The sequence below is a fragment of the Saccopteryx bilineata genome, chromosome 1 (assembly GCF_036850765.1).
Source record: "Saccopteryx bilineata isolate mSacBil1 chromosome 1, mSacBil1_pri_phased_curated, whole genome shotgun sequence".
In the NCBI taxonomy this organism is placed as follows: domain Eukaryota; kingdom Metazoa; phylum Chordata; class Mammalia; order Chiroptera; family Emballonuridae; genus Saccopteryx; species Saccopteryx bilineata.
Window position 1 is genome coordinate 14,649,161 of NC_089490.1, and position 501,725 is coordinate 15,150,885.

Genomic DNA, 501,725 nt, shown 5'->3' on the forward strand with positions numbered 1-501,725 from the left:
CGGGCCGGCCCCTCCCCTCTCTGCTCTGCCCTGGCCTAGCTCCGGCAGCTAACTCAGGCTCCCTAGAGATGGGTGCTAGAAGGGACTGCACACCTGCCCCAAACCCTCTCCCGGCTTTCTCCGGCTACGCTAGACCCAGCTACTGTGCAGAGCACAGCTGGGGGTGGGGGGGGCGCCAGCCTCTCCTGGTATCTCAGGTTCCAAGTCACCAAGCAGAGCCCAGGGAGCTTGGAGCAGCATGAGGCGGGTGAGGAGAACAGCAGGAGGAACTCAAGGTAGACTTCAGGCTGAACTTTCAGGCAAGTGGTGAGTTCTTAGGGCATGTCCACCAAGCGGGCTCAGGTCACAACTTAGCTTGAGGCAAATGAAGAAAAAGAGGGTGGGACTGGGGGGGGGACTCAGGGTGTGGAGTGAGAAGGAGTGGGCAGGGGGACAGATGGAGCCTGGGCAGGGGTGTTCAGGAACTGAGGGGGGACAGGGGCAGAACAACAACCATCATTTCGTAAGCACCTACTATGTGCCAGGCACTTAACTGTTATTACTTCATTTAACCCTCACGCCACGCCTATGAGATCAGGCCTGTTCTTATCCCCATTTTACAGATGAGGGAAGCGAGGCACAGAGGACCAAGTAATTTGTCCACAGTCAAGTAGCTAGCCCGGGTGGGGTGGGCTTTCGAATCCGGGCTCCAGCACTCATAAGCTTAACCTCATGGGGAGGTAAGGAAGGATGCGTAGGGGGAGTAGGGTGGGTCCCCCGAACCTTTCTCTCCTCCTCCCCCTCCCTTCTCCCTTCCCCTCTCCTTCTCCCTCCCCTCCTCTCTAGTCATGTCCTGGTTGGCCGTCAGGCCTGGGCCAGGTGGAAGGGATACAAAAGCAGTGATAACTGCTGGGGGGAGGGGGGAGTGAATGAATTGGAGCTGGTCAGTCACATCCCCCTTCCTTAAAATGAATCTGAGACCCTGGAAGGTGCTGGTGACAGAACTCCAAGAGGCTCTTTCTCTGGTCCCTTCTCAGCTGTTCTCAAGCAAGCTTTGCCACGGGGCCCCGGAGACCACACAGGTTCCCAGAAAGGCTCTGCAGAGGGGCTCAGGGGACCCCCCCCCAGCCCTGGCTCTGAGTCAGCAGCTCTCTAGCCCTGTCTCCAGGGTAGGAGAAAGGGGGATGGGAAGTGGAACCAGGACCCCACTGGGATGTCTTGTTTGTTGCACGACTCCGGGACCTGGCTCAGGGTAACTGCTCAGGAAACATCTATTTATGGAGGAAGTGGGCAAGCCTCTCCCCACTAAGGGTGGAGGGCGTCCATGCCTGGTCTGTGGGGCGGCAGCTGGCGACATCTGCCCCTCGGGGCTGACTCTGGGGTGTCTAGCTCCCGTCTCCCAGGCTGGGTTCTCTTAATCGGGAGCACTGTGTGCCGGATGTGGGCATGTGGGATGGAGTAGGGGGGACACGATCTGACAGCTGGGGTGCAGCATCCCCCCACACACAACCATAAAGAGCAGTGTTCCCAAGCTGGCCTGCCCCTTACAGCCAAAGCCCAGACCAGGAAGATCACGTCTCTGGGGGTGGGACTGATGCATTGGTATTTTTGAAACTCCTCAGACAACTCCAATGTGCAGAACAATTTGGGAACCCATCGTAGGGGCTTTACATCTTCTCACATCCCTAGTGTGTCCACTTTCTTACTTGAACCTCAAATTAAAATCTGCCTGTTTCACGATCAGGGCAAGGTTTTGCTTGAAAAGAAAAATAAAAGCCTACGTCTATATCTGTATCTATATCCGTGAAATGTGTTAGATTTCATTTGTACTCAATGAAGAAATTTTTTAAATAACTTAAAAAGAAAATGAAAATGACCTGAATCGTAGAGCATCAGCCTGGCGTGTGGATGTCCCAGGTTTGATTCCCGGTCAGGGCACACAGGAGAAGCGACCATCTGCTTCTCCATTCCCCCCCCCCTCTTCCTTTTCCCTCTCTTTCTCTCCTGCAGCCATGGCTTGGTTGAAGTAAGTAGGCCCCGTGTGCTGAGGATGGTTCCATGGCCTCATATTAGGTGCTAAGATAGCTCGGTTGCCGAGCAACAGAGCAATAGCCCCAGATGGGCAGAGCATTGCTCCATAGAGGGCTTGCCAGGTGGATTCTGGTTGGGGCGCATGTGGAAGTCTCTCTCTCTCTGCCTCCCCACTTCTCACTTAAGAAAAAAAAAAAGAAAGCAAGAAAATGACCTGAATCCTGGCCTTCCGTGACAGTTACTGTTGACATCTGTTTTATTTTCTTCACTTCCTCACTTCTTGACCGTTGAGGAAACTGAGGTAGAGAAAGATTAGGTAACTTGCCCAAGGTCACGGAGCTACCAAGTAGCAGAGGTGGGATTTGAATCAGGAAGTTGACGGAGCCCGTACCCCCAGGTTGTTGTGAGGTCTAAAGGGGCTCATGAATGTCAAGGGCACCTCCTATACAGAGGGTCTGTGAAAAGAGTGGGGCTCAACAGGGGAAAGAGGGAGGTGGCCCTCGGGCTGGTTTCCACACTGACCTTGTGTGTCCGGAGCAGAACAGAGCCCAATGCCATGGTCACTGCAAGGCTCACAGCCACATCGAGGACAGCTGTGGCTGGTCTTTGCAGCCTCTTCAGCCCCATCCTTCTGGTGGAGCTGCCGGCCAGTGGGTTCTTGCTGTTAGTGGTGGGCCAGGGCACAGGCACCCCCCGCTCTCACTCTGACCGGCAGCCTCCACCTTCTCTGCGTGCCCTCCCCAGCTGTCACTGTCGCACACACACCTCTCAGCCCGGGAAGTGAACACAAATAAAGTCAACCATGGAGCTATGAGTCTGGGCCTGAGAATTTCTTTCTTTTTTTTAGTGAGAGAGAGAGAGAGAGAGAGAGAGAGAGAGAGGAAGGGAGAGAGACGAGAAGCATTAATTCTTCATTGCGGCTCCTTAGTTGTTCAGTGATTGCTTTCTCATACGTGCCTTGACCCAGGGGCTCCAGCAGAGCCAGTGACCCCTTGCTCATGCCAGCAACCTTTGGGCTCAAGCCAGCAACCATGGGGTCATGTAGATGATCCCATGGTCAGGTTGGTGACCCCGCACTCAAGCCGGTGACCTTGGGGTTTTGAACCTGGGTCCTCAGCGTTCCAGGTTGATGCTCTATCCACTGTGCCACCACCCGGTTAAATTGGGCCGATGAATTTCTGAACATACTTCTTTCTTCTCTGGTTTCTCTTACTGGTGTTACTGGGGTAGGGGCCCCTCTAGAGGCCCTTCTTTCTCTCCAAAGCAACTAGAGGTCTCCATCTCTCCTACCCCATCTCCACGCCCTCCCTCCGGCCTCCTGGGAACAGGCCTCAGGCTTGCTTGTTGACCTGGGAACCAGAGAGATTGTCTCCACTCAAATTCTCAAAACAACATGGTTTGCTTGGCAATAGTGTTACTATTGCTAAACACCCACATGCAAATGCAGGCACGCACACACACACACACGAACATGGTCAAGAAGCTTGGTAAACACTGAATCAAACCACGTCAAACTGGTCTCTTTGCTGCAGGACTTATCAGAGCCTTGAGTACCCTAACGGCCACTGGGATTTTCTGAGAGGGGTTGGAGCAGGCTGTTTCCATAAACCCTTGCCAGGGATCCATGGTCCCCTGGAAAAAAACCCAGGAGAGGAGTTCCAGCGTCGGGCACAGCAAAGACGCTCTCGGCACCCCGAGGCAGTGGCTCTGGGCCTCGATTCCCCTGCCAGGTGGGCGTCTCCTCCACAGCTTTCCCACCGGCACCCACAGAGAGGTAACGCGGGCCACTGGTGATGGGAGCTTCCCTCTTCCCAAGCTGCGACCCCACCCGGTTCCCACTCCAAGGGTATCAGACTGCAAGTCAGAGGGGCCGCTAATTACAGGGACGGCCCTGAATCAGCTAATTCGTACGTGATCCCAAGAAGTAAACAAGTCCCCCAACTTTGGTAGAATTAGTACACATTTCTTTTTTTTTTTTTTTTTTTTTTTGTATTTTTCCGAAGCTGGAAATGGGGAGAGACAGTCAGACAGACTCCCACATGCGCCCGATCGGGATCCACCCGGCACGCCCACCAGGGGGCGACGCTCTGCCCACCAGGGGGCGACGCTCTGCCCCTCCGGGGCGTCGCTCTGTTGCGACCAGAGCCACTCTAGCGCCTGGGGCAGAGGCCAAGGAGCCATCCCCAGCGCCCGGGCCATCTTTGCTCCAATGGAGCCTCGCTGCAGGAAGGGAAGAGAGAGACAGAGAGGAAGGAGAGGGGGAGGGCTGGAGAAGCAGATGGGCGCCTCTCCTGTGTGCCCTGGCCGGGAATCGAACCCGGGACCTCTGCACGCCAGGCCGACGCTCTACCACTGAGCCAACCGGTCAGGGCCAGTACACATTTCTTGAGATGTGCAGATCGGGAATGGCTTCCCGGAGGCCTCGCCTGCGAGCAGACTTGCCCAGAGAAGGGAGCAGCCCCCTTTCCCTGTGATCCTGGTCCCCGATGGCCACAGTGATTTATATGTAACGAGGGACAAGGAGGGAAATGGTGTCTGTTGTGTGCCTGACGGGCGGCGGAGCCTGTGTCTGGCACATGCTTCATGTGTGCATATCTACCTGTCACTCATCTGGCCACACAGTAATACCCTAAGGGAGGAGTGATGAAGCCACTGCCCACAGGCACAGTGACTCACCTTGGGCACATGGCTGGTGAGTCGTCCTCCGCGCCCAGAGACCCCAGCCCCTCCCACTGGCTTGGCATCGGGACCCCAGGGCTGCAGGATTTTCTCGCTCACTGCTCCAGAGCCAGGGTAGCACCCTGAGGATGCAACTGTGTGAGTTGGGTCCTGGCACTGACGCTTTAGTAAATACGTGTTGAAAGATGAGTGAGTAAATGACCAAGTGCAATGAAGTGACCCCTTGTTTTAAAGAATAATTTGATCGTTCATACCCCCTACCTCCTCACTGACTACTTGCTTCACTCAGTCATGCTGGAGGCCTCACCACAGCCTACAAGGGCCGATGCATTTTGGATTCTTCAGCTCCCTGATCTAATCTCCTACACTTCCTCATCCTTAATGCAGCTCCAACCACACTAGCCTCCTTGCTAGCCTTCTCACACTAAGCAGGTTCCCACCCCAGGGCCTTTGCACTTGCTGTTCCCTTTGCTTGGAGCTCTCTTGCCTCCCTCACTCATTTCCTTGGGACTCATCTCAACTGTCACCTCCTCAGAGAAGCCCTCCCTGACTGCCTCACCTAAAATATCGCCTGTTACTTTCTCTCCTCTTATTCTCTCCATTTTTTCCTTTGTAACTTATCACCTCCTGAAATTACGTCCTTTACCTACTTGTGTATGTGCTTCCTGTATTGCCCCCGTTCTTATCTGTATTTGTTGTAAGCTCCGTGTGGAGACAGGGCCTGGGTTTGGCTCACCACTGCATCCCGGGCCCAGCACAGACCCTGGCGCATCGGAGGAAACCCTTTTTGAATAAAAGAATGGAAGAACGAGTGGGGTGAGAACCTGGGCTCCGTCACACAGCCACCTCCGCGCCATTTTCCCAGGAGGAAGGAAACCAAGGGACTTTAGTAAAAGAACCAAGTTTACTTCCGTTTAAGGCAAATTCCACACAGAGACCGTCTCAGACACAGGCACAGGACCAGACAGCGTAGAAACACCACCATCATGCATGACGGGAAGGGAGCGGCGTCGGGCAGCAGACGGGTGGGGCCTGGTCTCCACCCAGGCACACGACGTTCAGTGGGCTGAGGAGCCCCATGCGGCAGGAGGGACTGGCATGCATGACCTGCTTCCCTGTGGGGAAAGGCTGGGCGGCTGGGCGGGCCCAAGGGTGAGATCACCTTCCTCGCCTTTCCCGCACGGCAGGGGCAGGGGTGGGGGCGGGGCGGGGCTCGGAGGCCAGAGCCCAAGGCTGAAGGACTGGTGTGATGATGGGATAGAACAGGGTGATCCTCAAGCCAAGTCGGCCTGGGGTAAGGGGTGCACTGGTGGGGAGTGGGATGGGGGAAGCTGGGCGTGGGATGAATGGACTCTCAGGGCCTCAGAGCCGAAGGTGACCCCGGACCATCTGGTCAGCCCCCTTGCCTTACAGATGTGGAAACCGAGACCCAGAAGGCAGAGGCCCTTTTGTGTGGGCTCTCAGAGTGGGCAGGGCTTGAACCCAGGACTCCCGGCTCCTATCCCAGTGGGATAAAGATGCAGTGTGGGAGAGCCAGGGCTGGGCTGCTCCTTGCCCAGGCCTCTAGGTGGGCAGCAGGGAAGTGGACACCAAAGACCCTAGGCAACCTGGGGGGGGGAGGGGGGGGCGCTGGAGCCAGGAGCCAGCTGTGGGGCCTGTGGGCCCACACACCAGGGAGGGTCCGTGGATCTGTGTGTCTAGACCCAGGGCCACCCTGGGCTTGAGAGGCTCCAGGAAAAACTCTGTGCCTGCAAAGCCCCCATTCCTGGCCTGTCACGTGGCCTCTAGTCCACCATGACAGCCTGCTCTTCACGGGGCTTGCTGCAGGGCGGCCCTGCCGGCAAGGGCTCCAGGGAGGGGGCACATGTTCAGGCATCTCTGCCAACCCATCAGCCTCCTGCAGTTCACTGGAAACAGGGATACTGGGGTGGAGGTCAGGGTTCAGGTAGAGGAGTAGACAGCAAAGGAGGAGGAGAGGAAGAGGGGGCTTGCAGGGAGAAGCCAAGCCCAGGCTGCTGGGCCACCTAGGAGCAGATGGGATTGTCCAGGTGGGCTGAGGGGGACCCCAATTATCCTGATTGTTAACAACTTCCTGGCTCGGCTAGATCCAGTGTCAGGGGAAGACGAGAAGAGCAGGGGCCCGGAGTCCCACCTCACCATCTGCACCCGCCCGCTCCCTGGGTCTGGGCCCTAACTGAGGCCCCGCCCTCTGCCCGGCTCCCAGGCACACGGGTTCCAAAGGCTGGGCAGGATTGTAGTGGGGGTCTAGGGACCCTGCCTACCCTTCTACTGGCCTCCCCAGCCACCTGCCACGGGCCAGGCTCAGTTGTGTGTGTGCAGGGGGGAGGCAGGGGGCGTGCAGGCTGGAGACTGTGGGGGTGAGCTCGCCGAGGCCTCAGGCGGGGGGCGTGGGCGGATGCCCTGCGTCTTCATGTAGGACACCAGCTGGTCCGGGATCTCGGCCAGCACGTCGCGGGCCAGGCGCGCCATGCTCAGCACGTGGTTGCCCGTGCGGTCCACGTAGTCCCTGAAGGGCACGAACTGTCCGGCGGGGAAGGCAGGGTCAGGCAAGGTCTCCTCCTGGGGTCCTGTCCCGCTCCTCACCAGCCTCTGCCCACCTCACTCCAGCCTGCCACCGTGGGGAATGCACTGAGGACACCGTCCTCAAGTCACTACTGTTTCATTCATTCAAATACTCATTGAGCACTGCTCCTCGCCAGGAGACACCACTGGACCCGATTCCTTGGTCTCTGAGGTCTTGGCACCAAGCACTGAGCGGGCACGCGGGAAATGCTGAATGAGTCCCCTGGCCCCGGACTGAATGGGGCCCTGCAGCTGCCTCCGTCTCTCAGGACAGAGCCCTCTGTCTCTCCGGCCTGTCTCTCCTCTCTCGTCAGGTCAGGCCCTCAGGCTTCCTCCCGGGGGTGGGGGGGTGGGGGGGTGGGGGGGTGGGGGTCCCCTCCCAGGGTCTCAGGCTCACTCCAGCCTCCAGATCGCCCTTGCTCCGGTTTCTAGCCCCTATCTGGTCTCCACACCCGGAATGACCCTCCCACACTCCCACTGTTCTGAATCCAGGGAGAGTGAAGAATGTGCTTTTGATTCGGACTCCCCAGAGCAGTGGGACTCCGCAGGAGGTGCCAGGGGGGTACGCCTGCCTGCCTGCTGAGGGGCCTCTGAGGCTTGACTGGACAGGGATGCCCCGAGGACCAGGTAGAGGAGTAGACAGCAAAGGAGGAGGAGAGGAGGAAGGGGGCTTGCAGGGGGCAGGCCCAGCCCAGGCTGCTGGGCCACCTAGGAGCAGATGGGACTGTATGCTCATGCCATCTGTATCCTCCGTGGAGGTGTTAAGACACTGATTCAATCAGCCAGGCAGTGCTGCTTCCTGGAGAGGGGAGACCTAACTCTCACCGGGAGGGCAGCCCAGCAAAAAGCAACGGGAGGCGCAAGTCACAGGTGTCTGTGCCACAGGGACAGCAGAGGCCCGGGGCTCAGGGCGCACTGGCCGGGGCAGCAGCAGGGTGGGGCTCAGACAGGCGAGAGTGGTCCAGTGCAGAGAGCTGTGGCCTGAGGACAGGCCAGGGCTCCCAGTGCCTCCTCGCGCCCCCAAGGCCCTTTCCAGAAAAGTCCCAGGCAGGGAGTATGAGGTCAGCTGGGCCAGAGGGGCAGGCAGGGCCGGGCTTCACCTGGACAATGTCCCGCTCGGCCAGCTTCCCGCGGGAGGAGATCCGCACGTCGTCCCCGTCCAGCTCCACCATGGCTGTGGGGGGGGGGGCAGGCCCGGGGGCGGGGCTGGCGGTGAGCCTGGTGGGACAGCGCGCCTGGCCCCCGACTCCAGGCCCATCCAAGGCAGCGACCCTCAGACCAGACCCCCATGTTCGAGGTAGACGGGGACACTGAGGCCAGGAGGATCCGGGGAGCCCACCGCTGGGTCTCTGACGTGGAGCCCAGCCTCCAGCTCCCCCACCATCCCCCGGTCAGGGGGTTGGAGGAGGGAAGAGTGACTCAGGACGCGGGCGTGACTGGGTTGGCACTCCTCTGTACACACAAACGCTGCTGCCGGTGACCCAGACGATCACGCCACCCAGGTGTGAGTGAGTGCTCACTCTTTGGGGCAGGGCCACTCCCATGGGCCTGAAGCCACTGGGGGAGCAGCGGGGAGGGGCGGGAGACTCACCGTCGAACTCCGCCTGGCCCACGCCGATGATGATGATGGACATGGGCAGTTTGGCAGCCTGTGAGACAGCAGGGGACGGCGGGTGTTCGGGACCCAGCCGGGGGGCCGTGAAAAGGAAGAGGGGGTCGTGGACAGGGACACAGGGTGGATCAGAGAAGACAGTCAGGAGGAAGGAGGGAGGAGGAGACACAGAGAGAAACACAGGGGAGAAGGAGAGAGGGCAACACGGACCCAGGACCCAGGGACACAGACCCAGAGACACGGGACCCAGGGACACAGGACCCAGGGACCCAGAAATCGGCTCCAGAGGAACAGCAGGCGGAGAAGGAGGGAGGCAGAGGGGAAGTGGGCCACAGGCCTGCTTCCACCAGACGTCCCATCCCTCCTCTGCCCCTTGGCCTCCGTCACATGGGACATCCTTTGTGAGGGTCTGGAGGGAAGGCCACCTGTGGCTGGGACCCCTGACACCGGGAGACCACCCCGTGGTGGGAGCCACATGCCTGGACCTCCCACCTTCTCGGCCTGGCCAGATGAGGCTGGGGTCTCAGAGCCAGTTAATGAGGAAGCCGGAGGGGGCTGGAGGGAGTGGACCACCCAGTGTGACTAAGAGGTGGGTAGGAGCTCACTGGTGGGATCAGTGCCCCCAGCCCCACGGCCAGCCCTCTGGATCCTGCAGCCAGAAGCCAGGAGTGGTCCCCCACAGAGGGCAGGGAGAGGAGAAGCCAGGCCCAAGCGTTTCTCTAAAGGAGCAGGAAGTCGCACCCTCCCGGGTTCTGGGTCCTCCCCCCCCCACCCCCCCACCCCGTGGAGCTCACGTTGACGATGGCCTCCTTGGTCTGCGCCATGTCCGAGATGACCCCGTCGGTGATGATGAGCAGCACATAGTACTGGGAGCCATCCTGCACCTCAGCCGCATTCCTGGGGGCCGGGGCAGAGGCTCAGGTCTGGGGGGCTCTGGGTATGCCCCCCCCAAACACACAGGGCCCTTAACACCTCGGTGGGGACAGCTCTTCGGATGGAGTGGGTCTCTTTAGGGTCAGGGTTCCCTGAGAGGCGAGTCTGTGGGAAGAGATACTTCTTCCCACCTTCCTGAGGGGACAGGTGTGGAGACAAACACCCGGGAGCTGCTGGGATGGGGGTCTAGCGCCCCGGCCCCCACCTGGCCACGTGGGTGACCACGGGGGCGAAGTTGGTGGGCCCGTAGAGCTGCACGGTGCGCAGGCTGTGGTGGTAGGCCTCCAGGATGCCGTCGATGCCGCAGCACGAGGGGTTCTCCTGGTTGCCGTTCTGGGGGCAGAACAGGGAGACTGAGCCCAGGATGGGAGAAGGGGTGGGGCCGTGGGCAGCCGGGAGTCAGAGGGAGCGGAATCAGGAGGCGGAGGGCAGCAGGCCTGGGCTCTCTTGCGCTCTTCTCTGCCGGGGGTGGGGGGGGGGTGGACAGGGGAGGAGAACCACCCTGAAGAGCAGGGTCCAGACCTGCCCCTCCCCCGCACCTCCTCAGGGAAGGCCCCCCCACCCCACCCAGCGCTGGCTGGGAAGTGACTGCAGAGTCTGAGCAGCTCAGGAAGGACCAGGGCTGAGCCACCCTCCTGCGTCCTGTGCCCACCACAGTGCCCGGCACTCACAGGACGTGGGGGAGATTCGCCATGAGTGGGCCCGTGCCCTGGCCACGGCAGAGAGGCAGAGGGGTGGCCTGAGGAGCCATCCCCACGGGGCCCCCACCCCAGCACCAACTCAGGGAGTTCCCGCATCACCAGCAGCTAGCTGCCCGCCCCCAAACCACACCCCCGTCCTGAGTTCTGGGGCCTCGGCGGACAGCGCAGCCGTGTGCCCACTCCACCTCCACCCGGGTCTTGCCAGGAAAAGGAGGCCGGAGCCCACGGTAGGTGGCTTCAGACACGGGTGGGAGCTCTTTGTGAGCAAGGTGGGGAGTGGGTTTCTAGAGGCCCTGATGAAAAACCCCTACACACAACAGGCAGCCCCCCCCAAAGGCTGTACCCTAAGTCCCTGGCAGGGAAGATGGGACATGCCCCCCACCTCAGGCTTGTCAGCATCTCCCCCCCAGCCTGGCCGGCCCTCAGCCCTCTCTCCGGGGACTGCCTACCAGCGGGAACTCGTGGGACACCCTGCCGTCGGGGGGCAGCTTGGCTCCGAACCCCAGGGCGGGAAACATCTTGTCGCTGTCGTAGTGTTGGATGATCTCCCCAACGGCGGTCAGCGCCAGCGCGTAGGCGTTCATCTGGTAGGGGCTCATGTAGTGCAGGGACGTGGACTGCGAGGGGTTCCCTGTGACGTGACACAGGACGTGGGACGTTTGCCGGCCTGCACACTCCAAGCCAGGATCAGAAGGAGGTGTCCGAAGGCACCCCTTTCACTTGTGGATCCTTGACGCCAGTCTGTCTTCCCGCACACTCCGTCCTTGAGCAAAGCCTGGTTGCTGCTAAACCTTCATCATCCGCCCAGAGCCCCGCCCACCTCCGCCTCCTCGGTGACCACCGCCCCCCCCTCTCCTGCGGGTCAGCAGCAGTGTCCTCACTGCCCTCTCTGCGTCCGCCCGCCCCCCACCCCGCTGCCGTCCACACGGGGCACCCTGGCCAGAGCGCGCCCGCCCGGCAGCCCTCAGGCAGCCCCGTGACACCCCTCCTCGGCTCAGAAGGTTCTGAGGCTCCCGTCCCACTGGAATCAACCCCGAATCCTTACGAGGCCCCGCATGACCCGGCCTCCAAGTACCGGTCCTCATCGCCACCACCGCCCCCGTCACTCACTCAGCCACCTCATGACCTCGGCAATGGCGGGCTGTTCCCTCTGCTCTGGGATGCTTTGCCGCAGGGGTACACATGGCTTGCTCCCCCACCTCTTCGGGTTTCTACTCAAGCGTTGCTTTCTTGGCGTGGTCTTCCCTGAGCAGCCCCCTGGAAGTCCCCCAGTCCTCCCTGTCCCTCTTCCTCACTCGATTATTCTCCACAGCCCTCGTCACCACGAGTACCGTCCGTATCTTACTTACAGACTAATGAGAGGCAGTGAAGCACAGCTGCCAAGGGACCAGTCCCGTCTCTACCTCCCCTAGCTGTGCGATCTTGTGTAAGAAATCCCTTAACCTCTCAGCCTCAGTCTCCTCATCTGTAGGACGGGGATACTAATAGTCCCCACCTCGTAGGATTGTTGCGGGGATCAAACAGGTGCCATTACCGTATCTCTCGTCATTATTTTAATCACTGAGGCCCCTCCCCCCTCTGACATCCTACCACTCTATCTATGGCGCTGCGGGCTTCCGACACACGTGTGGAACAGCATGCCTGGCACCTTCTGATTGGCACAAAAATGGGCACCGAGCGCGCTAATGCGGGCCCAGACTCCAAAGAACAGTAGTGATGTTTCTAACAGTAAAGTGTGGCACTGATTGCTCCTGGAGACTCAGTGACAGCGATGTTGGAGGAGGTCGGAGGAGGGAGGAGACAGGAGCCGGCCCAGCGAGGGAGAGGACGGGGCTCCTGGGCTGCGAGCCCCCCTCGCTGAGGGCCACAGCGTCCCATCCCGGCTCCAGGTCTCCCCTCCAGCCTGTGGGCTCTCCATGACCCAGAGTAGCACTGTCCTATCCCCCAGGGAGACACCCCAGGGTGTCCTCAAGAGCAAGGCTGTGGCGCAGGGCCCAGACCTGTCCGTGACTATGGTTCTGCCTTCGGCTGTCCAGGCCTAAGCACCACATCCTGGGCAAGGATGAAGCCACAGAGCCTGGGAGACCTGGCTGCCAGCCGGGGCCAGCCACCCCATAGCCCTGAAAAGCCTCCCCTCCCCCATCCAACTCCTCTGCCCATCCCCTCACTCACCATTGGAGGCAGTGAAATCGATGGCCACTGTGAAGTTGATCTGGGTTCTGGAAGAGGGAGAACAGCAGGGGTGTTACCTGGACAGTGGCAGGGCTATGGAGAGGGCCAGAAGGACTGGACGGGACTGGGGAGCCCGGCTCCCACCCAGCCCCTGCCCAGCCTTGGGGAAGCCCCTCGTCTCCTTCCATCTGGAGCACTGGGGGAGTCATGCCCCCCACGCCCACCCCCAGAGGACTGCTGTCCGCATCACAAGAGCCAGGCAGTGGGAGGATGATGCTCTGGGTGGGCAAGGGGTAGCATTACTTATTTGCTCCCCAAACCCTGTCTCTGGGCCCACCTGGGTCCAGGGAAGTAAGAGTCTCACTGTATTGCAGGCTCAAATTTGGAGTCTGACTCAGGGTTCAAACTTATTTGACAACAAAAGGAAAGACAAAGAGACATTGCTCGTCTCCTGAGGGAAAAACAAAACACCGCCCACGAAGTTTAAGTCTTGGCCCAAAATCGAACCTGAATCTGACTGAGCCTTCAGAGCTGTCTGCCAGTGGTTTACAGGAGATGCAAGGGACAGAGGAACACGTGAAATGACATTGCGGGGGATGCGGCCAGTAAAAGGGCCACCCCGGGACTTAGAGTACCCCATCTCCTGTAGATCCACTGAACCAGAGGTCCTCTGAGGGCGCAGGAAGCTGTCTTACCCAACCCTTCAGATGGGGGGGGGCGGAGGGGCGCGGAGAGAACCAATAGCCATAAAGAGAATGAAGAGACCAATCAACCAACTGCAGTCCAGGGGTGGGCAAAAGTAGGTTCATGGTTGTGAGTCTGTGAACGTTGATTCTGGAATTATTATTTGTGAATTATTGTATTATTCATTTGCTTACAGCTATAAACCGACTTTTGCCCACCCCCTTGAATATAACTCTTGCCTGGTTTTCTGCTTCAAATAAGCCAATTAAAAAACTTTGTGACTCAGCTGGGGAAATCTGAGCCCCAGCCAGATATTTGGTATTGAGGACCTTCCCTTTCAGCTTTTAGGCGCGATTATGGTACTGTACTTGGTTCTGTTTGACAAAGAGTCCATATAGTTTAGGCAGACACTCGGAAGTGAGGAAATAGGTCTAAGATGTGCTTCCCCAGCGCAAGGAAGGCAGAGTGTGTGGAACAAGGCTGGCCACAGAGCTGGTAAGCGCTGCATCTGTGGGAAGGGCACCTGGGGGTTCATTCTATCGTCTCTCCACCTTTGCACGGGGTGGGGATTTTTCCACAATAAGAAGTTAGGTTTTGAGGCTTCAGGCTCAGGGTTGAAACTGCTGAGGGCCCGGCTGCGCCAGGTTCTGTGCTCGGTACTGACAGAACAAAGCCAACACGACGTGAGCCCCTGAGAAAGCTAGTCTGATGGTTCTCACACCGACTGAGCACGGTCACCAGGGCACCACTCCCAGGAGTTCCGCTGGTCTGAGCTGAACCTAGAACTCACCTGGGACCCCGAGGAGGGTTTCTGGGATCACACTTGGGGACACGGTTCTGCTGGTTCAGAGTTGGGGCCAGGGATGATGTAAGACAAGGCAGGGCTCACCTCACCTGCATTTAGCAGGAAGTGCCTACCAGAAACCACAAGCCTCCCTCAACCTGATCACAGCTGAGCTGCTGCTCATGGACCCTTCATGCCCCCAGGAAGGGTGGAGGACATGGGTAGCAGGAGACCCAAGCTCGAGTCTCCTGGCCAGAGGCAGTTCTCCCTACACTTCTTCCTCCTGGTCTGCTGCCTGGGGGCAGCGCCTCCAGTGGACTCGGAGCCACAATATGGCAAGAGCCTGGGGCCCTGAATGACTGTGTGGAACATCTCCCTGCCCATCCCTGCCACCCCAAGAATGAAAAATTCAGCCTTTATTTGTATTAAACCTTGAGCTTGGGGGATTATTTGTTATACAGCCTATTTGTCTGCTGTTCAGGTCACCTCTCACTGTGGAGTAGACAGACTGTGTCCTCGTGAGACACTGGGAGACACTGGGAGGGGAAGAGCCCAGCTCTCCGGGCTGCCCTTGGGAAGGTGGTTCTGGTCTGCAGGACTACAGCTGAGGGGACAGGCAGGCCTTCCTCCTTAGGTAGACTTAACCCCACTCTGGGTTCTGAAATGACTCCGGGAAGGAAGGGGTTGGAAAGCAGGTAGTCCTGTGGGAAAGTTCCTCGGGGCAGGCTCACTTCTCCTGCCTAAGCGCACAGCAGGGTAGCACGCACCAGGCTGCGGCGCCCAGCCCCGCCCCTCCCCCACCCTCCAGGTGCGCGGGGGAGGGAGGCCAGGGAGGCGAGGGTCCCTAGACAGATGTCTCCATCAGCTGCCTGCCTGGACACGCAGGCCGCGCTCTCGCTGCCTGGAGCCAGCCTCTCCCTCAGGTTCCCCAGAGAGTGTGAGGAAGGCGTGGGGCGGGTGGGGGCGGGGAGAGCCGCCGGCTGCAGTGTCCTAACTTGCCCCCCGTAGTACTCCGGGCGCCAGCTTCGTGGCGGCCGCCTGTGAGGCTCCTTCTCCGGGGGGCGTCACAGAGCCCAGCCCTCTCCCTCAGCAGGCTCCCTCTGCGTCCCCCCCACCCCCCTGGGCCGCTGCCAGGCAGGCAGGGACGTTCATGACTGTGGGGGAAACACGGCATGTGGTGACAGAAGGTACCCTGCCACGGGCTAGGCGTGTGGCCTCCAGGAAAGTCATGTAAAACGAAGATCCTCCTGACCCTGCCCACTGTCTTCTGTATTTTGGGGGGTATTATGCAAATGAGAAGGATAACTAGGATGAGGCTGATGGTAAATTACCAGGCAGTATGGAATGTTAGGGGTGGCAGCTGAACGCAGGGAGGACACAGCAGCGGTTTGGATGGGGGCGGGGAACAGGGGCAGCGTCGGGAGGGAGTGGGCTCAGGAGGGGCAGAGGGCAGGGACCGGGACCTCTGAGTGACTGCGGCCAGGGTGCGTGCTCTGCCCAACCTTGGGGCTGTGGGTTCGAGGCCACAGGGGGCTGTACCACGGGAGAGTGATGTGGCTTCCCAGGCCCTAACTTCCCCTCTGCCCTGGAGAGCCAGGCAGCCGAGTGCCCACTTGGCTGGGATGAGGCTTTGGCAGCTGCCTGGCCTGTCTCCTTTCCAGACAGGTGCAGTCACTCACCTGCCTGCACCTGTGGGCTCTTGGCTACCCACACCCTGACCTGGCACCTGTCCTTGGCAAAGTCAGGCTCTTTCTCCGCGAGCTGCTGGCTGCAGCCTCTGGGCTTCGCTGGCTGCGAGGGCCTGGGCGCCGAAACCTCAGGCTTTTCCTGCCCCTGAAACTCGTGTTTGACCAACTGCTGGTGCCGGGAGGGCCCCCGCCCACTCCCTTCTCTCCTGCCCTGCGTCTGTCTCTGCTGCCACTGGGCTGGTGAATCACTGCCCCCCAGACGAACCAGAGGTATCAGGAGCTCAGAGCAGGAATGAATTTTTAAATTCACCAACCTCCAATCTCTGGTGTTTGGAGGAGGAAACTGATTCCCAGGGAGGGAAAGGGGCCCGACCAGAGTCATGCAGCAAATTCAGGGCAGAGAGGCCTCACGACTCCCCATCTGTCCGGGCTCTTTCCGCCGCCTCCCTCAGCCCTTGCTCCGCTTTGTCATGAGTTCCTACCACCTCCGAGTCTCATCTCCTCAGGGGAACCTGCCGTGACCCCTGCCCCCCCCCCAGGCCTAGCAGCGCCCTCTGTATGCAGGTCAGGCTCCAGGGACACGCAGGGCTGTCTGAACTGGACGCTGGGGCTGTGCAGAGCCCAGGATCACAGACTGCAGCGGGGGCCTCCGAGAGGCCTAGGCAGGGCAGGAGCTGCTCCCGCGGGCGTGTGAGGCCCCTTCCCTCTCCCTGCGGCCACAGAACCCGGGTTGCAGCTCTTCTCACCCTCCTTTGATGTAGTCGAGAAACGTGCACTCAGACTCCACAGCGAAGGAAAGCAGCGTGACCTTGAAAACAGAAGGGAGCTGGGTCAGCGGGAGCACGCAGCCCGCGCCCGGCAGCACGCGGTGTCCAGGGCTCGCAACGACCCTGGGGAGTGCTATGACGATCCCCACTTTATCCCCAAGGAGACTGAGGCTCAAAAAGGCGAAGCAATGTGCACAAGGACACTTGTCAGCGCGTGGCCAAGTGAGACGGGGACCAGGGTCGGTCTGCCTACCGGGCCTGTGCTTTTGACCTCACTGCCAAACTGCATCCTGCAAGGACCCTGTCTGTCACTGAGCATAGAGGCCCAAGCCAAGGGCATGAGTCTCCCCTAAGCAGACACCCGTGTGGAGCGCTGAGGGCCAGAGGGGTCTTCCTGGCACAGGCCTAACAACCTGCCACGCTGCCAAGCGGCACACAACTCATCCTGCTCCCTGGTCGGCACTTATCTCAAACCTTTCTTGTCCACCCCCCTCCCTCAGGTGTCTCTCAGCCTCCACCCCCAGACCCAAGACCCTCATTAAGCAGCCTGTCCTCTCCCCAGAGGTAACTGACCACCCGGGACCCCCTCTTCTGAGCAGAGGCCTCTTGACCTATGCCTGCTGGCGGCATTGGCATCAGCTTCGCCAAGACAGGCCGCTGCCTGGCAGCTCATTATAATGATAATTTAGGATCATGGAGACAAGTGAAAGCCCGGCAGCCGAAACCAATTAAATGAGGCAAGATTGGGGCAGGGGACCTTTTACCTGCACCACAGAGCTCCACGCTAGGACGTGGGCAGCTCCCTACCAGTACAGATTCAGCCGTCTCTATCCACTCACTAGGTGGGCTGGGCAAGGCCTCTGCTTGGCAAAGCCCAGGAACTACCAGCTCCAAAAGGGGGCGGGGGCCCTGTGAGTGCCTGGCTGGGCCTCAGAGATCCCTCCCCCCACCCCTGCCCCCTGTGGCTACGACATGAGACTCTTGTATAGAGCCTCCTTTCACTGGGAACAGACTACTGCAGTGCCTCTGAACTGATAATCATTAGATGTTTTGAGGAGCTTTTAAAACACCTCGCAGCCTGGGTGAGGTCCTCAAACCAATTACGTCAGAGTTTCTGGGGTAGGGCTCTGGCCCAGGATCTTTTTTTAGCTCCTCACAGGAGTCTCACCTGCAGCCAGACTTGAACCCCAGTCGGGCCCTGGGATGTAGTAACTCCCTATCTTGCCTGGCCGTATGGATTCAACCAGGGGCTTGCTGCTCAAACTGTGGTCCTTGGACCAGCATGGTCAGACTCATAGGAATGCTGGTTAAAAAAAAAATTTTTTTTTAAACACAGATTCTTGCTATTTTAACAGGGTGCCCAGGACACTCTGCACATAGTAAGGCATGGGAAGCACTAAACACAGGTGGCTAGACCCCGGCCTGGAGCCCTAGGGAACTGGCCTGGGCATCTGTATTTTAATAAGCATACCGGATGCTGAGTGTGTTTTTTAAGGTGAAGATTAGGAAATGCCGCAGCAAAGGACAGTCAGGAGACCTGGGCCCAGCCCTGCTCTGTCCCTAACTCACTGTGTGACCTAAGGCAAGTCACATCACCTCTCTGGGCCTCAGTTTCTTGATCTCTAAAGTAAGAAAGTTGGACCAGATCAGTGGTTTTCAAGCGTTGTTGTTGTTGTTTTTCCAACTGTACAGCTGACATTTCTAAGTCAGGGTGGTTGCTGCCTCCCCTAGAGGCACTTGGGAAAGTGTGGGAGAATTCTGGGGGTCTCACAATCACTGCGGCTCTGCTCTCAGCTATGGGCCAGGGCCAGAAGTGCTAAGAACCCCACAAGGTAAGGGGACATCCTATGAGATGAAGAAAGATCGTGCCTGAAACACTGACGGCATCCCCACCGAGAAACACTGCAGCTTTGGACAAGGAAATACGTACTGCTCCAAGCCTATCTGGGACACAGTTACACCCAGAGAAGCGGGGCTTAGCCCAGCCCGCTCCGAATGAGCAGACTCCGTGGCTTCCAGCCTGTGTCTTCCTGCATCCCCCAGGCGTCTGTCATAGTCACCCTGTGCAATAAGCAGGGCAGGGATGACTTATCAGCCCCATCTTATAAGTGGAGAAAATGAGGTTCCTCAGAGGAACCCCAGAGCCCCCCTGACTACGACCGCCTCTGGATCTGGAGTCGCAGTCTGCCTGACTCAAAAGACTAAGTTTGGCTGTATCAGCTGATGGAGCTATGGACCTCTGAGAGGGGCGGGGCATGACAGGTATGGACTTGGGTATGTCTGCACTGCAAAAACACTGGCTTGTTCTATAAATGCTTTGTGGGCTCTACCTCAGGGCCTTTGCCCATGCTGATCCTACTAGAATTCTCTTTCCCCAGTATCCTCCATCTCTGCTCCCTCACTTTCTTTGAATCTTCGCTCACCTTCTCAGAGAAGCATTCCTTGTCTATTTTATATAAAACAGTAGCTTTGTCCCTGGCATTCCCTAACCCTCAGCCTTATTTTACTTCTTCCCACAGCACTCATGACCACCTGACACACATAGGTGTATGTGTGTATATATACTTGTTTTTTGTTTCCTCCCAAGAGAATATAAATGCCAGCAGGGCAAGGATTTCCATTTGTTGAATAACTGAAGATGAGTCCCCAGAAGCCACTGGGCCGGTGGAATCCCAGGAGGGTTCAGCAGGATGCCAGTCAAGCAGGGGCAGTGCCCGCAGCCGCTGCATGCCCCTGCAGCTCGGAACTGAACAGTAGCGCCGACTGCCATCTCTACACTTTCTAGCTCTGGGACCTTAGTTGAGTCACTTCCCTACTGCCTTGGTTTCCTCTTTGATGACAAGGGGATGATATCAGCTGCCCCTCCAGGAAACAACCTGTGAAAAGCACCTAAATTGGGAATTTCCGAGAGTAAAGTCCCCATAAATGCTACTCCTTTTCCTCTTCCTGCAGGAAGCCCCAGGGGAGTGTCTCTCTGGGACTTCCCATCCTGCATCACAGAGCCTGTGGTGATATAGCGCTGACACACCGCCTACCCCCTCTCCGCACTTGCTCCAGCGGCGGCCCCACCCCTCTCCACCCTCAGCTCTCCGGGTCTGGTTCCCACGGCCTGCCGGCTGCCTGCCGGCAGCCAGCCGGGGCGTGCAGACACCCCTGACTCCTGACACCAGACCTAGCTTGGAGTGTTTATGCCCTGCTGCGGGTGGGGGGTGGGGGGTGGGGGGGTGGCTACTCACAGTGCCAGAATTCACATATTTCTTTTTCTTCATTTTCTTTTTTGGGTTTATCACCTGCAGGGAAAACCAGTTACCAGATATGAAGGAGGTTTCCAAACAGGCAGGTCTGGGCCCCTGGGGTTCCCACCACACTGGGTGTGGCCCAGACCCCAGAGTGGGCTGAGATAATCGGGGGTCCCGGAAAGGAGGGTCCAGGGGGATCTTGTGAGAGGCTGGTATTTAGATTTAGACAACTGGGCTCCCTGAGTGGACCTAGTGTCTTATAAGCAAACACACCAAGGAAAATATTTACCTAACCTTCTTTGCCACTGCTCCCCAAACACGCCCTCCACGCTAGGCAGCCAGGGGAGGCTTGGTGTGGCAAAGGGGCCTTGTCCGTGCCTGCCCCATGAGCCAGCTCAGGCTGCTCCCTCACCTGGAACACTCCCCCTCTGCCGCCCCCACCCCCTAACCCTCCCTGCTCCTCCCTGGAGATCCCGCCTTAGGGCTCCCCCCCACCCCCCACACTGCAGTTAGAACCTTCGTAACTATTTTTCACGTGCAAGCTTTCCTCCCAAACCAGACCTGTCATCAGAGAATATATCACAGCACCAGCTGGGCATAGAGTAGGTGCTAAAAACACAACAACAACGACATACTTCTTGGTGAGTTAACTCAGAGATCTCAACTGGGGGCGACCCCCCTTCCCTCCGGATGCATTTAACATCATCTGGAAGTATTTTTGGTTGTCATGGCTGGCAAAGTAGGTAGAGACAAGGGATGCTGCGATCCTACAACACCCAGGACAGCTCCCTGCAACACGGACTCACTGAGTCTGAGATGCCAGGGGTGCTGAGGCTGAGGACCTGCACTGGTGAGAAGGACCACCTTGCCCTGGGGGTCCCCCGCCAACGGGCCTATCACAGGTACTACATTTGTCCTCTGATCTGAGCCTCACCAGCTCTTCAATTTTTCTGCTAATGCCTGCGGGTCATTAGCAGAGGTCTCTTCTGTCTGAGTGACAAGTGATCCACTTCTGAAGGTCAGGAAAGCAAGGCACAGAGACACCAAGTGTGTTGCCTAAGGTCACACAGCTGGTCTGGGTAGTGACAGAATTAGAAACCAGGCTCCTGCGCTTGGGCCACCTTATTAACAGCTACAAACACAGTCCTTCACCAGTATTATGGGGTGAGGGTGGGGGTACCGGTTCCTCTCCTCCAGAATCTTTACTCCAGCTGGAGGAAGACGATATGTCCTCGGGAGAGGTGACAAAGGTCACCAAGAAAGGGGAGTCAGAAATGTGAAGGGAGCTGTTAGAAGGAAGGACCATTCTGGGTGGGAGCATCAGCGAGGCCCCCGGAGTAGGAGGGACCAAGGGCAGATGCGGAGGGACAGGAAGGATGTGGACATGAAGAGCTGGTTGGCCAGACGAGACACTGGAGGGAAGGGAACAGGGCCAGAGTCCAGCTTGACTGCAGAACCACAGGGTGGAAGAGAGTAAGCGGGCTGGGCCGGCTGCAGGAGAACCTCGGGTGCTACTTTAAATGTCTGAACACCACGCAGCAGCTAGTAGGAAACTCGGATGGCCGCTGGGCTGGCCAGGGACAAGATCTCAACAGGCTCTAGGAGGCTGGGGCCTGGCGGAGGTGAGGACGCAGGGAGGAGGAGGTACTTCTACTGGGGATGTGTTGTCCAGTATGGCCACCTCATGGCTGTGTGACCTTAGGCAAGTTACTTAACCTTCCTGTGCCTTAGCTTTCTCATCTGCAAGATAGGAATAAAAAGTACCTAGCTCATCAAAGGTGTGGGGATCCAATGGGTCAATACAAGCCAAATGCTTAGGACAGAGCCTAGGATGTAGTCAGCACTCTCTGTATGTGTCAGCTGCTAACTTTCTTCTTCTTATTATTATTGCTACTTACTACCACCGCCAGCAGTCCAGGTGACGGGTAGTGAGGGCTTCTGAGTGTTGGAACAGGTACTAAGCTATGGCAATGCAGAATTGCCAAGAAGTGAGGACAGTGTGGCCGTGGGGGTGGGAGAGAGGGAGGGGTCGGGCGACCAGGTGGACCCAGAGGGAAGGAAGAGCTGGATCTGGGGCACAGGTGGGAGGGCTGCCAGCCTAGCCGTGCAGGTGCCAAGTGAGAGTCCGGAGGAAGAAGCTCAGAGCAACCTGGAACCTTCCACAGGTGTGAGAGCCGCCCAGGGGACACGAGTTCCCCAGACACACTTGTGGGAAAGCGCTCGCTAGGCAAGGCATTAAGATGAGGCAGCTCCAACGCTGCACCGTGCCTCAGTTTCCCAATCTGTCCCAGGAGGTTGTGGAACTTTTAGAACTGAGTGCCTCTCAAACGTTTATGCCAAAGCAGCCCCCGCCCCCCTCCGCAGGGGGAAATAAACAGGGACTCCCAGTGATCTGGGCGTCGCCCACAGACCTGGCCACAAGCACATCGCTTTGAAGTCTTCTGTGTTGTCTTTAAATTAGCCAGTATTACACATTTCCACTCTCTAATTATAACTGTTTTAATATTAAAGCAATGTTTTGTTCTCAGATCTTCAGGCGAAGTGGCACTGGAGAGACGCCCTGTTTATCCTGAGGTTTCACGCGCTCCCCTGCACGCATCCCCACCCCCTCCTACCAGCCGCTCCGCCCTAAGGAGCTGCACCCTCCCCGAGGTTCCATGCGGAGGACGAGCGCCCCCTAGGGGTCAGGCCGGCCCCTCCCAACTCCTAGGCAGCAATCCCCCTAAGCCTAGTCTTCTCCCTCTGCGTACACCCAGAGTCCTTAGGGTCCCCAGGGCCGGTTTGTGGGGGGATCTTCCCTCCTGTACCAGGGGAAGGGGCATGGAGTGGCTCCGAAGGGACCGGGAGCTGCTCTGGCTCTGGGGATACAAGAGTAAGACACCGCCCCGACCCAGGGGCAGCGCCTGTGTGAATGAAACCACAGAGTGCTAAGCCAGCACGCAGGTTTAAGGAGCCTCAGATGGCACCGCTGGGCTGAAAGTGGGGTGGGCAGAGGGCAGGGCTGGGGCCAGACCCCAGGGGCCTCGTAGGGCGGATAGGTGCATCTGTTTACACAGCCCCTGTGTGAAACATGGGCTGAGGTGGTGGGCGGAATGTACCACCGGGTTTGAAGCCGGGCAGCCAGGTGCTCAGGCGACCGTTTTGGAGAAACGCTCAGATCTCGGAAGCTAAGCAGGGTCGGCCTGGGTAGTACTTGGATGGGAGACACGCTCAGGTTACTGAGCGGAGGGCCTGCAAGAAGTGGGAAGGCCATCGCGGGAGATGACCAGGGTGGGGGGGTGGGGGGGTGGGAATGAAGGCACAAATGTCAGGATATCCTGGTAGTAGAAGCAGCGTGCTGTCGTGGATGGCAGGGGAGGGCACCATCATCAAGGATGGCTCCCCAGGTGCTGCGGCCCCCAGGACGATGGCACGGGCCGGCCGGGGGGCGGGAACGGCTGCGGGGAGACTTTAGCCAGTGCATTCAGCTTGGGAAGACCAACTCTGAGGAGTGGGCATCCAAGTCAGACCCCCAGGGCGAGGCCAGGGCCCAGAACAAGGGGCTCCCCTGGCCGAAGCCTGTTTTCTCCTCAGGACTGCAAGGAAGGCATCCGTGTGGCACTCCCCACGGTGCAAGTCCTGCCCCACAGCTGCCCGAGTCTAATTCCTTTTCTGCCTGAAGGCATTTTGATGTGAAGACAGCTCTCTGGCTTCCCAGAGCTGCAGTTTCTCTTGTCGATGACAAGGGAGCAGGGATCCGTGACCAAGAAGACAAGTCAGTCCAACCTTTCTGCGTTCGCCTGAGAGACCAGGGCCTCTTCTGGTCTGTCAAGCACCGTTAGAGGCCAAACTCCAAGAGATCTGACCCCTTCCCTAAAAAAAATCTCCGTGAAGAAGGCCAGAGACAGAGCCTGCTTCTCTCTGCCTGGGTGGGGCCACAAGACAGCCCTTTCCTTTGTCGATGCACGGAACAAAGCAATTACCTGGGAAGAATTCAAAGCAATTTACCCACGCCCCATCTTCACAATGGCCTTGTTCAACTGAATTCCGTGTGTGGATGTCTAATGAGCACCTCCTGTGTGCCCAGCCGTGCCCAGACCAACATGAAGAGAGGCAGCCAGGAGGGCTGCCACCTGCCCCTGGGGGAGCTGCAGTCTAGTAGGAACAGAAGACTTGCCCACTGGGGACACAGATCCTGAGTGAGAGATGGGAAGGATGGGGGGAGGGGTTTGGGCTCAGAGATGGGAGGCAAAGCCAGCTCTTCAACCTCACCGGCCGCCGAGAGGGTGCTAACGTGAGGCTAGAGCCCGTCTGTGGGATGGCTGGGAAACGTAAGTCCCCCGGCTCACAGGAGCTCCACACCGGACAACGGAAGACGGCACCAACGTCCTGCCCCCTCGGGCCCGGCACGCTCTAGGACCACAGAGTCAGGCTGTGAGCCCAGGTCGCGACAGGAAGGGACGCCAGCCTGGGAGCAGGAGCTGAGCCCCAGCTGGAAGGTGGGGGACACTCCAGAGGGAGCACGCACACCAGCGGAGGGTCCGCCGCAGAAACCGTCCTTTGAGGGCAAACACCATTATCTCCAGAGAGACTGGCTGCCTTGTCCAAGGTTCTCCTGGCCTAGACGGAGGTATCCTGACTCCTGTTCGAGATTCTCCTTCCAGAAAAGGCCCTAAATCTGTTCTAATGGAAGGCAGAGGGCCATTTTAAACTCAGGAAACTCCTGTTTCAGGCCTGGAACCTTCTGAGACCCGCCCCCGCTTCCTGCCCTATCCCCACTTCTACCCCGCACCTTGTCGGAAGTACTTTCTTTGGGAGGCACCGTAACAATCCACCTAGGTTGTTCGCCTCTGGATTCTGCCGCTTACAGAAACACGTCTTTGGGCAAGTTCCTTAGCTTCTCTGAGACTCGGTCTCCTTAACTGTAGAATGGGACGATCCCACCCACCTCACAGAAGAACCTGCAGAACCCCTAGCCCTGCACGTGGCTCCCTGGGGCTCTCAGCGACTGGGAGCTCTGCGCCATCGCCATCGGAGCAAACCCCAGGCTTCGCGCGGCCGCCTCACCTCGTAGATGTTGAATTGGCTCTGCCCGCGGGCCAGCTCCCTGTAGCTGGTGGTGAACTCCCCGATGAAGTCATGGCTGCAAAGGAAGGCTGCCGCTGAGCCCATGAGGCCCAGGCTACGCTTTGCCTCTGCCTCTGCTCCCCCCCACCCCCTCCGGGCTCCCAGGCCTGCCCAGGCCTCTTCTCCAGGGGCCCACGCCAGCAGAGAGGAGTCCAGACTCCTGGGAGGAGTCCAGTCTCGCCCAACGGAGCAAAAACCCAACGGTCAAGTTGCAGGGGCTCTGGAGAAGGGGACCCATTTCTACTTGGACTCTTGTTTGAACAAACCAGCTGCAAAAGGAATTTTGTGGACAACCGGAGAAATTTGAATATGAAATGAGCTTTAGAGGGTATTCAAGAATCACTGTTCAAAGTGTCAGGTGTGATAACGGTATTCATAGTTATGCAGAAAATGCCCTTATTTTTCAGACGTTTCTAATGAGATATTTAGAGATAAAAGTGCCACGATGTCTATAATTTAAGCGACATCGACAAAACACAGATAAAGCAAATATGACAACACGGAACACGCTACATTTGGAGGGGAGAGCTTAAAAGTGTTCACTAAGCTCTTCTCTCTACTTTTCTGTGTATTTGACATTTTTCGGATAACGTGTTTTTTTTTGAGAAGACAATTAGCGCCACGTCCACCAACCAGGCCACGGGGGATGTTTCCTGCAGTGTCGGCACCTTCCTGGGCTCTGCCTGTGTTTACGGGCTATGCAGCAAAGCCTATTCCAAAGCAGAACTCCCCCCTCCCCGGCGGTTGGCTGCCTTTGACCCTCACAGCTGGCCTGGGCTGCCTGCTGCGGGGGTGGTGGGGGGGATGCCCTGGAGCTGTCCCGGGGGGCCCTGCCACCGCCTGAAGCCCACACTATCTTTACTACAAAGTCACAGCTTTCTTCATGCAGACTGTGAGCTCAGTTCCTTGCTGGTGGGAACCAGCTGCATCTGGTGGCTGTCCTCCGCTTTCCCCGGTAGAGGAGAAGTATGGGGAACTGGAGGGTAGGATGGGGCAAATCACGGGTGGAAACAGGAACTTAACATGCCTGTGACGTGCTCAGGGGAGAGGCATGGGGGACAGGCGAGTTACCGGGGGCAGTGTTGGTGCTGGCCTGTCTCTATAGGACGGTTTGGGGGAAGGTCAGCTCCTGGGAGGAGGCTCGGGCCTAACTTAGAGCTGCGTTTGCACTGCCTTCACAACCTCCCCTGTGCACACCACGGGCGCGACAGGCACCAGTGGAGAGCATCAGGGGTGAAGCCCCTCGACGAGCCCCCTGCTAGTGACACAGATTGGAGCGGTCACAAAAGTCAGGACGGTCTATTTGGGTTTGATCCAACAGACAAGTAGGAGCCAGTGAGGGTGCTGGGCTAAAGCCGCAAGGGGCCTCCTGGTCCTCTGTCCTCACTGATGAATTCCCAGCGTCATGGGGTCCCTCCGGACACTTCGAAGGGGGAAGCACTGGCCCCCCAGGACCCGGAGGGAACCGCCCTCCCACCAGGCAGGCTCGGAGGCTCCCACCGTCTGTCCATCTTCCCACGTCCCCTCCCACCGCCTGAGCTCCTCTTCCGTACTTCGGCCACCCGCAAGGCTTGGCCTCACACAGAGAATGTGTCCGTGAATGCTCAGGACATCACCATTATCTATACCTTACAACGTGCACACTTCAGAAAATCTAAATCCTCCCAAATGTGGGGAGCTCTTAGGCACTGGCTGGCCAGTAGGCAGCTCTCTGAGGAAAGAGGCCTCTCGTGCCCTTCGCACCAGGTTCTGCAGGACAGAAGACCCTCCGTGCCAGTGGAGCTGGGCAGGGATGAGTCACAGGGCAGTGGACGTCCCCCAGAAAGCCCAGGCCCCTTCACCCCCAGAGTTGCCACGAGTGGGGGCCTGGGCACAGCTCTCCCCCTCTGAGGGTGGGGCCCAACCTCCTCCCACCCCCGCCCCGCCTCGGGGCGCCCCCTCCCTGCCCCCCTTTGTCCTTCTGCCTGCTTACCTGCCGTCTCGGTCCCAGTCGTACACCTCCACCTTGATGGTCCTGTGAGGCAAAGGGCTCGTGGTGAGATGGGCTTGACCCAGCGCCCAGGTGGCCTGAGGAGGGCACGCTTCTGATGCTCTGGGCCAGAGAGGACGCAGGGACTGCCACCCAGAGGACGGAGCCTCCCTCATGCTCCTGGGCCAGAGTGGACGCGGGACAGCCACCCAGAGAACGGGGCCCCCTCATGCTTCCGGGCCAGAGAGGACGCAGGGACTGCCACCCAGAGGACAGGCCCCCCTCATGCTCCCGGGCCAGAGAGGACGCAGAGACTGCCACCCAGAGGACGGAGCCCCCCTCATGCTCCCGGGCCAGAGAGGACGCGAGACAAGACGGGGCCCCCCTCATGCTCCCGGGCCCTCCATGGAAGCAGCAGCCCGAGAGACAAAGGAACTATCCTGAGGCCATTTAGCAAAGGTCTTAGGGACACAGGCAGCCCCAGAGCTGTGTGGGAGGATGTGGTAAAACAGCCTCAGACTTCCCTTCACCCATTTTCTCCTCGGCCACCCCAGAGAGAGCACAAGTCTCAGCATGAAGCCACTGAGAATTTATCAGGGATGGAGCCATCGTAGTGAGGGCTGGCTACGGCCCGGCTCTGAGGCCCGTGGGGGCTGTCCTGGGAGAGGTAACGAGACTGTGTGGCGGGACTCCGGGTCCATGGGGTCTGAGCGGGGGACAGGGGAGCCAGCCCCGCACGTTGGGGACCGGCCCAGGGGTCCCCGGCTGGGCTGGCCCGCTGAGCGCTAAGTGGTTCCACACCATGACTGGCTCCTGAGTGAGGGTGTAATTATCTTCACATTTTCGCCTGGCTGCTTTAATTAGTTTGTTTTGACTCCTGTGCATGGGGCTGGGCTTAGGGAGCCCATTTTATTTTTAGTCCGTTTCCATGGCAACAGGCTAGCGGACAAGAGGTGGAGGAGGGAGGTGGAAGGCTGCAGGTTAACCCTTGGTGCCAGTGGTCCTCCAGGGATGCCCAAGAGATGGCTGGACAGGCTGCTGGGGTCGCACTGCGGGGTCAGGGTCTCGGGGGCCGGAACCGCCTGGGAGCCGGGGTCTCCAGCCCTTGGTTCTAAATGGGGCACGCAGAGGCGGCCGCCTGGGCCTGTTTTCCATTAACATCTCATCATCTTGCCCATCCATGACTGCGGCCCATCTCCTTGGGTCGCTGAGAACTGGGCCTGGGGTTCTGGAACCCCAGAAGGAGGCGCTGTCTCCCTTCGGATGAGCCTCCACAGAGTGTGGATGGGGGACTGGGGCGGTTTTGCCAGCAGGGAACCGAAACTGCTCTGGAAGGAAGGGATGCCCGGTAGGTTGTGCACCAACAGGCTTTTTGTTACTAAAACGCAAGATGGGATAGGCAGAGAAGCCCGCCAGGCAAAGGAATCCTTTAAGTTCTTGTGAAAAGCAAAAAAAAAAAAAAACCCAAAAAACCAATGTCTCTATGCCCCGGTGAATTGTTGTGGAAAGAAAAAACAAAGCGAAAGAACAAAGTAAGAGGCCCCTGAAGGTGGGCTGAGGAGCTGGGAAGAGTGGGAAGAAGCTGGGGTGTGGACTGGGGTGCTGGACCCCTGGCTGGGGGACCTGGCGATGTCACTCCTTCTACGAGCCACACGCCAGTGCGGCAAAATAGGCACAATGACGTTCTTACAGAACAGCTGCAAAGGCCAAGGTGGTAAAACCCACTGGGCGTGCTGGTGGTCTCTATGAAAATGCCCCTTTCTCTCCATGTCAGCATTTGGCCATAATCAAATCATTTTTCAGATGAGATGTACTTGACCAGGGACACTGGAGCCTGGGTACCTGAGCTTTGCAGCTTCCTATTTCTAGAATGACAGAGCTGATTGTGAGTGACCCTAGTAGCATCCAAGCCTGGCCACCTGACAGATCACCAGGGAGCTTTGCAGACACACAGACCCCAGGCCCAGTTCTCACAGCTCCGGGCAGGGCCCAGGGGCTCTGCCGTGCCTGTTCTGGAGAGACGACCTCCAGCCCCTCATGTTCACAGGGGGAAACTGAGCCCTAGAGTACCCAGGGGACAGGCCCAGGGTCACACAGCTGGTGAGGGTCTGAGCCAGGACCCTGCCCCACAGTCTCCCAGTCCAGCCCTCCAGCTCTGCGAGGGAACTTCAGGGACCCCAGGAAGGAGTGCCCCTCCTCGGACAGCTGACGCCACCCTCTCAGATGACCAGATCAGTGACCACCGCATGCTCAGAGGCCGCAGGAGGACCCCAGGCACAGCCACAGCCTTGGGTACCCAAGAAATCACTGGAGGAAATGTTTTAATAATCCCATGGCCAGCGGGCTTGATTTAATTAGTCCGGATGGGACTCCGGCAGAGGGTGTTTGAGAAGTGTCCTGGCTGATTCTCATAGTTATCCAGAGCTGCTAACCTCTCTGATTTTCAACCCCGACTGCACCTCGGATCTCCTGGGGAGCTTTAGCAATCCTGATGCTGACGCCTCACCCCTGAGATTCAGAATCAATGGCTCTGGGATGCTCTTGGCAGGGGAACTGTTTAAAGCTCCTCAGGGTATTTGAACTTGGGGCTGGGGTGGAGACCACGGAGTGTGAGATTCCTGTGTAATCAAGGGTCTAGGGATGGCGCCCTGCCTGCCCGCAGCCTGGGGCCTGATTAGCCGAGAGACTGCCCACACCAGCCCTGAGGGTGGGGGGGGGTGGGGAGAGGTGAGAAAGACGCTGCCCAGAGTCAGGGGAAGGCAGACAGGAGCCAGACACAGCTTTGACTACTCTGCTAACAGTTCTACCCCTGTCCAGCCCTGGCTGGGCTGCTCCAAGTCACCTCACATGCTCCTCGTGGGTTGCAGACCTTGGCTCCAGCCCCTTCGCACAGGTATAAATAACAAAGGCTCATGTTGGACCAACTGTGACTTCTGGGGACTGCACCCAAAAGAAGGATCTCCCTGTGGGGGGGACAATGAAATGGGCCGCTGCTGCCCACAAACATACACACACACAGTAAACAATAACATCTTATTTAGCCTAAAAGGCTCAGGACACGGAGCCCCTGGCCTGGGAGGCTGTGGTGGACAAGAAAGCCTGCGGCTCTGGAGGCAACCCCAGCTCTGCAGCCACCAGCTGTGTGGCCCTGGGCAGCTGGCTTAGCCCTCAGGACTCTGTTTATGCCTCTGTAAAATGGGCTCATCAGACCCACTTGACAGTAGCTGTGAGAAGCCAACCACATCCACACGCCCACACAGGCAGCATCAGACGCGTGCTGTTCTGCTCTGTTCCGTTCCGCCTCAACACTCGAGCCTTCTCCCCCAAGGTCCCGTCTCCCAGAGCATTCCCACTCACCACAAACAACGTCAGCTCTACGCGGCCGGGGTTTTTGTTTGTTTTGCTCACCGCTATATCCTCACCTTCCGGAACAGTGCCTAGCATATACCCTGCTCACAAAAATTAGGGGATCGGGGAACGTGCAGATACTCCAGTACTTTCAGCCTTTTGTACAGTGTATTTTCACCAAGGAAATAAAAGTTGGTTTTGCATCTCATTTGCATAACTGAACAACTTTCTTTTGACTTGTCATTTGCTTTTCTGATGATCTTGTGTAATAAAAAAAAATCAAATGCTTCTTTTACTTATCGCTTCATCTTCATTTTGAAATATCCCCTCATTTTTGTGAGAAGTATATCAGGTAATATACATAGTATTATTAAATATCTGCTGGCTGGCTAAGAACTTCTATTGTCCTTCAGAAGTGGGCCACATAGGAACAATAGCGTCCTTTCCCAGAATCACGACGGGAGACCCAGAGTGGTGTGGCTTTCCGAGTCACACAGCTAGCTGGTCAGGAGCAACTCCAGGCCTGGGAGCGGGAGCCAGTGTCCTGCCGGTCACTGGACACCTGGGGCCGGAGTGACAGATCTGGGTGTGTGCGCCTCAGCAGGACAGCAAGGGATGAGGGACGAGGGACAAGGGCAAAAACGCCAGGCTTCCCTCACTGCTCACTAAGCGGCTCTTTCTGTCGTGTCTCCCACGAGCCAGGCTGCAGACCTGCCTAATGAGCCTCTCCCAGGCTGGAGGACAGACGTTTTGCTGCCTCTCACACGTCCTCAGGGCTGACAGGCCCCGAGGGGTTCACCCTAAACTGACAATCAGTGCAACGCTCGGGGCCTCTCTGGGGCAGGCAGCGAGACTGGATGACAGGCACGGTGCCACCAGGGCTGCACCTGCACAGTGGAGACTTTGCCCCTCCCCCCTCCCCCCAGGAGCTCAGCTCCTGCAGGTGTGAGCCCAGGATGGTAAGACACTCCCAGTGGAGGTCACCCATACTGGCCTGGCCCCTCTTGGTGCTCAGCGGGAGGTGGGGCCCAAAGGAGAAGCTACTGCTTCCACCAGGGGGGCAGACAGATGTGTGAAGGTTCCGCTGTGAGAGCCCCCAGCTGCCAGCCCTCTCTCAGGTGGGGACCCACCACCCTTAACACCCTCCTAAAATCCACTCAGTCAACATCAAGGTGTGAGAGCATGACAGCAGCCCCACCAGGGGACGTGGTTTAACGAGGACAAGTCCCCAAGTCACAGAATGCTCAAGGGAGACCAGGGGGACTTCAGGGAAGGCAGGCCAAATGGTTTGTATCATCAGCCCGCTTCACCCCTGGGGGGGGGGGTGCTGCACTGGCTCCGACTCCCACCCATATCCTCCGACTCCCGCCCTGCTCAGCTGGGTCCCTGGAGCTCGGCCTCGTGTGGACTGGAGACACAGCAAGCACAGGGGGACCCCGAACCTCGGGGCCAGCCCAGCAGTAACTCCAGAAAGGAGAAACGACCTTCTCCTTGTCCTGGTGAGTTCGGAACCTCTGCTCCTTCTCCTTCCCCATCTGTGAAATGGCCGTGTGGTCACCAGGCCCGCCTTCTAGGGTTACTGTGAAATCTAATTCCTAAATAAGATAATGTATCGAAACCGATTAGGACACAATGTGGCCCGTATCCTAAAGACTCAGTCATCTCAGTAACAGTAACTGCTCTCCGCCCCCATCATTGCAAAAACACGGCCTCCTTCTCAGCAGATCCTTGGGTCACACCCTCCTGGCCCTCCTTTTCACACTAGTGGTTAATACTTCTGTTTGAATTCCCCTCTCTCTGCTCCCTGTCCACTGCCCCTCCTATCTCTCCGACCATCTCCTTTTCTTTCTCCTGCTCTTGACCTGTGGCATCCTGACCTGCCCCCGACCCCCCCCACACACACACACACCAGGGCCTTCAGCACCTGACCTCTGCCGGCCCTCTCCTGGGACTCCCGGACCCCTGTCCTCTCTCCTTAGCAGAGCACCACGTGCCTGGCCCACATCCGCCCACGCGGGCTCCGTCACACTTCCCAGTTCTGTCTGTGGTACCTTCTTCTCCTGCCCCCAAGCTCCAAACCCTAGCGACCTCTCTGTCCTTTTGAGTCCCATCTCCAGGCCGAACTCAAGGCCCTGTGAGTCCCTGTCCCACCTCGATCTCCAGTCTCTGTGAGTCCCTGTCCCACCTCGATCTCCAGGCCCTGTGAGTCGCTGTCCCACCTCGATCTCCAGTCCCTGTGAGTCGCTGTCCCACCTCGATCTCCAGTCCCTGTGAGTCCCTGTCCCACCTCGATCTCCAGTCCCTGTGAGTCCCTGTCCCACCTCGATCTCCAGTCCCTGTGAGTCCCTGTCCCACCTCGATCTCCAGTCTCTGTGAGTCCCTGTCCCACCTCGATCTCCAGTCCCTGTGAGTCCCTGTCCCACCTCGATCTCCAGTCCCTGTGAGTCCCATCTCCAGGCCGATCTCCAGTCCCTGTGAGTCCCTGTCCCACCTCGATCTCCAGTCCCTGTGAGTTCCTGTCCCACCTCGATCTCCAGGCCCTGTGAGTCCCTGTCCCACCTCGATCTCCAGTCCCTGTGAGTCCCTGTCCCACCTCGATCTCCAGTCCCTGTGAGTCCCTGTCCCACCTCGATCTCCAGTCCCTGTGAGTCCCTGTCCCACCTCGATCTCCAGTCCCTGTGAGTCCCTGTCCCACCTCGATCTCCAGTCTCTGTGAGTCCCTGTCCCACCTCGATCTCCAGTCCCTGTGAGTCCCTGTCCCACCTCGATCTCCAGTCCCTGTGAGTCCCATCTCCAGGCCGATCTCCAGTCCCTGTGAGTCCCTGTCCCACCTCGATCTCCAGTCCCTGTGAGTTCCTGTCCCACCTCGATCTCCAGGCCCTGTGAGTCCCTGTCCCACCTCGATCTCCAGTTCCTGTGAGTCCCTGTCCCACCTCGATCTCCAGTCCCTGTGAGTCCCTGTCCCACCTCGATCTCCAGTCCCTGTGAGTCCCTGTCCCACCTCGATCTCCAGTCCCTGTGAGTCCCTGTCCCACCTCGATCTCCAGTCCCTGTGAGTCCCTGTCCCACCTCGATCTCCAGGCCCTGTGAGTCCCTGTCCCACCTCGATCTCCAGGCCCTGTGAGTCCCTGTCCCACCTCGATCTCCAGTCCCTGTGAGTCCCTGTCCCACCTCGATCTCCAGTCCCTGTGAGTCCCTGTCCCACCTCGATCTCCAGTCCCTGTGAGTCCCTGTCCCACCTCGGGTCCCAGAGCAGAGGTGCCCCGCGCCCCCGAGGGGGCTCTTGCGGAGCCCCGCCCCCCGGCACCTGCCACTCATGCCCCGTCCCTGCCACTTGGCGTCACAGCGTGGTGGTTAGCAACACAGATTCGAGAGCCAGCCTCAGTTTCCTTGCCTGTAAAGTGGGGATGGTGCTAGTACCTTTTTCAGGGAAGGCACCACCTTTGGGAGGATTAAATTAGGTCACACACACACACACACACACACACACACGCACTCCCCCCATCAGCGCTACAAGGAGCCTTTGCTTTGTTATTATTACTACCTGCCTGTCTCCCGCCAGCCAGGGTGCACCCTAAGAGGGAGGCTGGGTCTGACAGGGGGCGCGCAGCACCCAGCGTGGCGGGCAGGGTGCACCCTAAGAGGGAGGCTGGGTCTGACAGGGGGTGGGGCTGCACCCAGCATGGCGGGCAGGGAAGACACAGCCGCTGGATCCAACCAAACAAGCGCTGTGAGGCTTTGAAGAGGCGCCTCCCTTGTTTTCCTGCCCAAGGGCGCCCCCACCCCACCCCACCCCGAGAGGGCCTCCCAGATGCCTGCACCTCCCGTACGGCTGCTGCTGGGTATGTGGGTTACCCTAGGGTTACCCTCGGGCTCAGTGCGTGGCAGGCCTGCTCACTCTCGCCAAGCCAGTGTGACATGCCAGGTCCCCTCCATTAACAAGGCCGTCAGTCATGTCACCGTCAATCTATTCCGGGCTGTGGAGAAGGCCGGGCTGCCCAGCCAGCCCGCAGGGAGAGCAGTCTGGGGCTCGGCCTGGGAGCGGGGAGACACCCCAGTTTCCCCCGTGCCCTGCACCTCCCACCGCACCCTCACCTCTTCCAACAGCAGAACGACGGTGAGCCCAGGCACCGAGCCTGGCCGCCCTCCTCACCGTCCCTGACAAGCTGGGTTCTGAGACCATGGGAGCCCCTCCCTGGAGATGCAGGGCCGTGGGAGGAGGGGTCAGCTAGAACCCCCAGCACCCTCTGGGCAGTGAAACTGGTGACCCCAATTCCTTCCACTCGGTGGGATTGGAGCGGCCATGCTCTCTCAGTCTCCACCCCTGAATTTCCCTTCCCTTGCTCTCCACCTGTCCCCATCCCAACCATTCTTCCCACGCCATCGTCCCCAGGCACTGACCCCTCCCACAGCCTCGCAGCCCTCCCGAGCCTCCTGAGACCCGATGCTCCAACCACTCTGTCCTCCCATTCCCTCCTCTGGGAGCCCCAGGCCCCATTCAGATACTTAATCGGGGTTTGTTTGTAGAACACCTACTTTCATCTGCAGGCTCATCTGGCACAATTACTTCGCTCTCTGAAACACTTGTGTGCACATCTGAGCTCCCCGGGGTCAGACTCTAGCCTCCCCGAAGACAGAAATGAGGCTACACTCCCTGGAGGGCTGCACAGCAGGAGGCAGGGCGAGCACACAGTAGGTGCTCTGTGACCACCTGTGGAATCGATTGTGGCTTTTCTGACCCAACCAAGAAGCAAGAGGAGGCAGCCCCTTGGCTCCTGGATCAGCAGCCTGCCATGGAAGGAGCCGGGTTCTCCGGAGGCCCTCACCCCACCACCACACCTACGTAGCCTGTCAGATGCCGCTGTGAGCAGGTTCCCAGCGAGCCTGAGCCGAGCCCACCAGCCAGGATGCCCCAGTGCTCTTGTTAGAACGGTGAGCGGAGGCCAGCTTCCTCGAGGCTGCCCGGCAGCCCTGCCCGTGAACCCTGCCAGAGCACCCACCTGCAGCCACCACCACCAGGAAACCAGGCTGGGTTCTCGGGACTTAACCCGACCAACACCACGGTACAGCCCCCACCCCCACCCCCGGCACTTCACACAATCTGTAACTATATTTCCTTGTGTGATGATCGGGTTAATGCCTGCCTCCCCCACTAGATGTAAGCTCAGGGGGTGGGGTGAAGGGTGGACTGTGTGCTGTTCCTGGCTGACTTTTCAGCCTCTAGCACAGGGCTCAGGGGGTTAGGTTCTAGCACAGGGCTCAGGGGGTGGGGTGAAGGGTGGACTGTGTGCTGTTCCCGGCCGACTGTCCAGCCTCTAGCACAGGGCTCAGGGGGCTGGGTGAAGGGTGGACTGTGTGCTGTTCCTGGCTGACTTCTCAGCCTCTAGCACAGGGCTCAGGGGGTTGGGTTCTAGCACAGGGCTCAGGGGGTTGGGTTCTAGCACAGGGCTCAGGGGGTTGGGTGAAGGGTGGACTGTGTGCTGTTCCCGGCCGACTGCCCAGCCTCTAGCACAGGGCACAGGGGGTTGGGTGAAGGGTGGACTGTGTGCTGTTCCCGGCCGACTGCCCAGCCTCTAGCACAGGGCTCAGGGGGTTGGGTGAAGGGTGGACTGTGTGCTGTTCCCGGCCGACTGCCCAGCCTCTAGCACAGGGCTCAGGGGGCTGGGTGAAGGGTGGACTGTGTGCTGTTCCCGGCCGACTGCCCAGCCTCTAGCACAGGGCACAGCCCGTGGCAGCGGGAGTCCTTCGACACCTCTGGACGAAATGCTGCATTTGGCAGTTTACCCACACACGCCAAAATCCTTCTGGGGAAGGTTGACACGCGAGCCTCAGAGCAGCCCTACAATGTAGGTAGCCGTTTAAATACCCGTTTTACAGAGAAGGAAACCGAGGCTATGACAGGTCAAAGTTCGCCCAGAGGGACAGTACTTTTTAGTCTGAGAGCCAATTAGAAACCAGGTGCGTCCACACTCAACAAGCTGCACCCGTGCGATGGCGATGGCGGTAGGTGACACGTAATAATTACAGGTGGCTGCGCCGCCTCTAGAAGTTCCAGGAGGTCCATGCCCCACCCCTCACCCCCCTTCCTGGCAACTTGGCTGGCAGACGGGATCTTGAGACCCTGACTCCCCAACATCCACTTGCCAAGGTCTGGGGTTGGCGGGGACCAGGCCTTCTCTACGCATCTAGAGCCCCGTCTGGCCCCCCACCTGCCTCTCCAGTGGGATCCATGGAAAGATGGGCTGCTGAGCTCCAGGCCAGGACACCCCAATACCCACTGAGCTTCTCTGGAATCCCAGGCCTGGCCCATCCCCCCTCCCCGGGCCGGGGAGGGTTGTGAAGAGAGGAAGGCAGACACTAGCCAGGGACCGGAGGGGAGGGGAGGGAGGCTCAGGAATCCCTCCCCGCGCAGGGCCGCCCCGCCCGGCTGCAGCAGTCTCAGCTCGCACTGAGGGGTCTGCCCACGTCAGCGAGCGCCAGGCCTCCCGCACCCGGGCACCCAAGGGGCCTTTTCTCAGCTCACCGGTCATAGTCCCCGTTGCAGAGGGCTCTCACAGGGATGGAGAAAGTCTGCCAGACTGGATTGAGGGTGTTCTTCATGACCTCGGTCTTGTGGCAGATGGTGAACCTGGCAAAGAAGAGAAGGATGGATGGTGGCAGGCCCCAACCAGGGCTGGCGGACGCCAGGTCAACTGAGGGACCAGCTGGGGGATCTCTGCAGTTGCTGGACAGTAGAAACCATGGCTTGGTGAGGTGATGAGCTGCCTGTTGCTAGCAGCATCCAGGTAGAAGCTAGATGGCCATTTCCTGGTCAGGCTGCAGAGAAGGTTCCGGTGGCGGCGGGGGGGGGGGGGGGGAGCAGGGCGAGGAGTAGTGTTGTCAGGAGATGCCCGTTCTGGGCCCGGCTTTCCATGTGACTGAGTATGTCTGTCCCACCCTGGCCCTGTGTTTCCTCACCTGTACCCCCAGGGAAATGGCCCCTATCAGACGTTCTTCAACTGAGATCCATAGAAGTCTCTGTGGATGGGCTGAAGGGGTCGGTGAACCCCCGAAATTGTCGGTAAAGTCGGGTGTCTGGGCTTCGCATGCTTGCTGTTTTCCTGCCTGTCCTCCCGGATTCCCATGTCCGTGGCTCACCTCCTCGCTTCTTTGACCTGACTACCTGTCACGAGCACCATATCTAAAATGTACAACCTCCCGGTCCCCTGACTCGGACATCCCTGGTCCCCTTTTATACTGTTTTTCCATAGAACCTGTAACCATTTGACATAGTCGGATTTTCTCCTTATTTATTTCATGGTCTGTTTCTAAAATGTAAGCTCCGTAAGGAGCGAGGGCTTTGTGTTCTTTGCTCACTGGTGCATCTCTGGTGCCCAAAACGGTGCCTGGCACTCAGTACATGTCCACTAAATATTTTTTGGGATGAATTTATGAATAGATGTATTCCTCAGAGGAGAATCTACACAGCTTTCTCTGGCGTTTCAAGCCAGAGAACAGAAGCCCTTGGCTGAGATGATCTCTAAGACCCCTTCCTTCCGCTCTGAATCCACGAGCTTGCTTTGCAAACTGAAATCGTACAATTGGCTTTATCCCATCTGCACCCCAGTGCAGCGTCCCTGCCCAGCCCCCACACCATGCTTGGCAGGCCCTTTCCTGGAAGCCTGCCCTGCCACATGGGGCGGGGGGTGGCAGTCAGGAGCCACAGTGGAGCTGGGGCCAGGGGCCATCCCCCTGAGACTTGCCAGCATCCGTCCCAGTGACCTCCCGGCTCAGAAAGGGTCACCCAAAAAGGTGCCTGGGCCCCGCCCTGTGCCCACACAGTCTGCGCCATTTCTTCTCTGGCAATTTCCAAGTCAAAATGTCATTTCTGTCACGGAGGCTCAGCGTTTCTCTTCTCTGCTCCTTCTCACCCACCCACTGGCATGTAGAAATACACGTGGGAGACCTCCCCACACACCCAGCGCTGCTGTGCTGAGCACAGAAATGGGACGGAGGGAGGCGGGGCCCCAGTTGCCCCTGGCTGCAGCGGGGCAGGCAGAGGAGGGGGTGGGGGCCGGAGGGAGACTCGGGAGCAGCCACGGGCAGCGACGGGAGGGGTTCGAGCTGTGCAGAAGCCCTGTGTTCAGAGCCCCCTGTGGAATCACTGTCTCCCCTGTCTCTTCTCCCTTGCCAGCCAAACCTGACGACCAGTCTTCTGAGCTATCACCCTGATTTCCTCCCGACTTGTTTTCCTGGAACCCTGTGTAGTCTGATTTCTGCTTCAGACTCACGCCTGAAACTGCTTCCTTGAAGATCCCCACCCCCGCCCCAAACCCACAGGCCCCACGACTCCCTGCTGTCCCTGCAGAAATCTCTCCTCTGGACTCAATTCATTGTGACACACCCACCCAGGAGGCTGGTGTGGGAGAGCGCTGGCCAAGGGAGGGTGGGCTCCAGTCCCAGGCCGCTGCTACCGGCTCTTGGCGCACGACTCTCTCTGAGCTCCTTCTCTCATTGTAAAACAGGGGCAAGAACGGGCAGCTGCCAGGCCTGTTCTGATGACCTGCACTAACGCATTCATCCTCACCGCAGCCCCACCGGCGATCGCGCATGCGCAGCGTCAGGACGAGCCCCATGTGCACACCGAGACACGGAGTTGCAGAGATTACGGCCGCACTGCCCAGAAGGGCAGCCACCAGCCACATGTGACTACTGCCATTTAAATGAACCAACACGAAATGAAATGTGAAACTCAGGTCCCCGGTCGCACAGGTGCCATTTCAGGTGCTCAGCAGCGACGTGTGCCTAGTGGTGACCAAACCGGACAGTGAGCTGCGGAACACTTCCCTCACGCGAGCAGAGAGTCCCACGGGGTCAGAGACCTGCTCAAGTGACAGAGTGGATCATTGGCAGCACCAGGCCCACGGGCCGCTCTTCCTGCCCACTCTCCTCCGGCACATCCTCACTCCTGGAGGAGCGGCCGGATTGAGCAGGGGGCACCCAGAGTGGTCTGCGAATGCCCCCTTCCCTGTCCCTCCTGGGGTGGCAGGTATGAAGTTTTGCTCCCCTGGCTCCCTTGCTGACCCTTCTCCCATCCAGCTAACGGGGTGTCTCCCAAACCTCCCCCCCTTCTCTCCTCAAACCCTGGGTGACCACCTGCTCGCATCAGCTGGCTCAGCCTCTGCCTGTGCACCTGCTTCCCCTCAGGGGCCTACAGACTGGCCTGCCGCTCAGGGAGTCTCCCTCCGTGGCTTTCTCCAGCTGTCCGGGTGTCCCCAGGGAGACATCCAGGCCAAGCTTCCGGTGAAACTCACCTCCTAATCAACTCCCACGGCCTCCCCCGCCTGACCAACTCCTCCGCCATCTTCAGCTCCCCCAGTTCCCCACAGCTCCACCACCAAGGAGGGGGCTGTAACTTGCTGACTGAGGTCTCCACATTGCCCTTTTGCCCCCTCCTCCGCCCCCCACTTCCACAGCACAGCTCTGGGGGTGCTCAGTACCTCCCACCTGTGCACGTGTCAATCATGAGTCTCTCCCCCTCCCCGCCCCCGCCCCATCCATCCGACACATCACTCTGCTAGAACAATCATCAGCAAACACTCTGCAACACACCCCTTTCCTGCTCAGAAACCGACATCACTCCCTCCTGCCGGGTCAGCCGGCCCCACCACTGAGACAGCCAGCCCAGTGAGACCCGGCAGGCAGGCCTCTCCGGAGGGGACTAGGGTGGACCCTGCCCTGGGCTCCTAGAACACCCCTTGGGCTTCTTCCTCTCTCCCTCAAGTCAAAGTCAACAAGAATTATTTAAAGCAATTCTGCTGGGAGCCCTTTGGTGAGACAAAGAAGCCCTTTGTTATGCAAATGATCACACCTAATTCCTCTTGTTTTGTACGTTCAGACTTAAAAATCCAGTTTTCACTTTAACTGAAACACACCTCCCTGCTGCTCCCCTACCTCCCAGCTTGTGCGTGCGTGCGTGCACACACACACACACACGCACACACACACGCACACGCACACGCGCACACACGTGCACACACAGAATACCAGGATCCACGGGAACTTGGCAGGGCCTTCCTGCCTCTGCTCAGGGCACACTTGCTGTGCAGAGGCCTTTGCTCTAACCTGTAATTTTTCTCTGCGCCCCCCCCCCACCGTGAACCCATTCTCCTCCTCTTCTTCACACCCTGCTTCCCCGCCCCCCTTCTCCGCCAGAGCTTTCCTAATTAACCTCCCTGGCCCAGGGCCTCCTGCTTCTGCAGCCACACGTGGCCGCAGCCTCCCAGAGCTGTGGTGCTTAGAGACCGTGGAGACCTCCTAATCCAACTGGTTCATTTTACAGATGGGAAAACAGGCCCAGAGAGGGGTGTAGCCTGCCTGTGGGGGGTCACACAGTGGGTTGGTACGGAAGACCTAGGCCCCCGACCCTCAACCTAGAATCTGTTCCCCTGTGTGCACAGCTGACCCACATTTGCCCGTGTGTGTGTGTGTGTGTGTGTGTGTGTGTGTTTCCGTCACCCAGTGGGTGGTTTCTAGATCGGGGAGAGGAGAGGAGGAAATGGGGCTTCAGAGACGGGAGGGTTTTGAATGAAGCCTATGGTGAGGTGTGGGGCTGGGCCGGGAAAGGGTCCCGGTTCGCCAGGCTGGGGCGCAGTTGCAGGGGGGGACAGGTAGCAGCGGGGTGTGCAGGGACTGTGGGCAGAGGAGGACTGGGCTTGGCTACGTGTGGAAGGATGGGGCTATCAGAGGGGCCCTTGTTACAGCCCTAGCCTCACACTGACCCAATCCCCCACCTCCAGCATTCCGAACATCCACCATCGCCGAGGCCCTCTGAGCAGCACCGAGGGCTTGGCGGCCGCCCCCAGCTCCCCCCCAGCCCCCAGTCGGCCCACGTGGCCAGGGCGCCACCCCGGAGCCCTGATGTATCGTCCTGATGCCCTGCCCTCTCTGGAGCAGGAGCCCCAGGGCAGCACAGGGAAGAGGTGGACCCCAGCCACCCATGCTGCCAGGTGGCCACAACCTGTCCATCCCTGACCCCAGAAAGGGGGTGACTTGTCTCCGGGGAACTCACGTTCCATCCTCGTTGCTTCTGTAGAACACCAGGAATGGGTCGGACTTCCCAAAGAAGTCTTTCTTGTCCAGCTTGTTGGCGCAGAACTGCATCGTGGCCACATCCTGACGGGAGAGGGGAGGATGGAGGTGTGAGGCAGGGGGAGGCCGGGGGGCACCCCAATCCCTGGGGAAAGGTAGCCCCGGGGCTCTGGGACCGAGGACTCCAGGCACCAGCCCGTTAGAAAGGACAGCATCTAACGTTTGCCCTGCACCGACGGGGGCCAGGCCCTGGGCTAGCACCTCCGAGGGTCCCACTTCTTCTTCCAACAACCCACTGTCAGGTCTAGCAAAGAATCTGCCACGGAGCAGGTGGGTTCTGGAATGAGCTGCCCCGTGTGAATCCTGGCTTTGCCGCTGTTTAGCTGTGTGACGTCGTTGGGCAAGGGAGGTAACCTCTTGAAGCCTCCGTTTCCCCTCTGTACATGAGGCTGGTCATAGTATACACCTTAAAGTGCTCTTGTGAGGACTTAACGGGGTCAAGTGTATGAAGCGCTAGGCAGAGGGCAGGCAGTCACACCCACGCAGTCAATGTTGACACACACGCGTCATCACTATCTCACTGAGTGGCTCTGAGAGGTGGAAGGCCACTCGGAACTTGGCCTGCCAACCCTACAGCCCATGCTCTGTCCAGTCACCTCACTCGCCCACATAGTTGTGCCATTCCGAGAGGGCCCTTCCCACCACCTCACAGGAGGCCCACCCAATTCTCTAAGGTAGATGTGGCCGGGACCATGACCCATCAACGGCTGAGGAGGCCGAGGCTCAGAGCAGGGAGGGACTCCCCCAAGTTCGCCAAGCAGAGCCCTGGGTTTCTGACTCCCCTGATCAATTCAGGGTCCTGTCCGACCCAACACTCAGCCCAAGAGTATGTAGAAGGGACTCTGGCCCTGGTAAGGACCTCCGGACCCCCTCCCCTCACATGGCACCCAGCCCCTTAGCTGACCGTGGCCCCAAGAGCACTGGGCAGAAGGCCCCATTCTCCTCTCCGCCCATCCCCATGGGGTCTCTTCAACCTGAAAGCTTTGCATCCTGACCAATCACCTTGTCAACTGGCCAGAGCGCAGGGCCCTGTCCTATGGTCCCTGCAGCTTGGCCTGCTCTCCAGGGCCAGGGCCTGCGGGGCAGCCAGCCAGCTTCCTCACGCCGCCCCGTCCCCAGTGAACATGAGGGTCTCTCAGAATCAGTGTCCTGCAACCTGAAGAGGCCCAAGCTGGTGGCAGAGATGAAGATGCAGCCTCCCACAAGATGGAAGGCTGTGGTCAAGGTTGAGGGGATGGGTACAGTACAGTATAAAGGTTAGGAATATGGTCGCTGGAGCCAGGCTGCCTGCTTCAACTACATCTCTTCCTAGCTGTGTGGCCTAAGGCAAGTTACTCACCCTCTCTGTGCTGGGTGAGGGATTTCACTTGTAAAATGGGGTTACTGGCAGTGTCTACTTCATGTGCTTAGCGTGAGGATGAAATGAGTTCAAATGAGCACGGCGCATGGCGCACACTGAGTGATTATCTGAACACTCGTCTCCTCCCCCCAACAGAGCGTGTGTGGCCTCGGTCCCTGTTCAACGCCCACTTCCTCTGCCTCACACACTTTCCTGCAAGGACATCTGACAACAGCAAACCCGGAGCATCCCTCCATTCACCCCTCATTCATTCACTCCTTCACGCACTCAACAAACATGTATTAGATATCAGCTGTGTGGGCCGGTCCCTGAGCTCAGTGCTTTACAGCCTCTTCATTTTTTAGCCTCAAAACAATTCTTCACTGCTTTCTACAAATGAGGAGACTGGGGGGAGAGGGGATCAGAGGAGCTAAGTAACCTGCCCGGGATCACCAGCTAGTAGTAACTGGTAGAGCGGAAATTCAACCTGGAAGAACTGATTTCGAAGTCATGCTTCCTCCATCGTCCTCTCTGCCTCCCTGAGAGAGACCACATCACAGTTCACGAGGCCCACGTCCCTGCTTTCCCTGGACCCGGGGCGTGTCTGGGCAGGGAGGGCCTGGACTCTGGGTGACTTGGGACAGAAGTGCCCCAGAAGGGAGGCTGCGGTGAGGGGCGGTGCTGAGGTAGAGGGGTGCCCCGGTGTATCCGTGTATGACGACGTGTATCCTGTCCCTCAGCACTGCCCACCTGAGAGGGAGAAGGACGCTTCGTCGGGGCTGGAAGCCCAGGCACCCTAGAGCCTCCCAGGAATCCGGGACCTCAGAGCTGGAGTCAGAGAATGGCGGGCGTATTGAGCGCGTACTGGTGCGGAGCACTGCACATAACTTACTCACTGAACCCTCGTACTGACTGTACGAGGTGACTCCTCTACCTCCCTCCTTTTACAGATGAGGAAACTGAGGCTGTTAGCTGTTGTCCAATGCCCAAGGTCACACAGTGGGCAGCCCAGGCAGCCCACTGAGAGCTCTCTAGCTTTCTAAGTCCATCCCCAGCAGTTACTGTCTCTCCCCAGGAGAAAGTTCCAACCCCATCCCATGCTGGGTGGTGGGAACATGTGAAATGTCACCCTGGGAGCTCCACCCCATGGCCTACGAAAAGGAGAAGTCCTGGGCGCTGGTAGCTAGCACTGGCTATATAAATTGTGGGGCCCAGTGGAAAGAGAAATTGTAGAGTCCTTTGTTAAAAAACTATTAAGAAATTTCAGGCCCAACCCGGCAGTGGCGCAGTGGATAGAGTATCAACCTGGGGCGCTGAGGACCCAGGTTTCAAAGCCCGAGGTCGCCGGCTTGAGTACAGGGCTCACCAGCTTGAGCACGGGGTCGCAGGCTTGAACATGGGATTATAGACATGACCCCATGGTTGCCGGTGTGGGCCCACAGTCACTGGCTTGAGCAAGGGATCACTGGCTTGGCTGGAACCCCCCAGTTAAGTCACACATGAGAAAGCAATCGATGAACAACTAAGGTGCCGCAACAAAGAACTGATGCTTTCTATCTCTCTCCCTTCCTGTCAGTCTGTTCCTCTCCCTCTCTCTCGCTTAAAAAAAAAAAAAAATTAACACAGAACTTAGTAGGCCGTGCTTCCAGCAAAGCACCTGACAGAGAAACCAAGGCCACCTGCTTGGAACCTCAGCTCTGCCGCCTGTCAGCTAAGCAACCCCAGGCACACATCTTAGCCTGCCTTGGTGTTCTTCTCTGACCAATGGAGTGATAATGCCTCCCCCCAGCCTGCTGGGGGGACCAAAGGAGAGGGTGTAGGTTAAGTGCCAGGTCACAGTGCTGGCAGAGAACACCTCTGAGAACAGGAGCCCACACTTGCAGAATGCCACCTTCCGCTGGGCTGACCCGTGTGAAACTGCCAACATTCAACTACGGTGCTCCTGCAAAAATGGCTACGTCTTACAGTTACGCTCCCTGTGCCGGGCACTATCTTTACATCGACTAGTTCATTTCATCCTCTCAACAACCCCGCGAGGTAGGCGTAAGCATTCCCATTTCAAAGATGAGGAAACTGAGGCACAGAGAGGTTCACACCCAGGCCTGAAGCCACACAGCTAGGAAGAAGAGAAGCTGGGATTGGAACAAGACAGTCTACTGGCTCCCGAGATGAATAACGGATTCCAAAGGATGGGCCCCAAATCATCAAGATAAGTTTAATTATGTTCTGAAGCCCCAGTTTGAGAAGTCAGAGAAGTGTGAAATCCATTTTAGACAGGCCTCCTCCGTGCAAACTAGTTAAAATTAAAAAATTAAAAAAAAAAAAAAAGACCGACTGGGAAACTCAGCAGGAAAAATCCACCAGCGAGCCACCAGGCATCAATTCCCCGCTGAGGGCAGACCCGTGGTGTTGCTGAGGGCTTATTCTGTCCCCCTGCCTGGTCTGCCCTCCCTAACACAACCTAGGCCCGCAACAGTCGCCAAAAGCCCGTTATGGTCGTCTGGATGGCGCTGTGGCCAAATCCATGGGGGTGAGACAGACCTTCAGAGAGGTTTCTAGGCTGTAACCAAGGCCAGCTTCTTCCCTGATGGCTATGCACCCCACGGGGCGTCCCTGAGCCTAGGAATGGACTAGGTGGGGACCATGCTTTTGCAGGTGGCTCTGACTTCTGTCAACAGGCATATGACGGAGGCTTGGAGGGCTCCCCTTAAGTGAGGGTTCGTGAATGGATCGACACTAACCCTCGGTCTCTGGGAGCCCAGGAAGAGGCTGCAGGAGGGAAGGGGCCGTTAGAGCCCCTCCCAAGCCCCCCACCCTCCCCACCCCCGTTTGGCGGCCTCCCCCTGAGGGAGGGGCTCTCCCAGCGCAGGAAATGCGGCTCCCAAACCAGAAGCCTCTCTGGAATCAACCACAGAGAAGATAAAGCAGCTCTTGCAATATATGATTTCCTGCAATTTCTGCCTTTCACCCTATCTTTTTAAAAAACATGCTAAGTTTCTCTGAAACAGCAGGTTCGTTTCAATTTGCATCTTTCTGCATGTTAATCAGGCTGCCTGACAGACCACTGCACTCAGCCTGTCTCTCCAGGTGGCCTGCCCCCCCCACCCAGATGAGGGCAGTGGAGGTCAGAGGTCAGCACTCAGGCTGCAGGCTGGGAGAGGGGAGCAGCCCCCAGGATTGGGAGCCCGGAATCCTGCCCTGGCCTGGGTCTTGCTGGCGGCACCTTGGGCCAGAACAAGAATAAAGCAAGTGCACGATTTAATTTAGAGGTGCCAAAAATCTCGGTCATCACAATAAAGATTTTAATGTGATATTTTTACAAATAAAAACCAATGCAAAAGTCCATGATAAGGCTTGGGCATGCAGTCCTGCCTGGCAGTAGAGCCAAGGCTAGCAGCCGTTCCTTGAGTGGGCTCCTCCGGCAAGGGCAGGGCGAAAGCCCGGAAACAGGCGGAGACACGCAGCTGAGCAAAGGTGCTCGCCAGTGCCCTCAGGACCGAGCATACATACACAGGGGCAGGACAAAGGCCAAGGCCACCAACGCTAGTGCACCCGAGCGCGTGATCACAGCCACTCCCGTGAAGAGAAAATGCGGAGGCAGAGAAATACAACACAAATAAACCAAGAGAAATCCCCAGAAAAGGACCTAAGTGAATCAGATATAACCAAATTAACAGATGCAGAGTTTAAAATAACGATTGTTAGGATGCTCAAAGATATTAGAACAACCATAGATGGCCATTACGAAAACCTAAATAAAGAGATAACAAATATAGGTCCTGGCCAGTTGGCTCAGCGGTAGAGCGTCGGCCTGGCGTGCGGGGGACCCGGGTTCGATTCCCGGCCAGGGCACATAGGAGAAGCGCCCATTTGCTTCTCCACTCCCCCTCCTTCCTCTCTGTCTCTCTCTTCCCCTCCCGCAGCCAAGGCTCCATTGGAGCAAAGATGGCCCGGGCACTGGGGATGGCTCCTTGGCCTCTGCCCCAGGCGCTAGAGTGGCTCTGGTAGCGGCAGAGTGACACCCCAGAGGGGCAGAGCATCGCCCCCTGGTGGGCAGAGCGTCGCCCCTGGTGGGCGTGCCAGGTGGATCCCGGTTGGGCACATGCGGGAGTCTGTCTGACTGTCTCTCCCCGTTTCCAGCTTCAGAAAAATACAAACAAAAAAAAAAAAGAGAGAGATAACAAATATAAAAAAGGTCATTGAAATAATAAAAAAGAATCAGTCAGAAATGACAAATACAATATCTGAAATGAAGAATACAATGGAAGGAATTAAAAGCAGGATGGATGAAACAGAGAGTCGAATCAGCGAGTTAGAGGACACGATAAATAAAGGCACGGAAGCAGAGCAGAAAAAAGGAAAGAGACTCAAAAAGTCAGAGGAAACTCTAAGAGAGCTCTGTGACAACATGAAGAGAAATAACATCTGCATCATAGGGGTTCCTGAAGAAGAAGAGAAAGAACAAGGGATAGAGACTTTGTTCAAACATATAGCGGAAAACTTCCCCCAATTAAGGCAGGAAAACATTTCACATGTTCAGGAAGCACAGAGAACTCCATTAAGGAGAAACCCAAAGAAACCAACACCAAGACACATCATAATTAAAATACCAAAGCTAAATGATAAAGAGAAAATATTAAAAGCTGCTAGAGAAAAAAAGACTATCACCTACAAAGGAGCCCCCATAAGGATGACTTCTGACTTCTCAACAGAAACACTTGGGGCCAGAAGGGAATGGCAAGAAATATTCAAAGTAATGCAGAACAAGAACCTACAACCAAGACTACTTTATCCAGCAAGGCTATCATTTAAAATTGAAGGAGAAATAAAAAGCTTTACAGACAAAAAAAAACTCAAGGAATTCACTGCAACCAAACCAAGGCTGCAAGAAATGCTAAGGGACCTGTTGTAAACAGATCAAAGGAAAAAAAGAATATAGCAAAAGAGAAATACAGTTTTAAAGAAAAAAATGGCAATAAACAATTACATATCAGTAATAACCTTAAATGTTAATGGATTAAATGATCCGATCAAGAGACATAGGGTAGCTGCGTATATAAGAAAACAGGACCCATACATATGCTGTCTACAAGAGACACACCTTAAATTAAAAGATGCACATAGACTGAAGATAAAAGGATGGAAAAAAATATTTCATGCAAATGGAAATGAAAAAAAAGCTGGAGTAGCAATACTTATATCAGACAAAATGGACTTTAAAATAAAGACCATAGTTAGAGATAAAGAAGGTCATTACATAATGATAAAGGGAGCAATCCAAAAGGAAGATATAACCATTATAAATATCTACACACCTAATATAGAAACACCTAAATATATAAAGCAGACTTTGATGGACTTAAAGGGTGAGATCAACAGCAATACTATAATAATAGGGGATTTCAATACCCCATTAACATCATTAGATAGATCCTCAAGAATGAAAATTAACAAAGAAACAGCAGACTTAAAGGACATATTAGATCAACTTGATTTAATAGATATCTTCAGAACCTTTCACCCTAAAACAGCAGAATATACATTCTTTTCAAGCGCTCATGGTACATTCTCTAGAATAGACCACATGTTAGGGCACAAAAGCAGTCTTAACAAATTTAAGAAGATTGAAATCATATCGAGCACTTTCTCTGATCACAATGGCATTAAACTAGAAATCAACCACAATAGAAAAATTGAAAAACATTCAAACACTTGGAAACTAAATAGCATGTTATTAAATAACAAATGGGTTAACATTGAGATCAAAGAAGAAATTTTTAAATTCCTAGAAACAAACGATAATGAGCATACATCAACTCAAAATTTATGGAACACAGCAAAAGCAGTCCTGAGAGGGAAGTTTATAGCATTACAGGCATACCTCAAGAAGCTAGAAAAAGCTCAAATAAACAACTTAACCCTGCATCTAAAAGAACTAGAAAAAGAACAGCAAGTAAAGCCCAGAGCTAGTAGAAGGAAGGAAATAATAAAGATCAGAGCAGAAATAAATGACATAGAGGCTAAAGAAACAATACAGAGGATCAATGAAACCAGGAGCTGGTTCTTTGAAAAGGTAAACAAGATCGATGAACCTTTAATGAGACTCACCAAGAAAAAAAGAGAGAGGACTCAAATAAATAAAATTAGAAATGAGAGTGGAGAAATAACAACTGACACAACAAAAATACAAAATATTGTAAGAAAGTACTATGAAGAACTATACGCCAAAAAACTAGACAACCTAGAAGAAATGGACAAATTCCTTGAATTATATAATCTTCCAAAAATCAATCTGGAAGAATCAGAAAACCTAAACAGACCAATTACAACAAATGAGATTGAAACAGTTATCAAAAAACTCCCAAAAAAGAAAAGTCCTGGGCCTGATGGCCTCACAAATGAATTCTACCAAATATTCAAAGAACTAACTCCTATACTTCTCAAGCTATTTCAAAAAATTAAAGAGGAAGGAAGACTTCCAAACTCCTTTTATGAGGCGAGCATAATTCTGATTCCAAAACCAGGCAAAGACAACACAAAAAAAGAAAATTATAGGCCAATAACTCTGATGAACTTAGATGCAAAAATCCTCAACAAAATATTAGCAAACTGGATCCAGCAATATATGAAAAAAATCATACACCATGATCAAGTGGGATTTATTCTTGGGAGGCAAGGCTGGTACAATATTCGCAAATCAATCAATGTGATTCATCACATAAACAAAAGAAAGGAGAAAAACCACATGATAATTTCAATAGATGCAGAAAAAGCATTTGACAAAATCCAGCACCCATTCATGATCAAAACTCTCAGCAAAGTGGGAATACAGGGAACATACCTCAACATGATAAAGACCATCTATGACAAACCCACAGCCAACATCATACTCAATGGGAAAAAATTAAAAGCAATCCCCTTAAGATCAGGAACAAGGCAGGGGTGCCCCCTTTCACCACTCTTATTCAACATAGTTCTGGAAGTCCTAGCCACAGCAATCAGACAAGAAAAAGATATAAAAGGCATCCGAATTGGAAAAGAAGAAGTAAAACTATCATTATTTGCAGATGATGTGATATTGTATATAGAAAACCCTAAAGTCTCAGTCAAAAAACTACTAGACCTGATAAATGAATTTGGCAAGGTGGCAGGATATAAAATCAATACTCAGAAATCAGAGGCATTTTTATACACTAATAATGAACTGTCAGAAAGAGAAATCAAGGAATCAATCCCCTTTACCATTGCAACCAAAAAAATAAAGTACCTAGGAATAAATCTAACCAAGGAGATTAAAGACTTGTACTCGGAAAATTATAAAACATTGATAAAAGAAATCAGGGAAGATACGAATAAGTGGAGGCATATACCGTGCTCATGGTTAGGAAGAATAAACATCATTAAAATGTCTATATTACCCAAAGCAATTTATAAATTCAATGCAATACCGATTAAAATACCAATGACTTACTTCAAAGATATAGAACGCATATTCCAAAAATTTATATGGAACCAAAAGAGAACATGAATAGCCTCAGCAATCTTGAAAAGGAAGAATAAAGCGGGAGGTATCACACTTCCGGATATCAAGTTATATTATAAGGCCATTGTACTCAAAACAGCCTGGTACTGGCATAAGAACAGGCACATAGATCAATGGAACAGAACAGAGAACCCAGAAATAAACCCACAGCTCTATGGACAACTGATATTTGACAAAGGAGGTAAGGAAATACAATGGAGTAAAGACAGCCTCTTCAACAAATGGTGTTGGGAAAATTGGACAGCTACCTGCAAAAAAATGAAACTAGACCACCAACTTACACCACTCACAAAAATAAACTCAAAATGGATAAAAGACTTAAATGTAAGCCGTGAAACCATAAGCATATTAGAAGAAAACAGGCAGTAAGCTCTCTGACATCTCTCGCAGCAATATATTTGCAGATTTGTCTCCACAGGCAAGTGAAATAAAAGACAGGATAAACAAATGGGACTTTATCAAACTAAAAAGCTTCTGCACAGCTAAAGACAATAAGAACAGAATAAAAAGACAAACTACACAATGGGAGAATATATTTGACATTGCATCTGATAAGGGGTTAATAACCAAAATTTATAAAGAACTTGTAAAGCTTAACACCAGGAAGACAAACAATCCAATCCAAAAATGGGCAAAAGAAATGAATAGACACTTCTCCAAAGAGGACACACAGATGGCCAATAGGCATATGAAAAAATGTTCAACATCATTAATGATTACAGAAATGCAAATTAAAACCACGATGAGATATCACCTCACACCAGTCAGAATGGCGCTCATCAATAAAACAACACAGAATAAGTGCTGGCGAGGATGTGGAGAAAAGGGAACCCTCCTGCACTGCTGGTGGGAATGCAGACTGGTGCAGCCACTGTGGAAAACAGTATGGAGATTCCTCAAGAAATTAAAAATCAAACTGCCTTTTGACCCAGCTATACCACTGTTAGGAATATACCCCAAGAACACCATAGCACTGTTTGAAAAGAAATGTACCCCCATGTTTATGCCAGCATTGTTCACAATAGCAAAGATCTGGAAACAGCCCAAGTGTCCATCAGAGGACGAGTGGATTAAAAAGCTTTGGTATATATATACTATGGAATACTACTCAGCCATAAGAAATGATGACATAGGATCTTTTACAACAACATGGATGGGCCTTGATAACATTATACTGAGCGAAAGAAGTAATTCAGAAAAAACTAAGAACTATATGATTCCATACATAGGTGGGACATAAAGATGAGACTCAGAGACATGGACAACAGTATTGGGGTTACAGGGTGGGGGGAGGAGAGGGAGAGGGTTGGAGGAGGGGAGGGGCACAAAGATCATGGCTTTTCAGCATTTGCCATATTCCCCCTTTAATCTATAGACAGACAGCAAATATTTACTTATGGTGTTTCCACTATAAAGACTGCTGTCTTAGGGACAAATGCTGATGAACTATTTCAGCAGTTCCTCCTTCTTCAAAGACTTATATGTCAACATAGAGCTCCATGTTTCATAGGACATACTCAAGCTCACTCCATGCTCCCTGGAGCTTTAGCACAAGGGAATGCCCTTTTTTTTTTCTTGTTGGTTATATTTTTTCTTTTATTTACTTATTTTTTGTATTTTTCTGAAGATGGAAATGGGGAGGCAGTCAGACAGACTCCCGCATGCGCCTGACTGGGATGCACCTGGCATGCCTACCCTGGCATGGGAATGCTCTGCCCATCTGGGGTGTTGCTCTGTTGCAACCAGAGCCATTCTAGCGCCTGAGGCAGAGGCCATGGGGCCATCCTTATTGCCTGGGGTGACTTTGCTCCGGTGGAGCCTTGGCTGCAGGAGGGGAAGAGAGAGAAAGAGAGGAAGGAGAGGGGGAGGGGTGCAGAAGTAGGTGGGCGCTTCTTCTGTGTGCTCTGACTGGGAATCGAACCCGGGAATCCTGCACACCAGGCCAATGCTCTACCACTGAGCCAACCAGCCAGGGCCTAGGAATGCCCTTGTTGATCAAGCTACCCAAAAGAAAATTATATGGAGCAACCATGACAGACCGAGCAAGTCAGTCTCATACTATTCATCACCAGAACGCTGCAGCCCGGTGTAAACAGTTTCAGCTTTCTCGGGAAGCAGCATGGCAGATTGGGAAATCCTGTTCAAGGGGTCCTATACTGCCCCTTCATTTGGAGTTAACCCTCAAGGACCCCTACCAGGACAACTTTGGCAGATGGATGTTACTCATATACCTTCATTTGGCAAACAGTCATATGTCCACATTACAGTGGATACATATTCTGGATCTATAGTAACCTCTGTCAGAACAGGAGAGGCTGCTAAGCATGCTATAGCTCAATGTCTGTATGCATTGTTCTATTATTGGGTTTCCTAAACTGGCTAAACTGAAAATGCTCCTGCATATGGAGCAAAAGCATTTACTGTATTTTGTCATGCTTACAATCTTTAAAGTTAAGGTATTATTAAAGTGTACTCAGCAAACATTTTAAGGTCAATTTAAAAAAAAAATTAAGAGGGGGTAGTCATATCCTGGAACTCCTATGGGTCTGCCATATCATGTTTTTTACTAAAAAAAAATGTACATTTCTTTGGAATGCTGATGAACAGGAGACACCAAATCTTTTTTGCCTGCAAACTACTTAGATCCAGCTAATAACACTGTTTTGTCTTTTTCCAAATAGCTCCAGATATATGGAAAAGATTTATATAGGTGGATGGGGATCCTCAAACCCCTCAGCGAGATCTTCTGAGAATGGCTTTTAAGATACCTAGAGGCAGAAAAAGCCCAATAGAGATCAGGGGAACTACCAGCTTTTAGGATACACCCTTAAAGGCTCCAACGCTCCACAGGGGTCTCTTAGGATGCCATCTGGGTCCTGCTTCAATAGTGGAAAGGAAGGTCATTGAGCTAAAGCCTGTCAGGCTTACATGCCTCTGCTGTGAGGAAACAGGGACACTGGAAGGTAGGCTTCCCCCTCGCTCTTCTAAGGGAGGGTTCAGTCTCTTCCAGCCCTCCCCCAGCCACCTATGACCTAACCTTGCCCAGAAAGCTGGGGTTTGCCACTGAAGGCTGAAAGTGCCCAGGGCCGTCGGCCCCATCTACGACACTGTGGACGAGCCTAGGGTATTTCTTCCAAGAAGCATGTAAACTGATCTCATTTGCACAAGGGCCACTTAACTATGTTTTGCCTGAATAGTCAGGTTTTTTATTCTTCCCTCAAAGATCTCTGTTGTGGGTGTTGATAGTCCTATTTTCTGCTGCTTTGTTTAATATATAGTGTTTCCTTTATCCCTCCTACCTCAATGCCCCACTCATATTTCAGGCTGGGACCTACTCCTAATTTAGAGCTCTCTTTCCCCCTTTTGCCAACTTCTATTATGAATCTACCTTTGCCACCCAGCTTAGTGTATCCCAAGGTTCTCTTTACCATGCCACAGTTGCAGAGCTCCAGGGAAAAGCAACCTGGTCTCATCTCTCCAGGCAGAGAACAGAAGCTCCATATCCACACATGATGCAAATGGCTTTTCCAGTCTACCTGAACCATTAACAGCTAGAAGCAGTGGTCATTGGGACTTGGACATGAGCTGCAAAGTATGGAATGGTGACAACAATTCCAGTGCCATGCAGACTTTTCCTGGATGTGGACTTTTCCTGGACTCCTGCTCCCTGTGACAGCTCCTAACAGACTGAACTGTGGTTGGGTTGCATTTTTCAGGGATTTGGTATGGTGATGGGGCCAACTTGGACTTGGTGAACATGTTAAGGACACTATTCTTTTATGTATTCTTGCTGTATTGGCCAAGAGTTTGCTTAAAGGCTCTTAATCAGGGGTCCCCAAACTTTTTACACAGAGGGCCAGTTCACTGTCCCTCAGACCGTTGGAGGGCCGCCACATACAGTGCTCCTCTCACTGACCACCAATGAAAGAGGTGGCCCTTCCGGAAGTGCGATGGAGGGCTGGATAAATGGCCTCAGGGGGCTGCATGCGGCCCGCGGGCCGTAGTTTGGGGACGCCTGCTCTTAATCACTGTAAAAAAATAGAAGACTGGATAAAGAAGATGGGACACATATACACCATGGTATACTATTCAGCTAGAAGAAATGATGACATCGGATCACTTACAGCAGAATGGTGGAATCTTGATAATCCCCCTTTATGGGAGGGGGAGGGGTACAAAGAAAACTGGATAGAGGGTGGCGGAGGACGATCTCTCTTTGGGTGGTGGGTATGCAACAGAACTAAATGACAAGATAACCTGGAAATGTTTTCTTTGAATATATGTACCCTGATTTATTGATGTCACCCCATTAAAATAAAAATGTATTTATATATAAAAAAAGTCCATGATAAATACACCAAAAATTCAAATAAAGTCCTTTTACAAGTGAAGAAACTGAGGCACAGAAAGTTCACCTGACTTGCCCAGGGTCACACCGCTCCAGATCCCGAGCCCAAGTTCTTAACCACCTGGCCCTACCGCTCACACGCTGTGCCCTAAGAAGCATTTTTAAATAGATGGTTGGGACCATGGTGACATTTATTGACTTCTCTTTAAAGTTGGCTAGGTTTTCCAAAATTTTCTGAAATGAATACAGTGTCTTTTTTAATCAGAAAAAAAGGAAGACATTTACAAAGAAAAAGAATTATTAGCCACAACTCCAAAATTCAGCAACTCCAGCAGGAGGGACCCCAACCCAGAGCCGAGGGTGATCCTGTGAACAGTGACCCCGGGAGGGCTTCTGCATTCACAGAGGGACCCAGAGCTCCAACTCGCCAAGATAAGGCTGTAGGAACAGGGGACCGGGGGTGCAGGGACATCAGCGAAGACCCTACAGACTAGACTAGAGTTTATTCGAACACAGACGGCGGGTGAAGCTGGTCTAGCAGACTGGGCTTGCCTTTAGGCTTTGACTGTAATAACCACATTGAGGTCAAGCTGGCTTCTCTCTGTCACCTTAATGACCAACTTTTCAAATAATCAAATCAGTTGTGCCTCTGTTGATTTGGTCATTCAGAAGCTGAAAACTCTAGATTGGCCATTTTCTCTTCCACTCATTGAGCCTCTGTGTCTGGGATACAAACCCAATCCATCACCCAATCCATCAACTAAAGTTCAAAAGAAAAATGGAAACATTCAGCTTTGAGGATGTTCACTGCAGTATTAATTACATTGTTGCCTATAAGAGCATAGAGGCACTGAAGAATGACCGGTCCACACAGTAGAGAAATAACAGGCAGCTATTAAATACATGTTTCCCAAGGACATCTGATGACATGGAAAAATAAAGCTGGATACAATATTCTACTAATAAATAAAACTGGAGACCATATTCTACTAATTATAAGGGGAAAAAACCATATACATGTACACCCAGAAAAAAGCCCAGAGGCAATGCATCAAAATGTCAACAATGATTATCTTTGGGTGATTTTTTTTTTCTTTGTATTTTCCAACTTGTCCATGATAAACATGTTAGTTTTTTAGCATCAGGAAAAAACATGTGTTTATTTTGTTTTCTTTCTTTTTTTAACTAGAGAAACTATTTCTAAGCTCCCCCCTCCCCCCCACCAAAAAAATCACAAATGAAGTTTTAAAGGAGCGAAGGTTGAATGCTGGTCATTTACCACGTAGAACACGTACATCCGTGCTAGCCATACATGCATCTGTGCTGAACCTCACCCTGCAGACCTCTGAGCTTCAGAAAGCCTGTGCCACCTCCCTGGTTTCATCTCATCTCTTTCTTCTTGCCTTTCAGGACTCTTCCTACACGGAGACACTGGGCTCTCGCTGCGGTTTGTAGAATGATGGCAGTTCTGACTCTATCGGGATTCAAGGACGCTAAGTTCCCCTGCTACAGGTCCCGCACAATCTGGCCCCCACGACCACCTATGCCCTCACCTCTCTGATACCAGTCTCCCCCTGCCCCAGGATCTTTGCACAAGCTGTTATTTTTGCCTGGCCTCATCCGTCTTCTAGCAGGTAGCTATAAGGGTTCATTCCCTCACCTGTATGGACTTTGGCACTATATAGTACTGCCCACTGACTTTCCTTCAGGCTAGTAAAGAATGCTATACAATATCTGTTATAAAAAAAGAGGCAATGGGGCCCTGGTTGGTTGGCTCAGCAGTAGAGCGTCAGCCCAGTGTGTGGAAATCCCAGGTTCGATTCCCAGCCAGGGCACACAAGAGAAGTGCCCATCTGCTTCTCCACCCTTCCCCCTCCCCTTTTTCTCTGTCTCTCCCTTCCTCTCCCGCAGTCAAGGCTCCATTGGAGCAAAGTTGGCCCGGGCACTGAAGATGGCTCCATGGCCTCCACCTCAGGCGCTAGAATGGCTCCAGCTGCAATGGAGCAATGCCCCAGATGTGCAGAGCATCACCGCCTAGTGGGCATGGAGGGGTAGGGCTGAGCCCAAGCGTATTTGCTGAAATTAAATGAACGGGCACATGCAGGCGGTGATATTTAAGCAGTGCCCTCCACCCCTGGGGACCGCTTCAGTGTGAGGCTTCCACTCTCTTGGCTTGTGCGCGATGAGTCACACACACCCTTGCCAGTGTGTGCAGGGACCCAGCTGGGAGCCAGGGAGGACTTTTACCTGGCCGGGAATGCCAGAGTGCAGCAGGCCCAATGCCCCGCAGGCCGAGGAGGAGTCAAGGGTCCTGGAAGATGCCAGGGGCCTCTCTTCAAAAGCCCACCACTCGCCAGGCCTGCTCAAGGGCTACTGGCCCCACAGAGGCCACAGAGCTCGCAGCTGTTCATGGACCAGGGCGGCTCGTGGCTCCTCTGTGGGCAAAGGAAGGACTCCCTGAGGATTCGGAGTCCAATGCCTGAGCTAGAATCCTGCAGTCCCAGGCAGGCCGCTTCAGCCTCTCTGCATCCGTACCCTGGGGTGACTCATGGCTCCCCAGCCCCTGGCCTGTGGCAGGAATCAACAAGACTGTAAACATGAGAGTCCCGGTCAACTGTGAGGACTATGCAAATACTGGTCACTGTTACACGGAATAAACATCATTTTACTGCTGAGCATAATTATTAAATGGTGATTTAGAGCCCTTTGGGGGCTAAAGCTCATTATTACTGTCAACATCAAGTATTACTGGCTGGTATTTTGGATCAAATGCCCATTGTCAGAACTTTCTGGATATCTCCCTTCTTGATGAGCAAGGCTTTTCTGTAACCTGTCAAAGCCAGCCAGTCATCTGCTGGAGTCCACACCCGATCCTTCACGGGCCCGCCCGCCCACGCCATCCCATGGATGAAGGGAGGGTTTGTCGACTTCGGCAGAATGCATTCACTGGAGCAGGAAGCTCTCCGCTCTAGCGCAAACCCTCTCTCCGCCCCACCCTCTTCCTTTGATCCTCCCACCGAATTGGGAGCTGGAATGGCAGAGGCAAAGCCACTCTGATGTAATTACTTTAATTCAGCCAGATGCTGGGAATTAGTCTCTTCCTTGCAAGTATTCGAGGGAAAGACTTAGAACTCAGCCAAAGATGGCCCAAAGAAAAGGAGCTGACAATCGCAGTGAAGGAGGGGACCCCCGCCCCTTGTGCTGGAACAGCTCAAATCCAGGAAACCGCCACCATCCCTGGTTACAGGAGTGGGGGCGGGGGGGGGGGGCTAGGCAAGGAGCAGGGGGAGGCTAATAGGAATTAAATGCAGGCTGTTCACTAATCCCGGGAAACTAGAGCGATAACAGCACCCTGCATTTCTAGAGCTTCAGAATTTCCAAAGCACTTTCGCTTCTGAGCTTATTTAATTATAAACTGGGGAGGAAGGCACTGCTAGAAGCTGGGGGGGGGGGGTTGGGAGGGAGAAGCAAACTGAATTTAGGCTTCAAGGAATTCCATCTTAACCAGGCACCAGTTAAACACAATGCAACTCCCTTAATCCTCAAAGCAACCCTCTGAGCCCCAACATACAGGTGGAGAAACTGAGGCAGAGGAAAGGTGAACAAGCTCGATCCTACATGGCAACTGGGTTCTCTCCCTCAGCTACTGGACCTCTCCCCAGTCGCAATTCGGGTCATGAGCACACACAGGTGGGTGTCGTTTTCATTGTCACCTGCTGCTGTGCTTCCTGCCCGTTCTGTCACAGCTTTCTGATAGGCCCTCAAGAGCACCTACTGTGTGCCCAGCCCTCTGCTGGGGGCAGAGCTGGGGGGAGGTTCGGGCCTGCTGTCAAGTTCCTGCCGACCCACCGCAGTAAGCAGACCGGGAGAGAACCGGAACCAGCAGTTGCATGTGAGTTGATTTGGTTCTTGTTCTCCTGTGTGCCTCTCCCGCCCCATCCATGGCGTCTTATCCTCCAACCGGAAGCCCCTGAATGCAGTTTGGGACACCACAGCCTAGTGGTTAAGGACCCCGGCTCTACACCCAGACTGCCTGGGATCCATCTCTTCTACTCAGTGGCCATGTGACCTTGGGTAGGTCACTTCACCTCTCTGTAAAATGAGGACCATCAGACATCAGACTATATATTACATTACACATATCATAATACATCAGATAAACAAGTTCATACATGTAACCAGTTAGCGCAGTGTATGGCTCAGAATAATTGCTCAATGAATGTTGGCTAACAATTTATGCTTCCCAGTAGTTCTCAAAGGGCGGACTAGAAACCCCTGGCTGGGGGAGCGGGGATGGTATCCAGGAGGCCAGAACTATTTTCAGAATAATGCTACTAAGATTTGGAGCTTTCTAGAAGTGATCCTACGGTGCTATCACAACAGATGGACTGCAGAGACAGATATGAGAATGCAGTTCTCTTGGGTCAAGCCAGACATGAAAGAGATTTATGAAAATGTAAAACAAGGCCTCTCTTTTCACTATATGACTTTTGTTTTGGAAAATAGTTATTTTACAAAAAAAAAAAGATGTTATTTATGTTAACCAATTTTAAATAAACACTGATAGCTAACAGACTTCCCGGGAAGGTCAGAACATCTTGCTTCTCTGCATCCCAGCCCAGCCCGTGGGAAGCTGGGTGTCCGGGTTACCCCAGGCTGGCCTTGTGCTCACACTCTGTGGCCACCTCCACCTTTTGTCCCCAGGACTCATCATGTTCCCACCTGTGGCTCCTAATTAACCCAGGAGGCATACAGCCTGGTGGTCCCGGGGAGAATGAGCCTGGATTTTAGAATTAGGCTGGTGGATTAGGACCCTGAGTCTACCGCTTCTTGTCCTTGGCCGGGTGATGTAGTCTCTCTGAGCCTCAGTTTCCTCATCCATAAAACGGGAATGACAACAGTACCTAACTCTTCGGGTTGTTTTTAGGAGTAGTGATAAACTTATGCAAAACGCCCATCACTTGGTAAATGAGAACTATATTCTATCATTCTCATAGGCATTGGGTCCCCGAGCCCTTCCAGCTGTCCCCATCTGCTGCTTCTCCACAGTTCCACAGGAGGAGCAAACCCAAGGGCTGCCTGGGACTGAGACTCTGCTTCCCGACACGCACACACGCACGCTCGCACGCACACGCACAATCCCACACATGCACCGCAACCACACCCCTCACTCCCTAAACCCCATGCAGGGCGTCACCTTCTGCAGAGCTATCAGTGAAAAATGATAACCAAATGCCCAATGCCCAGGCTCCGGGACCGAAGAGGCCTCTGGGCTGCTGGCGTTGGTGCCAAAGCTGTACTGGCTCAAGGACAGGCGTTCGCACGTGGTGCCGGGCTGGGCAGGAGAAGGAGCCCCGCCCCGGTGTGGGCAGGTCCCTTCCCCCCTTTGGGCCCCAGTCGGCTCAGCTGTAGAAAGGTAGGGCTTTCAACACCGGGCTCTGATGTGACAGGAAGCTGTGACAGGTGAGACTGAGGCGCCCTGTCTTCCCGTGCCCTTCAGGCACCCACGGGGTCGCGAGCTCACAGGGAGGCCGGTCTCCTCTCCATACCTGTCCGCCCCGCCCACCAGGCCGCGTCCCGGGGTCCCTGCGCCACTCACCCTGCAATTGCTGAGCTCCTCGGCAGACAGGATGATGGTGCCACACTTCTTCCCTGGGACACCGCTGGCAGGCGAGAGGAGAAAAGGATGGGGAGGCAGACAAAGACAGAGACACAAGCCTGAGCACCCCCTGAACCAGCTGTCCCCATCCGCCCTGCCCCCACCGCGGGGCACAGCCGCCCAGAGCCCCCAGAAGACAGAGGCTCTGGAAACCCTGGGGCAGTGTGGCCTAGTGCACTTCTTCCGGGGCCCCGGGCCCCAGGACTGGAGCTGCCCCACCCCTGCTGCCCAAGAGCCCACCGGGAAAGGGGGCGTCTGCAGTGGAAGTCCTCGAATCGGAAAAGCATCCAGACTCACCCGGAAGCTTCCAGACCAGTGGTTCTCAGACTTTCCATCCAAAGACCACTTCTGTGGGCAAAAGACCTTGTGGGCTAGCCACCCCACCCTGCTCCCAGCTGCCCCCAGAATTCTGGAACATTCCAGCTCTGAGCTGTCCTGATTCACCTCTGGAGAGCAACAGGAGGGCTGGTCTACCCTTGGGGACAGCATGCCCGACCTCTCTCCCATGTCTACCTCCCCTCGAACAAACTGGCCGGGGTCTCTCTCCCAGAGAGACCCTGGCCAACCATGCAGCTCCTCAGTGAGGTGGGCAGCGAGGACCTGAAGTCAGCCCACCCAGAGCATCCCCTCCCGGAGGGCAAGTGCCAGGGTGGGGCTCCACCCAGAGGACCTGTACCACTCTTTCTGCTACTCGGGAGGGACCCCTCCCCCAGGCACCAGCCCACCCCACTCTGATGTTTGGGACTAACAGGGGTCCCAGGGCAGCGAGGGGCCACTGGGAGTAGAAGAAAATATTAGGCTGTCCAGCAAGCTGCGTGATTTTAGGCTCATTGCTACACCTATCTGAGCCTCAGTTTCCTTACCCATAAAATGGGTACAGCTGCAGCAGCCACTTCACTAAATAATACACACGCACGGCGCCTGGCACCAAGAAGGCCCTCAGGAGCGCCATTTCCCTCCCTGCCCCCTCTCCTTTACAACTGTGCACAGCTGATAAAATCCAGCCTCACACTTCAGGCCAGGCTCGGGGCCACCAGCATGCTGTCTGTGGAACAAGCTTTGAGAACCACTGATGGAGCTGTTCCCAGCACCAATTCTCGGAGGGAGGGGCTCTCAAACAAAGGAAACAGGGGAGGCAGGGGAGCCCATCCTGGGGGCTGCTGAGACAGCCCCCGGGCCTCTCATATCACAGGGGCAGGAGGGGCAGGGGACAGACACATCAGGAAGTTCCCCTGCCACAGGCAGGTGGCAGTGCCTGCCAGCTGTGCCCTTAGACAAGGGTAGCTGACATGAGTACCCCAGGGCCCCTCCCCACCCCCTCTGGCCCTTCCTGGTAGTCGAGATAGGATTTGTTTGACCAGGCGATAAAATCCTCACACCACCTACTTCCCCAACGCCTCTCCATCTGTTCCCCTGTTTGCCTCCGAGTCCCTCTTCTATTTCCGAGCCTCCCTTCCCCTCTGCAACCCTACTCCCCCGCCTGCTCGGCCTTCCTTTCTGTCTCTCTCCCTCCATCCCTCTGGTCTTCCTCGCCCTCCTCGGTTTCTTTCTCTGACTCTGGCTCTCTTTCTAATTGCAGCTTCTGTACTCCCTTATAAATCATCATCTGCATCCTTCCTAGGTGGTGAGCCTCCCTGGGCCCGCTGGGGGCCCCTTTCCCATACCCAGCCGGTCTGGTGGTCAGTTCAGCTGCTGGGACTCCGCTGCCTGGGAGCCCTCAGTGGAGGCCAATGGCGCTTTGCTTACTCAGCCAAAATGCTCACCTTCGGGAGGTACCTCAGGCTGGCCCCCCAGTCAGAAACCCCGCCCCTGCCCCCTGCTAGGGTGAAGACTCTCCCTCCAACCAGCAGAGGAGAGGGAGGGAGTGGGGAGGGTCAGTCCCCGTTGCCCACATTTGCAGTGGGCTGGCCAAAAGCAGAGGATCAGAGGGGAGGCTGGCCCATGGCAGCTGGTAAGCAGAAAGGCAAGGCTTAGCTGAAGCTACTCTCAGGAGGGGGCTGACATCCAGCAGTGGGCACCATGGAGGGGCAAGGGTCCAGGGGATGGGGAGAAGGGAGGGAAAGACGGAGGGAGAGATGGGGAGAGAGAGAAGGATGAGAGATGAGAGATGGAAGAAACCAGGCCAGAGATAGGAAAGGAAGGGAAAGTGGCTAGCCCAAGGGTCCCCAAACTATGGCCAGTGGGCCGCATGCGGCCCCCTGAGGCCATTTATCCGGCCCCCGCCGCACTTCCGGAAGGGGCACCTCTTTCATTGGTGGTCAGTGAGAGGAGCATCTGCATCCTGTGCTCCTGGAGTACTGTATGTGGCATGATCGCTCACGTACAGTACTACTTCCGGTGACGCGGGATGCACACATCACGGCTTCGGAAGCCTTTCATATCACTTGTTACGGCTAGCAGTGACAAATATAGAACCGGACATTGACCATCTCATTAGCCAAAAGCAGGCCCATAGTTCCCATTGAAATACTGGTCAGTTTGTTGATTTAAATTTACTTGTTCTTTATTTTAAATATTGTATTTGTTCCCGTTTTGGTTTTTTACTTTAAAATAAGATATGTGCAGTGTGCATAGGGATTTGTTTATAGTTTTTTTTTTATAGTCTGGCCCTCCAACGGTCTGAGGGACAGTGAACTGGCCCCCTGTGTAAAAAGTTTGGGGACCCCTGGGCTAGCCCCTCTGACTCCTGTATCTAGGCTCCACCCTGCTTGCAGAAGTCCCATGAGCCACCGGGGCTGCAGAAGCTCCAGCCCCAGCCTGGATGGGGGCAAGGGCCAGCTGCAGAGAGGCCCACTGTGCCTGAGTCCTTGAGGAGGGACCCAGGGCCCTCTGTCCCCTGGACCAGGACTGAAAGCACAGTGGTAGGAGTGGGGACATGGCCAGGACTCTGAAGCCTCTCTGCAGAGCTGGCTGAGTGTCGTCTGAGGACTCCAGGGCCAGAGATATCTGGTGACCTACCCATTGGACACAGCTGGCATGGGTTTGCCCGTTCTGGAATTCAGGCTGAATGCACCTATCCTGTGCAAGAGGAAGAGAGAGAGAGCATGTCATGAGCCAAGTACCCGTGTGCTGAGAGGCCAGAGCACTGGCTGGCATCTGAATGCTGAAGACAGGTTTCTGTTCTGGATCAAACATCAAAACAGGACCCAAAGCTGCAGGTCAGGGGAAGGAGACGTCTTCTTCCCCGACCCTCTTGTAAAGCAACTCTAGCTCAGGGGTTCTCAGGCCCCGGGCAGGAGCTGAAACCCCGGGGCTGGATGGAACCCAGCAGTCAGTGTCTAACCAGCCCTCCAGTGATGCTGAGTTCCCCCCACTCCCCCACTCCCCCACCCCCCTGTCTGAGAACCACTGCTCTACCTCCCTGTGCCTCGGGGTGCAGGCTGTGAAGGGGGAGATGCTGAGAGCACCACATGAAGTCACAGAAGCAAAACTCTGGCCCGGAACGGATACCTGGTGAACGGGAGCCGCTCACAGGCTTGGCCGAGGGGACGGCTACATTTAGACACACAGAACCTTCACTGGACAGCCAGGTCCCCCTCCTCCAGCAACACCGAACCTCTCCACCGACCTCCACAGCTTAGACCCTGCTTGTCCCTGAAGCCTCAGCTCCCTGGCCATCTCCAGCCCCAAGTCCTCCTCTGTCCCCTCAGTGTGCCTTCACCAAGGGTGGACCAGGTGACCACGGGGAAAAAAACAGACCCAAGTGACCCATGGCCTTTTGACCCAGGCAGTTGGGAGCTGAGTGGGGAGACATACCCTCACTCCTGGGATCCCACATTCTATAAGCTTCAGAGCCCCCCAAACCTGGTTCTGCTCCCTGTTCTCAATAAACAATAGCTATTTTCATTATTTTCTGGGAACCCAGAGAAGTGACCTTCGGCTGTGCAGGGAGGCCTTTCTGGGGGCCCTGAGGTTGCCACACAATTACTGGGTGGTCAGAGACAGGGTCTGGGAGAAATATTACCCCCCCTTCATACACCCCCCCCCACACACACAATAACAGATTCTTCAGCTATAGATCATGGTGAGGCGACAGCATCCAGTGTGAACTTGACAGAAGCAAGTTGGGGGTTGATGCCCAGCCCAGCCTGACCCCTTTCCTGCCCTTGACCTGGATGTTTATCCCCCAGGCTTCAGGCCTCTCTTGCCTGGGCCCTGCTTCTGGGGTTTCCTGAGACACAGGGACAAGAGAGGTCACCCTCACCACCTGGCCAGCCCTGGCTGGCCCCTGCAGCCACCCTCAGACTCCCCTGTGAGAAGCCCTGGTTCTCTTCTGCCCAGAGCCTGCTCAGAACGCTGGCTTTACCCCCGAAAGCACGCTGCCAGGGGCAGGGTGAGATGGGCAGGGCCTGGCCACCCACCCCCAGCTCTGGCTCTCCGCGAGGGCGAACATCCTGAGGGAGGCGCTGTGTGAGCAGAACCCTCCATTCGAACAAAGCCCAGCTTGCCCACTTCCTAGCTGTGTGGCTTTGGTTTCCTCCCCTCTACAATGATCGGGGTGGGAGAGTAGAGAGCATCTCAGGGCCACCCTAGGGCTATGGGGTTCCAATAACCGAGCTGGGGTCCCTCCAAAGTAACCGGGTTCAAAGCCCTGCAAGGGGAGGGCCCGCAGGGTCTCCTTGTTCCTGACCATCCCACACGACTGGCTGACTGCTTCGCCCCTCCTCTGAGCCAGCCCTCAGCAGGCGTGGGCAGGGACGGGCCCGCCACTGAAGAAGGAATCCAGACAGGCCCTACCTTCCTCTTCACTTACGTGAGGGGCTTCTCCAGGCGGCTCCCGGGGGACCCCACAATCTCGCCCAGGGTGCAGAAGGCCTGGCCCAGGAAATCCTGCATATCCAGGACACAGAAAAGACCAGTGTCACCCACCCTGTTCAGAGCTGTCCAGCTCCTGTCACCCACCCCTAGAAGTGTGACGGCTCTGAGCTGACAGGATGCCACATCAGACACACTCTGTGGGACAGCGAAGCCCGAGGCCAACTCAGAGCCTGGCATTTAAGAGACTTCAGCATCGCTGGGCAGTCAGGGGTGGAACTCACGTGTTTGGATAAGTCGGGGCTCTTTGAGTCGATGTCGTATCTGCAGGAAATACAGAGAGATGGTGAAGGCAGCCAGCCGTGTCCTGCCCAACCCAGTCTGGGTCCTTGAGCTGGGTCAGGACCCCTGCACCCCCCCCCCAAAAAGAGGCTCTGATCCCAGAAAAGTTTTGGCAGAGGGAGAGGTCAGGAACCTCCCTTGTCACCGGGGAGAAGAGGGTTCTCAGAGGGGAGCTAGAGCTGCCCCCAAGATCTTCCCTCACCGCCCCCTCCCAGGTGAGGTCAATGCTCAGAGCCCTCCTAGACTTACCTGAGAACAATGCAGGGGGTGCTCTGTTCTCAGTCTCCCCCCCCCCCCTTCCATCTCCTGAAGAGGGTGGGGCTGGACTTCAGCTAATAGTCACTTTGACTCCAGGGCAACCCCGGGCTTCCCCTGACATCACTGCTCCCACCCTCCCTGGTGAGGGGACCTCCTGCCGGACCACAGTCCTGCCTCCTCCCCAGCTGTGTCCTCAGCACCACCCTCCACTTACAGGTCGAAACGGAGGTTCTGTTTCTCCTCAAAGAAGTAATCCACGATGAATTTGCGCACAAAGTCGGGGTTGAGAGTGTTGTCGATGACTTCCGTACGTCCGAACTGTGAAGGGAGACGGGGCGTGGACCTCGGGGCCAGGCTGGCGGGACGGGAAGCCCCGGGCTTGGAGCCCCTCGGTCCTGGGTCCTGGCCCCAGTGAGAGTGGAAGCTATGCCCCTCCAGGTTCAAGGCTAGAACGCCTCCCTCTAAGGACTGAAACCAGCCACATTGTGGCTCCAGCTTTACTCTCCCTATCTATAGCTCAATAATTGAATCCCATTAAACTCCCCCGAATGACTTAAGGAAGCGAGACTCTCCACTCCTGGGCATCAGGATCACTGCAGGGCTTGTTAAAACAGGGATGCAGGCCTCCCAGAGGCTCCAATTCAGCAGGTTTAGGGGGAAGCCTGCGAATCTGCATTTCTGGACAATGCAGGCGATGCTGCCACAGCTGGTGCAGGGACCTTTTGAGAACCGCTGGGTGGCACTGGTACACGGGGCCCTGAGTTCCCGGGAGTCTCCCAGGCTGGGGGAGGACTATGGCCAGAATCCCGGTGGCCAGGATTCTCGGCCACCAGTCCCATCCAAGCAGCTCTCTTCTACATCTCTTCAATATAGTGGACATTGTTGGTGAGGTTTTGTTTCAAAAAAGGGATGTGGGGCTCAAAGATAAAGCGCAAAAGCACTGTACTTCACGCTCCATGAAGGGAGCACACAGTGCTCCCCAAGTAAATAAGCAGATGCACAATAAAGTTGTTTTTGTTTGTTTTTAAGAGAGAGAGAGAGAGAGGGAGGGACAGACAGGAAGGGAGAGAGATGAGAAGCATCAACTCATAGTTGCGGCCCCTTAGTTGTTCAGTGATTGCTTTCTCATATGTGCCTTGACCGGGGGACTACAGCTGAGCCAGTGACCCCTTGCTCAAGCCAGTGATGTTGGGTCCTGTCTATGATCCTGCGCTCAAGCTGGCGACCTCAGGGTTTCTAACCTGGGTCCTTGGCCGTTGCAGGCCGATGCTCTATCCATTGTGCCCCTGCCTGGTCAGGCAAAGTTTTAAATAGGTTGTTAACCTTTCTTAACATAGAAATGTGTCTTTTGACTTGGGCACTAATTGCCAAATGAAAACTCAATCGAGTGCTCATCCTCCTTGATGGGGCTCTGCAGCCCAGAAAAACGCCAGCACGTGGGCCCCTCTCACGTGTGATGGGCAAGGTCCCTGTTATCTGGGACATGCCCTAGTGTCCTGTCTGGGACATATCCTAGTGTCCCCTTCTAGCCTGAGTTAAGTTAGAGATCTGCAAAAAGAACCTCCCACCCACGGCAGGGTGGGGTCCTCTGAGGAACACTAGATGGGGGTCTTCATGCCCTCACCCCCCCCACCCCTCTAATCAACCTCTCGCTCTGGTCAGTTCCATCAGCTAAATCTCCTGTCCCCAGCTCCTGTGCTGTGGCCTTGGACAGGACTCACCGTCTTCTCATCTCAACCAGGGCAGCAACCTCCAAGTGGGTCACCCACGTGGGCCAGTTGCTAATGCTTGGCGACTCGGCTCCCGGAAGTCTGTTCTCCCACAGCCGTCCTCGCGGCCCTGCCGCAGCACTTACCACATCCCTCGGTCGTAGCCTGCCCAGGCTCTTTCCACCCCCGCTAGACGGAGCTGCTCAAACAGCAGGAGGATCCACAGCCCCGTCTTTGCAGCCCGGGACCCGACACTGCTCAACAGAGTCATGAGGTCCCAGTTGCGATGATGAGAGCACCAGGAACTATGTTAAACATTATTTAACTGTTTTGTGGTAGACCCCCCCCCCATTTTATTGATGAGAAAACAACAGCACAGAAAAAGCCAAGTCATTTGTCCAGGATCACCTCGTTGCTGACTTCAACCCAAGTAAATTTGTCCAGGGTCCAATGGCTAATCATTGCCGACTTCAAGGCACCCACCCAGGCATTCTGGCCCATGCTCTCTAAGCCACGTTGTGTGACATGTAAGGTCCCAGAGGCAAGAACGGCAGAAGCTCTCTACTCCCAGGGAGTGGCTGGTCCACAGGAGGGACTCTGGAATTGTTGAATAAAGGGAGGTTGAACGAGGAAACGGATGAGTGGTTTTGAGTCCTAACTCTGTCACAAGCTAATTGTGTGACTTGATCAGAGCCTTTGAAAGCCTCAGTTTCCTCATCAGAAGATGGAGAATACCACTGGTCCTGCTGATGTCTTAGAGTGATCAGCCAATCAATGCAATGATTAAGTCAATGAGCAGTTTTTTAAGCACTTGTCATAGCCCGGGCAGTGTGCTGGGTGCTGAGCTACGAGCATAAATGAAACATGAACCCTGTACTTAGGGACGCCTCTGTCCCTGGTGGGACGACTCATAAACGACCACAACGCAGTGCGCTCACCGTGCTAACGGAACCATAAACAAAGGTCTACAGCAAGGTCCTCCCGGACAGCTGCACGTCAGGGTCACTGGGGAAATGTGAGATATTGAAAGGTACAAACAAAAGCAGATTACAGCCTGACCAGGCGGTGGCGCAGTGGATAGAGCATCAGACTGGGATGCGGAGGACTCAGGTTTGAGGCCCTGAGGTCGCCAGCTTGAGCGCGGGCTCATCTGGTTTGAGCAAAGCTCACCAGCTTGAGCCCAAGGTCACTGGCTAGAAGAGCAAGGGGTCACTCGGTCTGCTGTTGCCCCACGGGCAAGGCACATATGAGAAATCAATCAATGAACAACTAAGGAGCCACAATAAAGAATTGATGTTTCTCATCTCGCTCCTTTCCTGTCTGTCTGTCCCTTCTCTCTAACTCTCTCTGTCTCTGCCACACACACACACACAAAGCAGATTACAGGGTGTTCCGGTTCTCATATTAGTCTAGATCCCTGGTCGGCAAACTGCGGCTCGCGAGCCACACGCGGCTCTTTGGCCCCTTGAGTGTGGCTCTTCCACAAAATACCACGTGCGGGCACTACCTCAATAAGGAATGTACCTATCTATATAGTTTCAGTTTAAAAAATTTGGCTCTCAAAAGAAATTTCAATCGTTGTACTGTTGAGCTTTGGCTCTGTTGGCTAATGAGTTTGCCGACCACCGGTCTAGATGTCTGACTTAATAGAAGTCGGCACCTTTCACTGTCCTTGAGATACTGGACAACTCGGTCAACTGTAGAAGGCATAGAGGAATGGAAATGATTCTTGTCCAAATAAATTTAGTTCAGTGGCATGCTTATGATTATTTGATTCTTACCCTCTGGCTATTGACCAACTTTGTATCTCTTTATAAATCCATCTCAGCATTTCTGATCACCCCTATGTGTGTGTTATTTCAATTACAGAAAGTCCTCACTTAACAGCATTGATAGGTTCTGTGACTTTAAGAAAAATGATGTATAACAAAACCAGATTTACCATAGCCTAACAGATATAAACAAGACTTCTAAGTTCCTGTGGCATCTCATTAATGTTGTAACAAATCAACATTGAACAACAACAACAACAAAAACCTTACTTGAGGACCTGCTATATTTGAACCAGTCATAACATCTTACTGGTTCCCTTGATAATTAAGGAAGTAAATAAATCTTTGCCATATGTTCATTTTATATTTATATGGGATTAAGGATTTTACTTTTTGAAAAAATGTATCCTTTAACGGGAGCTTTTTAAAAACACCCATGCTCAAGCCCTACCACAGACCCATTAAATCCAGATCTCAATGGCCCGGCCCTGAACAACTGTTTAAAGCTTTCTAAGTGATGCCAATGTGCAGATGGAGTTGAGAACCAGTGATGGAGAAAGGAAGAAAACCAACATTTACTGAACCCCTGCTGAATGAAGCTCAGTAGGTAAGTAGATCGTCATCTTAGCTGATTCTCACAAGGACCCTGTGAGTTATTACCCATTTTACAAGTGAGGAAACAGAATCAGAGAAGTTAAGTAACTTGCCCAAGGTCACACAGCTAGGCAGAACTGGGTTAGAAACCCAGGTATGTCTAATTCCAAAAGCCATTATAGCCCTGGTCAGTTGGCTCAGTGGTAGAGCATCAGCCCAGTATGCGAATATCCTGGGTTCGATTCCCGGTCAGGACACAGAGGAGAAGCAACTATCTGCTTCTTCACTTCTTCTCCCCCTTTTTCTCCCTCGTCCACGGCCATGGCTCAATTGGTTCGAGTGCATCGGCCCTGGGCGCTGAGGATGGCTTCATGGAACCTCTGCTTCAGGCACTAAAAATAGTTTGAATGCGAGCATAGCCCCTGATTGGCAGAGCATCGGCCCCAGACAGGGGTTGCCACGTGGATCCTGGTCAGGGTGCATGTGGGAGCCTGTCTCTCCTCCACTCACTTGGAAATAAAGAAAAAAAAACTCCATTATTTTTATGTCATCTAACTGGCAGGAGTCTTCAAGCATGATGGAAGTCAAATTAAAGTGTCTCACAAGCATTTCCAGAAGCCCCACTTTGTGCAAGACAACGGGGAGGACTTTGAGTTGAAAAAGACTGGGTTCCTACCCCACCCCCTAAATTCAATCACAGTCATACAACGTATAACCCCTGTTCCTGCATTCTCCTCTCCTGCTCTTTCTAATTCTTAATACCTCCTGTCTTCAGACAAAAGGAAAATTTCTCCTAATGGAAGAATCTTCCAGGTTCGAGAGAATCCTCCGTTAAGGAAGAGCCAGACGTCTTCCTCACTGCACTGCCTTCCTCCCTCAAACACCTTTTCAAATCGCTCTGGGAAGGATTTTGGACAAACCCCGGTCCAGAAGGAGCAAGCATCCCCTTGGGCACCCACCCTCCCACCAGCAGAGACTCCAAGGAAAACACCTGTGATGGATGATGACGGTGCTGCTTTTAAAATGGCACTTGAAGCTTCGGTAGAGGGGAATTCCCTAGAGACCAATCTCTGCTGGAGAAGAAAATGGAGCCCCCACCCTCAGAAACAGGACAGGAAGGGCTCCAAGGGCCCCCAATATCTGTTACAGCAGGAAAGGGGGGCAAGTGAGCCAGGCGGGGCAGTGATGAATTATCAGGACTCAGGGGTAATTAACATGTGCACAGTCACAAAGGACTGAAATCTACAACCCCGGGACTTACTAAAGGTGTTTTATAGCTTTCATTACTTGGGCTAATAACAAAGAAAAGACACGCAAACACTTGGATTTTAAAAATCCAAGGAGCCACCGGGTCCCTGACAGGCCCAATTTACACCCCTATTAATGATGGTAGGAACACAGCTGAACGGATGTTCAAAAAAAAAAAAAAATCAATATGGCTGTATTTCATTCTACACGGAATTACAGAGTTTCCGAGTGGGAAGGAACTTGGAGCGGTGAGGTATCAGCAGTGGGAAGCACACAAGGCATGTAATCTGACTTGTACTTGGGGAAGGAGGGGAGGGTGGGTTAACCCCTCACTACCTGTAGTCAGAGTCGAGCTAGCTCTGAACACTCTTCCAGCTCCCTAGAAACACCTGTCCCTCCTTCCGGTCCTTTCTGAAGCCCTCTGTCCACACTCCTGGGTCTGAGGATCACATTGCTCATGGTCTGGGGCACCAGCCACCAAACACCAGTGGGCACAGGAATGGTCTGATCAACAAAACTGAAGAGAAGCCCCCAAATCTTGGTTTTACCCAGTGAGTCTGATGCAGACCCCTAGAGCAGGTGGGCAGTGTGGACAGGGTATGCTATGGTGTGGAATTGGGGAGGGGGCTGAACTATCAAGGAGGTAGGTGAAGGGGTCCTCCCTGACCCCAGGGGCCAGGGCAGTCTCCCAGGGGGAGAAAGAAAGAAAGTACAAATGAGAAAGAAGCCTGGAAATTAGGGTATTCGCCTTCTGAAAAGCTTACTTCTTGCCTCTGGCAACAAAACCCAGTGGGAAAAGTTCCTGACATGCCACAAAAGATGCTCCCGCCGGGCTCCTAAAACCTCATGACTAAGCCCTGAGATCAATTAAGCAGCCTTAATTACACGGCATCAGCTCCAGCGAGACCCTCAAAGGGGAGGCGGACTTGGAACTTCTTTGAGGACTAAATTAAACGGCTCCCAGGGGCTCACATCACACAGGCGTTGAGATTTATGGGGGAAGGAGGACAGCTGTCCCTCCAAACTGCCCTGGGACAAGGGCCAGTGCGGGGCTGACTGTGAGGACCCAGGTCAGGCAAGTAAGGCATGTCGGGGACGTCTCCCAACATCGAGGTCAACTGCACGCCAATGCCCAGAGCCAGGGTGGTAGAGAGGGGTAGCTGGGCCAGGACGCCCACTGGCTACGGTCTGTTGCTTATTATCTCTTTGAGATAACGTGGAAACCCCTCAGAGACCGCAAGTCCTCATCGCTAAAGCAGAGCAAATCATTCCTTCTGCAGAGGAAGACCGAAGGGAATGTGTGAGAAGCGCCGTGCAGTGTCTGCTACTCAGTTGTGGCCTTCAGTACCTATAATAACCCTCATGCGGCCCTACTGTGTGCCAGACACCAAGTGTTTTCCATACATTAACTCGTCCATGGCAATCTTATGAGACAATACTATGATTATTCCCAAAATGCAGATAAATGAACTAAGATACAACTCAGAGATATTGAGTGGCTTGCCCAAGGTCACACAGCAAGTGGACGGAAGGGAGAGAGCATCTGAACCCAGGCAGATTAGGCTCCAAATCAATAAGGAATTGAAGGAGTCACTAACCAAGGAGAGGTCAATCCTGTGAATGAGGCTGGAACTATGTCCCATCCGGGCTTTACTCCTGTGGTTTTCCCACCTCTACACTTCTTACTGTGGGGTCTGGATGGTTCTACCAGTCAGGTGGCACAAGTGAGTACCCTTGATCTATATATATACCTCAGCTCATCCCCACCCCACCTCCAACCCCTATACAGACACACACACACCGAGTCCTGGTCCCTCCTGAGGTTTCCATAAACATTCACTGATTAATAGGTTGGCCTAGAACTTGAAGATTTCAGAGCCGGAAGGAACCAAATCCTCTCAACCAATGAGAAAAGAGAGGCAGGAAAGGGGTTTGTGGCGTGTTCTGACAGAGGAGGTCACACTGCTAATTAGAAAAAGGGCTGTGACGAGGGCTGAGGTCACGGCAGTGCCCTGTTCTCCCACGAGCCTGTCAACGCCCCTCTCCCTGGTGTCTCCGCTCTATCAGATCCTCCTCCTCCTCCTCCTTCCGCCCTGTAGGACTTCTCATCTTCAAACACTTCCACACATCCACGATCGCAGTGAACCCCCACCTGCCCCAGTGGAGCCCATATTACTGCTGTCCCCACTTTACAGGTGAAGGAACAGGACTCCCGGAGGCCAGAAGGACCTCCCGGTGGCCCCAGTGGCCCACAGCAGTGGGGGAGGGGTCCCAGACTCTCAGGAGTGACAGTGTCACCCCAGCCCCCTGCCTCAGTAATGAGTGGGTGGCTGTGCAGCCTGAACAATCTTAATGGCCCCTGATTTAAGCAGCTCTTGCCTTTTTTTTCTTTTTTACAAAGTACAGCTGGCTGAAGCTTTGGAGACCTCTCCCCCACGAACCGCAGGTGCCAAGCTGCCAGGGCGGTGCTGGCCGGGACCGGAGGCTGGGGTTGACAGTCCGTTCTCCGCCTTGAACCGCGCACCTTTCCCAGCCGGAGCGCCCCTGTAATCTCCATCTCTTCCTGATGCCCCCCTTCCCCCCCACTGGGGATTCCAGAAGCCCTGCTGCAGAGCCCAGCCCCGGCCCCTGGTGAGTCATGTTCACCGAGATCACAATCAGAGGCCAGAAAGCTATCTGACTTCCACAGACATAGGAAGAGGGAATGTGTGTGGCTCTAGGAACAGGGCGGGGGGGGGTGCCCAGGATCGGGGAGGAGGAGGGCCCGAGGTCTGGGCACCTGCATGGAGAGTCTGAGTTGCAGAGAGGCGCAGAGACCTGTTTCTATGCCCGGACCTGCCCCCCATCTTGTGTCTGGAAAGTTCTCTCAGGTTCTCACTCCGGTGAGGAAAACCAGGCCCAAAGCGAGGAAGGAGCTTGCCTAGAGTCGCACAGGGAGACCGTGACCTCTTGGCCTGCTGGCCTCGCAGCCCACTCTCTGTTCTGTTAGGGACTCTCGGTGAGGCAGGGCAGAGGCGAGTGCGCAGACGGAGGCCCCCAAGGCCTTCCCAGGGCCCAGGCCTGGATAGAGAAGGTTTCCCCCTCCGGCCCCAGACCTAAGCAGTGGCTTGAGAAGATTTGCCAAATTTATAATGCAAGACTTCCCTGCCTAAAAGCTTCGTGCCTAATTAGCCATTGTTCCAGATAATCTGTTAAATCATCCTGGCTCCAGGGGAAATAATCCTTTTACCAATGAGCCCAGCTGCCAAGCGGCTGCCAAACACTCTCCACCAGCCTGCCTGTCCCCTGGCGGCTGGACGGCTGCCCCGGGTCTGGCGGCAGCATGTGGGGAGCGGGGCCTGAGCAAGACCCGCCCTAAAGGCGCTTGTCTCCCAGGGCACCCCGAAACATCTAGAGCTCCTAACAACAGCCGCAGGGTGTCTGAAACAGCATGGGCGGCTTCTTCCTCCGGGGAAAGCGCCGGTGTCTCACGCAAGGCTTCTTACAAGGAGCGCCATTACTGAGCACGGTGGCCCATGTGCCAAGAACCTTACACGAATTAGCTCATCTAATCCTCACAGCAGGCTCCTCAGCCGAAGCACTGCCACAGAGCCAGCCCCAGCTGGGAAGGTGGTGGCGGGTATTTGGACCCAGTCATCCTGACTTTGGAGCCCATGCTCTCAGCAGCTTGGCCACTGGTGTAAACTGCTCCTGGCCGCGAACACGAAAGGATAAGTAGGTTGATCAGCCACCAAGGGACCTGGCCTCAAACATCGGGGTTTCACTAGAGCAGCATAAACTCTTTGGTTCAACGGGAACCTTGGACTCCCGCCTAATGTGTTACCCCGAGCCGGCAAACACCTCTGGCCGAAAGGGAGCGGGGTGGGGGGAGCAGGATTCACATCCAGACCCACCGTTGGCCCCTGAGGCATCACATCAAACTCTGGAGCTAGAGAAGGCCACTCTGGAAGTCCAGGCCTGGGCACAGAGCAGGAGCAGGGCACCGAACCACGGACCACGTCCACCCCAGCTCACTCCCTTTCTAGCTGAGTCACTGGGCAAAGCCAGGCCCCCTGCACATCTCTGCGTCCTCAGCGAGGGTGTAGTGAGGGCTGGGGGTGGGGGTGGGGGGTGTTGGGATACTGCCCACGCAGAGTCCACACAGAGCGGCAGGAATGTCAGGTGGTGTCCTCCTAGTGAAGGCCCCCTGCACGCCTCTGCGTCCTCAGCGAGGGTGTAGTGAGGGCTGGGGGTGGGGTGGGGGGTGTTGGGATACTGCCGACGCGGAGTCCACCCAGGGCAGCGGGAATGTCGGGTGGTGTCCTCCTATTGAAGGAGCAGCAGCACAGGGGGACAGAGCCTCACCCGGCTTGGTCTGAGGGCAGTACATGATTACAATGTGTATAAGGATTGGGCACGGCCAGGCACTGTGCTGAGTGAGTCTGTCTTTTAGTTCCCACCCCCAAAGTCCAACGAGCAAGCATTGGGGTCCCCTTTTACTGATGAAAACTAAGGCTCAGAGAGGCTAAGGGAAGTGGCAGTTAGGATTCAAAGGGACACGTGACAGTGGCCTCACTGTACCAAAGTGGCTTTTAAAGCGCCAGCCTTCAGAGTGGGTGCCCAGAATCCATTTGCTCCGCAAGCCAGGCCTCGGTCCTGGACTTCCGGCTCCTGATGACCAGGGGACCAGGGGCCTGAACGTTCAGCGGCACAGTAAGAGCACAGACCACTGACGGCTGCCCGAGGGACCCACGGCTGCGGAGGGCCACTCTTGGTTGTGAGGGCAGACTCCTCTCTGCAGGAAGAGGAGAGCCTGAGAGCCACCCCATGCACACCGCGGAGTCCACCTCCTGAGGGGCCTACCTCCGGCTCCGGGATTTAGCAGTAACGCAGTCCGTTTGTTACTTTAAATGTTGTGATAAAGTTCTATGTCACAGGGCTGGGGCCAGGTCCTGCGTTGTTCATCAGGTTATCCCAAACTGGGATCATGGCCTGGTGCGTGGAGAGTCATTCTATTTCAAACTCTTGACCATTGGACAAACTGGATCTCCCCCCACCCTGACCCACCACGGTCTCATCCCAGGACCCCCACAAGACAACAAACTGTCTTCCTACTTTGCCCTTGCCCCTGCAATCCACACCGCACACCATGGCCAGAGGTATCTTTCTGAAGCAGAAACTAGGCTGAATCACTCCTCTGCTCAAAACCCTCAAATAGCCTCCCATCATACTTAGAGCAGTATCTGAACTCCTATACAGCCTACAAAGCCCTACAGGACCTGCCCCTGCTGACCTCTGTGACCACGCCCTGTCTTCATTGTTCACACCACTCAAACTACACTGGCCTTCTTTCTGGTCTTTGAGTGTAGTGAGTTTGTTCCCACCTCAGGGCCTTTGCATGTACTGTTTCCTCCACCTGGAACACCCCTCTCTCAGGTTCCCACACATGGCACCACTCAGGCCTCAACTCCAGTGTCACCAGCCCTCCAAAAGGCCTCCTTTAACCCCCTTAACTAAAGCAGCTCCTTCTCCCTGGTCATGCTCAGTCTCGTTCCACTTTTCCAGAGCATTAATCAACCAGTATCTAAAAGTATCCAGTTTCTTTGCTGATTACACTCAGCCTCTCTAAAGCAGGGACTCTGTCTTCTCCACAATGTGCCTGCATCAGTGTATGGCATATAGTAGTTGCTCAATAAATGCTTGTTCACTGACTGCCGAAACTGTGATTAAATCTAAGACCTTGTACTCCCAACAGGGTTCCCAACGGGGCCCCTCCTGCCCCTCCAGAGCTGACTTCTCCCCTCTCTCCAGCACTGGGCCGCAGTCAGACTGAGTCCCTGCCATCTCATGGGTGCGCACAGGGCATCCTTACGTCTGGGCTTAGTTTATGTCAGGCTCCATTCCAGCCATGCCCTTTCTTTCTCTCACCATCCTTCAAGTGCCACCTCTCCCAGGAAGCCTCCCCAGCTTTCCTAGACCTCTCTCTGCTGTGAAGTGCTGAGACTTCACCTCTAAACTACTAAGGTAGCTCTGGAGCAAGTTATGGTCTGAAACTTGGGGCTTCCTAGAGCATCTGCTCTAATACACTTACCAAGTTGAAAAAAAAAAAAAATGAAGCTTTTAAATCCTGCTATGTCCCTGTAAGGTCCCCGAGGGCAGGGAACTCCCTGCTTTGTAGACCAGAGTGTCTTACTCCAGTTACTTCTCTTCTCTTGGCCTCCACACTCCTAGCTATAGAATGGGTTACCTGAGACAGAGTGTGTACACTGCCTGGTACACTGCCTGCACCCAGAGCCCGTCAATGATACTCTCAACAAGAGCTCTCCTTTCCCAAGTGCCTAGCTCACTCCTCCAGCTTATCCTGTTATCTCTAGTCCTTAGACAGCCCAGCAGGTAAGTATAGCTATTCGTTCACATTACATGTGAGGAAACTGAGGCTCAGAGAGGGGAAGTGTCTAGTCACACAGCTGTAAGTACCCAGGTCCTGACATAAAGCCAGGTCTGTCTGACTCCCAAGAACTGCCCAAGACACCGCCTGTCCTCTGGTTCAATGCGGGGAGAACTCCGGTTTCCTAGCCGTGGCACCTGGGGCCGATTTCTTCCCCTTTCTGGATCTGGGCATAATTTGCACCGGGCCGCAGAGTGGTTATAGGATTAGGGATGATGAGCATAAGACACTGGGCACGCGGCAGGCACTCAGTAAAGGGGGAATGCCTGTTGTCCCACAGCAGATGCTCTGAGCATCTTGGCTGGCTGCGATTCTCTGACTCTTAAACAACTGAAGTCATCGAGAACAGTCTTGGCTTCTGGGAGAGGTGTCTGGGGGTGGGGGCGAGGCTCAGAGAACACTAAAGATGGAGCAGAGGCAGATAAAGGCATGGCCAGGGCTGGAAGAGCTCCTCCGGAGGGACTGGAGGAGGGCGGGAGGCCCGCCAGGCTGTCTGGACGCAGTGGGAGGGACAGTGCGTGAGAGGACAAGGCGGGGAATAGGTCAGGAGGGAGGGTGGGCAAAGCCAGAGCCAAATAGCTCGGGTCCGGTTTTATTGTCTGTGATCTATTATTTAAAATGACTTCTTTTTAAAGCCAGTTTCCTCCAGCCTAGGTGCAGGGGTTACATTTGAAAGACACTAAAGGAGGAGGCTTCACCTCAACTACATCACCTCACAGGCCCCGGAGATGCCTCTGGACAGAAGTGTGTTGGCAATGACCTTTCAGAGGCCACAGGGAGGCGTGGAGAGACACGGGACGGTCAGCAGGGTCAAACAAGCACTCAAGCACTTGCACAAGCAGCGTGTGAGACTCTGCAGACCAACGACCTCACGCCTTGGGCGTGGGCTGGGCTGCTAATGCCCCCCCCCCCACCCACACACACAGAGGCTGTGGGGGTCTGCTCCTCACCAACAGGGGAGCATCCACCCATGCCTGCCTCCTGAGAGCCTTTTGGCCAAGAGGCAGGCCCTGTAACCTCGCTGAGCTTCTAAGGACAGGAGTGTGACCGGGGGCCACCTGCTCGTATTAGACCAGAGTTTAACCTAACCCTTATACCAGGAGTCTCAAACTCGCGGCCCACAGGCCACATGCGGCCCGCCGAACAATTTTGTGCGGCCCGCAGACTAATCCACGAAGTTCAAAATATTTTGGATAAAATTAAGTAAGCCTAGGGGCCTACTTGTATTTTTCATTTCTCTAGCATCCTAGCTAGATATTAGCTTAGTTAACAGCAGTTGTGATGCGAACTACAGTTTCTGGTCGTTTTGTGACACTGAGTAAACTGCATGTACGATTGTGCTTGTTGTACTGATTTTTTTTTGTTTTCAACTGCAGTGAGAAAAGGGTTGCGTAACAGTTGCCTTTTGTAGACCTAGTGCGGCCCGCCCAATGGCTGTGATCTTGCTCTGCGGCCCACATGCTGAGTTGAGTTTGAGACCCCTGCCTTATACCATAGGAAACTGCTGACATTTTCAAACTGCAGATCCATCTGGTTCATCCTAACCTGTTGTTGCATATGGCAGAAACCAGCTGGAGTCCTACCTTGGTAGCTGCGTGGCCGCTCTGACTGTGGGGGCAGCTGGTGCGCACAGCACCCACCCCTGACTGTGGGGGCTGCTGGTGTCTGCCCAAAAGGTCCGACAGCTGGGGACAGCCAATGGGGTTGGATGGCTTCATAACCGATGTGACGCCCAGCCCTGCACCGATGAGCTGTGTGGCCTTGAACAAGCCACTTGGCCTTTCCCAGCCTTAGTTCCCAGCCGTGACGTGGGCCAGTCGTGTCTCCACACAGTCGCTGCAGCTTCAGGGATGAGCGCGCACGCAGCAGGGGCCAGTCAGCGGTAGCCCTTTTCTTGTGGCCATTTGGAAGGTCGCCTAGTGGGCAAGGTTCTGACACCAGGCTAAGAAGTTGTTTCATCTCAGAGGCTTGGGGAGCAGGGAAGCCCTGAGCTGTGGTTTGAGAGCTACTGGAACCAGGGAAAAACCCTTTTCTGATCGGAAGGAACTAAAGGGGATAAAGGAGAGATGTTGCCGGCCAGGGGGGAGCGTGGGGTGACTGTCAGAGCCAGAGAAGGGAGCATGGTGGGGTCTGGAAGGGAACACCGAAAGACTACCACCCTGAGAGGCAAGGTCTCACAGGCAGACCGAGAGGAGGGGCCCTGAACAGCACCAGGTGCAGGCAAAGGCACCGGAGAGGCAGGGAAATGGGGAGCCCGCACTCTCAGCGGCCACCATCCTGGCAGCCATCGTCCCAAGATGCAATGCTCTTGCTGTGCTGGCCACAACACAGCGACGACGGGTCCCTGGGTCCAGCCTCTCCTGGAAGAGCCCCTGGTGGGAGACCTTCCCACTCCCTTCCAGCCACTCCCTTTCTGAAAGCCCTCGCTCCCTGGACTCCAGGCGCCGCGGCCCGGGCTGAGCAGGGAGCTCGGGTTTTACAGAAAGCCTGAGGATTCGGGAACGGTGGCCGTCACTCTGCACTTCTCGTGAAGGCAGGCTTGGTTTAGTTCACGGGGCCTCCAGGTGCAGCCATTGCCACGGTGACAAAGCGCCCAAGTACTCGAGCTGGGCAATGTCACACTGCAATAGCTGTTTGCAGGTGTCTTCAATGTATCATCTCATGTAGTCCTCCCCCAAGAAGGTCTCCTAACCCCATTTTACAGGCGAGTAAGCCGCGGCTTGGAGAAAGTAAATACCTCCCCCAGGCCACATAGGCACTCAACACCAGGACGGATGGAAATGCAGGGTTTTGGATGTCAAGTTCGAGACCTCATCTGACAAGGCACTTGACTGCTATTCATGATGTCCTTAGGGACCAGATGGGGAAATCTGGGATGGGTTATAACAAGTTATGTAGATCCTTGGTGGCTGAATAGCATACCCTAAAGGTCACCTGGAGAACTGAGGTCAATCTGGGGAAAGGTCCCTCGTGGAGGACCACAGCTCTCCAGCCCGTTCAGCCGCTGCTCATTCGCATGGATGACAACGATAGCTGGCCCAGGACCAGGAGACGAAACCCAGATGCTGAATGCACCATCGTAATTCAACACGATCTTCACAGGCCATCTACCAAACGAGCCAGGATGGAGATAAATGTGGAATCGCTTTGAGATGCGAAAACTCTCGGTTTCTAAGTCAGAACTGAGAGAACTTTTTGTGAACAGCTGCCCCTGCGAGAAAGAGACGGGAGCCCCCACACTCAGTGTAAAGCAAGTTGAAGACAACTGTCACAAAGGCCAGTGGAACACTAGACAGCAAGGACAGATACATAACCCCGAGAAACAGTCACAGAGAAGGCAGAGACCTAGGGAGGAGCATGATTGTCTACACCAGTGGTAGTCAACCTGGTCCCTACCGCCCACTAGTGGGCGCTCCAGCTTTCATGGTGGGCGGTAGCGGAACAACCAAAGTATAAATAAAAAGATAGATTTAACTATAGTAAGTTGTTTTATAAAGATTTATTCTGCCAAACTTAGCGAAAATCTGACATAAAGTACTTGGTAAGTAATTATTATTATATGCTTTAACTTGCTGTAACTCTGCTTTATAAATTTTATAAAGTAACTTCCCTACTTTATAAATCACCATGACTGTGGAACCGGTGGGCAGTTAGAAAATGTTACTACTAACAGAGATACAGAAGTGGGTGGTAGGTATAAAAAGGTTGACTGCCCCTGGGCTAGTTCAAGCCCCGGGGGAAGAGGCAGCCCCCAGGATGCTCTGGGCTGGATGGACAAGTGGGTGGAGCAGGACACACACTTGCAGAAGAACACTGAAGAACAGATGTGTGTTCCAGGGAGTGTGTCCGGTTTGGTAAAAAGGGGCAAGAGACGGTGATATAAACAGGGACTGATAGACTAGTCACATTCTAAGTCTGCTCCAAAGCAGGCCCCGTGAGCCGCCTTCACATAGCGAGGGGAAGAACGTGTGGAAGAGAAAGTCAACTTCGGGAATTAGGAACGCCTCGAATTACAACGTCGTGTGTCTGAAACCACTTTCACGTTCACCTCCTCTCTGTGCTTCGGGTTAATAGTAGTAATACCTCCTTCAAAGGGTTGTTGTGAGGGTTAAACGAGTTACTGTGGTAAATGCTCAGAACAGAGCCTGGCGCCTTGCTGTGATAGAAGCGTGAGCCATCAGCGTTACTTGTGCTGTTATTGTCACCTCCCTGAATTGACAGTGAGCTCTGCTGGCTGCAAACAGAGTCTGTGGTCCCCCTCTGTGTCCCCAGCCTTCTCCCTGTCACACGATAGGTGCCCAACACGTGCTCCTCGAGTCAAAGTTACGTGAAGGCACGTATCAAGGTGCTACGAGGATATTATTTCAGATATTTAGTGATGAACCATCATCCCCCAACTGGTATTAAAAATCTTCGATGGGCTGGGCCTGGCCAGGTGGCATTGGATAAAGTGTTGACCTGGAGCACCAGAGGTCGCAGGTTCAACTCCCCAGTCAGGGCATGAACGAGAAGCAATTAATGAGCGCACAACTAAATGGAACAGCTAAGCGGAACAACAAATTGATGCTTCTCTCTCTCTCCCTTCCCTTCTCTCTCTTTCTCTCTCTCTCAAATCAGTGGAAAAAAGAGAAAGTTCAACAGGCTGAGGTTGCTCAGAAACAGACTGAGTGCTCTGGCAGAGACTTGTGGAGTGCCAGTTGGGGCCACATGCCCTGCTGGTGGTGTGGGTCAATCGGTGGGACACCCTAAGACTCGGGATATACATCTCCTCCTTCCCATGGGGTCCCCGGTCAGGACAGCCTCCTGGCAAGGGTGGGGCGAGGATCACCCCCAACACACACACTTTTCAAATGGGAAACAAGAGGCGCTCTCCGCTGGGTCCCTCTTCCCACTAAAAGCGTTCCTGGGACCCTTCCCACCTGGCCGTCCTGCCTTCCCTGGGACATGCTGAAGGCCCTGGCAAGCCTTGATGCAACTAGTCCTCTATTTCCTGGGCTAAAAATCACATCTCAAGTTCATTTTCACGAAATGTGGTGACAGATTTTTAGGTGCCAGGAAGATGGGGCTTTCTCAGAAGACATTAAAAAGACCCAAACGGTTCAAATCGGCTGAAGCCGGCAGCCAGGGGCTGCGGGAACGGCTCTCATCCTTCCGCGGCCTCACGCCAACCCGGGTCTGGGCTTTGCCGGGAGGAGCTGCTGGACCTGCAGTGGACTCCCGCTGGGTCACAGGATGATCATCTCTTAGCCAAGATTCCACTGACAGACATTTTACAAAGAACAAGCTGGTGGATCAGTGGTCATTTGTTTCTGTCTACTCACAAAGGCAATCTTCCATCCCAGGGCCAGTTCCATAAGGATGGATCTGGCTTGGTCTTTTCCTGATACTTTCCTCTGGGGACCATACAGAGAATCAGGCAAAGAAGGAGGACCTTCACATGTTTGTGAGTGTCTCTTCTCTTCTCCAAAACAGCTTGAAGCTTGTGTCCTAGGGGTACTGTCAGGGCCCCCTGCAGGCCGCCCCCAAATATCCCAAAATGATATCTTGAGGACTCAAAATTAAAGGTACTTGACAAGCAGCCAGTGGAAGAGAGGCACATGGACTGGCCTTGTCCCCTCAATGCAGGAAATAGTTCCATGCTGTGAACGGTGTCCTCCTGGCCGCAGGGGGGTGAGAGAGACACCCTGGTCACTAGAGTTAAGGAATCCCGGGCCAAAGAGCTTGCCTAAGCAAAACTGCCGCTCCTTTACTACCCAACCCCAAACTTTGTTTAGATTCCTCAGTGATGAGCCGCCAAACCTAAACATCTGTGTTCTGTCATTTCCTCACAAATGTACTGCTTCTTTGCTGAAAAAGTATAGTAAGATGGCTGGTTCATCATCTTGGAAAGCACTGTCATTTATTATCTCTCGTGCACACATATCACGTCCTTTTTCTCCTGTTCATTTGCCCTTAGGTCAATTTTATTATCAGTCTAAGAACTCAAAAAGGGCGAGGAGCAGTTTCCCTCTTCTCCACCCCGTGACAGGACATGTGGCCGAGCTCTGACTCTGTCACTCCGGAAGGCTGGGCATGGTGCTGGCTGCATCTCGGAAATTGGGTCAGTCTCCTTGATCTCCAGGGACCCACCTGCTCTGAATCCTGATCCCCTGACCCCACCTGTCCTCAGCCTAACAGCCACGAGCCCTGTTCAGTCGCCTCCTCCTGGATCTCACCAGCCCCACACCCTGAACGCCAGCCGTGCTCTCTCATCCGTTCGCTGTCTGTCCCGGCCTCTCCATGCGAGTCTGGATTCACACCTGCAGGTCTCCACCTTGCTCTGCACGTAGACTCCACCCACCCTCGCCCCCCGCAGGTCTTCCAGCGGTTCCACCAATGGGAGGCGCTGGCAAAAAGCCGAGGGCGGGGAGAGAGTGGGGCAGCCGGGATGGGGTGGGGGCGCTGACCGTGTCCCTCCACTGAAGGTCCCCGCTCCTGTCCAGAAGGCCCCTTACCGCCTAGGCTTCCCACTGTCGCCAGTCTCACGATTCATCACCCCTCCCTGGTGTCCCTGAAACCTGCCCACTCCTTTCATCAGCAGGCGAGCACTCCTTCACTACACCCATCCTCCAGCTACCAGGGCCTGGACTGACCTGCTCGTGCCAGCCTCGCCCATACCTTCCTTTGCCCATGCCACAGCCTCTGCTGCTGGGCCCTGTGCTGCGCCCCCGGCTCCGCCGACCCTGGCTCCTCCAGGTGGACGCGCCCACCGCACGGGGCTCTGGGACCCTGACTCAGCCACCCGGGGCCTCTCCTGCCCTCGCAGAGTGAGCGGGGTGAGCTGATGACCCCCGAAGTTCCTCCGACCCACATCGTGCACCCCTCAGCCGGGTGCCTTGTGTTTAGTCAAATTCCATGTTTAAACCCAGTGAGCTATGAACATGGGAAGCAGGGACTTTCTCCCCTGAGCTACTGTGCTCTTCTCACCGATACCTCTCACGGTTCCCGTTGGGATTATTCATGCTTGTGAGCCCCCTCTTCCTGGCTGCACACTCCCCGCTCCAGCTGGCGTTTAGTGACGCTCTGTTCCCCTGGCCGGCACCCTCCTGCCGGCCACCTGCACCCGGTCTGTTGCCCAGCACCTCCTAAATGCTTCCTGGTGCAAATATTGACTGAAATGGGGCTGTGGCCGCCAGGGCCCTGAACACTCTGGATAACGCTGAGCAGTGATATTTACGGAGCAGTGAGGATGCCCCAGGCACGTTACACTCCCTACCCACCCATCCTGTTCCATCCCTGTCTCGGGCCTGCAAGGTAGGCGTTACCTCCGTATTACATGTGTGGAAACTGAGGCACAAGCAGGGTAAGCAACTGGCCCCAGGCCCCACCTCCAGAAAGGGCCGGGGCCAGGATTGAAGTGCGGGTGTGTTTGACAGCCAGGCCTCCCCATTTTTTTTCTGACACCCCCTCACCCTGCAGGTGCTGGTGGTGACAACTGGGGACCCTGAACCAAATGGAGATGAGTCCCAGTGACAGACGGTAAGCTCCGGCCCGCCGGCTAGCGGATCCACGCCCCTCTGCACAGGCCCCACCGCGCTCTCCTGAATGAATCACGGAGGCATTAGCACATTCCTGCTTTCTATGAAGCTAGGCCAAAAAGGCCTCAAAAGTAATTAGTTCGTTTAAGTAGGCTAAACGTTTCCCCGGCAATCTGCTTGATGCTTTAATTGGCATAGTCTTGGAGAGGGTGAAAAAGCAAACTTCACCCGACGACGCCCGTAGAAGTGTCTCCCATACATTTTATGGATAAAATTCACCCCCTTCGGCCACCTGGTCCTGCCACACCTTGGGGAACAGGGGGCAGGCAGGAGGTGCTCGGGCCCCTCGGGTGGCCGGCGAGGAAGGTGGGGGTCGGGGTAAAGCCTGAGTCCCTGATGCCGGCTCTCCACATTCTTATCGTGTCATCGCCAGGGACGCTCCAGGTTCGTAGCAGAGCTTGGAGCCAGGCTAAGGAGCTGGGACTGGATTCAGAGTGGAAGAAAGTAACTGAAGATTTCTGGGCTGGAGGCTGACCTAACTGAATTCTCACATTCGTCAGACCCACAAGCTGGCAGCTGTGGGTGAGACACGGAGCCAGATGCTGTACCCATGTTTCCCAGGCCATGAGGATCCTGGTGGGTCTGCACTCCTGTCCCCCTCAGCCTGGGGCTCCCCGAGGATGAGGCCATGTGCCCCCCCTCAGACTGGGCCCCTGAGGACGGGGCGGTGTCTTCCCTCAGACTGGGGCTCCCCGAGGATGAGGCCATGTGCCCCCCCTCAGACTGGGCTCCCCGAGGATGGGGCCATGTCCCCCTCAGACTGGGGCTCCCCGAGGATGGGGCCATGTCCCCCTCAGACTGGGGCTCCCCGAGGATGGGGCCATGTCCCCCTCAGACTGGGCCCCTGAGGACGGGGCCATGTCCCCCTCAGACTGGGCTCCCCGAGGATGGGGCCATGTCCCCCTCAGACTGGGGCTCCCCGAGGATGGGGCCATGTCCCCCTCAGACTGGGCTCCCTGAGGATGGGGCTGTGTCCCCCCCTCAGACTGGGGCTCCCTGAGGATGGGGCCATGTCTTCCCTCAGAAACTGGGGTTTCCCAAGGATGGGGCTGTGTTCCCCCCTCAGACTGGGGCTCCCTGAGGACGGGGCCATGTTCCCCTCAGACTGGGGCTTCCCAAGGATGGGGCTGTGTTCCCTCCTCAGACTGGAGCTCTCCAAGGGCAGGAACTTCCCAGTCCACATTAGTTCTTCCTGCAACAGCAGGGACAAGACTCCACCCTCTGCAGACCTTCCCCTGGGCTCAGATGCCACCGTTACAAACATCAGGTGGGACGTCTCCAGAGCCGGAAGAACAAGCAGACTACGATCAGGGACAGGCTGGGGTCTCTCCAGTGGGAGAGGAAAGGGGCTGGACCTACCTCCCTCCACTGCTTGTTCTCCATTCCTTGAATGTACATGACGCACACTGTGGGGAGAGAGGGAAAGAGGGTTAGCACGCCAGGCAGGCCAAGAGGAAGGCGGTATCCCAGATGGGAAAGGCCCCGGAGGGCACGAGCTCGTGAGACTCCGGCCTGGGCAGCAGTGTTGAGACCGGGGCACTGTCAGCTTGGAGAGGGAGGCCTAGAATATCAGTGCGTCTGGAGCTGAGCGCATCGAGACCTGAGCAAGTGTGAAGTGTGACGCAGGTAGACAGGGGGGCAGGATGGATGACTTGGGGGCACCTGAAACTCAAGCCATCCCTTTAGGGCTCAAGGGCAGCCCCAGAAGGCTTGTTACTATCACCAGCCCCCCTTCACTGGTGGCCCAATTGAGCCTCAGAGGAGGCCAATGACTGGTTTGAGGTCATACATGCCAGTGGCATTTCTCCGGGCTAGAACCCTAGATTCCAAAATCAGTGCTCGTTCCCCCAGACCACAGCCAACTGGGGCTCTTAAATGTACTGGTTTCCCTGGGACTGAAAACTTTGGGCCCAGACTCCTCGACCAACGCCAACCCACTTGGCTGTGTTGAGGCTTCACGAGCACAGGGCCTGGGAAGGGTCAACAGCCCAGTTCCTTCTCCGGACAGTGCTTGTGAACAGCCTCGGTGTGTCTGGGCCAGTGCCGTGTCTGGGCCAGTGCCGGGCACGGGCTGGGCACTGTCAGGGCTCACGTGTTGGCCGCCGCAACCAGTCACGATACCCTTGTTATTGCTGTTACTGTTATCGTTGTCGGAGCAGAACTTACATGGGTCGGACTTGGAAAACATGTCTTTGTCCAAAAGGTTCCTGAAAGAAGGGGAGAGAGGAGGAGTTAGCAGAGCTCAGGAGGAGAGGACCTCGGGGGATTCGGGCCTCCCCGAGACCAGTTAGCAGAGCTCAGGAGGAGAGGACCTCGGGGGATTCGGGCCTCCCCGAGACCAGTTAGCAGAGCTCAGGAGGAGAGGACCTCGGGGGATTCGGGCCTCCCCGAGACCAGTTAGCAGAGCTCAGGAGGAGAGGACCTCGGGGGATTCGGGCCTCCCCGAGACCAGTTAGCAGAGCTCAGGAGGAGAGAACCTCGGGGGATTCGGGCCTCCCCGAGACCAGGACGCTAACTCTGGCCTGGCCTCACTTGGGCGACACAGGAGGAGCAGGGGGCTCTTTCTGCACTGTTTGTTTGACACATCAAAGCCCACAGGGCAGGCCTTGGCCAGTTGGCTCAGTGGTAGAGCACTGGCCTGGCATGTGGATGTCCCAGGTTCGACTCCTGGTCAGGACACATAGGAGAAGCGACCATCTGCTTCTCTCCCCATCCCTCTCCCCCTTTTCTCTCCCTTCTCCTCCTGCATCCAGTGGCTGGATTGGTTTAAGTGTGGCCTCAAGCATGGAGGATAGCTCAGCTGGTCCAAGTGCCTCGGCCTCCAGCGCTACAATAGCTTGGTTGCGAGCACAGCCCCAGATGGGGGTTGCCAGAGGATCCCGGTCAGATACGTGATTCTCATACGGGGTCTGTTCTCCAACTCCCCTCCTCTCACTTGGAAAAGAAGGGAAAAAAGCCTACAGCAAGTGCTGGAGTCCTCACCTCAGCTTCCTGAGCGCAGCGCCCACCCCCACCCCACCATCATCACACTCCCTCTTGTACCCTGGATCCCACAGCCCCTCGCTCTTGGACCAAATTTCAGTTTACTCGGAGTCTTAGCCTGTTTGTTCTAGAAACTCTCCCCTTACCATATCTCTGTCTCTCAAAAAGTAAAATCAAGCCATCCAAACATATCCACCCTATTCCCATTCTCTCAGGGCCGTCCTTACAGCCAGTTTATGCCATTGTCCCCTCCGTGCTGAGGGAGGAATGAACTACACCTCTCAAGGGGCGCAGGCTCGTTTGAACAGGGCCCCTCAATGCAATTGCAGCTCCGGCTCATTGAGCCGCAGTGATGGGCCAGGCACCGTGCTAAGTGCTCTGCAAATAGAAGCTCCCGATTCTCACGCTGCCCTACAGGGTCAGTACTGGGTAGGTAGCATCCCAGCCTGCAGATGTGGAGGTGGAGGCACAGGAGATCAGGCAAGGGTCCCTCCTGCACATCTGGTGTCCCGCATTCAACAGTGGCCTGATGCTGGCAGGAAGCAACACAGGAGATGACTCAAGTCCTCTGAGCCTCTGTTTCCTCATCCGTACAACACAGACAGTAGTGCCAGCCTCGAGGGTTGCTGATGCCCTGTGCTTAGCCCTCCCCATTCCTGTGCACACCCATGGTTCCCTCCTGCTTCTCTCCTCAGGGCTCTCTCTGGCAGACGGGCTACAGGTACCGGAAGTTTATCCTCAGAGGGCAGCCCTCACCCCACGATGATGGACAGGAGCTGGGGGAAAAATACCTGCTTCCTCACTCCCCTTCCCACACCCACCCTGAGGCATGCTCCAGTCTCCCAGGGGGGCTCAACGGGACAGAGTCCCAGGAAACCTGCCCATTAAAGACCCGTGTTGACTGGGCAAAGGCGTCCCTCCACTCCCCATCCCGAAGGAGTTCCCTATGAGCCTTCCTGCCTGATAGAGTAACCCCCACCTCCTACTCTGCCCTAAAGTGAAGCTCTGAGCCAGTCACATCTCAGCCTTCCTCCCAGACACTCCCAGGGGTCGCCTCACCTTTCCCCTCTCCACTTTATCATGGGCCTTTGTGCCCCTTGAACCCCTTTCCCAAAGAGGAGAAACACTAGACATGGGTCTGTGTGGCTTCCAACAGCCAACTCCAATGTCAGAGCTGGACGGACCCCCGGGGTCAGGCGCCCCATGTTCTCCACAGGAGGCAGCCTGGGACCCAGGGAGGGGCAGGGAGTGGCCACTGCCTACAGCAAACAGTGGTAGAACCAGAAAGGTCTAGAAGGAGGCCTTACCCTGAGTCACCATCATCACCAAAGCAATCAGGAGTGACACTTGTCTGAGCAACTTGACTGCATACTGAACTCAATCTCCCGTAACCTCCATCCTGACTTGGGAGCCAGAGGCCAACCAACAGACAGACAGGCAGACAGATGCAGTAGCAACCCGGTGCTAGCACAGGGCATCCCCTGCTGCCTGAGGAGGCCCGCAATTGTGCTCATGAGTCACCAGCTCCGGTCCTCGAGCAGATTCCCAGAGACGTCTCTGAGAGAGAGAGATTCCCCAGGTGCCCGTCCCCCTGCTCAGTCTCTTCATTCAGGGTTCTCCCCCCAAAGCTGGCCCCCACCCCTCCTCCACCAGACCTGCTCCCAGCCAGCTGTCACTTGGGAAACCATCTGATAAGCCGCCCAGCCCATGGCGTGAGCATCACAGGAAATGACACCCGAGGCAGCTCTGAGAAGCAGGCAGCAGGGGCCGCAGGTGAGATAGCGCTTGATAGATGCTCGTCCGCTCCAGGGTGGGCTGACCCGTACCTGCGCGGACCTTCCCCTCCCGCAGCGCACTAGGTGTGGAGGCAAGAGCCTCCCTCTTGATTTAAACAAAAGAAAAAACGCCTTAGCACCAAAGACCGAGGCGGGTGAGGAGCTGAGAACTCCGAACCAGGGTTGGAGGCGGGGCTTCTCCACTAAAGCGGGAGCCGGCAGGGGTTTCTCTGTGACTGCGGTAATGGAATTCGACAATTACTACATAATACGCTAAAATGGTCCAGCTGGAAGGGACCTCACTGGTCGCCTTTTCCGATTCTTTTCTAAATCAGGAATGTGAGACTCAGAGAGAAGGCAAGGGACTTCTCCAAGGTCTGGGTTCCCTCCAAGTCTGGGTCGGGCACTCAGGTTTAGTCATGTCTAAGCTAGTAAGAGAGCGAGATCCTGGATTTCAGCCTAGGGGTGTGTGTGTGTGTGAGAGAGAGAGAGACAGACAGAGAGAGAGACAGAGAGAGACAGAGAGAGAGACAGAGCTTTATCTTCAGAGACACAAATGGACTTTTCTTGGCTCTGCCCGCCCTCCCAGCTGGGCAAGAGGCACATGGCTAGACTAAGAAATAGAATCCTGCCTGACCAGGCGGTGGCACAGTGGACAGAGCATCAGATTAGGATGCGGAGGACCCAGGTTTGAGACCCCAAGGTCGCCAACTTGAGCTTGGGATTATCTGATTGGAGCAAAGTTCACCAGCTTGGACCCAAGGTCCATGGTCAAGGCACATATGAGAAAGCAATCAATGAACAACTAAGGTGTCACAGTGAAAAAACTGATGATTGATGCTTCTCATCTCTCTCCTATCTGTCTGTCCCTGTCTATCCCTCTCTCTGACTCTCTGTCTCTGAAAAAAAAAAAAAAAAAAAAGAATCCAGTCACCTAGCTTCAGTGGCTCTTGGCCCAGTGACCTCAGGACTGTCGATGCATCCTGAGGCGTGAGTTATTCTGGCCACAAACCCAAAGGTGATGCCAACCCTCTTCCCCCCCCACACACACACTGCTGAGGTCACGCTTCCGTCCTTCCAGACCTACTCCCATCCTTCCTCCTCGGTTCTACCTTTCCTGGGCAGACAGTGACCAGCAGCGTTTCCTCTCGCCGCCCCTGAGCTCCCTCTGGCCTGCAGCGTGCAGCCCTCTGACTCGTCTTCAGCACACCCTGGGCTGCAAAAGCAGGGTTGCCTCCGTCTCTTCCTCTGGCTGTGTACTCCTCCAGGACTGCGACCCCCACTCTGCCTCGGGCCAGCCCAGCACCTATGTCAGAGCAGGGGCCTGGCAAATGGGGAGGACGAAGACAGACCAAAGCAATGGCCAGCCTGACCTGCGGTGATGCAGTGGACACAGCGTCAACCTGGAACGCTGAGGTCACCAGTTCGAAGCCCCAGGCTCGCCTGGTCAAGGCACATACGGGAGTTGATGCTTCCTGCTCCTTCCCTCTTCTCTCTCTCTCTCTCTCTCTCCTCAAATGAATAAATAAAATCTTTAAAAACAACAACAACAAAGCAATGGCCAGACGGGTGAACAAGGCGCTTGCCTCTTCGCCAGCATGCACCCGGTCGTGCTCAGGACAAGGCCCGATACTTCCTCTCAGCTGGAGGGCCTACCGGCGAATGCATAGGCTGCAGTCAGACATGCTGGGCCCACGTCCCAGATCTGGACAAGTTACTTGCTCTCCTTGTGCCTCGGTTTCCCCATCTGTAAAGCGGGGCTAAACACAGTTCCTCCCTCAGGACCACTGTGAAGCACTCGGACACGGTGAGGCTTGTTCAGATGGGCCAGTCATCATGGCCAGGTTCTGAGCAGAGCAGTCACTTCCATGGTGGGTGCTCAGGCTCACTTGGATGACAAAGGAGAGACAGGACGGGTGACATAGCCACCTCTACCCTCACTGGTCCAAGGACGCCCACCTTCAACATGCAGACTCTCAGCGTCCCGTTGCAAAGCGTGTGTTGAATGCCCCCGCTGGCTGAGGGCAGCCTCCCTCACGCCAGCCTCAGGCTTCCCCTGGGCTCAGGTCCCTGAACCCTACACCCTGCTCTGATCCTTCCCCTCGAGCACACGCGCCCCGCCTGTGTGCTGACAGACACGCCTGCCCTCCGGACCTTGAGATGGCCGCTCACCCCACGCGCCACAGGCTCGCGCTCCTTGGGACTCGGCCCTTCTCCCACTTGTAAGAAGGCGGATGCGTGGGCCCCACTCCTGGCATCTGATCTTGTAGGTCTGGACAGGGCCCCAGAAGCCACAGACACACACCCACGCACACATGCGTGTGCATACACATGAACACTGTTTCCAGTGACACCAGTCCAGACCCCAAACGTCAGGACATCGGGTCTCAGGGCCTCAGTAGGCCCACTGCAACAGCATACACATGCGTAGCGCACAAAGGCTCTGACATGACTGTCCCCCGATCCACGGGGGACTCGGGGGCTCAGCGGCAAGGGACCTGCCCACGGGGACTCGGGCAGTAAGAAGCCGAGGGGGGCAAACCAGGTCTTCCGCCACCAAGCAGGGCCCAGACCACAAGGGCACCGACAGACCAGATCCTAAGTGCTTTTTCTCCACCTTCTATCTTTGGAGAGCTCAAAATAAAAAAAATCCTTTCCAACAGGCAAATGTATTTTTTCCCCAAAAGAGCATAAAACCCTTCCGCTGTCCGCGCTGCAGCCTGGAAATTGGCTTTCTTTTGTTCCTCAAATCAAGGCCAGGGAGGACGCACTGAAGGCCCTTCTCCTCTCCATTCTCCCCCAAGGAACATTTCCAGTTCGGGGCAGCGACAGAATGGCTGTGACTGCGTGCCGAGGTCAGAAGGCTGCAAGGCCCCCGCACAGGCAGGAAGCACTGGACGGGCCGAGTGACAGACAGCTCCTGGCCGGTGCTCAGGGAGGGTGTTGGGAGGAGAAGCTGTCAGAGAGAGGAAGAGGGTGCCGTCCTTGGGGGGGGGGCGGTCTGAGGGGGGACATGGCCCCGTCCTCAGGGAGCCCAAGTCTGAGGGTGACATGGTCCCGTCCTCAGGTAGCCCCAGTCTGAGGGGGACATGGCCCCGTCCTCGGGTGGCCCCGGTCTGAGGGGAACACAGCCCTATCCTCAGGGAGCCCCAGTCTGAGGGGACACGGCCCAGTCCCTCGGGGAGCTCCAGTCTGAGGGGACACGGCCCAGTCTGAGGGGAGCCCCAGTCTGAGGGGACACGGCCCAGTCCCTCGGGGAGCCCCAGTCTGAGGGGACATGGCCCAGTCCCTCGGGGAGCTCCAGTCTGAGGGGGACACGGCCCAGTCCCTCGGGGAGCCCCAGTCTGAGGGGGACATACCCCATCGTCGGGGAGCCCAAGTCTGCGGAGACACATTTGTTCTTGAGCTGAGCTGCTGGGTGAACTGACCATCACACATCCCTGTTTGTCTCTAAGAAAGCCCTTCAAGGTGACACGGATGCACCGAGCGGTGACTCTGGCCACCACGCAGAAAGCAGCATGGGAAGGCTCCCACAATCCAGCTTTTCTGGACCAGAGGTCCTTAATAGGGTCTATGGACCCCCTGAAACTATAAGAAAGATGAGGCCCATTGGTCCACATGGAGGCATTCTTCCTGGAGGGCTTTCATATCATTCCCAAAGAGGTTCATTAGGCTAAAAAAGTTATAAAAAAAAACCAACTTGGTTTATCTTCTTTCCAATAACCCTCCCTAAGCGTCTCTCCAACCTCTGACAAAAGGTGGAGACGTTAAGACGACAGACTTGTAGCTTCCCGTCTGGGCCCCCACCCCAGCTCTGTCTGTTACTAGCTGCATGACCTCACTAGCTTCTTTGTGCCTCAGTATTCCCATCTGTGACATGGGGATAATGATAGCTCTCTCCTAGGGGTTTTCTGAGAACAGAGTTCATACATGCAAGAGTTCCAACAGTGTCCAGCACATGGTAAGTTGCAATCCAGTGCCCGGCATACAGTAAGTGCTCATTAAAGGCCTACGGAGAACGAAGTGGCTTCTCGTGATGCCCCGTATCCACTGCCCACCCACGCTCCCTGATGCTAGGCTGCGGGGGGCCCTCCAGCTCTGGCATGCCTGTGCCCGCCACTGCCCATCTGGCTATGCAGCCCTCCTTGAGGAGAACAGACAGGACAGGGGAGCTGACATCAGGGAGAAACAGGAACCCGAAGGGGCCCACCAGCAACACCCCATTTCTCTCTGGAGCGACCCAGCACCAAACACCTGGTCTACCCCCCAGGCAGGCAAAGAGGATGAGAGAGAAATGACATGTGCTGCACCAAGCCCTTGGTTGGGTACCTAATCGGTGACACCCTATTCACCCTGCGTCTCAACGCCGGCAGGTGGATGGCACCCCACGCTACAAGCAAGGCCGCTGAGCTTGAGAGCTGTGCCCGGCGTCAGCCATCTTTCCAGGAGGCTTCCTGATCAAACGCCGCAGCCCAAGCCCATTCGGACATGTCACAGAGAGCATCTATCTGCATCACCAAACCCCGGTCTCCCAAAGCCCTCTCTCAGCCAGAAGTGGCCCTCGCATTCTCATGGTTCCTTGCCCTCAGCCTCATCTGGGCTGCTCCCCAAGGAACAACCGAAGAGAACCGGGGGGCTCTCCGCCTCCGCCTGCCCTGCTCCCCATCCTCAGGGGCAGAAGCAACCAGAGGCGATGATCGGAGGGAGCTGGGGCAGAAAGGGGGCCTGGCACTCGGCCCCGGGCACCCGCCGGTCTCCCCTCTCAGATGCCGCCCTCCCCCGTGCGCGCTGTCTCCATGCCAAGTCTCCTCGCCAAGGTCTAAAAAGCAATTTCCACATGGCTTAGAGAGCACTCCTTTCTGGGGCTATTTGCATTTTTATTATTATTAATTATTGTCATAACCGTCCCTCCCATGCTGCGTGACCAAGGGAAGAGAGCATGAGCACCAGCCAGCCTCGGATGCATCCCCGCTGGGACTTCCAGGGCCCCAGGTTAGTTCTGTGACCCCGGACCAGCTCCTGAACCTCAGTTTCCTCATCTGTGCATGGGGCTACGTACCTGCCTTGCGCAGCTGTTGTGAAGCCGACCGCTTAAAATAGAAACGTGGGCAGCATGCTCCATTTCTCTCTTCCTGTGCCCCCCTCCGGTCCCATTCATCATCAAGTCTGAAAGGTTTCTGCTTCAAAAACATATCCCAGATCTGTCCCCTCTTCCTCATGCGACCGTCACCACTGTCTGTCACTGGATGGTACAGTGGCCTCCTGCTTAGCTGTTTGCTTCAGTTCCTGCCTCTCCCCTTCCTCCACCAGTCCATTCCTTTACAATACCCAGAGAAATTTTTTAGAAAGCCAATCAGATCACATTACTGCTGTCTAACCCCACCTCCTCCCAATTCTATTATAATGATAAATCAAACTCCTTAACATGGGTCACAGGCCATGATCTGCACCCCCTCCCCATTTTCTCTCTGACCTAATCCTCTTCCATTCCTTGGGATTCTCCTTGCTCCAGCCACACAAGCCTCCCTGCAGTTTTGCAAGCATACCAAGGTCTTTTCTGCCACTGGGCCTTTGCACTTGCTGTTCCAGCAGAATCACCCTTTCCAGATCCTCCCCCAGATGGCTTTCTCACCCATTGGCTCTCACCTCGATGTCCCCTGCCCATCCTGACTAGAGCATCACCAACAACCACAAACTTGTTTGCAGAGCACTTATCTCTCTCAGACATGATTTAATAAAAAAGGTGTACATTTGTTTATATTCCCCATCACCAACACCAATCAATTTAAGTTCTATGAGAGGAGAGAATTTGCCTATCTTGTTCACCACTATATATATCCTCAGCACTTCAAACTGTGCGTGGCACAGAGGAACCACTCAATAGCAAATGAGGATCAGTATCAATTACTGAATGAAGGATGTGTCAGTCCTGATGAATGAATGGATGTGTCAGCAGTGACCAGGCATTGGTACCTATCATCATTACTCATTACTGAGTTTCTTAGGCACATTCCCCTTTTCACAGGACTTCACAAACATAATCTGTTTTGTCTTCATAACCGTTTTCCAGGAGGCTGTGGACGGGACCAGTATTTCCCCCATTTTACAGATGGAGAGACTGAGGTTAGAGAATTTAAATGACTTGGCCAAGGTTTCAGAGAAGGTAAGCCAGGAATTCCGTTGACTTTCAGGGTCTTCCCCAGAATTTCTTAGCATCGAAAGGCATAAAACTATCTTACTGGGCCCTTCAGGTACTATGCTGGGCGAGCAAAGCTGAGTGATGTTAGGGGACAGAGGCCCCTTGCTATGCTTTAAAAGCACACTAAGTCTATTATTTCCTGCCCAGGAAACTGGCAGGAAGAGAGGTACCGTCAGAGGTCCAGCTAAGCTGTGCTTGGAGAATCAGTCCCTGTGACCTAATACTGGATGTGCACTGACTGCAGGAAAATCCAAGGAGCCCGTCCTCAGAGATGCCAAACTTGAGGCCCCTGCATCCCCCGCAGCTCAATCGCCTACGGGTCACTTGGAACACCTCCTAGTGGCAGAGTCCACGGCTGTCCAAGAGCAAGCATTCCTCACTGGCTTCCTGCTAACAGAATCCACACTGGTTCAGGCACCTGATAGTGACACCCAGACGTCAGAGTTCTTGTTGCTACTGACTGAATTATGTACCCCACTCCAAACTCATACATTAAAACACTACCCCCCTGGCCTGACCTGTGGTGGCGCAGTGGATAAAGCGTCGACCTGGAAATGCTGAGGTCGCCGGTTCGAAACCCTAGGCTTGCCTGGTCAAGGCACATATGGGAGTTGATGCTTCTAGCTCCTCCCCCCTTCTCTCTCTCTGTCTCTCTCTTCTCTCTCTCTCCTCTCTCTCTCCTCTCTAGAAAGGAATAAATAAAATAAAAATTAAAAAAAAAAACAAAACCACTACCCCCCAATGTGATGGTATTTGGAGATGAGGCCTTTGGAAGGTAACTAGGGTTATTTGAGGCCATAAGGGTGGGATTACGATGGGATTAGCGCCCTTACAAAGACACACCACAGAGCTTGCTCCCTCTTTCTTTCTCTGCCAGTGAGAACACAGCAAGAAGGTGGCCATCTGAAGCCAGGAAGAAAATCCTCATCAGAACTGGACCATGCTGGTGACCAAGTCCACCCATCTTGGACTTCCATCCTCAGGAATAGTGATACACGAATTGCCGTTGCTTAAGCCAACCCCTCCATGGTACACTGTCATGGCCGCCCAAGCTGACTAATATACTAGTCCAGGGTTGGACATGAGACCCAGTTTTGGCCATTGAAACAGAAGGGGAAGTGTCCTGAGAGATTTGGGGAGGGATTGCACTTTCCAGATTAAAAACAACTTTTCAAAGAGAGGCCTCTGACCCTATGCCTCGCTTCCTATCTTTGGATGTGGCCTGAGATGCCTGGAACAGGCAGCTGTTTTGTACTAACAAGGCCCACCGTTTGGATGGTGGCCGAGCACAAAGATAGTGGGGTCCTTGATGGCCAAGCAAGCTACCAAACCAGCATTGGGATAATCTCCCTCCAGACTCCTTGTGATCCGAGAACAATACATGTATTTCCTGTTTGAATCACTATTAAACTTTCTGTTACCTACAGCTGAAGTATTCCTAACTGAGCCTGACTCTTCTGTGCCTTGAGGCTTTACGGCCTTATTCCCCTTATCTCCCCCCCCACCCCGCCCATTTATTCCCAGTGGTCAGTCATCTCCAGCGATGGCCTTGGGTCTGAGCAGGGAGAACTGTGGGCTGGGAAAGGAGAGATGGTAAGCAACCACTACAAGGTCTGGATGCGTGAAAGGCTGGCTGCCTGCCTGCTGTCCCGGGTCTGACCACTGCTCCTTGGGGAACCCTCCAGTCCTGGGTTTGCTTCCCAGAGCCAGAGGCATACTTGAGCAAAGGAGATCTCTCCCATCCCTGGAGAGAAAACACCTAATTCTTGGTCACCCGGACACCCTACTATGATCCCCATGGACACCCACATTCCCAGCCTCAAGAAATGCTCAACGCTTTGAAGTTTGAGGAAACTGAATTTGAATCCCCCTTTCCAAAACGTACTCAATGTTGCAGCCTTAGCACATCCCTTTAACCTTTCTGAGCCCTAATTTCCTAATCAGCAAAAAAGGGAAAAGACTATTGTCAACCTCATAGAACTGTCTGCTGTAAGGTTAGAAAGATACAGTAACGCCGCAGGGAGAAATCGAAGATGATCCCCTAGATTCCTGCCCTGGGTGTACAAACCTGCATAATCCCCTCCCCTCGGCATGGCTGGGACCTGGGAATATGATGAGATGCTCACCCCTGTGACTACTGTTACTTTGTACAACACTGTTGCAGCTGACAGGGGACTCTCCCGCTGCCTTGAAAGAAGTAAGGTGCCTTGTTGTGAGAGGCCCTCCTGGCTAGGACCTCGGGGCCGCCTCTAGGAGCCCAGAGCCACCCCAATCCAACCATCCGCAAGAAAACAGGGCTTCAGCCCTACAGCTGCAAGAAACTGAATCCTGCCATCAACCTAAATGAGCTTAGCTGTGACCCCAAGCCTCAGACGAGGTCATAGCCTCAGCAGGTGCCTCGGTTTCAGCCCGGGGAGCCCCTGAGCAGAGAAGCCGGTCATGCTGAGCCTGGGCTTCTGGCCTACACAAACCGTGAGATAGCAAAGGGCTGTTGCTTTAAGCTGCTAGGTTGGTGGTGATTTGTTGCACAGGAATTGAAAACTAATATAATAATCTTAGTCTGAACCAAATTGCTATCTGAGGAGGTGAAAACCAGTTGGGTGCAGGCAGTTGCACATGGCCTGGCCTAACACAGATAGGAGGTGCCTAGCTCGTAGTAAGCACTCAATAAACCCCACTGCGGCTCCCCAGCTCCACTAAAGGATGCCCTGGCGCAGTCCGTGGCTGGCTGGACCTCTTTTTCCCAGCACCAGCTGTGACAGCTGCCACACTGTCCCCAGGTCTTCCCTGCCCAAAGCCGCCCTCCCCTGCCTGTCGGAAGAAAGCTCGCCCATTCACAGGCCTTCTGAGAGACCTAGTGCCCAGCTCCTGAGTCAGACTGCCTCTCCTGCCCCAGGGCAACAGAACACCACCCTGAACACACAGCACAAAACAACAGGGGGCGGGGGGCACAGGCAAGGGCTGGTGGGCAGAGGGCAGCTACTTGACAGATTCCAGCGGGCTGCGCAATGCCTGCCCCTGGACTCTCCCCGTGTCCCCCACCTGTGCTCTCTCTCGGGGTCTCCCCACGGGGAAGTGTGCTTTGCTTCTTCCAGCAGGACCCTGCAGAAGTGCAAAGGTTTCCTGTTACATAAAAAAAAAAAAAAATGCAAATTGCTCTTTCCAGCCAGCAGGCTGGTTCTGAGCCCTGCCTCAGATGACACATGCGCACTCGAGAAAAACAGCACGGCCCTTGGGGAATGGGACACTGGACAGGTGAGTTCTGACTGGGTCTGCAGAGAGGCCAACAGTCGGAAGAGGCTCCAGACAGACCACCAGAGGCCAGAGAAACCGGCGGCTCACACTTCCTGCAAGGTCTGCTGTTATCTGGTTCCATAAACCATCTACCTACCTACCTACTCAGCATCTCAGACTCATGTCAAATGCTATATACATGTCAATAAAACCTCACATGCCAAGTACATGTCAATAAAACTGCGGGGGCCAGGGAGGAGAGAATCTCTAGGTGGGTCCAATCTCCAGGGCCCACCCAGACCCTGGGACTCAGCTATAGAGACAGATGTTTAGTTACTTTCAGGTGTCCAATCATAGGCAACATAGATTACTACTCAGGGATTAATCCTCCAAACTATGCTGAGGATTATTACACTTCCTTAATAGATGAGAAAACTGAGGCTGAGTGGTTTACCCAATGTCACAGGGACAGAACTGAGATTTGAACCCAGGGAGAGAGATCCCACAGTCTGTATTCTTAACCACTGTGCCAAACAACTAGGTACTTTCTGACCTTTGGTCCTAAAATCCCCAGAGTTGGTGAGAAACAATTATTTGGGCGGAGACTATAGATTAGCCCCAGAGACAGCCAGCCCACCTACCACAGGGGCCTGAAGGTACCCGTCCGCTATTGTCCTCTGCCCTCAGTGGAGGCTCAGCTGGGCCTCTGCTGTGCTCCTATGCTGGGGTGCAGACCTGTCCCTGCAGCAGGCAGCTCCGCTCAGCTAGGAGACCCCTAGGACAGGCGTAGCAGGGGTTTGGGTCCCCCTCCCCCAGGCAAGAGCAGAGAGCTCCCAAGGCGGCAGGAGGTGGCAGGGACCTTCAGAAGGAGCCCAGAGGGAAGAGAACTGGCCCCCAGCATGCTGGTTTCTGGTTTCTCAAAACACTGACCTCCCTGGACCCCAGCAGCTCATTTTGAAGCCTCCTGGAGTGCTCAGCCCATCAACCCCCCTGCCTGCTCTGCTGTTGTTCTCCGCCCACCCCAGGTGCTCCCGGCAGGGGCACCCCTCAGCCCCCTCCTGGGGCCAAGGCAGTGCTGACCATGGGATGCAGGGAATAGGCCTTGACTCTCATTCATTGGTGACTATGACCTGTAGACGGTACTGGATGGAGGCAACCACTCTGTGCGGCTCTCCCTCCTCCCCATCCTCTCCCTCCTCTCCTCCTCCTCTTCTCCCTTCCTTCTTTTCTCCCTCCCCCCAACCTTCTAATAGGACCTGGATAGTTAGACCTGGTCGAGGCAAGGTGATGGATGTACAATGTTAAGCCCACCTAGATTTCCAGGCCTCCCCTCTGCTCTGGGTGACTTCCCCCTTCTCTCCCCTTCCTACCAGAACCCACTCTCTCTCCCCCCTCCGGCTTTCGGGAGAGCAGGGACGGGGCCTGGGGCAGGCCTTGCGCAGGCTGGTGGACCGTGTGTCCTGAGAGGGAACGGACCCCGGGCTGATCCCAGAACCACGTCCCCCAGGATCTCAGATGCTTCCCTAGGTACTCTGTAGGCAAAAGGTATGACGCCTCTACTTCCAGAGAGGAAACAGGAGCCAGCCTCACCGCCTTCTGGTAATCATCGCAGCGACTTGTGGCGCACCAACTGCGTGCCAATCAAAGTGCAGAGTAGTGTGTTGGGTACCTCACAATTCTCTGCTTCTGTAGCTCACTTCTCCCATACTATTTGTCGAGCACCCGTTGCGACATGCCAGCCACTCTTCCAAGCATGCGAGCTACCGTGGGCAGTGAGTGGGGCTTCTCCTGTTTGCACTTGACAGAGGGGAAAACCTAGGCTAAAAGTCAGCCCCAAGTGGTGGAGCAGATTCCATTTCAAAGCGTCGGACTCCAAAGCCACAACGCTATGTGCCTGCTGCCTCCTCTCCTGCCCTCTCCGCTGGAATAGAGGGTTTGTGTGTTTGAGTCAGGGTAGGGATCTCTGCCCCCAGCCGCTTAGATGGTTGCTCTGGGGGAGGAGGGAAGAAGTCTACACACCAGTGATGTCTTCAGAGGCTGAGCGCTCAGCATGTGAGTGACCCGCTGACCCAGGCTGAGTATTCCGGACCCAGGGGACACAGAAGACGGTGATTCAGGCTGGGTGTCTCGCGGGTGAGAAGGATGGTTGGAAGCGGGGGCACGAGGCCCAGCTTTTTGGGATGCAGGGCATGGATTGGCAGAGGAAGGAGGGGTGAACCCTGAATGGGGAATGGGTTGTTCATGGGCTTGGAGGTGGGCGGATCCTGAGACAGCTCTGACACAGACATGATTGAAGGGTGGGGGCGCGGTGAAGGGAGGGGAGTCAGGCACAGAGACGTGTGACCTGCTGGAGATGGGAGAAGGGCTGTGGCAGCCGTTGATGGCTGAGAAGGTGAGCCTGGAGCTAATGAGCCATCGGGTTCTCCCAGCAGAGTAACTGCAAGATGCTAATGGCGCTGGGAGACAATTCTGACGGCACTGTGTGTGGGGCCAGGGGAGGGACATATGAGAGTTATCACAGGAGCCTGGCGCAGGGGCAGCTATGTTCAACATCAACCCTCACTTTCACTCACACACACACCCCCAGCCCCAGCTCAGGTCCTTCGTCTGGCTCATTCTACACCTCCTCACTGCCTGCACTGTGGGGGAGGGATGGGGAAAGGGTCTGACCAGAGAGGAGCCTGGGTGAGGACGGGGTGGGGGTGATTTGGAACCAGGGCACAGTCAGGACTCTGGTCATCTGGGGAAGGAGGAATGGCATCTCAGGGGACCTCAGGTGGGCTATGCCTGGGCCACGGTGCCCCTCACAGTCCCAGCAGGGCAGTGGCCCTAGGCCAGCCACAGGGTGATTGCCCTAGGGAGAAGTATCCCCATCTCCACGGCATCCTCTCACTGCCTGGGGCAGCCTTCCCCTCTGGTGGGGGGCTCTGGTAGAGACCGGGTCTGAGACGGAGAGGTTACCCCCAAAGCCTGTGGGACATGACTGCGGATTTTGGGGTAGAAGCTCAAAAAACACCCTTCCCCTCCCCTGCTGAACTCTAAAATCACACTCAATGATCTAGTCCTTTGGCTTAAGATTTTGATCCAAGTTATTTTTTTTAATGGTACCATTTAAAATGGTTATCAGTTTTGCCCACCTCTAGTAACGAGGCAAAGCAAGCTGATCCTTCTCCAAGAGTCAGTTTTGTTGTTGGAGGTGAAGAAAGGCTTTCGAGTCCTGGGGTCTGGGGCCCATGAGTGGGTGGGGGAGGAGAGGAGGAGGGTGTTGGGGCAAAGCAGGGGGGAGAAGAAAGGAAAGGAGGGCAGGAAGGCAGGGGCTGGGCAGGCTGGGAGGGATGGGGCAGATCACCTACTTCTTGATTTGGGGAGGAGTTGATCAGAAATAACTAACCTGTGCCAAGACCCAGGTATAGCCGTTCACTCCCCCCTCTCCCGCCTCAGGCGCCTGGACCCCGCTCCTGTGTCTCCATATCGCCTTGCAGCAACAGCCCAGAGTGCAAACTTTCGTGAATAACGACCCCAAGTCTGGCTTCCATTCCGCCCTCGCCACCTGCAGCTGGGCAGGGGCTCTGGCCAGACAGGCGGGGGTTGAGGGGGTTGGCGTCCTGGAGGCGAGGACACGGGCCACGGGGCTCCGGGTCTATGCGCGGGACAGGGGACCCGGCCAGCGGGAGGCTCACCTGCAGGACACTGTGATCTCCACCTTGGTGGCCGGGATGCTGCCCGCCAAGGAGTCGAACTCGCTCAGCGACGTCAGGTCCTCGGGCTGCTCCATCGCTCACCGCGTCCCCCACCCCTAATTAGTCAAGCCCTGCGCGATTCACGCCTTCTCTGGAGCAGCGGAAACCCTGGGCTCTCCCCCAAGTACGGAGCCGAAGCCGGGCGGCAAAGGGAGGAGAGAGGAGCTCGAAGAGGGGGCGTGGGAAGTGAGAGAGGGAAGGGGGGAGGAAGGAGCGGGGGCCGCGGCTCCAAGACGGGTGGCGGGGAACGCGAGGAGGAGGCCGGGGGCCCGGCGGAGAGGGGCGAGGTGTCCGAGGCGCTGGAGCGCAGCGGGGCGAGGCGCAGGGGCGCGGGGCGAGGGCGCCGGGAGGGACGCGTGGCGCGCCGAGAGGGGCGTGCAGCTTCAGGCGGGGGCAGAGGGGTGCAGGAGAGAGAGGGGGCGCCGGGGTCCGGTGGGGCGCGGGCGGCGGGGGAGCCAGACCCGCGCAGCGAGGAGCCAGGAGCGCCGGGGCTGACTCCCTCCTGCTGAGTCTCGGCGCGGGCGGCGGCGGCGGGGCTGGGGACGCCGCTGCGAGCGCCACCTCCTCGGCTCCAGCTCCGGGCTCCGGGGCGTCCGGGCTGCGGGAAAATCAAATCTGCCTGGAGCCGCCACCTCCCGCCACCGGGCCGGGTTGCTTGCCGAGTGGTGAGCGCCGGAGGGGGCTCCCGCAGGGGCCGGGGCGGGGCCGCGGGCGGGGTCTGCGCGCCGGGCTGAGTGTGTTTGTGTGAGCGAGTCTGTGTGTGCGCGCGTGGCAGGCGTGGGGACGTGGCTCTAGATGCTGGGAGTCTGAGCTGGTCCTGGCCGTGTGCGTCTCCATCTGATTGGGCTCCCCACTCTCCACCCCCTCATGGGGGAGGGAGAGGGATGTGTGAACCAAGGGGCACCTGTTTAAGAAGGGTCTAAATGGGGCGCGGGGAGGGGGCAGGTGCAAAAGAGACTCCCACACGCATATACCCAGAGGGTTGGGGAGTTCTCTGTTGAGGGTTCCCCCATGGGGCGGGTGGGGATAGGTCTCCGTCCAGAAACGGACTACCACCTGGGGAGGAGCAGCCTCGGTTTTCTGGTGAGACCGTTAGGCCTACAAAAGGTCGGTGCCTGGGTTCGTCCCCATTACCTAGGGCTCCTGCCCGGCCTGGCTGCACCGAGTCAGCCACCCAAGCCACGTGCCAGCGCCCTCCCCATCCCTGGCCCGTGGTGACCACACGCTGAGCCAGCTCCCGGGTCTAGAAAATTCCACACCAGACTGAGAGGGCAGCCTGAGCCCCCCCCACCCCCACCCTCCTCCCCTGCTTCTAAGCCACCAACACGGAGTGGGCGCCTGTTGTGCACGGGGCTCTGATCCCTGCCCTGGGAGGGAGGGCGGCGGTGAGGCACCTCTCAGGCAGCCCTCCTCCCAGCCAGGCCGCACCCTGCCACCCCCCACCCCCCCTACCCCCACCACGCCGCTTGCTCTCTCAGGCCTGGGGTCGCAGTGAGACCCCTTGTAGCCCCTCCTCAGCCTGGGCCTAAACTATGCTGAGATGGAGCCTCCTCCTGACTCCGATGCGCCTAGGTGCGGGGGTGGGGGTGGAGGAGCGGGAGGGTCCAAGATCCTGAGACTGGACCCAGAAAAGCCACGCCTCTTGGGCCCTGTCTTTGGCAGCTGGGCCTTAAATGGTTAGTGGAGATTCTGCTTGAAGTCAGTTCCCAGAACGTTAGATACAGTCAGAGTCAAAGATAAATGTGAGAACACATTCCTCGGCCTGGGTTAAGTGTGCTCCTTTCAGCCATGGCACCGTATTGGCTGGTCACCTGGTACCAACAGCAAGGGGCAGAGGTGCTGGCATTCCCAGGACAGTGGGGCACAGCTGGGCAGGAAGGCCCCACTGCGGTTTGGTCCTGAGGCCTCTCTATGGGAGAGTACTTTGGGCCTCCTTTCTCGAGGGATACACAACAGGGTTTGGAATCTCTGTGGTCTTCAAATGCCTGCTCCCGCATACCGGTCCTGTCCTGGACACTGCTCCCAACGTCCTTGTGGAACATGTCATTCATTAATCCCACTAGTATTTACTGAGTATCTGCTCTGGTCTTGGCCTGTGCCAGGGCACTTGAGAAACCTCCTTGACAACAATGATATCCACCATTATATTTTCAAAGAGCCCTCCCTGTGCCAGACACAATACTTCATTTTTTAAAAAGGTATCACCTGGCCTGTGGTGGCGCAGTGGATAGTCCACCTGGAATGCTGAGGTTGCTGGTTTGAAACCCATGCCAGGTCAATGCCTCCCAGTCTTCCCTCACCTCCCATCTCTCCTCTCTCTAAAATGAATAAATAAAATCTTAGCCCTGGCCAGTTGGCTCAGTGGTAGAACATCGGCCTGGTGTGCAGGGGTCCCGGGTTCGATTCCCGGCCAGGGCACACAGGAGAGGCGCCCATCTGCTCCACCCCTCCCCCTCTCCTTCCTCTCTGTCTCTCTCTTCCCCTCCTGCAGCAAGGCTCCATTGGAGCAAAGATGGCCCGGGCGCTGGGGATGGCTCCTTGGCCTCTGCCCTAGACGTTAGAGTGGCTCTGGTCCCGACAGAGAGACGCCCCGGAGGGGCAGAGCATCTCCCCCTGGTGGGCAGAGCGTAGCCCCTGGTGGGCGTGCTGGGTGGATCCCTGTCGGGTGCATGCGGGAGTCTGTCTGACTGTCTCTCCCCGTTTCCAGCTTCGGAAAAATACAAAAAAATAATAAAAAAAATAAATAAATAAAATCTTTTTTTAAAAAAAGATATTATGCACATACCATAAAATTCACCTTTTAAAACTGCAGTTCAGTGGGTTGTAGCATGGATAGCTTTAAATTCTCGAAATAATTATAAGTGTGAGGTATTATTATCTACATTTAATAAACAAGGAAGCTGGCCCTGGCCAATTAGTTCAGTTGGTTAAGAGCATCATCCAGAAACAACAAGGTTGCAGGTTCGATCCCCAGTCAGGGCACACACACAGGAGGCAGCCAAAAAAATGCACGACTGAGTGGAACAACAAATGCTTCCCTTCCTCCTCCTCTCCCTCTCCCTTCCTTTCTCTGTCTCTCTAATAAGCAATAAAAATTAAGCCCTGGCTGAATAGCTCGGTTGGTTGGAGCGTCATGCCGGAGCATGGAGGTTGCTAGTTCGATTCCCAGGGCACGGAACATACAGGAGCAGCTTGATGTTCCTGTCTCTCTCTCTCTCTCTCTCTCTCTCCCTGCCTCTCTCAATAAATAAATAAATAAGGAAGGAAGGAAACTAATGTCCAGAGAGAGGCTAAGTAGCTTGCCCATGATCACCCAACTGGGAACTTGGCAGAGTGAGAATCGGACCCAGGCTGTTGAGACCAAAGCCTGGCTCTGTACAAGACACTTGAGTGCCTCTTCGGATGAGGCCAGATAATGGGGTGTCTTAAAAGCCATCTATGACGTTAGGCTATGTTGGGGAGGGCAATAAGGGGAGCCACTGCAGGTTGTTCAGCAGGTAAGTGGTGACATTGAAACTGCAACTCTATAACGGGACAACATCCGGAGCAGCAACCCCCGAGCCTCTTTCTAGAAAGATTCTGGACTTGTCTTTCTCTCCAGTCCCTCTTAGTCATAGCATTTCTACCGCTAGCTCTTTGGCAAAGAATTGTATTACGTACCCGCTCTGTGCCAGGCATTGTCCTAGGCTCAGAGAATAAAGATGCAAAAAGAGCCGTATCTGTCCCCAGAGAGTCCCCGGGATAGTGGGGGCCCTGGGACAAGCATGCAGGTCAGCCCCGGTGCCACGTGAGGTGTGCCGTTAAGGTGCTCAGGGCCCTGGGAACAGAGCAGCGTGGCGGGTGAATCTGCCCCAGGAGTGGGAACAAGGTAGGGTCAGGGGAAACTACAAGAAGGAGGTGATATTGAAGGGCATTGAAGATGACGTCTGCTTGGTCCCCCTAGGACCAGACCCTGGGAGAGAGATTTGAATGTGAGGAGTTTACCTGGGAGAGTAAGAAAAGGTCGTGTGGGGCGTGTGGAGATGAGACAGGGAAGGCCGCCAGCAAGGTGGTCATCTCGTCAGTTATCGTTGTGGGCAGCCAGGGCTCGTCCCCACCAAGGGGGACAACAGGACTCAGACGTAGCCTGCCAGAGGCATGAGGGAGCAGGGGATGGAGACACCGGCGGAAGGCAGCAATGGGCTCAGGGGCTGAGGGCCGCTTCTGGAGGGCGTTCATGCCCTGGCACTTCCAGTCCGACCAGCACAGAGCAGCAAGGCAGGCTCCGGACGCCAGAGAAAACTGCAGGCGCTGGCAGTGGGTGCCAGGCTAGAGCGCACTGGAGGGGTGGAGGTTAGGGCATCGGCAGGACGGCGGCTGCCACAGACAATGACAAACTTCTGCCTGGGGGACCAGGCTGAGCAGGCGCTCGTGGCAGAGAACCAGCATGATTAAGGGCCAGAGAGCAGTATTTGGGGACCCTGGTATGGCTGGAGCACAGGGTGAGGTCGCAGAGGGAGAAGATGAGGCCAAGAGGTGAGGGACTGGGATGTAAGGCCATACATAGTCCTTGGCCTCCTCCAGGTACTGAGACTTTTCAGAGGGGACATTGAAGAAAGGCTGGTCTGAAAGATACTTCTCGACCACATGGCCAACCAGTGAGCCCCGGAACACAATACTTGCTGGTCAGGCCCAGGGCAGAATGCTCACGGTCCTTGCTCCCATGACTGGCTCCTGGTTCGAAAGCAGTCCACGGGCGTTGCTGTTGGGGTGGGTCATTTCTCCTTGGAGGGATACTTCAACTTCCAGGTCAGTGATGTCCAGACAGGCCAGCAGGTGCTGCAGCCAGATTAGAACTAACCGTGGCTCCGGCCTACCCCATCTCGTTAACCAACACTCGTCCCTCTGATTAAGGACTGTGAGCACGGAACGGGCCATGCCCAGAAGATCCGGAATAATCAGCATCAGCGTTTTGCCCCTGCCATCCAAGACTGCAGACGCGCGCTCCTCTGACCCACTCCGTGGTGCTAATGACGGCAGAGCAATTTGGAGAGACAAGTCTCAGCATTGATAAGGAGAGGAAAAGCACCGCGGCTCCGGAGGCGGGGCTCCTCACGGGTGCCAGCTGCTGCCCTCCGTGTCCCGGGAAGCTGCCCTCCGATCCTCCTCCTGCTGGAGGCTGGGGATGGTGGGGGCAAAGGGACATGGAAGAGCAGGAGAAGGAATGCGCACGGGACCAGGAAGGAGGGGCGGCCCACGCTGCACCTTACTACAGACTAGAGAGAGGTGATCTTTACTGCCCGTAACTGCCACCCGGAGCCAGCCAGGGAGGAGGGGCGGCCCACGCTGCACCTTACTACAGACTAGAGAGAGGTGATCTTTACTGCCCGTAACTGCCACCCGGGCCAGCCAGGGAGGAGGGGCGGCCCACGCTGCACCTTACTACAGACTAGAGAGAGGTGATCTTTACTGCCCGTAACTGCCACCCGGGCCAGCCAGGGAGGAGGGGCGGCCCACGCTGCACCTTACTACAGACTAGAGAAAGGTGATCTTTACTGCCGGTAACTGCCACCCGGAGCCAGCCAGGGCACGCGGCTGGTGGAGCGGAGAGTGGGCTGGAACGGAGCCTCCACGTACTCCCCGGGCCGGGTGTCCTGGTGCAGAGACTACTCTGCCCCTCCAGACAGGGCAGCCCCGGCGAGAGAAGGGAGGACAGAGGGCATGGCAGGAACCTGAAACCACTCCGAACGTAAGGAAGTGGGTGAGATGCAGTGTCTGATTGCATCCATTAATAGAAATGCTAGAAGGGGCTTGGTTGGAGACCAGCTAGGTTAAACCCTCCCTTTTACTAAAAAGTTCAGAGAGAGGGAGTGACACCCTCAAGATCACCTGACTCTTCCCTGGATAAGAAACTCCACTAATACCCACAAGGTCAGGTACCGGAGAGCAGTGAGGAGCTGGCCGGGAAGGTGTGGGGAGAAGCCGTGTTCTGCTGGGTAGAGGAAGAGGCAGCAGCCGACCACAGGGCTCTCCACACTGCCAGCCCCGGTTCCTTCTGGAGGGTGGCAGTGTCGCTGGCAGGTGCCCCACCACCCCATCCAGAACCCCACGCTGTCCCTCCCTTGTCTTCTCCCAGATCATGGCGCCCAGCTAGCTCGGTCCAGGTTTCATCTGGACGAAGGGAAGCCCCAGGGCCCTCGTGCGGGTCCAGCAGCCTTTCCTGCCCCTGGGCTCCAGCCTCCCCACCCTGCCCTGCCAGGGCACCTGTCTGCAGCCCCTGGGCATGGCTCCCTCTCGCCCTTCTCATGCCTCCTTTTCCTTCCAGCCACTCACGCTTTTCCAAGAGAGGGAGGCCTGCCTACGGGCTCTGTCCCCGTCCCTTTTTGCTGACTTCTCCTACTTAATCACGTCTTTCTCTGCCCCTCACTGGCCTCGTGGGCCCTGCAGGCTCCCGTCTCAGGGCCTTTGTACCTGCTGTTCCCTTAGCCTGTCCGCAGTGCCCCCTCTGACCACACCACCTAACTCAGTGCTTCGTTACCCTCGTCCTCCTGAGCCTCCTTGATTCCCTCTCATAGCAGCATCCTTGTCTGTTTCCCCACTGGAACCCAGGGTTAAGCGGGCAAGTGTTTTTGTCTTGTTCGGTGTTGCATCCCCTGTCCCTAAGACAGTGCCTGGCACACAGTAGGTTCTCAATTTGTCAAATAGCTAAATGAAAAGTCCACCCCACCCCCAAGAAACATAGACCCCCCTTCATAACGTAACCCTTCAAGCAGGGCCTGAGTCCCGCCCCCTGCCCCCTCCACAGGTCCCTTGGCCAGGACCACAGAGAAGGGAAGGGATTCTTATAAATCTATTGTGTTTACTAAGAACCTGCCATAGAATAAGCAGAGCAGTAAGAATTTGGCACCCGCCACACCGTCACTACTCACTGTAAGTCATCGACAAACCTGTACTCCTCTCTGCCAGGGGCAGAGCTGGGTCCCTGCTGGGGGGGGGGGGAGATGAGGAGGCCCAGCCTCCCAGAAAGCTCCGTCCAGGGGAGCTGGAGCCCTCATGCTGAGTTTATCTTCTAGGAATCTGTAGAATAACAGGTATTCTCTGCTCCATTGTACAGATAAGGAAGCTGAAGTATGAAGTAGTTCAGGACCTTAGCTTGCCCAGGCTCAGACAGGTAAGTGGCAGAGGTGACATGTACATGCGGGCCTCTGTGGGTCCACGGCCCTGTGTCTGACACCTTGCTGCCTCCTTCCAGTCCTCACTCGGTCTGTCCGGGAGCCTCAGTGTCCCCCAATGTGGCCCAGGCCCTCGGCCCTCGTCCAGGACATGTGACCTGTGCTCAAGTCCTTGACCCTTCCACTTTCCACTATGTCCGACACAAACATCATGACCTGTCGGCACCCCCCCCCCCTGCATCTAGCCCAGTAGTTAGCTTGGTCCTGTTAGTTGTGGCATTAGAAACCTCACTGCTGCTCAGGACTTTAAAGATAATCCAACTCACCTAGATTTTATAGATCTGGAAACTGAGTCCTAAAGAGGGAAAGAGCCCTGGCCGGTTGGCTCAGTAACAGAACATCGTTCCAGTGTGTGGAAGTCCCAGGTTCGATTCCCAGCCAGGGCACTCAGGAGAAGTGCCCATCTACTTCTCCACCCTTCCCTCTCTCCTTTCTCTCTATCTCTTTCTCTTCCCTTCCTGCAGCCAAGACTCCATTGGAGCAAAGTTGGCCCCGGGTGCTGAGGATGGCTCCATGGCCTCCACCTCAGGCGCTAGAATGGCTCTGGTTGCAACAGAGCAATGCCCCAGATGGGCAGAGCATCGCCCTCTGGTGGGCATGCCGGGTGGATCCCCATTGGGCGCATGCGGGAGTCTGTCTCTCTGCCTCCCCGCTTCTCACTTCAAAAAAAATACAAGAAAAAAAAAAAAAGAAGAAGAATGAAGTAAAGAAATTAACTTCTTGGCAAGGTTATCTTGCCAAGAAGCAGCAACTACAGATTAAAAAAAAGAATGGAACTTGGATTAAAATCCGTGTCCCGGGTCCTTTCTTCTCTCACTACAACTCTTTCAAGGGACAGGTCCGCTTAAACTTCTGCTGATTGATGATCGCCTATGAGCCATCTCTCTAGGCCTTCCACAGTAAGATCTGGGGGGCCACACATCGCCCACCCCGCCACCGGCCTTTGCACCCAAGTGAAGCAGCTGCACTGCTTGCCCTGGCCTTTCCTCCTGCCACTTCCTCGCTGCCAGGCCCCAATTGTAACTATCTTGCAGGTATCACCTCTTCCAAGAAGCCAGCCTGGATTCTTCCAACCTGACTGCATTTCTCCTTCCACTGAACTCCCAAAACACTTCTTTTAGGTAGATTTTGTTTTTCTCCTCTTCCCTCAAGCAAGGAGGTGTGCTCGGAAGACTTTTGCCCTTGGCCCTTGGTCTTCCAAAGCCCAGGCCTCAGCCTCCCTCTCCTTCTTTTAGCTGGGTTTAATTACATCTGGATACATTACCCCCCAGTCAGCCAGTCTGCTCTTGGGCCTCCTGAACTCTCTCTGCTTGATATAAACCCATTTCCGCTTGTTTGAGCATCTTGGGAAATGGAGAATGAGTCCTCACATTTCTTCAGGAGCTTAAAAGCAAACTGTGGCCCTCCCCAAAGGTCCCGCCTCCCGCCGGCACACTTGACGCCTCCCTGATTGGCCCGCTCAGACCTGGGGTGTGCGTGGAACAGCTGACTTTTCACCCGAGAGGCCATGATCAATTCTGTTCCCAGAAACCACTCTCATTTCTCCCCTGCCGCCGGTGCTGCGAGGCCTAGGCCTCGGGACTCTCTGCCCCTCCCGCCTCAGGCTGCTGGGTGAGGGTTGGGGGTCTGGGGTGGGGGGCTGTCGCTTCACCCCGGCCCTCAGACTCTGCTACCTCTGCTCCTTAGCATCTCCCCTGTCTGCACCTGCACCGGCGCAGCCTGAAAAGCCGCTGCGGCTGAAACACAGCCTTTAAGCTCTGAAGTCATTTTTATGCCAAGCGGTCTGCATTTGCCTTCCTGGCTGCCCAGGAACACGGAAGCGCGCACAAAGTGTCACTGGGCCGGCAGGGCTTTCTGCAGACTCCGGAGTCCCGGTGGCCCGGCCCCGCCCCCGAGCTCACCTGCAGCTCCAGCTGCCAGCTGTGAAGTGACTTCCGGGGGCCCCATTCACTCTGCGCCCTGCCCTGGAACGGGGAGCACACCAGATGCGCTTCACAGATCGCCTCCTCCACCCCGGCTAGGGAAAGCTACCCCAATCCCAGGAAATACATGTTCCCTGGGTCTCCGGCAATTCCATCAGGAGTCAGGGCCAGGCTCGGGGGTCCGGCTCAGGGAGCTGCCGCCGCCAGCCTCTCAGAGCCCCCCACCGCCCCTCCCCCGCCACCTGCCTGGGGGTCTAAGTGCTGCGCTCTCTCCACCCCCGGCGTGGCTTTGAGCCCCTCATTGGATCTCTGCTTCCCCGATTCCCCCAGCTTAACCAGTGAGGAGAATAATACCCATACCAACATGGCCTCCAAGTGGGCGTGAGACCGGGATGGGCTGGGAGTTGCCTGGAAGAAAAATACCATCAGGAAACTGTCCAGGTTTAGACCAGAGGGGCCCCTCAGGTCTGGGCCCCCCACTCTACAGATGGAAAAACTGAGACTTAGGAAAGGTTATCAAGGTCACACAGGGACCTCTGGCTTGAAAACTAGTTTCCATCTTTTTGGAGCTGAAGGAGGGAGCAAAGAATGGTTAAAACAAACAAAAAGCCACCTGAAACCGTTCCTGGGGGAGTGTAGGGTCTGATGGAGGGTGACAGCAGACCCCAAGCTTGAAGCTCTCAGCCCCGCCGCGTGGGGCCTGCATCCACAAAGTGGACTCGTCTATGAAATGGACGTTGTGCCACCTAGTTCACAGGCCTTCCGAGGACGAAATGGAACAATATGTGTAAATCCCGGCACCTGGAATATTCCCCAAATACCAGAGTTCTTCCCTTTCCTTGTTTTATCTTTAACAGCATCGCAAATGCTTTCAAAAAGGGAGGCACAAAGGAAACATTTTCTCTTGGAGCTGAATGTTGCCGAAAAGACGGCTGTGAACCTGGGGCTCCCTTCCCCTTGGGGCTTTTCTTATACAGTGAATGTGAAATGGCCATTTTTCCCAGTCAGCCAGCGTAATGAGGAAGCAGAAATATTGCGTCTCCCCCGCCCCCGCTGCTTCTGCTGCGCAGAGCGCTTCCACAGGTACCGGGCCAGCAGCTTTTAATGGAGCTGCGGCCAGCTCTTCACGGAGAGGAAAGTGATTTCTATGTGATTAGCTGAGTGGTGAGGCTAATACAGTTATGACCCAATAAACACACTGATTAGGGTCATTTGTGCTCCTTCCCTCCCTCCCTCCCCGCCGAGCCCCGGCAGGTTTGGTGCAAGCTCGGCTGGGAAGGGCCTTGGAGACAGCTGAGGAAGGGGCCTCCCAGCCAGTCTGGGCTGCGGGCACTCTGGGACAGAGCCGCTGGTTGGACAGCCCAGCCTGGGAGGCAGGAGATTCAGCTCTAACCCCCTGCCCTGCCCCCCAGATTATCTTCTATCTCTGCACCCCATCTCTCTCCTCTGTATGTCAAAGGAGGGTATAAAAGGGCCGAACATGGGATCAGAAGTTCCCAGTTCGCGTCCTAGCCCCGCCTGTTACCAGCCATGCACCCTGGGGTCCCGTATGCCCATCCATTCATCAGTCTGCACAAGGCTTTGTGCTACTTGCATTCCGTCCTCAGTTGGCTCGCCTGCCAATGGGCATGATGACGCCCGCCCCCCTCGGAGGCTGGTTGGAGGGATTAAGAGAAAAACAGACGTAAGACGGTTCCACAAACCAGGGAACAGAGAAAGTGTAACAATAACTTTTCGTTTTCTTCCAAAGGTTCCTTCCGGTTGACTTTCTCTGATTCCATGGAAATACCTGCTGTCACCAGGCGTAAAAGAAGGGCTCCCAGATTACTGATTGAATAAAGGAAGTCAACTGTGAAGCGAGTTATGGAGCGGCTTGGAAGGAAGTGTCTCTATGATGCAGCATGCTCCAGGATCAGGCCCCAGGTCACAGGGGCTCATCCCCGCTCCTCCTCCATCCACTCAGGAGACAGCCAAGGGGGCCCTCCTCGGTCTGCGCAGCACCGGGCTCCCATTCCGGGTCGACCCCTCGCAGTCTGAGCAGTGGCTGGTTTTCTGCCTGCGGGGGTGGCAGGCCTGGCTTAGTTAGCATCATGGAAGGCGGCCCCCCAACTTCTGCCTTTCAGAGACGCTGGAAGGCGAAACTGTATTCACAGTGGCCTCTAGTGGCAAATTTCCAAAATACCACGCTAAATGGAATCACCTGGCAGCTGAAGGCATCTTCGCAGAATGACCTAGATTTAGAAATTTAGGGTTAAAAAGGACCTCGTTCTAATCTTGGCTTGATGAACAAGGAAACTGAAATTCCAGAGGGTCAAGTGGTTTGCCCGAGATCACACAAAGCCTCGTATCTCTCAGCCCACATATCTTACCCCCCACCCAAACTGGCCATCTGTGATGTCAGATGTAGCTGGGGATCATGAATTACCCATTGGGGAGGACAAAGGAAGAGCCAGTGTCTAGACCCAGCCAGCCTCAGAGTGACACCCTGACTCGTTTTCTTCCCCTGCACTTCGCTTCCCTCTTATCTGTTGCTAGAACAGACCCCCGCCTGGTATTTACCTACAGAATTGTAATCTACTTGACGGCAATAGGGCTCCGAGGTCGTGAAGGGACCTGGTGGCAGTGGACTCCGCCACTTAGATGATCGTGCACATTGCAAGAATGTAGTGCTCTCGTAGGGCCCACGGTGACGGCTCAGACCGACTTGAGCAGCTGGGGATAAGGATCCCTCCCCTTGGGCAGGGGAAGCTATTTTGACATATTCCGGAGACACAATCCAAAAATGAATCCAGCCGAGGACTTTCCTGTGGGTTTAGCGGGAAGCCTGGGTTTGGAGACCTGGGGCGAAGTCTTCTGCTGATGGATCTCAATCTTTTCTTGGCAGAGAACAATCCCGTATTTGATCCATTCGGCCGTCACTCCGAAGAATGGCACACGTGCCAAGGGGACTCACGGACGGGAATATGACAAGGCCTCTGCTCCCAGAGCTGGGCCCAGAGTGAGCGGGAGGTGTGCGATGCCAGGCTGCTGGCATGCTGGGATGCGGGCTGGGAGAGGCGTGGGGTGGCTTCAAGGGTCACTCGTCATAGCAACAGCAGTTTTCTAAATGCCGGCTCCCATTCCAGCTCCTTTAATCCTCACAATGGCCTTATGAGGTTAGGGTCATGATCCCCACGTTATGGTTGAGGAAACTAAGGAACAGGGAAATGGAGAAGCTGTCACACTGCTGGTGAGCGGCGAGGCTGGCATCGGGACCAGCAGGGCGGTTCCAGAGCCCTTTTCCTTCAGTGTGGCAATGGCCCACACCACCCTGCACTGACCGCTAACACCGTGCCCACGCTGGTGCCCACACAGGACCTCGGTGCCGCACACCTCGGTCTGGCGTCCACGGTGTACTGAAGTGGGAACGGGAGGCACTGTTCCTGACAGCTCCATCTTAGCAGCCAAAGCCAAAAGCCATTCAAGCTCATCCTGCTCTGACTCTCTTCACTCTTCCAGGACCTCCCCTGGTCTAGGAGGAGGAGAAGCAGCTGATGGTCCCGACCGGCCTGTGCTCCTAGGAACCACCCCCAATTCCACATTGGACAAGCGTGACTTGTAGGATCTCACTGCTCGAAGCATGGCGTCCGAACCAGCGGTCAGGTCGCCGTCTCCCGGGGAGCCGCTGGGAACGCGGGCTCTGGGGGGGGGGGACGGGACGCTGAAGCCGTGCCTGTGTTCCCGGCAGCTGCCCAGCGACAGTCGTGCACGGTCGCGTGTGGGAAGCCCCAAGCGAGGGCCCTTGGGGCCGTGCATTTTATACATAGTCTGGCTGCCACACTTCTTACCCATCGAGGGACACGAGTTTGAAGGCTTCATTGGCTTGTCTCCTCACAACTTCAAGCTTTCTCCAAAAGTGTAGGCTCTCCTACCCTTCCCACCAGAACGGTTTCTCCCATCCCTCACTGGCTCTGGCAGTCCCACGGCCGAGCTTCCTTCGCCCCCACCCATCCTGTCCTCTCCCAGGCCCCCTCCCTTCGCCTCCACCCATCCTGTCCTCTCCCAGGCCTCCTCACTGTGATCTCACTCCTGACTAACGGGCCACAGGTGCCCCGGCACGCGCCCTCCCCTAACTGGACTTATCCCGAGAGGATGTGGGGACACCCACAGGACGAAAGGATGGCCCAGGGCTCCCTTTAAACAAGCCATTTTACACAGAAACAGAAATTTCTACATCTCCAGCTAACTGACAGACTCTCTAGAAACTGTGAAACAATTCAAGTTTCGCTCTGCGGTCACATCCTTCGTGATAACTGGCTCCACGCTCACATGTGTGGCCCCCTCGGCATGGCAGGTGTCCCGCAGAAACACGGACCGTGCCGGTGCCACGCCCTTCCCAAGTGCCTCACAAACTTCTCTCCTCCTCAGAGGAGCAATGACAGGTTCCCACCGCCCGTCACCGGGTGCAGGTGAGATTTTCAGGGTTCTAATTCTGGGAGGCAGCTGGAGTCTTACTCCTCCCCCCAGGGGTGGTTCCCATCATGTCTGCCCCGATCGGCTGGAAAAAATGTAGTTCTAACTTCCCGGAACAGGACTTTGCACCCCAAAACCATCCCTGGGAAGTTACAAAATCACTGACATAGCTTGTTGCTGGGTTTCCTTTTTTCTTTGTGGAGAGAAAAGAGGAGGGAGAGAGGCTGAATGTAGGGAACAGCTGGGGACCAGAACCTTGCTTGCCCATTCCGTAGAGTAACCACCATTTCCAAACTGTATAGCGTGAAAAGGAAACACATTTAAGGTATGATCGCCCCCCCCCCCCCTTTCGATCATGGAGCTTACCAGTTTAAGGAAGCAAACACAACGCATACCGTCTCTAAGCCCAGGTGACAGGCAGGTGTATCCCCCACAGGTTGAGAGATGGCTCTACCTGCTTTTATCTACAGGGTAGTTCCCCTACTCGGAGATGCTAATCGCAACCACTTGCCTGTCCTCTGGTTCTGCCTTTGTAAAGTCAGGCAGACCTGCTCTTGAATGATAGAAGTCCACTGGAAATCCACAAACCTTAAAGTGATGCAAAATCTTGAAGATGAGCCCTAAGATACTATTTGAGATGGCTCAAAGGTTTAAACGGCTGCTAGAATCTCATACAGCAGGGGGTCTCAAACTGAACTCAGCATGTGGGCCGCAGAGCAAGATCACAGCCATTGGGCGGGCCGCACTAGGTCTACAAAAGGCAACTGTTACGCAACACTTTTCTCACTGCGGTTGAAAACAAAAAAAAATCAGTACAACAAGCACAATCGTACATTCAGTTTACTCAGTGTCACAAAACAACCAGAAACTGTAGTTCGCATCACAACTGCTGTTAACTAAGCTAATATCTAGCTAGGATGCTAGAGAAATGAAAAATACAAGTAGGCCCCTAGGCTTACTTAATTTTATCCAAAATATTTTGAACTTTGTGGATTAGTCTGCGGGTCGCACAAAATTGTTTGGTGGGCCGCATGCGGCCCGTGGGCCGCGAGTTTGAGACCCCTGTCATACAGTATTTAAATCCACAGCACAGATTTCAACCATCAATGAGATTTTATTTAGGAAGTTTCTAAGTATTACATAGGTATTAACTTCCTTTCTCTTATCACCCCCCCCCCTAAAAAATCAGAAAGATTAAACAACAACATAGAAAATCTCTTAGTTTCTCTAAAGTCTTAGGTTTAAAAAAAAACGTAACTGGTACTTCCTCATGAGAGCACCGCTTTCTGCAGAGAATTCAGTCTGTCCTTATGCTCACTACAGATTTCTACTCCTTCCCGGGGAAAAAATGGTCAGTGCTTCTTTTTCCTGTTATTAAATTCTTTTCTTCATTATTACACATTATCATTCCCCACTTGACACCTTCTTAGAAACTTGACTGTTGGATGCAGTTTTCACTTGGCAGAACTCCAACGTGGCTGTTGCGTGGGATGTCTAAGTGTCAGCAAATGCAGTGCTGACGTTCTGGTTTTGAGACGGAACTATAGAGACGCAGACATTCCCGGGGAGAACAGAACAAATGCAGAAGACTGAAAGAGGGTGCGCAGGGGTTCAGAAGGCCGACAGACACTGCTTGGTTTTGAATTCTGTGGCCGTCAGCCACCCAAGACTGCAGTGCAGGCCAGCATATAAATCTCTGCAGAAAGAAGTTTGGTCGGACACTGCGAAATGACGGAGTTGGCTTCATCTTATCCGAGTGCATCAGAGTGGACGCACACAAGAAGGAGCAGGACGGGTGGTCTGCAGTGAGCAGCACCCTGTGTATGAGCATGTCTTGGCATTTCTGCAAATGCGCTGCCAACCTTGGCTCGGGGAGAAGCGAACAGAAGCATCCTATTAAAATATGCTTCCACCTCTAGCTCACCCAAGACCCCAGGCCTCCTTAGCACCATGATTTGCGAGGCCCAAGTGAAGTTCAGAGTTCTGTCATTCCAGGTCACCAGGGGCTGGTTCGCTGGGCCATCTCGGAAGGCCCGGAGTGCCCACGGAGCGGCAAGACTACCCTGAGGGGTAAGCCTTGATGATCTTCACATCGTCCACAGGCCGGTCCTGGGAGTTGGTTTCCACCATTCCCACTCGATTCACCATCCCTATGCCCTGGCACACGCGGCCAAAAATGGTGTGCTTGCCATCAAGCCACTGGGTGGGAGCCAGGGTCACAAAGAACTGGCTGCCGTTGGTGTCTGGCCCTGCGTTGGCCATGGCGAGAATTCCAGCCCCTGGTGGGAGAGAGGAAGAGGGGGCAGCATGTGAATAACCCCCACAGTTCTGACCGGGAGCCACCACATCATGCTGGGGACGAAAAGATGCCAGGCTTTGTTCTGGCCTCCGGCCTCCCCCACCCCCTCAGACAAGCTCCCCTCTGGGTGGGCTCTCTGCCCTTGAACAAGGCCAGCAACCACACTAGCCCGAAAACCTTGTCTTCACCTACCCCCAGCCTCTGTCCACGATGGTCCTCAGTCATCACTGGACCATGTTCCCAATTCCCCTCAAAAATCCAGCGAGGTCGCCTGCTTCCTCAGGGAAGCTTCTGCCTTCCTACAGTTTATAGGAGCGACATTCCACAAGGAGAGTCTGTAACCCTTGGACCAGAGCTCGGACTCCGAGACAGCGCTGCCCCCGTAACCTCCCAGGGCTCTCCCCAACACCGCGGCCGGGCAGCTACAGGGCCAGTGCCACCATGTCAGGCCTTCACCCTGAATCACAGCCAAAAGAACAAACCTGAAAAACCCACTCCCTGCCCACCTAGTCCAGCCAGATGATATACTCACCTGTGAATTTCAAGTCCGGATGAAGTTCATCTTCAAACTGCTTGCCATAGATGGAGGCACCACCACGACCTGCCACGTTAGAAGACGAGAAGCCAGTCAGCCAATCCCCCACTGCACCTCCCAGCAAGAACCCGGCCAGGCCCAGAGGGGTCTCCGGAGTGCAGGAAAGGAAAGGCCAGCAACACGCCAAGCCCCACTCAGCATATCGTGCTACGCAGCTCACCTTCAAATCACAGGTTTCATTCAGGTAAGACATTTCTTTTCAAAATAACACCAAGAGTGTTTTCCTTACTTATTAAAGTAATACACGTTCACTGTCAAAAATGCAAAAGAACATAAAGTCCCCTGTAATCTAACCATCTACAGATAACCACCATTCAAAGTTTGATGTGTTAAAAGATGTCTTGATTTTTAAACATCTTTATGAGTATTTTAGACAGGTGTGCCCCATGCCCTAACCCCAATGCCCTTCACAGACACCGCTGACCAATCAGCGCTCTTCCTTGCTGAGCGCAGACCAATCAGCGCTCTTCCTTGCTGAGCGCAGACCAATCAGCGCTCTTCCTTGCTGAGCGCAGACTTGCCTCCAGTCCTTACCGACCCGGACCTCCGAATGGCCACTCTCAATGCATCCAAGACGGCTCATGGACAGACACCTATTTGCTGTCCCTGAGCTAGATGACGGAAAATAAAATTCACTTAACTCAAGTGTCTAGCTTAGGGAGAAACGGGGACGGTGGTGGGTGACAATGTGGCAGGAAGGAGAGGCAGCAGATTGTAAGCAGAGTATGAAGAAACGCGGCACTGGGAACGGCCTGCTGGCAACAGCACCATGGCAAGTCGTTCGCACTGTGTCCCCGAGAGCCTGATGCTGTGCCGGGCACCGAGGTGTCCTTGTTGGAGCACAATGGGACGTTTGTCTATTGAGTTAGCCACAGGCCTTGCTCAAGTGCTGTGGTTTCCTTCCCCAGGTGGGCCAGCCAATGCACCGCCTGGAACCCAGTGCACCGGGTCCACCTGCTGGCCCGGCAGCCCGCGCAGCCCGGGCGCAGGGCGCTCGCCGCCTCCTCTGCAGCCTGCTGGGAAGCTGGCACGTTGGAACGCCATGCCCACCCCCGGCCTGGGCCCGAGATGGCGTTTCCATGGTAAAGAGCCTGTGCTCTACCTTTCAGGGCGCCCCATCATAGGGAGCCTGTCACAGCCCCCGGCTCTCTGCAGAGAGGAAGGGGGGTGAGTCCTAACAGACTCAGAGGAAACCTCCCACCTGGCCCCCGCTACCTAGGCTTCTGGAAAATTACTGAGCCACCAAACTATGTAGAAATTCAATCCAAAAATTCTAACCTGCCAGTGTACGTCCAAACAGCAACTACATAACCAGAATGGGCCCTCCGACTACAGAGTCCAGGCTCCCGTCTGGGGCTCGCTCGGTGGGGAGGGTGGCTGGTGGAAACCGAGCCTGGAGATGGGGGGGTGGGCTGTGGCGGCCCATGAGGCCAAGCCCTCCACCCAGGCCCGGGCGAGCCAGCTGGGAGCGGAGTTCAGGAGTGCACTGTCCACCTGTGGGCTGCACCCTGGAAGTGTGACCCCAAGCTGAGGGCTGCCCGCAGGAACCTCAAGGCTCCTGAAACCCGTCACATAAACGACACCACAACCGGAGGATTTCAGGAGTCACTAGACATAGTCTGACCAACGCAACTAGTCCGGGCCCCTGCGGCACCATTCAACTCACGATACGCCGCAGCCTCAGAACCTAACTTGACTCAGCGGGCTTTGCAGCAAGACGTCAGCAGGACAAATACCCCCCAGCGACAACATTCCTTGGGCACATGGCACTGGGCAGCACTGGTCGGGGACTGAGGATGGTGAAAGAGCTCCCTGGTGTGGAGCGGGCTACGCAGACGTCAACCTGCTGACAAAGCAGACGGCTGGGAAGGCTGCTGTCACAAGGTTGCCATGTGCCTGGCCTAATACAGACACACAGACAGGCACAGACCTGCTTTCTAAACGCTGTCCTCTCCGCTCAACATTCATTCAACGTATTCAATATTTCAGACATACAAAAGATACAGGTAATGTGACAAACATCTGTGCGTGCGCCCTTCCCCTCAAGAAATAAAGTGTGGGAGAGCAGCTGTGATCCCCACACACACCCCGCCTCCTCCACTCCACCCCTCTCCCAAGAGCGAAACTGCTTCCAAGAACCACGTTCTCTGCTCAGGTGACCACTACTCTGACCAGTGCACCATTACGTGTTTCCTTTTCCACTCCATACGTATGTATCCCTCAAAAAAGTCTTGCCTACTTTTAGGTTTATAGAACTGCGTTACACTCTTGCGTATTCTTCTGTGAGCAGCCTTTGTCTGCTCACCACTGTGCTGGTCACCCGCTTCGTTCGTGCTGCTCTCCGAGGTGCTCATTGCACTGTGATCACACCAGCCTCCTCTCTCCTCGTGCTGATGGTGCTACACAATCGTCCCAACGTGTTGCTATTATGAACCAGGCTGCAATACCCATTCTTTCACCGCCTCCCAAAGAAGTGAGGAGCTCTCAGGGACTACCCCTCGCGGGGAGGGGTGTATGTGCAGGGTTACGATCTGGCTGCTCCACCGTGACTGCACTTCCTCACTGTCTCGGCAGGAGAGCCTCAGCCTGCCCCGCCCTCCAGGCTCTCACTCTTACTGGTCCAGGCTCGTCTGCAGACTTCCTAACACCTGTCGGTCTAACAGGTGTCAGGTCTCTTGTGGTGTCTGTTTGTTTAGTTTAGAGGGAAGAAGGGAGGGAGAAAGGTTGGGAGAAAGAGAAACATCGATTTGCTGTCCCACTTATTCATGCACGCATTGGTTGACTCTTGTATGTGCCCTGAGGATGGATCCCGCAACCCTGGCCTTTCAGGACGAAGCTTTAACCAATTGATTGGGTGGTGTTTTAACCTGTGTTTCCCTGAAGTTGTGCATAATGTCGTGGTTACTGGCCGTTTAGCTTTCCTTTTGTGAACAGCCACTTTTCTGAGTGGTGTGACATTTTAACCCTTTGAGTAGTGAGTTTTTTTCATGCTCACTGACTCCCGGGAGTGAGGTTTTTTTTTCCAAAACATGAAATTAGTTCCAGTTATAGCTTTATTAACTTAAAATCATGTTTATTTGATAACCAATTTATGGAAACAAGAAGAACATACATTTGCCTTTTTAAAAAGCTGCCTTACACATGTACTCTCGTACTCTGGATGGTCAGGAGGCACAAGGACGTACATGAACGTTTGTACCACTCAAAGGGTTAAATATATATTATTAGGATTAGTATTCTGGATACTAACCCTTTTTCAGTTAATGCTTTTTTGCAAATACCTTCTGCCAGATGACTTTCTTCACTTTTTTGTGAGGTTTTCTGATATACAGAAGTGTTTGCAGTTGAAATTCCTTAATCTTTTTCTTTCTGATCTGTGTTTTATTTCTTAAAAACAAAAAACCTTTCTTTATCCCCAAGATTCCTGATGTCGTTTCTTCCTCCTCCTACGAAAACCTCTCAAGACGAAGTGGAGTGGCACTAAGACATGCAGAGCAGTCGCTTACCTTGGTGCTACTTGTCCCCACCACTCCCACACCACAGCTGGTGAGACCACCGATTACCACCCAGCCCCAACGCAGCCAGAGGCGGGCCAGCCAGTGACCCACAGGAAGCCCGCGTGAACGCTCTGTCTGGGGCACTTACCACCAGACAGCGACTGACCAAACTAATCACAGCCTTTCCTCTGGTGAGAGCCTCTGACAGACCCCGCAGGCTGGCTGTCCGCTGAGCACTGCCACCCTACTCCACAGCCTGCCCAGCCTCAGGGACATGGCCGGCAGGTACTGACCGGACGCCTGTGCGGCAAGGGGTGGCCGGAGCACCCAGTCCGACTCCCGGATAGCAACAGGCGCCTGCTGAGCAGAGCTTCTGGGAAAGCTACAGCTCTCCTGATAAAAGGGGACAAACACACTCCTTAGTCCTTCACCCAGAGCTCTTTCCCCATCTCCCTTCTTTGAAAGCAGAGGTGACGTCAGGAGCAGCAGTAGCCATCTTGCAACCATGAGACAAACTTGAGATCAAGCCAGCACACTAGGAATGGTGGAGTGGAAACACACAGCAAGCCTGGGTCTGGACAGCTCTGCTGAGCAGCTGAGCCAGTGCCTGTAACCCTTACCTCTGTCCAGGCGTTTTGTTTTGCTCCATAAGAAAAACAAGAGCTCTCTTTGTTTAAGCTACCAAGGCTGAGTTTTCTATTACTTGTAGCCAAAAGCATCCGGGATGGATACAATCACTGTCAGTGACAGGAGGAAGACGGAACTGACTAGCGGAGATGCTGTTAAGAAAACCTGGGCAAATGCCAAACACCATGCTATACTGTGGGAAACGACAACGCCACAGCTCTCTGAGACACTCTGCGGTTAACTCTTAAGATGTTCTCTCTTCCTTACCGGCCTTTGGGGTCAAGAGATCTAGTTCTACATCTCATAGGATTGTTACGAGAATTAAATGAGATAATGCACAGAAACCACACAGTATATAACGTGAAGAAAACACAGCAGTAAGAGCTGTGATGATGAGCTCCCTCAAACTGAGATAACCTGAGCATTTTCTGCAACTGCAGGCTGTGATTCTGGGTCTATCCCAGTTCGTCTGACCTCGGGCCTCCACCATTCCATCACTGCTCCTTGCTCTCTGTGCATAATTTTCCTTCTTATTCCGCCGAGAAAAAGACAGAAGAGACCTTTTGCATGTTCTCACCACCAAATCCACTTCCCTTTCTACATCTCTACTCATTTCCCTTCCTTCCTCCGTCATTAATACAGTATGGATAAATTGCTTATATAACCATCTCACCACCATGAGCCTCATCAATCCCATTCACCTTCAAGGAACTTTCCAACTACAATGTCCCCCTCTCCTGTATCAATTTCTCTTCTAGTAGAATCAGTCCATCAGCATAAAAACATGTTTTCCAACTTAAAAACAAAGAAACACTATGTACTGGTATCTCCCTATTTCTTTGCATCTCATTCACAGAAAAACTCCGCAAAAAAGCTGTGGACACGTGGTGCCCACGCTTCCTCTCCTGCATCTCGACGCTCTCCATTCAGACTATTGCCTGCACCACTCGAGGGGCACTGCTTCTGTCAAGGCCATCGGTGACCACCAAGTCGTGACGCCCAAGGGCCACTCCTTGGGCCCACCAACTGGATCCCTAAGCAGCACCTGCCAGCTGTCTGCACCCTCCTTGAACCCCACCTATGGCGGCTCCTGGGTTTCCTCTGCTGGCGCTGGCTCCTCTCCCCTCCCTCCTCCCACAGCTTAGACCCGGCTGATGCGTGAGGTCTCCGCCCCAACCCCTGCTCCCTCACGCCTTTCTCTTTCCCAGGTGTCACCCCACTAAAGCTCTTCAATGTCTGTCTTGTGCCCCCCAAAGGAGCAGAACCCACAGAAGCACTCTCACCCTAGTCCCAACGACAAGTCCCAGCTCTGACAACAACAGACGCTTCCAACTGGCCTCCCTGCCCCCGGCCTAGCCGCCCCCTCTCCGCACCTGTCCGTTCTCCACGTGAAGACCAGAGGGACCCTTCTAAAACAAATCACATTGTGGCAGTCCTCTGCTCAAACTCCTCCGGTGACATTTCATCACACTTAAGACAAAATCCAAAGTCTTCATCACAACCTGCCAGGCTCTCCACGGCCTGGGACTCTGCTACCCTTCAGAGTCACCCCCTGCCACTGCCCCTCACCCACCTGCTCCAGCCACACTGTCCTCTGCTGCCTCCCGCCAAGCACACTCCGGTCTCCGGCCTCGGACTGCTGTTCCCCAGCACTGCCCTTACCCAACAGTCCCATGGCTACCTCAGATATTTAGAACTCTGCTCAAACGCCACCTTTCGGAGGTCTTCCCTAATCTCACTATCCAAAACGTACCGTCCTCACTCTCTAACACGGTGGTTCTCAACCGGGGGTGACTTTCCCCGTGGGAATCAAACAATATGTGGGGACATTTTTGGTTGTCACACAAAAGGGCATCTAGCAGGTAGAGGTCAGGAATGCAGCTAAACGTCCTACAGTGCACAGGACAGCCCCACAAGGATTTACCCAGCCCAAACTGTCAAGAGTGCCAACGTTGCAAACTCCTGCTCTAGCTCCTTATGCATTATTTCTTCTGTACCACTCGTCATGACCTGACAGTCTATTAAGCACTTACCTGTTCACTGTCTGTCTCTCCCACCAGGAGAGCTCCACCAGCGCTTTCTTATTCGCTGTTGTAGCCCAGCTCTCCGAACAATGCCTGGATCACAGCGGGAGTCTAACAAACATTTGTTAAGTGAACTAACAACCAAAATGCATAATAACCACTTCTTTGAGCTCCTATTGTGTCAAGCCTATTTGAACCATTTTATGAAGATCAGCTCATTTAATACTCACAAGGACCCCGTGAAGTGCACATAATCACACTCTCCATTCGCAGGTAAGAAGGTTCGGCAAGGTTACATAACTTGTCTACATTTAACAAGTGTACCTGGGAAGGCAGTATTGCACCCCAGCCCTACCAGGGCACAAACCCTGCCGTTCACCCTCACACACACTACCGTGCCATCTCCCACGACTGGATTAAATTTCCTCACATATTTCTCTTATCCCAGACTCAAGAGTTCCACCCAAATGGTCCCTGAATGATGCTCAATCAAATCTGAACCTGTCTGGAGGTCGCCATGAACTGGCCCTATTCACTCCTGTGCTATCTCCTACTCTGTGACCCAAATTGTCCTCCACTGTCCCCTCAACATGCAGTTCAGGGGTCCTCAGAAATCAGCTTATGCATTCGTCTGGACATGGAGAGGTGGCTAGCTTATGTCACAGAGCCAGTCCCTCACGTGGGGTGGTCGGCTCTCTCCACACCCCGCGTGCCTCTGTCGCTCATGTCTCCGTTCCGTCCTCATTCCTCTTCCCAGACCCAAAATGGCCTCCCTGGCCTCCCAAGAGCCAAAATTCTACACTCCTAAAGGCCCACCTCAAAACACACCTCCCCATTCTAATCCCACTCCACTGTCCTTTTTCTCTCATTATTAATTATTCCAGCCTATGTTACATAATAATCCAAGCATCCCACCACATATTTGCATATTGACTATGTTACTACTTTCAAGACATTTCTTATAATGAATATCTTGTCTTCCTGGCAGGGCAAAGAGCTCTGCAGGGAAAAGGAAAACACCTTGGCTTCCACTGCTCAAGTACCGCTCACGGCCTCAGAGCAGCACGAGGACCCAGCAGACTCTTAGCAGGTAGTCGCCAAATGAATACAAGTAACTCTGAGCTTGCTGATCAGCATGTTAATCTCAGCGTCCTGAGGCAAGCGGAGAGGTGAGATCAGCGAGGGTGACACACGGCACACGCACAGCAAGGTTCAGCGTGGCCATCACGCAGCCCGTGCACGCTGGGGCTCTGCGCAGAGCAGGGGACGCAAAGGAAGCATAGGGCAGGGACCTGCGTCTTACAGGGAAGGGAGGAACAGAAGTCAGCAGAGCCAGAGAAAAGGCATCAGGGGGCTAAGCAGAGCCAGCATCAAGTTATTAACAATATAGAAAATTCAAAAGAAGAAAAATGGTTTAAAATGAAGCAGGAAGCCAAAGCGTATCTGAGTTGAAAAACACCTGGAAAACACATACCAGAAAGACACTGGAAAGAACAGGTTCATTCGACTGAATCATCGGGGATGGAGGCGGCAGGCGGACTTGCTGAGGAACCCAGGATGTCAAATGCTACGCCTCTGAGCTGTTTACAAAAATCTGTCACCTAATCAACTAGCAGCCCATCCTAGTGACCCAGGACAACCTAATTCTCATTTGCCTTCAACCAGAGGCCTGCCAGCAGGCTGAGCTCAATCGTTTATCATACTGGAGGCTCAACGCCATTATTTGGAATCTTTGGAGTGATTCAATTTCATTAAAATTACAACATGGAAATGTGACATTACGAAGGACTGAGAACAACTACAGAAGCACAGGGAAGCTCAGGCACGAGCGACTCACATCTGAGTCACTTCCAACTCTTCCACACTACTCCTGGGCTCTCAGCTCAGCGGCATTGTGAATTAAAATTTTATCTCGCACCAACAATGGCAGAGGAAGATGACAGCAGAGAAGCACGTCACTGTGTTGGCAGGACACTCTCAGATACAGAATGTGGACTCTTCCTCCCCCAATACCTGATAAAGCAAACGCAAAAAATTCAAACTTAAAAAGCAAAAACTCCACCAGCATCAACCAAATAAGAAAAAGGAAAGAAACTTACTCCAAAAATTCTGGAGCCAGTGGAGGGAAGAAACAGACTCTTGGTCCGCTTGCACGGCCGAGCGCCGTGGTCAGGAGAGGGGGACAGTCACCAGCGTCGTCCTCACAAACACCCTCCAGCTCTGGGGAGCCAGGGAAGCTCACTGAGGACACGGGTGAGCAGTCCTGAGAGCGATAAGGAGACATCCACACACACCACATGTGCTCAGAGCGGCGGAGGGCTGCCAACACTGGCCGCCGGGGGGGGGGGGGGGTACGGTGCTCCTGCCGCCCCAGGAGCTCGGTCTGGGAGAAAACATAATCCAAGTGGGGCTTCTCTGCAGCTGTCTCCAGCTACTGATGGTTCAATAAGAATAAGAATGCAGGCCTGGCCAGCTGGTTCAGTGGAGAGAGCATCAGCACAGCTGACCCCCAGTCAGGGCACACAGAAGTGACCGTCTGCTTCTCTTCCCCTCCCTCTCCCCTTCTCTTCCTCTTCTCTTCCCGCAGCCAGTGGCTCAATTGGTGTGAGAGTTGGCCCCGGATACTGAGGATAACTCGATTAGTCTGAGCACATCAGCCCCAAGCGCTAAAAATAGCTCAGACTCAAGCATCAGCCCTAGACAGGAGTTCCCACAGATCCCGGTCCGACACATGCAGGAGTCTGCCTCACTATCTCCCCTCCTCTCACTTGAAGAAGAAAAGAAAAAAAGAATAAGAATCCAATAAAACAAGTTCAATGGCAAGATAATATATCAACAGAATAAAGCAAAAAGATTACAGAGCTAAGGAAAGAGATTTAGAACCAAATGACACCCATACAGCACTAATAAATAAATCAGAGCGGCCTGACCAGGCGGTGGCGCAGTGGATAGAGTGTCAGACTGGGATGCAGAGGACCTGAGTTCAAGACCCCGAGGTCGCCAGCTTGAGCTCATCTGGTTTGAGCAAAAGCCCACCAGCTTGAACCCAAGGTCGCTGGCCCCAGCAAGGGGTTACTTGGTCTGTTGAAGGCCCGCGGTCAAGGCACATATGAGAAAGCAATCAACGAACAACTAAGGTGTTGCAACGCGCAATGAAAAACTAATGATTGATGCTTCTCATCTCTCTCCGTTCCTGTCTGTCTGTCCCTGTCTATCCCTCTCTCTGACTCACTGTCTCTGTAAAAAATAAATAAATTAAAATAAATAAATAAATAAATCAGAGCAGTGTAGCAGAGAAGAGACACGACTAGAAACTGAATAAGGGACAGAATGAAGCTCTGAGATAATTTCACTGGATGCAGGAAAAAAATGGAAAAACATCATCTCAGAAACTCAAAAGAAATGTGCTAAATACAGAAGGCAGAGGTGATGAAACAAAAAGAACTACTTTCCTGAAACAGAAAATCCACTCAGTGTAACAGAAGATATTCATAAATACAAATCAAAATACCTTCCCTGAACTGAAGGAAGTAGTAAACCCAATATCGGTACTCTCCAAAGCCATGCACTGTCCAAACCAGAAGGCGACGGGACAGAACTCTCTGGAAAGATCTGAGGGCAGGAATGCAACTTGGAGAGCACGCACTCAGTCACAGTCTTTTTCAGATTAAGGGCCACAGGCAGAGAGTCTCAGACATGACTGAGTTTAAAAATATCACAGCCTCCAGATCCTGCAATTAAAACGGCTCAGCAAGAAGCTGCCTGCTGGCCCTGGCCGGTTGGCTCAGTGGTAGAGCGTCGGCCTGGCGTGCGGAAGTCCTGGGCTCGATTCCCCGCCAGGGCACACAGGAGAGGCACCCATCTGCTTCTCCACCCCTCCCCCTCTCCTTCCTCTCTGTATCTCTCTTCCCCTCCCGCAGCGAGGCTCCATTGGAGCAAAGATGGCCCGGGCACTGGGGATGGCTCTGTGGCCTCTGCCCCAGGCGCTGGAGTAGCTCTGGTCGCGGCAGAGCGACGCCCCGGAGGGGCAGAGCATCGCCCCCTGGTGGGCAGAGCGTCACCCCCTGGTGGGCGTGCCGGGTGGATCCCGGTCGGGCGCATGCGGGAGTCTGTCTGACTGTCTCTCCCTGTTTCTAGCTTCAGAAAAATACAAAAAAAAAAAAAAAAGAAGAAGCTGCCTGCTGGTACTTGTGAACAGGAGAGCCTAGTGGTGAGCACCGAGCCCTCTGAGATGCGGACCCCATACTGTCGCGGAAGGAACCGTGGCTGCAGAATGGAAAATGTTGTAAACTCTGACTAAGAAAAATGAAATTAGGAGGACGGCAGAACAGATGCAAGTTCATTGAAAATATGTAAATTGGTCTCAGTTCCCAATTCTTGACCCAGGCCAGGGCTCATAAAACCCTTGGGAATTGGGAATTCTTAGGTGATAAGAGCACCAGGAGCCTCTTTTGTGCTGAGGTGACTCGGACTAGGTTCCTGGATGGCTCCTGGATGGGGTCTGGTCACCAGAGAGACCAAGCCATGATCAGAAGGTGGGACTCTTCCGCATCCCCAGGGACCACCACCATCACAGCTCCCAAGAGGGGAGAGAGGCTGGGAACGGCGTCAATAACTGATCACACACCCATGAGGAAACCGCCTCAAAATCCCAAGAGTACTGGCTTCAGACAGCTTCCAGGTGGGCAAACACATCTGTACCAGGAAGACGACACACAGCCTCCCCAGGGACAGAGGTTCTGGCTCTGGGGACCCTCCCGGACCTCAGCCTGTGTATCGCTTCCTCTGGCTGTTTATCTGTGTCCTTTATCCCTATCCTTCAACAAGTGGGTGAATGTGCGCATTTCCCTGGGTCTGTGAGCAGCTCTGGTGAAGTCATCAAGCCCAGGACAGGCTCGCTGGAACCTCCCCTCTACAGTGGGTTGGTCGGAAGCACAGATACCTGTACCTGGGCTTGTGACTGCTGCCTGAAGTGTGTGCTCGTGTGTCTGTGTGTGTGCTAGGGGCAGTCTTGTGGGTCTCAATCTGTGGAATATCATGCTATTTCCAGCTAGACTGTGTTAAAATTGTACAACACCCAGCTGGTATCATAGAGAATTGCTTTTTGGGGAAAAACCTCTATACATTTGGTGACCACAAGTGTCGGAGTCAAGTGTTCTGTGAAGTAAAACTAAAAAAGAAACACAGGAAGGAAGAATGGGGTTTCCCCAACACAAGAGGTGCCAAAGCTGAGTGTTTCTCAAACAAAGGGATGGGGAGAAAGCTAAGTATTGATTGCCTCATCTCTCATAATAGAAAGTCAACTTTTCTGTTCATTAAATACAAAGTTAAACTTTATATTTAAAAAACAGTAGCATGCGCCTGACCAGGCGGTGGCGCAGTGGATAGAGCGTTGGACTGGGATGCGGAAGTACCCAGGTTCGAGACTCCGAGGTCGCGCGCAGGCTCATCTGGCTTGAGCAAAGAGCTCGCCAGCTTGGACCCAAGGTCGCTGGCTCCAGCAAGGGGTTACTCGGTCTGCTGAAGGCCCACGGTCAAGGCACATGTGAGAAAGCAATCAATGAACAACTAAGAAGTCGCAACGCGCAACGAGAAACTGATGATTGATGCTTCTCATCTCTCTCTGTTCCTGTCTGTCTGTCCCTGTCTATCTCTGCCTCTGTTAAAAAAAAAAAAAAAAAAAAAAAAAAAAAAAAAAAAAAATTAAAAAACAGTAGCATGCAAGGCACAGCCTATTCTCTTGAAATTATTTCCAATTAGCTATTCATCCATCCATCCTTTTAAATAGGTATCTGGAAAAATAAAAAGGTGTCTAGAATAATAGCCCCCAAAACGTAACACTGAGCATTTCTGAGAAGTGGAGTATGAGGGGCATAGTCGGTGGTTAGGAATCTTTAGGATACACTTATGAGTGATTCTTGTTCTTTTCTTTTTTAGTGGGGGAGGGGACAGAAAGGGAGAAAGATGAGAAGCATCAACTCATAGTCATCGCACTTTAGCTGTTCATTGATTGCTTTCTCATATGTACCTTAACTCGAGGGCTGTCCAGCCAAGCCAGTGACCCCTTGCTCAAGCCAGTGACCCCTTGCTCAAGCCAGTGACCCCTTGCTCAAGCCAGCGACCTTGGAGTTTCAGACCTAGGTCCCCAGTGTCCCAGGTCAACACTATACCCACTGCACCACAACCAGAGGCTGATTTTTGTGCTTTTTTTTCTTTTCTATACAGTGTGTCTGTAAAGTCATGCTGCACTTTTGACCAGTCACAGGAAAGCAACAAAAGATGATAGAAATGTGAAATCTGCACCAAATAAAAGGAAAACTCTCTCAGTTTCATAGCTATTCAGTGCAGTTCGATGTGGGCTCACGCAGATTTTTTAGGGCTCCTTAGGTAGCTATCCCGTATAGCCTCTACAGACTCGTCACTGACTGATGGCCTACCAGAACGGGGTTTCTCCACCAAACTGCCGGTTTCCTTCAACTGCTTATCCCACCGAGTAATGTTATTCCTATGTGGTGGCGCTTCGTTATAAATGTGCTGATATTCACGTTGCACTTTGATCACGGATGTGAATTTAGCGAGGCACAGAACACACTGAACTTTCCTCTGTACCGTCCACATCTCAACTGGCATGGCCATGGGCTGCTCCGCTGTATACACGGTGTTACATTATCATCTGCGCATGCGCACATGCTGCCACATCATCCTACAGAAACTGGGAGGGTTTTCCTTTTATTTGGTGTAGATTTCACATTTCTGTCGTCTTTTGTTGCTTTCCTGTGACCAGTCAAAAGTGCACCATGATTTTACGGACACACTGTATATTCTATATTTTGAAATGTGAAAAAAATTGAATGCCTCTGGTCATAAAGGATAAATAAAGATGAGAATGACAAAGAAGAATGAGACTGAGAAAAAAGAGACACTGCCACAGAAAGAACCAAGCTATTTAAAGGCAAAAGAGCAGGAACAGGAGTTAGCAGAGAGAAAAGGCAGACTGAGAAGTAATGGCCTTGAAACTAATAAGTGTTTCTAACATTTCACTAATAAATTTCATGAATCAATCCCATCTAAATGATAACTCCCAAATTCATACCTCCATCCCAGACCTTTCCATGAACCCTTACACTCATATCCCATTACTCAACATCTTTCCTTGTAGATTTGACAAATTATTTCAAACATCATGTGTCCAAAACTAAAGCCAAATTCTTAATCTTTGCCCCCAAACATGCTCCTCTCTTAGAGGCCTTCTCCACGTCACTATATGCAAGCCAAAGACTTTGAAATCATCCTTTGTCATCTTTCTCTCACATACCCACCACCCCTTAACCCAACCTCAGTAAGTCCCCTTGGGCCCATTTCTATCAAACATAATCCCAACTCAGTCACCTCTCACCACCTCCTCTACTATCAGCCTTGTCCAATCACATCTTTCTAGACTAGATGACTACAGCAGCCTTCTAACAGGTTCCCAGCTCTCACTCTTGCCACTGTGTCTGTTCTCCAAACAGCAGCCCGAGTGAGCTTTTAAAAGCATACGTCAGATTGTGTAATTCCTTTGCTTAAAACGTTCTAATGGCTCTCATCTTATTCAGAATGAAACCCGTGGTCTCGACCGTGCCCTACGAGGTCCTACATGACCTCCTACGTGGACTGCTGCCTCCCGACTCAGGGCCTGCTCTTCCCTCCAGTCGTAAGGTTCGTTCTCTCGCTCATTCTGACTTCTGCTCCGTCATGGACATCTATTCAGAGGGGACTTCCCTGCCCTTCTATTAAAGTCGCATCCCCATATCCTTTTCCTGCTTTACTGAGAACAGGAAGTTCTTTTCTTCGTTCATGGCTATATCTAAGAGCCTAGAAAAGTATCTGACCCAAGGCTGGTGCTCACTATTTGCTAAATGAATGAATTCATCAAATAACCCAATGTTCTACTTTTCTCAAAACACTGTAAATGACTTTCTTTACTTCTGATTATCAGACTACTCTATACATTACTATAATCCAGGAAAATTAGTAAGCAACACATGGAAATTATGAGAAACTCTACAAAGCCCAGGAGTCAAGATCCATCTGTTTCTGGTCAATTCCCCGTGTGTGCTTGGGGGAGGGTGTGTGCTGGGTGGGAACAGTTGCCTCAGTCACTAGCCCCGTCCCGGTACGCTGAAGACAGCCCTGGCTTCCTTACACCAGTGACAGCAGAATGAGGCTTCAGAAACCAATGTTGGCTTAACTGTACCTGTCCCTGTTGGGTCACCTCCCTGGATCATGAAGTCCTTGATGATTCTGTGGAATTTGGTGCCATTGTAGTAACCTCGACGAGCCAACTCAGCGAAGTTCTTGCAGGTCTTCGGAGCATGCTTCCAGTACAGCTCCAGCACAATGATCCCCATGCTGCAGGAGGGAGAGGGCGGGCAAGCTCCAGTCAGGAACAAGGTCACTGGGACGGGAATAAGGCACCGCTCCAGAATGCCTCATTTCAAGCACGCAAGTCAGGAAATTGGATGTGATCAACATCCGATTTGATGCTCAGCAAAGGAAAACAACACAAGGCAAGTAACATAAACACAGTCATCTCCTCTGAGCAAAACACACAGGCTTCTGGTACTTCTTTTAAGCAAGATAACCATAGCCAACTAAAAATTTTAACACCTTGTATATAAAAAAGCCACCAATAATCAGAAACTAATATTACCGATTCCTATATTAGGAAAAAGTCTTACACTTACTTTGTAAGTTTTCTTTTTTTTTTTTTTTTTTTACAGAGACAGAGAGTGAGTCAGAGAGAGGGATAGACAGGAATGGAGAGAGATGAGAAGCATCAACCATCAGTTTTTCATTGCGCGTTGCAACACCTTAGTTGTTCATTGATTGCTTTCTCACATGTGCCTCGACCGTGGGCCTTCAGCAGACCGAGTAACCCCTTGCTGGAGCCAGTGACCTTGGGTTCAAGTTGGTGAGCTTTTGCTCAAACCAGAGGAGCCCGCGCTCAAGCTGGCGACCTCGGGGTCTCGAACCTGGGTCGTCTGCATCCCAGTCCGACACTCTATCCACTGAGCCACCGTCTGGTCAGGCTACTTTGTAAGTTTTCTAAAAGACATTAAAATATCAGGAATTCATGTTTATTTATACATAATTTTCTGGGTGCAGGTAGAAACTGGGTAAATGGGAGACAGGAAGGTTTTCAATGAGTATCTTTTTTAAACTTTATATTTTTGAAACAAGTAAATACATTACCTATTCATAAAAAATTTTAATGGAAAAAGAGGTACAGTTTGGGTGTATTTAGGAAGGGCTACAACAAAGGGAAAACCCGATTACTTCAAACCTTCATACCTTGCCTGACTAGTGGTGGCGCAGTGGATAGAACATTGACCTGGATGCTTAAGTCCCAGGTTCGAAACCCTGAGGTCGCTGGCTTGAGAGCGAGCTCACCCAGCTTGAGCGTGGGATCATCAACATGATTCCATGGTTGCTAGATTGAGTCCAAAGGTCACTGGCTAGAAGCCCAAGGTCGCTGGCTTGAGCCAAGGGTCACTGGTTCAGATGGAGCCCCCCCCTCTGGGATCAAGGCACATATGAGAAGCAATCACTGAACACCTAATGTGACACAACTAAGAGTTGATGATTCTTATCTCTTTCCCTCAACCCTCGCAAAAAAAAAAAAAGAAATTACAGGTGAGTTCAGAAATTACTTTCAAATTGGTGTCTGAAATAGAACTTGGCCATATAAGGTGGGGAAATGGCCTGGAAGCAAAAGCAGCATCTGAGAGAACTGTGCTCTGGTGGCACAGGGCATAGAGAACTGAAAGAAGGCAGAGATGGCGGCCATATCCTAGCCCAGGGGTCGGGAACCTATGGCTCGCGAGCCAGATGTGGCTCTTTTGATGGCTGCATCTGGCTCGCAGACAAATCTTTAATAAAAAAATAGTAACGTTAAAAATATAAAACATTCTCGCCTGACCAGGCGGTGGCACAGTGGATAGAGTGTCGGACTGGGATGTGGAAGGACCCAGGTTCGAGACCCCAAGGTCACCAGCTTGAGCACGGGCTCATCTGGTTTGAGCAAAAGCTCACCAGCTTGGACCCAAGCTCGCTGGCTCCAGCAAGGGGTTACTTGGTCTGCTGAAGGCCAACGGTCAAGGCACATATGAGAATGCAATCAGTGAACTAAGGTGTCGCAACGCACAACAAAAAACTGATGATTGATGCTTCTCATCTCTCTCTGTCCCTGTCTATCCCTCTCTCTGACTCTCTGTCTCTGTAAAAAAAAAAAATAATATATATATATATATATATATATATATATAAAACATTCTCATGTATCACAATCCACTCATTTCTTGCTGCTCATGTTCATGGTTGCGGGTGGCTAGAGCCAATCACAGCTGTCCTCCAGGATAACACCAAATTTTTATTGGATAATGCATAATGTACACGGGTTGTTGTATGGCTCTCATGGAATTACATTTTAAAATATGTGGCGTTCATGGCTCTCTCAGCCAAAAAGATTCCCGACCCCTGTCCTAGCCACTGATGGGAGAATGGCAGTTGTGCCAGTGTTAGGAAAAGGCCAGATGAAGAAAATCACCTGAAATGTCAGACTACAACGTTTTAATTTTATGTATTGTAGCAGTAAAAAGTTACATAAGGTAATTTGATCTATCTTGGAAAGATCACTGAACTTTTTCCAAAGAGGCAATGGAATGAATGAGGCACAGGAAGCTAGCAGGAGGCAGATACGCCAGGCTCCAAATGAGGTTTCCCTGCTTACTAGCTGTGTGGCTTTGGTCAGGCCCTTCAATCTATGCTTTGGCTTTTCTCTGATAAAACCCGCGAAGAGAAGGTGGAATAACACCTACATGATTTGAGTTGCTAGGAGGATTAAACTAAATGGGATGCTGTACACCTGGGACATGGCACTAGCTGGCTGGTACTCAATCACATCAAATTTGATAGTGGGAGAGCCTGACCTGTGGTGGCGCAGTGGATAAAGCGTCAACCTGGAACCCTGAGGTTGCCAGTTTGAAACCCTGGGCTTGCCCAGTCAAGGCACATATGGGAGTTGATGCTTTCTGCTCCCCCCCTCCTTCTCTCTCTCTCTCTCTCTCCCCCCTCTCTAAAATGAATAAATAAAATTAAAAAAAATTTTGATAGTGGGAGAAATGTGCTTCACTTCTTGTGTTCCCCTAACGATTTGTTTATACAACTGCAGTACTTACGACATCACAACCGTACTGCTTATCGAGTTAATATTTATATAGCTGTCTTTTTCACTATACTGTAAGCCCCTAAAGGCTGTGTGTTTTAGCCATCTCTGTATCCTCAAACGTCGAATCCTATGTCCCCGGCCTGAATGAATGGATGGATGGATGAAGGAATGAATGAATGGATAGACGGATGGATGGAGGGATGAACGGAGGGCTAGGAGGAGGGCAATCAGGTAGCTGTCGTTAAAGTCGCAGCGCGAATCGATGCGGAGCTCGGACACTGGCGGTGCCGGTCCACACGAGCCCTCACGGCCGTCTGTCCACGCCTGTCCACGAGGCGGGCGGGAGAGCCCGCCGGGAACCCAGCCCCACGGCGAAACCCGGGCTCCGGGCCGCCTCCGCCAGCCCAGCCCCAGAGACCCGACCCCCCCTCACCTGGTCTCCAAGAACACGTTGGGCGGCTGCCAGGAGTCCGGGGGTATCGCAGCCATAGCGAAGCCGGAAGAATCTATCTCCAGCACTCCGTACTTCCGGCGTCGATTCGCTGGGGACCCGCCGCTGCGGCGCACACTTCCGGTCCGCGCGGTTCAACCGTTAGTATGCCGAGATCTGGGGAGCTGAGAAAAGGAAGAGGAAGGACCCCCACCTCCAAGGCAGGGAAGGCGGGGTGCGAGGCGAAAACAGGTTGGCCGCGAGGACAGAGAGAAATGCAAGCTTCTTTGAAGTGGTCTCCAAAGTGGAGGGACCGCGCTACTCTCCGGACGTTCTGATTGGCTGTGGAAGGCGGGAACAAGCCGCGAATATACACTCCGATTGGAGTTATGTCCTAGCTTTGAATTCCGAGAATTTCCCGGTCTCACAATAAGGCGGGGACGAAAAGGGGAGGGAGAGAATGAAAGGGACTAGAAAGGAGAGATGTCTGGAACTAGCTTTGATAAGTCTCTGTACAATTTACATAGCACCCACACTTTATTATTCTATCTACTATAAAGTAGATACTGTTATCCTCGTTTTTCAGATGTGACAACTGAGACTCGGCGGTGAGATGACTTGTTTGTCCATAGACATACAGCAAATCCGAGCCTCCAAACTCCAGAAGCTGAGAGTCTGGGGAAAGAGGGAGGGAGGGGCCTGGAAGAAAATGAGAGATAAGAAAAGGAAGAAGAGACAGCACAATGAAGATCCAAGGGATCAGGGCTGGAGCAAGGCCTGGAGTGGCCTGCTGGGATAGATGGTGACCCACGGTGGTTAGGGTTTGCTCAGGGTCAGAGGATGTGAAGCCAAGTAGAGGCACTGCAAGGAAATTTGGGTGGAGGACAAGAAGGAAATGGGGTAATCCATTCTCTATCACTAGGAAAACTAATGTTATAAACACTTACTGTGAAGAATAAACAGCCATGCCTCCTCACTATGTCAGCTTCTTCATAACATATCTTTGAGCCTCATTCCATGTTTGATTTCAGAGCCCCCAGTTTGCAAATTGGGGTGTGTGTGTATACAATAAACTTTTGTTAATTATTATTTCAGTGATCGAGCAGTTTTATTTCTGAACTTTTTTTTTCTTTTTGTTATTTTTTTTAATTTTTATTTTTCATTCATTGTGTTGACATGGTTTCAAGAGGTCTGTGTCTTGTGTTAACCTTGCTCCCTAAACCTGTTATGAACATTTGTATCTTCTTTGCCCCATGAAATACTACATTCAAACTTGAGCTCTGTGGAGACAGTGACTGTACTAGTGTTCTACCATGTATCTGTTTCTCCTCCTCCCCCAAAGTAGCAAAACTCTGACCTCACATAGACTTCTTGTTCCCTAGTCTGGCAAGACTTCTTTCCTTCTCATTGACCACCTTCAATTTGCCTTCTTCATTCACCCCCTTTTTTTCTTTTGTGTTTTCTTTTGTCAATGGCTCCTTTTCCACTATAGGTCTGCTCTAGGCACCACTTCCTAAAAATTCTGATTCCATTCCTTCAAACACGCCAGTTACTGTCTTAGGTCTGTATGATTAGTAAGAAAGTTCTTTCTCCCCTTTCGCTTGTTGTCACCTTTCATACATGCTTTTGTCCATTGTCATAAAGCATCTTTTTGGTCTGAACACTTCAATGCATATGAACTTTGTCACCTATTTCTTCCAATCAGGCTCCAGTTCTTTGGATCTGAGCTTCCAGTGGTGCTTCTGAGTAGCTGTTGTAAGAAGCAGTGTCCTCCCCGCTGGTGTGGGAGCCTGCCCATCTCACGGCGCTCTTCGGGCTCCTCCCGCTCGTCCCGGAGCCGCCGCAACCGCGGCCGCCGCCATCCCCAGCCCCGGAGCCGCCCCACACCGAGCGCCCCCCCCCCCCCCAGTCGGGCCTATTTCTGAACTTTTGACAACACTTATATCTTCAAAACCCCATGAGGTAGATATTCCAACCCTTTTTACTTTGAGGAACTAGATTAATAACTTGCTCAAAGTACCACAGCTGTGAGCCTGTGCTCTTAACCACAGTTCAATCCTAGTTCCCTTGTCAAGTGGGAATAGGGTTACACAGGCTGTAAAGATGAAACTGGACAGCAAGCTCCTTGAGAGAGGAACTGGGCCTCCTGCATCTCTGTGCCCTCCTCACAGAGTACTGAGCACAGGGTGCAGGTTTCACTGAAAGAGTAATGGATATCAAACAATGTTTTAAGCCTGCCCAGGCAGAGGCGCAGTGGATAGGGCATCAGACTGGGACGCAGAGGTCCGAGGTTCAAAACCCTGAGGTTGCCAGCTTGAGTGCGGGCTCATTTGGTTTGAGCAAGGCTCACCAGCTTGAGCCCAAGGTCGCTGGCTTGAGCAAAGGGTCATTCACTCTGCTGTAGTCCCCTGGACAAGGCACATATGAGAAAGCAATCAATGAACAAATAAGGTGCCGCAGCAAAGAATTGATGTTTCTCGTCTCTCTCCCTGTCTGTCCCTATCTGTGTCTCTGTCTCTGCCACACAAAAAAACCCACAAAACAATGTTTTAAGCTGATGAGTACCATGCTAATGTAAGGTATAATTTTATAGCTCCTGTGTTCATGCACTTTTTGTGACCCTTGACCTGAAAGGAAAAGTCTTTATCACTGGTCCATTCTGTCGATTCTTTTTCCAAAGATCTCCAAATTGTACCCTTTCTTCCTACTCACACTTCTGTTTCAGACCTTTAACACCAGGATTATTTCAGAAACTTCCTGGCTGGGTTCCCTGCCTCTGATATCCCCCACTATTCCATCCTACACACAGACAGCAGTCAAAACCGTCCTCCTGCCTGACCAGGTAGTGGCGCAGTGGATAGAGCGTCGGACTGGGATGCGGAAGGACCCACGTTCGAGACCCCGAGGTCGCCAGCTTGAGCGCGGGCTCATCTAGCTTGAGCAAAGAGCTCACCAGCTTGGACCCAAGGTCGTTGGCTCCAGCAGGGGGTTACTCGGTCTGCTGAAGGCCCGTGGTCAAGGCACATGTGAGAAAGCAATCAATGAACAACTAAGAAGTCGCAACGCGCAACGAGAAACTGATGATTGATGCTTCTCATCTCTCTCTGTTCCTGTCTGTCTGTCCCTGTCTATCTCTGCCTCTGTAAAAATAAAATAAAATAAAATAAATGGATTTTATAAAAAATAAAACAAAACAAAAAAACCCTTCCTCCTGAAATGTCTCATAGTATGCCACTTTGCCTATTAAAGCTCCAAACCTGGCCTGGGCTTGAAGGCCCTTCACCATTGGCCCCCTCACTGATTTCTCCAGCCTGATCTACTATTTTATCCATGCCTTAAATGTGCCACCAACATTCCGCTCCCAGGCCTTTGCCCAAGCTGTTCTCTTTCCTTGCAATGCTTCCCAAACCTCGCTCATGCCTTTGTCCCAGCTCCTTTAGAGAGCCTCTCTTCCCGTCTGCAGTAGAGTCTCTCTCCCCTTCTCGCTTGATCTTTAATCCTGTGCTGCTTTCCATTGTGTAACTGCTTGTGTCAGGTTCTCTTCTCTCCAAGTAGAATGTTAGAAGCCCCTATTAGGGACCATGTCCTAGTTCACTATTCGAGCTAAGTAATGTCTGGCACAGAGTAAACGCTTAAAAAATATTGAATGGGCCGTGTGTAAATTTGAGTTACCTGTTTGTCTTTCTCTCTTTTAGACAAGGAGCTCCTGGAGCTAAAGGCCTGCCCTCCATTAACCTATCCCTTCCATGCCCACCCCTTAATGCCTAGCACGCTGCCTGGCATGTCGTAGGGAGCCCAACAAATTCTTGTTGAACGAATCAGGTCAGATATTTAGTCTGTTAACGCGCAGGTACAGGAAAGACCCTGGCAAGGGCTGAGGAGCATGGCTGAGGAGCATGGCTGAGGAAGACTTGAACACCAGGGGGAGCAAGAACCCATGCTCTCCAGATCTCGCGAGTATTCCTGCGTACGCCCTGACCTCGCGCGTCCTGTTTTCGGCGGAAGCGGGGGGCGCGGAGAAGGAGCTACGCTAGGGCTTGCGGCTTCTGTCGCGTGGGAGTTGCTTCCGGGTCGCATGCCCCGAAGCAGGAAGCTGTCAGCTTCCTTTCCTTGCCCGGAGGCAGCTGTCCCCGAGGCGGGAGGAGTCCGAGGGGGCGCGGGCCCCGCATGTGAGTGACTGGGGCCCGAGGCCGGGAGGGGGAGGTCGCTCCGGGACAGCGTCGCCGCCGCGCCCGTCTGTGACATCCTCATGCAGCCCCTCCCCTGCCTCCACCGCCACCTCTGGCCCCCACGCTGACTCCTTTCTTGAGCCCCGCATCCCCCGGGGACTCCCCCTGGGTCGCCTCCCTCGGGACGCCTTCCCGGTTTCTCCCGGGGAGAGCAGAGCGAGGTCCACCCTGCATGAATTTGTCTTCGCGGGCGTCACGGCAGCGCCCCAAACGTCAGAGGGGCTATCGATGTTTAGGCTTCACTGCCCCCCCCCTTTTTTGACAGATTTCTAATGTTTTTGTATATAGAGATGAGATTCTCCACCCGCCTCCGAAACATCTGTCTAGTTGTTCAAGAGGGATTTTTTTTTTTTTTTTTTTTTTAGTGTGCACTTGGTATGGGATAAAAATGGCATCTCGCATTTCAGAAAGGAATATGACTTGGCTTATTGACGTGAATAAATGAGCTGTTCGTGATCGCCTTTTGAGTTGGAGGAAATCCGCCTTCTTTGCGTCCCATAGTATGTAAAGGGCAGCAATCCTACAAGCCACGCTTTTTCTGGTCTAAGAGCCTTCGTATTCGCCAATATATTTCTTCTGTCATCACCTTATTACAGACAACTCTGAGATGATATTATGGCTCTATTTTGGTTGCTGTATTTGGTTGTTCCCATGGCGGAATCTTTTTATGAACATTTCTCCCTTAATAAGTTTGTAACAATTTCCCTCTAAGGACCAACATGCCTCAACCTAAATTTGACTTTAAAATTATGGGTGTTCTAATATAAAATGTAAAATAATGTTTTCCCTGCTATCTTCTAGATTCTCCTAGCTGGGCTAATAATCATTATTAACAGGAGAAAATTAAAATTTTAATACGTGTGCACAGGGAATTCACATAAGCATGAAATTCCCAATGACAGGCAGAATTGGTGTATTTGCCATTTTGGACAAAGGAGAAAGGAGAGTAGATGTTAGATTTCAGAAGTGAGAACGATGCCTGACCGGTGGTGGCAGAGTGGATAGAGAGCGTCCACTGAGGTCCCAGGTTCCAGACCCCAAGGTCGCCAGCTAGAGCACAGGCTCATCAGCTTGAGCGCGGGGTCACCAGGTTGAGTGTAGGATCATTGACACGACCCCATGGTCTTTGGCTTGAGCCCAAGGTTGCTGACTTGAGCAAGGGGTCACTGGCTTGGCCGGGACACCCCCCCCCCATTGCCCACCACCCCCGTCAAGACAGGAGTGAGAAGCAATCAATGAACAACTAAAAGTGCCACAACTATAAGTTGATGCTTCTCATCTCTTTCCCTTCCTGTCTCTCTCTAAAAACAAACAAACAAAACAAACAAGCAATTTGCAGATTTGCACGTTCTTGAGGAAAAGCAGAATGGCAGGTAAATTTTTCCTAGGCAACCCAGGAAACAGTGGGGGTGGGGGAAGATTGGCTCCTGCTTGGAGACTTCCTGTCTAATGTTAAGGTGACTACAGGTTCCCTTTCAGAAGCAGGATTTTCCATCTGAATCTCTTAGGCAGGAAAGCTGGCGGAGAGTCAAAGGTGCTTTGAGTCTTGATAACCAACCTAAAATTAATATCCCAAAAGGCAGCTTTAGAGTGGCAAGACTTGGTCTACTTCACTATATCGAAGTTTTGACTGAAGTTCACATAGCCCTACTTGCATACCCGAGAGAGACCATTTGCCCTGTTAGGCCCTATCTGCTTTGGACCAAAACAATTTTCAAGACCCTGTTTGAATCCCTGTTCCTCCACAGCTACCTTACAACAGCACCAAGGGTGTCCAAGTGTAAGGTATCTGATCTGCTCACCTTAACCTTCATTAGGCTAATGCACTTTTTAAAAAAGAAAAGAATAAAAAGTAAAATGAAGTAACCATTAGTTACATTACATTGGTTTGGGAACAGAGTGATCACTTTAGGTCCTTTCTATAAATTTCTTCCACAGAAACTGATCAGGTTCCACGTCTCTTCAGGTGAATTTGTATGTCTCTTGTTAGTTTCTTGTGTTGTTATTGTCTCTATCTGTGCTCTCAAGAAACAATGTAGCGTGAGAGGGAGACAGTAAAATAGATGTGATACAAAGTGATGAGTTGTGTTTAAGGTTCAAAGTTTAAAAGGTTTGAAAACCAAAGTTGGAAGAACGAGTTCAGTCATTGGACAGAGCACTGGGGGCTCGGCTCTGTAGACAGAAGGGATTGTGTGTACAAAAGCAGAAATGGGCCCTGGCCGCGTGGCTCACTCGGTTAAAGCGTGGTCCTGCTACGCCAGGGCTGCAGGTTTGCTTCCTGGTCAGGTCAGGACTCATTCAAGAAACAACGAATGAATGCATAAATAAGTGAAACAACAAATCAATGTTTTTCTCTCTCCTTTTCCCTTTCTCTGAAATCTATTAAAAAAAAACAAAACAAAAAGATGTGAAACATTATGTCAATGAAAATGTGAGGAAGTAATGGGAAATGAGACTAAACAGGCAGTGACCAGATAGATCGTAGAGGGCCATCCTAAGTAATTTGGACTTCATCTTATAGCAGTTATTTAGTAATTAATTTGGGTATTGAGACAAATGTTTTATATACATATTTTATAATCCCTCCCCATTGTTGGAAAGACACACTCATTCCCATTTCATGAATGAAAATTCTAGGGCTTTGAGAGGTTAAGTACTGTCTCCTGGCCACGTAGTAAGTAGATGGAGAATCCTAGTATTCATCCGGCTTTTCCCAACTCCAGTGCCAGTATTCTCAACCACCCTGCTGAATTCTTCCCCAGCAGAGCATGGGGAATCAAAGAAGGAGCTCTAAATAGATGAGTCATGTGAACCAATTTGTGTTTCAGAGGAATAGCTTGTGGGGGGAGAGCCAAGGATGGGTCAGCGAAGAAGAGGCAGCCTGGAAGTGTAAAGGCTAAATATATACATCTTCCTAGTGGTCCACGGGAGAGATGTTTAGGGACCTTTAATGTAGAGCTGAAGAGGCGGTGATGAATGTGAGAACTGAGGGAGAATTAAGGATTTAGTGATTGGTTTACTGGTGGGGATGAGGAAGGAGGAGAAGAGGTTTTCAATTCGGAGATCTGATGTTTCCGTCAATTAGGAAAAGGAATGTCGTAGGAGAAATCAGTTGCAGGGGAAAAACAGTCGGTTATGGACACATTACATCAGGGGTCGGGAACCTATGGCTCACAAGCCAGTTGTGGCTCTTTTAATGGCTGCATCTGGCTCGCAGACAAATCTTTAATAAAAAAAAAATAATGTTAAAAATATAAAACATTCTCACATTCTCATGTATTACAATCCACTCATTTCTTACTGCTCATGTTCATGGTTGCGGGTGGCTGGAGCCAATCAAGCTGTCCTCCGAGACAACACCAAATTTTTATTGGATAATGTGTAATGTACACAGATTGTTGTGAGGTCAGGAAATAAACTTCCCTCCTTTTAATCAAGTAGTCAGGTAGTAGTCAGTCAATTGCAGAAACCCTTTTGACGAAGAAGATGGCTAAAAGAAGAAAAGATGAGGAGTATCGTACTTTTCAGCAGGAATGGACAGAGAAATTTGCCTTTATAGAGAGAGCAGGTTCTGTAGTGTGTCTAATATGCAATAATAAAATTGCATCGATGAAACGGTCAAATATAAAGCGCCACTTCTACATTTGCACACGCCATACTACATTTGCATCAAAATATCCAGCGGGGAGCAGCAGGAAGAAAGCATGTCAAGATCTGTGCAGAGTGCAAGCTAGTCAGCAGCAACTCCGTGTTTGGACCCAACAAGGTGACTGGAATTCGGCTAGCTTTGCTGGTGCTTTAGCAATTGTGAGAAACAGAAAGCCATTCACAGATGGGGAGTATGCCAAAACATTCATGCTTGATGTTGCCAATGAACTTTTTGATGACTTTTTGGATAAAGAGAAGATAAACGAATAAAAGACATGCCTCTGTTGGCAAGAACTGTTCACAATCATACCATCATGATGGCAAATCAAATTGAGGCAACACAAGTGAAGGACATAAATGCAGCACCATTCTTTTCTCTCGCTTTGGATGAATCAACAGACGTAAGCCATTTATCCCAGTTCAGCGTGATTGCAAGGTATGCTGTCAGTGACACACTACGTGAGGAAAGTCTTGCTGTTTTGCCTATGAAAGAGACAGCAAGAGGAGATGATTTATTCAAGTCTTTCACTGAGTTCGCTAAAGAACCTACCGATGGATAAACTTATTTCGGTGTGTACTGATGGTGCTCCGTGCATGGTGGGGAAAAACAGGATTCATAGCGCTTCTTCATGAACATGAGAAGAGACCCATCCTAAGTTTTCACTGCATCCTACATCAGGAGACGCTTTGTGCTCAGATGTGTGACGAGCAGCTTGATGAGGTGATGTTGCTGGTCATTCGGGTGGTCAACTTTATTGTTGCTTGAGCTTTAAATGATCTCCAGTTTAAAACACTGCTGGATGAAGTTGGGAATAATTATCCTGGTCGGCTTCTGCACAGCAATGTGCGTTAGTTGTCAAGAGGGAAGGTGCTCAGCCGTTTTACGGCTTATCTAAGCGAAATCTGGACTTTTCTTGAGATGAAAAACGGCGAGCATCCAGAGTTAGCTAACACTGAGTGGCTCCTGAAGTTCTTCTATCTCGTAGACATGAGTGAACATCTGAACCAGCTCAATGTGAAAATGCAAGGAGTTGGAAATACAGTCTTATTCCTTCAAGCAGTGTTTGCATTTGAAAACAAGCTGGAACTCTTCATCGCAGACATTGAAACAGGTCATTTATTACACTTTGAAAAACTGGGAGAGTTTAAAGATGCATGCACAGCAAGTGACCCTGCGCAACATATTGATCTCCAGCAGCTAGCGGGCTTCACATCTAATCTGTGGTCATTCAAAGTGCGCTTTGGAGAATTTCGTGAGCACACTCATCTTTTTAAGTTCATCACCCATCCACACGAGTGTGCAGTGGACAGCGCCGACCTGAGTTACATCCCCGGTGTCTCTGTCAGAGCTTTTGAGCTACAAGCCGCTGACCTGAAGGCCTCAGACATGTGAGTGAATAAGTTCAAGTCACTGAATGAAGATTTGGAAAGACTTGCATGACAGCAAGCAGAGTTGGCGAGCAAACACAAGTGGGGAGAAATGAAAAAACTTCAACACGCGGACCAGCTGATTGTCAAAACTTGGAACACACTTCCCATCACATACCACACACTGCAGCGTGTGAGTATTGCTGTACTGACAATGTTTGGCTCTACGTATGCATGTGAGCAGTCTTTCTCACATCTAAAGAATGTTAAGACCAACCTACAATCACGTTTAACAGTTGGAAGTTTCAACACCTGCATGAAGCTTAACCTCACCACGTATCAACCAGACTACAAAGCCATCAGCAAAACCATGCAGCACCAGAAGTCGCATTAATGGTAAGAAGTACTTTATTCATCATTGGTTAGCAACAACGTAACAACATTATTAAAAAGAATTCAGAGACTTATTGTACTTTAAAAGTGTTGGTCTTGCCTGACCAGGCGGTGGCGCAGTGGATAGAGCGTCGGACTAGGATGCAGAAGTACCCAGGTTCGAGACTCCGAGGTCCCGCGCGGGCTCATCTGGCTTGAGCAAAGAGCTCGCCAGCTTGGACCCAAGGTCGCTGGCTCCAGCAAGGGGTTACTCGGTCTGCTGAAGGCCCACGGTCAAGGCACATGTGAGAAAGCAATCAATGAACAACTAAGAAGTCGCAACGCACAACGAGAAACTGATGATTGATGCTTCTCATCTATCTCTCTCTGTTCCTGTCTGTCTGTCCCTGTCTATCTCTGCCTCTGTAAAAAAAAAAAAAAAAAAAAAAAAGTGTTGGTCTTACATAAAATGCACACATTTACTTGTATTTAGTGTTAAAGATATTGTATGGCTTTCACAGAATTACATTTTAAAATATGTGGCGTTCATGGCTCTCTCAGCCAAAAAGGTTCCCAACCCCTGCATTACATTTAGGGGGGACACATTACATATAGGGGACTAGAGGACATTTGGGTCTTGAGTTTGGGAGAGGGTTCTAGACTGGAGAAGAGATTTGGGACTCACTGGTGGCTGGTTGTTAAGCCATGGAAGGAATGAGAAGGTCAAGGACAACTGTTTTGAATACCAGCATTCATGTATGTACATAGACTCTGGGAAGAGAACAGGGAATTATGCCAAGGTTTGAAAGCACTTGATGGAGATCATGGGTTGCCATAGCAACCACTGCAGGGAGGTTAGGCAAGTTGGTAACTGAAAAAAGGTCCTTTGAATTTGGCATGTAAGAAGCCATTGGTGACCTTAGTGAAAGCAGTGTCAGTGTTCTGAGGGGGACAGAAAGATGATTTCAACAGGATAAATCTGATCAGAGTCATTCTGTTATTGCCTCTGTCCTGTTTTTCCCTGGACTGAGGCCCAGAGGAATTGTGGAGAACATTTCGTCAGCGCTGTCAGTTTCTCCCTCCTGCTCCTGGAGAGCTCGCTCCTTCAGAGGTAGACAGCCCCCTAGCTTACCTGCCTCGCGCCTCTCTTGAAAGCAGGGGTTTGCAACCTCAGCACTCTTAACATTTTGAGCAGGACAATTCCTTGTTGTGGGGTCTGTCCTGTGCATTGTAGGGTGACCCACTGAATGCCAGTAGTACCCTCTCAGTTTTGACAACAAAAATATCCTCAGATATCACCAAATGTCTCCTGGGGAGCAGATTCACCCCTAGTTGTGAACTGTTCTAAAAAGCAGGGTCTCCCATTTGGGGCTGCGCCCTGGTCAGCAGGGAAGAGGTATGAAAACTTCTGCATGCGGGTCCCTCTCCCAGAGGTCCTGATAATTCAGCATGTCCAGGGCGGTGCTTGCATGATACCTTGATTTGTGTGCTGCTGTAGTAGTGATCCTGCTGTGCCTTCGCAGGTATAAACCACTGTTAAGAGAGTCACTCTTCGGAACTTCCCTCTGTGGCAAAGCTCATTTCTGCCAGAGCTGGACCTTCTTCCTGGAGGTAAAGGGACTGCCATCAAACCTGTGATTTCACTCAGCCCCTTCATGCTTGGTGCTTGGTGCTTAGTGTTGATTTTTTTTTATAAGGAAAATAATTTCTTTTTATACAAACTCTTGTATCTGAAGGCTGACTTTCACTAGATTACAGGGGGAGCTGCTCTGGTAGTATGAAACGCTGACCTAAAGGGACAAGATTTGTGTGGTTTAATTAACATTATGTCTGTCCCTGGCCAGGTTGCTCAGTCGGTTAGAGCGTTGTCCTGATTTACAGGTTCAGTCCCTGGTTGGGCACATATAAGAATCGACCAATGATGGCATGAATAAGTGGAACAATAAATCAATCTCTCTCCCTCTCTCCCTTTTTCTCCCTCCCTCCTCCTCCCTTTGTCTCTCCCTTTCCCCCTTCATCTCTCTCTAAAAATCAATCAATAAATAAAAATTTTAAGTTAACAGCATAGCCACTAGATGCCAGTAGTACTTCTCCAGTGTGACAATCTAAAATGTCTCCACACTTTCCATACGTCCCCTGGGGGGCAGAATTGTCCCTAGTTGAGAACCACCGACCTCATAGAAGGCAAAAGGAGGGCTTGTTATCAAGATCCTCATGTGCTCTTAGAAATTGCCCTAAATTGCCTGACCTGTGGTGGCGCAGTGAATCAAGTGTCAACCTGGAACACTGAGGTCGCTGGTTTGAAACCCTGGGCTTGCCTGGTCAAGGCACATATGGGAGTTGATGTTCCTGCTCCTCCCCACCTTCTCTCTGTGTGTGTCTCTCCTCTCTGAAATGAATAAATAAAATTTAAAAAAAATTTAATTTCCCTAAATTATTAATAACTCTTTCCATTAATGTATATCAGAAGTGGGCAGAGCTGTTCAAGCCCTATTCAGGGCACATGCAAGAAACCACCAATGAGTGCCCAACTAAATGGAACAACTAAGTGGAACAATTAGCTGATGCTTCTCTTTCTCTTTCTCTCCCTTCTCTCTCTCTCTTTCAAATCATAGATTTATAAAAAGCAAAGTGGTCGGAGGCTTACAGAAGTTGTAACATGATGATAGTTAATCCTCCTTTTCGCCCGCCAGCACTCGGTCCTCTCACAGTTCCCCTAGGGCACAGCGGTGTGATCTCCTCTGCCAGGGGAATACCTGCCTGCGTCCCACCTCACAGGACTTCAGAACATTTCACTGGCTTTCCCCTAGAATTGCATCTGCTCTCTTTTCTGGTCCTCCACTGAGTTTAAATGGATTTTGACTAGGTTTGACTGGGTAATTTATTGTAGTGTGCTTGAATGAACATTATTCCTGCTTGCTTGCTTGCTTAGAATGTCTTTAATAGGAAAACTCTTTCTCTAGAATCACTAGTCACAAAACCAAAATGTGAAAAATATTGTAATGTTACTGCTTTATTCTCTTCCCAGGAATCACTGTAGTCAGTCACTTTCCAGTTGTGATAATCAAGGGACATGGTGTTCTGGTTCTGGAACTGCCAGCTCAGAGTAGGAAAGTACTCGGTAAGGGAGGCAGCGTGCATAAAGTTTAAAGGCACCAACTTGAAAGTTACACTTGGGTTCACATCTTGGCAAGTATTGAAACCTTTCTGAGCCTTAGTTTCAACATTCGTGAAATGGGATTAATCATACCTACCCTAGGAGATTGCTATGACGCTTTACTGAGATAATGTTCCTAGAGTGGTGTAAAGCCAGTAGCCCTGGCCACCATTACAGCTGCCTGGCCCATGCAGGGTCGCATTAGATTCGGACAGACTGTAATGAAACAGTGGAGCCAAGAACTGGTGGGCCATTAGCTTTAATCCTAGCTTGCACCCGGCGGGCAAGTAATACACACACTGGGCTCCAAAACCCACTCATTCAGTGCTCACAAAGCTACTGGCTTATCCGAGTTTCCTAGAATCAAGGGTTTCTAGTTCACCAGACTTATTCTCCTCAGTTCCCCATCTCCTTCTCTCTGCACAAACTGGCTCCTTCAACACTCCGCCATCTTGGCTGCCTCTCTTCTCCTCCACGTGGCCTTTCTCTGCTCTCCTACAGCATGGGCTCCTCCTAGAATGCCATCCCTCTTCTCTCGGAACAGCGTGGTCTCTCTTCCTTTTAAATCCTTTTGGCGCAAAAGCCCTCCCCCAACAAATATTAGCATAATCACACCCATTTCAAGCAATCACCTGGGCAATGGGCTTCCATGTGGGCAGCGCCATCTTTAACAAAGTGAGCAAAATCTATTTTATCTGCCCAACAAATGGTTAGCACAGTGCCTGGCACATAGGATAGCATAGCTGGAAATGGTAATATAGGAATGCAATTGGACCTAAGTCTTTTTTTATTTTTTATTAAGTGAGAGACAGAGAGGCAGAGATAGACTCCTTGCATGCACCCCAACTGGGATCCACCTAACAAGCCCCCTATCAGGTGGTGCTCTGCCCTTCTGGGCTGCTTTTCCGTTGCTTGGCAACTGAACTATTTTAGCACCTGAGCAAAGGCCTTCGAGCCATCCTCAGCATCCGAGGCCACCTTGCTCCAACTGAGCCATGGCTATGGGAGGAGAAGAAAGAGAGAGAGATGTTGGGGGAAGGGTAGAAAAGTGGATGGTCACTTCTCCTGCATGCCCAGACTGGGAACCAAACCTGGGACATCCACACATCAGGCCAACGCTCTACCACTTAGCCAGCCAGCCAGGGCAGATATAAGTCTTTTTTAAATTTTTTATTTCCTTTTTCCTTTTCCCCTTCCTTCCTCCCCTCCCTCCCTCCCTCCCTCCCTCCCTCCCTCCCTCCCTCCCTCCCTCCCTTCCGACGGAAAGGGAGAGAGTTGAGAAGCATCAACTTATAGTGTGTCACTTTAGTTGTTCATCGATTGCTTCTCATATGTGCCAAGCCAGTGACCCCTTGTTCAAGCCAGCAACCATAGGATCATGTCTATGATCTCACGCTGAAGCCGGCAACCCCATGCTCAAGCTGAAGGCTGTACTCAAGCCGGCAACCTCGGGGCTTCAAACCTGGGTCCTCAGCATCCCACATCAGTGCTCTGGCCACTGCACCACCGCCTAGCCAGGCTGTGTAAATATATTTTAAATTCTCTTGGGGTCATACTTAAAAGTGGAATTGCTGAGCCATATAGTAGCTGCATGCTTAAATTTTTGAGGAACTGCCACACTGTTTTCCAAAGCTGCTGGAAATTCTACATTCCCAGCAGTGTACAGTGATTCCAACTGCTCAGCATCTTTGCTAACACTTGTTATTATCTGACTTTTTTACTTTAGCCGTCACAGTCGGTGTGGAGGGGTGTCTTATTGTGGTTTTGATTTGTATTTCCTTGATGGCTAATGATGTTGAACATCTTTCATTAGTATTTTGGCCATTTGTATATCTTCTTTGGAGAAATGTCTATTCAAATCCTTTGTTCATTTTCTTTTCTTCTTCTTCTTCTTCTTCTTCTTCTTATTCTTATTCTTATTCTTATTCTTATTCTTATTCTTCTTATTCCAAATGAGAGAAGGGGAAAGAGAGAGATAGACTCCTGCACGTGCCCCAACCAGGATTTACCTTGCAACCCCGGTCTGGGACTGATGCTCTACCCATCTGGGGCCATGCTTGCATCTGAGCTATTTTTAGCACCTGAGGCAGAGGTTCCACTATCCTCAGTGTCCGGCCAGTGTGCTTAAACCAATTGAGCTGTGGCTGCGGGAGGGGAAAAGAGAGAGAGAGAAAGAGAGAATGGAGAGGCGGAGGGTTGAAGAAGGAGATGGTTGCTTCTCCTGTGTGCCCTGATCATGAATCAAACCCAGGACATCCACATGCCGGGCCGACACTCTACCACTGAGCCAACCAGCCAGGGCCCTTTGTCCCTTTTCTAGTTGGGTTATTTGTCTTTTTATTATTGAATTGTAAGAATTCTCTGTGTACCTGAATACAGTCCCTTATACAGTGGTTTTCAACCTTTTTATACTTGGGGACCAGTGAAAATAGAATTATTTCAGGGACCTCTAAAGCAGAAATCAACCTGAGCATAGCTAATTTAACTGAGATAACTGGGTCTATAATCTTTTTTTTTTTTTTTAGGTTTTTAGATTTTATTGATTTTAGGGGGGGAACAGGAAGCATCAACTCAAAGTAGTTACTTCTCGTATGTGCCTTGACTGGGCGAGCCCAGGGTTTTGAAAGGGGAACCTCAGCGTTCCAGGTCAGTCAATACTTTATCCACTGCGCCACCACAGGTCTATAATCTTGATACAACATCAGGGTGGTTAACTTTTTCACAGATGGCATGAAATTTCTGTTGGACCAATCTGTGTACCAGTGGTTGTGCGCAGATGGATGATTTGCAAATATTTCCCCCCATTTTGTAGGTTGTTATTTCTCTTTCATTCTTTACTTCTTTCTTTCTTTCTTCCTTTCTTTCTTTCTTTCTTTCTTTCTTTCTTTCTTTCTTTCTTTCTTTTTTACATTTTTCTATTGATTAAGAGAGGAATGGTTGGGGAAGAGAGAGAGAAGCATTGATTCATCCCACTTGTTCCATTTATTGTGTGCTCATGGATTGCTTCTCGTAAGTGCCCTGCCGTGGGATCAGACCCGCACCCTGGTACACTGCAACAATGCTTGATCCACTGGGATCAGACCCACACCCTGGTACACTGCAACAATGCTGGATCCACTGGGATCAGACCCGCACCCTGGTACACTGCAACAATGCTTGATCCACTGGGCCGTCCGGTCAGGGCCTGGGTGCCCTGTACTACATTCCCTGGCTTCATATATAGCACAGAAACTATTAATTTTTGGCATAGTCCAGTTTATCTTTTCTTTTGCTATCTGTGCTTTTGATGGCATATTGAAGAAGCTATGGCTTAATCTAGAGCAGGGGTCTCAAACTCGGGCCCGCGGGCTGCATGCGGCCCGCCCACCAATTTTGCGCGGCCCGCGGGCCTGAGTTTGAGACCCCTGATCTAGAGTTTCCTCTGTTTTTTTAATTTTTTTTTTTTTTTTTTTTTTTTTTTTTTTTTTTTTTTTTTTTTTTTTTTACAGAGACAGAGAGTGAGTCAGAGAGAGGGATAGACAGGGACAGGCAGGAATGGAGAGAAATGAGAAGCATCAATCATTAGTTTTTCATTGTGCGTTGCAACACCTTAGTTGTTCATTGATTGCTTTCTCATATGTGCCTTGACCGCAGGCCTTCAGCAGACCAAGTAACCCCTTGCTGGAGCCAGCGACCTTGGTTTCAAGCTGGTGAGCTTTTTGCTCAAACCAGATGAGCCCGCGCTCAAGCTGGTGACCTCGGGGTCTCGAACCTGGGTCTTCCGCATCCCAGTCCGACGCTCTATCCACTGCGCCACTGCCTGGTCAGGCTCCTCTGTTTTTTTTAAAGAGTTTTGTAGTTGTAGCTCTTAAGTTTAGACCTTTCATCCATTTTGAATTAGTTTTTGTGTAAGGTAGAAGTAAGGGTCCAACTTTATTCTTTTGCATGTGGATATCCAGTTGTCCCAGCACCATTTGTTGAAAATCCGCATTTTTAAAATAGAATTTACATCATGCGTTCATCTGAACCGTGAAATGCAGGTTTATATGGCTCCCCCCACCCCGTTGGCCCCTTTCCGGGCACTTGGCTCGGGTCCCAGGGGTCTCGCACCGCCTCCTGCACCTCCGCTCTGTATGGCCTTTCACAGAAGAAAAGCAGAGAGTTTGGGGAGAGGCTGTACCCCTGAGTGTGTGGGCTTCCTCCTTCCCTCTCCCAGTTCCTCCAAGTCTAGGTCAGTGTTTTTTAACCGTATCTTATGTTGCTAAAATGTCTGATAAGGACAAAATTCTGAGATGTTTTAAATTAAATGACAGCAGCCTGCTAGCCAGACAAAGAGACAGAATGCTGGAGGGCCAGTTAACAGAAGACTGCTCCCGTCCCTTCCATTGCCTGTTGGAATTTAGGATTTATTTCCAAGTGGCTCTTGGCACAGATTATTTTAGCCAGGCACCGTGAGACTCCAGCGGCCTCCACTTGTTGGTTTCTGACGGCTGTTGCCACAGCCAGCCTGTAGGAATGGACACTTCCTTTTTTTTTTTTTCTTTGTATTTTTCTGAAGTTAGAAGCAGGGAGGCAGTCAGACAGATTCCCGCATGCGCCCTACCAGGATCCACCTGGCATGCCCACCAGGGGGCGATGCTCTGCCCATCTGGCCCTTGCTCCATTGCAGCCGGAGTCATCCTAGGGCCTGAGGCGGAGGCCATGGAGCCATCCTCAGCGCCCGGGCCAACTTTGCTCCAGTGGAGCCTTGGCTGCAGGAGGGGAAGAGAGAGACAGAGAGGAAGGAGAGGGGGAGGGGTGGAGAAGCAAATGGGTGCTTCTCCTGTGTGCCCTGTCTGGGAATCGAACTTGGGACTTTCACACACTGGGCTGATGCTCTACCGCTGAGCCAACTGCCAGGGCCAGGAACGGCCACTTCTTTATGTGGACTCTGCCACTGTCCCGGAGCTGGCCCCGCTCCGCCTCCCCCCACCCCTCTGTACACAGTTCTGTGGTTTCTTTTAGACTTTCTTCTTCCTTTCCCCCTGCTTGATGTATAGAAACATTTGCAAAACTCTGGGACAATGGACATGTCTTTCCTACCGAGCCATGCTGCTGGTGGTTTAAACTCCATGCCCCAAGATCAGTCTTCTCTGGCTGGCATTTTTGTCTCAATAAAACCTTATTTATAAAAAGGCTTTCAGCCTTGGAAGTTAATTTTTTTGTTTCACAGGTCTGCCTGGTGTCAATGGAAAGAAGTAGTTGACCAACATTCTCCATGTTCCTTTTTTTTTTTTTATTTTAGTAAATTATCGAGGTTTTTTTTGTGTGTGTGATAGGTTTCAGAAATCATTTTGGACGGCACTAGTGTTTCAGAGTCTTATTAATGATTTATTGTGCTTTAGACCAGTCTTCGTCAAAGTGTTTGGGGCCCAGGGCTGGTCTGTAAATAGCTTCTTACTAGTCTACAGTCAAGGCACGCTTAAAAACCTCTGTAGCAGCCTGACCTGTGCTGGTGCAGTGGATAAAGCGTCGACCTGGAATGCTGAGGTCACCGGGTCGAAACCCAAGGCTTGCCTGGTCAAGGCACATATGGGAGTTGATGCTTCCTGCTCCTCCCCCTGTTCTCTCTGTTTCTTTCCTCTCTCTCTTTCTAATAAAAATGAATTTTTAAAAAATCTAAAATATCTCTATCATCTTGACATTGTCTCACGTAGTCATTGTGTTTTACGAAGATACTGGCCTATAGTGGATTGGGAAAAGCACAGAACTGGTCCTTCTCCACGGGTGGTCAGGAAGCATTGTTCTAAATAAAGCAAGTAGCTTTGAGGAGGAAGTCCTTTAGAGACACTATCTTTCTTTTCACATTTCTTTTCTCTCTCTCAGGGATTTTGCACTGGAAGACATGGATCTTGCTGCCAATGAGATCAGCATTTATGACAAGCTTGCAGAGACTGTTGATTTGGTGAGACAGACAGGCCATCAATGTGGCATGTCAGAGAAGGCAATTGAAAAATTTATCAGACAGCTGCTGGAAAAGAATGAACCTGAGAGGGGGCCCCCCCGGTACCCTTTCCTTATAGCTCTGTATAAGGTAAAAATGCGTTCTGACTTGGTAAACCTTCGGGGGAGCACACACTCTTGAACTTTCTCCCCAAATACAAGCATGACAGATTCCACCATAGACCTCGGTCTTTCTAGAAATAAGTGGGCCTTCGCTCGTGTTACCATGTGTTACTAGGAAACGTGACTGTTTTGTTAAAATGTCCTAGATGAAAGCTGTGTATTTATATTTAAACTGTATCTGTGCATATTTTTAATGGTGGGATACTCCCTGGTTAAATGAGAGAAGCTTACAGTCCTCATGGTTCTCAAACTATTTTAAATGCTTTCAGAAGTGACTATAAATGTCTTGTTGATGAAAATGGATTCGTTCCTGAAGCACAGTGGAAATAGTAAATGAGGCCTGTTATTTTCTTGATGTTAAAGTATCTTGTTTTCTGGGACAATTACTAATCTTTTTTTCCTGTCTTTCCTTGTAGGTCCTTGCAGCACTGGGGCTAGTCCTGCTCACTGCCTACTTTGTGGTCCAGCCCTTCAGCCCGTTACAACCTGAGCCAGTGCTTTCTGGAGCTCACACCTGGCGCTCCCTCATCCATCACATCCGGCTGATGTCCCTGCCCATTACCAGGAAACACATGCCAGAGCCCAAAGGCACCCCTCTCCCCGGGGGTGATGAGAACAGATTCTATCAAGGTGGGTGCTGCGTTTGCTGCTTACGAGGTATGGCCTTCTTGGCCATGTGTGACGGGAACGGAAATAACGTTGGTTGATGTATAATGAGAGATGCTTTTCCTGTGTTGTCTCATTCTGTGCAGTCCCCACAGAAACTCTGTGGGCTAGCTTTTATTTTCCCCATTTTGCACGTTGAGAAGCTACGGCTCAGAGAGATGAAGAAACTTGCCAAAACAACATCCGATGGAACCACATTCACACCCCAATTCCAAAGCAGACATGCTTGAGATGAGTGCTTTTTTTTCACAGGAAGGGTTTGAACGTAGCTTTTCTACCTTTTTCTTCCCTGTGATCCCAATTCATAATAGATATTTTAATAACTGGCTATTGATTTATCGGAAGCAGCTGAGTCCAAATGGCTTTGAGCCAGACCCTCTCCGAGTCCTTAGCCTGTTGGGCAAGGTGTTTGTCTCAGTGTCGCTTCCTCTCTGGCACACAGGGCACTTACGTAGTGCTCCTAAGTGTAAGAGTTTTCTAATAGGTTAAGTTTAGGAAACATTCACATTGGCAACAGGGCGTCAGTGGCAGCGTGGGACTCCCGAGCCTGACGGGCCCTTTGAGGGGTTCCCTTTGAGAACAGTGGGACATGTGGTGAGACTGGAAGTTGGCTTTTGGAGAAAGGCTAGAAGGATATTATTTGGGGATTTTACTTTTCTGGTGGTGTTACTCTAATTTGCCCACATGAAGGAATGTGTAAATTATTATCACAAATAGGCTACAGAACTCTTTTTGTAACCATGTTCAGAAACCTCTAGAACCCAGCATAACTGTTGAGGACATTTGTTTTCAGTGTTGTCTTCAGAAAAAATTTACTAATTGAATCTAAGCTTTATAATTATAATGCCTTTTTTTTTCCTTGTGAAAGAGACAGAGAGACAGGAACAGAGCACCAACTTGTGGTTGCATCACTTTGATTGTTCATTGATTGGTTCTCACGTGTGCCTTGACCAGGGGCTCAAGCGGAGCCAGTGACCCCGTGCTCAAGCCCACGACTTTGGGCTTCAAGCCAGTGACCTTGGGATCATGTTGACGATACTGTGCTCAGGCCGGTAACCCCATGCTCAATTAGCAAGCCTGTGTTCAAGCCCCATGAGCCCGCACTCAGGCCGGTGACCTCGGGCCTTGAACCTGGGTCCTCAGCATTTCAGGCCGACTCTCTTTCCAGTCAGACCATAATGCCAATCTTAATTAAGCAAAGATCTAATGAGTCATAAAAGTCATCACTTGGCTTGAGTCTCCATTGAAAGCTTTTGTTGTACACTTTAGGAAATCATGGAAAGATTTCCAAAATTTTATATCAAAATCAGAGCAAGGGACCCAACCTGTGGTGGCACAGTGGATAGAGCAGTGACCTGGAACACTAAGGTCACTGATTGGAAACCCCAGGTTTGCCTGGTCAAGGCACATGTGAAAGCAAGCAATGAACAACTAAAGTGAAGCTACTATAGTTGATGTTTCTCTCTCTCAAAAATCAATAAATAAGATCTTTTTAAAAATCAGAGGAAAGGAACATTATAAATCAAAAACAGCTTCATGGGCCTGGCCGGGTGAGTCAGTGGATGTAGCGTTGCCCCAGCACACTGAGGTCATGGGTTTGATCCCTGGTCAGGGCACAGACGAGAACCAACCAGTGAGTGCAGAAAGTGGAACAAGTCGATGTTTCTCTCTCTCTCGCTTTCTCCCTCTCTCCCTCCCTCTTTCCCTCTCTCAAATCAATAAATTTTTTTAAAAAATTAAAAAAGGGTCAGTGGACAGTGATTGCTCATTTTCTGCATTGGAGTTTTAAAATTCAAGAAATGGTCGCGTCTTGTCAACAAGCCTGACTTTTTGGTCCACTCCAAATAAATATTTTGCCTTCCAGATGGAAATAAAATGAGTCCTTGGAGCGCAGTCATAAAGAGAGAGCGTTGGAAGGGTGTGGTTTTAGCTTTGAATGTTGTTGATTCTATTCAAGGGCTGCTTTCACTTGAACGTGGATATTTTCCTCTGAGTGATAATTCTGGGAAGCTGTAGACATGTAAAGCTAACTGTCTGCGTAGCATTTGGAAGGAAACTTAAAACTGCATTATGATATAAGGGATAAATAGAAATATGTCAGGGAGAGTTCATATAAGAGGGCCAGAAAGGAAAGCAGTTAAATTGTCCTTCCTGATGCAGGGGCCCCAAAAAGCGAAGCCTCTCTGTTCGGGTTACTCAGCGGTACCTGTAAAGTGAAGGTGGAGGGAAGGCGCTGTGCAGGGCCAGCACCCCACAGAAAGGCCCCAGCCGGGTTGCAGTATTTCCCTAAGGGCCGGCTGTGCGGCCTTCCCCAGGGTCGTCTGACTCTGCTCGCGGTGGCACCGTGGGGATGATGGAGGGCCACGGGAGCTGTGGCGCTGTGCCGGGGGCACCACCAGCAGAGGTGGTGGGTTTCCTGACCGCTCGTGGTTTTTCCTCTTGACTCCACCCAGGGAACAGAAGGCAAGAGCAATACGCTGCTTTTTCTAGGTTTCCGCCTTGGGCAGGAAAGCCTGACCTGAATCCCCTGAGGAGGATGAAGTGTCGTGAGTCATGTAAACATCCCTCTCTGCAGCAGGAAATAAACAAGCTGACACTTAGTCCTTTCCAGATGCCAGGCCCTGCTCAGAAGGCTTCCCGTGTATGGGCCAGTCTTGACGATATCCGTGCGAGGTCGGTTCCGGTTTCAGCCTGGTGTACAGGCTGAGGTTAGGTCCCTTGCCCAGGGTGCCGGGCTAGTTAGGTGATGCACTGGATTTGAGCCCCAGCCCACCTTCAAAGTGTAAGCTCTTCATGGCACCTAGAGCACAGAGATTAAGTGAGACTTAGGAGTTTACCCTTTCTCCCTCAGGTCGCCACATGCTCTCTCTCAGCTCCTGAACCCCTGAAGAGAAGGTTCTTTTGGCTGGTACTACAGGTCCAAAGATAAGCAGTCTCCCAAGCTATTGGCCCTTTAAAATTTTCTTGAGCTAGTCCTTTCCTAGGATTCAGTCCAACTCCTCCTGCTCCCCGTCTGCACCAGTGTGGGTGACGGTCGCTCCTCCCGCTCCCCGTCCGCACCGGTGTGGGTGACGTTGGATGTAGTGTGACTAACCCTTTCAGTTACTAGCAGTTCTCCCTTCACATTCTTAGCCCCCCACATACACACCACCTATATCTTTACATCCACTGCAACCCTGCCAGAGGCTGTCCTCTGGCTTTCGCCCTTCCATGGCGACACTGAGTCTTAGAGCTGTATACAAATGGAGCTGTTTAAAAAGGAGCCGGCCTGCCTGACCAGGCGGTGGCACAGTGGATAGAGCGTCGGTCTGGGATGCAGAGGACCCAGGTTCGAGACCCCAAGATCGCCAGCTTGAGCGTGGGCTCATCTGGTTTGAGGAAAGCTCACCAGCTTGGACCCAAGGTCGCTGGCTTGAGCAAGGGGTTACTCGGTCTGCTGAAGGCCCACGGTCAGGGCACATGTGAGAAAGCAATCAGTGAACAACTGAAGTGTCACAATGAAAAACTGATGATTGATGCTTCTCATCTCTCTCCATTCCTATCTATCCCTCTCTCTGACTCTCTCTCTCTCTGTCTCTGTAAAAAATTTAAAAAAATTTAAAAAAAAAGGAGCCAGCCTGCTTTGGCCAGATGGCTCAGTCAGAGCATCATCCCGAAGTGCAGAGTTGCCGGTTCAATCCCTGGTCAGGGCACATACAGGAGCAGTGCCCTGTCCTGTCTCTCTCCTCAGTGTTCCTGTCTCTCTCCCCCCACCTCTTGCTCAAATGAATAAATTTAAAAAAAAATTTTTTTTAAAGGAGCTGACCTAGTACATAGCCCATTTTCTAAAGAGGACATTGGGGCCCGGAGTAGTGAAGTAACTTGCTCACCCAGCCAAAAGTGGCAAACTAGTACTCGACCCTTAGTTTCTTAACTCTCGTTCAGCATTCTTTCCATCACACCGCACTTACTGCCTGCTGCCTCCGCCCTCAGCCAAGGCAGAGTCCAGCATGGTAGACTCAATTGTTTTGTTTGCTTTGGGCATTTACAAGACTATACTTTCAGGGATCATTTCTATAGTTCGTTACTTTGGGCATTCACAATTTTTATTTTATTATTATTTTTCTAAGTGAGAGGAGGAGAGATAGACTTCTACATGCTTTCCAACCGGGATCCACCCAGCAACCCTTGTCTGGGGCCAATGCTCAAATCACCTGAGCTATCCTCGGCTCCCAGGGCCATCTTTCAAACCAACCAAGCCACTGGCTGCAAGAGGGGAAGAGAGAGACAATGGGGAGATGGAAGGGAAAAGAAGCAGATGGTCACTTCTCATATGTGGCCTGACTGGGAATCAAACCCGGGGCATTTGCCCCGGGGCGAATCCTCCTGGCTTTTGCCCTTCCCTAGCAACACTGAGTCATAGAGCTACAAATGGAGCTGTTTAGAAAGGAGCCAGCCTGCCTGACCAGGCAGTGGCGCAGTGGATAGAACGTCAGGCTGGGATGCAGAGGACCCAGGCTCGAGACCCCGAGATCGCCAGCTTGAGCGCGGGCTCATCTGGTTTGAGCAAAGCTGGGCTGACGCTCTATCCACTAAGCGAACTGGCCAGGGCCTACAATTTTTAATTATAACCCCGTTTATCTGAGGAGGCCTGGGCTGGTTTTCCCATACAAGGAGAAGGTGCATCTGTGTGCACTGCACTACTGGAACTTTATGCATCCGTACACTTCAAGAGAAGGTTGCAACATCGAGGAGTGTTGGGAACAGCAGATTGTTGGACCTACAGCTGAGGACCTAATCAGACTTACAGCTGAGGACCTAATCAGACTTAGCGACAGGCCAGTGCCCAAAGGTGACGTGCATGGACCTCAGGCAGTGCCGTCCTCTTATTTTCAAGTAGAAGGATAGGGCATTCCTCGAGGTGATAATACCGGCTCTGTCGAGCGTCGCTGTATACCAGGCACCATTCTGTGTGTTTCCTCAGTTTTCACAACAGTCACAGGGCGCAGTGATCATTTCCGTGTTCATTTCTGAGACAAGAAAACCGATGTGCCAGTGACTTACCTGAAGTCCCCCGTGGAGAGACATTTTTATACTTGGAAGACTCGTGAAAACAGATGAGCTCTGTGGTTTGGAATGGTTCGAGTGCAGTGCTTTCTGAGGGCAAGGCTGTTGGCAAAAGAGTTCCTTGGGTTCCTTCCATCCCTACTGTGATGAAAACGTGTGCTGGCACTTGGGCAGGGGACCTCGCCAAGGGCGCCTTCCCCATCAGGACAGCCTTCATCCCTGCCTCGCGCCCAGGATGCTGGAGGCGGCGCTGAGGGACACGAGCCGCTGGAGAGGAGCCTGCTCAAACACTGAGCACGCCGCGCGGAAGTCCCAGAAACGCTGTGTGGGCTTTGCGTGCTCTTCTTGGGTACATTTGTGATGTAAGAAATCGAGAAGTTATGTTTATCTTTCTTTTGAGGATGCAGACTGCTCATTTGATTTTTTGTCTCCCAGTGAACTCAATTCTATTGTTAAAGCTTCTAAAAAATCGAGGTTTCATTCATTCATTCATTCATTCGAGAAGGTGTGTTGAGGCCCACTGCATGCCAGGCACTGTCCCCAGCAGAGCAGCAAACAGAGCAGTCCCTGGGCTCTTGTGCAGCTAGTCTTGGCTTTGTGCCTTTCTTCCCTATCCTTTGTACCCAGAGGGAGTTTTTTGTCCTGGAAAGAAGTCTTTTTTTGTTCTTCTTTTTGCTTTTCTCAAGGTTAATAGCATAAAAGGACCCTCTCCATGCAGAATTCCAGGGCACGTATGTTGTCCATAGTGAGCCAGCCAAGTGCACGTTCTTCATAAATAACTCCCAGGCAGCAGGAAGCCTCCGGACAGGCCTTGGCCCCCACTTTTTTGCAGAATGCTCAACTTGTAGAAAAGGCTGGCAGGCTACTGTTTCTGCCTTCAGAGGGTGATGGGTACTAATTCTGCCTTTCTTAACTTTGAGGCCACGTTTCGTTGCTCTGCAGCTTGCACTGGCCTTTCCGTCTGGTGCTGCAGGAACAGGAGGGCTGTCGGGAAGTGAGGTGCCCATGGCGGGTAGTGAAGAAGAGCTGTGGGCTGGGCAGCATGGGACCGTGCCAGGATGGGGCTTGCTCCCTCGGGTGTGATGGCTCCAGCCAGCTAGATAGCGATCAGATAAAGCCTCTTCAGCTGGATGGAGGCCAGGATGGAGCCTGGCACTTGTCCCTTTGTGGTTGAGGGTTCTATGGCAAGGGGAGGAGGAGCCCCAACTGTCCCCCGTGCCCAGGCTTTTCACTGCCTGGAGTTCTTCATTCCCTTCCCACCCGATACAATCACATTCTTTATCCACCCTGGTGATCTCAGGGTTGCAAAGAAACGAAAGTAGTAAGTGCTCTTCTTCAAGGTTGGGCTCCCCTGATTCCGATGGAGGGGATTCACGACTTCGTTCCAGTGACCCTTCTTCCTCCTCACTTCCCCGGTTCCTTTGCCGCCCGCCAGCCTGGCCTCAGCCTCCGCTGCTGCCCTCTGAGGTGACCGACTGCATTTCAGAGGGGACACTTTCAGCTTAAGTTTCCATGGTCTCCAAAGACCTTTTATTTGGAAAAATACATAAAACACTTATATACAAGGACAATAAAGAGGTGTAAGACTTTTATTTTTAGAAATGTAATTTTACTTTGAGAGAGACAGGAAGGGAAAGTGAGAGGGAGGAGAGAGACGAGAAACATCAGCTCGTAGTTGCGTCACTTGAGCTGTTCATTGACTGCTTCTCGTGTGTGCCTTGACCAGGGGCTGAAGCCGACACTCTATCCACTGTACCACCACTCATTGGGCTAAAAATATACTTTTATTTTTTATTGATTTGAGAGAGTGGAAGGGGGAGAAGGGGAAAGATAGAAGAGAGAGAGAGAGAGAGCGACTTGCTGTCCCACTTGTTTATGCATTTGCTGGTTGCTTCTTGTATGTCCCCTGACCCGGGAAAGAACCAGCAACCTTAGTGTGTTAGGACAATGCCCTAACCAGTTGAGCTACCTGGTCAGGGCTAAAAATAGACTTTTATTACCAGGTGACCACTGGTAATAAGTTGATATACATCCTTGAGTTTTTCCATGGCTCTACAGACAGACACACTTAATATCTGTAGATACAGAATACTTGTGGTTCACACACACAGAAAAAGGCTTGTGTGCATATTTTTTGCCTGGACACATTATATCCGTGTCTAAGGTTGCCATCCGGACTACCGTGGGCTGGGTGACTTAAAACAACAGAAAGCCATTCTCTCGTTCTGAAGGCTAGAAGTTCAAAATGAACATGTCAGCACAGCTGCACCCCCTCAGAGGCTCTCGGGAGAACCCTTTGCGGTCCTGCTCTCCTTACCTGTGGCGGCGTGTCTCCCGTCTCCACCTCTGTCTACAGCCATCTTCCCCCGTACGCATCTCTGTGTGTCCTTTCTTCTTGTAAGGACGTCATGTAGATCAGATTCGTGCCCCCTCCTTCGGTATGACCTCGTCTTAATTCATTACATCTGCAAAAGCCCTGTTTCCGAGTGGTTACATTCTGAGATTCCTGAAGGACATGAATTTTGGGGGGACACTATTCAACTCAGTATATACAGTTTTCAGGGTTTCATATTTCGTTCTGTAAATATTCCATAATTGAACAGTTTCTAGTTGGTTGTTTTTTTTGCTGTTACAAAAAATGTACTTGGGACATTCATAATATACACTTGTCTTTATATATATAGACTGTTATTTCTGTAGGCTGGAGTCTTGGAAGTAGACTAGTCGGATCAAAGGGCATGTGTACACAGTTTAAATTTTGATATATACTAACAACCAGTTGTCTTCATAAACTTGCATGTGTTGGTCATCAACACTGGATATTATTGTCACTGTTTTGCCAGTTAGAAAACTGAAGAATGGTATCGCATTTGAAGTTGCATTTATTTATTAGTGGTGTTGGAAGTCTTTTTGTATATGTTATAGGTCATTCATATTTATTTTTCTATGGATTACGTGTTCATATTTTTTGCCCATGTAGAATTTTTTAATCAAAGAGGAGTTTATTATATATCAGAGATATTAATTCTTCACCTCTTATATGCAAATACTAGTTAAATCTGTTCATTTTTTTTCTTTATGACACCTAGTTTATGCCTTGCCTAAGAAGCCTCTTTTGCTCCCAAAATTATAGTCATATTTTCTCTAATTATTTTTAAATTTTTGTTTTCTCTATTTATATATCTAATTTACCTAGAATTGATTTCAGTGTGTAGTGAAAGGTGGGGATTACACTTTATTTTCTTCCAAAGAGACAGCTGCTTGTCCCCTTGTAATTTACCAAATCCACCCTTTCTTCAGTGAATTAAGGTTGTCCTTTATCATAAGTGAAATATTTTTATATCTAAATATATTCTGTCTCTCTCGCCACGTTCTTTATTCTGTTTTATTAAGCTTTTCGTCTGTTCCTTTATGAGAACATACAGCTGGTTCTCGTGTGCTGTAGGCGCGTCTATAAAGCCCCTGCAAGCACTGCTTAGTGAGTTGCTGACCCTCTGCCCCAGGGGGAGCAGCATTAGGCCCCTGGAGCCTCTGGCCGCGTATCATCAACGCGTCCATACATGACCTTGTCTTACACGTTTCTGTTTAAAGACACCTTATTTTACATTGTTGATCGATCTACACTGAACTCCGTCAACAGCACTATAACTTGTGCCTGAACAAAGTTTATCTAACACATGTATTTCTTCTGTGAGGCACATGACAGCCTTGTACTTAGAGACACCAGACGGTACTTAAACACTTGGCTCGGAGGACATTTTTTGTTGTTGTTATTACAAATTAGTTTTTAGAGCAGTTTTAGGTTCACAGCAAAATTGAGCAGAAAAGTACAGAGAGTTCCCCTATGACCCCTTTCCTCAAAAATGCACGGCTTCCCTTGGGGGCCGTTTTAAACAACAAGATCACCGACAGAAATGCAGGAAATGGCCCTGGCCGGTTGGCTCAGCGGTAGATCATCGGCCTGGCGTGCAGGGGACCCGGGTTTGATTCCTGGCCAGGGCACATAGGAGAAGCGCCCATTTGCTTCTCCACCCCCTCCCCCTCCTTCCCCTCTGTCTCTCTCTTCCCCTCCCGCAGCCAAGGCTCCATTGGAGCAAAGATGGCCCGGGCGCTGGGGATGGCTCCTTGGCCTCTGCCCCAGGCGCTAGAGTGGCTCTGGTCGAGGCAGAGCGACGCCCTGGAGGGGCAGAGCATCGCCCCCTGGTGGGCAGAGCAGAGCGTGGCCCCTGGTGGGCGTGCCGGGTGGATCCCGGTTGGGCGCATGCGGGAGTCTGTCTGTCTCTCCCCGTTTCCAGCTTCAGAAAAATACCAAAAAAAAAAAAAAAAAAAAAAAAGAAATGCAGGAAATGTGGCACTAAACAGATGGTGGGAAGGACACTTTACGGTGGGAGAGGTGAGACAGGAAGGCAGAGCGTGGCTGGTCCCTCTCGGCGGGGTGTGCTGCTCTGCACGTGTGCGCGTGAGTCGCGAGCACTGGTTTCGGTTACCGTTCGTTTCAGGGAGTAGGCAAGAGGGGTCTGTGCGTCCTGGGGACTGGCTGTACTCTTCCACGTATAGTAGCTTTATAGAATGCTACTATATTTTTACATTTGGGAAAAATTATGTCATTCCCGCATATTTTTTTCTTTTTCAAGAATTTATTGTTGCCCTGGCCTGATAGTTCGATTGGTTAGATCAGGGGTCAGGAACCTTTTTGGCTGAGAGAGCCAAAATTATATTTTAAAATGTAATTTCATGAGAGCCATACAACGACCCGTATCCATGAACATGAACGGTAGGAAGTGAATGGATTGTAATACATGAGAATGTGTTATATTTTTAACGTTATTATTTTTTTATTAAAGATTTATCTGTGAGCCAGATGCAGCCATCAAAAGAGCCACATCGCGAGCCTTAGGTTCCCAACCCCTGGGTTAGAGCGTTATTCCTATATACAGAGGTTGCCAGTTCAATCCCCAGTCAGGGCACATACAGAACAGATCTGTGTTTCTGTCTCTCTCTTCCCCCTTCTTCTCTCTCTCTAAAATCAATGAAAAAAAATTTATTGTCTACAACTCTTACAATTCAATGAGACAAATAATCCAATTAAAAATGGGCAAAGGAGTTGAATAGATGTTTCTCCAAAAAAGAGATACAGGTAACTGATATGTATATGAAAGGATGCTCACACTTGCCCTCATAGAAATGCAAATCACAACTACAGTGAGAAGCTGCTTCACACCCACGAGGATGGCTATAATAAGAAGGTAGACAATAAGAAGCGTTGGCAAGGATGCGGAGAGATTGGAACCCTCATCCACTGCTGATGGGAATGTAAAATAGCACAGCTGTTGGAACACAGTTTGGCAGCTCCTCAGAAAGTTAAACACAGAGTCAGCGAATGACCTAGTAGTTCCACTCCTAGGTGTGTTGTACACAAGAGAGCTGCAAACATGCCCACCCAAAAACTTGCACGCACATGCTCATGGGAGCGTGATTCATAAGAGCCCCAAAGCAGAAACAACCCAAATGTCCAGCGACTTAAGAATGAGTAAACAAAACGTGGTCTATCTGTGTAATCGAATGTTCTTCGGCAGTAGGAGGGAGTGAGGAACTGACTCCTGGCGATGAAGCTTGAAAACATGATGCTGAGTGAAAGAAGTCGGGCACAAAGACCACGTGCCGCGCGATTCCGTCTATGGGATACACTGGCACGGTCAAATCCATGCTTAGGGCTGGGAGGAGGGTTGGAATGGGGGACCGCTGATAGGAACAGGGTTTCCCTTTAGGGTGGTGAAAATGTTTTAAATTTAGATAATGGTGCTGGTTTCACAACTCAGTATACTAAAAACCACTGAATGCTACACTTTGAATTTTACAGGATGTGAATTAATCTCAATGCTGTTTTTAATCTAATATCTACACAGAGAAAGCAAAATAATGCCCTTTCCCTCCAGTCCTGCCCTCCTCATTGCCCGAAATGTCATGGTAAAACCTCAGGCTTTCTCCGTCTTCTCTGTTGGTGCCCCCTCGGGTGAGGGGCTCTTGGGCAGTGCCAGCCACGCAGGCGTGCTTGGTAGTGCTGCTTAGATCTAGAGAGTGTGTCCTCCCTGCCCCTGGAATCAGCTCTTTCTTCCCTGTCAACCACCTGCCGCAGTTGACACCCATTATGTTTGACCTCTCATCACAGTGCAAGTCCCCTCTCCCCAAGATGGACAAGCCAGGATGCAAGCAGGTCTTTCTCTTCCCAGCCTCTCTTTTATGACACCCTCATCACAACTCAGAATAACCTTCCTGAAGCTTCAGGAAACGCCTACTCAAAGGCATCTGATGCTTCCCTGTTTTGCTGCCGGTAGAGTTGTGCCTCAAGCCCCGGAAGCCCTATTAGAGCCATCCTTGGCAACCCCGGCCCCTCGCATCCTCTGAGCCCTTCCCCAGCATCCTCTGGGGCCTGGTGGTTCCTCCTGCCTCTCACTCTGTCTGCTCACCTGTACGGTGAGAACAGTGGTGCCTCCTCAGTAACTGTATCCTCAGTAGCTGTATGGTAAGAAGCCAACCTTCCAGCAGTGGGAATGACTGGCACAGGGCCGGGCACTTAGCATACTAGTTCCCTTTCTCTCCCTCCTTCCCTTACAAGTACTTTAGAAACCGAAATGCTCTATAATTATAACATGTTGTTATGATTATTTATACCTCATTGTATGTCCATTACCGAGTTACTGTATTTTGGCAAGAATTCATCGTATTTGGCCTCCAATAAGGAATATTTAAAAATACTCCAGAAGAATAAAAGTGTAACTTAGCAGCCTCAGAGGCTGCTAAGGGGTTTCCGGCTGCCCCTGGAGGCACACGGTGAGCAGTGTGGGGTAGCGGCCCGCTCACTCGGGGAAGGTGCAGGAGCCGTCTGGTTGACGATACTCTACCCACAGCCCAGGCGGTCAGAAGGGGAGGTTGCAGCTTCCCGAGGACACACGGGTGGGTTCTGGCTGCCAGAGAGGGAGGGAGCTGGAGGGGAGGGTTCTCGCGAGACCCGCCGAGCACAAACACAGCCCCCTAATAGGCTCTCCTCCACCTGAACCCGCTGCCGCTGGAAGGACAGGAAAAGGACTCCCGCCGGCTACAGAAAACGTGTGGTTAGGAGTCCATTTCCACGTGTGTTTATTGGTTTCAAGAATTGACTTCATATTCTAGCCACATTTGGTCATCTGTTGTCTTTCGTTCTAGGCCCTCTCCCTGATTCGGTTTCCATCACAAGCCATCTGGTGAAACATTTTGGATACAAATTTGAGTTTACCACAAACACATATCTCAGAGAGCACACAGAAAACCCAGAATGAAACAAAAAGCGAACAGGGAACAATACAGTAACATGACTGACAGAGGAGTGCCAGGAGGAAGGACCCGGGGACACAGAAGGGCCCCTCAGACGAGGACCAACCAAGGAAAGGTGTGGGGGGCCGACCCACACTCCCAGCGGGGTCTGGGTGGGCCTTCCTTTTCTGACCAGCCTGCTTCCCTTGGGGGTCGACACCGTGGTTGGTAGCCCCTACCCTCTTCTGAGCTGGGACCCAGCAGATACAAGTCACTTCACTCCAGAGATGGGCCCCTGAGAGTCCTGTCTTCCCTCCGTTCCTTCTCTCTACTCTTTTCTCACTCTTCCTGCCCACAGTCATCCTGCCTCCACTTGGGCTTGTGAACCACTCTTAGGCACGACCCCGAGTGTTGGAGCAGACACGCAGTGGGGCTCCTCGCTGATGGTGGCAACCCCCTTTCTGCCTGCCCCTCCCCCATGTGCTCTAGATGTTCAGAAGTGTGGGTTACAGCTTAGGAAACAGTGGAAGAACTACGTTGCCAACCCCATGTCAGTGAATATCTTCTCCACTGTTCGACTTTGATCGTGGCTTTGACTTAGCAGATATGTGTACATGTTAAAAACATTTTCAACCGAGTATTGAAGAGCCCACAGAGGAAGGGAGCCCTCCTTCCCTCCCAGAGGCGTCTCGTTCCTTATGTACCTTTTCAGAGGCCACCAGCGCTCGTCTCTGTTGGCTCCTAGAGTATTCTCGTACCTCTCCTTCTGCTTCATTGCGGGCCGTTGGATTTACGGGCTTGTGTCCTCTGTCTGCTTCCTCCATTGCCCTTGCTTAGATTTTGACCCCTGGTGGATAGAGGACCAAATGCAGAACGAGTCGGACCCCATCCCTGCCAACTGCACCGGCTGTGTCCAGAAGTTACCCCTCAAGGTCATGCTCCTGGAAGACACCCCGAAGAAATTTGAGAAGCTCCATCCTATGGTGATCAAGGTGAGCACGCAGCCTGACTCTCGCCCTGACCGCTGACCCGTTCAGTGGCCAGAAGCCCTCAAGCTCCCTGACGCTCCTGAGCAGTAATTCCGTGCTGTTCTGAGTCACTTTTGTTTCCGGCCTGGCCTAGACGGAACAGCCCCTGAAGTCTGAGGCCCTGCAGCACTTCCTCTGCCAGTACCCCGAGGTTACCGAAGGCTTCACGGAAGGCTTTTTCGCCAAGTGGTGGCGCTGCTTCCCTCAGCGGTGGTTCCCGTTCCCTTACCCATGGTGAGTGCGTGTGTGCAGGGGCAGACCAGGTGCCGGACCAGGTGCCGGACCAGGTGCCGGACCAGGGGCAGACCAGGTGCCGGACCAGGTGCCGGACCAGGTGCAGGACCAGGTGCCGGACCAGGTGCCGGACCAGGCGTGGCCAGCAGTGTTTGCCCCGGGCCAGATTAGGAAGAAAATTTTCTTCACAGGCCGGGTGAAATATTAAAATTAAAAGATGTTAAATAAAAAAACGATTCGTTTCAGTAAACAAAATTTTATTATGTAATTTATGAATAAATGTGATTGAAAAAATTAATATACAATATTATTTTAATAAAAGTATTTTTAATAAAAATATAACTATATACCATATAAATATCCAAACTATATCACAATCAAAATGATATTTAATTAATAGAATGAGCTTGAAGGGGTTATATCGCAAATAAAACAATTATTTAGTTTTACAAACAGCCTGGACACGTTTTCAGTTATCAACTGCAGCTATTGTCTGTGCTACAATGCCGCTTGATTCAGCACACTTGACCACAAAAATAACAAATAGTTTGACCTTGGGTGCACACTGGCAAACTCCGCCTAAAAGAATGTGGGTTTCACATCCCCGCTAAACGTCAAACAGTTCGTATCGAGTACAGACGAGTACAAAAATTTTAAATCTTCATAATGGAATTTTTTTAAAAATAAAGAAGTATCGTGAATTCATTTGACCAATAATTGGAAGTTAACCCTAGATTAGTCACACATGGAATTCTTTTCCGCGTATCACTATCTTAAATATCTTGATTTCCAATAATCAAAGAGGCTTCTTCTGAGTAGCTGAGATTATTTAAAGTAGCGGAGAATATTAAAAATTGAATCACGGGCCACACAAACTCATTACGTGGGCTGTATGCAGCCCATGGGCCATATGTTGGCCATGCCTGTGTCAGACCCGTGCGGCACTGTGGGCAAACCAGATGTGGGAAGTGAAGGAACAAGCAGGAGAGAGGTGTCAGGAGGAGGCCACACGGTGGACACCAACATTGCCTGACAGGGTACACGATCAGCTTAGTGTCATGCAGCACAGGGCCCGGGCGTGGAGGGCTGGAGAGAGCGCGGGGGCGGAGCAGAAGGGAGGCCTCATTCCCGCACCTGTTAGAGCCAGCAGCGTGCCCTGTGCTTAGTGTCCATCATCAGTGGCAATGCTCAGACTAGCTCTGGGAAGTAGGAGTTATCGTTGTCATTTTTCAGATCAGAGAGGTTAAGTTCCCTGCTTGAGGTCACCCAGCAGGACTGAAACTCAGGTGTGTGTTCCGGTTCCTTCCTGTGTCCTCCAGAGACACGGTCCATTTCTTGGAGTGCTCTCTAGAAAGAAAGGGGGAAAAAAGCCAGTTTCCATCTAGAACCATTCCAAAAGAGACATAAAATTGCTCTTTCAGACTTTTTATTAGATAATTATTGATGCTTCTGCCTTTCTGTAACTCTGCTACTTAATGTGCGTGATCAGAGACTCGGTTTAACGAGCTAGTCAGGCTGCCCGCCTGTCGCTTCGCCTCAGCAGGAGGGTCGTGGTTGTTGCCGCCTCCTCCCTTGTGTCTTCTCCCACTTGGCTTGTTTGCACTCCGGCCTGTTTTCTCCCAGACAGAGTGGATGGCTTGTTTCTGTCCTCCCTCTATATGTCGTTTTAGCGGGGGGGTGGGTGGGTGGGTGGGGTGTTTTTTTTAACAGAGACAGAACGAAAGTCAGAGAGAGGGATAGATAGGGACAGACAGGAACGGAGAGAGATGAGAAGCATCAATCATCAGTTTTTCGTTGTGGCGCTTTAGTTCATTGATTGCTTTCTCACATGTGCCTTGACTGCGGGGCTTTCGCAGACTGAGTAACCCCTTGCTCAAGCCAGCAACCTGGGGTCCAAGCTGGTGACCTTTGCTCAAACCAGATGAGCCTGCACTCAAGCTGGTAACCTCGGGGTCTTGAACCTGGGTCCTCTGCATCCCAGTCCGACGCTCTATCCACTGTGCCACCGCCTGGTCAGGCTTTAGCTGGGTTTTATAAACACCTGCCCGCGGGGACAGATAGTGGCTGTAGCGTGTGTGTGTGTCGGATGTGTTACGGCAGCAGTTGGGTGGCTGCGACCTGAGATGCTGTCCTGGCGGATTTCCCTCCCTGCCCCTCACCCACAGCTCTCCTGCTCGTGCCCTCGTGCTCCGTGCCCTGCCTGTGCCCCCCGCTCTGTGCCCCGCACCCCGCGCTCCATGCCAGTCCCATTTAGTCACGTCTCTCTCCTTCGCTGTTACAGGAGAAAACCTCTGAACAGATCGCACGTCCTGCGCGAGCTTTTCCCTGTTTTCACCCACCTCCCGTTTCCAAAAGACGCCTCCTTGAAAAAGTGCTTCCGTGTTCAGCCAGAACCTATCGTGGGGAGTAAGGTAGGAAACGGGGAGAGGGCTCAGAGCCAGCTTGCCTGGGGAAGGGGGGAGGTCCGAGCCAGTTTCACAACCAGGGCCTTCTCTCCTTGCTCGTCACCCTAGGGGGGACTTGAAGGGACACCCACGTAACCGGAAGCCCTCCCCTCCTGTCGCCAGCGGGAGGCCTGCAGAGGCCTGCGTTTTTATGAAGGCATGCTTCTGGAAGCCTCCTTACTGTGCAGACCCACCCCTGCGAACCACTGTTCTGCATTCCAGTTTGTAGACTCCAAAATTTTGCAAGGATCTGCACAGACAGGCAGTCTGACTTCTGTGCCCCGCAGTGGGAAGCAGGCAGACTGTAAGTGAAGAAACAGTACGTCAATGCAGAATTCAGCTTGCTGTTACTGTAGCTCAGGAAGCAGAGCCCCAGCGAGACCCAGTGACTTGGCCCCGGACACAGCGGGCGAACAGGAGGGCTGTGCCCCACCTGCCCTCCCAGGTTGACTCTCCCCAGGAACCAATGAGGAGAGAACTGGAAGAGCAGAAAGCTTGGGAGCACAGAGAGGTCTGGGACGACCGGGTTGGCGGGCACGTGCCCAGGTGGGCAGCCCAGCGTGGGTGGCCGCGCTCCTCACCTTGCGGGGGCCACGGCCCAGAGCCTGCGTCGACCTCCGTGTGGCCCGCGGACTTGGCGGGCCGTTCTGTTTGTGTCTGTATACTTTTCTCTGAATAGCTCTTTTTTTTTTTTGAGTCTCATTCCTGAGGAAGGATTTTGAGCCTAGTTTGGTTTGGAAGACTTGAAAACATGAATTTTTACTTTGTAAAAAAAAAATTAAATTTCCCAAACTGTGACCCCTACCAACTCTGGATTTTGTGTCCAACCTCCTGAAACTATTGGCTCCAGACTGACTGAATCGTGTTAAAGGAATTTCAGAGCCTAGAAAAACAGTTATTTTGTCTAGAAGCGAGAACTTCTGTCTGCCAGCAGCGGGGTGGAGGTCCTGGGCTCTTCCTCAGATTTAGAGGAGTCCCTCCTGCTGTTCCTGGCTGGAGCTCGGGCCGGCTATGATTTCATCTTCGTAATTGTGATACAATTCTGGGCGAGGGCCTTTATCTTTATCTTGGTTTTCCCACTTGAATCTGAAGTTAATTTCACTGGCCTGCTTAACAGGGACACCAGGGAGCCCAGCCAGTGGATAAATACCGAGTCACTCAGGGGCCTATCAAAGTCATCTTGTTGTGGTTCTCAAAGATGTTTTGGGAAGAGGAGTGGCCCAAATAGGCAAAAATCCTGACAGTCTGGTTTCTTAGAGCATCTGTTCCCCACCCTGGCCCAAGCTCTCCACAGCCTTGTTACTCCACCCTGTTGTCCATATCCCTGGGCTCCCAGGGTCCCAGAGGCAGCCTTGGGCCCCAGGAGTGGGGAAGCGATTGTTAGAGGCACCAGGGGAAGCGAGGGGCTCCAGGCCCCACTCCACCCACTTCACCCTCTCGCCCGCGCCGGCCTGCTCCGTCCTGTTGTCTGTTTCTTCCCTTCCTGGGTATGGAGGGGCATGGGGAGTCCCACGCCCTCTCAGGCTTATATGAGGAGAAATGCATGCACGTGGTTTTGGTCGTCTTGGGTTTTTTTTTCAAGACTGCAGATGGCAGGGCTTCTGCGGGCACCAGTCGGTTGCAGGCAGCTCAGGACACTGGTGCTCCTAGTCTTCCTCCTGTCACTGCAGCAACAGTTGAAATGGCTCTAGTGTGGCGATGGGATCAGTCGTGGCCAGGGCCTGTGGGAGCAACAGAGAAGCCAGGCTTGGGGACAGGAGAAGATGGGGCCAAAACCTAAGACTCTGGAGGCCCCCAGGGCGCAGAGAAAAGCCGTTGTGGCCCAAGGAGCCCGACTTCGGATCCCTGTGTTACGTGGGCATAAAGGGCTTCCTGGACGCGCGGGGGCTGGGAGGGGAGCCCGAGGGGTTCCTTCTCACTGCCTAGGTGGGAAGAGCAGCCTGAGCAAGACCAGCCTCTCCGTTCATCCCGCCCTGCGCCCCAGCCCACCCTGGGGTCCCCAGCCAGGCCTGCACACAGCGGGCTGCCCTTCAGGTCTGTCCCTCAGAAGCGCAGTTTTGGCCTCTGCAGATGCAGGTCCTGGTTGTCCCCTCAGCTTTCAGAATCAGAGGCCAGCCTTACTGTCATTCACTTTGAGTCAGTAACACGACATATCTGCTTACTTGGTTCTTGCCAGAAAGTGTAAATTTGAACTTGCCTCTATTCAAGTTTCATCCAAACCCTGGCAGTAAGAAAGACTGTTCTGTGAAACATTGCATAAAGGATCTGTGGACATCTATCGATGAGTTTAAAAGTCTGGCTCAAACCAGACCCTCAGACAACTATCTTCTTAGACCAACATGTATTGGTCTTCACTAGGCTTTTGTGAAAAAGCCTGATCTAAATTGCAGTTAGATCATGCCTTTGGCCTACTTTGAAGCTGCGGCTAAAACAGTTGTGAATTAAGAAGTTTGTGCCTTTTCTACTGTAGGGCTGTATTTGAGGATGGTCACCCACGAAATCACAGTGTCTCATTAGAGGCCATTAGAAGAGACTTCTGCCCTGGTCTCAGTATTGGGAGATGCCCTGCTTTGAAGAAACTAGTTTGCTTTAATCTCTTGGACATAACTGGGAGTTGGGTTACTGGCTCTGTTTTTCTTTTTGCTTAGACTGCTAAGAAACTCAGACCAACACATGTGTGGATTTTTGTGCATTCATCTCCCACACCCCTGGTTTTACCTTGATTCCTTCTCCTTCCTTTTCTCCCCCGTTTCTTCCTCCAGACGTACAGGATGCACGACCTGTTTACCCTGGGCAGCGGCGAGGCCATGCTGCAGCTCATCCCGCCCTTCCAGTGCCGACGACACTGCCACTCGGTGGTGATGCCGCTGGAGCCCGGGGATGTCGGTAGGTGGGGCCCACGCGGGGACAGCAGCCGCAGGATCTCGTCAACTCAAAAACACCCTGCTCACAAAAATGAGGGGATGTTTTAAAATGAATATGAAGCTATTAAAAAAAAGAACCATTAGATTATTTTTAAACAAGAACATCAGAAAAGCAAATGACAAGTCAAAGAAAGTTGTTCAATTATACAAATGAGATGCAAAACCAACTTTTGTTTCATTGGTGAAAATGCACCAGACAAAAGGCTGAAAGTTCTGGAGTATCTGCACAGTTCCTGATCCCCTAATTTTTGTGAGCAGTGTATTTAACTCAAAAAATACTTAGTTTTTAACTCAAAAATAGCATTTTCTGGCCCTGGCTGGTTGGCTCAGTGGTAGAGCGTCAGCCTGGCGTGCAGGAGTCCCGGGTTCGATTCCTGGCCAGGGCGTACAGGAGAGGCGCCCATCTGCTTCTCCGCCCCTCCCCCTCTCCTTCCTCTCTGTCTCTCTCTTCCCCTCCCGCAGCCAAGGCTCCATTGGAGAAAAGTTTGCCCGGGCGCTGAGGATGGCTCTGTGACCTCTGCCTCAGGTGCTAGAATGGCTCTGGTCGCAACAGAGCGATGCCCTAGATGGGCAGAGCATCGCCCCCTGGTGGGCATGCCAGGTGGATCCCGGTTGGGCGCATGCGGGAGTCTGTCTGACTGCCTCCCGTTTTCAGCTTCGGAAGAATACAAAACAAAAAATAGCATTTTTTGTTAACAGGGTTGATGTTGATGCTTAGCTGGAACGGCTAATGACGAAATGTGAAAGAGGGGAATGTCCTGTCGTGTCTACGTTTAGGACGTGTGTCTGAGTTAGAGAGGGTTATGGGGAATACTTAGAGCAGTCCTTTCTTTTGTGGGTGAGCAGATTGCGACCCAGAGAGGAGAGGTGGCCGTCCCAAGGCCCCACCGTGGATTAAACGAAGCACCCAGTCTTAAGTGTCTTGTTTAACAGTTCAGCAGGGGAGGTGCAGTTCTAAAAACCCCTTTCTCTGCCCATTTTGCTGATAACAATGCCCGCAGCCTGTAAGGGCCGCAGCCACACAAGGAAGTACGACCTTCCTTATGGGTCCCACGGCTAAGTCACAGCCTTGCAGCCCTGGCTCACCCCCGGCTCCAGGGGTTCCCAGCAACGACTTGTTCTGTGCATTGTATTCTAAAGTCTGCTCCGGAGAGGCAGGTTTAAGTCAGCAGCTGTCAGTTTGTCCCATTTTCTCGGCAGACACAGATAAACCAGCAAGCATCACGATGGCCCTTCTCATTTCTTCTGCCTCGCAGAGCCTGGGGGAGGGGGCGCTTTCCCAGCCGATGTCTTCTAGTCCCCTAATTCGGGTATCCCAGTCCCCAGGGGTGTCGCCTCTTTCTGAGGAAGGGTGAGACTGCAGACTGCCGGAGGTTTAATCCAAGTCACATAACTTTTATTTGTTAGGAATGAAAAAAATCAAAACGCACAGATTCAGCATGGAGTGATAATGGAGCACAGCTGGCCTGGCCCTTGGGCATTACTGCAGAAAAGATTCTTGTGTGGAAATTGTTCTGAACCTGGTTTCCTGTCATGGAGTGCCCTCCCCTGAGCGTGACTGTGGCAGGAGCCTGTGTGACATTTGGGTTGGGAGTGTGTTGTGGCGCATGTAAAAGTCCCTGTGTTCCCTTCCGACAACTACAGGAACGCCTTGCTTACCCAAATTCCAGGTTTCCAGCTCCCACGGGCACGTAGAATTCCAGTGTTAGAACTAAGGGAAAAGAAGAAACCGGTGACAGGCAGTGATCAGAGCAGGTCTGAGCATCACGCTCCAGTGGGGATAGCCCAGAACAGCCTCCAGTCTAGGGCGGGGTGCCAGCCGGGCCGGGCCGGGCTGCGGACCAGCAGGAGACAGGCCCTGGGCTCAGCAGTGCCCACGCACGCCCAGCCACGCGACGGGACTGTGGCGAAGGGCAGGAGACAGAAGGGAACAAGAAGAGGCACGTCTGGGAGAAGGACAGGGGCAGCAGTGGGCAGTGAGCGGGGCCGAGTGCTGGCCGCAGAGGACAGGGAAGCAGGCCCGGCTGTGCGGGGGGCAGGGGCCGAGTGCTGGCCGCAGAGGACAGGGAAGCAGGCCCGGCTGTGCAGGGGGCAGGGCCGAGTGCTGGCCGCAGAGGACAGGGAAGCAGGCCCGGCTGTGCAGGGGGCAGGGCCGAGTGCTGGCCGCAGAGGACAGGGAAGCAGGCCCGGCTGTGCAGGGGGCAGGGCCGAGTGCTGGCCGCAGAGGACAGGGAAGCAGGCCGGCTGTGCGGGAGTAGTGGCCGAGTGCTGGCCGCAGAGGACAGGGAAGCAGGCCGGCTGTGCAGTGGGGCAGGGGCCGAGTGCTGGCCACAGAGGACAGGGAAGCAGGCCCGGCTGTGCGGGGGGCAGGGGCCGAGTGCTGGCCGCAGAGGACAGGGAAGCAGGCCGGCTGTGCAGTGGGGCAGGGGCCGAGTGCTGGCCACAGAGGACAGGGAAGCAGGCCCGGCTGTGCGGGGGGCAGGGGCCGAGTGCTGGCCGCAGAGGACAGGGAAGCAGGCCGGCTGTGCAGTGGGGCAGGGGCCGAGTGCTGGCCACAGAGGACAGGGAAGCAGGCCCGGCTGTGCGGGGGGCAGGGGCCGAGTGCTGGCCGCAGAGGACAGGGAAGCAGGCCCGGCTGTGCAGGGGGCAGGGCCGAGTGCTGGCCGCAGAGGACAGGGAAGCAGGCCCGGCTGTGCAGGGGGCAGGGCCGAGTGCTGGCCGCAGAGGACAGGGAAGCAGGCCTGGCTGTGCAGTGAGCAGGGCCGAGTGCTGGCCGCAGAGGACAGGGAAGCAGGCCCGGCTGTGCAGGGGGCAGGGCCGAGTGCTGGCCGCAGAGGACAGGGAAGCAGGCCCGGCTGTGCGGGAGTAGTGGCCGAGTGCTGGCCTCAGAGGACAGGGAAGCAGGCCCGGCTGTGCAGTGAGCAGGGCCGAGTGCTGGCCGCAGAGGACAGGGAAGCAGGCTGGCTGTGCAGGGGGCAGGGCCGAGTGCTGGCCGCAGAGGACAGGGAAGCAGGCCGGCTGTGCAGTGAGCAGGGCCGAGTGCTGGCCGCAGAGGACAGGGAAGCAGGCTGGCTGTGCAGTGAGCAGGGCCGAGTGCTGGCCGCAGAGAACAGGGAAGCAGGCCCGGCTGTGCAGTGAGCAGGGCCGAGTGCTGGCCGCAGAGGACAGGGAAGCAGGCCCGGCTGTGCAGGGGGCAGGGCCGAGTGCTGGCCGCAGAGGACAGGGAAGCAGGCCCGGCTGTGCAGTGGGCAGGGCCGAGTGCTGGCCGCAGAGGACAGGGAAGCAGGCCGGCTGTGCGGGAGTAGTGGCCGAGTGCTGGCCGCAGAGGACAGGGAAGCAGGCCGGCTGTGCGGGAGTAGTGGCCGAGTGCTGGCCGCAGAGGACAGGGAAGCAGGCCCGGCTGTGCAGGGGGCAGGGGCCGAGTGCTGGCCACAGAGGACAGGGAAGCAGGCCCGGCTGTGCGGGGGGCAGTTCGCTGCTTGTGGGACAGGTGACGTCTCGAGCACCTCAGGGACCCCGAAGAATGGCAGTGTGACAAGCAAGTTCTGTGTTTTTTGACAAAATAAGCATTGTCCTGTGAGTGGAAGGGGACAAGGTGCCTGTGATAAAGGGGCATTTCGAGAATGACATAAAGGTCAGGTGCCGGCGTGCCGCACTTCTGTGGGGATGGCACCGTCACTAATCATGGTGACCTTTCCCTAATCGTCACCAGGGAGAGGCTAAACTCCCTGCAGTGTTCTCTGTTTAAAGACGAGTTGGGTGCATCGTGCTTGGGGACATTTCTCATCAGAGACCACAGAAGTGTTAAGAGGTTTTAAGCTTACCTTTCTAGTGCACTCCAGTGATGCAGACCATTGTTTCCTAGACAGTTCTCCAGATCATTCACGACTCCAGGCTTGGGAACAGGACCGCCTTGGAAAGGCCACTGGCCAAAAGGGCTCCCTCGGGGCATTTGACTTTGGGAAATGCCTGTCTTGTCAAACCTTGTGCATTATAGTATACAGAGGCTCCAAAAAGCCTTGGAGGGGCCTAGTGTTTCTCAAATTTCTTGGTCATGGAACCCATTTTCCTTGGACTGTCTTGTAGAATGCTGTTTGCAGAACCCAGTTTAGAAAACAGTGGTTTGGGTCAATCCAGATGCTTTGTGACGAGGCCATGTTGTAGATAACCTCAGAAAATTGGATAGGGGTCCCACTGCCCCTCAGAACCCAGCCTGTCTTCTTGCTGAGAAAGATGAGCTTAGTCTGAGAATTGCTGCCCAACACCAGGTCATCTAGAGCAGTGTTGACAACCGCAGTCCACGCACCAGTTCGCCAGAAATTTTATGCCGGTCCACAAAAACATTACACCCTAATGTTGTATGCAGGTTATAGACCCAGTGATCTTAGTCGAATTTGCTTATGCTTAGGGTGATTTCTGCCTTAGTGGTCCTCAAAATAATTCTATTTTCACCAGTCCCCAAGTGTAAAAAGGTTGAAAGGCATTGATCTAGGCCCTGGCCCATTGGCACAGCAGTAGAGTGTCAGCCTAGTGTGTGGAAGTCATCCTGGGTTTAATTCTTGGTCAGGGCACCCAGGAGAAGTGACCATCTGCTTCCCTGCCCCTCCCCCTTCTCTCTCTCTCTCTGCCCCCCCCCCCCAGCCATGGTTCATTTGAGCAAGTTGGGCACAGAGGATAGCACCAAGACCTCACCTCGGATGCTAAAATAGCTCGGTTGCCGAGCAACAGAGCAATGGCCCTAGAGGGCAGAGCATCACCTGGTAGGGGGCTTGATGGGTTGATCCCAGTTGGGATACATGTGAGAGTCTGTCTGCCTCCCTGGCTCAGATTTAATTTAAAAAAAGAAGAAGAAAGCCACTGATGTAGAGCATCCTGCGTTTGGAAAGCAGCTTAGTTGCAGTTCGCAGTTACCCAGGTGAGGGGTGGTGGAGCACTTTGGTTCAAAGTGGCTCCTGGTGGGTACCAGGTAACGGAGAAGACTGTAACCAGGAATATTTATGCCAGAAAGAGCTAAAAGGCCTTCAGAACAAGATTTGCCCGACTTTGCGGTGTGCCCGAGGGCGACTTCAGCAGACCTGCCTTGCTCGCGCCCACAGGTGTGCCCAGTCCCCGACATTCACATGCTTTCCTGTTGCTGTTTCCCTTCCAGGCTATGCTGGTGCCGACCACTGGAAGGTCTACATTTTAGCCAACGGGGTCCAGCCTGTGGTCATCTGCGATGCGACCACCTCAGGACAGTAGGGAACAGAACCGTAGAGAGGAGCAGCTCTGAGAGCTGAAGACCGGACTGAACGGAAGAAATAAAGACATAAACAGTGAAACCACTTCCCAGGGGCTGGCCACTCAGCCCCTGCCCTGTGCATGCCTGTGGGAGCCGACTGTGTGGGAGCCGAAGCCAGGACGGGCCGGGCTCCGCCAGGTGGTCGGGCGCTGCAGCCGGAGGCCGCCTTCAGGCGGGGGCAGGGCGGGGCCTTCCCTCCTGTGCATGGCATGGTCCCCCTCTGCTGGCATGGCCGCCGAGAAGGCAGCCAGCTGGTTCTGACTGCAGCCGTCCTCCAGCCGGGGGACCTGTGTGTGCTGTCTTCCTGGCCACACTGCCCTGCGTCTCTGAAGGAGAGCCACCAACTGCGTCATCGCCGTTTCCCTGACGGACTGGAACCCAGACCCACTGAGAAGTAGACTAGATGACCTCTCCACTCAAGAAGCAAACTCTTCCCCGCCACCCAGGGCTCGCGGAGTCTCGATGATGCCAGGCTGGGGTCTGAGGACGATTGAAGTGGCTGCTCCTAAAGTGATAATTCTCCCCGTTTGTCTTTTGGTTCTTTGCTTCCACTGTGCTCCGCCCCTTCCCTTCTCCATGGGCCACCTGGCTGGTCTGGGCCTCGGGCACCCGGTCCCCTCCCGTGGCGGCCCGAGGCCTGTGCGGTGGGCCGTGTGCTCTTCTTACCAAGTGTCCTCAGAGGAGGATGGGTTAGAGGCCGGCCTGGGAGCGCGCCCCCCGGGCTTGCGCTGCGGTCTGACTCTGTGCATGAAGATGTTTTACAGATGTGTCAGGTTGATGTTGTAATGTGGTTAGGGAAGGAGCTCCAGGCCCCGAGCCTTTGCCAGCTGGGTGTGCCACCATGTGATCGTCTGTCTTAGAATGGTCTGTCTTTGTGCTGCAAACAAGGTAGAGCTTGTGTGTTCTGTAACGATGTAAAGTTGTATTCTGACTGGATAATTCACTAAGCTCTTCATTCCCCTAATTTAGTGATTTCCTCATGAGTATTAATCAAATGGTGTTCCGGATCTTCTTTTTTGTTTCCTTTTTTCCCTTTATTGATACTGCCAGGTGCCTGGCCTCTGCTCACGCCATCACCAAGGTGAAAGCACGGCACACCGTGGCCCGGCTTGAACAGCAGGACTGAGTGGGTCCCGGAAGCGTCAGTTACGACCAGGGGCTGTCGGTGGGGAGGGAAGTGGGTGTGACCCCTTGTGGGTCCTCTTCCTCTCCGACCCCGCAGCTGCCCCAGGCCCTCTTCTCCCTGGGGGTCCCTGGGCACTTGAACCCCCTGTGTGTGGGCTTGTAAAGGACAAGCGGGGCTCACAGAGCTCGGGCAGAAAGCCCAGAGCCGCCTCTGCAGGCCTGAACGAGACCAAGATGAACTGGACCGGAGGGAGTTTCTCCGTCAGAGAATCAGCGTCTTGTGTTGATTAATACAGGAAAAACAAAACTTTGTACACAGAAAAGTCATGCTCGCTAGCCGTTATGTTGTAAGAGGTTTTAAATCAGAGGGCTCACGTGGAGGCCAGCTTTGCGCAAGCTTCTCGGGCCTCTGCCACGTCCCGACCCTGCCGCGGGCGGGGAGGAAGGAGGATGTGTAAACCAGCTCTTCAGAGGCCACTCACTTTTCCTAAATCAGGCCCGTTCGGTTAAGAAAAGAGAGGATTCCTTAAGCGCAAAGCAGCTGTTTTAATGATTGAGAGCTCGGTTTCATTCTTGTGAACTCCCCTCGGTCCTTCCCCATTTCTCTCCCGCTCCTCACACTTGAACACGTTCAAAGAATGCCCGCTTCAGCTGGAAACTGAGGAGCCTGCAGGTGTCGGTGCTCCGGGGAGGTCTGGCAGCCCCTGAAGGGCCGCCGGTCGGCTGAGGCTGGCGCGGCGGCTGCTGCTGCTGCAGAGGGCTGGGCGGTGTGCACCTACTAGTCTAGCTGAAACCGGTCCGGTTCAGAACGGAATGTCAGTGTATGGGAGAGGAGGAATTCTCCAGAGAGGGTCTTCTGCTCTCTGTCACTGAATGCACAGAGATAGTTTGCCGTCTTCTCCTGGTAGTTCTGGTGAGACGAATCTCCCTACAGGAATGGCCCAGCGGCCAGCCAGCCCCGTGCTGGTGGCCAGAGGCTTTGTGGGGGGTGCTGCAGGGCTTCCCCTGCTCACCTCACTCAGCTCCCCCGGGAGCAGTAGAAGGCCCCCGCAGGACCCACGGTGGCAAAGAGGGTCGTCTAACATCTAACGAGGACGGACGCAGATGTCGGGGGGGATGGTGGGACCACCCAACCAACTCCCACCTCCACCACCACAATGAACAAAACCACGGGGCTCTAGGAAGAGAGACTTGCTCATGCGTTTGTTGGGTGTTTTTTTTGTTTTGTTTTTTTGTTGTTGGTTTGGGTTTTTTTGGGTTTTTTTTTTTTGTATTTTTCTGAAGTTGGAAACGGGGAGGCAGTCAGTCAGACTCCTGCATGCGCCCGACCGGGATCCACCCGGCACGCCCACCAGGAGGCGATGCTCTGCGCATCTGGGGCGTCGCTCTGTTGCATCCAGAGCCATTCTAGCACCTGAGGCAGAGGCCATGGAGCCATCCTCAGCGCCCAGGCCAACTTTGCTCCAATGGAGCCTTGGCTGCGGGAGGGGAAGTGAGAGACAGAGAGGAAGGAGAGGGGGAGGGATGGAGAAGCAGATGGGCGCTTCTCCTGTGTGCCCTGGCCGGGAATCGAACGTGGGACTCCTGCACACCAGGCCGATGCTCTACCACTGAGCCAACCGTCCAGGGCCAGTTGGGTGTTTACTAAGAGGTGACATGTGACCTCTACCCACGGGTCGGGTTCACGGTCCTTACAGATTCCCGGAGCACAGCGTGTCTCCCCAGACATCAGCGCTCGGGGGAGAAAGGCTGCCTTGGCACCAGGGTGAAGCACGGATGTCCAGACGGCCTGAGGTCTCAGGAGTGGAGTATTAAACAGACATCCCCCTGTTCTGGCTTTGAAAAGAGGCGGGGCTTGTCCTTTTCCCACTGTCATTTTTTTTAGGGAGGGGAGAGAGTAGTATAAAAATGGCTTATGAAAACAGGATCTATTTGGCCATATATAAAACAGTCTATGAAATAGGCCGACTTGGGCTCATTTTTTTAAGAGAAAGGGATAGTAATATTTGTGGAGCCCATAGTCCCTTTTCATCTCGACTCAGTCCTGGAAAGTAGGTATTAGATCCTCATCTTCCAGGGGAGAAGCCGGGGCTTGGGGCTGTCAGTGCTGGCGGCGGTGGCTGGTTCTGCAGTGTGTTGTCCTGCCTCTGCACAGCGTGGTGCTCAGATCAGGGGGGTTTACTGACTCCGGTGAGCCCCCACTGGGGTAGGAAAAGCTAAGGACAGGGTCAGCAAGTCAGGGACTCTTTGAGGTTTGTTTTTAAAACTGTTTTGGACAGTCATGGAGGAAGAGAGACTCGACCCAGATGACTTGTATGAAAAGTCTTGCACTTTTCCCCTCCCCATTTGAAAACTCTCAAGAGTGAGTGTGGCTGGAACACAACCGGGTCCAGCCGTTTTCCCATCACTCCACGTTTCCAGATGTGTGACCAGAAGAGGGACTCTGCCCAATTCCAGTTGTGGGTCCCCTTGGAGTTTACATCACTTGTTTTTCATTTCTCAGTTTTCTGTTCCTTTCTTCCAAAATCCAGCATAGGGCTCAGTGTGGGAACAATTATTTTAACTAAAAAGTTCCTTAGCCGCAGGTGATGGCCTCGGTCATTTTAATGCAGTCGGGATGAGTTTGCTCATTAACCGGTGGCTTCCGTAGAGAACACTGAAAACCCACAGCCCATGCGCACTTCGATGGAGCCCTTGCCGGGCAGGAGAAGCCACGTGTTGGGGGGGAGGGGAAAGCTGCATGCGGGTGGCGTGGACAGAGGCGATCTGGTCCACCTTTGAACCAGTTATTAAACACGGGGGTCTTGTAGGCTTTCGAGTTCTAACAGTGGAGGAGAAGCTCTCCTGAGTTCAAGGTTCCACACGCACTCATGAACTTTCCGTAGCAACCGGTCAAGCTAAGTGGTTGACGGGAGGGAGCGCCATTGGTTTGCTGTGATGTAGTAAGCACCGGCGTGCGTGCGCGTAGGGGTCACGAGGCCAGGAGGGCGCGGCACTCATGGAGGCAGCCCTGTAGCCAGTGAAAAACGGGAGGCCCAGGGAATGTGCTGGGTCACCATCGGCAGGCGTGTCCCCGGCCGCCTCACCCCCAGCCTCCCCACAGCGGCAGCCGCTTCCTCTAAAGCACCTCAGAGGTGATGGGCAGGTGCCCCCTCTCGGGCGCCATGTCCAAGGCTGCCCATGCTGGACACGGTGTGGCGTCTAGTGCTGGCCTCGTTGGGGAGCCTCCCAGCCGGCGTGTCTGTTGTCCAGGTCCCTTTGTATCTGGTTTCCCTGCCCTGAATCATTGAAGCGTTAGAGCGATCGCACCTGTCCTTTTCCTTTCTCTGGAGGTGCGAGCGTCTCGGCCTTTTCAGAGGAGTGGAGAGAAGGAATGTTACCTAACTCCAAGCCGAGGCCTGGAACGGTCCAGACGCGGTGGGGCTGCCCAGAGACCGCCCTCCTGTGCTCGGTGCGTGCCTCCGTCACTCGGGCAGCTGGCCTCGGGCCAGGAGTGAGCCCCAGCGGCCAGGCCTGGGCAGTGCATAGGGGAAACCAGTTCAGTTTTCAGTTTCTAACAGAAATCGGGGAGTCGGGACACCTGCTTTGTGCCAAGCTCAGTTTGCCTCGCTGCTCCTCACAGCTCTGGGGGGTAGATGAGGTCATTCTGTGAAGTCACCCCAGCTCACATCTCCGCAGTGTCCCCGCCTTCAAACCCCAGCCCCTGGCGTTCCCAGAGAGAACCCCATGTCTGTGTCTCATCGTAGGCGCTTCCCCTCCAAATTGCTTTCTCTAGTTGCACCCTCAGAACAGTGCCGTCTGTGGGCTCTCCCCTCCCCGCCGCCTGTGGGCAGGTCAGCAGCAGGCTGGGGGAGAGGACTGGGGTGTCAGCGTGGACAGCTGCGGGGGTGCTGGGCCTGGGCGGAGCGGCGAGCAGAGGGGGGCGGACACCTGTCCCAACCCCCGGTCTCCGAATGATCTGAGCTCTTCATACATGTTCAGTGCAGAAGGTTGACCTTAATATATTACAAACTTGTAAAGACTTCCACCATGAAAAGAATGTATGTAAATTCAAGTTTTATGTGACTAAAGTTTTTACTTTTTGCCATTAAAAGTGTTTGTTGGTTGATAACTTCCCTAAACTCGGTGTCATTCTTTAATTGCTAGTTTTCTCTTCCCCCGGATATACCTCAGGAGACTTCTCGCCACAATCCTATTCACGAGGCAGGCCTTCGGGGCTCCTCTGTGGACGTGCCTGTCACCTGTCCCACCTGATGCGGGTCCTCTCTAAGGGTCTCACCCAGCTTTGTGTCCCCCACGCTCCCAGACGCTTCTTTTATCCCCGTTCCGGGCCCCTGCCCACCATGGCTTCCGCTCTGCTGTTCCCGGATTGTCACATCTCAGTCCTCTGTCAGTGCCTTCCTGTGCCCCGCACTTTGCCCGGGATGCATGAGGGCCTGGTGCCCTTCTCAGCCGCTGGCTGCACAGCCCAGATGCCCTCGGTGTCACCTCACCCGTGGGCGTCCTGGGTGCTCGCTCGCGGGACAGCCGGGCCCCTGGCTGGCTCATCCCCATTGCCACCGATCAGGACCTCACCAACGACTCAGTGCAGATTTGAGCTAAGGCATCTTTGTGTATGCATAGTTTTTTGTCATTTTCTACCTAGTTTTATATAAATGCATGAATACAGTCATTTCTTACAGTGTTTAGTGTCCTGTTTCTTTTCCTTCAATACTTGCTGTACCTCCCCCCTGTCCCCCTAGGACCCCACCCCGCCCCCTCCCCCACCGGCTAAGGTGATGGACGCACAGCCACACTCTGCCTCTATCTTTCCATTTCCCTCCACACTCTCCATTCTGACATCAAAAGGTTTTGTCATTGCTTCACCAGAAGTGGGACCATACCACAGACACTTGCTGTTCTTACTCGGTGCCTCACAGAGTTCAGGTCAGCTGGTGTAGCTCCAGTCCATTTCTTCTGATGGCTAGCATCCCCTGGTGCGGATATACCATTATTTATTCAAATGTTCTCTTGATGAGAAATTGCATCCTATGAGAAATTGTGATTATTTGGATCATAAGTCAAGAAGTCTTAGGACACTTGTCCATGTATAAAGGTAAAAGCCTCCCGGCCTGCGGTGGCCCTGTGGATAAACCGGCAACCTGGAACGCTGAGGTCACCGGTTCAAAACCCCAGGCTTGCCTGGTCCAGGCACATACAACAAGCAACTGCGGGTTGATGCTTCCCACTCCTCCCCCCTGCCTTTCTCCCTCCCTCTTTCTCTTTCTCCTCTCTAAAATCAATAATAGAATCTTAACTAATAAACAAATAAATAAATAAAGGTGAAAGCCACCTGTTCGTCTTTTTCGGCCCCTCTATAGCACTTGACACTTGTGGAAACCATCTCCCTTCCTTGGCATCTGTGAGACTCACCACTGACCCCCTCCCCCCTTATTTTTTATATATTGATTTTAGAGGAGAGAGAGAGAGAGAAAAGTGGGGGAGGAGCGGGAAGCATCAACTCGTAGTAGTTGTTGCTCATATGTGCCCTGACCAGGCAAGCCCGGGGTTTTGAGCCAGTGACCCTGGCATTCCAGGTTGATGCTTCACCCACTGTGCCACCACCACCACAGGTCAGGCACTAGTCCCTTTCTGAACCCCCCTTGCCCACCTCTGCCTGCTTTGTAGGACCTTCTGCCTGTCCCGGAAACGCTGGGTCCCCGCACTGGTCTGCCCACGGGCCTTCTTTCTCCGTCTGGGAGACCTCAGCTCTGCGTTACCTCCCCCATGGCAGGGCACCTCCAGCCACATGCCTCACCCCCATGTCTCGCTAGAACCCTAATCCTGTAACTGCAAGTGTCGGGAGCTCACGTTCACCAAGTGCAAGTGTCGGGAGCTCACGGCCACCAAGTGCAAGTGTCCACCGTTTTCACCGTGGAGCGCACCTTCATTCACCGTGTCCACATTGGCTGGGGCAGCCTCGGGGGGCTCCTGTCTTTCCTCTCTGTGTCTGGTCCGGACCAAGCTCTGGAGCAGGGGTCCCCAAACTTTTTACACAGGGGGCCAGTTCACTGTCCCTCAGACCATTGGAGGGCCAGACTATAAAAAAAACTATGAACAAATCCCTACGCACACTGCACATATCTTATTTTAAAGTAAAAAAACAAAATGGGAACAAATACAATATTTAAAATAAAGAACAAGTAAGTTTATTTATTTATTTATTTATTTTTTATTTTTTATTTTTTGCATTTTTCTGAAGCTGGAAACAGGGAGAGACAGTCAGACAGACTCCCGCATGCGCCCGACCGGGATCCACCCGGCACGCCCACCATGGGGCGATGCTCTGCCCACCAGGGGGCGATGCTCTGCCCATCCTGGGCGTCGCCATGTTGCGACCAGAGCCACTCTAGCGCCTGGGGCAGAGGCCACAGAGCCATCCCCAGCGCCCGGGCCAACTTTGCTCCAATGGAGCCTTGGCTGCGGGAGGGGAAGAGAGAGACAGAGAGGAAGGTGCGGCGGAGGGGTGGAGAAGCAAATGGGCGCTTCTCTTATGTGTCCTGGCCGGGAATCGAACCCGGGTCCTCCGCACGCTAGGCCGACGCTCTACCGCTGAGCCAACTGGCCAGGGCCATACAAGTAAGTTTAAATCAACAAACTGACCAGTATTTCAATGGGAACTATGCTCCTCTCACTGACCACCAATGAAAGAGGTGCCCCTTCCAGAAGTGCGGCGGGGACCAGATAAGTGGCCTCAGGGGGCCGCATGCGGCCCGTGGGCCGTAGTTTGGGGACCCCTGCTCTGGAAGTTTCCTGTTTCGTCCCCAGTACCACTGCTGCTTCAGTCCTAGAGGGCCAGTGTTGCCTAACACGTCCCCTGCAGGTCCCGCAGCCCACGGCCACCGCCCACACAGCTGCGCGGGGACCTCTCTGAAGCAGGGGCACCGCTCTCGCGGGGCGGGCCTGAGTGCCTCTCTGCTCCTTGCCTGCAGGACGGGGCCTGGCCAGCCCCCCAGCCTCCTTCCGCTTCTCACCTTGGCTTCCTGTCTGCTGTGCCCCACCTCAACTGTAATTCCTGGAAACAACCAGGCTGGTCCTTCTTTTAATTAAAAAACAAAAACAAAAAAATTTTGCATGTGGATGTCCAATGGTTTCATCACCATTTGCTGGGGGAAAACAGTCTTTGCTCCACCGTGTTGTCTTTGCTGTTTTGTCAAAGATCAGTCGCCTCCATGTCTGCAGATCTGCTTCTGGGCTCTCCGTCCTGTTCTGTTGATCTGGAGTCTGGAAGTCGGATGGGGCCAGTCTTCCCACTTTGTCCTCTGTCAGTCACATCCTGGTTACTCTGGGTCCCTGGCCTCTCCATACACACTTCAGGATATTTATTGATATTCACAAAATAGCTTGCTGGATGCAGTTTGATTGGGATTGTGTTTTATCTATACATCGGGCTGCATCCGGGTTTTTAATTAGAAGTTATCATTCCTATCCCATGATATTTTTGGACCTTACTATGTGGTTTTTCCTCAGCTTGAATTCCAGTTTATTAGGGCACATTCCTCCAACATGACCCATGTCCTTTATTCTGTCTTAATAAATCAAACTGACAAGCCCCTAGATACCATGTTGAAGACAGATATTTCACCAATCTTAATTTATTTTCAGAAGAATGACTTATTTTGGTAAAAGTGATGCATTCTTCTTATAAGCATTGAAGACAGTTGGGGTAATCTTAGGAAAACGTACACCCAGAGACAGCTGCTGACACTACGTGGACGGCATTCGAGGAGTCCCTAGGAGATTTCTAGCTAGAAGGCTGGACAGAAATGCTTTGATTACAATGAGGCCGGTCATGCTACTTTAAAGAATAAAAGTACTAAGTCAATTTTATGTGAATCTAACATTAGAAAAAGAAACACTAGTTCCTAAAAGATCTCTCTGAACTTGAAGGTGAGAAACAGCCCTGGCTGGGTAGCTCAGTTGGTTACAGAGTCATCCCAGTGTTCCAAGATTGTGGGTTTGATCCCCAGTCAGGGCACATACAAGGATCCACTAATGAATGCATACCTAAACAACAAATAGGTGGGGGGTTTTCTCTCTCTCTCTCTCTTCCTCCCTCTCTCTCTAACATCAGTAAGTAAAATATTTTGTTTGTTTGTTTTATTGTGAGAAACATTAAGGAACTAGACTTGTTTGTTCTATTAAGGTTTCCTTTTCAGGCGACATGGTTCGAGGCTCTGAAGATGAGGAAATTGCTCTTTCTTTCTCCTCCCTCATCTCTTCCTCTACCTCCCAATTTGTATTAATTATACCTCTAGTGATGTTATCAGCGCCTCTGCGCTTCCTCCCTGAAACCCTAATTCTCGCGGTCACGGACCTTCGTTTTATATTGAAGATGACTTGTGACTAAACCCTAATTCTCTTTGTTTTATATTGAAGATGACTTGTGACTAAACCCTAACTCTCGCGGTCACGAACCTTCGTTTTATATTGAAGATGACTTGTGACTAAACCCTAATTCTCTTTGTTTTATATTGAAGATGACTTGTGACTCCCCACCGGCACTTCTGCCGTTGCTTCTCCTCAGGTTGGACTTAAACTCTCCGGTGGCTGAATTTCGTCACCAGGTCCTTCCGGGATGGTGCACGGACGCTGTGCGTTCTGTGTCCGAGAGTGTTTCTGTGCTCCTTGTGCTTGGCTGCCGACGAGACCGAGTAAAACAGTCTTGCATCACGCTTCCTTTTGCTCAGAGCCTCGGAGGCATTCCTCCATTCTCATTTGGCAGCTCTGACCGTTAGTCGGGATGAGACAGGCCCGCCTGACATTTCCTGTTAAAATGAAGGGGATTCTCTTTTGTAAAAATTTATTTCTTGGCCCTGGCCGGTTGGCTCAGTGGTAGAGCGTCGGCCTGGCGTGTGGAAGTCCTAGGTTCGATTCCCAGCCAGGGCACACAGGAGAAGCGCCCATCTGCTTCTCCACCCCTCCCCCTCTCCTTCCTCTCTGTCTCTCTCTTCCCCTCCTGCAGCCAAGGCTCCATTGGAGCAAAGTTTGCCCGGGCGCTGAGGATGGCTCCATGGCCTCTGCCTCAGGCACTAGAATGGCTCTTATTGAGGCAGAGCCACGCCCCAGATGGGCAGAGCATCGCCCCCTGGTGGGCATGCTGGGTGGATCCTGGTCGGGCACATGCGGGAATCTGTCTGACTGCATCCCCGTTTCCAACTTCAGAAAAGTAAAAAAAAAAATATATATATATATATATATTTCTTAAAAGAAATCATCTATATGCCTGAAGAATTATCTCTCTTTGTTCTTCATCAGTTTTTCCTGGCACAAGGTATGCATGCTCTTTTGAGTTGCAATTCCAGTCTTCATTTTCACAAAGATGTATTAGATTTTTTTAATTATTATTATTAAGTGAGAGGTGAGGAGGCAGAGAAACAAGACTCCCACATGCACCCCGACCCGGGATCCACCCGGCAAGCCCCCTACCGGGTGATGCTTTGCCCATCTGGGGCCACTGCTTCGTTGCTTAGCATCTGAGCCATTTAAGCCTCTGAGGTGAGCCCATGGTGCCATCCTCAGCATCCGGGGCCAACCTGCTTAAACCATTCGTGCCATGGCTGCAGGAGAAGAAGAGAGAAAAGAGAGAGGGGAAGGGGTGAAGAAGCACATGGTCACTTCTCCTGTGTGCCCTGACTGGGAATCGAACCCAGGACATCCACAAGCTGGGCTGACACTCTACCACTGAGCCAACCAGCCAAGGCCTTTTGTATTTCTTTATGAATACTTATTTCTGCATGTGTTGAATTTTTTGTTTCAGATTCTATATTTATTTCTAAAATTATTTCTTTGTTTCATCTTCTTAATCTTTATGACTGGTATCTTCTCTCTTTTTAATACTTGCCCTTTCTTTTCATTTACCGTGATTACCTCAAAGCTTTCCTTTCTATTAATTTATTTTTAAGCCGTATTTATTCAGTTTCTTGTTATTTCTTTCTTTCTTTTCTTTTTTTTTACAATTTATTTATTTTTTACATTTTATTTATTCATTTTTTTTGAGAGAGAGGAGACACAGAGAGAGAAAGAGACAGAGAGAGAGAGACAGAGAGAGAAGGGAGGGAGGAGCAAGAAGCATCAACTCCCATATGTGCCTTGACCAGGCAAGCCTGGGGTTTTGAACCAGCGACCTCAGTGTTCCAGGTCGACGCTTTTACCCACTACGCCACCACAGGTCAGCTGAAAAGAATGAGCTTTGCCCTTGTTTCTTTTTTTTTTTTTAATGTTTTATTTTATTTTATTTATTTTTTACAGAGACAGAGAGTGAGTCAGAGAGAGGGACAGACAGGGATAGACAGAGAGGAACGGAGAGAGATGAGAAGCATCAATCATTAGTTTTTCATTGCGCGTTGCAACACCTTAGTTGTTCATTGATTGCTTTCTCATATGTGCCTTGACCGCGGGCCTTCAGCAGACCGAATAACCCCTTGCTGGAGCCAGCGACCTTGGGTTCAAGTCGGTGGGCTTTTTGCTCAAACCAGATGAGCTCATGCTCAAGCTGGTGACCTTGGGGTCTCAAACCTGGGTCCTCTGCATCCCAGTCCGACGCTCTATCCACTGCGCCACCGCCTGGTCAGGCTTTGCCCTTGTTTCTTAAAGCCAAGCCAGACAGAAGGAAGAAAAGCAGTAAACGCTGGGTCAGCTTGGTGCGGGGTGGGGAGCTGAGACCTACCCGGCAAGCCCACTAGGGGGTGATGCTCTCCCCATCCAGGACGTTGCTCCATTGCTCAGCAACTGAGCTCTTCTTAGCACCTGAGGCAGAGGCCCTAGAGCAGGGGTAGTCAACCTTTTCAGCTGAGCTCCTTCTGGAGGCCTGTCGGAGGCCCTCTGCTCCTTTCCTGCCCTCCAGCTCCCCAGGCAGCTCTCAGGGACAGAGGCAGCCACATGCGCCATCCACCCTCACAGATGCCTTCCTACCTGAGGATGAAACGACAGAGATGTGCAGCCGACTGTGTACTTGAGGCCATGGACCGGCCTGTCTTGGTCCAGGAATACCTCCTGGTCCCAGGCACTCGCACCCCTGCCCAACCCCCAGTGCCCAGCAGCTCTGCCCCCTGCCGGCCTCCAGACATCTCAGGTCCGCAGCCGGGCAACACCAAGGGCTGTGTGTGTGTGTGTGTGTGTGTGCGCGTGTGTTAGGCGTCTGTCCTGATGCTCAGCTTTAGGCCCTCACGGTTGCAGAAAGGAATGTGGTCCCCGCTCATTGAGGTTTAATAATCTTGTTGAGGAGACATGGGGAACAAGTGGAAGGTGCATTTTAAGAACTAGACATCGCCCTGGCTGGATGGCTCAGCTGGTTAGAGCATCATCCTACAGTGCAGAGGTTGCCGGTTCAATTCCCAGTCAGGGCACATACGGGAACAGATTGATGTCCCTGTCTTTCTTTCTCAAACAATAATGGAATTTTAAAGAAAGAATAGACATTGAGAAATTAACCATATCAATACAAAATGAATTGGAACAGATGTGCCCATTCACCTGAAGAACGGTCCCCCCCTGCCTGAAGTCAGAATGCAGACCTAACAGAAACAGTAAAGAGCGTGCCGACCCCACAGGGTGGGGGCACCAGTGGGAGCCCAGAAGAGGTGAGCCGTGGAGGCAGAGGCTGGCAGTGCCCATCTGACTGCAGACACAGGGCTCCTCAGGTCAGAGGCATGGCTGACCTCACCCACACCTCTCCTGGCCCAAATCTTCATTCGTGCTGAGCTGCAGGGGGATGCGGAGAGCTGGGCACCGGGAGGACCGGAGTGGCCAGCGTGAGCCAGGCTGTCAGCTCCTCGAGGGCAGGCCCTTCACGAGCGGTTCTGGGACAAATGCTGCAGAGTGACAGCCACTCCAGAGAAAAGAGAACTGAGCGGGACCCACAAAAATACTAATGTACTACGTGGAGGAGGGGCAGGAAGGTAGACATTCCAGAACGAGGGGATGAGTGCTTTACCTGGAAAATGAAGGCACAGAGGTAGGAACAGCATGATGTGTGCAGAGGACCAGGAGGAGATTGGCAAACATGGACTCAGGGGGTAGGGCCAAATGGCCAGGTTGTGGGGCCTGAGGTCCAAGCAGAGGAGTTGACATCAGATGTGACAGGAATGGGAGCCACTGGGTCCCTGAGAAGGAATGACACGGGGTGACAGTGGTTCGAGAGTCACCAGCCAGGCTGGGCGGGCTGGGGGGCGCCTGAAGAAGAGTTCTGTGTGGAGGGACAGAGGCTGGGGCCAGGCAGGCAGGCAGGAGGTTACAGACAACCCGGGCTCAGGGCCGCCGGAAATGAAGACGTTAGGAAAGACAGGCAGATATGCACAAAAAGGATTGTCACAACAGCATTTGTATCAGCGAATGTCCACAAGTAGGAAAATGAATAAGTAGGTGGCTGTATTCGTGCGGTGGAATGTTGTTCAGCAGGGAAAATGAGCAGGGTAGCTCCAGGTGCCTTGGAGTCAAGAAATCTTGGAAGGAAGGAAGGGAGAGAGGGAGGGAGGGACAGACGGAGGGAGGGAAGGTAAAAAGGAAGGAAAGATGGGAGGCAGGAAGGACCACTTTTAGAGGGATCAAGTTCGTGCTGTCCAATGCAGTAACTGCTAGTCACGTGTGGCTATTTAAACTGAAATTTATTAAAATAAAAAGTGCAATCCCTTAGTCACACTAGCCACATTGTGAGGCCTGATAACCGTACAGTCAGTGGCTACTGTATCAAACAGCACAGATAAAGAGCGAGGTTTCCACCATCACCAGGGTTCCTTTGTAAGAGATGATGTTTTAAAACATACACAATGTGCACTATGCATGGATACAGAGTATATAGCAAAAGTAGGATGTAAATCATGCAAATGTCAAACGGTACATTCAGATGGGGGTTATGTCTGGGAAGCAAGAGTCTTCGGGATCAGAGGAGGGACGCTGGGGGCTTCCATGTTTTACCTCTAAGCCAAGTGGCAGCTACGTGAGCGCTTGTTATATCCTCAGCTATGCTTTTACACGTGGGAAGTGTTTCATAGTGAGTGCATTTTTAAAGGCGGGCACCGATGCAGACAGAGAATAGGACAGGCAGGAGACCAAAACGACTTGGAATTTCCTGCCTGGGAAACTCCTGACCTTCCCCATCCTGGTCCCACGGGCACCATTCAGCTGCTCCACTGTTGCCATCACCACACAGACGCTCCTCCTGGTCCTCGTTGCCGTGGTTACCTGGCCTTCAGCCGGCTATGAAGGGGTCCGGCATAAGGGTGCTTCCTGCCAGGCGCGCACCCCTCTTGGGTGTCCCCCTTGCCTGCTCCACATTCTGACCCCACGCCCCCCCACAGGCTCCCCGACAGCAGCTCCGAACCCCAGCCTGGCCCGCGCTCCTAGAGATGCCCCGCATGTCCCACGAGCACCCTGCGCGGCCTGGGGCAGCTGTGCCCTCAGGGATTTGTCTGCACCAGGAGGCCAGCGGCCCGCGGGAGGTCTGGGCCCGGCGCCCAGCCCGCTAAGGCCGAGGGCTCCTGGCCTCAGACTCTGGGCACTGGCCGAGTCTGGCATCTCAGGAGGCAGAGGGAGCCTCTGGCTACGATTCTGGGCGGCGGATAGCCAGGCCCTTCTCTTCGGGGCGATGTGTTGTGGTCCCCCATCCCCGTGGGGGTGATGCCCTCTCCACAGAACCTCTCAGTCCCTCTTCTGGGGGCCATGAGACCGCAGACCAGGAGGTCAGTGATCCCAGTCAGCCCTGCAGAGGGGCCTGGGACCCTCCTGCCTCTCCCCCCCACCCCCCACCCCCCACCCCCGTGCAGGGCAGCTCCTACCTGTACCCAGTGCTGAGTGACACCCACTTTACTGAATCTCCCCAGCAATTCTCGAGGGTAGATGGTGTAAACCCATTTTACAGATGGACAAAGAGAGGTCTGAGGGGCAGATGGCTCCTTCAGCTGGTCAATGACAGGATTAGAGCCTGGGTCTAAGCGGCGTCCGCCTCAGAACTCTGGTGGCCTGCCTTCTTGCCCTTCCTCTGCTGTCACCTCGCCTCCCTGTCCTTGGCCTTATCCTCCCAGCCCTCTGTGCCTTCATCTGCACGACCCCCTGCCCTGCTTCTCCCTCCTTCACCCGCCTCCCACCTCCCCCTTCTCCTCACCCCTGAACCCGGAGACACAAAGGTGGGCTTGAGGTACAGATGCTGTGGCTCCCAGCTGGGTTCTGTGCCCACGAGGGCCAGGTGCCCCTTCTGCAGCGGCTCTCTCCCCCGGGGACACCCCACACACCACCTTAAGGGCTGTGTGGAGAGGGGTCCTGGAATCTGCTCCCGGGAGACAGAGCTTGGAAGGGGCTACAGGGTGTCCCTGAACCGGTGTCACCTTTGGTTTGAGGCAGGAGTGACAGGAAGGAGGTGCTGGAGGTGGTGGGGTGATGGGGGGTAAGGGGAGGCCCCACAAATCAGGACAGTGCGAGGCACTGGGAAGGGAGGGAGATGCTTCCAGTCCCCTGATGCCCCCACACATACGCCGCCACAGGACAGCAATGACTAGCCTTGGGGGGGGGGGGGCAGTCCCGGACAGTCCTTCCTCGTTACTTCCCAACAACCCCGCCGCCCCTGGGAAGTAGGAGCTCCAGAGAGGCCCAGACCTGCCCAGGTGGCCACCACCCGCTGCCAACCCCGCCTCTGTCTCTCAGGGCTGAAGAGAGCGAGAAGCCAGATGAGAGGCACCAGGTGAGGGGCGACGCTTTGATTCAAGCTCCAAACGGGGACAGGGAATGGGGTGGGGTCGCAGCTGCCCAGAAACTCGGGTCTGAGCAGAAGGGCGCTTTCCCAGGGAGGGGCCGCCCAGCATGCAGAGAGGAGGCCTGGCGCTGTCTTCTCTACAAACCCCCGAATCCCCGAGTCAGAACCACCTATGTTCAGCATGTTGCCTGATTCGAATGCCATCCCAGGCACACGTCTGTCCTTTGAGAAGGTCTCTGTGCTGTTCTGTCCTGGCTGCGACCCAGGTCTGGTGTTCTCTGCAGCGGAACTCCAGTTCTGTAGCAACCACCACCACTGTCATACCCTCCCGTGGCTGCACCTGTGGAAGCCGAGCCGGCAGGGGGCTTGGGAGTCGATGCCAGTGACCTTCTGTTTCCGTGAGAACCCAGAGTGTGGCCAGCGATCGGGCCTGACCCTGACCTATAGATTCTAACAAAAGAGCAAGCTGAGATACAATTGGGAGCATGGGAACTAAGGAAAAAAATATCCACAATCTAAGAAAAAGTCTTGTGCCCAAAGGTGAGTGATTCAGAGGTGTCTCCGAGACCCCCAAATGGTTACTAGCCCACTGTCTAACCTTGGGAGCTGGCTCCTGAAAGACAGCCCAGGTGTTCCCTGGAGTATTCTCTAACCACTGAGAGGGGTGGTTATAAAGATCTGGAACAAGCGGGGGAAATATTTTTATTTTTATTTTTCCAAAGTGAGAAGTGGGGGTGGGGGTGGGGCAGGCAGGCAGACAGACTCTCTCATGCGCCCAACAGGGATCCACCTGGCATGCCCACCAGGGGGCGATGCTCTGCCCATCTGGGGCGTTGCTCCATTGCAGCCGGAGCCATTCTAGCACCTGAGGCAGAGGCCATGGGGCCGTCCTCAGCACCTGGGCCTACTTTGCTCCCATGGAGCCTTGGCTGCCGGAGGGGAAGAGAGAGATAAAGAGGAAGGAGGGGAGAAGGGAGGAGAAGCAGATGGTCGCTTCTCCTGTGTGCCCTGACCGGGAATCCAACCCGGGACTTCCACATGCCAGGCTGGTGCTCTACCGCTGAGCACCAACCAGCCAGGGCCTAAGCTGAGGAAATTATTGACGATAAATGATCTGGGGAACATGACCCAATATTGTCCAGGTGCTATTGCTTCAATAAAGGCTAGAAAATAAAAGATACCAGGTCTGTGCTTCTGGGACTTTTGGTGGAGAAGGACAGGTTTGTTTTTGTAAAATGTCCAATAAAATACCATAAAAATTATGACAAGCATATATCCATCAAAGGACTATTATATAAAATATCTTAAACACTCAAAACCCAACAGTAAAAAAAAAAAAAAAAAAAAAAAAGCCAATTAGAAGTGGACGGAAGTCATGAACAAACACTTCACCAAAGAGGACGGTGAGTGGGCACATGCAAAGATGTTCGCTAGGAGATGCAAATTAAGCCACAGGGAGCACTCACCGCTCACCTATTGTAATGGCCACATCTGAATCCTGTGACTTTGTAACAAATTCCCACCAATGGAGCGGCTTCAAACTGCAGAAATGCATTCTCCCACTGCTCTGAAAGCCAGAAGGCTGAAGCCAAAGTGTCAGCAGGCCCCCGCCCCCTCCCCAGGCTCCAGGAAAGAATCTTACCTTGCCTCTTCCCACTGCTTGAGGCTGCTAGCAATCCTCGTGTTCCTTGACTTGTCGCTGTCATTCCACACTCTGCCTTCGTTGTCACTGGCCTTCTTCCCTGTGTGTCTGTGTCTTCACATCGCCTTCCTATAAGGACACCAGTCATTGAATTTAAGGCCCACCCTCAATCCAGTATGATGTACTTTAACTTGATTATATCTGTGATATTGGTGTTCCACCCATTCATGGATTCAGTGGTTGACTCTTGTGTGTGCCCTGACCGGGGATTGAACCCGCAACCCTGGTGTATTGGTACAGAGCTCGAACCAACAGAGCTAGCTACCTGGCCAGGGCCTTGAACATACCTTTAAAGGGGACATAATTCCACCCACAGTGACGGCTACAGTAATACATAGGGATGAGCGCCGATGCTGCCATGTGGAGGAACTAGATCTCATGCATTGTGGCAGGAAAGTACGTAGTTTGTGGTCACCGTATGACCCAGCAATCAAATTCTCAGCACTTACCTCAGACAAGTAAAAACTCAGGTTCACACAAAAATCTGTACGCAGTGTTCACAGCAGCTTTATTTATAAGCCCAACCTGGAAACAACCCAAATGTCTTTCGATCAGTGAATGGTTTAAACCAGGGGTCCCCAAACTTTTTACACAGGGGGCCAGTTCACTGTCCCTCCTACCATTGGAGGGCCGGACTATAAAAAAAAACTATGAATAAATCCCTATGCACACTGCACATATCTTATTTTTTTTAAAGTAAAAAAAACCAAAACGGGAACAAATACAATATTTAAAATAAAGAACAAGTAAATTTAAATCAACAAACTGACCAGTATTTCAATGGGAACTATGCTCCTCTCACTGACCACCAATGAAAGAGGTGTCCCTTCCAGAAGTGCGGCAGGGGCCGGATAAATGGCCTCAGGGGGCCACATGTGGCCCGTGGGCCATAGTTTGGGGACCCCTGGTTTAAACTGTGATATCTCTGTACCATGGAATACTATTCAGCCATATAAAGGAATTAGCTATTGATACACACATCAACCTGGACGGAGCTCAAGGGTGTTTGTGCTTAGTGGAAAAACCAGTCTCAAATGTTGCATATGAACTTGTTGTTTTAAGATTGTTTGGCTATTTGGAGTTTCTTGAGATTCCATGTGATTTTTTGGGATTGATTTTTTTTTATTTCTGCAAAAAACTGTCATTGGGATTTTGATAGGGGTTGCATAGAATCTATAGATTGCTTTGGGCAGTATTAAGACTTTTAATCCATAAACATGAGACAGAGATGCCTTTCCACTTATTTGTGTCTTCTTCAATTTCTTTCAGCAAATTTTTTTTTAGAAAATTAAGTTTAATGGGGTGACATTGATTCATAGCATACGCAGGTTTCAGGTAAACATTTCTAGAGCATTTGAATTGTTGATTCTGTTGTGTACCCATCACCCAAAGTTAAATCCTTTTCTGTTACCATATATCTTTCCCTCAGTAGTTTTTATTTGTTTGTTTATTCAGTGAGAGGAGGGAAGGCAGAGAGATAGACTCCTGCATGTGCCCTGACAGGGATCCACCTGGCAAGCCTACTAGGGGGCAATGCTCTGCCCATGTAGGGCATTGCTCCGTTGCTCAGCAACTGAGCTCTTCTTGGTGCCTGAGATGAAGACCATGGAGCCATCCTCCGCACCTGGAGCCAACTTCCTCCAATCGAGCCATGGCTACAGGAGGGGGAGAGAGAGAGAGAGAGAGAGAGAGAGAGAGAGAGAGAGAGAGAGAAGTGAGAGGGAAGAGGGATGAAGAAGTAGTTGGGCGCTTCTCACCAGTAGTTTTTTTTTTTACTGATTTTAATTTGTTGTGTTTACATAGTTACAAGTGTTCCCCCGAATATATCTCCCTCACCAATAGTTTTTAATGTATAGGTCCCCATTCACTGTAAGTGCAGGGTTCAAGGACTACCAGCTGAACTGAACAGTACTGGTTCCAGCTTCCTGCCTCCTGAAGGCCAAGACCCGGTCCCTGGCCCTGCACGGTCATTACAGTGCAAGTGCTTGACCACTGCGCCTATTTCCCTCCCAGTACTTCCCCTCGGAGCTGCGGCCGCGTCAGCTCGCTCGCCCCTCTGCTTTTCGGCTCGGTTTATTTAAAAAAACGGACACATTCTATTTTCTACATATTCAGAGCAGGGGCGGTCCCAGCGTCCCACCTACAAATGAGCACCGCAAGCAGGTGCATTCACAGAGGACCCATGGAAGCCACGCTTGTCTCCATAGTGAAAAGCCCTATTGCAGGATACAGCTCCAGTGGGCAACACCTCAGTCCCTCCTCCAATCAGCAGGCGTCCTGACTCCCCAGGGGGCTGGGCCAGCCAAGGTCGTGCCATTGGGTGGTTTGTTGTCTGTCTACAGTTCCCGAGGACCTGCTCGGTGCCAGACACTGTATGGGGTGCTTTACATACATTCGATCTCATTTCATCCTCCTTCCAGCACTAGGAGGTGGGTATGATGAGTGTCACTGATTCAGTTGAGAAAATTGCCAAAAACACAGCCAGCAAAGGAGCAAAACCGAGATTCAGACTTAGCTCAACCTTCGCCCAATACCTCTCGCCTCTGGCCAGCCCCCTCCGCAAGCCACCTGCACCCTCCTCTTCGTGTCCAGCCCTTGGGGAAAGGGGTCCATGTGGTTTCCTCCCTCTTTTCTGTCCTCGGCACCCGTGGGTGTGACCTCTGCAGAGATTACTGGGCTTTTGCCGCCGGAGGGCCTGTCCACAGCTCGGGAGGACCGTGGCTCTCACACGGCTCTTGGCATGAGCCCCCGCTACTGAGAGAAGGGAGGCCTTTGCCAAGGACTCTGAGGGGAGTTCAATGCTGGGAGTGAACTCAACTCTGGTCGGGACCCAAGCACCCGGCCCTCCCCAAGACACTGTGTGAGCCGGGCTAGGCCTTCAGACGGCCCCTCCCGCCGCCCCAGCCAGGGTGGTGCTGGTGTGGGAGGAACTTTAAATCCAGCTGCCAGACCCCTGGCCGGGAGAGGCAGAGAGGGCTGGCCACCATGCACGGTTCCTGCAGTCTGCCCGCGCGGCTGCTGCCGCCACTGCTTCTGCTGGTGGCCACCGCAGGCCCGGCCGGAGCCCTCAGTGACGACGAGAGGCGTGTGATGGTGGAGCTGCACAACCTCTACCGTGCCCACGTGTCCCCACCGGCCTCTGACATGCTGCAAATGGTGAGTGTGGCCAGAGGCAGTCACCTGGGGGGACTGAAGGGCGCTGGGCAGGGCCTCCCACCAACCCCTCCCGCCCCTTCGCTGAAGCTGTCCTCCCAGACTCACCTCCTGGGTCAGTGACCGAGTCCCCGAGGTTATGATTCACAGGTCCCCATAAGCAGCCCCATTATACAGATGGGGAAACTGAGGCTCAGGAACAGGCCAGTCCTTCAGGGGTTTGCAGACCACTCAGCAGATAGAGCCAGGCCTGGATGTCGTGGCTTCCCCCTCCAATGCCCCCTCCCAGCACTTCCTAGACAGCATGTGCCCCTGGGAGAGGGAACACCCTGGTGACAGTGGTCTTTCAGACGCCTTCCAAGGAGACAAGAGGGAACAGGACAGCAGGATGGGGCCAGGCACCTTGCGGGGGTGGGGTGAGCACGGAGGGAGGGGCAGAAGCAGAGAGGACGACTCTGGATCCCAGTTCAGATCTGTCTCACCCACCTGTACGACCTGTGCCTTTGGGTGAGTCCCTTAACCTAACAAGGATCCTCAGTTCCTCATCTGTAAAGTGGGGGCATAATTGGAGTTACATATATGTCCACACAGACTGACTCCCCCAGATAGAATACTGAGTGTGGAGGGGAGGAATGAAATCTCAAATATATATATTAGGATATATTTACATGAAGTTTAAAAATGTACAAAACACTGTTGTACACAGGTGGTGACACAGGCCGATGTAGTAAACATACGTGGACATGCCCACAGATGACAGAAGCCGGATTCGGGGTGACGCTTACTTCTGGCAGGGAGGGAGTGCATTCTGGTGGCAGGGTGAGGGGCGGGATGTTTACTGTCAGGGCTGAAAGAGAGAAAGTGAGAAATTCAGCCCCTTCCTGCCCCCCGCCCCCAAGGGCCAGACTGGCCCCTCCTCCCCAACCCCCCTCAGGTGGCCTGGAAGCTTGATGGGCAGTGCCCAGGGAGCCATACTAGTGTCCGAGAGGAAGGTCACCCCCGGGAACACAGCAGCGAGCCTGGAGGTCTGTCTGAGAGCGGAGTTTTAACAGCTGGTCAATCCGGCGCAGTGACTCTGGTGGGCCCCTTCACCCTCAAAAGCCTACCTGTGTCTCCTGACCTATCCCAGGGGGCTGGCAAGCCCGCCCTGAGCGTCAGACAGGATGACCCATGAGAGAGCTCTTAGGGGTGCTCTAGACACACACAGCACCGCGACACAACCCCTGTGGGCCTGGGGATCCGGATTCTGCAGACAAAGATCTGGTACCCGCTCTGCCACCAGCTCCCTGACTGAGGCCGGGAGCTCATTGTTGAGCCTCAGTTTCCCCATCTTTAATGCCCCGCAGCCTGGCTGGCTGAGGCTGGGGAGCTACCCAGGCTGGGGGCTGCTTTGCTTGCAGAGATGGGCCTCAGGGATGGGGCAACATTCAGGGAAGCAGTTCGGGTTTTGAGGGGACATGCTACTGCCTGGTGGGAACAAAGCTCAGGTGCAACCCCACCTCAGCAGTGGCAGATGCAGAGACTCTGCAGCCAGAAGGCCCGGATTCAAATCTTAACTTTGCCATTTATTCGCTGTGTGACCTCCGCCAAGGTGCTTAACCTCTCTGTGCCTCAGCGTCCTCACCTGTAAACTGGGGATGAGAACAGTATAACAACCACCTTGTAGAGTGGTTGTAAGGATTAGATGAGGGAACAGTGCCTGACAGTTAGTAAGGGTGCAGTAAGTGTCTGATTAATAAGAGGGAACGGCTCCTGAGTGGGGCCAGTGTGGGTGGGTTATCGTGGACTCTTTCTCTCTCACAGCCTCCATATCTAATCATCACCCCTTGAGTCCTCTCAGAAGGCTCGATTTTCCTTGAGTCCTCTCCCCCACCCCTTTATCTCTTTGGCCTGGTTCAGTCTTTCATTTCTTCTCCCAAGGACTCCTAGAACAACAGCCTCTACCTGCTTCCCCGGGCTCAGGCCTCTTCCACCAGAATGAATGATCCGATCAACACAGGCCTGACCCTACTCAAAATCCCTCACTGGCTCCCACCGGCCCCCTCATGCCTCAGGATAGTGCTCCAACTCCCAAGAAGGCTCTCTCTGTGTGTCTGGCCCCTGCCTAGCTCTCTAGCCTCCTCCCCACCCACGTTCTCCATCAGTAACCCGACTGCTTGTCTGTCCCCAGCGAAACACTGCTTCTCTCCCGCATGGTGTTGCTCATGCAGCACCTTCTGCTCTGAGTGCTCCTTCCCTCGCCACCAGGCTGGTGTCTCTTCTTCAACACTTAGCCCACTGTCCTCCACCTCCAGGTTGGGCTTTGGTGTCTCTACACTACCCATTGCGTACCTGTCATTTACCACAGGGTGGCCAAATTAGTGGCTTATGACAATGTGAATTTGGGCTTCTTGGTCCTTGTTGCCTCAGGGCTGGCTCGGTGTCCCAAGACTATTGAATGAGTGAATGAATGAATGAGATAGTAAGTGAATAAATGGAGTTGTTTTCACACGCTGACCATGTGGCCAATGTGGGTGGGTGTTGTGACTTCTGAAACTCCCCAGGGGTCTCTGGACCACTGAGAAGCCTCTACACCCAAACCACTGACTCTCATGGTGAGACTCCAGGCATCTAGTCAGAATGGAAACGCCAACAGGCTCTGCAGGGGAGACTGCGTTAAGCAGGGCCCTGTCTCAGCCATCGGCAAGTATCTGCTGAGCACCTGCTGTGTGCCAGACAGTAGGGACACGTCACTGCCCTGCCCGAAGGAGGGTGCAGACTGGTCTGGAGTCCAGCAGATCATCCCAGACACCCTGACCCTCGTCCCCAGCACCCTGGCTCTTTAGCCCTCCCTGTCGCCCACTATTGCTGGAGTCTGAGACAATCTTAGGGGCTAGTGATTTGCCACAAAATAGCCCAAAAAGAAAAAAGGATTCACCCAAAGTCACAGCAGCAGGGCTGTCCCAGCCCAGAGCTCCCACCCACAGCCCAGGCAGCTGCTGTTGAGACCCGTGGTGGGTGGGGAGTGGGTGTGGACACACAGCTCTCTCCCCTCTGTCACCCAAGCTCCTGGTGCTTTATGGGCTGTCTGGCTCCCACCGCTGGATGGGTCCCCAAGGGTGGAGCAAGGGTTTTGGCCAGGAACTCCATTTCCAGCAGAGACCAGAACAAAGTTTAATGGGATCCAGGCCTCCCTTCTCAAACCCTCTGTTCAGATGCCTTGTTAACCCCTCTTCTCACCTACACTGAGCCTGTCCCCCAGCCAGGGGCGGAGAACCTCAGAGGCCCCCTAACTTAAAATGCTACCCTCCCGCTGTCATACCTGAGGTCCCCACTGGAGAACACTGCCTTCAGGATAAACAGCTCTTTGGGCCACCAAGGCTCTGAAAAGAGACCTCTCAGTGACACAGTGTCTCAGATACACCGAGACACATACTTTTTTGGGGGAAAGGAGTTGGCAGTTGACAAGAATTGAGAGCATTGGGGAACAGCACTCAGAATGGAACCCTGCAGCTGGTAAAGCCGTGAGGACTGGGCCTTCCCAAGGAGAGAGTGGGCTGAGAGGGAATGGTCACCCCAAGTCAGATGTTTGCTGGAAGGGGTGTGGGAGGCGAATGGCTGAATAAACAACCAACCCAACATCTCACTGGACATCTTGTGGTCTTCAGAGCAGTTCAGGCAGTCCTCGGAGGTAGGCAGAAGCATTGTTACCCACCTTTTACTTAGGATATTAATATATTTTTAAAGATTTTATTTATTGATTTTAGAGAGGAGAGAGAGAGAGAGAGAGAGAGAGAGAAAGTGGTGGAGAAGCAGGAAACATCAACTTGTAGTAGTTACTTCTCGTATGTGCCTTGATCCCGGCAAGCCAGGCTTTTGAACTGACGACCTCAGCGTTGCAGGTCAACACTCCATCCGCTGCCCCACCATAGGCCAGGCTAGGTTATTAATATTAATTAATAATACCATTGTCACAAACATCATCTCATTTCCTTTTCCCAGCATCCTATGAGAATTCAGAAAGTTTAGGCAATCTGTCCAAAATCACCCAGCTGGTGAATGGTCCCAAGTTTTGTAACTCCACAGCCTGGGGGTGGCACCTTACCACCTCCCCCGGGAAGCCCACCAGGAGCAGAGACCTGTTCCAGAGCAAAGCCAAGATTCCCCCAGCTGGGGAGGGGAGGGTCTCCGATCGCCGGGAGGCCCCAGGAAACCCTCAACCTTTTTCTCTGCCCAAAACTGCGGGCATCCTCACCCCCCTCTCTCACGCCCCTCTTCTGCCTCCACTGAGCCCGAGGCGTTCTCACCTTCCTCCCCGCAGAGGTGGGACGAGGAGCTGGCCGCCTTCGCCAAGGCCTATGCTCAGCAGTGCGTGTGGGGCCACAACAAGGAGCGCGGGCGGCGCGGTGAGAACCTGTTCGCCATCACGGACGAGGGCATGGACGTGCCGCTGGCGGTGGAGGAGTGGCACCACGAGCGCGAGCACTACAACTTCAGCGCCGCCACCTGCGACCAGGGTCAAATGTGCGGCCACTACACGCAGGTGCGAGCCCTGGTGGGCTGGGCTGGGCGAGCAATAGGCGGGACCACACGAGAAGTGGGCGTGGCCTCAGAACAGGGGCGGGGCCGCCTGTCTTATCACTGCCCACCAGTACGTGTACCCCACTCTCTAAGCTGGTTGGCTCAGCGGTAGAGCGTCAGCCTAGCGTGCGGAAGACCCGGGTTCGATTCCCGGCCAGGGCACACAGGAGAAGCGTCCATTTGCTTCTCCACCCCTCCACCGCGCTTTCCTCTCTGTCTCTCTCTTCCCCTCCCGCAGCTGAGGCTCCATTGGAGCAAAGATGGCCCGAGCGCTGGGGATGGCTCTGTGGCCTCTGCCTCAGGCACTGGAGTGGCTCTGGTCGCAACATGGCGACCCCCAGGATGGGCAGAGCACCCCCTCCTGGTGGGCAGAGCGTGCCGGGTGGATCCCGGTTGGGCGCATGCGGGAGTCTGTCTGACTGTCTCTCCCTGTTTCCAGCTTCAGAAAAATGAAAAAAAAAAAAGTCGTCTTTCCTTAGCTATTCATGGTTGTCTAGGCCTCTGACGAAGTCTGCTTCTCACACCGACTACACCATGTTCAGTTTCCTCTTTAAAAACCACCATCTGAAAACCCAGGCCGCCTGGTCCTGAGGGACCTAAGTTAGGGGTCTCAGAGCCCGTTTCTCGATGGTAGTTATTGCACAGGGCGATCATACCCAATCCCGAAGCGGTCCTGTCCTCTGGCTTACGACTTGCGGAGCTTTTGCCCCAGCAGTAAGCTCCCCCACACAATCCGGCTTCTCTCTCACTATCTTTCTGTCATTTCTCACGATGTCTGAGTTGCTCCTTCTAATCTGCCAAGGACAAATAAAGGAAACAGACAATTTTGTTTGTTTAATTTTTTCTTTTACTTTTAAAAACTATGTGTAATGGCCCTGGCCGGTTGGCTCAGCGGTAGAGCATCGGCCTGGCGTGCGGGGAACCCGGGTTCGATTCCCGGCCAGGGCACACAGGAGAAGCGCCCATTTGCTTCTCCACCCCACCCCCTCCTTCCTCTCTGTCTCTCTCTTCCTCTCCTGCAGCCAGGCTCCATCGAAGCAAAGATGGCCCGGGCGCTGGGGATGGCTCCTTGGCCTCCGCCCCAGGCGCTAGAGTGGCTCTGGTCGCGGCAAAGCGACGCCCCGGAGGGGCAGAGCATCGCCCCCTGGTGGGCAGAGCGTCGCCCCTGGTGGGCGTGCCGGGTGGATCCCGGTCGGGCGCATGCGGGAGTCTGTCTGACTTGTCTCTCCCCGTTTCCAGCTTCAGAAAAGAAAAAAAAAACAAAAAAACTATGTGTAATAAGAGCAAACTGTCACTGAGAGAAGGTTTCAGGGAACTTTCTGAAAGCACGGCTTGCCTGTCACAATCACTTTTTGCTGATGTCCGGTTTCTCTACATTCTGGAACTTTGTGTTTGCAGCTAAGAGGTATGGGGGGGGGAACATTAGAGTTACTGAATTCTGTTTTCCTCCTTCCCCTGCTTCAACATTAACACAACAGGGTTTTGTTTTGTTTTTAAAGACAAAGAAAAATAAACCAACCATCTTCCCACTCATATCCACCAATTCCATTTCCTAGTGCCTCATTTGAATGGTATTTTTAGTGCTAATCTTTAGGGCAGGAAATCCCAACATCACCCACAGAGATCAGGAAGTTGTGAGGGTGCAGACCTCCCTCTGTATCCTGCCACCTCTCACACCACCCGCCTTCTCCGCAGGGATTGCTGTTGGTGCCGGGCAGAAGTGGGACCGTCCCACCTCTGCCCCAGTGTTCTCCAGGGCTGAGTGCACAGGCACTGGGTCATTTCTGCCTGGGAGATGCTCGACAGCTGGAGGGCCCTCAGCTGACTGAAGCAGAAAGACCCCAGTCCCAGGAGGGTGTGCAGAACAGACAGCCATAGCCAGGTCTCACAGCAAAAACTGACCCAGTTTGAGTGACTCCTGGGCAGACTGGGCCTAAACAGCAAAGGGGAGGTTGCTGGTCTCAGCCCAGGGCAGTGTGCAAAGATTGCTTTGTCTTTTCAGTTTTATATTTAAGACAGAACTCCTAGCAGCTGGGAGACCCACACCAAGAGATGGCCAAGCAGGTCCCTGCTTACTTGTGGTTTAGGGAAAGCCCCACTTCCAAAATGGTTCCTTCTGTTTCCTTCTTTGGATTTTGCTTCTTGCTAATATTTAAGATTCTCCCATTTGAGATTAATTCCTTTGGATATATCCCGTTTAAAATTTTTTTCTAATTGACTTTAGCGAGAGAGGAAAGGAGAGAGAGTGAGAGAGACAAGAACACAGATTTGTTCCTGTATGTGCCCTGATTGGGATCAAACCAGCAATCTCTGAGCTTTGGGATGGTGCGCTAACCAACAGAGCTATGCCACCAGGGCTTTTTATAGTTTTTTGTTGATGGTAGTTTTTTGGGTGTTTTTTTTTTTTTAATTCCCTTGTTTAAAACGTAAGAGCCTCTAGGAACAGCCCACAGGAAAATTTATGGGGTATATCAAAAGGAAGGTTTTCAGACCTGACCTGTGGTGGCACAGTGGATAAAGCGTCGACCTGGAAGTGCTGAGGTTGCCGGTTCGAAACCCTGGGCTTGCCTGGTCAAGGCACATATGGGAGTTGATGCTTCCTGCTCCTCCCCCCTTCTCTCTCTGTCTCTCCCTCTCCTCTCTAAAATGAATGAATGAATAAATAAATAAAAGGAAGGCTCTCAGAAGAGAGGCCTGGTGAAGTAATAGTTGATGGGGAAAGTAGTCTGTTCGGGACAAATTCTCCACGCCCACCCCACGCCCCCTGTTCAGAGTTTTGCCCACAGGCTGCATGTCCTCAGGGGCTTGGATCTCACCAGCTGTAAGCACTGCTCCTGTCCCCACCTGTAAAGGCTGGTGCAGAGACACGCCAGGGGCCGTCCCACCCACACTAAAGGGTTGGGCTTGCCCTTCTCCAGGTGGTCTGGGCCAAGACCGACAGGATTGGCTGCGGCTCCCACTTCTGTGAGAAACTCCAGGGCACTGACGAGACCGATATCCACCTGCTGGTTTGCAACTATGAGCCCCCGTGAGTCCGAGAGGGCCCCGGGGAAGGCAGAGGAGTTGGACAAAGTCTAAGGACAGTGGGAGGGGGCGGATCTGGAGCCTGTGCCGGATACCCGTGAGAGAGCCGCGAGGGCACCTGCAGGAGTCTGCTTTCATTGGCCCAGCAAATCAGTTGGGAGCAATAAGAGCCAGGGGCCCTTCCGGTCTAGGTGTGTGTGCAAGGGCTAGGGTGAGGGGTGGCCAGGGATCCCGCTCTTCCCCCCAGCATTCTTCTTGCTTCCGGCAGGGGGAACGTGAGAGGGCGGAGACCCTACCAGGAGGGGACCCCGTGTTCCCAGTGTCCCTTGGGCTACGGCTGCGAGAACTCCCTCTGTGGTGAGTCGGGGATGGGGTGGGGTGGGGACGGAGAGGAAGGAGAGGGACGCGGACCGTCTGGACTGTCCCGCGGCTCCTGAGCGGTGTGAGGACAGGGGAGGGGCCCGGCGGGACGCGACCTCCAGGGACCCTCGGCAGTCCCACCCCATCAGGTTCCCAAGCCCATTTTGCAATTCCTTGCGCAACCACTTTGTCGTCCCGTCGTTCCAAGTGATCGAATTTCAACCATTATAGAGGGTAGCAAGAGTCCCGCGGCTCCGGAGGTGGGCGTGGTCAGACGGGGAAAGCCCGGGGTGGGTGGGGCCGTTGTGGGCGGGGCCAGAGGGACACCAATAGGCGTATTAGGTGCTGGGGTCCCGCAGAAGTCCCCGGAAATAGTGGAAGTGCGAGTACAGAGAGAAGATTTGGACAGGAGGTGGATGGAGGAGCAACTGTGTCAATCACAAGAAATAGCTTTTATTATCAATGAGGAACACATTCCCCGGAGAGGGTGTGTGTATGTGTGTTTGTGTGTCTTAGGAGGACACTTGGTCGCCTCACCTTGATTGCGGTAGGGTGAAGGATATGGGGTCCTGCTCGAAGCATTAATGCCAGGCCTTGTCTCTCTTAGCAGAACCTATCAGAGACTCAGAGGAGGCTCAGGAGTTGCCTCACCTGATAACTGAGAGCACATCTTCCCTGACAACTGAAACCTCAGCCTCCATAAAAGGGGGTATCTCTTCTTCCTGGGCAACAGAAGCTCCATCCTTCATGGTAACAGAAGTCTCAGACTCCCTGGCAACCAAGGCTCTACCTGCCTTAGAGACCAAGGCCCCATCTTCCTTAGCAACAGAAGGCACTACCTCCATGGCAACCGAGGCTCCATCTTCCTTAACAACTGAGGGCTTTTCCTTTTTGGAAACTCACAGCCTATTCTCCTGGGATGAGGGACGAGCTACCTCCCCCAAATCGACCCATGAGCCTATCCCCAAGTCGGTAGACGAAGAGGCCAGCAGGACAACAGTGCCCTCCGGGAGCCCAGAGAGTTCTCTGCACCTTGAGGTGTCCCCGACAGGGACACAAGAGCTACTACCCCACTCTCAGGTGATGGGTGAGGCTGAGGCTGAGTGGCTTTCTTCCAGTGAGGTCTTGGCCTCAGTTTCTCCAGCCCAGGATGAGCCAGGTGAGCTGCAGGCCACCCTCAACCACATGGGACACACCTTCTCCAACTTCTCCAAGTCCACACTCAACTTCCCTAATACCTCTGCCACGAATAATGCCATTGGAGGGCAAACCCTGGCCCTGCAGTCATCCTTGGCAGGTAAGGCCTGTAGTGTCTGTCCTACATTCCCTCCTGACCCCTGATTGCCAGCATTCTGTCCCCAACATGGGCGGTGTGGGCATGAGGGTGCATGTGCCCTCCAGATAGGAGCTTTCTCCTGGGCCGCTGGACCCCCATCGTGTGCCTGGGGGTTGGGTGGAGGCCAGGCAGAGCTGTTTCCAGGCTGAGGCAAGCCCTCTTCCTTCCTTCAGGTGCGGAGGACCCTGAAAAGCAGCAAATCAAGTCAGGGCTGAACTTGGGCCCTGGTCGCATCTGGGGCCCTCTCCTGGGTCTGATGCTACTGCCTCCCCTGGTGTTGGCTGGAATCTTCTGAAGGGGTCACCACTCAAAGGCAAGGCCTGCTGAGGGGACCCCAGCCTCATGTCCACTCTGGGTTGTCTTTTTCTAAGTAAGAAGTGACAGCTTCCGGCAGGTCCTGCTCTGTGGCCCAAAGGCCCCCTTCACTTCAGCTTCCGGCCAGGCTCCAGACCGTGCCAATCCCTGGCACTGTCCTAGGGGTGCCTCTGCCTCTGGGGCGGTCCACCCCTCAGCTAGCTGCAGGCTGTTCTGAGCAGCGTTCTTGTGGCCAAGCTCCTGCTCTTCTAGGGACCGAAGCTCTCGGGGCTTCCCAGGAGCCCCTTGGCCCCTCCCAGCCCAACCTCGCCCTGGAGACATCTGACCCTGGGCTGCCTCCAGGCATGCCTCCTGACTTCGCAGAGTGAGGAGATCAGCTGTCCTTCTGCCATCTCCCCAACCTTGTCCCCAGACCCCCAGACAAGACGCTTCTTGACTGAAGGCCCTCTGGAAGGGGAAGGCTACAGGGCACGCGCCTCACCCAGACATCTTGGCCCGGCGGGCAGCAAGCTCAGGTTGCCGCCCGATGACTGCACCTCTGGCCCAGACCCCTCCTGCCCCTCCTGTGTCAGGCTGGGTGGGGCTGGGGGGTGGGCAGGGATCCTGGGAGAGCCCTGCCTGCACGGCCTGGGGCTGTCTGCCTATGCAAGGGGGGTTTCTCTCCTAGCGCTTCCTCTCCCCACTTGCTGTGTAATGGCAGGGTGGGGTGGCTGTGTGGCAGATGGACAAGCCCCACCTGCTGGGGTCCTATGGGTGGGCAGGCAGAGACCAGGGAAGGGAAGCAGTCCCGATCCTGAATAAAAGTCCGTGTAAGAGTACCCTGTCTCCATTTTTGCGAGGGGCGGGTGGCCCTGAAGAGGCTCGACACTTCCCGTACCAACCTGTGGCACCTGTTCCTTCTCTTTCACACCTCACTATCCCCAAATACTCCCTTTAATTCATTAGGGCGCCCTTTCTTTCCTTACTATAACTGTCCACCCCCACCCCACCCCCCGTAAATCCTCAGGTTTCTGGCAGGGAACAGAAAGGACCAGGGAAGGCCAAGGGCGTTGGGCTGACTCTACCAGCTCCCGGAGTCACCAGTGGGGCCAAGTTGGGTTTGGTACCCAGGGTCAAAGACTGGCATGTGACCTCTTCACAAGGGCACTGCTACCCAGGCCCATCTGGTGCAGAAGGGCAGAAATGTAGCTCAGGCATGGCTTTACCGAGCCTTGGTGGTTGCTGGAGTCCCAGACACCCCCCTAGGGGAGCACGGCAGGATTGTCTGGAAATGCCATGGTGCAGGAAAGCACAGGCGTGTGCGCGCGCGTTTGTGTGTAGGGCCAGCACTAGTGGACTGAGGGTGACGTGGGACCAGGCTGCAGTGGTGAGGAGGGGCAGAGCGACTGTCTCCAGGCCGAAGGCAGTGTCAGCAGTTAAAAAGGAGGCGTTCAAACCAGGCCAGTGCTGCGTGCCTTCCATATGTGTCTATAATTTATAATGTCTGTTAAGATATAACTCATATACCATCAAATTCACTCATGGAAATCGTGTCACTCAATGGTTTTAAGTGTAGTCACAGGGCTGTGTGGCCCTAGCTGTGGTCAACCTTAGAACCATTTTATCACCCTAAGAAAGAAACCCATACATACCCATTAGCAACCCCTTTTCCTTCCAACTTCTCCCACCCCCAGTTCTAAGCCACCACTAACCTATTGTCTCTACGGATTTGCCCAGTCTGGAGATTCTGTATAAATGGATTCACATGCTATGTGGCCTGTTGTGTCTGACTTCCTTCACTTAGTGCGATGTTTTCGAGGGTCATCCATATTGTAGAATAGAGAAGTACTTCACACTTTTTCATTGCCAAGTAATATTCCATTGTATGAAATACATTTTATTTACTCAGGCATCAAGTGGTGGACATTTCAGTTGTTTCTACTTTTTGGCTATGATACTACTACTATAAACATTCCTGTAAAAGCACCTGACCAGGTGGTGGCGCAGTGGATAGAGCATTGGACTGGGACATGGAGTACCCAGGTTCGAGACCCCAAGGTCGCCAGCTTGAGTGCGGGCTCATCTGGTCTGAGCAAGGCTCACCAGCTTGAGCACAAGGTCGCTGGCTTGAGCAAGGGGTCAGTCGGTCTGCTGTAACCCCCCAGTCAAGGCACATATGAGAAATCAATCAATGAACAACTAAGGAGCAACAAAGAATTGATGTTTCTCATCTCTCTCCCTTCTTGTCTGTCCCTATCTGTTCCTCTGACTCTGTCTCTGTCACACACACAAAGAAGAGAGAAAACATTCCTGTAAGTTTTTGTGTGTGGACATGTTTTCCTTTCTCTTGGATATACATCTAAACGTGGCATCAGATGGTAACTCGGGATCATATGGTAACTCTTACACTAACTCCCCTCCAGCTTTATTGAGAAACCGTTGACATACATCGCTGTGTGACTTGAAGGCATAGAGCATGATGATTTGATTTACATTTATTGTGAAATAATTACCACAACTGGTGTCTCATATAAATAAGGATAGGAAAGAAAAAATTTCTCCTTGTGATGAGAATTCTTACGAGTTCACTCTTCTAATAACTTTCTCATAACTCTACCTGTAGTGGTGTTCGCTACAGCATCATGCTGCTCATGACGTAAGGGAAGCGCCCCTAGTATTATCTTAGACCTGGAAGTTTGTGCCTTTTGAGCACCTTTCTTTAATTCCCCTCCTCCCATCTACCTGGCAACCACACGTCTGATCTTTTTCCAAGTTTGGGTTTTGTTATTTTGGATTGCACATAGAGGTAAGATCAGACAGTATTGGTCTTTCTCTGACTTAAAGAGTATTTTACTTACCATAATGCCCTCAAAGTCCATCCATGTTGTCACAGATTTCATTTTTATGACTGCATAATATTCCAGCGTGTGTGTGCGCGCACGTTGTGCGTGTACATCATCTTTATTCATTCGTCCAGGGATGCACGCACAGGTCACTTCCAAGTCTTGGCTAGTGTAAATGACACGGCTAGGAATGTGGGGGTGCCAATGTCTTCCAAGTTTGTTTTCATTTCCTTTGGGTACATTTCCAGATGTGGACTTGTGGATCATATGGCAGTTCTGTGTTTGACTTTTTGAGGAACTACCAGACTATTTTCCAAACTAGCTGCACAACTTTACATGGGAACCAGCACTGTATCAGGGTTTTAATTTCTCCACATCTTCACCAGCACTGTCATTGTGTCCGTTTTATCACAGCTATCCTGTGTGAAGTGGTGTCTCACTGTGGTTTTGATTTGCATTTCCCCGATGACGAATGATGAGCATCTTTTCAAGTGCACTGAAGTTTATTCAAGTCTTTTTTCCGTTTTTAAAAATTGGGGTATTTGTCTTATTATGGAGTTCTAAGAATTCTATGTTCTAGATACAAGTCCCTTATCAGATATATGATTTGCAAATGTTTTCTCTCATTCTGTGGGTTGTCTTTTCAATTTTTGTTGATATCCTTTGAACACAAGTTTTACATTTTGACAATACCCAGTTTATCAATTTTTTCATTTTGTTGCTTGTGCTTTTTGATGTTGTAGCTGAGGAACCAGTGCCTAATCCAAGGTCACAAAGATTTAGGCCTATGTTTTCTTCCAAGAGCTTTATACATTGAAATCTTTGACATTTTAGTTAATTTTTGTATGTGGTATAAAATGGGGACCCAACTTCATGCTTATGCATGTTCATACATATCCTGTGTTCCTCTCCCCGCGCCTAATTGTCAGTACCCTTGTCAAAATCAGGTGACCACAAAGGTTGAGTATTTCTGGACTCTCAATCCTATTCCACTGGTCTGTATGTCTGTCTTTACGCCAGTACCACACCCTCCTGATGACTGCAGCTTGGTAGGAAGTTTCAAAATCAGGAAGTGCAAGTCCTCCAACATTGTTCTTTTTCAAGATTGTTTAGGCTACTCTGGGCCCCTTGAATTTCCATATTAATTTTAGGGTCAGCTTGTCAAATTTCTGCAAAGAAGTCAGCTGAGGTTTTAATAGGGTGTGTATAATCTGCTATCTTAACTATATTACATTTTCCAATCCAAGAGTATAGAATGATTTTCCATTCCATTTGGGTCTTGACTTCTCTTAGCGTTTTAGTTTTCAAGGTGTTTTTCAATTCTTTGTTAAATGTGTTCATAAGTACTTTAAAATGAATTTTATCTTATTTTCATTTTCACTTTGTCCAATTGGAAGTGAATAGAAGAAATATAACTGATTTTTGAATATTGATCTTGAATCCTACAGCCTTGATGCATTCACTTATTATAGAAGTATTTTTAGTGGATTCCTTAGGATTTCTTCTATACAAGATCATGTCATCTACAGAGATAGTTTAATTCTTCCTTCGACCCCGACAGTGTTCTTCCCTTGCCTGATCGCCCAGGCGCCACAGAGCTGTGGCAGCAGTGGACATCTTTGACTGGTTCCTGATCTCCAGGGGAAACATTAGGCCTTTCACCATTCGGTGCTACTTGTGGGTTTTTCACATTCATCAGATTCTATCAATGGTGAATAGGATAGAACCTAACCTCCATGTTAGGTTACGGGAGTTCTGTAGTCTTAGGGTTTTTGAATGTTTTTATCATGAAGGATGTTAAATTCTGCCAAATACTTTTTCTGTCTACTGAGACGATCCTATGACTTTTGTTCTTTATTCTGTGGAATGAGCGTGTTGCCCGGATGTCCAGATGTTGATCCAGCTGTTCCTGAGGGGTTCCCTCCTCTCTTGGGCCTGTTTTCTAACACTGCCTTCTCCTGGGTCCTATGGAGTTGTCAGCTGTGGTAGTCTCTGGGCAGGGTGGAACTGAGCGGCCCAAACCCATTTTTTTCCTAGTTTTTTAGTGGACTATGCCTGCCTCCTGCAAAGAACACCCATGGCCAGCCCTCAGGAAAACTGTCATGTGAGAACCTACCCAAGACCAGGAGCAGGGACCTCACTGGAAGCTTATTTTGGGGGAAATAACATGGTGTTCTGTACAAACAGGCCAGCAGTGACAAATGGGCAGGGAGGGGATGTGTCAGCACAAGCCCGTGAGGCTGAGAGGACATGTGGAGAGGGTGGGGCTGGCACTCAGGCCTTGAGGACAGGAGCGGGGACAGGGTTGGCTCCAGCTCTGTGCTGCATGACTCCAGGCCTCTGGGGACCAGCACAGGCTCCCGCTGCCACCCCAGGCTTTATCACAGGGGGTCCCAAAAGGCCTGTCACAGGCTCTTCCAGCTCTGTCCATCAGAATTACGTGTCCCAGGAGGGGAGGGCGGTGACAGGCTTCCCACAATATTCCTGCTCCCGTCACCCCTCCTTCTGCCAACGGCTCTGCTTCCCGCCTGCCCCAACCCAACCAACATCCTCTCTCCGACGTGGACCTTGTCATCCTAGTGTCTCAGCCTGGCAGGGAACGTGCCAGGTGCTCAGAGGGCTGGTGAGGCCTCAGGCCTCAAAGGCTGAGACCAGGGAACAAAGGGAGTGTTTAACATGCACAATGCACGTGGCTGAGTACTGAACTGGAAACTTGCTTTAGAAGGTAGGGATAAAACCTGGACTCTGTGTAGAGCACCAAAGTCACTTCTAGCCATTTCTGGGTGTGGAAGACAGCCTGGGAAATGCAGTACAGCCCCAGAAAGTCGAAGTCCTGGAGTATGAGCTGGGAACAGCAGTGGCTCTCCTTGGGGAACTCCCCGAGCCCATCACAGCCACTCTTCCCTCCACAGGGCCCCTCCGAATGTCAGAGGGAGGGCCCTCCAGCCAGCTTAGCGCAGGGCCCGAGGTGCAAGTGCCTCTCAGTCTGGGGACCGTGGGAAGCAGTCAGTGCACCAACAGGACTTGAATGTGGAGCAACAGGAAGAGAAGGTGCCCCAACAGAGGCCAGCGGTGGGGCAGCAACGTGGGGCTGGAGAAAGGCAGTATGGCACGGGGCGCCTTGCCTCGAAGGGCCTACCCTCCCCAGAGATGGTGCTGGCAAGGCCTGGCCCGCTCACCCAGCCCTGTGCCCCCCTGGCTGCTGCTTGAGCTACCTGAAGCGAGGACAGGAGCTCAGTGGCCTCAGCCGATGTACATGTACAGGACACCCGCTGAGGCCCCCTGTGTTCTTGGGGAACAAGGATCTGGAGTGCACTGCTCTAGAGCCTCCTGTTACGAAACCACTGGGGAAACCCAAGGCTGCAAAAGCATCTGGGCCACCCGTGGGGGAGAGCCGGCCGAGCCCGCGAGGCCCGTGCCCAGTCAGCAGACGGCAATGTGGAGCAAGGGCAAAGGAACACTGAGGAGCGCAGATGGACCTCCGCGGGCATGCAAACGCCAGCAGGGGCTTCCAGGCCAGGACGTCCCGTGGTCAGCTCTGCCTGCTTACAGACCCTGGCACGGGACAGGAGCGAAGGGAGGGGCGCTCGGCCGCTCTGAGAGATGGCAGGGCTTGGTGCTTCCACGGGGCCCACGTCAGCTCCTGCTGCTGTGACCACATGACCACTATACCAAATGACTCAGTAAAAACCACAGATGCCATCCACAAATGGTGTGGAGATGACAGGGGTTTGAGTGGAACATTTTCTGAAGCTGGGAAGCTTTTAAAGGGACTGTTTCCCTGGTGACAGGCCTATGCACCAGCTAGCTGTGAACTGGTGGCATCCTGGCCTGGTCTGATTCAGAAAACCGCCCAGCATCTCCTTGTCCCCCAGCCCCCAGGCTGACACACAACCAACCCCCCCCCCCAGCCCGGTAGCTCTGCGGGCCTCCCCCCTCACAGCACAGGGACTGAGAAGGACGCCAGTCTGCAAGCTCCCAGAAAGAGGTTCCCCACAAAAGTCCAAATCACCACTAGTACATTTATTTGAGGGAGGGAGGGTCAATCTCATCAGGAACGTTTAAACAGGGTAGGACTAGAGACTATGATCTGCCAGCTTCTGGGTGTCCACAGCCGCACAGGCAACCAGACCCTGCGCACGCGGCGTCACCACAGCCAGCTGAGCAGTTGGGGGGGCACATTCTGAGTGGTCACATGATTCCCATTCAGAAGGTGCTGCCTTCGTATCAGAAAGTAGTGTTGTGGAAAACGTAGCAGCACCAGCGCTAGCTTCCCGCAAGGGCCTGGACGTGGGGGGCCTCGTGGGATGGGGGCGCCCTATTTACAGCAGGAGAGCAGCTCCCAGCTGAGCTGCAGGGGCAGAGCTGCCCACCAGGTGGGGTGGGGGGAAAGAACACCATGACCCGTTTCCCATCCAACCTGGGCTGCCCCAGGCCATTCCTGGCCCCGCACAGGCAGGCTTGACAGATGTGTGAAGGGGGTCCTGTCCCAATCCCCAGCCCACCCACCATCCCCAGATCTAACAGGTGACAATCACCGGGTGCAGCCTCACCCTCCTCCAGCCCCTGCTTCCGGACAGACACATGGCAATCGGACAGAGCGCCCAGCTGGGCTGGGGCACATCTAGGTACTGCTGGGTAGGAGTCACCTCACAGGAGCCGAGAGGACCAGGCCTCCCTGCAGCGGCCAGGAGAGATAGCGTGTCGGTGGCTTGGGCTACTCGAGGGCAAAGCATGATCCTGAGGACACCCGGCGGAAGAGAAGGCTGGAGCCGCGGAAGAGCTGGCCCTGGGATGGAAGGGACCGTCGGGGCAGTGAGCAGGCAGGCCAGCTCTCCCACCCTGCCCAGAGCAAGGCCAGTGCGGGTGCAAGGGTCCAGCGGCTGAGAGCCCTGTGGAAGGCCTTGGCCTGCATTCCCAAAGGGAAGGTCACAATCTGCCCTGCACTGATGTGGTTCACCTCACGCCACAGGATGGCCAGTGTCGATGGGCCACTTAGTAGGCACCCCCCACAGAGTCCAAGGGTCTGGGACTCCTCCCACGCCCACAGGATGTGAGCGCGGAGAACCGGCCGGAGTAGCTGGGAAGAACTGCGCCTGTCTCTTGCCCCCCTGGCCCCTATCCGTCCTCCTCTTACCCCAAGACCAGTCGGTGCGCGGGCTGCTCCGCAGGCCACAGCCCGGTTCACGTGGTGAATCAGAGAGACAGGAAGGGGCAAGGATCTGCCCTGGGCACTAGAAGCCCTGACCTCTGGGCCCAAGGTCTCTGACCAGCAGGAAGGTGCTTTGGCATAGAACACAAAACCCCAGTTCCAGCCCTTCCACAAGGCTCACCATGAGGACCAGCGCAACTCTCAGGCTCTCCTGGGCACCAGGGTGCCCCAGAGCAAGGTGCCTCCAGCACACCAGCTGCCTGGCGGGAGCTGTCTCAACCCCATGGCTCCATTTCTGGCCCTGCTGCTCAGGTGTGAACCGTTCTTGGGCTTCCCCACCTCCTCATGACTCCCTCATTCCTGTTCTAATCGCCTTTAAATGAAAAAGGGATGGTCCTGGCTGCCTGGCTCAGCGGTAGAGCGTCGGCCTGGCGTGTGGAAGTCCCGGGTTCGATTCCCGGCCAGGGCACACAGGAGAAGCATCCATCTGCTTCTCCACCCCTCCCCCTCTCCTTCTTCTCTCTCTCTTCCCCTCCCGCAGCCAAGGCTCCACTGAAGCAAAGTTGGCCCAGGTGCTGGGGATGGCTCCGTGGCCTCTGCCTCAGGCGCTAGAATGGCTCTGGTTGCAACAGAGCAACGCCCCAGATGGGCAGAGCATCGCCCCCTGGTGGACATGCCGGGTGGATCCCAGTAGGTGCATGTGGGAGTCTGTCTCTCTGCCTCCCTGCTTCTCATTTCAGAAAAAAAATACAAAAAAAAAAAAGAAAGAAAGAAGGAATGTTTCTGATGTAATTTTTTTTTCCCTACAGAGACAGAGAGAGAGTCAGAGAAAAGGATAGATAGGGACAGACAGGAACAGAGAGAGATGAGAGGCATCAATCATCAGTTTTTCATTGCAACACCTTAGTTGTTCATTGATTGCTTTCTCATATGTGCCTTGACTGTGGGCCTTCAGCAGACCGAGTGACCCCTTGCTCGAGCCAGCGACCTTGGGTCCAAGCTGGTGAGCCTTGCTCGAACCAGATGAACCCACACTCAAGCTGGCAACCTCAGGGTCTTGAACCTGGGTTCTCCGCATCCCAGTCTGACGCTCTATCCACTGTGCCACCGCCTGGTCAGGCTGATGTAAATTTTTAAGTAAACTCAGCTCTAACTATCTCAAACCCTTCCTAACTTAACTGCCTTAAACCAAGCCTATATTCTCTTTGTCCTGACTCACATCACTGAATTCCATGAAAACCTCTCATCTCCCCATGCAGTGAAGTGCCCACAGAACCACTGCATCTGCTCGAGGTGTAGGAACGGGAAACCTCCGCTCCTCGGGACCTGCTCACCTGCACACTCAGGTACTTCCAGCAGTGGATCCAGGATTTGAACACCGGGGAGTAGGGAGGGAGCCCAGCCTGCAGCCTGCCAGGAAAGGGGCACACGTCAGACCCCCAGAGCATGGGAGGTGATCAACCAAGGAGAGGAGGGAGGGAGCTGCCACCACCCACACCCTGAACCAGAGTCCTCCCAACCCCCGAGGAAGCCAAGGTGCCAAGCACAATGAACCCACACAGCCCAGATGGCAAGGGCAGAACGCTGCACGGGCTCCCAGCTGGCTCTGCCCAGCTGCCTGGGCAGAGGGCCTGGTGTGGGGCACACACCTACCCACAGTTGTTCACAGCCATGAGATCACCGACCAGCAGGAAGGGGTAGGTCAGCATGCTCACTGCAATCTGAAACCCGGGAGACCTGAGTGTCAGTGACCCCTCACCAGCCCCGCCCTGGGCTCACGGCACGGGGACGCCCTGAGCCAACACCCCCCACTCCGGCTGGCCTGCCCACCCAGGCCCGCAGGGTGGTGGGAAGGACAGCTGGCTTGACTTACCCCCATCACAAATTTGGTGTAGCTCCGGATAGCCAGGGCCTGGCTGAACTGAAGAGACAGAAAGGAGACTGGTTGGCCGCAGGCCCCTCGGGACACAGGCATCCCCTCTGCTGCCTGGTCTGTGGCCCCTCACCCCGTCCCCCAGCCTGGCCTCACACCACTGCACACACTAGGTTCCTTCCGGGGCCTGCCAGCAGCTTCCACGGCCTCGCAGCAGAGCCGGGGGATCCTGGAGGCAGAAGTGCAGCAGCCAGGCGGAGGGGACTTCTATGTCCCTGGGTGCCGACCTGCTAACCCCGGGCGTGAGCCCCGAGCACTTGGCCGGGGTCTGCCTTGATCCCTGTCCAAGCCCTGGCCCCCAGTGCTCTCAGTAAATGCTTACTGAAGAAAGACAGACGGCCACCTAAACCACCAGGCACAGAATCCTAGTGCTAGAGCAAACGGGAGCAGCAGCCTGGGATTCCTGCCTCCCCGCCCCCAGCCCCCGCCCCTTGCAGGCCCCAGCCCCCAAAGCCGCCTTCGCCCAGGAAAGGGGACTACCTATCCCTCTGCCCTCCAACTCTGGGTGCAGGCCTGCTCAGCCCTGAGTGGCAGCTTCATCTTAGCCTCGAAGCCACACACAGAAAGGCACTGAAACACTTCAGTGAGGCTACTGATGGCTATTGTTGGTGACATGAAGTGAAGCCCCTCTGGTCCACACCTGCCTACCCAGACTGGAGAAAAACCAATCAGCTGTGGGATACCCCACACTCCAAGGTACCCCAGCTGTCCCAGCCTGGCCCTGTGAGATGGGACACCAGCCCCCCTCAGCCCCACGAGGCGCCTGAGAAAGGGCAGAGCCATGGCTTCTGTAACTGCAGACAGGAACTGGTCTCTGCACAGCCACTTGAAACTGCTCAGTGAAAGGCCGGTAAGACTCACCCACCCAAGTCAGATGGGGGAGTTTCCCTGAGCAGACTCAGCGCGGGCGGGGCTCTCCAGCCACAGACAGGTAAGCGTGCGCCCAGACAGACCGCCCAGACAGACAGGTGCACGCGCACACAGAGACCACCCAGACACAGACACGGGTAGACTGACACTCCCCCTTCCCTGTGACTCCGACACACGGGTCCCTAACCCTCCCCTTCCTTCCTGGGCTGGCCATCCCATCACTGCTCCCCTACTCTCATCTGGGCTCAGGCAGAACCATCAGTCCAGGTCCTGAAGGCCTTGCTCCAGCGGTACACTTTAGAAGGACCAAGGCCTCCCCGCCCTGACCCAAGCCGCGGAGGTCTGCACACAGCGGGCTGTGCAGGCCAGGGCTAACAAAACAGCGGCGTGCTCCTGGGCAGGACGCTTCCTAGCTGACTCGGAAAACCTCATGGAGGGTAGCACGCCCTGGTCAACGCAGGAGAAGACCTAGTCCCAGCCCTGCTGAGTCCCAGCCCAGGGCCTGACAGCCCTTCAGCCTCCGTGTCTCAATTTCTCTGTGAGACAGATGTGTACCTGCCCGGCTCCCTCCACAGCTGGGGTGGTGTCAGGATCAAGTGTCATCAAGTTCACAAAAGGGTTTGAGGGCTATTGTCAGCCAGTCTATCTCCTGTTTCCTGCTCCCTCCTGGGTCATGACCCCAACCAGCCTTAGATAGGCTGAGTGAGAGCCGTCTCATCTCTACAGCTCTGCCCAGGATGGGCATTCCGTAAGCCCCTGCCGGTCTCCCGTCTGGAGGCAGGCTGCCCGGGGACAGCCACAGGTCCCTTCTCAGGCCACCCCCCCATCCCTCTCTAGCCCTCGGGACTGGTGCTCAGAATCCCAGAGTCCTCCAGTCTGCCCCAGACCCTGGGCAGTAGTACACAGAAAGATGGACGAGTCCTTGTTCCAACAAACCTGGGAACCTGGATTCTGGTCGTTTCCCAGCCCCCCTGGGGTGTCACTCACGCTGTCATCCACCAGGTAGGCATTGATGAAGTGGGCCAGCAGGTTACAGCCCCACAAGAAAACCACATCTCCCAGGAGGTGAGGAATTAAGCCGCTAAAAAAACAAGGTGAGCAGAGATGAGCTGCGGAGGGGGAGAGCATTTCCTGGGGGCCTCACCCCCAGGACGCAGGCCGGTGTTCCATGTTCCGAATTTCAGCACAACCGACACCTGAGGTCGGAGCCCACTGGGCCACGCGGGCCAGCGCGTCCACACCAGGGAGGCCGCGTTCCTTTCTACAGGGCTGCGTGCTACATCTGACACCACAGAATGCTTTTAAGAGTGTCACAAGCGGTTTTCAAACCAAACCAGGGAAGCCAGGCCTCAAGACGTGTGACTCGCTAAACCCAGGGTTTCCAAGGCCGACACGGACAGAGCCCGCAGCTGGTGGTTTCCTCCAGCCTCTTTACATCAACTCTCCAAAACACTGCTCAGGCATCTGCTGTCCTCGTGGAATGTTCCAATAAAGACATTCCACGCGAGCTCTTACGAGGAGGACTGACTTTTATTTTTTTAGAGTTTTACATGGATTTTTTTTAAAAGATTTTATTTATTCATTATAGAGAGGGGGGAGAGAGAGAGAAAGGGGGGAGGAGCAGGAAGCATCAACTCCCATATGTGCCTTGACCAGGCAAGCTCAGGGTTTCAAACCGGCAACCTCAGCGTTTCCAGGTTGACGCTTTATCCACTGCGCCATCACAGGTCAGGCGAGGAGGACTGACTTTTATTCAAGTGACGGCCTCTGTGATAAACAGCTCTGTAAACAGATACGGGCAGTTCCCCTAAGATACAGTACTGAGGTCAACAGGCCAGACTGAGAGCAGCAGCCTGTGTCTACTTGTAGTGTGTTTTTTTTCTTAAAGATTTCATTTATTGCCTGACCAGGCGGTGGCGCAGTGGATAGAGCGTTGGACTGGGATGTGGAAGGACCCAGGTTCGAGACCCCAAGGTCGCCAGCTTGAGCGTGGGCTCATCTGGTTTGAGCAAAAGCTCACCAGCTTGGACCCAGGGTTGCTGGCTCAAGCAAGGGGTTACTCGGTCTGCTGAAGGCCCATGGTCAAGGCACATATGAGAAAGCAATCAATGAACAACTAAGGTGTCACAACTAAAAACTAATGATTGATGCTTCTCATCTCTCCGTTCCTGTCTGTCTGTCCCTGTCTATCCCTCTCTCTGACTCTCTCTCTGTCTCTGTAAAAAATAAAAAAAAAAAAAAAAAAAAGATTTCATTTATTGGTTTTACAGAGGAGAAAGAGGGTGAGGAGTGAGAAGTATCAACTCAGTTGCTTCATTTCAGTGGCTCATTGCTTACTTGTTGTATGTGCCTTGACCGGGCAAGCCCAGGGTTTCAAACCGGCGACCTCAGCGTTCCAGGTCGACACCCGACCCACTGTGCCACCCCAGGCCAGGCCCTGGTTTCAATGTGCTTGTTTACTTGTTTAGATACGGAAGGACTTGGAAAGACCTCCAGAAGAACGGCTACCTCTTGGGAAAGGAAGAATTATGATTTTTAAATTTTAAAAAGCTCATTTCAAAACATTTTAAAAATTCAAAAAAATATATACAACACATCTATGTTATGAGGGATGTTAAAATGAACCTACAATTTCTTTTTTTTAGACGTTTCTTTCCGATGAACTGACCGTTACATTTCCAAGCTCTGAACTGGCCAACAGACCACAGACAGACATTTCTTCAGACCCCTGCCTGAGGCCAGAAGCCTCAGCAAACAGGGGCCGTATCTCAGGGCCAATGCCATCTCTGATCCTGCGGCCTCCACTCGTGCTCGGACCGATGCCCACACACAGCCACAGTGCTTTCTGAGCACTGCAACACCTATATGTATCGCCTCTCCACAAACACGTGAAGAAAAAGAGACCCCAGCCACACACCAGAATAAACCTACCCGAGTGTGAAAACTGCCAGAGGCAGTGCTGCAGTGTTTTGAAGTCTGCTGTGGCAGGCACACGGGCAGACACTTACACATACGTGTAGATACACAAGCCTGTGTGCACATAGGCATGTGTGCGTGTGCGTGAATCGAGGTCCATCGACTCTGGCACTACCGACATGGAGGGCCGAGTGATTCCCTGCTGTGGGGCTGACCCCTGCCCTGCAGGGTGGGTAGCAGCTCCCCTGGCCTCTGCCCATTAGATGCCAGCTGCGAGAACCAAAAGATGTCTCAAGACACACCCATGTCCCTGGGGGCAAAAATCAGCTCCTGATGACACACACACACACACACACACAGTCATTTAAAAAAGAGACCAGAAATAAAAACACCTGGCCGACTATAAAAACCACAATATAAGCCAACAGAGGGCCCACATTTAGTATATATATACATACGTCACTGCCTAGACCTTAAACAGGCAGGACAAACGACACTCGTCAGGCCTGGCTTTTGGGTTCCGTTCGTGGATTATTCTGTCAGGACAGCTGTTGGTGTGTTTTCCTCACAGGTGAAGTAAGGCGGGTGTGAGACACCGTACAAGGCCGGTGGTCTGTGCCCCGGGAGACCACGTGCCCGCTGACAGGGGCTCCACACAAACACAGGCCCGGCGGGCCGGCCTTCTGACTTCTCAGGGAAGGCAGAGACACGGTCATGTGGAGTACCGTCCATGTGCAACGTGAAGACTCATCTGCCAGAAAGCTGCCAGACGGAACCCACCTGCTGGGTCAGCCTGGGCGCTGTCAGTGTTTGACCCTCAGTCACGCCAGACTCTCCGTCCTCTCTCAGCAGTGAAACCAGGGACAACAACGTGCCCAGGCGCATGCCCTGCCGTGGGCCCACCCCCAGCCCTGGGGCGGGCAGATGGGGCCTAGGGTGGGGTCAGTCCAGCCAGTCCTGGACACACGGTACCGTCTCTCAATCAGGTCGAGAGTGCAGCCACGCAGGCGGGCGGGGCTGCGGTGGGTCTACGGCCAGCAGCTGCGGCCAGAGTGCAGACTGAGCCTGTCTGAGCCATGCCACGGCCAGCTTGGGGGGTACAAACTCACGTACACGAAGAAACCCAGCAGCCCCTCCTCTTTGAAAATCTTCCCAATGGAGCTCAGCACGCCGCTATGAAGAGAGCAAGGCAGGGACAGAGGTCACCAGAGGACAGGGAGAAGCCCACCCCACCCCCCCAGCCCTGGCTGGGACAGCAGAGAAGACTCTGACACCAGGCCGAACCCGGTAAGACTAGAGAGCTCACTGGGCTGAGGGGACACTCACCCAGTTCCCGGAGCCTGGGGACGCCCCACCACCTGGGCAGAACCCTAGCAGCTGCAACCACTATTGTCTGTGGGCTGGAATTCAGGAGTAAACCTGCCAGCGGGGCTCTGCACCATGATGGGCACTTCTCCCGCCTGGGCCTAGTGCTTAGCTCTGGCTGAACCGCCTTTCAGCCGAGAGGCCTGCATGCCCGCCAGAGTGAGAGCAGGTGCGGTAAGCGGGGAGAGTCGCCTTCCTGGGGGTAGGGGAGTAGTGCGGGGCCCTGCAGCAGAAGGCCCTGGGGTCAGCCCACTCAAGTGCAGCCTGGGAAACGGCATCTGACCCTCCCCAGCAAGATGGCGGACGATCGTCCTGGTCACTACCGCCTGGAGGAGACCAGAGGAGGGGCTCCTAGGTGTGAAATGCAAAGGAGACTCAAGAGCAACCTCTGTGCCCTGTGCCTCGCCATGCCCAGGGCTGTCCTACATGAGGCTCTGCAAAGCCTACGTGCAGGGGCGGCCAAGGAGAGACGCCGGGAGCCAAAGGCCTGGCTTGCGTTGGTCAGGGACACCAAGCCCCGCCACGCCCCACGACCTGACTTCTCAATTGACTCGGCACTCCTGGTCCCGCCTACCAAGTTCACATTTCAGTCCGGAACGGACTGATTTCCCATTAGTGAGCCCAAATGGGGCCCACAGCAGCAGGGCTTCCTGGGCCAGGGGCCCCCAGGAAGCTGCAAAGAACAATGGACCCCAGGAAATGAGAATCTTAAGAGAGGAAGGTAACAGGCCTGTCTTCCTGTCACATGCCCCTACGATTCTGCTCCTGTCGTGGACGGAGCCTCAGAGGGGCAGGGAGGGCACAACTGCCAGAGGGCATGGCTGTGCCAACCAACCTATTACCCACAGCACCCTGTGCAGGTGGCTAGGTGTCTGGTAAACCACTCAAGTGGACGGAGGACAAGAGCTGTAAGCCACATGCTGTGATGGCAGGAGAAGTCGTTAAGGCACAACCTAGAGGTCCAGGGCTCCTCACCCAGGCCTACTCCAAGCCCACTCACCCCTCCGCAGGACCCCCAGGCGCGTCCCAGGCAGCCCAGACCACACACCAAGAAAACGCTCCTGGACACAGACTGCGGAAGCCACCCCCACCTTCCTCTGCAGTCAGCACGAGAACTATGGCAGAAGGGGACAGTGACAGGCCCAGCGTGGCCTGTCCTGGCAGACTCTGAATGGCGATGAGGCCAAGCCTATCAGTCCCAGGAATTACCCACCTGTACTTGGCCTCCCGTCCCACAAACTGAACCATGCAGCGCATTGAGATGACTGAGAAAGAGAAAACACACACAGGTGACATGATGCAAACACACAAAGCCCCGGACAGCCCGGTGGGGTGCCCGCTGGACCACGTGGCCCGAGTCAGAGAGCTGGGTGGGGCCTCTGGGCTGCCCCGCTACACCCCACGTGCACAGTACCCCACTGCTTCCACCCAGGAAGAGCCCCGCTCCCTCTGGGCAGGACTCCTGGCCAATCTCTCCCGAGTGGGGTTGCAATGGAGTACCCCCAGCCGCGGCCACTTCCCAGCTACAGCCCGCAAGGGCCTCCCCACGGCCGAGCAGCAGTCTCCAGGCCAGCTCACCGTGCAGGGGGTGGGCCAGCATCCGGGACACGCACTGCATCATCATCTCGTAGGAGGTCTGCACGAGAGCAGAGGGACACGGGGTCAGGCCTGTCTCCGGCACTTCCGGGGAGCTAAGAGCTCACAGGGGGACAGCCTGAGATCCCACAGCCCAAGTTGGGTCAGTCTACCTCAGATGGCCCCCCTGTCGCCCACCCTCCACCGTCTCACCAGGAATGCTGCCAGACCCAGAGCAGCTAAAGGCTTCCCGGGACCCCTGCAGTGCCCACACTGGGGCTCTTTCCAAGGGGCCCCTCCCATGCAGGCACGAGGGCCCGGCTCCGTGGTGAGGGTACCCCCACCCCAACACCCACCTCCTTCACCACTTTCCTCAGGGAAGTCTTCATGTCATCCTTGTTGGAAACCTGCTCGATCTCATCTGGAGGGAAGACCTGGGACACAGAAACAAAGGAGGGCCATGAGCAAACGTACTCACGGGCAGAGACGGCAGGAAGCAGCTCCTACAACTTTCTCCGCAGTGACCTACAGCTGGGCTGGCCGCAGGGGACGCCAGGCCGCAGCCCGGGGCAGGAAAGGCCTGGCCAGGTGGCAGAGCTGTGGGGGGCAGGGGACTGTGAGCAAGAAACCTCCCAATCAAGGAGCCTCAGCTCTGGGCACCTGGGTTTGGAGCCAGGCTACGGTACATGCCGGGTGGAGGCCCAACCAGTCTGGGAACGGGGCAGCAGGATCAGTGCACATGGCCGCCTCTGGTGGCAGGAGCTCAGGGGCCCTTGGCCGCGGTGCCTCTGGGGTCACAGGGAGCTCAGGGGCCCCTGGCCGTGGTGCCTCTGGGGTCACAGGGAGCTCAGGGGCCCCTGGCCGCGGTGCCTCTGGGGTCACAGGGAGCTCAGGGGCCCTTGGCCGCGGTGCCTCTGGGGTCATAGGGAGCTCAGGGGCCCTTGGCCGCGGTGCCTTTGGGGTCACAGGGAGCTCAGGGGCCCCTGGCCGCGGTGCCTCTGGGGTCACAGGGAGCTCAGGGGACCTTCGCCATGGTGCCTCTGGGGTGGCAGGGAGCTCAGGGGCCCTTCGCCATGGTGCCTCTGGTGGCAGGAGCTCAGGGGACCTTCACCATGGTGCCTCCGGGGTGGCAGGGAGCTCAGGGGCCCTTGGACGTGGTGCCTCTGGTGGCAGAGAGCTCAGGGGACCTTCACCATGGTGCCTCCAGGGTGGCAGGGAGCTCAGGGGACCTTGGCCATAGCTGATGACTCCAGCCAGGGCTCACCTTCTTCATGCTGCCCCGGGTCACAGTGGAGAGGGCATTGGACATCAGCCGGGGGCTCAGGCCTCGGAACAGCCCGATCTTCCCGTCCACTTGCACAATGTACTTGGCTGCAAGGAGGTAGAGGTGGTGGGTCACACCCAGCCCAGACGCCTGCTCCTGAGTCACGTTCGCCCCTGTCCCTCAGTACATGTCCCTCTGGTCACGGAGGGGAGCATCTGTCCAGGACCCTGGAAGCAATCAGGCCCCACCCTAATTCCTCTCTCGCCCGTTCCTTTGTGTAACAGCCTTCCACACACACTGCTGACGCGCAAGTTCATGTCTCCTCTCTCTGGCTTTGAGATCTACTCGGCAAGCCCTGCGGTAGCTCCTCAACGCAGCCGCGGCAGTGCTGCAGCTGAAAGCCTTCTGAGTTCGTAGAAAGTGTTGTTCTCGGGGCAAAGAAAAGAGGGGAGAAGGTCGTGTCCGTAGGCAATGATAAGTTTGCAACCGAAGGGGACAAGAGGAAGAGGAAGGGCTCCCAGAAGAAAGGCTCAAGAGGGTCCCCACGAAGCCAGAGACTGGGTCCCCACCCTGTCACTCTGCTCCGCCCAAGATCCCACCTGGCACCTGCTGGCACTTATTAAACAAGATGTGTAGGTATGTGTTAGGGGGACAGAATGCAAGTGGAGAAGTAACCAAAAGAGAGGTGCCAATGACCTATTTTACAGAAAATATTGTAAGCAGTCAGAGAAGCTAGACCCTCCCTACGAGCCAGTGTCTTTCATGAGGGTCTTTGAAAGGATCGCTTTTTTAATGTTTTGTTTTTTTATTATCAACTTTTAAACTACGTTCAAAAAGACGACGTAATCTTATAAAGCTGCATACTTGGAGACTGGCAGAACATTCTGTGAAACAATGAGCTCCCCTCAAACCCACGACGGCGGTTCTCCAGCGCCGCACAGTGGCAGGAACCAGCACGGCAGGCCTTTCTCTCTGCAACATGTCCGCCAACCCAGCAACCCAATGTCACCGCTATGGCTGGCTGTCACTGCGCCCCAGAGCACCTGCTACCTGCACACTTGGCTTCCTAATATGGGTGGGGCTGGGAAGAGAGGAGTAAGAGGGAAGGACACTGGACAACATGATGAGGTGAGAGTGAACAGGCAGAAGGAAGGGTTCTTTTGGGGGAGGGGAGCTCCAGTAGGAAGAAGGAAGGTTTATTTGAGGGGAGGGAGCACCCGTCAGTAAAAGGGAGATCTAGGCTAGGTACAGTGTGATCTCCAGCAAGACACTTAACCTCCTCTGGCCGACCTGCCCACCAGTGAGAGGAGGTAAGGCCTCGGAGATGAAGGAAGAACAAGGGAGGCTGGAACAGATGGGGGGGGGGGCAGACAGAGGCGGTTCGGGCCCCTCCCTGCAGGCTCTCTGCGTCCCCTCCCAGGAGTTCCTCTGAGTGCACCTTCACCACGACGCAGGGAGGAGGAGCTGCTGGCCAGAGGGGCTCTGCACATCCAGACAGCCACTCCTCTCCCCAGAGGAGAGGTATGACGTCTGGAGATACCCAGCCGGCAGCTGCTACAACAGCTGGACTGAAACAACATTATGTAAACTGGGGGGGGGGGGAGCACCTCAGAACTCTGCTCATCTTTGCAAGAGGCAGTGAAGTGAGTCAAGACCCCTCGACCTGAGCCCTTTCGGGAATGACTGTGATGTGAACAGACTGGTCAGGTTCTACCGAGTCCCCCACACGTCTGGAACACGCTGAGCAGGGAAGCCTCCTCAGAGGGGGAGGGACTGGCAGCCCGCACCCCCACTCCCCGCTTCCCACAGTTCCACTGTGGGCGACTGGCCTCACTGGCCTCCGCGGGGTGCCTTCCTAATTCTGACCCTCCTCCGCCGCACTCACCACCTTTAAGTAAAAACCAACATGAACACATTTTGCCACAAAGTGCCATGTTCTGCCTGGCCTGAGACTGCACTCAACACGGTGGCAAGACAGAGAGACACAGGACATCACAGTCTGCCAACAGTGTATGAAGCGACAAAAAGGGGACAGGAGGGGAAGCCCCAAGTTATCCAGTAGAAAGGAAGATTTTCAGAGAACATTCTTACCAAACAGGTAAGAGCTGAGGTGGGGGAGGCGTGAGGGGTTCAGGCTGGCAGTGACCACAGACAACAAGGACACCTTTACAGAAAGTCCTGATCGTGGTCACCCCATGAGGCTGGGGACTGGGAGGGGGTTGGGAGGGGACAGTGATAGTAGACTTGAGAAGACCTTAGGCAGCTGGCACCCACGGGCCAGGGGATGGGCTGTCGAGGCAGCCAGGTGAGCTTGGCTGGCATCAGGCAAGCTCTAGTGTTGGGCTTCCCATCGGGCAGCGCGACCTCCCGCCATGCAGAGCTGCTTGGAGGGGCGCAGGTGCACGAAGGGCGGGCTGATGCTACCCTGCAGAGGAGTGGGGGCCCCGGCAGTTAAGCGGCCTGCCCACGCTCACACAGCTGGTCGGGGCACACCAGGGGCGAAGCCACAACTCACCACGGACTAGTCCAGGGGTCTCAAACTCAACTCAGCATGTGGGCCACAGAGCAAGATCACAGCCGTTCGGTGGGCCGCACTAGGTCTACAAAAGGCAACTGTTATGCAACACTTTTCAGTGTCACAAAACGACCAGAAACTGTAGTTCGTGGATTAGTCTGCGGGCTGCAAAAAATTGTTCGGCGGGCCGCATGCGGCCCGTGGGCCGCGAGTTTGAGACCTCTGGACTAGTCTATACTCAACAGGTGGGGATGCCAGACTGAGCTGACACCAGGCCTGGGGAACGCCAGAAAAAGAAGAGGAAGGAAGAAGGTAAGGAGCCCAGGAGGTTCCAGGAGGCCTCGGCTGGGGTAGCAGGAAAGCAGAGGAGCTGGTAACAGGGCTGGGGTGCTCAGAAGCCGAAAAGACCTCCCCGCTCCCATTCCAGGCACAACCCGGGGGCAGGGATGACAGAGGCCAGTGTCCTGTCCAGCCCCTCCCTCGGCACCTGTATGCCCCCACCCCCTGCCTGGACTGACAGCTGCAGGCGGAGGAGCTGACCAAAGGTGTATTGTTCCAACATCCTGCTGCCTCTGGCCACACTGTTGGGTCCCCTCCTCCATGCCACGTTGCCCACATGTTCCCCAGGGGCCCCACGGCCGGCGGGGCCTGCTCCCCATCTGATGCTCCCCGCTTTCCTACCACAGACGCACTCACCATAGGTGAAGAAGCTTGGCAGATAAAGGACCTTCCTCCCCAGCACATTGGTCCCAATGGTGGGGGGCATCGGCTCATGACCCACCTTCGGAATCAACAAACACAAAAGGAAGGTCAGATTCTCCTGCTGATTCAGTCTCACTGCTTCTCACCTTCCCAGGCCTCTAATTCTTTTGCCAGAAATTCTAATGCTGTTCCTGTTGATGTTTTCTCCATCAAAACATACAAGAAAATATACAAGAAATTTCATCGGTGTCTATAACCATCGGCATCACAGAATCTCCCAATGAACAGAGCAGTCTAGGCCCAGACACTACTCCGACCACAATCCAAGTCACCTTCAGATTCCCCATACTCCCAGGGCAGAAGCCCCAACCCCCATCCTGTTTTTATACACTTCAAATCCCATGCTCACGTCAGGATAAATCTCAGTTAACTCTCATCTCCGGGTTAAAAACTACAGTCTAGTCTCAATCCTAAATGTGGCAACACCAACACACACACACACACACACACACACACACACACACACACACGTTTCAGCCCCAAACTTCAGACAGCCCAGCTCCAAGCAGCCTGGTCCCAAGTTCATCCCACAACTCACGTTTCTCACCACACCCACAGAAGACGCTAACCAATCTGTTCCTCCCACCCCCAGGCAGAGCAAACTGTTCCTTTAAGTCCCAGCTGCTCCTGACCCAACCGCTAGACTGTGTTCTCATCTCCACCACCCTTGTCCCTGTGATGGAATGTCCCTGTGTTTCTGTGGTCACTCTTGCTGTGCGACGCTGATCATACCTCTTCAACTCATGGGTGGGTGGAGGACAGAGCCCGACCCCGTGAAGAGGCGGGGTCTTTCTGAGGGGTGCGGCCATTAGTTAACTGCCAATAGTGACAGAGACCGCTGCCAGGCAGTAGGCAAGGTGGCTAGGAGACCAGCACTTAAGTGGGGTGCCTTGACAGGGGGCTGGGACAGCAGCCCTGTCCCCCAAAGCAGGACAGCTAAGCCCATGACCCAGAGCATGGACTCCTGCATGTGGAAAGCAGAAGGGAAGGATGGGGCAGCTCCCCCTAAACTGGACTCGGGGGTGCTTTAGGGCTCTCCTGGCTCAACTCGCTTTTTCTTCGCCTTAGGGTTTCTGAAAGTTTATGTGATTCTCACCTACATGACAGGTTACTAACAGTAAATGAAGAACCCCCTCTGGATGAGGACTTTGTTTTAAAAAATTCTATGGGGGGTGGTGGAGAAGAGGGACGAGGCTCCTGACCCCAGCAGTTAGCCCTCCCCTTCTAGACCTTCCCTCTTCTGGGTTAAAAAAAAAGGCTGCACGGTTCCGACTTTTGTTTCTGTTCTGTTCTCCTATACAGGCAACGTTCTCTGCCCCTTCTCCACGTCTGAGCTACTGCCCTTCTGCTCTAGTTCAGTCTGGTCATAACAATATGGGAGTCCCACTGGTTCCAATTTCCCTCCTAAACCCACTGTGTCCCTTCCTGCTATGCCCCCACAGCTCCCAAATCTGCTGAGTCTGAGTTCCTAACTTCCACCCCGGTTATCAGAGGCACACTGGCCATATCTCGCCCCTATTCTCCTTGCCCTCGAGTTTCCATTATTTGGGCCCAAGTCGTACCACCCAATTTCATCCTCAAATCGACTAACGGAGCCCAAAGCTGTTGCTGTGTCCGATCCTGGCAGAGCCAGTCCATCACGCTTAAGTCTCCAAATCCTGAAACCCAGCATCCCCGGAGCCCTGACCGGAGGCAGCACATTCTCATTCACCTAACCTGGACAACCTTGAATCTGCCACCCCAGTCCTGCTCACTCCCCCCCAACACTAACTTCACAGCTGCATTTCTGCAGCATGTTACTGATTCTCAAGCTATACCCATTAAGATTCCACCCTAAAATATGTTACTCAGCACCAGCTGAGTTCAAATCGGATAGGCCACTTGTCACCCAGCTGGGCTCACCCATCCTTACCCCCCACACCATCAGTTCTCCCCACTAGTCTCTCTTCATCCCCTAATTCCCGATTCTCCCTCATTCCCAATTCTCTCTTCGAATCACTCCTATTTCAATTTTCTTCTCAAACCTGTAAACCAAATCAACGATGGTCCAAATGATGAAGCCACTTCCCACTTTCTTCACAGGGAGCCTCCTATTCCTATACTCCACGGGCCCTCCCATCTGCCCCTAGAATCCCAGCCCTCACCCATCGACTGAGCCAAAAACACTCAGCTCCCAGCACCCTTACTTCGCACCCCACGTACCAATTTCTCTCTCACACCTGTAATCTCCACTGCTGTAAATACAACCCTAATTCTGTAAGTAAAGCAGCCCTCACTCCTAAGTCACAACTAAATAACAGTCTGGACCTTCCCCCATCGACCATTTCCATACCTCAGTCCCAGTCAGTCTAGTCAGGTCCCTGACTTGACTCTCCTCATTGCTTGTCCCATTCCTGGTCAAACCCAAGAAATCTAGTGCCCCATTCCTCAGATTCCAACTACTCCCATTCAAGTCCCTCTTTTGCCATGGCACCTCTCACTCCGCCAGCACTATTATAAAGACAGTAAATCAGACACCCAGTCGCCTCAACTCAAATTGAACCTCAAATGTTGGTTGGGTCTCCACCTCAATTGTTACCTCCTACGGCTCACTCCTCCTAACTGGGACATTCAGTAATCAATCCAGGCCTGAACCACCCCCATCTAAACAGTGCCCACCTCAGCCACCCTAACCTAATCCTGACAACCGCATTCCTCAACCTCCACCTCCACCTCCCCCTTCCAACTCAATCTCTCCCTTTCTCAAGCAGCCTACTTCATCTGTAAGCATTGCTGGCTGCCTCCAACATACCCAGTGCACCCTGCAGGGCACCATTCCAGAGACGTCCCTGCCTCGGCCTCAGTTTCTGCCAGTCCCTCTCTATCCTGTCACCTTAGGTCCCATCTACCCCTTCTGCTTAATCCCAATACTTCCAACCCCTTCCCGCGCCCCCCCAAAATAGAAGGACTGTGATTCCCATTTCCCCACCCCCACAGGACTTCCATTTTCTCCTCCAAATGCGTCATCCCTTAACCCCCAAAAAACCTCTTCCTCGCTCGCCTCTCCAGGCAAAACGCCACTCCCCCCCTCATCCATTGCGTCGCCCTATCTGTTGCCCTCCGCCCTCAAACGCGTCACCTCGTCTCCTCCTCCCACCAAATCCGTCGTCACCAACAGACCCGGCGCCCCCCATCTCCTGCTGTCCGAAAGCTCTCCCCGGCTCAATCCTCTGCCTGCGCCCGCTCCCCCTCAATTCCGTCATCGCTAATTCCACGGCCCCGTCGTCCCTTCCTCCCTCGAGTCTGCGGTCCTTCCCTCCTCTGCTCAATTTTGGGCCCTGGCCCCCCCGTCCTTTGTCTCGCCATGCGCTTTAAATCCATCCCTACCAAACCCACAGCTCCCGCTCCCCTCTCCCCTAAATGTGTGCTCAGCTCCCGAATACTGTGCCTCGGCCCCCCACTCCCCCTCCCCGCACGTCCGCCAAAACTTCCCGCCCCTCCCCCAGTCCTGTTGTTCGACTCCCCCCAGAATGAAGCCCTTTCCTTCCTATTTCTCAAGTTCATCGCCTCCACTCCTTCATCCCCGAAACCGGGCTCTCGACCCCATCGCCCTCTCCTGGCGCCCCTAAATCGCCTTGTTCCGTCCATCCTCTGCCAAACCTGTCGCTCCGACCCCTTCGCCCCATCTCCCGCACCCCCAAACTCCTGCCTGCACCCAGCACCCCCAGACCCCTCCTCGCCTTCTACCTCTCCCATTCCCTCGGCCCACCCAAGCCTCGGTCCCCGCCTCTCCCCGAATCCGTCGCCATCGACTCCCCCCCATCCCAATCCGACCGGATCGAGGCCTGTCACCTTCACAAGAGCCCCCCACCTCCCTACGGCGCCCCCGCGCCCCGACCTGGATAAGCAGCTTCACGTAGAGTAGCGGATGGCTGAGCGCGGTCACGCCAGCGCCCAGCGCCACGAAAAGAGCCTCGGTGGTCGGGGCGTTGTCCCCGGAGCCCAAGCCCCCCGACGCGCCGTCCATCCTGCGGGCCGAGGGCTGCGCTGCAGGACGAGGGTGGCGCGGTTGTGCGCGGTGCGCGGGCGGCGGGTCGCGCGCCCGAGCCTCGACCCCCGCCGCCGCTCCGCCACGAGCTCCGGCTCCTGCTCCCGCTCCCGCCATCCCCGCGGCACCGCCGCGAGCCCAGGGCGCCACTTCCGGGTCCCAGGCCCCCATGACGCCGGGCGGCGAGGTCACTCCCCGTCACGTGACGGGAGACGCCCCGCCCCTCGTTGGCGTCAGGGGGCGGGGCCGGGCCGCGGGGGAGCGCGGGTGGCGGGCTGCGTGGTACGTGCTGGAGGTATTACCCGGACAGAGTCGGGTCCTGGCGCCACACTGGGGCGCAGGCGGAGGGTCAGTGGGCACTGGCGGCCCGGGGCGTGGGCTCCGGGCCTGTGGAGACCTCCGCTGGCCTGGGCGCTCCGGGGAGAGCCCCAGAGAGCGGCAGGGCGGGGCTCCGCGGCTCTGGGAGCCGGGCGCCCCAAATATGGTCTGCGGCGTTCCTAAGGCCCCTTCGGGCTTCGGGAGTTTTCTCTGCAGTTCTGTGCCCGCCCCTTGGCAGCCCTGGTCCCGGGCAGAGCGGCCCGCGAGGCCTTCTGCTGCAGGACGGCGCCTCTGCGGTCTCCAGCCGCGTTTTACCCCTTTACCTTCCCCGGCACACTGGGTCCAGTCGCCTCGCCCCTCCTTTGCACCGGAGCCTTCGCGAACCTCCCTTAGCGCCCACGGTTAGAGAACGCTGTGCTCTGCAGCACTTGGCCCGGCTCCCTCGCTAGATCCGGGGGTCTAATCAGTCGTTCAATATGAGCACACGCAGTCACTGTGCCTGCTAGGTGACCATACTCTAATCTTGAGTTAATAAAAGTGAAATAACTGGCCCTAAAATCGATTTTGTGCCCAGACACATTTTAAGGTGTTTTGCACCTTGCCGGGGAGGGAGATACAGCTGCTCCTCTAATTACATTTTGTTCCATTTCTTTTTTGCTCGTTATGTTATAACGTTGGTGAGATGCATAGGAACCTACCTCCTGGCCCTGGCCGGTTGGCTCAGTGGTTGGCTCAGTGGTAGAGCGTCAGCCTGGCGTGCGGAAGTCCCGGGTTCGATTCCCGGCCAGGGCACACAGGAGAAGCGCCCATCTGCTTCTCCACCCCTCCCCCTCTCCTTCCTTTCTGTCTCTCTCTTCCCCTCCCGCAGCCGAGGCTCCATTGGAGCAAAAGATGGCCCGGGCGCTGGGGATGGCTCCTTGGCCTCTCAGGCGCTAGAATGGCTCTGGCCGTGACAGAGTGATGCCCCGGATAGGCAGAGCATCGCCCCCTGGTGGGCGTGCTGGGTGGATCCCGGTCGGGCGCATGCGGGAGTGTCTGACTGCCTCCCCGTTTCCAGCTTCAGAAAAATACAAAAAAAAAAGGAACCTACCTCCTGTTTCTCCTGTTTATATCAATTACCCTTTGGTAAAATCAGTTTTGTTGCAGGGTTAAGTGAGGACCTACTGGATTTATTACAGCTAGTGCCCTGTTCCCATTGATAAACATGCCCTTCCCTGCAATGACGCCCAGAACAGTGCCCTGCTAGTTGTGAAGGTGCTAGTAAAAGTTTCTGTTTAAACGGAAAGGAGTCGGGTAATCCAGAGTCTGTAGAACACCGCAGTGGGGGACCTGGCCCCTTTGCTGGACTGACCCTGTGTTTGTAGTGAGACAGTTCTTTAGAATAGTTACCTGCCTTCTGACCATTTAGCCCAGGTTTCTTGCTGTCTGCCCTTCTCATCTCCCTTCCTGACTTACCTCTTTAAAAACCACCTCCCCCCTGCAACCCCGACAAATACTCTATATACACCTTCCACATTCAAATCCTCCTAGTCTACCTCCCTCCCTCCCATCTCCTGGACTCTGGCTTCCCTAACCCAGATTTGTTCTGGTCGAAATCACTGCAAAGCCTGCCAGCTTTTTCAAGTGACTGCGTTTTTTTCCTTCAAACATAAAACTTTGATCAGACCTACCTCCTGCCCCAGGAGTGCTTTGCACGACTTCCTTTTGCCTGGATTCTGATTTAGCTTTCTCAGCGGGGGCCTTAAAGAGAAGTTTATCAGCGGCCTCCGCTAATGTTAGAGCAGCACGCTACCTCTCCACCCAGACCTCAGAGTCTGAAACTTCGTCACACAAGCCTTTTCCTCCTCTGGGCTTTCCTCCCCGTTTCCCCCAGCTGTCTGTTTTTCCGTCTGACCTTGACTGTGGGTGCACTGTTAGCCCTTTCATTTACTTTGCCTGACATGGCCGCCTGATTTTTTTGTGCATATTTGGTCTTTTCAGACAGCGGTTCCATGTAAGGTGGCTACCTAATCTTGCACTATTTTGTATCTTCCACAGCACCAGATATGGCAATAGACATATGGTAAATGTTCAGTTAATTGTTTGAAGCGATTGAATAATTTCTCTAAGCCAAGAAAATTAAAAAGAGGTCAGTGAAGGCAGGCAGACCCCTAGGAAACCAAACAGAACCAATGTAAACAGCCCTATGGCTATAGTTAGCAACCCAGGGCTCCTAGGAGCACCGAGAGAAAGGAAAAAGCTTCAAGATGAAAAAAATTACAAACCACTCAAAACACATTACATCATGAAAACGAGTGGGCTAACCAGGAAATGTACGACTCCTGGGAACTTTATATAATAGAGCAATCTCAAAGAAACTTTAAGGGAGACGATGTAGTTTTCAAATGAAGGCAAAGATAAAGGGTAGAAAGTATCATACTAAGAAAAAAAAGAAAAAGGACACGGAAAAAAGAACAGGGATATCTGAAAAGGAATTGAACAAATCTAGAAATGAAAAGCATACTCACTGAAATGACTAAATGAAAGAAAATTTTGCTCAGATTCACTGGATTGAATACACTGGCAGTGTGTCTGTACTCAGAGCTGTTCTCTCTGGGCTGGTTAGCGCCCCCCTGTGGTCCCACTCCGTTCGCAGTCGCCCTGCGGAGTGCGAGTGCTTGCCACACCGTGCTGTGGCGTCTGCTTTGTCCCTCTCCCTTTAGTTAAAGTGTAAGTTTCTTGAGTGCAGGGACTGCTCTATTCATTGGCACAGTGCCTGGCACATGGCAGGGATTCACTAAATGTTTCCTAGAAAATATATGAAAAAGCAAAAATACAAAGTTATTTCTAGCAACACAACTTAATAGAATGAAAACTTTAATAAGACCCACATGCTCCAAAGTAGGATCCAACAAACAGCCAAAAAAAACCAAAACCCAAAACAACAAAAATTAACAAAAAGTAAGACTCCTGTAGACTTTGAGAATTGCAAGTATATAAACCACCAGTCCCTGGAATCCAGTGGGAAACTAATGAAAAGGAAATACAAAATAGTATATGTAAGTACCCACTAGAGCAACGAAATGGACATCACACTAATCAGGTCAGGAGTGAACTTGAGGTCATGTCAACGTCAGCAGAGAGTTCAGGCCTCATCTGGGGACAGGCTAGAAAGAAACAGCAGGTGTCTGGAGAATTTACCCTGGTGTAAAGCCTGGATGGAGGCTCCCTGGTTACGAGTGTTGAGTGAGAATGTTCTGGCTGCTGCCTCTGTTCACCTGTTGGCCTGGGTGGGGGTGGGGGTGGGGAGCACTGTCCTTCCTTCTGTCCTGGTTCCCTAGGGTCCCCTACCTAAACATCAACCTAACCCGGAGACCAAACTGCAGAAGGAGCCAGCATTAGGTTCTGGCATCTCTGCCCAGCTCTGTTCCCCCACCGTCCCCCGCGGCACATAGGACTTTACTGAGCAGCCTTCAGAGCTGAATTCAACCAGCTGTCCTATATTCCGGGGCTCTCCTGCTGTGTGAAGGGAGGCATGCCTGCACGGTGCCCGGGTTCTGCCGGACACGGTTGCTGTTGGCTTTACAAGCATTAACTACATTGAACATCACGATATGAGGCTGGGGCTACGATGACCGTCTTTATCCCATGGGTGAGAAAACGGAGACCCAAAGAAGTTAAGGAACTTGGCCCGATCAGGCGGTGGCGCAGCAGATAGAGCGTTGAACTGGGATGTGGAGGACCTAGGTTCGAAACCCTGAGGTCACCAGCTTGAGCACGGGCTCATCTGGTTTGAGCAAGGCTCACCAGCTTGGACCCAAGGTCACTGGCTCGAGCAAGGAGTTACTCGGTCTGCTGTAGCTTCACGGTCAAGGCACATATGAGAAAGCCATCAGTGAACAACTAAGGAGCCGCAACAAAGAATTGATGTTTCTCATCTCTCTGCCTTCCTGTCTGTCTGTCTCTATCTGTCCTTCTCTGTCTCTGCCACAAAAATAAATAAATAAATAAATAAATAAAAATAAAAAGAAGTTAAGGAACTGGCCCAGAGCCACACAGCTAATAAGAGGCGGAGCCAGGATTCAGATCCAGATTTGCCTGAGTCTGACACCTCACAAGACAGAAAATGGCCGGCGTCCAGAGGGATGACCCAGGGGCCTCCAGGGACTGCTGCCAGGTGGACCAGTCACTGCAAGGTTGTTGATGGCACAAAGGCCTTCTGGATGCACAGTCTATGAAGAAAGCAAGATTCCAGCAGCTGTCACACACACACCCTGTGAGTCCACAACTACAGATGTACTCTCCATGTGGGTACCATGCGCTTGTGAGCTAGGGGGCAGTCTGCTGCCAGCCTCACTCTGGTCTTCCTCCTCCGTGTTTCTTCATGCCTCCTGTGCAGACAGCACCTCCTTAAAAGCTCACCACTTTGGCCTGACCTGTGGTGGCGCAGTGGATAAAGCGTCGACCTGGAAATGCTGAGGTCGCCGGTTCGAAACCCTGGGCTTGCCTGGTCAAGGCACATATGGGAGTTGATGCTTCCAGCTCCTCCCCCTTCTCTCTCTGTCTCTCTCTCTCCTCTCTCTCCTCTCTAAAAATGAATAAAATTAAAAAATAAAAATTAAAAAGCTCACCACTTTGCCCCTGAGATTGCACTGTCTGTGGACCACGTCCTGCCCAGGGAGCCCCGCGGTTGCTGACTCCTGTAGAAACAGCCTGCCTGGTGAAGGAAGTGTGCTCTCTGGAGTCAGCGGTGTCCGGCCATGAAGGCTGGCGTTGCGCTGCCAGCTGTGTGGCCCTGAGAGCCTCTCCCGGCCTCGGTTTCCCTGGGTGTGTAGAGAGAATTGGAGTAAGGGATGTGGGAGAGTGACAGGACCACCCACTCAATACATGCTGGCTGTAGTTAATGCCAAAGTCTCCAGGGTTTGAGGATCTTCTCCGAGGATGGCTTTGAGTATCTTCCCAGCTTCCCGTCATTCCCTTCTTTGAGGGTAGCTCTTCATTGGTCCAGTCCAGCCGTTTTTGCACAAAGTAGGTCGGTTACCTTGCTGGTGTGGGACCACCTACCCCCAGGAGGTAATGGGGCTCCCACTAGCCGGTGACAGCCCCAGTAGTTCCTGCCCAAGGGGACTCTCTGAGTTAAGGGAGCAGAGAGCTATGCTAAGATAGAGCCACCCAATTCAAGGAAACACCTATTGACCTAATTATGCTAAAAGAAGGTACATTGTAACTGCGATCATCTCAAGAATTCCAGCACATCATACAGGTCACCAGAAATGTATGTGCGTGAGGAATCACTGAGCCTTCTGAGAGAAACCTGGAAGACAGCACTGGGACTAAATGGCCCTGGCGTTGGGATGAAACTTAACTCTAAGAAGAGGGCTCTGGCCGGGTAGCAAAGTTGGTTAGAGCATTCATCCCCATACGTCAAGGTTGAAGGTTCGATCTCTGGTCCGGGCACCTGTAAGAATCGACCGATGAATGCGCGAATAAGTAGAACAACAAATTGATGTTTCTCTATCTATCTATCTATCTATCTATGTAAAATAAATAAATAAATTTAAGAAAAAAGATCTAAGAAGGAAAACGGGACCTCGGCTCTGGGGCACTGGGGCATGCACAGTGAGTGTAGCAGGCACCCCAGTGTAACAAAGTATCAAATGCCTGGTTTGTGTCTGCTCTGTCCTTGTCCTCTTGGTGGGGAAAGGTGAGTCTGTCTACAGCTCTTGTGTTCGATGTCTGTTTGTCCTAAAAGGTGGGAAGGAGGCCCTGGCCGGTTGGCTCAGCGGTGGAGCGTCGGCCTGGCGTGCGGGGGACCCAGGTTCGATTCCCGGCCAGGGCACATAGGAGAAGCGCCCATTTGCTTCTCCACCCCCCCCCTCCTTCCTCTCTGTCTCTCTCTTCCCCTCCCGCAGCCAAGGCTCCATTGGAGCAAAGATGGCCCGGGCGCTGGGGATGGCTCCTTGGCCTCTGCCCCAGGCACTGGAGTGGCTCTGGTCGCGGCAGAGCGACGCCCCGGAGGGGCAGAGCATCGCCCCCTGGTGGGCAGAGCGTCGCCCCTGGTGGACGTGCCGGGTGGTTCCCGGTCGGGTGCATGCGGGAGTCTGTCTGACTGTCTCCCCGTTTCCAGCTTCGGAAAAAATACAAAAAAAAAAAAAAAAAAAAAGGTGGGAAGGAGTATTTTTCTCCTGCGGTAATCAGTAAAATTCAAACATGAACAGGCCCTTGTGCAGAGTTTGGGTGAGTTTGGGGATCAAGGGGAGCTCATTCAGTGGGAGACTCTTCGGTGCTGAAAGGGGGGGAGCTACTGATCCGGGCAGCAACGTGGAGGAGTCTCCGAAACGTCGTTCTGAGCGAAACAACCCAGGTGCAAAAGAGCACCCGCTATTTGTCTCCATTTATACAAAGTTCTAGAACAGGTGAAACTCATCCGAGGGGACAGAATTCAACGCAGAGGTGGTGGGGGTGGGGGGAGGAATGACTAGACAGAGACATGAGGAACTTGCTTGGGGGGATAAAGCATTCTTCATCTTGATTTGGGGGGGGTATGTGTTGTGGACCGGTAATGGCAAAAAGCCATTATAGATTCGAGGCTTGGCAGGGGGCTAAGTTCTCCCCCTTCCATCTCCATATTTGGCTTTGATGCTGAGTGTTTGCACCCACTCCACTTCCTTCCTTGGGTTGCAGGAAGCAATATACATGCCCTTCCTCTGACTCTTTGTTTTCAGATGTTTGTAAAATTCACTAATGTATACTGTTTTTGCCTTGGGAGAGTTCCTGTCTTAGCCTTTGATGTGCAACTTTGTATCAGGGTCCTTGATTTGCATAGGTCCATATAATAAAGCGAACTGGGGCTGTGAGGCACTCAGAGGCTGCCAGGCAGTTTGAGGAGTCCTCCCGGTCCCATCGGTTTTGTTCTGACAAAGTGTGTTTCCTTAATTCCGCACCGTTATTTGGAAGCTGCGCTGGTCCGCGGCAAGTGGCGCCCGAACAGACGACTTGAGTACGAGGAAACTAAAACTGAAGGAAGGTGACGGAACTCCCCAAAGTGAAGTGCGCACAGTGAGTAAAGAAAGTTTTTGGGGAAAGTGTAGTTGGGAGTAAAAGAATATGGGACAGATAGGGTCAAAAATAAGGGACCTTTTTGTAAAAATGTTTCCATATGAAGACAAATCGTTGTCTGAAGAGTATCAGGGTAAGCCGGAAACAGAGGAATGTGAATATGAGGATAACTTGAAGTCTGAGGATGACAGGGGGGATGAAAAATCCGTGGCTATAGCTGCCTTAGCCGCGGGGCCTCCGCTGCCCTCAGCTCCTTCCTACATTCAACCCTCTGCTCCTCCGTTCCCTTATTGGGCCGATTCCATAGTCTATAGCTCAAAATCTGGGAAATCTCCTCTCCAACAATCTATAGACCAGGCTCGAAATATAGGGGAAACAATAGATGGCTTTGCCTGTTTTCCTATTGTGGAAAGACAGGATGATACAGGGAGACTAGTGCGAGAACATGAACCTGTACCTTTTAATACTCTGAAAGAGCTTAAACTTGCTTGTGCTCAGTATGGGCCTACTGCCCCTTTTACACTTGGTTTATTAGATACCATTAGTGCAAAGGCTCTTCCCCCAAATGACTGAAAGGCGATTGCTCGTGCTTGTCTCTCTGGGGGTGATTATTTGTTGTGGAAGTCAGACTTTTCATGAAAAGGCTATAGAGCTGGATGAGAAAAATCAGCAAGAGGAGGTTGCTGTTACTGTAGATATGTTAACTGGAGAAGGACAGTATGCCCATACAGCAACTCAATTAGAGTATCGACCAGCTATTTATGATATAATTAATTAGCTAGCCACACAGGCATGGAAATGCCTGCCTATTCCAGGGACCAAACCAGAAGAATTTGGTAAAATTAGGCAGGGTGCAGACGAGCGATTTCAAGACTTTGTCTCACGGCTAATTCAAGCAGTTGAAAGAATAGTAGGGGATAAAAATGTGGGAAAGGTTTTAATAAAACAACTAGCCTATGAAAATGCTAATTCTGCTTGTCAGGCTGCACTTCGGCCTCACCGCAAGAAGGGAGATATAGAGGATTATATTAGAATATGCGCCAATGTTGGGCCTTCATACATGCAAGGTCTTGCCTTTACCACAGGTAATAAGGCAAGATTTCCAGGACAAAACTTTGATAAAGGACAGAACAAGCGAAGGAAGGAAGGTCAGGGAAGTACTTTTGCCCATGGAAACTGTTTTCAATGCGGGGGTTCGGGGCATTTTGCTAAAAATTGCCCTGCTTTCCCCGGATATTGGTTTCGGCCTCTCCCTCAAGGACAGCCAGCCCTTAAGGCTCCGGACCTCTGCCCACTTTGTAGACAAGGGAAACATTGGAAGAATAAGGGGAGGCCTAAATGTACTACCGCAGGGCAGGGAAACGGACAATGGGGCCCTCTCCGGCCCCATCAAACAATAGGGGCAATGTCAGTGTTTCCTCAACAAATTCAGATTCCAGCAGGCCAAACATTGCCCAACTATCCCAGGTAACAACAGGCAGTACAGGACTGGACCTCAGTCCCACCTCCCAATTCGTATTGACTCCAGAGATGGGACCTCAAGCCATACCCACTGGAATTTTTGGGCCACTTCCCAGTAACACAGTAGGAATCTTGTTAGGCAAAAGTAGTTTAACTATGAGGGAATTCTTTGTTCTTCCTGGAGTGATAGACTCTGATTATGCAGGGGAAATTAAAGTAATGGCTCACACTTTGAGGAATATAGTGACTATCTCCCCTGATATGAAAATTGCTCAATTTATCCTTTTCCCTCTTTTAAGACAAGGCCAAACCCCGCTAAAGGGACCCCGAGAGAATCAAAGATTTGGTTCCACTGATACTGCCTATTGGATTCAAAAAATAGGTCAGGAACGCCCTGAAATGGAACTAACAATACAAGGGCGTAAATTTAAAGGGCTTTTAGATACTGGGGCTGATGTATCTGTTATTGCAAAGCTACATTGGCCTCCTTCCTGGCCCACTCATGCAGCAGCCACAGAATTACAAGGTATAGGGCAGAGTAAATCCCCTCAAGAAAGTTCTAGTTTTTTACAATGGGAAGATAAAGAAGGTCATTCTGGATTTTTTCAGCCTTATGTGCTCCCTGGATTGCCAGTTAATTTGTGGGGTAGAGATGTTTTGAAAAATATGGGGGCATTGCTTGTCAGTCCTAATAGTTTAGTTAGCACTCAAATGCTTGATCAGGGATTTTTGCCCACTAAGGGTCTAGGGAAAGAACAGCGAGGAATTCTCACCCCCATAGAAGTGGCACCCAATACCAGAAGGCATGGATTAGGATATCAAAATTTTACATAGGGGCCTTGGTAGCTCCTGCTACCCCAATAATGCACTGTGCAGACCCAATTACTTGGAAATCAGATAATCCTGTATGGGTAGACCAATGGCCCCTTTCTCAGGAGAAACTTAGGGCAGCTGCTCAATTGGTACAGGAACAGCTACAGCTTGGGCACATTGAACCATCTAATAGTCCATGGAATACGCCTATATTTGTCATTAAAAAGAAATCAGGAAACTGGAGGCTATTACAAGATTTGAGAGCAATAAATAAGACTATGGAAATTATGGGTCCTCTCCAGCTAGGACTTCCTTCTCCTACTGCCATTCCATGGAACTATCACCTTGTAGTTGTTGATTTGAAAGATTGCTTTTTTACTATTCCTTTAAGCCCTCATGATTGCAAGCATTTTGCATTCAGTGTTCCTTCACTTAATTTTCAGGCTCCCATGGAGCGATACCAGTGGAGAGTTTTGCCTCAAGGTATGGCTAATAGTCCTACCTTGTGCCAAAAATATGTTGCTCAAGCCATCTCTCCAGTATGAAGGCAACACCCTAAGGCATACATAATTCATTATATGGATGATATTCTTATTGCTCATCCAGATAAAGACACTGTGTTGACCATTTTGCAACAACTAGAATATTCTCTGAAAAAATCAGGACTTTATATAGCTCCTGAAAAGGTACAGCAATCTTTACCTTTTTCTTATTTAGGACAAATTATTGAGGGACAACAAATTTGCCCACAGAAAATAGAAATCAGGACAGATCATTTGCAAACTTTAAACGATTTCCAGAAACTGTTAGGAGACATTAATTGGCTTAGACCTTCCTTGAAATTAACTACTGGAGAACTGAAGCCACTTTTTGATATTCTTAGAGGTTCAGCTGAACCAGCTTCTCCTCGGCTACTTACACCTGCGGGACAACAAGCTTTAAAGCTTGTAGAAAAGGCCTTGCAGCAAGCACAACTAAAACGCATAAATCCTGAGGAATCAATTGCCCTACTAATATGTCCCTCAAGTTACACTCCAACAGGACTATTGTGGCAAGCTTCAGGTCCTATTGAATGGATTCATTTAGCTGTTACTCCTAAGAAAGTTTTATCTCCATATTTTGATCTTGTTGCCTCCTTGATTATCAAGGGGCATAGGCACCTCTTGCAGCTTATAGGTTTTGAGCCACAGACTGTTGTTGTTCCTTTTTCAAAGGATCAACAACAATGGCTCTGGGAAACTTCCACAAAATGGCAAATCGCTTTTGCAAATTTTACAGGCCAAATTGATTCTCACTACCCAGCTGATAAAATAGTTCAATTTTCATTAATTACTGCCTTTATATTTCCTAAGACAATTGTTAATGAGCCCATTCCTGAAGCACCTACAATCTTTACTGACGGATCCAGCTCAGGAATAGCAGGCTTAATAATCAATGGACAGCTTTATACTGAAACAGTCACCTTAAAATCAGCCCAAAGAGTAGAATTACATGCCATTATCATGGCTTTTCAGCATTTGCCATACTCCTCCATTAATTTATATACAGACAGCAGATATTTACTTATGGTTGTTTCCACTATAGAGACTGCTATCTTAGGGACAACTGCTGATGAGGAACTATTTTAGCAGTTCCTCCTTCTTCAAAGACTTGTACGTCAACATACAGCTCCGTGTTTTATAGGACATATTCGAGCTCACTCCATGCTCCCTGGAGCTTTAGCGCAAGGGAATGCCCTTGTTGATCAAGCTACCCAAAAGAAAATTATTGGAGCAACCATGACAGATCAAGCAATTCAGTCTCATACTATCCATCACCAGAACGCTGCAGCCCTGCGTAAACAGTTTCAACTTTCTCAGGAAGCAGCACGGCAGATTGTTAAATCTTGTCCAAGGTGCCCTATATTACAATCTGTCCCTTTGTTTGGAATTAACCCTCGAGGACTCCTACCGGGACAACTTTGGCAAATGGATGGTACTCATATACCTTCATTTGGCAAACAATCCTTTGTCCACATTACAGTAGATACTTATTCTGGATTTATAGTAGCCTCTGCCAGAACAGGAGAGGCTGCTAAACATGTTATAGCTCATTGCTTGTATGTATTTTCTATTATTGGACTTCCTAAACTGATTAAAACTGACAATGCTCCTGCATATGTAGGAAAAGCATTTACTACATTTTGTCAGACCTTTGGACTTGACCTAAGGATGGGAATTCCTTACAATCCCCAGGGTCAAGGCATTGTAGAGCGTGCACATCAAACACTTAAAAACCAATTGGAAAAAATTTAAAAAGGGGAATTATACCCTCAAACTCCTGCAAATCTTCTTTGTCATGCTCTTTTCACTTTAAATTTTTTGAATACTGATGTACAGGGTCATTCAGCAGCAGAGAGACTCTGGAACCCTGCAAGGAAAGCCTTCCCTGAAGTGCGATGGAGGGACCCACTCACAGGAATCTGGCAAGGGCCAGACCCAGTTCTCTTATGGGGCCGAGGATATGTGTGTGTTTTTCCTAGGTCTGCTGAAGCTCCTCGGTGGGTCCCTGAACGACTGGTGAGACACCATGATTCTAGATGAGAGACTCACTTTACAAGAGCAATTGCATAAGACTTACTATGCTCTCTTCCCTTTCTCAATTATTATCTAATTTTTTTAATGTTTTAGATCATTTTATTTTCCTGATCCATTGCTTGAAAGGAGGGCGAAAGGGGGGCCTGATTTGGGTATTGCTGAATAGAAATCTCATACGGCCGTCTTGAGATTTTTTGAGAGAGATCTCTGTTTAGTATATATCCTTATTACGTTCCTATTAAGATAGCCCTACTTAAGATCAAGCAGGCCATAGTTTAATCTCTAAAACCCCGGGTTTCACTCTTGATTTGTGTGATTGTATGTGAAGTCTTTGTTTAATGTCTAAGTGTTTTTGTTTATAAGGCCTGAATTAAGTCCTTACATGAAAAGTAATGATGATAATAGTTTTGGAAGTGCCGGCTGTAGTATTGAAAACAAAATGGGAATAATTTCATTTCCCTATATAAATATAATTTTGTTTGGAATAAGTAGAGCACACTCATTTTGGATCCAAAAGACTTGCTGGTTTGGCCAGGCTGCTCCAGGCCACAAGTGAAAGGCTTGAAGCAGCATAGATTTACATAATAAAGGTGTAAAGATTTTTTTGCTGTAGAAGAATAATGAAGATCACAATGGGATTTTTCAGTTTTGATATGTACTCTCTAAAGTGCCTGTTAATTAATGTTAAGGGGGTGTTTTGATAAGTGTGGGAATGTTGTTTGGAGGTGCTTTTACTCTATTTTTGTTAAAAGTTAACAAAGTCAAAAATTTCTTGCAATAGAAGTCAAAATATTGTAAAGTGTGATTCAATTGTAAATAATATAAAAAGAAAGGGGGGGGGGGAGTCATGTCCTGGAGCTCCTGCAGGTCTACCCTGTTACGCTTTTTACTTCAAACAGTTTATCTTGAATGCTGATGTACAAGAGATGCCCAAATTTTTGTCCTGCAAACTACTACCCTTTTTTAATTTTTATTTGATTCCAGCTAATAACACTGTTTTGTTCTTTTCTGAATAGCTCCAGATATATAGGCAGATAGGGACCCTCAAGCCCCTCAGCGAGATCTTCTGAGCATGGCTTTTAAGGTACCAAGAGGCCAAAAAAGCCCAAAGGAGATCAGGTAAAATACTAGCTTTTGGCATATACCCTCAGAGGCTCCAACGCTCCAAACTGGAACTTCATCAGGGCCCTGCTTCAATAGTGGAAAGGATGGTCATTTGAGCCAAAGCCTGCCAGGCTTATATGCCTTTGCTGTGAGGAAGGGACACACTGGAAGGTAGGCTTCCCCTCACTCCTCTAAGGGAGAGTTCAGTCTCTTCCAGCCCTGCTCCAGCCACCTGTGACCTAACCTTGCCCAGAATACTGGGATTTGCCACTGAAGGCTAAAAGGTGCCCAGGGCCGTCGGCCTCTTCTATGACACTGTGAATGAGCCTGGGGTATTTCTTCCAAGTAGCCGGTAGACTGGTCTCATTTACACAAGGGCCATTTAACTAGGTCTTGCCTGAATATTCAGGTTTTTTATTCTTCCCTCGAAGATCTCTGTTGTGGGTATTGATAGTCCTGTTTTCTGCTGCTTTGATTAATATATAGTCTTTCCTTTATTCCTCCTGCCTCAATGCCCCACTCATAGTTTAGGCTAGGACCTACTCCTAATTCAGAGCTCCTTTTTTCCTTTTTTGCCAACTTACAAATTTACCTCTGCCACCCAGCTTAGTGTATCCCAAGGTTCTCCTCACTACCCCATGGCTGTAAAGCTCCAGTATAGGACCCCTGGGTTCATCTTTCCAGTTTAAAGAAAACGGAAGCTCCGTCTTCATGTGTGCTGCAGATGGCTTTTCCAGTCTACCTGAGTCATTGCCAGCTGGGAGCAGCGGTCATTGGGACTTTGACGCTAGCTGCAGAGTGTGGAAGTGTGACAGCAATTCCAGTGCCATGAGGACTTCTCCTGAAAGTGGACTTTTCCTGGACTCCTGCTCTTGTGACAATTTTTGATGGACTGAACTGGGGTTGGGTTGCATTTGCAGAGATTTGGAATGGTGTTGGTGCCAACTTGGACTTGGTGAACACTTTAAGGATATTACTCTTTTATAGATTCTTGTTGTATTATTAGCTTAAAGAGTTTGCTTAAAGGCTTTAATCACTGTGATGTATTAGTATACTTGTTTTGGGTATCTGTTAGCATTGGCTATACTAATTTTGTGTGTGTTCTGTATTTTTTCCGTCTGCCTCCAAATTAGAAAATCAGATGAGTGCAAATCTCAGCACACAAATTAAAAAGAAAAGGGGGATATGTTGTGGACTGGTAATGGCAAAAAGCCATTATAGATTCGAGGCTTGGCAGGGGGCTAAGTTCTCCCCCTTCCGTCTCCATATTTGGCTTTGATGCTGAGTGTTTGCACCCACTCCACTTCCTTCCTTGGGTTGCAGGAAGCAATATACATGCCCTTCCTCTGACTCTTTGTTTTCAGATGTTTGTAAAATTCACTAATGTATACTGTTTTTGCCTTGGGAGAGTTCCTGTCTTAGCCTTTGATGTGCAACTTTGTATCAGGGTCCTTGATTTGCATAGGTCCATATAACAAAGCGAACTGGGGCTGTGAGGCACTCAGATGCTGCCAGGCAGTTTGAGGAGTCCTCCCGGTCCCATCAGTTTTGTTCTGACAAAGTGTGTTTCCTTAATTCCGCACCGTTATTTGGAAGCTGCGCTGGTCCGCGGCAGGTATGTGAGTGGATGCACTAGGAAAAGTCCCCTCAATTGTACTCTTAAAATCTGGACATTTCATTGAGTGACCATTATTCCTGAATTATTGGAAAAAATACAGTATTTCAGGACTAATATTCCTGTTGCTTTGTCTTAGTGGGTATCTGGGGTTTTCAAGGGAAGGTTCTGTCAAAATGTCTACTGCACACATCCATGCAAACTCTCACACAACTAGGAAGACACACCTCTCCCTTCGCCGCGGCTTCCTGGCCAGCCCCTGGCAGAGTCTGAATGCTTCTGTGCAGCGGTGTGCTGCAATTAAAGACTCAGCAGAGTGTTTAACAACTGGTTTTCTAGGAAAGTCAAGTTCTGATTTGTAGCACTTGTCCATTCACGCGATGTAAATATTCTCACCGTGGTGGACTTTGAAGCTGCTAGTGTGATGTCACAGAGGGCGGGGTGGGGAAGAGATGGGTGTGATTGACGACCAATGCCAGTGGAAGCCGGCTCCAGCGTACCACTGTGACAAACCTTGTTTTGAAGTTTTGCGGCGTCTTGGCAGAGGGAGTGAGCAGCCACCTCCTGTTAGCCTGAGTGTGGAGGGTGGAGGGAAGGGTCCGACCCTGCCCTGCAGTGGTCCTGTGAAAAACTGATGCCGAAGTCAGAGAGGTCCGCCTTGCAAGGTATAGCAGTTTGGCAACTGTGTAACTGGGGTTAGCAACCCATTGGCGGTGTCAGGATTTTTCAGTGAAAATACGGGTTTATTTTATTTACAATTCCTGAATTCTAATTTCCCCTGGGGAGAACAAAGAAGAAAACCTGGCGCCACAGGCCCTGCATCCCCTCCTGACAAGAACTGGTCAGAGCGCAGTGAAAGCTGCCCCGTGAGGAAGGCACGGACCCTCTACCCGTCTCCACGTCTCAACAACACACCTGCGGCTGCGGTCAGCTCTGTTATCTGCGCGGCTCTAGTTGGCCTTTCCGTGTGTCAATCTGGGTCTACTGCGTCATCTCTGAGAATTCGTTTGCGTTCTGATCAAACAGTGTGTGTGTGTGTGTGTGTGTGTGCGCGCGCGCGCGTGTGCACCTGCTGGTGAGCTGAAGAACTCCCATGCACACCCACAATTTCCCCAGTTGAAGGAACCAGGCTTGGCATCTTTGGTACCCATGCTTAGTCTGGGTGCTTCTGGGACACCAAGGAACAATAGAACCTGGCCAGGACATTGCCCAGACCCCTCATTCCCAATCCTGGCTGAATATTAGAAGCACTAAAGGATTTTTTAAAATATAGAGAGGATCCCCAGACCAGGCGGTGGCGCAGTGGATGGAACATTGACCTGGAACACTGAGGACCCAGGTTCAAGACCCAGGTTCAAAACTCTGAGGTTACCGTCTTGAGCGTGAGCTCACCAACTTGAGTGTGGGGTCGCCAGCTTGAGCATGGGACCACAGACATGACCTCATGAGCCTAACTTCACTGGCTTGAGCAAGGGGTCACTGGCTTGGCTAGAGAAACCTCCCCCCATCAAGGCACTTATGAGAAGCAATCAATGAACAACTAAAGTGCCGCAGCTATGAGCTGATGCTTCTCGTCTCTCTCCCTTTCTATCGTCTGTCCCCATCTGTCCCCCCCACCCTCCCTCTCTGTCTCTCACTGAAAAAAAAAAGCGGTAGGGAAAAGTGAGGCTAGAGGAGTGGCCGTTCAGTCAGCAGATCTTTCTGATTGGCTCTGGGGGGACAGTGAGGGTGAAGGGGGGGAAACTGAAGAGTGAGCTCCAACCTGAGGGGCCAGGCCCTGGGGGAGGGGAGAGGGACAGGCTGGGCCTTGGTGGCACCTGGTCAGGGAGGACAGTGAGGCTAGGGGACACCAAAGCCAAGCTCCGAGAGGACAGAAGCAGGAAAATAGAACATGCTGCTCCCTCCTGCAGCCCCTCCCTGCATTCTGAGAGCGGCCAGCTCCCTGTTCTCCAGCGATCTGTGGAGGGCCTACCATGCTGCAGGCCCGTGGCAGGCCCTGTGCTAGCATCTGGGGACGCCTACCATGCTGCAGGCCTGTGGCAGGCACTGCGCTAGCATCTGGGGATGCCTACCATGCTGCAGGCCTGTGGCAGGCACTGCGCTAGCATCTGGGGACGCCTACCATGCTGCAGGCCCGTGGCAGGCCCTGTGCTAGCATCTGGGGACACCTACCATGCTGCAGGCCCGTGGCAGGTACTGTGCTAGCATCTGGGGACGCCTCCCATGCTGCAGGCCCGTGGCAGGCACTGTGCTAGCATCTGGGGACGCCTACCATGCTGCAGGCCCGTGGCAGGCACTGTGCTAGCATCTGGGGATGCCTCCCATGCTGCAGGCCCGTGGCAGGCCCTGTGCTAGCATCTGGGGACGCCTACCATGCTGCAGGCCCATGGCAGGCACTGTGCTAGCATCTGGGGATGCCTCCCATGCTGCAGGCCCGTGGCAGGCCCTGTGCTAGCATCTGGGGACGCCTCCCATGCTGCAGGCCCGTGGCAGGCCCTGTGCTAGCATCTGGGGATGCCTCCCATGCTGCAGGCCCGTGGCAGGCACTGTGCTAGCATCTGGGGACGCCTCCCATGCTGCAGGCCCGTGGCAGGCATTGCGCTAGCATCTGGGGACGCAGGGACAAAGAAGCCAAGGCCCTGCTCCCTCAGATCTGGTAAAGACCACAGCCCCCACATGAGTATCCGCTGTCATATTTTCCCATGTCCCAAGCACAGGGGCAGCTTGTTGAAAGAAAGAAGGCAGGGAGAAACCTGGCGGGCAGGCAGGGCAGGCAGGCAGGAAGGTGCGGCTCTGGTGGGAGCGCTGCATCGCAGGGGCTCCCAAGCTGGTTACAGCACGGCTCTCCCGCACGCTTATAGCACAGCTCTCCTGCAAAGGCGTGGAAGAGGAGCGTAGAGGAGGTGCCCTAACGGCGGGATTGCAGGCAGAGAAAAACCCGTGCCATTGTATGGGCGCATGGGAAGGGGCGGCTCAGGCCGGGAAGTGGGTCATGGGGGAAGGTCCCCAGTGGGCAGGGCCGCTGGCTGTGCAGGACAATGGGTTCTCTTTCTCCACTTGGAACCCCACGGATTGCCTCCAAGCTGCTCAAGTTTCTCCGTGCGCGTGCGCGGCTGCGGAAGCCCCAGCAGCCCGGGAGAAAGGCCCACAGCTGTTAGCAGATAAAAGGAGCCTAACCTGGGGGGCGGGGGAAGGGAGGCCCTAGGGGACGGGGGTTGAGAGGCCCTGCGGCTGGCGTGTGCTCGCTCTCTGGGCGCCTTCTCAGGCGCGGCCTGGCACCATTCCTGGGCTCTGGCCTTGCCTTGCTGGCTCCCTCCTGGCGCCTTCCTGCCCAGCCCTTGGCCCTGGCTGAGCGAGGCGGGGGCAGGCGCGGGCGCCTCTCTCCTCCCCAGAAACGCATCCGTCTCTCTGCCCAGTCCCAGCCTCCTGGGGACAGGGCTGCTGCCTCCGCACTGGCTGGCTGTTGGCCCAGCCCGCCGCTATGTCACGCTCGGCCCTGCTCTTCATTCCTGGTTTCCCAGGACACGTCCCTCGGCCCCACCGGCTGCCTGCCCCTGGTGACCTTGAGTCCTTCCTGAGTACTGGGGCGGTGCCAGGGCCTGGCACAGGCCTTGTCCAATCTCCGAGAATGCCAACCCCCGAGAATGCCAACTTTGAAACTAGATCGTTCACACGCCGCCAGAGAAGAAAGCTGTTTACGTTCCGCACTGACCACCCACGTCAGGACTGACCCACTTGCCCTCTCGGCTTTCCGCTGCCTGCGTCCTGAGCCGACCCTCTGCCTGGGCGCCAGGCCCCGGGCCGGAGCGGGAGGGGGCTTGGTCTTCGCCTTCCTGCGGTCCTCCCAGAGCGGAATGGCTCTCAACGATTGCAGCCCTCAGGCTGACAGGACTTGGGCACACCCAGGCCACTAAGGGGCAGGGGCCACCAGGAGCCGAAGTGTGGGAAGCGTCCTGGAAAAGAGGCGGGCAGGGAGGCAGGACACCCTTGGGCGCGACCCAGACCCGCTGCAGAAGCGTGGCAGCCCCGAGGCCTCCCAGAAGACAGCCCCTGCAAACGGGAGCGTGGCCGAGGGACGGCGTGGGGAAAGGAGAGATGTCTGGGGGAGGGGACAGGCCTGTCTCCTCTGTGAGAGAGGCTAGCTTTTTTCAGCTTTCTCCCTCCAATTCAGAGGCTGGCGACAAAGGCCCACCGCTCCCCCTGGCACCAGGGGTGTGGTCTCGGCTCACCACGTGACAACCCAGACAGCCCCTGCCAGGGCCTCCTGAGGCTGGGAGGGGGCTGAGGGGGAGGGGAGGCTGTGAGGCGGCATGGGGGGGCGGTTGGCAAGGGCTCCGCCAGCTGCTGGAACAAGTTTCAGCCGGCTGCCTGCACCTCCCCTGGAGCCTAGTCACCCCGGCTTGTCGCAGGCCATTAAGCTCTCGGCAGGTGCTGTGCTTGGCTGGGGCTGGTGGCAAGGGGAGAGACTACAGCACTCGCCAGGCCAGCCTGTCCCCTCCCGGGCCTTGGCTTACTGGGAACAAATGCTCCTCTGGGGAAACCTCACTCTCCCCTGAAAAACTTACACCTCATGAACCCCTGGAAATTCCCGGCATACACACACACACACACACACACACACATGCACACGTCCACATCATATATACTACACACATCACATTCATTCCCTCCACATACACATAGCCCACGTACACACACACATGCATGCATACCACATACATGCCCCACACATTCACACACACTACATGCATACTTCACGTGCGCACAGAGCCCACCACACACACCACGTATATGCCATGCTCACACTTACATAAATACTGCATATATACCACACATATACACATGTCACATGCATAGCCTACATGCACGCACACACAACATACATACATGCACATGCCACACACATACCACATACACAAAAACCACTACATACACCACACACTTGAAGCATCAGGTCCCAAATTTTGACACTTCCTCCCTGGCAGCCCCAAATGCCTACTTCTGCCCCAAGGCTCTCTGGGCGCCCCCAGTCCACACACAAAGGCCCCTCTACATCCCAGGGCAGAGCTTTCTCATCAGCCCTCCCGCCAGTGACTGCCCAGCCCTGCAGTTTGTGCTTGGGCCTCGCTCCCTCCCTCCCTCCTTCCCTCCTTCCCTCCCTTGCTCCCTCCCTCCCCCTCCTTCCCTTTCTCTGTGGTCCAAGCTGCAAGGAACTGAGCTCTTCATTCCTCCTTAGGGCTTGAAAGCAAAGAAGAGGAGAGAAAGCATGAGGTTTATGCGTGCCAGGGACCCCAACAGCCCCGAAATGGAGACCCCACGTTCACTCAAAGGGAGATGTGTTCATGCCCATCGGATCAGGGTCTCCCCTGCTTAAACTCTGTACCCAGTTTCCTTAGCTCATAAGCACCTGAACTTAGCAGACAAGGCCTGCCAGGGCCAGACCCCTAGGGCCCCCTTCGCCCCTGTCCCGCCACTCCCAGCCCCTGCACAACCCCATGTGCTGGGCTCCCTGCTCTTCTTCCTGGTCTCCCCCAGTCTCTCTGGCCCACGCCCCTTTGCACGTGCTGCCCCTTCTGCTCTGAGTGCCTTTTCTCACCCTGCCCGCCTGGAGAGTTAACTCAGCCTCCTTCCTTCAGGCCGCTTCCGCTAGGAAGCCTTCCTCAGTAGCACCCTCCGTTCTCTGGAGACTTCCATGCCCCTTCTTTGGGGGTTTACTACTCCGTGTTCGGAGCACTTCCCACATCACATTTTAGTGGTTAACAGGTCCATCTTCCTCATCACATTGTGACCTAAGGGGCAGGGGGCTGTGATTAACCCATAACCTCTACCCTAGTGCTGACACATAGTAGGTGTTCAAGAATACCTGTCAACTGAACTTATGACTTAATGAAGGGGGCAGAAGAGATTAAAGTAAGCAGAGAGGAAAACTAGGTCTCTGGGGAAGGAAAGGAGTTTCCAGTGGTCGATATCAAGGAGAGCTTCCTGAAGGAAGTGAACAGGCTATGGACAAGGTAAAGAACTGACTGGTCAAGGCAGGAGGGAGCCATAGGAAAGGTCTTCTGTTAGAAATAGGAATGCTTGTGGCCAACATTCACTGAGCATCTACTCTGTACCAGGCCTCACTCTAAGCCCTTTGACATGTCCTTGTCCCATTTAATGGTCACAACACCACAGGAGGTCAGCGCTGTGGTTATCCCCATTTCCCAGATGAGGAAGGTGAGGCTCAGTACGGGCCCAAAGCGTACTGGTCAGAGCTGATGAGAGAAACAGAACCACCAGAGTGAGACAGTGCAGGATTTGACCTTCTACAGTGAGGAAGCTGCTTACAGACTGATGCTTCCTAGTCCACAGCCCTCGGGCAGCCCGTGGGGTAAAGACTGCGGATGTGGAGTGGGGGCAGCAAGAACGAACTGGACCAGTGAGGAGGAGCTGGGGCTCTGGAGGATGCACAGATGGCCACCTCCAAGTCCTCGACTTCAGTGACACAGGTGACCTGAAGAAGAAGTTGCAACCTTTGTCCGGGAGCTAAACGCACGCCTGGGTCAGGAAATAGCCGGGCTAAAGAGGAGGTGGGTGGAAAGCCCAGAGGCCTGCCTCCCCCCGAGTGGGCAGTGGCCACGCCTGAGCCTCCACAGTTGCCGGGCCCCCTCTTGCAACCACCGCCCACTTGCAGGAAAGGGGAGTCTGGATGTGGCTCAGCCTTGCCTGGCTGACACGGCCCAGAGCCACCACTCAGGGTCACAGCCCAGACCTGGCCCTCCATCCCGGGCAGGAGCAGCTATGATGGTGCCTGTGCCGTGTTCAGAGTTGGGCTAGCAGGTGGCCTCCTGCAGGTGCTTCTACCCACTCTCCTGACTCCGTGTGGGGGGCAGATACTGCTGCTCCACCCAGACTCTTAAGTACGCAATAAGCCTCTTGGCTCAAGGTGTGACATTTGTCCATTCCACATGCCTTCTGAGACCCCCACTGTGTGCAGGACACTGTGCTGGGCTGGGCTGGGGACCAGCCAGAAAGCCAGTGTGCCCTGGTCCTGCCTTCGGGGAGCCAGGATGCAGTCTGGGGGAGGCAGAACAAGAAATGGGGCACTGACAGTCGAGGCGAGAGGAGCACCAAGGAAGGAGGCCTCCCCACGATCCGGGAGGGCGTCCGGGAAGAAGGAGCATTTAAGTATGAATCTGGTCAAGCCCTAGACCTAATTAATCATCACAAGCCGGAAATCCAGGAACCGGCGCTGTCATCATCCTGACCCAGAAACCTGTCGGGTCCTCTTAGCTGCACCGTGCAGGACACAAGGACAGGGAGGTGAACGGTGGGCGGAAGGAGAGCTAATAGTCGGGACAACTCACTGTGACATGTGGGCCTCATTTAGATCCTCATTTTTTGCAAATGATGATGGATTACTCTGCTCAAGCTGCCATGACAAAATACCACAGACTGGGAAGCTTAAAAACAGCAGAATTTATTTCTCACAGTCCCAGAGGCTGGAAGTCCCTGACCGAGGTCTGGTAGGGTTCCGTTTCTGGGGAGGGGTCTCTTCCTGCTAGCACGCAGCCACTTATCCTCATGTGGGGGCCACCCCCCAGGGGTGCAGGGGGTGCGATGAGAGAGATCTCTTTCACATCTTATAGGGCCACCACTCCTATAGATTAAGACCCCACTTTTATGACCTCATTTAACCTTAATTACCACCCAAAGACCCTATTTCCAAATACAGCCACATTGGGGGTCAGGGCTTAAATATGTGAACTGAGGGGTGTACAATTCAGTCCACAGCAGAAGACATAGATGAAGAATTGGCTCTTTGAATGCTGACTAGGTATTTAGTCTATTGAGGAACTATTGCTAAATATCTCTTGGGTATGATGATGGTAATACTGCTGATGTACATGTACAGTCGACTCTTGAACAATGCACGGGTGAGGGGCTCCGGCTCTCCATGCAGTTGAAAACCCAGATGTAACTTAAGTCGGCCCTCCGAAAATACAGTTGAACCTTGAACAAAGCGGGCTTGATCTGTGAGAGTCGACTGAACTGCGCAGGTCAACTGAAAATATCCGTGTAAGAAGGAAACCTTACCCTTTGCAACAGCATGATGGCCCTGGAGAGCATTCTGCTGAGAGAAATAAGCCGGTCAGAGAAAGACAAGGACCATATGATTTCACTCACATGTGGGATCTAATGAACAAAATGGACTAACAAAAAAGCAGAAACAGACTCAGATACAGAGAACAGACTGACAGCTGTCAGAGGGGAGGGAGTTGGGGGCTGGGTGAGAAAGGTGAGGGGATTAAGGGAAAAAAAAGCCACAACAATGACAAAAAACTCACAGGCACAGACAACAATGTGACAACCAGAGGGAAGGGGGGAGGTAGAAGAGGGTATGGGGGGTAAGTGGTGATGGAAGGAGACTGGATGTGGAGTGGCGAACACAACAACGTGATGACCAGAGGGAAGGGGGGAGGTGGAAGAGGGTATGGGGGGTAAGTGGTGATGGAAGGAGACTCGATGTGGGGTGATGAACACAACAACGTGATGACCAGAGGGAAGGGGGGAGGTGGAAGAGGGTATGGGGGGTAAATGGTGATGAAAGGAGGCTCGATGTGGGGTGGTGAACACGCAGCACAATGTACATATGATGTATTCTAGACTTGTACACCTGAAACCTACGTAACTCTATTAACAAACTCACCCCAAAAATTCAATAAAAAAGAAAAAAAGGACATAAGGAAGCTACATGGAAAAGAAAATAAGCATTGTTTCTTTCTTTCTTTTTTTTTCCGAAGCTGGAAACGGGGAGGCAGTCAGACAGACTCCCGCATGCGCCCGACCGGGATCCACCTGGCACGCCCACCAGGGGGCGATGCTCTGCCCATCTGGGGCGTCGCTCTGCTGCATTCAGAGCCATTCTAGCGCCTGAGGCAGAGGCCACAGAGCCATCCCCAGCGCCCGGGCCGTCTATGCTCCAATGGAGCTTCGGCTACGGGAGGGGAAGAGAGAGACAGAGAGGAAGGAGAGGGGGAGGGGTGGAGAAGCAAATGGGCGCTTCTTCTGTGTGCCCTGGCTGGGAATCGAACTCGGGACTCCTGCACGCCAGGCCGACGCTCTACCACTGAGCCAACCGGCCAGGGCCAAGCATTGTTTCTTTTATATGCTGTTTAGAAGAGACCCACTTTAAATTGAAAATAAAAAAGTGTATGTATAACTGAACCAGTGCAGTTCAAACCCTCATTGTTCAAGAGGTAACTGTATATAACATGTATAAAAGATATGAATGTATGCATATATAGAATGCATATCCATTACATGCATGTGTGTGAATGTGTGTGTGTCCCCTTATCTTTCAGGCACACAGGAAATATTTACAGGTGAAATCGCCTGATGTCTCGAATTTGCTCCAAAGGATGTGGGAAGGGGATTGAACGCGGCTGCGATGGAGAAGAACCGGCTTTCTCCATGGGTTGATGGCTGCTGGGTCTAGGTTATAGGTTCAGGGGCTGCATGATATTATTCTGTAATAAAAATTAAAAACAAAAAATGAGGAATCTGAGTAAAATTTAGGGTTGGGGGAGGAGCCAGGCATCTGCTGGCCGAAATTGCTCAGGCGAGGCGCTGAGAAAATAAGGCTGTTGGTGTGTGAAGTCCCCGGGGTTCACAGGTGCCGGAGCCTGAAGCTGGGCCAGGCACTTCAGGGACCAAGTCCCTGCGCTGCAGGACAAAGACCAGTCTCAATGGAGGACCCTGGCTCAGGACAAGAGAGACCAGAACCCAGTGGGACAGCCCTGAAGGATTAGGAGGCTTGCAAAGAGGAGCAGAGGCAGTAGCTATTTGTTCTGGAAGGGCTGGTAGACCAGGTGGTAGAGGGGACATCAGGCAGAGACCCCCCGTGCGCTAGGAGCAGGGAAGGCTGAGGATGGAGCCGTTGGAAGGTGGTCATCCGGCTCCTGCCCAAAGCCTCGCTAGTATTGCAGGACATTCACCTCTGCTTTGGAAACATGACTTTGTGTTCTTACTGGGTGGCTTTGGGCAAGTTGCTTAATGTCTCTGATCCTCACTATTTCCTTCTGTAAAATGGGGATAGTAATAGGACCCCTGTCATAGACTATTATAGGATTAAGTGAGAAAACACTTGTAAAACACTAGAAAGGGTGTGTGTTTGCTATTATTATCATCAGTTTCAGGGAGGAAGCTGCCCTCCCCTGGGGCAATGAGGTGGAGACAGCAGAGGCAGAATGAACAACACATAGTCCTCCCTGCCAGCCCCTAACAGCTTTGTGATTTATTTTTATTTATTTTTTTTGTTTTTAAAAAGCTGTGGTTTTTTTTTTTTAAATTTATTGATTGATTTTTAGAGAAGGAGCGCAAGAGAGAGGAGAGAGAGAGAGAAGGAGGGGCGGAGTGGTAAGCATCAACTCATAGTTGTTTCTTGCATATGCCTTGACCAGACAAGCCCAGGGTTTTGAACCGGCGACCTCAGTATTGCAGGTTGACGCTTTATTCGCTGCGTCACCACAAGTCAGGCAAAAGCTTTTTCCTTACAGCCATGAGCAGGGTCAGATGCAGGAAAGAAGTTGAGAGAGGATCACACAGAATCCATTGCATCTTGTGAGAGAGTCCAGTTGACCAGAGATGCTCTGGCCAAGAGTCCAGCCAAGGGCCCAGCCCCAGAAACTACCTCTGGGCCCCCCTGCCCCCTGCCGTGTAGCTTCTGGAAGTGGGGGTCTATAGGGGTGAAAGGTCAGCCCTGTGAGGGAGGGGAGGGGTGGAGCAAGCTCCTCCCTCTGCGGGGAGCATCACCCTTCCCCCTTCAGGGCTGTGGCTCTGGGACCACTTCCTCCTTCACTCTGGAGCCAGGAGTGGGCCTGCAGAGTCCTCCGGAGAGGCAGAGGCTGATTCCCGATGCCTTAGCCCCTTTGTGACCCCAGGTGCTGGTGGCTGAGTGTGCTGGCTGGCGGCCTCTCTCCCGGGCTCAGGGGACCCTGGACGCCTGAAGCATGGAGGGGATGAGTAAGGAGAAGCTGACATCTGTGTCCAATCTGGTGACTGTGTTTGAGAACAGCAGGTATGGGGTGATGGGGACGGGAAGGGTCACCATGGCCAACTGGCAGTCTCCCTCCAGCTCTGCTGCCCTAGGCAGCACCCTCCCCGTCTCCGGGTGGACGAGCAGGACCAGGGCCACGTGGGGCCCTCAGTGGGACCCCGTCCTGGGCAGCTCCTCCCATCCAGGCAGTGGCCACGTTGTTTGGTCACGGGTTCCTCAGAGCCTGGGAGGATGCTATCAGGGGACCGAGGTTGAGAGTGTGTGTTGACATGCTGGGGAGAGTCCAGAGGTGTGTAATTGTGAGTGAGAATGTGTGCGGAGCTCTGCCACTGTCCCTCCAGCAGAAATGACAGCCGACACGTATCAAGCTCTCGCTCCTTATAACCATATAATTTATCACACAAACCAGGACATCCTTGACACTGAACGTGAATGGCATTACATCGTTTCGGTCGGGGCCGTCAACAGGAAAAGCTGAGACTGTGTCAGGCAGACCAGGATGTATGGTCTATTTGCCCACGGGGCACTGTTCTGGGTGTTCTATTGCTCACTGAGTCATCTAACAGCTGGGGCGGGGATTCTATTCTATTCTCAGAGGTGAGACAATAAAGGCACAGAGAGACCGGGAGGCTTTAAGTGATTTAAGTTCACGGGCAAAGGGCAAAGCAGAGGCTTCCGCCTGGAGGGGAAAGGCTGGGTCAGACGTGAGGATGTCATGGGTGGCCCTGATGGTAGTGTGTGGGGCAGGTGTGTGTGTGTGTGTGTGTGTGTGTGTGTGTGTGACATTAGTCCACCCTGCAGGCATGTTAGGGGCTCTCAAAGGTGGATTATCTGGAAATAGCCTCTGAGGTAGAGATTACCCTCAGGAGCTTTCTGGATGAGACTGCATGCAGCACCGGACAGAGGGAAACACGGGAGGACCACTTGCAGCCGAGGCCCCAGCCTGTCCCACGGAACTGTGGACTGAGGTGGCCCTCAGCTTGTTCCAATTGAGGCCAAGGGCTAGGTCTTTTTACCCAAAGTGGACTAGTCACTGGATGTGGACTTGACCTTTGGGGAGGCAGGGCTCTTCCTGCGGGTGGAGGGCAGTTCGCAGGAAGGAACTGTCAGTAACCCATCAGCCGCCACGCTACCACAGCGGCGGGAGAGTGCCTCCGCCTGAGGGCTGTGGGTGGCGTGGCTCCGCGTCAGGCAGAGACTGTAGCAGATGCGGGAGCCTGAAGAATGAATGACCCCTGTCCAGAAGATTTTTGTTTCTGGGTGCTGGGCCCATAGAGTCAGCATGATGCCAGCCCATGGACAATAAATATCCTGGGAGGGGCCCAGACCCTGTGCTGAGGGCGCTCAGAGGAAGCCTCGTGTGGGCTTCCCGGAGGAACTGGCATAGGTGTGGACCTAGAGGGCAGTGGAACTGCCTGAGCCGGTGACCTCACCCTGCCTCTCCCAGAGTCCTTTGCCAAGCACGCTTTGTTCAGCACCGAGGACAGCTCTAGGAGCAGCCTTCCTGGCCCACCACCCCCTTGGGGATGAGAAGATGGCTTCCCCTTACCCGGTGCTCCGGACACCCTTAGTGGAGAACTTCGTTCAGCTTGTGTGCTCTGCCCAGCAACACACCTGGCAGGAGGAGGCGGCCCTCAGACCAGAGTGCGGTCTGAGGAGACCCTGGCAGGAGGGTGGAAGTCACCCCTTATTGTGCGAGGGGGCCCCTGCCAGCTGTCTCTTGGCCTGGGCTTTCTCGTGAAGTCTTCCAACGCTGGAGCTGATCTGAAACTGAGGGGTGAAGAGGAAACAGAAGCTCGCCTGGGGCGCTTGGAGGGAAATGCAGAAGCTGAAGCCACATGAAGAACAGAAAGCCGGAGGCCCGTCCGCTGCCAAGAACAGCAGCCCCGCAGGCTGAGCGACCGGGCATTGGGTCGGAGAGGCGTGGAAGAGCCACGAGGGACCACCGGGGACGGGCTCGCCGTCCTTTCCCTGCTACGAACCAGCTGTGTAAACTGGGGCAGGGCGCATTGATCTCCCGGCCTATTTCCCCGGGACTCAGATGGGGAGGGGCAGTTCGAGGCAAAGGCTCTCTTAGCAGCCAGCCAGCCGGATCTGAATCCCACCAATGCCACCCCTCGCCGGAAGTGACTTATCCTCTACCTCAGTCTCCTTAGCTGAGAAATGGGCGCAGTGAAAAACTTTCTCGCCGGGCGTGGTGGCGCGCGCCTGTAGTCCCAGCTACTCGGGAGGCTGAGGCAGGAGGATCGCTTGAGCCCAGGAGTTCTGGGCTGTAAGTGCGCTATGCCGATCGGGTGTCCGCACTAAGTTCGGCAGCAATATGGTGACCTCCCGGGAGCGGGGGACCACCAGGTTGCCTAAGGAGTGGTGAACCTGCCCAGGTCGGAAAAACTTTCTCAAAGAATGTTGGAGACTGTGCACCTGGCTGGTTGTCGGTTTCCCAGCCTTTCCTCACCGGGATGCCTTTCTGTGTTGTCGCTGCAAGCCTTTCCCACATAGGGAATGGGACACGGCCCTAGCTGCTGGATACAGTCAGCGAGGCTGGCCTCTGCTATCGAAAGACTTTAACTGGCTTGCCGACCCAGCAGGAAGAGGGAAGAGGGACAAAGCTGCCCTCCAAGGCCCATCTCTGGGAGCCCAGGGGAACTGCTCCCAGACTGGCTTTCTCCCCCGGCGCCCCACTAGAGGAGTGTAGGGCGTAGACCGCCAACATCACCCTTCTTTACCGTGTTCTGTGGCTCCCACCTGCCCTCGAGATATAGTTACTAAGGTTCTAAGGCCTTTCCTGCTGTAGAGACTAAACACAGGAGTGAGGTCCAAAGGTGAGGGTGGTTGGCAGCGGTGGGGTTTGGGGCACTTAAAAACCTCCATGTGCAGAAGAGGGGGTTCCTCGCAGCATTGTAAACAGGGAAGTATGTAGTTCCCCAGAAAACAAAACACAGTCCCTGCTGACTCATTTTGAAAACTGGAGTTCCCTCCAAGAAAGTGTTGGGAGGGAAGTGGATGGTTTCCTGAGCAAATGCTTCCTAGGGGCCAAGGATTTGGGGGCCACTGCACCCCCGTGGTTTGCATTAATTATCCCAAAATGCCCACCAAGGAGGTGCTGTTCTCCCCACTTTACAGACAGGAAACCTTCGGGTCTGCTCTCTTCCCAGGACGCCGGGAGCAGCGCCCAGAGCCCACACGCTGGAGGCTGAGCGTCACCTCCCTGGGTGCAGGCCTCCATCACCCGCAGGACCATGGGAGGCACCCAGTGTGGAGGAGGCCCCGGGGCCTGGGCCCAGGACAGTTAGTAGGCGGTACCTGAGCTCCTTGAAGAACAAGCTGTCCAGTGGGACCTGGAGGAAATCTTGCCAGCCCAGGACCTGCCCTGGAGCAGGAACACAGGTGCCCGAGGGTTGGGGTAGCAGTGGGGAGCCGGGGCCCCCTCTACTGACCCCCTCCACACATACCATCTCCCATCCAGAGCCAGCACTTCCCCAGCTTGAAGCCAACTTCTCTTTAAGGGCTTTTGGTTAAGAGTCTAGTAGTGTGCATCCTGCTACTGATCCTATTTCACATTTCCCTCCTTTTTAAATTTATTATGTGAGAGGAGATAGTCAGACTGACATCTGCATGCACCCCGACCAGGATTCACCCGCCAACCCCCATGTGGGCTCGATGCTTGAATCAGCCGAGCTCTCTTCAGCACCTGGGGCCAACACTGGAACCAATCAAGCGGCTGTCTGTGTGTGTGTGTATAGGGGGGTGTTGGGGAGGGGGAGGGGGGAAAAGCAGATGGTTGCTTCTCCTGTGTGCCCTGACCAGGGATCGAACCCAGGACATCTGCATGCCGCACCAACACTCTATCCACCGAGCCCGCCAGCCAGGACTCATGGAGTAGTCTTTTAGGCAAGGAAATCCAAACTCAGACAATGTAAGGAACTTGCCCCAGGCCACACAGCTTGGAACAGTCTTCATCTTGTAAACCAGGTACCCCTTCCCAGATGTGGCCTCATTTTACCCCCTGAGGGAGGCAATAGTCCCAACTAGAAATAGAAGCCTGTACTAATTCCTGCCCTCAGGTTGATCCTGGGAAGGGCACCACTTTTTTTTCTGGGTTTCAGTTTCCTTGTCTGTGCAATTCAAAGGCTAGGCTGTTTGACACTTGGACCTGGAGCCAGACTGCCTGGGTTCACATCCCGGCTCTCCTGCATACTGACTGTGTGACCTTGGACAAGTCCCTTTAACCTCTATGGACCTCAGTTTCCTCACTTGCAAAATGGAGATGCTGACCATAATTGTATGCTCTGGTTATTAATTGCCATATAACAAACCACCTCAAAATGCCATGGCCCAATACAGTTTATTACTTCTTACAGTTTTGGGAATTGACTGGGATCCTGTTAGATGCTTTTTCTATTGCTCTCACGTGGGGTTTGTCCTAGTCAGCGAGGGCTCCCATAACAAATTAGCACAGACTGGGTGACTTAAACAACAGAAATGTATTTTCTCACAGTGCTGGAGGCTGGAAGTCCACCATTGAGGTGTTGGCAGGGCCTGGTTTCTGGCGAATCCTTTCTCTTTGGCTTGCAGATGGTGTCTTCTCACCGTGCCCTCACATGGCCTTTTCTCTGTGCACTGTTGTCCTGGGGTCTCCCCCTCTTTCTTTAGAAACACCAGTGGATTAAGGGCCCACCCTTATGACTTCAGTTAACCTTAACTACCTCCCTAAAGGCCCTATCTCTAAACACAGTCACAGGCGAGGTTAGAGCTTCAACAGATGAATTTGGGGGCGGGGCACAACTTAGTCCATGACAGGGCCTCTCATGAGGCCACAGTCAGATGATGGCTGGGGCCCAAATGCCCAACAAGCTCAGCTCTCCACCCTGGGGTCTGGCGAGGGACAGCCAGAGGCTAGGCTCAGCTGGGACACAGCACAGCCAGACCCCGGCTCTCTCCCCACGGAGTCTCAGGGAGTCTCCTCTCCACGCAGTCTCTCCACCAGGACACCCAGACCTCCAGCTTTGGTGGTTCAAGGCTCCCAAGGAAGCCCAGGCAGAAGTTTCCAGGCCGTTTGAGGCTTTGGCCCAGACCTGGCACAGCCGCACTTTTCCTGCATTCTCTCAATTAAAGCTACCCTGGCGTCATCCACACCCACCCCCGTGTCATCTGCACCCACCCCCGATACATCACGGAGGGGCGCGAACGCCAGGAGATGCGTTTCACTGGGGCCTCTTTGGAGACTATGCCCCAGGTCCCATCAGAGGAGACCAAAGCCACACCTCTCCTTCTGCCCCAAACCCTGCAGGAGCCGGAGGAGAAGAGGGTCGTCCAGGAGCTGCTGGAGACGGAGCAGGCCTACGTGGCACGCCTCCACCTGCTGGACCAGGCCAGTACCCAGAGCGCCCCTACCCGCGCCCCAGTGCCAGGGTCTCCTCACCCCACCCCTGCTCTCCCTGCTGACCCACCTCACCAGAGCTGACAGTCAGGACCCCTCAGTTTGCTTCTAGGAAGCCCGAGTCCGCTGACCCCCTTGGCTGGAGTGGGGGCAGAAGTCAAGACTAGCCCATCAGCGCCAGTCCCAATTCCCACCTTGGCTCTGGGCGCTGCACCCGGGCAGAGCACACACCAGCCGGTCCTGCCAGGCCTCACATAGCATCCTCATCAGCCAGCGCAGTGCAGACACCTCCCCATCGTCACCCCTTCACAAGGAGCCCCAAGGCTTGAGGGTTAGGTCACTGAACATCAGCAGAGGAATCTTTAGCCTGGCGAAGTCTAAGACCCTGACAGACCCCGGCCCGGCCCATTTCTGACCTTCATCGGCTGCCAGCCTTCAGCCAGGTCCCTGAATCTCTAGGCCAGCATTTGCCGTCTGCAAAGCCGCCACAATCCAGTCTCCCCGGCCATGTCTTCCGGGGTCGTTCCGAGGATGAGAGATTAGGGAACGCAGTCAGGAAGCTGGGAGCTGCCCCCGCGGCTGTGCTGTCTGCCCTGGGATGCTGTGGGTGGCTCCCTCCGGGCGCAGGCGCGGTGACCCCGGGCGGGCGCCTGCAGGTGTTCTTCCAGGAGCTGCTGGAGGAGGCCCGCCGCAGCAAGGCCTTCCCCGAGGACGTGGTCCGGCTCATCTTCTCCAACATTTCCTCCATCTACCAGTTCCACTCGCAGTTCTTCCTGCCAGAGCTGCAGCGGCGGCTGGACGACTGGTGAGGTCCCCTTGGGAGCCCCAAGTCCCCTGACTGCAGCCCTGGCCAGGTAGGGGTGCAGCCCCCAGGGCATGTGGCCGCAGTGTCCTGCTCTGGGCTCACTGTGTGCACAGCAAGGGACTTGGGTGAATGAGGTGTGTGTGTGTGTGTGTGTGTGTGTGTGTGTGTGTGCGCGCGCGCGCGCGCGCGCACACTCGCGCGTCCTGGGAAGAGGATGGATCAGGTCCTCACCAGGCTAGGTGATTGAGGAGGTGATTCTAACTGGAGGTTTCCTATGTGCCCTGCCTTGGGCTTCACACCTGTTAATTCATTTGATCTTCAAATCAGCCCCCTGTGTGATGGAGGGATCATGGTCGTGCAAGAAACCCTCTTTGTTTTCTGAAATGACCATTCAAATATTTTAGTGGTAAAATTACTTGCTTTATGTATTTTGCCAAAGAAATGCCATGATGTCTGGGATGTCCTTTAAAATTCGTCAGCAAAGAAGAATGTTAGTAATTGTTAAATCCAGTGGTGAATCTAGAGGAGTTTGTTAGTATATTGTTTTTGCTTTATGTTTGCTTAAAAGTTTTCATTTCTGTTTGCTTATAAGGTGTTTTTTTTTTTAAGACAACCCTATGAGGTCACATACCATTATTTTCATTTTTTCAGATGGGAACATTGAAATATAGAGTACACTTTGATTTTATATTGTATAAAAGTACAGAGAGCCCTGGCTGGTTGGCTCAGTGGTAGAGCGTCGGCCTGGTGTGCAGAAGTCCTGGGTTCGATTCCCAGCCAGGGCACACAGGAGAAACGCCCATCTGCTTCTCCACCCCTCCCCCTCTCCTTCCTCTCTGTCTCTCTCTTCCCCTCCTGCAGCCGAGGCTCCATTGGAGCAAAGATGGCCCGGGCGCTGGGGATGGCTCCTTGGCCTCTGCCCCAGGCGCTAGAGTGGCTCTGGTCGCAACAGAGCGACACCCCGGAGGGGCAGAGCATCGCCCCTGGTGGGTAGAGTGTCGCCCCCTGGTGGGCGTGCCGGGTGGATCTCGGTCGGGCTCATGCGGGAGTCTGTCTGACTGTCTCTCCCCGTTTCCAGCTTCAGAAAAATACAAAAAAAAAAAAAAAAAGTACAGAGAGGCCAGCTGACTTGTCCACAAACACTCAGCTGGAGTAAGGGGCGCAGCTGGGAATCGAACTCAGGCGGGCCAGCTCCTCGCCGCTCTGCTCTAACAGTCCCCGGGCAGAATGACATTCAGACCCTACCACAGGATGATGCTGGACATGTTTTTGTTTTTTTTTCCCTCTGAGTCTCAATTTCCTCATCTCTAAGTTGAGCCAAGGACTATCGCCCCTGCAGGGCTGTAAGAATTAGGAGGAGACTTGCAGTGCTGGGCATGTGGCCCTTGTTATTGTTACGAAAACAAGTATCAAGTGGTTACTGAACACCTGCCCCGGGCCCAGCACGGTGCTGGCCACTGGGGGAGGTTCAGGGAGCTCGGACTAACCCTACCCTGTCTGGAATCAAGAGAGGAGGTCCTCAGGCCGCGGGCAATACCTGGGTGCCCTCCTGCATGCAGGACAGCCACCCCCCGCCTCGGTGACGTGATCCAGAAACTGGCCCCCTTCCTGAAGATGTACAGTGAGTACGTCAAGAACTTTGAGCGAGCCGCTGAGCTGCTGGCCACCTGGACCGAAAAGTCTCCCCCCTTCCAGGAGGTGCTCACTCGAATTCAGGTGAGGCTGGGAAGGAGGCGGTTCAGAGCCTACACTGCCACCCCCATGTCCAGTGGCTCCGTGTCCCCAGTGATTTGGGGCACCTCCCAGGCTCAGGGCTTCCATGAATGCCCCCGCCCCCTCCCCACTCTCACCCCACGCCATCTCGTCCCTCCCCACTCTCACCCCACGCCCTCTCGTCCCTCCCCACTCTCACCCCATGCCCTCTCGTCCCTCCCCACTCTCACCCCCCGCCCCCGCCCCCTCCCCACTCTCACCCCACGCCCTCTTGTCCCTCCCCACTCTCACCCCACGCCCCCGCCCCCTCCCCACTCTCACCCCAAACCCTCTCGTCCCTCCCCACTCTCACCCCATGCCCTCTCGTCCCTCCCCACTCTCACCCCCCGCCCCCGCCCCCTCCCCACTCTCACCCCACGCCCTCTTGTCCCTCCCCACTCTCACCCCACGCCCCCGCCCCCTCCCCACTCTCACCCCACGCCCTCTCGTCCCTCCCTACTCTCACCCCATGCCCTTTCGTCCCTCCCCACTCTCACCCCCCGCCCCCTCCCCACTCTCACCCCACGCCATCTTGTCCCTCCCCACTCTCACCCCACGCCCCCGCCCCCTCCCCACTCTCACCCCACGCCCTCTCGTCCCTCCCCACTCTCACCCCACGCCCCCGCCCCCTCCACACTCTCACCCCACGCCCTCTCGTCCCTCCCCACTCTCACCCCACGCCCTCTCGCCCCTCCCCACTCTCACCCCACGTCCTCTCGTCCCTCCCCACTCTCACCCCACGCCCTCTCGTCCCTCCCCACTCTCACCCCACGCCCCCACCCCCTCCCCACTCTCACCCCACGCCCTCTCGTCCCTCCCCACTCTCACCCCACGCCCCCGCCCCCTCCCCACTCTCACCCCACGCCCTCTCGTCCCTCCCCACTCTCACCCCACGCCCCCCCCCCCCTCCCCACTCTCACCCCACGCCCCCGCCGCCTCCCCACTCACCCCACGCCCCCGCCCCCTCCCCACTCTCACCCCACACCCTCTCGTCCCTCCCCACTCTCACCCCACGCCCCCGCCCCCTCCCCCCTCTCACCCCACGCCCCCGCCCCCTCCCCACTCACCCCACGCCCCCGCCCCCTCCCCACTCTCACCCCACGCCCTCTCGTCCCTCCCCACTCTCACCCCACGCCCCCGCCCCCTCCCCACTCTCACCCCACACCCCCGCCCCCTCCCCACTCTCACCCCACGCCCTCTCGTCCCTCCCCACTCTCACCCCACGCCCTCTCGTCCCTCCCCACTCTCACCCCACGCCCCCGCCCCCTCCCCACTCTCACCCCACGCCCCTGCCCCCTCCCCACTCACCCCACGCCCCCGCCCCCTCCCCACTCTCACCCCACGCCCTCTTGTCCCTCCCCACTCTCACCCCACGCCCCCACCCCCTCCCCACTCTCACCCCACGCCCTCTCGTCCCTCCCCACTCTCACCCCACGTCCTCTCGTCCCTCCCCACTCTCACCCCACGCCCTCTCGTCCCTCCCCACTCTCACCCCACGCCCCCGCCCCCTCCCCACTCTCACCCCACGCCCCCGCCCCCTCCCCACTCTCACCCCACACCCCCGCCCCCTCCCCACTCTCACCCCACGCCCTCTCGTCCCTCCCCACTCTCACCCCACGCCCTCTCGTCCCTCCCCACTCTCACCCCACGCCCCCGCCCCCTCCCCACTCTCACCCCACACCCTCTCGTCCTTCCCCACTCTCACCCCATGCCCTCTCGTCCCTCCCCACTCTCACCCCCCGCCCCCGCCCCCTCCCCACTCTCACCCCACGCCCTCTCGTCCTCCCCACTCTCACCCCACGCCCCCGCCCCCTCCCCACTCTCACCCCACGCCCCCGCCCCCTCCCCACTCTCACCCCACGCCCTCTTGTCCCTCCCCACTCTCACCACACGCCCTCTCGTCCCTCCCCACTCTCACCCCACGCCCTCTCGTCCCTCCCCACTCTCACCCCACGCCCTCTCGTCCCTCCCCACTCTCACCCCCCGCCCCCGCCCCCTCCCCACTCTCACCCCACGCCCTCTCGTCCCTCCCCACTCTCACCCCACGCCCTCTCATCCCTCCCCACTCTCACCCCACGCCCCCGCCCCCTCCCCACTCACCCCACGCCCCCGCCCCCTCCCCACTCTCACCCCACGCCCTCTTGTCCCTCCCCACTCTCACCCCACGCCCTCTCGTCCCTCCCCACTCTCACCCCACGCCCTCTCGTCCCTCCCCACTCTCACCCCACGTCCTCTCGTCCCTCCCCACTCTCACCCCACGCCCTCTCGTCCCTCCCCACTCTCACCCCACGCCCCCGCCCCCTCCCCACTCTCACCCCACGCCCCTGCCCCCTCCCCACTCTCACCCCACGCCCCCGCCCCCTCCCCACTCTCACCCCACACCCTCTCGTCCCTCCCCACTCTCACCCCACGCCCTCTCGTCCCTCCCCACTCTCACCCCACGCCCCCGCCCCCTCCCCACTCTCACCCCACACCCTCTCGTCCCTCCCCACTCTCACCCCACGCCCTCTCGTCCCTCCCCACTCTCACCCCCCGCCCCCGCCCCCTCCCCACTCTCACCCCACGCCCTCTCGTCCTCCCCACTCTCACCCCACGCCCCCGCCCCCTCCCCACTCTCACCCCACGCCCTCTCGTCCCTCCCCACTCTCACCCCATGTCCTCTCGTCCCTCCCCACTCTCACCCCATGCCCCCGCTCCCTCCCCACTCTCACCCCACGCCCTCTCGTCCCTCCCCACTCTCACCCCACGCCCCCGCCCCCTCCCCACTCTCACCCCACGCCCTCTCGTCCCTACCCAAGAGCAGCGAGGCCTCCGGCAGCCTGACCCTGCAGCACCACATGCTGGAGCCTGTGCAGAGGATCCCCCGCTACGAGCTGCTGCTCAAGGAATACGTCCAGAAGCTGCCCGACCAGGCCCCAGACCGGGCTGATGCCCAGAGTGAGGACATGGCCGGGGACCTGGGGGGGGGGGCTGGGGAGGCCTAAGCAGCTCCTGTATATTTAATGAGCCCCTGCTGAAATGGTTACAATGAGCATCGGCCATCAACACCAATGGCTGGTACTTGGTAAACACTATCTACACACCATTAGCCATTTTTCACAGACGAGGACACTAAGGCCCAGAGAGGTTAAGTGACTTCCTCAAGATCACACAGCCAGAAAGGAGCAGAGCTGGGATTTGAAGCTGGGATTTTGGCAGGGGGCCAAAGCCCATGCCTGTCCAGTGCACCGTCTGGGTCTGGCTGGGTTTGGGGAGCAGTGAGAGGCCCAGAAGCCCAATGCCTAAGCCCTGCTTGCCGCGGCTTCCAGTCCCTACACTCTGGGTGGGCAACGGCCCCCTCCATCCAGACACTCCATGTGCTGGGCTGCAGGGCAGGGCGACTCCCGGGGTGCTCCCAGCAGGCCCTGAGGCTGCTTTGTCAAGCCTCAAGGCCCTCCAGCCTCAGCCACCAGCCCCGGGTTTTCAAGGGATAACTCTGGCTCTACCCCACTCCCCTTCAGAAGCCCTCGACATGATTTTCTCAGCCGCCCAACACTCCAATGCGGCCATCACGGAAATGGTGAGCAGCCCAGCCCTCAGGGGAGACAGCCAGGGGTTGGGGGGGTCCCCTGGGGCCCTGCCACTCTCAGCCCCCCACTACCACCACCCAGTCCCTGTCACCGGCCCCACTGCTGCCCACCCCCTCACTCCCTGTCCCTTCCACACAAGGCAAACCTGCCAGGGGGTGGGCCCTGCCTGGCCTCGGCTGAGGGTACACCTCTGTCCCCAGGAGCGGCTGCAGGACCTTTGGGAGGTGTACCAGCGCCTGGGCCTTGAAGACGACATCGTGGACCCCTCCAACACCCTGCTCCGAGAGGGCCCAGTCTTCAAGATCTCTTTCCGCCGCAGGGACCCCATGGAGCGCTACCTTTTCTTGGTAAGAGGGTGGTGGGGGGCCCGCCACCCTGGGGAGGAAGTCATGGGCTCCACGGCCCAGGTCGTGCTTACCCGGGTCTCCCCGGCACTGTTTGAGGAACAGGGAAGGGCCTGCTTCTCTGTCCTCTGCTATGGCACCTGGCTGACTTGGGACACGTGCAGCCTCTAGACCTCAGGGATTTCCAGCTGAGGGGTTTTCCAGATGGCCCTCAGAAGCGACAGTCAGCCTTTGAACCCAGTCCATTTGGCTCCAAAGCCTGTGGTAGTATTTGTGCTCTAGGAGTGTATAGCAGGAGGGATTTAGGCTAGTTACTAGGAAGAACTGCCTGGGTTTGCACTGAAGAAACCAGGTCTCTCCTGGAGATCTGGAAACTGGTCCTGCCTGGTGGTCTGGGGGAAGGAGCTACACCTCCATAAGCCCCTGCCCCCTGAGCTCCCTCGCGCCACCCCCATGAGAAAGGCATCATGGGTTTCTGAGCTCTGTGGTGGTCCCTGCATGCCCACAGGTAGGGCAACCGTGCAATGACATCCCAGTTGTATCGGGGGTCAGACATCCCCTTCCTCACAACCTGTGACATCCTGGGAGCTGGCTCAGAGTGTGGCCAGAGGGGCAGGAGACCAGAGGTTCTGGGCCCACGCCGGGAAGCCCGCCCGACTGCGACTGTTTTCCTGCCCCGCCACTGCCCACACGCTCCTGTGTGTCCTCTGCAGTTCAACAACATGCTGCTCTACTGTGTGCCCAGGGTCATCCAGGTGGGCTCTCACTTCCAGGTCAGGACCCGCATCGACGTGGCCGGCATGAAGGTGAGCGTCGCCCCAACCCCTGTCAGACTTCACCCCTAGGGTGGGCTCACCTAGGTCTCAGTCCAGGAACCCAGGCCTGGCAGGACCTGAGCCAACATGGACGGTTAGAGCTGTCCTGGCCCCCTGCCTTCCTGGCCAGGGCCCTTCTCAGCCCCCACGGGCCTTGGGGGCGCCCACCCCAGCCTGGCCCACTTGGCTTTCCCTTTCCCTGCTGTCTACAACAGTGCTTCCAAAACTGGCACACGTGCCTGAGTTCCCTGGGGTCTTGTTCAAGTGCTGTTCCAATTCAGTACATCTGCGAAGGGTCAGGGCTGAGATCTGGGTATCTAGCCAGCTCCAAGCGATGCTGACTGCAGGTCTAAAGGCCACACTTTGGGTAGGTAGGGTCTATACTGTCAGCTCAGCTGGGTCTACGTGTCATCTCCCCATCTAGAAGGGGCCACAGCCATCCATAACCATGCCCACCCACCGCGCAGCACGCCCCACATCCGCCCACCAGACCCTCCTAACAGCCCTGTGATGCAGGGGCTCTTTCTATCCCCTGCATTTGGGTTTTTTTTAAAATAATAATTTTATAACCTTGAAAATATACATAATACACATTCCAAAATCAAACACTATAAAAAGTATATACAATGCAGTGTCCTCCCCACCGCACCCCTTCGGTCCCCTTCCGGGAGGCAGCCCTGGTTTCTCGGGAGAAACCATACCCAGACTAATACCGTATTCATCATTGCCTCCTTTCTTTTCACATAACAGTGAAACTGCTTCTCACACACCCTGTTTGACACTTGGCTTTCCCAACGCGCTCCTGGTTCTGGAGATTGCTGCGCGCAGGCGCGTACGCGAGGAGGGGGCGTTTCCCTTTTGCTCGGCTGCATTTGCACTGTTTTCGTTTGTCAGTCTCTGCAAATGAGCTGAACTGTGAGATGTTGGCCTGGGGGTGTGTGTATCTGTAGTTAATGCTATTTTTATAAATACGGAAATAAACTCTGATACATCCACACAAAGGAATATTATTCAGTGATAAAAAGAAATTGGCTGTTATCCATCAATAAAAAGCCACCGAGAAACCTTAAATGCATATCACTAAGGGATAGAAGCTAATCTGAAAAGGTTACATACTGCATGATACCAACTCTCTGACATTCTGGAAAAGGCAAAACTATGGCCACGTGAAAAGATCAGGGGTTGCCAGGTGTTGGGGGGAGAGGGATGGAGAGGCAGAGCCGGGAGGATTTTTAGGGCAGTGAAACTATTTTGTATGCTACTGTAAAGGCAGTGATACATTTGTCCCAACCCACAGAATGGATAACATTAAGCATGAACTCTAATATACTGCTCACAAAAATTAGGGGCTATTTTATAGCTTCATTTTCACTTTGAAATATCCCCTAATTTGTGTGAGCAGTGTATATACTGTGAACCTTGGATGATAATGATGTGTCCGTGGAAGTTTATCAATTGTGATGAATGCTCCACTCTGCTGGGGAGTGGGAGGGTATTGATAATGGGGGAGGTTGTTCATGTGTGCAGGCATAGATATATGGGAACTCCCTGTACTGCTCTAAAAAAAAAAATCATCATTAAAAAAAATAAATAAATAAGGAGCCCTGGCTGGGGAGCTCAGTTGGTTAGTGTTGTCCTGATATACCAGGGGTCGGGAACCTTTTTGGCTGAGAGAGCCATGAACGCCACATATTTTAAAATGTAATTCCACGAGAGCCATACAACGACCCGTGTATGTTACGCATTACCCAATAAAAATTTGGTGTTGTCTCAGAGGACAGCTGTGATTGGCTCCAGCCACCATGAACATGAGTGGTAGGAAATGAATGGACTGTATGCAATACATGAGACTGTTTTATATTTTTAACGTTATTATTTTTTTTATTAAAAATTTGTCTGCGAGCCAGATGCAGCCATCAAAAGAGCCACATCTGGCTCGCGAGTCATAGGTTCCCAACCCCTGTTGATACACCAAGGTTGTGGGCTCCATTCCTGATCAGGGCACATACAAGAATCAGCCAATGAATGTGTGAATATGTGGACCATCAAATCAATGTTTCTCTCTCTTCCTCTCTCTCAAAAAAATTTAAATAAAAATTAAGGAAACTAAGGCCCAGAGAGAAAGTTTAAGTACTTTTCTTGGGGTCAAACTAGGATCGAAGATTCAGGTATAACCGAGTCCAGAACCCCTGTACCTAATCACTGTACTACACTGTCTCCTAATGAGGCTTCAACCCAGAGGGGTAGAACCCTGAGGGATTTCAGGCTCAGTGGGGGAAATGGTGGGGCCCCATCCTGGTCACTCCTCCCTGCGTCCTCCTGAGTCCAGGTGTGTCCTGAGCAGACTACTTCTTCTTCTTCTTTCTTCTTTCTTCTTTCTTCTTTCTTCTTTCTTCTTTCTTCTTTCTTCTTTCTTCTTTCTTCTTCTTTCTTCTTCTTCTTCTTCCTCCTCCTCCTCCTCCTCCTCTTCTTTTTTGAAACTACAGTTTATATTCTATATTATTTTAGTGTTTGTATTGGTTTCAGGTGTACAGCATAGTGATTAGATGATCCCATGCTTTACAGAGGGTCTCCCTGACTTTTCGGTACCTACCTGACACCGTAGTTACTGCAGTATTATTGACTGCATTCCCTGTGCCTATTTTGTAACTACCAGTCTCTACTTCTTAATCCCTTCACCTTTTTCATTAAATCCCCCAAACCCCTCCCCCCTGGCAACCGTTAGGCTGTTCTCTGTATCTATGGGTCTATTTCAATTTTGTTTGTTCACTTATTTTGTTCATTAGATTCCCACATATAAGCAAAATCATATGGTATTTGTCTTTTTCTGACTGACATATTTCACTTAGTATTATACCCTCTGGGTCCATCCATGCTGTCACAAATGATAAGATTTCATTCTCTTTTGTGGATAAGCAATATTCCATTGTCTATGTACCACAACTTTTTTATCCACTCATTTATTGATGGGTACTTGGGCTGTTTCCAAATTTTGGCTAGTGTACATATAACACTGCAATGAACATAGGGGAGCAGGTATTCTTCAGAATTCCTGCTTTGAATTTCTTCAGATATGTTCCCAGAAATGGAATCACTGGGTCATAGGCAGTTTCATTTTTAATTTTTTGAGGCCCCTCTATACTGTTTTCTTTATTTCAGAATTCGCTTTTTTAGAATTTTTTAAAATTGATTTTTGAGAGAGAGAGGAAGGAGAGAGTGAGAAGCATCAACTCATAGTTGCTTCACTTTAGTTCATTGATTGCTTCTTACATGTGCCTTGACTAGGGTCTCAAGCTGAGCCAGTGACGCTTGCTCAAGCCAGTGACTTTGGGCTTCAAGCCAGTGACCTTTGGGCTCAATTCAATGACCATGGGGTCATGTTAATGATTTCACACTCCAGCTGGCAATCTCGGGGTTTCGAACCAGGCACCTTAGCATTCCAGGTCGATGCTCTATCCTCTGTGCCACCACTGGTCAGGCCTTCATACTGATTGTGGCTGCACCAATCTGCATTTTCACTAACAGCGCACCAGTGTTCCCTTTTCTCCACACCCTTGTCAAGACTTGTTCATTTATTGATGATAATCATTCTGACAGTGTGAGGTGATATCCTATTGTGGTTTTAATTTGCATTTCTCTGATGATGAGTGATGTTGAACATCTTTTCATATGTCTACTGGCCATCTGTATGTCCTCTTTGGAGAAGTGTCTGTTCAGGTCCTCTGCCCATTTTTTCATTGGATTGTTTGTTTGTTTGGTGTTGGGTTGTCCTGGTTCTTTATAAATTTTGGATATAAACTCCTTATCAGGTGTATTGTTGTCAAGTATCTTCTTTTCGTTTTGTTGATAGTTTCCTTTGTTGTGCAAAAACTTTTTAGTTTGATGTCATTTTATTTGTTTATTTTTTCTTTTGTTTCCTTGCCTGAGGAAATATATCAGAAAAAAATATTGCTAAGAGAGATGTCAGAGATCTTACTGCCTATGTTTTCTTTTAGAAGTTTTATGGTTTCAAGTGTTACATTTGTCTTTAATCCATTTTGAGCTAATTCTTGTATATGGTGTGAGAAGGTGGTCTAGTTTTATTTTTTTGTATGTATCTATCCAATATTCCCAACATCATTTATTGAATAGACTGTTTTTACCCCACTGTATGTTCTTGCCTCCTTTGTCAAATATTAATTGACCATACAGGTGTGGGGTTATTTCTGGGCTCTCTAGTCTGTTATTAATTTATGTCTGTTTTTATGCCAGTACCATGCTTCCGTGATTTCTATGGCCTTGGAATATAGTTTGATATCAGGCAACATGATACCTTCAACTTTGTTCTTCTTTCTCGGGATTGTTATGGCTATTTGGTGTCTCTTGTGGTGCAATATACAGTTTTGGATTCTTTTTACTAGTCCTGTGAAATATGCCTTTGTTATTTTGATAGGAATAACATTGAATTTATACATTTGGGTAGTATGGACTTTTTTTTTTTTAATTTATTGATTTTAGAAAGAGAGGCAAGGAGAGAGAGAGACAGAAACATCAATCTGTTCCTGTATGTGCCCTGACTGGGGATTGAACCAGCAACCTTTGCAACTCAGGATGACATTCTTAATAACTCAGCTATCTGGCCAAGGCTAGGATGGACATATTAATGATGTTAATAATTCCTATCCATGAGCATGATATGCTTCCACTTATTTGTATCTTCAATTTCTTTCTTCAGTGTCTTATAATTTTCTGAGTACAGGTCTTTTACCTCCTTGGTTAAATTTATTCCTAGGTTTGTTTGTTTCGTTTTTTTGTTTTTTTTTTTCTTGATGGAACTGTAAATGAGATTGTTTTGTTACTTTCCCTATCTGATAGTTCATTATCAGTGTATTAAAATGCAACTGAGGCCCTGGCCGGTTGGCTCAGTGGTAGAGCATCGGCCTGGCGTGCAAGGGGTCCCGGGTTCGATTCCCGGCCAGGGCACACAGGAGAAGCGCCCATCTGCTTCTCCACCCCTCCCCCTCTCCTTCCTCTCTGTCTCTCTCTTCCCCTCCCGCAGCAAGGCTCCATTGGAGCAAAGATGGCCCGGGCGCTGGGGATGGCTCCTTGGCCTCTGCCCCAGGCGCTAGAGTGGCTCTGGTCGCAACAGAGCGACACCCCGGAGGGGCAGAGCATCGCCCCCTGGTGGGCAGAGCGCCCCCCCCCCGCCCCGGTGGGCGTACCGGGTGGATCCCGGTCGGGCGCATGCGGGAGTCTGTCTGACTGTGTCTCTCTGTTTCCAGCTTCGGAAAAATACAAAAAAAAAAATGCAACTGATATCTGAATATTTATTTTGTATCCTCTTCCTTTACCAAATTCATTTTATCAGTTCTCGTAGTTTTTTTGGTTGAATCTTTAGGATTCTCTATATACAGTACCATGTCATCTGCAAATAATGACAGTTTTACTTCTTCCTTTCCAATTTGAATGCCTTTTATTTCTTTTTCGTGTCTGACTGTGGCTAGGATTTCCAAGACTGTGTTGAGTGAGTGTGGGAAGAGTGATCATCCCTGTCTTGTTCCTGATCTTAAGGGAAACGCTTTACTTTTCCCCTGATGAGAATGATGCAAATTGTGGGTTGGTCATACAGCCTTTCTTTTCTGAGGTATGCTCCCTTTATTTCTACTTTGCTGAGAGATTTTATCATGAATGGGTGCTGGATATTGTCAAATGCTTTCTCTGTATCTATTGCTATGATCACATGGCTTTTATCCTTCATTTTGATTATGTGGTGTATTGCATTAATTGATGTGTGGGTATTGCACCAACCTTGCCTCCACAGAATAAATCCCAGTGTATCATGGTGCATTATCCTTTTACTGAATTGATGAATTTGGATTGCTAATATTTCATTGAGGATTTTTTGTACCTAATGTATGTCAGGAATATTGGCCTCTAATTTTCTTTCTTTGTAGTGTCTTTATCCGGTTTGGGGATTCGGATAATGTTGGTACATGTGCAGACTTGTATGTCTGGGAGCCTTGGTGAGTGAGACTGAGAAAGGCAGGTTGATGAGGAGTTACGTGGACAAATGGAGACAGCAGCCCTGTCCTAGGACTGGCAGAAACCCACGCAGAGAAAAGAGGAGGCAGAGATGGACAAATAGACACGCCAAGGAATAGACTGAAAAAGAGTCATCAGAAAAAATACACGGAGATGAGACTGAGAATGTCAGACACTTAGGGCTCATAGGCCCGGTGTGTGTGCCGGTTCCAGCATCTGCTGGTCCCAAAGAGCATGTTCCCCGCAGGGTATGTACTGTGCACTTGTGGCCACACAGCGCCCTCTGCTGGATGGCACAGGCCTGGCCGGTGCAGAGCGGTTCTCCTACCCAGGTCTGCGTGGAAACCATTTTTTGAGTCTGAGGTTTGTAGGTAGGTCCAGCCTTTGATCACTATGATACTTCCCATTGGCCTATGACCCACAGGCCTCCTCTTTCCGGTGTGTCAGGGAGGCATCGTTCTCAGCAGCTGATCCTTCCACCCAACGTCCAACTTGGTCCTAATGCTGTGCTATCCTGTACTGGACTGGCCTGGGAGGAAGCATGGGGTGTGAGACACACACCCAGGGTCTCCACGTCCCACCGTGCAGGTGTGCACCTCACGAGCACACCTCATCTGAGATGAGCATACCTCACCCGCAGCAGCAGCACAGATGGTATGGTTACCGTTCTCAGTGTCCAGCAGAGGGCAGTCAAGTGTCTTGTTCCAAACCTGACTGTTATGCCCGTTTGCCAACAGATGTCGGTTTAGGTGTTTTGAGCGAGGGGTCTCTTCTGCTAATTGGCACAAAGGCACTGGGTGGGCTAGCAGGGGCCTGAACTAGCCCAGACCTGGGAGTGGTTGAGACTGGACACTCGGGAAACTGTCTTCTGTTGTAGAAACCTTCATCCTGCCTGCCTGCAGAGGTAGGGGCCCTGGACCCCAGGTCAGGAGCTGCCCCGATGCTGTTAGAAGCATCATATTTCTTCCTGCCTCTGGACTCCAAACCTTAGATTTCTCCCTCTTTCCCCTCCCCGCTCTCCCTCACCCAATCAGTCATGCAGTCTTGCCAGATTTCCTGATATTGTCTGCCAGGTAAGAACCTCCTCTCCCTCCCCAGGTGCAAGCCAGGCCTCCACCATTTAAGGTGTCACTTTCCTAACTGGCCTTTGGGCCACTGGTTTGTCCCACTTTCCCCAGATCTGGCCTTCGTCCCTTACACACACCTGCAGGAACGGCTTCCCAGACACGTGAGCTGATAAACGCAGTGAGCCTCCCCGCTGCCAAGACTGAGCCGTAGCAGAGGGGGCAGACTGGCTCTGTGGACCCGGAGCGTCCACTAGGCCCAGCGTGAAGCAGGGCGTTCCCGGAGTCCGTGCTCTCTGGGATGCGGTGGGCCACCCTGACAGTTGTCACACGTGGCAGGTCACATGTGGCGGGGGCCAACAGAAGGGCTCACATGTCAGATGAATCCAATGATGACAAAGTGCCCCCACGCCAGGGCTCTTGGGCTCTAAGTCTGTGTCTCGGCTTCCCAGTGTGACTCTCCACACGACCCAGGAGAAGGCTGTGCTTACAGGGCTCTGGGTGGAAATAGACGTTCTTCCATTTTACCTTTGGGGGCGACAACCTGAGTCTGAATCCTCAGTCTACCATTTAGATGCTGTGTGACCTCAGGCAGTTCTCTTGTTCTCTCTGAGTCTCCATGTCCTCATCTCCTAAATGAGGGTGATAATATCTGCTTCCCAAATTTGCTATGATAATTTTCTTTAACTTTTTTTTTTTTTTAGGAACTTTTTAAACTGAGAAAACAGAAGCCTCACATACTCATCACCCGGCTTAAACAACTGCCGGCTCAAAGCCAGTCTTGTCCCCTCACCATCTTCCCTCTTGTTTCACTGGGTTATTTAAGGGCAAATCCCGCGCACATAATCATTTCACCTGTAAATATGTCACCTTGTCTCTGACAGAAATGACAACTCTTTTTTTTTCTTTGCCCTAAGAGATGACACCAATACAATCATCCCATCTGACAAACAGATAACAATTATTTAGTACCATTAAGATCCTTTGGGCCTGACCAGGTGGTGGCGCAGTGGATAGAATGTTGGACTGGGATACAGAGGACCCAGGTTGAAATCCCAAGGTTGCCGGCTTGAGCACGGGGTTGCTGGCTTGAGCGTGGGACCATAGACATGACCCCAGGGTCTCTGGATAGCTCAGCTGGTCCGAGCATTGGCCCCAGGTGGGGTTGTCAGTCGGATCCCAGTCAGGCATATGCAGAAGTCTGTCTTACTATCTCCCCGCTTCTCACTTAAAAAAAGAAAAGAAAAGAAAAAATATCTTCTCACAGTTGATGTGTTTGAATCATCTGTGACATGTTTCTTACCTCCCTTTTAATTCATTACACTTCCCACTCCCCCCTATTTTTTCTTGTTTATTTATAGAAAAACATCCGGCTGTTTCCCTGTTAGAGTTTCTCATAGTCTGGATTTTGCTGACTGCAGTCCTGTGGTGCCATTTAACATGTTCACGGCCTTACATATTTCTTGTAAACTGGTCGACGACCCGGAGACCTGAGCGGGTTCAGCCATGCAGGAGGCCCGTGGCTGGAGGGAGACACCACCCTGGGGAGGGGGCAGCACAGAATGGCTGCTAAGTGTTGGGGTTGGTTGGTGGGGCAGCGGTTGTGCGGATTGAACGAGAGCACGTACAGAGATCCCTGAACTCGGCGGCTGTTCCTCAGTAAGGTCTCTCTGTCTGGCAGCTTTCATAACGGCCTTGGGACCCTGTGGCACTCCGAGCAAGAAGGAACTGATCGCCCAGTTCATGGATCTGTCTGAGGGTGGATCTGTGGGATCCGTGAATTGGGCGATTGATTCCTTCATTCACCGTGTGGCAGAGAGGGTCCGCTTCTTCTAGCTTTAGATTTGCTCTTGCAAAAGCTGTGTCCCCAAGCCCGATGTGGGACCCGGCTTTCATTTCCAGTTAATCGTTTGTCAGGAACTGTCAGCCTACCTCACACTGGGGCCAACATAGCTGCTGCTGGAATTCTGGGAGCCATGAGTGCCGCTTGCGCAGAGGGAGGCCCAGGGCGGGTGCAGTTGCATGGCTCCCTGGGATCAGGGAGGTCGTGAGCAAGCGCCTCATCCCTCCCTGTCCCTGGGGTTTGAATTGTCCCTTGGGCACAGTCCATGGCCTCCCACCCACAGCGCCTGCAGGGCGGTGGGACGAGTCTGCATGGCCTCCCTCCTGTATCCGAGCAGGTGCGGGAGCTGGCTGACGTGGAGTTCCCGCACTCCTTCCTGGTGTCTGGGAAGCAGCGCACCCTGGAGCTGCAGGCCCGGTAGGTGGCGGGCTGGGGACCGGGAGGCAGAAAGCGGGGTGGGTCTCTCTCCTCAACACCTCTGTTCCCTTTCCACGCAGGTCCCAGGAGGAAATGATCTCCTGGATGCAGGTATCAGACTGGCCCCGGGCCCCTGGGATTCTGAGCCCACCACTTAGGCTGGGGGGGGGGGGGAGTAGTACACGTGTGTGCATGTGGTGGGGGTGGGGGTGGGCAGTGCGTGTGCGTGTGCGTGTGTGTGTGTGTGTGTGCCCAGCGGCTCCCTGCCCTTTCTCAGGAGTTGCTCTGTGGCAAAGTTTGGAGTCAGACCTGAGTTCAAATCTTTTTTTCTTTTTTTTTTTTTTTTTGTATTTTTCTGAAGCTAGAAACCGGGAGAGACAGTCAGACAGACTCTCACATGTGCCCGACCGGGATCCACCCGGCACACCCACCAGGGGGCAACGCTCTGCCCCTCCGGGGCGTCGCTCTGCCGCGGACCAGAGCTACTCTAGCGCCTGGGGCAGAGGCCAAGGAGCCATCCCCAGCGCTCAGGCCATCTTTGCTCCAATGGAGCCTTGGCTGCGGGAGGGGAAGAGAGAGACAGAGAGGAAGGAGAGGGGGAGAGGTGGAGAAGCAGATGGGCGCTTCTCCTGTGTGCCCTGGCCAGGAATCGAACCCGGGACTTCTACACGCCAGGCCGACGCTCTACCACTGAGCAAACCGGCCAGGGCCTGAGTTCAAATCTTACTGCCTCTCACTGTCTAGCTGAGTGGCCTGGAACAAGTCACTTAACATCTCTGAGCCTCAGTTTTCACATCTGTAATCTGGGGGTAGTGGTTTCTCTCCCTTAAGTCTGCCAATGTCTGCTTCGAACCCAGGGCCTGGCCCCCACCCGGCAGGCTTTCCGAAGTGTTTGCCGAGTGTATGGATGGGGAGAAAGATGAACAAGGTTCCCCTGCCACCCGTTAACCTCCTCCCTCTGCCCTCCCCCCCCCCCCCCCGCCCCAGACCTGCCAAGCCGCCATTGACCAAATCGAGAAGCGGAATGAAACCTTCAAGGCTGCTGCCCAGGGCCCCGAGGGAGACGCCCAGGGGCAGGAGGTAAAGCAGGACTTTGTGTTCCTCTCTGGGCCAGCGCACAGCGCAGGGAGGGTCACCCCAGGAGCGATATGAAGGGACTGGGAAGTCCGCCCACCCCAACATTGCCCCACTCAGAAACTCCGTGCCAGAGGCCCCCCATTAGCACATAATTCCCGTGGGGACCTTTATACGCAGTTAGCCCCAGGAAAGCCTCCAGGTCCACACAGCCCGGGCCAGGCGCTGCAGGTGTGGGTCTGAAAGGGCCCGAGAAAGACAGGACCTGGGGAAGGTGGAGGGGGTCTGGGTCAGGGAGACCCCAGCCTGTGACTGGAGTTCAAATCTGAGCTCCGAACTCTGAGTTGCTGGGTGTCTCTGCTGAGTCACTTGACTTCTCTGGGCCTCAGTTTTCTCACCTGCAAAACAGGAATGATAGTAACAGACCTACCCCAGGTCCTTCACCAGTCCAGTCAGCTCCACTGGGAGGCACCCCACACAGAATACCCCCACGAGGGCTCACGGGGTGGGCAAAAGAGGGTCATGAAGTGCCCGCCCCGCTGCCAACAGCTGCAGTGTGAGGAGCTGGGCCTGCGGGCGCCGCAGTGGATCCGGGACAAGATGGTGACCATGTGCATGCGTTGCCAGGAGCCCTTCAACGCCCTGATGCGCCGCCGCCACCACTGCCGGGCCTGCGGCTACGTGAGTACCCCGTCTGCACCCATGTCAGCAGGCGCCCAGCACCTGGGCCAGTACCCCACCTCCCCACCAGCTCGGCCCGCTCTGACCAGTGCCGCCCAGAGGCGGTGGCGTGAGCTCTGTGCCAGGCGTGTGAGCTGCCTCGTCTGGACCTCATGGTGCCCACCTGTGAGGCAAGCCCCACAGTCTCCCCATTCTACAGATGGGGAAGCGAGGCGCAAGAGCTCAACGGCTTGCTCAGGACACTCCCCAAAGTGACCCTATTAATTCACCTGCTTTTTTTGTGTGTGTGTATTTTTTCCAAAGTTAGAAGTGGGGAGGCAGTCAGACAGACTCCTGCATGCGCCCAACCGGGATCCACCCTGCATGCCCACTAGGGGGCGATGCTCTGCCCATCTGGGGCATTGCTCCCTTGCGGCTGGAGCCAGACTAGTGCCCGAGGTGGAGGACGTGAGGCCATCCTCAGTGCCCGGGCCAACTTTGCTCCAATGGAGCCTTGGCTGCGGGAGGGGAAGAGAGAGACAGAGAGGAAGGAAAGGGGGAGGGGTGGAGAAGCAGATGGGCGCTTCTCCTGTGTGCCCTGGCTGGGAATCGAACCTGGGACTTCCACATGCTGGCCCGATGCTCTACCACTGAGCCAACCGGCCAGGGCCTCACCTGCTTCCTTACCAGCATTGTCTGAGACCCAGCACTGGGAAAATGGTCTCCAGTTTCAGGGTGAGGGGCGTGCGTGTCCCTCAGCTCCTCTCCGGCCTTCCACCGCCACCTCGTCAGCCCCATGCCCCTTGTCACACCCACCCCTTGCCCTTGCTTCATGACTGATCTCGGCTAAGTGTCCTCTTGTCTTCTTCACAAGTCCTCGGCACTCCAGCCTCTGCTCAGTTCTGTTGCCAACTCTGCCTGCCGGGTTCCGGACTCAGTTTCCTCACCTGTACAATGGGGATTATAATACCTACCTCCAGGGTGGTAGCGAGGACTGGACCAAAGAAGGTGGACCCTTCCCTCTCCTCCTCCTCCTCCTCCTCCTCCTCCTCCTCTCCCTCCTCCTCTCCCTCCCCCTCCTCAAGAGCTCAGGCAGGGCTGCTCAGAGGAGCCAGGCACCAGCTGGCTGAGGAAGGGACCTGTGTCCTCCAGGCAGAGTTTGCTCGGCTTTTGAAGCCCCTGCTGCATACACTTGAGCTGTCCTCTGCTGACACACAACCGGCTCCGTTTACTCTGCAAACAGAGAAGCCCTTTAGGACCTCAGTCTTTCAATGAACTCTGGGGGACAGGAGACCAGCTGGGCAGGTTGAGTCAGGGAGGTGTCCCCAAACTGTGTTAAAATGCAATCTGAACACAAAGTAAAAGTCTAAGGCTGGGGACACACCTATGTTGAGATTTAAGTGACAAGTTACATCTTGGATCTGGGGATTAGCTACTACTGTTTCTGGTGATTGTACATCTGTGAATAAGAGTTGAGTCCATTCATACCTGCGACTTAGTAAGTAGTTCCTAAAATATATTTAACATAGTTAAGAAATACCCACAAAACCACAAAAAAAAAAAAATAGTATAACAACCTGGAAAGCAAGTACATGGAGGAAACAAAATATTCTGAAGACTAAACGAAATGTGTGATCCTTGACTGGGTCCTGGTTCAGAAAACAAAACCAGCCACAGAGGTCGCTGTAGAGCCCATGGGGAGAAACTTGATTATGAGCCATATGCAAACAGTAATATTGTGTCAATGTTAAATTTCCCGAGTGTGATCATGACATTGGTATTGGCAGGGGAGTGTTCTTGTTCCTAGGAGTTACCAGCTCTGTGTTCAAGGATGAGGTGTCATGGTGACTGTAGCTTATACTCCAATGGTTCAGAAAAATAAAACACAGTACATAGAGCGAGGTAAAGAAAATATGGCAAAATGTTAACAACTGGGCAATTGGGTGGTGGTGGGTATCATTATATTATTCTTTCAACTTATCTGCAGCTTCGAGATCTTTCAAAATAAAAAGTTGGTAGAGGAGAAAAGAAATACACACTAATAATATTAAAAAGTTGAATCACAATTTTATAAAAATCCTCCCAAAGCAGTTGAAGCCCCTGAGGTGAGGCGCCCTTGGCCCGATCTTGGGGTTTCTCCTGCTCGTGCACACCTTTGTCTTCTGTGAGTCACCCTTTCGGTGGTTTGGTGCCCAGTTTCTGTCTCCCGCCTGCCAGACGGGAATCCTGGCGAGGGCGGGGCAGGCCCAGGCCTTCTCCTGGGGGCCCTTCCTGGCCACCTGCTGTGCTGGACACACGGAGGAGCTCACCGATGAGCAGCCCTCTCCCCTTGTCTCTGTCCGCTGCCCACATTCCCAAGCCCACGTCCTGGACGCACAGTGACCCGCTGGTCTTCCTGGAAGCCACGTCCTGCAGCACGTGTTTCTTTCCGAGTCCTGTCTTGCCTCTTTCGCCCGGTCTCCCCAGCCCAGTCCATGGGGGCCTCCTCGGGGCCTCTCCGTGGTGAGCTGGGGGTGGCCCCACTCCACAGAGTACCCATGGCAGGTCTTCCTGGCAAAATCAGCCAGCCCTCCTGACCAGGCGGTGTGCAGTGGGTGGAGCATTGGCCTGGGACACAAAAGACCCGGATTCGAAACCCAGAGGTTGCCGGCTTGAGTGCAGGCTCACCAGCTTGAGTGCGGGGTCACTGGGATCATTAACATGACCCTATGGTCGCTGGCTGGAGCCCAAAGGTCGCTGGCTTGAAGCCCAAAGGTCGCTGGCTTGAGCAAGGGGTCCTGTGGAGGGCCAGCTTGCCGCCAGTGAGCTGTGTGGCCCATGGCAAGTGGCTGCCCCCTCTGGTCCACCCTGCGCTCACTGTGAGGCGAGGATAAAGGCCCCAGCCCTGAGCAGCTGGTAGGCTGCTGGAGAGTCAGGGGAGATAGAGCGTTTGGAGACGTGAATCAGATACGAGGGGTGTGCGCAGGGCAAGCCCCTGGAGTTAACAGCTGCCTCACTCAGGGGGACTCTGGAGGGGGCGATGTCAGGGCACCTGCGCAGGGGGCCAGGTGGCAGCCCCCAGCCGGGGAAGCGCAGGGCGATCCCTTCTCTGTCTGCCCCCCTCTCCTGCATCCTGCTTGTCCTTCCCCCCTGTCCCTGGTTGCTCTCACACCCCCTGGCCCCCAGCCAGGGTGCCAACAGGGTCCTCCCGGGCCTCACCGGAGGCCCCAACCCTCTCCTGTCCCCTCCTCCCTCAGGTGGTGTGCGCCCGGTGCTCCGACTACCGGGCTGAACTCAAATACGACGACAACAGGCCCAACCGGGTCTGCCTCAGCTGCTACACATTCCTCACCGGAAACGTCCTGCGGGAGGACAAGGAGGACAAGAGACGGGGCATCCTGGAGGTGAGGGCCCCGTTCCTCCCTGTGCCCCTGGGAAGGGCGCCCACCAGGTGCTGGCCCTGTCCTAGGTGCTGAGGAAAAGCCAGCCGGGGCCTCACGCTCCCTCCTCTCTCCGCTCACAGACACCCCGTCAGCCCCTCCCTCCAGCAGAGCTTGGCCTGTCACCAAAGGAAAGCCACTTTTGGCTCCAGGCTGTCGTCCAGGCTCTTCCATCTCGCCTGTGTCCCCTTCCAATGATCGCACAGCCTCTCTGGACAGTCACCGTCCCTGTCCTCTGCCCCACAGTCCCGGGAAGGCAAGAGAGCGGGTGTGACTGCTCCCATTTGACAGATGGGAAAACTGAGACTCCAGCTCAGGGCCCCACTGCTGGAAGGAGGCCAACTGGAGACTCCATTCTAACTGGAAGGGACTTTGGTGACCTGTCCCGTAGAGACCCAGGCCTAGAGAAGCGACCTGCCCAGGGTCACCCAGGGAGTTAGAAGCAAGCTCTCTGACCTGGCCACAGATGTCCTCTCTGCGGCCCTGGGGGCCTGGCTGAGCCGCCCCACCCCCACCCCCACAAGCACTTCCCAGACTGCTCTCTTGCTGCTGGTCAGCACCTATGGGACACTAGCTGTGCTCTCAGCTCCATACCACAAATACAGTCTAGCCCAGCCCAGACGCTGGTTCCCACTGCCCTCTGCCCCGCCTTCATTAAATAAGGCCGCTGGACATCCCACTGCCCCTGGGCAGGGGAAGGAGACCCCAACCTATTCCCGCTGAACACGGCTCCCAGCTTTCAAGTTGGGGCCTTCCCACGGGCATCTACCTGCTTTCCAATCCTCCCCGTTATCCTAGGTCCAGCCCCTGCTCACACCCCCACTGACTACTAGGCAACACAGCCTGCTTCCGCAGGGAGAGGACGGGCAGCCCCTTCTCAGGCCCCCCGTTGTGTTCCCTGGCAGGACCTCCAGGTGATAAGCGCTCTCAGCACCTGCCCCAAGTTCAGGCTGGCCAGGGTTTGACTGCCACCCTGCCACTGGCCAGCTGTGTGACCACAGGCCTGTGATGGGACCTCTCTGAGCCTCAGGGACAAATAACCCCTCCTTGCAGGCTAGCTTGCGACGAGGATTAGAACTAGTGGTTGTCAAGCGCCCAGACCAGTGCCTGTTCGTGTCCCCTCCGGTTTAGAAAGTGTCCGCAGTGGGGTCCGAGCAGAGCCTCGTGTGCGGCTTCCTGCAGCTCAGCGGAGACAAGTGGGGCAAGAGCAGCAGCCGGGGCTGGTGCGTGATCCCCCGGGACGACCCCCTTGTGCTCTATGTCTACGCTGCCCCTCAGGTAATGCCCCCAGCTGTTCCCCCAGGCCCTGGCTTTCTCTCAGCATGTGGGGGGATGGGTACTGTTGGCCCCATATCTCAGATGCGGAAACTGAGGCCCAGTGAGGACATAGTTCTCTGGAGCCACAGGATGAGTGCCTTTTAAAGCTGGACCCAGACTCCAGGGCACAATTGCTTTGTCTTTAAGGGGCAGTCAGTTCTCTCCCCTTATGCCTTCCTGCCAGCCATCCTGCCCCCTGGGCATGTGGGGAGCTGTGGACGTGGGTGTGGGCTGTCACCTACAAATGGCTGTCTGAGGGGGCGAGGCTCGGTAGCAGGACAGCAGCCCATGGCTGTCTCCTCCCTTCCAGGACATGCGGGCTCACACCTCCATCCCCCTGCTGGGCTACCAGGTGACCACCGGGCCCCAGGGGGATCCCCGGGTCTTCCAGCTGCAACAGTCAGGCCAGCTCTACACCTTCAAGGCCGAAACCGAGGAGCTGAGGGGCCGCTGGGTGAGAGCTGTGGAGCGGGCGGCCAGCGGCCGGAGCCCCGGGGAACCCAGAGACGGGGACCTGTCTGACTGAGCCACGGCCGGCCACTCCCCTTCAGCCCCTGGCTCCTGCCCCGGCTGCCCGGTGACCCCTGTGACCCACCACCCCACGCTGAGCTTTACACAATCGACTTTCAGTCATCTGTGCCCAGACTGTGTGTCCTGACTCAGGATTCAGAAAACACAGGGCTGGTCCTTTGGGAACAGTGGGTGGTGACCGAGTATCCTGGTTTGCCCAGGGCTGAACGGGTTCCTGGGATGCGAGACTCTCAGTGGTAAAACCGGGGAAGTCCCAGGCCACCCAGGACTGTGGGTCACCAGTGTGGTTCTCACCCTGGGCTGCAACAGTATCAACTGTGATCTTTCAAATATACCGATGAAAAATATAAAAAAAATAAACTAAACCTTTAAAAATATCAATGCCTGTAGCCATCAACCAAAGATTTCTGATTTGACTGGTCTGGGCTGGGGGGGGGGGAGGTGTGGATATGGTTCGGGAGCAACCACGTGAGTCTAACGCGCAGCCTGGGTTACCGGAGGAAGGAGAGAGCGCACAACAAGTGCTGGTGGAACACCTGTCACGGGCCAGCCATGCTGGTCACGGTGATGATGACATTAATAACAAGCACCTAGGAGGCCAGGCGCTGTGCGCGGTGCGTGACGAGGATTATCCCATTTCGCTCTCCGGAGCTAGAATCCCCATTCTCCAGATGGAATACTGAGCCTCAGAGTGGCTTCAACACTGGCCCCGGTCACACAGCTGGCAGATGCCAGAACCAGGTTTCCACCTGGACACTAAGGTCAGAACTCCACCAGGTGGCAGAGCACTAGGGGAAGCAAGGAGGGGAGCTGAGTGGAAGAAAAAAAGGGGGGAAAGAGTGAAGAAAAGGGGGGAAGACAGGAGGGCAGGGGTGGGGGGAGGGCAGATGTCTTCTCTTGGGCACCCTGGCTGATGGCTGAGGCTGCTTTTCCTTTATTTATTTTTTTTAAGTGAGAGGAGGGGAGATGGAGAGACAGACTCCCACATGCACCCTGGCTGGGATCCACCTGGCGACCCCCATCTGGGGCCGATGCTCGAATCAACCAAATCAAGAATCAACTGAGCTATCCTCAGTGCCTGGGGCAGGCAGACACTCGAACCAATGGAGCCACTGGCTGAGGGAGGGAAAGAGAGAAGAAGGAGGGAAGGAGAGGGGGGGGAGAGAAGCAGATGGTGGCTTCGACGCACGTGCCCTGCCCAGGAGGCCTGCCCACTAGCGCTGGGGTCACTGTAGCATCAGTGCCAGAGCCAGAGGCTGTGTGTCCCAGGGGCCACTGGGAAGCGCCCAGCAGCAATGGGCTCGCTTACTATCCCACGAACAAGTGTGGAGACGTGAAGATGAGAAGGGGTCCGGGGTAGAGCAGAGCCTCGGCCTGGCGGTCCCCAGGGTCTCCCAAGAGCGCTGTGGATACTGAGGCTGCTGCCCTGGAGCTCACAGGGGCCTGTGTGACCCAGGGGAGCCCCCAAGCTTCCCTGGTGGCATCTCACCCTTCAGTCACTCACCCTGAAAACACTGTGCGCCCCAGGTTCAGGCTGCATCAGGCAGCGAAGACTCTAAGGGCTTCAAAGTTTTACTACTCACAGTTCTTATTGTACAAGCGGGGGGACTGCCCCTGCAGGGAGAGCTCAGGGGTGGGGGTTGGGGGAGAGGCTGGCAGATGCCAGGGTGGGGCATCTCCGGAGGACCCACGTCAGCTGAGTGACCTTGGCTCTCCCTGCCATCCCTCCCGGGAAATACTCCCAGGGGCTGGTCCTGCTGCCGGCGCCCTGGGGCTCTGGGATCCACGTTGGTTCATTCATTCTTGGTTCGTTCATCTCTTCCCATGTTCATCACTCCCAACATCAACTATTTTACGCTGCAGGGAGCTCTCGGCCCACGTGATCTCACTTCCTTCTGTCACAGCCTTTGATATCATTGCAAGGGTCCACGTTTTTTACAAATGAGAAAGGTGAACCCAAGCAAGGCTAAATAACTTCTCCGTGGTCGCCCAGCCGGGAAGTACCCAGATCCAAACCCAGGCTCGTCGGATTCCAGAACCTGTCCCAGCAGGCACTGGGGGGCAGTACCTCCCAGTGGTTAGAGTGGATCCGCGCCACCGGGCAGTTCTGCTGCTTGACCGGCTGTGTTGTCTTGGGTAAGACTTCACTCCTCTGTGCCCAGGTTTCTTCACCTGTCCACGGGCGATAACCACACTGCCCAGCCTCCCTGGGGACTGGGGGGCGGGGGGGGGGGTCAGCCGAATGAGTATGTGCCCGGCACTCAGAACAGAGGCAGACACACGTGATTCTTGCCCGTGTTCGCCAGGCAGCTCTTTCGCACTGTTCCGTCAGCCTCCGTGTCCCCGCAGTGCGTGTTTAGGGGGGCTTCAGGGGATACCAAGTTGAACGAAGAAATCCTGGTTCCCGCTCTTAGGGATCTCAGCATTGTCATTAGAATCACCTGGCATGTTTAATATCATATTTTTAATGAAAAATGTCAATTCTGTACAATAAACTTGCATTTTGTTGTTGTCGTCTCTAAAAAAAAAAAAAAAAAGACTCACCTGGGAAACTTTTGAAAAACTCCGCCCATACCCAGGCTGCACCCCAAGCCCATGAAATGAGAATCCCTTATTGAGGCGGGGGCCATGGCGTCAGGATTTTACATCAAGCTCCCCAGTGATTCTGATGGACAGCTCCCTCAGAAAGGGCAGGACCAGCGCTTGAACCCAGGAACCTTGGCTCTGGTCCCCAAGGGTTCCCCGGGGGGTTAGTCTGAGTGGAGGTACAGGAAAGGGTCTTACGAAGGCGGGAAAAGAGTTAGGTTTATCAAAGGATAGTTTACAATGGAGTAAAACCCACCGGGTACAGTATCGTTCTCTGAGTCTGAGCAAAAGTGTACAGTCATGTAACCACCATCGCAATCGAGACATAGAACACCTCCCTCCTCCCCCCCCCCCCCCAGAAGTTGTCCCTGGCAACCGTCGATCCGTTCTCTCACCTAGTGTTCCTATGTCTATGGAACCGTGTGGTAGGTCATCTATACCTGTCTGTGGAATTGTGTAGCTTGTAGCGTTTCGAGTCTGGCTTCTCTTACCCAGCACCGTGTGTTTGGGGCTCGTCCACACTGTGGCAGGGACCGTACCTCATCCCTTCGCGCTGCGGAGCAGTCCTCCCGTGTGTGGCCGCCACAATTTGCCCGTTTGCCACTCGAAGGACACTGGGGTTATTTCCAGGTCAGGCAATTATGAATAACGCCGCTAGGTGTGAGCCTACATTTCGACTTCTCTAGGGTAAACGTACAGAATTGGACCACTGGGTCACATGGTTAAGTGTATGATGAATGTTTCCGAAACTGCCCGTGCCATTTTGCCTTCCCATTGTCCCATTGCTCACATCCTTACCAGTGTTAGCTTGTTTGTTTAAAGATGTTCTTCTTTAAATTTTTCTTTCTTTTTTTTTTTAGAGAGATAAGAGAGAGAGAGAGAAAGAGGAGTGGGGAAGTGAGAAGCATCAACTCGTAGTAATTGCTTCTGCTATGTGCCTTGTTCAGGCAAGCCCGGGGTTTCGAACTGGCGACCTCAGCATTCCAGGCGGCTGTCTGTTTTTCACTTTAGCCATCCTGCTGAGTGTGTAGTGCTTACAAGCTTTTAAAAGTTTATGAATGGACACCTTTAACCCATACGATTTTCATTTATCTATTACACCTCAGTGAAGCCGAGAGGGAAGTTTATATATGTGTTAAAGAAAGAAGGGCCTTTAATAGTAAATATTTTCTAAACTCACAGTCACATGAGCACCTACTATGTGCCAGGCAGTATCCTGGTCCTTCTAAAGTTCCAGGGGCAGCTGGTTCGAGGAGAAGGGAACCCAAAACAGTCTGAAAAGCTCGAATCCTCGCTCTGTTCTGGGCTTGTTGTGGGATCTGAGCACAGGAGCCAACCCCTCTGAGCCTCAGTGTGGTTGTTGAAAACGGAGGAACTGCCCGTTCTGGGAAAAGCAAACAAGATACAGTAAGGCAGGAGAAGGTTCTGGCCCGCAGGACTGGTTGAATACCCTGGAGGTGTTGTTATTAGCTCTGCTCTTTCTGTAGCTACATTCCTGGGATCACTTGCTCCCACAGCATCTGTGACTGCTTCTACCTTCAGGAGGTATTCCAAACGGAGCCCTTCTTCACACCTCGCCCCTCTCACAGGCCACCACCGCCCACTCTGCAATCTCTCTCCCCTTCTTCTTCCCTCCTTTCTCACTCTTCTTCCTCCTACCACTTCCCCTTTCCCCTACTACTCCCCCTCCCACTCCCCTCTTTCTCCCTCTCTCCCCCTTTCCCTCTCTCTGGATTTCTGGAGCTACTCTCCCTGCCCCCTGGGGGTCATCCTCCAGTCAGCCCCCAAAGGAGTTCTTTTCCGTCTGAAACCCTAATCCAGGGACCTGTTCCCAACCCTCCAGAGCAGGGGTCCCCAAACTTTTTACACAGGGGGCCAGTTCACTGTCCCTCAGACCGTTGGAGGGCCGGACTATAAAAAAAACTATGGACAAATCCCTATGCACACTGCACATATCTTATTTTAAAGTAAAAAAACAAAACGGGAACAAATACAATATTTAAAATAAAGAACAAGTAAATTTAAATCAACAAACTGACCAGTATTTCCATGGGAACTAGGCTCCTCTCACTGACCACCAATGAAAGAGGTGCCCCTTCCAGAAGTGCGGCGGGGGCCAGATAAATGGCCTCAGGGGGCCGCATGTGGCTCGCGGGTCGTAGTTTGGGGACCCCTGCTCCAGAGGCATCACAGTTACAACTCCATCTGATGCCTCCCTCCCACAATCCTCCAGGCCTTTTGTGATCTGGCCCCTGGCCACCTCTCAGAGCTCACCCCTTCCTTTGCCTGATCTTGGCTCTTTCACTCAGGACACTCAGCCTCAGAACCTTTGCACCTGCTGTTCCTACAGCCCGAAGCACGCACTCCCTCATCTCACTCGGCTCCTGCTCGGCACCTGTCCTTGGAGAGGCTGACACCCTGCCCACCTCCCTCGTCCCTGCGCCACTTGCCACTCTGTTCCCTGCCTTGGCTTCACGTGGTCACCATCTCACTGACCTCATACAGTGTGCCTAGTTCGTGTTTATTTGATCAGTATCTGTATTCACTAATAAAAAAAAAAACGTGAGTTCCTGGAGGGGAGGGGCTTGGTCTCGCTCACCGCCTCTGCAGGCTGCAGCAGCTGGCCTGCAGTCCCCCCTCCCTGGGGAGTTCCGAGAGCCAAGGAATGAGGTGTGTGGCTCAGCGACGGGAAGGTGGTCACCTCCGACTTACCGACCAACGGCTACATTGATGAGGCCATGGAACTTTCATGCCTGCCCCTCCCCTAGCCCCAACCCTCCACTCCCACAAGAGCTGGTTGTTCATTTTTACCAGCACGCCACTGGGCACAGAGCCTGGCATTCTGAGGAAATGAAGTCAAGCCACTGAGTTTTACTTCACCTGTTCACACCTTGAGTTAGGGCCAGACCATGTGGCCCTCAAGGGTGGCCCAGGTGTCTTTCTTTCTCTTTTCTCCCCTGCTGGGCCGCACACGCTTGCCTGGACCTGCTGCACGCCAGCCCTAGGCTCAGGCAGCCAGTGCGCCTCTGCAGGTTGAAAGCCAAGGTAAGGGTGAGGGCTCCTTCCCCCTGGTGCTCCTGACCTGACCCTGGCCTCTGCCTGGTCACCCCTCCCTAGTCTCTCTGCTGGGCAGGAGCTGTGCACGGACATGCTGGAGCCTCTGCATTCTCCCCCTCGCCCCCTTCTCTGCATGACTGTCATTTCCCATCTTTGCCATTCTCCTTCTGTCTCTATCTCTGGGAATAAAAATAAAAGCTAGCAGCCCTGGCCAGTTGGCTCAGTGGTAGAGCATCAGCCTAGCGTGTGGAAGTCCTGGGTTCGATTCCCGGCCAGGGCACACAGGAGAAGTGCCCATCTGCTTCTCCACCCCTCCCCCTCTGCTTCCTCTCTCTCTCTCTCCTTCCTTTTTATCTCCCTCCCTCAGCCAAGGCTCCATTGGAGCAAAGTTGGCCCAGGCTCTGAGGATGGCTCCATGGCCTCTGACTCAGGAGCTAGAATGGCTCTGGTTGCAATGGAGCAACGCCCCAGATGGGCAGAGCATCGCCCCCTAGTGGGCATGCTGGGTAGATCCTGGTCAGACGCATGCAGGTGGATCCCAGTCCAGCGCATGCAGGAGTCTATCTCTCTGCCTCCCTGCTTCTAACTTCAGAAAAACACACACACACACACACACACAAAAAAAGGCGCTAGCTTTTAATGAGCACTTACTATGTGCTCTCATTTCATCTTCCCACCAGCTCTATTGTACAGATGAGACTAAGGAGGCACAGAGGCCCAGGGACCTGCGCCCAACCGCACAGCCGGGACATGGGGGATACCAGGACTGACTCTAGATGCCCCGTGACTTCTCTGGGAAGTGGCAACCAATGCATTCGGGCTCAGAATTTTAAAAACCCGGCTTTCAGTCCTGGTTCTGTCACCCCCTTGTGACTTGACTCTCTAGGCCCCAGCTTCCTTCCTCATTCATAAAACGGGATGAGCAACACGTGCCCTGTCCATTCACGGGGTTTCTCGGGTCAAACAACACGACACAGCGGATGCAAAAGGGCTTTGAGAACAGTAAAATGCTGAGCAAATGAGCGGATTGTCCGTACACGGTTTTGTTTCCCAATCTTACTGTCTCTCTTGCTTCTCGGAAAGGTTTTCCGTCTGCCTCAGTTGTACCAGTATGCGTAGCGCACAGCGGGCTCCTGGTCGCAGGGGGCTCAGTGTGGCTCCTCTGCCTCTATCCTCCATGAGGTTCTTATTTCTCAGGCTTTCAGGGAGACCGGTCACCTGTCCCGTTCTGTCACTCTCCCCAGGCCCAGACGCGGGGGGGGGGGGGGGGGGGGACCTCCCACCCTCTCCCCGCCCACTCCCCGCCCAGCAGGCTTCTACCGCCACTCAGAGCCAGACCAACCGGGCAGTAAGCACGTTATAATGGAGGCCAACTGGAAATTATGCTTCACGTTACAGACACGGGCTTAAGTAAACTTTTCAGAAACACATCTACTCTTGTGGAGCGAGGCAATAAATCCCGGCCTGACTTTTTCTTTTGAAAACATTATTTTTTTATGATATTTAATTTTTTTTTCATTAAAAGACATCACGTTCTGCCAGAACACGTAGTTAAGTTTAGCATATGGTTTCATAAATATTTAGGCCCTAATTCAAACATGATGTAAGTCGTTTAAAAATCTATTTGTTGGGGGGGAAAAATCATATTTTATGTTTATATAATTAACTTAAAATTAATTAAGCATTTTATGTTACTTGTTAAATGGTGAAACAGTGACTGTTTTCCTTGATTTATTATAAATATTAAATGCAGTAATAAAAATCTTAATTGATACAAAATAAGACAGCACTTTCTTGAAAGTATAACAGAGTCACAGGTCTCAAGCGTGAGGTTTGATGATGTTTCGTATGTGTTCACACACATGGCTACCACTCAGACCCAGACCCAGAACATTTCCAGCGCCCTGGAGGGCTCCCTGTGCCCCACAGTATTGGTTTATTGTTGGCACTGTTAGGTTCGGGACCAGGGCCCCTTACCAATAAGCCTCACTAGCCAGGTTGAGCTTTAGGTGACCCAGGGCCAGGGAAGTTCCCATGACTCTCCATCTGAGCCATCCTGATTGGTATCTTACCTCCACCTGACCCTGGGGGCATCAACTCCCATCACTTATCTGAATATTCCTTACTTAGTCAGCACCACCCACCCCACCCCCCTAGTTTAAACCACACGGGTAACAGACATTCCCCCCTGCAGCGAGGAATAACACCCAAGCTCATATAGGCTGAGGCTTCTCAGCCTCTCGCGGCTGACGCCACTGGGGTCTCAGCCCATCTGTGCGCAGGCACATAAATGCACTTCTGATCAAATTCACCGGGCCTTGCGCGTCCCTCCTTTGGGGACCTCAGAGCTACAAAAAATAAACTGAAAAGTCATCCTCCCATTCTGCTGTCAGACACCCACTATTTTCTCCCAGGGTCTTTATGACTGCCTTCTTATAGATACTTCTAAAGAAAGGAGATACATATATACACACACACCATGTGTCGCACACACCATGTGTTACACACACACCATGTATTGCTCACACCCCCCAGGTGTTACACACGCCATGTGTTGCACGTAACACCATGTGTTGCACACACACCATGTGTTCTATTGTATTCTATATTCTTTTCCCTTTCTATTTTTTAATTTTAATTTTTAAAGATTTTATCTATTGATTTTAGAGAGAAGAGAGAGAGAAGAGGGGGAGGAGGAGCGGGAAGCAGCAACTCGTAGTTGTTGCTTCTTGTATGTGTCTTGACCAGGCAAGTCCGGGGTTTCAAACTGGCGACCTCAGCATTCCAAGCCACCATAGGTCAAGCTATTCTCTTCCCTTTTTAATCAAAGGGTACTTATCTATGTAATTATTCTACCTTTTTTTTTTACTTAATACATTTTAAAACAATAGAATTATTGTAATGATTAGTAAATTCAGATCTTTACCAAAAAGCTGCTCCTTTTACAGAAAACTTGGTTTATAAAATAATCCAATTTTATTACCAAATAATTCTATGCTCTGCCTTACAGACCTCCGAGATTCCTTAGGCAGCAAGTTCTGCTGCTATATCAATAGATACAACTCAGCCCTGGCCAGGTAGCTCAGGTGGTTAGAGTGTTGTCCTGATACAACCAAGGTCGCAGGCTCAATCCCCAGTCAGGGCACATACAAGAATCAACCAATGAGTGCACAAATAGGTAGAATGACAAATCTATGTTTCTCTCTCTTTCTCCCTTCTTCAATCTCTTTAAAAAAGAAAAGAAAAAAAAGAAATCAATAATAAAAAAAAATGTTTGGTGCAGTAGATATGCATCCACTTGGAGTGCTGAGGTCACTGGTTCGAAACCCTGGGTGTGCCCGGTCCAGGCGCATGCAACAAGCATACATAAAGTGAAGCAACTATGAGTTGATACTTCTTGCTCCCCCCACTCTCTCTAAAATCAATAAATACAATCTTTTTTTTTCTTGTGGCAGAGACAGAAAGAGTCAGAGAGAGGGACAGACAGACAGGAACAGAGAGAGATGAGAAGCATCAATTCTTCGTTGCACCTCCTTAGTTCTTCATTGATTGCTTTCTCATATGTGCCTTGACTGGGGGGCTTCAGCAGACCGAGTGACCCCTTGCTCGAGCCAGCGACCTTGGGTCCAAGCTGGTGAGCCTTGCTCAAACCAGATGAGATGGCGCTCAAGCTGGCAACCTTGGGGTCTCGAACCCGGGTCCTCCACATCTCAGTCCAATGCTCTATCCACTGCGCCACCGCCTTGTCAGGCAATAAATAAAATCTTTAAAAAAAAAAAGTGTTTGGGGGCCATGCCATTTTATCTTAAAAAGAAAACAAATTAGGAAAATGTGATTCATGTAACTTTTAGACAGCCCACCTTACAGCATTCTGTGGGAGCCTACCTTGTTGGTATTATCTTTTCCTTTTATAGCTCTTATCAATAACAACATCATAAGTTGATTTTCTCAGTAACTCATGAGCTTTAAATGACAGGTGTGAGAGACCAAAAAAAAAAAGAGTGACTAAAATTTAGAACATAAGTTGTAGGATTTCTCAAAGGCCGAATCACTGGAGCTTATTAGGTTGGGATGAATAAAAGGAGACAGAAATGTTTCGTGCTTTCAGGTGAACTAAGCAGTTTTCTTGGGAAATCAGTCAATAAATATGAACTTCCCCAAAGGGAGGGCAGGCAACCGAGAGGGCCGGGTGGCGAACTGCAGGAAGCCGGGCAGAGGCCAGCAGGAGCAGGAAGGCTGCAGGGCCATCCAGGCCGGGGTCCTCAGAGCCAGCAGCAAGGCCGAAGGGCAGACACAGGGCCCCAGCCAGAGACGGGGCCAGCCTCACCGAGCTGCTGGGCCCCGCTGGAGGAGAATGGGGTCGGGAACCCACCGGGAGGGGCCCGGTCATTTCCGAGAATCAAATCGAAGTTCATTGATCTCTGGGTGGAGGTGTGGGGCCCGCTGACCCGGCACATGGACGTTGTACACCGTCCTTCCGGACGATTGTTACAATAATGGCCCCCAACAGATTTACCCCCAGCCCTGCGTCCTTGCCCCTTTGCAATGGGCTTTGCTGTTTCTGCTGTCACAAGGTGGAATCTGTGTCACCTCCGCTGGAGTCTGAGTTGGCTTTGTGACTTGCTTTTACCCAGAGGAGGTGGCAGAAGTGATGTTGTGCAACTTCTGAGGCTGGGCTGCCTTTTGGAGTGGTCCTGTCATCAGGTAAAGAAGTCCAGCATGGAGGCCGCAGGGAGAGGGAGGCCGCAGCCTCCCAGGGAGAAAGGCCTCAGCATCTCAGCCAAGCCTCGCTGCCCGCAGACTGCAGCGACATGAATAAGACAAGCAGAGCGACCGCCCAGCCGACCCACAGACCTGCGAGAAGGAATGCATCAGCCTTGGCTGATGGCACAGTGGACGGAGTGTTGTCCTGGAGCTCTGAGTTCTCCAGTTCAATCCAGGGGTCGCCAGCTCGATCCCCCGGGATCACCGGCTCCATCTAGAGGGTGCAGGTTCGAGTCCCGGTCCGGGCACATAAGAGAAGTAATCAATGGGTGCACAACTAAGCGGAACAACAAGTTGATGTTTCCTTCTCTCTTCTCTCCCTTCTTCTGTCTCAAATCAAAGGGGGGGAAAAACACCCACAATAGATCATTGTGTAAGTCATTAAATTTGGGGATGGTTTATTACACAACAACAGATAATTGATATATCCCTCTACCCTATAAATTTACTGCCCAGTCTACAAAGGGTCTTCCATACTAAGCAAACTCAGAATTGTGAGACCTACAATTGTGAGACTACAAATATCTTATGTTTGTTGATAATTATATTCTCTTTCACATGTACTATCTAATTTAATTATCATGACACCTCAGTAAGGAAGAGGAAGAGGGAATGTGGTCTATTTCCCTTAAACAGATGAGGAAACTGAGACCCAGAAAGATCTGGGACTGCCCCCAAAACTGCTCATCAACATCCAATCAGCAGAGATGCTCTTACAACTAAATCATGTCCCTCAGAATTCATGTGGTGAAGCCCTAAGCCCCCCACTCCCCAACACATTACTGTATTTGGAGACAGGGCCCTTAAAGAGGTAATTAAGGTTAAATGAGGTCATAGGCCTTAACCTAAGAGATCTTACTCTGAGAGGAAAGGATGTGTGAGGACGCAGCAAGAAGGTGGCTGTCTGCAAGCCAAGGGGAGAGGCCTCAGGAGAAACCACATCTGCTCACACCTGGGCTTCCCGGCTCCAGAACGCTGAGAAAACGTATTCCTGTTGTGTCAGCCCCAGTTTGTGGTGCTTTGTTACAGCCGCCCCAGCCAACACACACAGATGCTGAGAGTCAAATGCAGGTCTTCCACTTTCTTAGAAGGAATGTTCTTAAGACAATGAGATACCACTTCTTGCCTAACAAATTGGCAAAGATTCTTGAAAGATAAACTTGGTAGTAGTAACAACGTGGGGAAATGGGCTTTCTCAATCACCACCACCAGTGGGAGTCTACATTGGTACAGCTTTCTGAAGGGAATTTGGTAATACATATCAAAGGTCTTAAACGTGTACTTCCCATCCTTTTCTCGTAATAGCGAAATACTGGCGATGACCCAGGGCAGGTTGTACTTTCTAAAGATGGAAGCACCGGTATATCCCATTTCCCATGCTCTCCTTACGATGTGATGTTGGCACTCCTCCATGGAGAGGTAGGATCTGTCCCGTCCCCTTGAACCTGTACAGACCTTTGTAGTTGCCACAACCAGTTAAATACAGTGAAAGTCAAGGCGTGTGACTCCCAAGGCCAGCTTTCACCTAGGCCTCTGGGTTCCCCGCCTACACTGTGAAATCCGCCTCTCAGCCAGGAGGGCGCCTAAGCGGTTATGCGGGGAGTTCCACGTGGAGTGACTGAGGCTCCTCGCCCAAGGCCAGCGCCAACAGGCGGGCTCTGTGCGTGAGTAACCTTGGAAACTGATCCTTCAGTCCCAGATGACAGCAGCCCCGTAGAGTCTCCAAATGAGAACTGCCCAGTGGACACCTCTGTAAATTTCTGACTAACAGAAACATAAGAAAAAATACAATTTAGTTGTTTTATGTCACTACATTTCAGGGTAATTTGTTATACAGCCATATATAATTAATACACAACCTATATGCCCATCAATAAGGAACTGTTTAAATATTTAAAAAATAAAACAGTATGTGCATATAATGAAACACTGAGTGTCTGTTAAGAAAAGATTGTACCGACATGGAAAGTACTTCTATATAATTTGTTAAGCGGAAAATGCTAAGTTCAGAATAGCATATAGAAGCTGTTTGGCTCAGTGGTAGAGCATAGCCCCAGTGGGTGGAAGTCCTGGGTTCAATTCCCAGTCAGGGCACACAGGAGAAGCGACCATCTGCTTCTCTTCCCCCTTCCATCTCTCTATCTATCTCTCTCTCTTCCCTTCCCACAGCCGTGGCTTGGATGGTTACAGCAAAGTTGGCCCCAGGCTCTGAGGATGGCTCTATGGCCTCAGGCTCAGGTGCTGAAATAGCTCAGTTGCCGAGTAACGGAGCTGCAGCCCAGCTGAGCAGAGCATTGCCTGTTAAAGGGCTTACAGGGTAGATCCCAGTCAGGGCGCATGTGGGAGTTTGTCTCTGCCTCCCCACCTCTTACTTAATACAAAAGAAATAAAGAAAGAAAAACTTATGTGTATGCATAAAACAAATATAGGTACATATGCACAGTTATAGAGAATACACACATTATATACATATGTATTATATATGTATATATATGCATATATATATGCAAAATGTCTCTGGGAAGAACATAAAACATTGGTAATAGTGATTGCCTCTGGTGAGGAAATCACAGGTGGGGAAATGCCTTTGAAATTTTGAACCTCAGGAATATATTTTCCAATCAAAAATAAAGTTTAAACTTTTTAAATAGTGCTTTCTTTTCAATTCAGATATTTTACTTATAGAGGAGTATAACTAGTAAACAATCATGACAAAGATTTAGCTATGAGCAGTTATGAAACAGTATGGTATAATCTTATCTTTAAAGTAAACTTTACCATATAAACGTAGGTGGAGATGAAGACTAAGACAGAAATACTGAGCGATAGAGAAAGCGAGATGTTAATAGTGATTATCTCTGCCAGGTCAGATAATCTTTAACTTTGTTTCCTTCTGTTTCATTTTCAACAATAAATGTGTTACTTTTGCAAAAACAGAAACCCTAAAGGTTTGTCTCTTTTTTTGAAAAACATTCATGGATTCTATAAATAGCAGCTCCAGGTAGAAAACTTGAAACTTTGTTCTTAAAGACAACAGTTTTTCAAGGACAAAGATGCCCAGACCTTTGTTGTTGGGTAGAGAGAGCTGCCCGCCCTGCATTTTGGACACAGGGCTGAGCCCCTCCCGCCTCCCAGCCCACTGGTGGGAGGGACGAAGTCCAGAGGCAGCACCCCCAGATTAGCCTTGATCAAAACTGGTAGGCAGGGGAGGCTGCAGAATTTCTCGAGGAAGGTGGCTGGCTCTGGGCGGTGGTCTCGAGACTGTTTCCAACCTGCATTTCCGAAGCAGGCACACTGTTGAACCTTCCACTTGGTTAAAAATCACTAAGTGTGCCTGACCAGGCGGTGGCGCAGTGGATGGAGCATTGGACTGGGACGTGGAGGACCCGGGTTTGAGACCCCAAGCTCGCTAGCTTGAGCGCAGGCTCATCTGGTTTGAGCAAGGCTCACCAGCTTGGGCCCAAGGTCTCTGGCTTGAGCAAGGGGTCACTTGGTCTGCTGAAGGCCCGCGGTCAAGGCACATGTGAGAAAGCAATCAATGAACAGCTAAGGTGCCTCAAAAAAGAACTGATGCTTCTCATTTCTCTCCCTTCCCGTCTGCCGGTGTCTGTCAGAAAAATAAATAAATAAGTGCTATGGGTTGAATTGCGTTCCCCCAAATTGACATCCCCAGCACCTCAGAATGTGACCTATTTGGAGATAGGGCCTCTAAAGAGGTAATTAAGGTAAAACGAAGTCACTAAAGTGGGCCCTCGTCCAACATGTCCTTATAAGAAGAGGAAATTAGGACACAGGTAGGCACAGGGGAAGGACCACGTGAAGGCAAAGGGGAGAGAAGCCTCAGAGGAAACAAACCCGGCCAACACCTTGATATCAGACCTCCAGCCTCCAGCCCGGTGAGAAAATAAATACATTTCTGTGGTTGAAGCCACCCAGACGGTGGCACTCCATTACGGCAGCCCAAACAAACCAACACGCCCATTTCCCCGAGACACACTTCTACAGAAAATTGAGAAAATGTTTACTGTCCGCAGCAAAGGCTCTGAGATGTGGGGCTGGCAATGATGATGGGGCCTTGAGCACTCTTACCCGGGCCTCGAGCACCCTTACCCGGGTCTCGCCAGTGCCCTCTCCAGGGACTCTGACATCCTTCTCGGAGGGGCCCTCGCCTGCCTCCCAGACCACCCCCTATCTCTATCCTCAGGGACTCTGGCTGCTAAACTCCGCCCCTGTCCACCTTCAGCCTCGAATATGGTAGCTGTCCGGAGGGCACTGGCTATCTCCACAGCCCCCTGCATGGCCCTTTCTGGGGCTGAGAGGCCCTGGACATTCTTATTGGAGACCACATCCCTCAAGTACATTTAAATGGACCTACATACCACATCCCATATCATTTACATAAACTGTAAGAGCTGACGACTCGCAGTGGTCTCGTCAGCGTTGTGCAGAGGTTCGATCATTTCATCCTGACACTAGTATACTTCTCCAATCTTGGAGCGAATAGTGATCCCCACCATGGCTCAGGTGTTTCCATGGGTGTCTGAGAGCTGGCAGGCTCTAGGCACCGCAGCCCTGGGCCCAGCTGTGAGTCACCCCCAGGGCCCCTTCCAAGGAGGTCCAGTGTGCGCTGGGTGTGCCTGACCCGGGAGAAGCCCACCAAGGCCCAGCTCCCTTTGGGTGCCGTGGGGGGTAGGGGGAGGTGGGACTTTTGTCAGCACAGCTGCCCCCCCTCCTCTAAGCTTGCCCTTCGGCTCGTTCATACCTCCTCTTGCTTTAAAGAGATTTCCCACCAGACCAGGGAAGCCAAGGGCTAGAAAGTCCATATCCATCATAGAACCCAAACCTCCTCCCCACTACAGAGACGAGAAAACTGAGGCCCAGGCAAGGGAGGTCTCCTTCAGGAACACGCATGCATTTTGTGTGTGTGTGTGTGTGGAATTTGAATGCAGAACTCTGCCCTCAGTTTAGACTGAGATTTTGAGATTGCTGAGGGGGAGGGGGACCCTTGAAGCAGAGTGTCTCCACCCTTCTCTGACTGAACATGCCCTCCCCCTCGGTTTACTGTGGCTCAAGCCCACACCAGTCACCCTCCGGCCTCACTGCTCTGTGACACCCCTCTGGGACCTTGGGGAAGGCTGACGCTTCGCCCCAGGTGCCGAGGCTCCAGGGCTGCCAGATACAAAACAGGATGTCCAGTTAAATTTGCATTGCAGAAAAACAACAATTTTAAAAAAAATATTAGGATATCCTAAATCTTGCTTATGTGCAATTCAAATTTAACTGGTGTCTTGTGTGTTTATTGACTATAAACCTGGCCGCCCTCTTGAGTGTCTGTCCCCTGTCCCCAGCCCCCAACCTCGCAGCTGTGAGGTTCCTGGCCGCCTCCACAGTGCGTGAGTCACACCATGGTGGACCTCGAGACAAATGTTTTTGAATGGAACAGCATCACAGTTTAGGGAAATCCCCCTATTGTCCCCGTCACACATGTGTCGGCAGAACAGAAACCCTCCAACAATGCTTGCGAGAGGAAAACAGGAGAAGCAGGGAGTTCCTAACGCTTCGGGGAGGCTTCAACTTGCCTGCTCCCCGTCCCACCCAGGGCGGCCTGGAGGCTCTGAGATGGTGGGGATATCAGAGGCCAGGCCTTCCCAGGAGCTCCTCTGTGGGGCAGATAGTCTTCCTTCCCTGCCCTTCCGAGAAACAGCCTACTGGGAAGAAGGGGTTGGCGGGCCGGGTGAGCTGGAAGGGTGCTTGCTTGCCAAGGGGGATGCGATTGTATCTTTGTCGTGGCATCACTGTGACGATTATAGGAGGAAACTAGTGCGAAGCGCTCGGCAGGGAGCCCGGTGCCCTGGAACACCTCCCATCAGGGGTGGCCGTTGTTATCACACGAGGACTTTCTCCAACTCCGAGCCAGTGGGTTTCTTAAGAAGGCATGTTCCCAGTTCTCCGGGCTCCCGAAACTTGTCCTCAGGAAGCAAACATCGGGCTTCCAAAGTGGGCACGTCCCCCGGGCAGGAATCTGCATGAGGCCGGTGTCGCCTGTCAGCCCCTCATCTGGGTTAGGTTTCCGGTCACCCGGCAGAGCCCAGAGGAGCAGGGCTTGGCAGAGAGTGGCTCTGAGGCCTGAGGACGCATGCTTCCCACCTGGGGTGTCCCTGGGAGTGGGAGGGGCGCATTTCTGTGCAGGTGCATTCGGTGGGGCTGGTGGGCGTGGGAAAGGGCCCACGCCAGGCACACAGCTCATTCCCCCACCCCGCCCCCGGACCGAGCTCCGGTGGGAACCGAGATGGACAGCCCCTGAAGTCACAGCCTTGCCCCCTAACCCCGGGGTTCTGCCAGGGCCCTGGGGTTGGGACACTCCGGCTTCGTAGAAAGAAACTGAAAGGCCTTAGGAGAAACTCTGCCACTTCCCCTTCCTCGATAAGAGGAACCTGGAGTTACCCGGACAGGAAAGTCTTGGTGGGGTTTCTCGGAAGCGGCCACCACAGCTTTACTGAGGAAAACCGCAGGCCGGAGGCCGGGCCAGGGGCCGGCTGGCAGGGACCGGGTCCTGCCGCTCAGGCCTTCCGCTCGGCACGCACGGAGCTGCCGAGCTGCCAACGTTCTTGTCAGCACCACTCCCCGCCACCCCGTCTTCGGGAAGTCTTCATGCTGCTCGCCGCCCTCTCCCCTGGCTGCCCCTGGCTGCCCAGTGCCCTCTCCCCCACCAGGCCCCTAACCAGGATCAGCCTTGTGTCAGCGACCTAGAACCCCGACTCTACTCAGGGCCCACCAACATCACCTGTCCACCTCCCACCCCTTCAGAGAGGCACCGACCCTCTGGGGCACCTGCTGGGCACAGGGAGCTATGTTTTGGAGCAGGTGCCATCCTCTGAGCTGTCTCGGATGGCCTAGTGAGTTGAAAAGAGGGCCTCTTCTGGGCATCCCTGGATGCCTGACTGAATGGGCGCTGCTGTGTACCTTATTCATTTCCAGACTGGACACAGGCTTCTTTCTCCCTGGGGCCGGGGGTGCCTGTCCCCGTCCCAGATACAACCGTGGGCAGCTGCCACAGCAAGAGGACAGCACACAGAGACAAACCACACACAAGGTCAGCCCCAGAAGAGGCCGAGACACTCAGGTCCTAAACCTGAGTACCGTGTGTCAGTGTGGCGTGGTACTAGCCCTGGTCACAGCACTCCTCTGCTGAAGACCTTCCGTGGCTCCCTGCTGCCTGCAGGGACTCTGCGGTCTGGGTGTAACATAACACCCTCTGCAGTGGGTCCCCGTCCTCTCCAGCTCCTCCAGGCTTTGCTCTGGGGAGCCTCTGCCACCCAGCCATCTCCTGCTTATATGACAAGACCCAGTGGGGCATGCATCTTTTGGGGGCGTCTTCCCTGCTCCCAATTCCAGTCCAGGTGGCTTACAGGCTGCCCCGTGACCTCACTGAGTGCACCCCTTATCTACCTCACATTGTGATTCCTAGTCTCTTGACCATCACCCAGTCTGGAGGCACTCACCAACTGTGTAGGGACAACAACTGTGGACTTGGGTGGGCATAGCTCAATGATCGTTTGGTGAAGGAATAAATGAGTGAATTGAGTTCCATCTGCCTGGTCGTGTGGCTGAGAGCCCCACATGTCCACAGACCCAGACATCCACGTGTAGATGTGTATGCCCATGTGATGTGCAGTGGGAGGAGACACGTGCAAGGTTGTCATGGTGTTCCTGAGATGTGTCTGTGGGTCCTTGCCTTTACCCACCAGCGTCACTGACTATTTTGGACAGCAGGTGGCGCTGCACCACTCCTCTGTGCCCTAAGTCCATTATCCTGTGGGTCGGCTGTCAATACCGGAGGGGGTCCCCGGCAAGCACACAGAGCCTGCCTCCCTCACACAGGGGGACAGGCGCTGCCTGGGTCTCATGGAGAATCAGTCTGGTCTTCTGATTGAGCAGCCACGACTCTGACCCTGAAGTACCCAAACCATGGTTTAGCCCATGCCCATGGCACTCTGTATACCGAGCACCCAACTGCACCCTACAGGAGCAGCTGCAGGGCACAGAGGTTAAAATAAAAACATGTGCTGAGAGTTCCAACTCTGAGCTAGCTGCATGACCTTAAGCTCCCCAAGTTCATTTGTATGTTAAATGGGAACCGTGGCAATCTGTACAAAGAAATAGCCCATGTAAAACATGGACCACAGTGGGGCTGCACCGTAAGGCAGTGGTCCTCAAACTGAAGCCCTGCAGGGCTCATTACAACCCCGGTTGCTGGGCCCCACCCACCTCCAGAGTTTCAGATTCAGTAGCTCAGGTGGGGACCTGTGAATGTGCATTTCTATCCAATTCCTGAGTGCTGTCAATGCTGCCAGTCTGGAGACCACGCTTTGAGACCCACTGGTTATAAGACGGCCCTAGTCATCAGGGGTGACGCGCAAGGTTAGACACACGGCACAGGAGCGGCAGGATTCCAACGAGATCTAACAGAAGCAGAGGCCCTGGAAGTGTTCTCTGAGGGCTGCAGGGGCCCAAGGCGGGGAACACAGCCCGTGCGCTGGGGAGAAAGAGGGGCCTCTGCTCTCTCCCGCCACTGCTCCCAGCCCCGCCCACTGGGCAGCCCTGTGGCAGGAGGTGAACCCAGGGCTGGCTGGCAGGGCACCAGGCCTGCCTCCCTCCACGTGGCCTCTGCCTTTCCCGGGAAGGGATGGGTCTCTGGTCTTCCTCTCTGGCTTGGCCTGGGCTGGGCTTCCTCAGTTTCTGGGAACTCACATTTACTTTCTCTTTCTTTTTTTAATACTGCCGTTAATCAGATTATAAGGGTAACGCGCCTTCGTCTCAGTGCGTTAACATAGGCAGCAAAGGGCAAAAAAGAAGCTGGAAAGAGCAATCCAAGAGTCAGCCACTCAGAGACCATCACGGTCTGCTCCTTCCCTCATAGATATGCCCCATGCACAATAGGGCACCCACGTGACATTTCAGCGCAAGTGCTGTCATCTGAAGGGTTTGGAGGCAGGCACCGAAGGGCAACACAAGAAACCCAAAGGAAGGTTTTGATGCAGGAAGCAAGCACGTTTGCATTGCAGGTGACTTCCTAGAAAAGGACTCACTGGGTCAAAGGGTATGGAAAGTAAATACATGTGGAAATAGTAACAAAATAAGAGTACAGGGAAAGCTTTAAAGCAGTGTTTTTAAAAGATCTGAATAAACCAGAAACATATCATGCTCATAGGTTAGAAAACTCAATATTCTTTTTTTCTTTTCTTTATGATTTATTTTATTCAGTGAGAAGAAGAGAGGCAGAGACAGACTCCTGCATGTGCCTGGACCAGGATCCACCCAGCAAACCCCCTATGGAGCAATGCTCTGCCCATCTGGGTGTTGCTCTGTTGCTCAGCAATTGAGCTCTTCTTAGCACCTGAGGCAGAGGCCATGGACCCATCCTCAGTGCCTGGGGCCAACTCCCTCCAATAGAGCCATGGTTGCAGGAGGAGAAGAGAGAGGGAGAGCAAGAGAAGCAAAAGAAAAAAAGATGGAGAATAAGACGGTCGCTTCTCCTGTGTGCCCTGACTGGGAATTGAACCCAGGTCATCCACCTGCAGGGCCAATGCTCTACCACTGAGCCAACCGGCCAAGGCCTCAATATTCTTAAGTTGGCAGTTCTACCCAAATTAATCTATAGATTTAGATGCAATCCTTATAAAAACTTAAGCAGGATTGTTTTAGTAGAAATTAGCAAGTTAATACATATGGTGTCAGATGGGGACTAGACTTACCAGGGTGATCGCTTCATAAGTCATATAAATGTCTGATTACTATATATATTGTACACTCAAAACTAATGTAATATTGTATGTCAAATGTAATTGAAAAAAATGTTTTAATTTTTTTAGAAAAGAAATTAGCAGCTTAATCCTAAAATGTACATAAAAATGCAAAAGATCTAGAATAGCCAACATCAGTTTGAAAAGAAAAAAAAACAAATTGAAAGATTTACATTCCCTTATTTAAAAATTTACTATAAAAACAGTAATGAGGCCTGACCTGTGGTGGCGCAGTGGATAAAGCGTCGACCTGGAAATGCTGAGGTCGCCTGTTCGAAACCCTGGGCTTGCCTGGTCAAGGTACATGTGGGAGTTGGTGCTTCCAGCTCCTCCCCCCTTCTCTCTCTCTGTCTCTCTCCTCTCTAAAAATGAATAAATAAAATAAAATAAAAGATTGTATTAAAAATATTTAAAAAAAAAAAGTAATGAGGAAAGTGTGCTACTGGTATAAAGGATAGACAGATTGCTCAGTGGGACAGAATAAAGACTACAGAAATATATAGACTTAAAAAGAGATTCTTTTTTTTAGATTTTATTTATTCATTTTTACTGGAGAAAGAGAGAGAGAGAGAGAGAGAAGGAGAGAGAGAGAGAGAGAAGAGGGGAGGAGCAGGAAGCATCAACTCCCATATGTGCCTTGACCAGGCAAGCCCAGGGTTTCGAACCAGCGACCTCAGCATTCCAGGTCGACACTTTATCCACTGCGCCACCACAGGTCCGGCCAGAGATTCTTAATACATATGGACAAACTGTTTTCCGAAAGGGTTGTGTGGGTTGAAGGTCCCACCCAGGGCGGAAGGGTCATGGCCGCAGCTGGACCCAACGAACTCACAACATCTCAGGTGGACAACGGTGGCCAAAGTGGCCGCGAGGAGAGAAGGACGGCCCAGCACTCTGCCGCCACCACGCCCTCCCAGGCGGCCACGCCCCCTGCCGTGCTCCGGACAAAGGATGTAAAACTCAGACCGGATGGGACCCGGGCAGAGCTGCCCCCCTGTTCTTGGAGCCAGGATCGTTTTCATCCCTCACTTGCCCTCATACCTCATGTCTGTCTGTCTGTCTGTCTGTCTGCAAATGCTGGTTTGCTACCTTCAAACCACGTCTCAAATATGACCGCCCCTCTGCCAGCCACCTGGCCCGTCTCTGCCTGGGTGAGGCCGCAGCCCCTCAGCACCGCCCTGCCTCCCCTGTTCTCCACCCCAGGAGAGTCTGTTCTCCACAGCTAGAGAGACCCTTTCTCTTTTAAGATTTTATTTATTTATTTTATTTTAGAGAGAGGAGAGAGAAGGAAAGAAAGACCCAGGAGGGGGGTTGGAGCATCAACTTGAAGTTGTGTCTCACATGTGCCTTGACCCAACAAGCCTGGGGTTCCGAACCAGCGACCCCAGCATTCCAGGTGGGCGCTCTATCCACTGTGCCACCACAGGCCAGGCTAGAGAGACCCCTCAGCCCGGGACAAGTTGCTCAGTTAGTTAGAGTATCGTCCTGATTCACCAAGTTTGAGGAATTCAATCCCTGGTCAGGATACACACAAGAATCAATCAATGAATGCATAAATAAGCGGAACTGCAAATCGATGTTTCTTTCTCTCTCTCCCTCTCCCTTCCTCTCTCTGCAATCAATCAATAAATTAAAAAGTTGAACTCACCATGCAAACAAACAAAAAAACAACATAGGTCAAATCAGGTTAGTCCCCAGCGCAAAGCTCTCCAGTGGCTTTCATCTCACTTGGGATAAAAGCAAAGATCTTGCTATGACCTACAAGGCCCTTAAGATATGTGTCACCCCTGACCTCACTTTCTACTACTTCCTCTCTTACCTACTCAGCTCCCTGATGCTCCTCAGAACATTCAAGCACACTCCTGCCTCAGGGCCTTTGAACTTGCTGTTCCCTCTGCCTGGCATATTTCCTCAGATATCCAGAGCCTCATCTACTCAGATGTCATCACAAAAACAACCACAAGCAAATATGACCTAGTTTGGAAAGGTATGTCCCTGACCGCTCTGTCTAAAATAGCACCCTGGCCACTCTTCATTCCCTCACCGGGTGTCATGTTCCTCCAGGAGCACTGATTATTGTCTGCCTTCCCGCTAGACCACAGCCTCCCCTCCGTGAGGGCCAGACTCCTCCCGCTTTGTTCACTGTGGTATCCCCAGCACCCGACGGCTGGCTGCTGCACAGCAGGTGCTCCGTGAACCTGTCGATGGGTAATTGAATGAAAGGTGTCACCACTTGGGTATGTGTGAGGTTTCTCCTCTAGACTGCACCTGTCTCCAGCTTGTGGATGGAACCCAGCACCCAGCAAGTACCAGTCCGGTGTATGAACACATGGTGGGGGGAGGAGCCCGAGAGACCGCTGATCGGGAGACTGGAACCCCAGATGTGCCTCTGGGCCGCTCTCCCTCACCGAGGCCTGGACAAGCCACTTCCCCGCTTTGAACTTTGGTTCTGTCATCCGTAAAATTGGCGTGATGACACCTGTGCTGCCAGCTCTACGGGGCTGCAGTGAGGACTAAATGACAACGTAGGTCAGCAAAGCACAAAGACAGCCCTGCTCAGGCTGCGGATCCTCTCTGCAGCTCGGCCCCGAACCCAGCCTCCCCCACCCCCACCCCCTCTCTCAGCACCCTAGACGGTGCCCTCGAGGGGAGACCGGGCCTCACCACCTCTGCACCCACCCACTGGCCACTGCACCTGGCAGCTGGGCAGTGCCCCTTGGACAGTGGATGACTGATCAACAAATGCATTTGTTAAAAGCTATAGATGGTTACCATGACACGAATAAATAAGGGTGGGGACGTCAGAACCGGACAGAGGGCCGGAGTGAGGCCTCCCAGCGGGGGGCTCTTTGGGCTCTGGGCAGAAGGACCTGCTGAGGCATCCAGTGCACTGACCAGAGAGGCAGGGGCGGAGGGGTGGGGGAGCCGGCCTCGCCCACTCTGGAACAGGACCCGGCCAGCTTCCTCCCCAACATCGGCCACAGCTTCTGGGCTGAGGGGCGGCGGCCCGGCTACCCACCTGCATTCCTCACTGTGTCTGCCTATGACCTCATCCCAGCCCTGCAGCCGCCCACAGGGCAGGAGGCTTTGCCCGCTCTGCAGAGGAGGAAATGGAGGCTCACCGATATCGGTGCCCTGTCCTGATGGCGCTCTGGTGGGCCAAGACCCCAGGGGGGCAGGTGGAATGTGGTTGTGGAGGCCGTTTCATGCCGTCCAATTGGGCTTAAAAAGCCCACTTGATCCTATCCCCACATTTAATGTAACTCTGGTAGCCTGGCCCACCGGCTCTCTGGGGGTGCCCGGGTGCAGCTGCCTTCCCCGCAGGCTGAGTGACCCAGACAGGGCTCGCTGTCAAATAGGCCCTGCCCGGGAGGGGCGTGGGACCCAGTGAGTGAAACTCCTTTTCGGAAGGAACTCTTCTCAGAGCCAAGGCTGAGAAACCAGCATCTTGCCAAGACTTGGGGGTGGGGGAGCCCCAGGTGAGCCGACTCAGTCCTCAGGAATGGGTGGGGTCCGGAGGGGAGGCAGGCACTTCCTCCCGCCCCAGCCCAGGGTCCTGTTCAATCCTTATTGAGGAGTTTCCTGGCGACAGGCAGTGACCTGTCGGCCGCCCGCCCGTGTGGGAAGCCGCTTGGCGTGGCCCTCACTGTCTCATTAGTGGTGATTCACCAAGCCTCACCTGGCTGTCAGGAACCTGTCCCACTGCCCCCCAGAACCAGCTCCGCCGGCATCCTCGGAGGGGCAGAGACCTCTCTTCTTCAGCTCTCCATCCTCCCCAGCACCCAGGGCACAGCCTTCCTGGAACGCAGTCAGAACGCAGAATTCATTCATTCAACCAACCAGTATTTACCGAGCATCGACCATATGCCAGGCACTGTGTGAGGTGCTGGGTTACAGCGTGAACCAGGCAGACCCAAACCCCTGACCTCCTGCAACAGGCAATCTCATGGGGAAAGACAGACGATAAACAAATAAGTGAATCATAAAGCTCTTGAAGGTGGTGAGTGCAATGGAGAAAAAGCAAGAAAGAGCATGAGATAAGGGTTGCAATTTTATTTTTAAATTTTTTTAACCTATTGATTTGAGAGAGAGAGAGAGAGAAACATCAATTTGTTGTCCCACTAACTTATGCATTCATTGGTTGCTTCTTGTATGTGCTCTGCCTAAGGATCGAACCCACAACCTTGGTGTATCAAGACGATGCTCTAAGCAACTGAACTACCCAACCAGGGCAAGAGTAGCAATTCTATTTTTTTTTACAGAGACAGAGAGAGAGTCAGAGAGAGGGATAGACAGGGACAGACAGACAGGAACGGAGAGAGATGAGAAACATCAATCATTAGTTTTTTGCTTTGCGACACCTTAGTTGTTCATTGATTGCTTTCTCATATGTGCCTTGACCGTGGGGCTGCAGCAGACTGAGTAACCCCTTGCTTGAGCTAGTGACCTTGGGTCCAAGCTGGTGAGCTTTTGCTCAAACCAGATGAGCCCGTGCTCAAGCTGGCGACCTTGAGGTCTCGAACCTAGGTCCTCCGCATCCCAGTCCGACGCTCTATCTACTGCGCCACTGCTCGGTCAGGCAAGAGTTGCAATTTTAAATAAGATGTTCGGGTAGACATCTCTGAGGTGATATTTGAGCAAAAGCTGATGAAGATAAAGAAGGGAGCTATGCAGAGAAGGGAAAGAAAAGATGTACCAGAAACAGCAAGTGCAAAGGACCTGGGGTAGGAATGCAAGGGGTGGGTTTTAAGGACCAGCAAGGAGACCAGTGGAGCAGCAGCACAGCTGACAAAGGGGAACATAGGGTTAAAGAGGTATGGGGGGGGGGTCTAAGTGTAGGATCTTAAAGGCCTTTGTAAAAACTTTGGCTGTCACTTAGCTGAATTTTGTCAAAATGCTCCCAAATCCCCCTGTTGAACTTGAGACTGGTTCCCCAGGATTCTTCTGCCTGGCTCAGAGCTCAGAGAGCTAAGTCAAGGGTCGGGGGTGTTTTCGCTGGGGAGGGTTGGCAAGGGTGCGTTTGCGGAGCAGGGGATGCGTGAAGAGGAAGACGCCTGCTTGGGAAACAAGTCCCTACTGTACAGGGATGTTGTGGGGAGAAGAAAAGAAGGGAGTAGAGGACAGACAAGGAAGGTGGGACCACCCGTAAGAGAGCTTGCTCAGCTGTCCCTCACCCCCCAAGCCTGTCCTTCCAGACTCATGGGGAACACATCTCTTCTGATACTCTGCCCCAACCTCTCTCAACTCTGGGCCTTTGCACATGCTGTTCCCTCTGCCTGGAAATCCCTGCTTTTCTCTGCCTGGTGAATTCGCACTCATTCTCCACGAAGTGGTCTCTGAGTCTGCAGAGCAGGCGCTCCTCCCATGGGCCCACCAGGCCCCCAGGGCAGCATTTTCACACTGGGTCATACATGACCACGGAGAAGTCTTGCTTCCCCACGAGACCATGGCTGTGGGCCCCGGCGGGCTTTGCTCGCCGTTGCACCCGCAGAACCTGCCACAGAGCAGGCGCTGACACCGGCGAGTGCGGAACAAATGCTTGCTAGGATTTGGACCCCCTCAGAAGTCTGGAACAGAGGAATGAGATCAGATTCACATTTCAGGAAGAAGATTCTCACTCAGGATGTGTTGAGGTTGGGGGTGGGGTGGGGATTGGAAGAGGGAACAGCTCAGAGGCTACTGCAGTGGTCCAAGCAGGAGCGAGAGGGAAGGGAGGAAGGACAGAGCCACGGAGCCAGCTGCTGGGAATGGGAGGAGGAGCAAGAGCAAGAAGCAGGTTTTGGAAGAAGCACCAACAGGACCTCAGCACCGGAACTGGGTGGGGGGGAGGGGGTGATGAGGAAGAGGGAACGGAGGGTGAGGTCCAGCTTTCCTTCTTTTATTTTGTGTCCTCCCTTTGTCCTGCCCATGGACGGATATCACTCACACCAGACAAACAGCACAGCGGTGACGAGCACAGGCTTTGGAGCCCAACTCTGGGCTTCCAATGCCATTTCCCCCACATACATACCTGCTGGTGACACAGGGACAGGTTTACTCGGCCTTCCTGTTCCCCAGTTCACCCATCAGTAAGGCCAGGGCACCACCTGAGAATTAGTTCCTGCGTTTTATTGACTCTAAGGTTCCTGTTTCAACAGTTCTCAAATCAGGATGAGTCGTAATATCAACGCCATGCCCTGCGTCCTGCAGTGGTACGTAAACGATGGTTGATCTGAAGGCTGATGACGGAGCCTGCCATTGGTTGCAACACAAAACACCCGGGGAAGCCAGTACCTGGCCCGTCATGAAGGGCCGAGAGTAACGTTAGCGACTGTTATTAGACTGCCATTATTTGCTCTCTGGAGGGCAGGGTAGCAAATGCCCCATCAGGAAAAAAGAGATAGACTTTGTTGTTTTTTTTTGTTTTTTTTTTTTTTTTAAAAGTAGTTCCATTTTTTTTTTAATTTTTATTTATTGATTTTTTTTTTTTAGAGAGAGAGGAGTGAGAGAGACAGAGAGAGAGAGAAGGGGGAGGAGCAGGAAGCATCAACTCCCATATGTGCCTTGACCAGGCAAGCCCAAGGTTTCGAACCGGCGACCTCAGTGTTCCAGGTCGACGCTTTATCCCACTGCGCCACCACAGGTCAGGCCAAGAGATAGACTTTGGAGCTAAAAGAGAAAAGGAGTTAATTCATAAACAGAGATAAAGATGAAAAAATTTTTAGTAATCCCCCCCCCAAAAAAAAAAAAAACAAAAAAAAAACCCACCCAAAGCCTAATACTTCCTCTGAAAGATCCCGTCGAATTCTGCCAAAGTTCCAGGGAAAACTTTAGAAATTCCTCCTTTAGAATGGAGCCCAGAACTCCTGGCTCCCTGGCCAGCAGGGGGAACCAGGGCATGTCCCCGGATGACTTCGGGGGGGGGGGGGGTGTTCCCTGTGTCCTTGCGAGAATTTCCCTGAGTCACCATTACTCACTGCCCACAATCAGGGCTCTGCTACCTTCTGACCAGGAGACCGATGCCCTGGGATCAAGGGCCGTCCTCAAACAAAAGTGTGATTATAACGTGTTCAGCACGGGCTGTAAACGTCTCCGGCTCGGGAGAGGAGGGTGACCCTCCGCGGCGGCCGCTGCGGCAGCTTATTTTTGGCCTCCTTCCTGGGTTGCGTTCCTGCCTACTGATTTGGCAAATCCTGGGCGACTCGCCTTGTTTTCTCTCCTCACTTAAATACATGTCTGGAAAAAGCCTCCACCCCCACAGACCCTGCTGTGTGTGGAAATGGTGACAGGCTCCGAGGAGGAGGAGAAACTGGGTGGCTGGTGCACGGAGCCTCCCTCTGGATGGAGGAAGAAGAGTTGTTGGCCCCAGGCGGGTTCTCTTAGAGACAGACAGCTGCTGGGATGGGTGACACTCCCAGGGGCCAGGCCTGCGTCCCTTTGGGCTCAGCCAGGGCACCCACCCCTGCTCTCATTCTCTCCTGCTCTGACTGTGTTGACAAGAGACCATCCTGGCCACCCTTGCCCTGCCAGGCTCTCACGTGTCTCTGGCGACAGCAGCGGGTTCAGTCCCGGGGTTGGGAGGCTGTAAGCCTGAACACAGAGGCATGTGACCAAGCGCAAGCAAGGGGCACATGTGGGACTGGCTTGGGGAGGGGATGGTGGGAAGGGGGCGGGGTGGTGAAAGCAGTTCTGCCAACGTGCCTCTTCCCCTGAGCTCTCTGCCTGGCAGGAGGCAGGAGAAGGGTGCCCAGGACACACTTGCAGGGAAAATGAGGGGCCCAGAGCCAGCAGTGGGTCTTTTGGGAGCCTTTTGGGCAGGACAACTGCCCCAGTGGTGGGATTCAGCTGGTTCGCCCCAGTTCAGGACAACCAATACCTAATTTTATTTTATTTTATTTTTTTTGACAGAGAGAGAGAACAGACAGACAGGAAGGGAGAGAGACAAGAAGCATCAATTCTTTGTTGTGGCTCCTTAGTTTCTCAGTGATTGCTTTCTCATATGTGCCTTGACCGGGGGAGGGGGGGCTACAGCAGACCGAGTGACCCCTTGCTCGAGCCAGCGACCTTGGGCTCCAGCTGGTGAGCCTTGCTTAAACCAGATGAGCCTGTGCTCAAGCTGGCGCCCTGGGTGTTTTGAACCTGGTCCTCCGCACCCCAGTCCGATGCTCTATCCACTGTGTCACCTCTTGGTCAGGCAATATACCTAATTTTTTGTTGAGTTTGGCGAACTTGTTGTTAAAATGGCACCTGTCCTCAGGGTTCTCTCTAAGGTGGGCACCTGGACAGCCACCCAATGTGGAAATCACAAATTAACATTCCTGACTTTTTTTTAACGTTCATCTGCGCAACAGCGTATTCTAAGTGCCCGTAGTGATGTTCATTCCGTCCATAGGTGAAAAAAATTGCAAGTGAGGGCGCCAATCAAGAAACAAGATGGAAATATCTTCAATAAGTTTTATTGTGTGTTTTTTGTCAGGTATTATTTAATATTTTTTCATTGATATTTTAAAACTCTTATAATCTAGTTTTGTGTACCTCTTTTATTGTTCTTATTTAAGTATTACATGTGTGAAATAATAAACTACCTTTCGGTGTATCTTTTTTTTATATATACTTAAAACAGTCATTAGGGCAGAGAACCGGTTGTTAAATCATTTGAATCCCACCACTGAACTCCCCTCTCTCCTGGCCCCCAGAGGTCCACGTTCTTCCAGAGCCACGGCTGCCCTCCGTTCCGGAGTGCTAACCCCCCTGAAGGTCTGTCCACTCACGAGCTGCCCCGAGACAACTCTCTGAACTGGGGTAGACACCGAGATGAGTTCAAAGCCTCAGGACACCCCCTGCCACCCTCCCACCTGCGCTGGGAGGATGGAACTGACAGAACGCAGGGCTCAAGCCCAAGAGCCACGGGAGTCCAGAAAACAGGTGACCATCACGAGGGGGCAGGAAACGACGCCTGCTCCCCCCCAGCTCCGCCGCCCTTGGCTCAGAACCACCTTTACCTGTGTGAGGGCACTTTGCAAATGCAGCTGCAAGCCTCTAACTCTGTGGACAGCACTGCTCCCCAACCTTCTGCACCTCAGAATTGAAATAAGCTGTTTTCTTGTCTGTTTCCTTATCCATTAAAGATGACTTCCTGCTGGCAGGGTTGGTCTAATTCACCCTTGACCTCCTGCATGCCCTGCCCCTCCCAGCTCATAGAAGGCATGTCACAAACATGTGTGGTGTGAAAGCGCTGGGTGATACCTTACTGATGCCTGTGTCAACCTGGGGAGATAGGCATTATCACTCTCATTTATCACCCCCATTTTAAACATGAGCTGACTGAGGCCCAGGGAGGTTAATAGCCTTGTCTGTGGTCCGACAGTTAACAAGTAGAAGATCTGGGTTTTTAACCAAGGTCTGTCAAACCCGAGAGCCTTCGCTCTTGACCCCTGTATGAGACTGCGTGCTTACTTGGGGTTCTTCATGAACGACAGCTGTTTGATAAACAATAGTGATTCACAAGGATCCGTTGGGGCTGCAGGAAACGGAGGCTCAGAGGGTTTCCATAGCTTACCCAAGCCACACAGTGGTGGAGGCTGGTTGGGTTTGTACCTGAGTCTTTTTTTATTATTATTGAGAGTCAGGGAGGCAGACAGACAGGCTGCCGCATGTGCCCTGACTGGGATCCACCCGGCAAATTTCCTACAGGGTGTTGCTCTGCCCATCTGGGGCCACTGCTCCATTGCTCAGGCAACCGAGCTATTTTAGCACCTGAGGCAAGGCCACGGAGCCATCCTCAGTAGCCAGGGCCAACTTACTCAAACCATTTGAGTTATGACTGCAGGAGAGGAAGAGAGAGAGAAAGAATGGGGAGGAGAAGGGGTGGAGAAGCAGATGGGTGCTTCTCCTGTGTGCCCTGACCAGTCATTGAACCTGGAACTTCCACATACCTGGCCGACACTCTACCACTGAGCCAACTGGCCAGGGCCTGTACCGGAGTCTTCTGACTTTACAAACCATGACCTAACCACTGCAACCCCTGTCTCCTTTTGGGAAACACTATGAGCCCCGCTCAACTGCACCCCTAAAGTCAGCTGGCACCCTTTTTCTGCAGAGCCTCCTATCTGAAATTTTCTCTTGCTCATCCCTGTCTCCTGGGCAGCAAACGAGCTTTCCATCCAGCTTTTCAAGTGCAAAGACCTCCCCTAGCTGTTCAGCACACAGTGCAGGTCACCTCTTCCCCTGGCCCTCCATCATGCCTTGAGGTTCTTCTCCCAAAGTTCATTCAACAAAGCCAAACAGTCCTGCCTTTCAACTTGTCAACAATTTCTTCACCTTGGGAGAGGGGTCAGGAACAAGACAGTAGCAGTGACAGTAGCCACACAGAGGATCTGGCCACCCTGGGGAGTGCCTCATTTCCTTGGTGGCAGACCTGGCCTGCCTCTGCCACTCACGTGTGCCCTTCTCCAGCCACAGGCCAACGGGGACAGCTCTCAGAGGGTCGAAGGCACTGGTATTCTGCTCAACTTGGCTTGGCTCTCCAAGGATCACAGCAAAAACACTCCTTTGCCCAAATGCTGAGTCAATCATCTAATCAGACGCATTAGAAACATTACTTGGGGTGGTGAGAAGAAATTTCAACAGTTTTGCAAAAGAAACCTTGTTTACCTCTCCCCAATTAAGATGGCTAGTCTTTAAAAAAAAAAAAAAAGGTAGCAAGTGTCGACGAGAATGTAGAGAAATTGGAACTACTGTGCACCATTGGTGGGATTCTAAGACAATGCAACTGGAAAACAGCATGGAAATTCCTCAAAAAATAAAAGCTAGAGCTACCTGTGAGCCAGCAATCCCACTTCTAGATACATCTATATCCAGAAGAATTAAAAGCAGAGTCTCAAAGAGATACTTGCATTGTTCATTGCTGCGTTACTCACAATTCCGCTGAGAGGTGGAAGCAATCCAAATGTCCGTTGTAGAGGAATAAATAAACAAAATGTGGTCTGTGTTTACAATGGACTATTACTCAGCCTTAAAAAGGAAGGAAATCCTGTCACATGCCACAACATAGAGGGACCTTGAGGACATTATGCTAAGTGAGATACACCAGATGCAAGAGGACAAATCCGGCATGATCTGACCCCACTTACAGGAGGCAAGCGAAGTGGTCAAGTTCATAGAAACAGAAAGTAGAAACAGAAATGGTGGTTGCTAAGAATTTGAAGGAAGGGGAAAATGGGGAATAATTATTTAGTGAGTATAGTGTTTCAGTTCTGCAACATGACAAAAGTTCTATTTATTGCACGGCAATGGGAAAATACTTCACACTGCTGAACTGCATGCACTTAAAAATGGGTAAGATGGGAAATTTTATGTTTTTTTTCTAGTATTAAAAATAAATTTTTTTAAAAGGGGAGAACTTTTGTTAATTTCCTCACTTTAGAAGTGTTTATAATATTGTCAAAGGTAGTCACTTTTATGCAGTTTTTCTTAAATGGAATACTATGCAGTAGTTTATTATTATTTTTTTTTAGTTTATTGATTTTAGAGAGAGGAGAGAGGGAAAGGGCCAGGGGGAGGAGCAGGAAGCATCAACCTGTAGTAGTTGCTTCTGGTTATGTGCCTTGACTGGGCAAGCCCGGGGTTTTGAACCCATGACCACAGTCCTCCAGGTTGACACTACATCCACTGTGCCACCACAGGACAGGCTATGCACTGTTGTCTTGAATTCTCACCACAACTTGACGTGGTAGGCATCACTATTTCTTTTTCATGGCCTGGGAAACCAAGGCCCCCTGAGAAAATTCGACTTGCCCACAGTCTCAGGAACCCTAGTGAGAGGAAGAGCTCCAATGTGGACTGAGGTCAGTCTACCTCCAAACCAGGGCTCCTGCCCGCACCCGTCCCCCGACCTCGCCAGCTGAGTATCTCCTGACCGACGCTGCCAATCACCGACAGAAAGAAAATGAACCTTTAACGTGCGTGCTCGCTCTGGCTAGTTGAGCTTGAGTCCCCTGCCACGTGCACCTCCTGTTCCTTGACCTGCTAGGAGGGGAACCAAGCTGAGCGCCGAGCACGTGCAGTTAGAGGATAAGAAACACTTGAGCACTAGTTGGGTTTTTTACAAACTTCTCAAAGTGCCAGAATGGGTTTTCACACAAAATACAATTTAAGCATCTTCAGTTCACAAAGCGTCTGCACATACATTCACCTATTTGCTCCTGGCGGAGTCCCTGGATGAGACATCATGATCATCTCCATCTCACGGAGGACGTGCAGCTCAGAGGGGCGTGTCCTGCCCCCCCCCCCCCCCCCCCCGCAGCTGGGGCTACACTTCCAGGAGGCCTGACCTGACAGGTGTCTTGCGACCAGAAAGTCTGCAATGCTTTGGCAGGTAGCCTCATAAAGTGAGGGCCGGGCACCCTCTCCTCTGCGCAGGGTTCTCCGTGGATCTCGTGCTGTGCTCACCTCCTGACTGAGATGGTGAGCGTTGATCTATGTCCAAGGTCAAGTAAACTCTGGGCAGTTCGTGCGAAGGCTGGAGGCGCCTCGCCCGAGATTGCCATTGCAAACTTCACTGCTCAGCCAGGTCCCATGTGGCCGTGAGTGAAGTGTCTGGGCAGTCCCAGCCCCAGGACAGGGCTGACCAGAAGGGTCAGGCTGGCAGCTAAGCAGGGAGGCACTGATGGTCAAGGTTGGGGAGACAGGTAAGATGGTGCTTTCGAAATGAGCCGACAGGGTCTGCTGTCCAGGGGTCCGAGATCTGCCCAGAGGGGCCAGCGTGGGCAGAGTGGAGGACCAAGGCTGCTTGCCGTCTGTCCTGTTTCCCACTGCCTGCTGAGCACCAGCAGCTTCAAGCCCGAGGGTTCTGAGCCCAGAGTGAGGGTGGTCGGTGGCCTGCAGGTGGGGACAGCAGGATGGCCACCCAGTGGCCAACCACATGTTCCATCCTTTCATTATGACATTTTTGCACTGATTACAAAGGTATCTTGTGTTCACAATAAAAAAATTGAAGACTACCAAAAACCCACACACAGCAGTGATGTTCCCTTTTTTAACTGTCTAAAAGACAAGTTAAAAGGTAAATGCCAAAAAAGAAAAAAAAATTAGTAAGAAAAAAGGAAAATTAAAAACAAAAAATAAAATTTAAAAGGAACACAAGAAAGAAAAAAGGAAGAAAAGTAAAAAAAAAAAGGGGGGGGAATGCCCTCATCTCTCCCCTCCCCCACACTCCCAGGGGTAATCAGTGGGGACAGTGTGATAACCTTTGTTAAGCTTTCCTCCCTCCCCTTTAGAGGAAAAGGGCAGAGATTTTCCCTAAAGGGAAACAGTAACTCTTGACAACATAAATGTCCATTTCACTCTAATTCCTTTTAAATATGTTGGTGACAAGGCAATCTGTCTGGGAGGTCTCCTGGCTCTGTCCAGTCTGGACACTTCTACCTCCCCACCCCCAGCCACCTTTCCAAGCTCTCCGCGGAGGAAGACGGAGGGCGATGCCTGCCCTGTCCGCACCCCCCTATGAGGTCGCCGGGGCTCCACATTCCATCAGCAGAACGTCAGACCGCTGGCGGAAAGCTTCGTTTTCCCGGAAAACACGACTCTCCCTCATGAACTGTGTGGATCCTTCAAGTGCATGGAAGAAAAATGAGTTATAAATTTCCTTTCTGAGTACAGGGTTTGGTTGTTTGTTTTTAAATGATATTTATGAAGGGTATTTTTTCCCTGATTATAAAAATAACACATCTGTTGTAGAAAATATATATATATAAAAGAGCATAAATAAAACCATTTGCTCATAAAAAGATCACCCGGAGATAACCTCTACTAACATGTTTTTACAGAACAGTCTTCTCGTCTCTTTCCTATGTAAATGATGTCTGTGCAGATGAATGTACGCATACTCACGTACACACAGAAATAATGCCAAACTGGCACTTTCCTTTGCTATCATACCATGATCATACTATGCCATTAAATATTCTTTGACCACAGAACTCTTTTATTTTTTTAAACAGGCCTATTTTATTTATTTATTTATTTATTTATTTTGTGTGACAGAGACAGAGAGAGGGACAGATAGGGGCAGACAGACAGGAAGGGAGAGAGATGAGAAGCTTCAATTCTTCGTTGCGGCACCTTAGTTGTTCATTGATTGCTTTCTCATATGTGCCTTGACCGGGGGGATGGCTACAGCAGAGCAAGTGACCCCTTGCTCGAGCCAGCGACCTTGGGCTCAAGTTGGCGAGCTTTGCTCAAACCAGGTGAGCCTGCGCTCAAGCTGGCGGTCTTGAACCTGGATCCTCTGAGTCCCAGCCCAATGCTCTATCCACTGCTCCACCGCCTGGTCAGGCGACCAGAGAACTCTTAATGCATACGTGCACACTGTCGTATAAATATACCTTATATAGGTAACTGGTCCCCCGCTGCTGGGCATGTAAGCTGGTTCTAACTCTTCCCTACTGTGTCCAACACTGCAATGGCCACCTCGTGGAGACATGCACGTGAAGGTTTCAGTCACGGGATTGGGCAGCACACACAGAGATGCCAGAGCCTGGGGGTGGGAGTCATTGAGAAAAGAGTGTCATCCACCAGAAAAACCTGTGGAACGTGGAGACTGAGGACACCACAGCCATCCCAGATTGCACAACGTGGCCCATGGCTGGCCCCTAATGAGTGGCACATGAGGCACGACAGGCAGAGGCTGTTGGCTGGCCAGATGAACTGCCTGAACGATGTCCTCCCTCTATAAAAATAGTTCGCATTCTGCAGTGGGCAGTCTGCATTGCTCTCTCTGAGGGCAGGCCGCACCCACAGCCCCTACAGGCGCAACAATGCATCGCGGGACACAGCAGCCCACACCCCGGCTGCCACCACCTGGGCCAGTGTTTGGCCTGACATACAGGCAGCCATTTACAGGCTGGACGTGCAAGAGGTGTATGGAGGAGGGGCAGCCCAGCCTTCAAACTCTGCCCTGTGGGGACCACCTGTACAGAACAGTGGCTCATCAACGTAGCTCTCTGTCACCGGGAAGCTTGGAACCAGAGGGCCATGCAGTGGGCAGAAGGTAAGCACTACACGAGAAAGAAGGCTGCACGCAGGAGCCAGGAGGCAGCAGAAGACTCAAGGCAGGGAGTCCATAGTCAGGTTCGGTGTGAGCGTCCAAAGGCCCCGGCGTGAGGATCCAGCCGTCCCCGATGGCTGCTCTCTGTCTGATGAGACCCCTGCCAGTCTCCCTACCCTCCCTGCACAACCTCGCAGGAAAGCTTCTGGAAGTCACCAGAGTGAGTCAGCGTTCCCTACAACCTGCAGGAGTCTCACTGCTCAAGTGTGGACAGCCCTTGACAGTTTACACGGCCCTTTCCTGGGCATTCTCTTGTCACAGCCCTGGGAAAGAAAGAGCCTCGCCCCCGTTTCACCGATGTTTACAGAGGATGTGAGTTCGCGGGCAGGTCAGGGAGCAGAAACTCAGAGCCAGGTTCGCTGACCCCACTCCCAGGCTGTTCTCACCACACCAAGTGGCCTCCCGGTCGCTCCTTGCATGCCAATACCCTCACGGTGCTCTAACCCTCTCTGTTTGCAGATGAGATAGGCTTCACCTGTTGCAACCTGTCTCCCCAACTTGACGTTGTCGTTTATGGGGGCGAGCTGGCAGGTGTTCTTGCCCAGAGCGCCCAGTGCTTGTGAGCGCACAGTAGGTGTGCAGAAGTGCTGACGGTTCCGAAGGCAGTGTTTCAGAACTCAGAGGCCCATATCCCACCTCAGAGGACAGACTAGGGACTCCAGGCAGCTTTGAAAAATTCCTCTGGGAGTCCGATCACATTCTGGTTTTAAATCAGATATAAAAGGTGCCTATCCTGCTCCTTCTACTCTCAAAAACACAGCCATGAACCAGGAAGTAAGCAAAAACATGCAACCAAACTAAATCTCATAAATTCCACGGCAAAACCTAAAGCTTGTTTGTCTTAAAGAAACTGCTTTAGGCTCACTCTGCACCTATAAACCCTTACTTTACACGGACCCCTAAGGAGATCGGTCACCTGGTTCCTCAGCACACAGCGTTTTGGAAGCGTGCATAGGAGCAGCGACGAGAAACTGCAAGCTGATGGTTTGAGAATTAATCATTTAGAACACAGTAGGTCCTCAACGTCGTTAAGAGGTTCTGCATCTTTAAGGGAAACAACATAAAATGGAACCAATTTTTATCATAGGCTGATTGATAGAAACAAGAGTTAAGTTCCTACGATATCTCATCAACATTATACAAAACGACATTGAACAAACTGAGGCTGTTTGAGGACCTGCTGTGGTTACAAATATCAGCAATTATAATAGTGGCCTGAGTTATCAAGAAAAGGTTAAATTAAAAAAAAGAAGAAGAAAGTGTTAAATTATGTACAACAGGAAGATAAACAATCCAGTTTAGAAAGAGCTTCTGAAGAAAATGGGTTTGGGTGTTTACAGGGGAGAGTCCCAGACTTGGCCAGGTAGCTCAGCTGTTTGGAGGGTTGTCCCAGTATGCCAGGGTTTTGGATTCGATTTCAGGTCAGGGAACATACAAGACTCAATCAATGGCCTCACTGGTGGTGGCACAGTGAATAGAGTGTTAACCTAGGACGCTGAGGTCCCAGGTTTGAAACCCCCAAGGTCACCAAATTGAGCATGGATTCATCAATATGATCCCGAGTCACTGGCTTGAGCCCAAAGGTTGCTGGCTTGAAGCCCAAGGTCACTGGCTTCAGCCCAAGGTTGCTAGCTTGAGCAAGGGGTCAAGGGCTCAGCTTGAGCCCCCCCAGTCATGCACGTATGAGAAGCAATAAATAAACAATGAAAGTGATGCAACTACAAGTTGATGGTTCTCATCTCTCTCCCTTCCTGTCTCTCTCTCTCTCTCTCTCTACCTTGCTTAAAAAAAAAAAAAGAAGAATTAACCAATGGATTCATGAATAAGTGGAACAATGAATCAATGTTTCTCTCTCTCTTTCCCCCTTTCTCCACCCCTTAGTCTCTCTTAAAAACAAATAAATGAAGTGGACAGTCTTAGTTACCTGGAAAATTTACCATCTACTAAAAAGGAGCCCTCCAAAATATAATATTAAAAATAATAAAAGAGGAGCCCAGCCTTCACCCCGATGCTCCACTACTGCCAGTCCTGCCCGCAATGACCGGCTCGTCACACTGCACTGACAGGTTCCATGTCCCTGACCTGTGTGCTGTATAATGGTTCACAGCATAAACTCTTGGAGCCCAGTCTCACTGAGTTCAAATCCTGGTTCTGTCTCTTCGAGCTACGTGACCTTGGGCAAGTTACTTAATCTCTCTGTGCTTGTTTCTACATATGTCAAGTGAGGATAATAATCTGTACATGACAGTGATGACAGCAGGAACTGACTCTTATTCAATCCCGTATCTCCAACTGTCCCCTCTCCCCTTACTTGGCAGAGTGGGGTCTGGCAGCACCTGGGAGCTTGTCAGGGATGCAGAATATCCCCCCAGGACTATTTAATCTGAACCAGCATTTTCAGGTTGTGTGCACATTCGAGTGTGAGAAGCCCTCAAGGGATACTCCCAAATGAGTGGAATGAGGCATGATTGTGCACACATGTCCCAGGGGCATCAGAGCAACAGAGGAGGGGGCAGGGTGGTGTCCTGAGGACAAAAGAGGAACTCTGTCCAGGAAAGACAAAATGAGGGAGGCTGGGCGCTCAGAAGTGCCAAGAGTGGCCCTGGCCGGTTGGCTCAGTGGTAGAGCGTCAGCCTGGCGTGCGGAAGTCCCGAGTTCGATTCCCGGCCAGGGCACACAGGAAAAGCGCCCATCTGCTTCTCCACCCCTCCCCTTCTCCTTCATCTCTGTCTCTCTCTTCCCCTCCCGCAGCCGAGGCTCCATTGGAGCAAAAAGATGGCCCGGGCGCTGGGGATGGCTCCTTGGCCTCTGCCCCAGGCGCTAGAGTGGCTCTGGTCGCGACAGAGCGATGCCCCAGATGGGCAGAGCATCGCCCCCTGGTGGGCGTGCCGGGTGGATCCTGGTTCGGCGCATGCGGGACTCTGACTGCCTCCCTGTTTCCAGCTTCAGAAAAAAAAAAAAGAAGAAGAAGAAGAAGAAGTGCCAAGAGCCATCATGGCTAGTAATTCCAGCTCTTGAGTAGGAACGGAATTAAGAAAATAGGCTTAAAGGTCCTGGCCGGTTGGCTCAGCGGTAGAGCGTCGGCCTGGCGTGTGGGGGACCCAGGTTTGATTCCCGGCCAGGGCACATGGGAGAAGCGCCCATTTGCTTCTCCACCCCCACCCCCTCCTTCCTCTCTGTCTCTCTCTTCCCCTCCCTCAGCCAAGGCTCCATTGGAGCAAGGATGGCCCGGGAGCTGGGGATGGCTCCTTGGCCTCTGCCCCAGGCGCTAGAGTGGCTCTGGTCGCGGCAGGGCAACGCCCCGGAGGGGCAGAGCATCGCCCCCTGGTGGACAGAGCTTCGCCCCTGGTGGGCGTGCTGGGTGGATCCCGGTCGGGCGCATGCGGGAGTCTGTCTGACTGTCTCTCCCCATTTCCAGCTTCAGGGGGGAAAAAAAAAAGAAAAAAAAAGAAAATAGGCTTAAAGAGAAAAAGGATGGGATTGGGAGCCTTCTGCAATGCTGATTACAAGAACAGAGCATGCTCTCCACCCCCCTACTTGCTTTATTTATAGGGCAAAGTGAGACCATTAGCAAATCAAAGAGATCTCTGATCACATTTCCAAGGCAACCCAATAATTCTACCAAGTACCAAAAAACCCCACTATACAGAACATCTTAACTTCACAAAACAAAGGATAAAAAGAAACTGCCTCCAGTCTTTCAGGGGGACATGGGGGTAGGATGAGTATAAACAATCCAGCTAACATGAAGGTGTGGGAAAAAATAGACTTTAGCAACTTCACAGAACAAGTGAGGTAGGGGGCTGGGCAGACTGCCAGCTTACTGCCAGTTCCCCACACCTCTGTCCCCCCAAAATCTAAACTGCAAAGACCCTGCTGGCTTTCAGTCCCCAACACAGAAGGACTTGCCTTGGCCACTTTCCCAGCCGTACAACCTTGGGCCTCATTGGTGAACTGCAGGGGTTAACGCTGGTCTTCCGAGGTTGTGACTCGGATGGGCAGTAAGACCCTGTGGCACCCACGCGGGGCGGCCACAGGCTGCCACACCACAGGCTCATAGCCCCTCTCCCTGAGGTCCATGCTCGCGCGCAGGTTTCTGCGCTTCCAAAACTGTCACGTGATGCACGTGCTGACGCTACAGAACACCCCAGTCTGGGGCAGCGCCCTTAATTAGACGCAGCCAAGTTCCTGCGGTGAAATGTATGAGCCCTACAAGACATAATGAAGACTTGAAATAACCTTACATCAGGGCAAACCGGATTTGTGGCCAAATCAGTTTATATCAAACTTATTTTTTAAAGTCTGGCTTTTAGCGTGTTTGGAGTTCAGGAAGACAGACAAGGGAATGTGAACCTCGATGACAAAGGGGGAGTGGCAGCCCTGGCTGGACATTCGGGAGGGCTGGCCAGGCTCCTTTGGGGTGCAAGGGAAGGGCTGAGGGGCAATGCGCCTGCCTGCTGGGGCAAGTCCACAGATGGAAAGAGAGGGCAGGAAGCAAGCCATCAGACTACAGGCGAGACCCAGACACACAGACAGCAGGAAGTCGCCAAAGTCGGTCTGAGCAGGAGAGTGACCTAATCAAAGCCTGAGTGACAGATTGTCCAGGCTTGCAAACAAACAGGAACAGGGCATCCTGGAGTGACCCGCAGGCCCCACTCGGACTTCCCAGCCTGGAAGGAAGCGTGGACTCACCCCCACTTCCGCCCACCTCACTCCGCCCCCACCAAACACGCGCAAGGACAAGGTTTTACTATTCGATTGGACTGCCAGTGACAGCCCATGGAGTCTCGCCAATGACACAGGCACATGTGACATTATCATAATGTAAACGAAAAGTAAACATAATTATCATTTTACTGTGTAACGGGTGCCGTGAATGTGTCTCTAGCTCTTACAACAACAGCCCTATAAGGTATGAATTATTGTTGCATTTTACAGAGGAGGACACTGAGGTCGCCTAAGAAAGTCCAGGGTCATGTGGTTGAATCATCTAAGGCTGGTGTCAGAATGCCTTCCATTAAAATCACGTGCTTAACAAGAGGTCACTCAGGGGCCAACAGAGGCCAAGGTGAGACAGGGATAAGTGGAGGGCTGAGACTGGGAGAGTGAGCATGTTCCACGGCCTCAGAGACCCCCGGCTCAGACGATGGCTCTGCCCTCAATCTTTCTAAATCCTTATTATGTTTGGGATGTGTTTCTGGTAAACCCAGAGAGTCAGGGTTTTTCCTCTATCCATCCTGACAATTCTTATCTTTGAATGAGAGCCTTTAGTCCATTTATATTTACTGTACCGGTAATTATGAATAGGTTTGGATGAAATCTATTCCGTGCTTTCTGTTGGTTCCATCTGTTCTATGTATGTTCCTTTTCCTCTTCTCTTTTATCGCTTTCTTTTTTATTTATTATTATTATATTATTTTGTGGGGGTTTTGCCAAGGTATATTTCTCTATTAGTTCTGAGGTTATTCATCCTTCTTTGTTTGGACCTGCTCTCAATATTTTGAAAGTTAAGTGACAGTGTGTTTGTGTGTGTGTGTGTGTGTGTGTGTGTGTTTTGTACCACTAATTCGATAGCTTGAGATAATCTTATAAAAAACAAGAGCTTTGGGGTTAGGCCTGGGTGGGAACCTGGCTCTAGCACTTCCTAGCTGTGTGCCCCTTCCCTAGCTACATTGCCCCGAGCCTCAGTTTCCCAGTCTATAAAGTGTGGGTGATGCCCTGGCTGGGTGGCTCAGTTGATTAGAGTGTTGTTCTGATACGCCAAGGTTGCAGGTTAGATCCCCTGTCAGGGCACATGAGTCAACTAGTGAATGCATAAACAAGTGGAACAAGTCAATCTCTCTCTCTCTCTTTCTCAAATCAATAAAAAATAAAATAAAGTGTGATTGATGGAATCCATCACACAGCTTATTGTGACACTTCAGTGAACTAAGGGATGCCAACCGCCCTGTCCAAGGCTTGGCACAGAAAAGGGGCCCATTGAATGTCTGTTCCATTGCCTCCCTGCCTTTGCCTCTCTGCTTCCCGGAAGAATTGGCTCTGAATAGAGGCTGTTCAAGAGCCCAGCTGTACAGCTGGGCTTGACCGTAGTAAACCTTCCCAGAAGGAATCCCTCTGGAATGAGATGTTCCCAGGGAACAGAAAGTCTGTAGCATCATTGGTAGACAGAACAGCCTCAATCCGGGAAGCGGGAGGCTGTTGGGAAATGATGCTAAAATGGGGGAGGGAAATGGGTTGTATTGATCAGTGTCCCGGGGGAGCCCAAAGCAGCGAATAGGGATCCTCACAATGTGTGTGGCCCCAGCCTTGCAAGGGAAGGGGGCCTGACCAGAAAGCGACAGCTCTCCACTCCTGGGAGGCAGGTGTGTCCTCTTGAAGAGCAGAACAGTGACTCATCAGACAGCCACAGCTCGTTATAAATATCACCTGAGACATCTAACTCCCCCCGCCCTGATTCTATATTAACACATGCTGCACCCCATAATTCCATAATTAGGTTTCCTAGGCACCTCGATACTGGGAGAGAGTATCCCCACCTGTGCACACAAACAGTACCAGCTACACGGCAGGTCCCCCTTGCCCTCACTGGGGGCAAAAATACTAGTTCTCTTTCTCTTTCTCTTTCTTATCTATTACTGACAAATCAGAATCAAGAGAATTTTGAGAAGTGAGAGCTAGCCAAACGTCTCCTATTTGAATAATTCTAAATTGTCCTGGACGGACCCAGTAATGCAAACCAACTTCCATCTCATTAACTGACCCCCATTTGGGGAAACTGAGGCCTAGAGAAGGGGAAAAGCAGCCCGACTAGGAACGAGACAAGGTGGTTGGAGAGGAGCTCAGGGCTCCTGCCTCTCTCTTGCTTCGACTCTCCGAGTCTAGGTTTGCTCGCCTGTGCACAGAGGTAATGGTGCCCGCTCTGAAGACTCCCAAAAGCACTAGATGCAAGCGGAGGAGAAGGGGCTGGTGTCCTGGGAGCCCAGCACGTAGCAGGGCTAGGCAGGATGGAACCCTTCGCCTGGCCCCTCCCCCCTGCTTGCTCTCCAGGGACCAACACCTTTCTCTGCTTCCTTCCATTATGGCTGGCCGAAAATGGGAGCAACTGTCTTGATATCGTGATAAGAAATTAATTTTACTGGTAGCAACCATAGGCTGTAATGAGAACATCATACAGCATTTATTGCATACCTCCTCTGTGCCAGGCGCTGTTCTTCATACGTGATCTCTTGTATTCCTTCAAAGCTGAGCTGCCCAGTAGTGTAGTCACTAGCTAGACACAGCTAGTGAGCATCTGGAAAGTGGCTAGTGCCACCAGGGAACTGAATTTTTTATTTAATTTAATATAAAAGTTCTTAATTTATACTCAATCCTGATTTTAGGAACCTTTCTTTAAAATTTATTTTTATTTGTTGGTTTTAGAGAGACAGAAAGAGAGACAGGAACATCCATCTGTACCTGCATGTGCCCTGACTGGGGATCGAACCAGTAACTTCTGTTCTTTAGAACGAAGCTCTAACCAACAAAGCCATCCAGTCCAGGCAGAAAACTTCAATATGTTTAGAACAACTTGGGTATGTGAATTTATTATTTCAACTGTAAATTTGTGGAAGTCTAACTACAGATCAAGAATTTCCAAAGGAAAAAAAAAGGCATTTCCAATGAAAATTTAGTGTCCAAATTGAGATGTGCTATGAATAAAATCCCCACTGATTCCAAAGATATAGTATAAAAAAATGTAAAAATCTTGTTCATAGTGTTTTATATTGATTAATAATGATATGACAATATTTTGTACCTATTATGTTAAAATATATTATTAAAATTAATTTTACTTGTTTCTTTTTACTTTTTTAATGTAGCTAGTACAAAATTTTAAATGACCTATGTTTTGGGGAAACTGGCGAAATCCAAATAAAGTTCACAGTTGATAATATTGTGCCCAATGTTAATCTTGTAGTTTTGGCAAATGTACCTTGGTTACGCAAGGTGTTAACTTTAAGAGAAGCTGGGTGAAGGGATTACTGGAACTTTCCTCACAATCTTTGCAACTTTTCTATAAATCTAAAATGATTTCGGTCCTGGACAAATAGCTCACTTGTTTAGAGTGTCGTCCTAATACTCCAAGGTCACAGATTTGATCCCCAGTCAGGGCACATACAAGAAGCAACCAATGAGTATACAACTAAGTGGAACAATAAATTGATGCTTCTCTCCCTCTCTCTAAAATTGATCAATCAATCAATCAAAATTAAAATGATTCCAATGAAAAATGTAAAAACTCCCACATTAATTTATAATTACATGATATTTCTATTGGGGAAACATACTATGACTGTATATTTGTATCAGAGAGCTTGAAACAGTTCTACAAGAGCGATTACCCTCATCTTTTATTTATTTTTTATTTTTTTATTTTTTTTTTTGCATTTTCTTTTGCATTTTTCTGAAGCTGGAAACAGGGAGAGATAGACAGACTCCCGCATGCGCCCGACCAGGATCCACCCGGCACGCCCACCAGGGGCGACGCTCTGCCCACCAGGGGGCGATGCTCTGCCCATCCTAGGCGTCGCCATGTTGCGACCAGAGCCACTCTAGCGCCTGAGGCAGAGGCCACAGAGCCATCCCCAGCGCCCAGGCCATTTTTGCTCCAATGGAGCCTTGGCTGCGGGAGGGGAAGAGAGAGACAGAGAGGAAGGTGCAGCGGAGGGGTGGAGAAGCAAATGGGCGCTTCTCCTGTGTGCCCTGGCCATACCCTCATCTTTTAGAGGAGGAAACTGGCGCTCAGACAGGGTAAGCAGCAGTAGCTGGATCATCTGTTGGGGTTTGAAGCCCTTGAGCTTTCTATTCTCCTTGGCCACTACTTTTACAACTGGCCCCACTAGACCCTCCTGAGAATTCTTAGGCCCGCAAAAGTTTGGGTGTGTGGACTCTGGGTAAGCCACTAGCTGCAGGGGTGGGGGCGGAGGCGGGCAGTCTGGGGGTTCCTGTAATAACCCGACCATCCAGGCTGGAGCCAGGCAAGGTCTAAGGTCGCAGGACAAAGGGGAGAGGCGAGGGCTGCGCTGATAGGCTGCCCTTTTTATTGACCGGCTGTCCTTTTATCTCCGCCTGACTTGGGAGAGGATCCTGGGAGCATCTGCTGATGCCTCGAGGAAGGACTTGGGCAGGGCTGCTGAAGCCTCGGGAGAGCCGACCCCAAAGGGCACGAATTACGGCACCGCCCGTGGAGAGCCGGGCACCTGGGCTGGGTGTAAGGAAAAAGGCCCTGGGGACGCGCAGGGCCGCCTCGCGTCCTTCTTCTTTCTACCAGGCGTTTGTTCTGTCCCGCTGTAGAAGACCCCGCCTCCTGACCTGCGGCCCCCAGGCGCGGCCACCACAAGCCGGGCACTGTCTGTTCCTGTCCGTTTCTCCTCGCAGCCTGTCCTGGAGGTGCTTCCTGCCCCCACCCTGGCAGCCCCCAGGACCTGGCATCCTCAGGCCTCCCTAAGGGCCAAAGCGCTGTGCCTGGAGCCCACCAGCCCTGCCTTCCTTGCAGGCCTAGCCCCTCTCCTCCTGGGAGGCCAGTGAGGCCGCGGGCTCCGCTGCCGGCGAGGGCGCTGCGCCGCCGGGCTCCGGGGCCGGGCCTGCGCTGCAGCCAGTGCGCCGTCTGCGGCCGGCCGCCCCCCGCCCTCCGCCCTCCCGCTGCCAGATGCCTCGGAGCCGCGCGCCGGCGGCCCTGTCCTGACGTGCCCCTTCCCCTTTGCTGCCCCGCCGCGCACTCCGCCTCGCGGCGGCCAGATGTGCCGGCTTTGGTGCTGGCGGCCCCTAACGAGGTCCAGATGTGCGGCGGGCCCGGGCCGGCGGCGGCGGCTACCAAAGCCGAGGGAGGCCCTGGGAGGGTGCAGCTGGACGCGGCGAGCGGCAGGAGGAATGCGCCGGGAAGGGTTCCCGCTGGAGTGAGCGCCGGGCGGCTCTGCCTAAATAAGGGCCTGGGCGCTTTGCCGCCGGCCCGAGGCCGCGCTCCGCTCGGTGCCGGCTGAGGACGAGCCTTCGGCAGTCCCTCAATCCCCTTCCTAGCGATTATTTTATTTTATTTTATTTTACTCATTATGAAAGTTCTACACAGTGATGAAGGGCAGTTTGGCAAACCTAAACGAGCTAAAAGATGAAAACAAAGATGCAATAAAAATCACCACCCGGGCCACCATGGAAGTTCTAAGATGCATCCTGCTGAAACTTTTCAAACACATGTATACATAGGGAGGTGTGTTGGTGTGAATCGTGCTGCAGAGAAGCCGTGGCTGGGTAGCTCTGCTGGTTAGAGTGTTGTCCACATAGGCCAAGGTTACAGGTTCCATTCCCGGGCGGGGTACCTCCAAGAATCAACCAATGAATGCATAAGTAAATGGAACAACAAATTGATGTCTCTCACTGAAATCAATAAATAGAAACTTAAAAATAAAAATATAGCGTGCTGCCTGACCTGTGGTGGCGCAGTGGATAAAGTGTCGACCTGGAATACTGAGGTCGCCGGTTCAAAACCTGCATTTGTCTGGTCAAGGCACATATGGGAGTTGATGCTTCCTGCTCCTCCCCCCTTTCTCTCTCTCTCTGTCTCTCTCTCTCCTCTCTAAAATGAATAAATTAAAAAAAAATATTTATATATAGTGTGCTGCAGAGCCTGGCAGAACCCTCAGCTCTTTCCACACAAGTTGGCGGCTATGCCATTGTTCCCCACTGGTCCCACAGCACCCCGGGGCCATGGTGCTACTAATAGGGGCGTCATCCCCCACCTGTTTGGGATGCCCTGGCTTACACCAAGTTAAATGGGCTTCCTTCCTGGAGGATGGCTCAGAGTCTTTAATTGAGTGATGTGTGTTCTGAATCATCAAGAGGAGACTGCGTTTCCTAACCATGTTTCACTGTGAAATCCCTGGAGGGATCCACTTGAGGCTTAGGTCTGTGGAACATCACGTAGGAAAGGCTGTTCTACAACATTCTTCCTACAGCCGCGTAGAAACCCTCTGTATACACCGTAGTTTATTTCAGCATTCCTCAATGGGTGGACATTATAGCTGCTTTCAGCATATTGCTATTACAAACAACTTCTGGAATGACCATCCTTATACTTCTCTGTTGTACAGAAACATTCCAAGCAGTGGGAAACACTGTCGTGTGAAAGATCATTTTTAACTGTTAGGCTTTGGGGGCCCCATGGCTCTTGCCATGACTCCTTATCCAGCCTCTTCATGGGTAATGAAAGGGTTTACCTTACTACCCCAAATGGGGCATTGGAGAGCAGGAGAGGGCTGGAGGGTGTTCTGCAAGTCTTTAACTTCTGTGGGACTTGGGGATTGCAGTGAAAAATAACTTCTCTTGGACTACTATAAATAACACTGTAATGAACATCTGGGAACAACTATTATTTTCCAAAGAACTGTTGCAAGCAGAGCGTAAAACCACATTTGAGGTGCAGAGAACACTTTACGGGGTCACCCAAGAGGCCATACAGTCCCATAGTAGCCCAGGGTGCCTAACAGGTAGAAGGAGCCGGTATTCTCACTTCTGTTGCTACGGTGCAGGGTGAAGGCGCCCTGTTTGGCTAGGAATACAGTAAGCCCGTCATAAGCACAGCCCAGCCCTGTGCAAGCCTTGCTTGTCACGTCTTCTGCCATGTTATTTTCCTTTGGTCCTCACAACACCCTGTGAGGTGGGGAGTCATAGACTTAATAGGTCCTTTCCATAGATGAGGAAACTGAGACTCAGGGCACATGACTTATCCAAGGTCACACCAATAAGTGGTGGAAAAGAACAAGACTCCAGCAATACCAGTCCATGCCTCTGGTCAACACAGAGGCATTGGTAGCTGATTGACTTCTTTCCTTTGCATGGGCTTTGTGGACATTGCACACAGTTTCCTGGCATTTGACAGGAGGTGGGGGAAAGAGCCCACACGGTCTGTGGCCGGAGGCTACCCTGAGGCCTCTCCCAGTGTGTACGTGGTGGCTGTGTGTGTGTTGGTGGTGGTAGGAAGAAGAAGAGGGAGATAAAAGGGAGTTCACTGGTCAGAAAGGAGAAGTGTAGCCCCAATCAGAGCCACAAGTGGGGAGCAGGTCTTACTCATTTTTGTATCCCCAGTTCCGGGCACAAAGTAGGTGCTTTACACAGTGCTCTTAAACTGAAGACATACATCACCCCTGCGCTGGGACCCTTGAGACCCCACAGAAAGGGGTCTGCATGTATTGTCTTCTGGGCTCTCCTCACGCTCACCCTAACCCTACCTTCCCCTGCCCCTCCTTCTCCTCGCCTAAACCTATATGCGTGCTCCTTCTTGTCCTCCGGCCCCTGCCACGCACACAGTCAGAGGGAGTCTGTTATCAAAATCCCACGTCCCTCAGACGCCCAGGGCCACAGCGCCCCCTGCCACGCACGCAGTCAGTGGGAGTCTGTTATCAGAATCCCACGTCCCTCAGACACCCAGGGCCACAGCGTCCCCTGCCACGCACACAGTCAGTGGGAGTCTGTTATCAGGATCCCACGTCCCTCAGACACCCAGGGCCACAGCGTCCCCTGCCACGCACGCAGTCAGTGGGAGTCTGTTATCAAAATCCCACGTCCCTCAGACGCCCAGGGCCACAGCGTCCCCTGCCACGCACGCAGTCAGTGGGAGTCTGTTATCAGAATCCCACGTCCCTCAGACACCCAGGGCCACAGCGTCCCCTGCCACGCACACAGTCAGTGGGAGTCTGTTATCAGAATCCCACGTCCCTCAGACGCCCAGGGCCACAGCGTCCCCTGCCACGCACACAGTCAGTGGGAGTCTGTTATCAGGATCCCACGTCCCTCAGACGCCCAGGGCCACAGCGTCCCCTGCCACGCACGCAGTCAGTGGGAGTCTGTTATCAAAATCCCACGTCCCTCAGATGCCCAGGGCCACAGCGTCCCCTGCCACGCACACAGTCAGTGGGAGTCTGTTATCAGGATCCCACGTCCCTCAGACACCCAGGGCCACAGCGTCCCCTGCCATGCACACAGTCAGTGGGAGTCTGTTATCAGGATCCCACGTCCCTCAGACGCCCAGGGCCACAGCGTCCCCTGCCACGCACGCAGTCAGTGGGAGTCTGTTATCAGAATCCCACGTCCCTCAGACGCCCAGGGCCACAGCGTCCCCTGCCACGCACACAGTCAGTGGGAGTCTGTTATCAGGATCCCACGTCCCTCAGACGCCCAGGGCCACAGCGTCCCCTGCCACGCACGCAGTCAGTGGGAGTCTGTTATCAGGATCCCACGTCCTTCAGACACCCAGGGCCACAGCGAGGGCTTCTCACCAAGCTCCACTTTGATCCTCAGGGTATCTTCTAACTGGGCTCTTAGCCTTATTTGTGAAGCAGATTTCTTTTGAAAATCTAAACAAAGATAAGGATCCCAGAAACATGCCCAAATGCACAGCAGAGATGGGCCTTCAGTGTCAGGAGCTCATGGTAGCCATCGGATAGTCCCTGCCAAGAGCCTGGCACGCGCTCCTGGGGCGGCAGCTGCGTGCTGTGACCTTCCCTCCGCACCAGAACCTCGTGCTAGCCAGTAGGTTCGCCTCCCACAGAGCCGACAGCTTGTGGGGAACTAACAGGTCCTCTATTCCTGATTCTCAGTTTCAAAATCCCCAAACCTCTGAAAGCTGCATGTTAAAATCATTTTTATCGTAAGACATTTGACTGCAAAGTCTGACCTGATGTGAACTCATTTGGCAGCAAAACCCGGCCTCCGCTGATGCTATTCGCAGCTTCTATTTACACCACGTGGCGTGAATATTCATAGAATTTGCTCAGGAAGGTTTGTGTTTACCAGGTGCTGCCCCCGCCCTGCCAGGGGCAGTTTGTAACATACCTGGTGAGCAAACTCATCCCCTTTCTAAACTATGAAAACGTCTGTACTTGCAAACCTGTCTGGCCCAGTGGGTTTAGGTAAAGGATTATGGATCTATATTTATAAAAATGGATCCTCAAAAATTTCACGAACTTCTGGGTGAAGGGAGGCAGACACACAGCACATACAGGTATGGTCCCATTTACACGACCAGGAGTGAGCATGGGGCACCCGCCAGGGCACTGGAAATGTCCTGTATCCCCGTCCAGGTGGCGACAGAGGCGCCGACATATGTACAAATTCACCAACGCACATTAAAGATTCGTGCCCTTTCCTGTAAGTCGGCTCTGCCTCAAAATAAAAGTAAACATACAACGTACATGTCCTCTCAAATGAGGCAAGAAGAAGCTGCTTCTCTGGCCACCCCACCTCACCCTGTAATGTCTTCGAACTTCCCAACAAAGCTTAAGTTAAATCATCTTAATATATGGTTGGCTTGTCTTTCATCCCTAGAAATGAGTTTAACATAAAAGGCAAATTGAGGGAACATTTTTTTTAAATCTGATTTGCCCTCAAAAAGAACCAATCCCTAGAGCACACGTATCGTCGCTTTGAAAGCACTGTGGCCCGGCTCCCTTCCGGACCGAGGGGACGGATGGCCTTTCCACTCACGTCACCACCACCACCACCACCCCCCAGCCCCCCAGGGAAGGATGTGCCGCCCTGCCGCCTCCTGCACAGCTGCTCAAAACAGAGCAGCCAGCCGGGAGCATCCTACCGGCCGGAGCACAGTCAGGCGGGCTGGCATCCGACCCGCGGTGATGCAAGTCAGGACCTGCACGCAGCCAACAATAGCCTTTCATTGCATCTGATTTCGCTGGAATTTGGAATTTGTACCTCAGAACAGAGGGCACAGGGACTCCTTGATTAGACAGGTCAGATAAGCATATATTGCTAAGAGGAACAGAAAGCTTCTTTTCTCGCAGCTCTCCCGTTGCTCAACATCTGACTGCCCACAGCCTTGGCCTTCAACACTCACTCCCACAGCCTCCCCACCTCCGCTCTCCCTCCCACTTCCTATCCGGGCCCCGGTGCTCAGCCTACTGGGCTTGGTTCCTCTGCTGCTGACCCGGTTTAGCCCACACAGCAACCTTCACGGCTCCAGCTAGAAGGCCCCGGTCTGATGGCCTCGGGCTGTCCTCGGCTGCCTCAGATCCTTTTAGGAACAAGTCAGGTATAAACAAACAAACCCGACCTACTTGGGCCTTTTCCTCATCTTTCTAGAGTGGTACAAGTGTCTGTGCTGATGGAAATGTTTTCTATCTGTACTGTCCAGCGTGGTAGCCACTAAGCTACACGTGGCTACTGAACACCTGATGTATGGCGAAATATGGCTTAGAAACTAAAAGTTTAATTTTTTAAAAAATGTTAACTTAACTTTATACAGTGTATGTGGCTCGTGCCTACCATACCGGACAGTGCCGCTGGAGAGGGAGCGAGGGGTCGGGGCCCAAGCCTCCTGTCACCTAGCCCAGCGGCCTGGAATTTCGGGAGTGTACAGCCTGCTCTTGGGAGACACTCAGCCTTCATCTCTCCAGCTTCCAGAATAATAACTAGGAGGTGTGTGTATAAGACGTTTTGCAAACGTGACCCAGATATGTTGTATTGGGTCACCTCAAGGCCTATGACAGCATTCAAAAGAAGGGCAGAGCAATGAAAAACTGATGATTGATGCTTCTCATCTCTCTCCGTTCCTGTCTGTCTGTCCCTGTCTATCCCTCTCTCTGACTCACTCTCTGTCTCTGTAAAAAATAAATAAATAAATAAATAAAAAGAAGGGCAGAATTCCAACACAGTTTGGGAAGTAACACAGGTCTTTGAAGACCTTCCGAGGACGCACAAAAGGGAAAATATGTCAACATAACAGAGGGGCTTCTCTGCCTGCGTCCCACCTCCCGGGCCAGCCAGCTGCCCTGCCTCCCTTCTCCAGCACGCCTCCCTCACGCCCACACCCAGGAGGCGTTCTGCTGGCTGCTCCTCCCTCCTTCATCCTTTCTTTTCTTTTCTTTTCTCTTTTTAAAATTTTTTCCATTGATTGAAAGAAAGAAAGGAAGGAAGAGGAAGAGAGAAGCATCAACTCATTGTTCCACTTAGTTGTACGCTCACACTGATTGCTTCTCATATGTGCCTTGACTGGGGATCGAACCCATGACCTCAGTGTGCTGGGACAACATTTTATCCAATGAGCCACCTGGCCAGGGCCCCTCCCTCCTTCCCTTCCTCTCTTTCTTTCTTTCTTCCTCCCTCCCTCCCTCCCTTCTTTTTTTGCAAGAGATAAAGAGAGAGAGAGAGAGAAACAGACAGGAAGGGAGAGAGAGATCATCAACTCATAATTATGGCACTTTTAGTTACTCATTGACTGCTTCTCATATGTGCCTTGACGGGGGGAGGGGCCAGCGACCTTGGGCTCAAGCCAGCGACTTTGGGCTTCAAGGCAGCAACCATGGGGTCATGGACCGACCCCATGCTCAAGCTGGTGAGCCCACGGTCAAGCCGGCAACATCGGAGTCTAGAACCTGGGAACTCAGTATCCCAGGTCGATGCTCTATCTGCTGCACCACCACAGGCCAGGTGCACCCTTTCTTATTTAAACAAATCTGACCTGCCTGACCAGGTGGTGGCGCAGTGGATAGAGCGTCAGACTGGGATACGGAGGTCCCAGATTTGAGACCCTGAGGTTGCCAGCTTGAGCGCGGGGTCATCTGGTTTGAGCAAAGCTCACCAACTTGGACCCAAGGTCACTGGCTTGAGCAAGGGGTTACTCGGTCTGCTGTAGCCCCATGGTCAAGGCACATATGAGAAAGCAATCAATGAACAACTAAGGTGTCGTGACGAAAAACTGATGATTGATACTTCTCATCTCTCTCTGTTCCTGGCTGTCCCTATCTATCCCTCTCTCTCACTTTCTCTCTGTCTCTGTAAAAAAAAAAAAAAAAAAAAAAAATCTGACCGTCTCTGGGCTTTGCCCCATCTGGCACACCTGAAACAGTACCCCAACAGGCCAGCACCCCAACACTCCTTCCTCTTTGGTATGGTGAAGACCAAAGTGCAAATAGCCAGCATGTACCTTTTATCCCTGTCATACAAAGTCACTATTATCCCCTGTTTACAGATGAGGAAACCGAGGCACACAACAGTCAATCGTGATACAAGCCCACTGCGGTGAGAACCCTAGGACAACGAGGGCTCTTTCCGGCCGTTCTCGAGGCCTGCCCACCCGGCGTGCTCTGCCATCTGCCCCCACTCTGATCATACACCCAGTGCTAATGGCTGCCAAGCAAACCCATGCACCCTGACCAACCGCGCTAGCTAGAGTCCTGGGTTACCGCGCCCTCAGGACATTGTTCATTTTAACCAAGAGACAAAGGCTCAACCCCAAGCAGTGACTCAGTGAGGATCTCCAATCCTGCTCTGCAGCCTGGACGTCAAGGCTCACCCGGGCTATGCTGAGCCTCCACTCCAGTCCGACGAGGCCAACCTGCTCCCCAGCGCCTCCTTACTCAGCTGTCCCTGGGCCCAGGGCCGGGCTCCCCTACTGCCGAGCTGCCGGACGCTCCACCGGCTGCTCATCGTGGTAAAATACACCGTTTCAATCACTTTCAGGTGTACAATGCTGCAGTGTTCAGTTCAGTCACACCATTGTGCAGTCATCACCACCGTTCATTCATTTGACTATTCTACACACAAATGGCATCATAGACTATTTGCCCTCCTGTGTCTGGTTTATGCCCCTGATCATAATGTTTTTATTGTTCACCCACACTGTAGTATGTGTCAGAATGTCTTTTTTAAGGCCGAGTAATATTCCACCGTATGGCTGTACCACCTTTTTTTATCCATTCATTCGTCAATCGATGCTCGGGCTATTCCCACCTTTTGGCTATTATAAATAATGTTACTATGAACGTGGGTGTACAAATGTCTGTTTGACTCTCTGCTTCCCATTCTTTTGCGTGCATACCCAGCAGTGGGATTACGGGATCATATAATTCTGTGTCTAATTTTTTTTTTTTTTTTTGTATTTTTCTGAATCTGGAAACAGGGAGAGACAGTCAGACTCCTGCATGCGCCCGACCGGGATCCACCCGGCACGCCCACCAGGGGCGACGCTCTGCCCACCAGAGGGCGATGCTCTGCCCCTCCGGGGCGTCCCTCTGCCGCAACCAAAGCCACTCTAGCGCCTGGGGCAGAGGCCAAGGAGCCATCCCCAGCGCCCGGGCCATCTTTGCTCCAATGGAGCCTTGGCTGCGGGAGGGGAAGAGAGAGACAGAGAGGAAGGAGGGGGGTGGAGAAGCAAATGGGCGCTTCTCCTATGTGCCCTTGCCGGGAATCGAACCCGGGTCCCCCGCACGCCAGGCCGACGCTCTACCGCTGAGCCAACCAGCCAGGGCCCCTGTGTCTAATTTTTGAAGAACCATTCTATTTTTCACGGCTGCTGCTCTACTTACTGGCATCCCATACTCCTCGGACAGCTTCGACGTCAGCCAGCCTATTCGCCATCACATTTAAAACATGTCAGGCCAGACCCACTGCTTCCAGCCCAAAAAGCTCAAATCGACCTGGAAGAAACTTCAACGGCCATGTGAAATGGAGCTGGTTTTGACCCGGACTGTTTCAATGTTTATATTGGAAATTCCAGTAAAGGTGTCTAGGTATGCTAATCGAATAATAGAGATGGTATGAGAGATCTGGTATACACAGGCAAAGTTTTCAAAATATTGTGTCAGGCAGGAGTGAGGGAGCTAGAAAATTAGCTTTCATTTTTTTCATTGACTATCTTGATGGACCAAGTGCTGTGCCAAGTTCGTTTCTTTTAGGCATCACTGGATTGCAAACCTCTGTAAGATCAGTTGACCCACTTTACAGATAAGAAAAGTAATTTACCCACTCTGAGGCTCCCGTCAGAGGAATCTGACCCCAAGGTTCACACTCTTCCCACCACCCTGGGCCATCTCCTACTCTGCGACCCCAAGAAAACGAACATTGAAGGGGTCATGATCTTGCTACAATTCACATTAAAGTTGGAGTTCTGCCCTATCAGCATTTACCACATCAAGATCATGGAATTTTTGCTGAACTTAGAGTATAGCGATATATCTCCTTAAAAAGTTTACGTTGGGCCCTGGCCGGTTGGCTCAGTGGTAGAGCGTCAGCCTGGCGTACGGAAGTCCCGGGTTCGATTCCTGGCCAGGGCACACAGGAGAAGTGCCCATCTGCTTCTCCACCCCTCCCCCTCTCCTTCCTCTCTGTCTCTCTCTTCCCCTCCCGCAGCCAAGGCTCCATTGGAGCAAAGATGGCCCGGGCGCTGGGGATGGCTCCTTGGCCTCTGCCCCAGGCGCTAGAGTGGCTCTGGTCGCAACAGAGCGACGCCCTGGAGGGGCAGAGCATCGCCCCCTGGTGGGCAGAGCGTCGCCCCCTGGTGGGCGTGCCGGGTGGATCCTGGTCGGGCGCATACGGGAGTCTGTCTGACTGTCTCTCCCCGTTTCCAGCTTCAGAAAAATACAAAAAAAAAAAAAAAAAGTTTACGTTGCCCTGGCTGGAGAGCTTGGTTGGTAGAGCGTTATCCCAACGTGCAGAGGTTGCCAGTTCGATCCCCAGTCAGGGCACACACAGGAACACTCAATGTTCCTGTCTGTCTCTCTCCCCGCTAAAATCAATAGATATAAAAACATTTATAAAAAGGTTCTTGAGCCCTGGACGGAGAGCTCAGTTGGTTTGAGCATCGTTCTGAAGCACAGGGGTTGCCGGTTCGATTTCCCGGTGAGGGCACATACACGAGCAGCTCGGTGGTCCTGTCTCTCTGTCAAAAAAATAATAATAATTTTTTTTAAAGTTCACATAACTTGCCTGACCTGGTGGTGGCGCAGTGGATAGAGCATCGGACTGGGATGCGGAAGGACCCAGGTTCGAGACCCCGAGGTCACCAGCTTGAGTGCGGGCTCATCTGGTTTGAGCGAGGCTCACCAGCTTGGACCCAAGGTCACTGGCTCCAGCAAGGGGTTACTCGGTCTGCTGTAGGCCCGCGGTCAAGGCACATATGAGAAAGCAATCAATGAACAACTAAGGTGTTGCAACGCTCAATGAAAATCTAATGATTGATGCTTCTCATCTCTCTCCGTTCCTGTCTGTCTGTCCCTGTCTATCCCTCTCTCTGACTCACTCTCTGTCTCTGTAAAAAATAAAAAAATAAAAAATTTTAACAATATATATATATATATTTTTTTTTTAAAAAGTTCACATAACTTTGGGCTCTGTCAATAGGAGCACAGTGACCAAATCAAAGAAGCCAGCTGTCCTACTATGCACATCAGTGACATAGAGAGTATGTGGCCAGTGCCAGATACCAGGTTTTGTTGTGAGGTTCTTTTTGGGTTTTTTTTCCATTTATTTGAGAGAGAGAGAAAGGGAAGGGGTTAGGAGGAGAGAGAGAGAAACATAAATTCATTGTTTATGTTTTTACTTAGTTGCTCGATTTAGTTGTGTACTCAGATTGCTCCTCACAAGTGCCCTGACTGGAGATCAAACCCACAGCCTTGGAGTGTCAGGACGACACTCTAACACCTGAGCTACCCAGCCAGGGCAGGTGTTTTCTGACACCATTTCATTTTTAAGAATTTTATGTGAGTGAAATCATCCAGCATAGACTCTTGTTATTTTTCAGCCGGCTTCTTTTACTTGGTATAATTATTATGAAATTCATTGGCCCCAGCCAGTGGCTCAGTGGATAGGATGTTGGCCCATCATATGGACGTCCTGGGTTCAATTTCCGGTCAGGGCACACAGGAGAAGTGACCATCTGCTTTTCTCTCTCTCCCCCCTCCTCCGCCCCCACCCCGTCTCTTCCCCCCTTTCACAGTAAGTGGCTCGATTGGTTCAAGCATGGCCCTGGGCGCTGAGGATAGCTCAGCTGGTCCGAGTGCATCAGCCTCAGGAGCTAAAAGTAGCTTGGTTGATTTGAGCATCCGCCCCAGATGGGTGTTGCCAGGTGGATACCAGTCCAGGCACAAGCGGGAGCCTGCCTCACAATCTCCCCTCTTCTCATCTAAAAAGAAAAGAAAAGAAATTCATCAGGCCCTGGCCGGTTGGCTCAGCGGTAGAGCATCGGCCTGGCGTGTGGGGGACCCAGGTTCGATTCCTGGCCAGGGCACATAGGAGAAGCGCCCATTTGCTTCTCCACCACCGCCCCCTCCTTCCTCTCTGTCTCTCGCTTCCCCTCCCGCAGCCAAGGCTCCATTGGAGCAAAGATGGCCCGGGCGCTGGGGATGGCTCCTTGGTCTCTGCCCCAGGCGCTGGAGTGGCTCTGGTTGCAACAGAGCGACGCCCCGGAGGGGCAGAGCATCGCCCCCTGGTGGGCAGAGCATCACCCCTGGTGGGCGTGCCGGGTGGATCCCGGTTGGGCGCATGCGGGAGTCTGTCTGACTGTCTCTCCCCGTTTCCAGCTTCAGAAAAATACAAAAAAAAAAAAAAAAAAAAAAAAAAAGAAATTCATCAATGTTGTTAAGCACATCAGCAAGCCTTGTTTTGGTTTTTGTTTGTTTTTGCTGAGTAGTATTCTGTTATATCAATATGCCACAGTTTATTTATCCATTCATTGTTGATGGACATTTGGGTTGTCTTCAGATCTTATTACAAATAAAGCTGCTATGAGCATTGAGCTTTCAATGGACACATGCTTTCATTTATCTTGGGTAAATTCTTGGAGTTGAATGGCTAGGTCATATGAAAGATGTATATTTAACTTTTTCGAAGAAACTGTTGACTCTGTTCCATAGTGCCTGTACCATGTTACATTCCCACCAGCGGTTGAGAGAGTTCCAGTCGTTCTGCATCCTCGCCAGTATTTGGTATAGTCAGTCTTTTTCATTCTAGACATTTTAAGGGTGTGTAGGGGCCAGACGTCACTTTTAAAAGGGTCATATTACAAACGAAAGAGTGTATGGAAGAAAACACTATAAGGAGAAGGATCTGGAACCAGGACCCACAGAGATGGTTTGGAAAGATGCTTATCTTAAATATCTGGAAGGGAGATTAGATTCCTGCATTGTTTTTGCAGATGCACCACAACCAAAAGGAAAAGCCACTGGGAGACAGATGTGGCTTCATTCCGATACAGCGGGGATCGGGAAACTTTTTGGCTGAGAGAGCCATGAACGCCACATATTTTAAAATGTAATTCTGTGAGAGCCGTACAACGACCCGTGTATGTTACGCATTATCCAATAAAAATTTGGTGTTGTCCCGGAGGACAGCTGTGATTGGCTCCAGCCACCCGCAACCATGAACATGAGCGGTAGGAAATGAATGGATTGTAATACATGAGAATGTTTTATATTTTTAACATTATTATTTTTTTATTAAAGATTTGTCTGCGAGCCAGATGCAGCCATCAAAAGAGCCGCATCTGGCTCGCAAGCCATAGGTTCTTGACCCCTGCAATACAGCCTCGCAAAGGCAGAGTGGGCTTTTGAGGAGCTGTGATCTGTCGTTAGGAGTGTTCAAGCTGCAGAATTCAGAGGATTCCCCTCTCAGGGGTGGTCAATTCAATCCCATTCACATTGGTTGAGGGCCTCCTATACACTGTGATGAGCCAGGGGTGAGAGGATACAAATGTTAGCATGCCTTTGCCCAGGTAATATCACGTGATTAGGGCTCTGGTAAAGGGCAAGGGTGGTGGGAGGGAGAGGGGGGGCAGAGCTTCCCAGAGGAGGTAATATTGACTGACATGGGTCTCAGAAGGGCAGCTGTGTATCAGAAAGAATCCCTAAATAGGATGGGAGTTTGGACTCGATGACCTTCCAGTTTCTAAGATTTTAAGATTAAGCTGCATTAAACAAGACAAAAAAGCAGGCCCTGGCTGGGTAGCTCAGTTGGTTGGAATGTCATCCTAACATGCCATGGTTGCAGGTTCGATTCCTGATCAGGACACATATGAATCAACCAATGAATGCGTGCAAAAATGGAACAAACAGATCGATATTTCTCTTTTCTCACTCGCTAAGAAATTTAAAATGAAAGCCTTGGTTGGTTAGCTCAGCTGGTTAGAGTGTCACCCTGATATACCAAAGTTGTGGGTTCGATCCCTGGTCTAGGCACACACAAGAATAAGTAGAACAACAAATCAATGTTTCTCTCTCTCTGTCAAAATCAATAAAAAATTTTTAATGAAATGAAAACAAAACACATTAAAGACACCTGCCTATTGCCACATATTGTCCTAGAGTGCCTTCCTTAGCCTTTTCCTGTGTCCACCTCCCTCCATGAACCAGGCTGTGAGTGGGTCTTCCCCTTAGAGAAGACCCCCTTGGGGGCTTCCACTTCCTTCCTCCCTTGCTTGGTCTAAGGCACGCAGCATCTAGACCCACGCTTCCCGAACATTAATGTGCACGACTCTAAGCAACTTGGTATCTTGTAAAAACTCAGATTCTGACCCAGTAGCCTAGGGTGGTCTCGAGAGTCTGCGTGTCTAAACCAGCTCCCAGACGAGGCCAGGGCTGCTAGTCTGACACCTCAGTCTGAGGACTGGCGCCGTGTGTGCTCCACACGGGTGCCCGGGCGAAGCAGCCACAGGTCTCGAGAAGCTGTCCTGCTCCAGGGACAGAGGGGACGTGATGGTGGAGTAAGGTGACCAGTCATCCTCCTTTAGGGAGGGACACTCCTTCTTTTGTATGTTCCATCCTCCCTCGAAAAGTGTCCTCCTACATGTCCTCCTTTTTGATATTGGAAGACTAATCTGTTAAGTGTCCGTATTCGATCGATGCAGAGTTGATCCATTGCGTGTGATGTGACGTATTTGTATCCAAATGAGTACTTTTTTCTTACAATTATTATTAAAAAAGAATAGGCATGTAAGCATAATTGCAACATAAAATATTATGTTTTTATTATGCATTTATCATATTATAGTATATTATATCATATATAGTATATTGTTGCGATGAATTAAATATTTCTTTCATTTACGATATTGTTTTCTTCAACTTATTTATGTCCTCCTTTTTTTTAATTTTTTTTTATTTATTCATTTTTAGAGAGGGGGGGGAGAGGAGAGAGAGACAGAGAGAAGGGGGGAGGAGCTGGAAGCATCAACTCCCATATGTGCCTTGACCAGGCAAGCCCAGGGTTTCAAACCTGCAACCTCAGCATTTCCAGGTCAACGCTTTATCCACTGCGCCACCACAGGTCAGGCTGTCCTCCTTTTCATCATAAAAAAGTTGGTCACTTCATGGTGGAGATTCTGACAAGAGGGCGAGGCGCGTCCACCTCAGGTCTGGCCTGAGCCTCTCAGTGCAGCCCACAGTGTGGGGACCACTGGCCACTGCCCCCAGTCTCCTTTCCCGCCTACTGCTGTTCTGGGGAGCACAGACTGACACCCCAACCCCCTGGCGGCCTCCGCTGTACCGGCGTTGGGAGGAGACGCCCCGGCACTGGGCACAGTTTGGGGCCAGCCTGCCGAGACTTCACCAGCCAGAGGACAACGTTCTTATCTCTGACGGGGTCATGGTGGCCGGGGGCTACCCCCTTTCAAGCCCTCCTTGAAAATTCAGAAGCCAAACCAAACCTCCCATGGGAAACGGAACCAGAGAGCGCTTGGCGGGCACAGCCTTTCTCCACGGGGGGAAGGCAGTTGTCTTGGACCCAGGTGTGGCCGGACCACCTGCTCCGGCAGAAAGCCTCTGACCCTCCAGTGCGGGTCTCCTCGCTTACCCAGGATGAGAACTGACCTACCAACCTGGAAGTCAAGCTGCTGAACACCCCCCCACACCCCTCGCCTCCGGGGACAAGGTAGTTTTCCAGGCCATACACGTGGGTTTCCCTGGTGAGGCATTTTTTTTGTACGACAAAATCCTGCTCTTGGCCATGGGCAGGGAAAAATGAGTGTGGTCTGAGTTCTAGGGCAAACCAATAGGCACTTCCCCTCAGGTCGGCCACCAGCCACGGCTACAGCGGCCCCTCACCCCAGTCACCCCTGGAAGAATGCCAGGAGAGGCGCCCCCTCCCCACACCCCACCCTCACCCACCTGTGACCATGCCTGAAATTGCACCATACCCGTTCATTCTTAGGGGATGAGAAGAGGCATCTCTTAAAATGTTCCACCCACAGGAGAGGTAATACATTAAGCTGCTATCAGTCATCTACACCTTAATGTGAATTAGTTGATCAGTTCTGGAATGTTACACCTGGAATGGGCCTCGTCCAACGCCTCCTTTTACAAGTGAGGAAAACTGAAGCTCAGAGCAGAGCCGACCGATGGAAGGTCAGGCAGCAAGGCGGTGGCCACTTCAAGAGCAGGAAGACGCGATGGAATGTGCACAGGCCAGTGTGGTGACAGAAGCCCCGATATACTCAAGAGGAGCGGGGGCATCTTCCAGCTTGCACAGTAGGGACTAACTCAGTGCTGTGCCAACTTCTCCTCTCCCCCCCCCCCAGAGAAGGGGGGAGGCAGCCAGAAGCAGCTCCCCACCCTGCCCCACCCTTCAGCAGAAAATGTCTTTGAAGTCTCTGGTTTTATCAGTCAAGTTCATTCAAACGCAACATTCTACTCCGGAATATATGCCGGTTTGTGTTCACATGAAAGTAACTGAGATTTAGTCCGATACCATTTTCCACACACCAGATAAGCTGAGATCCAAGCTCCTGTTTGGGGGGAGGGAACTTGGGTGGCTGGGACAGGGGTGAGGAGAGTTCTCACGGTATGCCCTTTTGTTCCTTTTCAAATGTTGTATCCTCTCTGAATATTACTTCGTCAAAAAAATTCAACGAGGCCCTGGCTGGTTGGCTCAGCGGTAGAGCGTCGGCCTGGCGTGCGGAGGACCCGGGTTCGATTCCTGGCCAGGGCACATAGGAGAAGCGCCCATTTGCTTCTCCACCCCCACCCCCTCCTTCCTCTCTGTCTCTCTCTTCCCCTCCCTCAGCCAAGGCTCCATTGGAGCAAAGATGGTCCGGGCGCTGGGGATGGCTCCTTGGCCTCTGCCCCAGGCGCTAGAGTGGCTCTGGTCGTGGCAGAGCGACGCCCCGGAGGGACAGAGCATCGTCCCCTGGTGGGCAGAGCTTCGCCCCTGGTGGGCGTGCCGGGTGAATCCCGGTTGGGCGCATGCAGGAGTCTGTCTGACTGTCTCTCCCCATTTCCAGCTTCAGAAAAATACAAAAAAAAAAAAAGTCAATGAAATTTAAACTTAAGCCTGACCAGGCAGTTGAGCAGTGGATAGAACATCGGACTGGGATGTGGAAGGACCCAGGTTCAAGACCCCGAGGTCACCAGCTTGAGCACGGGCTCAACTGGTTTGAGCAAAAGCTCACCAGCTTGGACCCAAGGTCACTGGCTCCAGCAAGGGGTTACTTGGTCTGCTGAAGACCCGCGGTCAAGGCACATATGAGAAAGCAATCGATGAACAACTAAGGTGTCGCAACACGCAATGAAAAACTAATGATTGATGCTTTTCATCTCTCCGTTCCTGTCTGTCTGTCCCTGTCTATCCCTCTCTCTGACTCTCTCTCTGTCTCTGTAAAAATAAATAAATAAATAAATAAATAAAATTTAAATGTATTTAAATTTTTAAATACTCACTTTAAAAAGAAGAAAAAAATAAAAAGAAATTTAAACTTAAAATGTGGATGGATCTGGGGACAGGGAAAGAGGCCCTCTTGTTCTGATGGGAGAGAATGCAAACAGGTACAGCCGCATGTTAGATAACTGTGATATTCAGCCAAACGTGACATACACACACCTTTAACCGAGCCATTGATGTCTGTCCACACCTGGGGGAGGTAACACTGAAGCGTAGTCCCAGCAACAGTATTTGTGATGAACCTGAGAGGCGAGCCTGAGCATCTAATGCTGTCTTTAAAAACCCTGCCACCTGCCCGACCTGTGGTGGTGCAGTGGATAAAGCATTCGACTTGGAATGCTGAAGTTGCCGGTTCGAAGCCCTGGGCTTGCCTGGTCAAGGCACATATGGGAGTTGATGGTTCCTGCTCCTCCCCACTTTCTCTCTCTCCTCTCTAAAAATGAATAAATAAATTAAAAAAAAAAAAAAAAAACCCTGCCACCTGGCCTGCGGTGGCGCAGTGGATAAAGCATCGACCTGGAACACTGAGGCTGCTGGTTCAAAACCCCGGGCTTGCCCGGTCAAGGCACAAACAAGAAGCAACTACAAGTTGATGCTTTGTGCTCCTCCCCCCTTCTCTCTCTCTAAAATTGAATAAGTAAAAAAATCTAAAATATATGTTTTTTTTAATTAATTAATTATTCATTTTAGAGAAGAGAGAGAGAGAGAGAGAGAGAGGGAAGGGGGGAGGAGCAGGAAGCATCAACTCCCATATGTGCCTTGACCAGGCAAGCCCAGAGTTTGAACCGGGGACCTCAGCGTTCTGGGTCGACGTTTGATCCACTGTGCCACCACAGGTCAAGCTAAAAAATATATATTTTAAAGGCCCTGCCGATTCCAAACAAAGACCAGGACCCAGATTTTCTACTTTCCAGTCTGGTGACCTTCTCATACCATCTCTTTAAGAATTGCTCAATGGATAATAAGAAAAAAAACAACAGCTGATTCCTTATGGAGTGCTGGCTTGGTGCCTGGCTGTTATGGAGACTAAACACCTTCAGTTCTTACAACCACTGCATGAACCAGCTACTTCCCTCATCGGCCATGTGTGGTAGGCGAAGACACTAGAGCACATTAGTGCTAACCTTGCCCAAAGTCACACTCACACTACCTTAGCAAGCGGCAGAGAGGGGATTTGAACCAGGGGCCATGCAAGAGCATGTGTATACCCATTAACTACCATATATATATATATGTAACTACACACTATATATATATATATATATATATATATATATATATATATATATATATATATAGTGTGTGTGTGTGTGTGTGTGTGTGTGTTGTTTTTTGTTTAAGATACCATTTCTTAAGCAACTTCTATGTGCTAAGTCACTGTGCTGGTCCCTGTGGTGTTTTAATGAGGTCATCTCCATAGCATAGTGCTCTGTGGTGACATGGTGGGTGTCACCGCGGGAACTGAAGAATTAAACAGAAGAGGGGCCCTTCCTTAAGAAGCTGACACTATGTGTAAGAAGATGACAACAACAATCCTAACATTTCTGCAACTTCACAGTTTTCAAAGCCCTCTCATTATCTCATTTAATCTTCTTGACAATCCTACCAAGTCATTTTCGTGATCTCTGCTCCGGGATGAGGAAACCTAAGCTCTCCAAGTCACACGCGGCTATACCCAAGATCAACCAGCCAGCCCGGGGCGGGGTTGGGACCTGACCTCGGGTCTCATGACTCCCTTGTCCACTAAAGGGGAATGACGGGAGGCTTGGCAGCCCGGGTCGGTGGTTTCTAACCTGCTCCAACAGGAGGCCTCCTTTTTCCCTTCAGAAATTGTTGTAGCCCTGCAGATTAGAGGAGTTATTTTGGGCTTTTGTCAACTGGGGAAATTCATAGTGGAAAAATGACCAGGGCTTCAGCACAGTTGCAAAGGAGACACAGTTCTACCCCAGACATGACTTGTTCAGTCGGCACGCAGTACTGAGAATACTAATAGACAGACTGCTCGCAACCACCCTGCAGCCCGTGGGCAGGTAACAATGTGCTGAGACCGTACTGCCAGAGGAGTTCAGAGACCACGTCTCCAAAGTCCACCTCCCCAGCCAGGGCATGGGAGAAACGGCATGGAAACCCAACGGGGTTGGCAGAAGGCGGAGCGGAGGAATTACGGGGAGCAAAGAGCTTGGCCAAGGGAGACGGTCTGCGGGGAGCCCAATGGGGTGTGTGGGTGTAGAGGTATTTCTTTGGGAGGCTGATCTGAGATGCCCAAGAGCCAGCTGATCAAGCAGTTGAGTTAAGAAGCAGACCAGAAGTGCAAAAAGTAGTTCGGAGGGGAGATCATAAAGTTTGAACCCCTTAGGTGAGGCCTGTGGCATCAGATGCTGTTTTGCGATTTGGAGTTTTTAGGACTTTGGAGATGTGGATAAGAGACTGGGACTTGAACGAGGTGCTGTTTGGGGCCAGCTGGCGGCAAGCTGGTCACTGTTCTGACCTGATCCCCACGCACGTCTCATTAGTCTAGGTCGGCACTCTGAGAATATTATCTTCAATTAACAGTCAAGGAAACTGAGGTTTGGAGATGCTGAATGACTTGTATAAGGTCACTCAGCTGGTCAGTGGCAGGGCTGGGACTGAACCCCAAGGGCCCATGACTCCAAAGCCAGTTCTCTTCACCCCACCCGGAGAGGAGAAGCCCATTCCACCCACCTCGCGATTTTGTGTAGGTCACCGCTCTGCGGCACCAAAGTTACCCTTTGAGAAGCAAAGAGCAACTGAAATCCAAGGCTGGGGCAGTGGATTCTCACCTGTTATTGAGCGGCTTCCCCCTGCACCGTACTTTTCCCCAGTGCACCCACGTCAGGCTGAACAGAACAGGCAGCCACTCCACGCCTTGGCCCATGTGGAGGCCTCCGTGCCTGGTGATCATGCACTTCCCTTCCGGAATCTGTTCAAGGCAGCGTGGGGCAGCAGTTAGGCTCACTGCTGTTAGAGCCCAGAGGACTGGGTGCGCACCCCAGCTCGGCAGCAACCCTGCAAGACAAACCCCTAAGGACTTTAGTTTCCTCACTTGTACACTGGGAGCAATAGTAGTACTACTTGCCTTGATGCTATTGAGAGGATTAAGTGAATGAGCACAATAAGAACTGAAAACAGAGCTATTATATTCTTCTTTTCCTCCTCCTCCTCCTCCTCCTCCTCCTCCTCCTCCTCCTTCTTCTTCTCTAAGTGAGAGGAGGAAAGATAGAGAGACAGACTCCTGCACGCACCTGGACCACGATCTACCCAGCAACCTTCGTCTGGAGCCGATGCTCTGCCCATCAGGGGCCATGCTTGCAATGAAGCTATTTTTAGTGCCTGAGTCAGAGATTCCACCTAAGCCATTCTCAGCACCCATTGCCGATGCAAACTTGAACCAATTGAGCCATGGCTGCAGGGGGGGGGGGGGGGGGGAGATCAGGGGGAGGAGGAGGGGTAGAAAAGCAGGTGGTTGCTTCTCTCGTGTGCCCTGATCAGGAATCACACCTGGGATATCCACATGCCAGGCCAATGCTCTACCACTGTGCCAACAGGCCAGGGCCAGAACAGAGCCAACTTAAAAATTTTTATTGCCCTGGCCGGATAACTCAGTTGGTTAGAGCATCGTCTGGAACAGAGATTGCCAGTTTGATCCCCAATCACGGCATGTACAGGAATAGTTGGATGTTGCTGTCTCTCTCTCCCTTTCCCTCTCTATAAAATCAATATAAAATTTTTAAAAATTAAAAAAGAACTCTAACACCTAGCATTGAGTACTGAATGAATAAAAGAAGGAAGGAAGGGAGGGAGGGAGGGAGGGAGGGAGGGAGGGATGAACGAATCGAGGCTCTGCCTTCAAAAGCTAAAATTTTACTGTGCAAAAAGTCATCAAGGTGAAAAGCAGCATATGAGCATCATCTTCTAAAATCCTACTTCCCGCAAAGCTGTGAGGAACGGGGTTTGCAACATGCCTGTAAGTTGTCATCCCAGCCTCCGGAGCTGACAGACCATGAGGGATGCTGGGACGTGCCCATGTGAGAAACAGCTGCAGAACAAGGTGGTGGCTCCTGCCGGCCAAGGGACAGTCAGTGTGCCTGGAAGCCCAGAGCTGGGTGAGGGCAGATCAATACGGGATGAGTCACAGATGCGCCTGCCATTCTTGCTCAAGGTAAAATAGAGTCGTTGGGTAACAATAGGAACAATGTCACAAGGCAGGGTGAATCAAGCGCATGCCTTCTGACTGGTGGGCACAGCCTTGGGTGTGGGTTCGGGGGAGGGACAGAAAGAGAAGGAAGGCTTTATACCAGTGATCAGGGCAGGCTTGGGGAGACTGTGAGATGAGTCCAGGGTCAGACCCCCCCTCCCCCCCCACAGAGCTCACACTGGCTGAGAATCCTCAGTGATCAGAGTGGGCTTCTCTCTTCTCTGTTCTGATCTCACACTGGATTGTGAGCTCTTCCAGGTCTGGGTTTCTGATCACTTTATTATGATACAAGTAATTTGCTTTCATTGTTAAAAAAAATAAATAAAAACTAAAAAGAACAAGGAGGAGAGGAGAAGGAAAAAATACAGAGAACCAGAGAGAAAAAAAATCACCTATAATCCTGTGTCCCCCCCCCCCCAAAAGATCACTCAATATTTTGGTGACTGTCCACCCACCCACCCTTCTCCCCACCCACTCATCCTCTCTGCACCCTCCCACTCTTCAACCTACCCGTCCATCCATTCATCCATCTGTACCAGAGTTCTTAGTTGCAAACAACAGAATCCACTTCACAGAAAAGGAAACTTATTTTTAAAATACTAAAGGCCTCATAGAATCCAGAGGGGAAAATACATGGAGAGGCTCAGTATTCTGAGCCAACATCCAGACACACCTGGAGCTACTTTTCCAGATAAGCCACCATGGCAGCTATCAATCAGCAACTTGCCTCACCCCACCCCCAACCCCAACCCCACCCCCTTCAATGGTGGAAATTGGATCCCAGAACATCCCTTTCATTGCCCTAAAGGCCAGATGTCAGCCTCCAGCCCCTTTCCCTAGGGTAACTGTTCCCTTAGTTGCTCTCCTCCAAATAATGATAATAATAAAAAAACTCATCTGGGTGCAATCTGATTGGTGGAACCTAGGTCACATGCCTACACCTTCCTTGCAAAGGAATCTGGGAAAGGAAGCAAATTTCTGGCCTTTACTTTGGAGCAATGGAGTTTAGAATATGGGGAAACCCCACAAAATCAAAGATACTGGTGACCACAGGCTTGACAAATGTCCCCCAATCTGTGTATGGTATTTCTCCATACCAATTGAATCATTCTCTGAATTTCCAGTGCGAGGCATACTGTCCTCAATACATGAGGAAGGAAGGACAGGGAGAAAGAGAAGAAGGGAGAGATTACACATCTACGCACTGCCTTCCTGGGCTGGGCTCAATGAAGACTGTACATTTGAGTCTGGAGGCCTCGTGGATTCTGAAGGAAAGGGACTCCCCTGCCCAGCTCAAAAGCACACAGCTGGCCTCCCATCCCCATCAGAAACATGTGCTCACATAACACCTCTGCCCGTGGATGGCACGCGGCACCTGGACCACGTGGAATGCTGTATCCTTAGTCTTCACTTTCTCAGCAGTTCACCTGTTGGTTTCATTTCACTCAGGCTGTCGTGACTGAATCTTCTCCCCTCCACAATCCTTGAGTCTTGAGAGGTTTTAGTAGTTTCTGAAGGCTGATTGGAAACACTTGCTGATTGGAAACACTTGCAAAAGCAATGCTAGAGGCCTCTCAAAGTTAAAATCTGTCTTGTTCTTCGTGGTTAAGGTGGGCCATCACAAAATTAGAAACCGCCTTTTAGAAGTTTATGCTATAGTATAATTGGTAAGAGGACAGATACGAACACTTAAATGACCATGAGATCTCTTGCTGCCCAGTGAGGTAGAAAAATGCCCCTGCTCCCAGGGTTTGGACACGGCCCGGTCGGCACCGGCTGGGCAGATGAGGGAAGGCTACTGAGAGGAGGGGATGAATGGGTGCAGTCCTTAGCGCACCGGCTTGGGGAGCCGCGGCACACTTGCATGCTTCCCTAACCGCTCTAAAGCAGGTCAGATCTCCTGTCTTAAGATCCTGTAGCATCATGTACCCCTCCTTATCATAGCTGAATTTCATTCTGGTAATTTATCTGATCAATGTCTGCCTCCTCCAGCCCACAATGAGCTTGCCATTGTGCCCTAGGAAGGCGCTGGGTGGAGGCTGGTGAGGACCCGGTCAGGGCGGGGCTGCTGGAAGGGTGAGGCTGAGACCCGGCACAAAGACAATCTGCAGCCGCTGCCCACCCCACCCCACCCCCAACACACACACACCCCTTTTCCCCGGGGAGGAGCAGCTGATGTGTTTCTGGAGTGTTCCAATCCAATTAGCGGCCTCCCTTGCTCCAAGCGGGGAGCCCAAGCCGCCACTCCCTTCCCCGAGGTGGAGACGGGGTGGGGAGGGGGGTGCCCAGAGGTCTGAACACCCTGACCCAGCTCCTCCTGGCGGCCCGCTGGCTCGCCGCCGCATCCGAGAGGCTGCTATGACAGCGCCCGTTTCTAGGCGACTGTTCTGGGGAAAGGTCTGTTTTGGCAACCAGAGGGCCCCAGGGTAAGGGGGGCCGCAGGCAGGCCGCCGCGTCATTTGCATAGCAACCTCCCCCCTTCGGCGAGCTGCGCGCTGCGGCCTCGGCCGGCGGGCTGCCCGGCCCTGCGGCTCCAGCCCAACCCCCCGGCCCGCACTGAGCGCTGTCACGGCTTTATGGCCCCCATCCTACCTCCAGGGGAGGTGAAGGCTGCTCTCAGAGCTGGGGCATTTCAGGAAATGCTGGTGCCCTAGGGAGGTGGGGAAATGATGCTTGGGGACAAGACACAGAAATGGGGGAGGGAGGATGAAATAGAATCCAAACTCTAGTCAAAGTCACATGGCTTGGTAGCATCAAGATGCATTCTGGATAATGTGGTCGGCCCACAAGATGTTGATTTAGGTGAACCCTCAGCTAACCCTGGGAGGCATTCAGAAAATGCCGTTTGGGTCATTAAATTGCAAATGTTTATGTGAATTTGGAAATGGGTAGGCCTGGGGGGAAATATATTTATAACCTAGAAAAATCAGGCAGTGATATTCTTAGGAAATATTTTCAAATACTTGCAGAAGGGACTTGGTGGCATAGTATTATCTGAATTTCAGAAGAAACCGAAAGAGGAAATAAATAGATCGATAACTCCTGGAGGCCCGTCTGTCCCGCACACACCCACCGCACCCCAACCACACCTGCCAGCTTGAGTCCACGATGCCAACTGTGATACCAGGCTTGGAACACGAGGAGCGACATTAACTGCCCAAGGACACATGCCCTGGGCTGGAACCCGAGAAGGGGGTTGGGCAGGGGCAGGTCACCCCAGCTGAGCGATCACATTCCCTGGCAGCTGTCCAAGGGGCAGCTCCGGCTGCACCTGTTTGTGGGGCGATTTGCTTTTATCAGTATTGACACAGCAGCCGGGCCAGGGGATAGCATAGTAATAAATAAATGGGGGGGGGGGGGGAGGCCGGAGCCAACGAGGCGAGGCAGAAATGCTGAGGTCTTTTTTTTTTTTGCTTGTGGTAGGTCAGCGCATTCAGTCCCGTTTCTCCACCCCTGAAATCTCTGAGGATCACGGAGCAGGCTTGGCATGGGAGCTCTGGGTCTTAAAGAGATAGAATTGCAGAGTCGGAAGCACCTTCAGATCCTTTTGTGCCAGGCGTCCCTGCCCAGTGATCTCAAGGTTACTCGGTATCCTCACCTGCCACTTTCGGTTTGTCAGGAATCTCAGCAGGAAGGGAGTTCCTTCTTCTCTCTGCCAAGTTTCAGCATCAGGGAGACGGTATAATTAAAGTGCATGTTTTGTCGTCAGTCAGACCTAGGATCAAGTCCTGGTTCTGTCTAGCTGTGTGATTTTGGATATGTTCGCTAACCACTTTGGGCATCCCCTCCCCCTTCCCCCAAAATGAAAGAAAGTAATACTATTTTTGCAAGGACGGAAGAGATAATAAAGGAAAATCTAGAATAATTCCTCAATATATATTAACTGGGTTGCTGTTATTATCTATCAACATCCCCTCGGATTTCTTTTGAGGTTTTAGAGAAAATGCAAAAAGAAAAAAAGAAACCCAACACATAAACAAAAAACCTGGATAAACGGATCTGTTCCGGAAATGGGAGAGGGGAAGTGAGAACCTGACACACTCGTTGCCCCCTAAACAGGGCCAAACGTGGCCTCTCGTTTTCTCATCCTTGAGTCCAGTCTTTGGGGGCCATAAGCCGACTCACCTCTGCTCTAGTACAGTACAGTGCTGTGAATGGCATGTAAACAAACCTGGTCATCAGAAGCCAGCTGACCAAGCCCAGAGATAAACTGCATGTGTAAAAATTACTTGCAGTGAGTCACTGCCGTGTTTCAGGCCAGGGTAGCAGCTAAGAAGGGCGTGTGGAGCTGTCTGACCACTGGATCCTCACCCCAGCCTCGACATTTACAAGTCATGTGCCTGTGACAGGTTAGCCTCCGCAAGCCTCGCTTTCCTTACCTGTAAAATGGACACAATCATACCTCATAAGCTCCTCGTGAGGATCTAATGCATGAAAAGCATGGAGTCAGAGCCTGACACAGAGAAAGTGCTTCATCGGATTAGCGCTTGTGTGACGTCACTGCTGGTAGATGAATGAGGCCAGGGACTGTCCTCAGATCCTCAAACAGAGCTTGGCATCTGGTAGAGGACAGTGGTGTTTGATGAATGAATGAATGAATGAATGTCAAGGCCCCTGCCCTCAAACAGTTAGGTCCACCCAGGAAATATAAGACACAAACTGCCTATGCACTCACTCCCACGTGGGAGTCAGCAGAGGGTTAAAAGCCATCCCGCCCATCCCCAAAGCCCCAGAGGCAGACAGTCCCTTTGATCCCTCAGTTTCATCTATCCAGGATGCTTCCACAGAGGAAAACAGGAAGTATCCCTGATAGCCAGGCTCACTCTGCTTTTCTTTCTCTTTCTTTCTCTCTCTTTTTTTTTTTTTTTGGAATGATGGGGGGTTGGGGTAAGAATTGTTCTCTGGGCCACGTTTTGCCAGGAAATCAGCCTCCCTCCTTTCAAATGCTGGGGCTTCCAGAGGGACAGAAAATTCGCTTCTAGCTCAATGCAGGGAGCAAGATGTGGTCCAGAAATGGCAAGGTTGACAGGTCGGGTTCCCCGGTGGATAGCAGTTCGCTTCCTAGACCCCAGGCCTGTAGAGCAGTGGCCCCCTCCACTCACTCACTGTTGACTACGTGCTCGGCCTTGGGCTGGACCCTGGGGTTATGACTCAGTGTCTAATGTCCCGGATATGAATAGACCAAAGACAAAGGAGAGTGAGCACAGAGATAAACCAAACACAGAAAAGTACGAATGCACTAAAAAAAAAAAAAAAGGAAGCAGCAGGAATTACGAGAAAGCAGTCATAGAGAAGAAAAGCGGAAGGGAACAAAAGAAAAAACGTGGAGAAGCATAAGTTCGAGAAGAAGAGAGAGCTTCTGAGAATTTGCAACCTCTTAACAGTTAACTGGGCACAGGGTACAGGCAGAAGGCCATAGCCTCCTGGGATGCCATGATGGCACAAGTAGGCAGAAGCCTGCAGGCACATAACAGCTTCAGACTGCAGATCTGACTCCACCAAGGTAACCCTGAAAAGAGAGCATTTGCACAGCCTGACCTGCGCAGTGGATAAAGTGTTGACCTGGAAACACTGAGATTGCTGGTTCAAAACCCCAGGCTTCCCTAGTCAAGGCACATATAGGAGTTGGTGCTTCCTGTTCCTCCCCTCCTTCTCTCTCTCTCTCTCTCTCTCTCTCTCTCTCTCTCTCTCCCTCTCACCTCTCTCTCTAAAAATGAATAATTAACATTTTTAAAGAGAGAGAGAGGGCATTTGCTACCCCTCAGTGTGCTAAACTCACATTTCTGTTTACTTTTATTGTTTAATAAGATCAGTTTTGCCTGACCAGGCGGAGGCGCAGTGGATAGAGCGTCGGACTGGGATGCAGAGGACCCAGGTTCAAGACTGCAAGGTCGCCAGCTTGAGCACAGGCTCATCTGCTTTGAGCAAAGCTCACCAGCTTGGACCCAAGGTCGCTGGCTCGAGCAAGGGGTTATTCAGTCTGCTGTAGGCCCACGGTCAAGGCACATATGAGAAAGCAATCAGTGAACAACTAAGGTGTTGCAACGAAAAACTGATGATTGATGCTTCTCATCTCCCTCTGTTTCTGTCTGTCTGTCCCTATCTATCCTTGTCTCTGACTCTCTCTGTCTGTGTAAAAAAAAAAAAAAGGATCAGTTCTACGTTTGCCCTCTTTGCCCGTGATGGACACAGAAGAAATCTCTAGGAAAGCGGAAATATTCTATATTCTCACAGATGTATAATTTACATGGGCAAATCCATTTGTCAATATCACATTTCTGCATGTCCATACTTGTAAATTTTGCCTAAATAAGAACTCCACAAATAACCATCCAGTGGGGAGAGGGGTGGAGATGGGAATGAAACAAGACCATTGCGGAAGCTTGGGGAAGGATACGTTCATGTGAGTTTGAATTTGACATTTCTCATCATAAAGTGTTCAGAAACTGCCCCATGATGTGTCACTGTTGTCCTCAAGCAGGGGTTATTAGGAAGGCTGAGACATTATCTAATGCCGTCTTCCTGGTATCGATGAGGAAATGGAACTGCACCTTGACTTGTTCAAGGTGTTCTCAGATAGCAGTGGCAGAGCGGACTCTGGGCTCTCAGGCAGTAGCAGCGCCCTTTTGACCTCTCAGCTCTCACCCACTCGTGGGGTGTCTGCTGAGATTCACCCCTTACCCTGGGCTGCCTTTCCAGCCCCCAGGCCCGGACTCTGATGTGCAGGGAGGCTGTATGTGCCGGAGATGGTCTTTAGGCCGCCACCACTTTGTTCTCCACTGTTTTCATTTGGAAAGGTGTGGGACACACAAAAGAACCTTTTCTCCCACCTTCTAAGTTCTGGCTGGGCTGACAATCAAATTGACATGAGACAGATTAACAGGAGAAATTTTCCAAAAGTTATGACGGATGTGCATGTCGGGGTACCATAGATAGGAGACCCAAAAACACCTCGGGCAGGTGAGGTTCATATGCTGTTTTGGGCAAAGGAAAAGGGGGAAAGGGGCCTGAGGTTTCAACAGAACGCAGGTAATGCACGGGTAGATGAGAAAAGGCAAGCGCAGGCTGAACAGATGGGACAGAGAGGAGTCTCAGACTTGCCTGGAACCCTTGTCTGCCCGCTCTTTTTCTTTTTCTTATTATTTTTTTAAGTGAGAGGAGGGGAGATAGTGAGACAGACTCCCACATGGGCCCCGAACGGGATCCACCCGGCAACCCCTGTCTGGGGCTGATGCTAGAGGACCAACCAAGCTGTCCTCAGCCCCCAGGGTCGACACTTGAACCAGTCAAGCCACTGGCTGAGAGACAGGAGGAGAGAGTGAAGGGGGAGACGGAAGGGGAGAGCAGCAGATGATCACTTCTCGTGCATGCCCTGACTGGGAATTGAACCCAGGACGTCCATACGCTGGGCCAACGCTCTCTGCACACTTACCTCATATATGCCAAACGGGTCATTCTAAGGCTGCCTTCCTGAATTTCTGTAGGCAGGTCAAGAGGATTCTCCTGCCCTGTGAGTCCCGCTTTCCCTCAATTGCCTGTAAATCGCCCATTTTCACCTCTGAAATCTCATATCCCATCCCCCACCCCCACCCTTTCTCCTTTGTCCAAGGCTGCCTCACTGTCTTTGGAATTTTTATGCCCATGTGAATCCCCCATGCACACGTATTAAACTTTAATTTTCTCCTCTTTGTCTGTCCCACCGTACAGAGGTTGCCAATTCAATCCCTGGTCAGGGCACATATAGGAACAGTTTCAAATTCCTGTCTGTCTGTCTGTCTGTCTGTCTCTCTCCCTTCCTCTCTCACTAAAATAAATTTTTTTAAAAATAGCTGCAAAGAGCAACAAAAATAAAGAGATAAAGAAATAATGACTGTTTCTTCAGAGACGCTTTCTTGGCCATCACTCACGTAAGTACCCTCAGCACCCGAGAGGTGGAACTCTGAGCCCAGGCCTGTGCCTCTTCAAGTATCATTTTGGTAGAAAGGGAAAGAGAGGTACCACATTTGTACAGGTTTAAGTAGTCCCCAAACAGCCCTGGCTGGGTAGCTCAGTTGGTTAGAGCATGTCCCAGTATGCCAAGGTTGTAGGTTTGATCCCCAGTCTGGACACATACAAGAATCAATCGGCCCTGGCCAGTTGGCTCAGTGGTAGAGCAGGAGTCCGACATGTGGACTTCTCAGGTTTGATCCCTGGTCAGGGCACACAAAAGAAGCAACCATCTGCTTCTCTCCCTCCTCCCCTCCACAGGCAGTGGCTTAATTGGTTGGAGTGTTGGCCCCAGGCCCTGAGGATAGTTCGCTTGTTTCAAGCATCAGCCCCAGATGATGTTACCTGGTGGATCCCGGTCAGGGTACATGCAGGAGTCTGTCTGTCTATCTTCCCTGCTCTCACATTTAAAAAAAAAAAAAAAAAAAAAAAGATGAGGAATACAGGTAAAAAATAGATATTTTCCAAACAAACATCTTAAAGCATTGGCTTCAGGTTCTATCCTAGGCCCAAATTTCAGCAGGGCTCCCTTCTCTTCTTGTTTGTTGTAAAACAAACAGGCTTTTGGCTACTTGGGCAGAATTTAACTAGCATTCAACCAGAGCGATAAGTGGATCATGCTCAACAGGCTCACATGGGAGTAATTTGTACCCAAGAGCAGTTTATAATTTATATTTTTGAACCCACCATCAGGGAGCTGCCTTTTGCAGTGACTAGAGACACAGTGTTCCCATACTGTACACCCTCTTCTGTCCAGGATGGAGATGACAGAAACGGGGTCTGGAGCAGTGGGCATGGAATCTCAGTCAAATGTGTGACTAGCTCATTTTTATTCCAAGACTATTTAAAAATCTGAGGGCAGAACTTCTTTGTGTTTATCTGTTCTGTTTACTCCCCCTCCCCCACTTTCTTACCTTGCTTATCTGTAGCACATAGCACAGAGAATGTTTGTGAAATGAGTAGAATTAGGGGAAAGAGAATGCGGTGGTTTTGCCAGTTTCCTAGAGGTCAAGGCAAAGCCGGTGTGTGGCTCTTTCGTGGGACCGGCCTGCAGGGCCTCATTGTGAAGCCTCCCCCTCCTGGGACCTCACTGCTGGCTCACTCCTCCTGCTGCATTCAGGAACCCCAAATTGAGAAACAAAGCTTGACAGAATCTCTGAAACTGGAAATCAGAACTCCGAAGGGATGCGTGCTCTTCTTGGCGCTTGAATGTATAATGTCCTTCTTCTGTATTTTGGCCGGATTTTCTCAACCTGTTTTGCAGGTTTACAGCTTTCTTTACAGTGATTAGGTTGATTCCTAAATACTCCTAGGGAGATGCCTTGAACTCATCAGCAGACCCTCCAGTGAATTAACGTGATGGCTTATCGGTCCTATTCTGAAGCTTGCACATTGCTCCAGTTCCCTCTTTCCATGTCCTTCCTGGCATCAGTCCACTACCCCCGAGCAAAGGTCGAGTAAGGTGCAGAGCACGCTCAGGATTCTGCCCACGGAGCTGGCCTGAAGGTGCTGGGCAAGTCAGGGGGAGCCTTGGGCTCTGACTCCAATTCTGCATCTAATCCATGGTGTGTCCTTGTGCGGGTCACTACTCCCCGGGTCTCCTCTGTAGAAAGGAGGGGGGAAACCCAGACTCAGCATCTTAATGACCTCTTGCCGTTCGAGCACCTGGCAAGTCACGGGATGTGAGAATCTGTCTTCCCTCCTGCGACTGGGGATAAACCGTCTGAGCCCCTATCTCAGGCAGACACCTTCCCAGCCACTGCGTCCCCGCCCCCCCTGCCCCCCCCCCCAGTAATGCTTCCTCCTCTCCTGCAGCATCAGTTTTCCCCTTTTCGCTGAGTCATTCACATCAGCATACACATGTGTATAAATATGCTCTAATTTCACCCATCTTTTTAAAAAAGTCTCACTAACTTCCCCTCCAGCTTCTCCCTCGCACCCTCTTCACTCGCTCCGCAACTGCAGCCAGACTGCCCTGTTGAGGTCACTGGTCCTGTCCCCTGCGGCCAACCCGGATGGACACTGCAGTCTTCATCTCAGTCGGCTGCCCAGTGAGCATCAGCGGATCACTCCTTCTTCCCTGAAACACATTTCTCTTCTTGGCTTCCATGATGCTGCTATGTTCTCTGGGTTCTTCTCCGGGGTCCCCTTTGGTAGGTTCTCAGCTCCGGGCTCAGTTCCTGGATCAGTTCCCGATCTTCTTAATCCTTCAGTAATCCCGTTAAGCCTCATAGAGTTAAATGCCACCTGTCCTAGCTGAGGTCCTAGGAGGAGAAGAATCTTAAGAAAAGGTGTGCATGCAGATAGTTTATATGGGAATGGAATTCTAGAGAACAGAATGAGAAGCAGGGTAGGAAAAACAGAGAAGAATGGGAAACCAATTTGAGAAAGCATGATTGCGCTGACCGTCACAATGGGAAACTGAGGCTCCACGGAACCTTCCAAGGAGATTCAGAACTATCCTTTAGGCCAGTGGTCCCCAACCTTTTCTGGGCCAGAAAATATTTTCACAGACCAGCCTTTAGGGTGGTATGGATAAATGCACAAAATAAAATTATGCGACCGGCGTAAAAACTGGTATTTAAAAAAAAATTTTTTTTATTCATTTTAGAGAGGAGAGGGAGAGACAGAGAGAGAAGAGACAGAGAGAGAGAAGGGGGGGAGGAGCAGGAAGCATCAACTCCCATATGAGCCTTGACCAGGCAAGCCCAGGGTTTCAAACCAGCGACCTCAGCATTTCCAGGTCAACACTTTATCCACTGCGCCACCACAGGTCAGGCCAAAAACTGTGGTATTTTTAAATATAATTGTCGAACTTACAAGACTAGTGTCAAGAGTGAGTCTTAGACGGATGTAACAGAGGGAATCTGGTCATTTTAAAAAAAATAAAAACATCATTCAGACTTAAATACAAATAAAACGAAAATAATGTAAGTTATTTATTCTTTCTCTGTGGACCGGTACCAAATGGCCCACAGACCGGTACCGGTCCGCAGCCCCGGGGTTGGGGACCACTGCTTTAGGGGCTGAAAAAAGGGATCAAAATTATCCATCAGCTTTCATTCACCATTGGTTGAGAGTACCCCCTTCCCCCCATAACTCTGGGTTGTACACAGGACGCTGCTGAGCCAGTCCCCACCCTTGTCCAACAGCCGCCTCTGACTGGAAGCGAGAAATACAGAGCCTGGCCTGTGAGCGCAGTGGTCAGAGCGTCGGCCTGGAGATCTGAGGTCGCCGTTTTGAAACCCTGGGCTTGCCCAGTCAAGGCACATACGACAAGCCATTAATGAACAATTAAAGTGAAGCAATCACAAGTTGATACTTCTTGCCCCCCCCCTCGCATAAAATCAATCAATAAAATATTTTTGAAAAGAGTACACAGAGCCCTGGCCAGATGACTCGGTTGGTTAGAGTGTCATCCTGAAGCACAGAGGTTGCTGGTCAGGGCACATACAGGAATGGATCGATGTTCCTGTCTCTCTCTCTCTCTCTCTCTCTCTCTCTCTCTCCCTTCCTCTCTTACTAACGTCAATAAAAGAAAAAAAAAGTTAAAAACAAAAGTACACAGAGCAGACAGGGGTGAGGCAGTGTCAGCTGGTACCCAGCGTGTGTCTAGCCAACCTCAGCTGCATTACATCAGCGGGGGGAAGAAGCAGGCCGATGTGATTGAAAGCAGCACTCAAGAGTGTCTGGCGGGCCTTGGCCCAGTTAGCTCAGTGGGTTAGAACATCGTCCAGATCCGCCAAGGTTGCGGGTTTCATCCCCAGTCAGGGCACATACAAGAATCAACCAATGAGTGCATAAGTAAGCAGAACAACAAATCCATGTTTCTCTCTCTCTCAAATCAGTAAATTTTAAAAAAGTGTCAGGTACATCACCTGTACTCTGACGGCTCTGACTCTTCTATCTCCAGACTGGACTTCCGCCTTTAACTCTAGACTCATATACCCACCCAATTATCCCCATTTCCACTTCCTCTTCTCCTCAAAACCTGCTCGTGTCATCATCTTCCCATCTTAGTTAATAGCAACTCCATCTTTCCAGATGTTCCTTCCTTCCCAGCCAAAAACCTTGAGTCTGCTCCACATACAATCCCTCTGTAAATTATGCTGACTTTAGCTTCAAAATATATCTAAAATCTGACCACTTCTAACCTCCCCGGCTCCTTGTCCAAACCACACCACTAGCGCTCATCTGGATCGCAACGGTTACCTCCTTTCTGCTCACTCGCTGAGTCTATTCGTCTTTTCTCCACCAGCAGCTAGGGAGCCTTTTTTTTAAAAAAAAAAAAACTCTTAAAATTTTTGTATTTATTGATTTAAGATTGAGAGAGAGAGAGAGAAAGAAAGAGAGAGAGATGGGTTTGTTGTTCCACTTATGCATTCACTGATTGATTCTTCTATGTACTCTGACCGGAGATTGAACCTGCAACCTTAGTGTATCAGGACAACACTCTGATCAACTGAGGTACCCAGCCAGGGCTGCTGGTGAGCCTTTTCTTTTTCTTTCTTTCTTTTTTTTTTTTTTTTTTTTTTTATACAGAGACAGAGAGAGAGTCAGAGAGAGGGATAGACAGACAGGAAGAGAGAGATGAGAAGCATCAATCATTAGTTTTTCGTTGCACATTGCAACACCTTAGTTGTTCATCGATTGCCTTCTCATACGTGCCTTGACCGCGGGCCTTCAGCAGACCGAGTAACCCCCTTTTTTTTTTTTTTTCTGAAGCTGGAAACGGGGAGAGACAGTCAGACAGACTCCCGCATGCGCCCGACCGGGATCCACCCGGCATGCCCACCAGGGGCGACGCTCTGCCCACCAGGGGGCGATGCTCTGCCCCTCCGGGGGCGTTGCTCTGTTGCCACCAGAGCCACTCTAGCGCCTGGGGCAGAGGCCAAGGAGCCATCCCCAGCGCCCGGGCCATCTTTGCTCCAATGGAGGCTCGCTGCGGGAGGGGAAGAGAGAGACAGAGAGGAAGGAGAGGGCGGAGGGGTGGAGAAGCAGATGGGTGCTTCTCCTGTGTGCCCTGGCCGGGAATCCAACCCGGGACTTCTGCACGTCAGGTCGCCGCTCTACCACTGAGTCAACCACCTGCCAGGGCTGTAACCCCTTGCTTGAGCCAGCAACCTTGGGCTCAAGCTGGTGAGCTTTTGCTCAAACCAGATAAGCCCTCGCTCAAGCTGGCGACCTCGGGGTCTCGAACCTGGGTCTTCTGCATCCCAGTCCGACACTCTATTCACTGCGCCACCGCCCGGTCAGGCAGTGAGCCTTTTCTAACGTAAGGAGTCTACTGTCACTCCTTGGCGTTTCCTTTCCCCCTTCCCTGCGCTGTATTTTTCTGTAGCACTTACCACCATCTGACTGCATATATACTTTATGTATTTATTTTGTCTATTGCCTCTACTAGAATGAGAGCACGGATTTTTGTCTATTTTATCCCCATTACCTAGAAGAGTGCCTGGTGCCTGAGAGAGCACAGTAACTATTTGTTGACTAGAGGCCTTCTTGTTTGAGCCCCTGCACTTTATGAATGAGGAGACCGTAGCCCGGATATAGGACTGGACTAATTATACCATTAGTTTAAGAGGCCTTCCCGATACACCTCTACCAGTCTTTTCTGATGGCTGCTCCTCATTCTCAGCAACACTGTTAGTTATTATCGTGGACATTGGCCATCTAGCCAGTCCAAATGGTAGTTTGTAGTCAGGCTCAAACACACTCCATGAAAAATCCCTAGAGGACAATTTGAGGGCCACAGAAGCTGAAGTATTCCATGATCATATAATAGAAAGGGAGCAAGCAACAATAGAGGACATTCCCGGGGAGGGAGAGTCTCTGGGGTGTGGGGACAGAGCGCAGCATCAAGACCCCTGCCAGAGGAAGTATTTCAGGTGTGGGAGGAGCAAGCGTGAGGGGGCGGAGTTACTAATGCCTGGTGCATGCCACTCTCTGCCCCTCATTGCAGTGGAGTGGAATCGCAAAAGTCGGATGACTCTGGGTTTGACTTGGGTGGGGGCAAACTTCTACTCAGCCATGTCCTCCTGGTTGTGTGACATAGGCAAGTTACTTAATATTTCTGATCCTTGATTTCCTCATCTGCAAAATAAGGAAGATGATATCTACCACAATGAGCCGCGAGGATCACATGAAATAACATGAAAATTGCTTAGTAGTGACAGACAGGCACTAAGTGGCACGAGGTTTAGTCCTATGATTCTTTCACCAGCTAATGGGAATATGCAGCAATACATGTCCATCAGAAGAGAGTCGTGAGTGGCCCAAGGGCTGCACTGTGGCAGAGTAAAATGCAGTGGCCTGCCAGTGGCAGACACAATGCCAACTTTTTTTTTTTTTTTTTTACAGAGACAGAGAGAGAGATAGGGACAGACAGACAGGAACAGAGAGATGAGAAGCATCAATCATTAGTTTTTCGTTGCGCATTGCGACCCTTAGTTGTTCATTGATTGCTTTCTCATATGTGCCTTGACCGCGGGCCTCCAGCAGACCGAGTAACCCCTTGCTCGAGCCAGCAACCTTGGGTCCAAGCTGGTGAGCTTTTGCTCAAACCAGATGAGCCTGCGCTCAAGCTGGCAACCTCGGGGTCTCGAACCTGGGTCCTCGGCATCCCAGTTCGACGCTCTATCCACTGCGTCACCGCCTGGTCAAGCCACAATGCCAACTTGAAGCTTTGGCACTGTGGAGTCACTAAAGGCTCTTGACCAGGGAGCGCACAGAACATTCAGCACCTGTGACAGGAGAGAACCCAAAGGCCATAAGATCAATGGGAAGGCACAGCCTGCCATCACCCAGCCCCTCCTCTGGTCCCTGCACATGTCCCCATCATTGCTGCTCTTTCCTTGTCCCCTTGCAGCGACCTGTCTCGGGTCTCTGTATCCCCTGGAAAGCCCTTGAAGGCAGAGACCTAGAAACAGCCATCCCCTCAGAGCTCAGCACAAGGCCTGGTGCATAGTAGGGCTTCCTGAGTGTTTGTTCTGGTCTTCATAGCCTGGTAGTAACCTAGAGCGACTGCTATGACAATAATTCAGGAGTGTGACGATGGAAGCCTGGGTGGGGACAGTGGTGGTGAGCACAGCACGGTAAAGTCACAGAAAACCTAGAGGGAGAGGCAGCAATTGTGGCAATGATTCTTTGTAATGTAGAAAATCAAGAAGACGTGCAACCCGTGGTACGAGGGAAAACGTGAGTCCCAAGTCTACTCCCAGATCTGGGTCCTTAGGTCATTTTTAACCATGTTGTGGACAGAGTGGTGTGGGCAGCAGGAACGGGACAGACCGTTCACGAGGTAAGAGATGTGAATGCATGCTGAGGGCCGAGAAATTTTACACCCAAGGTCTGCCACCTAGTAGGTGGCAAGGCCTGGGCATGTCATTTGCCTTCTCTGAGCCCTCGTGTAATCTAGAAAATGGAGATGATAATGCCCGCTCGGCCTTCAGGTGTTATCTCTAGAGAGACAGACTCCTGCATGCTCTCCAACTGGGATCCACCTGGCAACCCCGCCTGGGGCCGATGCTCTGCCCATCTGGAGCCATGCTTGCAACCCGAGGCAGAGGCCATGGAGCCATCCTCAGAGCCCGCCCACCTGGGGCCAAAGGCCTCAAATCAATGGAGCCAAGGCTGCTGGGAGGGAAAGAGTGAGAGAGGAGGGGGATGGGGAGGGGTGGAGGAGGGTCGGCAGGGGCTGAAATATATTAATACTTTTCCTCCCATCTTCTAAATTCTGCTTATCAAATCCACAGACAGATTAAGAGGGGAAAATCAAAGTTTAATACGTGCGCGTGGGGAATTCACATGGGTATAAAAATTGCAAAGACAGGGAGGCAGCATTGGGGATATAAGACATTTTGGACAAAGGAGAAAGGGTAGGGGGGTGGGATATGAGATTTCAGAAGTGAAAATGGGCGATTTACAAGTAATTGAGGGAGAGTGGAACTGACAGGGCAGGTAAATCCTCATTAGGCAACTGAAAACAATGGGATGGGGGGGCACCTGCCTGAAGCCCTCCTGTTCACCACACTTAATTCAAATTAGACTAAGGTGACACTCTGAGAACTCTCTGAAGCCAGCTTCTGTCTGGATCTCTTGGGGAGGAAAGGGAGGAGGGGGTCAAAGGTTCGTTCCTGGTTGTTTTTTTTTTTGTTTTTTTTTCCATTTTTCTGAAGCTGGAAACAGGGAGAGACAGTCAGACAGACTCCCGCATGCGCCCGACCGGGATCCACCCGGCACGCCCACCAGGGGCGACGCTCTGCCCACCAGGGGGCGATGCTCTGCCCATCCTGGGCGTCGCCATATTGCGACCAGAGCCACTCTAGCGCCTGAGGCAGAGGCCACAGAGCCATCCCCAGCGCCCAGGCCATCTTTGCTCCAATGGAGCCTTGGCTGCGGGAGGGGAAGAGAGAGACAGAGAGGAAAGCGCGGCGGAGGGGTGGAGAAGCAAATGGGCGCTTCTCCTGTGTGCCCTGGCCGGGAATCGAACCCGGGTCCTCCGCACGCTAGGCCGACGCTCTACCGCTGAGCCAACCGGCCAGGGCCTTTTGTTTCTTAATAAACAGTTTAAAATCACCGCCCCAGAAAGCAGAAAGCAGCTTCAGGGTGGCAGAACTTTGGCCCGTTCAGATTAAACGGGTTGTGGATATTCAAATGACTTGGAAACTGTCAAGCATTCTAAAAATGTAAAGCAGTGTTAATAATATGGTTGCGATGAATTTCCCCATCCTGCTTAATTCTTGATTTAAAACTATGAAGGGAGGCCCTGGCCTGTTTGCGCAGTAGATAGAGCGTCAGCCCAGCATGTGGAAGTCCCAGGTTCGATTCCTGGCCAGGACACAAAGGAGAAGAGATCATCTGCTTCTCCGCTCTTCTCCTTCCTCCTTCTCTCTCTCTCTTTCTCTCTTTTCCTCCCGCAGCCTTGGCTTGATTGATTTGAGCACCGCTGTTGGCCCCAGGCACTGAGGTTGGCTTCATGGAGTTGCGAGCATGGCTCTAGTCTAGATGGACAGAGCATTGGTCCCAGACAGAGGTTGCCAGGTAGATCCCAGTTGGGGAGCATGCAGGAGTCTGTCTCTCTATCTCCCCTCCTGTCACTTGGAAAAGAAGAAAAAGATAATAAAATAAAATAAATAAAATAAAATAATGAAGGGACTGGCTTTGCATGTTCAAGCTAACTCACTTCACAAATACGTATGCAGGTCTTTCTCTTCCTCTGTGAAAAGGAGAAGCAATGGTCTCGGGTAACTAGGTAAAAGCAAAGGGTGAGCGGTTGGTCTGCGCCCCCCCCCCCCCCCCGGGACTGGGGCAGCAGAAGACCAGCAAGCCTGAGCCCAGTGACCCTTCAACTCCCAGGTGAAGTGTTCCCACCTCCTCAGCAGTCTCCCTGCTACTTTAGGGAGCTCCCTATCACAAAGAGCCCCACCCCTCAGCCAGGCACTAAAACAGAGGGACACCGATCTAAATACTGAAGGGTAAACAACCACAAAATGGGGATTAGAGTGGAGATGAGAAAGCCCTTCATTTAAGATTTTTTTTTTTAAGTGCACCATGACTTTTTTTTTTTTTTAAGATTTTATTTATTCAATTTTCAGAGAGGGGAGAGAGAGAAAGAGAGAGAGAGAGAGAAAGGGGAGGAGCAGGAAGCATCAACTCCCATATGTGCCTTGACCAGGCAAGCCCAGGGTTTTGAACTGGCGACCTCAGCGTTCCAGGTCGACGCTTTATCCCACTGCGCCACCACAGGTCAGGCTGAGAAAGCCCTTCATTTAAAGGAAGGCTCAGCTGTGCTGGACTGTAGGCATTCCGGCTTCATGGGGGTGGGGAGCCTGTTAAAACTGCAAGTTCTCAGGCCCTACCCCAAACCTACTGGAATCTGAATCTGTATTTAACAGATGCCCAGGTGACTCCTGTGCAGATGAAACCCTTAAAGGGAAGGTGTTGAAGGCAAGGAAGAGATGGAGTTAACGAAGAGTTCAAGCGGACAGTGCACATCTGAGCACCATCAGGCCCAGGGAGGGATCTTGGCCCACAGACTTGGAATATTGGGTCTCACAGGCAAGGCCGTCCCCACTATGCAGAGCAGGGAGTCTGGCTCTCCTGCCTGATGAGCCTAAGCTTTCAAGTGGTCTGACCATTCCCTGCAATAAACCCATGCTCCCCAAACTTCAGTCACCATTTGAATTCTGCTCGTAGGACATACTGCGCCAGCCATATTGGCACAGAGATTCAGGTCCACCTGGAGATGTTTGGTTTTTGTTTTTTTGGGTTTTTTGGTTTTGTTTTTGCTAACTAAGTAAATGGTATTCTTTTTTTTAGTACATCTTAGATTTTTTTTAAAAATAAACTTCCCCATTGATTTGAGAGAGAGGAGCATCAATTCATTGTTCCACCTAGTTGTGTACTCATTGGTTACTTCTCCTATGGGGGTCAAACCCACAACCTCAGAGTACCAAGATGATGCTCTTTCCACTGAAAAACCCAGCCAGGGCCTTAAGTACTTTTTAAAAAATGTTTATTTTTATCTGTATTAGAGAGAGAAAGACAGGAATATCAATCTGCTTTTGTATGTGCCCTGACCAGGGATCGAACCAGCAACCTCTGTGCTTCAGGACAATGCTAACCTACTGAGCTATCCAGCCAGGACCGCTTAAGTATTAATTTTTTTTAAGAGAGATAGGAAGGGGGAGAGAGAGAAAAAAATATCCATTGCTTTGTTGTTCCACTTGTTTATGCGTTCATTGGTTGATTCTTGTATGTGCCCTGACGGGGGATCAAACCCACAGCTGAGGCCTATTGGGACGCCACTCTCACCAACTCAGCTATGTGGATAGGGCATAAATAGAATTCTTTTTAAATTATTTTATTTTCTTTATTCATTTTAGAGAGGAGAGAGAGAGGAGAGAGAGACGGGGGAGGAGCTGGAAGCATCAACTCCTATATGTGCCTTGACCAGGCAAGCCCAGGGTTTCGAACCGGCGACCTCAGCATTTCCAGGTCGATGCTTTATCCACTGCGCCACCACAGGTCAGGCATAAATAGCATTCTTATTTTATATACTAATCAAACAAAATCAGGTGAGGACCCATATTTGGAGTACAGTAAATTAACCAGGGTGACAATTAGGTGGCCTTCTCCTGAGAGGCCCTGCCAGCCAACAGGCCTCTTCCAACCAACCAGCCCTCATCTCCATCCCTCCCCTGTCTCTGAGTTTCTAGCTATAGCATGTAATTTAACTCAGTCATTCTCTGTTTTGTTTTTTTTAATTTTTTTAAATTTTTTATTAGTATTATTTATTTATTTATATTAGAGAGAGAGGGAGAGACAGAGAGAGAACAGGGGGAGGAGCAGGAAGCATCAACTCCCATATGTGCCTTGACCAGGCAAGCCCAGGGTTTTGAACCGGCGACCTCAGCATTCCAGGTCGACGCTTTAGCCACTGCGCCACCACAGTGCAGCTCAGTCGTTCTCAATTGTGTGCTACCAGTTGGTCAGTTCTCTGAGGACAGCCGCCAAGGTCCGTAGCTGAAAACATACTGTGCTGTGAACTTAGACCCAGCCAGGAAAGGACACACAATGAAGAGGACCCACAATGTCTTGTCCCGAAGTCCCAAAGTATTTCACTGAGGTTTTTTTATTTCTTTGGCAGTTTGTAAACTATGTATTTATTTCTTTTTTAATTTTTTTTATTGATTTTGATTTATTGTGTTTACATAGATTCTAGTGTTGCCCCTAATGCATCCCCCCCTCCCCTCACTGAGGTTTTGATACCAAAACACCAGGAAGCAAATCAGAAGTGGGCCAAGGAGGGAATGTGAATTACAGTATACGTATATATTTATTCAACACGATGCCATATATATATCCCATGTAGATTTGGTGTAGTAATCTGGAACATATTAATATATATTCTGTGACAATCAGAATCCCAGAAGGAAGCAGATGGCACAATTGAAATTGGGAAATTTAATTTTTTTATTGAATTTTTATTTTTTTTGTATTTTTCTGAAGTTGGAAACGGGGAGGCAGTCAGACAGACTCCCGCATGTGCCCGACCGGGATCCACCCGGCATGCCCACCAGGGGGTGATGCTCTGCCCATCTGGGGCGTTGCTCTGTTGCAACCAGAGCCATTCTAGCGCCTGAGGCAGAGGCCACAGAGCCATCCTCAGCGCCCGGGCCAACTTTGCTCCAATGAAGCCTTGGCTGTGGAGGGGAAGAGAGAGACAGAGAGGATGGAGAGGGGGAGGGGTGGAGAAGCAGATGGGCACTTCTCCTGTGTGCCCTGGCCGGGAATCGAACCTGAGACTCCTACATGCCAGGCCGACACTCTACCACTGGCCAGGGCCGAAATTAGGAAATTTAAAGAGAGTTTCATGAAGGAGCTATTTACCAGGGTGTGGGCAGTGCTTGGAAAAGCACCCAGAAGCAGAGGGAAGTTGTGTCTACTTCCAGGCTGGGCCAGAAGGGGTCGGTGGGGCCCTACTGGGGCAAGGAGAAAGAACTGTTTGGAGGGGTCCCCAGTTGAGCTGTGGCCTTTGATGGAAGGACCCAACTAGTGTGTTGTGACCAGAAAGGGAGAGGGGCAGAGGAAGACAGACCTCAAACCCAACCAGAAGCCAGAGGGCGGCAAGGGAGCACATAGCAGCCCCCTGCAGTGCGCAGCAGACGAAGGTAGTGGTGAGAACATGTGCAGGGCGAACAGAAGGCATGGGAGAGGGGTGGGGGTGGGGCGGGGACACACACACATCAGGATGCACAACTGTAGGTAAACCACAGAGATGTTAATACACACACACACACACACACACACATACACACACATTTGCCTGCCCTGTCATCGTGGTGCAGTGGATGAAGCTTCCACCTGGAATGCTCAGGTCTCTGGTTCAACACCCCGGCTTGAACACACAAGAAACAACTACTATGAATTGATGCTTCCTGCTTCCCCACTCCCCTTTCTTTCTCTCTATCTCCCTTCTCTCTAAAGTCAATAAATAAACTCTTAATAGATATGTACACATTTAGGGAAAAAGGAAAGATTGATGGGAAATCCACCCAAATGGCAATGATTACTGTCCAAAGGTGTTAGGGAGCAGCAGGTTGAGGATTTTGGTGACATGCTTGTTGTTGACTTTCAGTGATGGATAATGTGGCTCTGTTAGTTTCCTGATAAAACACAGTCCATGAAGCAAGCTAAGGAAGTATACAGGGGAGGAGAAGGAGCAGCATAAGGCTCTCCTCCCCTTACTCCTCGGCAGCCCCTGGAGGTGCCGTTCGGTACCTTCCCCCCCCCCCCCCAATGGCTTCATTGTACAAAAGGGGAAATGGCTTGTTCACAGTCATAAAGCAGGTTAGTGGCAAGCTGGGAGGAAATCTGGGCGCGCGCGCGCGCGCGCGCGTGCACACACACACACACACACACACACACACTCTGGTTTCCATACTCCCCTGACCTCTTCATTCATTCCACCCCGCCTCCTTTTCCCCCTCCACGCACCCCTTCCGTTTTTCTCTTCTGCTGCAGATCCTGGACCTAACACCAGCTGAAGCCTCTAAACAGCCTCACACCCTTAATCTCACTGTCTGAATGATAAATCCTGCAGGACAGCTCATACCATTCTAGCCCTTCACCCTCTTCTTTGAGTTAGGTGGGTGGTCGCTTCCGCCAAAGCAGAGGCGGCTGGCCCTTCCTTCCACTTAGCATTCCCCGGGGAGCGGAGGACTTCCCGGGAGCCAGGCATCCGCCTCCAAAACAATATCAAGATACGACGATGTGGCTCTCGCAACCCCCCTTTCAGGGCCAGACCATGAAATAAAGCCGCGTGGGCCTCGCACCCCTGGGCAGAATCCTTTGTCTGGGTTGGAAGCGGCCTGAAAAGATGAAAGGACCTTCCACTCTGACCTCTTCACCTCTCGTTATCTGGTGCGCACTCCCCTCGGCCCCTCTGAAGCAGACAGCAGCCCTTTCCCATGGTCACCGGGGTTAGCGCGTCTTAGCAGCTATCTGAGGGAGGAATGCGAGGAATGTACCTGCCTAAGGGGCAGTCGTTTTCATCAAGGACAGGCTGAAAGAGATTATGAGGTCAAAAACGCACGCCATCCCTTTCTCAAAGGACTCTAAAGAGAGGCTATTAGATATAGTTCATTAGTTAGGGAGGGTGTGTGAGTTGGGGGGCTAACTTAGCATCCTTTTTAGACTGTTGCTCGAAGAGAGAAGAAGGCATTGTGCCAAGTTTAGATTCTTCTCCAAGTCGGGAGGGACTACGTTTGACTCCGGGTCAAGCTTTGTCGTATCTGAGTTTCACTCAGGTCGGAACAACAAGTAACATCCCGCACTGGAGGCAGAGGTTTGCGGGAGAAGGCAAGATAACCCTATGGGCGGAGTCCGCAGCAAAAAGCCCAAGAACAGAATATCACATTTGGAAAACTGAAAAACCAGAGTTTACATATCAAATATATTTATCATGTGTCACTGTCTATAAAATGTCCCCTGTTCAGTTATCACCATTGCTGTAATTCGGGGACGTTATCTCCATCCGTCACCCTCAGACTTTATCTAATCACTTGCAAACTGGAACCTGGGCTTCTAAAAACCCTTTCCCTCCCAATGCCTCCTGTGTCCAACACAGCTTCACCTTTTTAAGTTGAGCGTGCCCACACTTCACTCAAAGACCTTCACAGCTCACAGCGGCGGAAGGGGGAAGGAACGGTACGCGCTAGCGTGGTTCCCCAGGCAGAGTAGACACCTTTTGCCCATCCCTTTCTCTTTATATCCCCATGAAATGAAGTTCACGCTCTCTAAATGGCATTAGAGGCTCTCCAAAGTCTAACCCAATGAACTTCCCATCTGCAACATCCCCCACGGCGCGTGCCCACACGCATATGTTTAAAAGACCCCTTTGCAGTAATAACCCCAACTTAGCGAACTTGGTCTCAAGGCAAATGCCTTTGGCAGTAGCAGCAGCACAATAAACTCTTCTGAGTAGGTTTCATTTCTTCTTTGGGTTTAATTTTCTCGTGAAAAAGAAAAGGAACTTCAGGCTTGGTTTGGTTTACTCGGAACGACTTGCTAACCTCTCAGAGTTGCCCCATCAGGCAGGAGGGGCTGGATGTGCGCATGCGCGCACACACACCTGAGAAAAGCACATCTGTTAAAAAACAAAACAAACAAACAAAAAAACCACACCTCTACAAAGAGAAGGGGGAACAAACAGGGCACGGAGAATGCCGTGATGAACAGCGTTGGTGCCTCCTAACCTGGGCTAGTAGCTTTTTTTTTTTTTTTTTTTTTTTTTAATTTTTTTTTAAATTTATTCATTTTTAGAGAGGAGAGAGAGAAGGAGAGAGAGACAGAGAGAGAGAAGAGGGGAGGAGCTGGATGCATCAACTCCCGTATATGCCTTGACCGGGCAAGCCCAGGGCCTCGAACCAGCGACCTCAGCATTTCCAGGTCGACGCTTTATCCACTGCGCCACCACAGGTCAGGCACCTGGGCTAGTAGCTTAATGTCTCTCTAAGCCTGTTTCCCCACCTGTAAAATGGTGATGATAATACTCAGCTCTTCGGGTTGTCATGTTTAAAAAGGAGGTGTGAGTAAAGCACCTAGCAGACTGCCTGGCTATAAATGTTAGCTTTGATGACGGTAGTGATGATCTAGATGGATACCTGTGAAAATTGTTCTTTGCCGGCTCTCTGTGGAACAAGCTAGACTCCAAGTGCCCTCCCTGATCGGCTGGGTTCACCCAGGCCTTTGCTCCAGCTTCTCTCTGGGTTTGAAATCTACTCTTCTCTGCTCTCATCTCAAGACTCCACTCAGAGAACTCCTTCCCAGAGAGACCTTCCCAAACCAGCCCCTTGCTCCCCAGCCCAGCGGAACCAATTCCTCTTCCATTAAGGAACTATGATGCTAGAATAGTATTTTTTATATCGTGTAATAAATAAGGGCTTGCGTATATGTTGGTCTCTGGAGTTAGAATATTCGCTTCTTGCCTGACCTGTGGTGGTGCAGTGGATAAAGCGTTGACCTGGAACACTGGAGATTGCTTGTTCAAAACCCTGGGCTTGCCTGGTCAAGGCACATATGGGAGTTGATGCTTCCTGCTCCCCCCTTCTCTCTCTCTCTCTCTTTCTTTCTTTCTTTTTTTTTTTTTTTTTTCATTTTTCTGAAGCTGGAAACAGGGAGAGACAGTCAGACAGACTCCCGCATGCGCCCGACCGGGATCCACCCGGCACGCCCACCAGGGGCGACGCTCTGCCCACCAGGGGGCGATGCTCTGCCCATCCTGGGCGTCGCCATGTTGCGACCAGAGCCACTCTAGCGCCTGAGGCAGAGGCCACAGAGCCATCCCCAGTGCCCGGGCCATCTCTGCTCCAATGGAGCCTTGGCTGCGGGAGGGGAAGAGAGAGACAGAGAGGAAAGCGCGGCGGAGGGGTGGAGAAGCAAATGGGCGCTTCTCCTGTGTGCCCTGGCCGGGAATCGAACCCGGGTCCTCCGCACGCTAGGCCGACGCTCTACCGCTGAGCCAACCGGCCAGGGCTCTTTTCTTTTTTTTACAGAGAGAGAGTCAGAGATAGGGACAGACAGACAGAAACGAAGAGATGAGAAGCATCAATCATTAGTTTTTCATTGCGCGTTGCGACACCTTAGTTGTTCATTGATTGCTTTCTCATATGTGCCTTGACCGCGGGCCTTCAGCAGACCGAGTAACCCCTTGCTCGAGCCAGCGACCTTGGGTCCAAGCTGGTGAGCTTTGCTCAAAGCAGATGAGCCCGCGCTCAAGCTGGCGACCTCGGGGTCTCGAACCTGGGTCCTTCCGCATCCCAGTCCGACACTCTATCCACTGCACCACCGCCTGGTCAGGCTCTCTATCTCTCTTTCTGTCTCTCCTCTCTAAAATGTGTAAATATATTTTTTTAGAAAGAATATTCACTTCTTGAGTATTCATTTTGGAATTCCCAGCTTCCAACAATCCCAGATCTGACCCAGGGGGAATGGCTGGTCGCTGAGGGTGTCCGAGTAGCCTCTTACCACGCCCCACCCCACCTCATCTCTCAGCCCTTAGACCCTTGCCCACACTTGTTTGAGAAGAACCACCACTCCCGGTGGATTCCTGGAATCTAACAGGGTAGGAAAGAAATGATAACTGATTATTTTGAACTTTTGCCCAGGACTCATGAAAGACACAAACGATCCTGGTTCTCCTCCTTAATGCGGAGCCCCCATCCCAAGTATTCATGGTGAGAGAAGGGGTCAAATTCAAGGGTAGAGTCTGTGGTCTTGGAATAGGACAAAAGATATTGGGTCCTCATGGGAATAAAGCCAATAACCTCAGTCTCATTAGCACCTGTTACATTCCAAGAGAAGGAATGGGCCACAGCCAGAGCTTTGGGGCTGCCAAAGAGGTAACACGGGGTCACTCTAGAGAGGTAAGGTTATATAAGAAACGGAGCCTGGTCTCCTGATTGGAGCCACTTCAGGCATTCACCACTCTGTTAGCTGCGGGGACAGGCCAGTCTGTAAGTCTCTCAGCCTCGGCGCCTTCATCTACGTTCCAGGGGTGATAACCTAAGTCAGAGGATGGAGGCGGAGGATTAAATCTGATCATGTCAAGTACTGTGGACCCGAAAAAGGGGATTCTGTGGCAAGTAACCTTACAAGGTGATCTGAGCATGACTTCCTAACTGGGCCGGTCACGGTGGGCAGTCGCACGCCAAGCATAGAACTTCTTTTGTGAAAGGTCCTAAGCCAGCCCTGACCCTTGTTCTTGTGCATCTAGGTTAACACACCTTTAAAATCTCAGAAGTGGTAAAACAAACAAACAAACAAACAAACAAACAAAAAACAGAAGTAGTACCCCTTGAAGGGAGTGTGAACCCTTCATAATCTTGTTAATCATCCTTTTTTGTTCCTTGTTAACAATCTTGGAATCCCATCCCCGCCTCGGGTGCCCCACCCTCCACGTAATCCATGTCTCCTCCTTGATTCCCAATTAATGCATGAGGGAAACGGAAAGACTGCTCTCCTCCACAGCCTTTGAGATCTGGCTCCTCGGTACGTGTCTTCCGTTTGGCTCAAGTAAACTCTTACAAAAGATTTGGATGTGTCTTACGTGGACTGCATGTGGCATCCTGCAGCCATGGATTCCTCGGTAAAGGCCGTGGGAACTACAGATACGTAAGTGGGAGTAATCGTGGTCCAGCCAATGACCAGAAATTAGGGGACGTGTGTCTGTGGGCTGGAAAGGGAAGGGGGAGGGGAAGATGATCCAAGATGAATGTTGGCCTCCAAAAGTGAGGGCAGGGGAGGGTCCAGAGTGAAGAGGCGGATTACCAAAGGTGATGGGGATCATCAATCCCTGGGTCCAGGAGTTATCTGTTCATCTAAGGGCCCCACCTTTGTAGCCATGAATCCTGCCTTGTCCAGGGCCCAGCTCCACTATATCCATGAAGACACCCCCGCCCCCCCTCAGGGGAGCCTAAGAGGGTCACTCAACTACAACTCTATATTCTAAGCTCTTGCATATTATTAAATCCCATCTTGCCAGTTTCATCAAGCGGGGGGGGGGGGGGGGGGGGGGACTGAGATGCTGAGAGACACTAACTAGCCCAAGGTCACTGTTCTGGTCCCACCTCTGTCCCTAATGGGCTGCCAGGCCTTGGGCAAGTCACTCCCCCCTCTCTGATCCTGCAGTTAGTGAGGGGTTTAGAGATCTAAGTTCCCTTCAACTCTGACCCTTGCTGTATTAAAGAATAGTGAAATAGTGGCTCCTTCTACCACTAGAGTTTTGGCATTTGATGCCTCACTCCCCTTCCCCCCACCCTACTCCTCAACATAACGCACGCACCCATGGCACACAGAAAAATCAAGAAAGAACACGTTTGGGTAAATTTTGCGTTCACTTAATTTTAATGGACTACAAGTTTTTCACCAGGGGTGAGGACACGCAGAGGGGGTCAGCAGAAAACTGCGGGAGGAGGCCGAGGCGCGGGGCGCCTGCCGGGGGTGCCCAGCGCGCGATTGCGTCCCTGCAGAGCTGGCTGTGCCGCGGGGACAAGTCAGGCCAGCGATCGCCCCTTACATGGCCATCCCCGGGATGACGCAGGCTGCTGGATGACTTGGAGCAAGTGCCCGTCACCTGCTGCCGCCACAAGTGTGCCTGCCCTGGCTTCGTCAGCCTCCGTCTTGTGACTGAGGAATTTTTAAATGTGAGCTCTGAACTCACCAAGAAGAAAATGTCTCCCTGATGTCACACAGTTGCTGCCAATTCATCAGCACAAAGTAAAGGTCAGAGAGGGGGAAGCCACAGCTCCAGGGCTCCGCGCTGCCCGCTCCGATGGGGCTTCCCTTCCAGCAGGCTTGGCGCCAGGGGCCGGGACCAGAGCCCAGAGCGTGTCCAGGGCACGCACGGAGGCGGTCGGTCCTGACCCCGCGCAGTGGGCCCTGCCTCCCCTCCTTCCCTCCTCACTCACGCTCAGTCCACCCTCCCAGCCCTCTCCAGCCGGGCCTCCCCTGAAACCTGGAGATAGCTCTGTCCTGAGGGTCCTTCCCCGGGATCACTTGGGGGATGGAAACACATGGCATAGACTTTCTTTTGGTGTTTTAATAACTAAACAGGGTGGTCCAAGAGCAAGACTAGAGGTGCCACTGCCTAGAGTGACAGCCGGCTTTCCGGCAGTGTGGTACCTGCCGGTTATATAACCTCCGGGAGCCTGCTTCCTGACCCAGCAGGTGGGGACGGTGAGAGCGCTTACCTCATAGTGTTTCCCTGAGCATTCCACGGGAAGCACCGGCAGCCTGGCGTGTCCCCGTCTGTGCTCCGGAGACGGCAGCTTGGAACCAGCACTCATCGCTATAACTGGACAGCTTACTTACTCCTCAAGCCTGACTTGCGTCATCTGTGCAACGGAGATAGACATCTGTAATTGACAGGGTCACTGTGCGGATTCAGTGACAATGAACACAAATCAGTTAACACAGCCCCTAGCGCTGGATAAATAAATGTTGGCTACTAGGACAGTCATCCCCGTCAATCAAACTGGGATGCGGAGGGCAGGCCAGATGTACTCATAAAACACCTTCTCCGAGCCGGATAGAGTCCTTGGTCCTCTACAACTCACAATCCGGGGTTAAAGATGAGACATATTTTTTTTAAAAAAAGCACATCTTTGGACTCCATGGGCACAGGAAAAAAACATTTTAAAATTAGTTTTAGAGTTTTTTCCCTCTTTAGGGGACTGCTTTCAGTTCTAGCCTATGTTTCCAGGGAAGAGAGATTAAAGGAAAAATTCCATGGGTGAGAGAGAAGGGATCAACTGTCGTGACCGCAAGGAGATAGGAGATGGAAAATCAAGTGATGTCGAGGAGGCGGAGGAGGCTGAAATAACCGAGGAACGAGAGAGGGGCAGAGGGTTTCTCTGAAGTTGGCAAGGACCACAGAGGAGTCCCCTAGCTTAGGTGTAAAGAAGAGACCGAGAAAGCCAGCAGCCAGGGCGGCTGCCCTGGGGTTCCCTCGGGGTCCCACCACCACGCACTCCTGCCCTCAGTGATTATGGCCAACCTCACCCCCAGTCTGCTCTCTGCCCTGCCTCTCCTTCCTCCCTGGTCCCCAGCCTGCGCTTCTGCACAGGGAAGCACTAGATGAAGCTTCGAGAAGGGTAAAAGTGAGGCTTTTCCTCGGGGCTCCTCTCATTCCCTCCTTGCACCCACGGGGGAGCCCTGGTAGGAAACACCTCACTCCCTCCCTGGGCTCCCCCCCCCCCACCCGCCTCTCCTCACAGGTCTTCCCTGCTGCCCTCAAGACAAACACGAGGACCCGGGTTTTACCTTTCCAATGGGCGTTAATAGTTTAATGATCAAGAGACTTCACATAAATATACTGTATTCTGTACACATTTCGTGTGTGTGTGTGTGTGTGTGTGTGTGTGTGTGTGTGGCAGAGACAGAGAGAGTCAGAGAGAGGGACAAATAAGGACAGACAGACAGAAAGGGAGAGAGATGAGAAACCTCAATTCTTCATTGCGACACCTTAGCTGTTCAGTGATTGCTTTCTCCTATGTGCCTTGACCGGGGGGCTACAGCAGATGGAGTGACCCCTTGCTCGAGCCAGCGACCTTGTGCTCCAGCTGGTGAGCCTTGCTCAAACCAGATGAGCCCGCGCTCAAACCTGCCAACCTCAGGGTCTCAAACCTGGATCCTCCACATCCCTGTCCGACGCTCTGCCCACTGCGACACACATTTCTTGAGCCTTCCCTACTTGCCAAGCACCACGTGAGGCCCTTCTACGTTCTCCTGTGGGCTGAGGCATCAGCTTCCCAGACCTCAGGTGGGGACCTTGGAGAGGAGAGTCGCGGCACCTGCAACCCAGACTGGGGAGACCTTCCTTCTGTCTCCCATACACGCTCCCCCTTTCTGTTTCCCGACACCTCACTTCTGCCCTTCCTCGTCACCTGTACCCAGCGGTGGGGTTCAGCCGGTTCACACGGGTTCAACAGAACCGATACCCAATTTTGTGTTGCGTTCGGCGAACTGGTTGTTAAAATGGCACTTGTCCTCAGGCATTCCTTACTCCTTTCTAACGTTATCTGCGCAATAGCGAATCCTAAGCGCCCATCGTAATGCTCATTCCGTCCATAGGTGAAAAAATCTTGACAGAACGATGCTTGTAATATTTATTTATTCATTTCATAAAACTCATTAGACCTTTGCCTGACCAGGCAGTGGCGCAGTGGATAGAGCATCGGACTGGGATGCGGAAGACCCAGGTTCAAGACCCCGAGGTCGCCAGCTTGAGCGCGGGCTCATCTGGTTTGTGCAAAAGCTCACCAGCTTGGACCCAGCTTGAGCAAGGGGTTACTCGGTCTGCGGTAGCCCCACGGTCAAGGACATATGAGAAAGCAATCAGTGAACAACGAAGGTGTCGCAATGAAAAAACCTGATGGTTGATGCTTCTCATCTCTCTCCGTTCCTGTCTGTCTGTCCCTATCTATCCCTCTCCCTGTCTCTGTAAAAATAAATAAATAAATACATACATACCAGTATCCCTTCTTCTCTTTAAAAAAAAATTAAGGAAAAAAAACTCATTAGACCTTTGATGAAAGCCTACATTTTAATTCCTTCACGTTTTGTTGCTTCAGTAAACAAACATGTAACATAAAGAGAAAAAGTACCAACCAACCAGGGGATGACAAGCTGTCCCTGGAAATATCTTAAATAACAGTTTTATTGTTTTTCATCAGATATTATTTAATATTTTTTCATTAATATTTTAAAACTCTTTCTTATAATCTAGTTTTGAATACCTCTTGTATTGTTCTTATTTAAGTATTAAATAATAGCCTGACCTGTGGTGGTGCAGTGGATAAAGCATCGACCTGGAAATGCTGAGGTCGCCAGTTCGAAACCCTGGGCTTGCCTGGTCAAGGCACATATGGGAGTTGATGCTTCCTGCTCCTCCCCCCCCCTCTGTCTCTCCTCTCTCTCTCTCTCTCTCTCTCTCTCTCTCTCTCCCTCTCCTCTCTAAAAAATGAATAAATAAATAAATAATAAAATTAAATTAAAGTATTAAATAATAAACTATCTTTCAGGATATCTTCTTTTATACTTAGAATGGTCACTAGGGCAGAGAATCGGTTGTTAAAGAACTGGAATCCCACCACTGCCTGTACCTATTCACAAAGCCCATCTCCACCCACCCTTCCCTTCCTCCAACCTGCCCTGCACACCTGCCTCGTCTCCTCAAATCCCCCTTCATCACACTGTCCCCCTCCAGCTGCAAACCATTCAGTGGCTACCCCCGTGTTTCAAGGTCTTCCTAAACCCTGCCCTACTCTCTGGTGTGGGATATATTCAGAGAGCCTGCTTTACCCATGGAAGGGGCTTCAAGGAGGGAAGAAGGGAGTGAGCCCAGGGCACCCATCTGACCAGAGGGATGGCTGTGTACACAGCAGTACCCAGTACAATGTGACTGGGCGAAAATCTGAATGGTAGTCAATGAGGGCAGCCAAATTCCTCTCTGGGAAATCAGGGCAGTCTGCAGGGTGAGGCCACACTGTAAACAGAATGAGTAATGAGGTCAGAAGCTGGTGGGGACCAGAATCATGTCTAGATGCAGTTCGGGAAAACGGAAACGGCACAGGACTGAGGTTGTGAATTGAATGACAAGAAGGTATCTGAGACCTGCTACGCTGCTCCCCAGGGAGATGGGGGTGGATGGCGCAGCCCATGAAAGCTTCCTTTCTTCTGGCTTGGCTCTGGTTTTTCACATCTGTGCCATGTTGTCCTCCCTGCTGCCCACGGCTTCACGCCCTTCACATGGCCCCAGCACCGCTGGATGACTTGTCCAAGGTTGCATGGTGATAGGTGTGGAGACATCTCCCGCCAAAAGAAGATGTGCTAGGCACGGCGAAGTCATGTGCCTAGATTGGCAAATGAGTTCCCAGCGCCATGTCTCAGCTTCCTCACCTGTAAAGTGAGGATAATAGCCCCACTATTTCCTAATAGTGTTATATAATAACACCAGTATGCGGATTAGCCAAGCAAATATTTGGAAAATGCTTAGAACAGTGCTTGGCACACAGTAAATGCTGTATAAGTGTGAGTTAATAAAAATAAGGTGCCCAGCTGGTAAATAGGGCCAGTACTCAAAGGCAGTTCTAATTTTAACACTCGCGTCCTCAGATCGTCCACCACTGAGGTCAACAGCCGGTTATGATGGACTAGGCTAACTATAGGACGTTCAAAAATTAATTTTCATTTCAACTAAGAATAGAAAAACATGCTGTTCGCTTATTTTATTTGGGCACACAGGAAATATCACTTGAGTTACTCCCTTACCTGCTTTTAGGAAACCACTGAGAAATCCAGAAGGACCAGTTCAAGTAATAGTACCTCTCCCAAATTTATTAGACTTTGCAAAACAAACAAACAAACAAAAAAACCCATCACATTTAGAAAATGACTGAAGGTGTCAAGAAAGCACAGCATGGATTAGGTAGGGAAGGTCAGTTGAGTCTGGCAAGGTTCAAGCTCCAGCTTCTGTTGGCAAGATAGCTGAGAGCAAATAATCCAAAGGGGAGAAAAAGGGGAGGGCATTTGAAAAGAAGAGGGAGGAGAGGAAGGAGGTGAACGTATGATTTGTAAGATGATTTTTCTAAATGGACACCGTGTACTATATAACTCAGTGGCAATCCAAAGAAGTCAACGCAAACATCTATATTCGCTCTAGCAATCTACCAGGAATCTTCATTCGCTGAACTTCTCACGAGACTACAGTGTGGCACTGATAGGTGTTTGCAAACAGATGACTCTAGCAGACTGAAAAATCCTAAACAGCTTTTCCAAACAGAAGAAAGATGAAATGAAACTTAGTATGGTTTGCAACAAGTGTGTTTTATTGTATTCTCCTTTTTCGAAAACAAGAAATACTTCAGCCATCTGTTAGATGTGGTGATTTATATGCCATATAATAACTTTCGACCTTTCATAATATTAGAGAACGATACATTGCCTGATTATAGTTGGTATCAGGGTAGTGTTTTTTAAATTTATTTTTAAGATTTATTTATTCATTTTAGAAAGAAAGTGAGAGAGAGAGGGTGGAAGAGCAGGAAGCATCAACTCCCATATGTGCCTTGACCAGGCAAGCCCAGGGTTTCAAATCGGCGACCTCAGCGTTCCAGGTTGACACTTCATCCATTCTGCCACCACAGGTCGAGCGGTATCAGGGTCTTATCAATACTCCTTTTGGCCCTGGCAGGGTGGCTAAGTGGACAGGGCGTCGTACCAGCGCACCAAGGTTGGGGGTTCGATTCCTGGTCAGGGCACATGTGAGAAGCAACCAAAAAATGCACAATTGAAAAAGTAACTAAGTGGAACGAGTTGATGCTCTCCTCTCTCTCTCTCAAAACAATGGGGAAATAAATAAATATTCCTTTTCTCTAATTTTCTCAAAACCTGCTTTCCCCCTTTCCTCTCCTACAGGCCTATTTCTGAGAGAGCAGAATTTTGTTTTTGGCCCAGGTTTGACTGGAAAGTTTCTTTTTTTAAATTCTCCCCCTAAAGAAAGGCGTCCCTGGCCTAGGAAGCGCTTACTCTTCCTCGCACACAAGTTTCACACTTCTGTTTCGGACTCTGGGTGGAGCTTTCTGGTGTGGGTGCTCTCCCTCTCCTAAGAGGAGACAGGGAAGGACCCTTGCCTGGGTAGGACTTTAAAATAAACGCACCCCTCGGGAGGAAAGGTCCTCGGAAAGCAGGGCCCGCGACAGCTGTGCTGCACGGAGCACGTGGCCTCACAGGGACAGAAGCAGGGCCCGCCCGCCCAAGGATGCCCGCCCCAGGCAGAAAGCAGCGCACGCTCGGGTGGTGCCCGCAGGGTCCCGGGATCCCTCCCCCACCCGGGAGCAAATCCCCCTCCTTCTCCCCCCCCCCCCCCCCCCCCCCCCCCCGCCATTCCAACTACCTTCCCATTCCTCTCATTCCCCGCACTGCAGGGCCCCGCATTCCACAGAGGTCAAGACAAACAAAACCCATACATGGACTCCAGTCCCGGTCACCGCATCGGTTCGCCCAGACTGGGGAGGGCACGCTCCCACCTCCCCTCCCCTCCCCACCGCCGCCTCTCTGCTTGTAAACACAAGTCACTTAGTAACACCCTCTATCAGCCGCCCGCGGGCGATTATTCATCACCGACGAACCTTAAACCGACTTCATCTTCACCGGCCTCCCCCCAGAAGAGAGGAAATTCCACAGCCCTGACGCGATGGGAAACGCGATCTGCGCGCCCCAGCCCCGCGCGCCTCGCTCGCTGCAGCCAGTCCCCAAACTGGGCTTCCCTGGCCCCCGTCGGAGAGGCCCTCTCCGGCCGCCCCCCACCTCCCCGCTCCGGCCCCCGCGGCTTGCCCACTCCATTTTACACGCTGTAACCTGATAGGCTGAAAATGCAATGTCTTTCATCTTCCATTTCCCACATCCTGAAAATCCGAAGGGAAGGAGCCCACCCAGATAAAGGAATTCCAAGTATGTGCAACCCCCTCCCCCTTGAACTCCATTCACAAAGCAGATTACTAATGGCCCCGGGGCTCCAGGGAGGCCCTGCTCCCCATCCCACTCCCGCCTCCCGACAGAGTGCTCATTCCATCTCCACCTCCTCCACCTCCTCCACCTCCTCCTCGCCCGCACAAAAGCTTCAGTCCACTTCACAGGCCTAGAACCAAAAGTGAACTTTCCCCTGGGCTCTGACCCCAAGGAATGCTTTCCAACGTCACTGGGGTTGGAACTGCGTCGGGCCGAGGTCCTGCTTACCATTCCTCTGTGACCTCCTTAGCATTTCTAGATAAGAGGGCTCAGGGAAAATGTGTTGTTGGATCAGGGGGAAAGATAGAAATGTAACATGTGATGTTTCAAAGACACTTGCTCACGTCTTTGGGAAAGATCACAGGCCGTTCTAACCCTGAGGAATATTTCTCCAGCAGACCTTGTTTTGAGGCCAGAGGGTATGATGCTTACTTGAGGTTATAGGCAGAAGAATGTGTATGTGTGTCTGTATGTCTGTGGAGAGAGGTTCCAGTAACAAATTAACTGTTAATAAATTTCTTTCTTTGAAATACCCTATACTGCTCACAAAAATTTGGGGATATTGCCTGACCTGTGGTGGCGCAGTGGATAAAGATTCGACCTGGAACACTGAGGTCGCTGGTTCAAAACCCTGGGCTTGCCTGGTCAAGGCGCGTATGGGAGTTGATGCTTTCTGCTCCTCCCTTCTCTCTCTCTCTCTCTCTCTCTCTCTTCATCTCTCTTTCTCCTCTCTAAAATGAATAAATAAGTAAAGTTTAAAAAAATTTAAAAAAAAAAGAATGAATAAAGTGCCTGACCTGTGGTGTTGCAGCAGGTAAAGCACAACCTGGAATGCTGAGGTGGCTGGTTGGAAACCCTAGGCTTGCCTGGTCAAGGTACATTGATGAAGCAACTACTATGAGTTGAAGCTTCCTGTCCTTCATTCTTTTTTAAACAAAAAATAAATAAAAAAAAATTTGGGGATATTTTTAAATGATTATGAAGCGATAAAATATCCCCTAATTTTTGTGAGCATAATATAGTTTTCACCACCTGGAAGTTGGTGATTACAAAACATGCCCAGGTCAGTGCTTTAATCACTCTGTCCTGAGTTCTGTCAGTAATTAGGAAACTGAGGGCAGGGATGGCTTCTCTAACCCCAACCTCAAAGGTTAGGGTACCCCCAACATCCGGTTTCATTGAAGATGATAAACCACTTGACCCATCCTCATGGGAGGCTGTGAAAGCTCGGGGGTTATCAGTCCCTGAGTTCACCAGTCACTGTGTCAAACAGGATCTCCTGGGTCAAGGAGTGCTCTCCAGTTATTAGATACTATGGAGTCCTGATATTAGTGATGCTTGAAACAATCTATTAATAATAGATTAATCCATATTGTTTTCTCAATTTAGGATAGTTAGCTCACTTGCTTAAACTAGCATTAGACCAACACATGCTAAAGCCTGGGCACATATATGTTAATGACCTGGGTCAAGAAGTCTCACGGAATTAATTCCAAGAAGAATGGAAGAGGCCTGAGCTGGAAGATGCAGTGTTGGTGATAGAAATAACAGGCTGTGACTGACCAGGCGGTGGTGCAGTGGATAGAGCATTGTACTGGGATGCAGAGGACCCAGGTTCGAGACCCCGAGGTTGCCAGCTTGAGCACGGGCTCATCTGGTTTGAGCAAAAAGCTCACCAGCTTGGACCCAAGGTCTCTGGCTTGAGCAAGAAGTTACTTGGTCTGCTGTAGGCCCGCGGTCAAGGCACATATGAGAAAGCAATCAATGAACTGAACAACAATTAAGGTGTTGCAACGAAAAACTGATGATTGATGTTTCTCATCTCTCTTCGTTCCTGTCCATCTATCCCTCTCTCTGACTTTCTCTCTGTTCCTGTAAATAAAAATAATAAATAAATAAATAACTAAACCAGACTGTAACAAAGTAACCCCATGGCAGCCCTTCAGATCATCCCTACCGTGCCCAGGAGATATCTGTACCATAACTCAGCTCCAGGTCGGACCCATGTTTGCAGTCCTCACGGAAGTGCAGCCCGTTCCCAATATCCAACTGGTGACAGGCTCCTGCGTGGGCTCGGAGTCCTTAACAACAGCCCCACAAAGCACTGTGCTTACTGCCGGCAAGTTGAAGCAAGTATTATTCCCTCTGGGCCTCCATTTCCTTATCTGTAAAACACCAATCCTTGCTAATCAAAGTGTGTTCCCCAAACTGGCAGCAGGGCTTCACCTGGGAACTGGCTAGAAATGCAGAGTCTCAGGCACCCCCCAACCTGCTGCGTAGGAACACGATCAACCAGGCAGGTCCCGTGCACATTCTAATTGGAGATGCTCTGGCCTAGACGCAGGCTCTCTAAGGTCCTTTCTGGATTTCTGAACTTGGCTGATCTCATTAAGTGGTTTCCAAGGAAGTTTTTCTTCTCTGATAAATGGTTTTCCTTCTTTCTTCCGCCTCTAATCTGGGCACATCCTATCTCCCTTGCCAAGGAACTCAAATTTCAATAAGCATCGATTTGCATGAGGAACTGATTTAATAAAATACGGATTCTGGAACCCAATCCAAAATGCACTGGGTAGGATGGGGTGGGGCCAGAGATCTGCATTTCAGCCAGCTTCCTCCCACTGCTCTGCAGATTATGGTCTCCAGATTACATTTCTTTAACTTGTGTGTGTGTGTGTGTGTGTGTGTGTGTGTGTGTGTGTGTGTGTGAAAGAGAGAGGAAGAGAGAGACAGACAGGCAGGTAGAGAGGGAGAGAGATGAAAAACATCAACTTGTAGTTGCGTCACTTGAGTTGTTTATTAATTGCTTCTCATACGTGCCTTGACGAGGTTAGGGGGTCAGCCCAGCCAGTGACACCTTGCTCAAGCCAGCCACCGTGGGCTCAAGCCAACAACCTTGATCTTAAAGCCAGTGACCTTTGGGCTTAAGCCAGCGACCAGGGGATCACGCCAATGATCATGTTGATGATCTCACGCTGAAGCCAGCAATCCCATGCTCAAGCTGGTGGTGCAGTGGATAGAATGTGGACCTGGAATGGTGAGGTCACCAGTTCAAAACCCTGGGCTTGCCCAGTGAAGGCACATACAAGAAGCAACTAGATGCTTCCTGTTCCTCCCCCACCCCTTCTCTTTCCCTCTCCTCTCTCTAATCAATAAATTAAAAAAGAAATAAAATAGTAATAACAAGTAATCCTGTTTCAATACCTAGCTTCAACAATTACTGACTTAGCCAAATTTGTTTCACTTGGATTATATTTTTGAAAAACCTTCACATCTAGACCCTCCCAATCTTCTTGGTTCCCTTCATCTAACTGCTTCTAGTCCTTTATGCCTCAGCTTATTTTTGAGGGCAAGAATAGGACAAGTTGTGTCCCTATTGTCTTGGAATCCTCAATACCAACCCTGCCTGGCACCTGTAGGCATGCGGTAAGTAAATACAATAGTACATTTAAAATAACTTTAGTAGTAAAACCTAAATTAACTTACTCAGATGGTTTAAACAGGAGGTAAACAGGATGATCTGATCTCTCATATTTTCAATTCTTTGCCTCTGACTCCTTTTTCAGTTAAAGAAATTAAAGCATCAAAATGCATTTTACCAGTTGAAAGAACTGGGGGCAAGTTTCCAAAAGGCTGATTTTTACATTCCTTTCCTTCTGGTCTTAACATCTTACAAAAGATTTTGTGTCTGGGTGCGTGGTGAGAGGGAAGGTAGGAAAATACCTCTGGGGAAGGAGGATATTGTCTCATGGCCTTTTGTTTTAGTCTTTAACCTAGTAATCTCTTAAAGCTCCTGTGGTATTCAGAATATCCTGTATGCGGTGAGGTCTTCCCACAGTTGTGAGAGGAATTCCAGTTTACTAAGCGGCCAGAACGCTGATATCCCAAAGGCACAGTCCTCCCCTTTACACCCACTTGCTAATTATAAAGGCAAAATCAGAGAATTTGGATAAGCATTCTAAATAATAGGAAAGAGAGCGAGAGAAGGCAGGGCCCAGCTAAGAAAAGAGCTCTGCACTTCCCAAACTCAGCACAACAACCAAGGGAGAAAGCAGTAATTAGGCCTGATTATCATGCAAGGCAGCCCCGGTGAAATTGGAATGTAGCCGGAGAGACGAAAGGCTGGATGGAGAGTCCGCAGTGCCGGAGACAGGCTTTGATGTCTGCAGGGAAGGTTGGGTTTCATTCAGCCATCCAACCAACCAAAAAAAAAAAAGTTGCAGGAGCAATATGAAACCTTCTAAAATACAGCAGACGGCAAGCTGATGTGAACAAGTGGCTGGGTCTGAGGTCTCCTCGTGAGTGTGTGTGAGTGTGAGTGTGAGTGTGTGTGTGTGTGTGTGTGTGTGTACTTATAGGCCACTTTTCTCAGATTTACTGCTCCAACCTCTTGGATATGTCAGAAGACAGGAAAAGAGAGAGAAGCACACATGCTCAATTATTATTAACTCACCATCCTTGGTTTAGCAGGTTCTTAGGACCAGGGAGAAAGTACCTAAGCTCCAGGCAGCTTTTTTACCTGCTGTGGAGAGAACGCAAAGGAAATGGAAGTAAATTACCCTGTGTCCTGGAGAGGCCCAGAACTATGATCACAAATGCAAATGCAGTCATCTGAGGCTGCTGGCTACACTACTTCATACCCACCGTGTGGGAAGAAGCGAATGAGCCAAGAAAGTAGGTTAATCTCTCAGAGAAACACAAAGTAGGTAGCAGGTCACATTTTTACACCTTGCACTGTTTAATTGCTTCACAGCTCCAGGCTCAAAACGCAGGGACTTCCTAACCTCTCTCAACCGTTTAGGGGTATCACCGATGCGGATACACTGTTTTGTATCTGAGCCAATTGCTCAGCGAGGTGCACTCCCCAAACCTACCCACAGCTTTGATTTCCATGCAAGGGCCTTCCAGTATGACTGGGTTTCGGGAGACAATCAACTTTTAATTTTTGCGTTTACAATTTTTACTTTGAGAAGTAAGCCTTTCTTTTGTTTCACAAATAAAGCTGGCTGAGCTGGTTGCTTTAAAATATTTTTTTGACAATCAACTTTTTAGTAAATCACTGACAGGAACACAATAGGTTTGCAGTAAGATGTCATCGCCTTATTATTTTATTTATTCATGGGATGCTCACCATAGACGTAGGATGTTGTAGTCTTGATTTTGCAGTAAGAAAGTCCATGAAAATACAAAAATCGCACGTAGGGTACTAAACGCAATTTCTGTTTCTTAGGGATTACTAAAATAAGCCCCTCACCACTATGATACCACCCAGACACACAGTACTTTCTTTCAAAAGGAATGAAGTTGTCGATCAAATTATCTTGAAGGAAATAACAGAGCATTGGTAACATATCCAACACGTCACTTCTTAGGTTTGGTTCAACTTTTTCTCCTGCTTTTGCAATGAACCATCTCAGAATCAGCTATTGTTTGCTGGGATTTCTTCTGTACCGTCGTTTAAGACCTGTATAAAATAAAAACGACACGTATTTACCATAAAGCAAAGAGCCCATGGAGTAAGTACAGACACAAATCTCCTAGTGCCTCTATCACTACTGATATTGCTGCTATATTTCAGAAACCACCAGCGTGAAGAATGAAGTTTTGATGGAGTATCTGTTTCTTTTTTCCCCCAGTGTCACTTGATTTAGGAGAAACTCTACTTAATCCCGTCTATAAAATTCCCTGAAATTACTCTTGTAGGGCACAGCATGAATTTAGGATAAATAAATTGCACAACATTGAAAGTACCCTGTTAGCTGTCTTATGTTGTATAATATTTGAAAATGAATTGTGGAGTATTGTTTTTACTTAGAATAAAAAAAAAAAGGACAAAGAGGAAAAAATAGAGGCTTAACAGCTGTGTGGGGTTTTTTTTTTTTTTTTTCAATAAGAAAATAGCCTTCCCCAGAATTTCCAGTAAAACACATAAGATTTAGGGACTTCATCCCTGAAGTATGTGAGGGATGCTGGGAGCTCCCTGGCAGCCCTACCCCCACCCCACCCCCCAAAACACTCCCCATAAAAAAACAAAAGCAGATGGGCTGCATCTGAAGAATCAAACTCCCCAGGGGCCAGAGCTCTCTGCTCTAAATGCTAATAGAGTGAGTAATCAGAAACCTACATTTGGTAAATTATTTATCTTATCTCTGGAACTCAGCAAAGCATCGAAGATAGCAACTTCGTAGAAAGATGTTGCTGGTCGGGAACTCCAGCTGGAATTTGTACTTTTACTAGAAAAGGGAAAAGTTCAGAGACCAGTGTGGCTTGTGAAGCAATAATTAAAAAAAAAAAAAAGACCAAAGGCAAAGCCTAGGCAAACTGCCTCCCCAATTCTGTGGAACAGGTCTGGTTCGTGTTTTGTCTAATGGGACTTCAGTTCCAGCCGTATTAGGGTAATGGTGGAGCGAAGCAATCCATAATGAGGATCCCTGAAGAGCCGGGAAGAGGTTCCCGCACTGCCCGTCTCTGCCATTCCCTTGCAAAGGGCAGCCGGCCAGAGTAACCGGAAGCAGTGGTTCTGAAACTTGAGCATCCTACATCAGAAGCCCCTGGGGGCTTGTTAAAATGGGAGTGCTGGGCCCCACCACCAGAAATTGCGACTGTAGGCCCGCAGGTGTGGGACCGGACCATCTGCCCCTCTGTATTTCACACAAGTTCCAGGTACTGCTGTTGCTATTTACTTCAGGATGCCACGCTTGGAGACCACTGATCCGGACAGGGGGGTCTTTCTACAACTTGGTTTGTTCAGTTTCTACAGAATCCAAGCACCCTCCTTCAAGTTGAAGTGTGGAGATTTGGAGGGTTAAGGGCTAACGACTGGGATTTTGACAGTGGAATTTAGGTCTAGACATGAATCTTAACACTTAACAACCATCCATGGTTAACATTACGCGTCTAGCAAGCACATTTATATACTTTGTGTCCCCCATAGTCCCAAACACTTCTGAGTTCAATAGAAAAAGCAAATAAAAAGGTAAGGGTTTCAGTTTAAATAAACATGGGTGGTGTAAAGCCAGTAGCCAGGGCCACCATCACAACAGCCAGGCCCATGCAGGTTCGCATTAGATTCGGACAGTCAGTAAAGAAACAACGGAGCCACAAACTGGTGGGCTATAGTCTTTAATCCTAGCTTGCACCCGGCGGGCAAGTAAAAATACACACTGGGCTCCAAAACCCAGTCACATTCAGTGCTCACAAAGCCACTGACTTATCCGAGTTTCCTAGAATCAAAGGTTTCTAGCTCACCAGACTTATTCACCTCTGTTCCCCATCTCCTTCCTTATCCCAAATACAAACACTACACAAACTGGCATCTCACTCAGCACTCCGCCATCTTGGCTGCTTCTCCTGGCCTCCTCCACGTGGCCTCCTCCCGCTGCTGGCTCTACTCTCTCCGCTCTCTCATGCTAACCTCAGGAACCAAGCGCCCAAGCTCCCGTTCTACCCCTATTTTATAGTGTAGATTCAAAACCCTTAATCCAATATACAAAATAGGGAAGTCTCTAATACAAAGTCACTTTCTGAGGCATGATTGGATTGTACCACCCCACATCAAAAAGGGTGGGAAAGGCTTAATCCCAAAACCAAGCCCCAGGCTACAAGGATTCTCAACACACATTAATATCACCTGGGCGACGGCCTCCATCTTTAACAAAGTGAGCATAATACATTTTATCTGCCCAACAGGTGGTATAAATCACCTTCACACTTATAAACTCATGAAATTTTTCGTCTTACCTCTCTACAACTTCGTTAGTCCGTCCACATTGTGGACTCAGCTTTGATGAATGGAATTGTGAAACGAGAGGAACTCAAATGATTCCTTTCCATTTGTTTCTGTGGGGGCTAAAAAATAGTAATACTTCTTTCTTCCACCTCCTAAATCCTTCTAGCTGGGCTAATAATAAAATTACTAGGGACAGGCCTGACCTGTGGTGGCACAGTGGATAAAGTGTCGACCTGGAAATACTGAGGTTGCCAGTTTGAAACCCTGGGCTTGCCTGGTCAAGGCACATATGGGAGTTGATGCTTCCTGCTCCTCCCCCTCCCCTCTCTCTCTCTCCTTTCTAGAATGAATAAAAACAAAACAAAAAAAAATTAATAAAATAAAATTACTAGGGACAGATTAACAGGAGAAAATCAAATTCTAATACATGGAGATGAGGAATTCATATAAGCATGAAAATTCCAAAGACAAGTAAAAATGGGCATATATGTTATTCCAGGCAAAGAAGAAAAGGTGGGGAACAGAATCTTAGCGTTTAGAAGTGAAAATGGGCTGATGGCAGGTAATTGAGGAAAAGCAGAAAACACAGGGCAGGTAAGTTTTTGCTAGACAGTCCAGGAAACAATGGGACCCAGGGGGTTACATAGTCAATTGGCTTGGAGGCTTCCTGTCTAATGCTAAGGTGATTATGTTAAGGTTCCCTTCCTGAAGCGGGTTTTTCCATCTGAATCTCTCAGGCAGGAAAAGGGGAAGGGTCAAAGGTTCTTTCTTAGTCTTTTGTTTCTTAATAACCAGTTTAGCCCTGGCCAGCTGGGCGGCTCCATTGGTTAGCCTGTTGTCCTGATACACAAAGGTTGTGGGTTTGATCCCCAGTCAGGGCACATACAGAAACAGACCAATGTTTCTGTCTCTCTCCCTTCCTCTCCCTCTAAAAAAATCCAATAAATAAAAATTTTAAAATATAAAGCTTAAAATAAATATCCTGAAAGACAGCTTTAGGGTGGCAACACTTGGATCCTCTTCACTTCTTTCTTTCAAACCACAGATACATTTAGAGTCCAAACAGGATATTGAATCTAAGGGGAGATGAAACCAAATAATACAACCATATGCATTAGAGAAATTTCCTAGCAGGTGTGGTGGCCAGGGAATGCTTTTACAGAAGATGGCACTTGAGTTGGGTCTGTTCAAAGTCCTTTTTTTTTTTTTTTTTTTTTTTTTTTTTTTTTTAATTATTTTTATTTATTTATTCGTTTTAGAGGAGAGAGAGAGAGAGAGAGAAGGGGGGAGGAGCAGGAAGCTTCAACTCCCATATGTGCCTTGACCGGCAAGCCCAGGGTTTTGAACCGACAACCTCAGCATTCCAGGTCAACGCTTTATCCACTGCGCCACCACAGGTCAGGCCTGTTCAAAGTCCTTTTATGGCTCCCTGTCACCCTTCAGATAAATTCATAGTCTTCAGAGAGGCACACACAGGTCTTGGTGATCACCTATGGTTACCTGTTCAATTGGATTTCTCTTCACTCCTTCTTCACCCCAGGGCTGTACTCATCAAAGAGGTCTGTGATTATGTAAATTTCAGATGTAATGCAATTGATAATCCTCTACCAAGCACCTGCTCCCTTTCTCAAAAATGGTCAAAGACCTTCGTGGGGGGCAGGGTGTGTGCCTCGTGATCATTTGAACTTCACTGCAGGAGCAGTCAGTTGTGTACACAAGTTTCACTATCTTTGTTTTGTACACTTTTTTTATGTGCAAAAGGACAGAGGATCCAACTGAAAAATAACAATTTTTCTTTAATATCACAATAATGTGACCTTTTCCCCTCATTTATGCTGACAAGGTTTTTGGACCTTACTACCCTATGATGGGTTTTTCTGCCCATGCAAATTCATGCCGCTGGGTGTTTACACACACGCCTGTTCCTTCTTGCTGAAATTTGAATTTCTCCATTCTGTCCTTTGACTGGTTGGTTCTAGTTATGTTTCAAGACCCACACAAGGTGCTATCTCTTCTCTGAAGCCTTCCTTTACCCAGAGATCAAGTTTAGAGGGTGTTATAGTTGTTTTGCATACTGTACCCCGACTCTAATCACTGTAGAAGAAGCATTTAACTGTGTGGGAGGTGCTCACTAGATGTTGTTGTGAAGATGAGAAGCAAGGCCCTGCCTGGCTGGGTAGCTCAGTTTATTAGCCCATCCTTCCAACATGCCGAAGTCACGGATTCAATCCCTGGTCAGGGCTCATACAAGAATCAACCAAAAAAAGAAAAAAAGAGAGAGAGGGAGGAAGGAAGGAAGGAAGGAAGGAAGGAAGGAAGGAAGGAAGGAAGGAAGGAAGGAAGGAAGGAAGGAAGGAAGGAAGAAAAGAAAAGAAAGAAGCTTTGTCCCAGTGTGCCAGAGGTCACGGGTTCAACCCCTGATCAGGGCACATATAAGAAGTGATCAGTGAGCGCATGACAAGATGGAAAAACTAAGTGAAACAGCAACTTTTTTTTTTTTTTTTTCTGAAGCTGGAAACGGGGAGAGACAGTCAGACAGACTCCCGCATGCGCCCGACCGGGATCCACCCGGCACACCCACCAGGGGCGATGCTCTGCCCACCAGGGGGCGATGCTCTGCCCCTCCGGGGCGTCGCTCTGCCGCAACCAGAGCCACTCCAGCGCCTGGGGCAGAGGCCAAGGAGCCATCCCCAGCACCTGGGCCATCTTTGCTCCAATGGAGCCTTGGCTGCGGGAGGGGAAGAGAGAGACAGAGAGGAAGGAGGGGGTGGGGGTGAAGAAGCAAATGGGCGCTTCTCCTATGTGCCCTGGCCAGGAATCGAACCCGGGTCCCCCCGCACGCCAGGCCGATGCTCTACCGCTGAGCCAACCGGCCAGGGCCTGAAACAGCAACTTGATGCTTCTCTCTCCCTCTCTCTCAAATCAATGGAAAAATTAAAAAAACAAAGACTCAACTAATGATGGCATGAATGGGTGGAGAAACAAATGGATGTATCTTTTTCTCTCTCTCTCTCTCTGTCTTCATCTCCCTTCCTCTCTCTCTAAAAGTTAATAAATTAAAAAGAAAAAAGACTCTTAAAAAATAAAAAGGAGCCAGAATGGGGAGGCAACATATAAGCAGAGAGGGAGATGGGAAATTGCAAGTCTCATGCTGGGGATGCAGTAAGTTCTGTCCTGCCCTTGTCCTCTCCACTCACAGGGAAAGAGAAACACAAACAGGAGCAGAAGACCTCGGGGAGCTGGGTCTCAGCTTCCTTATCTGTGACTCCGGGACAGAGACAGCACCTGCCTCACAGAGTACTGGCGGAGGAGAGACTGTTATTACAGAGCATTTGGCACTCTTCTCGGCACATAGAAAGAGCTCAGTGATGTTAGCCATTGTTTGCTATATTAGACTAACTCCATGCTTTTATAGGGGAGTCATTCGGTTTAACTAAGATGACGTTTTACAGGTACCTGAGTAAGTAATTGGGATCAAACCGGTTACCCAAATTTAGACCCTAGCTATCTGGAAGATATACTTACTGTAGGTGGTCCTTTGGGGCTTTCCTGTGTTACTGGTGAGCCTAACAGCTGAGCAGTTGAGCGCTGCTGAGTGAGGTCTCCTGGGGCTGAGACTAATGCAAAGATGGGGGGAGGGGCGTGCATCACCTCCGTCTCCAGACCCAAAACAGCTTCACGGTGAGTAGCTTTGTTTTGAGTTCTGCAGAGGGCACCAATAAGACCAAACGAAGGGAAGTTATAGAGAAACAGATTTTAATTTATCATTTGAAAGCTCCCCGACAAGAAGTCGAGCTGTATGGAACAGGCTGCCGCAGGAGGGAGCAGACGCCTTTTTAGCAGCGGTAATTAGGCTCTGGATAATTAAAACGGATGTTCTAGGATCCTCAGCTGAAAGATTCTTGATTCTGAAACATGAAAGGCTGTTAAGCTTCTGTTACAACCAGGAACTTGGAGTTCAAAGGCTTGGCTTCAAATCACAGAATCGCCTTTAACTGTGGGATAGCCACTTAACCTATCTTTGCCTCAGTTTCCTTATCTGAAATAGGTTTAACAACCCCTATTTCTCTCGATATCAGCGGATCAGATCTTTTAAAATATGTAAATGCTTTTGCACAGTTAATATCTTTAACACTCGGTAAAGGGTAGCTATTTTTATGGGGTTCACGCTCTCTCATGTGTTTGAGCCTATAAATTCATATCAATGTCTGGAATCTTTTCTGCTGTACAGCTTCACTGTATAGTTGCAGTCCTTTCTCAGTGTTAGTACGTTCCAGCTCAGTCCTTTTGCATAATCTAGGCACTAGTCACTCATCCATCCCCAGAGATTAGGGAGAGAAGATTTCACCCCTAAGCCCAGGGAGTATGTGCTTTCTGAGTAGGTTCCAGAGTAAATGCCCTTTGCCTTTAAGTGACATAAATAGTCCAGTCACAGCTTCCAAGCTCTGTTAAGAAGAGGAACAGACCTGTTTCCTCTAGTGTCCCCTGAGTGCTGATAACTGGATGCCAAGGAGTTGGCCAGATCATGTGGGATAGGCAGCTGTCTACATGTTGTAATTTGAGGGGTTTGAGGAAATCCCCCTGCTTAAAATATCTTCCTCCAATAGTCAGAGCACATGCCTGAAATGTATTACTTATTCTGCACCATAAGATGCTGTTGAAATGCAGTTGCTATCCAGGAGTGGACTCATATTCGGCCATTAACATTCATTAGCACTTCAGTTGACTGAGTCGAGTCCCAAACAAACATAAGCAGGCACAAACAAGTTTTAAGGAGGGGTTGCTGATCCAAAGAGTGAGAAGTGTGGGGCACTGGGCCACTCAGGTGAGGGGCTGTGTGGATGGTCAGAATAGTGTGGGGACAGCAGGCAGGGCCCAGTCACAGATGGGGGAGGTACAAATGGGCTGGAGAAGCTCTGAACATTCTTCCAGAATTTCTGCATCTTTCTTTTCTTCCTCTTTTTCTTCTTCTTTTTTTTTATGATAAAAAGAAAGAAACATCCATTTGTTATTCCACTTATTTATACATTCATTGGTTGATTTTATTTTTTCATTGATTGACTCGACTCTTGTATGTACCCTGACCGGGTATCGAACCTGCAACCTTGGAAGCATACTCCAACCAACTGACCTATCCAGCCAAGGCACGATTTCTCTATTTTGAATACTACTATAATTGAAGACATTTTTTAAAAAGACAGTTATTATTTTTTAAATTCACTTTGAGAGAGAGAGAGTGAGAGAGAGAGAGAGAGAGAGAGAGAGACACACACACACACACACACACACACACACATCTTGACTTGACCTGGATGGAACCGGCAACCTTTGAACATCAGGACAATGCTAACCAACCAAACTATCTAAAATAACATTTATCCACCCCCTCCCCACGCCCCGTGTGTGGTTCTTTTCTATTCTTTTTTTTTTCCTGGAGTTATTTTTTACCCTGGGGTTATTTTCTTAGGTTATTTCCCCAAAGCGAAATTTCCAAGTTAAAATTAAAGTTTTGATTGCATGATGCCAAAACGCTATAGAGCCACCAATATACTTGGGTTAAAATCCAGTGTGGTGTTTGTGTAATTTGTATAATCATCCTTACAGGAAGGAGGTCATTCATTCTTTCATTCAACCAAAAGTTGTTGGGCTTACAGTACAGTACGTGCCAGGTGCCATCTATGCTCTGAGGACACAAGACAAGATCAGCAGTCCCTACCTTCACACAGTCTAACTACTCATCATTTTGAAATAATTCAACTATTCTTGGGTATTGCATCTCGTAAAGAGTCAGTCTACATTTCTGACATTCATATTCTTTTCCCCTTTGACTCTTTAATTCTTTTCTCCTAAAAAATACTTATCCTATCATTTCATAAACTCTTTTAAAAATTCATTATAACCTGACCTGTGGTGGTGTAGTGAGTAAAGTGTCGACTTGAAATGCTGAGGTCACTGGATTGAAACCCTGGGCTTGCCTGGTCAAGGCACAAATGGGAGTTGATGCTTCCTGCTCCTCCCCCCTTTTCTCTCTCTCTCCTCTATCTAAAATAAATAAATGATTTTTAAAAATTCATTATAGTACTATGTTTGTTGAACTGATACAGGCATTTTAGTAAAATTTCGTAATTTTATCTTGCAGAGAAGGCCAATCTGAATAATTTGGTTAATCATTTTCAAGTTACCAAATACAGTAGTGTCTATGATATACTTGCCAATTATTGAGTTATGTCTAGGAGGAAGCTATTATTAGCCCAAATTACAAACAAGAAAACCGAGTCTTTAGAGGTTAAGATTACATAACTTCTAAGTGGCTGAGTCAGGATTCAAGCCCACCTCTGTCTGACTCCAAATTCTGTGCTTACATTGAACATGAAAGATTAATTCCTTATATAAACACTTTAATGGTTAACATCTATAGATGGTTATAGAGTCACCTAAAAATAGGATTGTCTTGTCATGGGCTTGGATGGAAGCTCCTGAATTTTAGAGCCTGGTTTTTTTTTGTTTTTTTTATTTATTTTTATTTATTGATTTGAGAGAGAGGGGAAGGGAGAGGCAGACAGACAGAAACAATGATTTGTTTCTGTATGTGCCCTGACTGGGGATTGAACCGGAAACCTTTGCATATTGGGCAATGCTCTAATCCAGGGGTCCCCAAACTTTTTACACAGGGGGCCAGTTCACTGTCCCTCAGACCGTTGGAAGGCTGGACTATAAAAAAAACTATGAACAAATCCCTATGCACAGTGCACCTATCTTATTTTAAAGTAAAAAACCAAAACAGGAACAAATACAATATTTAAAATAAAGAACAAGTAAATTTAAATCAACAAACTGACCAATATTTCAATGGGAACTATGGGCCTGCTTTTGGCTAATGAGATGGTCAATATCCGGTTCCATATTTGTCACTGCTAGCTGTAACAAGTGATATGACGTGCTTCCGGAGCCGTGAAGCGTGCGTCCCGCATCACTGGAAGTAGTACTGTACATGAGCGATGCCACTGACCACCAATGAAAGAGGTACCCCTTCTGGAAGGGCTGTAGTGTGGGGACCCCTGCTCAGTCAATCAAGCTATTCAGCCAGGGCCAGAGCCTTATTATTTTTTTTTAATTTTTACACGCCCTAGCCGGTTTGCTCAGTGGATAGAGCATTGGCTCAGTGTAAGAACATCCTGGGTTTGATCCCCAGTCAGGGCACACCCATGAGAGGCAATCATCTGTTTCTCTTCTTCTCCCTCTCCCCCATCTTGCTCTCTTACCCTCTCGTTTGAGCGTTGGCCCCAGGTGCTGAGGATAGCTCGGTTGATTAAAGCATCAGCCCCAGATGGGGGTTGCCAGGTGGATCCCCATCAGGGTGCATGCGGGAGTCACACAATCTCCCCTCCTCTCATTTAAAAACGTTTTTGTTTTTTTTTTTTTTACAAAGAGAATTTGTCTGCTAGGTCTGTCATAACAAAGTACTAGTCACAGTCTGATGACTTAATGGACATTTCTTTTTCTTAACAATTCTGGGACTAGAAGTTTGAGATCACTTTGTCAACAGAGTTGGTTTCTTCTAAAGCCTCTCTTGTTAGCTAGTAGATGACCACCTTTTCTTAGACATCTGAGAGAGAGAGAGAGAGAGGAACATTCATCTGTTCCTGTATGTGCCCTGACTGGGGATCGAACCAGCAACCTCTGAGCTTTGGTTAAGGCTCTTAACCAACCGAGCCATCAGCCAGGTCTATGTCCTTCTCTTGTAAGGACACCAACATATTGGATTAGGGCCCACCCATATGACCTTATTTTACCTCAATTACATCTTTAAAGGTCCTATTTCCAAGTACACATTCTGAGGTATGGGGTGGGTTTGGACCTAAACTGATAAACACCCACTATTCATGGCGTAGTACTAAGCTAAGAAGACAAAAGCTGTGGCGAACAGGTCCCTGCCTCAAGAGCTCACAATCTCGCCTGACCAGGCGATGGCGCAGTGGATAGAGTGTCAGACTGGGATGCGGAGGACCCAGGTTTGAGACCCCAAGGTTGCCAGCTTAAGCGCAGGTTCATCTGGTTTGAGCAAAGCTCACCAGCTTGGACCCAAGGTTGCTGGCTTGAGCAAGGGGTTACTCGGTCTGCTGAAGGCCCGCAGTCAAGGCACGTATGAGAAAGCAATCAATGAACAACTAAGGTGTTGCAACACGCAAAGAAAAACTAATGATTGATGCTTCTCTGGAGGGCCATTTAGAGAGACCAGAGGTTCTCAAGCTCAGAAGCACATCAGTGTCACCTGGAGGGCTCCTTTATTTAAACATGAATCTCTGGGCCCCACCCCCAGGGTTTCTGATTCAGTGGATCTGGAGTGGGCCCAAGAATTTGCATTTCTAACAAGTTTCCAGGTGCTGCTAGTCTGGAGACCACATGCTTTCAGAACTTGCGGGCTGCACATATCAAGATCCCATTAGACGTGTATGATTGAGGTGACACAGGTGCTCGGAGAACCCAGAGGAGGAGCTGTTTTCTGTTTTTACGCTAAAGCAGCTGAAAGGCAACCAGGAAAGTCCCCTGGCACCTGAAAATTCCCCAGAAAAAGTCTTAGCATTTAGATCTTGAGTTTGTAAACATATTACGGTAAGAAGCAATGCATTGCCTCTACCATTAATTTGCTACTTGGCAACTACTTACCTTTATTACTAATTATATCCATACAAGAAAAAAGATAGCAATAAATTCTGGGTTTGAGCCTTGATCTGAAAACGCTATGGAAACTTTATCAAATCACTTCCTGTCCCTGAGATTTGGTTTTAGTCATCTACAAAACTAAAGAGAACAGATGAGAACATCTTTAGATTTCCTTCCAGCTCAGTCTGTATGATTCCATATGCCTTTATCTTACCAGGGTAAAAATATCCTTAAGCAGAGACTAGGAGTATTCCTGTGGTACTTACCACACAGTACCTTAAACATCGTAGCTGTTCAGCAAATGTTTATTGATTAATTGACTGACTTAGTCAATACCAGGGCAAGACACAGGAGATTCCTGGCTCGCTGCTATGAATATTATAGCTTCACCTCTCCCTAAGGCTAGCCCTTACCCATGTGCTCAGCTACCAGACTTTTATTTCTAGCAGCCATTCCTCTTTGCCACCCCTCACTGGCACAGTTAGTTTGTAACATTGTTGCAATCCCCATTCATTTCTCTTGGGCACAATACTGAAGGAAATTATCCATGAACTCTATTGTCTTTCCATTCATTACCTTGCTTCCTGATTTTATTTAATCTGGCTGGTGGCCCTCTGTGCTCTAAGTGTGACCTCTTAACTCACAAAGAGCTATTCCGTAGGTTGTCGATCTCTTAATCAGTGTATGTTTCATGAAATAGGGCTTGTGTCTCTCTCACCTGTGGACCTTGGGCAAGTTACATACTGTCTTGTGTAAGAATAATAATTAAGAGGATTAGCTCTGGCCAGGTAGCTCAGTTGGTTAGAGCGTCATTCCAACATGCCAAAGTTGCAGGTTCAATCCCTGGTCAGGGCACATACAAGAATCAACCCATGATGGCATGAATAAGTGGAACAACAAATTGTTTCTGTCAACATACTGTTTCTATCTCTCTCTTTTCCTCTCTTTCTAAAAACCAATCGATAAAAAAATATTTTTTTTTTTTTTTAAATTTTTTTTTTTTATTTTTTACAGAGACAGAGAATGAGTCAGAGAGAGGGATAGACAGGGACAGACAGACAGGAACGGAGAGAGATGAGAAGCATCAATCATTAGTTTTTCATTGCACGTTGCAACACCTTAGTTGTTCATTGATTGCTTTCTCGTATGTGCCTTGACCGTGGGCCTTCAGCAGACCGAGTGACCCCTTGCTGGAGCCAGTGACCTTGGGTTCAAGCTGGTGGGCTTTTTGCTCAAGCCAGATGAGCCTGCGCTCAAGCTGGCGACCTCGGGGTCTCGAACCTGGGTCCTATACATCCCAGTCCGACGCTCTATCCACTGTGCCACCACCCGGTCAGGCGATAAAAAAATAATTTGATAAAAGTCTATATGATTTTTAAAAGTAATTAAAAAGATTAAAGGAAAAACAAAAATATGTGCCATATGAATAGCTATCATATAAAAAATGTATTGCCATATATATTTATTTATTTATTTTTATTTTTTACAGAGACAGAGAGAGAGTCAGAGAAAGGGATAGACAGGGACCGACAGACAGGAACGGAGAGATGAGAAGCATCAGTCATTAGTTTTTTGTTGCGCATTGCAACACCTTAATTGTTCATTGATTGCCTTCTCATACGTGCCTTGACTGCAGGCCTTCAGCAGACCAAGTAACCCCTTGCTCGAGCCAGTGACCTTGGGCTCAAGCTGGTGAGCTTTTACTCAAACCAGATGAGCCCTCACTCAAGCTGGCGACCTTGGGGTCTCCAACCTGGGTCTTCCGCATCCAGTTTGACGCTCTATCTACTGCGCCACTGCACGGTCAGGCCGTATTGCCATATTATATGGCACATAATGTGACTAGGGCTTAGCACATAGTAAATGCTCAATATTTGTCGGGAGCCGATCCACTAATGCTAGCTAACTAGGTCACAGCAGGAGAAGATCCACAACTGCTGATTGACAAAGTCACAGCAAAAGAAGATCGATGGCTACTGGTTGATAGAGTCACCGCAGTAAAGACCAACAGTTGTGGGTTGACAAAGTCACCGCAAAGGAAAGGCACAATGATATTTCCTCCTTTAATCTTTTGAATTAATCTGGCCTTATATTCCCCCCTTTTCAGGGTGTGTGCTATTATTTATGGCACAGGGATAATAGTACCGTGCTTTCCCTGTAGATTCGTAGTAATTTCTTTGGAAATGAGACAGAAGGTGTAAGTTCCACAGAAAAGCCTGTAAGCCCCTTGAACTGGGCTCATAAACATAAGAGGCTGGCCATGATATCCCTCATAAAGGGTTAAGTTTGTAGGAGAATTTCTTCTTATTAATCATGTTAGAAAGAATAAAGGTAGAACTTAACTAGTGTATGAATATAGTAAATGAATAAAGTTTAACTAGACATTAGAATCTTAGGTAAGGTGTAGTGGAGTGGCCCATTGCGTGGCCTTGGATGGGAGCGCAACTGGCAAGAAAAGAATGTTTTGTTAAAAGACTTAGTTTTTTTTTGTTTTTTTGTATTTTTCTGAAGCTGGAAACGGGGAGAGACAGTCAGACAGACTCCCGCATGCGCCCGACTGGGATCCACCCGGAACGCCCACCAGGGGCGACGCTCTGCCCACCAGGGGGCGATGCTCTGCCCCTATGGGGCGTCGCTCTGCCGCGACCAGAGCCACTCTAGCACCTGGGGCAGAGGCCAAGGAGCCATCCCCAGCGCCCGGGCCATCTTTGCTCCAATGGAGCCTTGGCTGCGGGAGGGGAAGAGAGAGACAGAGAGGAAGGGGGGGGTGGAGAAGCAAATGGGCGCTTCTCCTATGTGCCCTCGCCGGGGATCGAACTCGGGTCCCTCGCACGCCAGGCCGATGCTCTACCGCTGAGCCAACCGGCCAGGGCCAAAAGACTTGTTTTGTCACTAAAGGCAGTTGCTGGGATTTTCTCAGTAAAACATTCTCATGAGATTTTTGTATTTTCCAAGAATAAGGAGAGGAAAGTGGTGGGATTCATAGCAGCAATAGCAATTAATGCCTTTTGATATTATGTTGCTACTAGCTATCTTGCAGGTGCACTCTATGTATCTTTAAGTAAAAGTTACTCTTAATGCTATGTTAGTTTCTTAAATAGCAAGCCTTTTGTAGTCTTGTGAAAAAAGAATTAGGACACTACATGAACTCAAGGCTATTTGCCTGAGCAAGCGGTGGTCCTTTGCTAGTCCTTGATGATTTTGTCTGCTATCTCTTTCTGCGCCCTTGACTCACAACAACAGTAAAGTAGAGCTATTAATTAGTACTAATCTTTTAGAAGTTTGTACCGATATTGTTATTACTATTCAAGTTATTGTATAACTGTACTTTGAATAACTTACCACCTGACTTGTAGCTTATAGATATGAATTAACTGTTATCTGGAAATATGTAACCATAGTGAAACTAAAACAATGATGTATTCAAAATACCATGTGATTGTAACTTAGTGTGTGTGCATAAAAAGTAAAGTTAGACCAGCCATTGGCAGAGATGCCTGGCAGTAAATGCTAACTAGAGAATAAAGAGAAAGAAAAGAATTCGGCTCTCTCACTCGATTTCACCGACGCCGTCTCCTCCTGTGGGACCCCTGGATCCCCCCCGGGGCTGGACCCCGGCAAATATTATATATTATTTCTATAAATTACACTGTACCTAGTTCTCTAAGCCTTTGGCTTAGGAACCTGGCAGTCTTAATTTATAAAAGTGCTTTTCAGAGAAAGGCAGAATTTTGCTCTAACGTCTCTTTCTCTATTTTCCTTTCCCCTTCTTTTGAAGTCTGTATTTTTAAAAGAGCAAACTACCACCTATCTATTTTTTTCATTACAGTATAATATGTATAATAAGTGACAAGGGCAAAAATTAAGGCAGGGGGCATTTACAGGATCTTAGATGTCTTCTTTCTTAGGTTTAATTCAATTCATGTGTTTTGTTTTGTTTTGTTTGAGAAAGAAAAAGAGAAAGAGAGGAAGGGAGAGAGAGAGAGAGAGAGAGAGAGAGAGAGAAGCATCAATTCATTGCTCCAGTTAGTTGTGCACTGATTACTTCTCCTACGTGCTTGACCAGGAATCATACCAGCAACCTTAGGCTCAAGCAGAGCCAGCAACCCCTTGTGCAAGCTGACGACCTTGGGCTCAAGTCAGTGACCTCAGGATCATGTGGACGATCCTGCACTCAAGCCAGCAACCCCCACTCAAGCCGAGATTCACCCCGCACTCTTATGACCTCAGGTTCCGAACCGGCAGCCTCAGCATTCCTGGTCAAAGTTCTACCCCCACTGCACCACCACTGGTCAGGCTCAATTCATTAAAAAAAAAAAATCATCTGTGTCATAGTGCCCCGTGCCAGAGCGGACTGTGGCCTTGCACCCTTGCCTGGCCTCTGCCTGTAGGCTGCAGGCACTGAAGCGGGTTGCACAGTGGGGGGAAATGATCTGTTTAGTACTTCCCACAGGGAGCTCTGCAGTCTTAAAGTTTTTACCATCTAGTCTCTGTACTTGAAGGGCTTATGGTCTCATTGGGGAAACATAGGTCCCTTCCTGGCAAACAGTTAATACTTGCTGCTCTTGATGATCGTGAGCACTTTAGGTAACAAAAGAAAATGATGGTGTCAGATTACCACTACCAATAATTGCTGTGAGTTTCAAAACTATTGTCTGGAGTGATCAGGGAAAGCTGCAAGGAGTCCAAATGGCCTTGAGTCAGTGTGGAAGGATAGGCTGAACTTGGGGATGTGAATGTCATTCGGGCGAAAGTACGTAATCTGTGCTGTCTTTATAGCCCTGCACAGAAGGACTGGCTATTAGCCAACACAGCTTTCATTCATAAGAGTGACTTCAGAGCCGACTCTGCTGACTGCCAATGATACATTTGATTCTCATCTAGTGAGTGGGTGTCTCTTTAATGAGGTAGCTAGCACCAGCAAGCTTAACCGACCCAGGGAAAAGTCACACTTTCCGTAAAGAGGGTGACACAGCTCTCTTGTTGTCCAGAGTGAACAGGACTGTACTTAGAATTCAAAGAGGCCGTGGCCAGTGGCCCCACGGATAGAGAGGCATCCTGGAGTGGAGCACCGAGGTCACCAAGTCAGTCCCTGGATCGCTGGCTCGATCCCAGGGACACCAGTTTGAGCCCCAGTTAGGGCATGTAGAAGAAGCAATCAGCGGGTACACAGCTAAGTGGAGCAATGAATTGATGCTTTTCTGTCTCTCTTCCTTTCCCACTCTTCCTTGCTTTCTCTCTCAAAAGATGGAAGGAAGGAAGGAAGGAAGGAAGGAAGGAAGGAAGGAAGGAAGGAAGGAAGGAAGAAGGAAGGAAGGAGGAAGGAAGGAAGGAAGGAAGGAAAAAGAAAAAAAAGAAAGAAGAAAGATGATCTCACCAGATAGCTCAGTTGGTTAGAGCAGTGGTCCCCAACCTTTTTTGGGCCATGGACTGGTTTAATGTCAGAAAATATTTTCATGGACCGGCCTTTAGGGTGAGACAGATAAATATACAAAATAAAATTATGCGACCGGCGTAAAAACTGTGGTATTTTAAAATATAATTGTTGAAATTACAAGACAAGAGTCAAGAGTGAGTCTTAGACGGATGTAACAGAGGGAATCTGGTCATTTTTTTAAAATAAAACATTGTTCAGACTTAAATATAAATAAAACAGAAATAATGTAAGTTATTTATTCTTTCTCTGCGGACCAGTACCAAATGGCCCACGGACCAGTACTGGTCCACGGCCCAGGGGTTGGGGACCACTGGGTTAAAGCATTGTCCCAAAGCACAGAGGTTGCTGGTTTGAGCCTCGGTCAGGGCACATAAAGGAACAGATTGATGTTCCTGTCTCTCTCTCTCTCTCTCTCTCTCTCTCTCTTTCTCTCTCTGTCTCCCCCCTTCCTTTCTTGCTAAAATCAATAAATAGCCTGACCAGGTGGTGGCACAGTGGATAGAGCGTAGGACTGGGACATAGAGGAACCAGGTTCAAGACCCCGAGGTTGCCAGCTTGAGTGTGGGCTCATCTGGTTTGAGCAAAGCTCACCAGCTTAGACTCAAGGTCACTGGCTTGAACAGGGGGTCACTCAGTCTGCTATAGCCCCACAGTCAGGGCACATGTGAGAAATCAATCAATGAGCAACTAGGGTGCCACAGCGAAGAGTTGGTGTTTCTCATCTCTCCCTTCCTGTCTGTCTATCCCTCTCTCTGACTCCCTCTCTGTCTCTGTCAAAAAAAGAGAAAAAAGATCAATAAATAAACACTTAAAGCCTGACCAGGTGGTGGCGCAGTGAATAGAGCGTCGGACTGGGATGAGGAAGGACCCAGGTTCGAGACCCCAAGGTTGCCAGCTTGAGCACGGGCTCATCTGGCTTGAGCCAAAAAAAGCTCACCAGCTTGGACCCAAGGTCGCTGGCTCGAGCAAGGAGTTACTCGGTCTGCTGAAGGCCCGCGGTCAAGGCACATATGAGAAAGCAATCGATGAACAACTAAGGAGTCTCAACGAAAAACTGATGATTGATGCTTCTCATCTCTCTGTTCCTGTCTGTCTAGTCCCTATCTATCCCTTTCTCTGACTCTCTCTGTCCCTGTTAAAAAATAATAAATAAATAAATAAAAAGAGTTTAAATAAACACTTAAAGAATATATTAAAAACAAAAAACATTCCTTGACGAAGTTGTACATTAAAGGCCGTGGAAAGCGGTTCCGTGTTTGTAGCACGGTCTTTCTCGTTCTGACTGTGCTCAGCTGTCGGTGTTTGTTCTAGCAGCCGAGCACCCAGCCTAAAAAAGAGAACTAAGCCAGACTTGGAAAGAGGAAGTGTGTGTTGAAAATATAAGGTTTTCCAAACGATGGAGTGGATTTCATCCCATCAGGTTAATGCATGTCTTCATAATTTGGATCTTGAACACCCTATGTGTGAAGCTACTAATCCTAAACAGTAAGCTTTAGGAGATGACTAGAATAGAGAACCTGCCTAGTTGCTTCTTCAGTGAAGACCGAAATAAAATCTATCATCTTTTTCATCTCTTTCCTTGACCTTTTTCACCATGACATCAGAAGGTACTACTGATTTCTCTCTCTGGCTTTCCGCTTTTGATTTATTTACAGAAATATCTTTCCACTTCATTTCATTGAGAGGTAATTGACATATAACACTGATTAAGTTTAAGGTGTATAACATGATTTGACTTACATAGAGTGTGAAATGATTATCTCAGTAAGTTAACATGTGTCATCTCATATAGATACAAAAAAAAATGTTTTTGGATCTACATTTTTTTGTTTAAACTTTTTCCATTGATTTTTTTTTTTTACAGAGATAGAGAGAGGGATAGATAGGGACAGACAGGAATGGAGAGAGATTAGAAGCATAAATCATTAGTTTCTTGTTGTGGCACTTTAGTTGTTCATTGATTGATTTCTCATATGTGCCTTGACCACGGGGCTACAGCAGACCGAGTAGCCCCTTGCTCGAGCCAGAGACCTTGGGTCCAAGCTAATGAGCCTTGCTCAAACCAGATGAGCCTGCGCTCAAGCTGGCGACCTCGGGGTCTCAAACCTGGGTCCTCTGCATCCCAGTCCGATGCTCTATCCATTGCGCCACCGCCTGGTCAAGCTCCATTGATTTTTTTTTTTAAGTCTCTGAATTCTTTTTTATTTTTTATTTTTATTTATTTTATTTATTCATTTTAGAGGAGAGACAGAGAGAGAGAGAAGGTGGGGAGGAGCAGGAAGCTTCAACTCCCATATGTGCCTTGACTGGGCGAGCCCAGGGTTTGAACTGGCGACCTCAGCATTTCCAGGTCGATGCTTTATCCACTGCGCCACCACAGGACAAGCTCCATTGATTTTTAAAAAAATGTTTATTGTATTGATTTTAGAGAGAGAGAGGAAGGGAGAGGGGAGAGAGAGACAGGAACATCGCTCTGCTCCTTTATGTTCCCTGACCGGGGATTGAACTGGCAACCTCTGGGCTTTGGAACAGTGCTCTAACCAATTTAGCTACCTGGCCAGGGCCTCCCACTGATTTTGAGAGAGAGAGAGACACACACACACAAAGACAAAGAGAGAAGAAAGGGAGAGAGAAGCATCAATTTGTTGTTTCACTTAGTTCCATTTAGTTGTGTACTCATTGATTGCTTCTTTTATTTTTTTCATGTTTATTTTATTGATTTTAGAGAGAGCGAGAGAGGAAGGGAGAGAGAGGAAGGGAAAGAGAAGAAGATCAATCTGTTCCTGTATGTGCCCTGACGCAGGATTGAACCAACAACCTCTGTACTTTGGGACAATGTTCTAACCAACAAAGCTATCCAGCCAGGGCTGATTGCTTCTCATAAGTGCCCTGACCAGGGGTCAAACCTGCAACCTCTGGTGCACCAGGTCGACGCTTTATCCACTGAGCCACTCAGCCGGGGCTGGATCTGCATTCTTAACTTTCAAATATACCACACAGCAGTGGTGTACATTACATCCCCAGTACTCATGTATAATCAGAAGTTTGTACCTCTAGATCACCTTCATCCAATTCCGTCTCCCTCTGCTTCTGGTAGCCACACTTCTGACTTCTTTTTCTTAAGTTTGTTTTGTTTGTTTTTAGATTCCACATATAACTGAGATCATACAGTATTTGTCTTTCTCTGAAATCTCACTTAGCATAATGCTCTCAAGGTCCATCCTTGTTGCTGCAAATGGTAGGAGTTCCTTCTTTTTTTTAGAGAGAGAGAAAAAAAAAGAAACAGAGACAGAGAGAGAGATGAGAAGCATCAGCTCATAGTTGCAGAGCTTTAAGTTGTTCATAGATTGCTTCTCATAAGCACCTTGACGGTAGTAAGCCAAGCCAGCGACACCTTGCTCAAGCCAGCAACCTTGGACTTCAAACCAGCAACCACTGGGCTTAAGCCAGTGACCAAGGAATCATATTGATGATCCCACGCTCAAGCCAGTGACCCTGGGCTCAAGCTGGTGAGCCTGCGCTCAGACCAGATGAGCCTGTGCTCCAGCCAGCGACCTCAGGGTTTCAAACCTGGGACCTCAGCATCCTAGGTTGACACTTGATCCACTGCACAACCACTGGTCAGGCAGGAGTTCTTTCTTTTTTATGGCTGTATAACATTCCATTTTTTATATATACTGCACATTCTTTATTCACCCATCCATCAGTGTACGCTTAGGTGTTTCCATGTCTTGGTGTAGCTAAAGAAACTTTTATCCATTCATTTCCCATCTATTGGGGGACACAAGGAACATAATGCAAACCATATTTTGCTTCAATTCCTGGTATTACCCAACTCTCTCTCTCTCCTTTCCACCTACTCATCTTTCACTCGTCCTTTAAGATCCGTTCCCTGACTTCTTCAGCCTCCTCCGAATCCTGTCCCTGTGGATGATGCCCTCAGTTAGAACCTAAGCCTACAATACCTTGTCAAATCCAACCCCTTAAACTTGTCTTGTGTTCCTTGGAAAAACAGAATGGCATGGTGGGTAGAAGATAGCTCTGTCACTTAGCTATGCAGGCTTGGGCAAATTACTTCTGCTTATTTTTATGAATGTATGTATGTATGTATGTATGTATGTATTTAGGTGAGAGGAGGGGAAATAGTGAGGCAGACTCCCACATGTGCCCTGACTGGGATCCACCTGACGACCCTCATCTGGGGACAATGCTTGAATCAACTGAGCTATGCTCAACCCAATTGAGCCACTGGCTGTGGGAAGGGAAGAGGGAGAGAAGGGGGAGAGGGAGGGGGAGAAGGGAGAAAGGGAGGGAGAGAAGAGGGAGAGGGAGGGAGAGAGAAGCAGATGGGCGCATCTCCTATGTGCCCTGACCAGGAATTGAACCCTGGGCATCCAAATGCTGGGCTGACGCTTTATCCACTGAGCCACCAGCCAGGGCCATTAATTCTGCTTATTTATCTGAAAACCAGTGAAGTTAGTATAACTGTCCATATCGTAGGATTTAGGTGAGGATCCATAAAGTGTTTAGAAAAATGCCGAGCACATCTTTGATGCTCAGTCAATGTTGGTTGCTATCTGTGTGTGTGTGTGTGTGTGTGTGTGTCTCTCTCTTCTTAAAATTTTTATTTATTGATTTTAGCCAGAGAGGAAGGTGGGGGAGGGGGAGAGAGAAGAACATCAATCCATTCCTGTATGTGCCCTGGCCGGGGATGGAACCGGCAACCTCTGCGCTTTGGGCCAATGCTCCATCCAACCAACACAGCCATCTGGCCAAGGTTCTCTCTCTCTTTTTAAATTTATTGATTTTAGGGAGAGAGGGAAAGAGAGACGGAGAGAGAGAACAAAAGATTTGTTGTTCTGGCCTGACCTGTGGTGGCGCAGTGGATAAAGCGTTGACCTAGAAATGCTGAGGTCCCCGGTTCGAAACCCTGGGCTTGCCTGGTCAAGGCACATATGGGAGTTGATGCTTCCTGCTCCTCCCCCCTTCTCTCTCTCTGTCTCTCCTCTCTCTCTCTCTCTCTCTCTGTCTCTCCCTCTCCTCTCTAAAATGAATATATAAATAAAAAAAAAACTAAAATGAATAAAAATTTAAAAAAAGATTTGTTGTTCTACTTATTTATGTATTCATTGGTTGATTTCTTTTTTTAAAATTTTTTATTTTATTTTATTTATTCATTTTAGAGAGGAGAGAGAGAGAGGAGAGAGAGAAGGGGGGAGGAGCTGGAAGCATCAACTCCCATAGGTGCCTTGACCAGGCAAGCCCAGGGTTTCGAACCGGCAACCTCAGCATCTTCAGGTCGACACTTTATCCACTGTGCCACCACAGGTCAGGCCATTGGTTGATTTCTGAAGGTGCTCTGATCGGGGATGAAACCTGCAACCTTGGCGTATTGGGAGGATACTCTAACCAGCTGAGCTCCCTACCCTGATTGAGCTTCTTTTGCCCCTTAGCCCAACCCATTTTTAGCACTTAGCCTTTATGTTCAGTAAAAGGATGGTTTCTGCCCTCATTACACTTATAACTGAGTTGTAGAGACTAAACAAATACAGAAAAGGAAGGTTGTGTACTAGTAAGTGACAAATGAGATACACAATAAACAAATGTTTTCATTAGCAACATTTTAGTGTCTAGAAAGATGTTCCACAGTATCTTTCTGAGCAATTAAAAAATTATTTATAGCCTGACCTGTGGTGGTGCAGTGGATAAAGTGTCGACCTGGAAACATTGAGGTCCCCGGTTCAAAACGCGGGCTTGCCTGGTCAAGGCACATATGGGAGTTGATGCTTCCTGCTCCTCCTTTCTGTCTGTCTGTCTGTCTGTCTGTCTCTCTCTCCTCTCTGAAATGAATAAATAAAAAAATTATTTATGTGTTGATTTTATAATTTAAAGAAATATTTTATTTATTTATTATTTTTATTATTTTTTAGTTTATTCATTTTAGAGAGAGGAGACAGAGAGAGAGGGAGAGAGAAGGGGGTGAGGAGCAGGAAGCATCAACTCCCATATGTGCCTTGACCAGGCAAGCCCAGGGTTTTTTTTTTTTTTTATTTTATTTTTTTTTTTTTTTTTAAATTTTTTTTTTTTTTTTTTTTTTAATTTTTTATTTATTCATTTTAGAGAGGAGAGGGAGAGACAGTCAGAGAGAGAGAGAGAGGAGAGACAGAGAGAAGGGGGGAGGAGCTGGAAGCATCAACTCCCATATGTGCCTTGACCAGGCAAGCCCAGGGTTTCGAACCGGCGACCTCAGTGTTTCCAGGTCGACACTTTATCCACTGCGCCACCACAGGTCAGGCCAAAGCCCAGGGTTTTGAACCAGCAACCTCAGTGTTCCAGGTTGATGCTTTATCTACTGTGCCACCACAAGTCAGGCCAAGAAATATTTTATTTATTGATTTTACATAGAGAGGAGCTGGGGGGGCGGGACGCGAAGTTATTGCTTCACTCTTAGTTGTTCATTGGTTGCTTGTGGTATGTGCCTTGACTGGGCGAGCCCAGGGTTTTGAACTGGCGACCTCTGCTTTCCAGGTCGACGCTTTATCCACTGTGCCGCCACAGGTCAGACAGCAATTCTTACTTTTTAAAAGATGGTAGACAACCCCCACACCTACTTCCAAACATATGACATCTCTTCTGTTCCTCTCTCTCTCTCAGGGTTTTTGTTCAACATGCCTGGTCTTTTTGATCTGAGGCATAGATTTTCCTAGTCTTCTAATAAGATATTTTATAACAGTCTCTAGCTTCCTGTAACCTTTATATGTTGTAAGCTACTCCTTTTTGTTTTTATCTATCCACTAATACTTGGGAACTATAAAATCTTTGTGTACAATGCCTTGAATAAATATTTTTAGATTTTTAAAAATGTATTGATTTTAGAGAGAAGAGAGAGAGAGAGAGAGAGAGAGGGAGAGAGAGAAGGGGGAAGAAGTGGGAAGCATCAACTCCTAAGGGTTGCCTCTCACATGTGCCCCAACCAGACAAGCCCAGGGTTTCCAATCAGCAACCTCAACATTCTAGGTCAATACCACAGTTCAGGCTAAATATTGGCTATCATTATTATTTTTATTGATTTCAGTGAGAGAATGGGGGAGGGAGAGAGAGAGAGAGAGACAGAAACATCAAGTCATTCCTGTATTAGGGATCGAACCAGCAACCTCCGAGCTTCTGGATGAAGCTTCAACCAACTGAGCCATTAGGCCAGGGCAAATATTGTTTTCATTCAAACTGACATTTGGAATGTGTAAAATTCCAAAAATAAATCTAGGTTATTTTTATTTTTTAAATGAATTGTTAATGAATTTAAATATACTTTACTTGGATAATAAAAAAAGCTTTCTTTCTCTAATCTTGCTGAAAAAACTTAAAGCTGACTAAAGAGATTTATAAACTTGAAACAAATGTCACATGTTATCAAGGACAAGAACCCCTTATGACTTGACTACATAGAGTCCCTGACCATTCTGAAGTGAACACTGGATTTCCTAGCTATTCACCACCGCATTACAACTTCAAATGGAGGCTTTAGTCCTTTAAAAGTTAGACTATTTTGTGTCTTACAGTTTATAGTAGATTTCCATCTATATTCCACACATATGAAATAGATGTGAAATTTAAAATTGTCTAAATAATCTTAAACTATTGAGGTAATTAGAAATATTTTAACATATAGAAACAAGTGTAATGCATTTGGGGCTTCCTCCAAAATTTCCCCTTCTGATTTCACCAAACAAGGAGAGAGTAAAATAAAAAATGATGGACTTTTCAAAATTAAACTTTAGATTTAAAAAAAAAATGCAGTAATTCTTTTTTTTTAAGGAGTGAAATAAGATATGCAGACCCAAACGATTTCTACCTGATTAACTGCAAATAGCTTATAGAGAAAGTTATACAGCAGGTTCCTGAATAAAGTTTTCTCTTTTTTTTCAACATTGTTTTGTTACGAAGCTGATGAGATGCCTAGAGACTTTACTATTTTAGCCTACGGTAAAATTGGTTTCCTTTTGTGGTAATTTTGCTTCAGTTGCATGACATTAAGTGAAGACTTCAAGTACAGACCTACTTATGTAAATGTATCAACTAGACTCAGAGGCACTTTAAAGAATAATATAGAGGCACCCCTTTCAAACTCACCATTTCTAAACTGCTGTGATTACAGGAAGTGCTGAAGTCATTCCTTTGACAATGGCATGATTAAATCCATAGCAGGTAGAATAGAGAAACCATCTAAGGATTCATTTTGGCTATTATTCAAATTAATATTACCATTCTCCCCTTTCCAGAGAATTCTTAGTATAATTATGGCCTTTATCTTTCCAAAAGCACTTGTCATTTAATAATTAGCATGATTTTTCTGATTCTTTGTTAGATTCTTTGAGACAGCACAAGTAGTGCTTGCTTTTATTATTTAAACTACATTTTGATGAATCAAAACATCATGTTCCCTACACTTCACAAGTAACTTTTAACACAAAACATACTTGAATGTTTAATAATTATCTGTAAAAGCAGTTTTAAGTAAATAAAAGCTCTTTGCCAAGCAAGGTCCATGTTTTGTAACTTCCAGCTGTGAAGCACCCACCATATAAAGCAAACATATTAAATGTTAATCACTTTAGCTCTGATTAAATATTTAGGCCTACAAAGATCTAGAGAAAGTGAAAAAGGTTGAACTTCATTTAACGTATACAATCATTTCAAATCTCTCATCCAAGATGATTAAAATCAAACCATTTAGGGGTCTGGGTGTCTAGCTCAGTCTGTTAGGGCATTGTAATCACCAAGGTTGTGGGTTCAATCCCCAGTCAGGGCACATACTGGAAGCCACCAATGAACACACAACTAAGTGAAACAACTCTATCTCTCTAAAGTCAATAATAATAATTTTAAAAATCAGACTATTTATCCTGAATTTCACCTTTGGAATCTCCAAGGTACAAGACCATTCCAAAATTCTTTCTTTTTGTCCTCATTGTCATAATCACCATCAGCACTACTGCCATATAGCTAATATTTCTAAGTGTACTCTGTACTAACCTATGTGGAACAGTCTGCTTTACCTGCGGACTTTTATTGGCTCCTTCCAGCACCGCTATGAGGTAGGTGCTATTATTATCTCCAGAGTCTAAAGCTTAGAAAGGTTAAGTAACCTAATGAATATCACATAACTCGTACTTGCCAGATCCCAGATTTGAGAGCAGGCTAACTCAGTTTAAAGCCCTTACGTCTAACCTTTATTTTATTCTGCCTAAGCCCGCTCAATTAACTTAAATTTGGCTAAAATTGACTTTAATCATGACCTTTTTGTTCGGGGCTCAGTTTGGTTTTTCCCACCATCATCATCAAATGTGAGAGTAGCTGCACAAGGAATAGGGAGACCAAAAAATAAAAAATAAAAATAAAAAAAAGGAAATAGGGAGACAAGATATAAATAACTGAAAATTTAATTAACACAGATAAATCCAAATACATTATTGTAGCAGAGTGGACAGTGGATGAATACTTGGGGAGTTTGTCTAGCAACCTGGGTGGAACTACAATACAATTGTTTCCCCGATGGCTGTAAAGGCTTCAAATACTAGTGAAGTGTGGAGGGCATTCCCAGAACAGGCAGACTGACTGCATAGGTCAAGACTGAAAGTCTGGAAGGTGCTAGGTGAGTGCTAACAAACAGGAAGATCCGACCAGGGCTAGAAAAAGGAAGGGAGGGATAGAGGGCATGGCGGTGGGGGTCACGTACATTGACTCTTGATGTCTTAGTACCCCGGGCAATTTCAGACTCTGCCAAGAGGAAATCTTTAAATCCTCGCGAGTTGAATTGGGGTCATTTCAGCTCTTCCTCCTTTACCTGTCGTATGACCTGGTTATTATCCTACGTATGTTTCATTTTCCTATCTGTAAAGAAGGGAATGAGTCGGGTTCCCTCGGGTTTTCTCCTAGACACCAGAAATGAATGAGTTAGGCCACAGTACACAAACAAAAGGAAAATACGTGCTATTTTATGAGTAAATTCAAAAAAAGTTCTGAACTGTCCGGGCATCTTGATAAAACAGCACTGGAGACAACTTTCAATGAAATATTTAAATTCATTAACGACGGGCAGGTAAACAGATCCTCCAATCGCCTCATTTTTCCTGTAAGTGGCAGGAACTTGAAGAAAAATAAAATGGGATGTCGGTAGCCTTCAGTTACTTAAGCCACTGACAATTCAAGTTATGGATTACGCATTATTTTAAAGCACTCGTTTCGTACGTCTTTTTATGAACTCTGTGTGAAGTTTAAAAGAACAAAGGGTGGAAGTCGAATTGGTCCGTTTTCCGTGTTATTTGCTGGGGGCGCAGGGAGAGGGGGGAATTTCCTTCGAGACAAGACCGGGGCAGCCAAGCGCTGGTATCGCCCGCCTGCTAAAAACACGCGGCCGAGGGGCGAACACAACGTGGAACCCGATCAGACCGAGCGCAGCCTCCCACCCGCGTTTCCGAGGAGGAATTTTCCTCTCCCGCCCTCCCACCAGGGCTGAGACGGCAGCTGGCATCACAACGCGAACATTTGTTTCGTGATTTCCGGGCACTCTGACACACATCTCTTCTTAGGAATCATGACTCCTTCCTGCACTTTCAAAAATAAAAGTCTTCTTGAGAACCGGGGTCTGACGTCCCTTCCTCCCCAGCTCCGACCTTCACGAGCTGGGCCCCCTCCGCCGGGTCTGCGGAGCGGTCCCCGGGTGTGACTCCAGGCCTGCGCCGCCTCCGCCTCTCCCTCCGCGACAACCCCGCCGTGACTCACATCTTTCAGATCCCTCTTCCCCCCGCGCCCGCCACGCGCCCCCCGCACGCCAGCCCGCGAGCACCCACGCCGCGCCCACAGCGCGTCGTCAAGCCGCCCAGGCCGGCCTGGAGGTCTGGGGTCTGAGTCACGCGGAAGGACCACCCTCGTCGGCATCCCCACACACAGAGTCCCTCACACCCCGACACACACAGCCGCCCGTCGTCTCTGCGCAACTCGTTCTGCTCCCGCTCCAGCCCTTGACCCAAAAACCTCAGAGCAGGAGAGCCGCAGAGGCGGCCCCGGGCGGCCTTTGAAGGCTTTGTTATTGTTTGGGTTTGAATCGATACGCCCCTCCCCATCCTTCCTCCCCGGCGGCTCGACACCCAGCTCCCGCCTCCCCTCCCGCCCCGCGCCCCTCCCCCTCCATTTTGGCGCCTTTTCCTTCCCGCCACGTCGTGGCGGCGTAGAGACCATTCTGACCGCGAGATCAGGGCGGGGCGTGGGCGGGGCGCGCCGCGTTATGCAGATGAGTCGAACTCTGGTTGGGTGAAGATGCGCCGGCGGGGGCGGGGCCGGGGCGCGGCGACCGAGCGCGCGGGGCGGGGACCGGGGGGAGTCGCCCTGGCCCGCCGCCTCCCTACCCCCTCTCCTCCCTCTGTCAGCCCGGCAGTCCGGCTCCCCGCCTAGGCCTCCCGGAGAGGCCCCGCCCCATCCCCGCCCGCCAGAGCGCCCCCCCGCAGGCGCGCTCCGCCCCTTTACTCCTGGCGGCTGGGCGAGCCGGGCGTCTGCTGCAGCGGCCGCGGTGGCGAAGGCCCGAGAGGACTTGGCGGCAGCGGCGGCGGGATCGGCAGCGGCAGCAGTAGGAGCAGCAGCAACAGCAGCTACAAGCCCTCTGTGCCGCATCCCTGCCTCACGAGTCCCGCGAGCCGCCCAGCGCGTCGCCCTTGGCGCTGCCTGACCCCGCCGGTGGGGTTCCCCCGCAGACAGCTCGGGCAGCACCCCCAGTTGTCCTCCGACTCGCCCTCGGCCTTCGCGCCAGCCGCAGCCACAGCCGCAGCCGCATCGCCAGCCGCAGCCTCGGCCCCAGCCTGAGACAGCCACCGGCACAGCCCCGGCCCCGGCCCCGGCTCCTGCCGCAGCTCCTCCGGACACAGCCCCTACGCCGACACCCTGGAGGTTGGGATGCTCTTGTCCAAAATCAACTCACTTGCCCACCTGCGCGCCGCGCCCTGCAACGACCTGCACGCCACCAAGCTGGCGCCCGGTGAGTGCCCCCCTAACCCGGGGAGACGGGGGAGGCTGGACCCCAAGGCTGGCACTAAGTCCCCTGTGTCTCTCCCTTGACTAGGCAAGGAGAAGGAACCGCTGGAGTCGCAGTACCAGGTGGGCCCGCTACTGGGCAGCGGCGGCTTCGGTTCGGTCTACTCAGGCATCCGTGTCGCCGACAACTTGCCAGTGAGTGGGCGCCCCGCCGTGGGGAGGGCGCGCCGGGCGGGGGGCGCACGGCTGTGTGTTGGCCCCAGCGAAGGGATCTAACACGGGCCCTCCTGGGTTGATTTCCAGGTAGCCATCAAGCACGTGGAGAAGGACCGGATTTCCGACTGGGGAGAGCTGGTGAGTGTCCAGGAGGGAGCGACCCCCCAAGAAGGGTGGGAGTGAGGAGCGCCCCCGACTCCCGCCCTAACGCGGCCGCCTCGTCCCCGCAGCCCAATGGAACCCGAGTGCCCATGGAAGTGGTCCTGCTGAAGAAGGTGAGCTCGGGCTTCTCCGGCGTCATTAGGCTCCTGGACTGGTTCGAGAGGCCCGACAGTTTCGTCCTGATCCTGGAGAGGCCCGAGCCGGTACAAGACCTCTTCGACTTCATCACGGAAAGGGGGGCCCTGCAGGAGGAGCTGGCCCGCAGCTTCTTCTGGCAGGTGCTGGAGGCCGTGCGGCACTGCCACAACTGCGGGGTGCTCCACCGCGACATCAAGGACGAGAACATTCTCATCGACCTCAATCGTGGCGAGCTGAAGCTCATCGACTTCGGGTCGGGGGCGCTGCTCAAGGACACCGTTTACACGGATTTTGATGGTGAGTCAAGCTTGGGGAGGGAGCTGCCCAGGAGGGAGCTGCCCAGGTGACTCGGCCTGGCCTGGAGGCCTTGGGCCAGTTTCCCTCTCCGGCCCTTTGTAAAGGTCATCGGGCCGCCTGGCTCCATGATAGCAGGGGTGGGGCGAAGAGAGCTTCCCAGCGGTAGGAAAGCCAGGGATTTCAAGCCAGCTGAACCTGTAGTGTTTCTGGCGTGATTTTATTTTTTAAGTGAAATTCAGTGGGTCCCAAGCTTTCCGGATGAATAAGAGGTTGTGGGCAACCGGCCGTAGCCCAGATTTCTGAAGTCTGACCCAGTTTCCCCGCCAGTAAAAGGATGGGAGGGGGAAGAGGGAGGAGAGAGTGGGAGAGGTGAAAATTGATGCCGGTTTTGTCAAATTTGTTTTGTTTTATAAGAGTTTAGTATTCTGAAGGTAGTTTATAGAGCTGCAGTGTTTACTCCTCTTTGATCTAGGGACGGATAAGAAATAGAAACAGTAGTTTCACTGAATCATTTTGTTGATTTTTTTTTTTTTCGGGGTTGTGCTGTGAGGGAGTCGGGAATGAATGTTGTGAAATAAGATCTCTTGCTGGTTTGAAAATTAGTTGGGTGTCTCCAAAGAGAGGATGAAAACCTATCCTAGGGAGGGGCTTGGAGCGGGTTCTTACAGAATAGATGGAATGGAGAGCTCGAGATCAAAGCAAAGTAGGGTGGGTCATCATCTGAGCGGCTTAAACCTAACAAACGACAGCCTTTCAAAACTTGTGACTGGGGCTTGTGGTTTGTGTTTATTTGCCCTTGGAGGACGCTGGGTTGGGCTGCATTTTTTTGTATTTAACAGTTAATGGCTGGCCGGGTCCTCCCATGTTTTTTTCTTGCCAGTCTTTGCTGCCCCCTGGTGATTACCGGAGGGATGGCCCCTACTTTTTTTTTTTTACAACCCAAAGTTTGTAAACAGGAATCACGTGGTCTGAAACCAGCTCCGCAGCTCTGCCTACCTTTCCAGTGTGGGGAGAAGGTGTGGGTGTCTGCCCTTGCGCTCCAAGGGCGGGAGGAAGGCCTCCCAAAGGGCACCCTGGCTTAGGGTATTGTGCAAGTGCCCGCACCTAGTTCATATCTGAGATGAGAATCTCACTGGCTCCTGGGCAGGCTTTGAGGCAGTTGAAGGTTAGTTTGGGCTGCTTCCTTGATTATGGGGAGGCATTCATTCCTTCATCCCATTGTGGGTGGTCCTGCCACATGGAGGCCTCAGGCTTCGGGTTTGCGGCCAGCCTGTTTGTTTCTTGGAGCAGTTAAAGAATTTTAGTCTATGGTGCAGGCTGGTAGAGAGGTGGGTAATGCTTTTGGTTGCAGAGATGCCATACGCCGCTTATCCACTCTTTTCAGCCGGGGAGGGAAAATGGAGTTCACCCAGCTCTCCTGAGAGAGGAGTGGGGCCTTGTTTTGAGAGTTTACTCTGCATACCACTGAGGTGTTCTGTGTTTACTTTTGCTGAAAGTATGTTTCCCTTCTTATTCCCCCGGTTCACAGGGACCCGCGTGTATAGCCCTCCAGAGTGGATCCGCTACCATCGCTACCACGGCCGGTCCGCGGCCGTCTGGTCCTTGGGGATCCTGCTCTATGACATGGTCTGTGGAGATATCCCCTTTGAGCACGACGAGGAGATCGTCAGGGGCCAGGTTTTCTTCAGGCAGAGGGTCTCTGCAGGTCAGTGCTGGGAAGCCCCTTGTTGAAGAGGAGCAAGACTCACCCCAGTTAGTCAGGGGACCATCTCAAAATTCTGGAGAGCCTCTCTCTCTGTGAGCTGCCAGCCCACCCTTGGTTTAGCAGAACCCTGGCCAGTGGTTCACCTTGAGAGCTGACTCTCAGGAAGCCATTGGTTTGCATTTGAGCATTCCTGAGGAGGAGGTCACAGGAAGAACAAGTGTGAGAATACTAAGAAAAGGCCATCTGTTTTTTCTGAGGGGTTGTTGTTGTTAAGTACTGACAGTCACCCTGACCCCTTGATGCTTATAGCTATTGTGCTGGGGAGTAGAGCGTTGTGGGCTCGTTGAGCCTTCTCCCTTAAGGCAAGGCTCTAAATAAGGCGTTGCAGTGAGCTCACTGTAGGTGATGTTCAGGTTTGTAAGTTGGTAGGTGACTTGAATCACCTCATGCTCACTGATGTCTCATCAAAATCTCTCGTCATCGTCCTTCCTATTTCTGGTGAGTGGGTGTCGTGGGAAAGGCCCCAGCTATTGAAGTTAGAAAACCACAGGTTTAAGAAAGGAGCAGTTTTATGGGGTTTTTTTGTTTTGTTTTGTTTTGTTTAGCTGACAGCAGACAGGAGGATCCAGATGTTAATACATTCCCAGTAAGGCATGAGTTCTAGGAAGTATGTGGTCTCTGTTGGACCCCAGACCTTTGGGCCCCTCAGAAGCAAGTTGGAAAGGCCTGTGCCTTACAAAAACAAGTTGAGTCATTCATCACCGTGCTTGTTTTCTTCTTCAGAGTGTCAGCATCTCATTAGATGGTGCTTGGCCCTGAGACCATCAGATCGGCCCTCCTTCGAAGAAATCCAGAATCATCCATGGATGCAAGATGTCCTCCTGCCCCAGGAAACTGCTGAGATCCATCTCCACAGCCTGTCACCAGCACCCAGCAAATAGCAGCTTTTCCAGTAGGTCTCCCCTCCTGTCCAGTGCTCCAGGGAGGGGCAGCTTCCGTACCGGTGACACTTCTCACCAAGCAGGACAGTGCTTGATACAGGAACAACATTTACAACTCATTCCAGACCCCAGGCCCCTGAAGGGTGCCTGGGACGGGAAGCAGCTCCTCTGCCTGCGTCCTAGGCCTCACTTCCTCGTAGATGCGCTCTCCTTCTCATAGGTGTCCAGCCAGTCCTGCTGGACTCTGCGAAGTCCCGGGGGTGGGGTGGGGTGGGGTGGGGTGTGCGGGGCGGGGCGGGGCTGGGTGAGGACCCCGCCATGGAACTGTTCCCTTCATCACCAGTTCTGCTGAATGCCGCGATGGGTCGGGTTGGGGGAAACGGGTTGGGGTGGGATAGGACTAGCACCATTTTAAGTCCCTGTCACCTCTTCCGACTCTTCTGAGTGCCTTCTGTGGGGACTCCGGCTGTGCTGGGAGAAATACTTGAACTTGCCTCTTTTACCTGCTGCTTCTCCAAAAATCTGCCTGGGTTTGGTTCCCTATTCTTCTCTTCCCCATCCCTCCCTCCTTCATACGAAAGGTGCCATGGAAGAGGCTACAGGGCCAAACGCTGAGCCACCTGCCCTTTTTCTGTCTTCCTTTTTGGTTTTTTACTTAACTGTTTTCAAAGCCAAGACCTCACACACAAAATAATGCACAAACAATGCAAATCAACAGAAAAAAAAAAACCTGTAAATGTGTGTACAGTTGGCATGGTAGTGTACAAAAGGATTGTAGCTGATCTAATTTTTAAAGCTTTTTTTTTTTTTTTTTGCCTTTTTAAGTTATTTTATCTCTCTCTCTTTTTTTTTTGAAAGGTGCGCATTCTAACCTGGAGGTCAACATTATGTATTTATTTATTTATTTATTTGGTTCCCTTCCAGCTCCAAGCTTCCACGGCTGCCGCCATAGTTTTCTTTTCTTCCTTTTCTTCTTCTGACGTGGGGACCTTTTTTTGGGGGGGGGCTACAACACTTGCTCTGTTCTTAGGGTGATGGGACTCAGGCAGGGCAGCGGCTGCAGCTCCCAACTGCTGCGGGGCCCTTTGCGCCTGCTTTCCCGAGTGGGACGGGTTCCGTGGGTGCTGGGGAGGGGCGTGGCTGACTTGTGTACATAGGATGGCGATCTGAAAACCAGTTCTGGAATGGTGTGCCTTCTGGATCCTCTCTGGGGCTGTGTTTTGAGCAGCATGTAGCCTGCTGGTTTTATCTGAGTGAAATACTGTACAGGGGAATAAAAGAGATCTTATTTTTTTTTTTTATACTTGGTGTTTTTTGAATAAAATCCTTTTATCTTAACTTGTGGCTTCTGAGTGTTTGTTGCCCATGCAGAGACACGCTAATGTGCATTTACCGACCACTTACTTGGACAGGGCCAAGATCCTTGTCCTGGGAGGAAAGAGGGAACTTGGCACCCTGAATCCAGTTCCCAAAACAGCCCTTCTGGGATAATCACCTTTCCGAGATGGGGGAGGCAATCCTAGCATGGACCAGGTTTGGCTTGAGGGGCCCAATGAAGCCCAGTCTTGTTCCTGATGCAAGTTCTAGAGCAGGGGTCCCCAAACTTTTTACACAGGGGGCCAGTTCACTGTCCCTCAGACCATTGGAGGGCCGGACTATAAAAAAAAAATGAACAAATCCCTATGCACACTGCACATATCTTATTTTAAAGTAAACAACGGGAACAAGTACAATAGTTTAAATAAAGAACAAGTAAATTTAAATCAAACTGACCAGTATTTCAATGGGAACTATGGGCCTGCTTTTGGCTGAGATGTCAATGTCCAGTTTCATATTTCACTGCTAGCCGAAACAAGTGATATGACGCACTTCTGGAGCGTGAGTCCTGCATCACCAGAAGTAGTACTGTACGTGAGCGACGCCACATACAGTGCTCCTTTCACCACCAATGAAAGAGTTGTTCCTTCCAGAAGTGCGGTGGGGGCCGGATAAATGACCTCAGGGGGCCATAGTTTGGGGACCCCTGTTCTAGAGCTTCATTAATACAGCATGTGTGGCTATTTGCCAGTTGACGCCAGTCACCTTTCCTGAAATAACTAGTGGCTTACCGTTGGTACATGTTAGATTTACTGGTGAAACTATGCCTGTATTATTAGTTTCCTTCATGGATCAATCATCAGTTTTTCGTTGGGACACCTTAGTTGTTCATCAATTGCTTTCTCATACGTGCCTTGACCGTGGGGCTACAGCAGACCGAGTAACCCCTTGCTCAAACCAGGGGCCTTGGGTCCGAGCTGGTGAACCTTGCTCAAACCAGATGAGCCCACGCTCAAACTGGTGACCTCCGGGTCTCAAACCTGGGTCCTCTGCATCCCAGTCTGATGCTCTATCCACTGCACCACCGCCTGGTCAGGCAATGGGGTCTTGAACAAGAGTGGATGCATGGGAATGCACTTTTTGATTTAAGCAGACGGGGTTTTCCCCTCCAATGTGCTTGACAACAGGTTTCTAAAGGGAGTAGGTGAAATGTTAGCTCTGGCATTTTCTTCCATTATCCCCAGTTGGGATAATTAGTATTTTCACTGTGTGGTTTCTTTGCAGGAATCTGTTAAAGCCCCTTGTTCATTTGAGTTTAGTTGAAGCGGGATGGTACAACCCGTGGCCTGAAGACAGCCTGGCATGCTGAAAGCGCATTCCGTTTGGATATTAAGTGTTAGGAAAGGTGGGTTTCTTGTTCATGAGCAGCAGTTCTAACATTCTCCCTTGCGCGTGCGCCGTCCTGTCGTTCCCCCTGGTGCGTGCCCACTCCCTCTGGACTCTGGCCAGGGTGCCATCTGGTCAAGGTGCTTTAGGGTCCAGGCTGCAAGGCACATCACTCTGCACGGTCTACCCTGAGGCTTAGACTGGATCCCAAACCCCAGCTCTCCCCATGTGGCCGTGGAACAAGAAGGAAGGATATCTTGGTCCTGGGGGCTGATTTTCCAAGTTCCCCTTTTCTCTCCCTCCCCCAGCACCCCAACGCACGAAGTCCCAGCCTCTTGGAGCAGGAGGGACGCCCCGCCCACCTCACCCTTTCCAGTAAAGTGGACGCGGGAACAATTAAAAGTTGCTTCAAGCTTCTAACGAAATCGGGCAAAGCCCCACCCTTGCTTCCCTTGAATTTCTGGCAGTTTCCCCATCTTTTGAGACTCCTGGGGGTGATGGAAGACAGGGTTTCTGAAGAAATACTTATTGTGCTCTTGTTGAAGGGTGGAAGACCATATTAAGTCTCTTTTTCATAGGTAGTTTAAAATCTAGTGTGGAACGGGACTTGACAGAAGGTGGGGAGGGTAAAGAGAAGTATCGACTCATAGCTGCTTTACTTTAGCTGTTCATTGATTGCTTCTCTCATATGTACCTTGACCAGTCATGCCCGGGGTTTTGAACCAGGAACCTCAGGGTTCCAGGCCGGCACTCTATCCACTGCACCATCACAGGCCAGGCCAGATGACTGTTACCCTGGCCACGAGGATATAGTGGGAGCAGTGTTCAGGGGCATCTCCTGGGGAATCTGCTTAGGCCTTTGAATCCTAACACCATCACTTACTTACCTGGTTGCCTGAGGTAGGGTGTCACACCCTCTGAGACTGATCTCTAAATAGAAACACTCCTAGATTGGATTATTAGGGAGATCCCGGTTAAATAATGGGAAGACTGAGGAAAGTGATGAGTGTCCTTACATGCAAACATACTGTCTTCTGCTGATGGATGCAGATGTCTATGCAGTGAAAGTACTAAGACATACAGAGCAATGAAGGTCCAGAGTTGGGATGCTGGTTCTTACTCCCGGGAAGGAGGAAGGGATGTGATTTTTGGGAAGGGTGTCTGCACAGGGCCTTTTACTATTTGGGCAATGCTTCATTTCATAAGCCAGATGGTAAATACTAAGGTGTTTGCATTATCCTTTTTCCTTTAAATTAAAATTTTTTTTGCCCCGTGGCGCAGTGGATAAAGCGTTGTTGACCTGGAACACTGAGGTCGCCGGTTTGAAACCCTGGGCTTGCCTGGTCAAAGCACATATGGGAGTTGATGCTTCCAGCTCCCCCCCCCCCCTTCTCTCTCTCCTCTATCTAAAATGAATAAATAAAATATTTAAAAAAAATTTTTTTTGGGGGGGGGACACTGGTTTGTAAAAGTACACAGGTGTACTATTCTTTAATACATCATCTGTATATTTATTGTGTGTTCATTACCCAAGTCTCCTTTCCATCACCACTTATCCCCCTTTACCTTCTTCTGCCTGCTCCCACCCTGAAATATTCTTTATAGCTCTTAGTTAATCTTGAATATTTCATGATAAAAATTTTACAGAACAAGTTAGTGCTTATCACATAGGAGGCAGGAGATACTGTCTCCTTGGCTGAGGTGATCTGGGGAGGCTTAAAAAAGGAGGTAACATTTGAAATGTACTTTGGAGAATGAGCCTCAGTTTGTTCACCTGTAGACTGGACATGCAGATAGGACACAGAAACCTAGAGGGGCTAATGTCCCCCCCCCCCCATTAGATCAGGATCAGCACAGCACAGCCTGCTGACCATGTCTGGCATACCACCTGGTTTTCAGTCTGCAAACTAAGACTGGGTTTTACATTTTGAAATGGTTGAAAAGAAGAAAACCAAAAAAAATATTACTTTTGTAACACATAAATATTATATAAAATTCAATTGTCAGTGTCCATAGATAACGCTCACCCGGTTCTGAACTGCTTACGGCGGCTTTAGTGCTGCAATGGCAGACATGAGTAGTTGTGACCTTACAGCTGGCAATGCCAAAAATATTTTCTATGCTGCCCTTGACAGAAAAATACTTGCCAACTCCCGCCCCAGACTGTGATCTCTTTGAACCATCTGCATCTTTCTTAATACTGAGCAATAACAGTTAACGCTCATTCAGTACCTACTATGTGCGCATGCCCAGCTTCGCACGTCTTAATCTTCCAACCATGCCCCATGACAGGGGTCCCCAAACTATGGCCCACGGGCCGCATGCGGCCCCCTGAGGCTATTTATCTGGCCCCGCTGCACTTCCAGAAGGAGCACTTCTTTCATTGGTGGTCAGTGAGAGGAGCATAGTTCCCATTGAAATTTTGGTCAGTTTGTTGATTTAAATTTACTTGTTCTTTATTTTAAAAATTGTATTTGTTCCCGTTTTGTTTTTTTACTTTAAAATAAGATATGTGCAGTGTGCATAGGGATTTGTTCATAGTTTTTTTTTATAGTCCGGCCCTCCAACAGTCTGAGGGACAGTGAACTGGCCCCCTGTGTAAAAAGTTTGGGGACCCCTGCCCCATGAGGTAGATGCTGTGATTTATCCCCATTTTACAGATGAGGCGTGGAGTGGTTCATTCCCATGTCAAAGGTCGCATACTGAAGAAGTGGCCAGGTCAGAATTTGGACCCAGACAATCCATACTTGTTATCAGTCCGCTAAGCTGCCTCTTAACAAATATTTGTGTGGATTAGTCATCTCAAGGTTCCCTCAGGGCCCAGAATCTGATCAGGGCATTTTTTCCCCAGACTCCAGAGAACGGGTATACAAGCTCTCCGGTTCTGTGGAAACATTCAGTATTGGCTCTCATGAGCTACCCTCTTTACTTGGGCCAGGGGAGGGAGGAAGAGTTGGAGGAGGTAAAGGAAGAAGAAAAGAGACACGGGGAAGGGGGGAAGGAAGGGGGTGGGGTGGGCGGGGCGAGGCAAGGGCACATTTCTTGTAAATGTTGCTCAGCCCTTCAACTGCTCCGCTGGTTCTTGGAAACCCTTACCACAAAGGACCTATCGAGAACAGTGTTAGAGCAGATATGGCCTCATCCCCCAGTTCACTTCCTGCCCAGCCTTGCACTAGTAACCCCAATTGCCAAGAGCAAGGTTACAGTGACCCCCTCTGCATGGCTGTGGGAGGAAGTACAAAAATAAGCAGAACTAGGGTCAAGCTGAGAAGACAGACTTTATTTTTATTTACTGTAACAGGACATCCGACGTACAGAATTGGATTAATCATGATCTTGGGTTCCTACTATATTCTCATCCCTGGTCCAAGCACTGCCTGCTGTTACTACTGTATCATGTTGGGTGGTGAGCCCACTGCCTGACTCAAGAAGCAGACACTGACAATGACGTCCCTCTGTCTTTACCTCTCTCAGTCTATCTCTTGACCCTACTCAGTATGACCTGCTGTCCTAAATTTTGTTTAGCATTCTCTTAGAATTTTTTAAAAAAGTTTTTATTTTATAGGCATGTGTCCCTAAATGACGCAGTGTTTAGTTCTAGTTGCTCTTGAACTTTATAAAAAGAATATCATGCGTGAATATAGTGATCTGGAACTTGCTCTTTTCACTCAACATTATGTTATCAAGATTCATGCACATTGTAGCTATTAGTCAAATAAGTTTGTAAATATATAGGTTTGCTCGCTTATAGTTTGCATTGGGTGTGGGAGACAGGCTGAAAGCTGGCAAGGTTCTCAAGTAGTTATAAGACTAAGCCTTTACCACCCTTTTAATACTAAGATCTTTTCAACATCCTTCTAATACTAAGATCTTCTCAAAGCTAAGCTTTCCCCCACACCCTTGACTGTTGCATGATGTAGGGTGGTGCACTTTTATGAGGAATCCCATTTATGCCTCAGATAAGTGGCTTTGTATCACAGACTTCCTTATGTGCAAATGGACTTAAAGCAGGCGTCCCCAAACTATGGCCCGGCCAGCGGGCCACATGAAGCCCCCTGAGGTCATTTATCCACCCCTCCCCCACCGCACTTCCAGAAGGGGCACCTCTTTCATTGCTGGTCAATGAGAGGAGCACTGTATGTGGCGGCCCTCCAACGGTCTGAGGGACAGTGAACTGGCCCCCTGTGTAAAAAGTTTGGGGACCCCTGGTGTTGGGCAGATAAAATTATGCTCACTTTGTTAAAGATGGCGCTGCCCACGTGGAGGCCGTTGCCCAGGTGATATTAATGTGTGTTAGGCAGGCAGAATCCTTGTAGCCTGGGGCTTGGTTTTGGGATTAAGCCTTTCCTACCCTTTTTGATGTGGGGTGGTACAATCCCATCATGCCCCGGATAAGTGACTTTGTATTAGAGACTTCCCTATTTTGTATATTGGATTAAAGGTTTGGATTTCTACACTATAAAATAGGAGCAGAACGGGAGCTTGCGCTCGGTTCCTGAGATTATCATTAGAGGAGAGAGCAGAGAGGAGAGCAGAGAGAGGCCACGTGGAGGAGGCCAGGAGAAGCAGCCAAGATGGCTGAGTGTTGAGTGAGAAGCCAGTTTGTGCAAAGTTTGTGCAGGGAGAAGGAAGGAGATGGGGAACAGAGGTGAATAAGTCTGGTGAGCTGGAAACCTTTGATTCTAGGAAACTTGGATAAGTCAGTAGTTTTGTGAGCACTGTATGTGAGTGGGTTTTGGAGCCCAGTGTGTGTTTTTACTTGCCTGCCAGGTGCAAGCTAGAATTAAAAATGGTGGCTCACCAGTTTTTGGCTCTGTTGTTTCTTTACCGACTGTCCGAATCCAATGCGAACCTGCATGGGCCAGGCAGCTGTTGGTGGCCGCAGCTACTGGCCTTACAGCACTTGGTCCATTTGCACTCTAGAATATTCCGTGGTATGGACAGGCATTTGAGATGTGGCCAGCGGTGGCCAGTGTTTAGGGGCTCCCCGGGTTAAGTTGCTTAGGAGGTCAGCATGCCCTTGCCTAACACTGCAGGGTGAGAGCCAGTGACCACGTAGCCATTCCAAGTCCTCCTCAGAGAACCTACTATGCGCCAGGCACTGTGTGGAAAACACTGAGAACTACTTTTTCATGTGTGAGAAGGACGGACCCAGAACTCGTCTGCTCCATTCAGAGTTCAAAGTGATGCCAGCAAACAGGTGTCACAGCAAAGCAAAGATCCCATTGCGTGGGCTCCCAGTGAGATCACAACTCGGTCAGTGACTGTGTATGGAGGGTGTTTGTGTATGCGGTGTGGTCTGATGTGGTAACGATACGGTGTGATGGTGTATGTGTGTGTGCATATGTTGTATCTTTGGTGTGTGCGTGCATGTGTGTGTGTGTGTGTGTGCTGAAACCGGGTGGTATACACATGTGTGGGTGTGGGTGTGCTCGTATAGTATAGTGGGTGTTGTATATGTGTATGGGTATGCACTTGCCGCTGTGCATACACACTCTTTGTTGGAGTTACCACCTGGACCAAAGAGCCCTATTTCTTTTTTTTTTTTTTTTTTTCGAAGCCAGAAACGGGGAGGCAGTCAGACAGACTCCCGCATGCGCCCGACTGGGATCCACCCGGCACGCCCACCAGGGGGTGATGCTCTGCCCATCTGGGGCGTCGCTCTGTTGCGACCAGAGCCACTCTAGCGCCTGAGACAGAGGCCACAGAGCCATCCTCAGCGCCCGGGCAAACTTTGCTCCAGTGGAGCCTCGGCTGCGGGAGGAGAAGAGAGAGACAGAGAGGAAGGAGGGGGAGAGGGGTGGAGAAGCAGATGGGCGCTTCTCCTGTGTGCCTTGGCCGGGAATAGAACCCGGGACTCCTACATGCCAGGCCGACGCTCTACCACTGAGCCAACCGGCCAGGGCCAAAGAGCCCTATTTCTTCACATGGTGGCTTGGCTGCCTGCTTCTCCCAGCTTGGCCGCTTTCTCCTCTCTGCTCTACTCCCTCCTGTCGCTCTCACGCCTTATCTCCTTCCTGATCTCTGGCTCAGATCCCTCTTCTCACTGCCTCCCACCTATTCCCTCCTTTCCTCCTCGGGTGCCTCCTCTGGGTGGCCCATCCCCAACTGACCCTGGAGATCTCATCCTCAGTGTGACCTTGTAAGCTTCATAAAACTGTAGGCCCCGCCTTCCTCGAAACTCCTCCCCTGGTTTCCTGACCCTTAGTTTGCCTTGACTTCTCCACCTCCGAGTCCCAAGCCCTGTGGCAGGAAACAGATGGCACTCTCAGACGGGTCAAGTGGGGAGGGTATGAGAAAGAACCCTTCACAGAGGTGTGGGGCAGGTGTTGGGAAACTGCGAGGGGCAGTGCTCTCCCCTGGGGCTCAACACCTGAGGGCCTGGAAGGGCTGGGACCGCAGGTGCGGAGGCGCCCACCTGGGGGGGGGGGTGAGGGGAGACCCATGACCTTCACCCCAGAGGCGCGGTAACCCCAGGGGGCTAGCCCGAGAGAGAAGCACCCAGCCCCTCTCTTTTTTCCCACCCTCTGCTCTCCGACCAGGGCCTCCCAACTGGTGTGAGGCAGTGCCCCATGCCAGCCTCTCAGGGCACAGAGCAAGCTGGGGAAGAGCAGCGATCGACTACGGGGAAGCGCTGCCCACCCCCAGGATCCTCCCAGCCCCCCCCCCCCACACACACACAGCCTGCAAGCTCTGCCCTCTCCCTGCTCCCTGACCATCTTCCCCACGATGACTGACTCCAGCGCGGACCTCTGTCCTGAACTCCAGGCCTGGGGATCAGTACCCCCAGGGTCCCCCCCTCCGCCCAGGAACTGAGTATTACTGGTGTCCCTGCAGGACAGAGACTGAGGCCTGTCCACTGCTGAATCCCCGCCCACCACCACCGGCCTCTCAGTTCTCCTCAGTGAGAGCTTCCAAGAGACATAGATGCCTACACATTTTCCAAGTGCAAAGAGTTTTTTTAAAAATGACACAGTCTTGGCCCTGGCCGGTTGGCTCAGCGGTAGAGCGTCGGCCTGGCATGCAGGAGTCCCGGGTTCGATTCCCGGCCAGGGCACACAGGAGAAGCGCCCATCTGCTTCTCCACCCCTCCCCCTCTCCTTCCTCTCTGTCTCTCTTCCCCTCCCGCAGCCGAGGCTCCATTGGAGCAAAGATGGCCCGGGTGCTGGGGATGGCTCTGTGGCCTCTGCCTCAGGCGCTAGAATGGCTCTGGATGCAACAGAGCGACGCCCCAGATGGGCAGAACATCGCCCCCTGGTGGGCATACCGGATGGATCCCGGTCGGGCGCATGCGGGAGTCTGTCTGACTGTCTCCTCGTTTCCAACTTCAGAAAAAAAAATAAAAAAAAAAATAAAATAAATATATTAAAATGACACAGTCTTTTTAGTAAAAATAATGGTATAAAGTGAATTAAATAGGTGATATAATGCTACCATACCAGGGAGAAATAGTCTTAGCACATCCATATATATAGTATAATACTTTTACACACACATATTTTCTTTAAATAATTTTACAGAACAGAGCTCATATTTTTGTAAGCTGTTTCCTCCCCCCACCCCCATTTCAAGAACTATGGATAAACAATCATTTTGATATGGCCATAATACAGGTGTACATTATTCATTTGTATAATTTCCAATTTTCTACCATGATATATAAACTATTCTGTTACCAGAGAGGGCTTTGGGCAAAGATTGTTGCCTATGTCAATTTTCATTCTCCTTCCTTGGTAATAGAACCTCTGATTTTTAGCTGGTAATATGACTTTCCTTAAGAATAAAGACCAGGCCTGACCAGGTGGTGGTGCAGTGGATCGAGCGTCGGACTGTGATGCAGAGGACCCAGGTTCGAGACCCTGAGGTCGCCAGCTTGAGTGTGGGCTCATTTGATTTAAGCAAAAGCTCACCAGCTTGGACCCAAGGTTGCTGGCTCAAGCAAGGGGTTACTTGGTGTGAAGCCAGTAGCTAGGGCTACCATCACAGCCACTTGGCCCATGCAGGTTCGCATTGGATTCAGACAGTCGGTAAAGAAACAACAGAGCCAAGAACTGGTGGGCCATCATCTTTAATCCTAGCTTGCACCTGGCGGGCAAGTAAAAACACACACTGGGCTCCAAAACCCACTCATTCAGTGCTCACAAAGCCACTGACTTATCCGAGTTTCCTAGAATCAAAGGTTTCCAGCTCACCAGACTTATTCACCTCTGTTCCCCATCTCCTTCCTTCTCCTTGCACAAACTCTGCACAAACTGGCTTCTCACTCAACACTCAGCCATCTTGGCTGCTTCTCCTGGCCTCCTCCACGTGGCCTTTCTCTGCTCTCTGTTCTCTCCTCTAATGCTAATCTCAGGAACTAAGAGAGCAAGCTCCTGTTCTGTCCCCACTGTATAGTGTATATTCATAACCTTTAATCCAATATACAAAATAGGGAAAGTCTCTAATACAAAGTCACTTCTCTGAGGCATGATGGGATTGCACCACCCCACATCAAAAAGGGTGGGAAAGGCTTAATCCCAAAACCAAGCCCCAGGCTACAAGGATCCTGCCTGCCCACAGCCCGCCCTAACACACATTAATATCACCTGGGTGATGGCCTCTGTGTGGGCAGCACCATCTTTAACGAAGTGAGCATAATATATTTTATCTGCCAAACACTTGATCTGCTGAAGGCCTGCGGTCAAGGTACATATGAGAAAGCAATCAATGAACAACTAAGGTATTGCAACGCGCAACGAAAAACTAATGATTGATGCTTCTCATCTTTCCGTTCCTGTCTGTCTGTCCCTGTCTATCCCTCTCTCTGCTCTCTCTAACTCTCTCTCTGTCTCTGTTAAAAAAAAAAGAATAAAGACCAGGCCTTGGCCAGGTGGCTCAGTAGATGAAGCGTCATCCCTGTGCACCGAGGTCGCTGGTTCGATCCCCGGTCAGGGCACGTAGGAAAAGCAATCAGTGAGTGCACAACTAAGTGGAACAATAAATTGATGCTCCTCTCTTTCCCTCCCTGCTTCTCTCTCTCCCAAATCAAAAAGTAAAATGAATAAAGTCTTTTTTTTTTTTTTTTTTTTCCGAAGCTGGAAACGGGGAGGCAGTCAGACAGACTCCCGCATGCGCCCGACCGGGATCCACCGGCCGGGATCCACCGGCATGCCCACCAGGGGGTGATGCTTTGCCCCTCTGGGGCATCGCTCTGTTGCGTCCAGAGCCATTCTAGCGCCTGAGGCAGAGGCCACAGAGCCATCCCCAGCGCCCGGGCCATCTTTGCTCCAATGGAGCCTCGCTGCAGGAGGGGAAGAGAGAGACAGAGAGGAAGGAGAGGGGGAGGGGTGGAGAAGCAAATGGGCGCCTCTCCTGTGTGCCCTGGCCGGGAATCGAACCCGGGACTCCTGCACACCGGGCCGACGCTCTACCGCTGAGCCAACCGGCCAGAGCCGAATAAAGTCTTTTTAAAAAAGTTTCAGAATATACTGTTTAAAAAAATCTCACCATAAAAATATTTTCCCTATTTATTTATTTATTATTATGGGAGAGGCTGGAGGCAGAGACAGACTCCAGTGTACACCTGGACTGGGATCCACCGGGCAAGCCCACTAGGGGGTGATGCTTTATCAATATGGGGCCTTGCTCTGTTGCTCAGCAACCAAGCTCTTCATAGTGTCTGAGGTGGAGGCCATATCATAGACACATCCTCAGCTTGGACCCAAATCGCTGAAACCACTTGAGCCACGGTTGTGGGGAAGAGAGAGAGAGAGAGAGAGAGAGAGAGAGAGAGAGAGAGAGAAGGAGGAGGAGAGAAGCAGATGGTTGCTTCTCCTGTGTGCCCTGACTGGGTATTGAACCCTGAACTTCCACACACTGGGCCAACGCTCTACCACTGAGCCAACCCGCCAGGGCCTATTTTTCCCTCTTTAAGTTAGTGATTTTTGGAAAATGTGTGACACCTTTAAGTATACTTTCATTGGATCTTGGTCCCCATGTCCTTCATGACACATCTCTCCAATTTTATAAAAAGTTAAAAAGTGAGATTTGATATCAAGCAAATTTTTATTTATTTATATCATTCCTTGGGGGGAGATTATAGAGTGATATGAATAATCTAAAATGAAAAAAATTTAAAATGTATATTTGACTCTGAAGTGAAATCCTTAATCCAACACATTTTCATTGATGCAGAAAGGAAGGGAACTGTTTTGGGTTTTTTAAACCAACTTTATTGAAGGATAATTTACATTCACTATATAACACCCATTTTCAGTGCATGATTTGATGTGTTTTGACAAGTGGACACACCTGTGTAACCACTATCACTGTGAAGAGACAGCATTTCACCACCCCCCTCAAAGGTTCCCTGGGTCCTGTGCAGTCTCTCCAAGCCACCCCCACCAGCTCTAGGCAACCACTGATCCACTGCTTGTCACTATAAATTCGTTTTGCCCATTCTAGAATTCCATTTTAATTTTTAAAAAAATATTTTATTTATTTATTTTAGAGAAGAGAGAGAGAGAGAGGCAAAGAGAGGGAGAAGAGGGGAGGAGCAGGAAGCATCAACTGCCATATGTGCCTTGACCAGGCAAGCCCAGGGTTTTGAACTAGTGACCTCAGCATTCCAGGTCGTTGCTTTATCCACTGCGCCACCACAGGTCCAGTTTATTTCAATTTTTTTATTTATTGATTTGAGAGAGAGTGAGGGAGAGAAAGAGAGAGAGAAATCCACTTATTTATGCATTTATTGGTTGATTCTTATATGTGCCCTGACTGGGGATCGAACCTGCAACCTTGTTATAAGGGGATGATGCTCTAACCCAGTGGTCCCCAACCTTTTTTGGGCCACGGACCAGTTTAATGTCAGAAAATATTTTCACGGACCGGCCTTTAGGATGGGACGGATAAATGTATCACGTGACTGAGACAAGCATCAAGAGTGAGTCTTAGACGGATGTAACAGAGGGAATCTGGTCATTTTTTTAAAAACAAAACATCATTCAGACTTAAATATAAATAAAACGGAAATAATGTAAGTTATTTATTCTTTCTCTGCGAATTGGTATCAAATGGCCCACGGATTAGTACCGGTCCGCGGCCCAGGGGTTGGGGACCACTGTTCTAACCAACTGAGCTACTTGGCCAGGACTAGACTTTTATTTAAATGATGTCATAAAACACGTGTTCAAATGTAACCATTTGTTGGGTGCCTACCATGTGACCGGTACTTTACAATCATTCCTCTTAAAAAGTGAGAAAACCGCCTGACCTGTGGTGGCACAGTGGATAAAGCGTCAACCTGGAAACGCTGAGGTTGCTGGTTCAAAACCCTGGCTTCCAGGGTCAAGGCACATATGGGAGTTGATGCTTCCTGCTTCTCTCTCTCACTCTCTCTCTCTGTGTCTTCCCTCTCTATAATAAATAAATAAAATATAAAAAAAAAAAGTGAGGAAACCAGACTCAGAAGTTCAATAATTTACCAAGGTCATGTGGCTAGTGAGCGGCAGAGTGGGATTCTGACTAACAATCTGTCTCCAAGTTTAGGGTCTTTATTCACCACACTGTCCCTGCCCATAGACCCTAAAGGATGAGTAGGGGCAGGTGTAAGGCCGAAGTTTACAATCTTAGGAAAAGACGAACACCTGGAGAACAGACGCGAGGATACGTGATAAAAGGTTAAATTGTAAACAACCACCCAAAATACGTTGTCGGGGTTGTACTAACAAATTGCACCTGGTGGCCTAAGAGAGGCATTTCCTCCAGGCAAAACCACGAAGCCGGACTGGGAACCTCTGACTCAGAAGGGCCGGGTCTCGGGTCCTCCTCCTTCCTGTCCCGTCAAACCCATGTTGGAATCTGAAGTTTAGATAGTCATTACCTGCCTTGGCCGGTCATTAGAGCATCATCCCGATATGCCAAGGTGGTGGGTTCAATCCCTGGTCAGGACACATATAAGAATCAACCAGTGAATGCATAAATAAGTGGAAATAGATGATATTTCTCTCTCTCTCTCTCTCTCCCTCTCTTCCTTCCTTTCTCTCTAAAATCAGTGGATAGAGCATTGGCCTGGAGTGTCGAGGTTGCTGGTTCTACCCCAGGTTTGCTGGCTGGACCCCAGGGTCATCAATCCCTAGATGTTGGCTCAATCCTGAGGGCTCCAGCTCAACCCCTGAGGTCGCCGGTTTGAGCCCTGGTCAGGGCACATATGAGAAGCAATCAATGGCAGAACTAAGTGGAAGAACAAGTTGATGCTTCTCTATCTCTCTCCCTCTCTGCCCCTGCCTCCATCCCTTCCTCTCTTTCTCAAAAATAAATAAATAAATAAAAATAAAAACAAGCCATTATTTAATAAGGCAAACATGGACCTAGTCCCCAAATCCTAGAACAGTAGCACTAGGAGGGCAGCTGGGACACTCCAAGGAGTTTAAGAACAAGTAAAAGGAAGAACAGACATTAAAGTATGGGATTTCTCTATTTTATTTTAGTCTATTCCATTCAGTTTCTTTTTTCATGTGTAATATACTGGTCTTGACCTTCTAAATTGACTTCGCTAGTGAATGGGTAACAACCCTCACATTGAAAAGCACTTCCCCAGAGCACAGTGCAGACCCATCCTCAGCAAGCAGGTGGTGTCTTCAAGACCTGGCTGTGGCTCTCCCTGCAGCCTCCTTGCTGGTGGCTGTCCCCAGCACTGCACACCCCAACTGTACTCCCACTTCCCAGACATGCCATGCTGTTCCCCACCAACTTGCTGTTCCCTCCATCTGGGATGTTCTCTACCCTCCCCCGCCTTCCTTGTCTCCCCCACCCCCACCCAAACTATTGGCTCAGCAAACCATATTCCTTGTTCAGAGCCCACCTTGTGTGCCCCTCATCGAATAAGCCTTCTCTTAGCCCTAAGTCACCTAGAGAGTCAATCCTCTCCTTGCTGTTGAACTCCTTATTATCCCATACCCCACTTAATGTTCTTAGCTGTCAGCTTCCCCTCCTACTGTGTGAGCCCTCTAAGGGCAGGAACGCAGGTCTCATTCATCATTGCTGTCCCCTGGCCCTTCCGCAAGGGCCAGCACCACATCCAGGTCCAATGCCCGTTTGCTCAGCTGACCAGATGGGCAATTTATTTCTTTCTTTCCCTTTCTTTCTTTCTTTCTTTCTTTCTTTCTTTCTTTCTTTCTTTCTTTCTTTCTTTTTCTTTTTTTTTTATTTAATTTTTTATTCATTTTTTTTTTAGAGAGGAGAGGGAGAGACAGAGAGAGAGAGAGACGGGAGGGAGGAGCTGGAAGCATCAACTCCCATATGTGCCTTGACCAGGCAAGCCCAGGGTTTCGAACCAGCAACCTCAGCATTTCCAGGTCGACGCTTTATCCACTACGCCACCACAGGTCAGGCCTTTCTTTTTCTTTCATCTTCTTTCCTACCTTTTCTTCCTCTCTCTCTTTCTTTTGGAGGAGGGGAAGCCTGCGCTGATTCCCTTAGATGGAGTCACTCCTATCTCTGCTTTGCTCTCCTAATGCTTTCTTTGAGCTTCACACACTGCCTGGTTGTCATTAGCTGAGGGGTCCTGGAGCCAGGCTGCCTGGCTTCAAATACCAGCAGGACCACTGTATGTGTGACTTACCCTTCCCGGGCCTCGGCCTCCTCATCTGTAAAATGGGGAACACAAGACTTATTTCATGGAGAATTACATTAGGTCATTCATTTGCAGCAGTACCTAGTCAACGCTGGATCAGCGTCGGTGATCAGGGCCTATCTCCCTCCTTCTCTCCCTTAGACCACTAGCCCGGAGAAAAGCTTGCCATCTGCCGCGGGCCTCGCTCAGCATCAAGCTCCGTAGATGTTGACTTAACTGGCAAGTCACCTGGAAATCCAGTATCATCTCCATCTCTGGCTAGCCTGTGGGAATTGTAATAAAGGGCAGGTCAATGAACACCGAGCCAAGTGTAACTAACCGACTCAGACGGGGAGAGACAGCCGGAGGAAGCCACGCCTGCCACATCTCCTGAAATCCTTTGAGCAATTCGACAAGCATGGCAGACAAAGGGAAACTTGTGACTTCTTTATCAAGACTGCCGACCCGTCTTGAACTAAGTTTGAACTACGCTGAGGTAGCGCGGGGAGATGGTTTGTTATGAAGAGGGAGCTGGCCCTGGCCCAGGCAACAGAAGGTAGGGTTAGACGGGTCCTTCTCTGTTTAACGATGGGATCTCCCAAACGTGAGAGCTGGAGCCCCAAACCCCGTGCCACTCAGGACCAGCTGCTGGACACCAGAGACCGTTCCAGGCATTTGAGGCAGAAAGGGATTGACTCTAAGGAGTTGGGTCCTCTGCTTGGTCCTGGGCCTCTCAGAATGACTCCTGCATGACACCACTGAAGTTGCCTAGAGGAGAGCTGCTATCACTGATTTGGAACTGTTGATTTTCAGAAAACACAACCCAGCTAGTGACCAAACACTGGGGACATTGCAGCAGAGGTCAAGGCCGGCTCCGTGACCTTGTTTGCCATCTACAGTCAAAGATGGGAGGAAAACGGCCTCTGCCTCACTTCTACTGTTCCCGATTCACGTGCTACATCCAGCCTCTAGGGCCATAGCTGCAAGGGAGTCCGGGACACTTAATTTTAGCTTTCCACTCTGACACACAGGAAGCTACATTAGAGGGGTTGTACGGGATGCTGGACCCGTCGGCCTACCACATTCCCCATGCCCTCGCTCACCGTGCCCCAGTCACTGGCTTCCTGACTCTTCTTTGAACACGACAGACGATCCCACTGCTTGGAACTTTGAATTCACTGTTCCCTCAGCTTGGAATGCCCTTCCCACAGACCTTCCTGGGCCTGTTAGGCTTCACCTCCTCGGAGACGTTCCTTATCCCAAGGCAAGCAGGTGCTGCCTCCACTCGGGCTTTCGGGCATGCTCCTGAAACAGTCAATCACAAGAGGCTGGCATTGTTAGGACTGACTGGCTAAGTCTCACTGGACTGGGATAGAACTCGATGGTATCCCCTTGTTTCCTTTCTTTCTTTGCACTTATCACTAGCTGAAATTATGATAGTGCTCAGACGTTCACTTGCTTATCACTTGTCTTCCCCGTTTAGAAGGTAAGTTTCAAGAGAGTAAGAACTCTGTTTTCTTCACCCCAGGAGCTCCGTGGACAGCATGTGCTCGATAAACATTTGTTGAAGGAGCCATTGAGAAATAGAGATGACACAGCACATTGGACTTAACTGTGTTACTTCATTGTTTAATTTATTATTGATTGATTGATTTTAGAAGGAGGGAGGGAGGAAGAAAGAGAGAAACAGAGAGAGAGGAATATTGATTTGTTTTCCTACTTATTGATGCATTCATGGGTTGATTCTTGTCTGTACCCTGACCGGGGATCTAACCTACAACCCTAGCATACTAGGACGATGCTCTAACCAACAGACGAGGGCCACACTGGTTATATAATATTGTAATTACTCCCTCACAAGCTCCCTTCTTGATTCAGGGCCAAGACCACATCCTGTTTTTCTTTGTTTTTTTTGTTTGGTTTTTGTGTTGTCGTTTTTTTTGCCTCACTTCTTAGCATGACACCCAGCAAACAGTTGAGCAGCCACGCATTTTGACAAATGAATCAAGAAGAGAAGAAAGGAGGCATAAACACACATGTTTGGGAAGCACCAGTGTGTTCCAGGGTGTCAGAGGAGGAGAAGGAGGGTGGGTAACGTACAGAGGTGATCAAATGTTAACTAATATCATCTCAACCCGGCCAGAGGATGCAAGACAGCCCCGGATGGGAGGTTGGGGCGGGCCTCTGTCTGGGTCACTGGCTGGCGGCAGGTTCAGCCCCCGGCAGAGGAAGAGGCAGAGGAAGAGGCGAGGAGCTGGGAAGCCTCTAAGAGGAGGTGCCAAGTGTCTGTTTGCAGGGTTGATAGGATCTCCAGCTGCCTGGGCACTTCTTACAAACCACTTTCTCCGAATCCCTCTGAAAGGGATCCTTTGTCCCCCTAGAACTCTCGTTTGAGAAGGAAGAAGGCTGCGAGCTCCATTCTCCAGTCCATTCATAAAATATTATACATCTTGTCAGTGTCACGCTCTGGGGCGGAGAGGAGAACCGAGCCTCCCCTTTCTGAACAAGGTGCATTCCAGTGTTGCCCCCGCGGGGATACAGTCCTGAAGGGAGCAGGCAGCCTCACGGGAGGCGGAAGGAGGTTTTTGGAAAAGGTTTTTATTTATTTATTTATTTTATTTTTATTTTTACAGAGACAGAGAGAGAGAGAGTCAGAGAGAGGGATAGATAGGGACAGACAGGAACGGAGAGAGATGAGAAGCATCAATCCTCTGTTTCTTGTTTCGACACCTTAGTTGTTCAATGATTGCTTTCTCATATGTGCCTTGACCGTGGGGCTACAGCAGACCGAGTAACCCCTTGCCTGAGTCAGCTGGTGAGCCTTGCTCAAACCAGATGAACCCACGCTCAAGCTGGTGACCTCGGGTCTTGAATCTGGGTCCTCCGCATCCCAGTCCGACGCTCTATCCACCGCGCCACTGCCTGGTCAGGCTGAAAAAGTTTTTGACCTTTTTATATCTTTAATATGTAAGTATTTCTGACGATCACCAAATAATTGTGTTATTTTATTTTATTTATTGATATGAGAGAGAGATGAACAGGAATAGCGATCTGTTCCCGTATGTGTCCTGACCGGGGATCGAACCAGCCACCTCTGTGCTCTCACTGACCGAAATGATCCAGCTGGGGCCCAGATGTTTAACTCAGTCTTTTACATATACACAAACATACAAACACGATGTACACAGATAGAAACATTCACATATACAAACAGAGATAACACACACACAGTCACAGGCACAGGCACGCACGCACAGAGAGCCCTTGTTTAGGAAACAAAATTAATACAGTCAGAAGGCCTATTTGTAAAAAAAAAAAGCCTATTTTCCAGGGGGAAAAAAAATCATAATTCATTTATTAAAAAACAACCCAAGCATTTAAACAAGTTCCTATTTTACTAGCAACTGGTGAAGGGACAGAGGCAAGGGGAAGGAAGCCAAGGAGGGTGTCACAAACAGCGCACCCACGTGACCAGCTGTCTGGACGGTCAGCTCAGCCGGCCCTCCCCGTGGGGGCTCGCCCGTGGACAGGCTCCCAGGGGGCCTCCGATAACCGCTTGTTGGATGGGCACGTTGATTAGGGAAGAAGAGCAAAGCAGCAGTCCACATGTACAGACCAAGAGTCAGACAAGCAAAGCAAGAGGAAAAGAGGGCTTCAAAGGCCAAGAATAGCCCTGGCCAGTTAGCTCGGTTGGTTAGGATGTGTCGATACGCAAAGGTTGCTAGTTCGATCCCCGGTCAGGGCACACACAAAAACCAGATTGATGTTTCTCTCTTTCTCTTACTTCCTTTCTCTCAAAAAAAAATTTTTTTTTTGTATTTTTCTGAAGTGAGAAGCAGGGAGGCAGAGAGACAGACTCCTACATGCGCCCAACCGAGATCCACCCGGCATGCTCACCAGAGGGCCATGCTCTGCCCATCTAGGGCCTTGCTCTGTTGCTACCTGAGCCATTCTAGTGCTTGAGGCAGAGGCCATAGAACCATCCTCAGCGCCCAGGGCCAACTTTGCTCCAATGGAGCCTTGGCTGTGGGAGGGGAAGAGAGAGATAGAGAGAAAGAAGAGGGGGAAGGGTGGAGAAGCAGATGGGCGCTTCTCCTGTGTGCCCTGACCAGGAATCGAACCCAGGACTTCCACACGCCGGGCCAACACACTACTGCTGAGGCAACCGGCCAGGGCACTATAATATATATTTTTTAAAGGTGGAGAATAGTAACAACTGATGGATGTGGGGAGTACTGAGGGAGGGAGGTAAGGGAGCAGGGAGAATGGAGACCTGAGGCCGTGAGGAGAAAGAACTAAAACACACATGTATTCCTCTTGAAACCAGGGGGGAGAAGTCAACACAGTGTGAAGTCTGTCCTCCGCGGGACACGGCTGCTGTTTCCAGGAGAAATCTGGAGTCTGGGTGACAGCAGTGAGGTGGGAAAGCGGTACACAGAACGGTGATGGGTACTGACATGACCGGGGCAAAGGGGAGACCCTCTTCTCTCTGGGGAAGTTCGTGCCTGCTTGCTTTCTCTTGACACCATGTGTCCCCTGAGCTGGGTCCCATCCTCTACCCCCAGGTGGAAATGACAAATAAGAGCTTACAACGTGACTATCCCAGGGGTACTTGCCCTTTCCCAGGCTCCCACCTTTCTAATTCCTCTCCTCCCCTCTCAGGGCTAAATCATACTCTCTTCTAGGACTCAGCCTAAAGGTCTCCTCCTCCAGGAAGACTTTCTTGATTTTCCATCCTCCAAGAGTTGGGACTTATCCTGTGGCTCCCAGCATCCAATATACTGGGTATACATGGCCCTGAGTGGCCAGCCCCTCGTTAGGCTGGGCGCCCCAGGGACTGTGGGCTGCGTCTTGTTTTTCCAGGGTCTCCATACTTCCTAGCTCAGGGCCTGCCAGCCTAGTAAGGGAAGGGAGGCTGGAAAGGTGGCGCTCGTTATGAGCATGGGTGACAGCTCTCAGAGCACTGCCCCCCCCCCAGGGGTGCCTGCACTGGTCCAAAGGCTTGTTTTAGGTATAGTGAGGTGGGGTTTCTAGGGCCAGCAGTGGCGACAAGAGGAAAGGATTAGGGAAGAGAGAAAGGGACAAGAGAGCTGCAGTTAGGTCCTCTGGGGGCATTTCCCCACCTTTACAGTCTTCACCAGCGACTCCAGAAACCAGTGAGAGAAGAAGGGGAGGCCACAGCGCAGCAGGAACCGGCCCTTCACCAGCCCGTCCACCGAAACCGCCATTTGGAAAACAAGGAGCAACTGGCTGTTCCGTTCTGCTGAGGGTCTGCGTCCCTTCGTTCCACAAATAGCTATTGAGCACCTGCTGTGTGCTGGGTGCCATTCTCGGTGCTGGGGCAACAGCCACGAGGAAACACAGTGCTCGTATTTTGGGGGGATGGGGAGGTCAAGTGATAGTATGTGTTATGAGAAAGTGAAGCAGGATAACTGGCTTAGAGAAGAATGGGGTGGGGAGGGGTTGTTTCACATCGGTTGGTAGGAAGGTCTCTCTGATGACTTTTTTTTTTTTTGCGACAGAGACAGAGAGAGTCAGAGAGAGGGACAGATAGGGACAGACAGACAGGAAGGGAGAGAGATGAGAAGCATCAATTCTTCGTTGTGACACCTTAGCTGTTCATTGATTGATTTCTCATATGTGCCTTGACCTGGGGGTTACAGCAGACCAAGTAACCCCTTGCCCAAGCCAGCGACCTTGGGCCTTGCTCAAGCCAGATGAGCCCACGCTCAAGCTGGTGACCTCAGGTTCTCAAACCTGGGTCCTCCCCGTCCGACGCTCTATCCACTGTGCCACCTCCTGGCCAGGCCTCTCTGATGACCATTTTATTTTTATGTTTGCGAGAGAGAGAGAGAGAGAGAGAGAGATGGTGGGGGTGTGTGTGTGTCAGACAAACAGGGTTGATACTCTATCCACTGCGCTACCACCAGTCAGGCTCTCTGACAACTTTTGAGAAGACATCTGAAAAAAACAAAAGAGGAAGCCGGTGGGTATCCAGAGTCAGAGCATTCCAGCACATACAAAGGTCCTGAGGTTGGAGTGTGCTGGGTGTGTAAGAGGAACTGCAGTGTGGTTGGAGCAGCGAGAGGGAGGGCAAAGTGGTTAGAAAGGAGACTGGAGCGATGACAGAGAACTGGATCACTTAGCACGACATGGTAAACACTCAGGGTTTTGTTTTTGTTTTTAATCATTTTTTATTGATTGATTTTAGAGAAAGAGGAAGGGAGAGAGAGAGAGAGAGAAAAATGGATCTGTAGTTTCATTTATTTATGCAGTTGTTGGTTGATTCTTGTATGTGCCCTGACTGGGGATTGAGCCTGCAACCTTGGTGTATCAGGACAGTGCTCTAACCACCTGAGGAACCCGGCCAGGAAACACTCACGGTTTTTACTCTGAACCTGTTAGGACATGAGTAGTGGAGGAGAGAAGAAACATGACCTGACTAAGGGTTCAGCAGGATCCCTTGGGCTGTTGGGAAGAAAACAGACAGGGAGGGAACAGGGTGGCAGGTGGCCTGGGGAGACCAGTTGGCACACGGCTGCTGCAGTAGCCTCGGGAGAAGATGGTAATGGCCTGGGCTAGCATGGCGGCAGCAGAGGTGATGGGACGTGGTAGGTCTGGGTTTGTATTGAAGATAAAGCCCATAGGGTTTGTTGGGCTCAGCCTCCAGTCAAGGGGAGGTGATGGGTGTGCAAGGATTGTCGGGAACTGCGTTAAAGGTGCCTGTTACAGCAAGGAAGCAGTTGGATCAAATGCACAGTTCAGGGGAGAGGTTCAGGCTGCAGATGTCACGTGGGGGATTATCACAACGGGTCTGGGTGAGAGCTAGAGGTGACAGGAACCGTGGAGAGAAGGGGACCAGGGACGGGACCTGGAAGTCCGGGAGATGGGGAGGAGCCTGCAAAGGCAATGGAGGGTGGAGGCAGCCTTGGTGTCCGTAGCCCAAGAGAGGACTCCGTTTGCAACAGAGGGAGGGATCAGCTGGGCAAAAACCATGGGGCGATCCGGTAAGAGAAGGCCGGGTACTGGACACGGCAATGGGCGGTGTGGAGATCACCTTCCCGAGAGCACTCTCAGTGGAGTCAGCAGGGTTCTAGACAGAATGGGCGGCCTAGACGTGGAGGCACACGCAAACACTTGGGAGAAGTGTTGGTGCAAAGGGGCCCCAGCCTTGTGTCTGAGCATTTTACGTGGTCCTGCATTAGGCAACTCTTAGTCCTGCTCTCCCTCCGCGACTCCACCCACTGCCCAGCTCTCCAGCCCCGCCCCCCATCTCCCACCGCCACCCCGGCTCCGACGGGGAGCAGAACCCTCAAGTTGCCCCAGGTTTTATTTTTTTTATTTCGGGTACCAACAAGGTACAACCAGTCAAGGCACGCCTTGTGAGACTAGGGTGGGGACCCACACTCTTAGTCCTCAGTCATCAGCTCGAGGCTCCCTAAATCCCAAATTAGCCATCCCTCGAGTTATCTGGCCTAGGTGGCAAACTAAAGCAGTTAGCAAAAAGCTTATTGCTGACTGCCATCTGGTGGCCATTTTGGGAACTGCCTGGTTCCAAATGTCTCGCAGGCTGGTGGGAAGAATTGGGTGAAGCGTTAGAATTGCACCCAGCACTCAGAAGTGCTCAGTAAAAAGGGGCTACAGTTATTATGTTCATGGTTCGGGGGAGCGTGGTCAAAGCAGTGTCCCTTGAAACACTGTTTCATTTAAACAGTTTTTAAATGAAAAGGAATTATCCTAAAAGACCGTCCCCTCCCCCTTTTAAAATTTTTATTTATTCATTTTTAGAGAGGAGAGAGAGAGAGGGAGATAGAGAGACAGAGAGCGAGAAGGGGGAGGAGCTGGAAGCATCAACTCCAGCCCCTTTTTAAATTTTTATTTTTAGGTTATTATGTTGACATGGCTTCAAGTGTCCCACTCAATATAACACCTTCTACCCAATGCACCGTGACTCCCTATGCTCCATCCCCCCACCTTTTAAAAACTTGACAAAAGTAAGGGTGCTTCAGGGAACCAAGTAGGACATGTGTGTCTGAACTCAGATGGTCTAGATTCAAATCCTGCGTTTGCTGCTCTGTGACCTTGATCACATCACTTAAGCACTTTGAGTCTCAGTTTCATCAGACCATAACATGGAAACATTGAGGTTCAGTCTACACCAGGCGGTACAGGTAAAGAGCTCTCAATAAAGATGTCCGTTAGTTAACAGCCATGGCATTCTGTCTTGCAATGCTGGGGCGTGTTGCTTTAAAATAATGGTTTAAAAATAATAATAATGGTTTTCAGTGGGGGGCGATTTTGCCCCCTAGGGAACATGTGGCAATGAGATATTTTTGGATGTCACAAGGGTGGGGGGTGATCCTGGTGGCATCTAGGGGGCAGAGGCCAGACATGCTGCTAGACATTCTACAATACACCAGAGGGCCTTCTACAGGACAGAATTATCCAGTTCAAAAGGTAAACAGTGTTTAAACTGAGACAGTCTGGAGCTCTCTTGAAGGGGGCTTCCCCTTGCTCTGCTGTGAGCCAACATGAGGAACTATTTTCTGGACTGCGTGAGGCAGGGGTCGAGAACCTATGGCTCGTGGGGCAGATGTGGCTCTTTTTTTTTTTTTTTTTTTTACAGAGGCAGAGATAGACAGGGACAGACAGACAGGAACGGAGAGAGATGAGAAGCATCAATCATCAGTTTCTCGTTGCGCGTTGTGACTTCTTAGTTGTTCATTGATTGCTTTCTCACATGTGCCTTGACCGCGGGCCTTCAGCAGACCGAGTAACCCACTGCTGGAGCCAGCGACCTTGGGTCCAAGCTGGTGAGCTCTTTGCTCAAGCCAGATGAGCCCGCGCTCAAGCTGGCGACCTCGGGGTCTCGAACCTGGGTCCTTCCGCATCCCAGTCCGGTGCTCTATCCACTGCGCCACCACCTGGTCAGGCAGATGTGGCTCTTTTGATGGCTGCATCTCGCTCGCAGACAAATCTTTAATTAAAAAATAATAACGTTAAAAAATATAAAATAGGCCCTGGCCGGTTGGCTCAGCGGTAGAGCGTCGGCCTAGCGTGCGGAGGAGCCAGGTTCGATTCCCGGCCAGGGCACATAGGAGAAGCGCCCATTTGCTTCTCCACCCCTCCGCCGCGCCTTCCTCTCTGTCTCTCTCTTCCCCTCCCGCAGCCAAGGCTCCATTGGAGCAAAGATGGCCCGGGCGCTGGGGATGGCTCTGTGGCCTCTGCCCCAGGCGCTAGAGTGGCTCTGGTCGCAACATGGCGACACCCAGGAGGGTCGCAACATGGCGACGCCCAGGATGGGCAGAGCATCGCCCCCTGGTGGGCAGAGCGTCACCCCCTGGTGGGCGTGCCGGGTGGATCCCGGTTGGGCGCATGTGGGAGTCTGTCTGACTGTCTCTCCCTGTTTCCAGCTTCAGAAAAATGCAAAAAAAAAAAAAAAATATATATATATATATATATATATAAAATATTCTCATGTATTACAATCCATTCATTTCCTACCACTCATGTTCATGGTTGCGGGTGGCTGGAGCCAATCACAGCTGTCCTCTGGGACAACACCAAATTTTTATTGGATAATGTGAAACGTACATGGGTGGTTGTATGGCTCTCATGGAATTACATTTTAAAATATGTGGTGTTCATGGCTCCCTCAGCCAGAAAGGTTCCTGATCCCTGGTGTGAGGGAAGCAGAGCGCTGTCTGATGCGGGACAAGGGTCCTGTCAATGGTGACATGCAGGAGGAGAACGAGGCTCCACAGTGCTGTGACCTCCAATGTGGCAGCTACAGGCTAGCCAAATATGGTTTCTGAAATCAAAACAAGTTAAAATATTGAAACAGTCTGGGTTGTGGTCGTCTCATTCCAAGTGCACAGTAGCCGCGTGCAGCTAGCGACAGAACATTTCTATCCTCAAAGAACATTCTGTCAGATAGCACTGTTCTAAAGGGACTCAGGAGAACCAGCTCTCTGTGGGCAACCCACAAGAGAACAACTAAAACTGAGGACACACGTGCTCGCTTCGGCAGCACATGTACTAAAACTGAGGACATGGCCTGACCAGGCGGTGGTGCAGTGGATAGAGTGTCGGACTGGGATGCGGAAGACCCAGGTTCAAGACCCTGAGGTCTCCAGCTTGAGCATAGGTTCATCTGGTTTGAGCAAAAAGCTCACCAGCTTGAGCCCAACGTCGCTAGCTCAAGCAAGGGGTTACTTGGTCTGCTGAGCCCGCAGTCAAGGCACATAAAAACAAACAAACTGAGGACATGCAGAGAGGAGGGGACAATGAGAGACTACAGCATGCACCGAGGAGATGGCCGAGGTAGCACAAATGTAATTCAACGCAACAAGTCACAGACACAGACAGGCTCAGCAAGTAATCGCTGCAACCCTCCCGCCCCTAGGAGTCACTCTTCAATGCATACAACTCCAAGGCCCCTGAAAATGCAAGCAGAATCGACAGGAAACAGGCAGGGAAAGGGGGGCTCCGTTGGTTGGGGAGCACTGTCCCTCTCCCCCTCTTCTTCCTGGTGCGGTTCAGTTTAACTTGCGGTACGGCACCCCCGGCCGGGCAGGTGGCCAGAAGTCGCTCATGCTGAGGGAGGAGAACCGGTGGCTGGTTGTCTCGTGGAGAGCCTGGGCTCCCTTATAAAGAGTGTACGTGTGCTTGGCGAGAAAAGGCAGACAGAAGATGTGCAGGAACATGCGGGCGACCTCGAAGGTCAGGGGCAGGTAAGCTAGCTCCTCGAACATCTCTTTGATGATGGTCTTGACGACCAGGACCCGGTAGAAGTTGATGCAGTCCTGAATGACGAGCCACACGGTGTAGCCTAGCAGCCCCCTGTAGTTCTTCACTTGGATGCAGTAGAGGAACTGGAGGCTGACCAGGACGGCGATGATGGACAGGCTGATGCTGATGCTCTTCCTGTTGGTCAAGAGCCACAGGGCATTCCCAGCCTTTTCGTTCGTGTAGATGTCCAGCTTGTGCTCATAGCCAAGGGACACAGCATTGTTCAAGTCAAGGATGAGGAACTGGATGGTGTTGAGGACAGAGAAGATGCCCAGTTGAAGGCAGACCGTCTTGTCATTCATTTTATACTTGTTTTAGCAGAGCATCTCCTGCAGGAAAATAAAGATCGTGGAGATACATGATAGGATGGCAGAGACAGCCCTAGACAAATCCCCAAGCCACTAGGAATAGACGGCATGTGGACAGGCCATGGGCCAGATGGGCACGAGGGTCTGGTCCTTGCTCTGTCCTAATGGGCTACGAGGCGGCCACATCACCGGGAGTGGGGCATCACTGGTCTGGGAGACTCCTCGGGGAACTTCCCGCTGTGCTGATCCAGCTGAGCTGGTGGCAACAGGGGGTTCCTGTCGGTGTCAGGAGCAGGGCAGTTAGGAAGCTCCTGCGCCTGGAATAATGTCCGAGTCCGTCCCGGGCTCCTCTCTGGGACGTTTGTTTCTGACGGGCTTGGGCTCATCCCAGACCCTCCCCTGGGTGCCCCGTCTTTCCTGCCAAGCCCTCAGTCATGGAATTTCCCTGCTTTGCTCCCTGAGCCTGACCCAGACTGGCTCTAAGTCAGGGAGCAGCCAGCAGTGAGGGGAATGGGGGAGGGTTTACGGACCCGACTTGCTATCTTCTCGCCCAAGGTGAAGAGGCCTCGCTAACAGGCCGCCAAGGTAGAAGTGAAGACCAGCAGGTGGTCTCCACCCGCAGCCTGCGTTAGACCTGCCCTCTGGAGCCTGGTTCCAACCTTGGGGGATGCCCAGAGCCTCAGGACCCTGCGGAGGACCCAAGGCTGGGACAGGCTGGGACCCGTGCAAACGTCCCTCCCAGCCCAGAACACCTTACCAGCCCGTGATTCCGAGAACTGCGGAGCCACGCTCCCTCCTCTTCACTCACCCACTGGGGAGCTCCCCTGTGGGCGGAGAGGGAAGGGGAAGAGTCACAGGTGAGGGGCACATGTGCCGTCCTCGGTCTGAGGTTTCTAGGGGTTGGAGCCCGACATGACCCCTCTCTAAGGCCCCTGGAGCAGGGCTGCTGCTCAGCCCCAGGGGGGCACTGAGGGTGGCCGTAAACCCCACTGGCCTCTCCTCGCTCGCTCTGCCAATCTTAGATAGTCTTTGCCTTTTTGGTCAGTAGCTTTTTGTGTATGTGTGTGTGTGTGTGTGTGTGTGTGACAGAGGCAGAGAGAGAGACAGAAAGAGGGACAGATAGGGACAGACAGACTGGGAGAGAGATGAGGAGCATCAATTCTTTGTTGTGGCACCTTAGTTGTTTATTGATTGCTTTCTCATATGTGTCTTGACGGGGGCTACAGCAAAGCGAGTGACCCCTTGCTCAAGCTGATGACCTTGGGCTCAAGCCAGAGACCCTGTGCTCAAGCTAGTGAGCCCGCACTCAAGCCAGATGAGCCTGCGCTCAAGCCGGCAACCTTGAAGTGTCCCAATCCAACGCTCTATCCACTGCGCCACCGCCTGGTCAGGCAGTAGTGATTTTTATTATTGTCCAAAAATATACATAACACATTTTACCATTTCACCCTTTTTGAGAGTACGACTCACTGGCGTTCAGCACATTCACGTTGTTGTGCAACCGTCACCCCACCCATCTCCAGACTTCTTCATATCCCCCAAGAAAAACTCTGTTCTCATCCAACACTGACTCCCACTTCCCCTCCCCCAGCCCTCCTTATCCGGCCAGTTCACTTTCTGTGTCTCTATGGCTTTTACGATGCAAAGTGCCTCCTCTAAGCGGAATCATATTGTCCCTTTGCGTCTGGTTTATCTCACTCAGCGTAACCTTTGCAAGGTCCACCGCAAATAGCCTCACACCCTAGTCCCTGTTACCCTCCCACTCTGCGTGACTCCCAAGTTTAGTCCTCGATGCACAACCCTCTCCCTGCGCAGCAGGCCCTGGAGTGTCCCGAGTCCGGGGGCAGAGGCGTGTGCTGGCCAGTGGACAGCTGCACTGATACTTCCCTGCCCCATCAACCGAACCACACCTCGTCCCTGCTCACAGAGCCGCTTCCAGACCTGCCACTACCCACGGGGTGCGCCTGGGCACCAACCCAAAATAGGGCCCCAAACCACACAGGCTCATTATTGTGGTTTCAGCCTGTGTTGCAGATTTCAAGGCATTGTCTTTATCAGCCTCGTTGTTTTCTCATCCCTGCTGCCCCAGCCTTGGTTTGGACCCTGTCACCTCCCTCCTGGGTGACATCTAACTTCACTGTCTCCTGTTGTATCGCCCCATACATTCGTTCAACATCTAGTCACCACGCGTCTATTGAGCCTCTACCAGGCGCCGGGGGCTGAGCTTGGTCCTGGAGGTACACAGGTAAACATTCTAGTGAGGAAGCTGGACCAACAGAAAACAAATAAATAAAATGTCTTCAAGTATGTTTAAGGAGGCCCTGGCCGGTTGGCTCAGTGGTAGAGCGTCGGCCTGGCGGCAAGGTGTCCCAGGTTCGATTCCCAGCCAGGGCACACAGGAGAAGCGCCCATCTGCTTCTCCACCCCTCCCCCTCTCCTTCCTCTCTGTCTCTCTCTTCCCCTCCCGCAGCCGAGGCTCCATTGGAGCAAAGATGGCCCGGGCGCTGGGGATGACTCCTTGGCCTCTGCCCCAGGCGCTAGAGTGGCTCTGGTCGTGACAGAGCGATGCAGCGGAGGGGCAGAGCATCGCCCCCTGGTGGGCAGAGCGTCGCCCCCTGGTGGGCGTGCCGGGTGGATCCCGGTCGGGCGCATGCGGGAGTCTGTCTGTCTATCCCCGTTTCCAGCTTCAGAAAAAAAAAATTACAAAAAAAAAAGTATGTTTAAGGAAAAGAAACCTCCCAATGCAATGCAATGAAGACTGTGGAGGAGACGGCCCAGCGTCCTTGAGACGTGACAAGATCTAACCCAGAAAAAAAACCAGGAGAGGCTTTCTGGAGGAGGTACCCACTGAGCGTGTGTCTTAAAGGATGTGCGTCTCAACCGGGCAGAAAAGGGAGGAACTTCACCCTCAGCGAAGTGGACGGCACCCAGGTAGGCTCAGGAACAGGCAACGCCGTTCCAGAAACAGCACATTTGGTTCAGCGGGAGCAGAGGGGTAGGCTACGTGGGTGGCCAGGGCCAGAACAAGGGAGGGACCCGCCCTGGCGAAGTCTCCCTGGAAGGCAGTGGGGAGACCTGGAAGGATGTTGAGGGTGTGTGTGTGTATGAGACAGGATCCAGTTTGCATTTTAGAAAAATATTTCTTGTTGCTGTGGGAATCATGGGTCAGAAAGGGGGTGAGAGTGGATGCAGGCAGAACAAGGGAGAGGCTGGTAAAGAAGATGGGGTGAGCCTGATCAGGCGGTGGCGCAGTGGATAGAGCAGCGGTAGTCAACCTTTTTATACCTACCGCCCACTTTCGTATCTCTGTCAGTAGTAAAATTTTCTAACCGCTCACCGGTTCCACAATAATGGTGATTTATAAAGTAAGGAAGTCACTTTACTTTATAAAATTTATAAAGCAGAGTTACAGCAAATTAAAGCATATAATAATAATTACTTACCAAGTACTTTATGTCGGATTTTCACTAAGTTTGGCAGAATAAATCTTTTTTTTTTTTAATTTTTATTTATTCATTTTAGAGAAGAGAGAGAGAAAGAAAGGGGGGAGGAGCAGGAAGCATCAACTTCCATATACGCCTTGACCGGGCAGGCCCAGGGTTTTGAACCGGCAACCTCAGCATTCCAGGTCGACACTTTATCCACTGTGCCACCACAGGTCAGGCCAGAATAAATCTTTATAAAACAACTTACTATAGTTAAATCTATCTTTTTATTTATACTTTGATTGCTCTGCTACCGCCCACCATGAAAGCTGGAATGCCCACTAGTGGGCGGTAGGGACCAGGTTGACTACCACTGGGATAGAGTGTCGGACTGGGATATGGAGGACCCAGGTTCAAAACCCCAAGGTTGCTGGCTTGAGCACACTTCATCTTGTTTGAGCAAGGCTCTCCAGCTTGAGCCCAAGGTCACTGGCTTGAGCAAGGGGTCACTCACTCTGTTGTAGCCCCCCCCCAGGTCAAGGCACATATGAGAAAGCAATGAATGAATAACTAAGGTGCCGCAATAAAGAATTGATGTTTCTCATCTCTCTCCCTTCTTGTCTGTCTGTCCCTATCTGTCTCTCTCTCTGTCTCTATCACAAAACAACACCAACAACAAAGAAAACGGGGTGAAGCCAGATAAGGGAGGATTGCTGGGGTGAGTGACTTTGCATTTGGAGACGGGGGCTGTGGGAGGGGGCATCTAGAATGGGTACCTGGCTGGAGGGTGGTCCATTCAGGGAGGTGGGGAGCATGGAGACCCCAGCACACTTAGCATGGGGGAGGGGAAGATGAGGGGGAGGATAGCTTGGGAAACGGTGGTAAGGGGGTTCAACTTCCCCAGGGACATCCAAATAGACATGTCGACTATGAAGTCACCTCCGTCAACCTGGAACTCCGAGAGAGAACTCGGAGCCTTTGCTGGGTATGGGCTGCTTGGTTACCAGTGGGGTTTTGAAAGTGCTTTAAATATGCTATCCTGTCCCTTGGTTCCCATTGGTCCTGCTGAGAAATCAGCTACTTGTCTTATTGGGAGTCCCTTTAAAGTGACAGGTCATTTTTCTCTTGCTGCTGTCAACATTTCCCTCCTATCGCCTCTCAGCCTCTTGGCTAACATCAAGTGAAGTACCTGTTCTTATCAGTTTGATATCTGATACGCCTAATATAATATTGTATGTCAACTGTAATTGAGAAATAAAACAAATGATTAAAAAAAACCGCAAAAGACCCCATTTTCTTCCTGTCTTTGACTCAGGCACCTTTACTGTGCCTCGTCTGTTCGCGGAGGCTTTTCGTTTATCCTAGTTGAAGTTTGTTGAGCTTAGGTGAGAGTTTGCCAATAAGTTTGGGAAGTTGTCAGCCACTGTTTCTTCAAATATTTTTTCCTATTCCTTTCCCTCCTCTCCTGCCAGAGTACCGTGGTGCCCCTTTGGGTTGGCATGCTTAATTTCACCCCACAGCCCTCTGAGGCTCTGTGTCCTTGGCATCTTTCCCTCTGTTCTTTTTTTTTTTTTTAATTTTTATTTATTTATTCATTTTACAGAGGAGAGGGAGGATAGAGAGAGAGAGAGGAGAGACAGAGAGAGAGAAGAGGGGGAGGAATTGGAAGCATCAACTCCCATATGTGCCTTGACCAGGCAAGCCCAGGGTTTTGAACCGGCGACCTCAGCATTTCCAGGTCGACGCTTTATCCACTGTGCCACCACAGGTCAGGCCCCCTCTGTTCTTTCTCACATCTCTGACATCCACCCTCAGGTTTGCTCGTTCTTTCTTCTGCCAGTTCAAATCTTCTGTTCAGTCTCTCTAGTGAAGTCTTCATTTCAGTTACTATACTTTTCTTTCTTTTTTTCTTCTTTTCCAAGTGAGAGGAGGTAAGATAGAGAGAGAGAGACTCCTGCATGCACCCCAACCAAGATCCACCCAGCAAACCCTGTCTGGGGACAATGCTCTACCCATTTGGGGCTATGCTCACAACCGAACTATTTTTTGTAGCTGATATGGGGACTCCACAGAGCCATCCTCAGTGCCCAGGGCTGATGCGCTGGAACCAAATGAGCCATGGCTGCAGGAGGAGAAAACAGAGAGGGGGAGGGGTGGAGAAACAGATGGTAACTTCTCCTGTGTGCCCTGGCTGGGCCAACACTCTGTCCACTGAGCCTGCCAGCCAGGGCCACATTGGTTGATTCTTTTTTTTTTTTTTTAATTTTTAATTTTATTTACTCATTTTTAGAGAGAAGAGAGAGAGGGAGAGAGAGAGAAAGAGAGGGAGAGAGAGAGGACGGGGGAGGAGCTGGAAGCATCAACTCCCATATGTGCCTTGACCAGGCAAGCCCAGGGTTTCGAACCGGCCACCTCAGCATTTCCAGGTCGACGCTTTATCCACTGCGCCAGCACAGGTCAGGCCACATTGGTTGATTCTCGTATGTGCCCTGACCAGGGATCGCACCTGCAACCTTGGTGTGGCAGTACAACACTCTAAGCAACTGAGCTGCTCTGCCAGGGACAGGCTTATTATTATTATTATTATTATTATTTTTTTTTTTTTTTTTTTTTTCTGAAGCTGGAAACAGGGAGAGACAGTCGAGACAGTCAGACAGACTCCCGCATGCGCCCGACCGGGATCCACCCGGCACGCCCACCAGGGGCGACGCTCTGTCCACCAGGGGGCGATGCTCTGCCCATCCTGGGCGTCGCCATGTTGCGACCAGAGCCACTCTAGCACCTGGGGCAGAGGCCACAGAGCCATCCCCAGCGCCCGGGCCATCTTTGCTCCAATGGAGCCTCGGCTGCGGGAGGGGAAGAGAGAGACAGAGAGGGAAAGCGCGGCGGAGGGGTGGAGAAGCAAATGGGCGCTTCTCCTGTGTGCCCTGGCCTGGAATCGAACCCGGGTCCTCCGCACGCTAGGCCGACGCTCTACCGCTGAGCCAACCGGCCAGGGCCGGGACAGGCTTATTATTGTTACATGCTTGTGTACTTGTTTAGAAAATGCCTGCATTACTTTAGTAAATTAAATCTCCCCCCTCCCAGTCCAGGACCACGCAGCGGCCTCCAGTGTTGCTTCTCAAGGAGGGGCAGTGTTGGGCACAGCCACACCCACACCCTAGGATGCCCACGGTCATACAGAGCTCTTTCCCACTCTCCCGGACCTACCCCAGCTGTGAAGGCCCCTCATTGCTTGCTGATTCCTCTATTGTTTTCAATAATGTCCTGGGGCATAAATTACTCTACAGACTAATCCAATCAAATTTGGGCTCCTTTGAAAGAATAATTTCAAAAGTCAGTGTTTGATATTTGTTCTGCTCCCAAGAAGGTTCCTCCTAGTTGTTTCTTTCCCCTTCTCTTCTGAAAACTAGCTGGCCTACAGTTTAGCCTGTCTCTTCACTGGATCTACAAATCTAATTGCCTTTATTTGTTTTTTAATTGATTTTTGTCTGGAGAGGAAGGGGGAGAGAGAGAGAGAGAAACATCGATTTGTTATTCCACTAATTCATGCATTGGTTGATTCTTGCATGTGCCTTCACTGGGGATCAAACCTGCAACCCAACATGTCGAGATGACACTCTAACCATCTGAACTGCCCCGCCAGGGCCCCAGTTGCTTTTTGCCATAATCTTCTCTATGTTTTAGGGTGCCTTTGGGCTTGAACTTCTCCATGCTCTGTTGTAAATGAAGCTAGATCCTTTGGGAAGAGATTGCAAAACTGTCTTATGGCCTACTGCTCCCATGCCCCAGCCAAAATTTCTGTCTTAGTGACACTCCTGCTTTAGAATTTGCGTGCTCTGTGCAGGAGAAAAGGCAGGAGGTTGGGGTCTTCTTGGGTTGCCTCCCCGCCATGGCTGCCACCACCTTACAACCTGGGGCAATGGCAGTTGGGGCCTCAGTACCCTTAAGTGGTGCCACATCCAACATTCTGAGTCCGTCCCAGGGGTAGGGGCTGGGCAGCCAAGCAGTCCCCCACCTTTTGCCTCAGCAACAGGCTCCTGGGGTGGGGGTGTGAAATGCCAAGTCCTGTTCCCCTCCCCCCAAGAAAACTCCTCCCACTGAGGGCTGGGGGTGCGGGGGCCGGGCTTCCTGCCACACCAGTATGGAATAGACGCCGCCTGGCTGAGCAGGAAAGGGTAGGGAGGAAGTGGTTTTAGGTTCAAATACCAAAACAAAACAAAACAAAATTCTTACTTTTCTTACCAAATCTTCGTTGATTTTGTTGAATAAATGTTTCTTCACTTGCTGTATACCCTTAGGAGCATTTCCAGAGGGGCTGGCTGTGTGTGTGTGTGTGTGTGTGTGTGTCTTCATGATTTTCACTAGTCTCACTGGGGAGCAGGACCACAGGGCTCCTTATGCTGTCATACCAGAAGTTGTTCTCCCCACAGTGTTTGTCGATATTTACTTGGCTTTTTAAAAAATGCAATATATGTCCATTTTTATGCAACTTTAAAAAAATATTTATTTATTTAGTTTTAGAGAGAGAGTAGAGAGAGAGAGAGAAAGTGGGGTGAGGAGGAACGGGAAGCATCAACTTATAGTAGTTGCTTCCCATATGTGTCTTGACCGGGTAAGCCCAGGGTTTCAAACTAGGGACCTCAGCATTCCAGGTTGAACGTTTTACCCATTGTGCCACCACAAGTCAAGCCATTTTTATGCAACAAATTTGGCCTGACTGTTGGTGGCGCAGTGGATAGAGCGTCAACCTGAATGCTAGTACCAGGTTCAAAACCCTAAGGTTGCAGGCTTGAGCACAGGCCCACCAGCTTGAATGCAGGGTCGCTGGCTTGAGCAAGGGGTCATTGGCTCCGCTTGAGTCCCCTATCAAGGCACAGATGAGAAGCATTCAATGAACAAATAGAGTGCAGCAACTATAAGTTGATGCTTCTCATCTCTCTCTCTTCCTGTCTCTGTCTCTCATTCAAAAAAATAAAAAGGTTGTTAGATTGAATAAAAAAGCAAGACCCAACTATATACTGCCTATAATAAGAATACTTTAAAGATATAAATAGGGCCCTGGCCAGTTGGCTCAGTGGTAGAAAGTCGACTCAGCATGTGGAAGTCCCAGGTTCGATTCCCGGTCAGGGCACACACTAGAGGTGACCATCTGCTTCTCTCCCCCCCCTCCCTTCTCTCTCTCTCTCTCTTCTCCTCCTGCACCCAAGGCTCGATTGATTTTGAGCACATCAGCCCCAGGCACTGAGTATGGCTCTTGGAGCCTCCACCTCTGGTGCTAGAAGTAGCTCGATTGAGAGAGGCCCCAGATGGGGGTTGCTGGGTTAATCCCAGTCAGGGCACATGTAGGAATCTGTCTCTGTATCGCCCTTCCTCTCTCTCACATAAAAAAAGATATAAATTAGTTAAAACAATTAAAATATGGGAAAAGATATCTCATGTCAACACAAATCAAAAGAATTCTGGAGTGGCTGTATTGACATCAGATAAAGAAAGTTTCAGGGCAAAGAATAATCTCAGAGACACTGAAAGTCATTTCACAGTGATAAGGGGTCAATTCATCAGAAGGGTATAACAATCCTAAACATTTATGCACTCACTATAGTTTCAAAATACATAAAACAAAAATGGATGGAATTACAAAGAGAAATAGAAAAATCCAGAATTATAATCAGAGATTTCAATACCTCTCTTTCAGTAGTTAATAAATAGAAGATCAGAAAAGATATTAGATTTGAAGAATACTATAAACTAACTTAATCTAATTGACATTTCTAGAACACTGCCCCCCAAACTAGCAGAATAAATATTCTTTCCAGATGCACATGGAAGATGTATCAAGATAGAACATATTCCAAGCCATAAAATATTTTCAATAAATGTAAAATTATTTAGACCCTACATGTGTTTTCTGATCATACTATAATTAAATTAGAAATCAATAACAGAAAGATTTTTGGAAAATCTCCAAATATTGGGACAAAGAAGTACATTGATAAATAATAACCCATTGATCAAAGAATTCAAGAGGAAATTAGAAAGTGTTTTTACTAAACTAAAAATGAAAACATGACATATCAAAATCAAAGCAGCACTTAGTGTCCACACAGAATGCTGAAGCCATGGTTGGAAACCCTGAGGTCGCTGGCTCTGTGCACAGGTTTGTCAGCTTGGACTCACTGGCTTGAGTGGGGAGGGCGGGGTGTAGGGGAGAATCGTCCACATGATCCCAAAGCTCACCAGCTTGAGCCCAAAGGTCAGTGGCATAAAAAGCTCAAGGTGGCTGGCTTGAGCAAGGGGACACTGGCCCAGCCCCGGTCAAGGCACGTATGAGCTCAGTGAACAACTAAAGTGAAGAAAAGAAGCTGAGTGAAAGAAGCCAGACCAAAAAAAAAAAAAAAAAAAAAAAGAATCATTGTGTATGAATCCACTTATGTAAAACTCTAGAAAATGCAAACTATTATCTAGTGACAGAAAATTAGTACTTGTGATGGGGGTGGTGAGAGGCAGGGACTGAGGAAACTCTTGGAGGTGATACCTTTGGTCATGATGTAATTCTGGTCATGATTTCACTGGGGTATATAATACTTATCTCAAATAATATACTTTAAACATTCTGTGTCATAAGAAAACCAGATAGAAGGTGACGGAAGACAATTTGACTTTGGGTGAGGGGCATGCAACATAATCAAATGTCAAAATAATCTGGAGATGTTTTCTCTGAACATATATACCTTGATTTATCAATGTCACCCCATTAAAATTAATTAAAAAATTAGTAGCAAAAAAACCCATTCTGTGTCATTATGTCAATTATGCCTCAAGAAACTATAAAATAAACAAACATTTAACATAATGTCTAATGTTTGTGCTTTGTTTTCCATTCTGGCTTCAGCTGCTTCTGATAGTTTCTGAACCAAAATGCAAAGCTGTTTTTTTTTAAATTTTTTTATTTTTTACAGAGACAGAGAGAGTCAGAGAGAGGGATAGATAGGAACAGACAGACAGGAACGGAGAGAGATGAGAAGCATCAATCATTAGTTTTTTGTTGCGACACCTTAGTTGTTCATTGATTGCTTTCTCATATGTGCCTTGACCATGGGGCTACAGCAGACCGAGTAACCCCTTGCTCAAGCCAGCGACCTTGGGTCCAAGCTGGTGAACTTTGCTCCAATCAGATAATCCCGAGCTCAAGTTGGCGACCTTGGGGTCTCAAACCTGGGTCCTCCGCATCCCAGTCCAACGCTCTATCCACTGCGCCACCGCCTGGTCAGGCTTTTGTTTGTTTTTTAAAGAAATTTGAAACACTTTACTGACCATTTGAAAAGTAAATAAAGAAGTGAGATTATTTGAATGGATGATCCATTATAGAAGTGAAGTTTGTTAGCCTGACCAGGTGGTGGCGGCAGCAGATAGAGTGAGAGAGCATGGCCTGGGACGCAGAGGACCCAGGTTCAAAACCCTGAGGTCACTGGCTTGATTGTGGGGTCGCTGGCTTGAGCGCGGGATTATAGACATGATCCCAAGGTTGCTGACTTGAGCAAGGGGTCACTGACTCAGCTAGAGCTCCCCCTTCCCTAGTCAAGGTACCCATAAGAAAGCAATCAATGAACAATGGAGGTGCTGCAGCAAAGAATTGATTTTTCTCATCTTTCTCCCTTCGTGTGTGTCCTATTTAATGAGGTGGGCTAGTAGATTCATAAACAGTGATTTAGCCAAATACTTTTTGATTAGCTGTCTTTTGTGTTATTTGACAAATTTGGAAAAGGGGGGTACTCAAAACAGAAAAGGTAAAATGATTTTTTTCTATTTTTATTTTTTATTTATCTGGAATATATTATAGAAGACGTAGGGAGAAAACCCATAGCACAAAGCCGCCCCACGGCAGCAGCAGCACCCTCTGAGCTCCAACAATCTGAACTATATATAAAGCCGGATTTGTCTGTCTCAGGGTTAAGTCAGAGTGCTGTGGGTTGAAGGCAGATGAAGACATACCAAGATGAACAGATCGCCAGACGCAATTCAAGCTGAAATTTCCTTCCCTTGCCCTCTTCATTGTGCCCAATAAGGCGGTACTGACCAGAAAAAGGAGCAACTCTGGAGTGCTTGATAAATAACAATGACCTTTAACTAAACATCCTCAATGAGCAGCATGCCCCACTTGCGACCCTAACTGGAGTTCTCTTCGCATTGCCCTCAAAGGGTGGCAGTAAGGTCTTTGCCCCACAGACCAGCGAGAGAGCGCAGCGGAGGAAAGCGGAACTAGCGCGAGAACCTGGGAGGCCCGTCCCGGAGAGGAGAGGGCCGGCGTCACTCATGATAGTGGTGGGCCAAGCTGATCAGCTTTGATATCCTCCGTGAGTACCCTTCGTTGCTTGTAGAGACACGTCTGCCGTAGGGAATAAATATGCCCCGGTTTTGACTTTCATAGATTATCCGGGCATAAGTAACAACATAGAACAGAAAGAAGCACTGCATGAATCCATGGGACACCAAGCCAAACCAGCGCATGATTTTGACCCCCGCAATGCTGGTGTCGCTGTTGGTGAGGATTTGTATCACAACGTTCGCGGCTTCATAGGAAACGATCCAGGAGACGTAGATCACCAGGCCCCTGAACTTCTGGGCATAGACCGAGTAGAGGAGCAGGCAGCAGACCAGGATGGTGACGCACGACAGGAAGAGGACGATGTTCCAGCTCCAACACCTAATTTTCTGACTTATCAGGGTAATCACACTCTCGTCCTCGCGGATCACCTCAGTGCAATTGCCCCTCCTCAAGTACTTCTGTTCGAAGATGAAGTACAGGTTAGTGGCCATGATGGTAAAGACCCCTGACAACACAGTGCCCACTCGGGCGCTCATTCCACACCAGCGTTTCTGCTTCAGCCGGAGATCTCCTGTGAAGACAAACAGTATGAGGGGAAGTTCTGGTTCCTGCCAATGTGGTAAATCACCAGGGTTTCTGCCTCCTTTCCCACAGGAGAAACAATAGAAAGAAATGTGGAAACCAGGAAATCACAGCTTTGGGAAGACAGAAGACTGCTTAGAATGTATTGGGAGTGAGAGAGGGGAGGACGCGGTCTAGGGGCAGTGGGCAGATGAATCAGAGAAGTGCTCCTCAACCTTGGCTTCCCATTACGATCACCGGAAGTGCTCAGGCCCAGGCCCGACCCCAGAGCAATTGGAACGTTCCCTGGTGGGACCCAGACATCAGCATTTCTCAGAACATTCTAGTGATTTTCACAGGATTGGAAAACACAGAGCCGAAAAGAGGAGCTTCAGTTTTGTTCCTATCTTGCCTGACCAGGCGGTGGTGCAGTGGATAGAGTGTCGGCGCAGGACACAGAGGACTCAGGTTCAAAACCACCTGAGCCCAAGGTCGCTGACTTGAGCAAAAGGTCACTGGCTTGGCTGCAGCCACCCTGGTCAAGCTGCATATGGGAAAACAATCAGTGAACAACTAAGGTGCTGCACTAATAGCTAACAATTTGTACAACTCAAGAAAAACACCAACCCACCGATTCAAAAAATCTAACTGATTGCAAGTAGGAGAATACAAGGAAATCTACACCTAGACATATGGTACTAATTCTGTCGAAACACATAGCAGACTTCCTCTTTCAATTCCCATAAAAGTCTCATAAAATTTTTGGGTTCCCATTTGTGTATCTGTGACAAAGACTGTTAATTGTCTCTCAACATCCATTTTCCTCTTCTTTTCGTTGTAGCTAGACACATGGCTGCTGGGCTGAGGACTACCTTTCCCAGGCTCCCTTGCAGCTTTCTGTGGCCATGTGACCAATGAGATGTTAATGCAGTGAGTGTGCCACTTCTGTCTTATTCATAAAAGGATTAGGGGTGCTCTCACCTTCTTTTTTTTCTCCTTCCTCATCTTTGGCCATGATCAGAGCTGATTTTTGAGACAGAATTGAAAGCCCTGTTGAATATAGTAAACACCGTATCAGCCACAGACCACTGTTACTTGATAGAAAAATAAATCCTTATCATAGCCAGTGGATAGAGCATTGGCCTGTGATGCTAAGTTTCAAAACCCCGAGGTGGCTAGCTTGAGCGTGGGATGATAGACATGACCCCATGGTTGCTGACTTGAGCCCAAAGGTCACTGGTTTGGAGCCCAAAGTCGCTGGTTTGAGTAAGGGGTCACTTGCTCTGCTGTAGCCCACCGGTCAAAGCATATACAAGAAAGCAGTCAGTGAAAAACTAAGGTGCAGCAAGAAAGAATTGATGCTTCTCTCTCATTACCTGTCTGTCTGTCCCCATCTCTGACTCTGTCTCTCTTTTGTTAAAAAGAAAAATAGGGCCCTGGCCGGTTGGCTCAGCGGTAGAGCGTCGGCCTAGCGTGCGGAGGACCCGGGTTCGAATCCCGGCCAGGGCACATAGGAGAAGCGCCCATTTGCTTCTCCACCCCTCCGCCGCGCCTTCCTCTCTGTCTCTCTCTTCCCCTCCCGCAGCCAAGGCTCCATTGGAGCAAAGATGGCCTGGGCGCTGGGGATGGCTCTGTGGCCTCTGCCCCAGGCGCTAGAGTGGCTCTGGTCGCAACATGGCGACACCCAGGATGGGCAGAGCATCGCCCCCTGGTGGGCAGAGCATCGCCCCCTGGTGGGCGTGCCGGGTGGATCCCGGTCGGGCGCATGCGGGAGTCTGTCTGACTGTCTCTCCCTGTTTCCAGCTTCAGAAAAAAAAAAAAAAAAAAAGAAAAATAGTTCTAATCTCTCCTAGCATTGCCTTGGGCAACAGTTGCTGCCCCCGACCTCATGGGGGACATTGGCTGCACTGTCCCGACCTGACTGCAGTGTCCTCAGGGAAAATATGGGCAGCACAGCAGCCCTGCTGGGCGAGAGGCTGCTGAGAGCAGGGGCCTTGGAGCAGTCCCTCCTCCACGACAGAGCAAAGCTTACATGATACAATGGGAGGTGTACTTGAGGGGAAATTTAGAGCCTTATAGCTTATAATATAAAAATAAGGCAAAAATGAGCTAAGTGTCCAACTCAAGAAGTGAGGGAAATATCAATAAGGACAGAGAGGAAGGAGAGGGGGAGGGGTAGAGAAGCAGATGGGCGCTTCTCCTGTGTGCCCTGGCCGGGAATCGAACCGAGGACTCCTGCACGCCAGGCCAATGCTCTACCACTGAGCCAACCGGCCAGGGCAGATAAAATAGATTTTAAAGATTATTAGGAGCACAGAAATGCTGACAGGGTAGGAGGTGAGGGGTCAGAGGCGAAGTACTGAGACTTCAAGAACTGGGACACGTGAGCAAGCATGGAAGCCAGTTTTGCTCTCAGGACACTTGCCAATCAGGCCAAACTTGCATTTCATTTATGAGAGAGCTTTGCAGAGTAAGAAGAAATACAATCAAAGCTCAGGGCTCACCAAGAAGGAGAGAGTCTATTAGAAGGCCTTCCCTTGTCAGTCATGGCTTCCCCAAGGGCTATGACTAAAGGTGAATCTGAAGTAAACCTGCCCTCACAGCTTTCTGCCAAGAGACTCCAAGGGAAGTTAACTCAGTAGTACGCTGAATATATGGGGGGGGGACCGTCCTCGAGACATTGTAACCTCAGCTAGCCTTTCTTGTAGATTTGTAGCCCAAATTACATAACCCATTCAAAAAAAGGTTTTAAATCATAAGTCTAGTTTAAAGCATCCTGAACTGGAAGTGTCTCTAAATGCTTGGCAGAAGCAATCTCAAATCCTTTCTGGAAGAATTCACCTTTGTGTTGGTTCTCAAAGGATCTCCATCAGGAATTTGTTCAAAGACAATGACTAGTGAATGACAATGACAGTAAAAAAACCCAAAAAAACCAAGCATACAAGGAACAAGGTGCCGTAAGTTAAGAACCAGAAGAAATACCAGACAGTAAAAACAGAATTGCAAGAATACCAGTTGGTGAAACAATTATGATTACATTTTTTACATTAATGAATTAATTTCTCTTTCTCTCTCTCTTTTTTCTTTTATTTTAAGTGACAGAGACAGAGGGAGGGACAGACAAGAAGGCAGAGAGATGATAAGCATCAATTCTTTGTTGTGGCACCTCAGTTGTTCATTGATTACTTTCTCAAATGTTCCTTGACCAGAGGACTACAGGCAGAGTGAGTGAACCCTTTCCCAAGCCAGTGACCTTGGACTCGATCCAGCAACCTTGGGCTTCAAGCCAGCGAACTATAGGCTCAAGCTAGCGACCATGGGGTGGTGTCTATGATCCCACACTCAAGCCAGCGACCCTGCTCTCAAGCTGGTGACCTTGGGGTTTTGAACCTGGGTCTTCTGTGTCCAGGCTGAGGTTCTATCTACTGTGCCACCACCTGGTCAAGCCAAAATGTTTATTTATTTTTCTTTTATTTTTTAATATTTTATTTATTCATTTTTTAGGAGAGAGAGAGAGAGAGAGAGAGAGAGAGAAGGGGGAGGAGCAGGAAGCATCAATTCCCATATGGGCCTTGACCAGGCAAGCCCAATGTTTTGAACCAGCGACATCAATATTCCAGGTCGACGCTTTATCTACTGCGCCACCACAGGTCAGGCTAAAATTTTTATTTTTATTATTTTTATTATTTTAAATAAATAGCTTTTCGGCAAATGTCTGCTTTTTTTGTTTGTTTGTTTGTTTGTTTTTCACAGAGACAGAGAGAGAGTCAGAGAGAGGGTTAGACAGGGACAGACAGACAAGAATGGAGAGAGATGAGAAACATCAATCATCAGTTTTTCGTTGCGACACCTTGGTTGTTCATTGATTGCCCTCTCATTTGTGCCTTGATCGTGGGCCTTCAGCAGGCTGAGTAAACCCTTCTTCGAGCCAGTGACCTTCGGTCCAAGCTGGTGAGCTTTGCTCAAACCAGATGAGCCCGCGCTCAAGCTGGTGACTTAGGGTCTCGAACCTGGGTCCTCCGCACCCCTGTCCAATGCTCTATCCACTGTGTCACTGCTTGGTCAGGCTAAAATTTTTATTTGTAATTGTGGTAAAATACATTACACATAACATAAAATTTACCACCTTAACTATTTTAAGTGGACAGTTGAACAAGTTAATTATATTCATACTGTTGTACAGCCAATCTACCGAATGTTTTCTTCTTGCAAAACTGAAATTCTATACCCACTATACAACAATTTCTTATCTTCCTTTCCCCCACCCTCTTCAATCACCATTCCAGTTTCTGATTCCATGAATTTTGCTGCTCTGGGTATGATAAATCCAGAGTGGGAGAATAAAATAATATATATAGTATTTGTCTTTTTGCGACTGGCTTATTTCACTTAGCAAAACGTCCTCAGGTTCATCTATATTGAAGCATGTGTCAGAATTTCCTTTCATTTACTACATTCAAACAAATAAAAGACAATATTGAAACATGTAGGAACAGGAAACCACAGAAAATAACCTAGCATATCTGACAGAGAATCACATAGAATTTCTAGAGATAGAAAACTCAGTCTCTTAAATTAAAAATTCAGTAGGCATATGTAGATTGGGCACAGATGAAGTGATAATTAGTTAACCAAAGGAGAAATCATCCAGAATGTAGCACAGAGAAACAAAAAGATGGAAAACATCAATGAGAAGTTAAGAGACAATAGATACAGGATGTTCTGACTGAGAGAGAAGGACGGAAGAAGAAAAGAGCATATTTGAACAGAAAAGAGCTGAGGATTTGTACAACTCAAGAAAAACACCGGCCTGACCTGTGGTGGCGCAGTGGATCAAGCGTTGACCTGGAATGCTGAGGTCACCGGTTCAAAACCCTGGGCTTGCCCAGTCAAGGCACATATGGGAGTTGATGCTTCCTGCTCCCTCCCCACTTCTCTCTCTCTCTCTCTCCTCTAAAATAAATAAATAAAAAAAGAAAAAAAAAGAAAAACACCAACCCAAAGATTCAAGAACTCTAACTAATTGCAAGTAGGAGAATACAAGGAAATCTACACCTAGACATATGGTACTAATTCTGTTTAAACACATAGCAGACTTTTTTTATTCCCATAAAAATTTCATAATATTTTTGAGTTCCCATTTGTGTATTTGTGGCAAAGACTGTTAATTGTCTCTCAACATCCATTTTCTTTTTCTTTTTGTTGTAGCTAGACACATGGCTGCTGGGCTGAGGACTACCTTTCCCAGGCTCCCTTGCAGCTTTATGTGGCCATGTGACCAATGATATGTTAATGCAGTGAGTGTGCCACTTCTGTCTTATTCATAAGAGCCTTAGGGGTGCTCTCACCTTCACTTTTTTTTCCTTCCTGAATCTTGGCCATGACCAGAGCTGATCTTTGAGGCACACTTAAAAGCCCTGTTGAATATAGTAAATATCGTATTAGTCACAGATCACTGTTACTTGATAGAAAAATAAATCCTTATCATAGCCAGTGGATAGAGCATTGGCCTGTGATGCTAAGTTTCAAAACCCCGAGGTGGCTAGCTTGAGCGTGGGATGATAGACATGACCCCATGGTTGCTGGCTTGAGCCCAAAGGTCACTGGTTTGGAGCCCAAAGTCGCTGGTTTGAGTAAGGGGTCACTTGCTCTGCTGTAGCCCACCGGTCAAAGCATATACAAGAAAGCAGTCAGTGAAAAACTAAGGTGCAGCAAGAAAGAATTGATGCTTCTCTCTCATTACCTGTCTGTCCGTCCCCATCTCTGACTCTGTCTCTCTTTTGTTAAAAAGAAAAATAGTTCTAATCTCTCCTAGCATTGCCTTGGGCAACAATTGCTGCCCCCGACCTCATGGGGGACATTGGCTGCACTGTCCCGACCTGACTGCAGTGTCCTCAGGGAAAATATGGGCAGCACAGCAGCCCTGCTGGGCGAGAGGCTGCTGAGAGCAGGGGCCTTGGAGCAGTCCCTCCTCCACGACAGAGCAAAGCTTACATGATACAATGGGAGGTGTACTTGAGGGGAAATTTAGAGCCTTATAGCTTATAATATAAAAATAAGGCAAAAATTAGCTGAGTGTCCAACTCAAGAAGTGAGGGAAATATCAATAAGGACAACAAACATAGAAGAAAGAATAAGTAGAGTAGAAATCAAGAAAAGAAAAATTTAAAAGTAGAAGGATTTCTTATTGGTTAGGTTACTGGGGCCAACTTACTGCTAAACACAACTATAAATGTTGGATAAAATAGATTTTAAAGATTATTAGGAGCACAGAAATGCTGACAGGGTAGGAGGTGAGGGGTCAGAGGCGAAGTACTGAGACTTCAAGAACTGGGACACGTGAGCAAGCATGGAAGCCAGTTTTGCTCTCAGGACACTTGCCAATCAGGCCAAACTTGCATTTCATTTATGAGAGAGCTTTGCAGAGTAAGAAGAAATACAATCAAAGCTCAGGGCTCACCAAGAAGGAGAGAGTCTACTAGAAGGCCTTCCCTTGTCAGTCATGGCTTCCCCAAGGGCTATGACTAAAGGTGAATCTGAAGTAAACCTGCCCTCACAGCTTTCTGCCAAGAGACTCCAAGGGAAGTTAACTCAGTAGTACGCTGAATATATGGGGGGGGGGGGGACCGTCCTCGAGACATTGTAACCTCAGCTAGCCTTTCTTGTAGATTTGTAGCCCAAATTACATAACCCATTCAAAAAAAGGTTTTAAATCATAAGTCTAGTTTAAAGCATCCTGAACTGGAAGTGTCTCTAAATGCTTGGCAGAAGCAATCTCAAATCCTTTCTGGAAGAACTTACCTTTGTGTTGGTCCTCAAAGGATCTTCATCAGGAATTTGTTCAAAGACAATGACTAGTAAATGACAGTGACAGTAGAAAAAGAACAAAAACCAAGCATACAAGGAACAGGGTGCTGTAAGCTAAGAACCAGAAGAAATACCAGACAGTAAAAACAGAACTGCAAGAATACCAGTTGGTGAAACAATTATGATTAAATTTTTACATTAATTAATTAATTTATTTATTTCTCTTTCTCTCTCTCTCTCTCTTTTTTTTTTTTTTTGGTATTTTTCTGAAGTTGGAAATGGGGAGGCAGTCAGACTCCCGCATGCGCTCTATCGGGATCCACTTGGCATGACCACCAGGGGGCGATGCTCTGCCCATCTGGGACGTTGCTCTGTTGCAACCAGAGCCTTTCTAGCGCCTGAGGCAGAGGCCATAGAGCCATCCTCAGCGCCCGGGCCAACTGTGCCCCAATGGAGCCTTGGCTGCAGGAAGGGAAGAGAGAGAGACAGAGAGGAAGGAGAGGGGCAGGGCTGGAGAAGCAGATGGGCACTTCTCCTGTGTGCTGTGGCCGGGAATCAAACCCGGGACTCCTGCATGCCAGGCTGATGCTCTCTACCACTGAGCCAACCACCCAGGACCTTTTCTTTTTTTTTTTTTAAGTGAGAGAGATGCACAGACAGGAAGGCAGAGAGATGTGAAGCATCAATTCTTTGTTGTGGCACCTTAGTTGTTCATTGTTTTCTCATATGTGCCTTGACCAGGGGACTACAGCAGAGTAAGTGAACCCTTTCCCAAGCCAGTGACCTTGGACTCGATCCAGCAACCTTGGGCTTCAAGCCAGCAAACTTTAGGCTCAAGCTAGCGACCATGGGGTGATGTCTACGATCGCACACTCAAGCCAGCGACTCTGCTCTCAAGCTGGTGACCTTGGTGTTTTGAACCTGGGTCTTCTGTGTCCAGGCTGAGGTTCTATCCACTGTGCCACCACCTGGTCAAGCTAAAATGTTTGTTTATTTATTTATTTATTTAACTTTTATTTTTTAATATTTATTTTTTATTTTTTTTAAATTCATTTTTAGAGAGGAGAGAGAGAGGGAGGGAGAGAGAGAGAGAGAAGGGGGGAGGAGCTGGAAGCATCAACTCCCATATGTGCCTTGACCAGGCAAGCCCAGGGTTTCGAACCAGCGACCTCAGCATTTCTAGGTCAACGCATTATCCACTGCGCCACCACAGGTCAGGCTATTTTTTAATATTTTATTTATTCATTTTTTAGAAGAGAGAGAGAGAGAGAAGGGGGGAGGAGCAGGAAGCATCAATTCCCATATGGGCCTTGACCAGGGAAGCCCAGGGTTTTGAACCAGTTACCTCAGCATTCCCTGTCGACACTTTATCTACTGCACCACCACAGGTCAGGCTAAAGGTTTTATTTTTAATTGTGGTAAAATACACTATACATAACATTAAAGTTATCACCTTAACTATTTTAAGTGGACAGTTGAACAAGTTAATTATATTCATACTGTTGTGCAGCCAATCTACAGAACGTTTTCTTCTTGCAAAACTGAAATTCTATACCCACTATACAACAATTCCTTATCTTCCTTTCCCCCACCCTCTTCAATCACTATTCCAGTTTCTGATTCCATGAATTTTGCTGCTCTGGGTATGATAAACCCAGAGTGGGAGAATAAAATAATATATATAGTATTTGTCTTTTTGCGACTGGCTTATTTCACTTAGCAAAACGTCCTCAGGTTCATCTATATTGAAGCATGTGTCAGAATTTCCTTTCATTTACTACATTCAAACAAATAAAAGACAATATTGAAACATGTAGGAACAGGAAACCACAGAAAATAACCTAGCATATCTGACAGAGAATCACATAGAATTTCTAGAGATAGAAAACTCAGTCTCTTAAATTAAAAATTCAGTAGGCATATGTAGATTGGGCACAGATGAAGTGATAATTATTTAACCAAAGGAGAAATCATCCAGAATGTAGCACAGAGAATCAGAAAGATGGAAAATATCAATGAGAAGTTAAGAGACAGCCTGACCAGGCAGTGGCGCAGTGGATAGAGTGTCGGACTAGGATGCAGAGGAGCCAGGTTCGAGACCCCGAGGTTGCCAGCTTGAGCGCAGGCTCATCTGGTTTGAGCAAAAGCCCACCAGCTTGAACCCAAGGTCGCTGGCTCCAGCAAGGGGTTGCTCAGTCTGCTGTAGGCCCGCGGTCAAGGCACATATGAGAAAGCAATCAATGAACAACTAAGGTGTTGCAACGCTCAATGAAAATCTAATGATTGATGCTTCTCATCTCTCTCCGTTCCTGTCTGTCTGTCCCTGTCTATCCCTCTCTCTGACTCACTCTCTGTCTCTGTAAAAAATAAATAAATTAAAAAAAAAAAAGAAGTTAAGAGACAATAGATATAGGATGTTCTGACTTAGAGTGAAGGATGGAGGAAGGAAAAAGCATATTTGAACAGAAAAGAGCTGAGGATTTGTACAACTCAAGAAAAATACCAACCCACAGATTCAAGAACTCTACCTAATTGCAAGTAGGAGAATACAAGGAAATCTACACCTAGACATATGGTACTAATTCTGTTTAAACACATAGCAGACTTCTTTCTATTCTCATAAAAATTTCATAAAATTTTTGGGTTCACATTTGGGGATATGTGGCAAAGACTGTAAATTGTATCTCAGCTTCCATTTTCCTCTTCTTTTTGTTGTAGCTAGACACATGGCTGCTGGGCTGAGGACTACCTTTCTCAGGCTCCCTTGCAGCTTTCTGTGGCCATGTGACCAATGTGATGTTAATGGCAGTGAGTGTGCCACTTATGTCTTATTCATAAGAGCATTAGGAGTGTTCTCACCTTCTCTTTTTTCTCCTTCCTGATTCTTAGCCATGACCAGAACTGATATTTGACCCTGACTTGGAAGTGCTGTTGAAATAATAAATACCGTAGTAGTCATTGATCACTTTTACTTGATAGAGAAATAAATTTTTATCATGTGCAGTGGATAGAGTGTTGGCCTATGATGCTTAGGACCCCAGTTTGAAACCCTGAGGTCTCTGGCTTGAATGTGGGATTATAGACTTGACCTTATGGTTACTGGCTTGAGCAAGGGGTCACTCGCTGTGCTGGACACCCCCCACACACACACACACACATACACACACAGCCTGGTCAAAGCATATATGAGAAAGCAATCAATGAACAACTAAGGTGTCGCAACGAAAAACTGATGATTGATGCTTGTCATCTCTCTCCCATCCCCCCCCCCCCCTCTCTCTGTCAAATGAGTAAATAAATAAATAAGCCACTGCCTTGTGGAGTTTCTCTGTTACAAGAACTAAGCATGTTTATTAATCTATCTAAACTTTACTTCATTAAAGCTAAAGCCAATGAGGTTTAGCAATCCACTGAAATCTAGCACCTCCCTCGACTTTGCTCTTTCAAAGAAAGCAGCAGGTTTTCCCTGTCTGTTTCCCTCATGGAGTCTATGGTTCTGCTCACCGTCTCCTTATAAACGGATGTCTCCCTTTAATCTCAGGGTCACTAGTGTCTTTACAATTAAATTAATAATAAATCATGTATTGCCCTGTGACATCTTTTATATTGTTTTAAATTGCTATTTAAATATCTTATACTTACAATAATCATCCTAATGCCCATCAATGGAGACATTAGAGTAAGAGAAGTCAGTTAATTTTGCCAAAGGCTGTGAAGCTTGTGGCAAAATCAGGATTAACCTAAATATGTCTGGCTCCCTCCAAAACCAATCTCAACACTCAACCCACTCGTGCTTCTTCTGCCCCAGACATCTGTGTGTTCAGTAAGCCCATCCAACCACAGTATCTAACAAAGGGCCTTGACCAGAGTAGGTCCTTGACCAGAGAAGGCTTTGGATAAATATTGGCAAGGCTTCCTCCACCATCTTTTATCTGAATCACCTGTTCTCAGTAACGCTGAGGGCCATCCTGTGTCTCTCTCCTTTTTCTCCCTCTCTCCTAGTTTTCCTCTTTTTCTTCCTTCCCTCCCTGTCTTCTTCCCTTTTAACAGTATAACTTCTCAATGTATACTCTTGATGGTTCTATGAGAAGGTGATGGTCTGTATCCTGGGAAAGTACAAAGAGCTAGAAAATGCAGGGAGCAAAAAATTGCAAGCCAGCCCTCAAACACATTTTGTCTGAACAGCGCAATATTTTAAAGGACGTTAAATTAAAATGCTGTCAGGCAGGGTGTTTTTATTTGTGACTTTTTAAATCTTAGTATTGCCTTCCCCCCCATACAGTCATCTCTCAAGTTATACACTAAGTCAGTAGAAAATTATGCTTTAATTTTGCAAATTAAAATATTTACTTCTCAAGATTAGACCAGTCAAATGAAATGAGGTAATAATAATAATGATAAACATTTACTAAAAACTGACTTTGTACCAGGCATTGTGTTAGAATTTCCCAATAATTTTTTTTTTTCAGAGAGAGGGACAGAGAGGGACAGACAGGAAGGGAGACAGGTGAGAAACATCAATTCGGTCTGACCTGTGGTGGCGCAGTGGATAAAGCGTCGACCTGGAATGCTGAGATCGCCGGTTCAAAACCCTGGGCTTGCTTGGTCAAGGCACATATGGGAGTTGATGCTTCCTGCTCCTCCCCCTGTTCTCTCTCTCTATCTCTCTCTCTCCCCTCTCTCTCTAGTAAAAATGAATAAATAAAATCTAAAAAAGTAAATAAATAATTTTAAAAAAAAAGAAACATCAATTCTTGTTGTGGTTCCTTGGTTGTTCATTGATTAATTTCTCATATGTGCCTTGACCGGGGGGCTACAGCAGTGACCCCTTGCTCAAGTCAGCGACCTTGGGCTTAAGCTGGGGAGCTTTGCTCAAACCAGATGAGCTCGTGCTCCAGCTGGTGACCTTGGGGTCTTGAACCAGTGTCCTCCACATCCCAGTCTGATGCTCTATCCACTGTGTCACCGCCTGGTCAGGCCACAATAATTTTTTGAGCGTTGCTGTAATTGTATATATTTATTCTCTTGTTGATAGTGAGGGAGGGGGTGAATTTGTACTGTTTATGCATTCAGACTCCCAGATGTTGATTTTCACCTGTTAGGAGAACAATCATTCATAATTACTGACAACTATTCAGAAATTAGCTCCAACTGGACTTTGAAAAATCCTGAGTAACCTTCACTTTTACTAGTGACTTTACATGATTTATTTTATTTGGGTCATTCTAAGTTCAGGGTACCTGTAGATTTAATTTCTAGTGCTTTTTCTTATGGTGCTGACTTTTTGGTTGGTTGTCCTTTTTTTCTCTCTATTGCTGCTGTAATAAATTACCCCAGATTTAGCGCTTTAAAACACAGTCATTATCTCACCATTTTGTAGGTCAGAAGTCTAAGTTGCCTCAAGACTCAACTAGTTTCTCTGCTTCAGATTTCACATGGCAGAAATCAAGGTGTCATTGGCTGTTAGGTCTTATTCTGAGGCTTGAGGGAAGAATCTGTTTCCAAGTTCTTTCAGTTCCTTGCAGTTGTAGGACTGAGGTTCCTATTTTCTTGTTGAATGTCAGCTGAGGGTGGTCTTTTGCCCCTAGAGCAGTGTTTTTCAACCAGTGTGCTGCGGCACACTAGTGTGCCATGAGACATGGTCAGGTGTGCCGTGGGGAAATTAAACATGGGTCCCCAAACTATGGCCTGCGTGTGGATACGGCCCACGGAGGCTATTTATCCGGCCGCCGCCAGCCGCCTCCATCCAAACATAAACATTCCCCTCACAATCCCTCCAGCTATCAGAGACAGGAAGCGTGGAGGCACAGGGAACGCTCACTGACCAATCACCTTCTAAGATTCATCCCGACCACTAGCGATGAACCAATAGTAGGCCACCTCTCATCCACACCCAGGAAGGTCCCCGCTCAGGCTGTTGCGCACTTGTCATTGTGTGGCCACAGCAAGTAGTTGAAGCTGCTACTCCTCCCCATGGTCCCGATTTCTAATCCTGGTCAGGACTGGAGGTAAATGTTGCCACCACTAGATGAAGCCTCAGCCTCAGCTGGTTATGTCTATCCTAATGGTGTATATAGATATTTGACCTTTTTCTTTTTAAAAGAGGCCCCCGCAGAGGGTGATATACAATGCATCACAATGCATCACAATGTTATCTATATTGTATATGGCCTCCTGAAGGGTCATCTTCTTAAAGAGCTCAAATCTCTATATACACCATCAAAACAGACAGAACCAAGGCCCCTGCACCCAGCTGACCATGGGATTTGAACCCACAACCTCAGGGAGAACTCTAGTATTTATCAGAATCCTTACCTAGAAAGCAAACTTCTCAATCTGACAGTAGAGATGCTCTGAAGACTTATGATGTTACACAAGTACCCAACATTTTCTAAAATTGATTTTGTCCAGTCTCTATATAGAGAGAGTATTTGCTAAATTGATTGAACCCGCAACCTTGATGAAAGCTCCAGTATCTATTGGCGGGACTGTATATATGAGGGGATACATGGGACTGTATATATGAGGTGTTACATGGGACTGTATATATGAGGTTACATGGGACTGTATATATGAGGGATGTTACGTGGGACTGTATATATGAGGGATGTTACATGGGACTGTATTTATAAGGGGATGTTACGTGGGACTGTATATATGAGGGATGTTACGTGGGACTGTATATGAGGGGATGTTACGTGGGACTGTATTTATAAGGGGATGTTACGTGGGACTGTATATATGAGGGGGTTATCCTTTTTTATTTAACTTTTTTTTAATAAATGTAATTTATTTAAACTTTAAATAAATTCTAACAGTTAGAGTGTCATTTTGTGTCATTTTGGTAGGTGGTGTGCCCCAGGATTTTGTAAATGTAAAAAATGTGCCGTGGCTCAAAAAAGGTTGAAAATCACTGCCCTAGAGGCCTCCCTTCAGTCCTTGCCTGTGGGGTCTTGGAGCTGGTGCCCAAACCCATCTCATGCTTGGAATCTCTCTGACTTCTGACTCTAGCTAAAGAAAGTTGTCTTCGTGTGATTAGATTTGGTATAGTTGGGTAATCTCTTTATCTTTAGATCTTTGACCTTAGTTACATCTGCAAGTCCCTTTGCCATATTCACAGGTGTGATATGAGGCACAAGGGTCAAAGGGCCTGTTATGGGCTGAATTGTGCCCCTCACCCCCGCATTTATACATTGAAATCCAAACTGCAAGTACCTTGTGACTACATTTGGAGGTAGGGTCTTTAAAGAGGTAATTAAATTAAAATTAGGTCATTAGAGTGGGTCCTAACCCAGTATGACGGGTCTCCTTATAAGCAGAGGATACTAGGACACTGACACACCCAGAGGGAAGACCACGCGAAGACTAGGAACAGACTACAAACCAAGAAGAGAGGTCTCAGAAGAAATCAACCCTACCGAACCCTTGACCCAGAACTTCTAGCCTCTGGAATAGTGAGAAAATAATGTCCTATTGTTACGCCACCAGTCTGTTGTACTTTGTTATGGCAGTCCTGACAAACCAGACGAGGGCCAGAACTCTGCTGACAACAGTCATGGACTGCCCTCAGATTCTTCTTTGGATCTGGGTAAATTGCCTATCTACAACTGGTGTGTTTTCTTACAAAAATTCATTTTTTTTTGGAAAAAGTATTTTAACAATGAATTTTCTTTTAAGTAAAAACAATATAATACAAAAAAAATTTTAATTGAGTCTTGTAGGATTAAACCAAATCATTCAAGAACCTAGAAATCATTGTCAGTAAACATCATTTACGTTTTTTTTTAGGTGAGAGGAAGGGAGACAGTGAGACAGACTCACACATGCACCCCAACCCGGCAACCCTGTCTGGGACGATGTTTGAATACCTGAGCTATTTTTAGCACCTGAGGCTGATGTGCGAGGACCAACCAAGCTATCTGCAGTGCCCAGGGCCATGCTTGAACCAATCAAGCCACTAACCAGGAGAGGGGAAGAGGTAGAGAAGGGGGAAGGGGGTGGAAGCAGATAGTCACTTCTCTTGTGTGCCCTGAGCAGGAATCAAACTCAGGAAGTCCATGTACTGGGCCAAGGCTCTATCCACTGAGAAACCAGCCAGGGCCCACCATTTACTTTTTAAGAAGTCACAAAAAGCTCGTGCTTTCTGCGTGTTCTATCTTTAACATTTTTTTCCAACTTAGAAGTATTTTCAGGAGTTGGGGCTGCTGTGCTTCTTGATTTTCTAAACCACTTCATCCCATTATTCCTCTTCAAACCCCTGCTTCCTAGGTCTACCTGATGGTGTACTAAACAAAACAAAAACATAAAACAAGAAAGAATCTCAGTCCCTCACCTAGACCTGCTGGGGCGTGGGCTCTGTCAGGGCCTACCTTGCCTGCACCTAACTGTCTTTTTTATGTCCGAAACCGGGAAATAAGCTAAAGAAAAAGTTACTCTAAGTGGTACTTCATTTTACTTGTATCTTTTTGGGGTCTGTATGATAAAGAATTTATTCTTGACTCTGGACTAACATATTTGGTTATCAGGTACAAAATGACACCCTCTTCCAAAAAACAGAATTTTCCCAAATTGATTCAAATAGAATTAGAGATCAAAACAACATGCTGAGGCCCTGGCCAGTTGGCTCAGTGGTAGAGCGTCGGCCTGGCGTGCGGAAGTCTCGGGTTTGATTCCCGGCCAGGGCACACAGGAGAAGCGCCCATCTGCTTCTCCACCCCTCCCTCTCTCCTTCCTCTCTGTCTCTCTCTTCCCCTCCCGCAGCCAAGGCTCCATTGGAGCAAAGATGGCCCGGGCGCTGAGGATGGCTCCATGGCCTCTGCCTCAGGCGCTAAACTGGCTCTGGTCACAGCAGAGCGACGCCCTGGATGGGCGGAGCGTCGCCCCCTGGTGGGCATGCCGGGTGGATCCCAGCTGGGCGCATGCGGGAGTCTGTCTGACTGCCTCCCCGTTTCCAGCTTCAGAAAAATACAAAAACAACAACAACATGCTGAAATAGCAAAAGTCAGAACTCTCTGCCAAGAGGCTCCTGCCTATAATGGATTTTCTATATACTTTTCCCAAGCCTCCAAGGATTAGACTGAGAGTCCTACAAGAATTTTTTAAGTTTTCTTTTTCTTTTTTTTTTAGAGAGAAAGAGGGCGAGAGATGAGAAGCCTCAACTTGTAATTACGGCATTTTTTTAGTTGTTTATTGACTGCTTCTCATACATGTCTTGACTGGGGGGTTACAGCTGAGCCAGTGACCCCTTGCTCAAGCCAACGACCTTGGGCTCAAGCCAGCAACCTTGGGCTTCAAGCCAGTGACCATGGGGTCACGTCTATGATCCCACACTCAAGCCAGGGACCTGCGCTCAAGCTGGTGAGCCTGTGCTCAGGGTTTCAAACCTAGGTCCTCAGTGTCCCAGATCGATGCTCTATCCACTGCGTCACCACCTGGTCAGGCTGAAAAAAAACGTGTTTGTGTGCATATAATAGCAGAATTAAATTTTTTTTAAATTGGGTGTACCAGTTACTATTTTTACTAATTTTATAATTTGCCTAACAAATTACCGCTCCAAAACATAGTTGCGTAAGACAGTTACTTATTATACACACAGAGTCTGTGGGTGGGGACTTTGGACACAACACAAGGGTTTTGCGTAACACTGTGCGTGGTGAGAAATTTGGACAGGGCAAGTTCTGGATGACTCGTCACCACCCGTGAACTGTGGGGTCTTTTCCTGGAAGACTCACTTGTCTGGCCCAGTGGGGGGCCTCAGTTCCTCTCCATCTAGGACTTCCTAGGTGGTCTCTCTGTGGGGGATCATTTGGTCTTCTCCACAGCCTGCTGACTGACTTTCCCAGAGGGAATGTCCCCAGAGTGAGTGGCAGCTCCATCGCCTTTCCTTAGCTGAGTCTGAGAAGTCCCACTACACGGCTTCTATTGCCCTTGCTTCTTTAGTCACCAAACGGCCCTTATTCAGGGGGAGGGCAATTAGATTCTACCTTCTGTGGGAGGAGGGTTTCAAAAGAATTTCCTGCCTGACCAGGCGGTGGTGCAGTGGATACAGCGTCGGACTGGGATGTGGAGGACCCAGGTTCAAGACCCCAAGGCCGCCAACTTGAGCGTGGGCTCATCTGGCTTGAGCTAAGCTCACCAGCTTGGACCCAAGGTCGCTGGCTCGAGCAAGGGGTTACTCGGTCTGCTGAAGGCCCGCAGTCAAGGCACATATGAGAAAGCAATCAATGAACAACTAAGGTGTCGCAACGAAAAACTGATGATTGATGCTTCTCGTCTCTCTCCATTCCTGTCTGTCTGTCCCTATCTATTCCTTTCTCTGACTCTCTCTCTGTCTCTGTAAAAAAAAAAAAAATTCCCTGAGGTGCCAGGATTCTAGTTATCCCAGGGGTCACGACCCAAGTTCTTACATATGCCTGGGGAAGCAAAAGTGATCTGTTCACCTACAAATAAAAGATCTTTCAAAGTGAGAGGCAACAGGCATCTATTGAGATCAATGAGAATGGCTCCTTAGGACACACTAATTCACGCAGAAACACAAAAAGTGTTCTGAGGAGCAAGCAAGGGCACTGGTATTGATGAGAAGGGAAGGAGAACAATGACACCAGTGGGAGGAAGGCGTTTCTACTGGTCACAGATAACATAACAGGGATGCTCGTTCCAAACACGGTTTGAAATTCTCAGTACGGCAGTCATCAGAACTGCCTTCTTGTTAGCCTTGCAACAGTTTGTTAAAAGGCACAGGTTGCTTAGGCCCCGGGCCAAGGTTGTTTTTCCCTGTTTTAACATTACAGAGATCTGAGGTATAAGAAGTGCCGAGCAGCTCCAGCTCCATTTTAAAGTGGCTCTGTTTTATTATTTATTTATTATTGTTTGCAGATCACAACAAAAAAATACTCAACAACAAACTGACATTCTCTACCTCCTCTCCAATATTCCTCTTGGCTGAGACCACAGGCTCTCCACGTGCCCTGTGCCCATCAGCCCTGAACTGATGGTCAGCCTCTCTGGGAGCCCAGCGTAGATAACCGACAACACAAGGCAAGTCGTCTGCAAAGCACCATTGCAAGTCTTGCAGAAGGAGGCAGGATCTCATGCAGCCGTTATAAAGAATGTAGAAAAACTGCGAACCACAAGAAGCTATCAGCAAACGTAGATGTGACAGCATTAGACTAGTTAATAACCAGAAAAGAAAGAATCATAAGTATGTAATAGATACTTCAATAAATAACGGGTTGAGGATTAATACACTGCTACGTAGTCAGTCACACGATGGGATTTTAAACGGCTGTTAAAATGACCATAGCAACAAGTAACAATATGATTGAATCTTAGAAATGCAATAATAAGTAGGGTAAAAAAGGTCCCAAAAGGAGATAGTACAGTTAAAAACAACCATAGATATATATATTAAACACATACACTCATTTTTAGGACTATATATAGATGTAATAAAACTATAAAAATTTTAAAGAAAACTATTGATATACAAGGAATGTAAAGAAATGATAAGTTTAGAATTCTCAGTGCTGGTCACTGTGGCCAGAGGAGGAAGTGAAATAGGTTGGGTGGACAGTTAGATCCAAATTACTGACAAGAGCCTCACTTTACTCTGAGTGGAGGATGTGAGGGTATTCTTACGTTATTCAAAATAACTGATACTTGAAAAGCAAGTAGCAGAGAGCCATGCATGGAGCAATGAGGAATATGTCACGTCCCGAGGATCATAATAAATCTAAGTGTGAGCAGATGAAGTGAAGTAAAAAATAAAACGAAAACAAGCACAATAACAGTGTTTACTCATAAAGTTGCTGTGAGAAATGAATTATAGATTAAAGACATTTGGAATAGTGCCTGGGAGTTAGTAGCACTGTACTGTAGAAGTTCTTTCTTTCCTTTCTTTTTAGAAATTTATTGGGGTGACACTGGTCAATAGGGTCATCTAGGTTTCAAGTATAAGTCTTTTATTTATTTATTTGTTTTTGGGAGAGAGGAAGCAAGGTGGGAAGAGAGAGAGATTGATTTGCTGTTCCACTTATTCACGCACTCATTGGTTGATTCTTATAGGTGCCCTGACTGGGGATTGAACCTGCAACTTTGTTTTATCGGGATAACACTCTAACCAACCCACCCAGGGCTTCAAGTGTACTTTTCTATGATACATGATCTGTTTATTGCATTGTTTGCCACTGCCCAAAGTCAAATCATCTTCTGTCACCATATATTTTGACTTCTCTCATATAAGTATTTTAATTTTTGATTGGAAAGAGAGAGATGAAGGGAGGGAGAGAGAAGCATCGATTTATTGTTCCACTTATTCAGTCATTCATTGGTATTTTTATGTGCTCAGGGATTGAAAATGCAACCTTGGTATATTTGGATGATGCTCCAACCAACTTAGCTACCCAGCCAGGGCCATATAAGTATTTTTATTATCATTATTTTTCCTTCATGCCAAGGGGCAACTACTATTAATTATGCATGTAAAACTACTATTTATTATGCTGTGTTGCCACAGACAATATTAGCTTCCTTCCCAATACCAAGTTCCTCCTTCTTTGCTAACAGATGTCTGCTTTTATTCAGGATGGTACTGAACCTAGAAAGTATTTACTTTTCCAGATATTAGGTTGTATCAAGGGTGTCCATGGGACTCCGTTCTAGCAAATGACATACATGAGCAGAAATCTGCTGGGGGTTCAAGGAAGACTTTTGCTTTTCCTGCTAAAAGAGGAAGACGCAGCTGGCAAAATCCCTGACCCTTCCTTCTTCTTGAGTGTGGTGTGATGCCTAGAGCTTCAGCAGCTACTTTGTTACTATGAAGCAACAGGTATGAAGACACAAGCAAATATGCTAGGGATGTTAATATGAGACAGCCTTTTTGCATTTTATTGATTACTCTTGAGTTTGAGTAGTATTCTTGTAAGTATTGATATGTGATTTAAAAATCTATATATAAATAAATTCAAAAATTACTTTGATAAGTAGAAAATGAAAATTCAAAGTTATGAGGAAGTATCAGGCATAATTTAACTAATAGCATTTTTCTCTCAATGGTGCCTGAAATAACGGTGCAGTTGATGGCATCTTAGGTGCACTCAGTTATGGTAGGAACGTTGTATTTTCAGTTCCTTTCACAATTTGAGAATCCAGCAGCACACGTGCTGCCAGCTCCTTCCAGGGAGACCTCTTGCATCGCTGGGTCCCTGGGTCCTGTAGGAAGGGAAATAGCAATGACAATGAGCACATCTCAAGTCCCTTCAGCCTAAGGCACCTGCATCAGCTAAGAGTACTTTTGGCTGCAAAGAACAGAGGTTCAAACAGTAGTTTAAACAAATAAAGACTTAATTTCCTTTCATAATAAAAGGTCTGGCTGTGGTAGTCTGGCTTGGGGCTTTGGCCTCTGAGCAGCACATCTGGCTGGCTGAGAAAAGGGAGGATAAAAAATGGTTTTTATTAACCCTTTAAGTATATTTGACAATTCCCCTCCTTAAATATTGTACTAGTCATTTATTGCTTTATAAAGTCACCTCAAATGTTAGAAAGCTATGGCCACAAATATGTTTTATGTCGCAGCTTTGGCAGTGGCTCAGCGGGGGTCTGGCTCAGGGTGCCGCCCGCAGTGCCGTCCAGCTGTTGGCTGAGCCTGTGGTCATCCCAGTGCTCCACGGGCGAAGGGGCGCCCCAAGCTCACTCACCCAGTTGCTGGCAGGAAGTCTCAGCATCTTGCTGGCTGTTGGTTAGATACCTCAGTTCCTTACCTTGTAGAGCTGTCTGTAGGCTGTTTGAGTGTCCTCACAACATGGCAGCTGGCATCCTCCATCCCCCAGAGCAAATGATTCAAGAGTGAGAGAGGCCAAGCCTGGGCTGGGTAGCTCAGTTGGTTAGAGCATCGTCCCGATACGCCAAGGTTGTGGGTTTGATCCTCCATCAGGCACGTACAAGAATCAACCAATGAGTGCATATATACATAGAACAAGAAATCAATGTCTCTCTCTCTCTCTCTTTCATCAGTAAATAAAAAATTAAAAGAACAAGTGAGAGACACCACAACGGAAGCTGCAGTACCTTTTATAACTTAATCTCAGGAGTGACATCCATCATCATTTCAGGTGCATTTAACGGGTCACACACACCAACCCCAAGAGGGGACTATGGGGAGTGGACTATACAATGGTATCTGTCATTGTATCATTGCTGGGTTGATCACTGAGGGTTGACTTGGAGGCTAGCTACCTGTTTTAGCATATTTTTGTCATCACTTGTTATTTTTATTATTTTAAAATGATTTTCTATTTTATTTATTCTTTCCATTTAACTTTGGTAAGTAAAAAATCATATTTTAATTTTTGCATCTTACTGATTACTCCTAAGGTTGAATATTTATTTTATTTATTCATTTTAGAGAGGAGAGAGAGAAAGAAAGGAGGGAGGAGCAGGAATCATCAACTCCCATATGTGCCTTGACCAGGCCTGCCCAGGGTTTCAAATCAGAGACCTCAGCGTTCCAGGTCCATGCTTTATGCACTGCATCACCACAGGCCAGGCACAGACCCTGGCAGATCTGCAGGGAGGGAGCAAGACCTCACAAGGGATGTCTGGGTGTTGAACTGCTGGGGGGACTGGACCCCAAGTACTAGGAACTCCCCCATATCCAAACATGAGCCAGTCTCTTCTTGGTCTCTTTTTGAATTAGCCCCAACCTTGGGCTCTACCCTTGGCCAGCTTAGTCCATTTCAGCAAGAACCCCGCGGAGTGAGCTGCGTGAAAACCCTCACCCTTGTTATCCGCTCCCGCTGGCCTCCTTCAGCAAGCATCCTCCTCACTGTGATGTTTCCTCTTGGTAATTTCCACCCACTGACCCCACCCCTGCCACTCCGCAATAACTCTCCGCTAGTCCTTGTTCGGAGTGGGGCCCGAGTTCTCTCCCCTACTGCAAGACCAACCTCCACGGTACAGCCTCTTTGAATAAAGGCATCCTGACAGTCTTTAACAAGTGTCATGAATAATGTTTTCTCTAACACCCCCCAACTCAGCAAGGATATGTACGATTCCTGTGGGGCTAGAAGCAGGAGCTGGTGGACATGCAGGAGGCTTCTGTCCGCACCCTCATGATGGCCACGGGAGAGAGGCTGGCCCTGCTCTCGTAAAACCAGATGTGGTTCTACATCTGGATTCTGAGGTATCCTTGAGGGCCAGAGGAGCCCCAGTGAGAACAGAGAGTGGACTTCCTTCTCACCTGGCACATCAAGCCAATTTAATTATTTTTTAATGAAAATGGATACTTTGTATATATATATATGAGCTTGAGTTCTTAGAGACATATCTCGTACATTTTTTTTTTTTGTAAAACATCTCTCATCTTAAAAAAAAGCTACTAAGGCCTGACCAGGCAGTGGCACAGTGGGTAGAGTGTCAGACTGGGATGTGGAAGACCCAGGTTAGAGACCCTGAGGTCACCAGCTTGAGCGCGGGCTCATCTGGTTTGAGCAAGGCTCACCAGCTTGAGCCCAAGGTCACTGGCTCGAGCAAGGGTCTGCTGTAGCCCCCTGGTCAAGGCACATAAGAGAAATCAATCAATGAACAACTAAGGAGCCGCAACGAAGAATTGATGTTTCTCATCTCTCTCCCTTCCTGTCTGTCTATCCCTCTCTCTGACTCTCTCTGTCTCTGCCACACAAAAAAAGAAAAGAAAAGAAAAGAAAAGAAAAGAAAAGAAAGCTACTGAGATAATTTATGATGTCTTCTACACCTTTTTTTCCTTGGCTTTGTATACCACAGTATAAATTTGTACCATAATTGAGCATTCTAATGTAAGAAGTGACATTATTATTATTATTATTATTATTATTTTGAGAGAGAGAGAGGCAGGAACATTGAGCTGCTCCTGTATGTCCCCCGACTGGGGAATTGAACTGGCAACCTCCAAGCTCTGGGACGACACTCCAACTGGCCAGGGCTTAATTTTTATTGATTTTTAGAGAGAATGAAACCAGAAAGGAGAGAGAGGAAGGGAGACAGAGGAGAGGGCGAAGGGAAGCATTCGCTGTTCTACTCCGTCATGCACTCTTTGGTTGCTTCCCGTGTGTGCCCTGACCGGGGATCAAACCCTCAACCTTGTTTCAGGACGACACTTTTAACCAACTGAGCTAACGGGCCAGGGGCAATTGAAAAAAAAAAGTAAAATCTGACTCAGACCTCCTCTTCAAGGAGTTAGAGAGAACTTCTATCTCAATCAGTTTTTTTTCTCCCTACTATTATTTCCCCTGTTACCCCTTGCCAGAGTCACATAAAACTTCCAAATTCCGCAAATCAGGGAAGGGCTTGGATTTGGGCTGGCGCTATCACTGCGAGAAGCTTCATGTCCAAGCCTCAGTCGTCTCAGTGTGCACAGTCCCAAAGGCTGTGGTTCTGAGCTCAGTTCCTGTGTCCATGCAGCTAACCCACCGGACACCCTGTCCCTCCAGGGTCTGGGAGGTAAGTCAGACACAGGCCCCGAGGTGGGCAGAACTGGACACCGCTCCCTTCCCTTGAGGACAGGGGCTGGGGTCCACCCCCTTCTCCCTCAGCTCTTCAAGCCAACATCTCCCACATGACACATAATCTAGAAGTCTGCCTCTCAGAGCCTACCTTGTCCCAAACAAAAGGCTTTCAACTCTCTAAAGCGGGGGAGAGAGATGGGCAGTCCTTTTAAACCTATAAAGGGAAAATGCCTGTCCTGCTTCGGTAGCGAGTCAGCCAACAAGCAGGGAAACCAGCCCCAACCCAGAGCGAGGTCATCCTGACAGTAAGATCACCGCTGCACAGGCAGTCCTCATGCTCTGACTCCGATCCAGTTTCCCAGGGGCGTCCCAGCGCATTTCTTCTCACTTATACGGGGTTCTCGCTTGCCCGGAAATGTTCTTCCGCCCTCCCATAGCCAGTTCGCCCTTACCCATCCCTCAGAGTCGTCCGAACCCTCGCAAAGGTGTCAGGGCTCGCGGCTGGCACCTGTGATTCTCTCGGCCTCTTTCGTGACCAGAAGCTGACTGCACTAGCACCTCACACCAGTATTCCGAGTGGCAGGGTGCCAGGAAGCTCTCCTCCGCGTTTGTCTCTGTCACAGGAAGGAAACCGTTTTCTCCAGACCCCTCCACCCACCCAGCAGCTTTCTCCTCATGGCTCACTGGTCAGAACTGGGCCACATGGCTACAGAGCTGCAGGGGAGGCTGGGAAGCAAGTTCCCAGCAAAGCTGAGTAGGATTGCCATACTGGTTTAGACAAATCATGATTTATGCCCAGACTGGGAACAGTTTCTCACCCACCTCTCTAATAAAAAATAAGTTCCCTTGACTGATCGGTGGTGGCGCAGCAGATAGAGTGTTGACCTGGGACACTGAGGTCCCAGGTTCGAAACCCTGAGGTCACCGGCTTGAGGGCAGGGTTGCTGGCTTGAGTATGGGATCATCCATATGATCCCAAGGCTGCTGCTGGCTTGAGCCCAAATGTTGCTGGCTTGAGGAAGGTGTCACTGGCTTGGTTTAAGCCCCCTGGTCAAGTAACATATGAGAAGCAATCAATGAACAACTACAGTGACCCAACTAGGAGTTGATGCCTCTCTCCCTTCTGCGCGTGCACTCTTTCTTTCTTTCGTAAAAAAAAAAAAAGAAAGAAAAAAAGAAAATGGCTGCTAAAGTCTACCATAGAGTCTTGTTCCACCACTATCCCTTCTGCTTCATTAACATTGCAGGAACTACTTATCTCTATTTGTCTGTTCTTTCACAAAAGCAGAACTGGTTGGCCAGAATGGTTGCTTTTCCCAGACTCCCTTGCAGCTGAGTGTGGCCATGTGACCAATTTCTAAGAATGGGTTGAAGGGGAAAGAAGTAAACAGAACCACCAAGTTTATGTAGAAAGTCATATATCCTCCCTTCTCTCATCCCAGTGGCTGAACTGTGGATGTGGTGGGGAGCCATGTTGGACCAACGGGGCAAGGGCACAATGGAGCAGAGAGACAAGGGACAGTGGCCCCTGAACATTCCTCAGAGCAGAGCTGCCACCCAGCTCTTCTACAGGAGAAAACTGTAAACTTCCATCCTGTTTAAAACCCTGCTATTTTGCAGCTGCACTTAAATCCTAATAAAAACAACTCCCTGCAGGGCTCTGACTACAGGCACGGTTTTAGTCTCCCGCCTCCAACAACCCCTCTCTTGACCCTGTGCCTCTCTGATTTATAGTCAGCTTTCTCCATGTTAGTCAGAGCGACAGTTATTGACTCCTGGCTGATCTGAGCAGAAAAGGCAGCTCATAGGTTTCTGGAAAGGGCTAGAGACACATCAGTTATCCGCTGCCACAATTATGCCACATAAACAACCACAAATAAACCTCTGTGGCACTTAACATGAACAGTATTTAGTTCACAAGTCTGTGAGGCTCAGCTGCTCTGGGGCTGTGCTGGGCTGGGCTGATCTCAGCCGGACTCACTCGCGTGCCTGGAGCCGAAGCTGGCCAGCCAGAGAGCTCTGTTGATTTTGGCGGAGCTCATTCATGTGTCTCAAGCTGCTGGCCGACCAGGAGGGCCTCAGCTGGGATAACTCAGGCGGATTTGGCTGACCGCCACGTGTCGCTCATCATCTCGCTGGCTGGCCAAGACGTGTCCCAGTGGCAATGGCAGAGGACAACAGTGAGACTGCTATAAATTGAATGTGTTTTCCCCGACACCATATGTTGAAAACCTAATGCTGAAAGTGATGGTATTAGAAGGTGGGGCCTTTGGGAAGTGATTAGGTCACGAGGGTGGAGCCCTCATGCATAAAATTAGGGTTCTTAGGAAAGAGGGCCCAGGGAGATCTCTTGCTCCTTCTGCCATGTGAGGACACAGTGAGCCTGGAAGACGGCCTTCACCGGAACCCACCCACGCTGGGCCCCACTCCTGGACTCCCAGCCTCCAGGACTGTGACAAGTAGATTTCTGTTGTTTGTAAGCTACCAGTCAGTGACATTTGGTTGTGGCAGCCTAAGCGGACTGACACAAAGAACAAGCCAGTTCTTTTTAAGCCTCTGCTTGTGTAAATAAATGGATGTTTGCTAACATCCATTGACCAAAGCCAGTCACAGGGTGAGTCCAGAGTCAACATGGGAAGGTCTGACAAGATGCCACAGCTGCAGGGACAGGTGGAGAATTGAGGCCATTGGTGTACTCAACCCACCACACCACATTCAGAGGTTTTGCTTACAGGGTAGTAACCAACATCACACCATCACGCTGGGTCACGGAATGCTCTGTTGCTGCCACTGACGAGCACCTGATGCCATAGCTACACCGAGAGCCCTTCTAGCACTGGCCCCTGGGTGTTGCTGGCCCGACTGGCACTGCCCGCCGAATGGATTCTTTTTCTGCTTCTGTTTCTTTGCATTACAAGCTCCTCCTGATTCAAAGTCTCGGTTGGGCAGGTTTTATTAGCAGAGCCTGTGACACACGCGCATGACTTAGTTCACAAAGAAGGGTGGGAAGGTAAGGGAGGAGCTGGCATTTTTAGAGAGAACACTGAGAGGTGAACTCTGCTCTCCACGAAGTTTCATAGAGTGCAGAATTATGTATACATGGGAAAGGACTTATGTCATGGACAGCTAAAAAACCAAAACAGAACGAGGAGGAGGAGGAACAGGAGAAATACACTAGCCTCTCATTCTCTTCACAGCTAAGCTTCTTAAATACTCCAAGCTCACTTTTCCTGTGTTGAGCCCACTTTTCTTAGCTCACGCCACCTGTGCTGGCTCAGTGGCTAAAGTGTGGACCTGAAACGCTGAGGTTGCCGGTTTGAAACCCTGGGCTTGCGCGGTCAGGGCACATATGGGAGTTGATGCTCCCTGCTCCTCCCCCCTGCCCTTCTCTCTTTCGCTTACCCCCGCCTCTCTAAAATGAATAAATAAAAAACAAATTCTTTTTAAAAAGAATATCTCTAGAAGGATGACACACAAGGAATTATAACAGTGAAGGAAAAATGGATAGCAATGGGCCAAGGATGAGAGGGAGATCAACTTTCTCTTTCTGTCTTATGTTACATAGTTTCCTAGGGCTGCTGTGACAAATTGCCACAAATCTGGTGGCACAAAACAACAGAAATTTGTTGTCTCACAGTTCTGGAAGCTGAAATGCCAAAATCAAGGTGTTGGCCCAATCCCACTCCTTCTGAAAGCTTTTGGAGAGAACCTTCCCTACTCTTCTGGGTCCTATGGCTTCGGGCATTCCTTGACCTGGGGCTTCATCACTCTAATCTCTGCCTTCGTGGTCACACGGCCTCCTCCTCTTCCGTCTGTCTTCTCTCTTGCAAGGATACTTGTCATCGGATTTACAGTCCAACCAAGTAAACCAGGACAATCTCATTTCAAAATTCCTAATTTAATTGCATCTGCAAAGACCCTTTTTCTAAATAAAGTCTCATTTACAGGTCTCAGGGATTTGGATGTGGACATATCTATTTTTTTGGGGGGGTCATCATTCAAACTTCTACACACCAATTTGTATGTTTTGAATTACTATCATGTACAAATTTATGAAAGAAAGGAAGGAAAGAAGGAAGGAAAACAAATATTTACATGTGACTGAACAAGTAGTGAAGTTTTCACTTTCTGCCTCACATTCAACTCAATTTTGTTCTTATAGAATCTGGCTTTAAGATACTTCCCTCCCCTCTCACCCCAATTTTTATTTACTGTTGAAACCATGTTCTAGGAAATGAGAATGGAACTCTCATCCTCTGCACGTGAAAGAGGAATGTAGTAAAACCACTTTTAAAAATAACTAGGTACTATTTTGCAAAGTTGAACGTGTGCATGCACTCCAGACCAGCAAGTCTACGCCTACATCAATGTCCCAGAGATACTCCACGCGTCCACTTAGCCAGGAGACTTGGAAAAGAACATCCGTGCAGCAGAGTTCACAGTAGCACAAAATGTGAAACAACCAAACATCCAGGAGTGGTAACACAGATAAACAGTGCTACTTATAAAATGGAATATTATAAAGCAAAGAAAATGAGTGAACTATAGCTATATTCATTGACATGGGTAAACTCAACACCATACTGTAGTCTAAAAGAAACAAGCAACACCCTGACCAGGCAGTGGTGCAGTGGATAGAGCATCAGACTGGGATGCAGAGGACCCAGGTTTGAAACCCCGAGATTGCCAGCTTGAGTGCGGGCTCATCCAGCTTGAGTGCAGGCTCACCAACTTGAGTGCGGGGCCACTGGCTTAAGCATAGGACCATAGACATGACCAAATGGTCTCTGACTAGAGCACAAAGGTCTCTGTCTTTTTTTTTTTTAATGTCACCTTTCTTTTTTTTTAAATTTTATTTATTCACTTTAGAGAGGGGAGATAAAGGGAGAGAGAGAGACAGAGAGGGAGAGAGAGAGAAGAGAAAGACAGAGAGAGAAGGTGGGGAGGAGCTGGAAGCATCAACTCCCATATGTGTCTTGACCAGGCAAGCCCAGGGTTTCGAACCGGCGACCTCAGCATTTCCAGGTTGATGCTTTATCCACTGCGCCACCACAGGTCAGGCGGTCTCTGTCTTGAAGCCCAAGGTTGCTGGCTTGAGCCTAAGGTCGCTGGCTTGAGCAAGGGGTCACTTGCTCTACTGGAGCACCCCCCCCCAATCAAGGCACATATGAGAAAGGAATCAATGAACAACTAAGGTGCCACAACAAAGAATTGATGCTTCTCATTTCCCTCCCTTCCTGTCTGTGCCTATCTGTCCCTCATTCTGTCTCTCTCTCTGTCTGTCACACACACAAAAAGAAACAAGCAACAGAAGACTAGATATAATACAATATCATCAATATAAACAATATTTATTTATGGTTACAAAGCTGACAAAGCATAAACATAAACAAGAGGATGAATAATAAAATGTCCTGCACAGTGATTACACTGGAAGGAAGCCCCAAGAGGCTCCTAAGGTACCGGTGATCCCCTATTCCATAGTGTGGGATGTAGGAACGTGAGTGCAAATGTTATTACTATTCACTGACTGCACACATTAGTTTCATACATTATTTAATGTACGTATGATGTGTGTAATATCCCATGAGAAAAACCTACAATAGGTAAGGATGTGGAGCAATAGAAACTCTCACTAATTGCTGTGAGGATGAATATAAATGGAAAAAACCGTCTGGAGGGCATTTTGCAGTATCTGGTAAAGAGGCAGTTGTGCGTGTTCAGTGACCTAGCAATGCCTTTCTTAGTTATTCCCGGGTGCCTTGAAGCAGTGGTTTTCAAATTTTCCAACAAAACCTTTATTAAGAAATACACTACAACCAAGTATACACACACAAAGTTGAAACAAAAATTTTGCAGAACAACTCCTAGCCACATTACATGCGACAACACTCTTACCTTTTCTATTCCTGTCTATTCTATTTCATTGAAAGTACTAGCCTTTAAATTCATTTCAATTCTCTGAAGTTGACAAACTGTATTTTGAAAAAGGCTGCATTAGAGAAGTTTTTGCACATGGCAAAGCATAAAAGAATGTTAACTGTGCACCGTTTAAACCAAAATAACTGGACATGGACAGTGGAGAAATGTGCACATAAGGGAACACTGTATTGCATTTAGGTTGAGTAAACTAGAGCTCCATGTATCAACAGAATGCTGAGTGGAAGAAGCCAGTTGCTGAAGCATATGTACAGTGTGATGCTATTTTAAAGTTTCAAAACATGACAAACATGTTGTTTATGGATATTCACATATGTTGTACAAGTCTACAACATGCATGAAAATAGAAGCACATAACTCAGAATCTGGCTTCCCCGGGAGAGGGAGAGAAGTGGATTAAGAAGGGGCGAGATGGGACTTTAACTGAAGCACAGGTGGGTTATTGTTTTTGTGTTTCTAAACCTCGTTCTCACATTCTTTATTCTTTATTCTTTAGGGGTTGGCAAACTGCCATCTATGAGCCAAATCTGTTTTTGTATGGCCTGTTAGCTAAGAATTCTTACATTTTTTAATATTTGAAAATAATTAAAAGAAGAAGATTTCATGAGGCATGAAAATTACATAAAGTTTTCATGGTCACCAAGAACATTTTACAGGCACACGGCCATGTTTGTCTTCCCATTGTTGGGGCTGCTTTCCCGCTACAACAGCAGAGGTGAGTAGTTTTAACAGAGATTGTGCAGTCTGCAAAGCTGAAAATATATGTTTGCAATCTGGCCTCTTATAGAAAAAGTTTGCCAGCCCCGGGTGTATTGTATAACATATAGTTCTTAGTGATTTTTAAAATAGTAGCATTAAGGCCCTGGGCGGTTGGCTCAATGGTAGAGCATTGGCCTGGTGTGTGGAAGTCCTGGGTTCAATTCCTGGTCAGGGCACAAAGGAGAGACACCATCTGCTTCTTCACCCCTCCCCCTTCTTCTTCTTCTTCTTCTCTCTCTCTCTCTTCCTTTCCTGCCATCATGGCTCAATTGGAGTGAACTGTCCCTGGGCACTGAGGATGACTCCATGGCCTTGCCTCAAGTGCTAAAAAGAGCTTGGTTACTGAGCAACGGAGCAACACCCCAGATGGGTAGAGCATTGCCCCCTAGTGGGTTTGCTGGTGGATCCCAGTCAGGGCACATATAGTAGTCTGTCTCTGCTTCCCCTTCTCTCACTGAATTAAAAAATATATAGTAGCATTTAATTATGGATTACAGAAATAAAAAGATGTATAACTCTACCATCTAACAAAATTTGTTTAATTTTTTGTTTTCTTCTAGTCTCTGACAAAACCCATATATTTATATTGAAATCAGGCAAAGGCATTGTGCATTCTGCCTCCCCAACACATCAGTTTACAAACTTTTTCAATGTGCTATGTAGCATTCAAATTTACACATTTTTAATGTCAAAGCATGGCTCAAGTTTACAAACCACACACAATTTTATATAACTACCTCCTCATGTTTAAACCTTTATATTCTTTTCATTTTCCCTGTTTATTATGGGTTACGAGGCAAGGAACATCTTTATACACAGAGTTTCACCACCCCCTTCTTTGACTTATTTTCTTAGAATAAATTCCTAGGAAAGAAATTCTTCATCTTCCCTCTACCTGCCCCTAATCTCCAGCTGTAACCGCTTTCCCCTTTCCTCTCTTCACTCCCAGTACTTCCTGCTTCTTCAGTCTTCTTGGCTTATCCGTTTGCCTTCTATCATGCAGAAGTGATTTCTCTCATTTGGCTCTTTCTGGTGGTTGCTTAGTTATCAAAAAAGCTCTCTTGCTCTTAGATCCCAGCTTGACCTATCCCTTGGGTGGCCCAACATTCTGCAGAGCATTGTGAGAACTGCTTCTTGCTCTAATTTCTTAACCCTTACTCCCATCACAGGTCCACGCCACTCCTTTGCTGAGGTTAAAGTCTGCCAGTAACTAAGTAACTGTTGGTAACTAAGTCCAAAGGCTTTTTTCTTGATTTCTATCTTCCTCATGGAGATCCTGCTCTGAAATTTCCTCCCTACTGTACCTTTAGGCCGTTCTCTCTCTTTCCCCGCATGTCTCAGGGCTTATCTCTTCCATAGAGCTTTCGCTAAGAAGTAGAATACACCCACCTCTTTTGAGTCCAGTTCAATCTACATATAGTTTCATCCTCTTCTTTGCTCTAAGTTGTTTTACTTTCCTTTGAAACAATAGAGGTTTAGGAAGGAAAAGTAGCCTGACCAGGTGGTGGTGCAGTGGACAGAACGTTGGACTGGTAACGCAGTGGACCCAGCTTTGAAACCCCGAGATTTCACTGGCTTGAGCACGGGCTCACAAGCTTGAGTGTGGAGTTGCTGGCTTGAGTGTGAGATCATAGACATGATTCCAAGGTCACTGGCTTAAAGCCCAAGGTCACTGGCTTGAGCCCAAGATCACTGGCTTGAGCATGGGGTCATTGGCTTTGCTGGAGCCCTCTGGTCAAGGAACATATGAGAAAGCAATCAATGAACAACTAAGGTGCCGCAACAAAGAATTGATGCTTCTCATCTCTCTCCTTTCCTGTCTGTCTGTCCCCATCTGTCCCTCTCTCTGTTTCTCTCTCTGTCTCTGTCAAAAAATTAAAAAGAAAGGAAAAGTAAAAATTTGCAGCCAGACAACATTGAGAATCCTCTCCTTAGAGTTTCAAAATAATCAAATCCTTGAAATAAATTCAAGGATCACGGACCATACTGTTCTAGCAACAGAAGATCTACAGAGTGAGGTCCACAGATCAGCAGCATCGGGGTCTCCTGGGAGCTTGTTAGAAATGCAGAACTGTAGGCTCCACCCCAGACCCTGAATCAGAATCGAGGCTTTCAACATGACCTCCGTATGACTGACATATACATTAAAGTATGAAAATCGCCTGACCTGTGGTGGCGCAGTGGATAAAGCATCGACCTGGAATGCTGAGGTCGCCGGTTCAAAACCCTGGGCTTGCCTGGTCAAGGCACATATGGGAGTTGATGCTTCCTGCTCCTCCTCCTGTTCTCTCTCTATCTCTCCCTCTCTCCCTCTCTCTCTCTCTCTCTCTCTGTCTCTCTCGCTAATAAAAATGAATAAATAAAATCTAAAAAAAAAACAAACCTATTAAAAAAAGTATGAAAATCACCAGTCAGTGGTCCAGCACATTCCTGCCACTATAGCCTCCACCGGAAGTGTTCCAAGACACCTTGGAAACCACAAGCCAATGCAGTTTTCCTCTAATGGGGCAGAGAGTCTGGGATGAGGGCGATCTGGCTGCCACAGCTAACACCCCTTTAATGAACAGGGTTGATTCCACTGACCTCCTAGCTAGGTGGGTGGCTTCATCATTCTAGGTATTATTCCTCTAAAATAATACGAAGTTTATTCCTCTAAAGCTGGAGAGTTTGAAGAGTACAATCCTCTCCAAGAGAGAAAGACTATTCTTCAATCAACAGTATAGGCAAGCTCATAGAATCTTTGGTAAAGTGGACATGTCCTGCTAGGGGTTAGAGAACATTTTTTTTTTTTTTTTTGTATTTTTCTGAAGCTGGAAACGGGGAGAGATAGACAGACTCCCGCATGCGCCCAACCGGGATCCACCAGGCATGCCCACCAGGGGGCGACGCTCTGCCCACCAGGGGGCGATGCTCTGCCCATGGGGGGGGGTCGCTATGTTGCGACCAGAGCCACTCCAGTGCCTGAGGCAGAGACTGCAGAGCCACCCCCAGCACCCAGGCCATCTTTGCTCCAATGGAGCCTTGGCTGCAGGAGGGGAAGAGAGAGACAGAGAGGAAGGAGAGAGGGAGGGGTGGAGAAGCAGATGGGCGCTTCTCCTGTGTGCCCTGGCCGGGAATCGAACCCGGGACTTCTGCACGCCAGGCAGACACTCTACCACTGAGCAAACCGGCCAGGGCGAGAACATTTTTTACCATCTTTTCCAACAATAACAATTACAACAGAAAAATGAGTATAAACAATATAGAACCAAAAGATAACAATAGCT

At 51.3% G+C, this 501,725-nt stretch overlaps 9 protein-coding genes, 1 long non-coding RNA gene, 2 other non-coding genes and 2 pseudogenes across 19 annotated transcripts; 7 read left to right on the forward strand and 7 right to left on the reverse strand.

The window, feature by feature from the left end:
• Window positions 1–5,603: 5,603 nt before the first annotated feature.
• CPNE5 (copine 5) lies at window positions 5,604–103,499 on the reverse strand. Of its 3 annotated transcripts, XM_066237757.1 has the most exons (22): window positions 102,847–103,499; window positions 87,143–87,183; window positions 86,336–86,382; window positions 65,864–65,967; window positions 65,334–65,373; window positions 65,048–65,124; window positions 63,253–63,312; window positions 60,592–60,642; window positions 60,235–60,298; window positions 41,326–41,429; window positions 36,799–36,903; window positions 26,931–26,972; window positions 24,899–24,974; window positions 19,850–19,903; window positions 16,593–16,654; window positions 12,691–12,737; window positions 10,968–11,149; window positions 10,023–10,150; window positions 9,679–9,781; window positions 8,864–8,921; window positions 8,373–8,446; window positions 5,604–7,230 (listed from the first exon to the last, which is right to left on the reverse strand). In XM_066237757.1, the coding sequence occupies exons 1-22, from the start codon at window positions 102,939–102,941 to the stop codon at window positions 7,012–7,014; spliced, it is 1,833 nt and encodes a 610-aa protein (XP_066093854.1). In that variant the 5' UTR covers window positions 102,942–103,499; the 3' UTR covers window positions 5,604–7,011. The 3 variants fall into 3 exon arrangements, with proteins under 3 accessions (XP_066093854.1, XP_066093945.1, XP_066094038.1); XM_066237848.1 differs by lacking the exon at window positions 60,592–60,642; XM_066237941.1 differs by lacking the exons at window positions 16,593–16,654; window positions 19,850–19,903; window positions 24,899–24,974; ... (10 more) ...; window positions 87,143–87,183; window positions 102,847–103,499 and adding an exon at window positions 15,838–15,899.
• Window positions 103,500–117,585: 14,086 nt separating this feature from the next.
• On the reverse strand, window positions 117,586–138,152 carry PPIL1 (peptidylprolyl isomerase like 1). The gene is made up of 5 exons (XM_066238877.1): window positions 137,766–138,152; window positions 137,176–137,566; window positions 133,770–133,924; window positions 119,323–119,391; window positions 117,586–118,770 (listed from the first exon to the last, which is right to left on the reverse strand). Exons 2-5 carry the CDS (start codon window positions 137,229–137,231, stop codon window positions 118,550–118,552), a joined length of 501 nt encoding a protein of 166 aa, XP_066094974.1. The 5' UTR covers window positions 137,232–137,566; window positions 137,766–138,152; the 3' UTR covers window positions 117,586–118,549.
• Window positions 138,153–141,184: 3,032 nt separating this feature from the next.
• Window positions 141,185–183,227, forward strand: C1H6orf89 (chromosome 1 C6orf89 homolog). Of its 3 annotated transcripts, none has more exons than XM_066238259.1 (9): window positions 141,185–141,341; window positions 148,313–148,400; window positions 155,791–155,998; window positions 156,447–156,660; window positions 169,870–170,024; window positions 170,155–170,294; window positions 172,576–172,705; window positions 175,501–175,624; window positions 180,812–183,227. In XM_066238259.1, the coding sequence occupies exons 3-9, from the start codon at window positions 155,810–155,812 to the stop codon at window positions 180,901–180,903; spliced, it is 1,044 nt and encodes a 347-aa protein (XP_066094356.1). In that variant the 5' UTR covers window positions 141,185–141,341; window positions 148,313–148,400; window positions 155,791–155,809; the 3' UTR covers window positions 180,904–183,227. The 3 variants fall into 3 exon arrangements, with proteins under 3 accessions (XP_066094356.1, XP_066094262.1, XP_066094441.1); XM_066238344.1 differs by lacking the exon at window positions 141,185–141,341 and adding an exon at window positions 146,794–146,813; XM_066238165.1 differs by lacking the exon at window positions 148,313–148,400 and having other exon boundaries at window positions 141,187–141,341.
• Window positions 160,725–160,890, forward strand: LOC136321516 (small nucleolar RNA U3; annotated as a pseudogene).
• Window positions 183,228–201,422: 18,195 nt separating the features above from the next.
• PI16 (peptidase inhibitor 16) lies at window positions 201,423–212,061 on the forward strand. Of its 2 annotated transcripts, none has more exons than XM_066238075.1 (6): window positions 201,423–201,651; window positions 205,949–206,170; window positions 209,127–209,236; window positions 209,501–209,589; window positions 210,200–210,889; window positions 211,102–212,061. In XM_066238075.1, exons 1-6 carry the CDS (start codon window positions 201,481–201,483, stop codon window positions 211,221–211,223), a joined length of 1,404 nt encoding a protein of 467 aa, XP_066094172.1. In that variant the 5' UTR covers window positions 201,423–201,480; the 3' UTR covers window positions 211,224–212,061. The 2 variants fall into 2 exon arrangements, with proteins under 2 accessions (XP_066094172.1, XP_066094194.1); XM_066238097.1 differs by having other exon boundaries at window positions 201,424–201,651; window positions 210,203–210,889.
• A 6,006-nt stretch (window positions 212,062–218,067) lies between these two features.
• MTCH1 (mitochondrial carrier 1) lies at window positions 218,068–236,636 on the reverse strand. Of its 2 annotated transcripts, none has more exons than XM_066238117.1 (12): window positions 236,295–236,636; window positions 232,352–232,436; window positions 229,141–229,247; window positions 228,233–228,310; window positions 227,880–227,937; window positions 227,515–227,566; window positions 226,050–226,109; window positions 223,008–223,101; window positions 221,091–221,138; window positions 220,871–220,938; window positions 220,552–220,627; window positions 218,068–218,854 (listed from the first exon to the last, which is right to left on the reverse strand). In XM_066238117.1, exons 1-12 carry the CDS (start codon window positions 236,613–236,615, stop codon window positions 218,783–218,785), a joined length of 1,119 nt encoding a protein of 372 aa, XP_066094214.1. In that variant the 5' UTR covers window positions 236,616–236,636; the 3' UTR covers window positions 218,068–218,782. The 2 variants fall into 2 exon arrangements, with proteins under 2 accessions (XP_066094214.1, XP_066094205.1); XM_066238108.1 differs by having other exon boundaries at window positions 222,957–223,101.
• LOC136321230 (small nucleolar RNA SNORA2/SNORA34 family) lies at window positions 224,664–224,798 on the reverse strand. Its single transcript, XR_010728507.1, has one exon. It is a non-coding gene; the product is annotated as a small nucleolar RNA SNORA2/SNORA34 family (small nucleolar RNA).
• Window positions 236,637–261,732: 25,096 nt separating the features above from the next.
• FGD2 (FYVE, RhoGEF and PH domain containing 2) lies at window positions 261,733–291,776 on the forward strand. 2 transcript variants are annotated; one of them, XM_066237566.1, is made up of 17 exons: window positions 261,733–261,767; window positions 262,292–262,428; window positions 265,563–265,794; window positions 267,698–267,778; window positions 268,444–268,592; window positions 270,152–270,308; window positions 273,143–273,281; window positions 273,845–273,903; window positions 274,114–274,260; window positions 274,971–275,063; window positions 284,338–284,417; window positions 284,498–284,528; window positions 285,405–285,497; window positions 286,041–286,172; window positions 289,388–289,534; window positions 290,702–290,848; window positions 291,198–291,776. In XM_066237566.1, exons 2-17 carry the CDS (start codon window positions 262,361–262,363, stop codon window positions 291,411–291,413), a joined length of 1,971 nt encoding a protein of 656 aa, XP_066093663.1. In that variant the 5' UTR covers window positions 261,733–261,767; window positions 262,292–262,360; the 3' UTR covers window positions 291,414–291,776. The 2 variants fall into 2 exon arrangements, with proteins under 2 accessions (XP_066093663.1, XP_066093719.1); XM_066237622.1 differs by lacking the exon at window positions 261,733–261,767 and having other exon boundaries at window positions 262,206–262,428; window positions 267,701–267,778.
• Window positions 291,777–347,476: 55,700 nt separating this feature from the next.
• On the reverse strand, window positions 347,477–357,436 carry LOC136319794 (uncharacterized). The gene is made up of 3 exons (XR_010728221.1): window positions 357,166–357,436; window positions 355,984–356,209; window positions 347,477–347,657 (listed from the first exon to the last, which is right to left on the reverse strand). It is a non-coding gene; the product is annotated as an uncharacterized lncRNA (long non-coding RNA).
• A 54,696-nt stretch (window positions 357,437–412,132) lies between these two features.
• Window positions 412,133–412,268, forward strand: LOC136321220 (small nucleolar RNA SNORA42/SNORA80 family). Its single transcript, XR_010728498.1, has one exon. It is a non-coding gene; the product is annotated as a small nucleolar RNA SNORA42/SNORA80 family (small nucleolar RNA).
• Window positions 412,269–424,985: 12,717 nt separating this feature from the next.
• PIM1 (Pim-1 proto-oncogene, serine/threonine kinase) lies at window positions 424,986–429,021 on the forward strand. The gene is made up of 6 exons (XM_066239002.1): window positions 424,986–425,312; window positions 425,397–425,503; window positions 425,612–425,662; window positions 425,755–426,121; window positions 427,650–427,826; window positions 428,610–429,021. Exons 1-6 carry the CDS (start codon window positions 425,231–425,233, stop codon window positions 428,765–428,767), a joined length of 942 nt encoding a protein of 313 aa, XP_066095099.1. The 5' UTR covers window positions 424,986–425,230; the 3' UTR covers window positions 428,768–429,021.
• Window positions 429,022–455,599: 26,578 nt separating this feature from the next.
• TMEM217B (transmembrane protein 217B) lies at window positions 455,600–456,154 on the reverse strand. The gene has a single exon (XM_066252556.1). The coding sequence runs from the start codon at window positions 456,152–456,154 to the stop codon at window positions 455,600–455,602; it is 555 nt and encodes a 184-aa protein (XP_066108653.1).
• A 4,581-nt stretch (window positions 456,155–460,735) lies between these two features.
• Window positions 460,736–460,850, forward strand: LOC136321448 (U2 spliceosomal RNA; annotated as a pseudogene).
• Window positions 460,851–467,895: 7,045 nt separating this feature from the next.
• Window positions 467,896–469,490, reverse strand: TMEM217 (transmembrane protein 217). Its single transcript, XM_066252557.1, has 2 exons — window positions 469,457–469,490; window positions 467,896–468,485 (listed from the first exon to the last, which is right to left on the reverse strand). Exons 1-2 carry the CDS (start codon window positions 469,488–469,490, stop codon window positions 467,896–467,898), a joined length of 624 nt encoding a protein of 207 aa, XP_066108654.1.
• Window positions 469,491–501,725: the final 32,235 nt, after the last annotated feature.

What these genes read in the sequence shown, in the direction of transcription:
- MTCH1 (XM_066238108.1), bottom strand. Translation starts at nt 236,615, where the DNA reads ATGGGGGCCTGGGACCCGGAAGTGGCGCCCTGGGCTCGCGGCGGTGCC. An exon ending in ACGTGAAGCTGCTTATCCAG is followed by an intron (nt 232,437 to 236,294) that starts GTCGGGGCGCGG and finishes TTGATTCCGAAG; the next exon opens with GTGGGTCATGAGCCGATGCC. An exon ending in GCTGGCCCACCCCCTGCACG is followed by an intron (nt 227,567 to 227,879) that starts GTGAGCTGGCCT and finishes TCTCTTTCTCAG; the next exon opens with TCATCTCAATGCGCTGCATG.
- PPIL1 (XM_066238877.1), bottom strand. Translation starts at nt 137,231, where the DNA reads ATGGCTGCGATACCCCCGGACTCCTGGCAGCCGCCCAACGTGTTCTTG. An exon ending in AACGTGTTCTTGGAGACCAG is followed by an intron (nt 133,925 to 137,175) that starts GTGAGGGGGGGT and finishes TCCCTCCTGCAG; the next exon opens with CATGGGGATCATTGTGCTGG. An exon ending in TCCGGACTTGAAATTCACAG is followed by an intron (nt 118,771 to 119,322) that starts GTGAGTATATCA and finishes CTCTCCCACCAG; the next exon opens with GGGCTGGAATTCTCGCCATG.
- CPNE5 (XM_066237757.1), bottom strand. Translation starts at nt 102,941, where the DNA reads ATGGAGCAGCCCGAGGACCTGACGTCGCTGAGCGAGTTCGACTCCTTG. An exon ending in GACTGGGACCGAGACGGCAG is followed by an intron (nt 24,975 to 26,930) that starts GTAAGCAGGCAG and finishes CTTCCTTTGCAG; the next exon opens with CCATGACTTCATCGGGGAGT. An exon ending in AATATGTGAATTCTGGCACT is followed by an intron (nt 16,655 to 19,849) that starts GTGAGTAGCCAC and finishes TCTGTTTTCAAG; the next exon opens with GTCACGCTGCTTTCCTTCGC.
- C1H6orf89 (XM_066238165.1), top strand. An exon ending in TGAGAACAGATTCTATCAAG is followed by an intron (nt 156,661 to 169,869) that starts GTGGGTGCTGCG and finishes GCCCTTGCTTAG; the next exon opens with ATTTTGACCCCTGGTGGATA. An exon ending in TTCCCGTTCCCTTACCCATG is followed by an intron (nt 170,295 to 172,575) that starts GTGAGTGCGTGT and finishes TCGCTGTTACAG; the next exon opens with GAGAAAACCTCTGAACAGAT.
- PIM1 (XM_066239002.1), top strand. Translation starts at nt 425,231, where the DNA reads ATGCTCTTGTCCAAAATCAACTCACTTGCCCACCTGCGCGCCGCGCCC. An exon ending in CGTTTACACGGATTTTGATG is followed by an intron (nt 426,122 to 427,649) that starts GTGAGTCAAGCT and finishes CCCGGTTCACAG; the next exon opens with GGACCCGCGTGTATAGCCCT. An exon ending in CAGGCAGAGGGTCTCTGCAG is followed by an intron (nt 427,827 to 428,609) that starts GTCAGTGCTGGG and finishes TTTCTTCTTCAG; the next exon opens with AGTGTCAGCATCTCATTAGA.
- PI16 (XM_066238075.1), top strand. Translation starts at nt 201,481, where the DNA reads ATGCACGGTTCCTGCAGTCTGCCCGCGCGGCTGCTGCCGCCACTGCTT. An exon ending in GTTTGCAACTATGAGCCCCC is followed by an intron (nt 209,237 to 209,500) that starts GTGAGTCCGAGA and finishes TGCTTCCGGCAG; the next exon opens with GGGGAACGTGAGAGGGCGGA. An exon ending in CTGCGAGAACTCCCTCTGTG is followed by an intron (nt 209,590 to 210,199) that starts GTGAGTCGGGGA and finishes TGTCTCTCTTAG; the next exon opens with CAGAACCTATCAGAGACTCA.
- FGD2 (XM_066237566.1), top strand. Translation starts at nt 262,361, where the DNA reads ATGGAGGGGATGAGTAAGGAGAAGCTGACATCTGTGTCCAATCTGGTG. An exon ending in TGGAGCGCTACCTTTTCTTG is followed by an intron (nt 274,261 to 274,970) that starts GTAAGAGGGTGG and finishes TGTCCTCTGCAG; the next exon opens with TTCAACAACATGCTGCTCTA. An exon ending in ACCCTGGAGCTGCAGGCCCG is followed by an intron (nt 284,418 to 284,497) that starts GTAGGTGGCGGG and finishes CTTTCCACGCAG; the next exon opens with GTCCCAGGAGGAAATGATCT.
- TMEM217B (XM_066252556.1), bottom strand. Translation starts at nt 456,154, where the DNA reads ATGAATGACAAGACGGTCTGCCTTCAACTGGGCATCTTCTCTGTCCTC.
- TMEM217 (XM_066252557.1), bottom strand. Translation starts at nt 469,490, where the DNA reads ATGGCCAAAGATGAGGAAGGAGAAAAAAAAGAAG. An exon ending in GGAAGGAGAAAAAAAAGAAG is followed by an intron (nt 468,486 to 469,456) that starts GTGAGAGCACCC and finishes TTGTCTTCACAG; the next exon opens with GAGATCTCCGGCTGAAGCAG.